General features: G+C 43.3%; 10 protein-coding genes and 2 long non-coding RNA genes across 65 annotated transcripts in view; 6 read left to right on the forward strand and 6 right to left on the reverse strand.

Moving 5' to 3' along the window:
- Positions 1–4,073: 4,073 nt before the first annotated feature.
- CAMK2G (calcium/calmodulin dependent protein kinase II gamma) lies at positions 4,074–127,695 on the forward strand. 15 transcript variants are annotated; one of them, XR_015706588.1, is made up of 23 exons: positions 4,074–4,394; positions 6,217–6,311; positions 57,494–57,553; positions 73,216–73,270; positions 73,896–73,961; positions 76,799–76,871; positions 79,955–80,057; positions 80,937–81,020; positions 81,894–81,988; positions 84,596–84,718; positions 87,016–87,099; positions 87,761–87,803; positions 97,187–97,227; positions 106,005–106,037; positions 111,296–111,364; positions 112,988–113,032; positions 113,692–113,740; positions 115,801–115,914; positions 117,586–117,711; positions 120,356–120,431; positions 120,931–121,025; positions 121,859–122,055; positions 122,145–122,282. XR_015706588.1 is itself a non-coding variant. In XM_087766481.1 (23 exons), exons 1-22 carry the CDS (start codon positions 4,330–4,332, stop codon positions 122,375–122,377), a joined length of 1,827 nt encoding a protein of 608 aa, XP_087622607.1. In that variant the 5' UTR covers positions 4,078–4,329; the 3' UTR covers positions 122,378–122,390; positions 124,962–127,695. The 15 variants fall into 15 exon arrangements, 14 of the variants coding, with proteins under 14 accessions (XP_087622619.1, XP_087622607.1, XP_087622609.1 ...); XM_087766481.1 differs by lacking the exon at positions 121,859–122,055 and adding an exon at positions 124,962–127,695 and having other exon boundaries at positions 4,078–4,394; positions 122,145–122,390; XM_087766483.1 differs by lacking the exons at positions 111,296–111,364; positions 121,859–122,055 and adding an exon at positions 124,962–127,695 and having other exon boundaries at positions 4,078–4,394; positions 122,145–122,390.
- Positions 127,696–128,916: 1,221 nt separating this feature from the next.
- NDST2 (N-deacetylase and N-sulfotransferase 2) lies at positions 128,917–278,008 on the forward strand. Of its 9 annotated transcripts, XM_087767187.1 has the most exons (18): positions 128,970–129,040; positions 137,456–137,532; positions 145,842–146,019; positions 189,162–189,235; positions 223,587–223,647; positions 250,843–252,242; positions 259,695–259,782; positions 259,980–260,134; positions 261,638–261,823; positions 262,228–262,356; positions 267,557–267,739; positions 268,546–268,642; positions 269,988–270,111; positions 271,639–271,813; positions 272,073–272,243; positions 273,624–273,733; positions 275,242–275,344; positions 275,510–278,008. In XM_087767187.1, exons 6-18 carry the CDS (start codon positions 251,250–251,252, stop codon positions 275,633–275,635), a joined length of 2,640 nt encoding a protein of 879 aa, XP_087623313.1. In that variant the 5' UTR covers positions 128,970–129,040; positions 137,456–137,532; positions 145,842–146,019; positions 189,162–189,235; positions 223,587–223,647; positions 250,843–251,249; the 3' UTR covers positions 275,636–278,008. The 9 variants fall into 9 exon arrangements, with proteins under 9 accessions (XP_087623312.1, XP_087623318.1, XP_087623316.1 ...); XM_087767186.1 differs by lacking the exon at positions 137,456–137,532 and having other exon boundaries at positions 128,917–129,040; XM_087767192.1 differs by lacking the exons at positions 137,456–137,532; positions 189,162–189,235 and having other exon boundaries at positions 128,917–129,040.
- Positions 278,009–284,816: 6,808 nt separating this feature from the next.
- ZSWIM8 (zinc finger SWIM-type containing 8) lies at positions 284,817–347,157 on the reverse strand. Of its 3 annotated transcripts, XM_087767183.1 has the most exons (26): positions 346,165–347,156; positions 323,079–323,232; positions 321,333–321,427; positions 315,326–315,498; positions 313,471–313,578; positions 310,473–310,554; positions 309,076–309,196; positions 308,513–308,714; positions 307,455–307,630; positions 304,024–305,032; positions 303,203–303,334; positions 302,074–302,253; positions 300,585–300,768; positions 299,916–300,014; positions 298,874–298,998; positions 297,356–297,587; positions 296,420–296,572; positions 295,431–295,653; positions 294,942–295,231; positions 293,947–294,170; positions 293,158–293,640; positions 292,375–292,543; positions 289,861–290,034; positions 288,316–288,435; positions 287,151–287,329; positions 284,817–285,849 (listed from the first exon to the last, which is right to left on the reverse strand). In XM_087767183.1, the coding sequence occupies exons 1-26, from the start codon at positions 346,340–346,342 to the stop codon at positions 285,646–285,648; spliced, it is 5,469 nt and encodes a 1,822-aa protein (XP_087623309.1). In that variant the 5' UTR covers positions 346,343–347,156; the 3' UTR covers positions 284,817–285,645. The 3 variants fall into 3 exon arrangements, with proteins under 3 accessions (XP_087623309.1, XP_087623311.1, XP_087623310.1); XM_087767185.1 differs by lacking the exons at positions 323,079–323,232; positions 346,165–347,156 and adding an exon at positions 316,280–316,414 and having other exon boundaries at positions 321,333–321,398; XM_087767184.1 differs by lacking the exons at positions 288,316–288,435; positions 289,861–290,034 and having other exon boundaries at positions 346,165–347,157.
- A 10,925-nt stretch (positions 347,158–358,082) lies between these two features.
- On the reverse strand, positions 358,083–381,834 carry LOC104017301 (neurotrypsin-like). 6 transcript variants are annotated; one of them, XM_087767195.1, is made up of 18 exons: positions 381,354–381,834; positions 378,815–379,144; positions 376,656–376,701; positions 375,051–375,287; positions 373,600–373,723; positions 372,708–372,883; positions 372,046–372,193; positions 371,045–371,223; positions 370,487–370,628; positions 369,187–369,389; positions 367,696–367,837; positions 367,208–367,413; positions 366,573–366,651; positions 366,202–366,324; positions 365,389–365,669; positions 363,399–363,661; positions 362,280–362,335; positions 358,083–361,392 (listed from the first exon to the last, which is right to left on the reverse strand). In XM_087767195.1, exons 2-18 carry the CDS (start codon positions 378,884–378,886, stop codon positions 361,332–361,334), a joined length of 2,538 nt encoding a protein of 845 aa, XP_087623321.1. In that variant the 5' UTR covers positions 378,887–379,144; positions 381,354–381,834; the 3' UTR covers positions 358,083–361,331. The 6 variants fall into 6 exon arrangements, 3 of the variants coding, with proteins under 3 accessions (XP_087623321.1, XP_087623322.1, XP_009468632.1); XR_015706787.1 differs by lacking the exon at positions 381,354–381,834 and having other exon boundaries at positions 363,208–363,661; positions 378,815–379,253; XR_015706785.1 differs by lacking the exon at positions 381,354–381,834 and having other exon boundaries at positions 362,280–363,661; positions 378,815–379,253.
- Positions 381,835–383,188: 1,354 nt separating this feature from the next.
- Positions 383,189–386,444, reverse strand: CHCHD1 (coiled-coil-helix-coiled-coil-helix domain containing 1). Its single transcript, XM_087768302.1, has 3 exons — positions 386,150–386,444; positions 385,431–385,549; positions 383,189–383,994 (listed from the first exon to the last, which is right to left on the reverse strand). The coding sequence occupies exons 1-3, from the start codon at positions 386,442–386,444 to the stop codon at positions 383,881–383,883; spliced, it is 528 nt and encodes a 175-aa protein (XP_087624428.1). The 3' UTR covers positions 383,189–383,880.
- A 350-nt stretch (positions 386,445–386,794) lies between these two features.
- Positions 386,795–403,073, reverse strand: POFUT4 (protein O-fucosyltransferase 4). 15 transcript variants are annotated; one of them, XR_015707113.1, is made up of 5 exons: positions 402,198–403,073; positions 400,281–400,906; positions 394,778–395,055; positions 390,346–390,384; positions 389,515–389,631 (listed from the first exon to the last, which is right to left on the reverse strand). XR_015707113.1 is itself a non-coding variant. In XM_087768298.1 (4 exons), the coding sequence occupies exons 1-3, from the start codon at positions 402,942–402,944 to the stop codon at positions 389,535–389,537; spliced, it is 1,470 nt and encodes a 489-aa protein (XP_087624424.1). In that variant the 5' UTR covers positions 402,945–403,073; the 3' UTR covers positions 386,795–386,932; positions 389,516–389,534. The 15 variants fall into 15 exon arrangements, 4 of the variants coding, with proteins under 4 accessions (XP_087624424.1, XP_087624425.1, XP_087624426.1 ...); XR_015707116.1 differs by lacking the exons at positions 389,515–389,631; positions 390,346–390,384 and adding an exon at positions 386,795–386,932; XM_087768298.1 differs by lacking the exons at positions 390,346–390,384; positions 394,778–395,055 and adding an exon at positions 386,795–386,932 and having other exon boundaries at positions 389,516–389,631.
- A 25-nt stretch (positions 403,074–403,098) lies between these two features.
- On the forward strand, positions 403,099–405,484 carry LOC148054810 (uncharacterized). The gene is made up of 3 exons (XR_015707125.1): positions 403,099–403,204; positions 403,469–403,593; positions 405,414–405,484. It is a non-coding gene; the product is annotated as an uncharacterized LOC148054810 (long non-coding RNA).
- SEC24C (SEC24 homolog C, COPII component) lies at positions 404,711–446,937 on the reverse strand. 3 transcript variants are annotated; one of them, XM_087768294.1, is made up of 25 exons: positions 446,784–446,937; positions 438,834–439,036; positions 435,741–435,827; positions 433,220–433,361; positions 432,046–432,224; positions 430,366–430,815; positions 428,950–429,080; positions 427,609–427,677; positions 425,723–425,834; positions 424,731–424,858; positions 421,929–422,067; positions 419,862–419,977; positions 415,180–415,304; positions 414,720–414,911; positions 413,628–413,721; positions 412,401–412,517; positions 411,749–411,919; positions 411,254–411,350; positions 410,820–410,965; positions 410,199–410,337; positions 409,268–409,386; positions 408,706–408,885; positions 407,802–407,993; positions 407,283–407,372; positions 404,711–406,841 (listed from the first exon to the last, which is right to left on the reverse strand). In XM_087768294.1, the coding sequence occupies exons 2-25, from the start codon at positions 439,006–439,008 to the stop codon at positions 406,701–406,703; spliced, it is 3,531 nt and encodes a 1,176-aa protein (XP_087624420.1). In that variant the 5' UTR covers positions 439,009–439,036; positions 446,784–446,937; the 3' UTR covers positions 404,711–406,700. The 3 variants fall into 3 exon arrangements, with proteins under 3 accessions (XP_087624420.1, XP_087624423.1, XP_087624421.1); XM_087768297.1 differs by lacking the exon at positions 435,741–435,827; XM_087768295.1 differs by lacking the exon at positions 427,609–427,677.
- A 413-nt stretch (positions 446,938–447,350) lies between these two features.
- Positions 447,351–488,948, forward strand: SYNPO2L (synaptopodin 2 like). Of its 2 annotated transcripts, XM_087763862.1 has the most exons (5): positions 447,351–447,712; positions 448,556–448,888; positions 463,407–463,558; positions 466,371–467,032; positions 482,297–488,948. In XM_087763862.1, the coding sequence occupies exons 2-5, from the start codon at positions 448,784–448,786 to the stop codon at positions 484,633–484,635; spliced, it is 3,258 nt and encodes a 1,085-aa protein (XP_087619988.1). In that variant the 5' UTR covers positions 447,351–447,712; positions 448,556–448,783; the 3' UTR covers positions 484,636–488,948. The 2 variants fall into 2 exon arrangements, with proteins under 2 accessions (XP_087619988.1, XP_087619989.1); XM_087763863.1 differs by lacking the exons at positions 447,351–447,712; positions 448,556–448,888 and adding an exon at positions 451,031–451,050.
- Positions 454,151–520,441, reverse strand: LOC148054811 (uncharacterized). Of its 2 annotated transcripts, none has more exons than XR_015706186.1 (3): positions 520,206–520,441; positions 519,427–519,488; positions 454,151–454,268 (listed from the first exon to the last, which is right to left on the reverse strand). It is a non-coding gene; the product is annotated as an uncharacterized LOC148054811 (long non-coding RNA). The 2 variants fall into 2 exon arrangements; XR_015706187.1 differs by lacking the exon at positions 454,151–454,268 and adding an exon at positions 505,745–505,862.
- On the forward strand, positions 495,429–512,286 carry MYOZ1 (myozenin 1). The gene is made up of 6 exons (XM_009470874.2): positions 495,429–495,599; positions 497,752–497,853; positions 499,497–499,678; positions 508,248–508,482; positions 510,862–511,021; positions 511,865–512,286. The coding sequence occupies exons 2-6, from the start codon at positions 497,778–497,780 to the stop codon at positions 512,094–512,096; spliced, it is 885 nt and encodes a 294-aa protein (XP_009469149.1). The 5' UTR covers positions 495,429–495,599; positions 497,752–497,777; the 3' UTR covers positions 512,097–512,286.
- An 80-nt stretch (positions 520,442–520,521) lies between the features above and the next one.
- Positions 520,522–574,340, forward strand: part of USP54 (ubiquitin specific peptidase 54) — a 105,521-nt gene continuing 51,702 nt past the window's right edge. For 2 of the 7 annotated variants that reach the window (XM_087763854.1, XM_087763860.1), the window contains exons 1-2: positions 545,933–546,038; positions 571,788–572,648. In XM_087763854.1, the coding sequence (XP_087619980.1) occupies positions 572,502–572,648 (147 nt within the window). In that variant the 5' untranslated portion in view covers positions 545,933–546,038; positions 571,788–572,501. Of the gene's footprint in view, positions 520,654–545,932; positions 546,039–555,491; positions 555,604–570,711; positions 570,779–571,787; positions 572,649–574,340 lie in introns of those variants that run through there. The other 5 variants (XM_087763855.1, XM_087763856.1, XM_087763857.1 and 2 more) reach the window with 5 other exon arrangements.

Raw genomic sequence — 574,340 nt, forward strand, 5'->3', positions numbered from 1 at the left:
AGGTACTCAACAGTTGCTTAAGACAAAAATATTTTGAGAGATCTTGTATTGTATAGCCAACATGAATAATCACTTATGAAAATAAGGGGTTTTTTTCTGTGTACATGACAGTGAGTCTGTGGACAGTCATGATAAAATGATGCTCGATTGAGGTAACTTCTTGCATTTTTCTTTGTAGAATCTGTAGCAAAATAATTGTTAAGAATTTGAACACTTTCCTCACTTTCACCTGCCAAAAAATTCCTCATTTTAAAATGATGCGATATTTCACACAATTCTAGGGGTTTGGGTGTTTTGTTTTGTACTTTCATTTGTTATTGTACTTAAGTAGTGCCAGGAAGCCCCACATAAGAGCAGGGCAGGTTGAATTTTATGTCCCGTAAATGCCTTGTGAGGCATAGGAGTAACTGCCTGGAGTTACTCACTCTAAATAGACAGACTGGACAGCAGAGGCATAGAGAAGAAAAATTACTTGATTCTTTGTGGGACCCCAAGTTAATGGCAGAAAACCAGAGAATGTCTATTTAAAAAATATGCCTACTCATCGCATTCATTGCTTATTTCTTTTTTGCTTCTTGCCTTCGCCCTTCCAGACTGATTTCTAACTCCCCCCATTCTTACCCTTCCCAGGTCCTTTATTTTTGCCAACGCCCTCTCTTCATATCTGGCACTAGGCAGCGCTGCTCTGCTCAGCACACTGATACATGCTGCCCTTTGGCTTATTCAGCCTTGCTGGAAAGATGCTACCGTGCAGCTCCTCCAGCATCCTTCCCATTTTCCACAGTGGGTTGAATTCCAATTAGTTTCTGTGAACTCATTTCGTAGTCCTTCACCCTGCTTCCCTAAAGACCAATGCTTTTCTGTTGTTGCCTTCCCACAGACATTCTTCAACATACCAAAGCTGACCTTAGGCTCCATGGACAGATGGGGCCTGATCCAAAGTCCATTAACATCAGAGGAAATGTCCATTTACGCCCATGGGCTTTGCATTAAATCCTTTGCATTTCACTTGCTTTCTTTAGTGACTCTTACTCAGCTCCAGTTATTAAAATCAGATTAATCCCTGACGGATCCCTGACAGTTCAGTGTACCGTATAAGCCAAACCTGTGCTACTTCAAAAGATAGAGACCAAAACTGCTACTCTGCTAACGTGAAATCTGCAGCTGGCTAATACTAAAAACAAGGCATTACTTGCAGACTTCATTCCTGCATAACTGAGGTCAGAATCTCACTTACTGTTCATTAGCGGAATGTCCCATTACTAGCGCACAGTCTCTCCCAAAACCATTTCTTACTGTTCAGATATGTTCTGGTCCCTTTCTGCCCAGGCACTGTTCAAGATTCACCTCTGTTTGCCATTTTACTCTCCGTTATAAGCAGACTGCTATGTCAGCCAGAACATCAATATTTCTTTCTGTTGACACAATACTCTCTTATCCATATTGCCACCCCTCCTCCTGCTTCATTTTGTCTACGTTCCTTTTGAAAACTCTACTCCCATAATTTAGTCTCCCACTCAGTACTTGGTTTAATCAAGTCTGTCACTCAATTTATATCCCACTTCTTGGTTAACACAAGTTTCTCGGTTAGCAATCTGTTTCTGTAGCACTTGCTATGCATAACACATGGTTAGCTTTGCTTTCCACACTTGCTTTTCTGTTCTCTTTCTGATTTCCAGACCTCACTTTTCCTTGTAACACTTGAAGATGAGAAACTTCCTCTTCTGTCTCCCTCTTTTCATGTTCCTCATGTATTTTTACAAGACCACTGCAATGAGGGCTTCTTAAACATCATGGGGTGCTTTGTATAGGACACAGAACAGTCCTCAAGTCCAGTTAAAACAGTTTTCAACTGCAGAATTTCATTCAGTTTAATACATAGCTTTAGGTAAACCTCTCCTGTTGCTGTACTTCTTTGCTGTGGCTTGTACCCCTTTCCATCTTCATCATCTTTCCTTGGTTTGTAGAAACACAGGACAAATGCACAAAAGTTCAGATTCTCTCCCTCCGGCTGCTCATTCAGCACAGTGTGCTAAAACCTGGTCTTAAACATCCACCCTCAGTTTTTGTGTTGAGGAACAAAGAGCAGAATAGGGTCCTGTTCCCGTTGCTCCGTACATTTTAACACAGGGGACTGGGTTGCGTATACCTTGACTACATGGCCTAGTGCAACCACAGCACAAACTGAACAGCTCACCTTTCCTCCACAAAGAACATGTAATTTCATTTTGGATGGTGGAAGCGCACCGCAGGTTGTATGTCAGCAACATCGCCCACCACCACATCTAAAATCTCCCAGCTGAGTTTCGTGTTATCAGCCAATTTCCCCGGTAAGGACCGTGGGTTGTCAGACTGCTTTCCTCCTCATCTGCAGCTCTTGTAGCTGTTAGAGAAACTGGTGGACCACTGAATGAGGCTGTTGGGGCAGTTTTAGCTTGGCAGGAGGCAGATTTACTGATTGGCACCTGTTGGACAGATCATTTGTTGGTTCTCTGAATTATTCTGCTGAGTCAGCAGGTTTCCAGGTTTAAATGCTGGCATGGTGTAAGACGCAGAATGCTGTTGTTTCATAATCACCTTCTAGAAGTACTGCTTTGTTGTAATGCTACTGTTACATTGTCCTACTTTTGCTATGTACTTTCTGCATAGGCTGGGTGAATTTTGCCCGCTGCATTACTTTAGGTGTAGACTTTGCAGCACTGGGCTGGCTGCATTTAACTCGGAGAGGGGGAGTGGGGGGGATACTGCTGTCCCTGCTTTTCATGTGATTGAATAACATGACGATTTCCTAGTCCAGTCACAGAGCGGTAATGCAGGGTACTTATACAGTACTTTTCATTTTCAGGTCAGTTTAATACTGCTCCTGGCTTATGGTACACTCATCTGTCTCTCTGCATGTTCTTAACAGTCGTGCAGGAGAGGCCAGAGCAGTCCTTCCCTCTCTGTCTGGATCAGTGACTGCCCTATATAAATCTGCATATTAAGCAGATTTGGCAATTGTTCAGAGACAGACTCACTTAAGCAAGAGGTGAAAATAAACTTGCTTATAAAGGCACTGCAGACAGCACTCTCGGATGGTATGCCATTAGAGACAGAACAGAGGCTGGTTTGTTTTCTTTTGCAGTTGGAGACCGATGATTTCTGTTTGTCTTCTGAGTCCAAGTCCCATCACCATAAACCACGCGTGTGTGCGAATGCCGGGGCTCGTTCTTTAGCAGCTTCAAGGCATTTCGCGTGTTACCACTCCGCCCTTGCAGCAGACGGTTCATTTCCTCGGGGACGCCCCACGCACCCCCCAAGGTGGGGCACCGCCTGGCAGCGCTGCCCGCCCGGGAGCGCGCCGGGCCCAACTTCGAGGTGGATCCGGAGGACTTGGGGCTCCGCTGCCCCCTCTCGCGGGGGGCAACGCAGCTCCCCGGCGCTGGGCGCTGGCCTCAGGCTGCGGCCAGGGCGGGCGGCAGCGGCCGGGAGCTGCCCCTTCCTCCCCGCGCCTCCTCCTCCTCCTCCTCCTCCTCCTCCTCCGCCGGCCGGAGCACGCACGGAGCGGCATGGAGAGAGTCAGGGGGGCCGCCCGCGGGGTGGCCGCTGCCCGCGGGTGGCAGCTCCTGGGCCGGGGCAGGCAGGGGCCGGGCCGCCCGGCACTAGCCCCGCTGACGTGCGCCCGGGGCAGGGCGGCGGCCTCCCCTCCCCGGCCGCTGCACGCAGGAAGTTTATCCGGCGGCGGCTCTCCCCGCCCCGGGCGCTGCGGCCCCGGGCCGGCGCCCCCGCGGGGGGAAGTGGGAGAAGGAGCGGCGGTGCGCCTGGCCGGGGGTCTCCTCCCGGCCCTGCAGCCTCCCGGCCGCTGCCGGAGAGGAGCGGAGCGGAGCGAGCCCGCCGCAGTCTGCCCGCCCTCCGTGCGCGGGGGCGGGGGCGCTGACTGCAGTGCCCGCTCCGGCGGCCGCGGGCGGGGGGAGGCGGCCGCGCCCCGGCTGCAGCCCCCTGGGCGGGCGGCGGCGGCGGCGGCGCTGCCGCTGCGGGCGCCCCGGGAGCGCCCCCGGCGGCCACACCCCGCGGCGGGCCGGGGCCGGCGGAGGGGCGGAGGGAGGGGGCCGGCGCGGGGTGTCTCCGAGCCAGTTCTCGCGGTGCTGGCCAGGCTCAGCCTCCTTCCCCTCCCCGGCGAGCGGTGACTGTGCACGGCGGAGCGGGGAGCGCCGAGCCGGGCGCGGGGGGAGCCCGCGCCGCCCCGCCGAGCCAGGAGGGAGGCCGCCGAGCAGCGCGCCCGCCCGTCCCGGCCCGTCCCGGCCGCCCTGCCCCATGCCCCAGCGGCTCTGAGCCTCCCGCAGCCCGAACATGGCCACCACGGCAACGTGCACCCGCTTCACCGACGAGTACCAGCTCTACGAGGAGCTCGGCAAGTACGGAGCCCGCTGCGCGCCCCGCGCCGCGCCCCGCCGCCCGCCCCGGCCCCGGGACCCGCCGGCGCTGCCGGGAGCCCTGTGCCGGCGCCCCGGCTCTCCCGGGAGCCGGAGGAGGATTAGCTGCCGCGCTGTAATCCCGCTCTCCAAACCCCCGTCCGCCCCAGCGGCACCGCCGCTGGAGGGAAAGGTGTTTCTGCGCTCCTGGGTCGTCCCCGCCGCTGGATGGGGTGTCCGGGCAGCCCGCCTCGGGCTGCGCGCTCCTGTTGCACCCCGGGACTTCCTCTCTTCCCCCCTTGCCCTCCTCAGGACCAGGCTGCCGCGTTCTCCTCCCCGCACCGTCTCCCTGCTACGCCTTGCCGTTCCCTTCAACAGTTCCTGCGCTGGGACACGGCGCTGTTACTGCCGCTCCGCGATGCTTCGGTCCCCACTTCCTTGTCCCTGTGAAAGGACCAGGTGCTGCTGCACCGCGCGTCTGCCTTCCTCCCTCTCGCCTTCCCTCCCTCTCTCCGCACTTGTCTCTGCATTGGCAGAGCTGCCGCTGCACCCTAGGACAGGGCTTTGCAGGGGGACCCTGTGGGACAGGAAAGAAGCGTAGCCACGGCCAGGGTAGGGTTATGGGGACAGTGCTTTCCTGGGTGCTGCTGCTCTCCTCCTCCCTCTCTTCCTGCACCAACTGCTGGGCTCTGCTGCATCTCTTCTCTCCAGCCCACTGTCCCCGTCCCTCCCCACACTGCTGCAGCTGTGTGTCACCAAGCCCGGGCCCCAGTGCTGGTGCTCACCTTGCTGCTTATTGGTTTGTATGTAGAGGTTGAGGAAGGGGAGAAAGAGGCAGGACTCTGCAGTATTGGGAGGATTGAAGCTATTTTGTAGGGCTAACTGTCTTGTGGGGCCCTTGTGCAGCTTCTTCAAATACGTACGTTTGTCCATAGATGTGGGTTTGTGTTCCTAGTCTGAAGGACTTGGAATTTTCTGCCGGTTTTCTCTTATTTGTCCTTTTCCCCTTTTCAGATCTTTCCTGTAAAGCTAGTTGTTATTCTTTTCCCACCCTGTTTTGTTGTATTGTTGTTTTTTTAAAAAAAAGAAGGGACTGCTTTCAAGCACTCATCTGTGTAGTCCTGTAGATTTTGAGTCCCTATCTTTTTGCCTTGGTCTCTGTTGTATTATCTCTTTTTTCCTCACAGAAATCCTTCTTCCCCCTCTCTCAGACCTCTTCTCCAAGTGGCTTTTTGGAATAGTTGTAATAATATCAATAGTTCCAGCTTGAGAAAAGGTACAAAGCCTCATAGCTTCCTACTTACTTCATTAATAGGTACATGCTTATCCCCATTTTGCAGGTGGGTAGAGAGATGTAAGAGGACTAGTAACTTCTGCAAAGTGTTGCAGCGATTTCATGACCAAGCTGGCACTTGAATGTGGGAGAAATGAGTCCTGGGTGTCTGATGTAACTGCTGGGGATACTGTCTTCGGGAGGTGGACTTATGGGCTAGTGTTTGCAGCGTCGATCTGGGCTGCTTGTCTCCCGTTCATCAATCCCTTCATGTCCTGTTTCTGTGCCCGCATGGTCTCTCTCTCCCTGCACAGTGTGCTGTTCTTACTGTGCTGTCTGTGAGGGGGCTTGAGGGGTCTTCAGGAGGCTTGAGTACCATATAGACTAGGTTTTATTTGGTGATCAGACAGCATGCACTGTTCATGTGTTGTTCCCCTCCTCTGTACGTGTTCTGCCCTGTCCTTAATCTGGTCCACTCTGGGGATAGAAATTGCTGCTATTGTGTTCTCATTTTCAGTTTCATAGCTCCTATCCTCCTTATTTTTCTTCTAGGGGAGCCTTCTCTGTGGTCCGCAGATGTGTAAAGAAAAGCTCATCACAGGAATATGCTGCAAAAATCATCAACACCAAAAAACTGTCAGCCAGAGGTTAGTGTCTTGATCTACCCTTCTTCCTTTTATTAATAGAAAATACTTCACTGGAGTTAAAGCTGTAATAAGTTGAAGGGATCTGAAGTTGCTTGTCTCAGTCATTATTTGAGTGTTACAAAATAATCAAGTTGCGTGGCAACTTGAAAGGAGGTAGCATAGGATGATAGAAAAATTCCTGTATCGGGAAATGGATACTCTATGAAGTGATGTTCTCTTTTTTCTTTTTGAGATCTTTCTTCTGCAAGCTGAGCTAGAGGTATGTTTATAGAAGATTTATCTACGTGTGTGTGTACTGATCACTCATAATAAAGAGAAGTGTTGCAGACTGATTTTGCTGAATGTCTTTTCTACCTAGGAGATCTGTCTTACCAGAACAGATGTGATTATTTTTTGGAAGGATAGATGCTATATGCCTTGCTCCTTTCGTGCTGTAGTTAAACATGGTGTGTTTGGAAACTAAAAAGTTTGCCTTCAAAGGCAGAAGTAGGTTGGATGGAGAAATCTTGTGAATTTGATTTCTCAACAAATTAGAACAAGTACTTTTTGCTTTCGTTAGTCCTGGAGACTTCCAAAACGTGAAACCAGACTGTGGTCTTATGAAAAGAGAAAAAATCTTAACTCTTCCCCCAAGCTGTTGGTCTTCTGTTCTCCAGGGACGTACGTATGCACAAAGGGTAGCATACCTTGTAGTGTGCAGGGAATGTGTATCTTCTAGTGTGTAGGGAATCCCTTATGGGGGTTGAAGTTGCTTCACAGATGGGGTGGATGAGGGGGGGAATGAGAGAAACTGAACTGCAGTAAAAGATGCTGAAAGTAGAGAGTGCAACAAGTTGAGATGCGAGAGGCGACTGTTTCTAGAAGAGGTGAACAAGACAAGATCTAAGTCCTTAGAGACCTTTCAGATTAGACAAAATTAATGTATTAGGCCCTTGACTGTCTTGCTAGTTGAATAGATGGCTTAGTAGGGGGATTGACTGAAAAATGAAAAAAAAGCAGGAGGAGGAGGCAAATGATCTTGATAAATGATTTAGAAGTGAAGAATATTTTGCCTGATCCCTATAAAAGAGAAAAATAGAATATGTATTCTCCTTTTTGCTGGAACACGAAATGTGATGATAAGAGCAGAAGACAGCTTGAAGAATGGTGAAAAATTTCCATTTACTGTAGTTTGCATGGAGAAGTAGTGTCAGAAGCAGAGTGTGCCGTGCAGGTTGATTTTTTTTTTTTTTTTTTAACTTGTGGAAGTAAGCATATATGCATGATAACGTGTTGTTTTGGTGTCTAGCCCGAGTGAGGTTGTGTTGGGGCCCAACCAGCGGAGCCCTAGATTGTTTAGGAGGTGGCTGCAGATCTTGTGAGAATTGGTGTCCCCTCCATGGTCAGGTGACAGTGCCCCCTGATGTAGGTGGGATATCCAATCTCTTGAGTTCAAAATTAGTTCAACTTAATATGGGAGGGGTTTGAAGGGTGGCTTTGCTTTGCTGACAGCCATTAATGCCGTGTACACTCTGCAGAGTTCCCCATCCATCCTGTAGCAAGGGCTGAAGCTCCGGAGAGCCATCTTTTCAGATGCTAGTGGACACAAGCCTGCTTAGAGAAGGGAAAGGGTAGCTTGATAAACTGATTGCAATTGAGAAACCATTTTCTTACAAAGGAGGTGGTATTGAAGTTAACTCTGGAGATAAGAAAAATGGGGAAAACTGCAGGATGAATAGAGTTGAAACAAAATTCAGAAACATCTTAGCAGAAATCCAAAAGTAGCAGAACTGATTGAGTCAGTTTTTAAGTGTTTGGGCACCTAATGAGTTACAGAGGGAGCAATATATAGATTCTAATTGTTTTTCGTGTTAACGTGATGACAGTTTTATGACCCAGCAAGTAGGAAAAGTAAGTATGGGTGAATACAGGCCATGTTTTGAGCTACCATTTACTTTCTAGATTTCATACCTTCCTATAAATCAAATACATTGAGGATACTAGCCTGGTCCTCAGCTACATAACTTGAGGCAGCTGGCAATGATTTACTTACAAAGGTATGGGTTAGGTAGAGGGCAAGTGTGGGGAGAGCCAAGAAAGGCAATGGATTTTTCTGCTAGTACAGAAGAATATCAGAAACAAGGGACTGATCAGGTTTCGTTGAAGTCTTATCTGAGGACTAAAGAATCTGCATTTACAGTGAAAAGTGGATGGTGACTTCAGCTGAATATATACATTCCTCAGTTATTCCAGCTGTGTTTGCTGATAGCTCAAGTGGTTAGTACAAAAAGGGACCGAATGTTTTGATAGGAACTTAGTGAATTCACCTTGGAATAGGTCTTTAAAGCACTGAAGGAAAAATGCATGCTATTTAGACATTGCAGCTGTAAATCAGCGATTAGGGAGATTCGATTCAGCAACCTGAAAATGAAAGTCTCAGGGAAAGGCATTTTAGAAAGCTGTCTCCCACAGGAGGAGAATTACAGCGTTAATTCTGCAGTATCCTGGATATATGTTGCCTGATGCTTCCTTTCCCTGAGCTGGCACTTCTCCCTGGGGAGGCTGTATCTCTGCCTGGCAATACATACGCACGGGGCTTTCCTGCGCACCCAACTGCATGCCTGTCTGTTGCACAGGTTAACCCACCCTCCTGACCTGCCTCCCGTGTTCTTGGTTTTCTTCTAGGCTTGGGTCACAGCACTAGAATATTCTCTCATGTGGGGACACCCTGCCCCTCTTCAACTTAAGCACAGCTACGTTAAACATTTTGTACCTTCTCTAGCAGAATTTGAACCTGTACAGATACCTGATGTAGTCTGTATAGATACCTGATGTAGTAACTGCTACTTCAAGAACCAGCGTCTTGCTGCTGCTGAGGAGTATGTCTAGCCCATTGCTGCTTCACAGAAGTTTTGCCTGCTGTAGTGCTTCCCTTGATTGGGTCCAGGGAAATGGTAACAAAGCCTTGCTCTCCTTCTGCAGTACTTCTTGTTACCTTTATTTTTCAAGACTCTTGATGAAGAAATACTAGATAGCTGACTGGGAAGTGCTGAATAGCTTGTACGTAGCTGAAAAGGAGGAAGAGGAACGCTTCAGGGTGAATTGTATGTGTTTAAAGGGTTCTGTATTACTTGACATGTTTATCAAACTGTTTTCTTAAAGCAGTAAAGAGTTGAAGAGGCATGGTGCTGCTACAGGGCTTCTTCGTGAAAGCAAGGAGGATGAATGTGGTGCTGGTCTTTGTGAAGGGTGCTCCTAACAACTTCAGTCTAGTAAGCTTCACCCTTTGTAAAATATGAAGTCAGATGTTGAGAGGAGAGTCTGTTTCTCTATTGTCTATGATTTTTGGATGCCTGTTCTCTGTCTTTTTAAATAAATCATGTCACTAAGAGCTGGTATAGATTAAAATTCACATTTCAGCGTTAATGAAGTATTTGCTATTATTCATATTGTGTTGATGCTTAAGACTGCCCAGTGAAGACTATGCCAAGAACTTTAATGTTAAATAGGGGCCAAATGCTTGTGGAAAGGGAGGGGAAACAGACTTCACCTTAGTCAGCGTTCAGCTGACATATAAGAGCAGTGGTTATTACATATGGGGGAAACACAATGCTTCAGTCATCTGAAATTCCTATGGGATTGAATGCACAGGCTTTTACCACAGCTACAGGCAGAGGGAAGTAATAACTGTAATTTTTTGGAAGCTGTCTTGTGGGTGTCACCGGAATACTTTTTGAACATGAAAATTCATAGCAAGTAGTGCTTCAGTTCCTGGGCAGCAGTGAAGTTCAAATAAAGTAAAATTTCTTGCAGTGATCAAAAGGATCAAGAGAGAAGCAGTAGCTTTAGTAGCAGTAGGGAAATATCCAGGATTTGACTTTCCAGTGTATACTTAAAGAGAGGGTCCTGCGTTGGAAAGAGGTAGGCAGAGCTCTATCCTGGGATAATTTTTAGGATGTTGTTTATACCAAATAGTATATAGTGATCCTACCACTGTGAGTAGGATTTTTGGCCCTTACTTTTTAGGTGGGGGGAAGAAATCTCTGTGCATTAAATCTATTGTTAAATTTTGTTTGCTGCTGAAAATCTGTATCTTTCAACTCTTGCAAGTGACATCTCTTGATGAAAAAATGAAAAGCAGTTGTCTTGGAAGTTAGACCACTTCACTGCTTTCTCCTTACTGTGGCTTTGCTCTTCCCTGTGGAATAAAGAGGTAGATACTCTCCCTGCTTTCCATCTTCCCAAATTTGTAAACCAGATCAAAATTTGCAGTCTACCCAGTTATTTTGTTGTTGTTCCTGTAGGAGATTATGTGGATTGTGGGAGGAGCAGGGAATTATTTCTGTGTTTGAAACCCTGTCAGGAAAAAAGCACTCTCTTTACACTTCCAACTCAGCTTTTTTTCTTTTTTTTTTTTTCATACACCTCTCTTGCCCTGGCTTTCAGTTCTGTAGTGGTTGCTGATTTGGGCTTTACAGTATGTTTTGTTGGAAGTGTCAACAGTAGTTTCCCTGGACACTGAAACATTGAGCTTGAACGCTGCAGAGGAAGTTTAGCAGCATCAGTCCCTAACCTCTGTCTTGACCTGTTCTTAGCCAGTGTTTGAGTTAGGACTCTCTTGGACTGCTCTCGTGGCTGCCAGGTTTAAAGTCGCCTGTGGGCTACAGCACACCAGCTTGAATTAGATGCACGCAGCGGTGGTGCACTGCAGCCTGGCAAATCGGCTCTGTGTGAAAGCAAGGAAAGCCCAGCACACCCGTCACAGATGGCTGAAGCACAAATCCGACCTTGTGTAGAAATGTCCTGTAATAGGTGTCCTCTGAGTGTGCCTGTGTTTGTAGGTTGGGGACAAATGTCCTTTCTTGCAGAGGACGGCAAATCAAATCGTGTCTGCTCAGCTGTACTGGCTGAGCAGCCAAATCAGGTCCGGTTATTTGGTGTGGGAGAGGAGCTGCCCTTCCTGCAGGATGGGCCTTCGGCTGAGTGTGAAGTGCTTCGCTGCGCCCCAGCTCCTCCTCCTCCCCTCTGCCGCCTGCGAGGAGTCTAAGAGATGCTGTGATTAGCGGTTGGATTCGATGATCTTAAAGGTCTTTTCCAAGCTAAACGATTCTATGATCAGCTGCAGTGATGGCTGGGGATTTTTTTGGAGGTCCTTGCGCACGTGGAGGGATGCAGGGAGCAGAGCAGAGAGCGCTGCACCCCCCCGAGCGGTGTGTGCGGCTGGGGGCTGCCTGGGGGGCGACCGCAAGGGGCTGGGGGCTACGGGAAGGGGGCTGCAGGGGAGGAATCGGTCAGTGGGGTGGGTGCATGGCTAGCCAGTGGCTGAACTCTCCGCTTTGCACCGCAGCACACATGCGTGTGGCGGGGGGTGGCGGGGGGGCTGCTCTGCTGATGTCAGAAACTGCAGCCCTCTACCTCCGCCAGCAGCCTGCCTCCCCCTCCTCCTCCTCCCCGCCTCCTCCTGCAGGCCCGCTTAGGGGAAGAAGGGTTCAAGCAGTATATGTCACTAGGGGAAATTTCACTGGAAGAGGTGTTTGGAGAAGAGGAGGAGTGTGTGTAAAAGGAGAGACCCTGACCTTGGAGGAGAGGCTGGGAGCTTGGCGGTGGGGGGGCCACCGGGTGTCAGCTGGCTTTTTGCTTGCCCCTACACATGGATGCGAGCAGGAGAGCGTCCTGGCGTGAGAGCTGGCAGAGATTGGCAGGGTGGTGAGCGGTGGAAGCCTTGCTTTTGCTGTGGCTCGCTATGGCCAGAAGCTGGCTTCCTCCCACTGTAGATGTCAGTGATGGTTGGGGTTACCCCAGGTTGCCTCTCAGTTTACGCTGTATATTTTATAAAGGAGCTGGAACAGAGCAGACAGGATTTCAGCTTGTGTCTGTCTTCTCAGTGGTCACGTTGAGTATTAAATTTCCAGCATTAACAATGGGGGGGGGGGGCAGTGGGCACACAGATTGGGCAGGAGTTCCTACAGCCTCCGCGTGAGGCTGGAGAAAGGGGCTTGGCGAGAGAGTTGGGTTTCTTGTTTTCCCAATATAAACTGGATTTGTGTACGGCAGAGATGTGATTAGACTAACTCCCACACGTGTCCCGAAGCCCTTAACTGTAGAGCATTTACCCTGATCAGCAAGCCACGATTGAAATATTTCCAGGTGTCCCTCCAATGAAGAGTGGGATGTTGAGCACACTGTAAATATTTGGGGTAGGGAGAGCTACTTGAATTTCTTGTAAGAAGGGTCCAGTGCAAAAGCTGTGGGGTTTATTTGTTGGCTTTGGGGTGTAGCGTGGAAATTTCACTGCCTCCAAATTTAATCCTTGTCTGGATTAAACAAACAGTGCCAAAACCATAACTGCCGGAGAGGACTCATCTGTGGATCATAAAGAAATTTCTGAAGAGTGCCCCCACTCCTCCCCAAAAGGTGGGTTAACACCACTGTTTTAAGAGAGGCCTATGACAATCTTTTTGTTCCCTTCCACGCCCTGGAAGTATTTTAGGTTTTCTGGCCCTGCAAATTGTGTGAAGACAATTTTTAAAGGTGAAGCACACTAATATAAAAATATCTCTCTACTGTGCCATGCTATGAACACCATCTATCTGCTTCACAACCCTGACAACCAGGGCATCACCCCCTTTTTCATTAATTCTGGCCTGTCACCTGTTTTGATGTTTCAGGTGGGTTGTTTTTTTCTTTTCTGTGTTCTTGAAACCTCCTGATTTTCACCAAGATAATAGACTTTACAAAAAAAAAAAGTTAATTTGCCAGTGTTTGACTATAGAGTGAGCTATTGCGGTTGGCTTGGCTGGGGGGAGAGGGCAATATCAACTGGCACCAGGATCACCAGCACAGGAAAGAAGCCTTGAATGTTGCAAAAAGAAATGTGGAGTATCTCACCTCGTTGTGTGTTTGCCTGCAACAGAAGTGATGTCAGTGCTCAGAGAAGTCATCTTGGGGGAAGCAGAGGTGCATTGGTTTCTGATGGGCAAATATGTACATAAAATTTTGAGATGCTCACTGGATTTTTTTTTCTTTTTTTTTTTTGGCGGGGGGGGTTTAGTGTATAGAGGAAATGTCAAGCTGTACCTTAAACAGCTGTACTTCCTGCTGGCCCTTATGACAATAAGCTTAATGCTTCAAAATATGGGGTCCTGTGAGTTAGGCTGGCCTCAGGTTCCTTTTTGTACCTTCTTAAATTTACTGTCTATTTAAATATCACTGTATACTTCTGTTATGGCTCCCCAAACATTTTGGTATTGCTGCCTGCATGACTTCTGGAGAACAGTAGCAGAATACTTCTGAAGAAATGGGTCGGCAGTATCTTAGAAATCAGCTTTTTGAACAATGAGGGTAGCCAAAGATCAGTGGGGCATGGATTTAGCTTCCCGGAGAAACTGAGTCTATAGTTGTAAGATTTTGATTCCTCATAGCTTTTTCTACCTGTAACTCTCCATCTCTCTTTCTTTCTGTTTTAATTTTGAATTTGTTTTGAATGTTCAATTGTCTCTCATGGATCAGTTACTTTAACCAGTAATTGTATTAATCTATAATGCTTTGATTGAAAATATCCCTTTAGTAATGCTGCTGTAGCCTCCTCCTTTCCTCCCAGAGAATATTGCAGAATTCCTGTTGCTCCCACCTATTAGATAAGCAGACTGGGGAAGATGGTGGTTGGTGCAAGCAGCTAATTCCTGACAACTCTGAGAATAATTTAGGGATGTAAGGAGAGCTGGTTAATGTTGTATCTTGCCTTTTTATGACGGGGTCAGGAAAGGAGGAGATAACTGTGGCTTTACTCCTGCTGTCAGGATCTGTCTTACTCTGCTCCTGGCATAAGCAGAAGGAGAATTCCCCGTCTCTGAGATGTGAGTTGAGTAAATGTGATGACCTTTCAGAGAACGTGTGTGTGTGCGTGTGCGTATAGATGTGATACTGTGCTCTCAGCACTTTCGCATGATGTTCCTGAGAGTATGCGTTACATATCTCTCTGAAGCAGTGACCGGCTGTGCTGCTGCTTCAATCCAAAGTTCCCATCTTAAGTTAGCCATCATCCAAGCACCCGCAGCTCTGGGCTGTCTTGTCTTTCCCGTGGCTGGAGTCTGCTTAGCAGTGGCACTGGGACAAGTCCAGGTTAGTGTCCTGCTTCTGAGAAGAGTGCTAGCTAATCTCTTCCCTTTGCTGGAAGCCACAGGTGATTCGGCTGTTAAACGCAATACCCTTTTTCTCCGGGGCAGCAAAGGTAGCATCTCTCTGCAGTGCTATTATTAGCATGATTCTCTCAGAGTCCCAAAAATTGAGCTGAGAGCTGTCTCAGAGAAAAGAGTAGGCATTGTGGGAATGAGGACATAGTTAATTTAAAAGAAAAACAAAACCCATGCAAACACATCTCTGGGGAAGGAAGGTGCCAGTGAAGATGAGCCTGGTAGTGGGCGTAGGTCTTTGTAGGCCTACTGAGCCAAACACTAAATGGCAGAGAAGGCAGGGAGCGGCAGCCTGCCTGCTGTGGCAGAGCTGCTGGGTTATCTCTGGGGGCTGTTGCCATGATGACAGTGGCAAACAGGGACTGAAAAATTTACCAGATGTGTGTGAGCCAAAGGATTAAACTTTCTCATAGGAGGGCAGGGAGGGGAGGAGGAGGAGGGCGGGTGGTGATGTATTAACGAAGGACAGCATCCTAGTGAGAAATACCAGGCTTGCTCTCTTATAGCCACTGGGATGGCAGGGGGGAATGTGGACTGGCATTCCTTCTCCAGTCTAAACACGGGGCAACATTACTCTGACAGGTTCCCTCTTTGAAGAGGGGGTGAATGCACCCTGCTTTCACTGGGTAAATCAGCAGGTTTTGCATTGTTTTGGCAGGTGAAATGTAAGAAGCGGGAAAAGATGGCGTCTCTTTCTTTTTTCGGCCTTGTTTTCTATTCCTTATACCCACAAATAACTCTAGTTGTCTACCTCATGCTTAGAGCTTTTCCACATCAGAGTTGGTGCAAATAATAAAGTTTCAGTGTTGCCTGCAGGTTTCAGGCTATCGAACATGAAGCTAACCAGCCTGCACTAGTGTTATCGATAACGCAAGGCTGTTATCATTGAAAATGTCTGATGCAAATCCATGTCAGCACTATTAGGGCTAGTATAGGTCTGGACCCTGCATACTGCTTTTGTCCTTGCTGGTTTCCCTTCCCAAAGCTGGAGTTGTGTCCCTGCATATCAGAGCTGATAGCATGGTGGGGAAGGCCCAGGTGCGTGTCCCAGGTGGGGCAGGTAGTGTGTGAAAGAGGCTAGGCTTGGGCAGTTTTCCCTCAACTGGAGCCTGAGGGAAGTCCTATTGCTACCCAGTGCTACAGCCTCCTTTGTGGAGGTTGAGCATTACGAGGACTGGTCCTAGAAGAATTAGTGGTTTGCAGTTGTCTGAGGAGCTAGTGAGGGGGCCTCTGCCCTCAGTGCCCAAACTCTCTGCGCCCCATAGCTCAAAAGGTGGTACCATTTAGTTGTTTGCAGTACTACAAGTTATGGTATCTTTTTGCAGGCTGCTTCAGGAAAGACTTAGCTGATCGTGCCCGGCAAACCTCTGAGCAGCAATACACATACTAGCATAAAATGTTTGTCTGCAGACTTAGTAAGATAGTGTTATGGTAATTAAAACTAGTTTTTTGTCTAGAAGGGCTTCTTCAACTTAAAACATTTAATAAATAAATGAGACATTAATATCTATGGAAATCAATGGTATAGGTCTTTCCCATTAGCCCAAATCCCAGTGGGCTTCTTAAGCTCCTGTGAATACAGGCCTTGAGTGAGAACAACGATGTTAAGGCTCCAAAGCCAGTTCCTAAAAGCTTGTGGAAAGGATTCTTTCCCTTCCCTTGCTTCCACTCCTCTTCTAGGCACCTGAGTTAGCTGGTGTAGGCTGCAGCTTGTCTAGTGGAGTAACTCAGTATTTGGATGAGCTTTATCTTCTGCTGTTACTATGTAATCTCTAGGAAGTCAGTTGGTGTAGACTGTGGTAAGTGATAGCCATGGAGAGAGAGATGTCGTTTCTTGATGTTGAAGACAACTCTCCTTTGAAGGAGGAGGGTTTTTTTAAATCCTGGGGGAACAGTGAGAAAAGGAGAAGTGGTCTGACAGCCTGAACTCTGAGGTGAAAAAAGGAGGGAGAAGAGCTAGAAATTGTTAAACTTCAGTGCACTGGTTTTTTCCTTCCTCTGAGCCTTCTTCTTTTACAGGTGGGACTGAGCATAAGGTAGCTCAAGAAGGTGAGTTTTACTCTGACTTCTCTCTTGAAGGATATTATTTCCTGAGCCTGTTGCTTTGTTCCAAATCTGCCATATATTCCAGAGGGGTCTGCAGTTGGTGGTCTTGCTTCTGGGCGAGGGGTCTCCTTGTCTGTGCAGCAGAATATAGTCAGTGTGTGAAGTTCTCTGCAGCTCTGGAGATGTGCGAGGTGTGTGTGTGTGTTGATCCTGCTGCTGTGCTTGCTGCTGGAGACCTGATGTCATACACCTAACTTGAAATGTGACTTCAGAGGGGATAGTCCAGTGCTTTCTCTGGGGCGCACTTACTGGATGCACATTTCAAATAGCATGGGTGCCCTGGAAGCTTTTGCAGGGAAAACAGCTTGTTAAACCTCTTCTTGTATTGGTTTCCAGTGCCTGCAAAATATACTTAGCATTTCTGCTGTAGTGGAGCAGCTGCCATTCTGAAAATGTCCACGTGTATGTTCTTTTTTTTTTTTTTTTTTTTCTCTTTTTCTCCCTCCCTCCTACCCCCTTGTGTCAAAGCATATAACATTTCATGGGTGATGGGCCAAGAAATCACCCAGGGTGGCTGGAGGAAAAAATAGATGTGGAAGAAGGAAGTTGTCTTTAGTGCCCGCTGTAACCCACGGGGACTTGCTGGAAGGTTGTTCTTGGAGGCTAATGAAGAGTATAGCCTGGTGATGCCAAGCAGGAGTTCTTTCTGTTGTTTGCCCAAAGAGTTGGTATGCTGTTAAGTTTAATTTTGCCTGCCTCGGGGCCTCTCCATGTAAGCTTTGGGTATCAAATATCCTCTGTTGAGATTGTGTCGGAGAGATTAGAAGAGTTGAAGTTGCGCGGCTTTATTTTATAACTGGTGCCAGTGCAGAGACAAAGCTCGATCATGATGGATGTGCTTCTTCAGTGCAAGTTAAAGTAGTGATTCATAGCTCTTGTGTTACTTTAAATATTCCTGATTTTTGGACTGCAGGATTGAAAAGTGACTTCCAGCTCTGCCCATTTTTGTTTTGACTTGTATGTCATCTGGCCTAGAATCTGCCAGCTCTGCAGATTAGGATATTGTGTTCCGTCTACTGCTTGTTATGAAGTTGCCCGAATTGAAATTTTCAGTGTTGCCTGATCAGTGCAGAGCAATGATCCACAGCCTTCTCTGAATTGCTCTCACACTTAGTAAGGATGATGTAGAGGAGTGAAGTGTTGGTCAGCTTGTCCTTTGCGTGGAAGCACTTCTACAGCAGCAGACCGGGAGTCGAACTCTTGTAACACACTTGTTTGTCTTCTTCAGACAGCCAAGTTCAGCATCAGAGATGTGAAAAAAGAGGAACAAGGTAGTTTGCTTTTTTGATAGCCATTATCAAATATTGCTGACAAGTCCAGGTGACTCTGGCTGCTGCTGGCAGTTTATGTTGCTGCAGAGCTGGTTACCCAGCTTTAAGGAAGCGCATTGTGCCTCGTTAACTCTTTGTGGCTGTGTACACTTAGTTTCTTCAGTAGTCCCAAAGCTGAGCTTTAAAAGCTTTCCCTCCCACCACTTCACGAATGGTCAAGAAGTTTCTTGGCTTTCCTGGGCTCTTCAGCCTGCTCATTTCCCTGATGAAATATGAAATGTTAACTGCAGATTTTTTTTCTCATTTGAAAAGCACAGCTAAAATTCCTTCCCCATCTTGGAAACAAAACTCAGGTCTCGCTGATGCAGTTAGCTTATCTGGGGTGGGGGGGGGGGGGCAGCTTGGGAACAAGGAAACATGCAGCTCAACTGAGCCAGAGGAATTTATGTTCTTCCTTCTGCATCTCTGAATTCCTGGATCCTGCATTGCAGTGACTTGGCACTGCTGAGACCTGCCTCCCTGCCACACTGTTACCTTGTCTGCTAACCAGCTGTAGTCTGATATTTATTTTGCTGGTTCATCCAAACCCACTGGCACCTGATGTGATCAGCTGATGGGGAGAAGAAAGGAGGTCGTGTCCAGAAATGAGCTCGCATGGTGGGACTTCTCTTTGTTAAGCTGTGCATTTCAGGACCCTCTGTGCGTAGTGGGATTGAGACAGAGTTGCTGGAGTTCTTGCACAGGTCGCAGTCACTGTGTGCGCGGCGGAGAGGTTGCCGGTATGGCTGCGTCGCCTTCGGAGCAGCTCCGTGCCCTACTGTCTCGCTTACGGCATGTCCACTTTAAGAGGGTTCATCTGCAATGCAGCTGTTAGCGGGGAAGTTCTGTAAATCAAGAGGGAACAAGCGCAAGCGAGCCCGCTGGGTCTTCCCCACAGCACAGGGAAACTTGTTCAGAAAGACTTTTTGCAGGAGGAGGAGAAAGGGATGGCAGCACAGTGCTGATGCTAGGAGCCCCTCCTTTCTGTGCTTGTGTGTGCACCAGCTGCTCAGGAGCTGGAAAACGTGTGGAAAAGCATAATGGGCAGCAGCCCTGGAACTGGAAAATCCTGTCATGCTTTTTCCCTCCTCACTCTGCCACAGAGTCTAACCAGGTGTTTGCTTAGGGCCGATCCTGTCAGGATGTCTTTATTGCACCCTCCCTTCTCACACAGGATGTCCTGTTGCAATTCGGAGCCTGTGAGCTTCTGCACGCAGAGGCCTCGTGAGTTGCAAGTTTATTACTGTGCCTTCCTCCGTCGCATGCACTGTCAGAGCAACCACTTGCTGGTGCAAGAGGATGATGCTGGTGACCTGTGGGGATGCTGTGACGGCAGGGAGGAAGCCCACAGGTGGAGTCAGCTGGAGTGCCACGGCTGTGCAGGGGTTATACCTGGCAGGCTGGGTACTGCTGCTGAGTGGCTTGGTATGAGGAGGAGGAGAGGGGCTGTGTGCTGCAGTAGTCCTGCTGCAAGTGGGGCAGATGTGCTGTCTGAGGGAAGATGTGCAAGGGTTGCAGCCCCTCAAGCACATGTCAGGGAGGCTGGCTGTGGAGCGTGTGGCTTTGAGCACGTGGTCGAGGAGTGGATGGCTTGCTATTCGGCTCTTCCCCTGCCCCTCTACTCCTCCAGTGTGCAGAAGCCCTTTGAAAGACTGTCTGGGTATCAGCCATGCTTGGGAGCACTTGTAGGATTGCTTCCTAGTTCCCCAACCCCAACTTTCTGAGGGTATTGTGGTGAAGAAAGTCCTCTGTAGTTTCTACAGTTAAGCATCTGGGAAGTGTGATGCCTTCCCAGAGGGATCCTCAAGGATACCTGGAGCTCCATGGGCCAGAGCTGGAGAGGACCCCATAGGACCTTCCTTAAAGGTGGCTGCAGCTAGGGAGAGTGCACGCTCCTTTTCACTCTGGTTCTTAGCAGGCAAGGCTCCCTCCTTCACTGCATTTAAAAGTATTCTGGGCAGACTTGGTTCTGGATTTCTACTTCAGTTTCTTTATTTCCATTTGGGAAAGCATCCCCTATTGACAGTCATTGGTGATGCAGGAGAAATTGCTGTGTGATTCACCACCTGCTTTTCCTCCTCTGTTTTCTCTCTGCCTCTCCGGTTTGCCTGGGCATTCGTTGTCCCTCTCGTAATAACCGAATTGTGCTAACTGTGTATGAGCAATGTTCCCTCCCCTTTTGCTGGGGGACTGGCTGACTTGTTGTAAGAAGTTATTTTTAGGGTTTGCTTCCTGGGATATTCTACCCGTGGCCAGTTATGGTGATGAAAATGTCACTGAGATGCAGAAAGGACTCCCAACTCATTGCCAGCATGCCTGATCTTTCTGTTGTAAGGGTATTCACGGGGGACACGAGTCCCTTACCACTACATCACCTGTGATTAGGGAGACAGCCACAATGACTGTGCAGCATGACTCCCTGTGGAAAGCACCCTGAGCTTCCAGGGTGATAGATTATTGCAACTGAATATTATTATTGCAACTGAATTGGCCCAGGGGGAAAAAAAATTAAAAAAGCAAAATGAAAGGAAAAAAAAGCGCCTTTCTTTGGGTGCATCAGAGTTTGTTTCTGCCCTTTTTCTTTTTTGTATGCAGGGATGTCAGTGCTGCAGAGCTGTGTGTGTCGGTGTACAGGGCTGTCCCTAACAGGCAATTTGCTCCTTGTACTGGATGTATTAGGTTGCACTGGGTTGCTGCCAAATGCCTAGTCTAGACTAGAGAAGAAGGTGTGTGCTTATTCTTTTTAAACACCTCTCTGACCCCAGATCTGCAGCTTGCAGCACCTGAAAAAGGTGATCTTTATGGCAGCTATAGCTAGCAAAGCATGAATGTAATACAGACAAATTACAGAGCCCAGCTGGACGAGGCCGTGGGTTGACAATATGCAGTCTCTGGTGCCAGTGTTGGCTTAAGGAGCACCTGCCTCTTTCTCTGGAGATGTGTGTTCCCTTCTGTGTATCGCAGCAGGTCTCTTTCCTTTTCTGTCTCATCCCTTGGATCAGGAAACCAAGCTCAGAAGAACCCTTCAGTAAGGAATTATTGAAGTGATGGGGATGGGAAGGCATGTGGTTTCCAGATAGGTTTCTCGGAGCAGCCATGGAAGTGGTTGCTTGGGTGTAGCTCCAGGAACCAGGATCTCCTGCAGCTGGGATTCAGAAAAGTGCATGTGGAGTGGTGTGTTAGTGCACCAGACTGGTGGTGTGGAGGTCACTCTTGCGTGCCTGTATTGTATTCCTGGAAGAGGGTATGGGGAGCAAAGATGCCTGAGTGGCTTTGGACCGAGGTAGTGGGGAATATTAACTTGGTTTTCAGGCCTGATGCTGTTGGGACCTGGAAGCCGGGTGGCTGCGGTGCAGGCATGGTGGCAGCAGTCTCGAGGGGATGGGCACTGTGTCCGCGCAATGCGGAGCCTTGCCAGCTGCCCGAAGGGGAGCCTGGTTACAGAAAGACTGGGAGACACTCCTCCCTGACTAGACAGCGTCTTCAAAGTTCTCGGTGCTTAGAAACAGTTTATGTATGTTTTTAAGTAATCCTTACATTTAAACTTGTTTTAGTGAGTGATAACTTTTCCTCTTAAAATGTCTTCTCACTGTCTCACTTCCATACAATACCTAGAAGTACCTGAGCACTTTGCATACACAGGATCAAGTTTTTGGACTCTTCAGGAGCTGGAGGCAGCCACGCTATCTCTTCCCCCAACCGCCTCGTGTTCCTAACTGCTGTGTGGACTTGCTGATACATGGTGCTTTTTGCCCTTTTGGTGGCTCTGCTATAGGTGATAGCTGGTGTGGCGCATATGCGCACTTTAAGTCTTCTCTCACTGAAATTTCTTGGTAGCCTGCTCTGTATTTACAGCTTGCTCTGCTTAATTTAAAGTTATCCTAGTATCGCTAGGGAAACTTAGTCTTAAAATAGATGGCTTGGCCTTTTTTTTTTTTCTTCTTAATTATTCTAATCCTCTGAGACTTGGTGTTTCTTCTTGTCAGAAAAGTTCATTTCGACAGAGGTATTGTCTCTTTGGGAGAGGAGTCATTCAGCACTTGGGTGCAGAACCATTCATCTGTGCCATCAAGAAGATTTTCCATTTAGTTTACTCCTCTCGTTCACGTCCCTCAAATACCAAATCAAGGCAGCATTTCCAGCATCCTTCCCTCTCTCAACTGGTTGGAAGAGCTATAAAATAAGCGATGAATATAGGCTTGCTGTTGTGTGGACACAGGCCCCCCCAATGTGTCTTGTGCGGTGAAGAATGGCATTCTGCTGAACACCAGTATTAGGAGCATGCAGAAATTCTGTTTCCCTCCTGAGCTTCCATCATTTGGGTTCAAACATAGATTTCCTTGGTTCATTCAAAAGAAATCCAACTGCTTGATGACCAGTGGCTGCATTATTGTATAGCATTTTATTCAAGGGCCACGTTGTACAGATGTGTTGTTGGAAAACTGGGGGCTGGATGCAGTAGCTCTGCAGGCTTGGACAGCCCTGACGGTGATGGCTGAATTGAAGTGTGTCAGAGTTGTATGAGAAGGACCCTGCGTAGCCCCTCCTGCACAGGACAGCCTTATGGTCTCTGTTCATGTATTGGTAAAGGTGGAGTCAATGCCAGGAATTTCCTCTTCCAAGTAGGGTTTTTCCCAAGGTTTTGTTAGGGATTTGCTCTCTCCTATGGAAAGGGATGGGTGTTTAGTCTTGTTCTCCAGGAGTTTGATTCCCCCCACCCCACGTCCTCCCAAAATCTGTTTTCCCCTACCTGAAGGAAGGTCCTTCCACTGCACTGCGCTCCTCTGCGCCACCAGGGAAGTGTTCCTGCAGCTTTTTTTTTTTAATCATGTGCCCTCGGTCTTGCTTTGTTGTTCCCCCATCAACTACGTAATGCATCAATAGCTTTCATTAAGCATCCTTCATCCTCCCAGTACCACTACTGGGCAGGGAAGTATTAGCCCTGTTTTACGTTTGGAAATACTGAGAGAGATGCAAATCTGAAAGTGCTTTCCAGAACACTTGGCAATAAGCCATGACGAGTTAGGAAAAGAGTCCAAGTCATATTCTTTGCTAAACAGTGATAAGAAGAGTGTAGGTAGAAAAAAGACTGCGGGCATTTGGCAGGAAAATAACGTGGGCTAAAGCATGTAGTATTAAGAGGAGTCGTAGTCTAATTTGCTGGTTATAAGAATAAGATTTTGGTGTGTTCCTTGTACTACTTTTCCCTCTGATTTGCTTGTTGTTTATGGAATACAGCTCTGAAATACATTATGCCCAGCATGCCTTTGGACTCTCTGCCTTTCTGTTATTTTTGCAGGTGTTAAGAGATGGTTTGAAAACTAGAGGTAATTGCTGTTGATACGGAAGGCTCTTATACAGATGACAATAAATAGCACGTGATTTTTTTTTTTTTTTTTGGTGTGTGTTTGTGAAGACTAATCAGAAAAAGTAAAGGAGACCACTTAGGTATAAAATTGTTTCCTTCTGTCAGTCATAACTACAGGAATGGGGACAGTAACATCTGCAGTGGGTTGCTTTCTGAAGTGGGTAAAAGTAAGGCAGCAAAAATGAAAACTTAGGTCTCTAGGATCAGCAACTGTACCTAAGAGTGAAAATAAGAGCAATCTTGTGACAAGAATTTAGGTAAATTCTAAAACTGGCTGCATTTCAGGATCTGAATAAGTAATTGAGTCAGTTGTGAAAATTTAGATTAAGGGATGCTGTCAGGAAACTGTTCCTGGTCCCTACTCGCTGTGTCTCTGGCTAACTAATCAGTCTGTTTGTGCAAAGGTTTCCTACCTCCTGGAGAATTTGTAAACATTCACATTAATGTATGGTTAAGGCATTTGAAGTCTTTCCAAAGGAAACAGCTGTAGATGCACAAGGTATACTGCTGCAAGCCCTCTTGATCATACAATAATGTCAAACTAATATGAAGTCTTCAAGAGTAGAACATCCTTCGCCACCCAGGGAGGAATAAAATCATGGATGCGTTTAAGAAGATTACCGTTAGCTCGTCAGAAGGAATAATGAGAAGTTATGGGACAGAGCTGAAGGACCTGTCATTAACTGAAAGCTGGTTCAGGGGAGGAAATAAAAAATGGGAGGGAATGACCAGAAAGCTCTTCTACACTTAAGCTCTTCTACTCCCCAGCATGTATGCTGGGGATACTGCTCTCATTTCAAATAGTGTGATTCAGGTTTTGTTTAGAAAGTAGTCAGAAACCATGCTGCGGAGGTGTTGGAAGGAGTATCCATATGAGGTGGGGAGCGGAGGGAAAAGGAAAATACTAGGGAGAGGTGGAATGTGATTAAGGTTAATTAAAGTGTGCTGTGAAAACTAGTTAGATGTTCTTGTGTGCCCTTTCTGTAATGAGAGACAAATGTGGTTATGCAACGAATTGAAAATTTATCTTTTCAATAATTCATTTCAAACTTGCTGCCTTGAGACAAATATCATAGATTGGAAAAAAGGATGAGAAACTTGTGTGTAATTAAAGTCGGCATATTTGGAGAAGAATTCTTTTTAAAAAGTAAAGGGCTTACAGCCTTATTTCTTCAGGTTATTTGTGTTTGGCACTGGGAGATTAATCCCTTCTCTCGTTTGTACAGGATGACTGGAACAGTCCTGAAACATAGATCTGTGTGGTTTGTTTTGTTTGGTTTTTTTTTGGTTTTTTTTTAATTGACAGTTGTTTTCTCCATAACTTAGAGAAGAATACAAGCTTCCCTTTGGAGATACACCCTTTCCTAGCACTACAGCAGGAGAGTGGAAGATGGGGGAAGGCGTGGAGGTTTGACTCCAGCATTGGGAGTGATCCATCCTATAGCTTGATTTAAAAAAACAAACAAACAAACCAAACAAACAAAAAACCAACAACAAAAAACCCCACAACAAAGGACATCCAGCCACTATCCTTTTTCAGTCTGTCTTTTCTGCCATCTGGCTGTCCTAATGTTCCAGCATGTTGTAAGTTGAATTGTTGCTATTCTACCTAAATTAGCAGGTTTCAGCCACCATTGGTTACAGAATGCAAGACAAAATGAATTAGTGGTCTGGCAATGAGTGTATATTAAATTTAGGAGCTGACAGTACTGCCCATCGTGGCTTGACTTTCTCTGCTTTTCGTAAATGCATTTGTCTTTGTTTGCACTTGAGCTTTGTTTTCTTAATCTTTCGCATGTTAGAATAACGTGTAATGCTGCTGAGGACTACTGCTGGTGCATGGGCTCACACTATTGCACATAACTTTTTGGCTTCCAGGTTGCAAAGAATTATTCTGCTAGTTTGTTGTTTTGGGTTTTTTTTGGTTTTTTTTTGGTGGAGGGCAGGGGAGAAGATAGCAAAGGGAAAGCCTCAAGAACCCATAATGCAGCATCCCGTGATGCTGTTTTTGGAAGTTCTGTGTGATGCAGGTCTAGATAAGACACTTAGGAATCATTTCCCCCCCCCCCCAGTTTTTTACCTCCTATGAAAAGGTATGTTAATACTGTGAAGGAGGATGTGAAGCACAGTCCTCCCAGGCTCAGTCCTGTGAACTGCCTGGATGTGGTATGTGGTTGGAAATAACTTTTTTCACTGGAGCTATAAACATTGTTCTGCTTCTCTCCGTGGATGATATGCTGGTCGCCTCCAAACAAACAGGGTGTCTCTTCATGACTAGAAATTCAGGCTGATTTAAGCAATATTTGAATCGAAAGCATGAGGAGTATGATGTGAAGCCTTCTCCATGGAAAATATTATAAATTATTAGACAATTCAATACACAAGTTGTAAGGATATCAACTGTATTACTAACTGAAAGCCCTGGTGATTCTGCAGGTTTTGTGGAGCCCTGAAACACTGCAACAAATTGGGTAGGTACTTCTCCGACTCTTGAGAGTGTGTTTTAACTATTGCCTGGGCTGATTCTTCTAGCAAGAAGCATGCCAGCTTCCCCCGTGCTCAGCGGCTCTGTGGCTTCATAAAAGTGAAATTCTTGTACAGCCTTCTCTTTTAGGCTTCCAAGAACACACATCGTTTCAGACTTTCAGCCGAAGTGAGAGTTCACTATCCAGAGTCTGGCTGTTTGAGGGGTGAAAAAAAAATTTGTTCCTTCAAGTTGCTTATATGTCTGAAATTTAAGGATGTGGGCGTGCATCTTTATAAATCCATGATGTGATCACTAACCTCAAAAAGCTCTGGAAGTTTTTCTTAAGTAAAAAAGAAGAGGTGGTTTGTTTTTTTTCAATTGCTGTGTTTTAAAATGAAGTGTTGTTCATTTTTAAGTCATGAGGTGTGTACCTTAATTGCAAACTAGAGATCTTTAAAGCCATCCTTCTCTTAACTGTCAATTCATTTGGAATAACTGTGAACCCAAATGAAGGGCAAATAGTACTTGGTTTTGAATTATCGGTGTTTATGGAAAGGCAAACTGTTTCCTTCCCTCCTGCCCTTGCCACAATAAGGACATTGCTTTTGTGCAATGTAAACTGCATTTAGTAATGGTCTTGTGCTTAAGAGCTTCTAGTTAATGAGACCTATTAACAATAATGAAAAATGGCATCCTTGAAGTGCAGACCTAGTCAGAAAAATGATTCTCCAAGAATGACTGGATTGCTGCGTACTCTTTCTTGGCTTATTTAATTTAGGGGGTGAGGGAGGAGCACAGTCTTGGCTCTGAAACTAATTATTCTCCTACAAATGTGCCCATGATCTGCAGTTCCCGCTGGGGATTTGCAGGGCTGGGACTTCTAGTCCTAAAGAGCTTCCCAGACTGAGCCTAGCTGAGACTGGCATAGGCTTGACTTTGCTTTCCCAAGCCTCAGCGGGAGTAGCAGTAGTAAAACCCAGCTTTTCGTCTGCTGGAATGAACACATCTGAGTCAGCAACACAGAGCAGTTGCATGGAGTAGAAAAGTGATGTTTTTACATAATTATTCATCTGGCTATGTTTGTGTTTTAGTGTGTTGCCACCTCCACATCATGTGCTGTTTTAGTTGGGAAGGATATGCATTGCTTTTCAATATGTGAATAATTCTGCTTAAGGAAAGGGGAGGGTTGGCAAGGACTATATTGGATTTGAAATACAAAAAAAACCCCACATTCCTGCTTAGGAGCTGACACGAAAAGACTGCATGGATGGTGTCTGTTCATAGGAATAAATAGTAAGGCATTACAGGGAAAGTCTAGAGAAGTGGAAGCTCCCTTTGTCTCTGCCTTAGTGTCCTCCCACTTGGTACTGTACCCACACATCCATTCTTATAATTTCCTTTTGAGATAGGACAGCCTGTCATGCCACTCTGCAGGCTTGGAATAGCTTCTCCTAATATGGGACCAGCTTGTCCATCCTCATTGGAAAGGATTTCTCTGGTTGTTCTTTTACTCCTCTGTTTGTGCTAAGTTCTTCTTAAGAATTATGACTTTCTGTGGTTATAGGTGTTCTGTATATTGGGAGAACTTCCATGCTGTGGGGACAAAGTGGGCAAGTTTTAGGACAAAGTAGAGATTTTCACATAAAGGGGATGTTTCTTCTCCCATTTTGGGGGCAGCATTGATTGCTGAACACAGCAAGACTTGATTTCTTGGTTCTGTACCCTGGCTGCCCACTCGAGCTTATGGTACCAGACCCTTTAGGGTTTTAATGGGACTTTATCTTCTAATAAGGCACCCTCCTATTAACTGCCATCTGTGGCAGGATCATGTGCTTGAAGATTAGTGGTCCTAGATGGACAGCTAGTGTCTAGCTCAGTGGCGATTCCTGTCTCTTCTTCTTCTGGTGCTAAGCAGAAGGGTGTCAGTGTCCGCTCTCAAAGGAGCCATTTCTGTGCTACAATGAAAGCATTTCAAACCACCTTTCCCTTGTGTCTAGCAGTTACATCTTCCATGTGGAGGCAGAGGGGCTTTGGGGGGTTCATGTAATTTTTCAGGATATGTTACGTACTCGCACATCTGCCCTTTGCAGAAGAGGGGGTTTGGAGTGTTTGCCACTGAGCTCTCGAACTGGACCGTAGGGACTGTTGAGCCATCTGGGGGAGAGAGACGCTCAACTGCTTGAAAAGAAAACAGACTTCTGAAGCTGTTTACTTATGGAAATTGGAAACTAGTGGATGCCTAGGGCGTGCAGGAGCATTGGCGAGCAGCTTCAGCTAAAATGGAGCCAAGAAAGATGCTGCGTGGCGAGCTGCTGCATCCCCGGTGGAGCCGCGAGCTTGTTGAACAGGAAGCGGGTCAGCGCGTGGAGCAGGAAGTGGCTGGCGGCGCGGCGGAGAGCAGACCACTAATGGGGCTGTCCGGAGCGCTGCTGTGTAGGTGAGGGGAGAAATTAGCTCTTGGTGCAAAACGTTTTGTGGCCCGACAGCCAAAAACACTCAACAGTGCCAGGTTTGTGTGCATGCGGTTTGGCCAGATTTTCTTTTCCAGGTCTTGCTCTCTACTGTACGTTGCCACAAGGCCAAGATTTGTGAGTTCGACCCAGAATTGCAAGGATATGCCTGTGCTCTGTTTTCTTAGACTGTTGTGTTTGAAAAGATTGGGATTTCTTTACTGAAAAATCAAAACTGAGAATATTCCCCTAGGCTTTAATATGTTCTAATATGGCGTTAACAAAGGGAAGGGAAAAAGCAATTGCAAAGCTGAGCACCATGATGTGAGCTTGTGCTAAAACTTGGACCTTGTAATTGCCACTTCCTCTCCTTAGCTTGCCTGTTTTAGCGATGAAGGCACTGAGCACCCATGCTTCTGCTGAGCATAATTTATCTTGGCATACCCAGTATTGCTGAAAATCAAATTTTTGGGTATTCCTTGGAATCAGACATTTAATCGTGTTGTGTAATCACATCTATGACATGGTGTCACTACCAATTTGCATAGACAATATTAATTCTGCTATTTTTTAAACTTCCAGGTATTTTGTAAAACGATTTTTTTTTAATAGAATTTAAGTATTGTCTTTTTTTTTTTTTAATGTGTATGCCTACTAGGTCTAGATAAGTATTTTTCCTCTATCTCTTCATTGGCTTGGTCATTCAGTGTTGCAGCCCAGAGTTTTATTATGCACGCTGCTGGGTTAACTGTTGGCTGGTAGAGAAGGAAAGCTTTTACATCTATGAATCCTTCACTAAGAGATAATGTCTTTTGCAGTAACTGCCACTTCATCTCCTTCTCCTCTCTTCCTGTGGCCTTTGAAAAGTGTACAGAAGAGCATGGGGAAGACAAGACACAGTTTGTCATAACCTGCCATCTCTTTCAAGATGTCTAGAACATCTTTTGACTAGAGTGGGTCGGTATAAATGGCTGGGTGCCACTTCAACATGCATTTCACGTTTGGGTATCAGAGCTTAGTTTGTAAGTAGCTGGTGTTGAAGAGGAGGTGCCATTTATAGGGCAAAGAAGTGCCCTTTATTAGGAGTGCCTATAGCAAATGGGTATTTCTGAGGCAATATTGCCCTTTTCCTTAAAAAGAGGGTAAAAGATGGCGAGCTATCTGTTGTCTGATCTTGCCTTACTCATAGCTTGTGTGATGATAAGCAAGTCACTGCATTCAGGTGTGTGTTCAGTTTCGGTATTAAATTCAGACAGAAAACCCAGTAACCCCTTTTTCTTTTTCTTCTTTTTTTCCCCTTTTGTCTGTCTCCATTCTTTCAGGAGTAGCTGAAGTCTAATCAAAGCAAATCCGATTGTTGGGCAGGCTGCATCTATGGAAAACCAGAGAGTCATATTGGGCCTTTTAAAAAATGCAGACTATTTTGAGTCTCAGATTGTTTCTGCAGAATGGTATATTCTCCTTTTATTGCTGGTGCTATTAGGCTAAAGTAATTGCTGTTTAAGGTGCCTGAAAATCCAGTGCTCTAAGGTGTCGTAGGAAATGCTGGGTCTTCTTTTTGCAGCCAGTACGAACAATCTGGATCTGTATTTTATTTGAAGGGCATTTCAAGTTGTTCATCTTGATGCTTAGTCATGACCTGTCTATATGTTAACGTGTATTTTCTACGTGATAAATGGAGACTTTAACAATTTATGTGCTGAGCGGAAGGATCTTTCCTATGGCATACATGTGAAATATTTGCTAATAAGCTGTCATGTTTTGGGTCACTCCAGTCTCTACTGAGGTAGGTGATTAGAGATGGTCTAATGATGCCCTCAGAGCTCTACTAATCAGACTCTTACGGACTAAACCAGGAGCAAATATTTTATCTTTGTAATAAGATTTCATATGCTGAAGGATCTCAAAGTACGTCCCAAGCTGGCTGTGCTGACAGGACCACTGAATTGCAGTCATGGGCTGGGGAATTACAGAACAAGGCTGTATCTCAAATTGGAGCTGAAACCAAATGATCCTATTGAGTAACTCGGACATGATGAAGACAGTTAACATGTTGGGAATATGATGCTTCAGCATAAAATCAGAAGAAATAATAAAGCTGTCTTTTGGGAGTGGTGGTGGTTATTGCTCTTTTAAAAGTGTGAGGACAAGGGGAAGCAGCCAGGTTTAACTTGTACTGATGAACACAGGAAGATGCCGAATAATTATCTGTGGTCTATACTGTATTTCTGCCCAAATATGACTCATTGTTTCTTTTGTCTGAATTATATTCCTGGGAGCTACAAACTGATTTTGCCCAGTGGTTAAGACTCAAGGATGCATCTTGGTATCATGAAGGCAACCAGAATCCCTAAGGACAGCCTCTTCTCAGAATAGCTGCCTTGGACAGGGCAAAATATGTTTAAACTTGGCAGAAGGCAGAGAGGACTGGAAAAGCACCTTAGAGCTGCAGACATTTGGTTTTCTGAGATACGCTGCCCTCTTTCTCCTCTGACTTTTCAGAATGAGCTGTCCCAGATCCTCCTACACGGGGAACCTGCTTGTTTGAAAAATGAAACAAACTCCTCAAAATCCCCTATTTTCCTGGTAATCTGGGTGTTTTCCTCTCTGGACTGAATGCTTATCTTGCCTTCCCTGCGCTGCTGCTGAGAGAGGCCAAGCCCACGGTAGTGCAGGCTGCCGTCAGCGTGAGTCTGGCACGGCGCTTCCTGCCGGCCCCCGCTCTTGGTGGTGTCGCCTGGCGCTTCCTTCTGAAACTCCTTCCTCCCATGCCTGCCATGGCAATTTGATAACTGCTTTCCCCATTCCCGTCTTCACTTTCTTTGTTCCTCTGGTGCCATCTTTGCGATTTTTCTCTTAGAGTGCAGAGTTATGTATAGGCTGTAATAAATAAGTTTCTCCCGTAAGCAATCAGTGATGTGCTTTTCTAGATATGTTGCTCTCTAAGTGATTTTCCCCTTAAAGCTTCCATTTCTTTTAGTCACCAAGTCAAGTGTCCTATCATTCTAATACTTGAATAATTCTTGATGTGTGGTCTCCATTCTGTCCTTGTAGGGCAAACTGGGAGCTTTAACAGTCTCCAGTTTTAACTTCAGATCATGTAAATTCTTCAGTGCTCTGACCTGCTGGTTTCCTGACCAGCTAGAGCTAGAGAGAGAATTGCTCTGTATGCTCGTAGGCACAGGAGGAGATGCTGCTTATTGCAAGTTCTCCAGTATATTGAATGGATGGGAGCTACCTGTAGATTTGGGAGTCAGTACACTCTGGTTTTGACTGTCCCTGTTAAAGATCAGTAGACAACCTGATGGATATCAGGCACTGTCTGTTGTTTTCATTGGCGTGGTCCTTGGTTCTGACTGTAAGCAGCCAACTGTATAATTGCTTCTTGGGAAATCAGTGTGTTTCGCTAGCTGCTGAACAGCCCGTCTCTAAAGCAGTGTTGTCTCAATAGCCATGTCATATTTGCCTTGCTATAATCCAGATACCATGCGATATCCTGGTATTACATGACTGGGGCTTTTCTTCTTTCTTTTAGGCACAGGATCTAGGGCTCCGCAAGTCCTGGCTGTACTGCTGACTCCTTGTAATTTTCAAATAAATTGCTGTATTCTCACTCTACTTTTTTTAATCTGTGAAACTGGATATATTTCTTCAATATGTGATGAGGGGATGGTAAAGATTGATCTGCATTCTGTACTTATAAAAATTACAACCTCTTGCGTGAGTGTCAGGAGTTACAAAGGGAGAATGTTGGTGGAGCTCTGAACAGTTGTCTCTCATGATGGATTGGAAATTAGGGGTAGACTAATTCAGTCAGAAGACTAGAACATCATACAGTCTGACATAAACCATTTGTGGGCACTAATTCTTGGAGTATCATAGCAAAGGATAGTGGAATTGTACCTCGTAGTTTCACGAGCAGTCGCAGCCAGTGTGAGCTGTGTGCTGCTGCTGCTGAAAGAGGCAGCCTTTTGTTCTCTCCTTGCACCAGCACAAATTCTTTATATAGTTACATGGTGAACCAGGTTAATGATGGATCAGTTCAGCTATCCAGTTCAGTGCACTGCTGCACAAATGCTTGCACGAGCATCAGAAGCAAAGAGGATGCAGGGCCATTAGGAAACAGACAGGGGAAGGATGGGGCTGCAGTGACTGCCAGCGTTACAACAAAGGGACCTCCTGTACCTGCTGCTGGACAAATCTGCACCGCAGAAGAGCGATCTCTTTCTTCCTAGAGATACTCCAAAAAATCTGGCGTTATCTTACCTGTGGCTTTTCAGGGAAGAAGATTGGGGAATCACTGCTATGGTGGTGGGACCTTTAGCTTATACAGCTGTACTACTGGAATCCTCGATTCCAGTAGCTTAGCTAAGGAATCAGAGATGCCACTGCACCTCTATACAGCTGAATTACTAAAATACCATCTGAAGGATAGACAGGCTTTTTGGAGGGAGTAGGAGGTTCTTCAGTCTAAATGGAGTCTTGCTGTGGTGCTAGCTTTGCTGGTGTGTGCTTGTCCTTGCTGTAGGAACTCTTCTAATACATCATGCAGGAATTGCTGTGCCTGTGAAATGTGTTTCCTGGTAGACATGATCCAGACAGAAATGAAGCCCAGCACTGATGGTGTTGTTTGGCCCCTCTCATACCAGCCTCAATTTCACTCTCTGAGGCGCAGGTACTGAACCCAGAACTTGGGTCTGAGACTGCTCTGATTATCTATTTAAAGCCACTGCCTGGTTGAAGAGAATGTCACGCAGTCTTAAGATTGCTCGAATGAAGAGATCTCTACGTTGTGCCTCCCTCATCTCTTTGGGAAATTATTTCCTACAATTCGAAAGCCAGGCTCCAGGATTGGGAGCAGGTTTCTCTGTGATCCCTCACAGTGTCATTGCCCACACAGTGAGTCACTGGTAATGCCTGAGTTCTTATTTTTAGTCCTGTTGCTGCCATCGGGCTGAAACCATTGGCCGATAAGAGATTTAAGCGAGGAGATAAACATGTTAATCTCCCTAGGCCTTCCCTCTCAGCTGCTGCCTCTGTGCCATTGTGCATCTGAAGATGTAGCTTTTCCTGGACCATCAGGCAGAACGATGTCCCCTCCGTACCCTGGTGGCATGTCATTCAAACCTTTTTACTATTAAGTGCTGGAGCTGGGAGGAATGCTGTCCGTACACATGGGGTGACATGCTTTGTCTGCAATGAAGGCAAGCTGGGCAGGCTGTTACTTTCCACCCCGGCACCTTCGCCATCAGGGCTTTTCAGGGAACATCCATTCTTTTCTCAAGTCCTTTACACAGGAGTCTTCACTTCCGTTGCCTCAGGAAGAGTCCTGAAACAAACTAACAGGATTATTTTGTATAAGCTTTCTGTAGCAATTGAGAAAATCTGTGCCCTTTGGTGAGCTTTTAAAGTATCCTGTTGAATTCTTGGGCGAGGTCACTGGTCTCTCTCTTTTATATTGTAGGACTCTAATAACAGTTTGTACATTCATTCTTGGGCTTCCTTTTTTACTTGCTTTCCTACCATGGCAAGGTAGTGGATGTGGGAGTGCTGGTGAGTGGTTCTTTGCCTAGTAGTGGGCTGGTGGTGGTGCAGACTGAATAGGGTGTTTTCTTCTACCCCTTCCTTCTCATGCCCTCTTTCCCATCTGCCTCTGATCCTGTAAAATGAACTAGTTTGCACATTCCAGGGTTCCAGCTCTTTGTTTTTCTATGCTTTTTCTGTGAGCATGTGCATCTCCAACTTCAGGGAGTCTTCTGCACAGATTTACTCCATGTGATTTTTAAGGGAAGAAAGGAGTGTGTTCAGCTGTTCTTTACTTTTGTTACCAGGGTAGATTATTTTTTAAATTATGTATTTTGAGGGTTTTGCGTGTGGAAGAGAAATGAAGGAAAGACAATCAACTGGTGGGGACTTGCTCTTCTTCCAGCAACAGTACACCTGAGCCCTCGTCAACCTTGTTGTTCCAGAAGTCCCAAAACACATGTCCAAAGCTGGTAGCACTGTGTGATTATGGCTGACCTGTTTCTCAGTTTCCTTGGCTCAGTGGCCTCAGGTAGCCAGCCGTAGCTCGTAATTTGAGTAAGGCTCAGACTCCTTAGCCCCTGGCAGTGTGCTGGTGATACAACAAACACATGCTTAACTCAGATGGAGTTCAGTCCTGTTGATTATGGCTCAGTTAGTGTCATTCTTTTGACCTTCCTGATCCAAAGCCTTTTTCAGTTCTGTGCCCTCATTTTTGTTCCCACATGTGTCTTTGAGGGTGGGCCAATCTTTACAAAATTCAGAAACGCATTTTTGAAAACCTCTTTTCTTTCTGATACCTGCCATTCGGAGGGGAAAGGATGAAGCCCTGGGTGTTTGAGGTCTCCTGTTTTTCTTAGCCCTCTCTTCTCTGGTACAATTTGAAAGCACTTATGACTGCCGGATCTGGGAGAACATTAACTCAACTTAGGACAGCATGCTCAAGTGGAGAGTTGAGGCATAAGTTGAACAAAATAACTACCAGTATTGTCCCATCTGCTGGGTGATGTGATGTAAAAAGGCAGCTGAAGGGGGTGACCATAGTTTTGAATGTGGAGGTAGTGCTGCCAGCATGTTGAGGTGGGGGACCAGCCCTGTGGGAACAAGTTAGTCCTGTGTGTGACGGAACTTACCTGGATCTTCTCTGGAGGCTCTAAAACTTACGCAAAGTCGGCTCCTGTTTGTTTCCTCCCTTGTAGTGCTAGTTTTGAAATGCAGAGCTAGTGTGGCAGAGCAGGGCAGCTGTGGATGCTGCTAGCTTGTGCTCAGAGACCACCGTAATGGGAACTACTGTGTGCGTATTTGTAAATCTCTGCACCCATTGAACTGGAGATTGGTACTTGATGCTGCTTGCTCATTACACTGAAAATGGAATTGGCTGTGGGCAGTGGAGTTGAGATATGAAGTGTAATCACTTCACCCACATGTGCTGTGAGTTCCCGGAGCTGCTCTTTGTGTCTCTCCCTTTTGATATGTCTTTCTGTTATTTATTATTATTATTATTGTTATTGTTATTATTACTGTAGAACTTGTCTCTGGATGTGTTCAGTGTTCAAGTGGGAAAATGTGCAGGACTGGACAAACAAAGAGTAATTAGAAATCTCTCACCGTGTGTCTGTGTTTTCTCTCTCTTTCTCTCCATTTCTCTTATCCCACTTCTCCTAGTCTATATACAAGTACTGAGTATCTGAAACTGATGAAGAGAGAGCTTGGTCTCTCTGCTGGCAGTGTAGGAAAAGGTGTGATTGCAGCACGAAGGACGTACTTCACTAACTTTATTCTCAGTAGTGTAGAGATAACAGCATTGAAGTCACAGTGATGTGGATTTCAATGTGGCTAGCAACTTAGGCACATATGTAGGTCCCCAGCAGGCCTGTACAATTTGCGTTAAAGTCCATGAATCCCGCTATTACTACGCCTGCTATTGAGTATAGTGCTAACGTGGATATGTCTATTCATGCTGCGATTAAACCTTTGATTGCAGAGTAGACATCTCCATAAAGCTCTGAGGCTCTTTTGCAAGGACAGAAGGTGCCTAGCAGGAACAATATCAGAAGCTGGGTGTCTGTCTCCTGCTTGTGAGTGCCAGCTCCAGAGGAAATTGCAATGCCGTTTGCTTATCACTTCAGTTTTACTCCAGCTCTCACTTTGCTGCTGCACTTCTAAAGTGAAGGTCTTGGCTTCCCAGAGAACAGCTGCTTATGGTATCCCCTTGCACAGGGTCTTGTTCAGTAAAGCCCAGCTTCCTGGAACTTTTCCAACCCCTAACCCTATGGAGAAAAACCTGTGTGACCACTTGAGTCCTTATAGGCAACAGCTTGTCTACAGTGCTGGATGCATCATCATCAGATCCTCAGGAAGGGTGATTTCTGTCCCCTCTCTTAGTCGAAGTGAAGAGGCAGGTGGATGGAAGATACTGGTGAGGGCCACCCATCTGTCCATTCAGGGCAGAGCAGCAAAGAGAGGGCAGTGGTTTTGATGGCCTACATCTGTGCTAACTATGGTGTGTTAGGGATGATGGGGTTTTTAATGCCCCAGAGGTCAAGAAAGTTAGTACCGTGGCTGTGGTGTGCATGGGGAATTACCGTGACTTTCATGGCTTCTGAGGTGTGAAAAAGGGATCTAAAACTAGGAAAGTGACCAAAAAGCATGTGTGCTGCAGCATGCTTTGCTTTGTTCCTCCACACACCTTTCCTGCCAAAGGAACGGAAATGCAGCTGTGGCAGATGTATTCCTAACCACAGTTATGCACCCTGGAAAACTCTGGGAGCTGTTAGCTATGTTGGTTTGTAAGTCCCAGCAGCTGAGTTGTGGTTTGCCTGGGGGATTTTGGTTTGAAAAGGCCTTGATTTCCCCACCCCAAAGCTCCAGAGAAAATTGTTCTTGGGAAGGTGACTCTGCTCTGCCCTGTGGATGTGTCAGCCCTGCAGATGCCTGGAGTGCTGCAGGAGATAGCAGAGAACTGTGGGGACAGCAGGGCTGAGCCCAAGACCACCTTTGGTCTGATTCTTGGAATCAAAATAACAGATACCTGCTGCTTCCCTGTGTGTTTTGGGTGATAGTGGACAGGTGTTGACACCTGCATTTTGCTGGTGCTTGGGTCTTGACACAAGGCTCACCAATGATGCTGGCTGTGGTCATTGCAGTGATGGCCATGCAGAAGTTATCCTCTCGTCCCTGCCAGAGACCTTCTCTTGCCACCTGATCCTGTGTCTGCTGTATGCTTCCTCCAGTTTGCTGAGCAAGTTTGAGTCTTTCACCCTGTTCACCTGGAACCTCCCCAGCTGTATATCTATCAAGCTGTTGTTCTGAATCATAAGGGTGTTTGTTCCCCTGCTCTGGACATCACCATGGATTTATTCTGCACTGCCCTTAGCATCTCTTCTCAGGCTCTCTGAAGCTGGGTGTTGGACAGTGAAGGTAGTTTATCCTTGCTGAATGGGATGCAACTTTCCTGTGTCCATAGTGTGGTCAAGTGCTGACTGTGAAAATCCTTGCTGACCTGTTCTGCAGGACTTGTGCAGCCTCTCTTTCTGGATTAGACAGACTTTTACCTAGGAGTAGAAAACACCTTGTATGCAAACTGATGGCCCAGCCACCTTCTGTGGTTCCTTTGCAGTAGCCTCAGCTCCATTTGAGCTGCTGCTTCTGCTGGGTGCTAGAGTGAAATCCTGTCCCTCAAGGTGCAGTTCCCTCTCCCCCTTACTCTTCCCCAAGCAGACATCCACAGATGCTCTAGACTGTCCCTGCTGTGGACCTCCTCTCTGAGCATTCAGTTTTCCAGTGTTCTGCTGCCCCTCAGTCGGATACAACTCTGGGTATGCTGCCTGTGTTCTCCTCCTCCTTTTCAGTTGTGGTTTACAACTAGCGTGTTGTGCTCTGGATCTTGCTTCCCACTCGTGTGGGGAGGGTGGTAGTTTCTGTGAAGCTGTGTAGCAGGAGATGGGAATTACCACCCAGCTTCTGAATGAGGCTGCGGCCAGAAGGGAGTTAGCCTCTGACGTATGGAGGATGGGACAGTGAACACACAACATCACTGGTGGCACGTGGGCATAGGTTAAGAAGGTCAGGATAGCAAAGCAACATCTGCGTAATCCCTTTGCTATTTTTTGTGAAGATGAATGAGTGGCTGGGTAGGGGGAGGAGGCAGTAAAATCACTGTTAGCAAGGCAGACATGAGTGTGGTTACAGGTTTGATTTTGTTTTATTTTTTTAACAGGAATTAATAGATTTGTAGGCCAGTCACAGTAAAACACGCACTAAGCTGGCAGCCCTCTTCTCAGGGGTTCGAGAACTTCCCAGAATTTCTCAGAAGAACTGGAGGCAGCTTCCCTGCAGTTCAGAAACTCTTGAAGAGTTGATAACAGCTCAGCATTTGAAGGGACAGCATATTTATTCTGTGACAAGTGTTGCATTCCCCAGCCTGGCAGACCCTCCACCTCCCTAGCCTGTGAACCTCTCTGCAGCACCTGAGTTTCCTCGATGCTCCCTCCATACCGAGGGGCAGGTCCTGCTTGCCGCAGCGTTTCCCGATGGCCATAGCCAGCCCATGGGGAGGAGGCGTGCGGGAAGAGACAATTTGTGTCTGACTGCTGGGGATGAGGTGTGCTCAGAGAGCTGGGGCACGCACAGAAGCTGTGCAGAAGTACATTGTAGTCCAGACACTTCAAACTGCACTGACTAGGGTCGAGTCTCTCTGTATTTTAGACTTCTGGCAGCATGCTGCGACTTTAGGGAGGAAAAGAGGAGCGGTTGTCCTTGCAATACCTCTGAATTGCTTGTCTTGCACTCTTATCTTCTTTTGTGGATGAGCTTTCGTGTGAGCAGTGACAGCTACTAGAGAAGCTGCAGCCTCAGTATTTTCCTGCGTCTTCCTCCCACCAGAGCTGGCAGTGCTGTTTTGATGTGTGTTTAATAGATGAAGCCCTGAGAAGCAGTGTAGGCCAATACTAATCAGAAGGATCTGTTTTCCACCTGTGTCTTCCTAGTCGGTGTCTGTCAGAGAGCAGAAGGCAGTGCCTGGGTGGAGGGATGGAGGGACCTCGTGCCGTCATGAGCGCTTTTTGGAATGAAGTGTGCAGCGGCTGCGCTTTTGGGCACAGAGGCCTTGTCTCCCCGTGGAAGCCGGAAAGACAGAGCCCTCCTCTGCTCCCGCTGGAGCAAAACCAGTGGATGACTAATGCACTCTTTGTAAATACAACTTATCCTATCAGTGACTAATGAAGGTGTTTTTTTTTTTCCCCCCCTTCCCCTCCTGGCTCGCTAAAATAAAAGCGGTTGCTCAGAGCAAGGCTGCTGATGGGATCTTTTTCCTCTTGTTTTATTTCACTGTTATCTGTGGTGTAGCAGGGGGTGGAGAGCTTTTACAAAAGGCAGCTTATTGCCCCTTTTCCGTATGTGAAACTTAATTCAAGATGGTAATTTCTGTATTCATTTTTGTTAGGGTCATGGCACAGTCCTAAAGCGATCTCCTGTTCCATACGCTGATCTTTGCTTCTCATACTGGAACCTCTGTCACATTTACAATGCAGGAGAATCAAGCCTTGCTTTAACTTTTTTGATAAAACCTTTGACAGTGTGCCATTAGTTGTGTACGTTTGGGCCGTGCTCAGATGCTTGCTTCTGATTGTGCATCTGGCCCCTGGGAAGGGGCATCCCATTTTCCTCTTGGCACCTTACCAACACACAGCTTCCAGCCTGCAGGTTAGGAAGCTTGTGGGCTTGCTAAAAGCTCTTGGAGAAAGCTTATTGTTCTAGTGCCATGCTGTCTAGCTCTTGCAGATACACACAGTATGCTAACAAGCTACCCAAAAGAACCAGAAACAGTATTTGCCAAGATGTGTACGGAGATACTACTCACATGTTTGGCAAGTGCATTATTAAAAAGCAGGACTTGTAATTCAATAGAAAGCTTAGTTTTATATGGAAATGGTATATCAAATAGAAAAATTCTAACAGAAGTTTGCTGAATCCTGCTCTGTGAATTGCTTCCATGGTCCCAAAGGTTATTCATCATCAGAGACAGATCCGTAAGGGACTTGAACAAGAATGCTCAAGTGCTGTCTTGGATTTGGCAAGCAGATTCCATAAAGGCCTGTCTGAGCTTGTCACATTGACCTTTTCTAAAAAGAAATCTAGAAAACGGCTTGTAAGTTTGGTCAGTTTGTTTTGCACCTCAAATATATTGCTATTTTCAGGGCAGCAAGGACAGGCAAGAGTGTCTTACTGCCATCAAATATTGTCCTTCCAGCTCTGCCTTGTGAACCTCCTGGAGGGAGCAAAGGAGAGCAGTACTGGGTGAGACCACATGTCCTCTTTGGAGGATGCCATCAAGTGCATCTTCCTCCTTCCCTCTCTATGCAAACCAGCCTCTGTCACATTCATCTGGCATTTCTGTGGCTGCTAGAGCAGTAGTTTACATGTCACTGCAATGTTACAAAAGACAATTTTCAAGAAATTGTCTTTTTTACTTCTTCAATTTATATTTTTTTTTTTTAGTCCTTTGTCTGGCAGGAGGGTGCCTCATTTTCTCTCTCGCTCTACAGCTCCCATCCTGCCCTTCCCCCCAGCCAGATCATGACCTGTTCTCTTCAGTCGCTCTCCCTGCCTGTCCTGGTGTGACACCAGGTCTTCACTGCAGCCTTTCCCCACCCCCTCTTTATATCCAGCTTATAGCTGCCCTTAGTTGCTACTCCTGTGGCAGGGCGGCTGCTTGCTTTTGCCTACACTTGCACTCACAGGTCTCCTGGGTGCTTGCAGAAGTGGAGATAGCCAAGTGCCATGTGTCTGCCTGACTTCCACAGGTCATCAGCAGTGACCCTCAGCTGTCTTTCGGGTACCCTCTGAATTAAGATTTATATGAAGTTACTTGCTGACTTTACTATAAAGAGCCAAAGTATGCGTTTTCTTCTATAGGCCTTTTCAGTTTATGTTTCAAAATGAAAAATTGTTTTATTTAAAAGCAGAAATCTATTAGCTAAAATGTGAAGTAGGGAGGAAGTCTACAAGTGTGATGAGATGGGAGGCGTGTAGGAGGGAAACTTGGACTTCAAAAGCGATAAATCTGTGTTGGAATCGGACATTAAATCAAACTCTGGTCACTAAAAGGAAACATATTTGCTGTTTAAAACCTAGCATAATTGCTAGTAGCAGAACAGCATCAAGCTGTTCCTCCTAAAAATGTTTCTTTCTCCAGAGAACATAGACCCCTGCTCTGTTCTGCAGAGGCTCAACAATTCCAGTGACTTCTTCCTCCCAGAGGCCTTTTACCTCTGGGTTCTTGGGCTCCCTGACAGCTCGGTGAGGAATCTCTTGCCCCAGGTCCCAGAGTTTGGCTAAAGAAATGCCACTTTCAAATACGACAAAGGGTGATCGATTGCACAAGCAGGACCTGAGCCAGTTGATATAAATCTGCCTCTAGCACACATGTATAAACACTGGGGCATATGACGTATATTCTGTGCTCAGGAGCCAGATGCTCAGGGAAGTTAAGCAGAGATTACACTAGAGTGTTATTGGATGGACCAAGTCCATAGAAGCAAATAAAGAATTCTTCCCAGGTCTCCAAGTCCAGTGGTTTGATTTGTCCATTGCTGTGTTTCTATGTGATATTTTGGAGTGCAGTAGAATGGGAAGCTGCTTTCCTCTGGCTCTCCATATTTTGTTTAGCCCCTGAACCACTTTCTTTTACAGCGGGGATTTGCTGTGTTTTAGGATACCTTTGCCCGAGCTGAGTGGGAGACAGGACTTTTTAAGGCGGGACATCTTCACATTTTCAGGAGACTTTAGAGGCCACATGAATACATCATGTCTTGGGCTGGCCTGGCTTTTGGCACGTGGGCATTGCTAGCCAGACAGTCGCTTGGAAGGGGTAGCAGCATCGGGTGCTTCAGGAGAATCAGTGGGCTGGAGTACCCAGCTGGAGACTGCACAGTGACTGCACAAGTTACTCTTGTGACTAGCGTAGTCAATTCGCTTTGCCTTTCTTAGGGTAGGGTAAGCAGCATTTCATGTCTCGACCACTCTGTTTCATTCATTCTCTTGCTTTCGTTCTCAGTGTGAGCTGTGCTGGTCTGAAGGCTGCAGAAATTATAATCTCTTTCCTCTTCGCTTGTTAGTATTGCAGTAAATGAGTTCAGATAATGCTTGTTTTGGCTGCAGTTTCCTTAGGGAAACTTGGCATCAAAGCATTCAAGCAATCTTGCCTGTCTAGGGGGGTATAGAAAGACTGCAGAAGTAGTTTAAACTGTTGACCTTTCCTTGATATTTAGTTATACCAGTGACCCTTTATGAAGCTATTGCATGTATGTATACCTGGTAGGATTTGCTGTTACCATACTCTTGGTTGAGACAGGTGCCCTAGGCAGCATCTTACTTTCTGCCTTGTGCTGCTCTCTCTTCTGTGCATATTCCTTGCTTTTAACCATGTGTGACAACACTGTAATCCTTCTATCTCATGTCTTAAAAGTTATAGACAAGGAAGCTTTGCAGGTGCATCTTAAATGATGGGGTTTTTTTGTGGTAGGGAATGGGGAAAACCACTGTAAGATACGTCTTCAGTCCAGAGGAATAGATGGATTAGGCAAAGGAGAAGCTGTTCTTTTATTTCTTTGCATTCACTGAACTACTTACGATAACGGTTTGGAGGAGAAGCCAGTGCTTGAGAACAGACATGTTTTACCCAGGGTCCTGTGTGTTTTGTCATTTTACAACTAAGAGTCGTGGGGGAAGTTTTCAGAGCTGTGTGACATAGAAGGCGGAATTTACAAATTGCAAAATTTAACATGATTAGCCTGAAACTTAGAGTTTGCAGCCTTTCTTCTTGGTGTGAATATCAGCTAGCCAGCTTCTGTTGCTGAAATCCTCAGCATCCAGCATGTACACCAGCATTGCAGATGCAGAAAATGGAGACTCTCTCTGTTCCTTCAAGGTTCTTTTCCTTTTCTCTCCTTGTTCCTTCTGGTGTGTTTGTACACTTATGAAACTGGGGGAAAGAAATCTGTCACATACTCGATGGGTGAAGATAGTTAAAACTTTAATATCTCTCCCATAGGGATTGCATTAGGCACTACAGGACTTACTTAAAAGCCTCCATTCTTAAAACACTGAGTGACTTTACTGCAGGATTTGCAGCTGTGGTGCCTCAGTATTACAGCACTTGAGGCTTTATTTTGTGTTGTAGACATCTAACTAGCTGGAGTGTCTATTTTAAACCAGTTCCCTGTCCATGGTGCATTTGTAGGGGAGATGTTACACATGTGATTTAGACTTAATATGATTTTCTCTAAATTCCAATGCATTTTGTGGTTTGGGTAGTTAGCAGGCTTACTGCTGCCTTTTTCCTGAACTTCAGCATTGAGGTAGGGCAGTCCTGATGCGATCCATCAGAACTCATTGCTCAGATGGTACAAGTGAGCAGCCAGCACTGTAAACAAACTAATGCCAGTACAGGGATGAGGAGCAACTTCCTACACAGTGTCTTCATCACTATTTTTATTTTATTATCTACCTGCTTTCACATTTTTTTCCATCTTTCCTTCATCTAAAAGGAGGAGCTTTATATTGCATCCTCACCTGCCTGAGATCCCAGCCCTTGAGGGGGGACTTTAGAAAGCAGGAGCAAGGACAAGAAGATACACAAGTCTATTGGAGCCGTACAGGAACCTCAGAGACCTAATGGCTGTTTGTGACTACCTCTTCTGCTTGCGCATTTGCACAGAGATTGCATTGTTCAGTGTGAGCTCTGTGCCTGCCAGGAGATGAGCAACAGGGATGCTGTGGGCTTAAGAGCTGGTTTGCGGCACCCATCATTGACTGGCAGCAGCATTTATCTAGGCCAGCAGGGATGCAGGGAGCGAGTGACTCACTCAAGGATTCATGCACGCTCTCCCCCTCTCCTCCTCCCGTCGCAGCTGTGGCTTGGTCATCAGCCATTTGGGAACTAGCAGCTTTATTTGGTTGCTGTTTGCAGTGGGCAGTTTCTGTTAAGGTTGTTAATTTTATCAACTGCTTTGGAAGCTCAGCTGACTTCAGAGAAGACTTAAAATTGCCTTTTCTGCCTCTGTTCTCCTTCCCTGCTCATAGGGCTGCCACCCAAACAGCTGATCTGGCACTGGACTGGGTTGAGGAGGTGAGAACAAGCAGATGGGCTGGAGGCAGAAACTTCCTAAGCTCATCAGACAACAGCATTGTCACCGTTTTGGATGGTGGCTGATGTTGTTAGGCTGAATGCCCTCTCTGGGTGCCACCTTGGCTGTGGTGACTGGAGGGTCTGGTGGCTTTGCTCCAGCTGAACACGTTTCATGGCATGGTGGAAGAATGAATGTGGGGACACTGTGAAGTACAGGAAATTCTTTAAATAATTGTAAAACAGAAAACTGATTACTTTGTGATCACAACAGTTGGTAAACTTGTCAGAGGTTACCAGGCTTACTTTCTGTTGAACTGTGGGTGACATGGTCAGTAATGCTCCAGGCTGCTGCTGAGGGCTATGGCCCATGAAGGAGAAAGGCCTGCCCTGGGCAGCCACCATGCTGTCCTTTGCTCCCTTTCACCAAGGCCAATGAGTCTCGTCTCTGAGCTGGGCTTTCTCTTCTCAAGTTATCCCATTTTCCTTGCACTGCTCTTTTTGGTGGGTGCTTTGTCCTTCCCATGCTTCATACTTTTTCTTGTGGCTTTGGCTTCCCTCTGGACACTTCTTTAGTCATCTTTGTCTCCTGTCTGTGTTCTGGCTACGAGTGCTGTTACTGTTTTTCTTTTAGAAGCACATTTTATGCTTGCATTTACTAGGGCCTGGAGGACATGCTTTCTAGGCCTTCCTGCCCGCTGGCTGCTGTCGCTTCAGATCCTGGCTGTGTTGGATATAAGCAGCTTGGGAGACTCGCTGTCCCTAAGCCCTGAACAGTGCTGCCTGCCCTGCTGGGTCATGGGACCTGGGAACTTCTTTTTGCTGCAGAGACCAGTCCTACAGTGCAGATGAATATTTTTTGGGGGGGTGGGGGGGGTGAAGGACTGTACTTCTGGTTTCTCATGTTCCTCAGCTTTCCAGTGAGCTGTGTGAGCTATGTATTTCTACGCTGGGGCTGCAGCAATATCTTCACAATATACTGTATTCAGATGTCTGTAGTTGTCCTCTGCCTGCCGTGCTGAAGGACTGCGGTATTTGGATACACTGCTTTACAGAAGAACTGAAGAAGAGGAGGGAGGCTGAGGAAGGAGCAGGGATCACTTTTGCTAGCATTCACCTTGAAATGGACATAGCAGTTTTGGTGACAGGATGAGCAGGGTCCCAAGTCTCATCTGGCTGGACCAGTTGTCCAGGTAGAAATGCCAAAAAAGGAAGCATAAGGAGACTTTTAGACTTTTTTTTTTTAGCATGCTGTCTGCTGGGAATGGTGGCTGTTGGGGAGCCTCTTTTAACAGGGGGTGCTGCAGTCTGGATCCTGCCTTTGTGCTCCACAGAGCTCGTCTGGGACTGCAGAGGCTTCTCAGGCGCTGGCCATAGGAGACCATGCTCTGCTGTCTTTTTCTTGGTTTGAAAGTCAACTTCCGTGCGTCGAAGTAACGTTTGTAGGGTGGAAGTGCTCCTTTTAGGTCAGAGCTGAGGCTATCTGGTGGGTAGCATGGGAGAAGCTTTCTCTGCCGCTATTCCTCATTTGTGTGTTCTGTATAAAAAGGAGGGTTTAGTCTTAAGACATGTTGGCTCTACTTCTTAACCGCCACCCCATTAAAACCCAATCTCAAGAGAGAAAGTTGCATTGTAGATATCAGTGTTAGTGCTTTAATAACTGTTTCACTGCGTTTTCTTTCTCCTTCTGACATACCTCCCTTTCGTCTCTCATTTTTTGCTTGGGATAGGCAGCAATTTGCAGATCTGTAGGCTTTGAGATAACATGAGAGCTACAGTTTCAACCCCTTGTCCTCAGTCTTTGTTTGTTGATCAATGTATGGGGTGGACTTAATCAGTGAGGATTGCTGTTCTGGGTATGTTGTCTGTTAATCAGCGAATGGCTATCTCTTGAGATTCGGTAAGTGTCTGTCATCTTGATACGGTGCTGTAGAATTCAATGCCAAAATGCACCACATAATTTAGATCCCAACAATAGCAAAAGCCTTGGGGGGGGGGGGGAAGCTGTAGATGGCATTAAAATTAGTATTACAGTAATGTAGCAACATTAAATGCCCCCAGGCAAACAAGATCTAAACTGATCTAGCCAGGAGCATTAAACATTCATCAAAACAAGAAATAAATTTAGCCAGAGAATAAATCAAAACTGTAGCATAACAGCTGCTTTTTTGGAAAAGATGCAAGTCAAGTGCCTTTTTCCTTGGAAATCTGAAAGCAGGCCTGGTGATGGGGCAGGGCAACTACTTTCAAGCTGCTGTGCTCACCAGACAGGCCAGGTCTGGAGCTTCCATATAAAGGAAGCTGTTTTCAGGCTGTGCTTTTGTCAAGTGTGACACAGGCTTTGTCAGGTGGCAGTTCCACCCAAACAGGCTAAACGTTGTTTTTAAAATTTTTTTTAATTTTTTGTTTTCAGTTTTGAACACTGGACCTTATAGTAAAAATCCATTAGGTCCTAGTGTTGCATTGAGGTAGGATTTCTTGCTTCCCAGAGTGAGATATGATGAGGTATCACAGCAGTGCTAATGCTGCCCTTATCAGTTTTTGCTTTGAGAGACTACTCAAAATCCATTAGATTTGAACTGCATTGTTTCTATCTTCATTTCTCTTTCTTCAGAAGGATGAAAAACGTGATAGTGAGAGGCTCAAATTCCAAAGATCTGAGTTTGAGAGATATGTCCCTGGCGTGGTCTCTGGTTTCAGTACCTCTGCTTTTCTCCTCCATCTCTTTAAAGACAGGGAAAAACCCCTTGGGGGGGGGGGGGGGGTTCAGGCTGCATAGTAAATGTTTGTTACACACCTAGAGATTCTCTGACAAAAGATGCTATGGAAGTAGTTGTTCTTCTATGAGGACTTTGTGTTTGTTTTCCAACGTCATTTTTTTCCTGCCATTTAAGTATCTATCTAGAAATTTGCCAGAATTTCCATTTCCCAAAAATCTCTGCTTGTGGTCTGCAGCTCTAAGGACAATTAAAGAGAGCTAAGTGCAGGGCACCTAAGAAAAACATCGTTGCACAGCTCTGTGTGAGCTAAGAGACACTGCTGTGCATATTGTCCTGCCCATCTCATTGCAGAAACTATGTGGAACCCCTCTAAAATTTAGACTGTACGTTTATTTCAAAAATCACTTGTCCCTTAATCTCTGCGAAAGCATGTTGGGATGCTGTTTATTTAAACACACATTCTACAGCCAGCCTCTTAGATCTGAAACACTCCCCTCCCCCCAACTTTCTAACCAAAAAAATGTAGTTACGTGTGTGTGTCTCTAAGTTAGTATTGTAACTGCAACCTCCTGCCTCTTAATCCCCTAACCCACAATTTCTGCCTTTCTGTTCGTGGGAGACCACAGCATGCTGTCTCTAACACCACCCCCAACTTCGTGCTCAGAGATGCAGATGGGCTCTTGAGTTGCCGTGTCAGGACATCAGATGTTTGTGCTGCAGCATTTCTTGGGGCTCTCATGCTTCCAGCGGGGTAGGAGGAATCACCCCAACACCTGAGCAGCAGAGCATGCTCCTCCCCTCTGCCCTACCTTTAATACTGTAATTTTTAATTTTTCCTGCCACCAGTTTTCCACGACCCATCGCTGTTTTATAGGAAAGATCAGGTCCTTGCACGTAAGCCTTCTGACGATCAGCTGAGGTGGAAGGCTGGTGTCTCATCTCTTCTCTGACTTCAAGGTTGGCTGTAGTCACATGAGATTGTAGTCACATGAGATGCCGGACTCTCCGGTTGTGCATTTGCTTCATGTCTCTGCTGTGAGAGTGTCTGGGGGAAGGGGTTGGTGGTGAAGGAGGGATGCGGGGCAGATTCTGCTCTTGGTCTCAGTGAAGTTGCTGGTAAGCTGGTCACATGAAACAAAAAAATACATCAGCTCCCCTCCCCCATGCACTGGCGTGTTTCTTGGCTCTGCACCCAAACTAGCAGCTGAGCACGTGATTTACTTGTAAAATGCAGTTTAAAAAAAAATGGTGCCATTGCAGATGGGAAACCAGGGATGGGAAGGCTGGACTGGGGCTGCCCTGTGTGCAGCTGGGGGCTGCCAGGGAAGGGAAGGGGTATGTCTCCCTGCTGAGTTGCCCAAAGCTGGGGGGACAGGGTGCTGCAGGACATGGGCTTGGGGGAATGTGTGCTGCAGGATGTGGGGCCGCAGAGAAAAATGTGAGCTGCAGGAGGCAAAATGGAGGGAAACGTACTGAACCGCAGCTCTGCTGGGGGAAGGAGGTGGGGGGTGCTGCATGTGGGGCAGGGGGAAGGAAAGGGAGGGCTCTGATGGAGGGGTGGGGTGCAGGTGGTCTGGGGGGCTATATTTTGAGAGTTAGGCTAAACAAGTGCTCTGAACTGAAGGTGATCTTACAGGGTATGAGGTCTGAAGTGACTGCAACAGAGAGTTGTACTCATTTTTGCTGTTTTGGTGCAAGAAAGGGGAAGTTGTTTGACCATTCAAAGCTGTGGAGCTCAGCATCTACTGGTTTGAAAACTTCATTCTTTTTGCTAGTTGTGTTTGTATTCCACAGTTCTTCCTTTCTCTGGGATGTAGGCTCTCTTAAGCTTTTGAAATTACACTAACCCGATGTGCCCAAGGAGAGCTAAAATACGCCGTTGTGCTCATCACAAACCTGTTGGGGACCTTCGAGTAAATACACCGCCAGGCTGGACAGCACGGCAGTTGCACCATTCTTAGGGGGAGTACAATTACACCACATTTCTTCCTGTGTCAGGACTGTGGCCGGTGCAGTTAACGCCTCCTGGCCACAGCAGATAAAATGAGGTAAAAGAATTCCTGCTCTTTGCTGTGCTTACATCTGCCCGTCAGTGTTTGTGGTTGGTGATCTCCATTGCTTCAGGTCAGGAGGAAGGTGGCTGTGTTTTTGTTGTTGTCCGCTGGAGGATGTATTGCTTCAGAGGGGAGCTACAATGCGCTGCTGCAGGAATGGTTCCCAGTACCTCCCACTGCAGCGCCGGCTTTCCTTGTGTTTCTGCATGTCATGGCAGAGCTTATTGAAGACTTTGACTGGGGCCTGAATGGTGCTTTGGCCTATGTTAGTTGTTCTGTAGGCAGATATCCTCCACCCTCCTAATGCAGTCATGGTGCTGGCTCATTTTTCAGTGGCTGCACTGACACCGAGGCTTCAGGCTGAATCCACTGGGCTCTACTTGGCCCATTGCTTTTGGCTGAATAAGACTGGGAACAGCTTTTGAAACAGGCTGAAGAGCAGGGGCTCTGGGGGCCTGTGGCTTGTAGGGAAGGATGGGTTAGGTGGGGAGGGGGCAGTGGATGCTGTGGAGGGATGTCTCGTCAAGGCGTTTACAAAATCCTGCTCTGAGTGCTGTAGCAAACTCAGAAGGAGGTCCCTTGCCCAGATTCTGAGTTGATCTCAAATGGGAAGCCAAGCACTATGCCTACAGTGGATGGCTGGGCTGCTTGCTCCTTCCCTTTCTATATACTGGTGCATGCACATGCATTCAGATTTCATGTTGCTTTGCAGTGCTGGCTTTGGTCAAACCATGGGATCTGCTGTAGGCAAGAACCTAAGCTGAATAGTGGCTTATTGGTGCCTTTGTAGGCAAGGAATGGCATGTCAGGCTGGAGCACGCTTAACGGCTGTGTGTTCACATCGTTAGTCGTGACTGAGATGATTCTCACCTATAGCTGTGAGCCTGCACTGATACAGTAATTTGACCTCCTTGGACTCTTGAAGTTCTGGAAAGTTGCTGGTGTCTGTGAGAGCCCAAGCTCCCCGCTTCCTCTTAATGTGTGCACATCAGGTTGCTTTTCTTTTGCTTTATAGTGTCTGCAATAGGTAATACTCAGGGTATGCATTCCCGCTGAAAGCAAGAGGACAGGAATTCTCCTTCCCTTACCAAGTCCACCTGCTGGATAACACGACGAAAAATATTGGACAAGTTGTTTGCTGATAAACTGAAAAATATGCATGTGAAAAGAAAAGGCAGCTTTGAATGACACCAAGCGTAGAAACTGCAATGGCAAAGGTGCACACTATGACTTTTTTAAAAGATCCATCTCTTTTAGGTATTTTTAGTACCTTCTTTTCTTTTGCCACTGCTGTACACATGTTCATATCTGCCTTCAATTAGATTATCTTTGCGAAGTAAGTACAAGGTAATGAAATACTGAAAAAGAGAATAAATTTCCTTGGCCCACTCTTCAGGGTCCTCATCAGAGATACAAATATAATTACTTAAACCATTGTGACTTCTGCTCTGTGATGTTAATAGTCTAATTTCTGCATTACTTGAACAAAAAAGTGGAAACTCTGTTCTAAGTTCATGCAGTTAGTTCCTTTTGTTTTGGTTTTCCAGTTCAGTGTTACCAAGGGGTTCACAGATACTAGTGTGTGGAAACACAGCTTGTTACCAACTGCATGAGCTTTCTGGCTGTCTTGAAGATGTATATGTACTTTAGGTGTAGTATTACACTTTTACGCGTGGAGTTGTTTGTTTCTGGGAGGTTGGGAGAGCGTGGGAAAAGGCTGTTACAAGGTAATAATAGTTACAAGGTAATAATATTAGTGATTTTGCTAGAGGAAAGGCTTTGTCAGAAAGTACGTCTGTCGGTATTTCTTGAAAGAAGTCTTGTATTTGATTCCTGTGTTCTGTTGGCACTTCAATCCTCCTTTGTCAGTAGCTGAACGCAAGTTATGAGGATTCCACTACTGTCTAATTTCTCTAGCTTTTACCAGGTGAGAAAAGTGGAACTTTGCTGTTTCATCTTCACTTTCTTGCTCCAGCCGTGTCTTCCCCTTGGTGACTTTACGACTCTTGTGCAGTTTCCGCAGCAGAGATGCGGGTGGTGGCGGTAGGGCATGGGTGCCCCTCTGCCCTCGCACTTGGGATGTCGTGCCACTGGGGTCGTTCTGTGCCGGGGGGGGCTGGAAAACAGACTTTGGCTTTCAGAAATGTTGCCTGCAGTGGGGGTAGTACGCTGTTACAGATTTATTAATTTTGGCTGGTCTTTGAAATGGCAATGTGGAAACACTGAAACGGAAACGTCAAAGTCCTGAGCTGCAAATAGCTGGAGGGAGGGAGGGAGAGGGTTTGGGAAGTGTCGTTATACGCTTATTTTCTTCATATATTTCTTTAGGCATCTGCTGTTAGCTTTTGTCAGAAAGGATACGCTGAATCTATGAGGGCCTCTGGTCATTCATAAGGCCTAGGGTGATTTTTTTGTTTGTTTCTACTAACTTCTGCAGAAGGGGAAATGGTGGTGACCTGAGACTTGCTGGTATTCATGTGTAAAGTGGTGGTGTGGTGTGGCGTACTGTCCTGTGCCACCCTGCTGCAAATGCTGAGAGATCTGGGCTGTTCTGTAGCACAGTCTTGTTGGAAAAATAAGAGAATATGGGGGAAAGTCTGTGGTTTGAAGTGCTGCATGAGGGAGCTAGCTATCTTTTGCTGTGAATGTCTCGGAGAGGAAGTTTTAATTTAAACAAGCAAAGAAAAGCATGAAGGAACCTGAAGGCTCAGACTAGTCTCACGCTACAAAATGTGTTTGATGCAAATTCGATTTCTGTCTTGAAGCAACTCAAATGATATCTCAGCAGCTGGCACCAATTGACTATCTCCCGGAATTGGCATGATGACAGCAATCAAACTGAATTTATTGCATTGGGTTTGATTCCTCTTCCGGACTCTTCCCATTCTCAGAAATGTAATCTAGAATGTGTTCCCACAGGAATGATAGCTTCAAGCCTCCTTTAACAGCAACAATAGAGCATGGTCCTAATACAGGAGGAAGACAGGTGGACTGTAGTACTGAGCAGCCGGATTGTATGTTCCAGTATGCTCCAGCAGGAAGATTATGTATTGGTAAAGGGAGGAGCAAGGCTTTTTTTTCTTCGTGACACAGTTTCTCATCAAACAGAGATGATTCACAACTAAGTGTTAGTTTTGTTGCTGCTTCTTTTTACTGCATTTAGGAAAGAATCTGCCTTCCCATTGGGGTGGCTAAACTTCCACACTGCTAAAAGTTGCACGCCCCCCCCTCCCCCCTTTTTTTTTCTTAAGGCATGTGTACTAAGTAAAGAGCGAGCTTTAGCCACAGGACCTCAGTATAGCTGCAATTTGGTAAAGTAAGCCAGTAAATGCTGCAGTGGGTGTTCTCCTTTGCATGTGGAACCGTTTTGAAGAAGTGCTGTGTTTCTAATGCTTGTTGAAGAAAGTATGGTAGAATTAACTTTTTCCACCTCATTTTCTGGTGGGTGTGAAATGAACCACTTGCACTGATAAATCTTGGTTTGGTTTATTTCAATAACTGTTTTGTCCACTCTTTCAATTAGTTTTTAATGCTGTCTTCTGCTTGCCAGGAGAAGGAACTACCTGAAATAGGTGAGGTTTTGCTGACGTTTGTTCCTAGAGCAATAAGTGTCAGTGTTCCCTGGGCAGGTGGAGGGGATGGGGCGCAAAGGGCAGTCTCTTTCAGCCTCCCCGGTCGCTGGTCCTTTGAGGAGCTTGGGGCAAGACTCGGGCTGGAAAGCGCGTTTGCATGGCAGCTGCCTGCAGCTGAAACAAAACCCCTCTCCGCATCTCTTGGGAGTGGGAGTCAGTCAGGGCATTGTAGCTATGTCCGAAGCCAGGAGGGTTTCGTGCTGTGCTGCCTGTGCAGGGTGGCAGTGTCGGCACCTGACACCTAACCATCTTCTCCTGCTCCCCGGCTCAAGTTCGGCCCTCACCCTGCTTCCTTGGGACTGATCTCCTTTTCGGATTTGTTGCAGGTGTCTTTCTCCAGATTCTGCCTTTTGCAGGTGTACCTCAGCTCCTGCAGACAGGTCTCCCTGTGCTTCCCTGGCAGCTCCTTCTCCTCAGCACAGCTTCCTAACAGGCTGATTAGGCACAGTGACTGCTTAATCTTTTTTTGTTGTTGTTGTTATGTAAATGTTCTCACTTGACAGCTCTAGACTGCTGGGATTTGTAGATGTCCTGTGCCCTGTCTGTGTGTCTGAAAATGTTCTCCTCCGGGCCTCGGGTACCCTTGGAGGAGAAAGACCTGGTGAGGGAAAACCTCCTGTGAAGCAGCCGTGCGTGTAGTGGCTAGAGTAGACAACTGGGAAGTGATTCCCTGGAGAAGAACGGAGCCCAGAAGTTGGGTCTTAGGTTGTTCATCCATCTCTGCCACTGCATCTTTGGGGTAACAGACTGAAGTGGTCAGACGATGAAAGGATTTTCTTACAAAAGAGTAAGAAATGCGCATCAATGTAAAACTGGTCACTCCCCACCCTGCTGGAGATTGCCAGGTTGTCATGAAGTAAAGCTGTCTGCATTTTGTTTTTTATTTCTGTTGGGTACACCTTTCTTTTATGTCACATTGTCCTGTGATAACAGGCCAAACTGTCATCATTTTCGTCTGTTATCCTCTGTACTCAGGCAGGGTTGTTTTTTGTTTTAACCTGCTCAGTTAGAGGTTCTTACAGCTGTGATAGTATTAATTGTGCATGGTCACTTCTGTCCATCCATTGTGCACGAGCAGTCCTGTCCCGGTGAATGGACTGCATGTTTGTATAAAATGAAGCAGTTTCATTTTTGCAGGTCCTTAACTCTCACAAATGATGCTAACACAATCATTCTTGTTTTCTATTAAAGTAAATCCCTAGACAAATCAAAACCTACCCAAAGAAATCCCAGTTCTCTCAACAGGCAGTTTCTTATCAGGCATATTCTGAAAAAAACTGGTATTAATGTTACTAGAATGACACTTAGCGCAGTATTTGCGGGGCAATAATGTTAAAGGTACTTGGGTTAAATGTAGTCTCACATGCTGAACCGAGATGCAGAAATCGTATCATATAAAGGACTAATAAAGAGAAATAGATATTCACACCTTAGTTTGTGTATCAAACATGAGAAAGTTTTCTCCTGCTGCTTTTAAGCACTATCTCCTTAAGCATTTGCATTTTAAATTTTGCTGGAAAAGAGCTACATAGACTGCACTTTTCTGTCTGTGTAGATACTCATTGCTTCAGACTGCAGATAGAAGAATTGTTCAAATAGCAAGATTCTCTTTTTTTTGGCTGGAAAACAGTAAATGAATATTAGATGAGTGTTTGTAATATCCTGTACTTAAGTTTTAAGCATCAGCTATTGTTCAGGGCTAGACAGCTCTGTAACATAGCAGGAAAAGAGCTTAATGAAACCCAATATTTGGAAGCAGGAGGTAGATGAATTCAGACTTGGAACAGCAGTGCTAAATTTTAACAGGAAGGATAACTAACATTTGGAGTAATTTCTGTGGGTGTATGGCTTTATCACTTGAAGTCTTGAATGTGAACCCTTATGTTTTCTAAAGGATATACTGGTTTAGGCAAGTTACGGAAATTGCTCGTTGAATTTCATAGTTCATGAAAGGTGGGAAATAAGCCTAATGTCCCAGGCCTGGGATCCTGTGAGGTAGGTCAGATGTATTGCTGTGTTTCTGTTAGCTGCGAGGTGTACTTCCACTGTGCATTAAGAATAAACACCTTGACTCCACAGAGGGCTTGCAGAAATAATTTGGTTCTTTTGTGCAGAGGGAGGAGAAAGAATTTGCTTTGCAAGCTCTTGGTAAGGCAGGGATCTGAACCCATGTCATCTTTTCATCATTATTCTAATACAGTTAAGAATACTTTGCATTTTTAAGGTTCGGTGAGACTCCATGTAGGAGATGTGTTAAATTCCAGCCTTTGGCTGCTCTGCTGGACTCAAGAGAATTTTGTTTTTTCTGTCTCCTACCAGGAATAACTGTTGTTAGACCAGAGAAAGGTAGAAAAATTGCAGCTTCGTGGTCATTCCTTATGCATTTAGGTACTGGGTTGTTCCCTGCAAGTACCAAATCAACTCTGCCACTGATCTCTGGAATGAGAGTCAAATGCCTACGCTGTGCCAAAGGCCACCAGGCAATCAAGAAAGATTTAAAAAGGGGCTCTCTTGGGGGATGGGGTGGGGGGGCTTTTTCAAGTCACAGGTTGGGCTGTGTTCTGGTGCCGCCTGCAATGGGATGGGTGATCCTGCCGGAATGTGATCCATGATCCTCCAGGACCTGCAGCAGGAAACCCACCCAGCCTGACCTTTCCCTGCTCTCAGTTGTGGCGGCTGGCTGCTGCGGGCTGGTGCTCCCGGGGCTGGAGTGTGCTTTCTCTCTGTGAGTTGTGCTTGAGTTTGCCTGTTTTGTTGCCCTGGAGACAGAAGAGTGTGGTATGCTTTCCCCCTGACCAGAAATAGTTTCCTGTACCTTGTGACCAGAGCACTGTACTCCTCCTCTGGTCTCTGGCCAGGCTGTGTGGTGCTGGAGGGATGGGGTGTGGGGTGATGACCTCTTGTCACAAGTTCTGGTGTGGCTGCTGCCCATGATCACTAGCCGCCCTGCCCGTTCCCCTCCCTCGGCACGATGGTGTAGGATTTCAGGGGAGCAATTGCTCTTGATTTACATCTCCCATGGCATTTTGATGGTTATGTCATTTTGTTTGAGCCTTGCTCCTGTCAGCTGTCTGTCCTGGCTGTCGGGACTCGGTGGCTGAGTAGCACGTGGTAAGCTCTTACCTCTTCTTCCCCCTTTGCTCAGCTGTTTTTGCTGTCTGCTTCCCTGTGTCCTTGTACTTGAGAACAGATTCTCAGCAAGTGTAACTGCACACGAGGGCAATGTGATCCGGGTGGATGAAGGATCCCCTTCTGTAGGAGTTCCAAGTAGAGCTGGGAGGGTAAGTAGGGAATTTGCAAGACCCAGGCGTGCAAGCAGGCTATGGATATTTTATCTTAAACTGTTGTCCTGCTGTGAGAATCTGGCCGGAGTGCAGAGTATGCAGCACAGTCTATTACGTTGCAACTGTGTTTTGCAAAACTTAATTTGTGAGAGATGCTGCTAAAAGGGAAGCCAAGGCACCCTCACCCCTCCCCAGCAATGCAGGTGAGAAAGTGCTTGCACTGCACGAAGGCCTCAGGAGCGTGGAAGCTCTCCAGGCTTTCTTGCTGCCTGCTACTTTATTGGAGAGTGGTTCTGGCATAGAACCGTACAATATATGCAACAGCAACAAGAATTTCCAGGATTGAGAAGGAAGGAGAGATGAAAGGAGTAATTTACCTTCCCCCATCCCTGAACAGTAGCAGATGAGGATGTAAGCACATCTCGGCCCTATAAAATATTAATTGGGACATTTTCTACAGTTCAGCAGTGGGAAAGACAACAGAAATCCTGCAGTGCACTGAGCTGCTGTTCCCAGCCTGGGAGAGAAAAGTGTTCTGAGCTGAGCTCGGTCTCCGTCTTTTGCTCATGGGGAAGAGAACAGTTGCCCAAAGCCTTCCATTACAAAGGGAAGGGAAGAGCATGCAGAGACCATGGAGCTGCACAGGCTGTTCTCAGGCAGAACAGTGCAGTGTGGCTTTGTTGAAGTGGGTCTCCAGTGGGTTTCCTATAAATCGGAGGATGTTGCATTCCTACCAGTGATCTACTGAGTAGCCCAGCCAGCCAAGGGTCCTGCTTACTCCTGTGGAGAAGACTTGTGTGTCACAGGGGATGCAGAGAAGGTGTGTTTTCAAGCCTGTGTGCTGAAGATCTGCTACAGAAGGAATGTCAAGAGCAGGCAGGGACTGCTGCTTCCCCTTGCTATGTTCTTTAGATGGCTGGACTGGGGAGGAAGGGCAATCCTTGCTTTTTGCCTCTTTCTAGGCATCTGCATCCCCAAAAGTCTAGAGTTTAGCAGCTGCCAGGACTGCCTAAAAGATTTGCCTCCCTCAGATCCTTTCAGTAAAATCTGTGCTTGTCCAGTGTGAGCATTTCACTTGAGAGGATGGGGGCTTTGTAGTGCAAGTTCAGGACTTAGTCATTGCTGTAGTGAAAAATCTCCTGTCTGAGCCTCAGTGGCTAAGAGGCCCCCTGCTTCTTGGCTGAGACGGGCAGAGTTGCCCTAGTGCCCTCTCCTTTCCTTGCGCTCACGCATGTTGCATTTCTAGAGAGGACAAACCATTTTTTACTCTTTGATATTTTTTCTTTAATCCAGATGACAGTCATATTCAAACTGATGTTGCCTTTGGGCTGAAATAAGCATACTTAGCATTTGGGCAGAACTTCTCGCCTGGAGATCTCAAAGTGCTTGATCAGCATTTCACCAGCGAGTCCATCCCTGGGTACTGAAGTATGGTTACTTTTACGGTTCACTGGAGCTGGCAGAGTTCCCTGCTTCATGTGATGGCTGTGCACTAGCAGGAACTCTGTATTTCTCCCTCCTACTCTGCCCTTCTTCCCCGGTGTTCCTCTGGAGTGTAAGCAGGTCCTTTTCCCATTTCATGTGGGCTGTTTCTTCAGAGACATTTCCTCCTCCTCTCCAGCCTTGGAGAAGGGGGTAAGTCTCAGAAGGGATGTCACTGCAAGTGGCTTTGCGTGTTTGTGAGGCTGACAGACGAGTGGTGTCTTTGACTCTGCTGCTACTCACTTTGAATCCAAGGAGAGAATATCAGTTTAGTGCTAGCTCTGTAGAGGAAGCGGAGACCCTCCTGCAGCCTCAGCTGCATAGCCCTCACCTGAAACGGCTGTGAGGTTTTGGGAGACAGTTGTGTTCCAGCAATTCCCAGCCCTCTGGATGTTTGCTGGGTCACTGTGTTCCTTTCTCGGTTGAATATGAACAAGAGCTTAGTTCAGAGTTGTGGTGCTTAATGCCTTGTTTTTTATTCTCTTTCAGATCACCAGAAACTGGAACGTGAAGCTCGAATCTGCCGACTTCTAAAGCATCCAAATATTGGTAAACCTCCTTGGGCTCAGAGGGATGGGGGTGAGAGAGGAGTGATGTGTCTCATCTAGCGCGCTGTAAGAGAGCAGATGTATTCTGAATGTTCACGACAACTTGTCAAACTTGCCTGTTGAAATCACCCCAGTTTCTCTCTTTGACAAATTCTGCATATGACCCTGTCCCGTTCCTTAGCATCCTGGCCCAGGTGTTCACCAAAGTGTGCTGTGTTCCCATCTGCTTGCCTATGTAGAGCTGTCCCTGCTCCTTGGATGATGCACGACTCTTGTCTGCTCATCTGACATTCTGCAATGGGAGTGAGCTGTTGTGTTGTTTTCCCCACACCTGTCTTCTGTTTCCTCTTCTTGGCACTTTTTGACATATCTGTTTAAATGCTGTATTCAGTGACATGCCCAAAGGTAAAGGAGGGTGGGCTAATATGTCAGCTGCTCTTATTACAGTGGCCACTTAATCTAAAAACAGGAGACCAAAACCAAATTGCCCATTTTGGCAGTGGTCAAAAAAAAAAAAAAAAAAAAAAAGTAATGGAGTAAAGGGAATAGTTTTGTCTGGAAATACAGGAAGAGGCAAAATAAGGCACAACTTCAAACCGAAACTACGTTATTTACTGAACTATAGAGAGAGGGCTTGGATTTTTATCTAGTTCTAAAGCACCATGGAAGTTTATCCTAAGTTTTCTTTTAGAGAAATTTCACATTGCTGGAAGTTGCTTTGAGCAAAAGATTTGGACCATTAATAATCCCCTTTTTAGGATCTTTAACTAAACAAAGCCCCTAGGATTCTAGCTAAGATCTAATTTGAGTTAATTTATTTAAGAAAACATTAAGAAATACCAAAGTGCCACCTTCAAACAGTGCCACTGTTACATATCCGTGTCTGGGAAACCTGTGATGCATTACATTTATCTTTCTTTTGCATAACCGTATCTGTCAGTGTAGATAACGTTTTAAGGGCATCTGTCTGCTCTCCTGACTTTCAGCTTCGTAATCACTTGCTCCTCCCCTCTGAAGACCTGGGACAGGAAAGGTGTCTTACAGCATACCCTGTGGACTAGCATCTGTAGCCTATTCCATATGTGATAAAGAAGCAATTTCCACAAGCTTGGGACCTCACAAAATGCAAAGCACCTTAGTAGCAGCTTTTCAGCAGAAGGAGCTTTGTTGCATCTGAGTGTAGTTGTGGAGGGAGCTATGGCACGAGGAGAGGAGCAGCGGCCACCTTCTACAGTAATTTGCACTGATGAATATATTGGCCGGTAAATTTATTGCTTGGCAATATTCAGAATGACTAAAACTCATTAGCTAGTGAGCAAGCTTCATTTGCCCCATAAGACTTGTTGCACTTAGTTTAGTAGGTGATGTAACTTTTTATTTTGGCCTTAACTTCAATTTCATCATCTCTCCTTTTTATCATTACTTACATCTTTTCTTGCCAGGCCTCTCACAGAGTAAATCTTTTATACACAAGAGGAAAACTACTTTTATAAGTAAACCGCACCGAAAACAGAAACATGTGACATTGCTGGTTCAATTCTACAGCTTCTATACTCATCTGTAATGAGTGGCAATGCTTGTCTCCTGTTGTATTGTGGTTTGGAAAAGACAGTTTGGGGGAATGTCAGTGGTTCTTGCATTTTTTACAGAGCATTTCTTGTCTTCCTAGAGAAAACAGTGTTTCTTTTAAGATAAAGAGACTAGGCATTCTAAACTCAACAGGTGGTCACAAATAGCAATAAAGGAATTAGGTTTTATGCCTACAACACAGAATCAAAGTGTGTTGAATAAGACCTCAGGAAGTCATATGGTCCATTCAGCAGTCCTGTGACAACCTTTTATACCTGGCTGGTTCCAGGCATGTTTGTTCTTACAAACCTTTAATGCTTCCACAGCCCCTAGTGGCAATCTTTCAAATGTTTAATTTTTCTGTCAGTTAGACATTAGAAAAAACATACTGTGCTGCTATCTTAGCTTGTTGTTTCTAGTTCTATCGGGAGTATATGTGGAAAGTAGTTTTTCTTTCTTGTAACAATCTTTTACATATTTGAAGACTGTTATCATGTCTCTTTTTAGTCTTCTTTTTCTTCAGACTAAACAAAACAAACCCAGTTCTTTCAATCTTTTCTCATATGTCATGTTTTCTAGACCTCCAGTTTTTTTGTTTTTTTTTTTCCCCTCTCTTCTTTCCCTTCCCTGGACTCTCTCCAGTTGCTTCATATCTTTCTAGAAATGTGATGACCAAAACAGGACATGAAATTGTAACTTGGGCCATGTCAGTGCTGACTAGTGGGGGAAGACTTGCTTCACCTGTCCTACCAAAGATACTCGTTTTGTACATCAGCCTGGGAAACTTGCCATTTAAACATCATTGATGCACATTTGTTTTCTGACGCATTATTGCTCCAGACTATTTTCTGCAGAACTTCTGGCAAGCAAATAATTTTTCCATCTTGTATGGATGAGGATTCCTATCGAAGTGTATATTCCATTTGTCTTTATTACAGCAAATAGAAAGAAATCCACTCTGTAGGTTCCCCCCAAAATTTGTCAAGACCATTTTGATTTATCTTCTGATAGTATAACAGGGTTGCAACTCCCCCCCCCCCAGTAACATGATCTTTAATAAAAATGCCATATATTGCATCAAGTAGATAATTAATAACACTATTGAATACCATTGGACTCTGGACAAACTCTTGAAGATATCACTTGATACACTGTTTCTGTTTGACAGTGATCAATTTTGAGTATGTTTTTTCAATGAGTTGTATACACCATTGTAAGCTAGTTCTGAACACACATTTTTTCTAAATTGCTTATGGAAATGGCATGTAAGATGCTGTCAGAAACCTTGCTGAAGTCCAGATGCTGCATGCATTGCTGCTTCCATATTCCTTGGACTTGTTATGTTGTCATAGCAGGGAAACATGTTGTTCTGACATAGCGGTAGGTTTTTTTTCCTTGAAACGTGTATTAACAGTTAGTAATCACCTAGTTACTGCCATTCTATGTTGTAAACTCTTCTGGATGAATACTTGGTTTGTTGCCTCAGTGTGAGCTATGCTAGTAACACTGCACCAATCCTGAAGAATTCTGCTTGCTTTAATTTCCCTATTAAGTTGTGTTGTTACTGTTTTTATTGCGAACTGCGTTGCAGCATGTCCTGCTCTTCTACAGTGACCTGAGCCTCGAGTGAGTCCGGGACAGAGGATTGAAAGTTAGGACTCTGCGAGGTGGGCTGCTTTTCTTTCCTGCCTGTACACAGGATATAAAGCAAACTTGTTGAATTTGTGGTTCTTATCCATTTGCTGCAAAACAGTTGATTCTGCTGTGGAGATTCTGGACTGCAACACACTGACCATAACGCTGCTACTATGATAAAATAAAGGTTACTCTAGGTACAAAATAATGGTGATATTTCCATTTGCTGTTGCTTTTTGTGAAATGACCACTTTCTGAGTTACCCTAACATTCCTTCATCAAATCGCAGCCCTAATTATAGGCTATTGCTCTGTAATTGGGTGTTTTGCTTGTTTTGAGATGCACATTATGGCCAAGGTAATCACAGTGGAGTAATCCTTCTAGGAGTTTAGTGTTGCAGTAACATTTTTTGTCTGGACAGAAGAAAGTTGACTTGAGGCAATTTTCTGACTTCCTACTCATGGTATGTACCATGTTCTCATTGCGAACCATCCATTTGAATGTGACGTTATAGCTGGTCACGTCAGACTTCAGTTCAGTAGAGGAAGGACTTCTTCCCGTAACTTTCAACTTGTTTTTTTTCTCCTGACAACTTTCTAGAGTATTTTGCATTCTGGTCCAGAGAAACCATTTGCCAGCCATGCTCACCAAATACAGCAGAATTGGACAGAGATCAATCAGTGATCTGTTGACTCCATCCTGCTTTAAAGGCAAAAAAGTTGTACCCATTACTGAGGATATGGGAGTGTTAAAGAGAGGCAGAAGGCAACATCATTAAAACCCCATTGTCTGTAAGCAGATAAAATGCCTGTGGAAGTTGGCAGGAGTCATGGCTCTATGGGGAATTCCACTTCTTGAACAACTTACTGTTCCAGCGATTCACTTATCTATAAATCTTGTGGGCATTTGACATGGATGTATTTGGGAGCACGTAGAAGAGAATGATACGGCTCTCTTCTCCCTTCCTCCCTGCTTTGCAAGAAAGAAGCAAGTTTCTATAAGTACACTCATAGCCCTGACTCTTCATTTGCAGACACTTTCCTGATAGTGCCACTGAAGCTTCTGCAATGGCTAAGATAAAATAAACATCACCATTGCCTTCTGTTTGTTATAGAGCTAAACTTGCAATGTGTTGCATATTGACTCTTGCTTACTGGACAACTCTTTTGGTCTTCTGCGTAGTTGTAAACTTAATTTCAGTCAGTGATATTTAAGTCCTGTAATTAATTCACTACATAGGGATTCTCTTGTGGAGAGTTCAGTTTTTTCCCATGCTTCCTGCTACCCATCAAATATTAGAGCAGTGACAGAGCTGGGAACCCTGGTGTCTTCCTGCAGGCTTGTTCAGTGTGGATGTGAAGTTGAGCACAGTGCTGGACGTGACCTTTCCTGTCCTAAGACTCCCAAAGCAATAATGATGCAAAAATTGATAAAAATCCTCTTTCATAGTTTTGAAAACTCTTCTCTAGCGTTCCTGTGTTGTCCTACAAGAGTAGGATTGTGGCTTGTTCAGTGCACCATGAAGTCTGCTCTGTGCGTGGATTTTGTCCACTGTGTTGTTAGGTGTTGCCCTTCTCCTTCTAAATTTTCTTTGTTACGCCAGTCTAAATATGTGCCTCCTCTTTGAATCTGTCACCAGATGATCTGTACTCTTTCTTAGATATTTTTAACCCAACTGTACAAAAGTAGTTCTTGAATATCTTTTGTTCATAGTTCAAACTGAGCACTTCTGGTCAGTTATTGTGTCCCAGCTCATGGCAGCCTTTGCTGTGAAGAACTGCGTGCACTTAGGTCTAGAATAATAAAAATACTTATTTTAAGAGAGGCTGGTAGTAGCCCAAGAGCCAGAGCCAAATTATGTTTCTGATTTCTGCCTTCATATCCTTTGCTGAACTGCTTCAGAGTTAATTTCTTTGAGGGAATTTATAGCAGTAGTGAAATGCTGTCCTCAGCATCTATCAGAATTATTGCTTTTTCAGGTTTTTCCTACTCCTGACTTTTTCTCCAAAATATACTTGCACTTGAATTCTTTTTATTTTAACTTCTATCTGTTGGCTTCTCTCAGCATAAACCACAATTTTGGATGTGTCCTTATTTAAAATTGAGAGAAAATGGTATAGAAATCTCCTGTGAATTAGAAGAATTTCTTTTGACCCAGTTCCGTTTTATTTCCTTTGACAAGTGATCTGTCCTCCTCCTACCTCTGTCTCGTGGGAGTGATTTTGATGGATGTGTACAGAAAAAGGTCTCTGGTTTGTGTGCCCTTAAATGATGTTTGTGATCAAGGTGCGAATTGCTGTAAGGACCAAGAAGGACGCTGTACTTCGGTGTGAAGCTCAGCTGGAGAATCCCACAACTCTCATAACTAACCTGGGTGGGAAACGGGGTGCATTGATCGTGTCTGCAGACCTAATACTGGATTTCTTGTCTTAGTGGTATCAGCCACAACTTAAGGTTCACTCATTCCTCATTTTGAGATACTACTCTTAATAAGCAGGCCCTTGCTTTTTCCTGACTGCTGCCACTTGGAATGTTTTCCTATCACCTCTTCCTTAACAAGAGATTTGAATTGCTTCCTTAGTGAACAAGAAAAAAACGTAGGCTGTGTTTTGCTGTAAACAGCAGATTTCCTTGTTTTCATTTGGCTGCAGACATCCAGACTGCCTTTGCAATTGGGACAGAAAGGATGTTATGTGCAAAGAATAGTTAAAATGCTGGGGATTCTCCAGTGGTTTGGCCACGCTTGCTGCCCTATGGAAATGCAGTGATTTCCAAGTGAGATGCTCCCGCGCCTGGCCTGCTGTATAAAGCTGCTGCCCTGCAATTTCTGTTGCTGGGGGACTGCTCCTTTTCTCGGGTGAAACTGGTGCAGAGAGGGGACAGTGTGGGGAAGACGGGGATGGGGGGAGAAGAGACCTTGTAGCAAGAGTTATGCTTTACGGCCTTCTCAGTTACTAAGCAGCTTTTCCTTGGAAGTGTCATGGGGCTGTCTGAGAGGACAGCAAGTTGCTGTGCTTCCTAAGAGGTCAAACAATGATGTTCTTGGCCTAATGCCTTTACCCTGCTTTCCTCTTCCTCCCCCACCCCACCAAAAAAACCAAAAACCCCAGAAACCCACCACCACCACCAAACACTCAAAAAAAAACCCCAAACAGAATATCAGCTAGAATGCATTCCTGCTGGAAAGTTTGAGCCTTTGAGCTGCAAGTTACCATTTATTATTTCCAGTCCCTGCACTGTTAGGGATTTAGGTGAGTGCCCATGCATGTCTGGCTGAGAGGAGGCTCCCCAAAACCCCAGGCAGTCCAGCTTTATTTCTCATTCTGATTCTCCCCATTACTTCTTTCGCTAACTATTGTTTATTTACCTCTTCTTTTTTTCTCCTTTTTCTGCCCTCTCTTCCCGTAGCTTTTCCTGTAGTTTTAAGAAAAAAGTTTCTCCGTAATCCCCCATAATTTGGGAATGGAGTAACAATTGCATTTTCTTCCTTGCCAGGGGATATGTTTATTCTGTATGTCTTTGTGGTCTGTACTAGAGAAGTATTCAGATTCCATTATTCATCTATTTAGCTGTGAGATTCATCCGTATGCAAGCAATCCCTTAAAAAAAAAAATAGTGGGATGGTAGCCAGACTCAGTGCACGCAATCTCAAAGGTACTGCAAAAGTCAGAGGATTCCCCTACTCCCCCCCCCCCCCCCCCCCCCGGTTAGAATAGCAGTAAGGAAATGGAAGGAGCCTCCTTTGGGGTTCCCCCTGCCTGAGGGATGGCTGCACACTGATGAAATTGTGCAGGCCACAACCTGCCTTTTGAGCAAAGTTTGCCTCTGTAGCAAAGTTTCATGACTGTCCTGGGCAGTGCAAGAAAGGAGTTGTGAAAATCAGGTTAATACAGCAAGGTTGGGGGATGTCAGGCAGAACACCTGCCTGCATAGGCAGGAGCGCTGCTTTGCAGCACCGAAGGCTGATTCGTCCCTGATGGCAGAAATGTGTGTAGCAAATTTGCAGAGCCTGTATGAGAGACCTAAAATTTGTCACAGCCTGTATCTTTATTAATTCTAATAAAGTGGGTGTTCTCTGCGTATTTTCTTTGAGATACCAATAAAGTCGGCTTGTTATTATTTTGAGGGTTTTTAGAAAAAGCGCTTGTGTAATATTAGTGGTTAACAAAAGTACTTTGCTTATCTGGTACATGGATAATCGGAAATTATTAATAACAATTCTGGATGGTCGTGATTGCACTGTTATCAGGAGAGTAGGAAATATTCCTGCTAATGCACTCTTTTGGCTCATGTAATGTTTAAGTAGGGCATACTAAATATAATGTATCATGTGCTGAACTTCAGCCTTTCAATACAGACATTGCAAAATAAAGGAAAAATAACATTTAGCTGGCACTGAAATGTTTGTTTTTTTTTTTTTTAAAATACTTTGTGTTTTCTTTTTTTGCTTTTGCTTTTTACCTCTGCAGAAGGACCAGTTTCTTAACAGGAAAGATACTATTCTCCCTACAACTTTCTAGGCTGTGAATTTCTGTGCATAAGGGAATTTCCCCTGACTTGGCACCATGTATGGCAGAAAGGGCACTGCTTTAACCTCATTTTTTAGGGCCAGAGTGTTAAAAAGGTTACAGTGAGAACAATGGTGAGGGGAAAAAAAAAACCACCTCTGTCTGCATGTGTGCCTTTTCATACTCCCTTAGGACTGGTCCTTGTCTGTCTTTGCCGAGCCTGCAGGAGCTTGGTTCTGCCTGAACGGGAGCAGTGTTAACAAGCCCTTCTTCTCTTCCATTTTCCAAAGCTTTAAAACTGCAATTGGTGTGAAATGCTGTGGGCTTGGGGAGTTTACAGCAAGCTGGTGTATATCCAGCACACTGTAACCTCTCTGTGTCAGATGTGGAGGGAGGAGGAGGGAAAGAGTCCACGTTCCTAAGGGACTGGTTAACAGCGGCATGCTTTGTCCTGTTAGCTAACTGTCCCGCTGCTGTTAGTTACTGCTCTAACAAAGCTGGTCATTAGCTGCTGGAACAGATGATTTCTAGAGGATTATTTGCATTACACAATTTAATGCTTTTTAATAGCAAATTTTTAATTAAAAGGAGAGTCCTTTTGGAAGCAGCCTGAGCAGCTGCAGCTGAATTCTGTGTTTAATGTAATTAGAGAAACAGCTGGGGTGGGAGCTGAGCACCCAGCTCACAGGCAGTCACAGGTTGGTGGTGGCTCCTCGCGGGACAGGCATCTCGAGCAATGCGAACCGCGCGGGAAGTGTCCTGGCGCACAGCCAGGCTCGGAGGTGGTGGGACAATTCCCATCTTGGCTGCCCAGGCTGGTGAGCAGCTGGGGAAGCGGAGAGTGGGTGGTAGCCATCTGTGTCAGTTCGCTTGTCACTTGTACTGCCACGGACGATAGTGCTCAGTTTGCAGTCTGTCGGGCCATGTGTATTTGTATCTATAGTTTCAGCATCTCCTGGCACGTTGGAGAATATCTTTGGAAGAGGACATCAGACAGGTTTTAGCCTCCAATTTTATTCTGCTTCTTCTGGCATGCACTGTCTCTTGAAATATGCCCCTTGTGGTATCTCCTACATCCTCCCTTTCTCCATGATACAGGCAAATGTCTGATGTCTGGTTGGAAACTGCTGAGAAGTGAAGCTGTGGCTGTTTCTAACGAGTGGCTGACCTTTAAATAGCATTGTTCAGTCCAGAAGATCCCAGAGCACTTTTGAGTTTGCACTACCAGGGCTGTGTGAAAGAGTTACTGCGTTGCAATTACCATGACCCAGGAGACAACCAGAAATCTCTGTTGCCTTGTATTGGCTCTGCTGCAGGTACTGCAACGCAGGCAACTTAATCTGAGAGCCCCAAATATTATATAATCACAGCACGCAATGTGTGTTGGTGCAGAGGTAGTTGGCTAATAGTGTCCTTTACGTTCCCATAATATCCAAGTGCTTTACACTTAGTGAACCTAGATTTAGTAGACAAGGTTACCCTACTCCGTAGCTTGAGCACTGTCCCTAAGGACAGGCAAAGACCATTGGTATGTAGGACTAAGCATGCTCTTTCAGCCCATGTTACCTTTTCCTAAGCAGAGATGCGTAATTGCAAAGTGAAGGTACTGGGAATTGTCCTGTGAAATTCTTCTTCTGCTTGTGTACTTGAGTTTTGCTGTGACTTCGGTAACTGCTTTGCTTGCAGAGATTTACTTGCAGCAAGTTGCCAGAAACCACCCTGTGTTATAAGAGCCTGCCTGCCCCAGCCGTGGGCTGAGCTCCCGGGCAGCCCTGCTCCACTGTTTGTTGTGGACGTGGGATACAGGGGAATGTTCGTCCTGGGTCTTATGTGGCAGGCATAAATGTTCCTGGCCTGTTATGCTTGACATAAGAGTAAAAAGATAATAATATTCAGCGCACTGGGCAGAGTGAAGGGAAGATGTGGGTCAGGTCTAGGCTAGGCATAATCTGTGTTTGTGACCCCAATATCAATTGGCCTTTTACATGCGACCCTTTAAAAATGAGATACCCGTTGCTTTTCAATATCTTTGTATGTTCCTGTAGTTCAGGTGGACTTTTCTAAAAATTGAAAGCTCTTTTCCGATTTCTTTGTGATTCACTTCAACTTTTACATTCGCAGAGTCTTGCTTTGCGTGACTCGGCAGCAATTTGCTTTGGTTGTTAGGCTGGTACAGTTTGTTATGAGGGACATTTTCCTCTTATGCTCAGTTGCTTCGTATCACACTCAGGCATCAGAGAGCTGCCGCTGCCTGTACAGGGTCACTTTATTCAGGCAAGGAATGCAAACCACGTGGCATAACTGTTACTGTATTGCTGTTTCTCACTAAAGCGTTTAATTTTCTGTAGTTAATATCATAGCTTATTAATATTATTTCTTCCTAAAATAAAAACTGTATATGCATGAGGTTTTTGAAACACTTTGAAGTATCAGCTTGAAGGTTTGTTCTTGAGGCAAGATTTCCAGTGAGACTCTGAAGACAGCAGGCAGAGAAAAGTAATATTCACAGCAGATGTTCTTAGAAACTGCTTGAACTCCTGGTACCCAGCTTCTGTTAGGTTCAGTGACCGCAGCACATCCCCTTGAGCCACTCACTGTGGCGTCAGGCTCTGCAAACACTCTGGATTGCGTTAGGGCCTCGGACCTGAAACACACACCCGCGCAAGACAGAAAATAATTTGTGTAACTTGCATCAGGCAGTATTGAAGATTTGAGTTTTTGGGAAAAGGGAGTGGTTTGGTCTCACTGTTTTTCTGTTAGTTATTTTTCCAAAAGCCCAGCTTTGTGGGAGATGCTTCCTGTACAGGTAAGACCAATTTACGTAGGATGAGACTGGAGAGGAGACTGAGGGAAGAAAAGGATGTTTAAACTAGTTAGCTAGGTTGTGCCTTGCGTGTAGTGATGCATCACAGCTCTTGAACTGTGCAGAGTTACAGGTGTGCATTTAAAATGGGAGGGACAGTTTTAGGTAGCAGTCTCTCATTACCCTCGGTAGAGTACCACTACAGTACTAGATTCAGGACTGTATATGAAGAAAGTCAGGCTTTTTTTTTTGTGTCCTGCTGAAAACATTGTTTCATCAGGATGCTGTACTGAAACAACTGCTTATCTCTCCCAGAATCTATGTGCTTCTTGGAGATATCATCCAAGTGGTGATGCACACTTTCTGCTGAGCGACCAGCTGGTATTGTTGCAGAAGATGTTTCTACATAACAGTCTGTGACTGATTCTGCTCCTTTGGATAGCATTTGTTCTGGCATTGCTTACTAGTGCTGTGGTTTTTTATTTATTATTTCTGAAGTTATCTGTAAGACTTGACAGTCTTACAAAATTAAATGTGCTTGTGAACTCTACGAGGCCTCTGTTCTTTGTGTGGATGGGACTTTTTTCTGTGCTCTGCCTAAAACCTTGGGTAAAGTCTTTCGCCATATCCTGTAACTGATTTAGTGCCTCGTTGTCTGACTTGCTTCTGTTTTCTTTCTTACTCCCCTCTCCTCGCCTGTTCTTGCTAACCGCTGTAGTAAGTGCTCTTGCATCCATCAGAGACCTTTTGACATGGGAGCAGTCATCAGGTGACCCTGGCTGTGCGTGGTGTTGGCAGGGACTGATTTCCTACATCTGTAAGAATCCTTGTGTTAGGAGTGTTTGGCTAGGAAGGAAACACAGTTTGAATCGCTGCTTCTGGGTGACAGAATCAGTTAATAGAGATAATCTACTTCATCTTCTGGTGAATAGAGTGAGATCAGGTTCCTTGGCAAGTACTGGACTCTTTTGTAGTTTGGTCATCTTTTGGAAGACCCTGTGTTGCTGTTGTGCAACTTCCCTGTTGCTGCGACTTGAGACTCGTTTTGTGATGTGTGCGTTTGTCTAGCCTGCTGCACTAGACATACATGTCACTGCTCCCCTGACGAGAGGGAAAAAAAAAGTGTTCTCTAATATTTTTGAAGGAAAGGTTAACTGGATGAATACTTTTATTTTTAATTCTTCATTTTTCTTATCATGGATAGTCAGTTTTTGGGAATCCTTTACCTTCCAGCATCTACATATTTTATATTTTTCACCCTCTGGTGTCAACAGGTTAAACAGGTGTGAGCAGCCGGTGTGGGCCCTGCTCAACTGCTTGGTTGAAGCTGGACTTGGGTAGTAATAGAGATGTTAGATGGTGCGTCAGGATCAGCAGCCTGTGGAACAAATGGGATCTCCTTTTCTTGGGAAAATGTCTGAAACAGAGGACAGCCCAGTACTCGGGTTCCTGTTACCCACTCTTGGAATGGGCCATTCCGGAACCTGTGTCCTGCCCTCAGATGGAGGGCACTCACATAGGACATCTTTAAAGCAAAGGGGGCTAGAGCCCCCCTGCTGTCTGGAAGGTGGAGGTATCAGATGGTATCTGATGTTTGTGTATCTTTATGATGAATATTAGCACAATGTGGATCATATTTATGAACCAAAGTGGAGAGGGGACCAAGAAACTTTTAAAATGCTTTTATCCTTGACATGAGCTAAAGGTGGTAGAGTTACTTCTGAATATATGCCATTTCATGGGCTGGCTGAATGGCTTTGGAAAAGGCAGATCATGTTTTTAAGCTGGCAGTCCCTGGTAGTTAGCACTGTATTAGAAAGCAGAGTATTTTAACTTGTGTGTCAGCAGGGTGAACCATGGCATCAGAGCTGCTGATTGCAGTATCCTTGCCGATCAGGAAGGCTCTTACGGCTCTGCAGGAGGGTAGGTAAGCAAAACGTTAGGGTGAAAGGGCATTGGGTGTTCTTGCTGTTCTGCTACTGCGTATGGCTTTTGTTTCTTCCCATCAGCATTGGTATGAAGTAGGTGTGGGCTGGAATTGAAAGGCACAAGAGTTTTGGTATATTCAGACTTTCCTTAATCCTTTTTGACTCCCCTCATTGCTGCCCCCCTCCACACTTTAAGCCTAATGTTTTGAGCTGTTGCTAATTATTCCTATGCAGGGTGGTGGGGCCCACTGTCATCTTTTCTATAGCTTTTCTGGGTTTTGCTGCTCTACCATTACTCCTTGAGCTTTGTTACCTCAGCAGATCAAATCCCGGGCAGATTTTGTTCCAGCATCGCTCTGAGCCATCATGAGGAAGCAGCTCCCTTGTTAAGTTAATGACCTGCGTCCTGCCTCCGAGGCCTTCTTTTGCTGTGCAGCCCCAGGGTGATGTACAGCATCACTATTTATGAACTGTCTCTGTCCTCCTGTCATGGTTCCTCACCTAAGGACGCAAATAGTGTTTTACTGTCCTTGAAGGCTCTTTCTGCTGCCTCTGCCAGTCTCTGCCAGCTGAATTGCTGCTTCCTTCCCCTTTCATAATGTATCTGACAAAATTCCTTTCCTCAGGACAAAGAAATAGCACCAATCAGCTCATTTATGTTTTATTTTCTGATGTAATTTGCTGCCCGCATCTTTGCATCAAAGTTTATCGTTCACTATTTCTCACTTCTACCTGCAGATGTGTTTGCTGTTCCCTTTTCATAGCCACTGCTCTCAGCCTGCTGGTGGCTGTGCTCCTCCTCTGTCAGGATATAATTCGTGCCACTCTCCTCTCTGCTTGGTGTTTCTTGCAGTGCTTCGATGACCTTTCAGGTGCCAGAGGAAGGAGAATGCTTTTTTTGTGCACACCGAGCGTCACTAGACATGACCTTATTAGCACATTCAGCTTTCCTTGAAGTTTCTCCATCTGTTCCCTCTTCGTAAGGTCCCTTCACAGACTTTTGCCCGTGTCCTGGGCCTCAGCTCTTGTTCATGTGTCTGTCCCCTGCATTCACCTCAAACAGTCTTGTGCAGTGGAGGGAAAACTGCCTTGCACTGGGAATCCAAGTGTCTGTTTAAGCCGCTTCCTGTCTTGTTTCCAGTCTTGAATGGAAATCTTTTCGCCTAGGAAATACCCTTCTTCTTGCTTGTGTTTTTGTAATGCCTCCTCTGCTGGTTTCTGCCAAGTGCTCAGGAGGCAAGTTTTCTTGTAAACACAAAGTTGTATTGCGTTGAAGTTATTACAAAGCCAACTAAAACTGCTTACTTGGAAGAAAACTTTTTTTGCAGCGAATGGTTTGAGGAACGTAGTTCTTAAAGGTGATGTGTCTCTGTTTTCACGTTGTAGGAACAGCATGTTGTGCCTGAAACACCTGCCGTACTGGTACTCTAACTGTACTTGCTTGTTTGCAGCATTATGCTGTGTGGAGTGCTCCTCCCAAACCCCTGCAGTTAGATGCAGTAGAAATGCTAAGGAAAGGAAACTGGTCAAGGGACCAGCCCAGAGAGCTTGTAAATAAAGGCAGGAAAAATGTAGGAAAGTACAGGCAGAAAGAATAAGGGAAGAATTAAATCCTTTTAGGAAAGGTACTGGCAGTGGTCTCTGCACATCTGTGCTACTCTCAATTTTGAGTTTGTGTGTGTTTGCGTGCATGTGGAAGGGTGCCTTAGCAAAGGAGAGTTGCAAGGAGGATTAGAGGAGAGCATTGAGAACATTTGCAAAAGCTGTTCCATATGAGGCAGGAGCATGTGCCAAGTGCTAGTTTGAAACATTCCCAAGACTGTGATGGTAAATGACGTCATGCGCCAATAAGAGGTGCAAACTGACCTCTTGATACTGGCAGAGAGAAAAATCATGATGTTGGGAAAAGTCAAGACAGGTCACCTGTGTTTTATGTGGAAGAGAATGGAAGACGAGGAAGGGAGGCAAAGGTACAGTTAAAGTGACAGAGCAGGATAACGAGCTTTTTCTTGCAGGGATGAGAACAGTGATGTTACTTCGGTCAATACTCGATTACAAGGTGTTGCGGTGACTGAGACCCAGTCTAGTCTCAGCTAGTTGCTTTAGTTGGGTGAATCAATAGGGAAGGACTGTAGATGGTCATGTGAAGAAGACAACTCATCCTAGTCAGGGTGTGGAGGTTTAGGAATTGAGTCAAATAGGATTGCCAGCTTGTGACTCTGATTGGCAGGGAAAATAGTGAAGTTTTCCAGCAGGGGAGAAAAGCAAAAAGTAAGGGGTAGGTAGCAATATGAAATCAGGGGCTTAGTTTCCCCTCTGGGGTTAGAATTAGTGCCTAGGTATCCAGGAAACATCGAAGAAATTGAGATTTTTATTCAGACGGGAGGAAATGGCACTGTGCTGGCTGCATGGATACAATAGCTATTGCTCACATGTAACATGGGGAAAGGAGGACAGAGCCCCAGAGACTCCAGAATACCAGGGGATACTGGCCCGTCATGGGGGCAGCCCCAGTCCTGCAGGTTAAAGGGGGCAAGGAAAGGAAAAAAGATGACAGTTAGTTTACGCAATAGGAGCAGAACTAGTGGGGATAGGTAAGAAAGCTGAAGGAGAATGAAATTTTGAGAAGGGGAATGTGATCAGATATGTCAGTGGTAACAAACATATCAGCAAAAATGAGACAAGAAACTGGCTCTGAATTTTGTGTAAGGATTTGGGTTGTAAGAATGAAGTGAGGAAAAGGAAATAAAGGGAGGGAACTTCATTGAGCTTTATAGATGAAAGGCAGAAGGGAGAGCAATGGCACTGACATGCAGGTGGGCTCAGAAGGCAATTTTTGGATTGGGAGAGTCTGAAAAGGGTTTGTTTTGGGAAATAAGAATGGGTGGGGAGAAGATCGCAAAACGTGGAGGAAAGAGTAGGCAGATGTGAAAGGAGGGTACTGAAGCGTTAGAGAAGAAGAACGAACAGGAGGTCAAAGATATTTAGAGTTTGTTTTGACGCTGGGGAGGGGTGGGTGTATGTGAAGGACACCCATCTGTTCCTTTGAGATAACGGAAGGAAATAGGTCACTAAGTGAGCACACAAAGTGAAGGGCATGGGGAATTAATAGACTTATTGGGTTGAGGGAGAACTTGGCTGTGTGCATGCGTTTGATTTGTGAAGTGTCATATTTGCTACATGCTCTGTAAATCTCCATTTCTTGATTATGTTTTTGCAGTGCGACTCCATGACAGTATTTCAGAAGAAGGTTTCCATTACCTCGTCTTTGATCTGTAAGTGTCTGTCTTTGGCTTTGATGCTTCACCAGTGATACAGGCATGTGGTAGGCTGACTAAAAGTGGAATAAAAAGCACCTGCATTAATATAATTCTCCCTTTCTCTTTTGAGACCTGTAGATACCTCTGGCCTATTTGACAAAAATCCATTGACTGTGTGATAGGGGATGGACCAGGAAGGCTCCTGGCAGCAGGTGTAAGCGTGGGATGGCAAAGGACAGCTATCCTGTATAGGGAGGCTGTTTGACTTTTGTCTCTGAGGCAGATTGGCGGGGGTCAGAGAAGGGACGTTCTGCCCAAGCTTAGCGTCTACTAAGCTCTGTAGAGCACCGTGGGCAATTTGTGCCCAGTGTGTCAACAGTGTCCTGTACGCTGCTGGTGCAATGACAGTCCAAGGGGTCAGTCACATGGATGTACCAGTGCTGGAGCCGTGGTGGTGGAGCTCTGCCCTGGCACCTCTGTGCCGCAGGTCAGTGGTGGAGCTCTACCCTAGGTCCCCTGTGCTGCAGGTCCCCACACAGGCTGCGGTAAAGGGCCCGGATGGGCAGCCATGTACGTCCCATGCAGCCTTGAGCTAGACGTGCACGGACTCTGTGACCTCCCTTGTTCTTTTGCACTCCAGGGTTACTGGTGGGGAGCTCTTTGAGGATATTGTTGCCAGAGAATACTACAGTGAAGCAGATGCCAGGTAAGACTCTTTCCAGACCCTTCTGTGTATGTGTCACGTGTGTTGGCAAGTGGAACGAGTTTCCTGACTGCTGCTCTGTGCATGGCTTTGTTCTGACACTCTTACTCCCCGTCTAGAAAAGAAAAAACTCCTCTTTCTGCTATTAGCATAAACTATTGTCACTGGTCAGCCTGACTCACCGCAGCCCTGGCCGTTGCTGCTTGCAGACACTGCTGTCTTTGCCACTTGCAGATGCTGTGCTCTTTGCTGGAAGACCCGTTGCTAGCGGCTTTGTCTGCCTGACCTTTCTGGTGGGTTGTGACAGGGTGTCCTTACTAAGCAAATGCAGGGGAGACCTGTCGTGTGGCTGTAAGAGCACTGCCTGCTTGGCCTCTGCCTTCTCCTAGTAGGGGTTCCAGTGATGTGCCATTGCTGTTGGGCAGATCCATTCAATTTGCCTGTGTCTAGGTAATGGTTTACAGAGCAGGGGGGAGAGCGGGCTTTGAAGGCTGTGTTTCTGTGGAAGCTTTCTCTGACTGGGAGCTGGTTGGCACAGTGAGAAAAGGCACAACATGTGAGAGCAACCTTTATATTTTAATATTAAAAAGATTTAGAGTTATGCCCTTCTTTTTCTGAGTGTGTCCCCTCTTTCCTATGTGTGACCTTCCTGAAATGGCTTGTGCTTCTCCCTTTTGTAGTTTATGCAGGGTGGGTGTTTTGTGCAGCAGTAGCTGAGAGTGTTCTCTGACCTGTCTGTCTGCTGGACGTGCAGCATTTGGAATCAAAGCTGGGATTAGGCAACTCCTGTTCTGCTTTAGCAGGGCCTGGGAGTGGCCTGATGGTGACATTTCACCCCTGCTTATTCTGCACGCATGTTCTTATCCCTTATCCTAACCCTTGCTGCAGCAGGAATTAGGGGAGCCGTGAGAGGAGAGGGGTAAGACGAGAGTAGTGGGTGCTGCTGCAGGGTGAGCTCGGTAGGCAGTACTGTGAGAAAGATCATACTGACTGCAAGGAAGGGAAGAGTATGACCTGGTGGGTTAGTGTAGGTACCGTTGTGGGCACTTATTTGCTTTCCCTGTGGTATGCTTACAGCCTCTGTCTTCTGGGCATTGCACGGTGCTTTCAAATGAGGCATTGTACCGCATGCTCTGCCGTGAGCCATCTGCTGATGGGGAAGGCCAGTGAGATCGTCATCTCTGATGGAGCTCCTGGCAGAGAGGTCTGAGAGCCGTATAGATGTTTTCAGTGGGGTGTACAGATGTTGTAGGCACAGCATCTCGGACAGATACACAGTCACACAAGCCGTTCTGCCTTGAAGTTGGGAAGTTTTGAGGTTATCAATCATCGTCCTTCCCCCTGTCCCTCTTGCCAGTGCCTGTTCCCTGAAATGGTCAAGAGCTGGCAGTGACTGACACTGCTCAGGAAAATTATGGCAGGGTTAGAGGAAAAGGAGAACTGTCTTTTGCTCTGTGAGCCTTCCTCAGGGTGCTCAGCCCTCTGACTGTCAGCGGGCCAGGTCTCACAGTGCCCACAAGATGACAGAGTGAAACTCCTCCCTTTCTCTCCTCATGCCGAGCTGAATTCCAGAGCAGGCTGGGAGAGCGAGGGAGCGAGGTCCGTGCCAATTCGCCGCGCTTGGCTCGCCTGGGACACCTCACACTTTTGCCATTTTTGGCCAGAAAATCTCTCTCGCTCAGACTCGGCTCTGTTCTAATTATACATTTTTGTTTTGGGAGCGGGGAGATATTCATGGACTCCGACCCTGAGGATTGTACTGCCAGCTCTGGAGGGGTGGGGGTAACAAATACACAGTGCTTCACCTCCTCTCCTCTTCCTCCCCTCACTCTCTTCGCATCTTTTCCAGTAGCCAATTTCCCTTCCCTCAGATATTTCACTCATTTCAAATTTGTTCCCCTGAGATTTGTAGAATTCGGTGAGGGGACTGACTGATCCTGCAGTGAGGACCCAGACCCATCTGAGTTGCCCACATCTGGGTGCTTACTGCCCAGCCATAGTTGTCAAAATCCCTACCCTATTCCACATTCACCCTCGGGAGCTGAGCCAATGTTTCAACCAGAAATCTCACCCATGGGTGTGTTGCGCTGTCCTTTTGTGACAGGTGTAAATAACATCTTGCTTTTGCCCCTGTGGTTACAGCAGTGAGAGTGGCAGAGGCGCTGTTTTCGGTGAGCTGGGGGAGTGCAGCACACTGCACTTAACAGGGAATGAGTCTGCTTTTCAGATCACTAACCGCTTAAGTGGGATCTGTACTTAAAAGGCACCCAGCAAGCGGGTGTGTGTGCACACTGTGTATGTAAAGTGCTTGAGATGCTGCTCTGAAAGCTTTGCAAACTGGCAGGCGCCCAGGAGTCGTCATCCTGAATTTGCTGAGGGAGGCTGCTGCTCTCTGAAAGTTTATGCTTTGCTCAGGAGTAGCCCAGCTGAATGTTTCCTGGAGCGATTAGGTCTTACTTGCCCAGTCTTGGCTGCTGTTTCGAGATACTCAGGTGCCTTGGTTCTCCTGTGTGGAGTGGGCACTGTTGGCTGAAGGAACAAGTGAGATGCTTAGTGTGATGGGGAGGAAAGGTAGGAGGTGACGTGAGGTAGGAGAGAGGCTTTCTGGTCCTGCTATAGATAGGATGTTTAGCATCCTGTTGCTGAGGGGACTGGGAGTGTCCAGCTGTGACAGTACTGAGCTGTGGCATCCAGTGGGCATGATGAAGGGATTCAGCCTGGGGGCTTGAACTCTCCCTGGTGTAAATATAAAATTAGGGAAATGGTCCTGGGATGAGATGAGATGCCAAGTGTATGTGTGTGTGTGCATAACTTTGTGTGTCTCTCCCTTTATCTTGCAGCCACTGTATTCATCAGATACTGGAGAGTGTGAATCACATTCACCAGCATGATATCGTGCACAGGGACTTGAAGGTAATATTTCCTCCGTGCCACAGAGGCTGAGGAGAGCAGCCAGGGGATCATTGGAAGAGGCCAGACAGGAATACTGTGTTGCCAGCTGGCAGGGTTTTTTTAACTTGAACTGGGCTCAGGGGTTCCTGAAACACAAATTTGCTCCTTCAGGGTTTTCTAGAGGGTGTGCTGAATTCCCGAGGAAGTTTTCAGTCTTCATGAACCTTGCCAGCTCTCAGCCTCTCTGAGGCAGCTCCAGGATGGAGTAGTTGTGAACCTTGGAGTGCAGTATGCTTTCAGAGAAGCTTGGGTAGGATTCATTATAATGAAGGACACTTTCTAGTCTGCCATTGAAGAGATCTCTAGAGACCTGGGGCAATCTCTGTTCAATCTGCCAGGATGTGTTTGTCTGCACAGAGCATGTATATTTTTATTCTGCACTGTTGCCAAACACATGCCATTGGGCTAGGGCAGAGATGCACAACAAGAATTTTTCATGTCATTTCTTTCTTCTCTCATCAGTAGAAGCGCTTTTAATCTAAAACCAAAACTTCTGGCCAGTTAAACACTGGGTGAATCAAGCATTTGCCACATTATAACACATTTATAGACCCAGAGCCCCTGCAGTGTAGTTACTTAAACTCCCTTCCCACGCAGTGCCAGCTGTATTGGGAGCTGGGCAGGCTCCAGAATGAAGAGGTTTGTGCAGGAAGATCTCCCTGCCCTGCAGCCCTCTCTGTCTAAAGTGCGAATGGTGATGGCCACCAGTGGTCCAGTTAAATTAATGCAGAATGACACCTGCTACTAGTGTTGGATTTGGTTTGTTATACAGTGCATAAGGGGAAAAGTATAAAAACATTCTTCAGAGAGCAAGGTAAAAGCATGTTGCAAGCTTGGTGGCAGTGTTCCCTGGTGTTTTGATCTAGTGGACAGCTGTTAACCCTTAGTGTTCCTGGCAAACTCCCATGCAACATTTTTGGCCTTCTGATTCAGAGCACTGTGAAAAGATGCAAGTGATCTACTGTGGAATGGCTGCTCTGGATTAGAGCTGACACCTGCTCTTGAGAAAGCAGCTTCCAACAGGCACTACTGCCCAAAATTAGGGCTTCTGTGAAAATCAGTCGTGTTTTCCAGTACAGGATGGTTTAAGTTTTCTTTTGCATCCTGTGTTCAGATATAATCTGTTTTGCTTCCCAGGTTTTGTTTGTGTGAAAGTTGTGAACTTGTTTAGAACTTATCAGCTGCTAGACACTCCCTACTGTAGTTAACGTGTTTCTTCTGTGGCTTGCTCTGAGTCACTGAAACTATCCAGCTATTCCTTTTAGCAATAAAAGATCCCGTGCTCTTTATTTAATATTTAGCTCCTTGCCAAAAGCTTGGCCTTCAGGATCAGTGTGTAATAACTGCAGAGCTTGCTTCAAGTGAAGTTTTGTCTTTTGCACCTCCCTCTCATAAGCCTGTCTTTTGGCTGACATGCTCTGAAAGAACTTCAAATGTTGAGCTCCCCACAGGGAGTGTAAGAAATTAGGGAATGCATTCACATCCTTACCAAAAAGTATGTGAAACCTGAGACAACCCATATGTTGGCAAACATGCACATGGATAAGCACCATTAGCCTTAAGGTGTTTGTAGCTGTTTTTTAAAAGCAAATAGTGCTTAACTAGCACAGCCCTGGCCTGAATTTCACTGTTTCTTAGTCAAGCCAAGCCCAGGTGTGAGCTGAAGTTGGGAGGGATTTTCAGAAGACTTCACTGGTCTTCTGCTTTAGGGACTTGTTTACACTGGTGAATTTTCATCAGTGTAGCTTGATGAACAGTCTTTTCCAGTTCCCATATAGTGAACAGCCAGCGGCATCCAAATGTATTGAGACCCCGTTCCCCTTCCTTCCATGCTGCTTATGGCAAGGACTATGATGGGCAAGGCTGTTCTCCCTTTGTTCAAAGCAGAAGCAAGGCACGTGCCCAGTACTTTAAGGCAGATGAATGAGCAAAGCATCTTGTTCCTGTCAGGCAGAACAAGGATTAGAGGGTTTCCATGGGATGAAACTGGCGAGCAGGCTGCAGAAAAGACCTTCATCAGATTTGTGAAACTGAGACAAGCTCCTGTTTCTGGATTTCCAGGCTTCCATCTTGCTCGGTTAAAAACTCAAGTTGATATGAATTGCACAAACGATCAGGAGGGGTCTACAAGTTGGGTTTCCTGCAGAGCTGTAATAGCCACCACCTTAAAGGCTTTGAGGTTTCAAAGGGTCCCACATAACTAGCTGCTCTGATGCTTCAGAGGAAGCTGCTGACTCTCTGTACAAATTTTGGAGTTGTGTTAAGCCTTCTGCTGAAGTCCTCTGCTGGAACACAACAGAATTATGAATTGAGTGGGATTCGTGTGAGGCGGAAATGTGAGGGGCAAAAGTCTGTCTCCCTTTCCTGGCACATGGGGGAAGTGACATGGCTGCTTGTCATATAGGTGACAGTGGTAGTAGCAAAACAGCATATTTTACGCTGATGTAAATATGTAGCATGAAAAAGCAGCTTACAAGAATACTCACTGCTGTGCTGCTTATGCCAATTTGAGGCTGAGGCTTTTTCTGTAAGGGATGAAAGCTACTGCCTATCCAGATGATGCCTTCCCACATTATGGTGCTGTATTTGGCAGCCCTTATTAGCATCATATTTACTTTTCCAGTGCCTTGGGGACCGTGTAATGTTCATGGGGAGAATCATCACTGCAGATCTTATCTACTGCATCTTCCCCCCACTTCTCTTCCCCCCCAATTACTCTCTGCAGGGATGACAGAAACAAATTTTGGGTTCTGTGCTGCAGGAACTGTACTGCCAGTGCCCTCTGGTGTCGGCATGTAACGTATGGGCTGGGTTGGGAGAGGCTCTGGCTCCCACAGAGGATTTGTGTTAGACTTGAGGATTTTCTGCTGCTCTAGGTCAAGGCCATTTGTTGCTGTTGCTCTGCCTTCACCTGAACAGCTTCAGTACATGCCTGCTAAATTCAGTCAGCAGATTCAATTTAATGACGTGAATACTGAGGTAGGAGGCTTTAACGAGGATGTCGGTCTTTCATTCTTACCCCCTTTTTTCTTTCTTCTCCCCAGCCTGAGAATTTACTACTGGCAAGTAAATGTAAGGGTGCTGCTGTCAAACTGGCTGACTTCGGACTGGCTATAGAAGTCCAGGGAGAGCAGCAGGCCTGGTTTGGTAAGAGTGTTTGAGCTTTCCCACTTTTGGTCCCCCCTTTCCTGGTGGTTGGTTGAGTTGCACCCTCCCTGAGTACTTTCTCTCGACTCTTCCAGCACGCCAGTGTGTATTTGGCGTTGCTGCTTCCTTTCCAAGCATCACAGCCTCTGTGTCCTTGGGCACAACCCTACTGCAATAGAGGAAAGAATATGATAAACAAAGACAGAAAAAATGGCTATGTACTTCTCTATTTTTCTTCTCGGTTTACAGAAGATGCTAGTGTCAGAGGTGAACGCAGCTGCTAAGTTTAGACCCTGATCTGAACTTTCCTACTGCTCAGAAGTGTAGACATCTGGAATTTTGTTTGGTCATTTTACAGAAATGCATTTGACCTGGCCTTCCTCGGGCACATTTAGATTTGGCCTTATCTTTGTTTAGCTAAAACATAATTAGAAATGAGACCTTCTCAGGCTAAACATCAGCTCTGAGACTCTGCAGTGCTGCAGAGGTTCTGGAGAGATGGCTGCTTCTCCTGGTCTGCCCACACCATTTGGCAATCGTGTGTGTCCCATCTGTGTTTTGTGTTTTCAAACTCCAAGCCATTATATGCAACAATGATACAAGGCCTGGTATACGAGTTTGTGCCCAGCTGGTTGACACGGTCCCCCTTTTTTTTCCGATTTTCCTGCAATACATAGACACTCAATCCCATCTGATTTTCTTCATTTTTTTTTTTTTCTCTTTCTGTTGGTTTACCAAGAGGTAGCTCTAGCAGATATGAGATGAAGGGTGGGAAACGGGTTTTGGAATTTGATGGTTACCACTAGTGGATTTTGTGATATGGCAAGATCTCTTCTGCTTGGGTACTGTAAGTACTTCATGTCATCCGTTTCCTGGCAGGGTTTGCTGGCACTCCAGGCTACCTCTCCCCCGAAGTCTTAAGAAAAGATCCTTATGGAAAACCAGTGGATATATGGGCATGTGGTAAGATTCTGTCAAAACGTTTTACACTTAAAACACCACCGTTGCATGTAGAAGAACAATTCCTTATAAGCTATTGCTGGGAGGGTGCGCAGTGCTCCTTCTTATTGGGTGGAGAGATGAAGGCACACTTGAGGATAAGCACCTTGTGTAGATAGAGTTAATATTGGAGCCTGAACTCATTTGATTCTGGCCTAATCCTTTCCTCAGGCCATCTATCAGATGTTTGAGACTCAAGAGATAGGACCTGTCTATGCTTCGCAGAGTCAGTTGCTTAGATAACTGTAGCAATTTCCTGTTAACTAACTACGTAGAAGATGAAATGCTGAAGACACCTGATTTTTTTAAAAGGAAAAAATGAAGTGTAAATGTATCTGGGACCATTAAGTTTAAAGATATGTGATATCAGTGTTGCCTGTCATGGACTAAATAGTTCTCTGCAGGCCAGGAGTGTTAGCTTTGTCAGTGGCATTTTTGTCCCAAGACCATGCACAGTAAGCATCTAAAAGCCTAGTCCTTCCTAAAAAGTCCCTTGCTGCCCAGCAGCCCCAGGGAATGTGGCTTCATTTTATTCTGAGAGCAGCTGGGAGTTGTGGCTCACCAGCCATGATAGCCAGAGGAGGGTAGAAGGACATCATGTACCTTGTTCTAGCTCCTGGCCACTGGTGTTAAGAGCTGAACATGAAGTGCCAGGGTGAGGTTCAGCAGAGGAGATGTTTGTACTGTCTTTTTCTACCTTGGAAGGCTAAATATGGTGGCAAATGAAGATATAGAGCAATCATTGCCTTGGGGACTGTCAAGAGGGAAGGAAGAGGGGCTGAAGGAATAATTGGCGTATTAGCCTAACCATAGTGTATCTGTGTCTCTCCCTCCCAGGAGTGATTCTGTACATATTACTAGTGGGGTACCCTCCCTTTTGGGATGAAGATCAGCACAAACTCTATCAGCAGATCAAAGCCGGAGCCTATGACGTAAGGGCACTTTCTTGCTGAGTACCTGCATGGGTGTAGAAGCCATCCAAAACATGGCACTATCTTACTTTGTGTCCAGCAGCAGGCCCCAAGCTACTGTGCAAAGTGATGTTTGGCGTGTTCATACACCTCCTTGTCTTCACTGCCTGGGATACAGTCCTGTTTGGGGTTACCGAAAGGATATGGGGAAAGCATCACAGTGGGCACCAAGACATTGCTGGTCACTAGGGAAATGCAGAGCTGGAAACGCAGATGGTGCAAAATGGTGTCTTCTAGTGCATTTACCATAAAGTGCTGCAGACGTAGCCAATGCTTTTCAAGGGAGCAGAGGGAAGGTAGAATGAAGAAGCCTATCTTTATCAAGGCCTAATTAAAAGTATGGGGAAGTATTCCATACAATAATAGCTTAAATTATGGCCTCTGGTCTCCTCAGTGCTATAGTGGAATTTCTTCCAGCCGTGGAAAGCATGGAGCCCAGTGAGAAGACTGAATGGCAGGGGCCTTTGGAGGGATGGCTTTGTGGTGCGGATCAGCGTGGTGGGTTGGAGGCTCTGGTAAAAAGTCAAGCAGTTCATGAAACTGTTCTCAGAGCACAGCAAAACTGAGGTGTAAAAAGGTACCTGAAGGAGAGGAATAGCAAGGAGGTTAGAACTGGGGAGCCGAGGTGGTGTAAAATGTGGTTTGAGTATCACAGCTTGAATGTTTGACATAACTTCTTCCATGTAAGGAGACGCTGAGGAGGGAAGAAGGAACTCCTGGAAATCCTAGCTCAAAGCCTGTGGGCATGAATATCAAGAGGAAGTTGGAGAGTTCATTTTGTAGGCTGTCTTGTGGTATCTATTAAGGGGAAAAAAAAAAGAAAAAAAAGCGAGGGTTCTGCTGGACCCCAGTACCTCCCAGCTTCTGTGCCTGAGACCATGAGAGCAGCTATACTGGTGTGAACAAAGGTCTGCCTAACCCCATGTCCTGGCTCAGTGGCTTCCTGAGTGAAAGGAAAGTGATGTCTTTGTACTTGATAGCCTTAAATGGACCTGTGTTCTTCTCTTGCCTTCCTGCCCCTGTTGTTTCTGTGTTGCTTGTTCTCATTTGAAGTGGTTTTGCACTAATTATATCAATGGGGATTTTCAAAGCACTTCAGGGGTTAAATGTGTAACTCTTTCTGTAAGTCATGAGGAGTGAAGTGCCTGACGCCTCCTATCTACCTGCTGTTTTTGAATTCTTACCTATAATGAACAAGTTCCAGTAGATTCTCCCCTGTTTTGCCTGGTAGAAAACAGCTCAAGTTTTACTGGCGTACCTGCCCCTGGTGTCATTACCCCGGCACTGAGTATGCACTGGACTGGTCTGTTGTTATCTCTTGACCATAGAGGAAGTGGCAGCTGTGGATTGGACTTCGTGCTGTTGGGTTTGCAAGGCATTCTCATGAATACTTCAGAGTTTGGGTGGGGGGAAGGTGACCTGGCTGAAAGCTCAGTATCGTAATTTTTGAGTAGTCTCTTGCAGTGTTTGCAGAACAGATTGTATAATGCCTTGCTGATGCCTGAGAATGCAGAAATAAGATTATATGCAAATCAAATATGGTGCGTGTATTTTTATGATCCAACTGAGCAAAGCACAAAATGCAGGAGAAAAGAGATGGGATAAACTTTTTCTAAATGTTGTAGTGCTGTAAGGAAATCAGAGTAAATCAGTCTTCCCCCCCGCTTAAAGACAGGGGGCTTTTATCCCACCAGCACATTTATCTTCGTGTTCTCAAGTGCACCTGTATTTGTACAGTAGATTCGTAGGAGTGAGATGTACTGCATTTAATCTCAGCATGCTGTCATCTATACTACATGCAGGCATCTGGAGAATGGCATAAATATCTCATCTTCATCATTACTGGAGTTATAGGAGAGAGCAGTTACCCCTCATGGATGATCAGCAACTGAAATACTTGGGATTCTTTTCTTTGTTTCCATGCCTTTGTATTCCCGTCCACTATTACATCTTTCTTGCTCCCCAAGTAATGGTTTCTGGTATGGTAGATGCTTGCTAACAACTTGCTGGTGGGTTGCTGTACCTAAGTGACTGGTATTGTTCCAGGACATTGTGCTTTATGTTGGGGAAAGTATACCTGATGGGATGTTCTCAGTGGTTTTCGCTTTCGTGAGGTTTTGCTGTAGTTAAGTGTTTGTGATTTCGCATATGCTGTTACAGCTTTTTAGCATGCTGGAGAAAGAGCAAGGTGGGGTAAAAAAGATAGTGCTTGTGTTTTTCATGTCAGAACTCGGTTAAAAAGATCCGCGAGTTTACTTTTTTGACTGCTGAGTGTGAAAGAAATTCAAAGGTCTGAGTGATTCCTAAAAGGCTTTTAAGCTGTTAATCTTCCTGCTTGTGTCTGGTGAATGGTACAGGTGTGTCCTGCTGTCTGGTACCATTCATTTGCTGGAAACTGTACGATTTTCGGTCAGCATGGATTTTCACAAAAATTGATGTTTTTTGCAAGTATGTTAGCCCTGGTATCAAAAAAGGCAAGAGCTGGAATTCAGCTGTGTAGGAGGGAGAATCTCTTCTGCTAGTAGAAGATATTTTCAGTTCATCATCTGTTCCTTTTTCCTGTTTCAGTTCCCATCACCTGAGTGGGACACTGTGACTCCCGAAGCAAAGAATTTGATCAACCAGATGCTGACAATAAACCCAGCAAAGCGCATCACAGCTGACCAGGCTCTCAAACATCCATGGGTCTGCGTAAGTGTTTTCCTCTATTATGGATTGATTTGTGGTTTACCCTGAACTGACATGTCAAGAAGACTTAGCTGCAGAGGAGCCCAGAATATTTTAAATATTTCAAAAAGTAATTTTTTTGGAGGCTGACCTTCAGCAAGCCAACTTTGTCATGCTGTGGTGCTTTTATTGTCACTGTAGGAAACAAAAAAATCCCTTATTCTTTTAGAAGTTTTGTGAATGTCTATAGTTTCTGGTTTTCCCCACATCTCCTATTGCAATCTGTATTGTCCTAAAATGCCAGATGGAGTTTGGCATCAGACAAAATATTTTAGGATTATTTTGTTCTTCATCTCTACTTTAGTTTATTGCATGGCATCTTTGCAATGTTGGAACATTTCTGCTCTGCTGCAGCTTAACTGGCTGTAAACCTGAAATCAGCGAAAAATCTTTTGCTGTTCTGTGTATGTAGTTTCTGCCTTGCCAGACCCCACAGATGAGTATTTTTCATCTTTTGCAAAGTTGGCAAGGAAATCCCAGAATGCAGCTGGGAGTGATCATAGGGGAGGGCAGCAATGGTGCACTTTTATCTCTGCAGGATGAAATAGTTCCACCTAAGTCTAACCAGATGCTCTTGTAATACCATAGTATACTTCTGCTTTCTAGGATGTGTCTAGTGTGTTCCTTCGCTCATTTTTTCTTAAGAAACTGTGGTGGTGTTTTCCTTCTGCCACAAAACAACAAATTAGCAATTTAAACTTACTTGTGTGAACATCTGTGGAACAGGAGTGTAGTGTGTTAAGTGATTAAAGTTTCTTCGAAGTCGGAACTTCACACTAGCTGAGATTTGCATCTCTGTTGTTTTTCTTTCTCTTTGCATGCTTGTAATCAATAGCAGTTCTTGTATAGTTAACTTTTGTCCCAATGCCTGTAACCAAAGCTGCATGTATTGCAATAGCTCGCTCCCTGTGACAACAGAATATAGAATGGTTCAAGGGGGCCTTTCCTTCTCTGAGTTACAGGGAGTTTGATTTCACTTCACAGCCATTTCAGCCTCTCGCCCAAACTGCCTCCTGTTGAGTCTGTTGTTTCCATTTGCTCTGCAGTCTCTGTGTGTGCAACATACGTTTTCTTTCTGGAGATGGATTGCTCCTCTGAAGTAAATGTGGTAGGAAATCTTAACAGTTTATCTGAGACTGAGTTTCTTAGCATCGCTGAACTTCTGAAGTACGTCCTGACTCTTTTAAGCCCATGCTGAACAACTGGACATCACTGTCACTCCTAAGGAGGCTGAATGAACAGTGACCATCAAAGTTGTTAAAGAGGACAGTTTAGCTGCATTCTCCCTCCACGCTGCTGTGTGTGCTGCAGCAGGTGACTAGCTTTGCTGGCAGGATCAAGCAGAAACTTCCCATGAAACTAGCTGAATATGAGCATGGTTTACACTTCTTTTGGGTATTGCAGAATTTTTTCCAAGCAGGAGAAAGGTAATGGAGGGTTTGTACACACTGATCTGCTAAGTTAGTCACTCACCCACTGTCCTTGTCAAGGGAATTCAGGCTTGTGGCTCTGTGCAAGAGCAACGGCTACTTTGGCATTAGTCTCTGGTTTCCTCATGTGCTCTAAATGCCTGGCAGCATCAGTCTCTGGTTTCCTCATGTGCTCTCAATGACTGGCAACACTTCGGGGAAGATCTCTTTTTGCATCTGATGGGATCCCAGTCTACTGTGGGTGACATGTGTGCATCACTGGCTAGAGGTTATGCTCAGGTTTTTGATCGGTACAATAGAGATATATGATCTTTCCTCTTACACACTGAAAATCTATTTCTGCAAAACTAATGCAAAGGTGCCCAGGCCTCTGCTAGTCTAGTACTTACAGTCAGGGAGTTGCCACGTCCAGGAAGGCTACCGCTCACTAGTATTCACTTACTGCTTGGAATTTTCCCTTAGAGCTGTAACTAATGCAACCCAGATATTTTCTGTAGTGCCTCTAACTCAGGCCCCCATGGGTTCATTTGACTTTGTCTCCTTACTGTCTTGATCTGTGTGCCTGAGAGACAGGGAGCATTGATTCTCACCTGTACCTCAGTCATAGAGTTTCTTGGGCACAGTCCTGTAATAGCCAACCTTGGCTTAACATGTCTTGCTGTATAGGGAAGTTCTTAAGTTATGAACTGGTTGCAGTGTTTTGCAGCCATGCAGTGGTGAGAGGCTTGGCGATGTCAGCTTGCATGTCATGGTTGTGTGCAGGTGGAGAGAATGCCTCTGCCTGATTTGGTTAGGGTATGTTCTTGATCTTTTTCTGTTTCTGTTTTTCAGCAACGATCCACTGTCGCTTCGATGATGCACAGGCAGGAGACTGTGGAATGCCTGAGAAAGTTCAATGCTAGAAGGAAGCTAAAGGTAAGTATATGCTAGTTTGCCTTAAGTTTGTTTTTAATCCTCTGAATTTGAGGTTAATGCCTTCCCAGCAACAATATTTTTTCATGATTAGCTCACTAATGTCACCTTACGTGGTCCTCCAGTGCAGGGTACTAAAGAAGTGCATTGAGGAGCTGGGTAGTTTCTTTCTCTGAAGCTGTAAGTTTCCCATGCCTCTTCTGCTACATAATCACCCCTTCTACTTCCTGCAAGAGAGTTGAAATACCTCAACTAGTTCTTAAATTCTGGGGTTTTTAGTTCTGATCGCTCTCTGCCTCCCAGTAACAGTGTATCAGTTGCCTGTAGCTCAGGCAAAGCCTCTGGCCTGTGCATGGAGCAGCTATCAGCTATTTGAAAGTTAGGAAGCAACTATGTGTCTAGACATAACTCTTAGTGCCATTGTAGATTTCCTAGGCTATCCTGCCTGGCCTCTAGCTGCCGCTCTAGAAAGGCAGGACTTCGAGCAGTCCCATGTCAGGTCCAGCAGCCACGTGTGGGAATCCTGGGTACACTAGGACTTTCCAGGGTAGCACTGGGATACCTTTGCTTTGGCATCTGACTCACCGTGTTCTCCACGGGTCAGCCCAGACCCTTTCTGAAGTGGGTGACGCTGTTTGTTATCCCTGCTTTCTCTTCCCCACAGGGTGCAATCCTCACAACGATGCTTGTGTCTCGGAATTTTTCAGGTAAGTTCTCACTGATCCCATCCCTTCCTTGGTTTTGTTTTGTGTAAGTGAGTCAGGATATTTTAACCATTTTGGGGTTGAGTAGGAGGGAAGGAAACAGGCTCACAGTTCATCGTGGTGTAATGGTGGTCGCTTTGACTTGGCTGGTGACCAGTGTGAAATAGGAAGCGATTTGTTTGGGGAGGAGCACATGGTGCTGTAGTCTGGTGCAAAACAGAAATAAAGTCAGCTGCCACAATCCTCTCATGATATTTTTGTTATCAGATTATTTTGGGGAAATTCTAGCTGGCATTTGTTAGCTTTCCTGTCTGAAACCAGGAGTCAGGAACTCTTACTAGGTAGCAGTGATTCCTTTTAGACCTGAGGCAGGGACACAGAGCAAGTAATAATATTGGTGACAATAGGGACAGGAGCTATTTGGGTATCGTATTACTTTGACTCATCAAAAATGGGTCTGAAGCATGTGGCTATTAGAGTTTTCCTTCTTGGAGTCTCAGAAGTGGTTTTCATCCTTTTAAGCTTAATAACTGGTAGTCTGGCTCCCACCCAACTGCATTACGTAGTGCACTTACTGAAAATGCAAATCTCAACATGCAAATCAGTGCTTTTTGGAATATGATTGTCTTGGCTCAGCACATCTAGGTGATGCAGTCTTATCTATGTTCATTTCCATTTAGGTGGAAAACCTCTACTTGCAAGTGCTTTTGGTTTATGGGATTGCTTGCTTTCTTTGCCCTCCTTGCCATTTTTTTTTCTCTTTTAAAAAAGGCAATCATTGAATGCATGAGTCAGATTTTTATTGCACCTGACTACAGTTACTTTCAAGTGAAAGTCTGCTGTATGGATTGTAAGTGATGATGAATGAAATGGAAGTGTATTAATCTAATCTGGCCATTTACTAATGGTGGATACCAATGCTTGTATTCTGGGTGATGTTACAATAAACTTCTGATCGGAATGAAAACCTCTGTGAAATGATCACCGCAGCATTCAAAGTACACATTCATGCATACATTCTTTTGTGAAATCAAGGCAGCATTTTTAACCTCCTGTATGGTGATTTAAAAAAAAATAAAATTAAAGGATGTGAAATCAAGCTACAATTAAGGGACAGCCCTCGGCAACTTCAGAATGGTTTTTCCTTGGTTCTTGCTTTCAAGTGAACCTGTGCCAATATGTCAGGACTGCTTGTGGCTACAGCAGATTCTCTTTACTGCATTTCTGATAGTTTGGCCTTAAAGGGACAGAATAATTTTCTCTATTCACCTGTCCCAGGATTGGGCTATTGCAGGACTTAAAAATTATACGTTGTTTTCTGAGAATGATTCTGAAATAACTGTTTGAGGAGCTGTGGCACAGTGACAGTGCTCCCGCAGGACTGTACAATACATCGTTTTCTTGGGCTTTCTGCTGATGTGACTGGTTTTTGATCTATTCACACAACTAGTTTTTATTTCACCTAATTGATGACTCTGAAATAGTCAGGGTTTTTATTTTTTTAACAGCAGTTTTAGATTCATTTTTAGTCTGCAAATGTTGTCACTTCTAATGAAGCTGCAGAAGTGCTTGGGTAAGAAAATCTCCTGTGGCCCAGACTTTGAGTACATGAAATGCCTGAGAGAAGGGTTCTCCTTAATGGTGTGTGACCTATACATCCACTTATTCCCTGAGCTAGTATCGAGGACGAAAAGGCTTGCTCTGCTCATTCTCCTCTGTCCCAAGGGCTGAAGCTGCTGGATCCGCTTCAGTTAACAGCTGAAGAAAAGGAAATCCTAGGTGGCCCATAGTGAGTGCAGGGTTCTCAGTATCACTGAGTTCTGCTTTGAATATAAGCTGTGATCCCAGGTAATGAGATGCTCTGAAAAACTGTTCAGAAGGAAATGTGAATTTAGATGCAAAGCATTTGCAGCCTCTGTGGATAGCAGCTATTCCTAATATTTTGATGTGTTTCGTAAGTGGGAAGGTCAGCTTTTTGTTTGCAGGACTGTGTGTAATATGAGCTTGACTTTTTTTAATGATTATTATTTTTCCATTTACTTAGGTTTTTTAATTGATGCAGTTGAAATACATAAGTCTGCTGGAATTGAAGAATAAGTGCATGCAAACTGAAAGTAAAAAGTTAAAAGTCCATGTGGGAACTTTGGGTAGAGCTCAGACTTTTTCTATCATGACAGGTCATCTACCTGCGCTTGAAAAGTTCTGAAATAGTACTTGTTTCTTTCCCTAAAGACCTTAAGGGGGTTTTATTTTCTCTAATTGGGTGACACTGTTTTGTGGGCCTCTAAAAGCCCCATTCCCTGCAGACAGGGAACTAGATCTATGAAGAGAGAAGCTTCTTCCTGTTTGGGGATGAGATCTTCTAAAAGCTTCTTCACAGATGTTTTGAACCAAGAGGAAAATGAAGGCTCATGTGACCCTGGTATCAATTAATTAGGTGCAGGAAATTATCTGCAGGAAATATGAGAAGACTTCTTTAATCCTGTTGTCATTACTATCTCCTCTGTCACACGTTTTGTAATGTGGAGTTCCTTCATTTGACAGTGTGATTTTACCTTGTGACGAATTGTATGCTTAAAGAGTCTGTAGCAGTACTCTTTCTCTTTTTTTCCCCATCAAAAAAAATCTTACTTTTTACAAAGGAAAAAAAAAGTTTCTGTTCTTTTGTGAGTAATCTGTTGCTTGCTAGGTGCCTTTTGCCCCAGGTCAGTTCCTAAAGATAAAGCAATGTGTTCTGACTCCTCTCCCCAGTTATGGTATATTCAACGATTTAATATTGGCTGTTTGTGGTTCTTTTTAAAAGATTGTATCTCAGGTCAGTTGTAGGCTATTTGTTAAAAGTAGATACAGTTGCACTCCTTTCAGTATAAGTCAGGAAACTGGGACCCGGTTATAGTAAGGGGTTTGTAGCTTCTGTCCACACCCTGGTACCTATTCACTCAGCTGCAAGAGAGAACGTTGCAATCTAAACTGTGGGATCTGTAGAGTCACACCAGGGTATATACAGGATGATTTGAGTGCTCGCTTGTGGCTTTTGATGTTCAGATGATCCAAGCAAACACTGATCTGATCTGCATTCATTTACAGAATACAGAAGTACTGTCAGGTACTGTAGATTGATTAGATCATATGCAAGAAACTCCTAAATCACCTTCTGAGAACTAAATTTAAATTTATTACTAGGAGAAAGTTGGCAAGGTTTTCAGAGATTCCTAATAGCTGTGGTATTTAAGGTTGCCTGGACTCATTTATGTAGATAAAACTCTGTAAGTAAGCTTGCTATAAACTGAGTGAAAGGATGGACAAAATTGGTTTTCATCTTAGAAACAGCCATCTTCACAAAGTGCTGAGAAGTGGCTTTTCTCTGTAAGTTAATTTTTATGCAAGACTTACTACTGGACTACATTAAATTCTTAGCATTGTTTTCCTAACTGGATAGCAACTGTTAATTTGGGGAGTTGTCATTCAACAAGCTTTCACACTATGAAATTCAGTTCTCTCAAGTGGTTCAGCACAAGTCCTGTGTGCTACCCTGTGTTCAAAATAGATCCTAAGGCAGACATTGCAGGTAATTAAGCCTTATGCCTGAAAACTTTATCTTTAACTGATGCTGAGCTTTTTTCTTGCGGATTGTCACTGCTTGCTCAAGTCAGTTTTGTGAGGGAGCTACTATGGCAGCTTGTGACAATAGCTGGAATTCGTTACATGTCTCTACAGATCCTTATTAACACTCCGATGTGAAGTTTGGAGTTTAACTAGATAGGTGAGGTTGAGAGAGGCTGGAGGCAGATCCAGGGAGCAGAGTGCTTTCTAAGTAAGTAAAGAAGGGCTGAATACACCTGTGCATGTTTGGTGTAACCTGTACAGAGACTTTTTTGAGCTGACTAAAGAGCAAGGAGGAAATAATACAAATACTGAAGTGGTACTGAAATATTTCACTGGACTCTTATACCTGCCTTCCAGAAGTACTTGTGAAACTGAATTGTTGCTATTTTGTGTGTGTATACATATATATATATATATTTATACTCTGAGTGGAATTTGGTTTTTTTCCTTTAACTGAAGTAAAGTTAAAATTGTGCAACCAACATATTTGAAGTTTCTACTGTGTTGTGTTAGTTATGTAGATATCCATTCAGGACAAGAAATTTGTATAACCTGACTTATGTGAACACTAACCTCCTGGTGTGAATTCAAAGGGTGAAAATATGGAGGGAAAAATTTATCAAGATGTTTCCAGGGAGCTTTGAATAAATGAGTATGAGATCACTGGGAACCCCATTTCCCAAGCAGAAGATGATGTCACATTTAATGAAAGATTACGTTGTTTTTAAGAGATTTCTCTGTATCTACTAAGTTGCTTAAGAAACAGTCAGGGGTTTCAGAGAATGGTGCTCAACTACTGCAGTGTGGGCCTGTGAAGTTGTGTACTTCAGTAAGTAAACTTCCATTTTGCAGCTTCCCAGAATCACATGGGTTTCATTTGCTGCATTTAAATGTTAATCACTCTGGCCTGAGTGTCTAATTTATCATTAAAAGTGGATTTAAATTATTATAATAATTCCTTTTACTGTTATCTTCCTCTCTCTAAAGTTGAGGAAAACTCTGTGAATGCCTTTTCTTGTGGTGTTTGCCCTTCACCTCTTCATTTCTTGGTTTGTCAGGAAATGGAGTTTTTGTAATACTGCAAGAGAGGTGCTTTCATATTTTTATCAACTCTTGAATTTGGGACAGACCGGGGCATTCAGGCTCGAAAGTCTAGGGTGGGTGTTCAGACTGTTTTGACCCTTCAAGGTTCTGCTCCTGTTTGTGTGTGTATGTATGCATTCCTGCAAAGAGAGTGTCTTTCAGGATGTGAAATTTCTGTGTTGGCAGGAAGGTGTTTAAAAACATTAATTGAAATGTCACAAACTATCAGGGTGGCTCCTGCTTTTTGGCTTTTTGTACATAGTCTTGCTGGAGAATGTTTTGGTTTTCGGAGGCTGGCAGAGGTGAAAAAAGCAGAAGGAAATCACCTGGCTCCCACACAATTTCTCCATTATTCACTAGTGGGAGAACTGGGAGCTCTGTGGCTCATGCCAAAAGGACACCACTGGGTTGTGTATTTCAGGCTTTAGTTTTAATGAACGCTCCCTCTTCTAATCTTTCTCTGAAAACCATGGGGGCATGTCTGGGAGATGGATGTGCATCTTCAAACACTATCTACCTTTGAGATTTTCCCAAAGCATTGGAAGTATGTGCACAGTGCATACATGCACACAGCATTGGCTGTGCCTGATGAGATGAATTGGATAGGTGTCTGCTATGTTTAGAGATCTTATGGGTCCAGATCACCTAAAGGCTCACATTGCCTAATGGTTTGGGATTTTACCTGCCTTTCCACCTGGTTCTACCCTTCTCTCTCTGCTTGTTTTAAAAAGAGTGTTTTGAAGTGTCTGACTGCTTTTCATGACCCTTCGTTTATCCTGTTAGCAGTTCTTTGAACAGGATCACTCTAGTCTTGTTGAGGAATAGAAGCCCTCATAGAAAGCTTTTCATTAAGGGGGGAAATGTTAAATATTGCTGCTTGTCTATTGCTCAGGTACATTTCTGGAACAGTGATGTTGTTTAGGGAGCAGAGGGAGTTAATAGCAAAGCAGGATTAAAAACAAAAATCAACTTTTCAGTAAGAGAAAGAGGCCACATTGTAAATTGTGCCAGGCAGTTATCCCATGCACGTAGGTTGTCTTTGTATTGGTCTTTCACTTAGTGGACAGAGTTCCTGTGCAATTGCTATTGCAACAAGTTCCAATAGCAAGTCACTGGAGAACCTAAGAGAAAGGGGACTGCTGAGACAGAAACCAAAGTGAGGGTAGAGAATACAAGACAACTCCACTCTCTTCTGTGAAATCATTCTGCTGTGTTTAAATGGCCACTGCTAGAGTGACTTGTGCCTAAATAGCCATCGTGGCAGAGAGTTAAGCATCAGTCGTTGCTCTGTCTTGTCCTTAATAAATAGATGCTCTTGAGTTACACTGCATTCGTGGGCATTGCTTGTAATGATAGCCAGAGGTGCCGCTTCATGGCTATATGCTGACTCTCGGTTGGTTTGTGGTGAGCCCCAGAAGTGACATCAAGTTGAGAACTAGTTAATCTGACTTCCTTTGAATTGAGAATATGAGGATGACAAGCCGCAGCTCCACGTCATTGGGAATTCTATGTTGGTTTAATATGATTTTTATTTTAATAATCAAGTCTCGGCAAAGTCCAAAATTCTTTGTGGTGTTAAGTGCTTGTATTGAGAAGCTGGGTTGTCTATTAGACTAGCATCATGAGTTAGTCAGGCTTAACAAAAGCAACCTCAGTGTTATCCCTGCATCCCAAAAAATACTCTCTGGAAGCTTAACTAAGATGAGAAATGTAACTGAGATTTGACAGCTGGGGACAGGGCAAACTCAGGGCAGGCTGGGCAAAGGGCTACTCTCTGGAAGAGGAGTGAGGCTGGCGGGAGGGGGGGAGGCACTACCCATGGCTGTGTTTGGAGTGGGTATTTCAGTCCCTCTTGGAAAGTTCCTCCTCCACTGCCCCCCTTGGCTCTGGTACATCCAGAGTGTCTAGTGTTTATTGCTGATGAGTTCAACATTAGGCATTTGTGTTTCTGCCAGGAGCGTGGTCCAGAGCCCAGGCTGTTTCCTATGGAGGCCAAAACTGAGAAATGTGGGAAGAGGGAGGGGTATACGGGGTGTGTGCAGGGGAGGCCTTTTGTGTTTCTCTTCAGAGATTAACTGGAGGGTGTCCTGTTAAACCAGGAACAGAATTGTGCTTTTAAGCTACCAGGTTAGCAGTGTGTGCCTTTGTATTGCTTCATTATAGAGGAACTATTAATTCCACTGAGAAGAGGGAAATTAATCCCTCTAACGTTTAGAGGAAGTGGGAAGGATGGTGAAAATAAATATTAATATCTGATGCCTGGAAAGCTGCAGAGCATGGGTACAAGACCATTTCCTCAACAGTAAAGAATCTACCTTCATGTGTCCTTGGATTTTCCCCCTGCTGTTGTCTCTTTGCTAAGATGCGTGTTGGGTGGTGCTGCCTGTATTATAAAATCATTCTTGTTACGGGAAGTCTTGTCTGTTGCTTGCTGCAGAAATTCCACTTGCATCCCCTTTAATTTCTGTCTCATAACATGTACAGGTTGACCTGTGGGTAAATCTGTACGCCTCCCTTTTGTTTGAGGCGTCTGCAGTCATCTTTGCCTGTGAATGCATTTCATGGGCTCTCCGGCTGTCCTTACAAACCCCAGTCTGATGCATGAACTAAATGCACCACAGACCGAGTTTCCTTCTGCAGTGCTGGGATGCTGACAGGCCTGTGGGAGAACAGTGTGTGCTGTGCGGAGGTGCAAGCAGGGGAGGGGGCTAGGTGGGCAGGCTGCGCTGGGCAGCACTGGATCAGCATTACATGGCGCTGGGCCACACGGCGTGCTCTCAGCTTAATTTGCTTTAATGCTGTAGAACGTGATTTTAGCTGTGTTTTGTCCACAAAGACAAATGTGAGCTTCTGGGGATATTGCAGAAAGCGTGAAAAATGTTGTTTCCCAGTTTGTGTCTGGGTCATTCCCAGGACATATGGTGGTGCTCTTTCCCTTCTCTGATGTTTTTTTTTCACTTCAGGGGTGTCCCGTTTTTGGTATTTGTTAAGTTGCAGAATCCTTTACTCCTTCTGAAGTGTTGTAAGGCCATAACAGTTTCTTGTTTTCAACAGTTGTTGTGAGATGCCTTGATGTACATGTGGTATAAATGCTGGAACCCTTTTGACCCCAAGGTCACTTGTGTTCTCATTTGCTTGTGGAATCAAGCTGGTGTCCTTCATCATGCCTTGAAGGCGTTAAGAACTTAACTGTTAGGTTCAGTCTTAAAATGCTTTAGTGTGTGTACACTCAGCAAAGAAACTGTTGCAGGGCGGATGAGTTGCTTGGGACAATTTGTCTGCCCGCCTCTATGTGTGCACATTGGAGTGTTGTGTTTTGACACATCACATTCAGAAAACCTCTGCATGAGGTTCTTCCAGTGTTCTTGGATGGTTTCTGACAGCGCGAATGAAGACAAATTCCTGATCTAGCTTTATATTTGCATTAGGGAGTAGAATTAGGAAGACCAATTCAGAAATTGTAATAAACTTATATAGGGGGCAACCTCTTTACTGTGAGGAGACACTGTAGTCATTTGCACCAGCTTAGCTGATACTGTCTAGTTAATCTATATCTGTAGGATCATGTGGTAGGAAAAGCAGGGTGGAAAATGCTTTTGACATAAAACTTGGAACAGTTGCTTGGATATTGCAAAAACATTTTTGCCTAATATTGCTGCTTCTAGAGGGAGACTGAGCACTCGTGCACAAGTTGGTTGGTGTGTCTTTGAGAGTCAAGTATTTCAGCAGTCATGTGAGTGTTGTCTTAGGACTTGCCTTTTCTCTAGGCCTCATCTTTGCTGGAGCTAAAATCCAGGTCCAGAACCCAGACCCGTATGCTTCCCAGCAGCTGCTTAGGAGAGGCGTATCAGTGTTGGTCCAGTAGGTCTCTAGCGTGCTGTTTACAGAAGTTGAAACAACTGAATACATTCTTCATGAGTAGGCAAGCTATGTTTTTTATCTGTTGAGGTTGTAGATGGGGTCTTACTGTTGACAGTCATTGTCAAGATACCACTTTCCTGTAATAGATGGAGCAGCTCCTTCGTCAGTCCCAAGTGTGCCTTCTGCCAGGCATTTGTTGAGGGCTCTCTGTCTGCTTATCATGCTCTCGCTTTCACTGCTAGTGCCAGTTGTTCAAGTTGAGCACAGAAGAGCATCTTTACCATTCAGTGAAGAAATTCAGCCTAGTTCCCGTCTCTTTTCTCATTCTCTTTTTTTTTTTTTTTTTTAAACAGTTATCAGATGCTGCCTTTTGCACTTCTCCAGTCTCTTCCTTTCAGCTATCCAGATGTTTCCCCAGAGTAACTGTGAATAGCAGTAATTAGGAGATCTGGCAAAGATATGGCAGATTTCTTTAGCTTTTCCCCCTGTAACTGCTGGCACTTCTGGATGGGGTCACTGTGTGAGTGTAGGATTGAAAGAGAGGAGCTCTAAAGTCTCATTTCAGACTTGGTCTTCCTGTGATGGTGAAAGCGGGAGCTTTTTTGCCTAATTAGGTGAACGATAGATAGGATGGGTGACCCTCTGCTATCAGGATGGATTTGATGAGTGACTTGTCCTTGTTTTCCAGGTCTCTTGCTGTTAGAGAGGAATTAGCAGGATGGTTGTCCTGAAGTCTCTTGCAGTTGGGGGGGGGGGGGGGGGGGGCGGGAAGAGAGAGGGAGAGAGAATAGTCCTGAAACCAAAATCTGACCTACTTCTCATGCTTCACTCCACAGCTGCCAAAAGCCTGCTGAACAAGAAGTCAGATGGAGTGAAGGTAAGTTCTTGCTTTCCCATTTCACTGTCTCTCCCACCACCTGAACAGAAGGCAGCTGCTTTCTCTGGTGCCCGTCCCCTTCCAGGGTAAAACCACAGCCCTGTCTTGTAGCTGGGATTGTTACATTCAGTGTATCTTTATGATGCCCCTGGTGGGATCTTAATGTTCCTTACATGCACCTTATACATCACATGCACATACTAAGTGCACTATTGTACCAGCAAGATTTCTTTTTCCCCTTTCTCTGAAGTATGGAGAACTGGTGAATGCTGTGGGTTAGAGAAACCAAGGACTTGCTCAAGTGTGACACATGCCTCTGACTAGTCTGTTCTGTTCAGTGCAGAATGCTTCTGGGTATGAAAATTGCACAGAGCAATTGTCAGTGACTGATGATACCCAGCAGACCCCATGGAAATCTCTTTGTCTCCCCCCTTGGACAGATGCTGAAGGTTGAGCTGGGAAGAGGGGTCGGGAAGGAGGAGCCTCCAGATGTTCATGTTTGGATAGAATGGAAACCGAGTCTTGTGTTAGAGTTCGGTCCATGTCCCTGAGGGCCAGGCACTCTCCTGTTGCCTTCTGAGGGGAATTATTTTTCCCCATTTCAATTTCACTCTTTGTGTGCATGGTCATCCTTTAGTTCTGGATGTCCAATAGGCCATTCCCAAGGCTGTATGTTGTTGCAGGCAGTAGCCTTTTACCATCTGGTACGGGAGTAGAGACAGTTATGGGCTAGAGCAGTGTCTTCCCTTAACTGTTCCAAAGGATAACTGTCCTCCACGTGGGAAAGTAGGGTTTGGTTTATTTGCTTGCATTTCCATTTGAAGTCCAAACCTTTCTCCACAGCTGTTAGGTGGAATAGTTCATCTCCTGGTTTTGCACTGTGGACAGTCTTCATTCTCCCCATGCTGGGGGGCTGACAGGCACGCTGCAGGACCAGCACGCTTGTTCTCTCCTGCTCTTTTAGCCCCTTTCCGTTTTAATGAGGCTTTGTTTCCAGAGGGCTCACAGTACAAGCAGGCTGCTGGGGAAAGAGGTGTTTTCAGAGGAGTTGTGTTTATTTTGGGGACTGCTCTAGTAAAACCTCAATTTTTGCAGTTCTGCTGTGTTCTGCCCTAATGACACCCAAGTCTTTGGGGTTTTTTGACCAAAATGCTACGTGGAACTGCTGTTCTTGCCCTAAGATACTTATCTTTGAAACGTGCCTGCAAGAGTGAGCTTTTGTGCCTTTGCACATGCCTGCCTCTTGTACAGACATGCATTGAACACATGCACACTAATACAGCGTGTGTTTGAGTTGTCGCATCAATTGATATGGAAAACATTACAGTGAAATCCCAGTGGAATAAGAATGGATGATCCCAAATGTTGTGAACTGAGAACCAGCAGATACATACTGCAAAATCCCAACATGGCAGGGGAGAAGCAACTGGAAAAGCAGCAGATAACAATATGTCTACATAGTTTTTGTCACCTACCTAGAAAAAAATGGCTTTCTTCTCAGGATTCTTGATATCCAACAGGCTCTCAGGGAGTGCTACTTGGGTCAAAATCTTCCAGAAATGGACAGATGATGTGCACACCAGGTTTTGAGGGACAGCTTCCTGGTCATGTAGTTACAAGTAGACCTGTATGCTAGAGACTTCCAGCTCCTGGGAAAGCTTGTGTTCTTCCTCTGTGAAAAGAGTAAAGCTGGATTTGCTTTTCTAGCTGATTTGAAGTATTCTTCAACTCTTCATGGTATATGTTGTTCCTGATATATATAATTGAATACTTGTGATAAAGCGGAAGGTAGATTAGAGAGCATTGCATTCTCTGGACATGGTGAATGGTGTTGCCCTCTGGGAATCTCTTCTCTACTTCTTGCATGACACTGGAGACCTGCAGTCAAGAGTCTGCTTGCAACTTCCCTGCTCCTAAGTGTTAGAGCAGCCTTGGTCTGCAGTATGAACCTGAGCGGTGTCCACGAGGGGCATCGCATGCTTCCAACCTGGGCTGAGGGCCCTCAGAAGAGTTGTTTAAGCTTCCCATTTTCCCCAAACAGCATCTATCTTCACGTGTAGCTTTTCAGTCCTCATTTCTATAAGCTTTAAAACTCAGAAATAAATTATATATTTCTTCTTAAAGCTTGTGTTTTGAGTAACCCTTTTGCTCAATAATGCCGACCTTTAAAAGTACAGGTCTCTTCCCCTCAGTGCTAAGTTTGGACAAGACAGAGAGCAGGTAGTGGTCTGTGTGTGTTTGTAGTACATCCTTAACACTTCAGTTGTAGAGTTTCTGTGGCTACACGCTTATCTCCTTCCTTTCCCCTACTGTCTACACATATGGTGCTGCTTCCCTTTAGTCATCCCACGGAAGTGTAACCTTTTACCGCTTCCATTTGCTTATTGGAGCAGTACTGGCACACTTGGCTGCTGTGCAGCAGTCTCTGTGCTGTTCACTGTCTCATTGGTGGCCTCACCATTGTGACCAGCCTGCTTTTCATGCATTGCTCCTTATGCAGGAAACTTGTAATTTTAGCCCCACTGATTCTGTCGTCCTAGATAGTCCTGACAAACAACTTGTGCCAGTGACTGGTTGACTTAAGAGCATCTGATCTTGCACTGCTTGTAGCCAACTATGATTTTCTGCCCATTGCAGTAGTGCAGAGCACAGATACCATGACTCGAACACCAAACATTTTCAGCTTTGTGGTATCCTTTTCACTCCCACTTCCTATATAAATAATTTTACATCAGATGTAGGTTTAGAACAAGCATTGCATGCTGTATTTTAACTGTAGTCTGCTGCTGACCACATGCCATGTGGTTAGACTGTTTCTCATGTTCCCTCCAGATATGGAGACTCCTGGTTTGTTGGGTTGGGTTTTTTGTTTGTGTGTTTGTTTTCTAAAACCTTGGAAATTAATTCCTTATGGAGATTTGAGAGAAAATACATTGCAGTTTTTTCACTGGCTTTATCTGGTCCAGGTTGACTGTGCTCCATGAGAGTGTTGCCACAGATATCCACATAGTAGGCGAGAATGGAAAGAGTATTTCTCCCACAAACTGATGATTACACTAGTGTAAAAATTAATGGCTTTAAGCTCATTGAGAAAAAAACATCACCAGTTTGTCTTAATTTACTTTCTGTTCGAGGTAACTTTCCCATCCTTTTTGCTGGTATTCGGAGATATTTATGCTAGAATCCTGCATTATTTGACAAATACAGTAGGAATTTCTATTACATAATATTAGGCCAGTTTGAGTGAGGCCTATACATCTCTCTCGTGCTTTGTTCCGAAGAGCACCATGAAAATGTGTGGTGGTGAATATCTGATGCAAGGTGCAGCATGTTGTTGCTGATTTAGCATAAACGAGAGAGGAATGATATATTAGTCATATATGGTGATATGAGCATCTAGTGTGAGTCATGCTGAGCTAATACGTAAGAAAAAAACCCACAATTTTTGTTTCTGTTGGAATTGGCTTTAATGCTTTGCTGAAGTAAGCCTAACACACTAAAGCAATGGGGATGCATGCATTTTGCTTGCATCAGACCATTTCGGACAGGGAGGAGGGAGAGGAGCTTAAATCAGGAGGGGAGGACTGGAAGGAAACATTTTTTATTCCAATATAGATGTGTCCAAACTGGGGTTATTTTGATAAATTTCCATGTGTATGACCCTCTCTTCTAGCAAATTCCTTTCCAAAATCTATTTGAAGCATTTCTGGTTTTCATTTTGCACTGCTGCTTCTATTTCAAGTACTAATTCTGCTAATTGGTAGATATTTCATCAGCTTGGCACTTGAGAACTTTTCCATTATCTTAAATAATGAATGATTTAAACTGCCTTGAATCTTAAATTGTCCCTGCTCACCAAACCTTTGGTAGTGCTGCACTCACTTTCTTCAGGCAGAATTGGATCCAAGCTGATGGAGTAGCAACAAGGAAGGCCCGGGTTTTATTCCCAAGGAACATGCATTTCTACTTTCAAATCCAGAAAGTGAGGCTAGAAGATACTGGGTGATGAATTGCAGAGCCATGTAACATACCACGTATCTTGTGGCCACCACTGTAGGTCCCAGGTATTTTTTCTAAGATTCTAAATTTATGAGCTACATTGTGCAGCTGCCATTTTAAAATTTACTTTAGGTAGTTTTATGTCAAATCTACTTGCTCTCTTGTTCCCCTTTCTGCCTGTAATCTGGACTTGTCATCCACTGCAACGTGAGGGAGGGGTTAAGGAATGGGCTGGGGCAGACACCTGGGTGAAGATTAAGGAGGCTTTATGCTGAATGTCCTTTCTCTGACCTTGTCAGGGTCTGGGCTCCCTGTAGTTAGTGTTACAGTCCTACTGTTGATTTTTTTTTTTTTTTTTTTTTTTTGTCTGTGGGCAGCACTTCAAACAATTGTGCTCCCTTTTTTCCCAAAGGGGAATTTCCCTTCCTACTCGTGTGAGAGAATGTATGTGTTTCCAGTTCTAGCAGGGCCTGTCAGATCCATCTTCATAATCAGAATTTGTTAATGCACAAAATGCTATTTTTAGTTAAGTATGTAATTGTAAGTATTTTAAAATTAGTTCTTCACTAAGCTCTTTGTCAGTTTCTTCTTCTTTTCTTTCTTTTTTTTTTTTTCTGAGCACTTTGGTTTGTGATTAGGGGATACAAAATGATAATGTTTTTCAGGCCCAGTGTAACATTCTGTGTAAATAGTAACTTGTGGAGAATGCTATGGGATGCAGGAGATTTAACAGCATTCACTTGCCATGCTCTGCAAAATTTGTTAATTTTCTACCTTGTCTCTCTGCTGCATGCACACTGTTTTCTTTCCCAGTACAAGCTGAATAGCATAGCTGAAAGGAGAACTCAGCTGAAAAAGATCCAGGTTTTTGGTGTGACAAGGTTAATGTTGTAAAACCTGCCCTTCATCTTTCATAACTGCAAAAAGGCACCAAATACCATTTGTTCTGCTGTTTGTAAGGAATATATTGTGGTAAGTGTACATTTTATGCCTGGCAGGTACCAGCTTTCCCTACCCTCTGCCCAGTAAAGAGTATGTGGGGAAGGCAGGATGCTCTGTAAGCTGGCGTGGCTGCTGAGAAAGCAGTTAGTGAAAGTGTGCCTTAGACAGAGAAGGCACAGTAGCAAGGTGAACCAACAGGGAATCCTTAGAAAATCTGCAAGGGTCAAGTAACATCCATGCAGTGACCAACAGGAGTTAATGCTCCTATTTCTGTATCTGGACTATTTATGATCTTAAAGCCATACTGTTTACAGATTGTTATGGTTAAGCTAAATGAGGAGAACCCAAGTTCACCTGAACAGCACAGTTTTATGGTGAACTGTTTTATGCTGAACTGTTTTATGCAAGGTGCTTGGGGAGCGCTTCAGATGTGTTCAAGTGCTGACATCCAGTAACACATCCTACCCACCTTTGATGCATTCACTTTTTTCTCTGCATTGTTGTAATGCCTAGAAACACCAACTGAGATCAAGGGTCCAGTGTGCTTAAGTGCTGTAGCGATGCCTAAGCAGAAAATCCCTGCCTCTTAGCTTACAATTTAAATAGACAAGCTGACAAAGGAGGGGCAAGAGAGAAGATGGATTGACAAAGATGAAATGATTTGCTCAGCATCACACAAAAGGACTAAAGCAGAAGTAGAAATAGCACCTCAAATCTGCTAGTTCAGGCTATCTCTCACTGATCTGCTTCAAGTTCAACATTTTTTTTTTTCCTACCTTAAGTCCTGAAATGACTATACTCTCTATGGGAATATGAGTTGCAGCAAGCATGATATTTTAGCATACTGATACTGCCAGTATCAAACTGGGAGAACTGCATGTAGAAGACAGAAATGCAAAAAGCTGTTGTGAAAAATAGCCATGTTAAGTGCCCAGAACTGTGAGTGGGGCCTTGCCTGGAATCGCTCTACTCCCTATAGCATCTTCTTGTTTGTGTTGTGTTTTCTGTAGGTGATTGGAATGATTTACACGTGCCATTTCTAGTATTGCTGCTATGCTGAAGGGACGGTGATTCTTCAGGTTGTCTTCCCTCACCTGCTGACCTCTGTTTATTGTTACCTAAAGCAAGAGTCTTCCTTAAGTTTTGTTGTAGGGAATCTGCTCCTCTTTTGAGATGAACACCTGAATTTCACACAAATACAGAAATAGAACTTTAACAAACGTTCATCCCTGGGTTTGAGAGGAGAATGTTGTCTGTACTGCTTTGAGAGAATTTTTGTTGCTCAGATGTAGAGAAATCCTTAAAGTGATCAGTGAGGTACTTTACCATAGGCTATCTCTCTGTCTTTAACCATTTTTTGCATTCCCTGGGACATCTCTGCACTGCCTGGAAATACTTAGAGATGTAGCTGTGTTATGGAAGGGAAAGAGAACTCTGTCTGTAACTAAACTTCTGTTCTCTTATTTACTTTGCTAAGTTGCAGTCACATTACAAGAAGAACAGGAAGTTTTTTGCTCACTCACCTTGGGAAGGTGATATAGATGGCTCTGATGCAGCTGTTACAGAGGGGATTGGGAGACTGATCTGGTTTTAGTAATTTCCTTGTGTATGTTTTGACTTAAGAAGTTTCGACGCTTTAGCACTTACTGCCGGTGCTTCATGTTGGCATTATCCAACCTGTCTTGAGTTGTAATATTACTTTCATGCTCTGGTCTTAACACAGACCTCACTCCCCACCCTTTCCATACTGCCTAGTGAGCTTTTCTCCCCCCTGTTATTATAGTAGCCAGTAGTAATATGCTTTCTGGGATTTCTACAATACATCATGCCATGTTAATAGACCAACACTGTTTTAAATGTAGATTGTACTCTAATTAAATTCTGATCTGCAGAGGGTTCTGTTTCTTCCTGTGTCAGTGTTACTTGTGCCTCTAATATAAGAGAGTGATTGTTTCCTGTATGGCTCGGTTGACTCTCCTTTTCATATTGAACCTTTTGCTTATTTCTTAACATTTTGTGCCCCTTTTCTTGTTTCTGTAACTCATTGGGAATCTATATGAACTTCAAATGAGACTGTCTTCCATAGAGAGAAGTTTCCCTGCTGTATCCATATAGCCTCTGTTTGTCTGCTGCAACTTATAGGATACAGTGAAAATAAAAACTGAGGTTTTGGAGCAGTTTCTGAGCTGGTGTGAATTTCCACTTTTCCTAGTTAAAAATTCCCTGTTGTGACTGGGTATAAGGATTCCTCTGGGTTGTTGGTCGTCTGAGCATTGTATTCATGCACTGGTAGTACATCCTATTTTAGCTCTAGCTTGAGGAGAAGCCTGTGGAGCAGCTAAATTGTACTAAAAGAAGATGAGAGGAATCACAAGTTTGTAAACCAGGTAATGGCAAGCCCTGTGTTGTGCCTCCATGAAGTGGAAGATTGGTGAGCCAAATGCTGAACAGATCAGTGTTCGAGCCTGTCCGTACTGGAATTAAAGATCAGATGAGGCAGAAGCTTTGCTAGTTTGAGTCTGTTTGTGCAGTGGCTGCGTGATTCTGAGCTGTATGGTGTGATTAGGAATGTGGCTGTGGGTATGAGATGAACATGGGCACTTCTGCTCTCAAAGACATGCCAGTCTGTATGTGTGCTTGAGCTCTGATGTGAGGCTAGCAGGGACAAAGGCAATATTCAAGGTGAAAGCTGTGAAGGCTCAATAAGTGTATGAAATGGGGAGGGACAACTCCATGGCCTGTACTGAGTTGAAGGGCTGCTCCAGAGGTGGGCTGTGGTAGTGTGCAGGAGTCCAGAGCTAGGTAGCTGAGCCCATGCCATTGTGTTTTTTGGCTGGGACATGCTGTCCTACAGTACTCTGTGAGCTAGACTCTGTAGTACCTCCCCAGGAGTAGTAAGCAGCAGAGAAATACCCTAGGTAGTACCAAAGGAGAAGGGTAGATAAAAATTACATGTGGAGATACCAGGGGAAAGGGGTAGGATTGTAAGGCTGAAAGACCTGCCAGGCTCAGCTTGGACACGGTGACATTAAGAGTGTAGTGAAAGAGCAGAGAAATGCATGCTGAGCCTAGTTTACTGGAGAGTGCAGTTTGGTGTGAAAGTGTCTCTGAAGATGACTGAAGGTGCCTTTGAACAAGAGTAGCGTCCAAGAAGGTTGGGTAGTGTTTGAGCATTGCTCCCTGTTTGTTCTTCTCCCAGTATCTGAGAGTGCAAGGTGTTCTGGCTGTTGAGTGCCTCTTTGCCTTCCTTGCCTTTCCTCTATGTCTGAGCATGGGTGCATCTTGCCTCTTGAATCAGCCCCAATTTCTGTGAGGGAGCCTTTCTCCTCCCCATGCTATGCACAGAAGTTCCCTCTTCTTCCTTTAGCCCTCGGGAATGCCTCTCCTGTTGCAACCTCCACCCTACCCTCTGATTCTAGTTGCAAACACACCTCTGCTTCCTCCATGTGAACACATGGGGGTTTTCTGCCTACCTCTTCAGCGTGGCCAGGGAAGCAAGGCACCCCCTTGCATCCCACATCTTGTGCATATATATTCCTTCCTCTTCTCTCCTTATAGCAATGTGTGGGGCACCTATGTTCTGACCTCGATGTTTGAGTGGATGGGGGTCTTCAACCTTGCCGTTTCCCCTGGTGTGTAGTCGTGGTGTTTAATGGTGACTTCTCTCTGAGCCTTCTCGCGTGTCTGTGCATTTCCGCTGCTGCTTATACCTGCCCCTAGGGGAGCATTATTGGCAGGGGGGCCCTTGCTGGCACACTAATGTGTGAATAGTTTCTGTGCTTTTCTTCTCATCTCCTCTCTTCCCTTCTCTTTCCCTCTCTCAATGGTGTGTCCAGAAAAGGAAGTCGAGCTCCAGTGTGCATTTGATGGTGAGCACCTCCCGTAAGCTGCCTGCGATTCGTGCGTCCGCCATTCTCATGCCATGCACGCTCGGCTTGTGCTCATCACCCTACATAGCATGTCTGTGCAGGGGGGCGGTGGCGGGGGGGGATCATTGTGCACTGAAAGGTCCATGTCCTCACTAAAAGGGTCCTGTGACTGTCTGGCCCCCGGCCAGTCGTACACTTCCCATTTTGTGCAGAAAATCAACTGCTGGCAATGCAGTTTGACCTTGCCTGCTCTGAGTGTGGAACGCAAAAAGGCAGTGGTTTTCCTGGGCTCAGCAGAGCAGGTGCGTGCCTTGCCTGGACATGGGGCTTTGTCGTTCTGTTGCAGAGGTGCCAAAAAGAGGAGCAGGTGCTTTGCCTGGTGTTGGTGCCGTCATCCTTGGTGGGAGCCCTGCAGTGTAGAACAAACTGGGAGTCGCTCCAAATGTGGCAGAGGCTGATGGGGCTCCACTGTTCAGATGAAATGTGTGGGCACAGCACTGCCGGGCAGCTCAGAGCTGCTGGTCACTTCTTTTTTTAGCATACTTACTGAAAAGGTTTGTCAGAGCCTTTATAATCCAAAACTTCCTTTTGTCCTGATCTCGTTTATGTGTCCCAGCATGACCAAACACCCAGTAACTGCCTCCCCTGTCCTGTTCATTTCCTTTTTTTCATCCATCCAGATGTTTGACGTCCATAGAATTTGACAGAAAAGTAGTCAAATCCACTCTCAAGGGAGCAAAGAGAAAATTGGCCAGTGCCATATTGTAAGGAGTCACACACAGACCGTTAGATGATGCCTTTGTCTCTGACACTGAGATATGAACAGTAACTAAAGTACAAAAATTAGTTATTGCATTATCTCCTGTACATAGAAAAAGAACAGAAAATATTTCTCCCCTATTGCAGGTAGGAACAGGAATGTTATAGTACTGAGAAAGCAGAATAATTTGTTTCTACATTACTGTCTGGAAGATATTTCTCCTCTTCCTCTTTCAATGACAGCTTAAAACTATGTAAATGCAAAAAAGTAATCCCAAAGTACTGCTTGGAAAATCTGATATGAGAGACTGACTTTTCACCTGCCTTTATGAAACTCCAGGGCAGGAGTTTGTTGTGCCTTTCTTGCCCTTTTCTGTCCATTGCCAGCAATACTTAAATTCCTTCTGCATGTTTTTTTAAAGCAGCTGGGTTATGTAAACCATGTAAGTGTCAGCCTCAGAAAACATGGAAGCAGTGAAGGTGGCTAAATAACCAGAGATGGCCCATGTGTTGGTACCTATTTTCTTTTAGTTGGCTAGAAATGTGTGTCCCTAGCGATATGATCACTGGTCTGTTTTCTTTCTCTTTCACCCTCTGTGTTGTTTGTGCCTGTCTGTCTGTCTCTTGTCTAGCTCAGGAAGCACTGCCAACTGCTGTGCCAAAACTAATCGTGTTACATAGGGCCTGGCACCTTTTTAGGTGAATTGGCCTCTTTTAACTTGATCTGTACCGCTGTGAATTACCAAGGATTGTAGCCTGCCCAGTGACCGTGATGTTGGCTGGCAGTAGGAGGGGAAGGAGGGATAAGAGTTGGCTGTGGTACCTGGGGCTCTGGAAGGGCAGGCTTTCTTTTCCAGGGAAGGGCAGTTGGTTAGGTGGCCACAAGACACCAGTGTGTGAGGGAAGCTCAGTACGTCAGATGGTTCCATCTGAGAAAGAGCTGTGAAAACTGCTTAGGCTAAGTCTTCTGCCTCTTACTTCCTTGGGACTCTGTCCTGGAGTAAAATGCTATGTGATTCTGGACTAGCAAACATGATACTTGGTCTTCTTCAGCCCACTGGATGGGGAAGAGTATGATGGATGAACTGGGTGTTCAGTGCAGCCTGGAGGGTAGACTGTGTGCTTTGGGTGTGCGTGGGTTTGCACTTTGCAAGGTGATGTCCCAAACCTACCAAGCTGCTGTCAACTTTTTTTTCAGAACAGTGGCTTCCTGGATGGCTTCCCCCCCCCCCCCCCCCCCCCTTGGCCTCAGTTATAAAGCCTTCCAAAAAATTGGAAGTATTTTTGTATAGCTTCTTTCATGCTAACTTTATCTTCTTATCCCAGTGGACTAAGAAAAATAGGCTGTGCTCTTCTCACTGGAGGAGGTTTGGAAGATAGATCTCTGCATTAGGATCACTGTTTCTGAAGAAGTACGGGAACCTCAGTGCTCTGTGGAGGGGTGGACCCAGGCCTTGCCAGAAGTTTGGTTGTGTTTATGCCACAAAATAGTTTGGGATTCATTTTTTCAGGTTGATCTGCTCCTGTCTTACATCCACAGCAGCCTGTCATCTCTTCTGCTCTCTGGCTGGGAATACATGCAGGAAGCAAAGCTCTTGGAAAGCCAAAGTCTTAGGACAATGTGGAGATGTATAGGAAGAGGCAGTAAAGAGTAATTTGTGAAGTGTTTCTCCTTTCTTAGCTTTGGGCATGAGTGCGTCATATGCTTTTTTTTTTCCCATGGACTTTTAAAGAATTCATTCCTGCCTCTCTCTTCTACTTCTCCCCCTCTCCACCTGCCCCATGTTCCTCTTCTGTTTCTACTCTCTCCCTCTCCAAAAAGGATAACTAAGCCAAGGCATGCTGCTTGTGAAGAAAAAATGAAGTATTAGTAGGTGTGTGTGAAGTCTCAACCTCATAGGATCTGTCTGGTTGACATAATTAAACCTTTGGCAGATGTTTTCCAGCTCAGCATTTGACTTCTGTATTCTTTGTGGTGGTTACTGCGTGATGAGGGCCTGATGTTTTGCAGTATGAGTTTGTACTCCCCAAGAACAGTGGGATGGAGAGCCTCTGCAATGAGGTCACACTGTCAGTCTCACGTCTGTGCCTGGCAAAATTATGGAGATTATTCTGGGAGTTACTGAAAAACACCTGAAAGACAATGCAGTCATTGGTCCCAGCCAGCACGGGTTCACGAGGGGATAGTCCTGCTTAACAAACTTAATTTCTTTTTATGACAAGGTTACCCACGTTGTTGACCAAGGGAAGCCAGTTGATGTAATCTTTTTGGATTTCAGTAAAGCTTTCGATACTGTCTCTCACAGTATCCTCCTGGACAAAATGTCCAGCATACAGCTAGGTAAACACATAATGCAATGGGTGAGCAATTGGCTGACAGGTCAGGCTCAAAGGGTTCTAGTAAATGGGGTTACGTCGGGCTGGTGACCAGTCACTAGCGGGATTCCGCAAGGATCCATCTTAGGGCCAGTGTTCTTTAATGTCTTCATAAATGACTTGGACGCAGGACTTGGAGGACTACTATCTAAGTTTGCTGATGACACAAAACTGGGAGGAGCTATTGACACTCTCAAGGGGAGAGATGCTCTGCAGAGAGATCTACACAAATTAGAGAGCTGGGCAATCACCAACCATATGAAGTTTCACAAGGGCAAGTGCCGGATTTTGCACCTGGGACATGGCAACCCTGGATGTACATACAGACTGGGGAATGAGAGGCTAGAGAGCAGCCCTGGGGAGAAGGATCTGGGGGTTCTGGTCGACAGCAAGTTGAACATGAGCCAACAGTGTGCTCTGGCAGCCAAGAGGGCCAGCCATGTCCTGGGGTGCATCAAGCACTGTATTGCTAGCCGGTCGAAGGAGGTGATTGTCCCGCTCTACTCTGCACTGGTGCGGCCTCACCTTGAGTGCTGTGTGCAGTTTTGGGCGCCACAGTATAAAAAGGATGTGAAGCTACTGGAGTGTCCAGAGGAGAGCCACAAAGATGGTGAAGGGTTTAGAGGGGAAGCTGTACAAGGAGCAACTGAAGTCACTTGGTCTGTTCAGCCTGGAGAAGAGGAGACTGAGGGGAGACCTCATTGCAGTCTACAGCTTCCTCACAAGGGGAAGAGGAGGGGCAGGCGCTGATCTCTTCTCCCTGGCGACCAATGGTAGAACCTGAGGGAATGGCAGGAAGATATGCCAGGGGAGGTTTAGGTTGGACATTAGGTAAAGGCTCTTCACCCAGAGGGTGGTGGAGCACTGGAACAGGCTCCCCCAGAGGTAGTCATGGCACCAAGCCTGACAATGTTCAAGAAGCATTTGGACAACGCCCTCAGATATATGGTGTGATTTCTGGGGTTGTCCTATGCAGGGACAGGAGTTGGACTCGATGACTCTTGTGGGTCCCTTCCAACTCGGGACATTCTATGATTCCATACTGTGAGCTCCCATCTGGTACCCCTGATCTGTAAACAAAAGAGTTTGAGTGAGCCTCCTGCAGTGCTGATTTTGACATTGTTGCTGGTGTCTGGCAGAGAGCGAGCTATATATCTGGTGTGAGGGTTACACAGCAGTGTAGCTGTGGGCCTAATTCTCCAACAACTGACTAGATTTGTGGGCTAGGGACTATATACTAGTGGACACAGGTTTGTCTTCCTACAAACATAGACTTTGCTCATTCCTGACATAACTGACATACATGACTCAATAGGACGTTTCTTTGCAGCAAGCTGGTGACTGCCTCACTGTTGTGCTATGTGAATGCAGGAAATGGAGATTTTATTCTTCTACCACAGCTACAAGAGAGACTGAAGAGGGGAAAGATGAAAAACTACTGGGCACCATCCAGAGGACTTGCTACTTGGGGAACTACGTGGCCTTTTCCTTGCGTCCTACCCCCATCCCTTTCCGTATTTTGGTCCTGAAGTCTCTTTGTTCAGGTCACAGTGGGGACACAACACACCATACCTCACCTTTTCTCTACTTTTTCTAGGGCTGACCACACTTTTTCTTGCATCAGTAGATTCCCTGGGACCCTCTGCATCATCACATATCTAAGACTGTTCCTGCACACTTTGGGACTCCTCAGACACGACTCCCACTTGTCCCCTGTTTGAGACTGCACCGTGACTATTGTGTGTGTCTCACTTCTGTAGTCTCTTTCTCTCGGGACTGCTGTCATCTCTCATTCTTCTTCACCAAATACTTTTGTTGGTGCTCATTGCAGGATTCTCCCCATCCCTTTGGGCTGCTGCCTTTTTCCCTTCTGTTTTCCTTCCTTATGGCTCTAGCAGTCCATGCACGTTTGGGTTTTGATACATCCCTTACAACATCTGTTGCTTCTGAGGGAAGGATGATGTCCAGCGATCCGGGCAGCACTCCTTCCTCCCTCTTCCTGGTGATCAAGCCTGTGGGGAGGGGAGGGCCTGAAGAGATGGTTGGGATTGAAGCAATACTGTCATTTTCTTGCTGCCTCTGCTGCCCAGCAGGGGAACTAAAACCATGTTTTTCTGTCTCAGCCACAGAGCAACAACAAAACCAGTATAGTAAGCACTGCAAAAGAAACACCCCCAGTGCAGACGTCCATGGTATCTTCCCCAACCGCTATTTTTTTTTTTCTTGTTTGGTTTAATTTCGATTCTGTCCTCTCCCCTTCTCTCCTTCCCCCCCATCCTGAGTGCTGCTTGTGCTGCTGTTTCAGCTTGTGTTTTGGCTTTGTTCTGTCTGTGTCCCTGTGCTGCTGTGGGGCCTGATCACAGCCTCACAGGCTTTGGGGTGGGGGTGCTGAGCAGAGCTGTGGTTGGATGTGGGGATCGCAGCTTGCCTGGACTTCCCCTTGTGCCATCCCTTTATAGTTCTGTGTGTCCCGTTCAACTGTTCCTGCTGGCTTTGGGGAGGCTGGTTTGGAAGAAGAGAGTGGCAAGCTCCATCCACTCTCCAACACCCAGGAAATGGAGGATGGACTTCAGGACACCACAGAAGAAAGGGCAGGCAAAGGGTTTTTAGAGGAATCCTTTGATGGCCTATTTGGCCTGCTCAGTTGTGTGGTTGAGCATCTGCAGCTCACTGACTTGCTGGGCTAGCACTTTCTGTTTGGGCTGTGTGCGGCAGGCTTCACAGGGTGCCCTGTGCCTAGTACGTATAACGGCACAGCTCGGTGTGGTCTGCCTCAGTATGCTTGGAAGATCAGGCAGCAGTGCAATGGGTGACAGAGGCAGATGGGTGAGTGTATATCACTGCACCGTCACAGTCCCTGCTGCCCTCGCTGAGCCACCCTGCAAGAGTGACAGCAGTGGGAGGAGATGGTGCAGGATCCTGAAGTCTTGTCCCGGTAATGAAGGGATGAGTGCAGGAGCTAGTTAGCACCCGTAGGCCTGGTAGCTGCTCTTTGTTGTGTGTCTCTGGAGAGCTGGATTTGGCATTTTTTGCGGAGTGGGAGAGTGGGATTTGATGTTTTTTGTTGTTTGTTGTAGGGCAAAGGGTTCTTGGGACACTTCATAATTTTCTGCTTTCCCTTCACTGGCTTTGTTCATTATGGTTTTGATACTGAAGGAGCCTTTCTAAATTATTAAATATTGTTGTTATTATTGAAATTGGATCTCATTTTAGAGACTTTTAGAAGAATGTGCCTTTTTTCACAGCCCAGTTCCCTTAGCAGCTCCTCTCTGAGAGGCATTGAGGTGGTCTGGCTTATCCCCTTTTTATTATGGAAATTATGAATGTCCCTTTTTCAGGGTAAAATGCCCAGCAAACTTTCCAAAAAACTGGGAGACAAAGGCCCCAGCCCAGTATTATCCTTTCCTCCCGCTCTCCCTCTTCTGAAGCATTTTCCAGTGAGGACGCTGCTGAGGGGTCATTACTTCGTGAATGGCTGCAGAGGGTGCAGCCTGGCTGCTCAGTTGCCATCTGGCATTTGTGCCAGCCTGGTTCACTGGAGGCAAATTGGGAATTAGGGGCAATTGCAGGGAAGCTGGGGGCTTTGTCTCCTTGTGACTGTAGCTTTTAGTGCAGCCTCTCTCTTCAGGAAACCTTCTGTGCAGGAAGTGTGTGCGCACGCACGCAAGCACACGTGTGCTGTTTGGAGTTTGTGGTTTGATTTTTTTTTTTTTTTTTTTTAATGTCGTTCACCTTTTTTCCACTGGCTGGGGAGTGAAAAGAAATGAGAGAATGCTTTAGAACTGGAGTTTAATGATTCTTCCATCCTTTCCTAGGAGCCTCAAACAACTGTTGTCCATAATGCTACAGATGGCATAAAGGTAAGGGATTGGGAGTGTTGCCAGAGAAACCTCTGCTTCTCTCTTGCCGTTCTTGTCTTCATGTGTCTTACTTCGGTTTCTACCTTTCCGATGTCTGGTTTGTAGCATGCTCCTGAATACTGCTGGCAGTAGACGGGGAGGGTTGTGTTGTATGGCTGTGGATCTCGGGAAGAGGCTGAGCAGGGACAACTGTTCAATTATTATCATCTCTTTCTACTGCGGTGTGTAATCACCACTCTCTTTTGTATGTGGGGTGGAAGAGAAGATACAGGCACTTATGCACTTTTTCTTCTGGAAATGGAGACCTGTTCCTCTGAGAAAGCCTAGGAGCCCTTCTTTAGCTTCTTGTGACTATTCTTCTTCCAAACAGAAGCAACTCCCATTTGATCTCATTTGACAGAGTTTGGTAACTTCTGTCCTTGTAAAAGTTCTGGATGGATGGCTTGAATGGCTTAAACGTGCAGAAGCTGAGCAGCGATGCTGATAAGTTTTGCTTAATATTTGGCCTGCTTCCATCCAAATCTTCCTCGTATCATCCTCTCCCTGCCATCCCTGCCAATGTTTTCGCGCTTTTCCCCATCTTCCTTCACAACCAAATCAAACTATTCACTCATGCTCCCAACTGCTGATGCCTGGTAATGCTCTGTTCTGCCGTGCAGGGTTCCACAGAGAGCTGTAACACCACAACCGAAGATGAGGATCTGAAAGGTAGGTGTTTTGCCTGTAATTTCTAATACAGTTAAGTGCAGGCAGGGGATCCTGGAGATTCGATCACTGCCTTGAACTAGCTTCCCAGATTTCTGTGTCTGACTCAGTTCATAAATTCACCACGACGCTGTCATTCCTGTCACAGTGGGACCATGCATTGGGAAACCAGCTGACTTGGCCTCTGTGATATATAAACACCTTTTGCCCTGAGCTAATTTGGTTTTGTCTCAGAGTTGGAATTCTTTTCTTGCAAATATCATAATCTGTTCATCTCTAGTCCATTTCTAGGCTTGGAAAATCCCTACCAGTCCCATGAGGTTTGGAGTCTGGTTGCGTTTTTGTGCTTCCCTGTAGGTTACAGAGAGTTGAAACCTGTTACTGCTCAGTCTCCCTTCTCACCCCTTCCTGGGAATCTCTTTAGTGATGTACACACACTTCCCTCTTTATTTTTTTTTCTCTTTGGTCTATTTTTGTTTCTAAGATGAAGATCATTCTCAGCCTGTCATCTCTGAATGGAAATGATTTTTCACGTCCTTGACTGAGATACCAGTAGAGGGAGAGGCTGAAGAGAGATTTCACACTTTCAGTGACCATATCATAAATATTCTGTGCTTGTAAAACTCTTTAGATGAAGGAGCTCCAAGTCCCATATCTGCTCATGTTGTTTGAGCAGCTGTCCTTTTCCTGACCTCCCTAAAGAAGGACAAGCAGACATTTTCCTGAACGAACAGGTTCGGGATGGGTGAACGCAGTTTGCATTCTGAGGCAAATGTGTTAATAGTTTGCATTTTGAGGCAGAGGTGTTCTCATTCTCCCTGTAGTCAGAGTTACATATCCAGGCAAAAATCAATGCTGACTCTGTGGTGTAGCAGCAATGTCACCTCTGTCAGCTGGGCTAGGTCCTGATGCTTTTCCTGTGGCTTATCACAAGCTCCTGGCTCCTCTTCTGAGGAGTCACAGGGAGCAGAAACACATGCCAGTGAGTGAATGAGCTCTGGAATACAGATTGTTTCAGATAAGACCTGACCTCATTACAGGACAGTATTCTAGCTCCCACCTTTTTGCCAAAGAGTAATCCGTGGTTTAAGAGCCTAGCTTTGAGGGAAGGGAACTGGATGGTTTTGGTAGTGTGGTAATGAAATTGATTTATCTAATCTCCACTGGATATCCGTCCAGAACAGATACTTGTCCAGAACCTTGTCTCCTTTGGCAGCTTTTGTTCAGGAGAGGTCCTAGACTTGAGCCAGTTGAGCCAACAGGTCCAGTAAGTCAGGAATACGAATGCTGTGAGGAGAGGAAGGCTAGGACTGGAACAGAAAGTGGGGGGGAAGGAGAGCACCTGGCCAGGGCTAAATATATGAAGAATCGTATAGGGCTACATTGCTGCAGATCAAAACTGAAGGGATTTTTTTTTGGCAGAGGTTAGAAAATTTTGTTATGATTTTAATAGAAAGAGAGCATTTGAATGGTGGTTGGGAGGGAAGGAGCTTGCACAGTAATGGTTTGTGCTCTGTCCAGCTCTGGTAATTTTAGTGCTTCAGTTTTAAGTGTAGCAGTGTTCGTTTTCAGCTCCTGCTCCTCCATGTTTTAAGCTAAGCAGGCACTCAAGCAAAACTAAATAGACCAAAAGGTTTGGGGGTGTTGGAGTTCTTGGCATTCCACATAGCCATGACTCTGGGAAAAGGGAAGTGCTTGTGCAGTTCCTCTGCCAACTTCTTATTTTCAATAGACAACAGGTTACACAAATCTGTTCTGCTGTGGTGTAGGAGACATCGTCTTGATCCATCAGTGACAGTTGCCTCAGGGATATGTTGTTTCCACTGTGGTGGGGCTAAAGGCAGCACCCCCCACCCCCCACCCCCGCCCGTGTGCCATTTTAAATTGCACAGCAGGTCCGTGTTGTAGAGCTGTCTACTTGGCTTTGCCCTGGAGGATACTCCTGCATGTTTTGTGCCCAGCATTGTGGTTTCTTTAATGTTCTCCTATTTCCTTTCTCTTTTTTTATTTACTGAACTTGCGTGTTTTGTTTGTGTTTGTGTTTTAATTCCCTGCCATGCTAGCTCCCCCTCTCTCCACCGGGGACGGCAGCTCAGTGCTTGAAGGACGGAGGCACAGTGAGAGCAAAACACAGACTGAGTCCATGCAGTCCCAGCTTTCTCTCTGTTTCTCAGCCAGTAAGTCCAGGGGTGCAGTGCTTCACGGCATCTTTTTCCCACCCCTCCCTCCACCTTTCCCATTTCTCCTTCCCCAAGATTTTTCCTTTCCTCAACTTCCTTCCAGAACGTTGATTTTTTTCATTTCCAGTACTCCAGAATAAAAAGAAATCATCTCCCTTCCTGCAAAATACCCTCCTTTGCACACTGAAAATTTCCAAACCTTTCCTTCCCTTTTTGGAAAAAAAAAAAAAACAAACCAAAAAAAACCCAGAACCTCATCCTAGCTAATTTCATTCCCTTTCATCTGGGCAAGACGTGGAGTTCTCTGCAGAGACAATGCCTTTCGGGGTTTCCTCAGGCAAGTCACTGCATCTCTTAGTTGTCCTTATGGTAAATGGGGTCAGTGGTGCAGGTCTGCTTATGGAGGGGATGTTTGAGGCTAAATTCACTCTCGCTTGTCAAGAACTTCTGAGCACCCCAGACATGGATGGTGCTCGGGAAGTACAAAAGGAATGAAAAACAGTTTTTATAAACTGCTTCAAGGATGCTTTGGAAAGGAGGCTGTGGCTGCTGGAAGACCCCTCAGCATTTCTGAATCCATTGTGAGGTGCTCTCAGTGAAAATCCTTGGATAACGTTTGCTCTGAAGGGCTTTACCTTGCGTGTCTGTCTTGCTAGCTCAGTTAGCTGGTACCATGGTTAGTCTGCCAGTTATGGTACCATCTGCCTGATCTCTCCTGAATTGGCTGCCTCCATAGAGGAGCCTGTGGCTGAAAAACTCTGAAAATGGATATGAAAAAAGCTAGTAGGTTAGAGAATGTCTAGGTGGGATTCCGAGCCTTTCCCCTACACAGACGTACTGTACTAGCTGCCTGACTATTTAAAGCTATAATGGAAGGATCCTTAATGTGAGTTGGGAACGTCTGAAATACTTGATTCTGTTCAGGTCAGTCTGGGAAGGAAGGAACAGGCATGCCCTCTTCTGTCTCCTGTTTTCCTTCCCTGGTTTCCTGCACACAGCACCAGTATCTCGTACGATGCAGCAGTCAGAGACTCTCTGCTACTTTTTTTTGAAGTGGCTCTAATTATGTCTAACTGCTGGTTTGTGAGGTGCAGTGGGAAAGGTGTTTTGCCTAGCCAGAACGGAAGGGAAATGATCTCTTCTGAAGTCCTTTTTGCTGTGAACTGTCCATCACTGCTTTCTTATTAACTCCTTCCTCTTGCTCATAGCAAGGCCCTGCTTGGTACGCTGAGGAGTGCCAAATCACTTCTCTGCCAAGTGGGGCAGCATTCTCCCACCCCGCTCCCCTCCGAGTTGAGATTTGCAGTGATTTGATGCCCTACTTTCCTTCCCGTTCACTCACATCTCGTACTTGCCCTCGTGCTGCTCTGTCACTACTCCGACCAGTGTTTTAGGTCACCCTCAAACTACCTCCAGCAGCATTAGTGCGGTTCCTACTGTGCTCTGAGGGGTCTTCTGCACCAGTGCCAGGGTGGTCCCCTCTGAGCAGCGTCCAGCCCAGCTGATGTGTGACAGAGGCAGGAGAGCGGGTAGAGGTTGCTGGGATGTGGATGTCTCTGTGTGCCCGCCGGGGTTGGGGCTGTGTGTGTTTGTACTTCTTTGTTGGTTTTTATTTTGCTTTCTGGTTTTTGTTTGTTTATTATGTTAATGCTTACATTTGTTTTGCAGCTACACAGTCTTGTGAAGAGAAGCTTCTTGCCTGGGACAGCCCAGGGCAGACATTGGAGTTAGAGCGTGCTCGGTCGGAGCCTTTGCTAACTCCAGTAGTTCCCTTTGTACTTAACCGTGCACCGTGTAAGTTAGCAGCTGGGTAGCAGTAGTGGAGTAGTGCAACTAATACTAGTTACCGTAGACGTAAAGCTTCCCCCCTTCTTCTCTCCACCTCTGTGCCCCTCGCCCTGCGTCCGTCCGAGAAGGGACGGAGCGCCCCTCCGAGCTAACGGCTGCCGCGGGGTGGTGCGGCGGGGGGCACGGCCGCCGGCAGCCAGGCGCAGGCACGGCGGGGCCGGCGGCTCCCGGCGCCGCTCCCGCCCGCCGCGCCCGGGGAGGCTCCCGCCGCGGGCGGCGCTGGCTGCAGGGAGCGGCGGCGGCCGCCAGGGGGCGCCGCGGTGCCGCCGCCCGGGGAGGCGGGGGCGCCCCAGACCCGGCCCGCCGGCCCCGCGCCGCCGCCGGGGAGAGCCCGCCGGTAAACTGCGCTCCGCTCCTCCGGTGGGCTCCGCCAAAAGTGCTGCCGTGGCCCCTGCCACGCCCGCGGTGCGCCCATCCGCGGTCTCCTGTTGGCGGTACTGCTGCAGCAGTGCTGGCAGGCTGCTGGAGCGGGCTGCCTCTTAGGCTACTCACAAAAGACAGTAGACTAGCCGTGAGTCGCACTTTTATGTCTGTGCTGGTGCATGCTTGCCTCCCTTTTGTGCCCCTCTGCAGTGTAAGTTAGGAGGCCCCGTGGATTCATCAGGAGTGGCAGGCGCCTTCCCTGTGACATCCCGAGGCTCTCTGTCCTTCGGAAAAAATGGATCACCTCCTGTGTGCTGGCTGTAGCTCGGGACATGTAATAAAAGCAAGAAGATGAGCGCAGTCTGATGGAATGGACTGGTGTTGAAGGACAGGGTCGATGCTGCTGCATAGTGACACTTGGGAAGGGGGTGCAAATCTCCTTGGGATGAGTCAGCACATGGTAGCTGTGGTCTGCAGATTTCCTCGCTCATCCCAAGTAGAGCCTTTCCCATGGACTTCATCTTCCGGGCATTGCACACAGTTGTGTGTGCTCTGTGTGGGAGGGAGGTCCAACAAGTAGCCCTGCTTCATGTGGAAGCAATTCCAGATGACTTGCTTGTAAAGATATTTTTCACAATAGACATAGCCATTCCCTGTATACATCTTTCGACGTGTAGAAATGTATACAGCCTGAGTGGCAAAAGCAGCTCCCTTACTATTATGAGGCAGTTGTCCCCTAGCTGAGATGTTTCTGTGGCTGGCTGGGTAGTAGAATTCTCTTAATTGATTTCCAGAGCAGGTGCAGACATCTTTCATAGCCAGTGAGATTATCATCTTGTTGCTCTTCAGCTGCACTTACCAATAGTGGGATGAGATGGACGTGTGGATGAAAGTTTACAGGGGAGGGCAGTTCAGACTAGCATCTTCTGGCATTTAGAGTGGAATTCAGCTTCTCTGACTTGGACATCTAAAAATGGTAGGTTGGATTTAAATACCATCCCCCTAATGACAGGCATCTGAGATGCCTCAGGTGAGACTTCCAGCAGTGCCTACTTCCATCAGGGCCTAAAGGAGGAACAGTCAGGTGACTGGTTCCATTTCAGACACCTGCATTTTAGATGCCTAAGGGCAGATAAATTCTACTTCTGATGGCAGGAATTGTAAATTATTTGCTGATATTGAAGGTAATGCTAGAGCACCTCCTAAATGCTTGTATAATGTGCAGGACTATAAATTATAAAGTGTGGGGAAGGCTCAAGAGATGTGAGGGTGTGCACACAGGCTCAGGCATATATATGGTGCACATATAGTCATAGAACTAGAATTGTGCTACTTAACAGAGCCGACCCAAACTCTGCAAGTGTTAAGGACTCTTGAGATCAGCATGGGTGATGGAACACCTCAGAGGGGATGGGGTCTGGGCAATCGGCCGTGGGAAGCCAAGAGAAGTGTGCAGAGGTGCTGGCCAGAGAGGGGGCAAATAACAGTAGACAGCTGGCCCCCGCCTTCATTCGTCTTGGAGTCCAGTGTGATGGGTTGGGTTAATGGCAATGCTGTCAGAGTGCTGAAAACAATTGTGCCGTAGGGATTGGTAGCAGCTAACTGCCTAAGGAACGGAGTGCGCACTAGTATATAGCTAGGACCTGTGCATCCAACCCATCCATCCTGCTGCGGTTGTCTTTCTAGCTTGCGGAAGTCATCCCTGCATGTCCCAGTCGCTTGTTTGCAGCATTCATAATAGCTGAGGTATTGCTGATGGTGATAGGCAAGTTGCTGGGAGACGTTTTCCAATTGGCTTGATCTGTGTGGTGGCCATTTGTATATGACTACTGTGGTGAAGGGTTTCCACATCTTCAGCTGCCAGACAAGTGGTTCACATTGGCAGGTTCACTGACGTTCATTGGTCAGACTCCCCAGAAGCACCTCAGGCTGTCATTCAGGAGACACCTCTGGTGCTTTAGGCCTTACTAGAAGAAAAAAATGGAATATGACATCTTTATTTCCTTTCTCCCTGCATTATGGGATCACCATTCCCCTTTCATACCACTGCCCCCTACTCTCATGTGGATGGCTGTCATTACTGCATATCTCCAGAATGCAGGGAGCAGCATCCTATGAGATCTAGACTAATGGTGCTCCACAAATTGCCTGTAGGACGCACCTACTAGCCCCGTATTCCCATTGAAGTCTTATGCACAGTTAAATTGCTCTTTCTTCTTGTTCGCAGTGCGTAAGCAAGAAATCATTAAGATAACAGAGCAGCTGATAGAAGCCATCAACAATGGAGACTTTGAGGCATATACGTAAGTACAGATAGCTTCTGACAGGTTCTTTATCAGTTTGTGTGCAAGCAGTGTTCTGGCTCCTGGGTATGAGGAGTTGTCATGCAGTCAGAGATGGTAAAAAGTTTTATGCTTTTTAGCCTCCATCAATTAGGGGTAGGGCTATGGTAGAGCTGTCTAAATGAACATCAAGTAAAAGTCAGATCTCAGACAGCAACAGGAGCAACAAAAGGAAAATGTCCTGGCTTTGTAAGAAAAGCAGCGGGGAGGGCAGTGTGATGGGCAGAAAGAGAATAAAAGAAAAGCCAGAAACCTACAGGCTTGTTTTATGTGAAATGCCAACTAGCGCCAACTCCATGCTGTTGCAGTAGGACTGAGTCCTCCAGGAACTTAGTCCTTGGAGTAGGGAAATAGTTAGGTGGACACAGGGTGTGAGTCAAATGCTGTACCAGCGCTTCATTGTGTAAATAGCCCTTGGGCTCAAATGCAGATTGTAAGCCTGTGGTGCCTTTCTTTGCAGAAAAATCTGTGATCCTGGCTTGACCTCATTTGAACCTGAAGCACTGGGGAACTTGGTTGAAGGAATGGATTTCCATAAGTTTTACTTTGAGAACTGTGAGTGGGTAGATCTGGTAACACCAACAGCTTTCTCTCTAATCTTCCTTTATGCCACATTTTGGGGGGAGAATTGCCCTTGTTTTGACTGGCTGTCAGAACCAGCAAGAACTTGATTGTGCATGGGTTATGACGCATTCATAAGAGCCAGCATGCTTTCTCTCAAAAGCCTTTCTCAGCAACAATTTCAATTCTAACCCCCAGATCCCTTCACTGTAGGCATACAGTTTGCCTGGTGCAAATATTTTGTAAGCATGGACTGCAGGAGCTTTAAAAGTTTGAGGCACCGGATTTCCTACTGATATGGAAATGGAAAAAATGAGCATATTTTGATGGAAACAACATGTATGTTTGGGGTAGACATACTGAATGGTCAGACATAAAGATAGTCATGGACAAATCAGTCATGCCTTCACTTTGAGTTTTCCCTGGACGGTTTCAGATCTCTAACACCAATGAACCCATTACGTGGATACAAAGGTCACCTTGTCAGCCTGGGGCAGGAAAAAGAGTTGGGAGAAATGCTATCATTTATACTAGTGGATTTGCCTCCCTTCCTGGATGTCTCCACAGGATGAGATAGTTGAAATTTAAATCCTGAGCTGTTAAATTTGTTTTATTTTGGGGGTTAGGTCAAGGTCCTTAGTATAGGCAATTCCTAGTGCTCTAAGTATGCAGAGACTTTGTCTCTCTCAAAAGCCTGTTTTGGAGTGATTTTTACACTTCTCTGAGGCTTGTTCATATTTAATGCAGACCTAGCTTAAAGGTCTCCTGATTATCCACTGCTTTGCAACAATATTCTGTAATTAAAACATCTTTTCCTATAACTGAAGAAACAGCAGCACTGATGTTGAAAAAGTGGCGAGTATGCTTTGCAGAAGAAGTGGGAGCAAAAGGGCCAGGGGATTCTAGGCAATAATAAGTGCGCAGTTCCTAAGGAGAAGAACAGGTGATAGGGGAAGGAATTGCTTGGACTTTGCCTGGAAAATTGCAGGAGCAATTTTTATTGTATCCCAGAATCCAGTGGAAGGTGAGTAGAATACAAAAGAGGTTGGAGGATGCGGGAGCTGTTCGTTCTTAGTAGTAACATGAAGCTGATGGTTTTGCATGTTCTGCCAGTACTGTCGAAGAACAGCAAGCCAATACACACCACCATCCTGAACCCCCATGTCCATGTCATTGGTGAAGATGCTGCCTGCATCGCGTACATCCGTCTGACACAGTACATCGATGGCCAAGGCCGGCCCCGCACCACGCAGTCTGAAGAGACCCGTGTCTGGCACCGCCGAGATGGCAAGTGGCTGAATGTCCACTACCACTGCTCTGGAGCTCCTGCTGCACCTCTCCAGTGAAGATCAAATACGGGTATGGACTATCAGGGAAGGAGTATATCATACACAGCTAAGGCTGCTCTATGTAGGAATTCAGTATTCAAGGCTGTGTAGCTGGCTGGGAGAGAACCATTTTTAGTTGTCTGTAGGCTAAAAACTTCTGCTGGTCAGTTGGTGTTCCTTTCTCTAAGCCCTGTCTTCTGGACTCAGCAGGATTATCTGCCATTCCTGGCAAGCTGGAGTCATGTGCCAGACGGTTGTTCCTGAGCATAGCTACCCTTGTAGCAGCAGTGCTTCCTCCCAGGTACTCGGCTCTCTGTGCTCGGACAGAGTGCTAATCCAGAGCAGAGAGGAAAAGTATCTCATGCTGTGCACAGGTTTGCTGTTTCCCTGCTGTCAGGGATCTCCCTTTACATGCTGGTGATTTCAGAGAAGTTTTTTGATGAGAATGTCATATTCTAGAGAGGATATTGTAAAATCTATGCAGAACAAATTCTTGCCCTTTAGGGTAAAGATTTATTCATACAAATTTTACTGCCAATTTTCTGATTAGCAGAAGCTATTTAGTGTACAATGTTGAGAAAACTCAGAGGAAAAAAAATTTAAACAAATAATAATATCAGAGGATTTAAAATATCTCCCAATGAGCTTGCCACAATTCAGCAGTGGAGGAAACTTTGGTTATAAAATTTGACATGAAGAAACGATTGTTGCTTGCTCCTGAAGGACGGCAGATCCATTTACTTCTGCAGCGTTAAAGCATTCTTGTTTATTGCCTTACTGGTTTCTTTTAGTCAGAAGTACAAAGTCTGTCTGCCTCCTTTTCGTTTTATGCTGAAGTATATGTCACATTCATTTTAAAGATCTAAGGTTCCTAATCTTAGGACCTTTTTACTAAAGATTTTCTCTTTAAGAGCAAACACAAAAAACATCTGCACCTGGGAGACAAGCTTTTTTTAATGTGGTCATCTGAGGATGAACCACTCAAGTATAGTTACTACTTGAGTATTGTGTGCTACTTGGGACTAAGCCAAGAGTGGTTTTTATTCCTAGGTGTTGTGAGGGATTCAACCCTACTGAAGGCAATGGAAAGGAATGTGAACTATCACAAGCAAACTGCAGAGGTCACAGATGGAATTTGAAAAGCAAAAGCCAGTTCGGGGCACCAGAAGCAGGGAAGCTTTCAAGAGAGCTGGACAATCAGATGAATTTCCAGGGAGTAAGGCAGTGAGAAGGACAAAGCCTTTGCAGGGAAACAAAAAATAACTTAATTGCATCAGTTTTAATCACAGCGATGTTGAGGGAGATTTCTGTCCTGGATTTAGTCCAAAAAAGATGCAGAAGAAATTATTAAATTAAAGATTGGTATAGCTCAGAGGCTATGCCTAGGAGTTCTGAGGAAGCTTAGGAACGGAGAGTCTTAGCTGCTACAGAAGAGGTATGTTTCCTTGACTTGGCTGCTGAAATGTTGCACCTCCTCCAAAAGTATGTGCTGGAGGGTTTCTGAAAACTGCAGAGCAGAAGCCATTTCCAAACCACAAAATGTTGGTTAAAACAATATTTTAAAAAAAACCTATAAACTAAATTGAAGTTGAAATATTTGCATGCATTTCTGGGTTCTGAAGGAGGTGTAATCATGTGCAATTATGAGTGGGGTCAGTGTGACCAGCCCCCATCTGAACACACTGAATCATTTTGGAGCAGCATTGGCCCATGTGCAGTGAAAAGTAAGGATGAAGAAGGAATGAGGTGAATAAGAATGCTTAAATAGAAATCAGTGGTTTGTTCTCACCTGGAAGGCAGAGTTCAGTTTTGAGTAAGTCATCTTAAAAGGAAACTGCAACCCTAAAAGAAGTTTGAGGTTAATCACAGGATTTCCGTGTGAGGAGAGAGTAGGAACCAAGAAGGAGGAAAACCAATAAGAGAGTTTGCGACAAGATTTGCAAACTAAGAAATAGTAGAAAGAAGATTTGGGCTACATTTTCATGCTAAACAAACATGAAAAAAAAACAAACTTAAAACTGATCCAAACAAATTCAGTAATTTCACACAAGGAGATTAGCCAGGAAGAGCCTTTGCTAAAAGCAGTCACTAGGGCTACAACTTTGCAAAACTGCAGAAAAGCTCATACAGTTGTTTAAATATTAAGAACATTCAGAGACAAAATTACTGAAGACTTTAAAAAAAAAAAAACAAACTTCAGTTCAAGGCAAAAGCTAATGGCAAGTGAGGCAGAAACTGTTCCTTAGGACCAGAGCCTTTGATTGCCCCTGGGGAAACTTCTTCAACTTCTGGGACATGTCACTCTTAGTGGGCCCAGGTCTGCTCCAATCAAGCAAGCAATTCATTTTAGTAAGTCGTTCGTTTTCATTGGCACACTCAGCCACCTGGAAGGGAAAGTGTGTGCCTCTTGTCTTCGGGGCTCTCCTCATGAGCCCCAGCCTGTGTTGCATTAGGAAGGGTTTCTGCCTGCACCAAATAATTAGCCTGTAGAAAATGTGTTTTATTAAATATGTACAGCTAATGTTTGGCTTTATTTCCTTCCATCTTCCATCCTGTTCTCTCCTCTCCTTTGTGGGTGGACACTACCTCTTCCTGACTGCAGCAACTTGTGGAGATACTCAGCTGGAGGGCAATATCTTCTTAGCAAGCAGCTCTGGAGTGCCTGAGTGACAGCAACGGTCATGTCTGTTTTGACGTTAAAAAAAAAAATACAAATTACAAACAGGCAGCAGCCAAATGCACGAAACCCTGCATGCATCTGATGCTCCGGGCGCTGCCTTTCTGTTGTTTTCCATGGATCCATCGTGTCTGTTTCTGCTGTACGAAGGTGTTTTTAAATCTAAAAAAAAAAAAAAGACATGTTGTTTGTATAAAATAATAAAAAACAGGAGTAATGCTAAATAAATGACAGATTATCCAACATGCCCCCTCCCCCAGGGCTAAGAAAATGGCAGCAGCTGGAACATCTTTCAGAAATGAAGTGAGGGGGAAAGCAAAAGTGAAGGAGAGAGAAAGAGAGAGGGAGAGCAAAAAAGGAGGCGGCTTGAGCAGCGGATAGCTGAACTGTGCTCCGCAAAGCCAAGGTGGAAGCTAACATCACACTCAGGCTGTGCTGCGACTTCAATCAGTGAGAGGTGGCGAGGAGACCCCAGAGGAGCCAGTGTGAAGACTGGGGTCCAAGAGAGAGGAGGCGCTTCTCTTCCTGTTGCCTGGCAGACTGACTTCAGCCTGAGTTTCTTCTTTGATTTCTGCACAGCAAGAACGCTATGGAAAGCTGGTTGCTTGGCTGCTGGATCCCAAAACAGACTTTTTTTTTTTTTTAAAGAAAAAAAAAAACCAAAATGGGATGTTGATTTAAAACTAAAGGTGGAAGTAGGGATTAAAAAAAATGGGTTTAAGTGAATATAACTTAAATAGAAGCTTGCTCTTCAGAGATACTGGTTTTAGAAACAGCCACTACCTGGCCAAACATGGAGGTTTGAAGCCAGATTATTTAATTTAACAAAACAAAACAAGCATTGCATTAAGAGCAGAGATTTTTAGAGGAAGAGGGTACATGTATGGGATTTTCTTTTTTTTTTTTTTTTTTTTTTTTTTTTTTTCCTTTCTAGTAGCATAGCTGGGATCCACAGTGCTGCAGAACACATGCTCCTTAGGAAGCAGACAAAAAATGTAGTGTTATGTTCTTCATGAAGACTTGCACATACACTCCTATATGAGGCATAAATAGCGTGTGTTTTTTATACTGAAATATAGGCACCCATAGAATTAAAGGGGTTACCTGGCCTCCTGTTTGATTTGTTTGGTCTCCAAGTAAAATAGCAGTGGGAGCCAGCAGCCCCAGCCAGGTGCTTCTCCCCACCACTAACCCATCTGATGTTTGTAAGTGTCATGTTTCCTAGTGTTTATTTGGGTAATTTTTCTATTTTTTACAGTGATGTTGTAACACAGAAAACCATCAGATCAGAACCTCAAAAACCGTAGCTGAAGGACTCCAGGCCACCTCCCTGTGTTGCCTCTGGGTGTTAGAGGATACCTCATGAAGGAGAGGGGAAAAGGAATTGGCACACGTGATCTGATGTTTGTCCTTTGGGCCAATTCATCTTCCTTTCTTTTCTTTGCCGCAAAAGGGAGTCCATGTCCTTTATTCATTGGGTGGGGAACGTGGAAGTGTTTTGTTGACCTTACCAAGGAGGGAGCCTAGCCCCAAGAAAATGGCCTTTCTGGCAGACCCGATAGGATTTGTCTTGACCAAGGCATCACTTGCAGAAATTAGGATGGGCTTTTATCTGAATTTCCGTCTACCCCTAATCATTTTTCGGATCTTTCGAGGGAGTTAAAGTGACTGCATTGACAGCATACTAAGTGTGAGGCAACCTTTTTACAGACCATGGAAGAGAAGAAAGCCAATTTGGAATTTTAATCCTTATTTAACAGAATGCAGAAAATAAAAGCTGTTGCGCAAAGTGGAGCTGTCGCTTCGCAACAGATAGCTCTCTGCTCCCTCTGTTAGAGAGGTGCTATCCCACACTAGGATTAGATCAGCTAACCCCTGAGGAAGGAAAAGACCATCCACACTTCCTAGGTTTGTCTGAGCAAATACCCTTTTCTTCCTCCGTCCACCACCCCAGGGAGGAGAGTGGGGATTGAACCCACAGGGGGGCAAACACTAGATTTTATTATTTTGAAACATTTTTAAGACAGCACTAAGCCAGTGAGTGAAGTGGAAAAGTGAAAAGACTTGGTATTTTATTCAGATTTTTTTTTTAAAGCCACAAAGAGAGAGCAAACAGGAGATTACAATTATGCCATTTCAAAAAGATAAATACAAAACATTATGCATGCCTTCTTTAGGTCTGATCTTCCTTGTCTCTTTACCTGATGATTATTAATAATTAAAAAGAAAACCCTCTGTATTAAGTATCTGCATCTTTCAGAGAAAACTTTTAAAAGAACAGAACTATTGGGTTTTTTTGGTTTTGCACAGTCTTGGAGACAAACTCTTTTTTGGTTTTTTTTGTTTGTTTTGTTTCCTTTTAAGTTAATGAGAACCTTAGCTTGGTATGGCCATTATCAAACACAGCTGTACACCTTTAGCATTCTTAATGTTCTCTTATGGGGCTAATATAAGCATCTATATAATATATATTATAAATATCACATTTTAAACAGGAAATGGAAGGCATTTGATGCAGAATTTTTGCATGATATAGAAATAATTAAAGTTAGCTAGTGTTTGTTTGTTTGGTCTGAATGTTGGTAGAACCTTCATAGCTTTGTTACAATGAAACCTTGAACTGAAGATATTTAATAAAATAACATTTAAACAGTGCAAAGTTTTGAGTGTCATGTTTTTCTCTTAAACGAATGTGGGACAATGTGGAGTTGGCACTTCTGGGATAAGAATCAATCTGCAAAGCTTGATTGTGTCAGTAAATCATGTGATTTAAAAATACCATGTTTAAAAAGGGAAAAGGTAAGTGGTACCATACCTGAACTGAAAAAATATTAGCATTAATAAAAACAAAGGGACAACAGAACCTGTTAAAATGAACTTTATGGCATTTCCCTGTCAGACTATGGGATAATAGGGAAATGTTGCTTCTGTGCCCGATAGCCTAACCCTTGGTGAGCCTAGGCTGTTACTTCCTTTCTCGGGCTTTGTTGTCCTCACCAGTCCTTCAGACTCTGTGAGAGAAGCTGTCTGGCCGTCAGGTTTGCCTGATGTAAACGTGCTGAACTCAAGTTGGGTGGCAGCTGTGTGAGCTATGGTATTTTGTGTCCTAAATGGGATGCTCCTGCAGAGGCACAGAGCAACCACTCACCTGTACAAATTTGCCTCGTCTAGCGGCATAAGCATGATTTCCTAACAGAAGTCAGAAGTTAGTTGGATTTAGCCTGTTTCGTTTCTATACTGTCTCTTGTTATTAGCATTTCATTTATGCTCCCTTGGGTAGGCTTTGTTCCACTCAGGCCTTCGCTGCTTTGGCATGTTTCTTGTATTTCCCACCTTGTACTGTTCACGCTGCTCTCTTAAGGGCAGGCGCCCAGCGGTGAGCCTGCGGTGTGCTGCTCTTGCCTTCTGCCGAGACCCCTTCCCAGCCGGGCCGGGGAGCCCAGCTGTCGGGGAGACAGGGATGCTTGTGTGCTTTTCTGCATCTCCTGCGGCCGGTGGCCCTGTGGCAGCTGAGCGTGTGTCAGGTCTGGCACAGTTACTGCTGTGATTGCACGGGGGATGCACATCTTGTTTGGGTAGTGGCTGCAGCTAGGCCTGAGGGGCTGGCTAGTGTTTGTGCCCCCAGGCTGGCAGGCTTGGCTGGCCCGCTCCTCCCCTCAGCTCTTCTCAGGTGCATCTGGGAAGCACTGCAGATGGGAGGGGGTGGCTTTGCCTTATCACCGAGAGAGAGTTCAGCGTGCTTAATCCCCTTTAACTGCAGCAATTACCTAGTAAATAGGTGTCAGTTGCTGCTGCTTAAAGAGATGATTGCTTTTGCTGCCTGATGAAACAGGAGGAAAATTGTCCTTAGTGTTTAAAGGGAGAAGGTAAGAGTTTTACAGCCCACTTCACTGGGACTGCAGACAATCTGTTCGTAGCCAGGAGAGAGAGTTCCTGCTATTACAGTAGCCAAGAGAGGTTCTGCTATCATTTCTGACATCCAAGACAGCATTATACCTCACCAGGTAAGGTCTCTCTTGAAGCAGTTAATCAGATCTTAATATCTTTGAAGAAATGTTGCAGCATGATCCAATATGCACTAGGAAGACACTCATAAAGTTAGCGATGATTTCCCCTGTTCTAAGTAGCTCGTTTAACCAGGACAAGAGTCATTTAAATGCTTACTGAAAGCACAATAGTCAGACTAATGCTTGTGTCAAGAATATTTATGTAGTGTATATATGGGGCTTTTCAGAGGGTTCCTGTGTATGTGTGTGATTTAAGTACATTTGAAAAAGGTGATGGCGTTCCATTTAAGCCATATTGTATGTGTTTTTACCACTTGCAAGTGCTCTATTAGTCAGTCTTTGGCAGGGGCACTGAAAAAATGTACCAATGGGATAGAATCTGCTCCGGAAAGGGTTCCCGTCTTAGGTTTTCTTTTGTTTTAGCTGACAGCAGGGATTGGGAATGGTACTTATCTGCAATGTGATAGCTCCAGTATTGAGCTATCAAGCAGAGATATTTTCAGAAACCTACTTTCTAGCACGCCATGTCTGGTTAAAATCTGCTCATTGTATTGGATGGTGTTTTGCCATATTCCTACCTAAGAGAAGTGTCTGAGCATCATTTTCTGTGTTCTCTCCCAATATATGCACATGTATGGTTGTACACGTAGGTTGATTACTTTGTGGGCCACCTATGATGGATGGTAGCTTTTATTTGTGCCCATCGGATTTCCCTTTAAGCTAGGATTGGTCTGCTCTCACTTGCTGGGCTAGCAGCACAAAGTCTGGTAGGATGCTTTTATGCCGTAGTATGTATGAGAGGTGGGGAGAAGCATGAGCAGAATTAGGCCTCAAGTGTCGATATCCTTTCCGTTTTATTACAAAAACTGTTACCTTTTATTTACGTGTAACTGATAACGTAGACAAATGGACAGAGCGTTTGACTAGCAATCAGGAGATTTGCGATCTGTTTCTGGTTTTGCTATGGCTCTGTGGGGTGACTGCAGACAAGCCGCTCGTGCTCTGTGCTTCAGCTTTCCGTTTGTCCATGCAGATAATGAGACTGACCTCTCTAGAAGCTGCTGGAAAAGACTGATGAACAGTGAGGCAGAGCAGCTGGGTGGTATTGCTGCTACCCACCACAGATGGCTTTTTTTTTTTTCCCTGAGAATTTGAAAGGTTTGGGACTGCAGACTAATGTACCTGGAATGCTTGTTTATTTGCGTTTGGTATAAATCTATTTTAGAGTTGGGAAAGGTGGTCCTTGGGGGCACTTAAACTGGCTTGAGTGCAGGGTTATGAATTTTTCCCTTGAGATCCTCAGTGCCTGAGAACTCCTCACCTGCAGGAATGCCCTGCCTGCCAGTAAGGAATAGGAATTTACTGATCAGTGTGTAGTATTATGAAGAATTTTAAGCAAGCAACTTCTTCTATACTTAACAGGTATTAGAAAACAAAAATGCATATGCTTGTGGTTTTTAAGACAACCTGGCCACAGTGAAAGGATGCAAATAATTAAGTCGGTAAAATCTCAGTCTGAAAGTTCCTTATGCAGCAGTGGGGCCCTCTAAAGCACCAGTGGATGGGGGGAAAGGTTGTTGTCCCTAATCTGTGACAATTTACATAATTTTACTGTAATTATCCATGAATGGATGGGCAGGATGACATTTATTCACAGAAAAACTTTTTGTTAATGCATCCTATGACTGCATATTGGCAGAGTTGGGATTTGGCCCGTTCTTGTTGGGATGAAAGACTGTTTCGTCATGATTTATTTCTCCTTTACGTTTCTGTGGAAGAGTGTAGTGTTCGTACCAACAGAGGACAGCCTGCAAAAATGGCATCAGGGCTGTGCTTCAGAGGCCGTGTTTACATTGGAACATGCTATAGGCTATATCAGTAGGTATAGCAGTGCTACTGCTGCATGGTTGTTCCTGTTGCAGAAAGCAATTATTTATTTGTTTGTTACTATATGTTTAGAAGTTCAAAATAAACTGAAAAAAGTACTTATACAAGAAGGACATGTTCTACTCATGTGTCATTTGAAATTCATTGCTTTGGATTTATCGTATTTTTCTTGTATAAAAAAGGCCCAAACTTTGAGATGGGTTGTCTTAATTATTTTTAAGAATTGTACACAGATTTCAGCCTTGCTCATTCCAAAATAGTATTAATGCTGAAATTATTTTAAGTATCATAAGTCAGCAAGTTTCAACACCTTCTAATCTGTTACAATATCAGTAAAAATCTTCCATATCTATTGGAAATACTTCATTGAGCTTCCACATAAACAGTAAAACATTTAATCTTTTATGCAGCGTTATACTTTGACCTTCCCTTTTGAAAGAAACAGGCTTCCTGACCCATTAAAACTTCAATAGAAGTGGCCAAAAGAAATATTCATTATAACTCATTTTTTACTGAATATCCAGGGAAGGAGTGTGTGTGTGTGTGTGTTTGTATAACCTTAAGAAGGAGAAGTTGCTTCAGAGAAATGCAGTGTTAGCAGGGATGGCATGTGCTAAGTCAGGTAGGCACTGAGCAATATGATAGCCTGGAAGATGGAAAGGGAGTAATAAAGCCAAGCACTTGGTGGTTTGGAGTGTGGGGAAGAGAGGGGAGATGCAAGATGGATTTAAAGGTGTCTTGCAAGTGAGTAGAGGAGGCTGCATACGAGGTAGCTCGAAAGCCAAAGATGACAGAGCAATTGAGAGTTGTGATGTGGTGAAATGAGAAGGCAGGCAGGTGAATTCAGCTCTGGGGGTTTGCTGGAGGGAGGAGGACTTTAGAGAGATGGGGCATGTTTTGGGGTGGTTTCTTCCACTGCAGACTGAAATGGAATTTTAAGCCAATATTGTTGCACCTGTATAGTGTACTGTAGTGTACAGCGTACGCTCCTGGCAATGATTCCCCTCCCTCAGTCCAACTGAGATTGGTTGGACTGGGGGAGAGAGGGGAACTACCAAAAAGCTATTTTTATACCAGAATATCAAACGGCGGTTTGAAACAGTAAATCCAGTTTCACAGGATGTAGTACTGGATCATAAAAGCTATGAGCACATGACACAGCGTGCTGAACTGCTGCGGATTCCCTCTGTTGGCTCAGATTTGCTCAGCTGTTTTGGAAAGTGCGAGGTCTGTGGTAGATGGGGTATCACCTGCTGCTGCCACGCTAGCTTCGGGATGGCCGCAGGCAGCGGGACGGGATTTAATCTGAGGTAAGCACTGTGGTACGTGTTTGGGTTAATTCAACAGAAATGCAGTCGTGTTCAAATATGTGCTGCTGGGTATTTTGGCAGTGCGCAGTCCCGGTGCAGGTGGGACACATGCCCATAAGGCACAACTGTAGACCCTGCTGTCACAGGCAAGTTCGCTTTCGTTGTCATCAGACCTCCTTCAATCTTTACTTCAGTAGCAGTAAGGCCCTGCCCAGAAGAGGCTGAGCTCCGTCCCAGCGCAGGTGGTGGGAGCAGCTGCCTCAGCCTCTGCTGAGGTGGGGGTGCTGCTGGCCAGAAGCAGAACAGGCTTTTTGAAGCTCACTAAGATATGATTGATCACAGGTTTGTCTGCTCTGCTTTGGTTATTTGATTCACCTGCTAACTCAGGCTTAACAGGCTTGCAGAAGCATGGTCAGTGCTTCAGGTACAAATTGATTAGCTGAAGATGAAAAGCACTGTATAAATGTGTCCGAAAGCAGTGACTTTAAAGCTCTTTCAACTCTTCAATAGAGGAACAGGTCCCTGTACAGCAAATTTACATCTTGCATTGCTTTTTTGAGGGTTTCCTGGGGGTGATCCACAGGGCCCTGGCAATTCTCAGACTGAGGGATGGGAAGCAGTGCTTTGCCAGGATCAGGCCTCATTCCTGAGCACCTTTCCCTTTGCTTGCTCCCCTTCTGCCACCAGCCAGTTCTGCCGCGTTTGACTGCTCCAGGTCCTACTCGCGCTAACTCAATTTTCGCTCCTCCACAGCATGGTGGGTGCTTTTTGCAAGCAAATTCAGGAGCAGGACCGCGGTAACAGCACTCCCAAACTGCTCTCCTCTTCTCCATCCTCTCCTGGGAACAAATGTTCCCGTGATGTGGCCCCGCGTCCCATTCTGGCTTCTACTACTATTTTCTCTGTCTTCCTAAGTAGGACGTTGCACGGTGTGCGTGCGTTTCCCGGGAGGCTGCTGCCGCAGGGCCCCTTCCAGCCGTGCCAATCCCTCCCTATGGCGATGCTGCCCGTCCCGCGCCGGCTGCCCCCCCGCCCCGCCCCGCCCCCTGCCCCGCTCCGCCAGCCCCGGGGCTGCGGCGCTGCCGCCGTCCCCCCGCGCCGCGCGCGCCGTGCCTCCCTGCTGCAAAACCGCAGCGAGCGGCCGCGCTTGCAGGGGGGCGGGGGGGGCGGGGGGGTAAGCCCACCGCAACGCGTTTCGGTAACGGCGCGCAGCGGCGCGGCTCCTCCTGGACAGGCGCAGCCCGGCCCTAAGCCGACCCCTCCCGGCTGCTTCTCCACAACCGCCGTCTCCCGGCGCCGCTCCCCCCCCGCGGGGTCCCGCTCCCGGCGCAGCGGGGGGGCCCGGCCTGGCGGCGGCCCCCGGCGCGAGGCGGCCGGAGGGCGGGGCCTCCCGCCCCTCCCCCGCGCGGAAGATGGCGGCCGGGCGGCGCGGTGGCGGCGGCAGCGGCTCCCCCAGCGGCCGGAGGGACGCCCAGCGGCCGGGAGCCGGCGGGCCGTGGCCGGCCTGAGAGCTCCCCGCGGCGCCGGGGGACTCCCGCCCGCCCGCCCTCCGGGGGCCGTGCCCTGCCCGCGCCAGCCCGCCCGGCGGGGCCTCCCTGCGGCAGGTGAGGTGGAGGCGGGGGGCAGCGGGGTGGCGGCGGCCCGGCCCGGCCCGGCCCGGGGGGCGGCGGGGGAGGGCGAGCGGCGCTGGCGGCGCCGGGGGAAGTTGTGTGGCGGCCGGGGGACGGCGGCTCCGGGCGCGGGGGGCGGGTGCGGGTGCGACGGGCGGCCCCGCGGGAGGAGAGCGGCTGCGGCCGCCGCCGGGGGGCCGAGCTGGGGCAGGCGGTGGGGAGGGCGCTGCCTCCCGCCCCTGAGGCGCAGCGCCGCCCGCCCGCCCGCCCTGCAGCCACCTGTGCGGCCGGGGCGCGCCGGCCGGGCCGCCAGCCGACCCCGGGGGGCACCCGGGCCCCGCCACGGCGGCCCCGTCTCCCGGCGGCGCCCAGGGCCGGAGGTTTCGCAGCCCTGCTCGGCTGCTTTTCGCGGGCGCCGAGCCGCCGACACGCGGTCCGGAGCAGCAGCTCCTTCCCCGCCGCCGCTGCCGTGGCTCCCGCCGCTCGGAGCCCCCGTTTCCCTGGCCGCCGCCTGGGTGCAGGGTCCTGCGCTGGAGCTGCGCTCCCGGCCTCGCTCCGGCTTTGTTTACTGCCCGGCGTTGTGTTGCGAACGGCTGGGCTGCTTGGTGCGGCGTCGGCCGCCGCCGCTGAGCGAGCCTGCCCGCACCGGAGCAGAGGATGCTCCTGCCCCGTCGCACGGCCGCAGCGTGTGCTGCGCACGCTGCTCTTCGGGGGCTGTGTTCGGTGGCGGCCAGCAGCGGGTACGGTGGTGGTCGCGTGAAGACACCACGAAAATGGTGCTGCGCAGGAAAAGCTGATGGAACGTGAGGAATCGTTCCCGTAGTATCTCCTATCCTTTAGCCCTTAAAACGTATTTGCAGTGGTAAAGTGATAAATAAAGCGCGAGACACCCCTGTTTGCTTATGCTAGAGTGAATAAACTCTGTGTTGCCCAAATTAGAAGCGGGCAAATGTCATATATCTGAATTTAACCACAAGTTACACTACTCCACACTAGGATTCTTTGTGACCAATCTTGCCAAAGAAGTATTCAGAGTTGTTAATCGTAGGTGCGCGTCTCGTTAGGAAATGTAGCGTTGCCCTTTGTGGCAAAGAGGTAGACTAGAAACTTCTGATGAATTTTTCAGGTTATGTGCAGTCAACTCAATTATCTATGATAATTGGGCTGGGAAATTTTGGATGATGGAAGAATCTAGGTGGCACTGGTACAGTACAACACCTTGCGTACAAAAACACCCTGAGAGCCAGAAATAATTACAAGCTCAGCATCAGCCTCAAGAGTTTATCGTGCTGGGTGCTCACAGGTGCTCACGTTGCCCGTGTGAGCTGGCTCCGCATCCGCACCAGTGAGCGGTCCCTGAGCTGAGCCCTGTAGGACTGCTGTGCAGAGACACCTGAGGCACTCCATCTGCGGTGGGTTTGGGTGGTGGTTCTGCACTGGGCTTCTCAGCGCAGCTGTTTGCATGGCACTGAGATTACTGATCCAACTCCTGGCAGACTGGACCTAGAAAGGCTTTTTAGCTTGTACTTCATGCTGCACAAAAGTGATTGCGCTAAGAGCTAGGCTGGTTCCAAAAGCAGCCTGACTCCGCTAGACCAGATCTGAGCCAGTGGAAAAACTCTGCGCTCAAATCTGGCAATCAGTGTAAAATGTTCTAAAACTTTCCCACTGTCAGCAACTGTGAACAAGTACATATCTCTTAGGGTTATTATCTTGTATGCTTGCTGCTTTCTTTTTAAAATTTTCTTCCTCACCCCAAATTCCTCTTTTTGTTTGTTCTTCATTTTAAGTTTTTGCTCTTCTCTAAGTCTATGATACTATTTTCCTTGCTGCTGCTTCTTGAACATGATTTCTTAATGTGTCTTTTCTTCCTCTGTTTCAATGTTTTTTCAGCCCTTGTAAAACTGCTTTTTTATGTGTGTGTATATATATATAGGATTTTGAACTAGGAAGTACTGGAAATGTCAAAAAGCAGTGAAAACGAGCTGCAGAGCAAGGACACAGAGCGGAAGTAGTGGTACATCTGTCCACGTCAAACTTTTTTCTTCAAGTCACAGAAATGACTTTTGCTCTTGGGTACGGGTTCTCAAACCTGGTGTCAGAGTGGAGAGCGGGGGCCAATCCTGCCCTCCAGTATTGCTGACCGTGAGGAGAGAGTTGTTCTGGGGCATCTGCCAGCAAAATGGGATTGTGATACAGAAAAACAGAGAATCACTGTGTTAAGGTATGGAATAATACCTGTGGGTGTTGATCAGGACATGAGTGTGTGCACTGGCGAGCTGCGTGTTTTCCAGCAGTATCTGGCAGTGCAGCGATGGTGCTCTCTGCTGCGTGGTTTTCCTGTAAGGCATGTTTTACTGTTGTGATAACTAACCTTCAGTCTGATCTGAATTCATCAGAATTCACGGAGGTGATGTGGTAGAAGAGCCAGAGACTAGTTTTATATTAGCATTTATAATTCCATGATTTCATAAAAAAAAAAAGGGGGGGGGGAGATACCCAAATACAGATGAGGTCTTGATGTGTCCTGAACCACAGCGTTATCTCCTCCTCACTGAGCCTTGTTTCAGAGGTTTAAATGCCTATCTCGGATCTCTCTGTGGTATATCTGGAATATGCGGTGATTCTCTGAGCAGAGCTGCATAGATAAGATAATCCCTTTCATTTTAATTGGCAGAGTTGTTTACACATGATCTCTCGCTCATTTTCCTCTTTTAAAGGAATGGGTATCCATCCCTGATTACAGCTCAGGTCAAAATCCCTCAGCACTTGTAGCAAATCTCTTCTAATTGGTCTCATTTAGCTCTCATAAGGTTGTGTTTTAATTCTCTCTCTTCCAAATCCTTTTCCCTAGTCTGTAATGTAATTTATTACACGATATTTTATAGACAAGGGAACAGCCTCTGGCTGTCAGCAACCTTTGCAGTGTATCAGATTTCCAGCTCAACAGGCAGCTGCAGCGGAGTTTGTGGGTGTAAGGCAGCAGTGCTGCAGCAGCAGCACACGAGCAGTCTGCCATGGCCGTGCCGGACACCAGTGCCAGGTCTGTCCCAGATTCTGGAAGTAGTTGGGGTGAATGCTACCGTTTGCTGTCTCTGCTTCTCTGGCCTTTCTGTAGCTGTTGCTGATGCAAGGGTCTTTGAGTTCAATTTCTCCCTTTCTAGCTGTCTTTCCAGTCTTTGCGATTGAATGCAAATACATCTAAGTTGCTGCTGTTGTCTGATGACAGGCTTTGAGTAGTACAGAATTGGTAGAAGGCTAATGCTAGGAGTATATTTTTAGAAGGCCCAGAGCAACATTAGCTGTCTTTGTAAAATTCACTGTGACTTTCCTGAACGCAGTTGTTTTGGTTAATTGAACTTAATGCAAAGAGGTGAAGCTCTGCGTTTCATTATGCCTGCACCGAGGCACTTCACCTCTGGCCTGTAGCAGCACAGTCTGCTGGCATGGCGTGCTGGTGCGGCTTACGCCTGATCTCTGGGTGCTCTGACATCAGCTCTGGAAGTCTCAAAGGTTGGGGTTTTGGTTTTTTGGGTGTTGTTTTTTTGTTTTTGTTTTTTTAATCTGTGCCCCCTGCCCTTACACTGTTGGTTTTCCCACTATAGCAAAATCCGAAGGGAATACATGCCTCTGCTTCGGCCGCTGGAGTTGAGATCCCGAGCTGTGTGGTGCAGCAGCGAAGGTACCGGCAGACTTTCTGCTTTGCTGATCCTGCTCCGGAGGCAGGAATCTCCAGCAGGGCTGTGGAGCACAGTTTTGTCTTAAATTGCCACTGGAAGATTTACTGGAGTACATACATCAGAGCCCTAACTGTTCTTTCTGCATAGCGATGTTTGAAGGTCTCAGGCCTCTGGTAATTGCTGTTTGGGGACTGTTTTTCAATATAGACCCATATCCAGAAAGGAAATTATGTAGATCACTAGACTCAATCCATATGTGCCCTATTAAAAATGCAGTAGAAGTCTCTAGATGCGAATGATGAATTAATCTTCTGCACAGGAAGAGATCCTCCATCACGTTCTTGCCTGCTCTAATATTTTTAGTAAGCTAACTGATCTAGCAGTGAGTGTGAGGAGGATGATAAGATTGTAAAATGCAGTTTGGACCTTCTCAAAATATCTGTGGTTTATGCTGGGCAATGTCACAAGATCTGTTTTCAGAGAAATGGGAATTGATGTTTGCTTGTTTTTTAAAGCTGCCCAAACTCTCTAAACAAGGGGAGGGATGGTCTGTACGTAGACTCAGCGTGCTTTTGAATTTGTTGAGTAAAATGAATAATGCAAAATAAGTAAGGACAGCATCACGCAGCACTTGCTTATGTACTAACAACACCAAGAAGATGTTCAGAAATACCTGTCTCTTCCAAGTGTGTTTGTAGCTGTATGTAACTGAAGCTGTTTTTCCTGCTGGAGTTGCAGACATTGAACATCAACAGTGTTTGCAGCTGCTCTCAGGTTGAAATGTTAACACCTTACCTTAGCCTAAAATATTGCATGTTTTCTTTCCATGAAGTGAATTTAATATTTGTCATTAAATACAAACTATGAAGTTAAGCATTAAAACTAACAGCGATTAGATGCCAACATTTTTTTTTTTTTCCTTGGGATCAAAGGGGGGTGAAAAGGAGAGACGTGTTTTGTCCTCTGCTCGGTGCACGGGGCTTGCCCAGGTCCTAACACTGGTCTCCATGCTCTGTGTGTATCACACTGCAGTTACCATCTTCAGTGCTTTGGCGCATGTTTTGAGCGTGGGATGGGAACGAGGGAGTGTGACCTAGGGTTTTGGTGGGATCCGAATACAGCTGTGCTGCGCTGGTCTGTTCTGTTTTCTCCCCGCGCTGCAGTGCATTATTCGGAATTCTTTTTTTTTTTCTTTTTTTTTTTTTTTCCCCTTTGGAAGTGTTTTCATTAGTGGAAAAGATTGTCTTGGGCATTCCCTGTAAAGCAAGAGACAGCAGAGTCTGTCCCCTCCTCTCCTGCCTTCCTGTCCCAGTACTGTAGCTTGCACGAGTAAGGCAAGGGCTCGCAGGTACCTCCTCAGGGGGGAAGGGTTTCCACAACGGTGGAGAGAGTAGGACATGAAACTGCACGTGTTAAATGACATGCCAACAAGTCGTAGCCCTCTCCAAGGCTATGGATCACTGTTGCTTTTATGTATTGATGTATGTTTTTCCTCTGTATTCAGCAGTTCCCTTGGGAGCTGGGTTGGCATAGCTGATGCAACCAAGGAAGGAGGAAAGACGGACAGCAAAATGACAATTTTATCCCTTCTTAATCTCTTTTTGCAGTTCTGGTCAGTCTCTTTGAAAGTGTACAACCCTAGCACCCTGCCCTTTCTCCTCTGTTTGTTTCTCCAGTCTTCTACATCCTTCACTTCTGCAAGAATATGGTGTTCCTCTGAGTGGTTCGTGTTAGGAAGCTCCCGTGTCAGGACCATTAGATTATGTGACGGAGCAACTTGTTTTTCTTTGATCATGTTTAGTCTTACAGTTCCAGATGATTCCATTAGCCTAATATTTAATTGGTCTTTCAGCTTGTCTCTAATTAATGCTAATTTGCTTGGCAGTACTTCTGAAGTAAAATCAGAGCTTGCATGGGGATTTTTAGAGCTCTCCAACAGATCTTAACTCTTAAATTTTCAATCACTTTGGTATACGTTCCTCAAAGGAAATGGTGGGATGACAGGCCTTAGCTGTGATAGACTCCCAGTAGTAGAGATCAATTTAGAAAAGAAGGGAGACTTGAGATTTACTTCAGAAAGGTTAGAAGAACCCCAGAACGTTTTATAAATGTCTGTTTTTTTTCTTAAGAGCCTCCTACTGAACGGCTTTGTGTTAGCTTTCTAGCACTGCCTGGTGCTTTACAGTGCATAGGAAATTTCATGTCAGAAAGGGCTTTTAAAACAGTCAGTTCTGCCATCTCTTGGATGATGAGAGTTGGACTTATCTGACTATGCATGAAGATCTACAACTAAAGTGTCCGCATCTGAGCTGGGCACTATAAGTTCCCTCTATATTAAGGGTATGTTAGGGCACAATTCATTTCACCCTAAAGCAGATGTCCACATTTGGTGAGGTGAATCATATTCTGGAAGTTCTTTTTTGTTTTTCCACTGAATATAATGAAAACTGAGGAGGTTAGTCCAGATGTAGAAGATGTCAGCAGGACAGATTTCTGAGCAGAAGGTAAGTTGAACACCTCCCAGAGTGACACTAGCTTGCTCCTAATCCTGGGCTGCTTTCAGTGTAGCATTTTTAATACCGTGACTGATAATTGATTGACATAAATATGTCTTTTCTGATCTTAACTACCTTTCCCATCTTTAGAGCACTTTTTCTCTAGGCAGATTCATTTCAGCATTGAAGCCTGGCATAAATTGTTAGTCTCCATGTCTGATCTATTGTCCAGAACACCTCTGAAACATCAAGCTTCCCCCCGCCCCCCCATTTCAGTTACAAATAATGTATTTTAATTTGTTTCTTGTAATTTCGTGGGTTTTATTAATTTCTAATTAAATGTTCTGGATTCAGTCAGCGATACTTCAGCTCAAACTGCGTGTGCTTTACTTGTGGCTGAGTCATAATAATCTTCCTCATAAGCAGAGATCTGTCACTGTCTCCTGGTTTAGTTTTGTCTGCAGCCTTTCATCCATATCCTTCCTTGATGTTCCTGTTTCAGATCTGGCCACTTGTATCAAAGCATGATGTGAATAAGCCTGCTTCTCTGAGTCAAGGCTACCATGAAAACGTGCTGTTATCCTGTGTTAGCATCTATAGTTTAGTATCATGTAACTGCGCATGGAACAGGGTATGTTTCCATGGCCCAAGTCCACGTAAACATATAAACACAGAGCTTTCTGCAGGAAAACTTGCTTTGCCTCAAACGAAATATTGATGTTTGTCTTTCCCAGCATTACTTTTAAATACAAATTCCTCACTGACCACATGTGATGGTACAGTGCCTGTGGTAACAGGCAGAGCTCGGAAGTCCCTTTTGGTCTTGCGTTGCCTGTGTGGGCAGGTTAAGAACAAGCTAGTGTTCAGGGATTGTCGTAATTGCAGTTGGTGTTGAGTTTAATGTTTCTCTGAGGTTGTTATAGTTAATTCTTTTGCATGTTGTAGAGCTATTTTGTAATTATCTTATTTATGTGTCAGTCCTAGCATTTTCCCATTGGTAAATGAAAACAGGGTGAAGATGCCCTTTGAACTCCTCTTGGTTTGCATTTAAGCTGATACTACCACTGAGGAAAGCGATCCAGTCCTACACTGACCCTTCTCAGTATTGTTACAACCACTGCGCAAGCAGGATCAGGAGACTGATGCAGAAATTAAAAGAAACAGAACAAAACAAACCTCCTTTTTTGCTATGTTACCATTCTCCAGGAGAGAAAAAGTTACTTTTCAATTGATCAGTAAAAAAACCAATCAGGCTCAAATGCTTTTGTATTGGCACACCACAGAGTGCCTTGGGGATAGGATGAGTTGATGAGGTGCCTGGACTGCTCTCTTTGGAGGAGAGGTGTGACCATCTAAACACATGCCAGACGATCACCTTGAAAGTACGATTTCACATGCTGTAAGCTGAAGAGGAGCTGCTTCTCTTTGCATCAGTCCTGCAAATTTTTTAAATGTCAAATTTATCTAGGTTAGGCTTAACTAACAGTGGCCATGACAAATTCCAAAAGGATGTCTGAAACAGGCAGCATGATAACAGCTGAGCTGCGTGCCCAGCAGATTGCGAGCCAGTAACTGCAGCCCTTCATTGCTGCCTGTTCTTTCCACTTCTAATTGGGCACTGGATTAATTTTTATATTGGTGACTTCCTCCAAGGGGAAAGATTGAAGAAATCATAGCAATAGTCGTTTCTAAAAGAGATGCATCCAGGGGAAGAGGAAAGCAGTTGCTTTGATCAAGGTGCGGACCAAACCTGGCATCACAGGTTCTGCACTGTGGTTTTTTTGTGTCCTACTCCAGGACCTGCCAGCTTCTCTGATGAGCAGTGCTGCATTATCTTTATCTTCCTGTGCAGTTTACCAGAAAGACATGACACGTTATGCCAGAAAACTAGTTATGTTTCTGTACAATGGTTCTTGGTTTGGGTTTTTTCCATACCTTGTTTTAAAAAAAAAAAAAAAAAAAAAAGAGAGAGAGAGATGTTTCTGTGTTTTCTTCAACATCTTTTCCTAGCACCCTGCTGCTGACAGTCTGACCCATGATACTATTCTGGACAGATCTTGGGGGACTGAAATTGTTGTGAGTGCTTAGGCCCTTTCCCCTTCCTGCAATTATATCTTCCTGAAATGCATCCTGTGCAAGGGTGAAGATCGGCGAGAGGCAATGCTGAAAGACAAAGCAGTGGAAATTGATACAGTGTCTGCACTGGAAGCAAGGCCGTTGTTGAAGGATATGTCTGTAAGCTGTTTGGTCTTAAAGTCTATATTGAATAGTTTTAAAAATGAGCAAACTTCTATAAATGAATAAATAGAAACACCTCTTCGTACAGATCTAGGGTGTAACCCACAAATGCAAGATTCTGGTTTTCCCCCCCTGTCATTAGGCTTCACCTGGAGAAAGCATTAGGTAGGGATGCAGAGGTTGTTTGGTCTTCATGGGCTAGTGATTTAGAAACCTCATGCTTGCTCCACCAGGATGGGACTGGTGGCACCAAGCTTGAAAACGAGTGTTGAGAGCTCTACAGGTTTTGTCCTGTCTTCGGAATCCTTTGGCTCTGGTGTTATACAGCCTCTGCTACCAGCTCTCTGTTGGGATCTCTGTCGCTTTTCCTGGGGCTGTATGGAGTTCCATCTTCCTTTGCAATGATGACCTTTCACAGCAGCTGTCTTCCAGTACAGCTATGAAACTGCTGACAAAGCTGGGGAAGTGGTTGGAAGGCTTGTGAGCACACATGCCAGGACTTCCCTGATGGCCAGAATAAGATGAGGGAACTCTCAGCCAAATGAAATGGGAATGACCTTGTATGCACAGACATTAGGATATAATCTTACACTCAAATCTTAAACTTAGATTTCCTACAATGAATTAGTCTTAGGTAATGTTTTTTAGGAAAATCTTGCCATCTAGCTTGATTCTACCTGTCTTGAAGGAAAAGGAAGGAGAAGCAGAAAGAAATGTTTTGTTTCACGTAAAGTTACGGGAACAGACTGGCTGCTGCAGTGAAATCCATCCTGTGAATGTGAGGCGACTTCTCATCCCTTTCTTCTGCCTGTAAGGCTGGCCTCGCTGAGGCTGCAGAAGTAGAGATCAGTGGGGAATACGAGAGAAGAGTAGAAAGGACTTTTGACTAGTACTCATCTGAATCTAGCTTTGAGTTGCTCATACCGGTGTGAAAGACTCTTTGTGCTATCACTATCACCCAAGAGTGTCTTAAACAGGGATGAGGAAATGTCACATCAAAAATTCATAGAAATGTTTGTTAATTGTTATTGGTTTTGGAAATGGCAAATTCTAGGAAGCAGTACGCGAGAGCAGCGAGTGGAGTAGTTCTTCCCCTGTTGTGGTTGCTCGGATATGGTCTCTCTCTCCTGGGGAGCAAGTCAGACAGTGTGTTTTTTTGGCTTGGCAAACTTCCTGCGCAAGGTCAGCATTGCCATTACACTGGTAGCACAGCATCGTCATGCTTTAAATGTACTAGCTGCAGAGGTTATAAATGACTACTGATTTTTTTGAATGCTGCAATATTTAAGTATTCAGCTTGAGGCATTTTATTAAAGGGGCCTAATTGCAAGAGCAAGTGCCAAGTGCTTTAAAAATTCTGTGCCTATTTAATGTAGCTCATATTGGGCATAACTAATCACTGCTAAGGCTTAAAACCTTTGGTGTATAGCGCATCTGGGAGCAGGTAGCTATGAGACTGGGCAGAGGAATCCCCTTTCTCTTCCCTCTTCAGTAAAAGCTCTTTCTCGACACAAAGGTCCAATTGCTGCCATTTCTTGTATAGTGTGCAGAGCATAGCAATGTGTGGGCAGCAAACTAATGCAAAGTGCTCTCCTGTCTAGTGTTTCATTGTTCTTTCTGCCTGAGGCTTTGCAACCTTGGTCTTTTTTAGTTAAAATCTTTAAACAATGGATTATCTGTTTTCACAAGCTTTAGAGGATTTGAAATAGCAGTCACCCTTAGGCATTTGGCTCAAGATTACAGCAATAAATACATTCATCAGAGCCCCCTGGCCCTTCCAAGAGCCAGGCAGTAGTCGTAAGATTACCTCTGCCATATTCTTCTGCTTCTAACTCCAGTGAAGTGCGTCAGCCTCTTAACAATTTGAGGTATGCCCTGTTCCTTCTGACCATTTGCACACAGATGGTTTGTGAGAAAGGGAGGGATGCGTGTGATGAGGTTGAGAGCACCTACAACAGGGGACTTTCATTCTTGCTGGGATGTTGGCTTTTACTACATTACCAATCTGGATTTTCCAGGAGATCAGAAACCTGTTTTGAAAGCCAGCATTGGGTTTTTTTCCCCCAAAGCCTAGCAGTCTGAACATTTCGTATGACTTTAAAATTTTCAAATTGGAATGTAACTTTAATCAATATTGGCGTTTCTGATCTTTGTGTGCCAGCTGCTATTTTACTGAAAGATGGTGCTGGGACTGGAAGGCCCCACACCAGAGATTACAAACCAGTTGCCACCCGGTTGTGATATCTGACATGGCAATTTCTGTATGAGTGCTTCCTGATTGCGCTGTTTAAACAGTAAACGTAATGTTTTTCTTCTGTTACTATGAGATCCAAAGTAGTTTACAGATATCAGACATTCTGCTGTGTTGCTTTGGAGAAAGATGTCAGCTGTCAGAAGGAGACCCAAAAGTCAGTTCCAATAAAAAGCTACATTTTCTAAAGCAGTTTATTTCTGGTTAGAAGAGCTGTTCATTGTATGACTTTGCACAGGCTGTGCTTTGCACAATGGGACTTGCTTTCTTCTAAAGAGCAGCTTTATCTCAGGAAAGTTCATTGCATAGAGAGATCTGTGATGTCCATACATCTGAGGTCCTGTGAAGATTTCCACCCCTAACAGATTCTATTGATTTTCAGCAAGTGCTATTTCCCAGCCTTCTGAGCTGTTCTTATCGCACCACATCATGCTGCTCATCACAATTAAATAGCATGTGCTACCTGGCCACTGGCTTTATCAAAAGACCCTCCCGGCCAAGGTACGCAAATTGGAAAAGGAGAAAATTCAGTTCTCCTTGGAAGTTTTTTGTACTTTGCTTCATTTTTTTTTCTTCCTTCCAGTGAGTAAGTAATGATAAATATTCACTAAACCACACTGTATGTTTTCAAAGTTTATAATACACCTTACCTTTGCCTTGGAAAACTTTGATCTTACTTGTATCTTTTGCTGAAAAGTATTTAAAGCATTTGCAAATAGAGCTGAGTCAACTTCAGCACTTTGCCACATAAATTTTCATCAGAAGATGGTGGAAGCATGGAGTCTTTTTTTGGGCTAGTATTTAGAATGATTGCAGCCTTTTCTACTGTAGTTTTAGTCTCTACCGCCACACCACAATTCCCCTGCCCGGGGAAAAGTGTTCTCACTTTTTTTTTTTTTTTTTTTTTTTTGTAGGTGGATAAGAATTACGAGAATTGGTAACTTAACTAAGCAACATAGTGGGTTTGTGTCTGCACTCTTGAGGATCTGTATATTGAGGCTGGTGTCTTTTTCACTAATGTGGATAGGTGCGATAGGGAAATGAATGTTAACTGTCATGAACATGAATATCTGTTACTGTGTTTTTGACTATCAAAAAGAAGTGTATATACAGGATATATATAATACGTGGTTATTGATATTGCATTATAGCTAGAATACTCTTTTTTATTCCCATGAGAATTAGCTGAGAGATAAAATGTCAAGGGACTAAACGTAGCTTAAGCATGCTTAAGACTTTGTAGAGCTAGTTAGAAACTCTGAAGATGCCACCCCGACTGAGCATGCGTGAGCCGGGGGCTGAGCCTGGTTTCTCCCCTGAATTGCAGGTCCCTGCCTGTCAGCACTGGAGTGGCACCAGAACTAAGAACCTGTCCTGCAGTCTGGACTCTGCAGCCTCTGTATAGAGGGGTTAGGAGGGAGTTCCTGTACTGGGGCATCCAGGGATTGTGAGCTGGAGCAGCCCAGCGTACAGACTGATCCTTAAAGGAGACGGAAGCTGAAGCTGTAAGTAGTGGGAAATGAAGACTGTGGCTATTAAAAAAAAAGATGTCTGATTCTAGGAAATGAACGGGGTTCATAGAAATGGTGGACGTACTGAGCTGCTAGTAGGCTTTTGGGTGCTAATGAAATGGAAAATATTGTACCAGGAGGGTACTGCATCTATCAGCTTGTGTTGCCAAAGGGGAAACGTTAGACAGGGAACTGACAGATGACCAGCAAGGACGGGCAAGTATGGCACGAGGAACATGAGAAGGTTAGATTATAACAGGTTAGGTGGGAGAGACAGGCTTTGGAGGAGAAAAGAAGATGAAATAGCTAAGATACAGATAGCAAGAAGTAAATACAAAGGGTGTGTAGCACCTTCTTGTGCCTTGGATGGAATCCAGGTCTCTGAATCTGAAGACCTGTTTGTCAGAGAATACCTAAAACCTTCTGGCAATGCTGTTTCCATTTTATCGTTCTTCCACACTGGCAACAACTACCTATAGTTGCTATAACTTAGGGTTAGCTCAAGATGCCCCTGTGGCGGATGAGGTGATAGCTCTGCCCATGTGACATCAGTGGGATGACTGTATAGTGGAATTCGTCATTTAGGATTTTGTTTTAACATGGAAATTGGAGACAGGAGGAGAGACACACATGGAGGCATGTGTATGGATGTACACTACCACATTCAGATATTCTGAAGGTTGTGAGGACAAACACTCATAAGGTAGAACATATCAAAATTAATTTTTTTAACTCATCATCATTTATAGCCCTTAAATAAAACAGTTTCTGACTTACATGGATCATGAAAATACAAGGGAAAAATGTAATTTTCTCAAACTTGTTCTTTTAATTCTACCATCTATACATGTTTTCTTGTAACTACTATAAGGAAGAAAGCATGCTACAGATTGAAGGGTTTTTTGTATCTACTGGTATTAGTTGAACTTCTGGAACCCAACAGTGTGAGTTAAGTAAGCATCGTTTATGTATTAATTCTTCTCACTGGTGTTATAGAGTGGTATGTGCAATTTGCAGCCTTGAAATACTAGATCTTGAGAGCTGAACTTGCTGTGTTCACTAGGACTTCTTTTCCCTGTCTTTGGGGAATAATGAGTTGCAAAAGAAGTCATACCTTGAATTACTTCCTGTATTTTGTCCTTTGGTCTTCTCTTCTGTGACAATAGCATTAGTGTTTTGTCCTAAACGATAGTGAAGCTTTGCTAGCATACAGGGAGAAAAACCCATACATCTAAGTGCTTTTAGGAAAAAAGGAAGTGGAGAGGTTGAGGGTGGGAGGTCCTGTGAAACAGCTAAATATACAGCTTATGAGTCAGTAGTTTCCTTTCCTTTTGCAGTCATCTTGTCCAGATGGGGTATTTTTTTTCCTTATCAAGCCAGGCTCTTTTTCTACCCTGTTTTGTTAGGGGAAAAAACTGCAAGAATAACATGCAGTGGCACAGGTGTTTTTCAGGCCATGAAACTTAGAGCAAGGAAAGAGGCAGGAATCCAATGCTGGAGCAGCAGATCCCACAGATAGCAGGATAAATGATGACCAGATCCCTTTCCTAATCCACCTACTGCATGTCCTAACAACCCAGATCACTGACCACCTTGAGTTTGTTTTGCCTGCGAAGAAGTGTGCAGCTTCAGAATATATTCTAACATAATAGCTAACATGCAGAGTCTTTAGACTAAACAAGTTCTTGTCAATGATTGTGAGGAAATCCTTTTAGACTCAAGACTGAAGCAATAGTTCAGAGAGGTATGTCTCCCTTTTCATCTCAGTGGCATATTACCACAGAGTCGTTTCAGTAGTTACACTTTTTCAAGTTTCCTTTGCGGGGGGGGGGAACCCCCCTTTTTATTATTGTTTTCTACATCAAGAATTCCATGTTATTTTTCCAAGAGGATTGCCCCTTTTGTAATTTTTATCTGTAGGGATTTAAATCTGAGGGCTCTTGGTGGAGTTGCTGTGTTTTCTGTAGGCTTGAGTACCTTTTGTTACATTAGTCCTGTTTGTGTTGCACTTGGTGATGTAGTGAGCAGTCCTGTGATCTGGTACTTCATTCTTAAGCAGTCCTGAACAAAAATCTCTGTATGATCAGTGGTTCATTAGGCACTATAATTAAAGCAGACCCATTTTTCGATATTACCCGGTTCAAATCCGTGTCTTCACATTGAAGTGACCAAAGGGGTTCACAATCAGTTGATCAGTGTGTTAAAACAAAGAAATGCTTCACCTCTGCTTTCTTACAAGGACACCTTATTGTAAGACTGCTGCTGGCAACCTGCATGCAAGTTTTGAGGCGTCTGCCTCTTTTTTGATTTTGTGGAAATTTGTTAGTTCTCAGAGCTGTGATGGGTATTTAAATGATATTTTCATTTATTTAGCCCTAGGAAATTTCCACTACAGAAGGGAAGAGGCAGTCCTTGCATTTGGACACTTACTACTTGGAATAGTCAGCATCCAGATTTAACGAGAAGTACGGGACGCAGCAAACACCGGTGTTACTGCCTGCTGACCCATGGCTTGCAGGGGCTTTTCATTTCTGAGGGCTGCACAGGGCTGGTTGTGAGCCACCTGCCCTTTACCGGGGGAAGGAGGGCTGGTGGTAGGAGCAGGCATCAGATCTTCTGGAGCAGAAAGTTGGGGTAGGAGATAGCCACGGCTTTTGCTGATGGATTTAAAAAAAAACAAACAGGAAGTGAGTCACGTTCCTCTACCTCTGTCAGCAACACCCACAGGAAAAAGTTGCTGGATACATGTTTTCCATATTAAAGAACAATCTTATTGTGCAAGGTGTTGAGGCTTGGAAGGGAAACTTACGCAAAAGAGGGAAAATCAATGTGGGGAAGTCCTTTTTAAAAGGAGTTAAAGGAGATGTTGATTTGTAATCAACCTTTTCATTTTGCGCCCAATGTTGAATTCGGCTGTTTTGAAGCTCTAGGTAGTTTGTGCTAGAAGGTATCTTTTTGGGATCAATTGGAAAATGGCATTTGCTTGAGGCCTTTTTGTAAAATGCTTTTGCCTTTTATCTCATCTGCATAACATGCATCGATGGAAGGTGCCTGCTGTGTCTACTATTCCCCCCGCCCCCGACTCCTTAATTAGCAAGTAAGTATTTTTAGTTATTTGTCAGTACTATTTCAGGGAAAGGTAAAAACAAGTGAATTGAGTAGAACACAGAGTACTCTTTGGAGGTAGTTAAATTGAATTCTCAGTGATGAAAAGGAGAGAAACAGGACAACAGTAGCTTATATGCAGGGCAGGTCTTTGTCTGGTCTTAGTGTTTGTGGGTACTATTGTTCATGTACTATTGTTTTTTCACAGGACCTGCTAAAATGGTGGTTTTCCACATAGGTGTCACTGGATTGTGTTGCAGATTCACTGGAAGTGTGCGTGCAGTGGAAGGGGTGGCAGTAGCTTCAGTGTTTGTATGTCTGCTGCTTCAGAGAGGGAATAGAGTCAGGCAAGTGGGACCATCTTCACTTACAGCCTGTGTTGACAAGGAGGAACTCAGCAAATATCAATCGTATTTAACTTCTTAGCATTAGATAAACATGACAGAACTCATGAAAAATGCTGTTTCACTGCTGTTTTGGTGTATGACCAGTTTGAATGTCTCTGGCTCATCCAGATTGAGCACTCCTTGTCATAACCCCTCTGTAAAGTGCCAAAAGACCGTTTTTCATATGTCCTGAAAACACAATGTCATTGATACTTGGTCATTGCCAGCATCAAATGACTCAAAACCATTGCATAAATTTCTGCCATTTCAGAATTAGTGGTAATCTCATCATTAGGCCTATCAGAGACATCCTTTAATTTAATGTTTTAAAAACCATTGAATCATCTGGAATTATTCTTCTAATAAATGGAGAGATTATTTGACCCAAGTGAAGCCCTGATGGTAACATCAGGGAGATAATACCAGATCTCTTTAGCAGTATTTAGGTATCTGTCCATGTTTTCTAGTTGTCTGTACAAGAAAAACTGAAATCAAATAAGAGTACCTCCGAAGATGGATAGCAAGATATTTAATCTATTTCAGGGCCACCTGTAATCGCAAGAGATAAGAAGCCTCACATAGCCAGTAGTTTAACTGGGGAGAGGGTCACATAGCTTCCCCTCCATCATCTCAAAACCTCGGTAGGAAGTATCCAGCATGCTGACAGGGGTTTGGCTCCAGCTTCTGTCAGTAGTTCTGGCCAGATCAGGACAGAAGATCCACTTCGTGGCAGTAAAAAGTATAAGAAAATGCCTTAGCCCGCTCTAACAATTTGGGGTGGATAAAGAGGACAAATTACTGTATCAGAATCTCGGAGTGGGTTGTTCAGTGTATTTCTTCCTTTCTGTCAGTTAGCCAAGTAACCTCTTTCAGTAATTTTTAGGTATTGTTTGGCTGGTTTTTGTATATGCCACTTTCTTAATTCTATAGAACAGCATCATGAAGGCACTGACTGCTGCAAACTTCATATCCTGCAGGTAGGAATGATGTCTGATGGCAAGTTCAGAAGAACTGTATTCCAGTGAATAGCTGATTCATACAGCTGTTAGCTTGTTCTCACCATGAAGGGAGGAGTGTCTCTTTCGAGTATACTGCAGTAGTGCTGATGTGCTCAGAAAACCCGGCAGCCCTTTAAAAACTCTACTTACCATTGTTCTTCACAGTGATGGTATTGCTAGTAATTTCACGATGGGACTTTAGTCCTGTTGTTCCTAGGCCTGGGTGTTGAGCTGTGAGGGAGGTGCTCTGAGCTCTGCTCTTTAATCCCTAGTGCAGGGGCATAGAAGGGGTAATACTGCTGGTAAGAAACATCATCTCAGATGCAAAAGATGCAGTGTATGCGTTGTCGGTAGCTTTCATACAGATTACAGCATCTCTACGAATTATGGTCTTTGCAGAGTACTTTCTGTTCATGAAATAGTTTCCCTGTAAAAGAGGTCTTGACGATTTCTTGTTTTGAGTAGTAGTCTAGGAATAGATAGCTTGCCGTCGTCAGAAAGGGAGACTGTCAATGATATTGGAAAGTACCAAATTCAGTTCTGGCCAAAGGAAAAATATTTAATTCAGTGCACAAATTAGTCTGTGGAACTCATTGCTGCAGTACATCATTGAGGCTAAAACTTTGTGGGTCAAAACTAATATGGTATTTCTGTGTTCAGAGAGTAGTAATTGTTATATAGACAAATCCTGCAAATGAAAACAAACTTTTACATCCCTTTTGGAAGGGACAGATGGCTTCCTTGAGCTTAAGGTATCTCTAAGTGTAAAGCATAATAAGAAGGACTACTTTTGCTGATGACTATTTTGCAAAGTTGTTTTCAAGGCTTTCTTCTGCTAGTCTTTGAAATACCTGGAACTGGACAGTACAGATGGTAGGATACTGATGCAAATGAGTTTTAGGCCAAGTTCAGGATGATGTTTTTATGTCCTGTATAATTTTGAAGTATTTTAAATAACTATGATTCTTACCAGACCACAAAGCAATTATGACTGTCCCACTAAAAACAAGGTGTTATATTCAGATTATTCCACTCGTCATAAAATATTAGGTAGAAACGTGTTCTGCAATGCAGGCAGGCCACTTAAAATAAATGCAGGCTTTTCACAGGATTGAGGAATAATGTAGAATTATTTTTTTTGAGGTATCTTCAAGAACTGTAACAGAGAGTAGACCTAGTTGTTATTTGAATGGATCAGGCAGACAGTGGCACATCTTTAACCTGTTCTCAAATCATGTTTGATTTAAACAGAAGTCCAGCGTTATCTCACTTTGGACTGAAGTCTATCTGCTGTTGTGTTTGTCTAAACCTTTGTCCTTGTTGAGAAACGGAAGAGAGGTTAGAGGCCTCTGCCAGTGCCAGTGCTCAACCCTTGCTCCACAGGAGCTTAACTTGTAAGTGAGCAACTGTTTCTGTGCTGCTGCTGAGGGTCAGATGCGAGTGGATTGAGAGGTGCTCTGCCAGCCTGTTGATGTTGCTTTGTTGTTTACATGTAAAAAGGCCATGTGTTATCCAGTCCTATTCTGCCACACCTGAAGTGCTGGGCCATGCTGGTACAGAGCAGCCCTGATACGGTTTGTTGTTTGTAGTGTTGATGCTCCCTTGAGGCATCAGGGCACAGCCGGGCCTCGGTGGGCTACCCGCACCTTTTCTGGTCAGATTGCTTCTGAATAAGCATGCAATGCCACAAGCTAGAGTGAGAGAAATTGAGTTGGTGGCTTATGGTCACAGGCACAGAAGTATTTTCAAAGCAGTCGTTACCTCTCCTAAATGATCATGTTTCTGTTTTGATTTTTTTGTGCAAAAGGTAATATTTAGATCCTTATTGGTTCTGTTAGTCCCAGTTTTTTAAAAATTCATTTGCTTCATGTATTTGGAATCTATAGTTCATGAGCAGAAAGACACATCAACAAACGTGTGTAGTTGGTGGACGAAATACTGACACTATATTAGGGAGTTATTGTTTGCTATCCATTCAACCATCAAATGCCAATAAATTAATTAATGATGTCAGTGTATCACTATGATAATATTATCTTTTGATGGTGTGAAAACAGAGGAAGACATGTCAGCAATAGAAGATCTGAAAATAAACTGTTTAAAACAATCTAAGCGTCATAACTTTGGGCAAAAGCCTCAGAGAGAGGCATGGCTGACCTGATGTGGTATCACAGTTTATAAATAGCTCTAGAAAATTAGGGTATGCTCCCAGTTAGGGCTGAGCTCTGTATGTTAGAATAGCGTTGGTGGACCAGGACTGGCATGGTAAGGGATGCTGCTGCCAGAAGCAGAGGTGTGTTGGGAGCGGTTCATGGTCTCGGGATTAGAATAGTAGAGGAGGGAATAGGGAAGAAAAAACCGAGAGGAGTGCATTTTAGCCAGTGCCTTCTGTTTGTTTTGTTTTCCTCATTAGCAAATTCACTTAGTGCGTGTTAATTAGTTTAGATTTTTTGCTACCTCCTTGACTTGCGTTATCTCAAAGTCCCAGTGGTATGACGTGAGACACATTAGATAAAGATTTTTGCATACAGGCTGATGGAAGAATACAGTGCGAATGGAGAGAAGCCTTTTCATACAAGTGTCCGAATAGAATACATTTAGATGCCAAAGGCACCTTTGTGTAACGGCTGTTACTTAAGAATGATGGTTTGTTTTATAACGTACTGGGGAGAAATGAATGGTACTGAAAAGTTACTTTTTCTGTATAGATCTGTAATATTCTTGTATCTGTCCTCCTTTAGCATATGGTCGTTGCGCACAGTGCTTTATTGCCATTTATCTCCTTGTTCCACCATTTTCCTTCATATCCTGTCCTTTGTCCTCAATGCTGAAATTAAAATTTATTTAATACTGCTATAACCAGGGGTTTTGGTATATTGAAGAATAAATTTGTGGTTGGAATGGTTTTCATCCAAGCTGAAATTTTATCTGCTTTCCTGCAATTTCTTGTGTGCTACAGTTGAAAGGATATTGGCCATGTATTAGTGCATATGTGGCTGGGAAGGATATGTGGAAGTGAGAGGCAGAAGCTGGTATTTTCTTTCCCTGTGTTTTTTAAGACAGAAACTAAATATAGTGAGTGTTAAACAGATGGCTATGTTGTCGCATAATAAATATTTGAAGAAAATTAAATTATATTCTGCCTGTTTGCTGATGACAGTTCCAGCCCCCATAGTAACAGCAGTAATAATAATAGGAGGATTTACAGTGTATTTATTTTTTAATTCTCAAAGTGAGGTACCTAGGAAGGTCGTGTAAGGAGGTGGTTTTTTTTTTTTTAATGTGGGAAAGATCAAGTGATGTGCTTGAGGTCATCCAGCATGTCAGCGAGTCTCTTGAAAGAGCATGCTGGTCCCCTTGACTTCCAGACAATATGTTTCCATCTTAAACCATGCTGACTTGCAAATACTTACTTAAGCATTTCCTTCAGAACTTCATTGTTTGATTTTTTTTTTTTCCTTAGTTCCAACCTAATTGTTCGTAAATGTTAACTTGCCAAGAGGAGATAATAAATCCAGACTTGCATTCCAGTCCAGTGTACTTGAGCAACAGGCTTGCTATGAAAAACCTACACTGAAGGCCCTCCTGGGAGTTTTGTTGTGAAGAGGAGAAGGTGGTGGATGCCAGAGAGATGATGAAGACTTAGCTGAAATGAGCGGTTTTTATTTATACAGCTGAGCTTCATCTTGTGATATTAATAGCATACAGGCATTTCTTTTGGATAGAGGGGATGGATTCTGTATTTAGCTGAGGTCAGTGTACTATTCTTCCTGGCATGAGCCAGAAAATCCCATTGCCATTTAGCTATTTGCAGACATTACCTTATCTTTACTAGGAAGACTCTCTTATTTTCTTCCATAAATCATTCTGATGTTGCTAGATTGAAAGCTGCGTGTGAGAGATACAGGATGAGATCAAGAACTGTCATATCTCACTCAAAAGTGAGAAGGTTGGACAGCAGATCGGATCCACGGCAGCAGCAAAGTTATTCTGGCCCATGGTCCACCCCCTTTTCTCAGGACTCCGCAAATATGCTAGAAAGCAAGTTGAGGAGTTTATGAATTGTCCCAGTTACCTATTTTCTGCCAACTTTTACTGATATTTTTCTGTCCTCTGACTGGAAGCAATTGTATCACGTGATAGAAGTGGAATTGCCACTTATCACATGATAAAACTGGTGTGATGGGAGTAGTTTGCTGCTGTATTGCAGCAGAGCATATAATCTGGAATGAGTGGGATGGTTTGGTTGGTGGCTTGTGTGTTTGATGGTTTGTGTTTTGTTTTTTTTTTTTTTTTTTCTTCCTGTTGGTGGCAGAGAACAAGGCCTGGGATTCTTCACTGCCTCTGTAAAAAATTGTCATCTGCCCCAGCTTAAAGATTTATTAATAGCATCCTGATCTCTTACATGCACGGTTGGTCCTGTTGCCTGGATACAAACATAAAGTGATTAGAAAGCTATCATTAATATAAAATGAACAAAGTAGGTCATAAAAGTACCTAGTTAGATGTTTTTCCTGTGTGCCCACCGCGCACATTGCTACTTGGCTCTTTTGCTTGCTTGTTGCAGGTTGTGCTTTGCTGTAATGCTGGCTTTTAGGCTTTTCACTGAACTGCAAGTATAACCTCTGTGATATTTGCTGCCAGCGCGCTCTCTGTGGTTTCTTCCCCGTTCTTTGAAATAAACCCATATCGGTTTTTCTCACATCATTTGTACCCTTTGGTAATCTGTTACCTTTTGTGTCTCTGATCAAATGCTGTCTTGTCTTCTTAACTTCTTTCAGTACGCGATTGTATTTTTAGTTTCAGCGCGCTGCATTACTCTTCTTGGTAAATATATGCATTGTGTCACATAAAGGAGTGTTAAACATGGCTACAAAAGCCCCTTGTTTTTTAACATCTCCCTAGGGTCTTGTAATGGATTTGTTAGGGCTCTGGGGAGATGTCCCTCTCTAACCTAGTTTCTGGTTCAGCTGTTCTCTTTTCCATCGTTAACTGCAGCGTTTCTGATTTTCTTGGTGAAAATATATGCTCGCTTCTGATGCCACTCCTACCTCTTTTTGCATGCTTTTTTCAAGTGTAGATGAAAATGTCTGTGACAGATTTGGTAATGTTTCTTCAGATAATCCTCTGTTTCTTAAAGTCTGTTCGCATATAGAAGCGTTGTACTTTAACTTAAGGTGTGATTTTTCTCTTTCCAGCTGTTCTAGTAGCACTTCGTGGTACTTTTGTTTTAAGGGTGAACTAAAGCAATTTTTTAATTCTCACGACAACTACCAGCTGCTAGAGTTGGACTGCAGTGCCCGAGTTCTTAGTTTGCTTCAGTTGTGAAATAATTGTTCACTTAAACCCTGCCTGTGTAGGCCTTTGGTATGAACTGGCAGAGAAGGAGGAGGAATCAAAACAGTGATACTGGCTTCCTAAATTCAGGATGGTAAAGAATAAAACTATTCCTTGCTTGCTCTTGGAGAACTGTTACATGTTGTTTAGCCACCAGCATTACTGTGAATGAGTGCTGGGTGCAGGCGTCTTACATCTGTGTTATTTGGTGATTAGGGAAAGGAATGCAGGAGGATTGTTTTGTGGTTAATATGCTGTAACTGGGATTAGAAAATTTGGCCTAGGTCCCTTGCTCTGCTTTTCATGTGAACTTTGGTAGTTTACTTCATTGCTGCCTCAGTTCTGTTTTTGTCAAATTAGGATAATAGTTCTGTTTGAATACTTGTGTGCTATCTCTGTTTCTTTTGAAAAGTATGTGGGACAGGGATTGTCTTTTGTTAGCCGTACAGAAATCTGATACAGATACAGTTGTGTGATTGTGTATGTGTTTGGATAGGTACATAATATATAGCAATCCTAACCTTGGCTGAAGCCTTTTGGTGTGTGCTGTAATGTACATAGCAATGAGAATATAGTTGAAACAAATGATACGATGCTTTCTCAACAATTTGGTCACAAAATACAGCTCCCTGTTTTTAACTGTAGGTGACATTTTTAGGTCTTGCCATAAATGCTGTATGAGAGCTTTCAGAACTCATATGTCCTTGCACAAATACATAAGAGAAAAATTTCTATCCATCTTTCCATGACTTTATTTCTTTGATATCATGATTAATTTTATTATAAAACCTAGTCTCTGTTTTGGCTTACTTTGCATCATAAAATGCACTTATGAGAAATAAAAAAAGGAGAAGATGAGAATGCCGTATCCAGTTAGAGAAATTAGACGTGTAATACCGTGTTCTGTTTCCAGAAGTGCCTGATGATCAGTTGTTTTGGAGGAAGTGGTTAAAATCTCCATAATGGACAATTATGTAATTATGAGCGAGAGTTTCAGAAACACTTAATTAAGAGATTTAGGCACAAACATCTCAGTGAAAGGCAAGAAGGTTAAAAAAACCCCAAACCATATAAATGCCTATCTCCTTTGTGTTCGTAGAAACTAAAGTTGTTTCTATTTTCATATTTATTGCTAGCTTTTACTAAAATACTGGTCTGATAATGGATTACATGGGTATGCACAGCTGCTTCTCCCTTAATTCCTCCCTTCCACTTCAAATAACTTGACTTTTAATTTTACTGTGTGTTTTGTTGTTGCTTAAGGTAAACATCTTATTTAGGCAACGTATATCAGCTGCACAAATATTGAACAGCGTAGGCTAGCTAAGTAGTAGGCTTGTGGAAAAGAAGCAGGTGTTGTAGTGGATCATATCTTGAACATGAGTCAACAATGCAAATAACGTATACGAAGGAGCCCACCATCTGAGACACGTGGACTTTCTCTCTACTGTGTACTGGAACGATGGACTGCTGCAGCTGTTTTTGCACACCATACTTGAGGAGAGATGACGACCAACTGGAAGTAGCTCAGGAGAAAGCAACAGCAATAAAAACGTGACCTACAAGGAAAGAATGAAACAATCAGGATTGTTCAGGCTGGAGAAGTGAAAATAATTTAAAAATTTTGAAGTGTGCTGCGAAGAGAAAAAGAACAATTTCTCCTTCGCGTTCACACAGGGTAAGACCAGAAGTAAAGGGCTTAAATTGCAGAATTAGAGTAGACTTCAGGAAAAACTTCCCAACAAGCAGTTAAGAGTAGACTGGGTTGCCTAGGGACCTTCTGGACGCTTTGTCCTGGAAGATGTTAGCAGAGATAACAGGCAAATGTGTTGGGAATGCTTTAGATTATCACTGATCCCACCTGAAAGAATTTCTTTCCGAAGCCTGTTGTCTGTGATTTCAAGGGTACTGAAATTGTTGCTGTATAGTTTCTCTTCAGTTTCAAGCATATTCTTTGCCCTGATAATTTTCATGGTGTTTTCTTGAGGATTTTTCTGTCTGTTAAATACAGTTTCAGTCAAGATGGACTGAAACACATTAAAGGTGAAGATATGTGTTAAGAAAGTGTGTGTTAAAGAATGTTAATATATATAACATCAGTATTACTTTTTCTAAATGTCTTGTTTAGTTTTTTTACCATGCTGATCAAATGACTGTTTTCACTGACAGGCAACATAAATTCTTACAAAGTAACTACAGGTAATTTATGGCTCATCATTGAAGACGTCCCTCTTTCTTTCTGTTGTTCGGGTTTTTTTCTTTTTTTTTCTTTCTTATTTTCTTTGTTGCTGTGGCCCCAAACTGCCCAACAGCTCGCTCTCTCAGAATTTCCTGAACTAATCCACATTATTCTGTGTATTCAACCAACCTCACTGAAAGTTGTGTTCAGCTGAAATTTTATTTCAGTTTTTGCTTTCTTTTGGAACTATTTTATAACAATCTGAAAGAAAATAGATGCTATTCTTTGAGAGCTCCACAAATACCCTTCTTCCACGCTCAAAACTGATCAGAGATTCTTGTTTTGTTTCGTTTTGCCTGTTTCCCGCTTGTGGCAGTACTTTGTTCTTCTTGCCTGCACAGTGACTTGAGTAGCCCTTTGTGAAGGACTTGACCAAATCTTTTGAGAAAGTGCCAATAAACAATGTGTTCTTGTATTCCTTTACTCCACCAGTTTTTTTTTTTCTAATCCTTGAAAGAATTCAGCTCCTTAACAGATCTACCTTGTGTTCAATTCATCTTGTCCCCTCAACTATGCAGAAATCTTCAGCGTTCACATGCTCAGAAGCATTCTCCTTCCCTCTGTTCTTGAGAAGTCTTCGGGTTTTTGCAGGCTTCCCAGTTTACAGGATTTCAGATTTGCTTCCCTGTGCTGAGGTGGTGCTTACAAATGGGGAATACAGGGCTAGTATCCTGTGGATGTTTTTCAGTGGCGTAAGTTCTCACACAGTCCCACTCTTCCCCTGTCCCTGCGTGATTTGGTGCATAGTGCCATTACAAGTATTTGTGCAGATGCACAATGCGCTAAATCCGAAATTGAAAAATGCCTGTCTCGCCATGGCGTATGCTGGCGCAGGGCAGCAGCAGCACAATAAAGGCAATGTGTGGCTGGTTAATGTGTGGGAAAGGGAGGGGAAGGGAGGGAGATACCTGCCTTCTTCTGACAGTGCTGTTGGCTTACCTGTATATCATACCTGGCTTAAGATATGTCGGATTGTCTGTTTTGGTCTTTTCCTTTTGCATTAGGTAATTTAGGTTGAGCATAGGAAATTCTCAACAGAAAGTCACAGAAATGTAAACACAGTAGTGCTGAACAACATCATGCTTAGCCATGTGGAGATGTTGTCTCATTGTATCTTACTGAGAAATGTATGTTTTTAACACCTTTATTACGGGCTGTTTTTTTAACCTTCTAAAGATGCTGAATGTTGGAGGTGAATCAGATGTACATGAAGATACTAACAGAGAAGAACTAGAGATACTAGAAATAATGAGAGAGTATCAAAATTAAGTGTTTCCCATTTGTGGGGAGGCACTGGAGAGAACGCAGTTAAAAAAAGTTTAACCTGAAATGTGTTTGTGTGTGCACCAGGGGACGAGTGAAACTGGAAAAGCACTGGTGTTTTTCCAAGCACTAGAAGCCTTTGGGATGAGTAGCTGCGCAGCAGATAAATCAGTTTGCAGATGCGTCATGGTAGCAAAAACCAAATTAATATGGGTTCGGGTTATACAAATTAAAGAGAAGTTCCTTCTTGAACAACTGTGAGAGTTAACTTGCCGAGTGTGCAGGCCCAAACATCTTGTTTCTAGACAGATGTAAACCAACTGAAGAGAGTTGAGGGACGAATGACAAATGAGTACAAACCAAGGGACCAATGGGCAAACGTGTCTGCCTTGGCTATGTGATAACTAAGTGTAGCTGAGAGACGTGATAGGCGTCTACAAATATTTGAGAGGGCCATACTTGAAAGATAGAAACTAATTAATTGAGTAAGGTGGGAAGGGGCATAACTAGAAACAAGGGAATGAGATTATCAAATATATTAAAGTATGGAATGCTCTGCCCAAAGGAAAGGTTGGAAGAACAAATGTGTAAGAAAAAATATATAATAGGTAAGACTGGTAGAAAGATTCAGGAAATAATCTAACATCAAAGAGTCAGCTTTCTGATGAAAACAGATTGAATAATTTAGTAAGTCTCTTTTACCCATTTAATTTATGTTTGCTTTTGAGGTATTAAGGCAAGTTGGCAGCCTCTCTTAACTCTTTAATTTTGCCTCCCTCATGCTTCCTGCGGATTCAAATCTACATTACTGCATACCAATCTTAGGTGCTGCCTTTCTTTAGAAAAATGTTTAAAAAAGGAACAGTTGGGCAAACAATGTAAAAAGATACAAGGAGAGAAGAAAGGTGAATAAGCTTTGGGAATGACTTTCAAGAACGTTGTCTTGCTCCATTCTGCCTAAAAGCTGTAGCTGCAAATAAATGGAAGCAAACTAATAGCAGATATAGAGGTCTAGTTGCACTGTGTTGTTCCTGTTTGCATCTGGGTGAATGATGGTGAGGGAGCTCCCAGACTGTGAGTTACTGTTTGTGTTACATGCAGCCAACCTGCAATTGATGGGATGGTAAGAACAGGAGCAAAATCTTTTTAGCGTAGAGGAAGGCAGCAGATAATTTTTCCTTAATGAAACAAAAAGCATCTTAAACTGCAGCCAGAAAGTCAGTTTGAGTGCATCTGAGAGGATGGAGAGCAGCCCTAAGCTGCTCCGTTTGGCTTGTGTGACAGGGTAAACAGTAAAAGGTGTTCAGGTTCACCGCTACTCTTGGTGGCTTCTTGTCTGGTTAGATGTCAGGTGCCTGGTGTGGCGAAGGAAGACAACGAGGAGGAGTCGCATGGAGCCGCTGCCCGAATTGCTGGCTTGTGAGAGGAACGACGTGGCTATGCTTGGCATTTGCTGGCTGATTCCTGTTGGCTGGAAGGCAGCCCCGGGATTCATTTGAGGAGATTACTTAAGAATTTGGAAAGTGTGCCAGTTTTGTGGTTTTCCTTTGTAAAGCAAAAAATCCTAAACCTTAGTTTTCAAACAGCACTAAGAGAAAGTGAATTTATGATGCCCCATTGTATTTCTGTACACGGTCTCTACATGCAACCTCTACAAGGATTTAAGCTGCCAGTATCAAGGACAGTATCAAGTATCTGAGGGTCTGGTTTAACTTTTTCATTGTGAAGAAAGGTCTTCATGTGAAAAGCCAAGTTGTCGGTGCTGTAATGCTTAGGGTCATGGAAGTTGCAACCCTCTGACTGGTGGGCTGTCAGCTCTTAAAAGAAGCCAGGAGATTCTTAGCATACTCTTCCCCTTCCTGTTTTTCCTTTTGTGTAACTGGGAGTCAGTTTCAGTGATTAAGAAATATTGTTTTCACTTTCAGTTGCCCTGTTTTTAAGGAGGCACAACAGTGTGTGCACTGTCTTGTTGAATAATTCGTCATTAGAACAAAGTGGTTGTTTGCTCAGCCCATGTGCAGTGATCTCCATACGTGTATAAAATAAAGTACTCTTTGATCTTTCTTTCCTGTGTATCTCGAATCTAGACGCGTTTTAGTCCCCCTCCCTCCCCAGCTGGAGGGTGTGCTTGTGAGCCAGGCCTTGTTGGCTTTTGCTGTGTGCTGGCTTCTGAACAAAGGTGCCGCTGAAAAGGTGAGTACTTACCTTCCGTCCTCTTTGATGCAGAGTTACATTGAGAGGAACTGATAAATTTAGACTCACCAAGCCTGTCACATTAAACTATATCTAGGTTTGCAATGGAGAAAATCTACCAGCTCATAAAGTCGTGAGCGTCAGCTGTCAAAGCACTGTTAAACTCTGGTTTAGTATAAATTGTGTGGCATTCTGCAGCACTGCAGACCAGAGAAGCTGAAAGGTAGGCATGCTTCATCTCTTGAACAGATCTGAATTTAGAGCTAGAGAAATCTCTGAGACCCTGAAAATAAACAGTAATAAAAATATGATTCCTACCCTATGACCAGCATGGGAAGGGATGGCTGAGAGGAGTGCTTGACTACCTGTTTCCTATGTAGTTATGTGAATTCTTCATCAAATCCAATGTCTGTCACATCAGCTGTCTTCTGAAAGTAGCTGAGGTACCTGAGCATTCACTGAAAGAAAAAGAAAACAGGCTTTTATCAAATCGAGAAGGCTACGTATGAGATGGGGGATAAGTTTAATGGTATTGCTCTGCTGTGAGTACTTGGCAGGAATTTCTCAAAACCTTTCCCTTCAGTCAGTAAAATGCTGAGGTGCCAGGCATGCAAAGGTGCAGTGTGGGGGCGAGGGTGGCGTCTTACAAGTGTTTCCAATTGGCAGTGAATAGAGTGAAACAACAGAGGATTAGCACAGAAGGGAACTCTTCAAAACATCTAGAGTGCTTTATGGTGGAGAAATAATGTTTGTTGTTTATCTGCATGCAAACAAAACTTTGTTTATAGGAGAGTATTAGTACTTTAAGGAAGGGTAGATGAAAGTAAATACGTGATGCTGTAAAGTCTATATTAATCTGTTTTCCATGAGACCCCATTAACCATCAGAAATGGGGATGTCGTACATAAGATTTGAAGATTGTTCTTCAGGAGCATCTGTAAAACTTTATGCTGTCAGATGTTATGTGCGTATTGGTCTTCTGCAGACAATTTTCTTATATACATGTTCTGTATTTAAAATGCTGGCATTATCTACCTCTACCTGTAAAACCACTCTGCATTAGAATCATTAGCTTAATATTTTAGGAACCAAAGAGAGTCATAGGTAAAACATTCTAGAAACTTCCAGCTAGTAGCCTGAAAAGGCTTTTTATATACAAGAATGTATGTAAAGTAAATATCTTGACTTTATGAAGAAAAATATCTTGGAATGTTCAAAACTAAAAGCTGAACTTTTATACTTGATAAAACTTGAACATACTGAAATACATATATTTAAGTTTTGTCAGTTACTGTTATTGTTTGCTTAATTTTTCCTGTAGTAAAATTTTTAATAGAGATATCACTGTATCATATTAAGAGAAATGTGATTATTATATATATTTAATAAAATATTCATTAGTAGCCTAAAAATAATTATTTAAGTATTGCCTTGTCTTGGAAGAAGCTGTTAAACACTACTTAGGAGAGATATGGGTATTCATTAAAAGGAAAGAGGTTGGTGCTTTCATGATACACTTTGCTATTGGTCTGATCTGGAGCCTCTTCATCTTGTCTCAGAAGATTTTGTCTGTTGGTGTCAGAAGTCCATATTAATGAGCCACTATTGTATCACAATCATGTTTCTGACCTTATAGGAATATTTCATGGAGTTTAGGGTCCAAAAGGTGTTACATTTTTTTTTATTTCCTTTTTAAATTTGTTTTGGTTTTTGTTTGTTTGGGGTTTGGGTTATTTTTGGACTTTGGTCATTTCAAAATGTCTACTAAATTTCAGGGTATAACTTTGAAATAATGAAAGGCAAAGCAAGATTATTTTCCTGTTTTGTGTATAGATAAATATGCCTGGTAGAGCAAGATCTTGTTCTGTGATTCTCTTGCTTTATGACTTCTATGAGAAAAACCTTTCTGACTAAGGACACTTATAATCTCTTAACAGAAGGACACTAAATCAGTAGTCTACTGCATACAGCTCAAGAACTAGTTCTGTGTGTTACAAGTGTGTCCCTGCCTGACATTGCACACAACAGTATGAATTGAATTAGAGTTTCCAGTTGTGTTTGGCATGTTTCTTCTGTTAAGAAGTGGTGAGGAGCAATCATGAGGAATACAATATGCAGAAGGATTTGCAAGCAAGCAAGGAGCAAGCTTAATAGCAAGAGGTGGCAGGTAGATGTAAGGATCTGGCCTAGAAGAAGTTACAGTTATGAGGTTGTAATTTTATTAAATAATCATAAAGAATAATTCTCTGTACCTGGGGGGTTGTAGAGAATAATCATTTCCAATAAGGTTTAGTTCAGCAATTACCATGGTACTCTTGAGGCTAAGCATCTTTGGTCTTTTTACGATTAGCAGTTAAATCATGTGAGACTCAGTGGTACAACTGAGTTGGAAACAGCATTTTGGTTTTTTTTCTCTAAAACTTGCTGTTGTAGACAAGGCCCTAAAAGCAAGCAAAGCTATATGTTGAAAAGTGTTAGGGCAGTTATTGAGGATACTTGCGTTCTTGTGGTTGTCCTCTAGAAGGCATGGATTCCTTAAAAAGAAACAAAGAAAGGACTCGAACAAATCCCTCAAACTAACTCCCTTAACTTTATTTCCAAATGTGATACTTCTATAAAAGATGGAGTTTTAGGGACCTGAATCAAGTTGCTTCTTTCGTCTTGTCATTTCTGTCACCCTTTTAAATGAGTTACTGTATGCCTTCTGTCATATCCATGTAATTGGCTGAGCTGTAGACATACAGGAACTTCATGTAGCTAACAAAAGCAGAATATAATGCACAAGTCAGATTTGTTAATCAAACAGCACGATGAGACCAGAGATATAAAATATTTCTTCATTTGGAATACTGTTAGATTTAGGAATGTAATTTTAGGCATCGAAAGAAGCTGATTGCTCATCCCTGATACTCTGTGGTATCCGTTTCTTTGTGCTCTGATTTGTGATGGAGGAAGGCTTGAACACCTTCTTTGAACGCATGTGGAATCTGTAGAGGGATCTTTGGGGTCCTTACGTTAATGTACTGCATGCTACTCTTCATTTTCCATACCCAGAGAACTGATGGTTTGGAAGTGATTGCAAGTACATAAGTTTACTGCAGGAAAACCTTCTAAGCCCCCTTTTCAGATCCTCACTCAAACCAGAAATCTGGGTGCAGGGCAAAGTTTCGGACCTCTGTGCTAGAAACACCAGATTTGAACATGAAGTGCTCTTCTGCTGAGGAGCTCTGGGCACGTGGGGCTGTATTATCAGCAACTGCCTGAAGCAGGCCCTTCCTGCTGAGGGATTTTTTCCAAGCAGACCGACATCTCCTCCTCCAGTAAGCAGTCGCATCCTTGTGATTCCTTTCAGATGCGCTGGCTTTCGTGGACTAGAGTATACGGGGGTGGATATTGCATTGAATTTGATGTCTCTCCCAGGCTGGCAGGATTATTCCCAGCTGTCAGTGACTCACAGTAGCCGAGTTGCTGTCTCAGAGTTCAAGTTAATGGAATTTGCAGTTCAGTTTTCCTTGTATTGCCTGGCAGAGATGAAATTTCCCGTGAACTAGGAAGAGCAGGAGAGATTCCACAAAGCAGAAGCTTTGAATGTGCGTTGGGTCTGAAAAATTGTTGAGAAGTGCTGTCCTTCTGCAGTCCTTCCTGGGGAGAGCTCCTTGCCAACAGTCATGCTTTCAGGTTTTTCATTTTGTTCTGTCTGACTTCTTACTCTGTGCTTATTGCCGAACATCTCCAGTTTCCAGAACTGCATGAAAAAGGTGATAAATGTATGTCACATGACTGTCATCTTATTCTTTCTCTACATGGATGGCAAACTTCATTTGGATTTAGAAGTTTGTTCTCTCAGCAGGGTAACTACTTTGTTTATGCCAAAGAAAAGGGGCACAAATGTCATCGATGCAATTAATTCATAGAATTAATGTATTTACTAAGCAATAAGTTACATTTTATTCTGTCTTTTTTGCTACTTGTTCATTTTACCAAACAGGTTGTCTTTGCCCTTTATGTTAATATGAAGGGATATTTGAAATAGATGGGGTATACCATGTAGGATGGGGACTTGAGTTTATATGTTGATTTTGACTGTTGTTCTGGTAGTGTGTGATTCCTCTAGAGAGCCCGCTGGGCTCCCGTAGAGCTGCATTTGGATGTAGGCAGTGTGAAGTGCTGGCTCCTGAACAGCGCAGAATCAGTAGGATGCTTTGGATTTTGTTTGTTTTCTTTGAAGATGACTGTTATGTGACTGAGAATCACTGTCATTTTCCAAAATAAATATTCTGAAGCTTATTTGCCTTGATGGTGCTCTGTTTTAGAGTATCAGAATATCTGGAGCAAGTTCAGTCTGCTGCAGGTATAGTCGGTACTGACTAGCCCACATTTGTGGCTTGATTATACTGCATGCAGTGCCTTGTTCCTTCCTTTCTGTCTGTGGCTTGTACCTTTTGTGAACCTACCCAAGGTTCACAGGTATCTTCTAGTTCAGAGTGCTGTTTGAAAATATATGAAAGGCAAAGAAAATAGCAAGTGTTTGCTACTCAATGTTGCAGCTTTTCCATTGTCATTAATCTACTAAAACAAAACTCCAAGAACCCCGAGTAAGACGATGATACTTAGTTCACTAATCAGATAAGCAAGGAGGGAAGAGGTAATGAACAGAATTTTAAATATATATATACATACATATATACACACACACACATATATCTACACACACTGGATGTACTAAGCAAGAACAGCCTGAGAATATTAAGTATGTGTGTGTTTCAGACTCCAGGTACATTTTTCCGTTAAACAGGATTACCACCTTCTCTTCAGTTCTATATTTGCTTCCTTTGCATGCCCTTCTATAAGCAAGACCCATAAAAATTTTCTGTCTTCCTCAATGGAATCACAGATAATGAAACTCCTCTTTTTCTGCACTAGTACTGGTTTGCCACGCTGATAACTGCTCATGAAGCTTCTCGGTTCTCTGATATCAATCTCTTCTCTTATAAAGATCCAGATATGCTTGATTTCTTCAGCCTTTAATGCCTGTTGGCCAACTTGAGGGATTTCAAGTATGTTTGGTTAAATGTGCAAATATCGTGTTAGATGATTAACTGTGGCTATACTTTTAGTCACTGTAAGAAAACAATATTTCTGTACATGATGCATCAGGCTTCAGGGACTTCTTCTTTCCTGCACTGAGTGTTTCTGCTGAGATAGCTGATAAAATTAACCTTGTCCTCAGTTGCCCAGGTCTTCCTTCCATAAATTGGAGAAGTTTAGTATTCCATTTTTTCTAAGATCCTTCCTGCTAAGACAATCATTGGAAGTTATATCCAAGTAACGGGGTTGAAAGTAATCCATCTCGGTGCTATAGCAGATGATATTTATAGTGACATAATGACTCTTTCGGGGTCCTTTTCTCCATTGGTACAAAGTACTCATTTCAGTGTCTGGTAAAGTCAGTTTTCGTTTTTGATACACCCACCATCACAAGAAAATGTTTTCACTTGAAACAGTTCTATCTTGCACTTTGTTTTCTGAAGGTGCATGGAGGGTTGGGAGAGTTTCACCGTGTTGACTGCTGAAGACTCATTTGCATGAATGCATTGAGAAAAGGTGAAATTAACATTTTAAAGATAGGAAGTCAGTATGTAGTAAACTCAAGTACCTTAAATCATGCTGTGGACTTCTTATTCAGAAGTAAGTTAACCTGAGTTTGCTGTTCCTTTAGCTTCCTTTCCACATACCCAAAGAATAAAAGCTCCCTCCGTATATGTCAAGGAGTTTTGCTAATGATCTCCTCTATTGATCTCAGTGGCATAATTGATCCGGCAGAAGTCATACAGTAAATGCAACAGTTTGTAATGTTTATCACTTAGATTTTCTCAGCTCGGTGCTGTGGCACCGACTTTGGTGGTTGTTCAGAGTCCTAAGAGCAGTCTTTACTAGAGGTCACATTGTAATTAGCATCAACCTGATTAGAGTAGCCTAATTATGGTCTCAGAATTGTACTATAGTCTCTCAACATGCACGATAGATGATAATACTGAAAATACTGTGTAGATACCATATTGTTACTGGGACTTCAAAGTGCAGTGTTTCATAGTCCCTTTAAAGGGCAGGAAAGGATACAAGAGAAAGAGAGGGGTACAGAGGTATATATACAAATGAGAAGTAGCACACTACTATATAAATATGTTTCTGAGTTTAAAAATTTGGAAGTTTATTTTAAAGACATGGTAAATCCATAGTAGTATATTTTGGAAGTAGTGAATCCTTTAGCACAGGTCACTTGAAACCTCCTTTTTAACATTTCTTTATCTATGCAAGAACAAAGAGTTATTCAGAAGAGCTGAGCAGAAGCAAACCTGAACTGCTAACAGGACGTACTTTTTATTATGCCCAAATCTGTCCATGGAACTTACAGCCACACTTCTTATTAATTCTGAGGTGTAAATAGGAATCAGTGGGACTGGGCATGCATGACTGATGGAAAAGAGGAAAAAAAGAGCCAGATAGAAGAGGACATAAACTCACATGATACAATGGCGTGAGTCAATTTCTAAAGACTGATTATTTCCATAAATATTTTAATTTAGGATTTCTTGAAACTTTTCAAAAGGGGTAGAATGGCTTATTTCAAATCGTCCAATATTTGAGCAAGATAATCTCCAAGTCTGAATTGTCTTCTGTACTATCATGCAGTTTCCTGATACTGTGAACTAGTGTCATCATTAACTACCAGGGAAATAGTGCATCAAAATTCACTATTTCTGGAAGATGCTTTTTGTGGAAGGGGAGTTCCCACAGAAGACTTATTAATTCAGCTGACCTTGTCGTCTGTTATACCTTTCCCCTTGGTTCTGTAATTTATAACTTCTTTTGTTCTTCCTTACCCTGTTGATGGTGCAGGATTCCAAATCCTTCAGTCGTTCTCTCCTTGCAGCTTCTGTCTGGATTCATCTGAGCTGACTCCTGCAGTCTAATAGAGGGAATCTCAGACAAAGCATGTAATCTCATATTTTGGAAATCAGGAATCAAAAGCATATGTTTCAAGTGAGGAAGAGAGTATCTCCATCTTAGAGTACCTGACCTGCTGCCGAAGTGGCCGGTCCTGTGGCAAAAAGTGAATAATCTGATAAATTTTCAAGTGTCATTAAGATAGCTAGTCAAAAAAATAGTTTTTAATTCAAGAATACTGTAGACTATTTCTTTTACTGAGCCACTTGGGAGAATCTGAATGTAAGGGAATTTGCTCTATGTGCACGTAGCATTGAAGGCAGTGGATGTGCAGAAGTAATTCAGCCAAGTCCTAAAGGCAGCAAGCAGTCTTCAGGCTCACCTGTCCAACACTGACTAGTTGGCAAACTATCTCCCCTACCTGAAATGGCACCTGGAGCTTACCATTTGCCATGTAATTATTAAGAAAAGTGTACATTTATTCTTTTGGCTCCACAAAGCTTTAAAAGTGCTTCACAGCTGCGTGTCTGTTCCTCTCTTCTCCTAGTGCTCTGTGGCTCTAATTTGTGCTTGAGCTGTTTTCTTGCTCTCTTTTCTTAAGCTGAAATGTTCTATCTTGGCATAAGAAGAGGTCCCTCTTGCTTTTGCTGTCTGTATTGTAACTTTAGTAGCTGAATTTGAGGTAGAATAGTGGCTTACTTTCTAAGCCAGTACAGGTGAGGAAAAGGAGCAACATGAAGCAGGTAGGTACATCACAGTAATATAATGAGAGGAGAGAGAGAGAGAATAACGGGATGATGCAAGGCAAAACATTCCCAGAAATGAGCTTCTAAAAAGGCATGGAGAGAATGTGTGTGTGGTGGAGAGGGAGTTGTCTCAAAAAGCTGTGTTTGTTCCCTGGAGGCTCCCGTGTGCTATAATTGAGTCAACATGTCAAAGTGAAGTATGTGGCGAGCTTTGGGAGCAGGGGAAAACTGCTTCTTCTGCACATACAGGGCTTGGATGAACCCCCTCTTACAGCGATAATAAGCACTCTGCTTCTGCATTGCTGAAGCCACAGCACAACAGAATAGCTGTCCAACCAAGCTCTGTAGCTGATGTTTCTCTAAGAATTGCTTTAAATCTTCGTTTGGTTGGGAAGCTAAGAATAATTGGCTTTGACTTTGTTTCTGATGCAGATGTGAATGAAGATGATGAGCAGAGGGGAAGATGACTGAATGCGCTATTGAGATACAGGCAATGCAAGCTGCAAGGGCCTTCCTGAATTTATTTCTAAATCTCAAAGAAACAAACGTCTGTATGTCTTACAGTATTTCTTACGTTGCTGTAATGTTTTGGGGATATACCGACTTTTCTTTATTGTCTGATTTTTGTGTTTTAAATGGATGGAAAAGGGATGATTACAACACTTTGTCCTGGCGGATAGTTGCAGCCTTTGGCTGTGTGACTTCATGCATGATGCTGTGCTGGCAGCTCTCTCCTTGGCCATAGCTCACTGCAGCATTGCCCTAGGAATTCATATGAACTTGAAAATCCTTTAAAGCCAATGTTTCCATGCTAACAAGCTAATTTTGTCTTGATTGTTTTTTATGTAGAGTCTTTACCTTTGGTGCTTTTGTATTTTATAAATCATGCTTACTGACATATATTTGATGTTCTGATTGTTTCCATAGTGACAGCAATGGCAGAAACCTGCAAAAGGAAGGTGACAGCATTGTATTTTCAAGATTAACTGTTTTACAGAGGAGTGGTTTGAGGGGGTGGGAATACAGCAGATTTTTTCCAAGCAGTCACAGAATATTTAGGAGTACTTACTTGGAGGCCAGAGAGAAAAGGCAGCAGGACAGAAGGATTGGTTTGGTATTTTGGCATTCATTTGTGTGGGGAAGCAGTGAACACAAGGTCAGCCTAGAAAATATGAGATGTTTTCAGCAACTTCTCCTTTCTTGCTGCTCCAAAAGATGATGAAATTTCAAAATGCAGAAAACTGCAATGTACAGTTTATCTTCGCGGAAGAGGTAGAAGCTAACATGCCTGTGAGACCATGTGTAACATGCTTTTCTTTCATAATTTCTCCTTTCCAAATTCATAACCTAAGTGCAGGAAGCTTTTAGCATTCGAAATCAGACACTTACAAAGCCATTAGTGAGAGCTTCAACCTCCTTTTTTTCCTCTGGTAAAATCAGCTGTCTGATTTTATTTTCTGGGAAGCAAGGCTTTATCCCCTTTCATTACACATCATGTTACTCATGTTTGTCAGTTAAGATACCTTGAGAGAATGCAGGTGTTTGATTAGAGTCCACGCTGCAGCAGAGAGGGTTGTTTTAGAGCATTTTGGAGGAGAAACAAGCATCCCTAATGCGTCCTTTTATAGTAGATGTTGACGCTTCTGTCTGTGGTGTGGTCACTTGAAGCAGTTGCCTGAATTATAATGTATGCCCACCTTTCTTATATCAGCACAGACAAGTGGGAGGAGGTAATGTGAGAGATGCTTGTAAATAATGTTATATATTTTCTTTCCGAGACTAACCCTTTTCTCTGAAGCATTTGATAGCATTCAAAGTGTGCTTTCCCTCCCCGCTGCTATCACAGTGCCTAGGATCTGCAGTCAGGTTTGGGACCTTGCGCCCAGGCAGTTCTGCCTAGGAAGAGTAAGTCAGCCTGCGCTGCCCATCTCCAGGTGGCAGGCACATCTCTGGCCCTGGGGAAATCAAGCAGGCTGGTAGTAAGACACAGGTGCTACGCTCCAATTTAACACGTTGTTAAATTCAGATCTCTTATGCCTTCCAGCCAAAATATGGCATCATACTGTAAACTGAATTCGTGTTACATCTTATTACACTGGGGAAGAGAAGCCGGCAGCTGGGAACTTGTGTTGCCTTGAAAGTTGCAGAAGTTACTTATTTGTCTGTGTCTGAGGCCTCTTAGGTCACATCTGCATTGATACCTCGGCTGGTTCTTCCATTATTTTGGTATCTTGGGAGTGGGGGTGCATAAAAATATGTAATTTATGGTTCTTCTTTATATTTTTCTGCAAAGTTTTGGTCAGCTGGCGTGTTGAAAAGTGTTTTGATTCTGGTTTTCCCTTCACCCCACTGAAGGGGAAGTTTCTCTGTTTTGTACCAGCTGGAATAATTGTGTGTAAAACTGGAAAGTGGTTTAGAAATCGTGGGAACAGTTAGTTGTAGCAGAAAGGCTGAAGTAAATTGTGCCATGTGTTCTAAATACTGTCCTCTTATTTGCAGAATGATACAAAATTAAATGAAATCAGTTTCTTCCTAAGAAGTTCATTTATAGCTAGTTAAGCTGTTGAGATGCTGACTTAGTGGGAAAATAAGAAGATTGGTTAGGATGCGTTCTCTCCACTCCCCTCCACCCCCCCCAAAAAAATCCTCAAACCCATTGTGTTTGCATTACTTACACTGATGGATCTTTAAGGCATAGCTTAGTGCTGTGCCTTAAGTAGTGTCCTGTGTCCCAAGCATATGTTGGACATCACTTGTATTTCAGTAGCATTGTGAAATGTAGACAGAAATAGACATTTAGACGTGCCTCTGTCACATGAAACTTGTATCTCATTTCTTCATCTGTAAAATCCACTTCTTACAATTTGCAGTCTTTTCTGATCCCCCTTGGAATGAAGGGGTATTGTTTTTCTTTCTTGCACTGTTAATGATAGCAGTTAGTGCTGATTCATTTGCATTGACCCCCCTGCTGCTTGTTAAAAGATAGCTTTATTTGCAGAGGTGTACTTAATTTAGTTTGCAGAATCTTTGTAGCTGTTTCAATCTTACATGACATAGGTAAAATCCAAGAGGAAATTGGGAACGAAAAAAACTCTAACTATTCACATGTAAATTTACCCATTAAAGCCATAGACCATGTAGATTTGGATAGCGTTATATTCATTTCTTGAAGTAGAACTTCCCCTTAAATCTCAGAAAAACATCTGCAAAGAAGAAAGCATTTCTTATACGTCTTTTGCTCCTGGTTCCAATTACAGGCAGCTGTCTGATTTATACTCTGTGAAAACAGCTAATTGTGCCCTTGTAAACTTTCTCAGTTTAGAGGAACATGTATTTATTTGCATGAAAATGTTTGCGTGTGAAATACTGAAAACCTTTACTGCAGATACAACATTTCAGAGTTCAAAGCATGTACGCCTCTAATGCTCTTCTAAAAGCTCTTCCTTCGCTGTTTGATAGCTTTCACCTCTCCATGTGTCATTAATGTTTAGTGCTGTTGCAAGTTCTTGGATAACAGATTGAGGTGACTTTGTGTGTGTTGTTTTAGATGGCATTAGCCAAACAAATTGCTAGGACTCTTGCAGCCATTTGCTCTCTGTCTCTTATGAAACTCTTACGATGCAAAGGATTTTTTGCATTTATTCTTTTTGTTTCTAAAGTAGTGGAAAGATTGTTTAATGGATGATGTTGAATACGAGTTCCTATTTTATGAATAGTTTTTAAAACACTCTGACTAATTAAAAAAAGAAAAAAAAAGGGATTTCACGTAAAGTATGTTAAAACTTCAATCCCATGGGATTCAGAAGATCTTTACCCTTATGGGGATGGTCTGATTAAATAATGCTGATTCTTTTGAAGATGTTTTTATTAAACTCTCTGATTAATTTTGTGGCACACGAAGTTAGGAAGCTATGGAGTTAGTATCATTTTGCTTGTTACAGAAATATGTTCTGATAAAATTGTATGCATGAAGTCCATCCCTCCCCTTTTGGCGTGGTGTGTCTGCAGTGGGAAATGACTGGTAGTTCAGTGGCATGGTGTGTTCTTTTGCTGATGACACACATGTGTTATCAGGTCAACTCAGTCTGTGTACTCTCTGTCCATAGTCATTCCTACCTTGAAATGACTTGTACTGAGAATAGCTCAGAGAGATTTCAGCCATGGTTGTCAATGTAAATCAAGATGTTTTGGCTTTCTAGAATGCTGTCCTCGGAGTTTTTTGAGGTCTGGACTTCTTGGAAGATTTTTGTGTGCTTGTCCAATCATGTTTTTTAGCCTTTTTTATTCCCAGAAACCATTTTAATGTATGCCTTGAAAGTTTCATAGAATCATTTAGGTTGGAAAAGATTCATGTGTAGCATTTTTGCTGTTTTGTCCTGTGAATCTTTATCACTGAGTATTTTTCTTGCTTGTTCTTTCTCACTTCTGCAGTTCAGCGAGGTAAAATATGAGTTTTATTCGATGATGCTCATAAGTGTAAATCTGTAGTTCTTTTGCCACGTTTATTAGAAATTGTCTTTTGTTTAGCTGGGATGAAATTGGGAATGTCAAACCAAAAAATAAATGTTCCTTTCCCACAGCAGATGAACTTTTGACATTGACAGAATCTGCAAAGCTGTTAACCTAACAACTGCATAAACTATTTCTGTGACGGTGAATGATTTCTGACCTGAAATCAAAATGGACGTTTATTCCTCAGATGGTGATGATAAGTTAATGTGTTGTTTAATCCCAGAAGTAAAAATTTCCTTAAAAAAAAATAAATCTGAATTGTAGCTTCAGAGGTGTAGAAGCCTGAGACGTTGCCTTTTTTTGCCCATGGTATTCAGTGGGGTAGCTGTTGGCCTGGGTGAAGATTGCTGGACTTGAGTCTTTTGCCCTGTCAACTTGATAAATGTCCTCTTTCCTTCTCTGGTGTCATTATTCTGGGGCTGAAGGAATAAGAGGGCATTAAGGACCAGAAAAGCATCTTGGTGAACAGTGAGTCGTGGCTGCCCTGCCAGTCGCTCCACTGTTCTGGCTTTTAGCTATGGGTTTTTGCTGTTGTGTTAATTTATGGCATAGTATCAGTCCCTGTGAGTACCTGTGGATATGGAGTATCTGATTGACTGAGCTTCCCTCAAGGTTGTGTACAGGAACAGGAGAGTATTTGGTCTCCACTGTTTCCACGTGTCAGCAAGTCATTTTGGGCCTGGGGTATCTCTGTTGTATTAAAACACCTTTCAAGACATCTCTTCTTGGACACTAAATTCTGGCTCAGTCTTGGCTGTGTTGGTGAGTGAATGGAAACTTAACTCAGAACTTGGCATATTTGCTAAGTTTTAATGTATTTATTTTCTTTTTTAATGTAGAACAGGATTGCTCATTTCACTATTTTAATGTGGTACTTCAGGGAGTAGCTGTAGTAAAGCGTTCTACTGGTAAACCATAGCACTGTTATAGCGTAATCACTTCACGTGTTAATTTTCTTGGTAGGCACGACAAGGTTTTAAGAGCAGGCATCTACTGGAAAAAAGTTAATTTAGTTCTGGGTTCACAGCTGTGGAAGCAAAAGATCTGTTTGTTGCCCGAGCAGGTGCAATACAGGATGCTATGACACGCTATTGCAAATGCCATCCCACTAGTGAGATTCACCACTGGTTCAGGTTCACCACTGGTTCACTTCTCTGTAAAATTGCTGCCAGTTGAGATGATAGCTTTTGTAATGCGAGAACTGTGCAGAAACCACCAAGTCAATCAGAACCAAAGTCAGCTTCATTCTCAGCCAGCCTGAAGCTATTGGTGTATTCCAGCTTTTATTATTGCACGACAGGCACATGTGGTGGCCAGTCCTTTGAACGTTAGGTGTGCTATACTGTTTATTCTTCTGTTTTGGGAAGCGGGATAAGACCTTGACTCTGTGTAGGTATGCTTCTCTCCTCACTTCAGCACCTCTCGGTAGAGTGCCTTTGAGATGCTAGCTTTAGCCAATTCATAGTTGATTCGTTTACAAAATGTGTATCTCGTTGGTGAGACACATCCACGTTCCCCTTCTGGTGGCTGTAGGAAAACGCACAATAGGACAGTACGGTTGGTACAACTCTCTGCTCTTAGAATGCTTTTTGGCACATTTCTGAATATTGGTAACATTGTCATTATTTTACCTGTCCCTAAAGCATGCTGCTAGAATGGATTTGGGAAAGCGCTCCATTTCTAAGGGTATAGAATCACAGAATGGTTTGGGTTGGAAGGGACCTTAAAGGTCATCTAGTTCCAACCCCCCTGCCATGGTCAAGGGCCTCCTTTCCCTAGGCCAGGTTGCTCAAAGCCCCATCCAACCTGGCCGTGAACACTTCCAGGGATGGGGCATCCACAGCTTCTCTGGGCAACCTGTTCAGTGCCTCACCACTCTCATAGTGAAGCATTTCTTCCTTATAGCTAATCTAAATCTACCCTCTTTCAGTTTATAGCCTTTACTCCTTGTCCTGTCCGCACCACACAGCGTGGTGTCGTCATCAGACTTGCTGAGGGTGCAGTCAATCCCACTGTCCGTGTCACCCAACAAAGATGATAAACAGCGCCGGTCCCAGTACTGACCCCTGCGGATCACCACTCATCACTGATCTCCACTTGGACATCAAGCCATTGCCCACAACTCTTTGAGTGCAACTATCCAGCCAATTCCTTATCCACGGAGTGGTCCATCTGTCAAATCCACATCTCTCCAATTTAGAGATAAGGATGTTGTGTGGGACAGCGTCAAATGCTTTGCATGAGTCTGGGTAGATGGCATCAGTTGCTCTTCCCTTATCCACCAATGGTGTAACCCCGTTGTAGAAGGCCACCAGATTTGTCAGGCGCAATTTGCCGTTAGTGAAGCCGTGTTGCCTGTCACCAGTCTCCTCCTTATTTTCCATGTGCCTTTAGCAGGAGGATCTGCTCCATGATGTTGCTGGGCACAGAGGTGAGGCTGACTGGCCTGTAGTTCCCTGGGTCTTCCTTTTGTCCCTTTGTAAGAATGGGGGTTATGTTTCCCCTTTTCCAGTCAGTGGGAACTTCACCGGACTGCCACGATTTCTCAAACATGTCGGATAGTGGCTTAGCAACTTCATGCGCCAGTTCCCTCAGGACCTGTGGATGCATTTCATCGGGTCCCATGGACTTGTGCACCTTCAGGTTCCTTAGATGGTCTCGAACCTGATCTTCTCCTACAGTGGGCGGTTCTTTGTTCTCCCAGTCCCTGCCTTTGCCTTCTGCAGCTTGGGCGGTGTGGCTAGAGCACAAGCCAGTGAAGACTGAGGCAAGAAAGTCATTGAGTACCTCAGCCTTCTCCATATCCCAGGTAACCAGGTCTTGCGTTTGCTTCCGTAGAGGGCCCATGTTTTCCCTAGCGTTCCTTTTATCATCGAGGTAGCTATAGAAGCTTTTCTTGTTGCCCTTGATGTCCCTGGCCAGGTTTATCGGGGCTTTAGCTTTCCTAACCTGATCCCTGGCTGCTCAGACTGTTTCTCTGTATTCCTCCCAGGCTACCTGTCCTTGCTTCCACCCTCTGTAGGCTTCCTTTTTGAGTTTGAGTTTGTCCAGGAGCTCCTTGTTCATCCACGCAGGCCTCCTGGCGTTTTTACCTGATTTCCTCTTTGTTGGGATGCATCGCTCCTGAGCTTGGAGGAGGTGATCCTTGAGTATCAACCAGCTTTCTTGGGCCCCTCTTCCCTCCAGGGCTTTATCCCGTGGTACTCTTCCAAGCAGATCCCTGAAGAGGCCAAAGCCTGCTCTCCTGAAGTCCAGGGTAGTGAGCTTGCTGTGCACCCTCCTTGGTGCCCTAAGGATCTTGAACCCCACCGTTTCATGGTCACTGCAGGTGAGGCTGCCCTTGAGCTTTGCGTTCCGCACCAGCCCCTCCTTGTTGGTGAGAACAAGGTCCAGCGTAGTACCTCTCCTCGTTGGCTTGTCTGTCACTTGGAGAAGGAACCTGTCTGTCAGTTCCAGGAACCTCCTGGCTTGCTTATGCCCTGCTGTGTTGTCCCTGCAAGAGATATTGGGGTGGTTGAATTCCGCCATGAGGAGCAGGGCTTGTGAACGTGAGGCTGCTCCTGTCTGTCTATAGAGGGCCTCATCTGCATGGTCTTCCTGGTCAGGTGGCCTGTAGCAGACCCCCACTGTAATGTCACCTGTGCCTGCCCTCCCTTTAATTGTGACCCATAAGCTGTGGTTTGGCTCCTGATCCATCCCCAGGCGGAGCTCCATGCACCCCAGCTGGTCATTGACATAGAGGGCAATGCCTCCTCCTTGTCTCCCCTGCCTGTCCTTCCTGGAGAGCCTGTACCTTCCATTCCAGCACTCCGGTCACAGGAGGCATCCCACCACATCTCCGTGATGCCAGTAGGATCATAGCCCTGCAGGCGTGTGCACATCTCTAACACCTCTTGTTTATTCCCCATGCTGTGTGTGTTTGCATAGAGGCATTTATAGAGGTGTAGTTTTTGGATCACAGGAAGACAAGTGGATGATGTTAGTATATGGCAGCTCTTTGAAGTACGTTAGAATCAACTTCAGAGAGAAAGAAAATCCCTTCCCTGAGCTACAGATAAACAACAATGCTTTCAAACCTTCAAGAGGATCAAGGTGAAACTCAGTGAACAGCAAGCGCAGAGAAGATGATCCTTCTTTGTGACAAGTGGCAAAAATACCTTCTTTCCTTTTTGTGCACCTGTAACAAAGCAATATAACAAAGTACTCTGAGATTGTTCTATGAAAGTAACTTAAAAAGCTTTTTATGTTAAATATCTTCATCTTAATAGATGTGGGTAGAATATATTTTAAAAGGGATGGAAATATCTCCGTGGAATTCTGAAATATCTTCAAAAGTAAGTGAAAAGAACTGAATTAATCTGATTGTGTGGATGCGTTTAACAGCCTTTATTTACTTATTTAGACTTCTAGGAGGCCAACATCTTCCAACTGATGTGTGTCACTCCCGGTTTAGTTGGCTTTGGCTGGGAGAGAGAGAATGGAACAGTTTCATTTCTCTTTTTCTTGTTAAATTATTCAGGAAAGAAGGAAAGTACTTCTAAACCATGCACCTGAAGTACCCTGCAAAAGGTAAACGTGCCCTCCTTTATGTAAGGAAAAGGCTGATTCAGGAAGATGCATTGGAGAGCAATAGAAAGTGAGCGCAGAAGTGAAGGGAATGTAGGGTTGTTCCCTTTTGGTTTTTCCAAGATGCAGTGTCTTGGAAGACAAGGGAGAAAATAGTACACATTTTTTCAGAGGAGGAAAGTATTTTTCAAAAGCAAGAATGTATTCACACAGCTTTGAAAAGGTTGTTGGTGGATAAAGGCTGAAGTTCAGTGGACAGGGTGTGTATTAACATGCCTTATGGGTTGCAATGTCATGAATGCTAAATAAAGACTTGCGTAAGAAACTGAAAGCGGAATGTCCAAAATTCAAATGGGAACAATGAAGAAAAATTGACAGTTTTAAAAAAAACTATGATTTTTCAACATATTTGCTGATAACGTGAGGACTACTGGGAAAACTCAAAACAATTCTGCAGGTCACCTTTAACAAAAAGTTCACTGTATAGATAAGGGTATAAAAAAAGTACCACACAACAGCATGTCCCATATGCAATACAAAAGTGAGAACAAACTTTGAATTGAGAGGTAGTGGGTTTGGGTGGGGGAGGGAGATTTAAATGTGTCCTTCAGGAAAGAATCTGTGTAAAGAATTGAGAAAGAAATAAGATGGCAGCAGCAGCAGCCAGGACTTGCAGAGCTTTTCAGTCCTTTGTTTGGTTATCTTGCATAAGTGCTTTAGCTAGAGACGCTTTCAGTAGCTGCATGGGGCCAGCTTGGAACACAAACGTGCATGAATCCAAATGTAATTTCCCTGTTGTGCACATTCTGGCTGTGACAGCTCAAGTTATGAATGTAAAATAGCAGGAAAAAAAGTTCAGAAGATGGCCAGGCCTGAAATGTTAATAAGAACTGACTTACCCAGAGCTCTCGTGAGCTTGGCAAAGGTGCTGCCCGAATTTTAAGTCTAGCTGCTTCCACGCTTCATTTTGGTGTGCCTTGGAAAAGAAGAAATACGCTATTTCTCTGTGCATCTAAGCGATTCAGAGTAATAGAAATAACAAACATTTATATCCACATGAGATGCAAAGCAGGCAAAGGGGGTGATACTAATTCTCTGCTCCAGTTTGTATTCAGTGCTGGCACACAGACTGAGTCGGCATCAGTGGCTTCTGTCTGTAGATATGAAGTACTGCACAGGGAACGACGGTATCTTTTCCCTTTCAGGCAGTTTGTTTTCTGTGGGGCACTAATCTGCAGCTTTGCTTAATTCCTAGTGTTCAAGAGGCATTTGTCTTTGCTCTGGGGAGGACTGGTGCAGAATAAGGGATTTCCTCCCCCCACGTCAGTACACTGCTCACAGAAAGGGCACCTCATTGTGGCTGTGGGACAGCTTGTCTCGGGGATTGTGCAGGCAAGGAAAGGGCTTTTCCCTCTTCTGCATGCAACTTGCACAGCAAAGAGAAGTTGCAAAGTTTACAACTTTCCCTGCTTCTTCAACATCAGATTTTCCCGGGTCTGTCCTCTCTCTGTCTTTTTCCAACCTCCTTCCATCTCTTGTTACCATGGAGAATGAAATGCCAGTTCCATTCAAGCTGTCGGCTGAATAGGTTTTGAGGTTGATGGATGGTGAGAATCTCTTATCCCTCCTTCTCCAAACACCGCCCCTGCCTGGTTCTTGACATTTCACTTGCCAGAGACTGGCAGTCAGAAGAGGGAGCTGAAAAGGAGGCTGGCAGTGTCCTGCAGAGATGCTCTTTCAGTTCCGTGGATGAAATCAGCAGCCGTGAGAAGGTCTTAAGGACTTCAGGGCAGAGCCTTGTCCTCAAGCTGGCTGAGGCATGAATGGTCACTTGAGTGCAGGCTCCTGCTTCCCCAAAGCACCCAGGGAAAGAAAGATTCATGTACGAGACTTGTTCCTGCTTATGACTTTTTTCAAGGGGTGATGTAACCTCTGCAATGTAAAGGGAAAGGTAAGGAATCAATGAATACAATGCATGCTCTGGCATAACCTGTTCTTCTCGTCTATACTTTTAGCCTTCATCTTAGCGCCGCATCGCACGAGAAGCGGAATTTCTTTGCTGCATTCTGACTTGCCTGGTTTCCTGGCTGTGATGCTGAAGTTAGCAGGAGAGTCTGTGTTTAGTGGGATTCTAAGAGTCCCCGTATGTACTGGTTGCCTACACACAGTATTACTAGCGCAGTGTCAAAACAGCCTTCTGAATAAGGTACCTTTTAATAACAAATACGTGGAATTGAGGAACTTGACAGGCCTAGGGTTGAAATGTGATGTTGGGGATACTGCTGAAGTGCGTGAAATGGAGCTACAAAGCAGAAAAATCAAAGTGATAGCACTGTAAAATCACACAGAAAATATTTCTTTGTTGTGATTTATTACTTTTCATGCAAGATAACTATGGTTTTAGAGGGGATCAGGAGAATTTTCAACTTATGCTGAAAGGCTTAAGCTTGTCCTTTTTACTGGAGGAGTTGTTTTGACTGATGACCACTTAATAGAGTTTGGGAGAAGTGAGTATCTGGCATTGTTTGATAGGTGTGTGGATTTCGCTTCTGGAAGTAATGGTTAGTAAATGTTATGACTTTAGAATTTAAATTCAAACATTTTTTCCAACCAGAAGCATTCTATGAACATATACTTGTTGGGAGAGGGAAAGTATTTTTGTGAGCTTTCTGCTAAAACCCTGTGCCAGGACCATACCAGCGTAGGAATCAATATTGGTGGTATACTTTAGTGGGTGGCATTTCAATTTGTTTAAGGTGTTATGTGGAAATTTTGTTCTGGGTGCTTTTGAAAAGCTGTGTTTGGTAAGTGATGGTGAACTCTTTCTTTCAGTACATCTTTTCAGAGCATTGCACTGATATGTTCCTAAACTTGCTGAGTAAATACATGTTTCCACACTACCACCAGCAGCTTTTGCATCTGTCTTACCTCCTCAAGAGTTCACTTTCCATTTGATGCTTTATGTCCTGTTTGTTGTTGGATTGTTGTTTCCCTGCTGGAGTCTTCCTGCTGTGCGGGAGCTTTTCCTGTTGTGCAAGCCGCTTCCAAAATGCTAATATGTTAGCTGTTTGGCCACTGGTGTGTTAGAAGGCAATTATTTAATTTCTGCATCAGAAAGGCATGTGCGTATGTCAATACGTACAAAATAAAAATAGATGCATGTATGTGAAATATGTATGAATATACCACGCCGTTCTTTAATTAGTTTATTGTAAAGATTGTAGTAGTATTTTTGTCCCCAAAGCTAGGGATTCCCTAGAGGGATGCACGCATAGCGGACCTGATTACCTGTGACTTTTAGTCACATGAGATAACATGCAGGACTTTGAGTTCCTGGTTTGAACCTGATTGGCTGGGGTACTGCAAAAACCATAGATTTTTCGAAAGTGCACCGCTGAAGCAGCGTCTTTTTACCATAAGTACATCACCCATGTCAGATGGAGTTGAGAGAAAGTGAGACAGGGAGGAAAAAAAAAAGGCAGGGAAGTCCATTGGGACACAGAATGATACTGTAATTTGGCATTAGCTTCCTCATAGGCCTCAGCTTCATGTTACCATTTGTTAAGGGACAGGGGAAAGGGTGACCATCTGTTTTAACATGGTGATTTTGAGGGAGCTGAAACAGTATCAGCATCAAGGCTTGCATGTCTGTTTCCATTTATTCTGTTAGCCTGCTGTTTTGTTTTTTGGTTTTTTTTTTTATTTAGATACTACCTTTTCTATGAAAAAAATATACTCCTACCTCCTTATGAGTTTGCATGAGATGAAATCCCTGATCTTTCTCTCCCACTCTGTTTGTGAGGATTGTTATGCTAATAATTTTAGATGTTGTCAAAAGTTTTTCTGGGTATTTCTGACAGGTTTCAACTTCTGAAAAAAGATCTTCCAGTTCTCGACATGGACATATTTAGATTCACTTTGCCCTCTGAAATGCCTCTATCTCTTCCCCCCACCAAGATCGACCTTTACTTAATTGTTTTTTATTTCTATTTTTATGTTTTCCCTGATGAGAATTGGCCTGACTTAATAACAACTACAACAATAAATTTTATTATTAGGACACATCTAGTAGCTTCTCTGCTTCATTCCATCTGGTCTTTGGTTAAATTATTCTTGGGAAATTTTTTATTGTCCCACTCGTTTTAGATTCAGAGTTGCAAAATACTGGTTTTGTAGCTGCTCGTCTGTAAACTGCCACTCACACATTTTACGGGTTCCAAGATTTTCATGAATATACTGTGGTCAATACTATTAACCACCAAAGGTGACCTTTTTTCTTTATTATACCTAGAAATACCTCCTGGCTTCAGAAATTGGTGCTTAGGTGGTGGATACTATAGTCCAGTGATCCTTCCTGGTATATACTGTTCTCTTACAGTGTTTTTTTCTGTTATTCTGGAGGTTGACTGCTGCTGACATGGTTTATTAGTATACTACTGTCTAGATTTTTCTAGAGAGGCAAAATGCCACGAATTCCCCAGCTATGGAAATCCTCAAGATTTTACCCTTTGCCTTAGGTTTTGATTATAGACTTGAGTTCTCACATTCATTCTTTTTCTTGAATTCACCCTTTCTGAATTCTGCAATAGCTCGGCACACCTGAGACCTATCCTTTATATTGTACAAAATATAAACACTGAAAGCAAAATGCAAACACTCAAATGTTATGTGATTTAATGTCAACTTCAACTATTTATTCAAACCCAAGCTTTCTGAATCTGTGGTCTTTCTGAAATATCTTCCCTAAGCCTCAAAAATAAGTTGGATTTGGAAACGCAGCAAAATGAAGGAATTCCAGAGTGGCAGTGTTGTCCTCTGCCATTGGACTCGGTGATTTCCCATCAGGGAATTTATTCAGTCTTCCACAGCCTCTGTTGCAATAAAGCATCACGGATCCCGAGGCGTGTGTCACATAACACAGGAGACCGTGGGTGCAGGCAGACCGTTCGTGCCCATGTGCCTGGAATCTTTGAGCCTAGGAATTAATGTTATGCATAAACAGTAGTTTTGGACAAAAAAATGGCAGCATGAGGAACATCAGCAGATAGTGATACTGTATCCAGCAACTCGGGGCTGAAGAACACCTTACTGACGTGCCTGCTGTGGTGTACAGGAATGGAATAGTTCTATATTGCTAATTAAAGCCCATGCAACACATTGCTAGCTAACTTGTTTAATATGTTTAAATGACATCTCCGTTAATGCTACAGCTAGTTTGAAGAGAAGTAAAATAAATTTGTCAAATGTGTTATTCTGACTTTCTTGTTATCTGTCATTAAATCATCTTTGACAGAGAGTGCTCGATCATGTAGGGAAGTTACTAATTCTGCATTAAAATATTGATCTAATGAATTGTTGCTCTAAGACTAGGAAAATTTGCTGATAATTTGACTGTTCTTTTGGTTATTATCTGTAATCCCTATTTTTTGTCTTTTATTCCTGTTTCACTCAAGTTGTCCCTTGGTGGAAATTAGGGTATCTGAAGTATTTTCCCAGCATTATCTGGGTCTTGTGTCTGTCTGCCCCTTTCCTTCTACTGCTTACCTCTTCTATAAATGTGTTGGTTCCTCCCTGCAGTTTTCCCTCCTGTACTTTTTTTCTGCTGCCATAATTTTTCCCTCCTCCTTTCTCATCTGAACAGTAGCCAGAGCTTGTCATTTTCTTATCTCGCCCAAAAGCCTCCTGGCTGTTACTTACGTGCAGGCAGCTGGAGGAAGATCCAGCTCTAAACCTCCTTCTGTTTGCTAGATGTTTTACTTCACCTTTTCCTCAATGATCAGCGCCTGGGTTTCCATTCAGAGCTTTCCCAGGCAGTGCAGCATGGAGCTGACCTCGTTTGCTTCAGCTCGGCTCCTGTCCCTGCTGCCTGATGCCCCAGTCAGTGAAAATGGGCAAAGCTTTGTTCACTGCAGCTGGGGAAAAAGCCCTGAGAAGAGCAGCAAGCTGAAGCTGTCTGTCCGTGCATTTATGAAGACAGCTCTCCACTGATTCATACTTTGCAAGTTACCTTTATAAGCTTAAAGTCTGGAATATTAATTTTAGTTTAGCTTTTTCCAAGGCTTCCTGCCAGCTCTGGTCAAGTGAATTTTTAAGTCCTTTTATTATAGGCTGGTCTATAAGCAAAGAATGAGCATCATGCTCTCCAGTTGCTCATTCTCTTATCTCAAGTGTCATTTACTGGAATCTCTCTACCTTTTGCCTCCTGTAAAATGTAAACTGAATTACAGGCATATAATTAAATCAACATATTAAGTGTGTGAGGAATGAGAGGCACTGGGGATTTTGATGGCCATATCCACAGTCAGAATATTAAAATCTATTATACCAGGTATCTAAGCTATTTTCTAGTGTATTGAGAGCGCTGGTTGTATAAAAACAATTTCCAGCTGAGACAAAATGTGCTTCTGTGCTAGGTCAGCACAACAGGCGATCATTTCCCCTCACCTGGCAGAGCTGCTGCTCCATAAACCGTGTGGCTGCTAGTTAAAAGACTCGGATGTGCAGTATTACTGCTCATTGGGGATGGGGAGATTTGAATAATTGCTAAATACTTGTGAAGGTTTGACCGGAAAAAATGTGACAATTCCAGGTACTCTATATTTGCTTTTCAGTGTAATCCCTGTCTAAGTTACTCTGTGGCATCTGGCATACTTTATATTTAAAATTACCATGGTCAGTGTCCGAGACTGGTTTTCTGCCTGATTTTTTTGTGCCTAAAACATCGTGCACATAGTATTGGTGCTTGCGTTATCTATAGATGTAGAGCATTGAATTCTCATAGCTGAGACTATTTATTTTATTTTACATTATGCATAGCAACTGAAGTTCCTGTTGTCTCGCCATAACCCAAATTTGGAATGCAAAGTCAAAATGAAAAACTGTAAAACAAAATATAGCACAGGAGGCATGACAAGAAGTAGGATTATTCTCTTTAATTTAAATACTATTCCCTCTAACCTCGGATTTCTGAATAGTTGTTTGATGTCAGTTTACCATAAAGACTGGGAATAGCAGACTACTGTGAGATGGAGTCAACTTTGGGTGCAACATGAGGGATGCCCCTTATAATTGGATGGATTTGTGTATTGTATACTTCAAGGCCAGCTGCTGGCTATTTCAGGTTTGTCCCTGTGAGATCCTCTCCTCCAGTCTTGTTCCACAGCTGTAGCACTTGATACCAATACCCCCCTCCCCACCCAGTCTGGTTATCTTTTGTTGGCTCTGTGTTGCTCTTCCCCAGCTGTGATATTGGATTTTTATTCTATCAGTAGAGCAAAAAGATAGGAGAGAAGCAGGGGAAGGGATATCTGAAAGTGGTATTTGCTTCTGCTTTAAATAAAAGTTACCTTTTTTTTTTCAGCAGAGAGACACTGTAGAAGAGGCAGGAGGGCACACTAGGGAGACCTTGAAAATGCTGCTTGTATTTCACTCTTGTTCAGAGTTTTGACTCCTAGAACATATTCAAAGTTTGTTACCATTTTACAGTTTAAAAGTCTAGGTGGAAATAACCAGTATCTCAATTGCATAGTGATTCTTGAGATTTAGCACCACACACACACACACACACAAAATACAGCCTAATGGACTAGGACATTCTCTAGCCATCCTCTATATCCCCTGCATTCCCCTCTAGTCTGTATAATAGAGATACTGTTTGTGAAAGGTGATCTCAGACTATGCTTCTCCTGGAAAGGTCAGTGTTGCTCTCATTTGCCACGGTTGTAGCATTTCTGTCTTGCTTCAGTGCCTGCAATCAGGCAGCTGTAGGGTCCATTCAATCAACTCATAAATCTGACCAACTGATAATAATTTTTTGGTGGATTAGTTATTTGGATCAGTGTGCTATGATTAGCCAGGGATGTGGGTCCACCTTTTTTGCTGGTAGCACACACTTCTGTTCTATCCTCCTCTGTCTTCTTCTCTCATATTTGCTCTCTGTTGGGCCTAACCGTATAGGACCAATTATCTCTTCCTTATTTCCTGGGACCTTAAACTTGTGTTTCCATCTGTGCTTTGCAACCCCATAAACCAGACATTGCATGAGGTTAATCACAAACACTAAACCCGTGCTCCCATACATCATCCTGCGGTGCCTCTGCTCCTGAGCAACACGGAGCAGCAGCAGCTGCCTGTACACAAAACAGCGTGTTAGAGACCTCAGTCAAAAGGCTTTAACTGGCTTGGCAGAGGAACTGGCCCCACCATTCAGATGAGAACCAACAAGATGCTGTCAGGAGTTGCCATCGTGTACTAATTTGGAAATTGTTTTTGAGATTCTCTGCTTTGGCAGTTGATCTTCAGAGACAGTATGGATCTTTTAATACCTTCATCCAAATGTGCTTTTTCTTGATTTATGGGGAAGGAATTTATATAGTAAAGGAGCTGGCTTCTAGTCCCATCTTGCTATTTCCATATTTTATCTAACAGTTGCTTCAGTTTTTTAAAGTACATGGGTTTGTTACTCTGGATTGCTGATATAAATAGATGCCGGTAGCATGAGGCCTTATCAGCTGTGAGCAGCTGTACTTGCCTTTTCATTTTAAATCTAGGCACCTAAAGTGCAGATTAACAGCAAAACTTGGTTTTCTGGAAGGTAAAACTTTTCAATTCTTTGGAATTTGTTGAAAGCTGTTGCCTCTGTGCTTAAAGTAAACTAGCATTAGCCTTTTGGGGGAAGGCTGTGACTTAATTTGTTGGAGCTCAGAGTTAAGGTTCAGGGTGGTGAGTATTAAGGTCTGTAATCGTTTGGTTTTGCAATGCTGTGTAGGTATGGACAGTCATGCTTAACTAAGTATAATGCTTGCATATATCGGACAGCCTAGAGAGTCTAGTCTGATTTCCTTGAAAGTATCATCTGTATACTCTCTGCAGAAGGGGCTGTTGGGGAATGCCTGAGGATGCTGGGGAGTGAAGAGGAATACACAGGGGCAAATCTTCAAAGGACAGGATTTCAAACACTGTATGTTGCAAATAGCCTTTGTAAGCATGACAGGTTAATTTTTGACCTCTGAATTACTGTGTAGGCACTGAAATTGGCCTTTTTTCTACTTAATTTTTACAGCTAATGTTTATTTTCTGTGGGTGTATTATTCAGGTAACAAGTTATTCATACAGAAATCCTAGGCTCAGACCTGGAAGCAGTACACAGGTGTTTGTGTGGCTCAGACCCTGAGTTAATTCACTTGCTGAGCCTTCGCTAGCTTTGTTGAGGGCCACTGCTGGTGTCTCTGCTTCGTACTCCCGGAACACGGGACGCTGGGAAGGCGGCTTTGGAGGAGCTGGAGGAGCATTCAGGAGCCAGCTGGGGTCCTCAACTTGCAGATTTGGGCTGAAGCTCTGGCTCTGCAAGACGTAGAGCCACGGAGCTGATGACAGCAGCAGTTCCAGGAGGGATAACTGGTGAAAGAGTAGCATATTATATGTACTGTGATCCCTTCTGCTTTGAGAGATTTGTCAGATGGTGTTTCTTACGGGGCTGCCTCTGTACCCCAGCTGAGAGTCTTCCCAGAACCTGGAGCGCTGCAGAGCACGGTGCAAAGACCACTGGGCTTTTGCCTCTGTGCAGCAGGGTTTGTGTGCTTGGGCTTTTCTTGTTATCTGGCTATTCCCATCCCCCACTGTCCTGGACAATGGAAAACTGACTTAGTTTGTTAATGCTTGGTTGAAGGCAAGTGGTGTCTGACCAAGCTAAGAATAAAGTGTTTAGTTCAGATGTTTTCTTTTGGGATGCTCAATGTTCAGAACATTTATGGAAAAGATGGAGAGGGCAGATCATCCTGCACCTGACTCTGCTGCTAAATCCATCTGCCCTTGAATAATGGCTTTCTTCCTAAAAGAAACGTACTCAGTTTGAGGTATCTTTTATCTCTCTAGTATGAACAGCAAAGGTGCTTTTTTTATTCTCCGGTTCCAGGAAAGCCTGTAGGCCTATGTGGTTTGCATGCACTAAGAAGTTGCATAGCAGAGGTATTTTATGAAAAAAAGAAGCAAATTTTCTTGCAGTAGAAAGTGTCAGGTTTTTCCCCCTTACGTATTATGCTGTCAAATTGTGAAAAGCTGTCTGAAAGGAGGTGTGCGTGAATACACTACTTACCATAATGTAACCTCCCACAGGAAGCAATGCTAATATTTATTTGCATTTGCCCCTAAGGGGTAGAAAAGTATTGTTCTGTCCTTGGGCTGTGGTAGTTTCAGAGAAGAAATTAACCCAGTTTGATAGTTGTAAAATCTGTTGCCATCTTACATTGAAGTTTTCGTTTCCTGCACCTGGTTTTGCAACATTTTGTTATGCTGCGTCTTCAGTAGTGTTGTGTTGTGTTGTGCAAGACATCTTTGCTCACCTAGGAGAGCACCATGCTGTGAACTGGTTTTCTCCTTTCAGCTGGAATCCCGTGGTCCTAGTGGTCTAGTCCTTGGTTTAGCCTTTCTGCTTAACAGGTACAATAATGTGTGACAGACTGAGCAACAGCACATGGCTGAGCCTCCTCTTTCCTTCAGGAGCTGGTGACCAGAGGCTAGTCAAAGTAACACTTGATAATTCTTATTAACCCAGGAAGAAGGAGGAAAACAAAAAAATCTGGCTGAAAAATGTAAGACCAATATGCCTAACTTACAGTTCTTCTTTAATCTTCTTATTTTATTTGTAACTTTGGGTAATTTCTAGTCAGTTCAGTTATTCCTGTTCCTGGCTGAGGGAATCACTAAAATCAGCACCACTTTACTATAGTTTCCTGAGCTGAAAACTGCAGTAGTTCAGGTACCGAAGTGAATCGGACAGCCTGGCTGGAGAATGTTTGCAGTTGGGAAAACGCATATTTATACAAAACTTCTTCTCTCTCCCCAGGTTCATGGTGTTTTCACTCAGTCTGCATCTGGTACAACACAGCTCTTTCTCAGGCTGCACATACACTTCTTGAGGTAAGGAAGAATTGATATAAAGGAAAATTTTGGGCAGGGTAGCATGGTAGACAGAGACACAGGGAGAGAATTTGTATTTTGTGGGTCTTTGGTTCAGTATGTTGATGAAACTCATAAGAAATCTTTTGTGACTTGGGACATTAATCTATAATTTAATACTTTACGCTTTCTTGATTGTGTTACTTAGGAAATGCCATAAAGTACAAGTAATCAACTGAAGCTGAGTAGTGACTCTTCAGGTTTTCAGTCCTGTATATTCCTTGAGGTGATTTTTTTTTTTTTTTTTTGGTATTGGCACTGAGTTATAAAAGCGTTAGAATCTGTGCTGGGTATCTAGTCTGTAGTACTGTATAATAGTACTATAGTGAAGTGCATCAACATTTATGTATATTTACAGATGGAAAGACTGAGATACAGAATGAAAATTAAGAGTTGACTTGTCTGGCTCTTGGACAAAATCTCCTGGGTAGGGAAGGATGTAATGTCCTCATGTATGGTGTAGCTATTAGTATATTAGGTCTGAGGTTAGTCTCGGTTATTCTTTTTAGCTTTTCTGTTTTGTCCAATATGCTCTTCAAAGATCAGCTTTTTGTACTACAATTATTCAAGGAGTGGGGATACGAAGATGAAGCAGTAACCTTCTCCAGAGTGCACCAGTAGCTATTTTTGGCACTAGCTTGCTGTACTTTCAAAAGCAGAAATGTTCATTTTGCTTTAAGTGACTTTATCCTCCAGAGCTTGATGGGATGATTGTGCACAAGATAGAGAGCTGTCACAAGTTCCGTCCTATGGGTTGCTTTGATGTTAGGAGCTGGAGCCAACTCTAGAGTGTCAGAACAATAGATTTAATTTCTCATCATCATCTTCTGGGAACAGTGGTAGTAAGAGATTATGACTTGTTGTCTCCCAAGTATTCCCTCAAACATGCATCCTTGCTAGCTCCTTATCAACTGCTGTGCTGGGTTCTCTCTGGCACCAGGAAGCATGCATCTTCCAGCCCTTTGGGAAATGCCCATTTCATGTTTCTGTGTGCCTCTCCAGTTAATAAAGTTGTTTTGAAAGGCGGGGTTTAGAAAGCAAGAGTAGTCACGCTTCTGGGTTTGGTTTATGTGCAGTTCTTTGTGTTTAACATGTCTACCTGTTTCTGAGCTGGGGCTAGTCACTGAAATGTGGTCCTTGTAACATAGGAGCGTTGCATCACCTGGGAGAGGTATTGCAGAGCTCACTGTGATTGAGCTGATACAGTTTTAAGCAGGACAGGAGTACCTATGTTAAATTTCAAAGTTTTATGTTAAACCTGATGTCACTTTTCAGCAGGGATAGCCTCTTTAATCTTCTTGTTATCATGCTCTAGGGGAGTTACAGGGACAGCAACATCTGCTTGCTGTATAAGGCTGGCTGCTGTTTCAGGAGCCTGTTTGTGCTTTTATCCAGCGTCTCTTAATAGCACAGAGAGTGCAGGCCCTGCACCTTCCTGCAGGAGACTTTACAGGATGGCACTAACTACTGGCATTGCAACGTGTGGGCCTTGGGGCTCCATCACTTCTCATTGACTTGCGAGTACTTCTGAGATCCAGAGCACTCCAGAAAAGTTAGAAGGCATGGTGGTTGCAAGTGAGGGAAAGTCAGTAGTCAGGCAAACCCTAAGCTTGGTAGGTGGACATAGATGACTGAAGAGGTTGAATCATGGCTTTAATGAATGGATATGGAATGGGTATTCTGCTTCTGAGAGTATCTTGGAGATCCTCCAGCCTCAACCTTCTCACAGAATTGCCATGTTGAGAGGAAGGGGGTATGATTTCCCTTTACTATCTCCCCCTTTGTTTCTGTACTCCTTCCTTTCCTTTTGTTTATAGTTGTTCTTTAAAGAAATAACATAAAACCCCCTTACAGATTTTCATAATTTTAACAAAACAAAAGGGAGGTGCATAGGAGCCTCATTCATCACCTTTTGTCACCAGACTTGATTTGACATCTGAGACTACAGAGAAACTTTGGCAAGTGCAATGATTTCCCGTGTGGGGGTAATAAGAGAGAAAAAAGCTGTCAGCTGAAAACAGCAGGAGCTGCATTAGCAAATATAAATTAAACAGATGGCTAAGATACTGCAGCTGTCGCATAGAAGCTACAGGAAGATCTTTAGCTTAGAGCTGCAGGAGGCTATTTTAAAAGGAAAGATGAAAACAACAACAAAGCAAACTTTAGCATGACGGAAGAGACAATAGAGCCATTCAGATGATTGTATGAAACTTACCCAGCACTGATTTTTTTTTTTCTTCACCTTTTCAAATCTTAGGACTCTAAAATTAATTTAGGATCCGGTATTATAAGATCACATTACAGATTTTTATATTGTGGGTTTGTCTGCTGGTTTAGAGGTGCTCTTCTGTACTTCTGTGCGAGACACTGGCTCTGACGCATGCTCTGGAAAGTGGGGAGAAGTGTGACGCACATCATACAATTTTGATCTTCAACTGCTTGTTTTACAGCTGTTTCAAGAAAAACTTCTTATGCAAGAATTGTTTATAAATAAAATGTTTGTGGAAAAGCAGTGTTAAAAGAGCATTTTGGTGGAGGAAGCACCTGCATTTCGTGTCTTGCATGTTCAGTCTTAAGGTAACATTTTTCAGACTCGTGTTCAGCTGAAAAGTGACTGCTCTTTTCCCTTGTGAAAGAAGTGATGAAACTGCATCCAAGTATGTTCTTTATGTTAAAATATGGATATATGTTAAAATGAGGACAAATTGGAATTTCAGTGCTGTTTTTCAGAGGCCAAAAGGCAATTAATTTTCTAAACATTGTGTCCATAACCTTTTTTCGTCAATTAGGACTGATTGTTTGTCATAGATACCTTGTGCGTAAGCAGAGGCGGTTATGCTGCCTTTATAGTTAGGTGAAGATGTGAACTATGAAATAGGTGCAGCTGCATTTGAAGCCTGTGTTTTACATTCAAAGAAATAGTGTGCATAAATGGATTCGTAGACAGGCTGATTGATTTCCCAGGGTTCTGCTTTGTCTCTTTGCTTTTTTTACTGCAAAATTTTTCATGTATTTATGGTTGACTTTTTAAATGGTACTTCATATGCAGGAAATTCTGGATTTTGATTGTACTACAGCCCTTTGTGCAAAATTAGTATATCTTCAATTCTGCATGTTTTTTCCAAATTGTGTTGTTCCTTTGCAATAAATATCTTTAGGTGCAGCTAGATCTAATTCTAAACTTCATTGATAGAGATTATTTGAGAACTACAAAACCTACATATAAAAAATTTAAATATTTTGTTCCTCTGTATTTATCCTTCTTTCTATCATCCCCATAAAGTTTGAGTATATAAGCCCTAGCATGCTCTGGAAGTCGGTAAACCTCCATTCTTATAGAACTACAAGTTCATCGTTGAGATGTAAATGCTCTTTACTGACTAAATCTTTAACCTGTCTTAGACTTTTTCCTGATCTTAGTGGTTCAGGACATAAATCATAAGGGCATCAAAGGTCAAAAGCAACAGCTTGAGCTTATTTGTGTGAGCTTGCTGAGAACATGTAGCCTTAGTCTTCCCATACTATTCGGGGTGCTTCAGCTGTCTCTGCGTAGAAGTGAGCTCCTCATCGTTTAACTGTGCATTTCTTTTGTGGTTGCAGCTTTGTGCTTCAGTGTAGAACAGAACAGCTGATCATGCCAAGTAACTGTTGTTTGCACCCTTTAAATTTCATTTCTACCCCTGCAGAAACTTTGGAGCAGTTACAAATTCCAGAGAACTAAGAGGAAAAAAGCCTCAGCTGGAGTGTATGCCTTCCACTTTTGCTTAAGAGCAGAAAAGTTGGCCTTGAAGTGTACTTGCACTTGAGAATGATAAATGTGGGATATCTTTGTCAGTGGTGGAGGGATGCTTCAGAGTAGGTGACCTTCCACTGGGAAGCCTGGCCTCAGCCTCCACATATTTTCTCTTAGACTTTTGCTCCAAATTCTTTAGCTAAACTTCACTGCCATGATGTGCTCAGCAAGGGAGCGCTTTTGCGTAGGCAGGACCCAGGGCATGCAGAAAGATTATGCACTGAACCCTGCAAATTCTGTGAGCTCTCTTCCTGGGAAGAAACCAAGGGATCAGTCAGAGTCATCAGAGGCTAAAGAGAGATGACAGTTAAGAAGAGATGGGAAGGAGCTAAAATAGAGGGGTGGAATGGGAAGAAACAGAGAGGCAAGGTAGCCTTGGCTTTAAAGGTGGCTAACCTTAAATTTTCCCGCTGAGTATCCCAAAGGCAAGAATGAACTTTTCCAGCTAGAAATGTAGTTACTGTCTAATGGCCATATTCTGTTCTTGATCTTCATGCAAACCTTCTGTTGATACCAATGGAGGATGCTATGGAGGATGGAGGGGTTACATGGTTGCTACGCTGTAGGTACAGCAAATTGAGTGCTCTCTGGCCTAAGGCACAGAGCTAGTGGGGAAAATGTCTTTATAGTTTTTGAAAGAAGGCTGTGACATAAATTTTCATGTCATATGAAATGTTAATATTTAACTTTTATTGATTAGGAACAGCTGCTTACATGCAAAATGTATGCTAGTGGAAAAAGGAAACATAATCCCGCTTCTAATGCTCTCATGACAAGTAAGTGCTTCTTAACTAGAAGCAAGAAAGCCCAGCCTTTTGGTACTACAGCTTTGGTCCATAGCTTAGTCAATCTGCAAAAAAGATTTCATGTATTTTGGCTCTCATTTGAACCTTGTTCTTCTTAAGCCTAGTCCAGAACTGTCAAGTCTGTTTTTTAGGTCAGTGCTGTTCTTCATGCTATATAGACAGGTACATCAGTGACTGAGAGAACATGTAGCAATTGTAAATTACTGCTTATTATTATGCTTGTCATTTCAGAGGTCACATAACTAATTCTTAGGTGTAACAAAACAGCGCATCAGGTAGTCCTGGTATGTGGGTGGTGTATTCTACAGTGCTGTGTTGGTAAATAATAGGTTACTGATTAATTTACGGTAGCCAGTTTTTTTCTCATTTGTCTCAATAGCAGAGAAGATTGAGTTTCATATTTAGTTTTGCTTTAAAGTAGATTTGGCTTTACTTTTCAGTGGAAAGCAAGTGAATACACCTGCTTAAATTTTGGTAATGAAACCATCTTTCATATGGAAAACAAATTTTCCGTATTGTTAAGTAGCATTCTTGTCTTTGGATTTTGAGCTCCATTCCAGATTCAAGCATGTCAGATCTGAATCAATTTGTGGAAAAATGTTTAGCCAATTTGTATTCAAATCACCACAGATTTGAAACATGGTTCTGCCAAAGTGTTACGCTGTGGTGCATATCTTTGATGCTGTTGGTGTTAGAAAATTGTGTGCTACTGCAGATGTGCATGGAGAGACACCCTTCTAAAATAAATACAGGTATCTATTGGAGAAAAGCCTTCCCGAGGTGTGAGACAGATGAGTTCCTTTCCCTGTGTAAGCAAGCCCTTAGATGACAGGATTTGCTACAGACTTCCAGCAAGATGTGGAAACGTCAAAAGGCAAAATGCAGTACTGCTGGTAGCTGCAGGCTACCACCCTAAGCAGCTCAGAATAAGGCTAAACATGACTAGGAAAAAAATCACAAGTAGGCGCCTCTCCACCTTTGTTAGGAGACAAATAACAATTGAGTATTTGATGTTGTTTTAAACTTGAGTGAGAAAACTGGGGTCTTGACTAGAAAATAATAACAACAGCACAATTAAAAATGACTGTCACATGAACTAGTTTCTTGTATCCCAGTCTGTGTTCTTTGGAGTTGTATAAGTAGTTTCTAGGCATTCATTCTAGTGCTGTTAATATTCTATTCTTTTCTATTTGGCAGAATATATCTGACCAAGGCTTTATATTAATTCTTTTTATTCCTTTAGCTTCTTGCTTCTTAAAGGAAAAAAATAACCCAACAATTATTTTGTATAAAATAGTTAAAGTCAAGTGCATTTGCTGCTAAAGGGATCTCTTTACAGAGTGCTCTGTTGCTTCTAGCTCATTCACGTGAATAAATGAATGCAGAGGCTTGGTATTGTGAAAGTAGTAAATACACATCCTTCATTTGCAGCCTCCAAAATATGTTGGTCAGAGCTACCCTTCAGGGTTTTGCCAGCATAACTGTGTTTTGTTAACATTCTGCAGAAATCACCCTTAGTTGACATACAATATTCTTTGCTAGATTCAGTTAGGTACCACCAAAAATATGCTTCTGCCAGTATAGCTTGTTTTTTCAGGGAACTGGTATTAGCTGTTCTGGCAAAATAACTTTTTTGCCTGTGTAAACCACATCTCGACTAGGCAGATTTGCTAGTATAGCTATTTTAGCAAAGCCTTTCTACTGTAGAAAAGACCTTCTTGATAATACTGTGAGGTTCCCACAGTAGATGAAAGGCACAATACAAAGGGCTTTACAAACATGAATTAAGCTTCACAACACCCCTGTAAAATAAATCATTCTGCTGGCTTGCCAGTGTCTAGTTTCTTTTAATATGAGATGTTTTGTGGGGATGAGAAGGAAGGGTTAGAAGATGCAGAACTGAGGGAATCGATGTGTGTTAGTGTTGTACCATTGATAAACAAATTTCTAACCTGTTGGAATACCCTGCCATCTCTATCTGATGTTTAAAATGTCCTAGCAAAATCAGTGGTTTAGAGTATCAAATAGCTACTGGTTGCTGATTTCGCCTGACCTTTGATAGTATAAGGAGTTCTAATGTTGACACTTGGCAGTTCCTTTCTTCCTGAAAACCTGGAGCTGGCTTTTGTGTATGTGGTGTTCTCATTAATGCTGTTTTTAACTACAGTGTTCTCTCTGACTGATTTGTGTTAGTTAGACTCTTGCAGTCTCATACAGTTTGTGTAGTTCAGGGTATGAACAACTTGCACAGTTAAGGGATCTCAAAGGGAATGGAGAGAGGAACAAAACTATAGATTTATGCACAAGAATGATTTTTAAAGTCAAGTCATTGGAAAGTTAGAGTAGTCTGATACTGAGTTTGCCCATGTGGTCTTAATTAAGACATTTTTGTGTGTTAATTACCATGTAGTCTTTAATCACATTATCACATTCTATTTATTCTTTTTCATCTCTTGGGGAATAAGGAACAGAAGAACTCTACTAGGGTGTAGGTTAAATTTCTTCTTTACCATTCACCCGCATTGCTTTTGAATTCAGCCTGTAGACTTCTGGGGCAGGCCCAGGCATTTCCACAGTCCCTGTTAAACACCATGTCCTGGATTCTGTATTAATACATCTATCAAGAATTTAAGCAAGCTGTGCAATTTATCCTCTTCCCAGTTCAAGGCTTTCACGTGATGGTAATTGTTTTCACAAATGATACCTTTCCTCACCAAGTGTAGTGAGGGACTCACTTTTGAAAAGCTGTCCTGGATCCCCTGAAATCTGTGAGATGGTGAAGACATCTGGGCTGACTGTGTTCCCTGTCCTAACCCTTACTGTGTGCTAGGGGAAGTTCCAGTAACTGTTGGGTGGTGTGCTTGATCCTCCCAAGAGCTACTTTTGATCTGATAGGAGTATTTTTGTGCTCTTGTTTCCACACCAACAGCATACTTTCTTCCCCCGCCCCCCCCCCCCCCCCCCCCGGGGGGCTGTTGCTTTGAGAATTAGACCTGTGGAAAACCTTGGCCTTCTTGTCCCCTACTGAGATTTCAGCTTGCACAGGTCAAGAGTGGAAGGAGTAGAATGGGGAGAGCGTGACTCTCGGCAGAGCTGGTGTGATTATGAAGTGACAGTGGAAGGAACGAGTCCTACTTCATTGTGGGTTTTAGTGTTAAATGATTGTGTTGAACGTCATGGCTCTTTCTAAGCTCTGCAGATGAAAGGCCTGGGACTGGGACATTGGCAACAACCATTTTAGCCCTTTGTATGTGCTCTTGTAATCATGTAGGACCCATGTCCACTTCATGCATGTGTTCATGCACAGTATGAAATGGGGTGTACATTCTTCTGTCCACCTGCTCATAGAGACTTCTTGTGTGCATGTCACATTAAGAAACCTATTCTTCTGTCACAACATTCATCCTAGCATTGTGGGGAAAGGAAGTGTTTTATGTTTAGTCGTTCCACTGAAATAGGAAGTAAATGTTAAGCCACCTCTCGGGCATGGTAGACAGCAAGACACTTCCCTTCAAACTGAAGTGCACGTGCCAGTCTCAACATATGCTGCCTGAAGGACTAAGAAGCTTTCACTTTTTTGAAATATTTCTGTAGATCAGTCCTTTCTTGTTATCATTTAAAGGTGGGTGAGAACAGAAGCATATGGTTTGATACTGATATCTTACTGGGGTTGGCTTTTTTCATCTGTAGTCAAGAAAGCAGTCTCTTCTTTTGTGGATGCCTGATGCAAACCTAAATACAATTGTTTTATTTTTTTCAACTGTTTTATCGTGCCTCTTCCACAGGATCCTGGTCCTAAGAAGTAAGCTGTCATCTTTTCCTGCAGCGCATATAATTAGTGGTACTGAGTTGTTCCCTGTGATTTTTTTTTTTCTTTTTTTTTTTTTCTCCTTTACTCCTCTTCCTTTTCTTAGGAATTGCATGTTCCAGGGAACATTGTAATAAGTGCTGTTCTGCTCTTAACACACTCACTGAGTATGTCTTGGAATAATTTAAAATTCCATTTAATTTAAAATTCAGACAAGTCAATTATATTATGAATATTGGATTTGGCAATCTCGCTTCCTTTAAGAGTGAATATCTAAAGCGATATCTGTCACTATGTTATGGTTTTGCAGCAGAAGCTTCTACTTGATGTCAGAGTGTGGTGGCTCTTCACCATCAGTATTTTAGTTCCCAGTAGTATTGAGTCAGGATGCAAGAAGTTTTATATTTCTCTCTGACAAATAGTAAATGGATGTGTTGACTGGCAATATCGGTGGCTAATGGATGAAACCACATAATCTGGGGTTGTCATGGAGAGGCACATAGTTTATAGCCATCTTTACAGTGCTAAGGCCAGAAATTCACTGATGCTTATCCATATAAAATGTAAAAAGCTGTTCAGGATTAAGCATCCAAGTCAGAAATGTCATGTGTGTACAAAAGCTAGAAATTAGTTAAAATACCTTTTTTACTTTCTAATTATAAGCACATCTGGATGTACTCTTCTTGTTAAAGATCTTCTATTTAGTTCAAAGATGAAGAGCATTCCAATACTGAACCTTTTCAAAACTGAAAATGAAGTTTATGATTTCAAGTCTTGCATTGCTTGACTTCAGCTCTTTCTGGTTATATCTAGCTCTTTTTGACTGCACGTTGAAGAAACTGTATGTTTTAGTTTACTCAAGAACTTGTTTATTGGAAGATCAGAGTGTAAAATTCCATTTCTGTTCAACATTCAGTAATTTACCATTAAGCTACTTGATACAAGTTAAAATCTATGTTAATACTGTCTTGATTAAACAGCAAATATTATCACTCACTGTGATTTGGCCAAATCGGTTTGCTAGCAGATGTCTCAATAAAGGAGCCATCCTACTATAGCATGTCCAAATTAAGTTGAGTGTATTGCAGTAATGTTTTGCACTTACATGGCATCTTTCGTTTCAAAGCACTTCACACAATCATATATGATATTGGGAAAACATACTAGGTAATATAATAACCAAAGCAAATTTATGCATTTTAAAGAGCTACAGGACATTTTATAACTTCAACAGATGTCTTGTATTACAATTCTTAGTGTTTAGTACAAAATAGTTGTCCAGTGGTTTCTAACATAGAACTCAGTTTATATGGCTTGCAGAAGAAGGTTTGAGTTAACCCTCTGAAGGTTGGAACAGATGCCTCTATAGATATTAAATATTTCAAGCCACAGCTTCACACTACTTTTAAGTAATCCTTTCCAGCCAGTCTTAGAATCTTTAGTGCTCTTCAAGCCTCTCCTATTTCATTTTCTTTTAATATTGTTTTATCACCACAGAAAATACTTGTGATTTCCCATCTTTCCCTTCAATTATTCTTTGGTGCCTACTTGCAGCATCACTTAAAACTCCTGCTGCGTGGGCTTTGCCAAACTAACTGAAAACTGAAGTGCAGAGGATGTTTTTTTCCGTATGCGATGTTAGGTTCATAGCTATGTGTTAAGATGTTCCTCCTTAAGTCCTCACAATTTGTTGTTACGTATTTTGTTACTTCAGTTTATGTATGCAGGGAAAGCTGATACAAATCATAATTGTGTGTATGCGAATCCAGGGATTTTCTATGTTCAAATTGTTTGCCTGTAATGTGCTTTTCCAGTTCCCATTTTCCAACCTCTCCAGCATTCCGAAATTGTATTATAGTTGCAATGTAGTGCAAAGCAGATATCTGACACGTGACACCAAACAAGTCCCTGCCTAAATTTTTTCTGTTTAAGAATTGGACTAATCATGTTCTGCATTGACTTAATGGTTACATTTATTGATTGTGTTTTACAGATAGCATAACTGAGAGCAGACACTGAAGGCAATTTGCCCAAGATCCCAGTATTTCCTGTAATTCTGGTTGTGTTTTCCTGATTTGATTTGGAATCATTCAATTAAGAACTATATGTAATTTCATAGATGTGTGATGTATCAAGTTTGTGGCTCATCAGATAACATTCAGGCTCACCATTTCCCTCTGTGTGTGCACCTGGCTGGGTTTTCTTGCAACCACAACTCATGTTATTGCCAGATTTTCCCAAGCTTAATATGTCATGGGCCATCTAGTAAGGTTGATGTCCGTGTTATGTTACAAGGTGAATAGTTCAATTGGATTTCAGCCATCCTTGAAAGCAAAAAGTACTTTTTCAAAATATTAAAACTATTTCTTGCATTTGTTAGGTCTTCATATAAATCAAAGGCAGGTGAAGCAATTTTACTTGAACCAAGGATGTAATATATCACTGCTGAAGGCAAAAGTTAAAGAAGCTGAGGAGCAATTGACAACAGGCTGAGAACGTGGAGGAGCTAGTTGGCATAGCCAGGAGGCTGCGGGGGCGACTCCCCTCCAGGCCCCCCTTTGACTCCTAAGTCCCCATAGTCTGTTAGCTGCATTGCTGGTGAGGAGGTGCTAGATCTGAGAGCTTTGAGTTTGATTTAGCACTGGTACTGTAACATTTAAAGGAAATGAAAGATACTGCAAGTGAGAACTGGTGAGAGATGCAGTGAAGGCTTTCTGAGGCATTAATGGTCCTCAAAGTGGAGTCCTTTTACATTATTCATGCCCGTTGAGCTTTTAGCCAAGTTGAGCACTCTGCACTCAAGTGTGATAGTAGAAGGTAAAAGGAAATTAACCCTGTAGTGATAAATTGAAAGTTTCTTGCCAAAGTAATAACTTTGACAGTATGATGAGGAGGTAGAAGCATGTCTGAGAGAGGGGAAAACAGATTTCAACTCTGAAGTGATCTAAGACGGTGCTCAAGAGTACTCTGCAGTGAAGCGATAGAAAGACCGATTGAATCTATATGCAAGTCCTGGGGTCCCTTCCTGCGATTGAATCATAGCATCACAGAATGGTTTGGGTTGGAAGGGACCTTAAAGGTCATCTAGTTCCGCCCCCCCTGCCATGGTCAAGGGCCTCCTTTCCCTAGGCCAGGTTGCTCAAAGCCCCATCCAACCTGGCCGTGAACACTTCCAGGGATGGGGCATCCACAGCTTCTCTGGGCAACCTGTTCCAGTGCCTCACCACTCTCATAGTGAAGCATTTCTTCCTTATAGCTAATCTAAATCTACCCTCTTTCAGTTTATAGCCTTTACTCCTTGTCCTGTCACTGTGTGCCCTTGCAAAAGGTCCCTGTCCAGCTTTCCTGTAGGCCCCGTTCAGGTCCTGGAAGGCTGCTATAAGGTCTCCCCAGAGCCTTCTCTTGTCCACGCTGAACAACCCCAGCTCTCTCAGCCTGTCTTCATAGGAGAGGTTCCCCAGCCCTCTGATCATCTTTGTGGCCGTCCTCTGGACTCACTCCAACAGGTCCATGTCCTTCCCATGTTGGGGGCCTCAGAGCTGAACGCAGAACTCCGGGGGGGGGTCTCCCGAGAGCAGAGTAGAGGGGGAGGATCACCTCCCTCAACCTGCTGGTCACGCTTCTTTTGATGCAGCCCAGGATAGGGTTGGCTTCCTGGACTGCAAATGCACATTGCTGGGTCATGTTGAGCTTCTCATCAGCCAACACCCCCAAGTCCTTCTCCTCAGAGCTGCTCTCAGGCCATTCTCTGCCCAGGCTGTATTTGTGCTTGGGATTGCTGTGACCTATGTGCAGGACCTTGCACTTGGCCTTGTTGAACTTCATGAGGTTCGCACGGGCCCACCTCTCCAGCCTGTCAAGGTCCCTCTGGATGACATCCCTTCCCTCCAGCGTGTCAGCCGCACCACACAGCGTGATGTCGTCATCAGACTTGCTGAGGGTGCAGTCAATCCCACTGTCCGTGTCACCCAACAAAGATGATAAACAGCGCCGGTCCCAATACTGACCCCTGCGGATCACCACTCATCACTGATCTCCACTTGGACATCAAGCCATTGCCCACAACTCTTTGAGTGCAACTATCCAGCCAATTCCTTATCCACGGAGTGGTCCATCTGTTAAATCCACATCTCTCCAATTTAGAGATAAGGATGTTGTGTGGGACAGCGTCAAATGCTTTGCATGAGTCTGGGTAGATGGCATCAGTTGCTCTTCCCTTATCCACCAATGGTGTAACCCCGTTGTAGAAGGCCACCAGATTTGTCAGGCGCAATTTGCCGTTAGTGAAGCCGTGTTGCCTGTCACCAGTCTCCTCCTTATTTTCCATGTGCCTTTAGCAGGAGGATCTGCTCCATGATGTTGCTGGGCACAGAGGTGAGGCTGACTGGCCTGTAGTTCCCTGGGTCTTCCTTTTGTCCCTTTGTAAGAATGGGGGTTATGTTTCCCCTTTTCCAGTCAGTGGGAACTTCACCGGACTGCCACGATTTCTCAAACATGTCGGATAGTGGCTTAGCAACTTCATGCGCCAGTTCCCTCAGGACCTGTGGATGCATCTCATCGGGTCCCATGGACTTGTGCACCTTCAGGTTCCTTAGATGGTCTCGAACCTGATCTTCTCCTACAGTGGGCGGTTCTTTATTCTCCCAGTCCCTGCCTTTGCCTTCTGCAGCTTTGGCGGTGTGGCTAGAGCACAAGCCAGTGAAGACTGAGGCAAGAAAGTCATTGAGTACCTCAGCCTTCTCCATATCCCAGGTAACCAGGTCTTGCGTTTGCTTCCGTAGAGGGCCCATGTTTTCCCTAGCGTTCCTTTTATCATCGAGGTAGCTATAGAAGCTTTTCTTGTTGCCCTTGATGTCCCTGGCCAGGTTTAATTTTATCGGGGCTTTAGCTTTCCTAACCTGATCCCTGGCTGCTCAGACTGTTTCTCTGTATTCCTCCCAGGCTACCTGTCCTTGCTTCCACCCTCTGTAGGCTTCCTTTTTGAGTTTGAGTTTGTCCAGGAGCTCCTTGTTCATCCACGCAGGCCTCCTGGCGTTTTTACCTGATTTCCTCTTTGTTGGGATGCATCGCTCCTGAGCTTGGAGGAGGTGATCCTTGAGTATCAACCAGCTTTCTTGGGCCCCTCTTCCCTCCAGGGCTTTATCCCGTGGTACTCTTCCAAGCAGATCCCTGAAGAGGCCAAAGCCTGCTCTCCTGAAGTCCAGGGTAGTGAGCTTGCTGTGCACCCTCCTTGGTGCCCTAAGGATCTTGAACCCCACCGTTTCATGGTCACTGCAGGTGAGGCTGCCCTTGAGCTTTGCGTTCCACACCAGCCCCTCCTTGTTGGTGAGAACAAGGTCCAGCGTAGTACCTCTCCTCGTTGGCTTGTCTGTCACTTGGAGAAGGAACCTGTCTGTCAGTTCCAGGAACCTCCTGGCTTGCTTATGCCCTGCTGTGTTGTCCCTGCAAGAGATATTGGGGTGGTTGAATTCCGCCATGAGGAGCAGGGCTTGTGAACGTGAGGCTGCTCCTGTCTGTCTATAGAGGGCCTCATCTGCATGGTCTTCCTGGTCAGGTGGCCTGTAGCAGACCCCCACTGTAATGTCACCTGTGCCTGCCCTCCCTTTAATTGTGACCCATAAGCTGTGGTTTGGCTCCTGATCCATCCCCAGGCGGAGCTCCATGCACCCCAGCTGGTCATTGACATAGAGGGCAATGCCTCCTCCTTGTCTCCCCTGCCTGTCCTTCCTGGAGAGCCTGTACCTTCCATTCCAGCACTCCGGTCACAGGAGGCATCCCACCACATCTCCGTGATGCCAGTAGGATCATAGCCCTGCAGGCGTGTGCACATCTCTAACACCTCTTGTTTATTCCCCATGCTGTGTGTGTTTGCATAGAGGCATTTAAGTTGGACCCCTGATGAAGCCAACTTACTGGCTGGAATTCCTTTGTGCTGCTCTTCAGGTGCACACCTGCTGACCTGTGATCCTTCTCCAGGCTCTGGGCATCTATTCCTGACACTGGCATCCAGCTGGCAGGAGTGGTATGGACAGAGGTTCCTTTCACCCGGGAACTTGAGTTTAAAGACCTTTTCACCAGCTTGGCAAGCCTATGACAGAAAATGCTCTTCCCCTTCTCTGACAGATGGACCCCATCAGCCTCCAGTAGACCAGGTTTCTCAAAGCCAGTCCCATGTCTAAGTAGCCAAACCCCTGGCTGTGGTACCAGTCCTGTAACCACTTGTTGATTTGCCGGATTTGACTGGCCCTTTCAAACCCCTTCTCTTTGACCAGGAGGACTGATGAAAAAACTATCTGTGCTCCAGAATCCCTTACCACTTCTCCTAGGGCTCTGTAATCCTTCTTGATACTCCTCAGACTGCTCCTGGCTGTATCATTGGTGCCCACGTGAAGCAGCAGCAGTGGATAATAGGCAGTGGACTGTACCAGGCTTGGTGGTGTCTCGGTGATGTTCCTGATAAGAGCCCCCAGTAAGCAGCACACCTCTCTAGAGGCCTTATTTTTCCTCATCAAAGTATGTCTTCCAAGTTTCAAAAGACAGTATGTCTTACAGCTCCAAGATGTGCTAGTACTCAAAGTTTTCCAATGATGCTATGGAAAGCTTTGTTGTAGAAGGCTTTGACATGTTAAGAGTGACTGTAGTAGCCAAGACTTCTCAATGATTTGTAGATCAGGTACCAGCAATCTGTACCTCAATTCCAGCTTGAGTCTGTAGATGTTACTGTGTTTGTGATTGTTTCTTTGAAGATGTTTACCTTTCCTTAGGTTAACTCCTTGTGTTTAGGATTCTTCTTTTCTTCCTCTCCCTCCTACCATTTTTAATTTATCCCATTGTTATGTACAGTAGGACTGTGTGCTCACAGGAGCTTTTAGGCAGGGTTCAGAAACAGGAGGCTTTTAATGCAATGGATCTGTATTGGTAATTGATCTGGGATATTTGTGCTGGAGTGGTCTGTTACATCCAGCTTTTATTCCCTGTCTACCCCCTAGCTTCTCTGAGGTTTCACAGCAAGTATCCAGAATGTAAACCAGATCATTGCAAACTAGTTGAGAATGACCTCACTCAGAGGCTAAGAGTTACTTTGGAAAGGGAGTGGAGAAAGTGACTGTAAACGGAAGTCCTTTGCTGGTGCATAAGCTTGAGGATGTCTAAACTTCAATTTACCATTTGTCCCTTTTGTAAACAGGACTAAAATATATTACTTATGGAGGTAGGGAATATAACTTGTGGTGGAAAAATGCAGTACCTGTGCTGAGTACTGGTTAACTTGTGAGCACAGAACACAGATTTTCCCATGTGCTCACAGACTCTTTATATCCATATTCCTCCTTTTTCTTTCCCACTTACAGAAAATCAAGTTCAAGGGTAATATTTTTAAAAGCAAATTATTACTTAGAAGCACAAAGTCTATGGCTTTTAGGTAGAAGACAATTCTGAAAGTTTTACCCTGGAAAGTATGTGTCTTCTAGGTTGGAGGGAGTTGTTTTGGTTTTGTTGGAGCCAAGAATTCGATGCATTTGCCACTTGATGTAAGCCTTAAGAATAATTTGATTAAAAGACTGTGTCTTGGAGTCCAGCAGTCTGGAATAAAGGGTCTCAGTGAACGGTGTATCTGTCCATGCTCTGGTGTTCAGGAGAGACTAGAAGTGTTTGGGCCACAGCAATAAGGATCAGGAGGAAAATGATACATAAAACACAGCGGTTAGTACTAGTCTGCTGCACACAGGACCCTTAAGAGACAGAAAGGAGAAGAGGTTAAAAAAAAAAAAAAAAAAAATCATTCCTGTGAAGACTTGTGAAGATTGTTCCTCTGGGTTTGCGCTTTTGATTGTGCAGCCTCCTTAAATGAGCTGTTGCAATTTTATCCCTTGGACATTTTTTAGGTTAGTAAACATTTCTTTTGCAGGCAGATATCAGCAATACATACTACTGAATGCTTTTGAGACCCAAATGTTACTAATGGCAGCCTTTGAGTGATGATTGAGAAACTGTGTTGAAAATTTTGCCTTACTTTTCAAGTATGCTAAGCATTTGATAGTTAAGCACTTAAACTTTTTGACATTGGTTCAGCTACAGCATTTCTTGATAACCATTGCTGATGGCAGATAATTTTCTTGATGTGGTGTTTTTGCTTCAGTGTCAATCAAGATGTATGATCAGTAACAAATTGCAATGAAAAAGATGCTGGAAATTCCAGAAAGTCTCTGTTGAAGGGCTTTAGCAGTCCAGGCTTTTCCACCACTTGCCTATCACCTTATGAGACTGAGCCTTTTACAATAGCTCTGTTCTTGGTTAATTTCGTGAACGACTGCAAGAATTTCTGTATTGGTTTGTCCTTCTGTAGGTAATGCTTGCAGATTCCTTATATGCTGCTTTTTTAAAGACATCTCTGTAGTGTTACAGCCTCTAAAACAGCATGAGCAGGTGCAGTCAGGCATGAACCCCCCTGATCCCCCCCAGCTCAGTCAGTGGTAGGGGGTTTCTCCGTCCACCTCCGCCGGGTGTACAGCAGGAGAGCCATGCTTGGATTTCAGTCCAGCCTTCAGTTCCCCCACTCAGCAATCACAAAGGTGCCTGCAGAGCCACTGGGGTAAGGGTGCAAGCCTGGGACTTGAAACAAGGAAGCTATGTGCTTAGCCTCCATTGCAGTTAGTAAAAAGGGGAAGAGATCGGGAAATAAATGCATTAGTCCAAGGATGAGACAGCAGGGAATCACCACCCCTCTCTGTCAGAAGTGTGACAGGAAAGTCCTGCTCTGGAGGACAGGTAAGCTTAGCCTGGGAAATAAGGGGGAGGAAATGCAGAGACTGGGTTTCACATAAAGCATGCTGGCTCCATTTGAGTATTTGGCATGCCTGCTATGCTTAATAATGTTGGTATTTAAATAGTTTTAAGCAGGCTTTGAAGTTAGAGCCATGTTTGAGTTAAGGTAGAGGTCAGTGTGTTGCAACTGTTGGCTGAACATTGATAACAACTTTGTGTACTTTTACATTTTTAAGCTGTTTGACAAAACAAGAAAATTTAGGAGTATGATTTTTAATCGAAAATTTAATAATTATGGCAGTTTTATGTGGCAAAACCCAACAAATCACAGAAGGCTGTTATTTTTCTGCATCCATGGTACTTTTCTTCATGGCCTAATTGAACACGTGAAATGAAACTCTTGGGCCTGGATTTTTCCTCCAACATGCAGAGAAGTGTGTATTTATGGTTTTAAAGTTTGAACCATGCTTGTCAAGTGTTTTAAAGCATGGGAATCCTAGGCAAGAGGGAAATGGGTATCTCCCATTGAAATCAGCGTACAGCCATAACGGCTGTGCCTGGGAAACTGGTACAGAGCAGCACTTCACGCTGTAACCCCTGCAGGCACTGGCAGCAGTGAAACAGAGGAAATTTTAAAAAAGAGTATCAGTGTAGACAAGCCCAGCCAGCGCTGCTTATGTGGAAGGAATTGGTCCAGAAGATTTTATCTTCTGTTTAGGTTTGCTGTTCCCTGCTCATGTCACATCTCCTTACTATTCTCCTTCCTTCTCACTTCCAGGACTGCCCTCTCTTGCAGGTGAGGCTCCCCTTCCCTGATCTTTGTTTGAAGAGGATGTGAGAGACAATAGCAGAGCGTTGAAGAAGGGCATGCTGTTGTATTGCCTGTATTGTCAAGAGCGTTTTAGAACTGGAGGCACAATGCTGCTTCAGACCTTTTAAGATATAGTTGAGTGGAGATTGCACTGGTATAAAGAGGCCAGTATGGGCTGAAAGGGCAATTACGGGAGAGCGCTCCAGTGCAGCTGAAGTGGGGAAAAAAGTAATTTTCCCCCCCACTGTTTGACAGGAATATGCTTACAAAATTAGTAGGAAAACTGCTCTCAAATATCTGTAATTTTGTGTATACTCCCATGGGGAAAAACACTTTCAGAGATTTGTAATTTTGTGTATGTTCCTGTGAGGACAGTAGAATGTGTGAATATAAACCACTCTTGATACCACATCTTTGGCATGTCATCTGCCTGTTCTTCAGATGTGCACAGCCCTTCCTTGTACTCAGAGGTTGCAGAAACCAGCTAAGCATCAGTCTTGAGGGCCCCAGTGCCCTGAGAAGCTTCATCTGGGACCTCCACCAGTGCACTGTTTCCCCAGGTGTCCAGGGACTGCCCTCAAGCTCAGGCCTGCACCTTCAGTCCTGAGCTGAGTGGTGTGGTAGGTGTGCTTGTCTCCTCTTCTGTCTCCACCTTGTTTCCTGGATGGACCATGAACCTATGTTGTAGGTAATGTGTCTTCTGTCTTGTCCTGTCCCTGGCTCCATCTCCTGCTCCTAACTGGACCCCCAGGTGGCCCTTGGACCCATTTCATCACTCACGTTGCTTGGGACTGTCGACGGACCTTGTCACCAGCACACAGCTCTGCCTGCCATGTTCAGATATGGTGGGACCGCACCCCATAAGTGCCATGGGGTTTCCTGCTCTTCCTCTCTTGGAGCAGCCAGCCCTTGATGCACCCTGAGACCAGAAGACACTGTACCAACTGAGTCATTTCTGGTGAGAAAGTAGCCAGATGAGGTGGAACAAACTACCTGCATGATTACTGTCTCCTTTTGAAGGTGAAACAGTTGTAAAGGTGAAGACATAAGAGCACAGGGTTAGAGTGTTTCTTTTCTTGCTGGTGGTATTTTAGTTTTTTTGTTGTTTTCTAAAGCTGTTACTGCCTGACACCAGCCACCCACAGTACTGGTAAACAACACATGGCACATAGCAAAAATTCTCCGTCTCCCCATACTTTGCCACAGAACAACAATGGGAGGTGGTGGTGACACAGTTGGTGGCGGTCACCATCTCCGTCGCTGATACGGGTTCTTGGAATGAAAGGGATCCTAAAGTGAAGGGATCTGCTTATATAGCAGCAAGCAGAAGATCTTGTCCAAAAAAAAAAAAAAAAAGTAATAGGTCTTCCTTTTTGTGGCAGTATATAGCTTCTTTTATCTCAAGTCAATGATAACAGTTTCCGTCTTGTACTTCACAAATTGTCGAAGCATCATCCTCCCATTCTGCCCCTCGTATTTAGGAACATCACTAGAAATGTTCAAAATACCTACAAAACCCCCTTGATTTTAAAAAAGTTAGACCAGTGTTGTTGATTACTGTTGTCTTACCTTCTGTTGCAGCTTTGCCTATACATCTTTCTGTTGTCTCTTTTCTCAAGTTTAAACAATAAGCTTCTCTCTTTTGTGTTTGTGTGGCACGCTTCATAAGACTTCTTATCACTGTAGCTACAGTGATGTAATTTACAGCGTGTTTTTCCTGCAGAAGAAACTGCTACTGGTATGTCTTCTCTATTGCCCATAGTGGATCAGAGCATCTGTCCATCAAGATGCAAAGTCATTCCCTTATCAACAGTAGCTCTCATTGTTTCAGAAAAAAATGCAGAAGAAGATTGTTATATTACACTCTTCCTAGATGTTTATTATGTTGTGCCTTGAAACAGGAGTGTTTCTGTGCTTTGTGATTGATGTTTATTGTTGTTAATTCAAATATGCTTATTATAAATATTAATGTTTCATAATTTTCTTACCGTCAGTGTTTATGGCATAGTAAGCACTACTGGATAATTGTGTATGATGTGAAACTATATAATCTCAAATTACACGAATTTTTACCCCTGAGTTTCACTGTGTATTCCCTTGTTCTTTTATTAGGAAACCAAATTAATAGTTCTTAATCTGTCCAGTCTCTCCTCTTGACTGTTTTGGATTTTTTCATGTACCTCTTAAACCTCCTGTTGGATTGAAAAAGAAAAAGAAGAGAAAACTGACAGACTTCAGATGTTTTTCTTTATGTTATCTTTTTCAATTAACAATTTCAATCCAGTACATCAATGTTTTTCTGTTATTTTAGGATAAAGCGGTGAGAACTGAACAGTGTTTCACAGTGGAAAGCACATGTTAGTTCTTGTACTACTCAACTTTTAATTCCTTATACATCTTAATATAACTTAATTTGCATTTTTACTGCATTTTTTTACTGTCACTATGTATTGAGCACACAGTGTGCCTTCCTGAAAGTGTCTAGTTTTTCCCCTTTGAGTTACTAATTTATTTATGACCCTGTTTAAAAAAAAAAAAGTATGAGTGATTATAATTTTCGCTGTTTAGTACTTTGCATTTATTAACCTTAAATATAATGTATCATCGTGTTTCTTCTTCTTAATTCGATTCTTCTGAGGGGAATACATATGTATGAAATTATTGTTTGGATTACAATTTGTTCGTATTGCCAAAGTGCCTAGACTCCTCATCACAGATCAGGTGCCAGCTGTTTTGGATGCTCTGTGAATGCAGCACAAAAACCAAATCCTTCATTTCAACTCATTTGCAAGCTACAGAAGCCAGGTTTATTAATCAAAAACTCACTGCGCCACTGTTTCTGCTTCTTTAGAGTACAGCATTTGCTACTTCAGATCTTTAAAATCTTTTCCTACTGTTAGATTTGATTAGTTCAAATAGATGTATTTGCTGTTTGCCAGTGTTATGATTTTATCAGATTTTATTGACAGCTTGCTTTACATCAGTGTTATGTGCCATTTTTCCTGAATTTGTGTTCTGCATTTTGTACCATAATTTGTATAATGTGAAAATTGTTTCCATACGAATTGGATTTTGTGTTTTTCTCTTAATAGAGGGTGGGTTTTTTATTAGACTCTATGTAATCCCCTGCATATGACCAAATCTTTTCCTACCTCATTAATGTGCTGTACTCTGGTTTACAGCCCACTGTGATCACAGCCTAGTGACTTCTGTCATTCTACTGCATTTCAGTTTTGCTTGTTGTGTTGTTCTCTTCTTACATGGCAGAGTAATTTTCTCTCTCTTTTATACCATTCTTCATCCTACATCAGTCTCTGGAGCCCCAGATGTTACTGGTCTAAAAATGGGACAGAAATTAACCCTGAACTCAGAAGACCCCAAACACTCTTTTACTGCTTTTACAGGCTACTGTGTTTGAATGCATTTTGATGCTTCTCACAGGGAGAAGATCTTGAAAGGGGCTAGGGCTATATCACAGCACTGTCATTTCCACATCCGTCTGCTGTGAGGGATACCTGGAGTAACGATGGGCTGCGCAGATAAACCAGTTATCAAGATTCTCCATCTGTGTTTCCCCACCACCACCCTTTTCCTTTACCCCCTACCTTGTGGGCACTATTCAGTGCTGTTCTGTAGCCAGCCTACACCGGTTATGTACTCGGGGCTTATCATCCACTTGTCAGCAATTGCACATTATTTCCATACCACAGCTTCAAAATCTATCCCTGTCTTCAGAGCTCCAGACAGGCCTTGCTTCCTCACGTTGCCTTGGTTATAGAGCTGCCCTATGTTTTAAAGGATACTGGTGAATGGGGGAAAGGAGGATCTGCTGGCAGAGGATAGTTTACAGAAAAATCCTGGGCAGAGTCCTTTCCTAGTAAACTGCATTTCCACTTCTACCGGTGTCTTCAGTTGTCAAAAATAACGTGCTGCGTGATGGGGAATTTTCGTAGCGAGGAGGTGTAGGATCATTCCTGTGTTTACAGCAGCTAGGTGTGTGTGTGATGCAATACGGGGAGACTTTATTTTGCCAGCACTGGGTGCCCCTAGGCCTTGTTAAATGTCAGCGTTGCTGTGAGCATGAGTTCTCTGCTGTCCTCTTCAGTTCATCTGTCTCAGGGTTGCCTGCATCTCTGAACTTCAGTGGAGTCAGGGAAAGTCTAGGCAATCAAGACGATGTAACTTGTACTTTTATTTATGCGGGGGCTGGGGAAAGGACTGCCTGGTTTGTAAGAACTTCATTGTGATGGATTAACTTTCCTCCTGAATGATTGCGTATGGTACATCCAAATGAGAGCTTGCGAAGTGGGCCGGCAGCCTGAGCAGAGCAATTAAAAGGCCCTGTGTGGGCAGGGAGTTGGCGAGAGGGCCGTGCTCCCTTGGCACGGCCTCCTCCAGTGCGCTGGGTGTCGGAGGCTTCTTGTGCCTGCGTTTCCTGCCGGAGCGAGTCCTCCCTTCTCCCGAGTGCTCCAGTAGGTCGCTAATGAACCTCAGCGGGAAAAGACAAAATGCAGTTCATGAATAGCTTTACAGTCCTCCTTCTCCCGCCCACCCTGCTCACTGTCCTGGGAATGTGCTGCCCACACAGTGACCAGAGAAGAATCTGGAGGCATTTGCAAGATAATGCCATATCAAATGTTCCATTCTCACACTCTTCTTCTTGTATTTTCAAAACTGTTTACATATTTCCTTTCAGTTTGCATGAATAAGCACATCACTCAGAGACTAAAAAGGGGGAAATGAATTTGCAAATGTGCAAAGCCACATAACTGTAATAAATTGCTTTAATTACGTATGGTGTGTTTAGTTTCTGGAAGCCTGTTGTGCATTGCGCGCTCTAACAAGTAGCCTTTCCTGTTGGCCTGCTGCTGTTTACCGGGCTGGCCATCCTCCCAAAGTAATACTCATCCAAATTCCCCACTTGACAGACGCTCACCAGGAGCCTTTTTGATCCTCAGATGCTCAGTATCATCTTGGATGTTGCTCTGGCAGACAGCAAAAGGTAGAGACTAGCTTTTCTCCCTAGGAGTTTGGTGTCTTTCGTATTTTTAAGTAATGTTTTTCAGCTGGTTTATGATGTTTTCAGAAAGATACAAAGTTACAGCTCAAGACAGAGTTGTCTCACTTGTGAATAGGCTTTTAGCCAACTAGTAAGTGCAAGTGGAGGTCATTTGTATCGTCCTCCTCAGGCCCTCCGGACTCCAGGGTACTTGAGCAGTGCTGTTTGCATGCTTTTCTGTAGTTACTGTTTTTCCTGGTAAGTTCCTTCTATTTTCCTTTCCTTTACCGTTTGGGAGGATTGGGAAGGTGTGCTATCAAAGTGCTTTGGCTTTACTTTCGGATGACAAAAGCTACAGAATCGTAATTATGTTATTTTTACTGCTGGCTAAATAATATTTCTCACTCTCTTTTCTTGTCCACTATTGCCTGTATTTGACCTATTGGTTTTTGTTTCAGTCTAGAAATGAACATGCTTTTTAACTCTTTCACCTTTTGTAAGGTAGATAGTTTTGGAGTTGCTAAGCTTAAGTTATTCCCTACGACAATCAAGAGTGATTTAAGGTGTTACGCAGTATAAGAAAAGGTCTTACTTTGAAGACTTTCAACTTGAAGTTGAAAAGGAGGCGGCAAAGATTAAAGGGAAGCTTTTCTGCTTTCTGTTGGTGTTTTCCTTTATCTGCAGTGGGGAAAAGCTGTTCGGTACTGTTGGGATTAAATGTAGAGAAGAACTGACAATAAATTTTTCTCTTCCTCTGGAAAGAAATGATTTTTCAGAAGGTTCAGAGTCAATTTGAAGAGCTAAAACAACCCTTCACATTATGGTGTCCTGTCTGTGCCCATCATACCCCTAGCCTTTTCTGAGGAGCTGCAGCAAAGTCAGCTAAAGTGATCCTAAGTGTCTGGAAATAACCTTTGTGCAGCCCTTCCCACAGTTGGGAAACTGGTAGTGTTCATTTATTCCTCTGCTCATAACTATCTGTGTGCAAAAGGGAGATACTTGCTCTTCCTTCCTGAAACTGTCTCTCTAGAAGTTGCTATGCTCTAAGGAAACGATGACCATATTAATGAATTCATCAATCACAATAATCTGATTAAATCGATGGGGGAGAGGGAGCCAGCAGATGAAACAAACAGATTATTTTAAGATATACGAGATACTCAATTAGTGACTGATTCACTCAACATTTAAATGGAAGTGTTGCACAAGAGATTTACTGGTAACCAATGTAATAAATTATGCTATGTGGCTTTTCATCTAAGAGAAAGGCTCATGTACTGTTACAGGGACCTGTAAATAAAACAGTGGCAAAGTATTACATGTAAGAAATATGAGGTATATATATTACTTTATTTTTTTTTAATATGCATATATTTGTGTATGTGCATTTTGCTTAGTAATGGACTAGGATATGGACAGTACTATGGAGAGATTAGCATGGATTTTAAGCCTTGTACAGGCACTTTGCCCAGGACCTGCTGAATGTGTTTTCAGGCATATAGGAAACTGAGACTTGAGTAAGAAGGGAGTTGCTTCATGTCACTGAGGTTTCAGGGGCAATCCCCTAGAGTACAGAGATAATGGAAGGGAAGCTTTCTGTCAGGGAGCATATGTTTTTGTGACGATTACACTGTGTATAGATTAGGACTTCTGGGAGGGAGGGAATAGGAAGATGTGTTTGGAACACAGGACCATCTGCCAGTACCTTGGCATAGTCATTTCATTAATGAGAAGCTTATTAGCTTGAGTCCAGCTGAGATAGACAAGAAGGGCAGCAAAAGGGACAGAAAACTATCATCCAGCCACCATTGAAACAGGGAAGAGATGGCTCTGATAACCTGTAAAATCTGATTTTGTTAAAAGAACTATTCTTGGTAAGAACTATTCTGCTTGGTAAGAAGGTATAAGCCTTCTTCTTGCTGAAAAAATGTTTCCTTAATCTTGTGATGCAGTGTGGGACATCCTTCGGTAGGGAAAATATATAACTGAGGGTGAGCTGGAATCGACAAGAAGGTGCTAGGAAAAGAGGAAAGAACAGTGATTTTTAGTGGGAAATTGGTTTTGCATCAAATTACTTCCTTTTCCCTTTGGTAAACGCTTGAAGGTGCCCTGTATTGAATGTTGGATATTTAATATTTGCGGTGACAAAGGATGATACCTGTAAGATACAACTTTGAGAGCACCACAGGCCCGGCCCTGGCTATGCCAGCAACCTCAGAGAGCTCACAGTCTGGCGTGTGCTCCATGTGAGAGGAAAAAATCAGGGGGGTGCTTTGGGCAGGCAGAAAATAGTGCTCCAGAAGCAAAAAGGCAGTGGTTAGGAGCCTGTGATCTCTGGTCCTGTGACCTCCCACTCCTATTTCTGCTGCTGACATGGTAAGTGTCCACACTTGTGCTCTGTTCCTCAGTTTTGCTGTCCTGTAAATCAGAAAAATTATACTTAGCCTGTTTTTTGGGAGACCTTTGCTATTATTCTGTTGGCACGATGCTATTGTATTTAAACAGCTCTGTTTTTCTTTTGACAGTTGAGTCAGACTTGAGTCTGGGTGAGGGTGAGGTGGCAGAGCCTTTGCCTGGAGATAAATGGTGGCTAGAAGTACAAAGTGGTATGAGTGTTGGTATTTGGGAAATTATTTCCCTTTTGTCTGGTTTTATACTGTTCAGGTTGGACTGGTAGTTAAGCTGAAGGGAAGGAATAAGAAAAAAGTGTTTCCCATGAAAAGCCCTATAATCTGTAACTGCCTAGGTCCACAGGAGCGTGGATGTGTTCAGGACACAGTGCGAGGGTTATGCAGTTCACCAGCAAGATGGTCTGGTAAATAAGGCTGGACAAGGGCAATTTCTGTTTGCACTGTTAGGATAAAAAAGGCTGTTTCCCCTGACGTTTTTGCTGATTTATGAGGTAACTCAGATGGGGCATTGTCTCTGACTTTGTCTATTGTAAATCTGTTGAAACAAAAGGAACGTGCATTTTCAAAAAATGAGTAGAAAAATATAGCTTAGGAGTGTCAAAACACCTAAGCAGAGTGAGCCTTAACTGAACGGGGTTTGGTTAGTCATCCACTTTGCAAATTCTCTTTTTGTATTGAGGAGGAGAGAAGATTAGTGAGATGAAAATCTGTGTTATTACAGAGATAAGAATTGGTTATGGTTGGGTCCCAAAGGGGAAAGAAGTTTTTTAATTTTATTAAAAAAACCCAACCCTTTGCTGTGATTCATGTGTAGTGCTTAGACAGCTCCATGCCAAAAAAATAATTATAATACTGTATAGCATGGTGTTTATATACATAAATGTATGAACAAATACTGGCACAACATAAATACAAATCCTGACCCTGTGCTTGTTGAATTCAGTGGAAATACTTCTGATGGTTGTGACAAACATTAGATCAGAGTCTCACGCTGACATGTAAATGTGGTCTAAAAACTCAAACTGAAGATTCTACTCCTGGATAATTTTTTACTACTTGCCTTAAAATGGAGCAGAGTTGATTGAGAGTCTTAAAAAAACCTTGTCCTGCACACCAGACCCTGCTGTGTTTCATCTACTGAAACACTGTTTGATAGTATCCTACAGTGATAATATTCAATTGCCATGTTGCACGCTTTTTAAACAGACAGTTCATGTATTTTCTCTCTCAAGTGGTGGAAGAATATTGTTGGTCCCACAAGGGCATGGTAGGTCAGGATTTTGGCTCAGTGTACAAGTCTAAAAGGCTTTGCACTTAGTGAAGCTATAAAGAAACCTCCAGCTGGCTGAACGCCTCTCTTAAAAACACAAGCGTGGCCTTATTCCGAAATGATGCTCAGGCAAAGTTGTGTATGCTTCAGTCTCTTGGGATGAGAGAGGAGTGGGAGGGAGGCCTTCACTGATGTTCCAGTGAAGCCAGGAAAGTCAGATGTTTGCATGTAAACACTGGGAATTTAATCACTGATTGACTCAGAATCACTGTGAAAAGGTAGGATAAGACTAAGACGGGGGAAGAGAAAGAAGGAAGACAGCAGAGAGCTTTTAACTTGAGGTATGAAAAGAAATTAAGAGGGGAAGTAGAAATTTTCATTTCATTGTAAGCATAAAAGCTCCCTTAGCTGTTTATGTGAACTATGAAATTGTGGAGCTCCATGCAGCATCATTCCAGCAGCAGAGCCCAGAGCTGAGCGCCTGCATTGGGAGTGTTATGTACAGCTTTGCTTTAGTGTCTTTCTGGGTCAATGACTTTCAAACAATGCTGCACAGAGCTACTTTAGTCGCGCTTCCATGAGTCAATCTGTAAGTACTGACACTTCTCCCTGATCGTAACCCAGTGTCCTGGAGAATCTGCAGGCTTTTTTGACTACTAATCTCAAAGCATTTATGGTGTTGCTTGAACTCAGGTTGGTTGATCATGTGTACCTTTTTTCAGATGCCATTCTTCCTGACAATTCAACCACAGTCAGATTGTTGACTTCAAAAGGGAAAGGATGTGGCCAAGTCCTTGCACCTGTAGCACTGAAAGAATTGATACTCCTCACATTGTTCTGGCACTACTCTCTCAGTAGCCACAATCTGTAGCGTTGTCTCATGGAGAATAAGGAGAAAGAGAATTATTGGTTCATGCAAAGATTTTTTTCCAAGCATAATGAGCAATAGGATCAAGCAGCAGCAGCATTTATATTATCTTAAAACGGATTTGTGTACCAGGTTGTTTTACCTCTGCATCCCAGAAAAGATAAAGGAAGAGGGATGGTAGGCAGAGCTAAAATAATGTATTTAAACATTCTTCCAAACAAGCTCATGTGGTAGTGGAGGCTTCTGTGGATGGATCAGGTTTCTATTTCCATTTCTGGGAAGGTTTGGTGATGACTGGAGCTTTTATATAGCCAACCTCAGTGGCAATTGGGAGCCCCCAGGGAGGAGGGAACAGTCTGTTCAGCATTTGTGTGTTCCTCACCAGCTGACTGCACCTGCAGCCTTTGCCATCAGCGGCCGGGTATACAGGCATTTTGGAAAGCAGCAGCCGCACTGAGGAGCAGAGTTTGAAAAAACTGTGTGGAAAGAGAAAGCAAGCTATCATACCTCAAAGTGTGGGAAAGATCCTGAAGATACATGTTTGTTTGTGAGCGTTGGCTAAGCTGAGTTTGGGGCTGAACATTGACTAAGCATGTAAAAGGTAATTGAGTAAGAAGTTTTGATTTCTTCTTTCCCCTCATCCCCCTGAAAGCATGAATTATTTTTACCCGTTTTCTCCGTTTCCATGTACCCAAATTTCCTTCCTCTTGCCTACTGAAAAAGGCAAAAGGCACCTAGTTGAAAAGGTGTGGATACAGCCAATCTGCTAACAAGTCCTATCCTTTCACAGTTTGGTTTCAAGATATCATATTTATTCTTCCGGATTTGAATTTAATTCAGCTTTGTTCATTTGCATCCAGGAAGTAGCCCTATATCTGTAATTTTTATTTGTTTTATTGGATCGAGTATCTCTTCTTATTATGTATCTTTTCTGTACAGCCAGCTGTGCTATGGCCACTTACTGGGCATCTTGGAAGTTATTACTATGAACGTCAAAGTGCATACAAGGAAAGCTGTTTAAGCAGCACATTAGAACTGAATTATGGGCAAAACTCCATTTTCTTTCTTGCGGCGTGTCTTTATGGTTATATCAAACATGTAGATTATTGTCTTTATTGGTTTTTCACTTTATAAAAAATGAACAGTGTTAATTTTAGTTTTAATTAGTTCCTTGGTGGGGAACTAATTCATAACCTAGAATTGCCAATTCATAACATTGTACACACATTTGTGAGGTTAAACGAGGAGCTGTTTATACTTTGTTTTTTTCCCCCTCATCATCTTAGATATTGGAGGAATCTCCCCTGCAATGTAGAGTGCACTTCACTTTATGATAAAAGACACAGATAAAAGTAGTCGTAAGGAGCCTGAAGAGGCAACACTGTCCAGATCAAATATTGACAATGATAAATGAAAAACATACAGAAGGAATTTTATGGACATAAAGTCAGTATGCTTCTGACTTAATTTGCTTTATTTAATGGAGAAATAAATGACCCTCTTCCTCTTGAAATGCTCCGTGGTAGCTGTCAACTTCATTGTAAATTGGGGGTCACCATTTAGGCACAAAGCCTTTACATAGGTTTCTGTTGACATTAAGTTTATTCCTGTGGGATTTGGGCTCCTAGGTGTTTTCAGGCTGTCTGTCTGGAAACCTAACACATCATTGCCTTTCATTAATCTGGTTGTTTGCTGGTTTTTCTTTTTAAATGCTATTTTTCTTTAAATGCTATTTTTCTTAAGATAACGATGGCTTTATGACTGGTATAGGGGAGATAAGGCATTGCTTTGTCTGCATGAGCCATGGTTGTTAGCGCCAGGAAAAGACTAGTACCAAACTAGGTGTCTTTAGTTCTTTTGGGTGCTCTTAATTTTGAATACTTTGAGGAGGAGTAGCCTAAACAAGCCATGAGCAGAATTGTTTACATGATCTGAGTGGGGTGAAAGGTTTAAATACAGTGCTCTGCTACTTTAACCCAGTGGTTCGGAGAGTGCGCAAAGCTATCAACTTAATTACAGCATTGCTGTACAGCAGTGGCTCTGTGGCAGGATGGAAACTGACAGTCTTTTAAGATATATCTGTCTAATACATAAATCATAATTTTTCCTTATTCAAGACCATTCTTTGCTCATTGAGGAACAGTCAGAAACAAAGGGCGGGGGGGGAGAGAGAATTATAGCAATGGAAGTTTATCAGCTGAGAAAGCTATTTCCTTCCTACCTGCATGATGAGAGCAGAAAGCAAAAGAGAACAAGGAGAGATCTTTTCCTAATATTTTAGTTGTAGTCATTATTCCTTTTTTTTTTTTTTTTTTTTTTTTTTTTTTTTTTTTTTACAAATTTCTTCTCTTCTCACAAAGATGGCATGATTTTAGCTGGTAGACTGCAGCATTGGGCAGAAGGTTGTTACGGTATCTTTTTCCCCATTGGCCTTGATTGCAGTTGGTTTGGTTTTTTTGTTTGTTGGGAGACATACAACTAGCTGATAGCAGGAGAGAAAAGGACAGAGGCTAAGACAGCGTTATGGTTTTAACACTTCACTGCTTGCATTGGCCTTTCTGAAAATTGGACTGCTGGAGCAATCAGGGTCATGGGGATTTCGGAGCAGTACGGTTGCAAGCAAGCACAGTCATGCTGATGGCAGACGGGGGTCTGGGCCACATGCCCTCCATGCCATGAATAGGCTTATAGGGAGGAATCCTTTCCTCTGTTGTGTGCAGACAAGGTGATGCCACACAAAGACATGCAAGATCTGAAGTAGGGCATTGGCTGAATAATGAACCATGTTAAGCCATTTGCTTTACATTATTGAACTGATGCTTCTCCTTCCTCAGATGGCTCTGCCTTTTTCTTCTGTTGTGAAAGCTTCTCTGGTGAATTATGTTGAAGGCAACCTGTCATACAAGAGGGAGGGGAGGAATTTAAGAGATCAATTCTAGAACTTTGAAAATGAGACTGCTTTCTCTTATCAGAAATATGAATTCACTTAAGAGCTTCACTGGGTCTCAGAAACCATTTCCCTTCTCAAACCAGTTCTGCTGGATGCACATGAATGAGCCATAAAGGAGCTATACGTGTTAAGGTAATCTGTTTTGATGGCAAATGTCCTTGATTAACTATTTCAAGTATATCCTTGCTGCCTAGTTTCAATTTTCTTTCACTTTGTTGGAGATCCTGAAAGGGAATGGTGTTTTCTCCATGGTGCTTCTTTCTTGAGCATTTGCAGTTTCTGACAGTGACTTTTTCTGATAGTTGTTCCTTGGTTTCACTCTTTCCCACATAGCTTTACACCTTTTCCTTCCCCCTTCTCTATGTACATTTTCCCCTTTTTTCCAGTTCGATTGCTGCAGTCCATCCATCTTTCCTCCCTGTAGCCACTAAAAGTCACCCCTGTCTTTGCTCTGTGTTGTGATTGTGCAGCTTTGAACTGTAAAGCTACGCAACTCTTTCAGTGATGTTGTAAAGTATTTGTTCTCCAGGAAGAAATGCCAGCCTCGGGTGCCTGTGGTTTTAATTCTCTATTTCATTCTTTTACAGAAATTAACTAAAAATTGCCACCATTTTACTAAGCAGGGCTTTCTATTCGCTGTTCATGCACCTGCAAATCTTTTCATATTTTGATCATATCAAGCTACTTTCTATGTTTTCCCAGTGTATGCTTTATCATTATTTATTTTCACTGTGCTTCCGATTTGGGCTTTTAAAATTATTATTATTTTTAAACTAAAGACTGCCATAGTTCTTTGGTGTAATTACTACAGAGACATACAAAGTAGAACTGTTGTCCATTTAGTGTGACTTGGATTGTTTGCCCAGACTGAGGATAAGATCTTCATGGGAAAATAGTTCCACTTGGTTGGTTGGGCTCCCATGTGAATACTGTTCTTCTGACTAAGTGGACATCATTGTATTTGATTAGTGTAAATATTAAGGTTTTTATGCTTAGAAAAACTAAGCACCCGTCTCATTTTCCTGAAAGCTGTTTTATCTCGTAATGGTGAAGGGGACCACACACATGCTCTCACACGTGTCCTGGGCGTTCCAGACAGCATCTGTTACGCTCAGGTTTGGCTTTTTTTTCCGGAGTAAAAAGTAAAGCGAAACTTCTAGTGTGGCTGGTATTTAAAGAAATAAAACTGTCAGGAATGCAAATGTCATTGCTTATTGAGTCTCCATACGGCACACACCCTGACTAACGGGAGCGCCTGCATGGCCAGAGCACAAGCTCCTGAGCTGTCCCACTCTGCTGTTATGGCTGGTAAATTTGAAACTAAATACAAACACGGGAAAAGATATGATACTCCTAGAGTTAATGATATCTTTCCAAAATCGCTTAATCGTGTGCTAGGCAGAGGTTCATTAACATTAGTAAATGCTTTGATGCCTAGAGATGAAATGTGGTGTTGCCTTCTCTGTTAAGCATTTGGGAGGTGGTGTTTAGCAGCTGTTGATAATGGTGGTAGCGTGTGCTTTGTGCTGAGAGCTTTGCAAACATACAAATCCGTTTGCTTCTCACGGACAACATAGGCAGATGAGTATGTATGGAGTAAGGGAAATGGGAAATCGTTAGGCAAGGTTTTTGCCACCTCACAGGTCTTCCTGTGGAAATGACAGCAGTGTTTACTGTTGCTTTAAACCACTCCTTTAGTTTAAGGTTCTTTAAAAAAAAAATCTTGCCGTGAAATCAGATTTGGCCGATTCAAGTCATATTCTACCAATGGAAAAATCTATCTGCTTGATAATATCACTCTGTTCTTTGTGTTTCATCACTGGCTACTTATCAATTATTGTGTTCAGTTTAAATTCCTTGTTACCCCGTTCAACTGGTGTTAAATTCTGCCTCCCCTCTTACCCTGCTCTGTTGTGTTTCTACTTCTATCGGTTGTGACATGCCTTAGTGGAAAACTGGGACTGCAGAGAGCAGGACTCTCTTTACCTCATTGATACAACGGTATCTGAGCTTCTGTAAGTGTGAACAAGGTGCCTTTTTAAAAGCTGAAGAGAAAATTATTTGTAACTCATGTTCCTTTTTGAGTGTCTCCCCTGCATTTGTGACCTGTTGATCCTTCTGGTTTTTTTCAAGTCTGCTGTATTCTGGAAAGTAAAACCAACTAGACCAGAGTGATACTCCGTCTCGGTCCAAGTTGCCACTTTGGTAATAGCTTGCATCAGAAAGTGCAAGATATTTTTGCAGTGAAACATCAGGGACAGCCAGCCCCTATGGGAAACATTAAATGGCATTAGCTGGGTGTTGGTGTATCTGCTTATGTGGGTCTTAACAACTACCGTGGGGGTAGTGGATATGTGAGAGTCTTATCCACTGCCATTGTATAAATTCTAATAATTAACCTCCTAATTTGATTGTTTTTCTCAGTGAGTTTCACTGGATTGTCGCAGTTCTGTTAAAAACGTTTCTTTAGTTGTCTGTTCCTTTTACAGTGACATCAAACATTCACCCCTTTTGTAGTTTAGTTGTTTTGCTGTTGCATCTGGCTGTTTTGATGTTTACCCTGGTGTGCTGGGATCTGTGGAGGCCAGGCGTGCAGGGCTTCTCATTCTGCCTTCTCAAAACTGTTTAGTGAAAAAACATAAGAATTATGGATCAAAATAAAAGAGCAAAGTTGTGTACTGAGGAAGGGTAGGTGCTTTTTTCCTAAACTAATCTTTATCTAACGAGGAAAAGGGAAAAGAGAAAATTTTGCTCTTGTAAATTCGCGAGGAAGGCAGGGAGCTGGGTGCACTTGGTTATATTTACATGCAGTGCAAATGTGGTTCTTGTTTACTAATTGGCTGTAGAGGTATAAAAGATTATTGGAAACTCAAAGGTCAGAGTTTTTGCTGAATCAAGGTCTGTGTGAGCCGGGAAGCTACAGGAGAGTACGTGTGTATCTGAGACACAGCTGATGTGGAAGAGCAGCCTTTAGAGGCTGTCTGACAGGTATAGTAAAATTAGCCTTTTAGCCCCAACCCTGTTCTAATCTGTGCCCTCCCTCGGGATTTCGGTGACTCAACCGAGACACTCTCACTGGCAGGCTGCTCTCTATGTGTGTGTACACACACACACACGTTTCCTCAGCCTCAGTTAGCTTCACAAAGTACTTTCATCTGTGTGATCACTAGCCAGGTAGAGGGGTGGAGGAAGGGTGTAACTCCGTCCTTCGGTGGTTTGGTTTTTGTTTCGGAGTATACCTAATGGTCCTGACTCTTTTAAAGCCTTTGGCAATAGACTACACAGACTTTGTCACACCACTGAAGTTTTACTAACTGATTTAGCTGTGGCCAAGACTAAAGAAGGTAGCGTCTTACAGTTTGCTTTGTTGGCTGTTTCAAAGGCAACAATATTAATGAACAGATGTGAGAAATCCCATTAGGACTATGCTGGCGTGTCCAGTTCTCTCAGCTCATACCACATTTGCTTGTTCTGTGAACTTTCTTTTTTCTTTGTGGTTTACCTCTAAATCCAGGTTCCTGGTTTGTTGGTTGTTTTTTTTCCCCTGCACTAGTCATTTCTCATCTTGCCCCGCTCTTTCTCACTCTTGCACGATTGAGCCTGCTGCAGCGCAACCCTACGTCATCGTCTAGTCAGTGCCAACAAGGCTGTTGTCATGGCCTCGTTCTGTCCTCATGCCATGGCTAGTGTAATGTAATCATTACCTTGGTTCTGGAGAGCGAAGGTGCTCCTGCTAAGTAAATATTTACGAACACTGATGGAGGCTAACATTAGGGAAGAGAGAGAGAAGCACTGTTTGAAGTCTTGTTTCTTTTTTATTTATTTTAAAACAGAACGTTGTTCCTGAGAGAAGCAGCTGATGACTATTTTTCCTTCACCAGACTGTCATCAGAGGTAAGTGCAGAATCTTTTGAGTTTTTATGGGCTGACATCTTCAGATTTGGTAAGGGGAAGAGCTTACTTAAGTCATTTTCAGTGGTCTCATGTCAAAATAAGAGGCAAGGAATCAGGTAGGAGGAGGAGCCTAGACTTTTATGCTGCAGTGTGAAGTTGCACTCCTCCTTCCCCCCCTTAGAATGGTTTGCAGAGGAAACAATGCCATGTGTCTTGTCTCCAGTTGCCCAGTTGTCAGCGTGAAGTGGCAGATGAGTTCATTTGGATCAGAAATGAATTTCTGATGCAGTTCCTGAGAACAGGACCAGGTGGTTGCTTATTGCTAAATGTTACTTTATTTAAATGGAGTTACTACTTTCATACCTTGTGGGCAAAATTTGGGGCAATGTTGTTCAGTATCCATTAACTCTGCCTTTGAAAAGGAATGGGAAGGATGTGGGCTAAAAAGCTTTTAAAGTTTCAGATTTTGCATTTCACAGAATCTCTGACCCATGCATAACAGCTGTAAGACCCCTTTGGGAATGACTATATTTACATTGCTCCCGGCATACTGGAACTGCATTCATGACTTAGATCCACAGGAAATATGATAAATGTAACTAAAAATAGAAATATTGGGTTGGTTTAAATTCTGTGCTGAAGGAATGGAGTCCTACTTTTTTCCTCCTTAGTTCTGCCTGGATGAATAGTGAGGGAAGGTAATTCTTGTGGAGTTTATTTAGGACATATGTTTGAATACCGCACTCTAATTTAGCAAAAAAGCACCAGTCCTGTCAAGGTGCCTGATGCAAAAGTTGCAGAGATTCAGGCTCCTGTGACATTTATGGATTTCAGGTGCTGCAATACTTGAAAAAAGGCCAATCCCGTCTTAAGAGTGGAAGTTCCTATAGTCAGTGCAGTAGAAGAGGGATGATGTGGTCAAGTCTTGCCTCCATTAGGTTCCTAGGTTCTTTGCTTGGAAAGAACAGAGATAGTTTGGTTTTGTGTGTGTGCTGGACAAGTCTGGTTGGAGTACTTTTTCATGCCTGAAGAGTGTTCTCAGTTATATGGGTATCTCAGATTGCTTTATATGAGCAGATCGTTATGGCTTCAGCTGTGCAGAAAATCAGAGGGCAAAAAAAGGAGGATGGAACGGTGCATTCCTCATGCAAGTAGACTGGGTTTATAAAAAGGAAATCGTGGGAGCTAGTACTTAATGCTGAGTTCCAGTGTACAGGAACTCGGGTGGCGAGGAAAGGTGGACATGCTAAAACAAGTACTTCGGACTCTTTGAGCCCTACACGTGCTACATTTCTAAAACTGCCTCTGTCTGCCAACCGGAAGCTGAACTTTAACCCTGCTTTTCCTGGGAAGCCATAGCCAAGTTTGCCCAAGTGAAAGACTTCTTCCAGGGCCAGTCTCCATGCAGCTCCCACTTTATTTTGGCAGCCCCCTCCCAGCCCCACTCACAGTGCAGCTCTATGCTTTCTCTTTCTCTCAACCCTAACCCTGAGTTTTCTGGAGACACATAGACAAGGGTCCTCAGGCATTGGTTGGATAAAAGGATTTTGGAGAGTTGGAAAAGAGATAGGACCTATGTAGTTGGTGTGTGCCTGTTTTCATAGCTCATTCTTCCAGTGTGATTCAAATAGTAAATCTTGTCTCCTGTAAACTTTTTGTTGTCAATTTTGCAGATGCAATTTGCAGAGACTAGTAAAGGAGCAAAAATGACTTGAAACACGTGGTAAAGGTTTTTGTACTTGCAGTACATTGTTGTGAGGAGTAGAGTGGTCATAGAAGCCAGGGCTACTTTTGCAAACTCAAGAGTAGAAACAGAATAAATTAAACAAAAATTTGTGATGGAGTAGAATGAGTGTAATGACCACATTAGCATTCTGTCCAGCTTGAATACTTGTGTAATTCCAGAGGCAGTTGGTGTAATATTCACATGAGAAATTGATGAATATTTATAACAGGTGAGAGAGTGAAAATATTAATGGAATGCATCAGATATTCTACTAATGTCAAGATATATGTGACATCATGACTAGAACAGCAAAGGGAGAAGAATGTTTTGTTTCAGGTACAGCTGCCACAAATTGCCACTGCACCTTTGATTTCATTGACACAAAGGCTAGGAAATGGGGAAAGACAGCAAAAATGCAGAAATGATAGCAGGTGGAGAGGGGACCATGCAGTAGAATATATAGCCAGGTAGGCCATGCAGAACCCATTTCACTGTACGTGAAAGTAGAATTATTGGAAACTGTAAGTTATTGTTACTAATGTAAAAGTGGACTTTGGGCTTTTCTTGTGCTAACCCATGATTAATTCATCCTTAGCAATACTCACTTACTGGTTAATAATGTTCTAATGTTTCCTGCAATGAGATGCTTGTGCGAATAATACCCCACAGTTAAATTACAGAAAAAGTAAGAGAGCGAGCCACAAAATGCCTGCAGCTTACTTTTCCTAAAAGCTTTTATTTTCTTGTGAGGTATCTCAACTCTATTCAGTTGTAGCAGAAGAAGAGGGAGAAATAACTCCTTTTCTCTTCCATTGTATTTTATCTTTTTCTGGTTCCTAACTGTCTGTTTTGTTCTGTCAGTTGGTTCTAATAAGGACTTGTCTACCAGGTATTTCTTTGCAGTCACCAGTTCTTCATCTCCCTGTCTGGGGCAGGTTATAGGAACCGGTTCCTCTGAAACTTGTGGAACGGATCTAATCATATCAGTGAGGTCCTGTCATTGAAACATCTCCAGAAGTACACTGATTTACTTAGATGGTATGTCTTCATGACATCATGCCACATTTATGCAACAGAGATGAATTCTGGTCTTAAACATTTTAATTAGTTTATTGGACTGAAGTTTAAGAGAACTGGCAAGTTAGTGGTGGATTTTTGCCAGTGACTATTTACATCATTTTTAAGATTTGGCCGTTGCTGAAGATGAGCCTGTTGAGTATTAAAGATGAATACAAAAATGAAATAACTGTCTCAAATTGTAGGCACTACTAAGTGTAAAGACTATGTAAGGCTAGGAACCTGCATAGCAACACCTACTAACCTCATTATCCTTTCTTCCATATAAGCTTACTTTATCCCCAAGTGGGCTTTGAAGATCTTCTGTGAGATAAGAAATGTGAGCACAGCTGAATAGAGACAAAAAAATTAATTACAAAGCAGAAGGGCAGGACTTAGGGTGCTCTGGCAGGGGCATGTTCCTCTCTTCTGAATGTATCATCTATTTGTCAATTGAATGGCTTAACTTTGGCCCTTTTCACCCTTCTCGCCATGCATTTTAAATGAATATAACCTTATGGTTGGGGAATGCTGTGGTCAATATATCAAGAGCTTTTTTTTCTATTTTAACATGGAAGAAGAAAAGGAACACATTACCATTAAGTTTTCTCCGATAAATGCAAACACATGTTCTTCCTTTCTTTAACCTTCTTCCACAAAATGATTCATGTGCTTATATATTACAAAACTCTATTAGTCTCTCAGATTATATTTTCTGTATCTGGCATTAAAGCTGTTAATCTGTTACTGGGCTAAGGCCCTCACCAAACTGCCAAGATCTGTCCTAAGGCCATGCTTAAAGGCTTGGAAATCAACTTAGGTTGTGATTATGGACAACTTGGAGGGCTTCCCAGAAAGGACCTGTCCAGTCACAAGAGGTGAATATTGTTTCCATTGATTTTTAAATCTTTTTCTGCAACTACTATGCACCAGCCTCTTGTCAGGGCACAGGAGCTGAGGCAAGCCAGGAGGCAAGGGTGACTCCAGTGCAGGCAGTGCCCTCACCAGTGCGGTGCAGTCCCACAGGGGCTGAGCATGGCAGGCAGAGCTGGGTGCTGGTAACAGGGTCTGTTGACAGTCCCAGGCAAGATGGAGCAATGAGGCTCCATCCAGGAGTTTAAAAGACAGGGCTGGAAGCAAAGCTACAGTATGGCTCCAAATTCCACTCAGGAGACAGGGCCAAAGACAGGACTGAGTACAAGCTACAGCATGTATACGAGTGGACTTCCCAGGAGACAAGCTACCTACAGCCTAAGTCAATCCAGGAGACAGGGCCAGAGGCAGGGCTGCAGACAGGCACACCTACAGCAAAGTTCAGGCAAAGAGCAAAGGCCCAGGCCTGAGCTTAAATGGGGATGCTGGGCCATTGGCGGGGGGGTGCGTGAGACTGGTCTGTGCCCTTAAGGGCTGATGGTGCCCTCAGGGTCCTGACACCTCCAGATCCTTAGTGGGACAGATGAAAGGTTGCTTGCTCTGTATTCTGTCATCTCTCACAAGTTTTAATGATATAACTGGTACCTATAACAGATCCCCTTTGTTTTACTGAAGAGAAAGAAAAGGGTTTTCCCCTCACATGCTTATTCTGGCCCCAGAAGTTCTTGTCATCCCTCAGATAAGTGCTTCATTCCAAACGGGGTGGATGATGGCTCGCTTGTCTCCTGATGTTAGAGACAGGTATGTTTTTAGGAATACAATCCTTTCACTGTTTTTTGTTTGGGTTTTTTTTCCCCTTCATCCCAAAGTCAACTACGTCTAGACCTTCTCAAGAACCACTCTTGTTTTCTCTTTCAGTGGCAGGCCAAAAAAAAGATAACATGACATAGCTGTCTTCGATTGAATTTCAGGTAGGGTAGATGTCACCAGTGACAACATAAATCTTCAAGCCAGCTAGAAATTTACCAAAATCTGTGCAAATAAAATGAACTTACCAGAGTTGAGCAGATTGTACCTACACAAGTCTGCAGAGTCAGTCTCCTTTCTCAAGCCCCATCCCTGCCTCAATTCTGGCAATGTTAACATGGCTTGTTATGCCAATAAGCTATTGTTGGGTTTAATTGTAGTCTTCCTTGTGCTATGGAGTGGATCTCTGTTAACCTCAGTTAAAGGGGAAATTCAGGACAGGAAGCTGTTCCTCTGTTAACAGATGCTGGCTGGGTTAAATGCATCCTTAAATCCTCTCCTGTCACTTCTGTGGCTGCTAAAGAGAATGAGAAGTTTTCCCTCCTCCCTCGGTGATCCCCAGAAAACCTGCTTTGTGTCCAAGTGTCTTTTTGAGAAGAGCTAAGGTAATCTCGGTTCTTTCTCGATATTTGGGTGAGGAAGGATGGAGGAACTCAGAAGAAATCTAATTTTTTGGGGGTACTTAGTGCAGTGTTAAAGTACCTCAATAGTGATTTATCTTTGCTGGTATTTTTCCAGTAATATTGACACACAAACATGTTTGGTCTTCACTGGCTCCAGGAAGAGTTTCAAGATTTATGGGACTGGCTACTGCATATCCTATGTGTTGTCTCTACCTGTAAAATGTGGTAAAGCAAAGTGAAGCAGTGAAACGGTGGGCAGAGCCCTGGGGGACAGGATCTGTGTGCACAGAGGAGACTGGTGGGTGTGTGTGAGACTGAAGCACTGCGTAAGAAGTTCTTGTTTGGCACATTACCGTAAACCGCGCTAGCTTTGTTACATATTTCTGTCTGGAGGTTAAGAATTGTTCAGGGATAGTGCTATCAATGCTATCGTGCCGTGGTAGCTTACAAATAAGGCTTGAGCAAGGAAATTTTTCAAAGAATGTAAACTAAACAGATACCTTGCTATGTCTTGGTAGTTCCAGAACCATTTAGGCCCCATCCATTTCTCAAGTGCAATCAGTAAATAGCATCCTAAACCTGAGGTATTTTGAAAAACGTGTAACAGAAAAGCGTATGTCCTTCTGATATGGTAGGGCATGAAAAATGTGTTTTGCCTCGTCGTTTAAAGTCATCATAAAGGTCCAAGTAAACACCTTGTAGTATAGCCCAATAAATGAGAGACATCAGAGAGGATTATTGAGTGAAGCCAGGATTTCAATATAGGTCTGTTAGCGTAATTGCTTGGACAGTGGGATTTTGCTCCTTTTTTATTTAACTTTTCAAGATTGGGTTATTTACAAACTAAGGCTACTTATTTCAAATGTATTTACCTTGATACCGTGTACCCTTTTAAGCTACTGATATAAAGCACAGCAAGAGGTTTGGGTCTAGCCAGCATCCTGGAAATTATGCCATTACACAGTATGACCCTGATAAGGAAGAAATACTGCAAATACTGTTAATATTTTTGTAACAACTACCATTCTTACTTTAGGTGTAGAGACTCTGAAAGGCTCCTCTCTTTCTCCGAATAGTTGGTTCTGGTTTTCAGATGGGTCTTCCAGATTATGAATATTAGAAATAGAGGAAAGATACAGGCTGGTCCAGAAATGCTGCAGCAGGCACGTGACTTCAGCCAGTGACAGAAGAGAGACTTTTATCTGAATCATGACTAGACATTTTGAGTTTGCTTTCATTTTCCTGGGTACTACGTGAACAAAAGTTACTTTTTAAATCCGTTTTAATTCACAGATCTACAAAAATTGTCTAATAAAGATGTTGACACCCCTACAGTGAATTGAAGCTACTGATGATTGGCTTGATTTTCTTGGTAAGCTTTCCTTGGACCCCTCAGAAATAGTCTGCTGATCCTGGTGGAAAACCTCTGCTCTGGCGTTGTATAATTCTGCAGCTGTGCCTCTGCTCTCACTAAAATGATTAAAATACATCAAGTAGTGAATACAAAGATCACGTAATGGTGGCAGAAAGGCCTTGCTGTATATCATAGCCAGCACAGGGAATGTTATAGAGACCTACATGATTATCCCAGTCTTCATGACAGGGGAAGCTGTCTGGGAAGGGAAGGCTGTACTTAGAATGTGCAGCAGTTAGAGGCTGTCTCTTAACTGGTAGCAACACCCAGCATTTCCCCCTTTATTTCCAGGGCTCTTTGGAGACAGTCACCATGAAGTGATCTTGAGCAGAACTGCAGCTTGCGTCATGCCAGGATAGTTAGGTCTGGCTGTTTAGGAAAATATCACTGAAATCTCACTATAACTACCTGCTAGCATGAGGACATAGGTGATGTACTTGCCTCTAAGTGATGCTTGACAGCAATTGAGCTAATTTTTTCTCTGCTTGCCTTTGATCTGGGGGACAGCGTGGAATAGTTCTGGGAGTTGGAGGGGGAGGGGGAAAGTGCAGGAGGTTTGGGTAGGGAGGATGGAGGAGAGGAGATCTAGCCTTTGAGAGAGATACTGAAGTTTTGACTTTAGGCAGTGAGCAAAAGTTAATTGTTTTCATATACATGGAGCAGCAGTAATTCTTCTCTCTAACATTTTCTGAGTGAATAAATTCAAAAAGACTACAGCAAGTGTCCAATAAACCTGAATCTTTATAAAACACTGGAGACTGGAGAAAAATGTATTAAATGTATGGTGAAAACTCATCATGAAAATCTTGGTTATTCTAAAAATCAGTCCTTCATTGTGTGGAGTCAGGATTTTATCATCTTTGTGATTAGTGGAGTATCGAGAGATTTTCAACATCTGCTTTTTGCGTACTGCAGCTTGAATGGAAAGGATGTGTTTACTGGCATAGATGCGAGCTGGAAGCTAAAAATTTTAATGGTTTTAGGTTATGTGTAAATTAAAATTTTTGTCAGCATCATCCGTCTGCAGCTCACAGAAAGGCTTGCAAACTTGCAGTGCTGCATTGTAGCATGACATGTATGTGAGAAGATTTTTTTTTTTTTTTTAAACAAGAGGCAGAACAGAGAGTAGTCTCCTCTGTTAGATGTGGAAAGCACATTTTTCAAAGATACTCAACATCCATTTAACTTTTGTTGATTGATTAGGACAGCAGCACTAGTTCCATGTGTGTAATCCTTATCCCTCAGCACCTCATCTTTTATTCACCACTTACCAATAAATATCTTAATGTCTGTGGGCTTTTCTTTCTGAAATACTTCAGTGCTTTCTTCAGTTTTCATATTAAATAAATGAATAAATAATTTGCTGTGTTTTTGTAATGTATTTTCTAGGATTAAACAACACCGAGCAAATCATTGTGCCATTATAGGACAGAAAGAATACGTAATAGTGTGCTCATTCTGATTTAGTTTTATTGTTCATTCAAAAGGAAACTCATCTACTCATAATAAACAGTTTAAAACGTTTTCTACTTTAGCTTCCGGGGCTTGTTCCTGTCCTGTCGGAGTAATGAGTCAGTAAAAAATATCTGAGAGACAGACCTTACTGCAGCTACCTGGTCAGTTTAACTGAGAAGCTACACATTCTGCAAAAGCGGGTTAAGTTGTAGCAGATAACCCCAAGAGCCTGATAATTGACCCTTGTTTCTGATTTTAGTTTTCAGCTTGTTATTGTTGGGCTAAAATTTTAAAGAGGTGCTTTGTTCGCTTTATAACAGAGAGAACACCTGAATCGCCGAGATTCAGGCCTCTTTCAGAGCGCTCTCCAATACCCTGTAACGTTCCATCGCATTAAGTTTTCACTATCTTATTACAGAAGTGTTTGCTGTGCGCTGTCAGCTCCTGTTAAAATAACTCCTCTAGAGATGTGTGCTAGTGTGTCATCCTGTCTGAAAATGCTCTTCTCCCAAACCCTGACTGGGAAAGGATACAGCTTTGAGCATACTTAGGGCTTTGCACCTTCAAAGAGGAGCAGAGTACGCTGCTGTGGTCAGAAGTGCCTCCTTTCCCGCCTGCCTCTCCACCCCTCTAGGACACCGTTTCCTATTACATTTTAAAGTAGAGAACCCCTCTTGCACCAGTCTCCTAGGGGTATAAAGAGTTTAGCTCCCCACCACCACCACTGCGACCAAACATGCTTAGACAGGGACAGAACATAATCTCAGATTTACATATTTGTTCTTTTAACATGTGAATTTTTTATTTGGGGTGCAGAAGGTGTTTTTTCTGTGTCCCTCTGCAGATCTATTCCAGTCTCCAGATTCCAATAATAGTGTCTGAGTATACTTAGCTGGTGTGCTGTTGGGTTGCTTTTCTCTTTTTCCCCTCCCCGCCTGCTCCCCCCCTCCCCCCAATAATGAGATCAGTTCACTGAGTGAAACTGCGAGCCACATTAGGGTAAGAGAAGCAATTTACTGCTGCTGAATACATTTGCTGAGTGTAGTTCCCCTCATCTTGTCAGCTTGTCAGTCTGGAGGCATCCATAAACCTGTGACAGCTTCAGAAGATGAACTCTGGCAGCAAGCTGTCAGGGTGCCAGGCACTGCTGTCTGTGGGCTCCCTTCCTCCCCTCTCCCCCCTTGCCCGCCCGCCCGCTTGCCCTCCCTCTGCCTGCCTGCTTCTGTCTTCTCTGTCTCTCCCTCCTCTTCCCCCCTCCCCAGCTCCCTGCCTCCCTCTACCTTATTGATGTGGGTTTAGGTGCTGCTGTTCTCCGTGGCGGTACCTTTTTGGTTTCTTCCTTGATCCTCTTGCCACTGGAACAAAAGGAGAACTGGCTGCCTGTGGTGCAGCACCTGCCCCTGCAGCCTGGGGAGCGAAGGGGAGGAAAGCGGGGTGCTCTGCATCCCAGTCTGCCTGCGCCGGCAGTGAGCTTGTTCAGTCACTTCGCTAGAAATGCCTTTGAACTGCTGCCAGATCCCATTGTCTGCCGTCCAAATGGAGTTCAACGCCCTGCCGTGATTAGATGCACAGTGTGTAAGAGGAGGAAGGAATGGAGCTGTATTCCCACCCTGAAGGAGCATCTCAAATCTGCCGTGTGCCATGATAATCTGAGTACTGGACTATGCTTCTCTGCCTTCCTCTGCACACCGTCTTCCTTACTTTCCTCTCATTGTTCCTGGGATTTCAGGGAGTGACATGGAAGCTTTTCAGAGAGGAGCTGTAAGGGCAAGATAGTTTCGGGGGAGAAATGGGCTGTGCTTTTGGACTGTTTATGTGGGACTGTGCTTTGCCCACCCCCTACCTGTAGCTGCAGTATGATATACCAGCTAGTGGTTAATGGTGCTTATGCTCAGCAGTGATGTGCTCTTTTTTAGCATGAATTTATTTACATTTTTCCATTTGTCTGCACTTAAAATTCCAGCATCCTTAGGTTCACAAAATGATCTGAGAGATTTTGGCAACACTGAGTGAAGGGAAGGCAGCCACTGCTACTAATAATGGTTCAGCCATCTACCAACTGTGCAGCCCAGCTGCCCTTCTCCAGAAGGCCAGCTCACTTTATATATATAGATTTTTGTGAAAAGCAGCTCTCAGGCTTTTTTGCTTTCCCTTTGGCTCAATGTCTTTCCTTGGGTTGTTGACTGTCACACCCCTTTTGAGAGAGTAACTTCACTTGAGGATTTCACTTCTAAAGGTAGGAATTTGAATCTTTGTGCTTATCTTTGCTATTCCTTATCTAATTGTTACCGAGTTTGTTACAAGAAAACATTGTTTTCTTTCATGTCTTGTTATTTGACTGCTTGTTAACCAGTCATCATCTGCAAGGACAATGCTTTGAGAGGAGGATGGAGGAGCTGCTCTTCAGTGACTGTATTAGGCAGTGCACTAAGTGGAGTTGGCAGGGCTTGTATCTTGCACTGATGTGCCTGCTAGTTGCTTTCTCATTAAGCTCTTTGTTAGTTCCTTCTCCTCATCCTCCCTCTGCTCTCCCTTTCCCTCACTGATAGGATGTCTCTGCATCTAACCTTGCTGCTTGGTTAAATCCAGGTTCTGAAATGTGCTGGAGGAGGATGAAATCTGCCCTGTGAGGAGCTGGTGGCTCACGAATGCACTTGAATAGTACAAGGAAGCTAGTTATAGCTGCATGCCTTTGCCTAGGCTACTGCTCACACTGTGCTAAAAATGGATACTCCCTTGACCCTTTGTAGTCACTTTATGTCTTGGGTACCTGACTGGAAGATGAACAGATATCAGCAATATTGGTGACTGATGAAATCATTGTAAAGATTGGAGCCATTACAGACAGAACATCTTAAAAATCAGATGATGTCTTGTATGTTCAATGAGGATTAATGCAACCACATTTTCTAGTGGTTTGTCACACAGCAATCTAAATTCTCATTTGCACCTCAAGAGCAAAGCTAGTTGTGCTAAGTTAATATTTAGCAACTTGAAAGCTTAGAAATGGAAATTTTTATAGATATTCTTTTTCCTTTCACCACAAACTAGTAAAAGAAGACCCTTTGGTTAACAATGTGTTTGATTTCCATTTTTTAGATTCTTGGGAAATAAGGTTCACTTGGAACACTGAGGATTTTCTGGTCATTAAGAAATTTCTTGATCCTTGATCTTGATGTAGCTGCCATTCTCTTGGTCAAGACACATTAAACAGAATTTGAGCCTTTAAAAATGTTCTTTAATAAACCAGTCAAGTTCATGCTGATAGGATGCTTCTGCAATGTGTCCAAATACTGCAGATGTAGGAAGCAAGAGCTTGGCCTGGAGCACAGACCAGAAACTAATCGCAGGGCCTCTTCTCTTAAGGGTCTTTGTTTTTTTCTCTTACAGTAACGAATGTAGTCAGATGGTTAGGCTGCTTTGTAAGTAACTGTGGATGTAGCTCCCACTGTCTAAAACCTTCCCTCTACAAAGTGGCTATATGGAAGAGGAGACAAAATTTTCAATTCCCTTCTCTGCCCTCCCTCTTCACTCCCCAGCTTCAGCTTAAAAAGAATGAGGAAGGGTGCTGGTCTCTGCTTAAGTGATGTCATATGTTTCAGGTTAGCTAAAATTGCAGTGAAATTTTTTCCATATTGTATTAGGATCTGGCCTTTCTATAGGCCATTCAATTCAAGAATCCCAAAGAGATAATGAAAAAGTCTATGTTGATAGGAGTGTTTAACCAACACAGAGCTGAAGTAACCTGTCGAAGGTTGACCTGCTGCTAGTTCCAGGAATCTTGGGTCTTACCTCACTGCTGGAATTGTCAGACAACCTCCGATGTGGCTTTTCTGCTTCGATGATTTGAAAGAAACTGCTAAAAAAATACAAATGATCTTTCAGTAAAAATATTCTCCATTGTTTTAAACGATCCAGAAATGATGTATCAAGTCTGTTCACCTTAGATGAAATATAATGAAAAGTTGTTAACCCCACTGCTGTCCTTCATCGTGAAACAACCATTTTATGTGCTCAGTAAAACGTTATGTCAGAGGCTTTTTGTGAGTGGATGCAGCCATTTGCCTGAAACCACAATTAAGGTCTAGTTGCATGAGCTCCCATTCAGCCTGGTGTTACCGCTTCAGTGTATATAGATGTGTCTCTGTTGTCGTACCTCATTCCACACACCTGGACCCTGCTGAAGTTTTCTTCTAGCAGGATGAAGTGCCACCTGTAGCGCAGAGCTGGACTGGAGCAGGTACTTGAGTAGTTAGCATCTGTGGGGTGCCTGTTTTCTGATGCTTCATGACGGAGTCACATAGTGCAGTAAAAGCACTCAGGTTTGTTTGAAATCTGGGAACCTCATTTTAGTCTCTGAAACACTCTAAAGAAGGTGATGGATTCAATAAGCTTGTTTCGAGAGGCAATTGGTAGTGCTCATTTATAAAAAATGTTGCTGGGTTGCTGGAAAATAGGAGGGGGAAGAGGTTGCAAACTAAGCCTGCTTACACACATTAGGATGAGCCCAGGCATGAAGTGAAAGGAAAACTCAGAGCTCTTCATTATCCAATATTCCCTTAGGGCAATAACAAACTCACTATAGAGCCAGCAAGCCAGGCACGGGGGCTGGCGGAGAGAGAGCACACATTGTTCTCAGAATATGGCTGGTGCTGGAATCTTTCACTGCAAATTTGAAGCCATCCTTAATGCAAAATATTCCTCAAAGGGATTTGTTTTTGTTGCCTACCATTTCAAAAGCTGCTTCCAATCCAGTGTGATGCCTTCTTCCGAACAAAAGGTTGTAAAGTTAGGTACAAAAAAGGAAGCATAATCTTGCTTTTTCATACCCCCATATATGAGCTGAGGTTATGCAGAGACCCTCCTTTTTGGAACTGCAAAAGACCAAATGGAGAACTTCACCTCTCTCTGCTTTAGCGTGTTGTAGCTTTTCAGCCTTTTTGTGGTGCTCAGTGGCCACTTCATATTATGTGCTTCATTTCAGAGTAAGTAATCATTTTTATACTGAAAATTCAAGTGCAGAATATATTTGTGTAAAGGCCAAATGTTTTTCCTGGGGTGGGGAACATGGGAGAGTGCATAACACAGACCCTCCAGTGTCTCCCAGTGATACATGTACAGTTGTTCTGGTTTGAATGTCTATAAGGAGTGGGAGATAGAAGTTAAGGTGTCTCTTCTGAGGTGGTAGGGTAATTAGGGGTAGGATTCATGGCGTTAGTTCAGCCTGCGTACATTAAATTGGTTGATTGACATTAGTCTGTTTAGGATCGTGAAGGAAAGTGGACCTCTCTGAAAAAGCAGACAACTCAAATATCTCCTCTTATTTGTATTCCTAGCATTTGCAGAGTCCAAGGTGATTGTTCATATAAGCAATTTGACCTAAAATAAATTCACTCTCTTCCCCCTTCCCAATAAATTAAATGCCATTGCCAGTAGTTTAACCTCTGAGGTGGCCCTTGCTGAATGAGCATGGTTCCCCTCTTTGATGCAAATAGCAGCAGTGAAGAAAAAGAAACATATGAGAGCCTGGCAAATGCAGTGGAAGGGAAGAGAATTTTCACCCCTTCCGTGGAGCAACCTCTGTGCTGTCAGCAAACCAAGCCAAGTTACGATCCTTCTGCTAATCGAGAACTGCTAGAGGATTTTTCACCTTCTGGCTGTCTCAAATCTCGTTCTCTGGAGTGTTTGCAGTAGAACAGTGAGCGGTGGCAATCCCACTCATATTGCTGTTTCGAAGTTTGTGTTTTACCCAGGTAATGTCAGGATACGTTCACAAAGTGCTGTTGAGGCATCGGTGCTCAGCATCTTTGTGTAACGTGATTCTTATTTCACAGGTGGGGTTCGGGAAATGTGTAACCACATCAAGTTAAAAGTGGAATAAAGGACTCCACTTGGTCTTACTCTCAAATTCCCTAGCTTTTAGGATGATGTCTAGCTCCCTCCCAGAGGGTACATGAAGGGCTCTCGCTGTCTCAAAGATGGTCTTTGAACCTATTTCTGATGCTTGTGGACCAGTGCACAAAGGGGAAGTTGAAGATTCTAATATTCCACCCTGTCTCATCTCCCATGATAATGCTGCTCTTCCTTCTGCCCCTTCTGTAACTATGCAAGGAAAGAAGGAAGCCAAAAAGGGCACTGAAATTTCCCTGGCAGTTCCCAGTGTTGGTCTTCTGAACATTGAGCTTGTGGCTCAGCTGTGGAGTCTCTCTCTCTGAACGCTCTGGAAAATCAGTGTCTGGATGAGAGTACAAAACCGGGTCTTCAGTTTACATGCGCAGGAATGAGTTAGAAAACAGTCACCTTGTCTTAACTCCGGAGGAGCTGAATTAGGGTAGCATATAGCTTGATTACCCCTACACATGTCCCTTGGCACTGCTTGAGTAGAGTTATCTGTTGGCACTGCTGCCAAGGGACTGCCCCACTGAGCAGGGACACCAGCGGTTGAAACCGAGAGCCGCGTCAGTGGGTTTCCTGGAGATGCAATGACCAATGCGTTTGTCAAACTGGCAGCCCTGTGTGGCAGAGGAGGAGAAGGATGCTCTCTGCTCTCCTGGCCGGGGTGGGGGGATACTGGTGAATTTGCACATTTTCCCGTGCCTCCCTCAGCTGAGAAGGGGAGTCAGGCAGCGAAGCTAGCGCCTGGCGAGCGCAGAGGAGGCTGGGTTGCATCCAGCAGCAGGCAGCTGCCTCGTGACGCTGCCTGGTTGTGGCAGATAAATTGGTTGGGAAAATGCAGGCAGGCAAAGGGGAATATGGGCAAAAATAAGCATAAAAGCACTGGGGCGCGATTCTTGCTGCAGGTACCAAGATGTCAGCAGGTCCTTTGAATGTGCTTTCCGTTAACACTTGCAATCACAGATGTTCTGCAAGCCACTTAGCGCTTCACGGGAGAGTGAGGATGAAGTCAAAGCGTTTCAAATTATTGCAGAAACACTAACCCAGATTCATAATGAAGACTGAATTTTACAATTCAAGTAGAGGCTTCGTTTCTTTGTCGTGTAAGAAAACAGAGCATGTCTTCCAAAAAGCTGTAGTCTTTATATTCCAGCTACCAAATTAATTATGTGAAAGTTAAGCAGACCAAATAATTAGAGTTAAAATCAATTTGTGTATTTAACTTTAATGTCTAAAATTTTAAAAGATGTTTATCACAGTGCATTTTTAGTAACATAACTATAGCACTTCAAAGTTGCTGTCTAGCTAGAAATTATTTCATTTTTGTGTTTCGGCTACAATGAAGAAGATAAGAAAATTCAGAGTTTGGATATCTAGACTGCCTTTGCTGTCCCCTTTGCAGCAACGTTGAGTAGAAAAAGAAGAAAAAATCTTGTCTAAAAGTATAGTGTTAATCTAATCTCGGGCTACGAAAAAGCATTAATTATTTAGTTATAGTGTTGCTGCAAAGTCGAGTTTGAATTACTTGAATGCTCTAAATGCCGTTGTTTCTCTCCCATCACATCTGTGCACAAGATTTTAGCGTTAAGTGCTCTGAAAACTAGAAAGTATCTGTTACCTCACTGAGATAAATTATCACATTTGTACTTGAGATTTCAGCATTAATGATGACATTTCAGCATTTATAGTGTTTTATTGTGGGTATTCTTTAATGTAGGTAACCCACGCTGTCAGCTAATACCGCTTTTGTCTCTGTATGGGAAACGGTTTACAATTGAAAGGGCAGAAAGCACTGTAAGAAGGTAGTTGAAGCAACTTTCCTGCCTAATGCAGTCCTTGCCTTCTTTTGCTCCGAAATGCTTCTCTCTGGACAAAGGGAAGGGATGAATGCAGTTAGTACTGCAAGCGTATTGTGTTTTCACAACCAAACCAGCAGTGGCTTTAGTCAGGATATGGATGAAATTATGCTGTGGTGTGTCCAGAATATTGCAAGACATGGTGAATTTTAGACTTGCAGACTGTGTGAGCCCTCCTCCATCAGCATTAAATACATAAGCTGTAAGCATGCTGGTGTATTTCTGCTGGAACTCGTCTTTGAAGATGAGCTGTTAAGCCTTTTAGACCCTGCTTCTTTTGATTGTTAAAGAACCTATGTTTTTTAAAAGTAGGAAAGCTAGACCTAATGTCTCAGGCAAATTCTGTCTTTAGGCGCTATGTTTCTGCCTCCTTAAGCAATGCGAGCTGTCATTTTCTCCTACTCCCTTGACTCCCTGTGTACTCCTCCCTTTATCTCTTCCTCCTACTCTCAGCTTTGCATTTTGTTTCATGCTGCCTCCTATTCCTGGAACAGTCTCCCAGTCTCTGCTGCCAAATCCTCCCTCCCTCTCTTTGCTCTTGCGAACGTGTTTCTTCCAGCAATCATTCCCAAGTTGTTTACTTGACTAATTGTCTCTCTCGGTATGCTTTCTTTCCTATATCTCTTGTTCTGGATCCTGTTTCTTAATGTGAGATAGTACATATGGCAGGATAAAGGAGTGTATTTGCCACTATTTTGCTGAGCATTGTTTGCATTAGCTCTTTATACAATGATTAGTAATAAATTCCCTTTTCTATTTTGAGTGCAGAATTTTTCACTTAGTTCATTATTTTCTGTATGCTATTAAAGAGCAGCCATGTTTTAAGGTAATTGCTAGGCTGTGGAAAATTAGTGTCTGTATTACAGCAAGTGCCATCAGCTAGCCTGGCTGTATAGGCAAAGTTCAACTGTGTTTATCAACTTGCATGAAATGGTGGTAGAAAACACAGGGCTCTGGGCAAATCTGGTGGTGCTCAATAATATTACTGTCATTGCACAGCTTCACTACAGTGGTAATTGTGGTGCCGTGGCTGTTATTTTCCTAGCATGGACAAGCTTACAGAGGCATGCATGGAGATGTATCTGCCTACTGTTTATAAAGCATTTGTGTCGCTTGTTTGTGGAACAAGTCTTACCACAAAAACATTGCAGAAAAGCAGAAGACCCACCATGTTAGTAAAACTGTGTGTTGGTAAGTGGCTATGTTGTTGTATGCAAGCGGGTGGATCAAGTCATTGGGTTTTTTGTAGTGCATTGTATAGGCTGAATACCTTCTAGCAGGCTAGACCAAGAGAAGTGGGTTCTCTTTCCTACTGAACACCTCGCCATGCTGGCTGACGCACATTTCCACCTGGAGAGAATTTCACTTTTCTGTCAATTCTGTTCTTTCCATTCCAACTGACACAAGGCAATCTGATCATTGATTTAAAAAAAAAAAAATAATGACTGGGATTTTTGGAAACCCTGAAAACATAAATTTTGCTTTAGAATAAGTTTCATAATAAACGGTGTTCTGAATACTTCTATTTTCATAAGTCTCACTTCTGATAATAGCTGACCTAATCTTACTGCTACGTGTGAAACAGAAATAGTTTCATAATTGTTTAATCCTATAGATACTTATACAAGCTTGCAAAATGACACACACAAGACTAACCCCATTAATTTTTATGTAAAGGTTAGGCATACGTTTTTCCATTATCAGAAACTAAAAGTGGACTTCAGAACTAAATTTCTTCATGGAAAAAACAAATTTCTTACTTCAAAACATAAATAGTTTCCATGTTAATAATGACAAATGAATCAAATTTTCAGTACCTGAATGCATTTTGTTGGGAATCCTATTACCTGTATATTTTGGAAAACAGTCTCCAAGATAGCAGATTTAGTCTCCCAGACCCATAATTGGGCACCTTGCAGTTTTCAGTATCCAGATCCTTTTGTCTTCAGCTGCAGTCCCTAATGGAGATGTACATTTTGCTCAAAATTCTTGAGTTTCCTGACAAAACTTCAGTTCTATCAGAGGGTAGATTTGATTGCAAATACAGCAGCTTTTGTTCCTGAGTTCGTCTATACTGTTAATTAGGCTGTTAATGAGGTCCTGGACTTATTCTGCATGAAGGAGTATTTTAAAGATGCAGCTTCATAGTAGAAAAAAATTCTACTTGTAATCGGTTGACTAATTAAAAATGTAGGAATGCAGCACCCACTTTAACAATTAAGTCTATAAAACAGGAGGAGTGTGAAGAACTAGTGATGTGTAATTACAATACAGTTTAAAATGAATTAATATATTTGAGACTTCTATCTTTGAAATAAGTTTTATTTCTCTGTGTTGATTTTCTAAAAACAAAGTTCCTACAAAGAGGAACAGAAGGTGCAGCATTGAAGTTCTTGTTTAAAAATGCAGTGAACATGGCATAGTGTAAACTGTGGCGTGGAAATAAGTGTGCATTGCCTGTGTTGCTCTGATTTTGTAACAATTACAAACACAGATGGTTTGAGAGAAAATTAAATAATTCCACCCACAGTAAGACAGGGAAGTCTAACAATAGCCACAACTCTTTATCACCCTGTTTCCCTAGCAGACTCCCTCCTGCTGTCTCTTACACATCCTTCATGCATCGAAAACTAATGTGTGTGTGAAGCTGCTTCAGAGTCTGTCCAGGCCATAAGGACCCCAGCAGGCTGGCGTGGCCCTGACCTACCATGCATGGGGTCTCCATCCACCATCCTCCTCCTCCTCTGACACAGGCAGGATCCTCGGCAGTAGTACCCAAACGAGACAAATAGAGGCAGTGACAGCCGCCAGGTTCAAACAGATGGGTGCATAGTCATCAGGCAGGCCCAAGGTCAGGTCAGCAAGGCAGAGCATACCTGTAATGTAGTTCAGGTCATGGCCTGAGCTCAGGTACAGCTCGTAGGTCAGGAGATGGAGGCTGGGCAGGGCATTCAGAGGCTGTTGGTGTATGCAGGGCCCTGACAGTCTTCCTTACAGAGCCGCCCCCCTCCCCCCCCCCCCCAATCTATTTCTGCCATAACCCTTGTGAAAAAACAGATGATGATTTTCATTGCACAGGTGGCCATGAAGGCTCAGCGAGCGCAGTAGAGCACTTTGCGTTTCTTTCTGTCTTGCAAAACCCAGGCCTCCAAACCACTGTCTCGGCCAACCTGAGACCTCAGCTCCATAGACCTCAAGTCATCCCTTTTCCACTCATTCCACTATTCTTCCCTTTGCTTGTTTTTACTCATTTTGCCTTTTTCTAGGCCAGATTTATAGCTTGTTTATATCATTTTCCCCTCCTTTTTCTGAAGTGAGTTTGCACTGTGTTAAAAGCTCTCTTGCAACAGCCAAGCCAGCAAAAATGTGAATATTTTGTGTTCTGAGTCCAGGAGACTTATTTACTTCAAGTGCACCAAGGTAATACAGAACTGAGTATTAGAAACTACAAAGACTGGGAGATAGGCCATTAGCTTTACACTGGATGGAGATCTTTTGAATAGATGACCTCAGCTGAAGGCAGGCAGGAGGGATGCTGTACACAGCCAGGGAACACGTTCTTTTACAAGCTCCTCAAATTCTGACCGTGTGAATATTGCTGTAAATACACAAGAACGGGTAAGCACAAGAGCCTTTCCTGAGGTTTTATGCTTTGGCAGAGCATACTTACAGCTTTCTTCTGATGTCAGTTTGGACGAACTTTCAGTGTAACAGTATTAACCTGTTCCCTACTGTCTCATGTTCCTAGATAAAATAGATTGGAAAAGAAGATTAGCCCCTATATGTTACTTGTCAGGAGGAAGCAATTGAATATAGAAGATCAGCCTCTTGCTAATTGAGGTGGAATTTTTAAAGTGTAGCTCAAAGAAAGAATGGTTAGGCTGTTTTCATAGCGATTGCAGGTAAACTCTCATAATCTGCATTTCTATATTAAGACACTTCAACTGACTGACACTGAGTTATCTTGGTTTGGCCACAGTTTGACTGTATTTCCCCACTTGATTAAGTTACTTAAGAGAAGACAGCAGAGAAGACGTTTTGCTTTCTGCAACAGGATCATTTAGCTGAATTGTGATAAAGCAGGGTGTGTGAGGGAATGGAAATTAGATCCTTGTCCATATCTAATGTGGAAGGAACTGCATTTATTTCCTGTTCTCCCAGCTGAGTTGAAGATGTTCTGCCATGATAAGAGTATACTTGTTGATTACCAATGTAAGGAGTAAGCTGAAGATGGTGTGTTCCCACCATTTGGGGTGACTGAGGTAATCACTTCCCACCTGGGTGGGATTGGAGAGCAGCTAGGAGTGCCCTTGTGTGGCAGGCTCTGACCTGCGCTAACTCTAGTTCTCTGTCGCACAGCTCCACGTGGCTGGCTGTAGAAAGGAGCTGGTGTCTCACATTATCACCTGGTTTGGGAAAGGGGTTAGGGTCAGAGCGTGCATAGACCTAGGTGTCAGGAAAGGCACAAAACAGAAGGAAGGGTAAGTCCAGAATGAAACTGTGCAGTTCTTGTGGTGGCCTGGTACCTGGGTGTTAGAGCTTCAGTAGCACATGAAATAAAGAAGTGGGGGTGCCCCTTTGGTTATCTCTGAGGAAAGTGCCTCCTTTCTCCTGTATGAGCAGTTCCTTTCTAGAGACCTGTGCAGCCCCAGAGCAGTTACATCCCCTCAGCTGATGGAAAGCTCTGACTTCTGTGAGCACTTCCACTGGCACGATACTTGTAGTCTTTCCTTTTTATTCCAGCAAAGGTGTGCAGCTGCCAAGCTACATATTATTTTTATTAAGTAGGTAGCATCAGCAACTGTGGAAGGCTGAAATTTTGTTTGATTGTTTGTTTTTTAAACAATTCTTCAGGTTCCTGATTTGCACATCTGATCTTTATGCAGGCTGATAAACAAGACAACAACTGTTTTCCCCTCTGTCGTGGTATAGCTCGAGTCGGCAACTAAGCACCACACAGCCGCTTGCTCATTCCCCCCCAGTGGGATGGGGGAGAGAATCAGAAGAGTAAAAGTGAGAAAACTCGTGGGTTGAGATAAAGGCAGTTTAATAAGTAAAGCAAAAGCCGCACATGCAAGCAAAGCAAAACAAGGAATTCATTCACTACTTCCCATCGGCAGGCAGGTGTTCAGCCATCTCCAGGAAAGCAGGGCTCCATCATGTATAATGGTTACTTGGGAAGACAAATGCCATCACTCCAAACGTCCCCCCCCTTCTTCCTTCTTCCCCCAGCTTTATGTGCTGAGCATGATGTCACACAGTATGGGATATCCCTTTGGTCAGTTGGGGTCAGCTGTCCCAGCGTGCCCCCTCCCAGCTTCTTGTGCACCCCCAGCCTGCTCGCTGGTGGGGTGGGGTGGGGTGAGAAGCAGAAAAGGCCTTGACTCTGTGTAAGCACTGCTCAGCAATAACGAAAACACCCCCGTGTTATCAACACTGTTTTCAGCACAGATCCAAAACATAGCCCCCTACTAGCTACTATGAAGAAAATTAACTCTATCCCAGCCAAAACCAGCACACCTTCCCAAATTTGTCCTGTGCTGAGACAGTGAAACATGTAGGGGCTTGTGGTGCTGACATTCAACTTAAAGGAATACCTCAGTGTAAAAGTTTGAAATTCCCTTCCTTTTGAAGATTAGTCAGGTCAGTTGTAATGACCCCAAGCAGTGTAGTATAATGGGGAGGAGACAGGGAGCTGAAAAACAGATTCCCGGAAGCTCTTATAAGGAGGACCTTTTTGTTTTCAGAGGAAAGGATTGGTTTGCATTGCTAGCAGGTAGTGCTGGGCTGTGCCTCTGTCATTGGTGTGGGAAGGGCTAAACCTTTTCTTTCTTTTTTTGTACTGTAAAGGAGTAAGAGAACAAAGATCTGTTGCAAACTAGGTTGTCAGTGGAAGAGATGTATCACATATCCCAAAAGCAAGAACCTTGTAGGAATCATGGGATCCCTGTGCAGCCCCCCGTGGAGCTGGCCTGGCAGCATGAGCTGGCCTTTCCAAGATTTGTGCCTTCACCGTGCCTTCAAACCTCATTGCACTGGCACAAGGGTAAATTCAAGTCTGCGGTTGGGTTTCCACCAGGCCGAGCTGAGAGGAGTTCATGCAGATCTGTTTACCATGGACTGCAGTTTGTTGCTCTTGCAGAAGGTGTCAAGTTACGTACCTGTCTGGCGATGATAATAAAAAAATTAAAATAATTATTACTTCATCGCACAGATCTTCTCCTTTTACATCAAGACTGACACGTTTCAAGCCTTCTGGCCAGCTGGCAGCTTTCTGGCTTACCACAGGCCTGTACCAAAAGAGGCCTATCCCGGCGCAGGGAGGTGCCGAAGCAGAGCACAGCACTGGCGGGAGGCTGCAAGCCTGTCTGACGGAGCAGCATGGGCACCATTAGTGTTTCTTGCCTTTTTGATCTGAGTTTTGTGTTCCTTGGGCAGTCTCTCACCACAGGATTTGACTGGCAGTGGGTGCTAGCTGTAACACATGTCCAGACCCCCAAAATGAGGTTGGTTGGCAATTCCGTTACAATGTGGGTGTAATTTCCACAGTATTTTTTTTAACCAATGTGTGGAATACAACCAGCATTCATTCTCCTGAGGGTCTGCTAATTCTTTTGCCATGTGGCTCCCTGTGCTTTGCTGAGGTTACTTGCCAGGTTCCCCATCTTTAAGATAGAGGGATGCTGTACCTGGAGGCCTGGCATACAGACATCACCACAGACAAGGGAGGGGCTTCGGTGTCTCACAATCAAGCAGGCAAAAGAAGAATTTTGTGTCATGATGACACCATTAAAGTGGAATGGGTTGGAAAATCAATCAGATTCCTTCTCTGATTACTGTGTAACTCAATTACTGCAGTCCCTCTGGGGCCCAAGACAACAACCGACTCGCAGGAAGTGCCAAAGATCTCTGAATCAGAGCTGCTGTGGACAAAGGCAAGATCCTGCTGCTGTGCATTCCAGAAAGCAGGGTTATATTATGAATAATAAAAAGGGCTGGGGAAATGTACTCGTGACACTGGTTTTAGGGTGGTAAGACCTTCTGTGGCTCAGCTAGGAGGGAGCTTCTATGACAGAAGTTCTTGATAAAGGTGTCAGATGACACCCGTTATCTTCCACGTGCCTTGGCATGAACGTACCAGCCGCCCCAAATACATATATTCTGGTCACTGGTTTTGGACAAGTGCCGGTCTTGAGCATTTATACTGATCCCCCACAATAATTTCCAAGCATTGGAAATATCTGGAGATCAGACATTAAAACCACACAATTCTGATTGCTATCGTGCTCTCATATCACATCAGTTGCCATGTGGCTTAGCAGCTGATAATTCACAAAACTGTTTATGTTCCCCATTAATGCTGTATATCACTAGGAAACAGAACATCTAAATTTTATAAAGCGTTTGTCTTAATGCTAGTGATTTGTGAGATAGTTGACCTTACAGCTGATGTTCTCTGATCTAGTGATGCTTTTCTGACAGGCCAGGAGCCTGCTAAGCCTGCATCCTTGCACCAGTGAAACATTTCACCCTTGCTGTGTGTTCTGACTGCCGCCTCCTGCAGTTGACGCTCAGGCAGTCCTTGGCAGGAGTTCGGAATGGACCTTAATTTATCTATGAACTTGTTTTTTTTGTGGTGTTAGATTCCAAGGAGTTTGATCTCTAAAGGACACAGGTATTTTCTTTTCCTTTAAGAGGGAGCAATTTTCAGTGTGATTTTTTGTTTGTTTGTTTGTTTCTTTTCTTTCTCCAGCATAGATCCTTCTGGGCTTTGTGTTTTGGATATGGGTGGTTTCTGACAGCTCTCTCACCTTTTAATATAAATTTTGGTTGGTATATTTGTTTTGTTGCCTTTTTTTCTTTTCATTTGAACCTAAACCAGCTGATGTGGTCCCCAAAGAGCTAAATGCATACCGTGCCAGCTGGCATGCCCTCTGGCTGCGAAGCCTTGTTAAAGAGATCGGAGCTGACAGATTCTTGAGCAGCAATGTGATACAGGCCTTTTTTTTTTTAATTCGTTTTTTTGAGCTCACCCGTGTAACAAATGGGGGCTTGTTTGGGAGCTTCGCTGGAGGCTTGAATGGAGTCATTGTTATCAAAACACTGCTGTGATTCAGAAGCGCCCAGCAAAGGGGGTTCCTCTCCCTCTTGCCCCTCAGCTGGGCGCTGCAGGTGTGGCAGCCTAGCTTAAACTCTGGTTTCATCCTTATTCTACAGAATAATCCAGTTGTCTTGGTGATTTTCATCTTTAAACTGATAACTAGGAAACTGAAGCTACAGCTCTTTGCAAAATAGAGACCGAGTTCAACACTAAAAATGAAGTTGGAAAGGTGAGTGAGTGTAACCAGGGAAGTGTTTTCCAGGTTGATGTTTTGGGGGTAAAGAGTTGTAAAAGTAGTACAGTACTTTGCCAGGCTTTTGCATAGATCAGCATACTGTTGGTTTTCTTACTGTTACCGTGGTGTTTAGATTACAAATTCTACCCCAGAAACACTTGCTTGGAAATTTCTGCAGGCAACTCATGGGCTCCTGAGCTTATAAGTCCCTCTTTACATTATTTTCTCCTGCAAAAACAACTTCTCGTCTAATACATGTTAAGATAGTCAATCTTTGAATCCAAAACAGTCTAATTATTCTATTTCATCCAATGGGGTTAAAAAGCAAAAGGATGTGAGCTGTTTGGGAAGACGCTGACTTGCAATTCTCAGTCTTCTCAGTCAAAATCTAGTATGTAGGAATCTGAGTGTTTTGTATGAATTTGTTGCACAGGAATAGAATGAAGACTGCTTCTCATAGCAGCTAGTATGCGTGGAGCTGTGTATATGTTGTGTCTTATAGGGAATTCACCTCATAAAAAAGATACAGCATTTATTATATGTTTCTATCTAACCTCTCTCTGCCCTGCTGAATTCTGCCTCTTGCTGGCTGCTGCCTCTCTGCAGTTCAATGCGACTTTGGAGCTCTAACGCCAAGTACACGGGTGGTAACACCAGGGCCTTCCTTGCAGAGACAGTGGGATGGGAAAGTCTCATCGTGGAGGTGGAAAGGTTATCTTCCTGCTTGCTTTTGAAAGGTGGCATGTGTTTTTGGGTACTATGCTGATACACTGGCAGTCCCAGTGTATCGCTGCGACTGAACTTGATTTGAACTGGAATTACAATTTATATCCTGCACTCAGTCCAGAGAGTCATGCATTCAAAATCAGTTGTCATTTCAGTAACAAAAAAGGAAAAAACTATCTGAATTCTGCTTTTTACATCTTCCTATAGTAATTTCTCCCCTTTTCTCCCTTGTCCTTTTTCCAATAAAAAATTAACAGTGTGTAGAGATAAAACTGAAAGATGATCTGTTATTGTCGCTGGCTGAGCTGGATTTCCAAAGCCAGTTCTGTCATTACAGAGGGCCATTTAAGAATGGAGACTCAATCCATTTGGAGTCTGGGGAACAGAGATTTTTTTTTTTTAATCTTGATTCATCTGCTGCCTTGCAGTGTGACCTTCAATAATATTTGCTGTGTCTCAGTTTCTCCAGTGGAAAATTATTTCTATAACATACTTTACGTTGACAGTCTACAGCTATTCTGAAGACCTTACTGGGGCTAAGGTTTCATTGTGCGCTACACAAGCCAGTCTCTGCACTGCTGAGCTTATAGCATGGAAGTTATTTGAGCTAATACTTAATGATCATTAAAAGGCTTGTGTAAAGAGCACTTTGACTCTTTTCCATCCTCTGTCACAAAGTTAGCAATATTACATCTCTTCATATAAAATTTGCTTGGGTTTTTTTGTCTCTGCTTCAAGCTGCACCAGCAGTTTGGAAAACAGCCTGGTGGGAGTCTTTAGAGTGGGACTTCTGGCTTCATCTGTGAACTGGTATTTTCCCTGACTCAGAAGGATTTTTTTCTGTTTAGTAATACACATTACAAAATAAGCATCTGTCTTGCAAGTAGTTTATTTTCTGGTGGAGCTAGTTGTTAAAACCCTGACTTTACTATATAAAAACCTTATGTCTGTCTTAAACTCGTGGACAAACTAGTCTTCTAATAGTCTTTGTTTTATCAGACTGAGAGTAACAAAAAGGCTTAAAAATGGGAGGAATGGAGAAAGGACGAAGAACTGTTTTGGTAGTACTTTTTGTTATTGTCGCTCTCGTGCCTCCTGGTGTTGTAAGCGGTGCCAGTTGAGCAGGTGGTTAGATGGATTGTGTGTGGTGGAGCACATGTCTGCAGGAGCGTGGGGGTGTGAGGAAGAAAGGCTTGGAGAGAAAAAAGTTTTTTTAACTTTTACAGACAGCTCATTTTGGGCATGGCTGACTTGGTGAGCAATATCCAGCATTCAGGGTGTCCTTGCGCTGTGCTGGGAGTGGCAGCAGGTGCTCCCCAAAAACGTGCCTGTATCCCAAGTAATGCCCACCTGGGTGGTGTTGCCATAGGGAAGTCACACTTCTGGTAAGGGAGAGAAAGCTACACAGTGGTTTTTATTTTATTTTTAAACTAAGGAGCAATTTAGTTACTTTCCCTGATGTTTATGTTTTAGATGGCTCGGTGTTTGTTGGCTTTGTTGAGCATTTTATCCTGGAAAAATATCAACATATGGTGAAATAGTCTGCTGTCATAAACACAAAGCAGGAGGTGAGAGAGCTTTGTAACAAGAAGCTTTCACGTATTTGAGACCAACCCGAATTTACGTCGTGCTGTTGGTGATTTAAAACTGGCTTCATGCGCTTCAGTGGCATATGAGGGAAGGTGAGGAAGGTTTCAGGAGATGTTTCTGTCTCCAACTGCCACTGAATCAGTTGGCAGCAATTAGGTGTGCAGTGTGTGGGCAGCCTGTGCATCCCCCTCCCCGGCTCCGTGATGCCTGAGGGACGATGCCTCCCCAGAGCCAAGTTTTGAGAGCCCTGGAAGAACATGAGCTCCCAGGACAGGTGGAGTGGCTTCCTAGAGACGGGTGGGAACGATGGAAATCGGGAGCTGGTTGGCAAGAGAGCTGGCAGGAATTTGAGGCATCTTGCTGGGTTTGAGACAGCAGTATCCAGAGGGCCTAGGAAGTCACTGGTAAGGACTTGGACACATCATCATTAATACAAGAACAGGATGACAGAGAATGTGAGGGCTCTCTCCTCCCTCCTCTTCTTACTTTTGAAATATAGACTAGAATAAAAGGGGTTCAGATTTTCTGTTCAGTGGCATGACGAAGAGTGGGGGAAGGCCAGGTACACTGGCTCTGTTTGCTGTAGTGTGTGAGAATCTCACCCAGGGCCAATGCTGAGTTTCCATGCATAGCCAGGACCTTTCTTCCAAAGGCCATTGCGGTTGTTCTGCCAAGCTCCTGTACAAATGGTGTGCGTCACTTCCCAGGGAACAGGTCTGCCTGCTGACAGGCCAGCGATGCTGCCCACCTAGCACCTGCCGATCCTGCCATTTCATTTCAAACCTGTTAAATACCATGAATCCATACTGAGAATTGACTTTTTCTTTTTAAATTGCAGGATGCGAAGGGAAGGTGCCATCATGTGAATGCAAAACAACTAAATGAGAAAGAGGACACCTGGGAAGGCTGAGCTGAAACCACTTGTGCACAGGATGACAGACTGATTTGCTGTTGGAGAAGAGATTCAGGAAACCCCCCCTCCTCCAAAAGACTTTCCTGAGTGAGAGAAGAGGAACAGGAGGAAGCACGCAAAAGAGCGATGGGAATTGAGGGCCATGGTTACTTGAGATAAATGGAAGATCCCTGGGAGTCTAGCCTTGTAGCTGTTCGCTTTAGCTTTGTCTCTCTCTGCAGCTGCTGTTTCTTTTTTGCGAGCTGCTGCTGGGTACTGCCACGGCGGCACTGGAGATTTCAAGAGCCACGTGGGTGCAGAGTGTGAGGAGGGGGTGGGCAGCCCGCCTCACCATGATTCAGTTGTGGAAAGTAGTGCGGCACGTGCGACAGCTGGAGCTCCACAGATTGATCCTGGTGCTCATTGCCTTCAGCCTGATCTCCATGTGCATCCTGGCTTACTACGTCACTAACAGTCCTAAGATCAAGGAACCACCACCCCTGCCCTTCAGTGACTGCAGCAACCAGCACCGCATCTTCATCCCGCCCCAAGCCAGCTGGAGGCTCACAAAATCTGTGGACACCTCACGCACAGATCCTGTGGTGCTAGTCTTTGTGGAAAGCATTTACTCCCAGCTGGGGCAGGAAATAGTGGCTATCCTGGAATCTAGCCGGTTTAAATACAGGACAGAGATCGCCCCGGGCAAGGGGGATATGCCCACCCTGACAGACAAAGATAGGGGACGCTATGCTCTTATTATCTATGAGAACATCCTTAAATATGTGAACCTAGATGCTTGGAACCGAGAGCTGCTGGACAAATACTGTGTAGAGTATGGAGTGGGGATTATAGGCTTTTTCAAAGCCAATGAGAACAGCCTACTCAGTGCACAGCTCAAGGGTTTCCCCCTTTTCCTACATTCCAACTTGGGGCTCCGGGACTATCACATCAACCCTAGTGCTCCCCTGCTCTACGTCACCCGGGCTAATGAGGTGGAGCAGGGTCCCCTGCCTGGTGATGACTGGACTGTGTTCCAGTCGAACCACAGCACCTATGAGCCAGTGCTGTTGGCCAGCACGAAGTCCTCAGAGTCCATTCCTCACCTCGCCACCCACAAAGCGTTGCATGCCACAGTGGTGCAGGACCTGGGTCTGCATGATGGGATCCAGCGGGTTCTCTTTGGCAATAACCTCAATTTTTGGCTGCACAAACTCATTTTCGTGGATGCCATTGCCTACTTGACTGGCAAGCGCCTCTGTCTCACACTTGATCGCTATATCCTCGTCGACATTGATGATATATTTGTGGGAAAAGAGGGCACTCGCATGAAAGTGTCTGATGTAGAGGTAAAATCCCCAGAACAACTACAGGCCCCAGACAAATTTCTAGTGTGTGTGTGGTATGCCAGGAAAGTCAAAGTTGCATTTAATTTGAGTGAAAGAGTTGATTGCTGCAATTGTTCTCATCTTAAACAGAGAAGTAGTCTGCAAAGGTGCTGAGGCAACATACGTGATGCTCTCAACAGTTTTTCCAGGTTTAAATGGAGCGTTTTTCATTCTGGGACCTGTAGCTGGCATCTCTGAATTTAAGAGGAGGATGCCTGTGGTGGTCTATGCTGTCTTCTCTTTCTACAGAGGGAACAAGTATATGCAGATTTCCTCTGTTGGTCTATTTGTAGCTGTAAAGTCTATCTTTTAAAAGGAAATGGCAAGTTGTGTTAGAATAGAAGAGAAAAACTGTGTTTATTATATTATTTATTATTATATAGATAAACTGTATATGTTATATTGCAAAACTGTAGGCCAATCCATGGGGTGTAAACTGCTATCGTCTATGTATTAGCCATCTAGCTTTTCAGGACATAACCAAATTGGGAAAAGGAAGGTTTTCTCTCACCCTTTGTCACACCCCCCCTCATATCCTCCACCAGCACCCCCCATCCCTGGGCAGGGAATATGCAAAAATTCACCAGGGAAACATGCTCAGACCAAGCCTTCATGAGAACTGTCTCTGTGGTCTCACGATTGGGAAAGAGAGATGCCATTTTTGTGGTTTGCTTTCCTTGGCAGTTCCTTGAGTAACACAGTGACCTGTTAGGAAAGGATATGGGAAAGGCACAGAGAGAGATTTTGTGGAGGAGAGGGAAGCGAGACAGGCAAAGGAGGAAACAAGTAGGAAGAAGGTAAGAAACTAAGAGCCCCTTCTAACTCTCTGTGTCCTTGAAAGTATGTGATAAAGTGTTCTCCTAAATCTGTGATATGTGTACATATGCCACCCCCCGTAGCCAGGGACTTGCCTTTATATCTTCCCCATCATTTCTGGTTTATAGCCATTGAGGCAGGCGCATTGCCTGTTTCTCTGGGTATGCTGAGGTTGCTCCCAGAGGTATAAGGCCCCAGGCCTTTCACTCTGGATTCCCATTTAGCACTTGCCCTTAGATAGGTCCTGCATGGAGTTCCCTGGGTACCAGCCATGATGAGGATAAGCCTGTGACAGCAGCTGCTTTAGCATATTTCCAAAATAACTTCAAAGTGAAGCACCTTTTGTCCTTTCATCCAAGGGCAGACTATTTGAGGCAAAGGTTTAAAACAAAATACTGTTGTATGTGCGTGGCTCCTTACCTGAACTGAACCTCATCCATTACATGTTCCCAAGAGCACTCTTCCAGCTCACTAGGAGTCTTACCACCTTTTCTACATGTTTTATGCATCCGTGCAAGACACATCTCAGTTCATCGCCATTTTTTCAGGTCTTTGAGATTTTAAGTTCTGCTTCTGATCCCAAGTTTAGCTTGGGGAAAAGGAAACTCTTTAGCTTTATCTTTTCCGTTTATTTGAAGCTGCATGCCTGAAGCAGCTCTAATTGCGTGCCATTATTTATTTTACTTGCTACATCCTTTAATAATTCTTTAAAGCCACCTTTGACCATAACTCTCCAAGCAAACAGGTATAGAAAAAGTGTTTCCAAGCAGACAGGTCTAGAAGAATGGAAGAGTTGTACATAATACTTATTTAAGGAAAATGCTAAAATTTTCTTCATTTCACTTCAGTGTCCCTGTGTTTTGAGGTGCTGAAATGCTCTGAAAGCTTTTTTTTTTTTTTTTTTGAAGGATCCCGATCTTATCTTGGTCCTAAGCAGGCCCTGCACCCTCTAGTTCAAACCGGCAGAGATTCTCACCTCTGTAGCGTTTGTGCAGGTTACAGACCCATGTGAGAAAACAGGAGATAGGTGGCCATAGCTCTTGGAAACAAAGGCTGCTCTAGTGATGTTAAATACAAACCCAGACAAGATAATTCCAAAAGATGCTTTGTTTGGGTTTTAGCAGGGTGAAATGGAGGAATAATCTGTGATCAGTAAGCAGAGAATCTCAGGCAAAGCAGATAAAACCCAGATTTATCCATTTAAAAGAAGCTCTCTGATTGCAGAGCCACGAGAGGTTAATGAATTTTTATTTTTTAAAAGCGAGAAATAACTACATGGATTTGTTGATAGCCTCTCACTGTGGGGAGAGAAGGGGATATAATAGTGACAGAACAGCTGGCATTTTCTTTGGCCTTTTATATGAAAGCTCTGTTTCAGGGCCGTTATCTCAGCACACAGCTCCTTATCTTAAAGCTTAGATTACAGTGGTCAAGGTAGTGGTTTGAAGATTGGATGTTGTGTGAAGGTATAAAATTGACTTTGCTGTCCCAGTGAGCCTGTTTGCCATATGCGGGTCCATGTTCAGAGAGCTTCCCAGACAAAGTGACCATTAAAAGAAAGCGCTGAATATAATTTGATCAAATGCATGCTCATGGTAGATGTCCTGTGTGAGAGGAGAAATGTTTTTATTTGTGATGCTTAAAGAATAGCTTTCTTCTGTAAAAGGAAAAAAGGAATCATGCTTGCTTTTACTTTAAAGATAACTCTTGAGTTCCTGTTTCTGCTGAATGGCTGCAGCAGAGCTTGCAGTCCTCACTTGAAATGAAACAGTTGGAACTTGCACAAGGAAAATGTTTTTTCCCTTTTGAAGTTTACCAGAGATTTGAGCAGCACATAATTAACAAAACAAAATCTCGGAGAATCCCTTCTCTTCTCAATTACTCCACATTCAGTCTCTTCTAAAATCATAATCCTCAGAATTTACCAAACCTCCATGGAACTAGCCAACAAAGACAAGCCATTTCTACTGCAAAAGGACCTGGCTTTTATGATCCTTCCTAGTCGTCTTTAGGTATGAGGAAAGAAGATTAAGTAGATGAGGTTTTGCCTCTTTTGCTGGTAATCTCTACGAGGGCATAGTGAGCAGTCATTGCTAGCAAGTCTGAGAGCAAGCTAAGTGAAAATCAAGGACAGTCATTTCATTTTGGGTTATGAATGGTGAGGGTGGAAGAGAGAGAATCTAGTGAGGGTGGCTGTCAGCCAGCTCTTGCCTTTCTAAATTGTAGAGGAGGATCTTATCTGAAATGAAAATATTCAGCAGTTTCTAACTCCCTGATTCTAACATTGTAGGGGAGGTAGAAATACCGATGCCATGGATGCTTTCTTATTTGACAGGACTGTTTTGAGCTATGCCAGTGCTACTGCTGGACAGTGAGAGAACTGCAGAAAATCCTCTTGAGAATGTGCTGCCCAATGTCCACAGGGGCAGTTCCTATGAAGAAGGTGTTTCTGCAAGACATTCCTAGTATGCTTTGCATGAGCATTTGAGAAGAGGCTGTCAAAGTACTCTGCTTTTGTTCTCCATTTCTTATCATCTGTTTCTCTTTATTGGTCCATGTACTGTTTTCCTAGGCTCATGGTATCCTCTCTTCCCAGCATCTGACTCTCAGTCTTATTTCCCCTTTTTCTTTTGCCTCTTTTTAGAGGGACCTGAGATAGGGGAGGTAAGATTTAGGGTATGCATGCAACAGCTAAAATCTCTGCAAACACTTCTGGGAGTTAAAAAATTCATAGCTACAAAAGCAGAGTTGCATGAAGGTTGAGCCCTGTATTATTGCAATGCCAAGGACACCGTGCCATCTTAGAAGAGGATTAGGTCCTAAAGAGGGTACAGTCAGGGTGCTGTGGTTTCCCCTGATGTCTTCCTCACTTCTAGAATTTTAACCCCATGGAGAGAGTTTTTGTCTTTCACTGGATGGCATCAAGAGCTTGTAGTGGCTGTTGAGTGAATCTTTGCAGATCCATCAGTGAGATTGTATAGGGTTGTTTTTTTTTTAATATGTTGCAACAAAGGCACAATTTTTAACTTTTCCCTAACATTTGCTTAGAAGTAAATATTTATGATCATTTGAGATTATTAAAAAGCCGTTTTTTAAAGTGATGGGTATCAAACATCAGACTAAAGTTTAGACCTTTTTTGCATTGTGTCCAGAAACGTGCATTGGAGTGTAGATGTCTGTCACTTGGGCCTGCAGTGTGGCTGCTGCAGTTAAGTACTAAAGGCCTCCAAAAATTCACGGTGTGGGTTGCAGAGGATGTTCTCTGATAGACTGTGACAAGCGTGAAGCTGGTCTGGCCCTGATGTGGCTTATGAGTTCTGGTGGCCAGTGCTGGGAATCTCTTGGAGACCCCATCTGTTCCTTCCTGGGGTGAGCCTTGCTGAGCTTCTAGCAGGGAGCTTAGTTGGGAAAGGGGCCTTTCTGGCGTAGCTAGGGGGTTTGGCTGCGTCTTGGAAGGATTTTTGGAATGGAAGATAGTTAGAAAATATAAAACAGAAACACTTGGAGGGATTGGAGGGGCAGTTTTCTAGGGGAAGAAACTTTTGCTTTTTAGAGATGGGGCATAGCTAAAATGCTAGCCTTCTGTCCCATACCATGTGAGCAAGTAAATTTGTTAAATATGGGCATGAAGATCTGTTTGCATCTGGCTAGCTATTTTATATCTTAATGGATAGCCTACTCCACATTTCTTGATTGCCTTTCGTTTTAGAATCTCAGAGCACATTATAGATATGAATGAAATGCCACTTGAGTCACCTGTAAGGTATTATCAGTACTATCATATTCATCCTACTTTATAAAAGAGAAACAGAGTGCAGAGGTGTCAGAACAGAGAGAAGTGCTATCTTCCTGGCCCGTTCCCGCATCTGTATTGTGTCACCTTACTACAGCTCACAGACCTCTTTGAACCAGTGTGCTAGGGAACACTGAATGCATAATTTGCTGAAACAAATTTCCAAATATTTTATTTGGCACCTTAGTCTCTTGTATCCTGTGCAGGGGAAAGACATTCCTTCAAACCCTGCTGTGCCACCTTATGGATGTGGCTGTGAAAAGGACCAGGCATCAGCAGAGGGATGGCACACAATTAGCAATAAACCCGCCAGGAAAGCAGGACTCAGTAAGGTTCCATAGTCTCAGAATTTCTGGGGCCCCTACGGTTCCTCCCTGGTCCCTCCCCGGACACAAAGGATTGCTGCCTGCTGGAGTAGGGCTTTTTGGGATTTATCATCAGACAGATGTGTCGTCATGGTAACCCCGGCCAGGCTTTAAATCTCTCTTGGTGCACAGCAATGCTAAGCCTCTTAGCCGCTGTCTTTCTTCCCTCCACCTTCCTACTGGAGCAGGAGGAACTGAATGTGCCTTTCAGGGCAGCAGAGAGAAGTGGTGAGGCTTGGGACAGCTCTGGAGACAGGAAAAGAAAGTGGCACTCTCCTGTCTGAGATACCGGGCGATGTGTTCAAGGTGCTGGTCCCAAATTTGACACAGTATTGTCATCCAGCTGGACAGACAGGTGCTTCTCTGTAGAGAGGTGCACAGCTCTTAGTCTGTGCTCCCTGGCGTGTGGGATGAGTCCCTGTGTTTTACAGGGTTACGTGAGGGGAACTTGACCTCCCATTGCCTATTCTGGATCTTGTGCAGCAAAGGAGGCTTCAGCCATCAGTGCTGCTGGCATGTTACCTTTTAAAAGCACTGCCTATGTTTGTGATAGGTTCTGGAGATGTGATGTGCCACACATTTCTGAAAATATTACTCTTGGGAGGGGACTGGGATAAGGATGTGTTAGGCATGTGGCCATGGAGGAGCTGGGATCTTTGAAATTTGTCCCAGGCTGAATTGGATGTCACTGTTGTGTGGATGTGGGGAGAGGGAACAGGCAATTAAGTGCATCTCTAGGGAAAAGTCTGAAAGCTTGGTTCCTTTAGGGAGAACATTGAGAGTATCTGCAGCACTGCAGAAATAATCTGTCTGGTCTTTCCACCTTGCTGTGTGTGAGAGTTCATGGGCTGCCTGCCTCGGGAATAAAACCACTCAACTTCTTTGCTCCAAGATACATTTGCAGTGGATGGGTGATTGAAGTATGTTACAGAAGTCATAATTTTTAAATTAATGTAATGATCAGTGTTTGGTCAACACTGTTTTGAAATATTAGTCACAGCAGTGATTCGTCAGGATATCCTTAAGTGGTAGGTGTCAAGGCTGGTCCCTCCACTGAATGAGAGTCTGCGTTTGTGAATGCGCTTTCACCGTCTAGGGAGCAGTGTGCCTAAACAATGCCTACAGAGTGCGAGCCATGTGAAGGCAGCTGTGTAGTGCTCTTGTGTGCTTCTTGAGGCTGGGGAAGGGCAGCTGATACAGAGATCTGCCCATCCCCCCTGCACAGTTTGAAAAGTCTCTATGCTTTCCCCAGTACTGTGTGCCAGGTTGCTTGTGTATTTGTGTCTAGCCCAAGTCTGCTGTTGAGAGGTCATCACCTTCACCTTGGTGCAGCCACTGATCCATTGCTTTCTTAGAAAAGCTATTAAAATCTAAATAAGTTCTTGGGCAAGGACCATCTCTGTCACCTGCCAACAGCCATCCTGCCAGGTCACTATTTGATTGAGAACTGCTCCCACAGGGAGCTGCACCAGTGACACTTTCCCCGAAGCACACAGGTAGCAGCAGAGCGTGCATCTCAGGGCTTCTCTCTTTTTATTGTTTTTCAGCAGAAGAAATTTGACTCGAATTAGTTTATGTCTTACTTGTCTGTGACATACTGAGCCTCTGGTTTTTTTTTTTTTTTCTGTCAAGGCTGTCTGCTGTCTTACTCTGTATGCTGCTGGACCTTGGAGTTTGTGGCACAAGGCTCCTTCCCTTTGGCTATAGCAATTACTTTGGATATTTAAAGCAGACACAAGTGAGCAAAAGAGAACCTGTAGGACATGTCATGACTGTGAATGTCAGCTACCCCAAGTTTTCTTTCCAGAATCCAGGAAACTTCCCTACTACAAAAAGATTTTGGCACTTTCAAGGGACACAAAGTGAGGGATACCTCCCTGCTGTGGCAGGACTCCTTGCATGGAGTTCTGCAAATCCACCTTTCCTCTCTAAATAAAAGCCTCCTCCCTTTGGATCACTTAGTTACTGTTCATTATATTATTGACTTCTCTTCCTTCGACCGTGCACCGTGTGCTCCCCCATCCTCCTTTTCATTAACTTGTAGGCTCAGAGAAAGAGCAGAAGTTCAATAGCAAAGTCCCAGTCAACGTGGGAAAGGAAGGGAGCGTTGAGGTTGAACCTGGAAAGAGTAAGGGATCTGTTGCTTGAAAGTGAGATTTATTGTCCCTTTGCCTTAGCACAGACACTCCGGGTCCTTCACAATGAAGTGGAGAGCATCATCTGACTGTGGTTTTAAAGTGGCATTACTTAGTACAGCAGGACTACTTCTAGTAAAGACTGTGTGGAGCACTTGGCTACTCTGCTTCACTCCACAGGCAACAATGCCTTAGCCCCATGCCCTGTGATACCTCTTCAGACTGAACTGGACACCAGTAGAGCACAAAGAAACATTACAGAGCAACTGAATATGGACATTTCTTTTTCCTTTCATTCAAACAGGCTTTACTGAGTACCCAGAATAAGCTGAGAACTTTAGTCCCAAATTTCACCTTCAACCTGGGCTTCTCAGGGAAATTCTACCACACAGGTAAGCCCCTGGCACCCCTTCGTCCCAGCGCCTGCATACAGCCACCATGTTCGTGTGTGTGCATGTGTGTAACACATTAGAGAGAGCGTGATTCTCTGTTGGAACGACTCAGCATTGCAGGGGATTAGCCACTGCTTTGAAACATTGAGCCCCTCTTCTGCCTTTTGTTTTTGCACTTCCTTTTCTGCTCTCTGTAGGTACAGATGAAGAAGATGAAGGGGATGACATGCTGCTCAAACACAGGAAGGAGTTCTGGTGGTTCCCTCACATGTGGAGTCACATGCAGCCTCATCTTTTCCACAATGTCACTGTGCTGGCTGAGCAGATGAAGCTCAACAAACAGTTTGCTGTGGTAAGGGGCATCACAGTTTATTTACAGTACTAGTCCTTAAACATTCTTCTGGAATAGCTGTTCAGACCCTGCTGAACCCAAATACTATTCTAGTACCTCAGCTGCATTTAAGAAAGGCAGTTCTGAAAGTTTAAATTGGTGTGTGGCTCCTGCTGTATTCAGGCAAGAAACACCATTTGCGTGCCTGCCTGTGCAATGCGAAGTGCTTTCTGGCACCTGCATGGCCCCAGGCAGCTCCGCTACATTCCAGGGTGCAAATCCCAAGGCTCTTGTTTGCTGAGGTGTGAACTTGTAGCGTTACCATCCAAAGCCAATTAACTTACAAACTCTGGCAGTGAGAAAGCATTTCCTTTTCCATCCTCATTCAGTGTGGGTTTGTAAGGAAGCCACCTGGTCGGTAGTATAAAATGCTCTGTGTGCTAACAGCCCTACTTCTGGCCTCCCCAGGCAATGCTGCGGGAAGTTACTTATCTAGGAAGTCCAGGGGAAATTCCCTGGGTTTTGGCAGAGGAGGGGGAAGTCTTGAACATCCTGCATTGCTGGGCAATGTCTGTTTGATGCTTACAGACTAGAATTGAATATACTGTACATGTTTCTCTGAAAAGAAATGTCCTCTTCACCTCTAGTTTGGTTCTTTTGATGGTAATCCCCTTGGGAATAGCAGGCTGCTGTCTTGTGTTCCCATGACACGCACAGATTAGGGATGATCTTGAATTCAGAGCACAGTTGCAGCATTAGAGAAACAATTTAGGCTCCTTCTTTTCCTGGTTAAATAACAGTGCAGTCTTTTGCAAAGGGAGACAAAGCACAGAACACAATTACACATATTTAACGTAAAACAGGCTAGCAGTGGGAAGGACAAGGTTGTTGCTTCATTTAGGGGCTCTGGTTTTATTGTGCACCATCAGGGTAGAGCTGTCATCATTCATATTGTTACCAGGACCACATAGTGGAATTAAAAACTATGAAATTCAGATATTTCCTGTCATTCTAGTATAGCTCCAGGCCCCATATCTTCACCCTCAACAGTCTCTTGCTTCATGTCTGCTTTTCTTTGAATTGCTAGAGACAAGACAGGTCCCAGTCGTCATCTTCCTTTCCTTCTATATCAGTTAAGGAAATTTTGTTTTCCTCCTCTAGTGACTCAGATGTAGGCGTTGTGGGAGTGAGATATGTCACTTAACAGCATTGATTAGTTTGTAGTAACCAAGGAGCCTGACCTGAGGCTTCTGAATTAATCTGATTTGTCACACCTGCAAGCTACAAGACCATTCTTACAGCAGCTGTTACCAATGTTGAACATCCTTGTTGATGTAGAATCACCTTTATATTTCTATAGATGCATAAAACAAGAAGTACAAGCAGTATTTCAGGTTTCCCAATCCAGAGAGTTTTCATGTTACTCTGTCACCTTGGTCCAACTTGGAGTCTATTGCTAAATATGATCCTTCTTAAGGATATTAGTTAAATATTGAATGATCAAGCTGCATATTCTGCTTCCAGGAGCATGGGATTCCCACAGACTTGGGCTATGCCGTAGCCCCCCATCATTCTGGGGTTTATCCTGTCCACACACAACTCTATGAGGCATGGAAATCCGTTTGGAGTATCCAAGTAACGAGCACAGAGGAATACCCTCACCTACGGCCTGCCCGGTACCGGCGTGGATTCATCCATAGTGGAATCATGGTGAGCACAGCTGGGCGAGTAGAGCCCACTTTCCTGCCCAAGGGACAGTCTCCTAGTGACCTGCATTAGAGACATAATATCACCAGTGTTTCCAAAATCACTAAGTCAAGCAAAGAGAAGAAGCTTGGCTAAAGCCAGTTTCTGTGTTTTTCAGTAGAATTCAGAGGTCAGTACTGAACGGAGAGCAAAACCAAGCACAAGAAGACTGAATTGAGATCCCACTGACTTGTTCGCACTGTGATGAGAAAATGGTTGGGAGGAATGTCAAGAGAGTCCTCTGAACCTATGTTGCTTATGTTCCTTACTCTTTATATTGATCCATGGAGCGCTGCTTTGATACGTTCACGTGTAGATTCTGCTGCATCTGCCTCTTATCTAACTTTGCTTTTCTCTGATATTGCTAGGTTCTGCCTCGACAGACCTGTGGTCTTTTTACTCACACTATCTTCTATAATGAATATCCTGGTGGCTCAAAGGAGTTGGACAAGAGCATTCGTGGTGGTGAACTCTTCCTGACGGTGCTCCTGAACCCAGTAAGCTCATCTGAAAGGGGAATCGGTGCACAGGTGTCTCAGATCATGTGCCTGATGTGGGAGAGGACTAGATCCTATGGGAGATGGAGTATAATCACCCATCACGGTGTAGGTATCTCCAGTGTGATGCTAAGGAGATGTGAAAAAGAGGGCCAAGGAAGTACTTGCTAGTTAATGCTGCTTTGCTTTACACACTGCCAAGGCAACATCAGTATTGAGTGTTGACAAGTGCAGCATTCTGCAGATAGAAACTAGCCAGGGAGCATGGCCCAAGGTAGAGTGAGTGTTACCTAGGCTGCTGCATCTTCGTGAATCAGAAGTGAGATGTGCCTTGGCTCCTTCTGTTCAACACACATCTGCCGCCTGTTGGCTTCTCCCCTGGCTCACTACTGAGTTTTGTTCAGAATAATTGCTTTCTCTGGGCTTTCGTTATGGAGTGTTCTTCCCTTTCTTTCAATATGTATACACTTGAAACAATTTCTGCATGCTTTTTTTGTGACGTAGCTGTCACCCTAAGGCATTTTTGTGTGATCTGGGCCTAACACAGGTGTTTCTTTTTCCCTTTCAATACTTGATGGTTCTGTCAAGCCGCCAAGCTGATGTAGTACTTTCAATACTCTGTAGTCCCTTCCCAGTTCTTAGCCATGGATGGCAAATCACATGAGTTTCTCACTTCCCATTGAAGCTGAGAAGATGTACTAGCTAGCAACAGACACAAAAAAAAGCAGTCATTTTTAGAAAATCCTGAATGGATAGAATTAGAAGATGAACATTTGTAGCCCTCTCCAATGACACATCACACTCCCTCACATTCCTGCTTGTTGGCTGCAGCGGGAAGATATGCTTTTGACTATGCAGTAACTTTCTCAATTCCCCACCTGAATTTATTTCTTACTAAAGCTGATTTGGCACCTGTTGTCATCCCTTTCTCTGAATGGACATTGCCCTGCCAGGTTGAGATAGTGATTTTAGAATGTCTACCTCTATAGCCACTCCTAAATATAATGATGTTTGATCTCTTCTTTTCTCATGACTTCAAAATTTCTACCTTCTTTCTTCTCCTTTATACGTCTTTCTACCAGTGCCTGAGTATGGGCAAGAAGCCATGCAAGCAGATCTGAAAGTAGGTTGTTTCTGACTAGCTTCCTAGGTGGGAACCCTAGAGTACTGGTCCCAGTCATTAGGTACTTGTTTGTTGGATTTGTCACGTAACATCAGTGGCTCTGCTCACCAGGATGTTTTCTTTCATTCCCTTCTTCTTTTGCATCTTGATTGCAAGGTTGAATACGCAGCTTTAGCCACTTTTGGTTGGTGCTGTAGAGGCTCAGTGAATCAGAAAATCAAGCTTTTAACCCTCAGTGAGCTTAATTTTTTCTTGTCTCTTGCTTTTCCTGGTGTTTAGTGCCTCTCTACTCCTAGAAGTAGAACTGCGATAGTGAAAAGACCCTCGCAGTGTGCTCTGGGTACATCACACAAACAGGCTGAAGTTTACAAACAGGCCCTGTGTTTCTGAAGGTTAGCCTCTGACCAGTTCTGGCTTGGTCTATGATCTGTGGAAGGTACGGGTCTCTAATGGCCCTAGCTAAAAAGCTATAGAGGTTCATACTTCCAGGTCTGGAAGCCAACCTTCCGTCCCCGATGTCTGGAGCCAGCCTTCTGTTCTTATCGCCTGAGACAGAATTGTTATCTTTACACACAACAACCAAATCTACCTGCTTAATAAAAGTCTGTAGTAAGGAGAAGGCATTACGTATGGAGTGATCGGTAAGATGGAAAGAAACTGCTTTCTTCTTGGTGACTGTTGCTTTTCTGGGCTTCTCTTCCCACACGTTGGGTTAACTCCACCTTGTCCCACATCATAATTGTCAGATCTTAAAGAATGCCTGCAGAAATAGCCACTGTGACACTTAAGAGCTCTAGGTTTCTCTTGGAAAACCAGTTGCCAGACTGTAATCCAGAGATCATTGCTGGTCTAGGAGGCTATGCCAAGGAATTTATAGAAACATGGCTTCTAGAGCTACCCAGTAAAATTTGCTGATAAGCATGTGACAGTTGAACAGCTGGCCGTGATCTGTGATCCAAAAAGTTTGGGAGGATTGTGCTTTGGTACAAGATGAGCTTATTTGCCAGATTTACTGTTGGCTCTTCGTGGTGACTTTTAAAACTCTTTCAGGCGCCTTCAGATGCTTCCGTGTTTACACTTTTGCTTCCTTTTGGCAGCGGAGCATTTCTCTGTCAGCAGTGGAGTACTGTGCTCTAAGCTCCTCTTCATTGCTCATGTTTGCACAGTGACTCAGACCCTTGCATTCCTCCCCTCGCTGATAGAGCCATCTCATGGACCTGATAGAAAGCTGGCCAGCCCCGCAGCCCCAGCAATGATCTGGAACAGACTTGGACCAGGCTCTTTCAGTCCTTTTTGGTGCTTCCAGCTCCCTTTGAGTGGATATATGCATGCAGGAGTCTCCAAGCCTGTATGCGTGTGATTAACTCCACAGTGCAAACAGATGTTTGATCTGACTAGTGAACAAGGTCTGATGTCAGGAAGGAGAATAGCTGTTGATGTTCAGCGGACAGGCTGCCATGTGCCCAGTCACTATCTCCCAGAAGCAAAGGGCATCTTTATGATCACTTCTCACAAACGCTTTTGCTCACACTACGCAGGCAGGTTACTGCTGTGCCCACAGTTGCTTGTTACGTATTGCAAGGATGGTCATACCCTCCTGTTTTCTGTATTCTAGGCTCTCTGTGACCTTTCCTCTCATCTTTCCTCAGTGTGAAGGAAGGAAAACCATGTCATGCTGACAGTGGAAGGGAGGGGGAGAGGAGGGAGATTTTATTACCAGGCCAGTCCCCCGGGGTCACTGGGTGTGGATGGGAGGGAAGGAGAGATGGGACTTGAGCGTAGCTTATGTCAGAAGTAGTGCTCAGAGCTGTTTTGGCAGCAGGAGCTGTGACGAGGCAGAGCAAGCTGCCAGGCCTTGTTAAATAGTGCCTGTGCGTTACAGGCCATGACTGCATGCTCAGAAGCACAGGGAAATGGCTCTTCAGTTGGGCTTGGCGTGTCTTCTTCTAAATCCAGTTGCTTGGGACTGTTTGCAGGTGACAGCATTACCTGTGTGAGCCATTTACCGAAAGTAGTCCGTCTTGAAGACACAGTTGCTAACCTGGATCGCATGCAGGCTTTTTTTATTCCATAAATCTTGAAGGGGCCCCAGGTGGTGACCTGCATCCTCCCTGCTGCAGTACTTGGTTTATGCCAGTGAGCCAGACGCTTCATGCAGCAAATTTTCCTCTAAATGTTTCACTAGCCAGTCAAAGGGATGAGCCACCCTTTGCTGTCACACCACCTTCCTGGCGTCGCCCAGAAATGGGCAAAATACAACATGAGATGCATCCTTTTGCCACCTTATGTGCTCCGTGGCACGGCCCTACAGTTACACAGAAGATCTTCCTGTCCTTTGCTCTGTGTTGTATTTAGCACATCCTTTTTACACAACAGCACCAAGCACAGACTGCTCTTTGAAGTGTAGGTGCCGGAGCCTGTCTGGCAGGGCCTCTCTGTCAGCTCAGTAGGACACCAGAAGTGAAAAACTCACAGGCAGACAAATGTGATAAATCTTTAACTCCGCTTACTTTCCATGTGTCCGAGAGTCCTACCACTGTTTTCTGTTGCCTACCCCAAGAGCTTGGGGTGTGAGCACCTTATGGACAGGATTAAATTCATTTCACAGTGTCTTGGGGACGGCTCAGACACAAAGAGCTACTCTCTATCAGTACCTCTCGTTGCACTGACACCAGTCCATGGTGACACTGGGCAGAAAACTGAATTCAGACCTCCTGAGTGCCAGCAAATGTCTTCATCCCAAGACCATCTGTCTCCTGCTTCCCCCTTTTGCTCTTCCCCTGCTGTGTGTGGGAAAGCCATTCCTGCCCCCTGCCAGGGAAGCCTGTTGTTGCCTATTGACCTTACCTGCCATCATCAGGATTCAGCCCTGAACTGGGCAGCAATGGGTACCCCTACTGTGACTGAGGTCTCTTCCCCTCCCTGCACTAGCAGACACTGGGCAGGGAGTGCGAAGTCACCCACATAGTCGTTCTTCCACTCGCCTTAGTGTTCTGCTTATGTTTTGCTAACTTCTAGCTGTGGTGTGGTTTGTGTCTGGCAAAGTGCCCTTATGTTACAGGCACTGGGATGCCCAATTCCATGGGACCTGTGAAAGCCACACACCAGAGTCAAGCTTGACAGCAGGCTTTTGCACTCTTTTTCAAAAGTTAAAATACTTAACAGGACAGGAGGGAAACGTATCTGCTTGAGAGAAGAGACGGTTTGGCAAGGCAGAGGTAGCACACCAGCTCCTGAGTACTGCAGTGCTGGAGGGGCTCCCATGGGTGCTCAGGGCCACTTTGCTCAAGGGTTTACATCCTCGGGCTTGGCAGGACATTTTTCAGGGGCTGCCTATGCTGAAGGCTCTTGGAAGCTAAAACCTTATCAGTTGGTGTCTGTTCCTAGGATAGTGTCCTAGTACAATGCCTCTGCAGTCCATGTTCAGATCCCCAGGTACGCTTGTTTGTATTTTAAAGCGTGAATTGCCAGTTGTTCCTTTACACTTGAGATGTCAGCTCCAAAGTGAACGAAAGCTTGACAGGCTGTGGGCCTAGAAATAAATCCTGTGAAAACTGTCCCTTGTGCCGCTGTGCCTTGGCCTGCAGCATGCTGCCCCTCTCCCTGGCCTGCTCCCCTGCTGTAGCAGGCACTGCAGCTAGAGAGGCCACCCTGGTTGTGCCCCGGGGAGAGGATGGGAAGCTCCTGTTCTTCCATGAAAGAAGTTTTGTAAGGTTTTGACTAGGAGGGAGTCACTGACTAACCCTTGTTCCCCATTCAAGTGGCTCTGGGACATTTAGGGATTTTGAAACTGTTCTGGACTCACAGCCAGGCCTCAGTTATCACTCCTTCACACCATTCCCAGGGGTTACTGAGGTCTGTGTCCCTCCTCTCCTGAGTTCCTCCTGTCTTGCAAGCGCTACGTTTCTTTCATTTTTCATCAAGGCAGTTCCGTATCCTGGCAGATGGACATTTGTCAACCCAGGCAGCAAGGGCAGTCCGAGATGTGAACAGCCTCTTGCTGACAGTGGAATCAAGCTAGGAGGAAACAGTACTGTTACCTGATTTACCAGTATCCTGTGTCTTTCCTATTTTCAGATCAGCATCTTCATGACCCACCTGTCCAACTATGGGAATGACCGTCTGGGACTGTACACTTTTGAGAGCCTGGTCAAGTTTGTGCAGTGCTGGACCAACCTTCGCCTGCAAACACTGCCCCCTGTCCAGCTTGCAAAAAAGTACTTTGAAATTTTTCCCCAGGAGAAGAATCCCTTGTGGCAGGTGAGAAGGCAGCTTTAACCGCTCCTAGTGGTTTTCCAAGAGGTATGTCCCACATTTAAAGTGTGGCAAGACTGCTGATCCAGAGCACAGAGGGGTAATGCATAAAGCTTTTAGGTTTAACCTTTGTGGCTTGAGGCTGCAAGTGGCAAATTGCAAGGCGGAAGGGATGGGGAGTAGGAGCAGTAGGACACAGTCACGGTGTGAGCTTAGGGACAGGGATGGCTGTCATAAGTGACTGGAGGGCAGGCTTGCAGGCATTTGGGTCGTTAAAGGGTTTATATTAGAGTAAGCTGGTGTGAAATGTTAAGTGTGCAAGGAGAACCCTGTTTGGTGCTGGAGGAGCTTGCAGGCATGTTAATGTGATTAATCTTAAAGTAATTTCACACTGCAGAATTCATGTTCATTAAATAAAAACATGCTTATTCCATTTTATCCCAGTGCAGCAGCTCTCTGCATGGTTATGAGCAGATGAAATTAACTGAAGGTGATAGAATTGTCTGTCTGCCAGAAGTTCACAGATGCTGAGCTGTACTATTGTGGTGGCCCAGCCCAGCGTGGCTACGTAGGGCAAGGCCTGTGGTTAATACTCTCAGAGGGACTTTGGCTCCCGTGTCACTTTGGAGCTTTTGAAAACGTTCCCCGGTGTTTTTACTTAACTCTTCTTGATGCCTGGCAGAGCAGCAGTGTGGCTGTGAAGTGTTCTTCATATGCTAATAGCATTTTCCCGAGAGGACTGGCCTTCCAGCTTTTCCTCCCCTCTCCATTAGCTCCTGTGGTAATGCTTAATCCCATCACTTGTGCTGCAGAATCCCTGTGATGATAAGAGGCACAAGGATATCTGGTCCAAAGAGAAAACATGTGATCGACTCCCCAAGTTCCTCATCGTGGGACCTCAGAAAACTGGTAATGTGAATACTTTATTTAAAGATAGATTGCAGTTTCCATCTCATTCCTCCAGAGAGGGGAGTTGGAAAGGTCTGTGTTGTAGGTCTGTGTGGCTGCCCTTTGTGCAAGCTGCCAAATGGCTGCAGAGGACATTTCAGAGAATCTCAGATTTGTTCTAACCTAAATCTGGCAAGTCCATCAGTACTTTGCGCCCTGGCACTTTGCTTGGCTCAGTCCTAATTTGCAGGGAAAAGCCCTACCTGCAGAGTTGTGTTTTGGCTTTTCCACATAAGCTCAGAGAAACTGTGACCTTTCTTAGTGTGTCACAAACATAAGCTGTCAGCAGGACTAAACGCACACGCTTAGCAAAGGTTACGATGAATGCCCCCTGGTGCTTTTATTGCGACAGATCTGTGTACCCACTGCGTGCTCCATGTCACTGTCAGTGGGAGGCAGAGATCCTCTTTTGTCTGACCTCTGTCACCACCTCTTAACTGCTGTGGCATTGTGGTTGGCAGTGGCATGGCTGTATGTACTGTCCTGAGGAGTCCTTTCTAGGCTGAAGAGAGCAAAATCTCTTCAGCCAAAGCCAGGTTGTCAAACCTTGGCTTTCTCTGTAGCGCAGCGAAACAGCAACTGCCAACCATGCAGAGCAAACAGTGATTCTGGCCTTGGGAGGAAGCTTTTCGCAGCCAAGCTGCTGTCTCCTGCCTGTGTCACTGTGAAGCTCTGTTGGTGTGTGTGCAGCATGGGCCCTCCTGTATCACGGCCCAAGCTGCTTGCAATGGCACAGTAAGAAAACCCTTCTCTCGGCTGATGTATTGGCCTGCTGGAGGCCTGCAGCTGTGTGCTGAGCAGGATTATCAGGTTTGGCTGGGTAAAGGGAACCATCTACAGCAGAGGCAGGCCAAGGCATCGCTAGCTGAATGCTTACCCGAGGACACTGATGTTGTCCCTAGCACGTCTCCTTCCCAAACATGTGATACTGTCCTGCGGTGCCCAGGCCTCCTCCTGTTTGGCAGGTATGGGTTCTGCCACATGCCGGTGTGCCTGTGCCACCAGGGAAAAAAGGCGTGGGGGTGGCCCAGCCACATTAAGAACACAAGATAGCCGACATGGGTGACAGCTGCCATGCTAAGGAGGTGACTTAAATCAGCTGCATGAGCTGAAACATGGGATTGAACTGCTGAGTCAAGTTGAATCCCAAAGCGCTTGGTGTCGCTGCTCTTGTAACCTGCATGAGTTAAGGGGTGGGTTAGCCAGGCGTGGCAGGAGTGTGCCCCACTTGGGGACTGGTTTTTGCAGTTTCATTCAGCCAAGCATTATGTGTGACCCAGGTCCCGTTAACTGGTTCCTGTTGCAGGCACAACAGCTGTGCACTTCTTCTTGACCATGCATCCAGCTGTCACCAGTAACTTCCCAAGTCCATCCACCTTCGAGGAGATCCAGTTTTTTAATGGACCCAACTATCATAAAGGAATCGATTGGTAAGAATCCTGACTCCTGTTCTTTTGTGATAAGGTGCACCTGTGTTGTCTTCTCCCGAGTCTCTCTGTATGTCCACTGCAGCCACCTTAGTAGCTTCTCTATTCCTGAACAGCTGTTTTCATTGCTACTGCTCAGCGCATGTTCTCTGTTTTCCTGCTAACCCAACTGCTTAGTCCCAGGAGCAGGACAGGTAGATTCTGATATTAGTGACTCCTTTGCCAGATTTCTGGGCATGATTTAGCTTTAAAAATACAGTCTTTGTTGAATGCACTGCTGTCATGAAGTTTCTTCTCCTTTGACATGCAAAACAGACAACAGTGTGCTCATTGAAAAGTTCTCTGTGGTTTCTGAGTTAAGACACGTAGGACAGAGGGGACAACCTCCGTACTGTTGTTCCGGGCCCTTTAGACATAACAGAGGTGACACTGCAGTCCTTGCGCTGGCTCCAGTGTCTCTTTAGCCACATCCGTACCCTGTTCTTTACCTGTACAAGTATGCAACTTCGATAAAGCGTTTCTACCTGGCAGGGAAATACTGGTGTCACTGTGGCACTATTATGCCACTGTGTTTCCAGGCAGAGAAATTTTAAAGTTGTTTCTTGCTCGAAGCATACACTTTGGGTCCACCGCGGCACTGCAGTCCCTCATGTGTGGCTCCGAGGGACGGCTGTGTGGCAGTAGGGCATTCTGCCATGGGATTTCTTTGCCTGTGAGCTGTGGGAGATTTTGTCTGACTTCTCTAGTCATTTAGAGGACTGTTGAAAAGATGTTGGAAGGCGGTTGGTACTTGAGTGAAGCTTATGTGAATCAAGCACTACAGAGCAGTTGTACTAGCTGATAGATAGGCTTACAAAGCGTAGGCTTTTATGTGCATCCCCTGGAAAAGTCATCCAACTTGAGCTGAGTGTAGCATCGCATGCAATCTTCATGTTTAGGATGGAATTTGCATTCATTATACAGCTTGAATTTCAGCAGAGACCAGTCTTCCAGTGCTTTACAGTGTCCTGGTCCCCCATCACCCTCTACCCTACCATTATTCAAATGTCTTGCAGTTTCTGCGTTACTAATTTTACAAGCTCCTGTGAGGCAGAGCAGAGCTCTTGACCCTGTGTCTCAACTATGAACTGAGGTATAATGGGAGAAATGATTCAGACGGGTCTAAACCAAGCAGTCAGTGGCAGGGCAGGCAGCTGATTCTGGCCTTATTCTCGGGACAAAACCTCTTTTCTCCTAGAGCTTGCAGCTAGTACCCTACCCTCAGCCTTTTCCTTCCACTGTCTGAGGACTTGGGGAACACAGTCTCAGCAAAATAATTTCTTACCCATTTATTATCTCCAACTTTCTATGTTGTGCTCCACCACCCTTTTCGAAGCCATGCCTCTGCCAGCTCCGCACCCGTTTGCCCATTCATCGCATTACTGGGGAGTTCTGTGAACTGCCTGTTGCAGAGGAGCAAGGGCATCGTTTTGTCATGTGCCATTTCTTTGTTGGGCCATGCTGCTCACCAGCGTGCTGTCTGTTTGGCAGGTACATGGAATTCTTTCCCATCCCCTCCAATGCCAGCACAGACTTCATGTTTGAGAAGAGTGCCAATTACTTTGACACAGAGGTGGTACCAAAACGTGGTGCAGCCCTGCTGCCTCGAGCCAAAATCATTACTGTTCTGATCAACCCTGCTGACCGAGCCTATTCGTGGTACCAGGTAACTTCCCTGCACTGCTCTGCGGGTGAGGGCCAGAGAGAGATTCCAGTGGGGTGAGGCGGAAAGGCTGGGACAAAAAGCCCATGGATCCATTTCCACAGAGGGGCCAGGGGAGATGACGCAGGCTGCCTGCAGAGTGTGGACGGAGTTACGTACAAAGGCATTGGTGGGTGGTTGTGCCGAGTCAGTGGGGTTTGCACGGAGATGTGCAAGGTGGAATTTTGTGTTCCTGCTCCTAAATTCAGCTTATGTTTTTCAGCACCAGCGTGCTCACAATGACCCTGTGGCGCTCAATTACACTTTCTACCAAGTGATCTCTGCAAAATCCCAGGCTCCTCAGGAACTGCGCAACCTGCAAAGCCGATGCCTGCTCCCTGGCTGGTATTCAACTCACCTGGAGCGCTGGCTAACATACTACCCCTCTGGGCAGGTAGGAGGTTTGGCAGTACAGGCTCTCTTGGAGGCCCTTGTAGGTTTAGTGGAAAGGAGAGGAGAACAAACTGTAACGTGTGTACGTGTTCTCAGCCTCCCCCCCACCCCCCGTTGTTTTCATTTCACCTTCTGTCTTGTCTTTTGGAAGAAGACCCAGCACTTGCTTCCTCCTGTTACGAGCTGATAAGAAATCAGGCTTGAATACTCCAATTTTGCACTTTATTGTCTTTGTAAAAGTAAATGAGTGCAAGAGGATACTGTGATCTCCCAGAGAGCTCCACAATATTGGGAAGTTCAGCAAGAACATCAGTGTTAGCACTCCCTTCCTTTCATCTTGGTAGCCTGCAGCCCAGGGACCCTCTTCAGGCCCAGTAGGTGTTCAGCTACTTGCTGTGGTTTCATTCATTGCTTTAAAGAGAGGCTCTTGGACTCTGCCATTTGTTAGTTCCCATGTTGTGAAGCCTTTAGCTATCTGCTGAAGGGAAATTTCACTGCAGAGATGTCAGGATTCTGTGTTTTGTGTATAAATTTGGAAAAAGTCAATTAATAGACAAGATAGACCATTCCTGTGTCTAAATTTCCAAGAAATTTATAAACTGCCTAATACATTGTGCGTCTGGATGTGTTTTTTCAAGTTCCTTTCTGCTGCTGGGGTTGTCCTCAGACAGTCTATGATCCAGCAGTCTTACAATGTCCATTTAGTCTCTTACTCTCTGCCAAAGCAGCAGCCTAAACTGTACATGATAGATCTGCCAAGACTAAAAGAGACATGGGAAAACATTCTTGGGTTCATGTCTCATTGCCTTACTATTCCTGGAGGTTATGGCTGTGAGGAATGACAGAGCCAGACACACCATCCTTGTACTTACTGTGGGTCAGGGCTGCCTGCCTTCCCCAAACTTCAGTTCATGTGACTGTTTTTCTGTTGTGTTCTTTGGAATAGGTAATTTATTAGCACAAATGTTGTTCATTATTGTCTATCATACACATAACAGGAGAATAATCATAGGTTACAGAAGAATACTTAGCACAGTGGCTGCTGACATCTAAAAAGAACACATGAGGTTTCCAGAGACACTCTGTAAATCATGCTACTGCTGGGCCTTAATGCTCAGGTACATGGGGTGTGGCCGAAGGCAAATTTATTAAGCGAAGCCTGTCATCATCTACTGTCTCATAGTATTTGCAGCCCGTATCATAACTTCTGTCTGTGGTGACAAATGGGCCACACCCCCCCACTGCGCTGCTCTAGAATAAACAGGCCTTGGCAGCCTTCACTCACACGCACAAAGGCCAGGGGTGGTTTTGAGAGCCAGGAAGCTCACGGGTGTCATTCGGCACGAGCTGTCAGAGGCTAAGGTGGCTGCTGTCTTTTCAGCTTCTCATTGTGGATGGTCAGGAGCTGAGACACAACCCTGCCTCTGTAATGGACAACATCCAGAAGTTCTTGGGAGTGACGCCGCTCTTCAACTACACCCAGGCCCTCAGGTAGGGAAATGCTTTTTGCTTTCTTAGCCAAGTGTTGATAGTAATAAACACTTGATTAGAAGAGTACTTATCTCTGACTACAAGACCTGCCAAGGTTTCAGAGGTATGCCTAACCCTAAAATTAGGTTCAGATAGCACGAGGTGCTACGCTAAGACTGGAATCATAACTTCGTCTTTCCAGAAATGATAGGGGAAGGGGTGTTTTTGGCACTGTCATGGAGAAGCATGAAGTTGCTCGCAGCAGTAACGACGATGTCTTCCATTGGTCTTCGTGGTTTCAGAAAAGGTGCTGGAATTATTAGCGCTCCTTATGCTCTGTGTTATACCTACATCTGACAGAAAGTAGAGGAAGTACGATAAAAAATGTGGGACAGGCTGCTCGTATCTTCAACTAGATGGAGATTAGGGACACATGGCACAGTTTTGAGGTAAAGAGCCTATTATTACAGGAAACATGGACTTGGCAGGTGCTGGGAGCTATGTTAGGAAGTGTTAGCAGAGGCACTACTTCACTGGTACTAAGTTGAAGGACGTTACTCAGCCATTACTGTGACCTTGCCCACAGTGCAAGTGCAATTAATCTGAATAGATTAAGTGCTAGCTGAAGGTGAACTGTGGCCACATCAGCCTTCGGTGGAAACTCTGCAAGCCCACTGGAGATCCTGAATATTGCTCTCTGCAGCTGAAACCGGTCTTTTCACATCTTCTCTGCTGTGACAGCCTATGCTAGCTGAGGGTAGTGGGTGGTGTGCGTGCGTGTAGGCTTATGGCAATTGCCCTTTCCTTTAACAGTAAAGAGAGGAGAACCATTTCCGTTCTCTTCCTACAGTTGTTTTCCAAGGGGGTGACACATGGCTCCCCAGGGGAGGGCAGATTTAGAGAAACGTCAGGTTACTTGAAAGCCTGACTTGCTGAAGCACACGTTGTGATGGTAAATGGACTATTTACAGTAGTGGTATTGGCTGGTACCCTTCAGCCAGGGTCCAAAAAGAAATGGTACTGGTCAGGTTGCCTCAGAGTCTGGTAGAGGTACTTGCTTGAACCTCAGGCTCACCTTTGGCCAATTGAGAGGACAGGACAGACAACACCAGATATGGTTCCCAGCATTGCCTTATACCTATGGTTTAGCACGAGAAGAAACACCAATACTTTAAACAATCGGGATTCTCTAACACTTTTCAACTATAAAGAGGAGATACAAAAGAACTTACATACACTAAAACATTGATTATCGTTCCCCCTCCAAAAGCTTAAAAGACAAATAGTGTAACACCGTATTACCTCTGAAAATCGCATAAAGCTGAAAGAGTCGGGGTTGTAATGGATTTCTTGTCAAAGTAGTCAAGTGCTAAAAAAAAAAATACTGAACCAATATCATAAATAAATAAATAAAACCTAAACCAAATTTTTAAAGCATTGAAATGGGAAATACCTATGGGGCTACTTAATTTCTGCTGCTGCTAATTGGGCATGTGGCCATGTCTTTTAAAAACAAGTGTCCTTTTCAGATTTGATGAAGCAAAAGGATTTTGGTGCCAGCTGCTAGATGGAGGAAAGACTAAATGCCTAGGAAAGAGTAAAGGAAGAAAATACCGTGATATGGATTCCTCGGTGAGTAACTAACTGTCTCAAATCTGTGGGCAGCAAGAGATTGTAGAAACATCCCAGCAAGCCAACCTGGATTTTCCTACCACCTCTGTCCCTAGATGGCCTACGGAACACGTGTTGAGGGTAACATTTTCTTTCACGCTAACATGGTCTGTATTTTCCACACAGTCACGGCTGTTCCTAAGAGATTTCTACCGGGAGCACAACATTGAATTATCCAAGCTGATGAACAGACTTGGACAGCCTCTTCCAACCTGGCTCCGAGAAGAACTGCAGAACTCCGGCTGGAGCTGAGAGGGACTCCCTTGCCCCCAGTGCCATTGGGATGCGCGGCGCTCCAACACGTGCTATGATGCCATCCCTTGTCAAGCCAAAACAAGCGGACAAATGAGCAGGAGCAGAGAATGTGCATGTGGAGCCTTTCCCCACCATTGGGAAGGGCTGCTGCCTCTGACGCTGCCCTGGGGCATGGAGTGCAAATCACATTCTGGAGTATTACTGGTGTGTTACACTTTGACTTTTACTTACAGGAACGATTTGGAATGCCTGCCGTACTTTGAGCAGGGGAGAGAGCACGGTTAACACTTTATGTTTAAATTACTCTTCTCAGTGTATGAAACAGGCACTAGCTGGAGGGTTAATGTGTTACTTCTCTGAGTCCAGAAGTAAAGACTTAAGCTACTGAGCCCATTGCTGAGAAGAGCAGCAAGCAGCAGCTTAATAAAAGGGGAATCTAGTCCAGTGAACCACACCTTTTATCCAGTAGTCTATTCGGCAGCAGCAAGGTACAAGAACACCTTGTTCCTCCCCATGCAGAGTACAGTGGCCATGATCGTTACCTACAGTGCCACTGTGTGTGGCTACTGGGGACTGCACCTTCTTGGAGCCAGGTGTAACAGACTTAAGATTGCCTCTCCTTATCTGCAGCATTGGCGGTGTGATATGGTGTCCAGTGACTGGTCAATGGGCAGTGGGAGATAAGGCAAAGCTGAACTGATGTGTTATCTTGGGGAAAAGGTTGCCATATGTGGCAACGTGGCAAGTATTTCTCTGCAGGGACTTTAGACATTTCAAAAGATAACCAAGGAATAGTATGTCCCCTTAGAGCACTTTGGAGGCATGTGTTAGTGCAGCACAGCAGCTGGGGGAGGCAAAGCTCAGGTACTGTAATACAAGGCTGATGCAGCTGAAAGCAGACAATTCAGTTCCCCATGTGTGATCAGCTTAAAAAAAAAAAAAAAAAAAGCAACATTTTTCTCTCTCCAACAGCTCCAGGGCCCCTACCGCATATGCTGATAGCTAGCACCTGTTTTAATCCCCGTGCAGTCCAACAATCCAAGGAGAAAAGTGAAAAAAACAGTTAAAAGTAAGTATCATTCAGATAAAAAGGGAAGGCTTAGAGTTAGAAGTGGTTTCCTGTACCCAAAAGGGGCTGTTTAGTTTACTACTTCTGCACATAGTCAAGTGAGTACACTAAGGTGCTTTGCCTCCTCCTGCACCTGCTGGATTCTCAGAGGAAATCCTCCATCGTGGTTGTACATGTTTTCTGCTGCTGAGCCACGGGCTTCTGGAGTTGTGTGGGCCATCGTCCCTCGCTCCTGGGCACAGATGGTCCTTGGATTGCTGCAGTTCCAGAGAACAGAGGGGCAGGATCCATATGAACCCAGATTATGGAAACTTCCACAGCTGTCATGAGCTCCTTTTCTCCTATCCAGAGAGAGGTTGCTTCAACCAAGCTTTTCCATTGAGCCTTAGGTATTGTGTATTTCTGAATGAATGGTGCATTTACCGTTGTATGTAAATGTATATAGTATGCAATATAGTATTTTATTTCATGTGCCCTTGGAAAGGGTTTTTTTGTGCAGCCAAAAAAAGGACAGAAAGACTAGAAAACCCCTCTCTCACTCCTGTTAGAGAGAAGAGCCCGGCCTCCTGCACTGGATTCATGTATAGCGTCATTCACATTGAATGATAATGAAGAAATTCTTGGCTCTTGAAGCTGAGTACAAGTGTCTGAATAAAGGCTAGAAGTAGTAGTAAGTGGAGATTCAATAAATGTACTACTTATTTTTCTTCTTTGTGATGATTTGGAGTGATGTCCTGGACCCTAAGCTGGTAGGAGGGTAAGAAAAACTGAAAAACCTACTCCAGGCCTTACAGCTGGCATTTGGGAGGCCAACAAAGGTGTTTGTTACATCTGTAACAGCATCCTAAGGCTTCTTTCTCTGCAAGTGCACCAGTGCAGCTGTAGGCTTGCAGAAGCTGGCACAGCACACAACCTGTAGTTGGAGACTCGTTCTCACTGGTTTGCACTAGCGATGACTTCTGGGCCATTCCTGGCTACAGCAGGAGTTTCCAGCTGCTACGCTGCAGCAGCAGAGCTTTGCTGTGCACCGCCTGCCCAGGTGTGCTCCATCGCCTGGCTTGGCCAGCAGCCCCTGAGCAGGCCTACAGTCACAAGCAACATTACATTCAACCAGAAGCAATACATTGTTTAAATAGTCATGGTTGTGACAACATCATACAACAGCCTTACAGCTCTCGCTTCGCCAAGCACTTCAGAAATAAACACAGCAGCAGCAGAGCAGCTATTTTTACATGCTGCTGGAGGAGGATCCCAGGACCAGTGCTACTGATGCTCCATTAAACACAGTTTTCTGCTCTTGATCCATTACAGGTTGTCAGTTACTTACACAACTACTTCATGCTTTACCTCGGACTACAGTACATCTTTGAGGAGATGGATTCAAACGTTAAAAAAAACAATAAGGTACCAGAAATAGGAGGGGCTCACTAAATGTCAGGGTTATTTTACTGGCCATAGTCCTTCAATCAAGGCAGCAAAGGGCAGCTGTGTAGTCTCTGTATTCTTTCCTTTATTTCTATGCTATGCTAGATCTTACTGCTGATGCTAATGGCGAACAAATCATGTAGGATGTCCTCATTTGATTTAGCTGATGAAGAGTCATTTTCAAATCTGGTAGCTCCCTCTAAGAGCACATTGCTGCAAAAGGTACCCTCTTGCCAGGCATCCCTTCAAAAGCTGTGGAAACAAACAGCCCCTCCTAAGAGAAGTTCTTAAAATCAGAAGCTCTGTGGTATCTAAAAGCCGACAAAAACATCTCTTCCAGTGAGATACACTGGTTACTAGATACTGACAGACTGACACACATTACAGACCCTCACACTTCATTTTGATAGTGGAAAGAAACCTCATCCTCTTACCTCACTGTTTGTTTAGTAACAGAACTTCATGGTATGCAGCAGTTCACTTCTAAGACAAGAAAACGGTAAGCACAAAACATGACCTGAGAATTTGAAAAGGAGTAATTTCACCCAGGTATCAGAAAGGCACGTGATTGTAATAGAACCAGTAGCCAGGTCATGTCACTCTTCAGAAGTGGAAGGGTGCATGAAAGGTGAGAATTGGTAAAACAAACAATAGGGAACAACTTTTTTTTTTTTTTTTGAAGAAAGCCATCAGAGTGTGTGTGTGTGTATATACCAGCCTAGGAAAAGAAAGCTCAGCATATGAAGCTGGAACACAACAACTTACACACAACCTCTGGAATTCAAGCAGGAAGATACTTAGAAGTAGGCCGCTACCTCTTTCTACCAGGTCCAGCAAATACTGGTGTGAGTCTCAGCTATAGGGTAAAGCCCTTTTAAGGGAGCTGGGAGAATTTCTCTGTAGGTGGCAGCATGTATCAATCCTACATAAAAATCTCATCGCTGAAAACTGCAGTTTTCAATTGATGATGGCACTGCAAAGCCACATGTTCCCGGCAGAAGCCTGCAGCTCCTGGAAGTCAGAATGACACCCAAGAGCCTAGCTATACGAAGCTAACGAGCAACTTTTTCAAACTCATCCTGTTGTTTTTCAGCCCTCACACTCAGTTGGTAAGAGAATCCTTTGATTCCTTGCTAGTCATTACAGTTTGTTTCTTTGCCCTTTTTCTTAAAGGCTTGGTGGGGCAGTGGGGGGAGAGTAAACACTGAGCATTGTTGAGATTATGAACTAACGCTCACCTCTGAGAAACACTTTGCAAGCTTTGTTTTTTGCTACAAAAAAAAAAAAATATTCCCAGCACACTCATCACCACAGCTTTTGAGAACTATGTAGAAATAATTTATTAATCAATTTTTGGCTTTAAAAGAGTGGTTTTTCTTCCAAGACTTGATTTATTCCCCATTCTCATCTCCACAGTCTTACCGACTTCGCCAGTCTCTCCAAAATGCTTGCAAACAAGCATGTACATAGCAGTGACACTGCCCCAGCAGTCTGAAACCCAGCTCACATTTACTTCACTTAGGGTAACAGAGGATCATAAATCAGGCTGGTCTCAGAATCCTGTCAAGTCATTGGAAAAGATGCATTTCAGGACTTACGACACCAACGAGTTGACACAAAAGCCCTGCACAATGGCTTCCCTTTAAGCCCCAAACTTCTGACAGCGATGCTCTCCTGGCTGACTTGAATGAGGCAAAGCAAAGCGTGACATAGTAGGGACCCAGTCCCCGTCCATAGCGCACGCTATCTATGTACATACACTATATACAATAGACTTTTAATGCATTTCCAGCATTTTCCCCTTCCTATAAGAAGGGCTACATCCCCTCCTGGCAATAAGTAATTGTGCAGTGCAGCCTGTGCAGTATTACGTAGTTATGAATGCTATTAACTGTAAGCAGGCAACACGAAAAAGAAAAAAGTCACTTGCTTACAGAGGACAGACACTGTCTTTATACCAACAAGACACACCATAGAGCAGTGACGTTACCTTCTGGCAGCACACAAAGCTTGCATTTGGACGTTACCACTGAGAGAAAGCATTAAGTACGCACAGGCTCCAAGGGAAACCCTAGCACAGAACAGCCCCAAGCTGCACTGCCATGAAGGCCGCTCTCGGCCAGGCGTCTCCACCACCCTGCCCAAGTGCAAGTACCCTTAAAATGGAAACAGGCAGCAGAAAGAAGTGCAAAAGCCACATTTGAATTACGCTGCGGGCTGGGGGTTAGTGAGAGGGGAAGTAGGTTGTTTTTTTTGTTTTTTTTTTTTTTAAAAACAAAAAAGTTATACTATTTAAGAAAGCCCTTCTTTACCATAATCATGTCATGTGGCACTTAAATTCAGGCCCAGAAAGAGAAAAACAAAATATTTAAATAAACTGTAGCTGAGAGCTGTTCACTCTATCAGTAGGGCTTAAAAGCAAAGTCATACAACAGTCACGGTCATCAACAAATGCTGAGAAGTCCTCAGGGCCCAACCTGCCCTTTTACTTTTTTTAGCTCAGTTTAAAAAAAAAAAAAAAGGCCGACTGTGAGCAGACTTCACGCTCTCTACCCAGACGCATCCTAGAAAATTCATTTTCATATCCTGCCCTTCTCTTAATGGCTAGGTAAGAAAAATACAACTGTCCCAACTCTTACAGAAAACAATTCCAAATGTATGTCATGTTACAGCTGACTGACTTATACCAGGAGGTGGTGATAAATTTCATGGATACTCCACTGCTGCCTCCATTTCCACTGACGCTGGGTTCTGCAAGGCTGTTCAGTGCCCTCTTGCACTGTGTAGCAATAGCCAAGCTAGCACTAAATAAGCTGGGAAAGTAAAGGCTTGTATTCTGCTCCAAAATACAATAGTGCTCGGCTTGATAAAAAACAAACCCACGCAAAGAATTAAAAAACAGTTTAGGTTCAACAACTCCCCAGGCGGCCATTTCTGAATGGGTTCTCAGAGAAGGAAAATACAGAGCCCAAATAAATATTAATGACAGTAAACAAAACCAGACAGAAACACACTTTTCAGCTAACTCCCGCCATACCTGTTGCTAGACACGTTGCTTCATCGGATGACAGCTCCAAGTCAGCTTGTTCATGGGCTGTAAAGACACCGAAGACCAAAGGCAAATACTGTTCTGCTAACTCATATCCCTGGAAAGCGCTTCCAAAGGAGCACTTTCACAGGCAAGAAAGATGGTTGTAGGTGAACATGTCCAGAGAGGGAGGAAGGGAGCCGGCCCTCCCAGAGGCTGGCATACCTGATCCACACAGAAAAAGCATACCTGAAGCATGAGATGTGTTCCAAGGGATGAGGCTTGCAATTACTAAAGCCTTTATTTTATCCATTCCCTAAGAGCAAAAATCCCACTATTGCTTCTGACAAGCCAAATATCCAAGAGTCCAGATGCAATCTTGGCATGTTTTCTACCAACGACACTAACACCAAGATTTTACCCCAAAGACTCAGAAACTATGCAGGGATCAACAGTTTAAGCTCTAGAAACGCTGGTGTCCCATATACAGGATAAGAGTACCTACAGACAAGGGGTAAAGACAATACATGGCCACCCACTAACGTCCTCAGGGAAGGGGAGGAGGAAAAAAGGTCCTTTCACTTACAGTGCCTCACCTTTATCTTCTCACACCCTGCCCCTTACATTTTTTGATGGATGGCCCCCACTGTATATATATAAAATGACACACAGAGGGCATCTCCATCTTTAAGGAGTTGCTTCTAAGTATCCTCAGTCTTCACCAGCAAGTGCTCAAGTCACAGAATGTAAAGGCAAGAACTGGGAGAATGAAGAACCTGCCACTGTAGGAGAAGATCAGGTTCGAGACCATCTAAGGAACCTGAAGGTGCACAAGCAGGACAGTGAAAATCGGCCTACAGGTATCTTGCAGTAAAGACATCAGCCACTTCTCAGTTGGTTTCATTTGCACCTGTACAAATTTGACTTCTCCAGCTCCCCACTGAAGTGAGCTGTTATTTCCAGAGACACTAACAGCTAAAAGGGAAAGTATATTTCCTGTGGTCACATAAGGAAACAAATCTGGCAAATGAAAGCAAGTCATTGTGAACAGAAGACACGGGAAGAAGTATAAAGACCTCATTCATCTTACCTTCAAGGAATGGACAGTGAATTAGACTTCACCAAATGTGACAATAACAAGGTCTCCCATCACAGAATATCATCTGTCTTCATGCAAGTGACCAATACCTGTAGCTATTAGTACTGACTGAAGTCAGCATTTGCTGCCCAGCCTGGGAAGAGGTGGTAGCCAACACAGAAAACAGCTTCTCAGCTATGTAAAACCATTTCTACGCTGGAAGAGTTCTAAAGCATCCAGCTGCTGTGGCAGCTGGCCTTCACTGCAGCCACTTCATGTGTTGCTGGTAAGGGCGAGGACCTAGAGAACATTTACTCTAAGTGAAAAAACACATGGGTCAACTGAAAGTCCAAGGAAATTTGAGCTGGCTGCGACCTCTGCTTTTACAGGTCTTCTGCTGAAATGTCTTTTCAGAATTTCTGAGCCTAAGTATTTTCCCCACTCCTGGAATAGCGACCAAACTGACAAGACTGCACCAGGTAATAATTTTTCTGCTTTAATAGCAGATTAATGCTTCTGGGGCCACCAGGGCTCATCGCATCTCCTATAAAGGAAAAATACCTCAAGAACCTCCCAGCCACATGGCAAGAAAAAACATCATCTCCTTTGTCACCTTCTCCTGTCCTTGCTCAGATATATTTCCATGGGATACGGCTCAGGAACAACAACAGATTGACAGATGCAGAGATCCAGGACTGCAAGTGTGTTCCAGAAGACCTGAATAAATGAGTGTGCAGCACCTCCACACAGCTCCCATCTCTATCTGCTCACTCTGAGGATTTTTTTCAGAGAAAAGACTGGAACCTTCTGAAACTACGGACCTGTGCCTCATACCACTGAGCTGCTTGTTCAGTCAATGTCAGCCTGAGGTGAGATTCCCTGGCTCTTCCTCTGTTTGGGCTCTGCAGCTGCTGGAAGACAACTCTGACAGGGTCTGTCGTGTGGAAGCAGTGCAATCCGTGTGAGGACTAGAATGGGTAAAATAACTGAAGACAAAGTTTTGAGCACAGTGGAAGATAATGAGCATTGTGATTTCTTTTCTCTTCCAGTCTTTATGGGGACTACACAGAATGAAGGCAAGTATACCTCCAGATAAAGTCCATTCTAACCTCACAGTAAGAGGCTCTACTGTATTTTCCCAAAACAAAGATACTGGTGACAGTGCTCTCATGCTCCTGGTGTTTTTTAATTACAGTAGTCTGAAAACTTGCCTGCTCAGGGTTTAAGTGTAGCCTTCAAATAGATATCACAGATAAGGCTTTGCCATTTCATTTCCCTATTCAGTCCAAATCCTCAATGCAGTAACAGTCCATTCAGCTCTTTTGCCCATTTCCCTTCTGCTTCTTCCCTTCTAGAAGATGCTCCCTTCTCTTCCCCTAATTTTTTCCTATAAGCAGTAGAAAGGAAAAGATTAGACTTTATTAGAAAACTAATTTTTCTCCAAACTCCTTTCCCAGTTCTGAACATGCAAGAACCAGAGAGCACAGAAAGTGCTCCAGGGACCCAAACCTTCCAGACATCAGGCTGTGCTCTCCAGTCCAATCCAGGAGTTCTGCCCAATAACAGGCAGCTCATAATCAACATGGGAGTTTAATTTAAAAACCACAAAACTTAACACATTCTTACTAACATCAGCATTTATAATTAGCATGTAACTAGACACCTTATGGAGGAATACAAGGGGCTGTAAGGACATCTTTAAATAGTTACTGTTGCACAATCAGAAGTAGAGGAACCTCAGTCACACTCTCTGGCCTGTGCAGTACACAAAGTCAAACCAAGGGAGCCTGTTCATCTGCTTTGCCTTATGCCTATGAGTTACTTTGTTTATTTTTTAAGAGTATCATTGAAAATATCAAATACAAACAGGCACGTATTTCTAGCTTGCAGAAATTAAAATCTCCCCATGGTCATTGGCTAAACCCAAGTAAGAAGCGCAATACATTACTACTGAGAAACTGGATTCTTAACATCCATCAATCATCTGACTTCCAGTTTTAAAAGCCCTGAAATTTATGTGCTTGTATGCTTACAAATGGCAGCAGCCTTTTAAATTTGCTTGGCATAAAAATAATAACTTTCTAAAATTGATTTTCTGCAATGCCGTCCCTGTTAGATATCTTGCATAGTCCACCAAACATCTCTCTGAACGCGTGGGAGCAGACCGTTCTTCTTTAGCAATTACATCAAAGGTGAGCAGCTACTGTTTTGCATGATACTTTGGAAATACAAAGCTCTGCATTACCACACGGTATCACGGGTGTCAAGACCAGAAAAGGAACCTGGTGGCTGGCAGAAGTGTAGGCAGAACATCCCAGGCTTACCACCAACTCCCTTGACCCATCAACAACCCAGTCCGCACGTACCTCAGCCTCTGCAGAGGCATGTCATTCTCAGAGCAGCACCAAGCAACTTCTGGCTCACAGCTTGTGTAAAAGCTCTGCCCGCCTGCCTTGTGCTGGACTGCTGTTCCCCACGGCAGGACAGCTATCCGCCAGGGCTCACAGGAGCTCCCACTGACACACAGCCGGCCAGCTCCATCAGACTGTCAACATCATAGCAGAGAGAAGAGAGTCGGTCTAAGAAAACAAGTGTTTAATCAGGAAACGAGAAGAGACAAGGGATAAGAAACTGATTACAGGAGAGTAATATCCCAGCCAAAAGAAACACGATTGTACAACTCGGAACGACCAGGATCAAAACATCCTATGAGCCAGCACTGCCCAGTGAGGGACACTCCTGAGAAAGAGCCCAAGCACTTCTGGCGGTCTCCAGGCAGCTCAGCGCAGTCACAGACTCTGACTGCCCAAGCTCCAGCCTCTGCCCTCAGCAGCAGCTGCAGAAAGCCGCAGAAGTGGCCCTGGCCCTGCTACTCCAGTCTCAGCTTCTCTCAGCAGGAGGTGCTGAAATAAATGGAGGGAGCACTGGCTGTGCACAGTAGTCCCAGCCTCTCCCGACAGGAGATGGTGTGTGGACTAAGAGAAGCCCATACAAAAAGAAAAAAAAAAAGTTTACATATTTATAAATGCCAAAATAAATATTTAAGACAGAATCCCCCACCCCTCTAACACGTGCGTAATCACACTGCAAACTGCTCGCAGGACAGCCTCCAGGGGCTCAGGGAAAAAAGCGGTGACTACACCACAGGGCAGCCAGCTCAACTTCCTTCTCGTTTCCTGATGCTTCTGAAGCCTGCAGCCCACTGGGAAGGAGGAGGAAGAGCGAGCAAAGCAGAGCGCCAACACGCAACAGTGCTGGAGAGGAATGTCATGGTATAAATACATCAAATCAGTGGTTTCCAACGAGTTAAAACTAAAATAAAAAAGACACCAGAAGGAAGGATGGTGTAAATGGAACTACAACTATGCAGGGCAAAGGGTTGTGTGTCCGTGGAGCTCTGCCTGCTGTCACGGCGAGAAGGTGGTCATTTCCAGAGAGACCCTTTGCCACAGCTCCTTTGTCTGCTTGCTGCGCTTTAGGTTCTGGAGAATATCATTAAACTGCATCATGCCCATGGGAGTCAGGCAGAAGGCGCTTCTGGCGCTGCGGATGGCATTCACAAAGTCATCGTAGTCAGCTGAAGTGAGATGGATCAGCCGATGATGGATGTACTGGATGGGAACAGGGAAAGAGCCTTAAGGTATTTGCTCACCACCCTCATGCTGGTGACACTCAGAGGAGGACTCGAGCTCCCAGGGCAATACATCACATGATCCTGTTACCCCACGAGAGGTCCCGAGACTCAGAGGCTCTGACAGAGGAGAGCTAGCTCAAAAGACAGCAGTGCTATATCTTATATCCTAACACGGCCAAGGCGAGTGTCCCCTCAGAGCACCAAAATGCACCACACAGCATCAGCAGGTGTTCTCTCCTTCATGAACACCAAATTGTGCCATAGTACAGCGCAAAAGGGCCAGCTAACACTCTACCCCACCATCCACCAGCATCCAACACTTGTACCATTCATTCTGCGGTTTATACAGGGGGACCCAGTGCATTCACTGGACATCTCCTTTGCTAACCGGTATGGAAGGAGTGAGACTTAACACTAAGTTGCTACAAAATATCTCTAGGCTTAGCACTGTCACTTCCATCAGCTTCTCAACTAAGGCCCCAAAGCTGCAGGTCCAGCTTTTGAGAAATTTATTTCCCTAATGTAGTTCAGAAAAAGAGCTCAAGTGAAGAAGCCGTAATTTCTCAAAAATATCACCTAGGTGATAGGACAGCTAATGCAACCTGGACAGTATGTCTACAGAATCACCCTTCTGGTCATTTATTCAAGAGAAGTAGGTACATGTTGGGTATCCTGTTTACACTGTTTTAAGGAACAGGCAGCTCTGGTATTCCAGCTGGCTCACTGAAACACACTTGTCCTGGTTTCAACAAATCCTGAGATATCTCATCCATACTGGTAGCTGACCAAGCCACTTCCACTATTAGTGCCAGCACTGGCACACCAGACAGCCGTGCCAGGGCTTCATGACGAGGGGAAGACAGGCTACAAACAAGGAAAGAAAAGAAAGATAGGCTAGGAAGGGAGGTCGACAGGTGACCTGAAAACATAGCAAAGAAAAAGTACAGAAGTTAAAAGGTACGGGTAGCATTTGGAGAGAGGAAGAAAGTGGACGGGGAACACAGAACCACCCCATCTTTCCTGGTGAGCACAGGAGGCGAGAAGCCTTGGAAGAAGCAGTATAATGGATGCAGCCTCCACAGAGGCAACCAGTGCCTATTCTAGTCCCTACGGAGGGAGAGGGATGCATCAGGCAATGGACCAGTTCAGCTACCAGTACCCAAGGTCCCTTCCCCTCTGTACACACACACACACACACACACACACACACACACACCACCTCCAAGGCAGGCAATGGCCTGGCAGCTTTGACAGGCAGGAAGACAGGCTACACGTTACCTGCAGGTAGGCCTGCTGGCACCTCTGCACCAGCTGGTGGAAGGCTGGGGTACGCAGGTGGTTGTGCACATGAGCAGGGTTGAGCCTCTGTAGAGCTTCCATTATGATCTCCTGGAGCACAAAAGGGCTCAGCACCCCCTTGGCTGCACCAACACAAAACTGATGCACGTAGTTTACACCTGCACAGGAAGGAGAAGTCAGAACAGCAGTGTTAAAGTAAGAGAAACACAAGAAATCAGGTACTTCCCAGCAAGAACCTGGATTTGGAGCACCTTCTTCTCAGTGTAATGTATCCTCCAGCAAGCTTGGGGGAGACACTCTAGCAAACTCATGGGGACAAGAGATTATTCTGATATATCCATCAGGTCTGAGTAGAGACCAGGTACCACCTCAGTCACTGATATTCCCAGTTCACCTGTCTTTAAAGGGGATATGAAAGAAAACTGATGTGCAAGGTAACTACAGAAGCAAGGATACACTGCACATCCTCGCATTGCTTCTTGCCTCCCCATCCAGGAAGCACCTAGATGCTCCAGCACTCAGGCCTTAGGAAGCCTGGAAAGAGAGTCAAGCTTCCCCACTGCTGCCTACAGTAGAGCTTCCCCAGCAGCAGCAGGAGAAACCATGCCACTAGACAGGCTGTTTGTAGAGGAGGTTTTGGTTTTATTTTTTTGTTTGTTTGTTTAAGTTCTTACTGCTGATGAAAGAATTAAAAAAATGAACTGACAAAAAAGATCCAAGAGCAAAGTGGAAGTAAAAACCAAAACAAAAAAACCCAAACAATTGGTGGTTTGAGCACCTATCGCTATAAAAGGTCTTCACAGAAGGTGTAAATATACATAAGAAAGAAGAATACCTACAAGATAGTGGAAAGGGAAAAGAAAAAGTTGTTGTTATAGAATGGAAGAGATACAAGTTCTGAGCCCTGTCCAACCCCATGTACTTCATCCAGTGCCTCAAAATTCAACAGCATGCCTACAGAACCCAGAAATGGGACAACTGCCTGGATGAAAGAGCAGCAGAGATCTTCTGAAACATTCTCAGAAATGGGATCAGGTATCGGGCTCACCCAATCTTTGAAGTTTTACTCTTTGGAGAGCTTTTTCCCACCATGGTCCAAATCCCAGCAAATGGATTTCTGCTGAAGTACTGCTCTGAGCCTTACCTAACTTTGCAGCTAACCCAAGGAGCCATTTTACATCCTCCGTGTAGGGTGGGCTGCGGGAGAAGTTGTTGGGATGGTCGTTGTGAGCTCTTCGGCCAAGCATCTCCAGAGCCAGCATCCCTGTGAGAAAGGGGCAGCCAGAGTCAAGCAGCACTTCTGCCCAGTAAGACTTAGTCTAGCACTTCACTCACTGCAACACAACCTGATTGGCCTGCCCTTCATCAGCGGAAAATTCCCTAGCTGCAAAGCATCCAGAGAGAAACAAAAGGCCCGTCTTGGAGCCTGTCACCACAGGAAGTATCTGCAAGAACATCTGGATCTGCTGCTCCAGGCTGGGAAATCTGCACAGCCATCACACCTCACTAGAGCTGCAAAGAGACACTCTACTAGCACCGACAACAGGGTCAAGCAGACAGCCCCAAAGGCTGCACTACAAGAGATGTCCTGAAAGCAATGCATTTGCTCCAAATTTTGCAGCAGAGAAGCTACCCACATCAACCTACTCAGCTGCAAGACAACAGGCCAACACTGAGCTGCAGTATTGCCAATCTGCAAGAATTTCACTTCTTCCACTACAGTTCTTCACGTAAATCCTCCCATTTAAAAAGTTCTAAAATACCAACAGGCACTATGTCTTGATCTTCCAGACCCTCTTCTCCCACCCCCTTCTCCGGTATTCAGGCTATTAAATGCCTTTCATGGCTTACCACTTACCACAGTGATGTTTCCAATGACATCTGCACCCCTTTCTGGTTAACAAGTACCTTCTTCTCTAGCTTTCAACAAAAAATACCCTCAAGCAACCTCCAGATACCCTTCCTTCTATTTGCTTGCTCTTTCTCTTTGCCCTGGGTTGGCTTTGCTTATCTTAGAGGCTCCCTTCTCCCTCCCCAGGTATCCACTGGGTCGGACCATGACTATGTACAAGTAGCTTACTGCAATCTAAGCTCAATCACAAACCCCAAGACTGATAACCTTGTACCAATGGCAGTTCAGGCAGAGACTCTGCCTCCTCATAACCAGTGTGACTGGGAAAAGAATGCTAATTACATACCTACTCCCCACAAAATATAAGTTCCCTCCATGTCAGCCTTCAACAACCTAGCTGGAGAGGCACAGGGCACATCCCTCTGTGCCTCTGAAGACTCAGCTGGTATTATTAAACTAGAGGTGTGCCTGCACCATCCATGAGCAGCAGGAGCTGAACTCCATTTTCTCACAGTCACAACTTACACAGCCACATCCTCAGAGCCCTATCCAGACTTCTTTGCATGCACCTGCTGAAAGGCAAGACTCTTCCCAGCTCTAACCCGCTCAGCCTTCTCTTCTACTCTGATAGGTCTCAACAGCAACTGTTCAATCTTCTATTGCTTTGTCTCCATTTTTAGCCTCCACATATGATCATGAACTGCCTTTCCCCATGTAAGTAAGATGCCATCACCCCCAACAGGTGCAGTAGCATATTGCCAAATGACAGTGAAAACCTGCAGCCCTGCCCTGAATCCCTTTTGAGGGGGCTGTAGAAACCCACTTGGCCGTCCTTACCAACTCGGTATGCGGAGTGGAGGTAGTGCAGACCCTGGGGGCTCACAGGCTGACTGTGCTGCTCATCCTCGGCAGGAAAACCCCCTGTAACAAGGGAGTTGGGCTGTGAGGACAGAGTTGTCAAGGAAGCCCCCTGAATCGCTGGGAACGTTGATCCTGCATGGACACTTCCTACTGAAGAGAGCAAAACAGCAGCATTAGGACCCACCACCAGCCTAAAAGAAGGTTTACTTGGGCCATCATCTCCCTCACCTGACCGCCCCCTGCCAATGTAGTGTTCTGTTCCCCTAAACAGAACAATACAGCAACCAAAAACCACAGACTTATAACTGAAATACAGTGGGCTAGGAATATCTCTATTTTGTTTGCAAGCAGGGCCTGAAGGGGGTCAGTTACATGGTTGTCCATCTCTTTTGCAGTATACCACAAACATGCACATTATCCATGTTTTACACGTAAATACATGTGTTGACTCAAAGGTCTTTGCTATTATTAAATGACATGCCTGGTTCTGATTTCTTGTTCAAGAAAACAAGCATGTGCATGTCTACACCTGCTGAGAAACTGCTGAGGAAAGTCATTGAGCAGGAACAGTATTACGTCACTCAAAGATCAAGTCTAACATTGTGAGGTTTCTCCACTTCTGCTGTAAGACAGCTATGACTCCCATCCAGCTACCATACAGGAAGAGTGTTACTGGAGGCTAGCCTCCAATCCACCCTCAGAAAGAACAGCCATTGGATATACTGGCAGCACGTACCAACAGTAAAAACAGCAAGGAAACTTGAGAAGCTCTATCACCTTCAGACGCTTAACTAGTATGGGCAAAATCAACAGAAATCACAGGAAAACCCATTACATTGTACCACCTAAACTTGTACAGGCAGCAGTTAACACCGAGTCAGTAAGCTGTACTCTGACGAGGGACTCAAGCTTATCCAACTTCCCTCTCAAGAAAGGTACGGAGAGGAAAAAGCAAGGTTTGCCTGAGAATTCCAGAGCAGAGATGCCATTAGGTGTGTGCACCTTCTTACCCTTATTTCACAGCTGCTCTGTGGTGCTACTACAGCAGCTTGGGCAATGCTCCAAGTTCCGATTTCTCCTCTTCCCCTGCCACCTCCAGCATTTTGTTTTAAATGTTTACTAGTGAATAGTTGAATACCTGAGAACAACGTGCCTCCCAGGAAAGATCTGCCTGACCTCCTCAACCAAGCAGACACACAGTGCCAAACAACCCACAAAATGGGGCAAAATCCATGCTGCATTTGAAGTCTGGCCAAGGAGAATAACCCATAAGAATGAGCTGAACTGTTGCCAGAGCTAAAGCATCATCATGTGACTATGTACTCCAGGAACAGTGTTTTAAGAACTGAAAACAGAAGTTTATGCAAGCTATAAACAATGGCAAGTGGAAAAGGTGGAGTTGTTTTTTCCTTTCATTATTTTAAGTGCTCTAGGATGAGCTAGCAGTTCTGGAAGATTCATAACTCTTTGGAGGAGTACAGAAATGGTTTCTCTCAATTAAGAGTCACAGCATCAGCCCAGGACTAAGGCTGTCAGCAAAGGATGCTCTTCAGATCCTGAGGCCTCCAGGACTATTCTAATTGCTTTTGTGGTGGCTTTTTGGCATCAAAATGCAAGATAAAAATAACTGAAAAGATTGTCCTGATAATCTGGATATGAAGGAGGCCAACCCAGCCCTTAAGTGTTTTCCCATGCACCAGTCTTCCAGCACCTGGTGAGTTGCGAAGCACTGACAAGCAAATGTACAAATAGGCAAACATTACAGCCTCTCCGGTGAGGGGATAACAGAGCCTGGGTCAACCATGACCCACTGGTGCAAAAACCCATGGCAATGAGAGCACATCCACAATTCAGTCAACATCTGCTGTTCCAGTGCTGTACACTACTTGATGGGTCTTCACCACCACTCTAGCCCCAACACAACATGTGAGCAATTGTTCAGATTGCCACTGACACGATCCTGCCAAAACATTTGTCCTCTCTACAGAAGTTCCACATTTTGGGTACTGGCTGCCTCCAATCCCTTCGTGTAGGAAAGACACCTACTAGTGCTACTGTAGCAGAAGTCTGCCTGCTGCCCACTTCCTGCACTCTCTATTCATCTGACCCAAAGGAACCACAAGAGCCTGCTCAAGATCATCTATGCTCACCTTGCCCTAAGAAGATGGGGAATAAAGCTCTCATAAATTAGAAGTCAGAAAGGCCAGGAGGGCTCCAAACACACTTCAGTCTGAGAGGCCAAAATAATCTCATACTGGAAATTTAGCTAAACAGAAATTAAAGCTCCACTAGCTGAATCAGACCCCATTATGAATCCCAGTACCCCCGAGCATGTGCATCTTTAGGCTGGGGTAGATTTTGTCAGATCTTTTCAGTGCAAGAACCCTGGTTCCACCTGTGGTCAATGAGGGGCAGGACTTGACTGGGGTACAGCTAGGAGGCACAGTAAATAAACCTATACTATGCACAGCCCAGGGCTGTAACACTTACTCGCTACATTGGAAGACAGTGACAGCCCTGTCTCACTGTGATAGGGATGCACCGCAATCTGCGTCATGGATGGGACCGGCACACCAGGGAATGACACTGCTGTAGCTGCCAATGACGGTGTTGTTACCGAATAAGGGTACTGTGCTCCAATGAATGCTGGATGGACACCCTAAAATAGAAAATAAGTAACAGTTATGTCTACTTCTTCTGGCCATTTAGAAGTAGTCCAAAACATGATGTCCCCACACAAACCCCAAAGCATTCAAAGTCCAATCTGGCAGGGAGGAGGAAGCATAGGAAGAATCAGCACAGAAACTATGTTGCACCACATGACCATTACATCTTCTTGCTCCTCCTCCTTTTAAATCTAATCAGTTTGCAGAAAACCACTCCAAAAAACTTTCAAAAATATACGGAGGTTAAAATAACCTTTGTTTGGTTTTCCCTCTGTAGTCTCTATTTAGCCTGCAAGCTCTCAAGAAGACAAGCTTTCTGTCCAGTGCCTTCTGAGAAACTATAGAGCAATAAAAATTAAGAACTACTCATGTATTATATTTTACATTCTCTTGAGACTTTACACGCATCCACAGAAGGCTCCTTACAATCCAAAAGCTGAGCTGGGGAGCCAAAGTAAGTATCACAAATCGACAAGTAAGTGAGAGCAGAAGCTTGTTCTCAAGCCATGGCAAGTCTGAGCCCCATGCTCTCCCCAGTCAGACATACTCCCTCTGGAAGTAGTCACACTAAGTCACCGTAAATGAACAAGGCAGAGGCAAAACTCACCTGTGGGTACGCTGAGCCAGGCACCGGGAAGACAGCTGGGCGCGGCATGTGCTGGATAGTGTGTCCAATATACTGGGGATTACAGGGGATGTGAGTCTGAAGGGTGGTGTAAGGGTGGAGGCCCTGCGTGTGTGTATGTGCCATTGCCGGCCCTGCCATTGTATGCTGCTGGTACATGGTTGACCCCACAGAGATCACCGGCATGACCGTTGCTGCCGCGGTTACCGCAGCTGCCACTGTTACAGTGGTCGGCTCAGAGGTCACCCGGTTGTCTGTCAGCCCACGTGCTGCTTCAGAGGCAGCCCGTGCACCACTGGCACTGCAGCCAGTGGCACCTTCTCGCTGGGCTGGGGTCCCACCAACAGTCTGTTCATAAAGCCAGTACCACTGGTGAGCTACTTCAAAGAGGACTTCTGGGTACACACCACCTCCTTTGGCTGCCTCTTCTACTGCCATACAGGCCTTTTCCAGCATCAGACTGTCCTGGGGGCAGTGAAAGAAAAGCAGAAGTGAATGCAAAACCAGAAGCACAAGAAGGCAAAACTACAACAGGAGAAAAGTATAAGGCCCTCTAAAATGACTGACGCTATGGGGAGCAGACAGACCACAACGGGGAGCAGACAGACCACAACTATGCAGCAGAAAAAACAGACTTATTCATGAAACATAAGAAATCCACAGAACTGAGATTAAGGCTGTCAAGTGGCAGAGGAGCCAATCCCACAAGTAACAGCACATCCTTGATGCTGGAAACCAGCTTGCGCTAGCTAGCCCCCATGGGATGCTCACCTGTTCCTTACACTGCACCAGAGCCCTCTGGATCTCATTTGGGTTCAGGGCATGAGCGTGGGGCAGGCAGCTGAGTGCCAGTTCAGCAGCTGCCCGCACCATGTTGGAGTCTCTGGCCCGTGAAGCTCTGTCTGCCAATGATGCCACCTCTGGCGGAGTCAGATGTCCGTCCCAACACTCCACCAAGATGTTCAAGGCTGCACTACCAATCTCCATGGCCTGCCCTAAGAGTAAAAGAGAAGACTCTCACACCACTGTATGCCCAGCACAGTTCCAGTCAGCTTTCCCTCAACAGGAGGTACACTCCTCACTTCTTTCAGGAACAGCAACAGAGCCCAGTTGCTCCTCTTAGGCTCTAAGTCAAATTTAGGCTCTTCCTCCCAAAACAGAGGACAGGCAAGAGCCCTCAATAAGCAAGCAGTGAGTGAGGGTACCAATATCAAAGTTAAGCTAAAGATGCATTTGAGGCAGTGAGAGGAACTTGCTAAGCTGATTTTAGTACCCACAAACCACAGCCTGGACTGTCACTCTATTTCCATCGTGTCAGGAAAACATGACTTTTCAAGAGTGTGTTTTTTCAGGCTCTAGAAGGCATGTGGATAGAGAGCAGGTAGTAGGTCTGGGTGCAAACAGAAGAAGGAAGAAAGTGAAATCCTGAACACAGCCAAAGAGCATGTTCAAACTTGACAAACGTCTGTCTCTTCAGGAGACCCCTGAAGGAGAAGTTAAGACCAGTCGCTGTGTCACAAGTGGTCTATGGCTCTGAGGACTGAAGGATGTTGCAGTATAAACAAGAAGAAACAAGTCACAAGAACTTTCCAGGCCAAAACAAGCACCACCATGTAAATCACTGGTGCTTGGCTTGTACTGCCAGCTGTGCCAGCCGCCTTACATGGATACCACAGCACATTGGCATCACCATCTTTGGCATAAGCTCGCCTCCCTCCCTTCCTTCCTGACCAAAAACAAGCTTCCCAATAAAGTTTTGCTGTAACCTGTGATCCAAGAGACATGGGAGGAGTAAGTTCGAGAGAGCCAGTTGGGAGACACAAAGTTGTGCAGCCCTAGTGCATACAGCCCAATCTCGAAGGCGCAGAGGTGAAGGTTGCGGTGTGGTCCCTGGTGCCCACCACTGGAAGAAGGGTGGGTGAAGATGGAGGTACTGCTGTTTCCACCTGCTTTGATAAGGACTGTCTTGGCCAATTCAAAGTAGAAGTGAGCAGCTGCTTCTGAAGGCTGGTTTGGGACATGAGGAGCATGACTCTCCAGCCGCCTGCCTTTATACCTAGAGGAAAAAGATAGAGGAACCTTTCAGACAGCAACAAGTACCCCAAGTTCACTAGCTGGGGTGCAGAGTTCCTGTCTTTAGGGTCCAGAGGAAACAAAGCAAACACTCCCAAGGAAGTACTTCCTGATGCACACTTGCTAGTTCCCTGACATCAGGCCTAGAGAGGTTGCCTCAGTGCACTGGTATTATTCATTACCTGCCAACTTCCACAGTCTTTGCACGGGCTCCCCCACTGGCTCTCCTACTGCCACTGGAAGAGGAAGATCCCAGCGAATCACTTGAAGAACTGCTGATGCTGTCACTGTCTTGTCCTCTGCCCCAGGATGTTGTTGCCCATCCCCCACGTAGAGGACGCCGACTGAGCGTTGGAGAACTATCAGAGGTGGTTTCAGGAGCACTGCTGTCAATACTAGCCATGCCTACAACACCAGAACCAACACAGTAATGTCACCAGGGCTGGCAAATGTAATGTGGGTAGGTAAACTCCTACCCACATCACCTACAGTCCCAACTACGATCAGTTATGTCAGTGACAGTCAGCCTTACAGTTGCCAGGCATTCAACTTTGCAAATCAAGAGCAATTAAATTAGTCAGTTGGGCCACAGATATCAGTGTCATTTTGGACTTCTTGGATTAAAAAGCAGAAGAGTCCAAGAACAATGTAACTTTATTTCCCCCTTCACACCATCCCAGCCCCTCACTCCATCTGCCAAGCTTTGTGGCAAAATATAACAAGAAGCATCAAATACACACACAAAGTCAAGTTCCACAGATTGTGTGAGTATGAAGAAAACCTTTCTGGTATGTGCCGCACAATTTACACAAAGGTTCTTCACATCCTCAGCCTCTAAATTATACCCTTCCCAAGAGAAATGTAGAGAGGCAGCAGCTCCTCTGAATTTGTTTCTGGACCTAGGAGCACAGTGCTCTGCTCCCAGAGTCCAGCAATTGTTCAGCTCCAGATATCTAATCCATCACTCAGAACATATCGGGTGTGAAAAAGGTATGGTAACCTGCAGGGGGCAGGAAATCTGTGGAGCAAAACCTACCTCTCCATGCCAAACACCTCAGAGACAATCAACAGGAAAGGCTGACAAGTGGAATGAAAGGGCAAGGGAATTGCCAAAACCCCAGCAGGCTGCCTAGCACAGCACTAGATGCTGTATGAACTCGTCAGTTCCTACCTGTGTGTTTCTTCTTTTGCCTGACAGGTGAACCCCAGCATCTCCCATTGTATCCACCTCGGTTTCCAAGGGCCAGACGACTGGGGACCTTTCCCTCTTGTTTCAAGACAGTGGACTCCACAGTTGGCTCACAGGGGGACCTCTGAGAGTTCTCTACATAAACAGGACAGGGACACGGTAAACATTATGATTTGTTTCTATATCTCTAAAACCAGATGTGGCCATTTAAGAGACACAAAGATCAAAAGATGCAGGACTTTTATAGAATGAGTGGTATTTATGAGCAGGATTATCTCAATTTTCTTTCAGTATTAAGCATATCATCCAATACCAGGCAAAAAACATTTAATCGTAACTCAAGATCTCGAAAATTTTCTGCAACTACAGAAAAATTTTAGAATAAAAATTCTCCAGCAACCCCAACCTTATTGCAGTCATCCTCAGCTAGTACTGATCTCTTTGGGAAGTGTTAAGAGAGCATCTGCTTTCCACCAAATGCTGCTGTATGTGATGTTTGCCACCAAAGTGGAGGCATAGCTTGAAGAAAACCACATTTATCTCCAATGCCCTTCCACAATCTTAGTTATTTATTCTGCATGAAGGTACCTGATTCAGTGTGTAACTTTTTGAAATACTGCACCTCTGTGATACAAATCTAAAAGATGAAGTCACAGTAGTTTTATGTTAACTGGTCATACAACTGGCTCAAGATAGGAAAACCTGAAAATTAGCTTGAATTCCTATGCAACAACAATGTGTACCAAAATGGACCCAGCCAAACACATAACAGGGGAATGACATTCTAGTAACCACCAAGCAGCCAGATGGTAATATAAATCACGCTGACTACTTCCCAAAACAGACAAAAATGTACAGTGACAGTTTTGCACTGATAACAGAAGGGTTTCAGCACAGCCCTTACACAGCACCTCTTACCCTGTGCGCTCTTCTCCACGAAGTTCTCAGGACTGCTCTGGACTGCAGTGCTTACAGCAGCTTGCTGAGTGACAGAAGTCCCTGGCAGCTGCTGGATCGCTGCAGTGGACTGGGCAGCGTGTTTGGAAGGAGATTTTTGATTTGCTACTGTAGGCTTGCTGGATGAGTAGAAGGAACTCAGAGTCTGTGGTTTGTGAGTTTGACTCTCTCTGTCTAGAAGTTTGTCTAAAATCTTTAACAGCAAGGAGGGGAAAAAAAAAAAAAAAAAAGAAGAAGAGGCATTACAGTAAGACATAGAGGGAAAGTAACAAACCAGCTTCCTGAAGGGCAATAAATTCCATTTGGTTGGAAAAAAAGAAAAAGTTCATTCTCTAGAAAGTAGACACGTCTTCCTGCACTGAAGATCAGCGATGCACAGTTGAGAGCCATGTGGCCTGCATTACTGAAGAAGCAAAGATTCATTTGTACTCAGTAATATCCCCATTTTCACTTGCTTTACTTGGAAAGCACCCAAAACTCACAATACAGGAGTAATTCTGGTACATCAAGGACAGAATGGAGGACTCTATATTTAGTTCTGCCAGTCCTTAGATGTTCTTGTTCAAGTCACCAAAATTCTTTGCTCACCATCCAAAAAATCCTGTCATACCATTACTGAGAAACTGGTAAAGCCTTTTCAGACTTTCAGACACTAGAGAAATTGCCTTCTACCAGCCTACAACAACACTTTCTTATCCTCACTTATTACGTAATTGGGGAACAATGCATGACCACATTTTATGGGTTTGTCCATTTCTGCTGTTTATTTTCCACACGAAATGAACACCACGAGTGTGACAGAGCATTTATTTGCATATGACTGATATCACAGTGTCCCTGTTATTCCCTGTAGAAGAGTATACCAAAAGTGCTTCTCCTTTAGGAGACAGAAAGACACTAATAATATTCTTGCTGGGTGGGAGTGTTTCTGAATATAAAAGATTAATAAAACCCTTCGTAAAGCTTCAGCAGTTTTTTATACTTATTCCTTCCTTTGGGGTGGAGGGGGCAGAGTTTTACTGTCTCTCTTGCATGGGAAATTAAGGTACAGGTGGACTAAACTAGTATATCAAAGAGGTGAGAGATGAAGAAACAAAGGCTTTGCTAGATATACTGTCCTGCAAGCCAACATCCCTGCAGCAAAACAGAATCAATCCCTAGACAATACACATGGTACACACTGAAAACCCCTGGGACAAAGGACTTGTTTTACCAGGTAAGCAAAAGCATTAAAAGCAGTGAGAACGCATCTCCCGACTGGACCTTAAGAAACTCATGGAAAGAGTGCCTCTTCCAGGGCAATGCACACTGTGCAATCAGATTTTGCATCAGTGGAAGAATATAAACACTATGACATAGCTTGTAAATCATCAGTACATGACAAAGCAACTTATGCTCACTGGCAAAACTATCAAATCCATCAACACCCAAACATGGTTTGCTCTGCATCTGCCTTTCCCCTTTCAAAGGGAAACTCACCTTCTTCAGCTTAGACTGATCATCCTTGTAAGTAATCATCAGGGCTAGTGCCAGATCCCCTTTCTCCCTTCGGGTGCCTTCACACAACAGAGGATGTTCTGCTTCACTGACAGTTGTTTTCATGCCTGCAGGCCAGAAAAGAGGGAATGAAGAGACAAGTGAGCCCATGGGACTACACCACATCCTGAGCACTATCTATACCTCAGACTATTTTATTCAACTCCCTGTCACAGGCAAAAGAAGATTTTCCCCCCCCCGATCTTTCTGTTAACTTCAGAAATAAGTCATGAATAAACAGGAGTGGCTGCCTGTCCCCAGAATATTAAGCTTGCACAACTGTCAGAAGAACCAGATCCTAATATGCCAAGGGAAAAACGGTCCAGGCAAGCCCACAACTCCATCTTGAAACAAACTTTTCCAGTTTCTGCATATGCTACAAGTCAGCATTCCCACACCATAAAGAACTCATCTTCCTCCTTTCAGAGATGAGGCAAGAGAGGACAGGCCTTGTTTAATCAATTCTATTCCTTTTTGCATGCTGCTTTAAAACAGGCATACAGCATTGTCTACGTAATATATATAATCACTGCTTTGTTGCTGAAGCTGATAAATGATGCAAGAATCCAGTATTATGCTAAGATCCTGAATTATATAATAATGCTTGAGAGCACTTCTGCTAGTCTTTTGCTATCATTGTCTAACCTCTTCTGAAATTATTGCCTTTTGTTCTCTGAAACTGTCCATCTCCATTAAAGCCCAGGCAATACATCTTCTGCGACAAAAGAGCAAGAAGAAAGCTAAAATTCATGTTACTACTTTAACATTCAGTTCCTGTCCCATATCCCCCCTTCCATTTTTCACAGCTTTGCAAAGGCACCTCAACCCTGGCATGCAGAATCCTTCTGCATCTGGTTCTCATAAAGCACGCAAACACTTTTGTTTCTGCACCAAACTGGAATGAACTACTAACTCTCACCATCCCCAACGAGGCAGGATGCAGAACACGGACAAAGACAGACTTTTCTTTTACGAAGATTCTTACCAAGAGCAGCAACAGCTGCCTCAAAACCAAGCTCTTCATCTCCAGGCATTTCATTATTCCAATTACGGCTTGGTGGTCTAGAGCCTGTAGGAGAAACCACTGAAAGAAGACAAGAGAATTAGTGCTCACTTTTCAAAACTAGGACCTCAAGGCAAAAGCCGTTTCTGAGAGCTTTCTGAATTTGCAGAGCTTCCTGCGGTCCCATTCCTAGCCTTGTACCAGTTTCAAGACCACAGCACTATCTTGTTTTTTTTTTCCCTTTCTCTCTCTAAAATCAGAAGGCTCCAAAACCAGGCAGGTATATTGCCAAATCAGTCTTCTAATACCTGGTTGTTGTGTTCATTTTTAAATACTAGATATATATTAGCTTCCTCTGAATATAACCAGCGTAAGATTAGAAAAGTCAGTCATTTATAACTATTTTACAAACACACATGGAGTGCTGAAATGTGGCAAGTTTCCAGTTGGTTTCAAATGTAAGCAGAAGGAGAGGTAATTCCATTGGGGCACAACGGCTCTACAGCAACATGGAGGTGAAAAGAAGCAAGACTGTGTGAAGAATCAAGATTAGGTTGTTCTCATACTGAAGGCAGTTTCTCTTTGAAAACCCCTCAAGACCTGGCATCTCAAAACACGACCTTCACACACTCAAGCCAATGCAGACAGTACCTGGAGTGCACAGAACATCAAATATAAAGCTAGCCAGCATCAGAGGCAGGACAGGACGATAATCACATAACGTTCCTTCTCGCAGTTCTTCAGCTCTTCCTCGAATAGTGTTCATCTCATTAGTGCCCAAGGGAATCTTCTTCAAGAGGGCTGCAATCTCAGACTCCTGATATGCCAGCTTCACCTGGTAGTACCCACAAGGAAACAGAAGAAGCTGTCATCAGCACAGGCCCTGTGGGCAGGGGACCATTTTCCCCTATACATATGTTAAGGTACAGCAATAGTTTTTATTGGATCATTGAATTATACCAACTCTTAGCATCCTATGCACCTTTACCATTCTCTCCACACTGAACAAATCTAACACAAGTCTAGCCTCATATTTATACACAATTTTTTTTACTCAAATTATCACTCTGGAGCTGCACACAGAAAAAAACCACATCAGCTTTCATAAGAACATCAGGAGAAGCATTGCACTGGGCAAGTCAGTGGAAAGGTGATTACTCTTAATTGTAGGAAAAAAGGATGCTGTGTTAAGTAACATACCCATTCGAGACAACCTGGACTGACTAGCAGAAGAATGGGCACGGGGTGGCAGCACGCATGCCACCAGGATGAAGACCGTTACATTTCACTACTCTGTGGCGTTCCTGCACCCTCTCCATTCTTAACATGTGAAAGTGATTGTTTTCTTTTAGGTAGCAAGTGACTGCCAATCTCACAATCTTCTAATCAGACCGTAAGAAGTACAGATAATCAGTGTAACAAGCGTAGTTGGTGGATACCTAGCAACAATACACACCTCCAGGGACTGCACACCCTGCACTGAAAAGCAAGGCAGCTGCAAATCAGACAGGCAAGGTCTTAATCGGACACTTGGTTTTTCTAAACAGGAAGCCTAATAGTAATCAAGCAGTGTCCAAAATAATATGCCTGCACAGTGCACATGTTCACTTGCCAACAAATGAGATATCAGCAAGAGCAACAATTTTCAAACATGTAACAATTGCACCCATTCACCCTAAGGAATACGTTTCAAACCATTTCACCAATGCGAATATGGACAATTCCACTTACAAAGGGCTTTATTTTCCCCAGATTAGCCAAGCAAACTGGAAACATGTTTAAGATAATTAGTAAGCTGTTCTAATCAAAATAATATATTCATAAGAGACTTTGTACTCATTTAAGTATTTTCAAGCCTGTAGTTTCATGTGAAATCAAAGGCCTGTTGGCACACGAGGTCTGAGCTTCCTATCAATGAAGGTAACGCCAGATGAAGCGATACTTCTAATCATTTTTCTAGCAGCTCAACACGTCCTAATGGGATGTGCACACAATCCATTTAGTCCCACTGCAATCAATTTTAAGGAAACATATAAAAGCATAACCAAACTTCAGGAGTTGAAATGGGAACCACATCAGCAAAAGCATTCAAGCAGCACAATGTTGTTTATGGCTACTGCCTTTTTGAGATGTTTCATACCTCCAGAGCCTTTGTAGAGGCAGGTGGTCTCTGCAGCTCCAGAGCAAACATTCCTATTCGGAAGGCCAGGTTGTGGTACTCCAGCCGCTCACTCAACACAGTCAGCAGGAAAGCAGCTTTAGACAAGGTGTTGGTTGCCATCCAAGTCTGCTTGGTGGTTGATACCTTGTTCTTTTTACCCTGTTTGAGGAGGAATTTGTCACAGGACACTTTCCTAAACATCCTAAATGATTCTATGCTTGTCCTCCTACCCTTTGCAATCATCAGTAGAGAGGAGAAAGAATGAAACACGTTTAAATTGTATTCCCTTTGCTGAGGAATCACAAATCCCAGTGGTTACTGACAAACATCATTCCTTCCCCTATCTCACCCCAGCACAACACAGTGGAAGAGCTGGCCTGCTGATATGACATATGTCCACTATTGGACTGATGCTGTGCAGGCAGATGTTGCATGCCTGTCCCTTCCAAGGGAACCCGTCCCTACAGCAAACACTGTTCAGTGCCACTACAAGTGATTTTCCGGAGGTTTATGCTTATTTCTTTCCTCTCCAACCCTCTCTATCCTGAACCAGCAAAACTTCTAACATTTCCAGTGGTGCACATGAAGAAATAGGAAACTAAGAGTTTGGAGAGAACCACAAGAAACAGGCAGGTCACCTGCACAGAGCTGCGCAAAGATCAAGACTTCTTATGGCTGCTGTATAATCTCATAGCACACAATAGCAGATATCTCTTAAACAAAACATCCTTTGAAGCTGATGTTAAATAGGATGTTTTGTTCAATGACATTTGAAGTAGATTCCTAAAGGAGCTGCAGCTTTTAACAGACAAACCAAGCTTCTCTCTGAAGCATAAGGAAAAGTGAAGAAGGTTTTAACTTGAGTTTCTGAAGACTCCAAGTCCTGCTGAATGGCCTCTTATTTTCTTTCTCCCTTTTATTCACCCCCCCACACACACAGTGATCAGGCACATTAATGACATCCAGAGAAGTTCAACCCAGAGGAAGCATCAGTGAAGGGCCCTGAATCACAGCAAATGAGAAATGCCTGCAAATGCTGTTGTATCCATCCCACATATTCTTTTTAACTTACCCTCTACTCCCAAAACTAGACAAGCTCTCTCTCTACCTTAGTTGGTGGCTGCTCCACTTTGAGATCTGGAGGGTTGGCCAGTAGGTCCCTGGCGAGCTCTACAGTTAAGCGGCATGCTTCATTACTGTATCCATGTGCATATAGGGCCTCTGCACAGGCAAACAGGATCTGCAAGAAAAAACAGATGGTCATATTCAAACCACACTCCCCCAGGCTGGAGCTAGCCTGCTCAAACCACTTGTCTCAAAGACTCTGCAAACGCAATTCACAATTAACTTCTGCAGCAGGTGTTCTCAGAGTCCTCCTTGCCTGGACCTTCACCACCATCCCTTTAAGCACTCCGCTAAAAAGCCTTTTCTTCCACGATTAAGTCCCATCCTCTCTCCAAGTGCTATAACAGACAAATGTGACACAGTCTATTTAGATTGCCTCTGGCCTTCCAGAGAATTTCTGCTTACGTGGTTGGATTTAAATTTTTCCTGCTGGGCATGTCTCCGTCTTATTTATTTTTAATCTCAGCTCAATTTTGCCATTTCCAAGAGTGAGACTAGGAAAAAAGCACACAGTTTTGCCTACATTTGTAAATCCTGGAGTGTGAGATGGGACCAGCTAAAACTGGGACACACTTGAAGTTAGCACAGAAATAGAGAGTCAAGTTTGTGGGAAAGAGACATGTGTGATACCACTGCATTAAGACTGCAGATACCTTACGATACAATGGGTTATGATGACATTGCAGTTAAGCACTTGATTTAACAACATACTAGGTTAAGTATGACAGCTAGGAGGGTTGCGAGACCGTGATGTATACACTACATGAAACTGCAAAACAGTGTTTTGACCTAGATTCAGCTCACCTCCATCCGGTTCTCCTGCTCCAGAGGCTTTATACCAGCAAATATATCCTGCTCCTCTTCATTTCCCCCTTCAGCTTTGTCATCATCTTCCTTGGCTACCTCTTGTGGGTTCAGATAGTATACCTGGTAATCATCTTCCTCTTCTCCATCATCCCCTCCTCCTGCTGCACCATTCTCTCCCACTTCTTCTGGCTTCAGGCTCACACCACCACTGTTCTCATCTGCAGAAGGCAGGTCATCATCACCACTACCCATTTCCCCCACAGGATCCTTGGGCGATTTCTTGGCCATGGAACTGCTCCTGACACTGGGCTCAGGTCCCTCAGAGAAGTACACCCCACCATCCTCCTCAAATGTGTCCCTGTAGCTCCTGCTCAGTGGGCTTTCAGTAAAACTAAATGTGTTGCTGGCTTCTGCCCCCAGAGCCAAGCTGCTGTCATCCAGGCTCATCTCTGCCAAGTCCGGCTCCAGAGAGCTGTCTTCACTGCTCATGCGGCGTTTCCCACTATGTTTACTGGTCAAGCCTTTGCTCACTGGCAACTTTGCTTTGCCCACTGCAGTCTTATACACAGCTTTATCACCTTCTGCTGAAAGTCGTCTCAGAACCCTCTGTGGCGTTTCAGAGACAACTTTCCGCTTTCCAGTGAGTTCCTTCGGACGAACTGCTGGCTCCTGGGGCGAGGGACGCAGCCTGTCCCCAGGCTGCAGACATGGTCCTCCAGGGTCCTGTCCATGGGTTCTACCACCCTCACAGGCAGTTTCTGCACACTGCAACCGGCAGCTCCTCTGCTGAATGGCCTTTACCCAACAGAATGAGTTCTTCTTGTCACTGCTGCTATATGTGATCCCAGGAATGGGATAAGCTTCCTCCCAGTTAAAGTAACAGGCTTCCACAGCTGGCTTGAAACCCTGGAAGAGCTTCTCCAGTGATTTCTTGTGCTGACCCCTCTTAACATTATCTATGACTTTCAGCTGCCACTGTCTGAGCTGTGAGCAAAGGTCCCTGCGCCTAAAAGAAGTAAGAGAACAGGTTAGAAAGCAGACACAAAACACACCTGTGACAAACTACCTCTTAACCCACAGAACACCTCCTCCTTTGGGTCAGAAAAATCTTCTGCTGAATTAAGTACACACAGCATTAGTAAGAAGACAGGCTGAAAAAAGGAAACAGGTATATTAACAACCAAGTCCTAGACAGGCCCATGATATAGAAACAAAACGTGATCAGTATCAACATGAAAGCATGATACCAATGGGGAGGTTTAAAATTAAATACTGACTGCCCTGTTTGCTTATCTGCCCCAGATAAGGTATTAGCAATGTGAGCCTCAGCAGTCTGAGACCAGAGAGTGCCATGGGGAACTGCTCTTGGAATTATTCATAAAACAGTTTGCAGCAGCTGTGAAACAGCCCCGTGAACAACTCCAGTCAAGACATTCACAAGTACAATCTAAACAGCCTACCCAGGGAAGCACAATGCCAGACAGGGCCACCTAATCTACCTCCCAGGCACTTACCTCTTTACCCTGATATGCTTATCTAGAGCCCAACAATTTCATTTAGGATTTAGCAGGCTGTCCTCAGGAGAATGAACTGTTGCAAGCCATAAGCACAGAACAAGCAAGACAAAAATAACTGATGTCCAAATAACTCTGAGGAAGAAGCAAGCTGGTAGGGTTATATAGACTTAAATTACACAGCAGTTAGTCCCATGGCCCATATTACCATGGGAAGAACAAAGTATTTCTGCATTTCCCAGCTCTAAGTCTCACACAGGGCCTAAGCATATGAACAAGATAGTCTAACTGGATTACACATTTGGGTGATCTAGCTCAAGAAGAGGAAAAGACATTTCTAGAAATTGCATCAAGTGTCTCAATCAACTGCCATCTTGTTTCTGCCACAGATTTCAGAGATCTGAGGTACAAGCCCAACACTTCAATCCTCTCAATTTCCTAACAAAAGCAAAAGAACAAAAAATCAAATCAAAACAGGGTGACCCAATTTAGGTGCAAAGGGTATTAGGACAAAAGGGTCTAAACAAAATGGACTGCTTCTATGTGTCCATTAAAGAAATTAATTAACAAGGGAGCAGACTGGTAGAGCTTAATCAAGGAGAGGATTTTCAGAAGGAAAAAGAAGGGGGAACTACTCGGGAAAGGTAACATAAGGATGAAAGCCTGCAACGAATTAGGAATGAGGTAGCAAGTCTCCTTCTGATTCACTGGAAAGAATAGCAAGGATGGGTAGAAGTGGGTTCTTCTTGGTGACTATTCAGATGCCAAGAGAATAGGTAATCAAGTAGGAGCATTTCAATTATGCATGAGCCCAAGTAGATCTGAGCAAATTTGAACCTGGCCAAATAACTCAAATGTGAATACACATAGCACAACTTCATACTTTATTAAAGACCAAAACCTTTTGTTTTTTCTATGTGATCTGATTCATGTTTGTGTTTATTTTAAGCCTCATTCCCAGTTTCCTATGGTTTGTGATTTGTCTTCATCTCCTATATTTAGCTACTTCATATTGTAAACTGTACAAGACAGAAACTGCATCCATTTTAGTGTCCCTGATGTACCTTACATAGATAGGGCATTTTATTAACGTTGCACAACAATTCACAGAAAGCAAACCCTGTTAATGCGTAACTGTATTGAAAATACCATCCTGTTTTTACTTGTTCTGAAAAACTTCTTCTGAGCACTTACAGCAGATTAAACTAATTCAGTACATTTTACACAACACACATTGTAGACTAGGTGCACAAAACAAATTATTACAATGTCAACCAGAGTATCTCAACACAAGCCCTCAGTACCTCCAAGGCTATTCAACTAGTGCTAAAAAAAGATGGCAGTGATTTACCAAGGCACAATATGGTTTAGAAACCCACAGAAGCCTCACAATTTTTCCTCAGACAATTGAAAACACTAACTGAGAATCATACACCAGTGACACTGTTTACCAACACACTGCAGAGAATAAACTCCCTAAGAGCACAGAAAACAAGAAATGGCTCATCTTGATATAGACAACAGTGAATGACTGGGCTAAACAGAAATCCATTAAACTGCTGAATAGTTAAATTTAGAAAGCATTAAAATTTATTGGTAGCCGGTGTTATCATTCAATGAAATGTTCTCCACTGGGACACTGAAATGCAGAATTACACTCATGTAAAAGAGAACTCTCAGAAAACAAATCATTCACACTACATGATGTTGCTAAAAGTGAGCAGCAATAGCAGTTAAAGTTTAAAGTAATTATAGCGCTCTTGAACCTTACATAACACATAGTCCAGAAGGACTAATGGTTGAACAGGTAATGAGGTAATGATACAAACACAAGACATCTACAGGAAGAAACTCTTGACTGTGCTTGAATATCACAGAAGTAAATGAGAGACTGGATCTGATTCTGGTGCTCACCTCTGTGGACTAATAGTTGGGTCAAGGACAGCCAGCCTCCAAAGAACCACCATCTCATCGCACATACTTGCACAGGCATGAGCAGCTACTTCCGACTGGCCATTGCTGCGTCCTGTGTGCCCGCTAGCACTGCTGTGTGATGCAGATGTTCGCACACTGTACCACCACCCAGTTATCTGCAGAAGAAAATGTTCAGTGGAGCTGTGTTGTGGCCAACATCTCATCCCCTGCCCTCACTTAACCTCACAACCACAAGCAAACGGAATCTCTAGCTAGTACCATGTTTTCTTTTGACTCCAAAATAACTACAAGCATTAAAGCAGTATTGGTTTGTGAGAACTAAGGGCCTCACATAATTTCTCTGTTTAGAAGGCACACGCCCACAGAAAAAAACACTCAGAGGAGGTTCTCTTACTAGAGGCCTTCACACTTAGAGGGAAAAAGTGAACAAACGTGATAACTGAAGCATTTCCTTTCCCCTGCTCAAAGCTGAGGTATGAGATAGAGCAATAAGGAGACTTACACCACAATTTATATTACAGAGTGAGATCAGTGTCCTGAACTATCAAAGGAAACATTTTTCCTAATATTATTTTTAAAAATAAAAAAAAAAAAATTACTTAAACCCATCAAAAGATACCTTCTACAAAAATAACAAAAGAATCTGAGATTCTACTACCCAACATACATCTTCAGTTTTTATCAAAATGACAGCTCATATCTGATATGCTTTGTTTAGGAAAAAAAAACCACTAAAATAAATCACCCTAACTAGGCAGAAATCGAATCAAATGTGCTGAACAAGATTTCAGACTCCATATATTCATATTAAAAGGACTGAGATATTTTTGGGATATAGGGTTACCTGGACATCACTAAATCAGCACAAGAGCAAACTGTAACATCATTTTAGCGTGGAGAAACACATGCCCATAGTGCACACAGACTGTTAAAAAAAAAATTATTCAGCCATGGATTGTACAGGCACATGGCACCAGTCACTGGCTCAGCCTGGTTCTCCAGAATTTCCTCCCCCCCCAGCAAAGAGATTTGAATACCTGCTCATAGTTGAGACACTGGTCAGTCAGAATCTCCAGCAAAGGAGCTGCATTGCTGTCCCGTCTCTTAAACATCTCCCGCACAATGGAAAGCAGGTTCCAGATTCCTTCAGGCTCTCTTCCTCGCAAGGGACGCAGGAGACAGGCCCACTCAGCAGCAGCTGGTGGCTCCGTGGAAGAGAGATACATTGAATTCACATCACTGTAGATAAAACAGAAGAGCAGGGATGAGAAAAAATTAAATCAAGCACAGCCATACAAAATCCTGAGTATATTCTATATCCAGAAGTATATTTACACCTTAAATGAGACAGACATAAATAACCTAAAAGACAGGACACATAATGAGACTGAGAACACCACACAAGCAAGATATTGTGCAAATACAGTGGGCTTTACTGAAATAACATGGGACAAGCTATGCAAAAATGCAGCCCAGAAGAGTGACCACAAAACTAAGCATCCTTCAGTCCACGGCATCACATAAGGGTACAGGCTATACAGTGAATGAGCTCACAGATGACATAAATACCACATTTTCCCTTCAACGGGAAACAGTTTACCTGAAAACAACAGGAGAGGGTCCACAGAATTTATGAAGGGTTTTCTTTATGTTGTCACTCAGAGTAGATTCATCTAAGTACCAGGTGCTTTGATCTGATGCAGAGGGTCCAGCAGTGGGATCTTGACAAAAGAAAGAATAACACATATACAGTCCGCAGGCTTTGAAGATATTTTCCTCTGGGTGCCCAACCAGAGAGATTATAGGGAGCACACAGGCAGTGTTACTCAGTTTATTTAACCTGTTGCAGAACTCACTATTCAGAGCTACCTCAAAATGTTATCATAATGTTATCTTAACCACTGACAACACTAAATTGGGAGACATGACTAGCATGCTGAACGGTAGCACTACAACCAGTGGGACCAGGAGAAATTCAAGGACTGTGCCAACAGAAACCTCATGAAGTTCAGTGAGGAAAAATGTAAACATCTGTACCGAGGACAGAAAACCCCATGCATCAGTACAGATTGAAAACCAAATGGCTGAGTAGCTCATAAGGTTTGGTGATTATGGTGGATGCCAAGCTGAACACAAACCAAGGGCAAACTTTCACTGAAAACACAAAACAAAAAAAACAAACTGCAAACTGGGCTATATTAAGAAAAGCACAGCTAGCAGATTTAAGGAACCTATTTTCTGCCCCTCTACCTGGCACTGGTAAAGTTGCACCTGGAATTGTATCCAGTTTTGGGTCCCCCAGACCAGGAATGATACTGAGAAACCAGAGAGGACACAGTGGAGGGGTATCAAGATAGCTGGGGGCACAGAGCACATGACCTATGAGGTGAGATTGAGGAAGATGGGCTAATTTCATCTAAAAAGGAGAGGGTGAGGGGTGATCATTAACAGCCTACAACTACTTGGAGTCACAAACACAATGCAGACAAACTCTTCTTGGCAGTAGAAGATGATAAAAAAGGATATTTATATTGTACATTAGGAAAAAGTTGTTGACCAAAAGGGTCAATGCAGCACTAAAACAGGAATACCCTATAACGTCTCTGGTAACCAAGACTTGGCTAAGCTAGCCCAAGCCACAGCTAACCCAATCTAGTGTTGCAAACAGTCCTGTTTCAAGTAGGAGGTTGGAGAGGTACCCTCCAATCAACACTTCCAGGAATTAATACTGACTTAAAAAGAAAAATCTTTTGTTAGAAAGGTGCACTGCCTGATGCTTCTTTCCTCTGCATACACTCTGAGGCGTCCATTACACCAGCAAGTGCCTGTTGCTGTGCCATATATACACCCAAGTGCCTGTATTTATCCCTTTTCCTTGACCTCCACCTACAATCCCAGCTACATGGTAACAGACCAGTTCAGAAACTCAACGCCATGGAAATATATCCACTTCCTATCTGTGACACAGATTACTGAAATAAGATACATCAAGGTTACCTGGGGCTCCACACACTGTGTTGATGGCAGTAGATTGAGAAGATAACAGCTCATCCAGCAAGCGCTGAGCAGTTGGAAGAATCTGAAAACATGAAGCAAACTTTCAATACACACAGCATTTCTTACCCTGATATATCCAGCCAAAGATCTGCCTGGATTTTCATGACTGAAGAACACTCATAATTTCAAAAGTATTAAATACACACAGTCATATTTTCAGAAAGGACTATAGAGGGTGCTAAAGATTATACAACAGCAAACCAGCTGTTACACTTTTACCTCTCCTTTCTCACAGCAAACTTATAACCAAGGCTTTCTTCCTATATTCACACCCAAAGAAGTAAACAAAAGCATCACAGGTTATTAGTTCCCTTCTCGTTTCTTGAGGAGTAGGAGCCCACAGAGAGTGATACTGCAGCTGATTTTGAGAGAGATGGAAGTGACTGCAGTCAAGGTCACCATTTTCCTGCACTTTGAATGTTCTTTATTTCTTTTTTCTAAATCGTTTCTCTAAAACCCAAGCTAATGGGAACAGTTAAGCAAACTATAAATTACATCTATATGTAACTTCTCGGGCAGACATTAGCTTATTTACCATCCTGTTAGCAAAGAGACTATATATATAGAGAGAGAGAGAGTGTATATATATATATATATATAAGATAATATATATATATTAACTCAGACTCAATAGTAAACTAATGCAATTTCATCACTAAGCTAATGCAATCATAGCTTCTGGACAGTTCAGAGCATAAGCAGAGAAGGCTCACACCTGACTGCAAAATCCTAACGTGCTCTTTTTGAAAGAAAAACGCACAATAGTTCAGGAAAAAAACACTTTCTAAGTCTGGGCTGAAACTGTAGATCCATTTAGCCTTTAGCATGCGTGCTTACAACAGGTTAGGCATATAGTTAGGATTTAAATGACTTGCAACAGAACATCTGATATCCCCCCCCACCTCTCTCTGCACAACAGCTGAGGTTAAAGATCACACTTACTGTAAAGCAAGGCACATTCAGTACACCTGTATTTGCAAATAAAATGGACCCATCTCAAACAGATGGAAAAAAAACAATGCTTCAGAAGGATACTTTGCGTTTGAGCCACCTAAAGAAACAAACTCAGCATGAAGCTATTCTTGTACCTTTTTCCATTCCTACATATTTTAAGTCACCATGAAGCAGAGAAGTCACAGGTCTAGGCAATGTCACACCTTAAGGCTGAAGTATGAGGGACCTGCAGTGACTCTTCCTTCGTGCATTTTTGCCAAGATATTCGAATTTAATTGGAATAGAAGTACTGGCTTCATGAAGGGAAATAGCTTTTGGGAGAAGAACTGGGTAATAAAATTCAGCTGCTCAGAATCACTGATGTTTTCATAGATACAGAAAACACTTTCTACATAGTTTTTGAAAAACATCTCCTTATCTAGCTGCATTCCTACAGACCACCTTCCCTTTACACTTGAAAGTAATTCAGCATTATATTACTGTACTATAATGTAATTCACAAGCTGGAAATAAGGATAAAATAGAATCATGTGCACAGCCTACTCTAATTCTACATCATGCAGTCAAAAAATGGGGTCCCAAGGTATCAGAGTATCTATCTCCACTCAGAAATCTTGAGGACCCGGAATGAGACTGTTGGAAGAGTCTGGGGTGTGCCTTGCCTTTTTCAAGGGAATTACACAACACAGGTTAAGGTGCATCTGCCAATAAAACCCAAACTTTTCTGTTGAGCAGCATGCATCAGATTATCGGGCAAGATAGTAAGAATTAAATTAAATAATCCAGATGTTCCTGGGTGCACAGCTGGTACACATGACCAAAGGAGAAATAAACCCTGCAAAAAGGAGCAGACGCAGAATATTTGAACGCAAACAACTCACATGCCATTCAGGAAACAACTACCACCACTGCTAGCCTTTCAAAACCCTCTTTTATTCAGCACCAGACTATGTGACATAAAGCTCCGAGTCCTCATGGAGAGAAGAAACGCTTTGTCTGTTACATAATGCAGCAAGAAGCACACGCTATTGGTGCTGAACTCTCAGCAACAAATAAGCAGTATTTTCATACCACTTTCATATTCTATGATTCTTTTATTTCCTCTCATAAGAAGGTTAGTATTTCTGTAGGAAATTTAGAGGATGTTTTAGCAACAGAATATCTTACTGTCCCAAGCGCAGCACCATAATATGAATTTTAGGTACATGCTGACAGTAATCTAACTGCCACTCAAGACATTATGCACACACTACTGAAATGGGACAGATACCCATGAGGTCAGTTTTTCTCAACCTCCTTTGGTAGAACCAGCATAAAAAAGTTGCCAAGCCCTTATATTTTTAAAACAAACATTTCACAATCACTTAGGTATTCTTGTGTATTTTGTGCAAGCATTTTAGGCAGATGATACAAATGACCTGACCTTGAACAACATAGATATTTAAGGAATAAGAGAGCAGATTTTGCCTTTGACTAACAAAATTTCATGTCTATTACTTTCCATAACCCAATGATTCTTACGGATCACCAAGAAGAGACACTGGGGGAAGTCAAAAGGTCACCAATTGGGTGCATTAGAAAGTGCCCACCTAAGGCATATACAACACATCCCCTGGGTAGTCTTCTCCACTTACACATAAAAAAGAAGCAACCTGATTTGTTCTGACCTAAGTTTTTCATCACCATGCATTTATTTTATTGTGTTTGATCTGCCACAAGCTAAGCGCATATTCATGCTAGTATGAATAGCCACCACTCTTCGTTCTCCTTTTAAGACACTTCTAATCTTTTACTTGGCAATAGATAATTGTCAAATAATAGAATGGCAAACCTGAAAAGGGCAAGAACTGAAAAGCCTTCCCAGCAACTCACAATCGAATAGCATAATTGGTTATCTTGCAACAAAAGACATCATATAAATTGACCCAGAATAAAGATAACTGAATTTAACAAAAAGTCAGTCCTATCGATTGTCCCCATTTACCTGTTGTGGAAGTTCACTGATTAGGTACTGAGCAAATTTTTGTAATTGGTCTCTTTGTAGCCGAGACAAGGACTCAGAAACAGGTGCTCGTAAGCATACCGCAGATGCCTGAAGAAAGAAAAGGAAATATAAACTGCCATTGACAGGTCAGACTTAATGAAGTTGTGTCCATTGAATGGATGAAGTGTCATGAACAGTAGCTATGCTGATGCATATCATGCTTGGTCTTGATGGACAACTTTTTTTCTGTAATTATGTGGTGTGTTGCAGATAAGATGCAAATAAGCTGTCTAGGCTTTATAAAAACTGTTTTTAGGAGTTTCTTTTCAAGGAAACTGCTTTAACAGCTGTGCTTAAGATCTGTTGTTGCTAGCAATTGCACAAATACTGGCAGGGATTTCACAAACAAACCTCTAAAATAGGACATTATTCTTTAAGCTTCTGGCAAACCAACCCAGCTCTGTGGGGGGCTGTTTCACAGAAGCACAACCACCTCATTTATCTCATTAGAGGTTTTTTCTTCAATCTTAAAATTAGTCTCTTACCATATCTTAGAACAACTTAGATGATAAAAAAACCCCACCACTAGTTTCTTAACCTTTTTCACTCTACAGAATAAAAAATGTCCAACGGCATCTACCTAAAACTTAACCTGGAAACAGGCAAGAGCAGCTTGATAATAAAGATGCTTCTGATATTGATTTGTCTACATAGAGCAATATACCTTGGCTTCTAACTTGCTAGAGTCAGCAGTCAGTATATACAAGCATGAAAATCCTTTATCATTTTTCAGGTAGAAGAAAGGATTGGATCTTACACAGGGTCCAGACTTTCTGAGTGTAAATAGAAATGAAAATTTGTTTCCTATCCTCACTCTCCATACCCACCTTTTAAAACTGGAACTAATAATTCAAAGCAGAACCCATTTTTTTGCCAACTCTCCGGTCCTAACTACAGAAAGTATACCAATATTCCAATGATTTCACAAGGGTATCAATTTAAGCCTATTACAATTGTCCATTGTGAAATATTAACAAGCTTCAGCAGGTTATTAGCACTTATTTAAGAATCTGGAGTTGATCATAAGCACATTAGCTATAAAATGTTCTGTGACAGCAGAAAATCTTCTGTTCCTTTCAATCATCTAAGCGTAATCCTTCCTTAAGATGTATCTCTCAGCTTGCCAAAGACTGAGGAAATTAATCTGTATGCAAGCCTGAACCGTCAGCTTGTGTATTCCATGTTGATTCTACACATTTTCACCTGGAGTTTGTTGGGATAAGAAATAGCTACTTTTCACTCTATACAAGGCCACACCAATACAAGCAGTCAAATAAAAACATAAACTTAACTGACTGTTTGAAATTTACAAGTCAAAATGACATTTGTCTGCCTCAGTATGTGTTAAAATGAACTGGTGAACATAAAGGCCAACAGTGATCAAAATTACTTTCCTTCTGTACTCTGAATGATCAAACAACCAAAAGAGCGAGCTTTCAAATCCCATATTTACAAAGACTTAATAAAAGACTAACTATTGGTGACCTTTCACTCCTTGCAGAACTGAAGAAAGAATGAGTAATTCTAGCATTTAAATGAGAAACAGGAAGGGGCCAAAAAGGACTCTGTATCTACCCTTAGCAATTTGCACATTATCAAAGGACATTCTGCAGTTTAGAGCCTCAGACAATTCACTCTGCAGACTGCAACTGTGAGCGCACATTTGCGCAATCTGTAACCAAAAGGAGTGCCAAGAACAATTTCCCTAAAGAGAGTGCGTGTTGCATAAAACTGTAATGAGGAGAGACTCAGAGAAGATGCCTAGGGGAGCGCAGAACTGTATTTAAAGGCCTACATTGTGTATCCGGAAGAGGCAGAGCGCCACGACGTGAGCACACCACTTGGCCCCAGCTCCGCAGGTACAGCTGCATGACGTGATCCTGCATCGATCAAACATCACCGCCACGTTGTACGCACCTTTGGGTGGCACCATCTGTGGGGGTACCACAGTGGCACTGAGATGGAAACCTGTTAAAATTCAAAAGTCCAAAGTTACTCTTCTGGTGCTTGGGAGACAGATTCCACTAGCATGGAAATTTAGGTATGTGCCATTTAAAGAGCGAAACAACATGTCTAGCAACAACATCCATACAGGGATGGAATGGATCTAGAGTCTCCAGCACTTGTTTCTTCCTAATCAGCTACGGCAGAATATTAGCAGAGGGGCATAACATGTTATAAGGGGTTAAAAAAAGCCAGCTTTTAATACACTACTTTATTTATATATTTATTTTTATTAATATTTAACAAAGAAAAGCAGAACTGGATGAAGCCATCACTGAAAAGTGTGGGGTTTTGATCACAGGGTCAAAGCTAGACTATACATACTTTAGGCTTGATTTCTATGTTAATTAACTCTGGCAGCAGTGCAGAACAGGCTTGGTGACTTCATCAGAATTGTTTCCAAGTCAGTCAACTTTCACAATTTTACAGTGAACTAAAGAAGGCAGCACTTACACCTGAACGCTTACTTTCACTTTGTGACTTCAGAAGCTACCCGTTTTTCATAAATTATGTACTTCCTTGCAATTTTGCGAATATCCCATTTTTATAAACCATGTACTCAGAAAACAAAAAACCCCTCTTGCTTAGACTAAAATCAATGGAAAAGGAACATTTCAGCAATAACACTTGAATGAATCCAGCCCCATTAATGTGCGATCAAATAAATTATGAATCTCATCTCAGGCAGGATGACAAAGAACTTTAATGAGGCTTAGCTTCGTGTAAACTCATGTACAATGCATACCAGTTGTAGTCGTAATGCAGCCTCCTCTACAGATAATGGTTATCCTGAGGCACATGTATTACGAGCAGGAAAAGGCCATCAGGAGCATGAATCTTCTACTTGTCTTGAAGGTCTCTATCACCAGTTAATCATCCTCTGCAGCAATGAATATCAGACTCAGAGCCTTTTTGCTAGTCTCAAATTCGGTTTTAATGAAGCATAGAAAGCACCAAGGGTATCAAAGCCATAACCAAAATTCAGTCCAACAATCTACCTTAAGTGAAAAAATACGGCTTGGGACAGATGATTGAAATAGTTTCTCCATCATCAGCACAGGGAAGTACATTATAAATCCACACTACTAAGTTTTTATTATGATATTGTGAGATTATAATAATAATGGTGTTCAGGAGTGCACATGATCTACTAAATCCCATTTAAAACAATGTGCGCTATTTCTTCCTCAAAATATAATCCCCGTGCCAATACAAACTTGTTCTTACCTTGCTTAACCTTTCTATTTCTCCTGTTCACCAGAATTCAAATCCTCTTCCTGATGTGGGTGATTATTTTGATTAGTACACATAATGCCACCCAAATTCTTCAGCCATTTTAGCAATTGGAACAGAATCAAAACAAAAGAAGGCATTCACCACAAAATTACTGCACTGCTTATTACTAGCTACAGTTCTAATTTATGTTCCACACTTGGATAATACAACCCAAACAGTTCAGCTAGTCCTTCTGTTATACTAGAAGCATCTCAGACTAATGCCAAAATGCCCTAATTTTCACAAAAGTAAATTATGCATTTCACAAATTGGAATTGCAGCAATTCTGCTTCACTGAGACAAAGAAGTATTCGAAAGGTGTTAGAGAAGAATGGGTCACAGCTATAGTCTTATCAAGCTCCTACCATGAAATTTTTATTTGTATATGAAGCCAGCTAACTGATTAAATGCAAAGAGGGAAGAACAGTTATAAAAAGAGACAAAGAAAATTTAAGGGCTTCAGCATGACATATCACAAGCTTCAACTCAAACTGTAGCTTGATGAACACATCTGCCGCCGACACTGCTAATTCAAGCAGCTCTGCCCAATTCTTTTGCACCACCAGTCTTGCTGTACTGAACAACTGTTTGTGGGATGGCACAGGAAACCATACCGGAAAAAAATTCTGGATTAAACTAATGGTTACTTTTACCAAGAAAAAATACCACAATTCAGTTCACTGCTCAGCTTACAAAAGTCTGAGCCTGCAGGGACTGAAAAGGTGACTATGAGGGGGACCATTCTGGAGTGTTTAGCCCAACACTACCGTTTAAAGAAATGGTCATCAAATTGTACTTGTTTACAGTGAAAGTGCTACTGTTGTCTTCTCCTGCAGACCACAGCTTTTACCCTCCTGCTTAAATGTGAAGACAAGAATCACATCTACCGCACACCTGAGTGACCTGGCCACCTCATGGAGACTGCAAGAATGTTCTTCCCTCCCACTCACCCCCTGCTCCCACTACCTGGTAACGGCTTATTTACTCCATGCATAACAATACATTACAGAAACATGTCTGCATGTACCAGCAGCATTCATTCTGCGACTGCATGTAGCCCACCAGAAAAAAAATAAGATCTATACCCTATTCTTGGCAAGCTCCACTCCCAGGAGACCTCAAGAATGAGCTGCGGGCCAGAATTGCTCTGCCAGGAGTCTCACCCCCCGGCTACCATTTTTCCTAAATGCACTGTGGGAGCAGAGCAAGCTTAGCGCTTCTGTGAAAGCACACTTTGGCTTTCTACAGAGAAAGTGCATCTTACACTTCTTATGAGCACCAGATTTGCTACTCATGCACAAATACGTCAAGTAGCCAGCACCAATGCTTCAGAGGATGTGTCAGGTATAGGGACTGTACACCATATCGCTATGCACAGAGAGGGCCAGGAGTGATCTACTGCACCCATGAAGCAGATTTTATCATGTAGTGAAGAAGGGGTAGCAGCGCACTGTCTGATAATTAAGACACATGGTTTGATCAAATGTAAAAGCTGGAAATAATCAACTGCTGCCTAGACTAGGTCCTACAAAATAGAGATGGCTTCTTTTTCAGTCCATAACCTATCCTTCTCACTGCTCTACCCCTGAAACGTAATCTTTCAAGAAAAGTATCCAAAAGACATGTATGCTTCCCGCTGGTTAAAATCCAGTTTTCAGAATTTTAGGATAGCTACATCAATGCCTTTTGCATTTAATATATATTTTATCATAAAACTCATCTATTGCGAAATTTCAGGTCTGTTTATTCATTTTTCTGAGGTCTTATTAGTCCTAGTGATTTCAGGTGGAAATGCACAAATTGGAAATACTCCAAGCTACTCAGTAAGCAACTGGAATGAGAAGATTTAAGTGACCTACGAGTTAACAACACCCTGATAAGAATAATTCTTGCAATACAGCTTCCAAGCTTTCTTAACTGATATTTGCTAGTTCTGATGCCCCTATAACAATGACAGCAAACACACCTCTGCATAGAATTTAAGAACTTTTTGTCTGGCCTTCCCAGGACTAACAGAAACGGGAAAACGAGACCTGAACAAAAGCTTTTAGATGAAGGAAGTAAAGCAAGGTAATTTGGGACGTTTGTTTGTTTTAAATCAAGACAGGAGAATCTCTAAAAAGTGGAGACTTGGAGACACTATTCAAGGAGATGCAAAGTTAGAATACAGACTGAGCCTGCTGCTGCCTTCCTCATTTGTTAAAAAGAAATTAAGACTATGATGGAAAGAAGTCTCTGAAATCAGCAACTACAACACACCTATTTGAGAACAGCAATAATGTCTTCTGTGCAAGGAGGCGGGTACATGACTGCTACAAAGGGAATGTGCAGGAGAAGGTTTATAAAAGCCAATTCTTTGTGTATATACAGTAGAACACTGTAAAAAAGTGGGGGTTTGGAACATGGTGACAAGGTGCTATTGTTCAGAAATTACGGATATGGATTTGCATGTGGACAAGATGACTAAGATTACTCATTTAGGTTTAAAAAAAAGTAATAATCTTATACTGCAAAGAGAAATGGGACAAAAAGAGCACAAAGCACATTTCAAGCTTTGTCCTATTGATCACAATATCACAATGCACTGCTCAATCCCCTTCCAAATCAAATCCCCTCTCAAGGGCTGCTTCATTTCCTGCGTTTCTTTTCCCATTTGTCAGTACATGAAACTCAAAACTGCAACCACACATCTTAAAATCATTTGGAGTAGACAACTGAAATTATGTCCATGCCACCTGTACTGCCCAGCTTCTGGGCTGCTACTCATGGGAATAAAAAAAAAAAAAACAAAACACAAACCAACATCCCTCCATTAGATAAAGTTCCTCTACTAAGGAGGAAACAACATTACTGTTTAAACAAAGTTACTTCCTTCCTTTCCACACACATAATCCTATGTCAAGAAGCCCAGTTGCTGTATGTGTACTCAAGAAGTTCCTTCCCTGTATCATTCACCACCTCCTCTTTTTCCCTACTCCTCTCCTCCTCCCCAAGCACAGGTTTTGCACTAATATTCCTAGCCTTTGTTCATTTACATTGCTTTACAACTCCTTGCCTTTTTAATTTATTACTGAAACAAGTTTTGACCACAGTCTTCGCACTGTATAGTAAATATTCTGCTCTTTTCCTTTGTGAAAGTCCCAGGAATTACTGAATTTCAGCCAGCTGCATTTTAACTCATTTTGTCTCTCTCAAACATTTGCCTTCCTGAAGTTCAGCAGATGCCTTAGAGGCCTCTCTCAGCATTTCAGTCCTGACATCAGGAGCTTATGAATGCACTCAAAAGTCAGTTTAATCCTATTTAGCTCAATTTCATTGATGTTCCAAAATTACTATCTGGTCTCACTGACAACTCAATATACCTTATGTATGAAGAAGTACTTCACTTCCAATCCCAAGAATTCCTGCTACTGTTATTACAGCAGACAACGGACTAGGTAAAATCCTTTCAGATGCTTTACCCTATATTCAGATAACAGTTCATCAGTCTCTTGCAATTTGCGTATCTCAATGACTATGTCCTCTTTTCGTTCTCCCCAAACTTTTACAATGTAAGTCCCCTTTATTCCCTTTTTGAGGGTCCTTTACCTAAATTTATTCATTCCACTGATCACTGAGAGTTAAGTATTACTGGTACTAGTAACTAAACAGGCCCATAGAAGTCTCTATCCCTCATTATAAGAAAAAATACAGGAACTTTCCTCCTTAACTTTATACAGCTTTTTATATTATCATTTTTCTTATTACAACCAGGCTCAGTTCCCACATGCCAGTTAATATCCTAATTCCGAAGCTTACACTTGCAGAAAAAACAACACATCTGCATTGGATTGACATGGCCCACCTTGACACACTAGTGTCTTTATTTCACATAATGCCTTCCTGTCTAACAGCTGTCCCTGGAAAAGCCAGCTCAGTATTCTTCTTTACTTCAAAGGATTTAATGAAAAAAAACAGAGTCCAATTCTTTGTTTAAGATAAGATTAGTTTCTATAACCATAAAACATAAAAAGAACAAGATAAGTGAGGAGAAGTGATAAAACCAACTGTGCAGCAACAGGGATTTCCTTCTGCCAAAATATTACATGAGTAACTGTGTTATTAACACAACTCTTTTGCTACAAGAATAATTAAACCTTGCAAACTTCCTCTCTACCATACATGCAACTTTAGGCAAGGCATTCATTTGATCAGGCCACTAGAAAACCAAATTCTCTTTATCAATGAGGAATTTAAGCATTATGGAGACAAAGGCATTCTACACAGTTTTTTCCAAAACACTGAGGCAGATTAAGGATCTAATTTTCAGAACATTTCTGGCTTTTCACTCATTTTCACAGCTGAGCTGATTGAGGCTGAAATAAACACAGTATTTAGCTCAAGACATAACAAAGAATGCATGTAGCAGGGAGTTTAGTCTAGGATGCCAGAAAAGCTCGTTTTGAGAGACAGTCATATCACTGCTGTCCCATTGCAGATATGGTTTTGGGAATCTGAAATTCGTGGAGCTGCAATGTTCTTACCTATCTGGAGAGGGTCTTTGACAGCCCTCACTCGGAACAGCTGCTCCCCTCGCTGGAACTCATCGGCACTGCCATTTGCCAAACACGAGTACAATCTGCAAGAGATACGCATAACATGTCAAGATCAGTCTGATTTTGAGAAACTTCACATTATTATCCTCTTGCATTCTTTGTTGACATGGCTTTTGAAAAATCCTTACTATCTTCATCTTTAAGATGAAGTTCAGCTCTTTTCTGCCATTTCTCCATTACAATTCAACCATAAAAATTGTGAGACACTGGCATTTCCAGGAATTTCAACCTAAGGCTTTGAAATACAAATTCATTCATAACCTAAAATTCAGCTTTTATATACAGTATAATATCAATTCAAGGTCCAATGTTAGCATGCCACAGTAAAACCTCCTTGTACTTCTAGATGAGTTACCTGCATGCTCACATGGGGTTTTCTTACATCTGTGCTCATCAGAATAATGAACACGTATCACCAGCTGGCTTGCTCTATTCCCCCACAGGTGATCTTACTAATTACATCAGCACTTCTGACATTACCTCCCCCATCTGATACCAGAATGTTATATGAATGCATCTAAGAACTTTCAGGATGATTCTTTCTGAAAGAGCGTAATATCACTACTTTGCAACAAAATTCTGAATACACAGTTACATGGGTAGGTCTCCTATAGTATAAAAGCTTCAGCAAAAATATTTTGGCAAAAGATCTAAAAGCACAGAGTTTTTGACTACGTACTCACACAATTTATGTGGAAACATAAGAAAGTCATCTCTCTGACTGTATCCACTCTGACCACTGATGTACTCAGCAAATTCTGATTCTCCTACTTACACCAACAAAAGGCTTGCCCAGCATACTGAGCTAGCCCTCCCTGGTAATTTCTGAGCCCAGTTAAAGCTCTGACTCAAGCAACAGATTCAAACTGGAAAGAACACTGCACAAGACTAACGTAAGAAAGACACTGAGGCACTGGAGCACGTCCAAAGAAGAGCAATGAAGCTGGTGAAGGGTCTAGAGCACAAGTCTTATGAGGAGCAGCTGAGGAAACTGGGGTTGTTTACCTGGAGAAAAGGAGGCTCAGGAGAGCCTTATCGCTCTCTACAGCTACCTGAAAGGAGGTTGTAGTGAGGTGGGGGTTGGTCTCTTCTCTCAGGTAACAAGCGATAGGACAAGAGGAAATGGCCTCAAGCTGCGCCAGGGGAAGTTTAGATTGGATATTAGGAAAAATTTCTTCACTGAAAGGGTTATCAACCATTGGAACAGGCTGCCCAGGGAAGTGGTAGAGTCACCATCCCCAAAGGTATTCAAAAGACGTGTAGACATGGCGCTTAGGGGCATGGTTTAGTGGTGGACTTGGCAGTGTTAGGTTTACGGTTGGACTCGATGATCTTAAGGATCTTTTCCAACCTAAATGATTCTACGATTCTATAAGGACAAAACTCTACAGACAAGTTACTGTCAGGCAAATTAAAGGATGCGTTTATTCTGCTGTCCTTTACACACAGAACCTGCATGTGCACATGCTCTTCCTGGGACATGTGCAGGGCAGCTCACCCCAAAATAAAACCCCGTATCATAGCATATCCCACAGTAACCCATCCACGTATTACAAAAGGTACATAAGAACAGCAGAAGCAGCAAATATATGGGACATCAAATGGACAATGGTTCTCCTCTAGTGAACACAACTTTTCCTTAAGTGTCAGTGAAACAGAAATAGTATTCATTACCTGATATCTTCCTCATTTTCTGGGAAACTCCAGAAGGCGATCCGAAGCTGCAGTTGCTCAGGCACTGGAGGATAAACTTTCTCCACCACCTCGAATGGAATGTGAAATGCAACCTGTTTTGCAGACAGTTCCACCAATGGGATCACCAGCCCATCTAGCAAGACAAGAAACAAAATGCAATTAGCCACTCAGAGAACAAAACTCATGAGAGGCTAAAGATATCAGAGCAGGGAGCTCTTCCACTTCCTCTCATATCTCACCAAGTTCAAGGACCAATTTTGATACACAGTAGAAGGCAGCACAGAAATTTTCTGAAGAATTGCCTGCCAACTTTATGTCTATTTTCAGCCCCCTAGGGCATGGGTACACATTCCTAAAAAAACAGTCCTTCGTCAGGGGAGCTATATCAGCTCAGCAGACATCAGTGCCTTGAACTTTGTCTCCTGACAAAACTGAAACCATTTAGCAAAACTTAAGGTAACCAAATATTTCTATTAGAATATGGCAGCAACATCCTGTGAATGCCAGGTGATTACACAGAGAACTATTACAGTGTATATGGACAAGACAGCAATGGAAAGGTTATCCAGGAACCTTAGTACTGACTTTTTTGGTAACATTCAGTAATTTACAAGATTTTAATTTCAGTTAGTATTTGTTGTTTTATTCCCCTCACCACCACCTTTTGTATGATATCTGTCTTTATATTTCAAGTTCTTTACAGAAGCAGCTGGGAATTCACATGTTCATATAGTGCTCACTACACTGAGCCCATGAGGATCTCAACTGAAGGTACCAAGAGCTTTATACAAATACATTTAACCACCACCTTTCTACCAAACTAACTCCATTTTTTATGTTTTTAAGTGCAGATGAAGATTTCTTATTATCAGGCTATGGGAGCCTTACGTTTCTGCTTCACTCTGAGCTAGATTACACTCTGTACAAAATGCCAGACTTGTCTTATCTGCAAGCACCTCACTGCTTTACTGAGCTTGCTTCCCGATCCATCACTACAGCAGCCTCGGTTCCCCCGTCTTCCAAACCCTGTTGCCAAGAGCCTAATTAATTCAGTTCCAGATATTCAATGTTACGACTCTTCACCTCCCTAACCAGCTTCTAAAACACCACTAGAAGCCAGAATGTAAACCAATCTGGCCCTCAGCTTTCCCTCCCCACAGGCCTCCAGGCAACATATCAAAGGAAAACTTAAGCCCTGATGTCAGTAAGCACTTTCTCACCCTCTGCCTAGAGACACCCTCCAGTCCCAACAGCTGGGATCCAGATAGGAAGGGAGAGGGCTTTGAAAGTGCATGCACACAGCAAAGCAGCCATCATCTCCCCCAGTACTGAGCAGACCCATCAAATGGAAGGATTGCATAAATATGGAAAGAAAATACAGTTTTCAAACATCCACATTTATGATTTTTTTTATTTCAGTGAAATTAGGTTCATTAGGCAGCATTCACTTCTCCCAGATAGAGCCAGTCTTTTATTGTCAGAACTATTTCTCCATCACTAGTGACTTTTACTCTGTGTTATAGACGGAGCCTCTGTTTTACAGTGTTATAATGCCATCCACAAACGTGAGAGCTGCCGATTGTAAAATGAACAATGATGGAAAAGTGGAGTGTCTCTTTCTCTACAGCTAGCAGATAAACAAGATTTTGGCAGAAAAGTCATCTCATTTCCACTTTTGACAACCACAGCAGGTATAAAGCTTTCATCAAGTCATTAAAAAAAAATTACTATTTTTAATTAGTCACTAAAAAAAATTACTGTTTGTAATTAGTGCAACACAGTCAACTTAAATATCATTGTTGCTGCTACAGTAGTAGTAGATACCACAGAAGGTCCAAATTGAGGAACTTAAATACTTGAAATTACTCTGAGCAATGAAAGGAGAAATATTTCTTATGGTTTTAACTGCACTTTTTGTACAGAGGCATTTTATCCAAGTCTTTCATTACACAATACTAGAAAAAAGATAACACCTAAACAACCTCTACAAGGTACAAGACTTGAAAAAGTCTTCAGTACTGGGTGAAACACCTGCACATTCTTTCAAGAGCTACAAGCCTGCAGCCTGGATGGTATTCCTTTTTACAAGGATTTGGTGCTGGTTATGAAAGTTAGATTAGAAATGCTAAAGACTGAGTTGATAAAAAAGCAGCAGAGGCAAATGCATTCTGCTTATTATTCTATCAGTACACCTTACTCTTAAAAATATTTTACTTTACTGTTGCAATGGACTAGGACACACATACAATCAGTTACTAGGTCTCAATGGTACCAGTAGAGTAGTACTGGTACTAGGAGCAGTAGTACGATCATTGCAATTTCCCTCCAATCTCTCCATTACATAGTATGGCTGTTCTCTTTCAAGCTAAACTAAACTAGCTCAAGAAAAAATCTTTGGCAAGCATTACTGAAATACCTCTCCTGAGAAAATATTTCTTTCAAGTGGGAAGACAGCGTGAGCCCTCCTCATCTGCTCCAGCGCAAGTCAGCCAGCTTGATTTTAACAGTTTTACACAGTGAACTAAGGCAACAGGCTGACTTTGCATTGAACTCATTAACTGATTCACCAGCTGTACTGTGTTAGTAGTAATCAGCAGAAGACAGGTGGCCAATTATCTGGCATACCTATCATAACCCACAGTCAGACATTCACAGCACATAGCGTAGACATTTTCAGAATAAGGTGAAAGCGGTAAAACCTGGTGGGGAAAAAATAATCTAAAAAAGCAATAACATCATATATAAGACCATGCATCTCTCTAAAATGGTGAATTTTCTGTAAGGAAAAAGAGTCATGGAAAAGAAATGGTAGAAGATAACAGAAAAGTAGAAAATAACTTTTCAATGATACTTTAAGGGCAGGTGAATTCACAGTAGCTAACTTGGCACACAGTGTAAATACTAAAGTTAAGAAGTTAAAATTCCTTAAGTTTCAAGGGGGTAGTGCCCTATGTAGCCAAGGTGAGAGGGACATTTATCGAGGATGTGACTCATAGCATCAGAGGTTTTTTTCCCATTAGGCCTCCTGTAAAGTCAGCTGGACACTGAGTTAGGTGCTTAAATTAGACTCTGAATACTCTTCTTTGAGTCCCAAACAAAGAGAGATCCATTCAAAAAGTTTACCTCTAGATACACAAATCCAGAGTTGGTGGATTCATACCTACTTGTATCAAAAGGTATTATCAATAAAACAGACAAAAAGTACTCTCAGGTGCTATAATAAATATATTTTGAGCAAGGAAAAAAAGGAAGTCTGCTAACAAAGAAAAGGAGAAAGTATCACAGCTTCTGCTCAGAAAGCAAAGATATGGTCAGCAAGGATGACTGCAAATCTAATATAAAATTGGTACAGTAGTGAAATCAAAGATGTAATACAAAATGACAAATCTGCAAGATAAATCTATCCAAGGGAGAAGGTAATTTTAAATTGTGGAGCAAAACTAACAAGAATCACTGCTTCCTCTTGGGAAGCAGACACGATAACCCAAGCAGAACAAAGGAACCATTTCAAGTCTTGGAAGAATAAAGTCACAGGCAAAGCATAAGCAACCTCAAACAATTCTCACTTACAGGTTAAATGACTAGCAAAACCCAGGTCAGGAAGGGATTTTAAGAGGCTGTCTAATCTATACCACCTACCTAAGAGGTAGGATCAAGCATATCTAAACCATTCTGAATAAATCACGTCTCATAAAAACTGCCACATGGAACATGCAGCTTTGATGAGGACTATCCTACCCTTTTTGCTACTGTATTATGTGAATTACAGGTTTCATTTTTATAGCCATTTTATAACAGCTAAAACTTTAGCATAGACACAGTTATTCCTGTTGGAACAACAACAACAAAAAAAACTCCAACCCCAAAACCGCCAACACAAGCTATGCACACAAACATGCATTTTCACCAGTGGAAACAACTTCTGTGCCAGCAAGGCTTACTGTCACAGGAATGCTTGTGTAGCTACATTGCTTAAACTTTCCTAGTATCGGATAGGCTGTAACAAGTTGCAGCCAACAATTATTCATAAAAACAGATCATGTTCAAACTGAGCTATTATTCCTTCAGTACAATAATTGAGTTTCCATGATAGACAAATAGAGAAGAAACTGCTTGAATAATCAGCAAAACAGAGGCCATAAGAATACCAAAGAGTTATTAAATGGAACTGAAAGAAAAACCAACTGGGCCAAGCAGTGAATGTATTTGTTACCTAATTACATTATTTTCATTGAGTTACTTTCATTTGACACACATCTCTAAAAATTAACTATACATACAAGTGACTACATACAAATGCAAGCGAACAAATCTCACAGCAAGAGGTAAGACTGCAAAGACAGGACGCATTGCTTTTGCTATATATATCTTAAGAAAAATGGCATGTTAGACTGCATTATCTTTTTAGCGATGAGTCTGTAACTTTGATTTTATGGCTATCCCTGGTCCCCACCTCACATTTCCCCTCACCTTTCCCACTGGCTTCAGTCCAAAAATGTAACAGCACAGAACAAAGTAATATAACTATACACAGAAGAAGATGAAGAAAATTAAGTAAAGCACTTCTGATATCAAAAGCTAAAGTGAGAAGAGCAGTAAAACTAACGGGAAATAAGTACAGTGCAATCTTGACCAGCAAAGGAGGTGTGGGGGGTTTATAAAACCTGTTTTACAAACCTAATTTAAAAAATGGTAAATATCACATTGCTTTTTACAGGATTTGCCATGTAGAAAGATAAATCTGTTACTGTAGAATGCACTTGAAGCATTTCTGCTTGTTTTATTTAAGTGCCTATCAGTAAAATGCCCCTTGACTTAAATCAGCGATATATTTATTCTCTCTCTGATACCCCTTAAAACCAAAAAGTGCTGAGAACTCTCAAATATGGGCAAGCAGAACAAGCATCACATTTAACCATAACATACCTAAATCAAAACTCTTCAAAAATGTTTGGTTTCTTACTGTTTTCTATTTTTTGTACATTTCCTTCTAGAATTCTGCTGTTGGTTTTACTTTATTCTCTTGTTATTTTTTCTAGAAATTTATTCTCACAGTTGATGTCTTTAAGAAGTACGTGCCAGAGCAATATATTCCTTCAGGTCTCAAACTTGGCAACAAACATCAGAAAACTTCACCTTTGCCTTGAACTCTGTAATACTCGAAGATGAATGCCATAAATGTACTTAAAAAAAAAGTTTCCCAAGGTGAACATTGCAAAAAGAAACATAAGCTTTTTAATTAAAAATTTACTCGTCATTTCAAATAAATTAGATCCAAAGTATTTAGGCCATTACTTATACTTCTTTACTTGTTCCTCTTCCGTTTTACCACATAATCAACATCCTATAAAAAGCAACATATGTGTTTTTAAAAATAAACAAAATTCACCTCTAAACTGAGGATAAGACACACAGTATGTAACAGAAGCGTGTTGCAAAAGTGTGAAAATAAGATATTTTCCCTTGTTTCAAAAGCATTTCACATCCAAAGCTCCATCCACAAGGCTCAGTAACTTTAGTTCTCTTCAAAGAGGCATTCAATTAAGAGCAGAACTGATTCAATGGGTCACAGACACACCACCACCAGTCAGTTTTCTGTCACATTAACATTTTGCCCAGGTAGGTCCCAGCCCTACAAAGTCATCAGAAAGGGAATATCTTCAGAAATGTTGAACTAATATACTTGCAGCCTATGTAAGCAGTAAGGGTGCATTTCTGTCCGCTTGCTGGTCTGTGCCTTTCAAGCACAGACTTGTGAGATGGGTAGCTAATACCTGTCCCACACAATTTCCCAAACTTCCGGCAACGTTATTAAAAAAATACAGCACGTCTATAATGCACTAGTACAGAACCCATAGAAATGGTGCAATATTAGGAGCATCCTTGAATAGTCTTGGCATTACAATCTTGGGAGTAAATCAGACTAAGTACAATTAAATGTAAGCTTCACGATGCAGTCACAAACAGGATAGCTATGTTTTCAAAGAGGTAAAGGAAAAGTTCTCCATCTGAGTAGAAGAGATATTGCAGTCACTCTAGTCTGTGCCTGTAAGACTCGGAACATAAGTAGTACTGAACCACAACCACCAAGCTCCAGAAGGAAACTAAATACTTAACATAAAAAAACCAACTGAAACAGCTAACATAATTTTAAACAGAGAGAGAGAGATTACATACAAGCACACTTAAAACAATCGGAGAAGTATTCATCTTTAAACACCCACACCAAAATGGCTGTACTCTGGGTTATAAATGATGTTTTCAAATCACGCAGCTGGTCTCAGTGGTGTTCATAGTGGACACATACATACACACACACACACATCACAGATTGCTCCAGCAAAATTGGAGCTAATGGGTGCTCTTATGGCAGCCCAGCAGACATGCCAAGGACTGAACAGGCACCAAGAATGAACTTTCTTGCCCCAAATACAATACAAGAAACCAAACTGGCAGGCTGAGGAATGAGGACCCCAAGATTGAACCGAGACCCTGCAATGTCAGACCCTGACAGTTGAACGGACACAAGGAGCTGCCTCCCGCACCCAGTCCTGGTCTAGCTTGACTACGTGCAGAATGAAGCATCCGAAAAGCTAAAGACACAGTCTAATATTCAAATACTGACTCCCAGTTGTCTTCAATTAGCATTCCTCTGTTTCAGATTAATAATTCCATGCCATTTTACACCGAGGCAAAAAAAAACCAAACCCACAACGTTACTTGTAAAAAAACAAGCAAACCACAGTATTGCCAAAAAGTAGGAGTTTATTTTCCTTTAACAGATTAAGGAAACTGATGCAAAGATACATGTTCCTGGTTTCTCAACTATTCAAGCAATGTCAATCTTAAGAAAATAAGCAACTCCTTTACGCTGGAACACCTGCTGTACCAAGTCAGAATAAAGTTTCAGCTCTTTGTTTCTCGGATACTACCCACTCCAAAGCAAGTCCCTGCAAAACACCTCAGCATTCACAAAGCCAGCTGCAGCAACAAATGGAGAACCACAGACTCCAGAAAAAAAGGCTTTGGTGGAATTCACCTGGGTGAGTTTTTCACATGCTGTGACAGATCAAAAAGGTTAGACAAGACAAGAACAGGGATCAAGTGATGGAGAAAGGATGCTACAAACGCTGCTGCTGATGGATTGTTAATCAAGCTTGCTCAGAAAAGATGGCTGGAGGGAGCATTCTGACTTGAGGGCTCCTTTGGTTTCGTTTTCTCTCAATGTTTTTGTATTTTTAAAACATCCACATACTCATAACAGGCTAGCAAGTGCAGCTAAACTGATTTAGAAAAACAGCAAGGGCAGGATACTGTAATGCAATCATCAGGTATTTCAGGCAAAGTTAGCCACAGGAAAATCTCTACAAATATGGGTTTCTCCACTAGGGTTGTACAGCAGGATGATATTCTCACTACACAAGAATGAAAAAAAAAATACATATACACACACATACATATATACACTTTTATTTTTTATAACCGAAAACATAGCCCTAGAGAGAACTAAGTGACCATCAAACGAGCAAAATGCTCCAGAGGACAAATCAAGATTCAGTTTGAATCACTAGTACATTGATTTGCCCACAGGATAAAGCAAACAAAAAAGAACTACCAGGGTTACTTGGTTATATTTTTCTGTCCATGTAATTCACCTGTTAAATTTGTACATTACCGTTCTTGCTGCCTGTAAATAGTGCAGAACTCTCAGGAAGGAAAGTTATCAACTAAATATGTTTTTTTTTAATTTCGGAGCAGGTCTGCTTCTCTTGTTTGCTGTTTTCTTCCTCTTCCTCCTCCACTAATACCCCTGCAAGGTTACTAGCGTATTAAAACCCTAATGGGATCTGTGTTTACAAGACTCTCTTATACCTCTTATTTCCCCACCTAGACTTTTGCAGCAGTGAAATTACACTGAGAATAATGTCACAGGGTAGCAAATGCAGAGATATTAATACCAGATTGAAAGCGAAAAGAAGAACTGGGGGGAGGCCTACATCAGCCCTAAGCCACAAAATGACATTTTTATGTACGAAACAGTTGAGAAGACGAATAAGCAACAGAACTTTTTCATTAGCGTTTACTGGATAAGACTGATGAGATTCATAGCCAAAAACCATTAAAAATACAAATCCCAGATGGGCAGATTACGGTCCAGAATTGGAAACCTCATGCTTAACTGACAAACTGCAGCAACTATTACTACACAAATTCCGTTACAACCATCACAATAACATTTTAAGAATGGCTTTTTTTTTTTATTTTTAATCCCATGCAAAAAGGTTTGTTTTATCACAGGAGGGTGTCCAATTCACCCCCAAAGTCTCCACCGTCTACAGCAAAAGCCATAGGAGACAGTCAAATTTCAGCTCAATTTGATTTCTGAAAATTGCTTAACAATACATCACAAATAGCTCATACATGTAAGTCAAAATATTTAATGGCTCAAACTATCTTTTTGTTGCCGTATTTACATTTCCCTTCAAAACCAGAAAAGTATGTTATTTGGCTGACTGCATAAACATATCCTGACACCATGACTTCTGTCTCCAAGATTAGGACATTTTAGGAAGCAAGAATTAGTTTATTTTATAAGGCAGACCTTAAAATACATCAAAATATATATAAAAAAAATAATTTTTAAAAATTATTTTGCACACGAGCCCTATAGATTATGACTAAATCATATTGTGGATTTGGAGTGGATGAGTGGGTTTTTTTTTCTTAAGTGTCAGTAATTTTAAACCTGTTAAGGCTTGCAGTTCCCCTTCTGGTCATCTGAATTATTAAAAAAACACTTCTGACAAACCCATTTCACAATGGTTTTCTACGCTCACTCTCCACATGCATACAGAGCTAAAAAAAAAAACCACAACCAAAAAATAGCTGACTTAACTTTGCTCACCTGTGGAGAAGTGGCATCATCATCGTGCTAACATGAAGCATAGAGACTGCATCACAAAACAATTTTTGTTAAAGAATCTGAGCACCGAACAGAGGAGGGATCCCACTTACTCAGCTCAACTCCTGCTGTTTCAGTATTAGACTGAGTTAAGAAGTATTTTATCTTTATGTTGTTATTTTTAAAGTTACATCTTTTAACTCATAAAGTGTTTGAGTATTATGCCAACTCCTGGTGATGCTTCCACAAGATTTCGTGAGGCATAAAAAAGACCTACAAAAATAAAGCTGGTGAGGCTTTATAATGCTAAGCAATAACTGATAAAAGAACTAAAACTTCGAAGATACATGATGTGTGTGTAAGGTCCAAGAGTCCTAACCCACTAAGAGTTTAAATCAGTAAGAGCATGCCAAAAATCCTACATCCATGTCCCAACTTTCCCTTTCATCATTTCTTCCTATTAGCAAAAACCTTCTCCCAGTAGCAAAAGCTTCTACTGCTGTATAGAGGTCATGATCTAACTTCAGAAAGGTTTTCTTTGAGATGCTCTAGTTCCCAATGCCCCTCCTTTTAAAGCTAAGACAATGTTGAAACAAGCAAGCAGACACAGATGAATAGTACAGGTTCTCACGTCAGCCTGCAAAGTGCACACTAATATATGCAGCATTTACTTTCCCTGAATTTCTAGAGATTTGTGGGAAAATAATTCCTTTTTCCTCCTGCACTCTCTCCAAATGAGACTTCTCCCCTGAGAATCAGACCTCTCAGCCCTGTGCCACACCAGATGTGATCCGAGACAAACGGGGAGCAAGTTTAATGTCCCCTGACTGCCAGACCAGCTACTCGGATCACCTTGTCAGACAATCCAAATACAGCTTTGTTTGGAAACTTCCACAAAATGATTCAGAAACATTCTTTCGTCCCACAAAATATCAGTGTCTGCCATAATCCTACTGCAACAACAGCCAGCAGAGCTACTATTACTCTTGCCACAACTTAATCCCTAGGGAGGAATTACAGTTTAACCAAGTAATGTAGTACTGGCATTACCAGGGGAAATCTGGGGTGCTTAGTACTGCTGAGCAGACCTATGCCAGAAGAAAAAGGCCAATGCTTTCTGCTACAGGGCTTTTTAGAAAATGACACAAGAAAAAGCTCCTCACAGCAAGAGGCTACCATATATGTGGACATGGAAGTAAACTTCTCAATACACCTTCTGGGAGCAGTTGCTTGCTTCTACCTCTCCCAACTTCATCTGCAGTTTCCTGTGTTAGCAAGAATACTTTCAGAGGCAAAATATCTGAAGGAATCCTCTCTTCAGAGCAGCATGAGATGTTAATAAGAAAAATACACCCCCCATCATGTTATTCCTCCTTTCACCACTGGTAAACATGACTAAAGAGTTTCAAGATGCCCAAGTAAATTTTAATTGCCAAGCAGATAACCCACTGTGTAATCATCCCTCAAAGGTCCTCTTACAATTAGTAGGCAGAAGAAGAGCTGCACACCTGAAAACTACTTCTGCACTCCAAAGGTCAGCTGCCTGAAGAACTGATTTCCCTTCTTTCCTTACAAACTTGTCCTCCTACTATCCTTAAAGCATCATAGCTACAACACTCTTACTATATTAGAAACCAGATCTCTAGAAAAAAGAAACAAAACACTTGAATCAAGTCTTCAGAACTTCAGGACAAGGCAAAGGTGGAAAGCTACAAGTTATATTTGGTAACCAAGATGATGTTTGATGGGGGAGGGAAATAAAGGTGAAACCAAAATCCATTATTTGGTTTCATGACTCCAGGACAGAAACACCAGCACATTCCTCCATTACTAAACTCAAATTCCTGAGATGCTAGTCACCTAAGTTCTGCCTCACGGTTCACATAAGATTTTGTTGCAAACATGTACAATGTACTTACAGAAAACATCTGCTCTGAGCAAATGTCAGAACCTCTCCAAACACAGGTCAAATCCAGATCAGAAAGGAAAGGTGTATTTTCCATTTAACTCCATTGCTTCTCCTATGCAATAACTGTTAAAATCTTCTGCACAGGGCTGTGCTGATGAAACTGGAATATTCAATGTTATGTTGATGCCTTATGCCAGATGAGATCTATTTGTCTCTTCATAAGCTCTGAATCTCAAGAGCAAAATGTCGGTAAGCTCTTTTCTCAACTCTCACCCACTCTAACATGACTGAGATCACAAAACTGTAATACCAGCATTAGGCAGCCAATGCAGCATTCACAACTTGACAACCTCCTCTGGAAATTCAGACAAGAAAATTCTTAATCCAAACACCCTTCCATTTCTTTCTCTAAAAAAAGAATTCATTTCAAAAAAAGAGCAGCCTGGGCAAGCAACCGACAGCTGTTAGAAATCCTAAAATGAACAGCAGATTTTTGTAAAGCAAGACAGACAGTGCTACAAAACACTGTATTCATGCCAGTGCTGGCCAAGGTTTCATGACAAATTGGGCAGCTTGCATTCAGAATAACTCTACAGCTGATGAAGCAGATCAGCTTCAGGCAAGTCATTTTCCCTGCACTGTTACTCCTCTCTCCCTCACCCCATACAGAAAGCATACTGCATAACCAGGATTGTGCATTCAGAGCACAGACATCAAACAGCTCCTGTTTCCTGAAAGCAAGGCTCAGTGCTACCAGTTATTCCCACTTCTGCCCCATGCAAGGTATTTTAAAAGCTCAGAATTCAAAATTTTCTCCAATGTGGCCTATGACAAAAAAACAAGCTACAAAGACCAACAGGGACCGGATATTTTTCTGAATGTAGACAATGGAACATAAACACAAATCAAAAAGTCAGACTGCATCACAGCTGAACATCAATCCCTATCAAGAAGTATTGATATGTTTTCAGACATTGAAAGGAAGTCATACAAAACACCATGCAACCTGTACTATTTAATGTGCTGCTCTCCACCATTAGTATCCATCCTTAAGTATTACCTGCGAAATTAATCTCTAACCAGCTTTTTTCCTGTACCTAAATCCCAGAGCAGTATCACTTGGCCTCCAAACAAATGCATTGGCAAATACTGAAGAGCTGCATTACTGAACATATCAGAATGAGATCAGGCCAATTTTGTTGGGGCTGATGGGAAAGTTATTGTCTGAAAAGAATAGATCAAGGATGAGGCATTCTCACCTCTAGGCTAAAAAAAAAAATATTAATTAAACATCTGTCAGGAACTAACAGAAGATACCGCCTCTTAATATTACCAACAGGAAACCATTAGAGATTTAAAAATCTGTTTCATAGGCAGGAGTCAAAAGAAGTTAGATACTGAAATGCTTTTGAAAAAAAACTTACCTGACTCCTATTTTTATTTCCTTTGGTTTTGTACCCCCCCCCCCCCCCCCCAAAATCTAATCCCAGGTCTGTGGCTTTATGGGAGGTTACAGAGCTCACTCAGCGATGTCCCTCAATTCTAGCTTCCCCCACCGCAGTTCAAAGGTGCAGCATGGCAGCCCCCGAACCAGTCTGAATCACCGCTGCAGGACACAAGCTTCCAAAGCTGGCAGTCCCCAGCCTTCCTGAAGCTCTCCACCCTGCAGCAAATACATTTCCTCTCGCTCAAAGTAAGGCATCTGTCTGATCATTTCTTAGCATCCTATGGCTGGAGGAAGTTCCTCCTTAACAAGAATAAATTCTCTTCCATTTCCCCCTCGTCACCTATAGCGATAACAAAAGGGGGGAAACAAAACTGGGTACCAAGGAATATACGAAACAAGCAGGTAGCTACAGAACATTTACAGAGGTAGAACAAGCACATCTATCATTTTCAGTGCACAAAAATAACAACAAAAGCAGCACTGGAAAACTGTGAGGCACTGATTAACTACAGTCCATGGCATGAATTTGTTTAGGCAAATGCATAATATCTCCCAAGATCTCTCCAACATCACAAGACCGAAGCAAAGTCAACCATCTTCTGAAAATGTCTGCAGAAGTCTTGAAACACTTGCTGCTCCTAACTAGCCAGGGAAAACTAACTCCCTGTCCTTCAGAAGGATAAGCAGCTTAACTGATCCCATGCACTACTGCTTTAAATGCAATCAATTAGTCAATGAAAACTTCCAAAGGCATTCCGGGTCAAATATAACTAACTTGTCTGTCAGATCATCTCTTCAAGCCATGCGTGAAAGTTACATGCAGGTGTAAGTTACAAATATTTTCACCTGGCCCATTTAGTGGTAAACAAATTCACAGCTCCATTTCCCTTTTTCTCCCATCTCAGCATTTACTGACCTAAATATGAGGCAGCAAATGGAATTACATGCAATATGCAGCAGGAACTGTAAACAGCTCAAAAGAGTTACTAAATGATGCCCTATAGACTTCACAAAAGTATTAGATTCTCAGAAAAAGCTGTCATTTCATTTGTACACCTATTAATTACATACTAACCCACCAGCAGGATGACCATGAAGCTTAAATGTCAAATACTCACGAATAATTTTTACATCAGCAATCAGTGTTTCCTAAAAGCATGGAACTTGGGCATTCAAGCCATCATCAAGCTATTCAATTAGCCTCTAACACGCATTAACAAGGAATCATGTTGGTATATTCTCCACAGGATGAGACAGATGCAAATTTACCAGGTAAGAACTCCAGTACAGGGATATTAAAAAGAAAAGAAAAAGAATAAAGCGTAAATCTTGAGAATGACAATTTGTGATAAAGGAACTCAGGCAAATGTGAGCATATAGAGAGAACAGTAAACCTGAAGTCCTACAAAGACCAGAAACAAGGCATGGACAGATTCCGTGAGGTCATACAATACTCAATATTCACAGGTTCAGTAAACTTTTCTGTACTTCAAGGAAGAATCTTGTTCTGTCACATACATTGACAAGACGCCAGTAAGAATGGCTTGGCTGCACGTAGGCATTGTTTTAATGGATATACCTAAAAAAGCATCCAGATGGTAATCTGACTACACTTGCTTTAAGGCTGCCTCACTTTTTCCATTCTTTAATTCTGGCTGGGGAGACATGCTCAAAGCAGCATCTTTAGAGACCTCAAGCCTAATGAACAGAAAAGCTGCAATTAACTTTTTCCACTAGTTTATCTAGAAAGAAAGAAAACAAAGAACCATACTAATTAGATTTTAAAACATTGGTGTTTTCATTTTCAGATCTCCACCAATAAATTACTCATGTTTTCCAGTATTTCTGGATGCCAAAGAGTGATCATCATCTGCTTAAATCTTTCACCTCTCTGAACAGAAGAGGAAGCCAGAATTGATGGCCCAGGTGTTCACATGCCCACTGTTTCAACGAGTCACCTCAAAAGTGTCTTAACTTGGGAGGAAAAAGGACAGCTAGATGCCTTCCTGTAAAGGCTCTCACTGCTTGCAGACAAATTCCGCATAACATTTCTTCTAATATCCTACCTATTTCTATTTTTGTAAAAAAACGTGGACTTGTTTTTGGTCTCTGACCTCCCTCTTTTTCATTTTCTCTCAAGTCTATTCCCCTCTCTCCTGCATTGCAGCATCCAGCTTTTCTTCCACAAAGGGACAGGATTTCTTCTGAGGACAGATTTTTTTTTTCTTCCTCCCTCCATCTTATCCATTTATCCTTTCCCTTTCCTGTATATGCCAATCCTTATCCCATATGAAAAAGAAGCTTGAAAGCTCTACTGTAAGTCTCACAGCCACAAACTAAACCTAGCAGATGAAAGAAAGGCATAAAAGTCACTGAGACATCAAGAAATAACATTCAGGTCCCCCTACTTGCAGCAGCCAAATGAGGATGTTCAGAATTTGTTTAAAGACACTACCCCTGCAATCTTTTCAGGTTTCCCTCTTCTATGGAAACAGAATGTCTTAACTTCCAAATTTTTTCAGTGCTAACCACACACCAATAGAGATTTAGGTAAATACAGAAAAATGAGCTCATAGATTTTCCCAGTTTTATACATCTTAAACATGTTCAACCTTCTCCTAATTAATACAGTTAAATACTGACATTTTCTCCTTTCTTAGGTTTTTTGTTGCAGCGATTGAGAAACACTAATAATGATTCACAATAGCAAAAATATTTTATTAAAACCAGACACTTTTCACAGCATCACTTTTCTCAAAATATGCAATTCCAGCAGATTTTAAGTAATAGGTATATCACAGCCTGACAGAGTTCCTTTGTTTCATTCTTTTCAAAGGTAGTACATTTCCAGCTATATGGAAGCAAATATAGATGAATTAAGCATAACCAAAACAGCGTTTTTCACAAGCCTTTCCCATAACATTTAAAGCACCATCAGGAAGCATGCTCAAAAACATCACTTTCAGTATCTTCTGTTAAATATGCAACACAACTAGTAAGCGACACAATATCCACAGCCTTGCCACAACGTTACTGCCATTCCACAGGCGAAGAAACAAAGAAGAAAGGATGCATCATAACCCACACAAATTATGATTATCTTCTAGTTGGTAACCCTATACTTATTGCTCGAGACTACACTGCTTCAGAGGAGGTAACTTAGAAATGTGTGATATGGTATTTTGAAATTAGAACCAGCATTTTAAATATTTTGTATATCATGCATCACTGCTTTTTAATCTTTTAAAAATGTCTAGGCCTGATATTTTAGCTAGTTGATACATATGTGCTTTGAATTTTACTTTTGGAGGGTTTGGAAGGGTGTTACAAAACAGGAGGAGGGAGGAAAGAGATTAATACATATGAAGTGCATTAAAATAAAGTTGAAAAATTAACTTCTAGCCACGACACTGTTGTAAATGACTCTTATAACTGCTTTACAGTCTTACAATTAGATAGGTGACAGAAAAGAGTTGTCAGTCTGAAAAAAGCAATGAAATCTTAAAAGACATTCTTGCACTTTAAGAACTAAAGAATAAATTGGTTTTGACTCTTTGGAAATGTTACTCAAAGATATAAAAACAAAACAAAACAATTACAGATATTCTAAATAGCCAAGTATTTACTCCAAAAGTTCATTAAAGTATGTAAAACATCTTTTGAAGTTGTACATTCCTTTCTTCCTCTGGAACAAAGTACTGTATAATAACTAGGACACTGGACAATTAAGAGGAGATGGTCTCTGCTCCCAGCTTTGTAACTGGCATAAGAGATGTTGTGCAAATCACTGATGCCCATTTCTGTTCCCTCAAAGGTATACTGAGGGAGGAAGAGGGGTTTTTTGCTTGTTTGTTTAAAAGACTACTCTATGATCCTTGCCGTTCACTTTTTTTTTTTAATTCCTTATTTCTGGTTTCATATTCTTTATTCTTAACATTTAACTCACTGTGTTATCCTTTCCTCAGCATACTAGTAAAAATTATATTACTCAGCAACCATGAACTATCAAGAACTTGATATGGACAAGAAAGCTCTCTTAATCATAGGCTAACTTCAATATGTACACATTTCCCTTCAATTGTGAGTTTAAAAACATGTAAGGTCACCTTTGTTATACCCAGTAGCTAGTCATTTGCTAGTAGTTTATTGTATTGTTTATAGATAGTAGTTTATTGTGTTTTAAAATACTTAAGCATTTTAAAAACCTAGGCATCATGACCAAGCAAAGGTTCATAAACTAGACTACATAAAAAGCAACTTTCTTAGTTACCCTAGAAAAAATATCCATTTGAGTACTTAAGCCATCTCTAACTAATCCTCTACCAACTTCTCATAGTAACTGAAATCACTGAATTTACATTTGCTTAAAAATGAACTTCATCATAGTTACTACACAAACTCTGCAAAACAGACATTGATTCGAGCATGTACTACTTCAGAGAGAGAAAAACAGGCATGGCCACAAGTCAACATGTGAGTTTTACTTCCACAACTCATATACAGAATCATTTTTACTTTGGGTGTATTATATTTGAAAACAGCCATTCCTAGGTCTGACCAGTTCACTTTGTTTCTCACTACTTCTTTTCTCACTAAAGCCACAAGAAATATAGACATAGAAGGTGCTATTTTTCTGTATACAGGTTATGCTATAAATAAAATCCACTTTTTAGCCATGAAGAACAGGTCAAAGACAAAAAAAAAAAAAGAAGGAGATAAAGAAAGGGATAGGAAACAAAGCGAGAGAACAATCCGGAGTCTAGGATCAAACCTGAATCCTTATCCTTGCTTCCCCAGAGGTAAACATGCCACAGAGAAGAATAACCCCTGCAGCTTCAGTCAGCCTGAAATGCAAATAGAGCATCTGTGATCTCTGGTCATTCAGCAACACAGGGATCTCCTCAAGGTGAAAGGAAGGAGAAAACAAACACAAAAAGAAAAATCCATGGAAGCCAGGAAGAAAGATGAATAGAAAAACGAGACAGGAGAAAATGAGACATTTCCCAGCAGACAAGACATTTCCCAGTAGAAAGAGGAGACATTAAAATAGGGAAAGAACGTGCAAGACTTCTTGTGAGGGGAAGAGAAGTTTATCTAAAGGAAGAGGCCAAAAGACCACAATAGAGTTAAAACTGGACTGGTCATTTAAAATCTCAGTAGTAAAATAGCATCTTTTCCTGATACCTTCTTTATGTCATTTCTCCAGCACCCATTTCTGAAGAGAGGGGTACACACATTCAATTATCTCAGAAAGGCAGAGGAAAATGCAAATGAAGAGACAGAGTCATCCAAATTGTCATCCTTCCAAAAGACAGAGGTATCACTGCACTGTGAAACCACCTTTTTGTTTAGTAGAAACTTCTAGACAGCTTCTTAAATCCACATCCCAGCTCTGAAGCAGTGCATTTAATTATGCCAATCAGTCTTGATAAATGACTGTCTCTAGAGCTTCTCTGTGGTGTCTTCAGCTCTAATGAATGCATGTCCCCTTTGCGCCTTGTATTATAGCCCAGTAAGTCCCTTCCTTAACTTGAACTTTTGCTTCTGCTATATAGCAAATCAACACCATCTCCCACTACAGAACAGAGTACAAAAGTAGGTGAAATTCATTTACTAGGGTGAGAAAATATAGAGAAACCTACTTTCTACTAGCAGCTAAGCCTTCACTTTCACGTTACCTTTACTTTTTGGACAGCTGATCTCTGCTTATTTCATAAGCATTTATGACATCTTCTCACCAACATTTATATTTTTAAAATTCTGTTGCTTCTATAAAGAAACTCATTAGGGAGCTACACAATACTTTTGCTCAACAGTTACTGGTTTGGGTTTTTAATGTTATTAGCGAACGTGGATATATTCTAACAGATATATTTTGGCTAAAACAGATTCTTCATGCGTTGTACTAAATTTAAAAAAACGCAACAAACAAGATGTATTATATCTGTACCTCCCAGAAGTGTGAGTTGATTACATGATCTCCCTCTTAATACCAGAGGCACAAATAAAGTAGTAGAAAAAAAAAAAAAAATCAATTGTAACTTTATAATACACAGTAATAGTCAGTAACACAACAGCAGCAAAGCACAGAGTCTTCATTTCCAGCTTCACCAGGCTCAAGGAGTGGACACACTTGGGATGAAATGAACGTTCTTCTCCAAAAAGAACAACAGTCTGAAGAGCACAGTATGAATTTGAGACTATGTGTTTCTCCTGCTGTTTTCTGCAATTACTGCTTGAGCAAGGGTTAACTCTTATTTATTAAATAGTTACTGGCAATCCTGAGGAAGAAGTGTTGCTCTCTAAGCCATTTATTCTTTGCCCATATAAATTAATGAAAATCAGTCACTGTCATTTTACCAGTGTAGACACTGCTCAGACTTTGATCGGGCTGTCTCTCTAAACTGATCATATCCTCACCTCAGGCTCTGTCTATTCTCTGCCAATGATTGCCTCTCTGTGGCTTATATTTTTGAGGCACTGTGCCCAGAACTTAACATTGTGGGCACTCCTGACAGTCTGGAAGAACATAAGCTGTCTGGGGCTGGATAATGAGAACGTTTTCTAGGAGATCGCTGCCTGTGTCAATTCTTAGTTAAGTCTGATGGGGTTTTGCAATACAGTATGCAATAGTTCAAGCTTACAGTAAAGGAAAGGAAAAAAAAAAATCAAGCTTTCTCACTAGCTGCCTATTGAAAATAGTTTCAACACAGCTCATCAGCACGCTTCCAGCAGAAGCCGGTGTGAATGAATAAATACAAACTGAGTAAAAATATTGTGAACACACTATTTAGCAATCCTACAGTATTTATGGCAACTTCTTAAGTGTTTGGTAAACATTTATGCTTCAGAAACTGTGAAACAGAAAGGACTAAGGGTGGGGAAGAGCTTAGAAGCTTTCAAGAAGAAACAAAGCCACAGTGGGTTTGGAGAGATAATGAGTGTACTTGAACATTTACTCTTAAGACCTCTGTCACAAAAATCCTTATGTGAAGATAATTGATAACAAAACATTTGCAGAAACACTAGACTTATTTCAATCACCAATGAAAAACATAACTGTTTTAAAAAGTGGGAAGGGAAATGAGAGGGTCGTAATGGCTCTCATAACAGTTTCTGGGAAAGAAAAAACTGTCCAGAAAAGTGGAGAAAAGGCAAATGGGTGCATTTGTTGGTAGAAAGGTAACAAATAGGTGGAATGTAATTTCATATGGAAGAAAGTGAGTTGGAGCCACAAACCATCTCGGGGAACCAGATGGTTCTGAATACACCACAAGGACATTGTTCTTCAAAACATCCATTCACCTTAACTTCAGAGCTGAATTTCCCGTCTGCCCAGTACAGCTGAAAGCTTCTAATCAATGATGTATACAGGCAATGGCCAAATATCAGTTACAAGCATTACCTCATTCAAAATGAAAAAAACGAGGGGTAAAAAGAAGCAGTCAAGGCAGTCTAACATGAGAACAAGTCACTTCTGAAATAAACGTTCGAAATTATGAAAGGACTCTTGGTATTCCCAAAATTGACATGCTTTGCCGAAGTTTCCTCTGGAATTTCAGTACAGGTGAATCAGTGGAGATTGAGAGCAGTTTCAAAATCTAAGGGCATCCATAAAGTGGACACAATGCATTCCTCCTTCACATTAGCAATTGTACATTTAAAGAGAAAATTCCTTTCTAGAAAGCAATATAAGAGGACTATAAGAGGACTTTACCACAGTGAAAATTAAATGAGGGAAAACCAACCATTTACAGTCCTATTTTTCTGATGTAACTACTCAAGGTACCTGATTTTATAAAGAATTCCGTTCCAAGGATCATGTTAGAGAAACTCAGATATTTTTCTCCACCTTTCATCGTCTTTCTAGCAAGCTGATGGGGTGACTGACAAACAAGTGAGTAACTCAACTTTTTGGTGACCCTCTGCAGTGAGTACTGTGTATATTTGCAACAAGCTACCCCCAGCCTTGCTGTTAAATTTGCAGTAAGCATAATCATAATATTAAAAAGACCCACGAACAAAATAAAAATTTGCAGAAAGTAAGAAAGCCACAACTGGGGGGTGCGCGGGTACTTTCTTTGTTTAAGAGAACTCCCCAGCCAACTGCACTTCCATCAGTCTCAGGGGGATTCTCTTTGAACTAATTAACGAAGAATTCGATGCTCACAAGGACAAGCTCAAAACAATTGAAAAAGCTAGAAATCCTTTCTATTACATAACTTGTCTGGCCGATTCCAAATAAAAACACAGGATGAGATCCAAACTGGAGGAAAAAGCTCACAGAATATTGCTCCTCTTGTTTTCCCTTAGCATTTAACACCGAAGAACTCGGTGTCCAACCTCATTTTTTGTTTGCGTAGGCAACTACATCACAGGCCACTGCAAAATGGTAAACTGTGGGAAAAAAAACACACAGCTCAATTCAGAATGAGCATATTTGAGAAGACTCACTACAACTCACAACCTCAGGATCCAATAAGTTCTCAATACAAACTGTTTTTTCTGACTACAAAAACACTTGTCAAAAAGAGATGTTAAAAATAACTAAATTGGTACAGCAGTTCTGAAATCCAAGGAGATCCCAGATGATGACAGATCCCTCATCAGACCAGACTTGCTGGCAACACACTACATACAGTAAAGTACCTGCAAGTGTTCCATGTTGGTAATATCATACGTGACTTCACAGAGGGGATAAATAATTATTTAGGCAGCAAATCCACGTTCACATACTTCTCGAAATAACTCTGACCAGAGACTGGGAATTGCCAGCAAATGCCTTTAAAGCAGGCAACAGTAGCCTTTCAGAACGTCTCTTGTACTTTTGTACAAAGGAATTAAGTCTCTCTACAGATAAAACCTAAAAAATATGAAGCAAGCAATATGAACCCTTGCCAATGCAGGTCTGCAGAACCTGGAACAGCAACATCTCAATATGGTGTAAATAATTACAATTATCACAACAATAATGTTAGCTATTGTATTTCTCATGTCAGGAAAGAGACTCAGGATTACAAATATACACAATCTACTGAAGTGATCTTTCATTTTAATGCAACAAGTGGATGACAGTAGAGAGCGTGATTACTGCTTGCTTTGAATTCGGTCAAGAGAGCTAAAGGAACTAGGCCAAGACCCAGAAAAACACACCATCATACACTGAACCAATGGAGAACAGGCAGCTAAATGCATGTCAAAGTTGAACAGAAACGATCACCTTTTCAAACATCAGTCTGACCTGTAGAGCTGTACAAACCAGTTTCATACACCTCTGCCCAACTAGAGATGTCTTACTTCCCACAGCAGTATGTTTTCAAAACTTCAGCTCCTTTCCAGCAAGTTAACATATGCAACAAGACTTAAAGCAAAACATGAAGTTTATACGCTTTGCCCTGTGCCCAACGCTTATTTCTACACCTCAGGATTCACAGCTTTAAAAAACACAAGGCCAATACTGTTCCCCTTCTTTACACCAGCAGAAGGTTCCATACTAAAACCAACGTGTACCAGCTGCAGGATCCAAGAGAGCTATCCAACCTGGATATCTATTCAGCATTTCTCTCTCTCTTGTTTTGGGCTGTTTTGTTTTTTTTTTTAAAAAGTTTCCATCCTACCCTCAGCTCTAGTCCTGACTATTCAAGAGACACAGGCATATCTGGGACTAGAGACAGTTCTCAAAATTATTAAAAATTTAAAACTTAAGCTGCTCTGGAAAGCCTATGGTTAATGCAAAGTGTACTTTCTGGTCCTAATCCAGTGACAACTGAGCATTTGTCCATAGCATAAGACAGCCAGATTTCAGCACAGTTCAATACAAATTGCATTCTCTGTTCATGTAAGGCCAACATTCAGAAGAGAAGTTTTGCAGTTCCAGATAGGGAGATATTAATGAGGCAGCTGATGGTCATGAAGGTCAGCAATGACAGGAAAAGTACTGACACTGGATTGAAAAAGAAGAAAGGAGATAAAAAGAAGAGCAGAAAGGGCTTGTGTAATTTCTGTTAACTGTATGTCTGGCTCTGCTTGGTGTAAACACCACCTGAATTCTAGGGTCAAAATGCATCAGGATAAAAGAGAAATTATGTTTCACTGTAAAAAAAAAAATCAAGCAAAGAGTTAGTAGCTAAATGATAATTTTAAATCATTTTTAATTGCTAATGTTATCTATTTTCCAGTGTGCTATTAAAAAGAAATTACTATCAAAAGAAAGGAAATATAACAACTCTTGAAGCAGACACACTGTAGCTTGCTGACTTCTTTGTGACAGTCTCAAGGCCCTCTTGCTCTACTACTGCAAAAGAAAGTTTGCTAATTTACTAGAAAAAAGAGAAATGTAAAGAAACAGACAAGGAAAACAGACTGCTCTATACAATGATGGCTTACATGCCTCGCCATGAGTAGTTTTATAGCAGTTACAAAAACTTCTATGAAACCTCAGTGTATTTCAATTAATGCAATTGGGAACCTATGTATAGTTATTCCCAGCCAAGTCTGTCGTTTGTTTATAGAAAACTATTTTCAGATTTCCAAGAGCAAGCCCGCAAAACCTACTCAGAAAAACAACACTGCAATACTACAGAGCGCATGCAGGTGAAAACTCACCCAAAGGACAGCTTTGTCTTAAGATGCCCAGTAAATTTTAACTTTCAATCTTTGGTCAAAAATTATCCTGACAATGATCCTGCATCTGACTTCTCTTTGCACCTTTGATACTCCTTCTGCAGATCTCCTCGCCCACCAACCCCCCTTGCCCCACAACTTCCAGGAGTCCAAAAAGCATCCCAGTGAAAGCGGGTGACCTCACCTTTCATTTTGACAGTGGGAGAATTGGGTCCAGCCGATTGCTTCCTCCATCCTCTCCAGTTCTGGCAAAGGCTCTCTGCCTCAGAGATGAAGGAACAAAGAGAGTCTTCTTCAAAGCGATCGGAGTCTTCAAATGAAAACCTCTCCCCGTCCTCCCACTCCGCAAACATGAGTTCCATCACATCTGACAGGCGACGCGGGGGGAAAAGAAGAAAGACAGAAACAGCAGGGCTCACTTTTAACAGGTGGATGGACTTGAGGACTCCTGCAATACTTAAAATCTCAATTCTGATTCGATCCCCATACTACTACCAGAAAAACCAGAGCCAGCGCTGAGGTGGGAGAAGCAGGAAATCAACTAAGGTGAAGCTCGTAAAAATCCCAGGAGAAAAAAAAAAAAAAAAAAACAAGTTCTTTAAAAAGTTAAAAAATGCTTATGTCCACAAAATGTACTTGAGGCGGCGGGGGTTTGGTTAGTCTACGAGAGCTGCCTGCGGGCGGGACGGGTGCCTGCCGGCCACACGGAGGGTCTGAAGGCTTCCGACGCCCACGGCCCGGCGCTGCACGACGAGGGAAGGGGCCGGTTTCCTCCTCCGGGGCTCCCGCTGGGGGAGAGCAGGTATCTGGGCGCAGGGCCAGGTCTCCCTGAGGTTGTGCTTTTCTCACTCTCGGTGCAGGAACCGAAGGGCGAGGGCGGGAAGGGGCAGCCGAGGGGGAGGCGGCGGGGGACAACTTCCCTCCCGCTCGCAGAGGCTTAAGAACGGCCCGGCGGGGCCGGGGCGCCCGCGGCGGGGGCGGCGCGACCTCCCGGCGGCTCGTCACCGTCACCGGCGCCAGCGGGCGGCGGGCAGCGGCTCCGGCCTCATGGGGGCGCGGGCGGCGGCGGCAGGCGGGGAGAGCCCGGCTCTGGTCGCCGGCGGGTGGGGGGGGGGGGGAGGGGGGGACAGCCGGTCGCCGCCGCCGCTCCCGTGGCGGCTGGACCCCGCGGCTCTAGGTGCCCATGGCCGGCGGGGCCCCGCGCGCGGACGCCCCCCCGTGCCCGGCCCGGTGGCGGTTCGCTGTCCTGGCGCGACGGCGGCGGCGGCGGCAGCGGCGGCGGGTCCCTGCCCGGCGCGGGCACCAAGATGGCTCCGCGCTTCCCAGCTTCACCTGCGACACCCCCCCCCCGCCAGCTGAGCCCTACTTCCGCCGGGACGCTTCCGGCTTCCGCCGCCGGGCTTCGGTAAGCGCGCAGGGCATGCCGGGACAACGGAGCGCAGCGGGGCCCGGCGCTGCGAGGGGCCTGGGGCCTGGCGTGAGGGCCCGGACAGGGCCGCCCCTCCCGGAAGGGTCGAGCCGAGCCCCAGCCCGGCCCTTCCGGCTCAGCGAGGAAGGGCCGTGGTGCTCGGCTGGGGCCTGGCTGCCGCTTCTTAACAGGCGGGTGCACCCGGGGACAGGCCGGAGCAGCGGTTCTGCTTTGAAGGGGCTGTAATAAAACAAAAGCTTGCCTGTTGTTGTCTGCACGACCGCCAAAGGCAACGGGAGAGCACGAGTCATGCTAAACTGCGGGTGACCGGCATGCCGGTTTTGTAAAGGTTTTCCCAACCTATGTTTGAGCTTTTTCTGTAATTCTGTTTTGCTTTGGAGATCTACTGCATTGCGTCACGGTGAGAGTAGACTGGTAAAATAACCAATAATAAGTTTTCTCTGTCGGTTGAGTAAGCGTCAGCTAAACTGCTGTGGGCTGGACGTGGAGTTCCCTTCTCATGTTTGTACAGAGGAAAAAAAGCAACTGACAAAAAAAAAAAAGCTAGGGGAAAAAAGAATGACATACTAAGAAATGGTAATCCTAGAGCTGAGAGAAACTCAACTGTGTCTGGGAACACTCACCGTCTCCTTCATCTTAATTCACTATAGTCCTTGATGCAAAAAAATCGCATTAATTGATGGGTCCTCAAAGGAGATCTTAAGAGATGCCCCTTGGACCTCAAGGGAAACTTCCTATGTGGCTTGTTCTTACATATGCAATGCTTACCAGTTGAAAATCTCGAACACAAATATGCGTTAATAAAATGCCGATCAGCTCTAAGAGATATGTTTACTTGTGTAAATGTCAGATCCTTCAGTGCCTCCTTGTGTAAAGTAACTTCTGGGAAGGGCCAGAACTCCGAGCAAAGGCAGGAGTGGCTTTCCTACCAGTGAAGGAAAAGGGAGGGTCTGCAGCCTCCCAGTCCTCAAATGTTTCTCCCAGACTTCATCTAACAATGTGTTAGATTGTCCAAAGCTACTGTTCTAAAAATACTTGGACAATTCCTTTCAGTGATCTTCCTGAGGAGATATCTGAGGTAATAGATACACGAGGAAAGTATTCACTTCATGTCTTCTTACATAAATAAATCATTTTTAGCTGAATAAACTCTCAGAACATTAATAGGCTTGCTGTGCTTTTTTCTCAGAAATGTTTGCCATCAGGCTATCTGTATACATCTTCATTTCATACGAAGAGCTCATTATATTATTGTACACATCCATATGGCAAGGCTTGACATCTGACGAGTGATAGTATCCTTAAAAGTCTGCTACACAAGAATATATGTATTAAAGCCTATTAAATCAATTCAGGATTTCTGAAATTCAGAGACTCTTCCTTGGTGAAAAGAATTGCCTAGAACCTGTTTTTCAGCTAGCGTGAAATACTATTAATTAACAAGAGTAGTTGTAATTACCGTGTGAGCTAATGACACACAGTCGGGCAATTAGGTAATTACTGTGCTCAGTCCCTTTCTACAGTGTGCAGGGGCAGACAGAGTGATACTTAGCAGAGCCTGGGGATTTTGAGCATCAAGTAGAGTAAACTGCTTTGCCCTTAGTTCCACAAAGCCAAAATGTTTAGGCCTTGGTTCCACAAAGGTAACAGTGGTAGGATACTGGTTATCCTCAAAGCCACTGCAGCAGAATGTCAATGCTGAGCTGGTGCCAAGTGACCCTGCTGATACAAAGGTCTCCACAGGTGTCTGAAGGAGGATCTTCACCAGTGTAACTCTAGCTGGTGCCACACCATTCTCCACACTTGGTACTTTACTGTCTAGCCCATGGGTTCTTCTTTTCCCTTTTTCCACTGTCAGTGATCTGAGGTTTGGGAACCTGAATATCATTTCTGTCTTTTTTTAAGGTAGATTCAGTCCTGGTACCCTTTCACTTAGGAATTTACCAGGCTTGGGGTTTTGTTAACCTTCTACCAAATGGCTTGAATTAAGACTCTCTCAAAATTCAGTATAACACTTAACCATTACAAACAACAATTCTGACCTCCTGATCAACCTGAGTCTTGCCCAAAGTCATAGCCAAGGTCGAAACAACAGTCAGTCACAGTGCAGCATGCAAGCTTGATGATTGTCTTCATCCTTCTCATGAAGAATAGTTTTCCTCAAACATAGCCCACCACAGTCTTACCAGGCAGAGGTACAGGAGCTGTTTGGTTTCAGGAGGACAAAATTTCCATGCATAAGCCAATATGAGAATTTGGGGAATGATGCAGTTTACTACAAAATCTCCGCTCAGCTGCTCACGTGGACACCTCAGTGACCTGAGCCAATGCAGAGTACAGGTTCTGGCCTGGGCTCACAAGACAACTCTCAGCAATGAATGCTTCTTGTCAGCAGAGCTTCTGTTCCATGGTATGAGATGCAGAAATCATTCCCAAATTCAGTAAGGATCCTCCAGGGCAGCGTTTGGGACTCCTCAAGTTCAAGAACAACTTGCATCCTCCAGGGAAAGAAAGAAGACAAGAACAAGAACACTATGAGAGAAGAGAAGAAAATATGGGGGAGCAGGATGATGCTCCCAATGTCAAGCATCTGCATCAAATGCTCCAAGAAGATGCCCAGTCTCTAGAAGCTGGGGGGGGGGGGGGGGGTGACTACTCCTTTCATTTATTTGGGATGGTTCTGTTTTGTCTTGTTTCTGGGTGCTCTGGCAAGTGCCAGGCTCTTTGCCAAGAAGCAGCTCTCAGGCTCTCTGCTCCCACCATTTCTGTCTGAGTGCGTACTTCTGCTGCATGCCACGCTCCTGGGCTGGTATCACAGCCCCAGCTCCCAGCCTGTCCATCTCGGCAGGGTATGCCCACCACGCTGTCTCCTCAGCCTTAGTCTGGGGAGGCGCAACACTACTCCACTCCAGGTATTTTGTCCCTTCCTACACCTTCTCCTGAACTTCCTGTGTCTGATGCAGCTGGCAACAACTTTGAAGCAAATGAACAGACACATGCATAGAAAAGACAACAAAGATAAATTTCTACAGTGTGCACAAAATTGCATATAACAAAGTGAGGCCCGTTTGCCATGGGCTTGCTGCCTGTTCCTCAGAGCTGAATACTGAAAGAAAACAAAGAGGTGAAAATGGCTTTTATGTTTTTCACTATGTTAATGGTTGGTTAATGCCAGGCTGCAAATGACATTCTGACACTGGCTTGGTGCTTCTCCCAAGACCTTTTCCCAGGTGGTGGCTAAGGTTGGTAACTGGTTGTTCTTCCAAGCAGTCTACCACACCCATCCCCACAACGCACCAAGGTCAACATCCATAGGTGCACTAGGCAGGCGAGCGGAGGCAGGACACCGCACAAGCCAGGTGTGAGGCAATAGGCTGTAGCACATCGTGGCAAGTTCTGTCTCGTGTTCTGGCTAATCCGACAGAAGAGTTGTCCTGCGTTGATACCTGACTGGATCAAATTTGTATTGCCAAGTGACTTGTTAGTGCACAGCATCAGCAGTAATTCAAGAGAGGGACACACCTGCCCGATAATGGGAATGCTAGCAGGTTACATCAATAGCAGTCTGAGTCAAGGGCTTTAATACATTGCAGAGAATCTCTGCCACATGAGAAAGCAGAGATACATGAAGGTATCACAATACTTTATGGACTGTTTCACGAAAGAAGGGTTTCACCTATGGGAAAAGTGTTTCCCTGGTGAGGAAAAAATATTTAGACGATTGTGGGAGTCTAAAATAATAAAAAAATACAGCTGAAATTTTAATGGGGGAAAAAGAGATGAAAGAAGAGCAAAATAAGGAACTAAACACATTCTGTCCAAGGAATGAAGAGGCAACTAATGGTGAGATTCAGCACCCTGACCTAGATGTTGTGGTGCTTGAAATGGCATAAATGGGCAGGGAGATATGGTGGTGGCATAAGCCTGGTGCTTCTCACTGATATCTTTTGCCAACATTATATACAACACAACACTGCTAGCTTTTACCAGAACCCAGTAGAGAATACATATTACCTCAAGAAAAGGCAGAGGAGAGGAGGAATGGTAGAGATTTACTAATGTGACATGCTTCAAATTATAAGGGGGCTTCAGCATTTCCAGCTTTGGGATACCACAAGTTGCAGAAATTTCCAAAGAAATCTTGCTTTCACTTTGTCAAGCACCACAGGCTGAAAGCATGGAAGAGGTGATGAAGCTAACGAGGCAAAAAAAGCAGGGTGAACATTTGCACTTCTATCTTAAAATGCATTTCAGGAGACTGAAAAAATGTTTCTTTTGGCTGGTGCAGACCAGACTTGCGTGTGTTGTTCCCCTGGCCAACATGAGGGAGTGCAGGTGTGATTACTCGCTTCTCCTTGTCCTCAGGGCTATGGCTTGGAAAGGCACTGGAGCTCATAAACACTCATCCATTTTTTTTTCCAGCCAACTTATTGCATGAGACAGGCATGTATTTTCCCTTGTGGATCTCCCAACAGACAAAAGCTGTAGTCGCTGCTGAGGAGACCATGAAAAATAGTACCTGACAATTTCAGCAGTCCTCTGCTAGGAAGGAAGAAATTCAATAAGAAACCCTGCAGAGATGACAAGGTTGCCACTAAGATGGTTTCTCCCTTACAGGGATGTACCTTTTTTTTTTCCCTTTCTCTTTTATTTCAGAGGAAGGAAATTGCTATTCAAAATTCCTCTGCCTCCGTTATACACAATTTTCAGAATGCAGCATTTCATATGAGAGAGACGAGCACTCACACATACCCTGAAGCAGAATTGCAACATTTACATTTGTTTCCTGTCTTAAGCTCTCACTGGGGAATGAAAATCAAAGAGAGTCTGTGTTGCACCCCAGAAGTGTCTGCTTTTCACGGGTGAGTCATATGGTACTCTACAAGTCATATCCAGCATGGTTTTATTTCTGATCGCATGGAAAGTAAAATGCGTCCTTGCTATGGCTTGAATCTAACACAGACTCAGTAACAAAATAAAGCACTCTAGAGATTTTTATCACTGCTGATGCAGTGGGACCCAGCTGTTCAGCTACATTCTGACTCGGCGAAGGTTTCATTGTCTTTTCACATGCAATAATGCACTTGGAAATGACAAGCAAAGGCAAATTTTTACAGCACACATATGGCTTTGTGTCTAACTAATACACATTGGATGTGCAGAAGAGTGGTTTCTTGTGCTCTGGCTCTATGACACTATGGCAAACTGCAAATAATTTTTGTATCTTAAGTTCCTGTTCCTCCTAGAAGATCACTGTTTAACGATATACTGATCACTGTTTATAATTAATAATAATTAATAGTAATTAATATTATACACCTCCAAAGAAATCACAACCAACAATCATTGTTACTTATTTCAAAACACTGGGCCTGTAGAACAGATGGAGCAAATACTGCTTTAGCACAAAAGAAGGGACAGCACACAGCTCATTTCTCCTTGCTCTGCTTCTAACTAGGCACGCGGCTGTGCAAGATGGACAGAGCTTTCCCAGACACTGAATGCTGGGAAGCTGAAAGCAAAGCTGCCCTGAGGAATCACAAGCTCTGGAAAACAAGTTTCCTCCATTTGGATTGAGCAGTTTCCAATCTTTGGCTAATCCTTTCCACAGGAGACTTTGAACTGATAGCATCTGAGGTTCTCTCTTTGGAATCTTATAGAATATGAACATATGCCTGATATTAAAGCCTTATTCAAAAGTGAATTCACTGTTTGTGAGATGAGTTACTGGTACATATATACATACATGCAAAATGGAGTCAGTAGGGGAACACTTTGTAACAGCTGTTAAAATCATTGTTATAAAGCAGGAGACAACAATTATGGCTGAGACCTCATGTATGAACATAACTACTACTCTTCAGAAAGCATAAGATGCCATTTATAGATAATAATGCCTGCATTACTGAGCATTATTTTGTCTGGATTACTGAGCGCATTTTGTCTGGCCTCTTGTATTTCACAGGTTACAAGTGTATTTTCCTCTTCCTTTCACAGTAACCTGCAGGAGCATTTGTTTTCTTTTTATACTTTGTTCTTTCTTCTGCCATTACCAAAGCTGACAGTCTGACAGGCTCTAATATGCACTATAAGTTCACAGATAAATTAAAGGAGTAGCATCAAGCTAAAAGGAACTGAAAAGAGATGTTCTCCATTTCTTAGAGGGGAAAGAAATCAACTGTTACACTGCAAGTCCTCTTTTTTCCAGTTGATGTCACATTTGAACATTTCCTCAGCTAAGGTGAAAAGATTGTGAAAGCACTAATCTCTCTCTCCTTTGTGTAGAGAGCAGGTGAGTAATTCTTTTGATACCACATTTACAGAAACTCAGCAATTGATAACTCAGTTCGTCTAGAGAGCGTATTAAGCTAAGCAGCAATGCCATATACTTGAAAGCTTCCTAAATACTCTGAAAAGCCTCTTTTGATGCAGACATTAAACAAAACATGGTTCCCTGGCTTATATTACTTTCAATCTGCCAAGAAATAATCAAGCAAAGTCTCTAAATGTGACATTCCTTCTCTATCAATCCACAGTTTTAGAGATCAGAAATGGTAATCAAAGAAAAAAAGGTGCAAGCACTGCAGTAGCTGACTCTCAGCATGCCTTTGCTGTAGAAGTCAGATTTCTGTATTCGCTGTTGAGGGTACGGTCAGTTAGTAAGTAAAGGGTCACTGTTAGGGAGACATAGGAAGTCCATTCATTCACGTCAAGACCAACATACGCTATTCTGCAATATACGTAAGCAGATTTTGGCTAACTGAAATAATCCAGCAAGCTCAGAGGTAACTTGCTCAGCTGTATTTACAAGCTTCTCACATCTTCAGGAGAGGAAGCTTTCTACATGCTATGAAACCTGTTCCTTCAGATGAAACTGGCCGTAGCAAAATTTGCACTATAGCTGCCTCTCAGGACTTTAGTCTTTCAAAAGATGAAGATTAGGCACCTTAGCACTTAAATATAGGAATAACAGATAGCTAAGGAAATATGATTCTGAAGTGCAAGAACAACATTGTACAATGTTATATGGGCAGTAAAATAGTCTATGTATTCTGCACAACCTTTCGTCAGAAAAATAATCTAACCTCAGAGCGAGGGATGTGAGTTTTTTTATTTTAAAATGTTAATTAATGCTATCTCCCGTCAGAATTCAGTGGGAGGTTCAATTGTCAATTTAGCATAGGGTTTTCTCTTACAAAAAGCGTGGTCACTACAACAACACACAAGTGCTCCATTTAAGAAAACGTACCTTGACAAGTTTTGTGCTCCTGAGCATGGGTAAGAGTCAGCGCTTTCCCAGTTATACGATGTTTAACTGGCCTCTTTCGTGTAAGCAAAGAGGAGACACTAACAAGAATATTATGCAAGTCACAATGACTGAAAATTACCTGAGTTGCTAGATACAGAGATAACATCTCCCAGTCACTTTCCTGTTTCTGTAAGAAGCAAGGGAGAAAAGATTCTCTCTTTTTTTTTTTTTTCTCTAGACCTACTTATTCGAGCAAGTAGGACCTACTGCAGGGTACTCTGTAAAAGAAATCAGTCGGATCCTTAAAATTATCTGGATGCTTATAGGTAAAGAGTGTGCCTCATTCTGTTTTACCTGCAGAGCTCATGGCCCTGATGCATTCAGGAAGGAAGCTCTTTGAACAGGATCCTCCTCCTTTAGGAGACTCAGAGATCCCAGATTAAATCAGCTGATTCTATTTTCAGCTCTCTTCTCCAGGTAGGTGAGCAGCCCTTAGCAGGTACTGACAGCTGTTTGTTTTGTGAGCTGACTCAGAGGCTACTAGCTTTTTTAGGCAGATCTTCATTTTCAGCCATGTGCCAGCAAAATGCTGTGACAAATTCCTGTAAAATTTACTATCCAAAACTTTAATGCATTTCCCAAGGTAATTTCCCATGTCTTCTTGAGGGAAGAAAAGTAGATTTGTGTAATTCTATCATCACATTTGGTGCTGAATTTATCAACCTATATTTATTCAGGATGGTTAAATGTAATAGTAGTAGGAATTTAGTGAGTAGTGGCACGCACTTTGCATATTTCTTCAGGCATCTCGTGCGTGGACACTCCTGCCTCAGCTGAACAGAGGCATCTGATTCAAACAGTGCATCACCCCCAAGTGTCAACAACAAAGTTGCATCAGTTTAAGCAAATTGTTAAACCCGTGTAACTGCGAAGACAAACCTTGTAGGACAATAAAGATTTCTCAAGTCTTAATCAACCTAGCTGTGGTTTAAATATTTGAGGAGTTAAAAGGGTTTCTGTTGAGACCTCAGTGTAGTTGTGCTGAATCACAGAATCTCCTTCTTAGTCTTGCTAGAGAGAACTAAATGGTAAACTTGAAGCAAAGGAGCTTTCCTCCAGTGTGTTTGGTTACTGGTTCTAAAAAAAAACACAGAGTGTTCTGTAGGCTGAATAGTATGCTTGCCCCCTCTTAAACAGGTCTCCATCCCACAATCGGAGGTTGTAATCTTACTTTATCTCCAGCAAGCCTCTACAAGCAAGCGAGGGGGGGGGAAATAGGGAGGAAGGAACTAACCTTTAGAAGCACATTTTTTTCTTTGCATACAGCTCAGTTTTAAGCAGAGCAGATTAGTTAAACTACAAAGAAGAGGGGTTTGTTGTTGTTTTGTTCTGCTTTTGAGAAGAAAGTAACAGAGAAGTATAAACTTTTAAAGTGGTTTCCGCTGAGTTGCCCTGTTACATTGCCACAGTAAATCTCTCCCACACTCCCTGTCTTCACAGTGAGGAGGGCCCACTGTCCAGGCTAGCACGTCAGGCAAACATGACAGCAAGTTGCTGCATGACCTCTTCTCATGGAAACCTTTGACAGGTACCTGCTGCTGGCTCCCGAGCCCCAGGGCTGGCATGGGGCTGGGAATCTCAACACGCTCAGCAAACACTTCCCAGCAGGATCAATTTGCTGCGATTTTAATTCATGCCCATGTGTTTCTTCTGTTGGGCAGCAACTGAACACGAGCCCAGCATTGAGTTACACCTATTTCCAGCTCAGCCCTTTGAGCCACAGCTGCTCTGATGTCTGTACAAAGGCTAGCGCAGATATAAACATAGGAGAAACAAGGCCTTTTGCTTGGCTAACATCAGAGCAGCACAGCTTCACAGCTTCTTTTTGGTAAAGCTGATCCAAAGCAGTTGTTTCTTCCTTTCAAGGCTAGTTTTGAAAATCTGTGAAGAGAAAGGTGCCTTTTATTTTTGGCAGAATGTGTGGGATCTGAAAAGCAGGGAGGGGAAGATCAAGTAGTGCACTGGGGTTTCACCAGTTTGTTTGAATTTGTCTGTCCTATTCCTGTCCTCCATCAGCACCTCTTAAATCCAAGGGTTTTTCTAAACATAAATGACTCTAACTGGATCATCCACGTACTTAAACATCCATTTTGCTGGCTCTACTTCCTCTTTTCACTTTTGCACATAAACACAATCCCATAGCAAGCTCCTACCAATGCTGAGTACCCCCTCTAGACATGCCAGTTGAAGAGTGGCACAGCACCCAGCCCAGCAACCCAAGGCTGTCTGAGCAGTATACTGTCTTCCTCCATTAGAAAGAGGAAATTGTGCCCAAGTAAGAATTTTTTTAATGTCAGTGGTGATACCTGAATGCCCACCTTCCTCTCGCCTAATGAATATGGTAGCTATCCTAGTTAGAAGACTGCATGAAGTAAAGCCCACTTTCCTCCCAATTCATATTTCAGTTTCAAAATCCAAAGCCAGCTATCCTACAGCTGGCAATCCAAAACAAGTAAGCTCATACCATACACTCTCCCCAAGCTTTTTCACCACAGAAAGGCAGCAGTCAAGTGCTTTAATACAAAACATGAGACTTGACAGACTTGTAACCTTAACCACAGTTTCGACTTTGTTTCTTTCCCAGGAAGTGACTACAGAAAAGCATTACAGAACTGTCTGGGTGAAACACTGCCCGCTGACACACGGAAGGCCATCTAAAATGCCTGCACTCTGCTTCCCCCCCATTGATACACATGCCATCCATTCTCACAAAAACCTCAGCCATGAGCTCTCAGTTTTGCACAAGCAAGAGAGGAAACGTAGGTAGGTGTAGAAAACCCCAAAGGCAGATACGAAGCGAGGGAGGTGTTAACCACAAGTAGCTCTTTCTTCAGTGAGTGCATGTCAGTTCCCAACAGCAGGCTGGAGTCAGTAAGCACAAAAACTTATATGCTATAATACTTGGAGTCTGCAGGCATCAGCTACACCAAACCCCAGGCTAACCCTAATGACTTGGGAAAGTCAGCACAGTAACAGTGACCTTGCAAGGAGCCGAACTATTTTTCAAAACAGACTTTTTATACAGCAACGCAGATTTCAGCACTGGAGGGGAAGAGAACAGTGTTCTTGCATCCGTCACACATTCAAACTGCATTTCCCTCCTCCCGCTTCCACTTTTCCAGAGGTTGGCTTTGGTTCTTAGAGTGGTGACACATGAATCCTAGGCTGAAAGGAGACTAAATCATGCTGAACAAGTTTGTTCAAAGGTATAGAAGGATCAACTATAACAACGAATTATGAAGCTGATATATCAACTCCTTTCAAGTTTTAAGTGCAATGAGTTGATCTGCAGATAACCCTCACCTGTTTCAAACGGACACAAAATGTGGGATTTGAAGAACTGTTGCATTTCATAGTAATGATAGCAAACGCGATGCTGACTTTGTAACATGCTTTAGCATGTTATAGCTGCTCTAAAAATAACATTAATACAAAAATTTAATTAGCTTAATTCACGGCTGGAAAAAAATCCTAAAACCTGCCCTTGGAACAGGTTCTGTTATTAAAAACAAGACAGAGCCCCACAGAGTCACAGTATAATCCATTTATTAGCATACCTTGTGAGCCATTGGTGTTGATCCAGGGGACATGAGAGTTTTGGCACTTGACTGATTTCAGAGGTACTCAGCCCCTGGTTAGTAGAAAGGGATTTTAATGGGACTGAGTGGGCTACTACACAAGCATTTCTCCTTGATGTGGGAAATTAAATATTTTTCTGAACAAGTAAAAATACAGCCCAAGAGATGTACATTTGTCCGGGTCACAGTGCCTTGTTCCACAAGAAGCAGTCCCCAGTCGCTTACCACCAGAGGCCATTCTGTTCCCTCTAGCTGCAAGGAACTCCCAGCGAGTCTATCAAGATGGTGTTAAGTACCACAGTGCAGTTCATCTCTCAAAAGCTTTCATCTGGTCGCTGAATATACACATAAAAATCTGTCTTCAAGCAGTTGATGGATCACCGCAGCTTTTTTTGGATGAAGAGACTTCAGAATGCTGGTTTCAGAGAGGAAGGAAGACAGACAAAAGGCAGGCCCACCTCTCTTACCCCTGAGACAGCAAATATCCACGTTCCTGGTTCCTCACCAATGCCTCCATTAATACCTTTGAGGAACTGATCTGTTATTCTCTGCTACAAGGGTACAAGGATTACAAGGGTAATCGACATTCTGACCAGGTTAATAAACAGATGCCTGATTAATCACAGCACAGAACATAATTCATAAAAATCATCAGAACAGTGTTCAGCTATGTGAAAGGGATAAATCTTTAATCCATCTTCAGGTGGCCAAAGCCTGAACTGGTGTCAAGATAGAGCTGATAGGGGTACCAGTGCAGGCACTGCAGGTCAGGAAGACACCAGCACTGGATCAGCCTTTGTAGAGCACTGGGGTATTCCCTCAAAGAGGGATACCTGGAGCACTAGTAGCTGCTCCCTTGCCATAGCCATGTGTCTACTCTTGCCAATGCTCCCACCCAGTCATAGTGAAATTCCCTTTCTCACATAACCAGCGTGTGCCACACTGCTATGGGAACTTGTCTCACAGCATCCACGGGGCACAGTGCAGCCACCAGCAGCAGTGACTGAGCTCTCAGCTCCTGGAAATAATGTATGATGTGCATTAGCCTTATCCAACAGACTAATGCTGTGAAGGACTGTATCAGCCTTACAGGTATGTCAGCCAAGGCAAAGCTCTACAGGTGCTCCCTGCCCAGAGCGGTGTTACGCTCCCCAGACGTACCTACAGCAATCGCTCTGAGCTCAGAGGGGCTGCTGCGCCTGCCTGAGACAAGGGAGGAATTAACCTTCATGGGTTTTCTTCCCATTGTAGCTAGGCTGCCACCAAAACCACAGTAGCAAGTTTAAAGCTAGCTCCAGCATACATACACAATACACATACAGTGCTGAAATCACTTATAGCATTGCCTACTATAGAAAATAATACTGAAAATAATCAGCAGATGGCACAGCCTCCCCTGGCAAACTGCATTCAGTTCTGGTTACCAAAGCTTAAAGATTCAGCAGAAAGAGAGGACTTGGAGAGACAGTCACCATGTTATCAGATACCTAGACAGTTTGGGTTGAAGAGAGACAGGGAAGCCAAGGTTTTAGAAAAGGGCCTATCTAGAGTAATGGACAACAGAGAATATGAAGCCAGGCCCCTTATATTTCCTCTCATAGCTCAGAACACAAGCACAGATGGGATTCAACAAAAACAAAAGGCAATTAATTCAGGAACCATAAAAAGAAATTATGTGCTATGGAGAATAAAATTATATTGGTTCTCATTGTCAGAAAATATTGAGGCTGAGAGCTCAGCTGGATTAAATAAGGGATTAAACATTTATATGGAAGATGAAGGCTGGTTACATTAAGTAGGTTTTAAAAAGTTAGGGGTATAAACTCTCACACTTTAGAAAAAGAAGAATCGCAAAAGGATAGTGCAGAGTGTTTGTACAACACCTAGAGGACTGAGTACTTGTACTTCTGCTTTTAATAATAATGGTAGCAATGCAAGTAATTAATTTAAATGGGCCAAGAACAAAACTCCTCAAAAGGAAAGGCTGTTAAAACTTGTTCAGTAAAAACTCACATGTACTATCCTTTGAAACGTCTGCTGCTGGCCAACATTAGGTACAAAATAGAGTCCTAGGGCAGCTGGGTGCCGCTCATCCAACCAGGTAGTTCCAGTAAGCCTTGGTGGCAAAGCATGTGAGTTTGGTTTGGGCCACAGTCCCAGTTTAAACATTAAAGAGCAATGCTGGTGCTCCGAAACAGGTTAGGACAATTGAGGAGAGCATTGGCAGGCTTGCCTACAGTGCCAGTAAGGTGTAAAATTAGGTGAAGGAGATCAGATACTTCTTTCCCTCCTCCTGGCTCATGAAGGACTTACGGGATGTTGCTTACAAGGATTCTCACAGTTTTCATGGTGACAAGATCTAGGAGAAAGAAATATTTTGACCTAGAACGTGGGAATTTCAGAAGACAATGCCAGGCCTGCGTCTCACTCATGTTACATGGTAATTTATTCTAACTCCTGAATGGCAATCAGTTAAGTAGGCTTAGGGAAATAACCTCATAGTTTCAATCCTTTGGGTGTTTCTATGCCTGTTGGGGTTATGGGTATAAGCTGAAAGATCAAACCAGGTTAAACTAGAGATGTAACAGCACCCAAGGCACAGAAACTCCATTTGAGCTGCTGTAGCATGCTGGCTTGGGGGAGGCTGAAGGTAAAAGCCATATCCCTCCACGTTTCCCCGACAGGTACTGTCGCTACCAGTGTGGAACTTGGCATTTAATCCCCTGCAAGACCAGAGGTCTGTAACATAATTGCCCTCGGTCCTCCTGTCATTTTAATTCCTGGGAGATAAGGAGCAGTCTGCAGCTTGCGTCAGGGACTCTCTGCCAGCAGCTGTAGGACAACACAGCCAGTGTGGAGCCACGCACAGCGCTACCCAAGGATCAAGCCTGGCACTTCAAACCAGGTTATCAGCACAAGCTGCACTGCAGACTTTCAGCCCCTCGAGAAGAGGCATGAACACTTCAGATCTGTCTTGAAGGCCAGTTTGCAGGGGTTCTGACAGTGCATGTTTTCAGGATTCCTACAATTCTTTTTTAAAATAAAATTTCCATTGCAGTCCATTGCAGCATTGGTAACCCAGCTGTCCTGTAATCCCTGGAGAGAGCAAATAGAACTGTTTATTTTAGCATTCACACACAAAAATCAGCCACCTAGCCAGGTCAGCACCTTTACATTAAACTGTTTTATAGAAGACAAATTAAACCTTTAGGCAAGCACTACTTATTGAATCCAAGGCAATTTCTAGGACTCTGTCACCACATGCCCTGTAATATGACATTGCTAATCCACAGGCTGTGCTCTGTCTTCTGTTCTTGCCTTGGTAATACCGAGGTACTCAACACCTCAGTGCCTTGAGCGCAGACCTTCCAGACAGCAGGCCAGTGCCTGACCCAGTCATTGCCTACCCTACAGTGCATGAGTGAACCCAAACCATGCACATGTGGCACAAGTTCCATGTGTCCCATTCTGTATTACTACTCCACGTTCGGGTCCTTGGTTATACATCAAAACTTACTGCCCCTGCTCCTGAGCAGACCTGCCTTCTCTCTGGCTCGTCTGCACACAGCAAGAACACACTGTGTGCGGCACAACTGTTAAATGCTCTTAGCCCTTCTGTCTATTTTTATATTTTTCTACCTACTCGAGAATAATAAATTAACTTACAAAAGTGATTAAGGCCTAAGAGGAAACTCTATTAATTTGTTTCGATGAGAGGGTAGGAAGAAATTGAAGTATTCACCAACCCCTGCTTTCTCTCAGCATTATTTCTGTTCAGGCTGAGAACTAGTTTGATGGCACTGCTTGCATAGCCTCGAGTTGAGCCAGTTTACTCCCACTGAAAGGAATGAAAAGAGAAATAGTGCAAAGAAGAGAAGAGAGGAAGCATAGCCCAGAGGCTGCAAGAATAGGACACACTTCAGGAAAAGGGGAAGCTGCTTTGCAGCACGCTTACTGTTGTACACCTCAAGCAAGTTACTCACTCTGTGTGTTTGTTCTGTATTATACCCCAGGAGTATTTCCATGTTTCATGGGAGAACTGTGAACACAAAAATATTAGAGACTCACATCACAAATAAAGGGCAGCCAATAACTATGGTGAATAAGGTACCAAGAGAAAGTCCCCGTAGTGCTGTTAAATCGTGACTCAACACCTGAATGTTTGAGATTAACATTACATTTGGATTTAAAGAAAAATAACATGTCTATTCAGCCTTCTGAGGTCACATTTTTAAGTTCTTCGTAGTAACCATGAAGGCAAGAAAGCTGTTGTCTCTTAAAAATTAAGATTTACTCTCACACCAACTGATTCTAGGAGGTGCTGCTTTAAGGAAGAAAAAAAACCAAACACAAAAGAACCACTATATAGAGAAAGTAGCAACAAACCCATAGCATCTGGCAGCTGGAAATGTGTGATACAGGATTACAGAAGGAGGGACAAGCATCTCTTAGCAGGGACACACTTTAAAGGGATCATATGGGAGCAGACCTACTATTCAGAAAGGAAAAGGTTCCCCCTAGAGACATAACAGGGAAGGAAAAAAACCCCAACTGTTGGCCTGTTCCTCAGCCCAGGTCAAATCTTCTGATTCCTGGAATTGAAGAGAGCTGTTATGAAAAAATATCTGAAGATTTCCACTATGCCAGAGCCTGGCACCGTCTTCCAAGCATCGCACCTCTCCTTGCAGCATTTTTCAAGTATGCAAACATACAAAAATGGGAATAGATTTACAGAGGCAGGTCTCTCCACTTCTACCATTTCTGTGTGCCAGGGCAAAGGAACAAGTGTGATTGCTTTACAGGACTCAGACAGTCAGAACAACATAGACTTATCACTCTATGCACCTGCTTTCTCTGCTCAGAGATTACGGACTAAAGTGAAACCAAAGACTTTAAAGAATCAGCCATAACCTTTTCCTCTCAGTTCCATGTTAAAGTCTTTTCCCAGTGTCCAACAACAAAATAAATCTCCATCAGTCACAGGCCAGAAGCCACAGCCTTCTGCTGCTGCAGGGCAAAAGGACCACGTTCAAGTTCCTAGAGCTCAGACATTTTCATTTTATCTTGGTCATTTTCTTGATCCAGGGTACATATTTGCTGACCTTTGTGTACACACCGGGGGAATCCTTCCGACCACAGCCATAACCCCAGGAAGTGATCCCCAAAATGATCCAGCGTCCATTTGACCTCTGACACATGAGTGGCCCTCCACTGTCACCTTGGCAGCTGTCCACCCGTTTATCTTCAGAGAGGTTCCCAGCACAAATCATGCGGTTAGTGAACTTCTGCCCGTAACGGACCTCACAGTCTTCCCGTGGGAGAAGAGGCACGACCCCCTGCAGCAGGGTTCTCGAATAGGACTTCCCTGGAACAGAACAGAACAGACCAGCCAGACCAATTCACATACAGACAACAGCAGCGACCTGGAGCAACGGTGCTCCACACAAAAACAGATGTTTGTACATTTAACGTCAAGACTGCCACACAGAAATAGGCTGAGCTCAGCATCTCTGAACCACCAGAACTTCAGAAAACAATACTGCCAAGCCAGACCACAAAAAAGAGCTGTAAGATCAAAGAGATGGGGAAGAGGTTGGAAAAAGAGGTTAGATCAAAGGATGAGTCTTACTCCTGGTTCTGCCAACAAGTAACTAGAACCTTGTTCAATTTATTTCACCTCTCTGAGCCTCCATTTCCTCCTCTGTAAAACAAGGACAGTGTTTTCTCAAGAGAATAAATGCAGTAATATTTGTGAAGTGCTCAGTCCTCAGAGAAGTTTTGAAAGATGTTTCAGAGGCATCCAAATATTATTCAAAGGAAGCTCACTTCATCTTTGGCCAGATTTGTCTCTATTTGCTCAAATCTCTTTATTACCCCAGACTTGCTCAGAACATAAGGTTCCTGTGCCATATTAGAGCATGACCTTTCTGTGCCCAAGGTTTGCAGTAAGTTCACAAGGTAGTAGATAACTGCACCTCTCATTGGGAAAGCCGGGTTTGGTGCGTGGGAGGGATTCTAGCCATTAAGTCCCAGTACAGCTTAAGGGAGTTACACAGCCAAGTTGCTCCTTGATCCTTCCCAGACACCCCGAAGTGACACGTGCACCTGGCACAACTCACTCCAAAGACAAATGTATATTTGCACTTAAACACTTGGGGTAACAGCTGGGAAGGATGGGTAAGTCCAAAATCAACAGACAAGCTCCTGCGTCTCTTTGCCTTCTGGCAGCAAGTCTTTCTGAACATATGGCTTTGCTTCAGTCACAGCAGCCCCAGAAAGGCCTCCTTGCCCCAAGCCCTGCATTGCATCTCTGAGCCCCAAATGGGGGAGGACTGGACAGGCGGTTATAAAGCTTTGTTTAGAGTTCAAAGCTGTCTCCAGCCCTTGCTAATGCATGCATGTCAGGACTCCACCAAGCCCAGCATTTTAAAACATCGCCTTGAGAGTGTGAAGTATTTAATAATTAATACTTTCTAGAATATTGCCCGCTCCCTTTTGCCTAGGAAGCTCCATAGCAATGTGCTGCAAGAGGACAGGTACAGGCCGTCTCGAACCTAGTGCAGAAACCAGCCTCAGAGCCCAACTGTCCCTGCAGCAATATCCAGGGAGATCGAGCAAGGTAGTCTGAGAGAGATTCCTTCCACCTCTAAGCCCCCACTTCACTACTACAGTGTCATGAAGAAGGCAGGAGGTCATGGAAACATGGAGGCCTCCCATAGGCTTTGTACACCAGCCCTGCACAGGCTGCTGCTGCCTAAGGGGTCTGCGGTGGGCAAACGTGCATGTAGAAGGGGTAAGAGAGAGAGGACTGTGGCCAGGTGGCAGCATTGCTCTCTCCCACAGCTTCAGAAAGATTCTACGGCAACCAAAACTTCCACCATGGGCAGGCCCCAAGAAGCCTCAAAATCAGAAGAAAACACAATGGCACAAAAATCACCTCACCTCTCTGCTCCTTGACACCATGTGCTGGCACAGACAATAGGAGCAGTACAAACACGGCCTTGAGTTGTGCAGACAGAACTTAATGGCCCATGTAGGCTCCTAGACCCAGACTCCCCTACCTTTCTTGCTCCTCAGAGCCCCATCACTCACCTGTGTCTCCCCAGCCGGAGATGATGCAAGCTTGCCTGTTGATGTCAGACTTCTCTTTCCTGTCAGGCAGGCAGACAGGCAGAACATGGTGATTGAAGGAGAGACAGTGCCCCTCTCTGCCCCGCATCCGGACCAGGGCAATGTCGTTATCGTTGCTGCCGGCCCAGTAGTTCCTGTGGAGGATGATCCGCTCCACGGGCAGCTCCCTCTCAAACTCATCCTTCACACCTGTGTGGTAATCGCCCACCCGCAGCAGGTAACGCCGCACATCAACACCAAACCTGGAGAAAAAGACACTCAAGGTCTTGATACTCCTACTAAGACAGAAGCAGGCTCACACAAGTGTCAGTTGGTATGAGACTGAACCACCTCCTCACAAATGGATAAAACAGTGCCAGCTACAGGACTGTGGGACCTCTTTAGCAGATGTGATAATGCCAGCTGTTGGGGTCAATGGGTGTCCCATGCACAAGACTTTTTTTTTTTTTCTCCCTATAAAAAAGGGCTACAACAGTTGCAAGGTATGTGACCTTGTGTTCACAGTTCTTTAAAGCACCAAAAAATGGCAAAATGCTGGTTCCTTTTAAGTTGTAAAGCCTCAAAGTTAAGACAGCAGGTGCAAGCAGTGAAGGATAAATCAAGCCTATATTGAGTCATGCCCATAAGTGCTCCAAGATCATACACATCATAACCTGAAGCTCTTGTTTTAGAAACTTTGCTCATATGGTTCCACTGGTCTGGGAGGATATTCTTGTATGAGGTTATCTTGTTCATCTTTGAGTATCCTTTAGGGCTCCCCACTCACAAACGCACCTTTTGAAGCAGTGGGCTGCAGTCACTACCCAACAGCTGCTGATCAGCGTTGCTCCGCACAGCAGACGAGTATCTCGATGAAAACCCTTCAACCGTAGCGAGGCCTGCCATGGCCAGCCGCCTCTGAAGAAGAAACAGAGGAATAATAGGCATCACACACAGAGGAGCTGTTTTGCTCTTTTCCCATTCACTCTGCCCCATCTGGGCTCAGCTGACGCGCATTCTCCCAGAGATGGGCCCCCTGCTTCAAATCAAGTTCAAAAATCACCAGTGAAAATGTGTGAATGTATTCAGCATTTGCCAGGCTATTTCCAGAGCCTGTAGGAAAGCTGGAAGCAGTTCTGGCTTTCCCGGCAATTACAGGGTAGTACCTGAGAGACTTGTTTCCACCTATGATCCTTTTCTTGCGACGGTGAAGCAGGCGCATCCCACACACACCAGATTCTGGACCTGCACAGCAAAGTTAGAGCAGTTGGGTAGATACCTTCAGCTTAAGTATCAAGAATTGCTGTCACAGAGCCAAATACCATTCGCCTTCCCTGAGGGCATTAATCCTCATGGTAGTTGACTGCATTGTGTTATGCATGTGGAATTCCTAGAAGATTTGATCCCGTAGGTTTCCTCAGTTTTGGTGGAGGTGCTTACTTCCAGTGTCTGTAGTCTTATGCCAGAATGGGACCTCTACAGCTATTGCCTCAGTGCTCTAAACCCCAAAGTTTGCTCATGGTTACGGCTCTAATGAAGGGTATAGTGACTTGGCTGTGGGGAAGTTCTGTAGGCTCAAAGGCCTGACATGGGTGGAGTTCCTCATTCTGGAGCACCCTGTGCTCCTAAGAAGAGACAATGAAAACAAGGAAAAAGTAGGAGGTGTAGGACAGGACATGCTTATTTTGTAGGTGAAGTTTCAGCCAAGGAACAGAAGAACTGCAGGTGAAAAGCATAAAAGCATGCAGAGATACTACAACTGGAGCCCCAGATTTCTGCATAGAAGAAATGGGCACATCACCTGTTCTTCTGATGTCTTGGACCTTCTCTTCCACATAGTCACAGATCACACCAGCATCCTCACTGTGCCAGCAGCTGTGAATCCCGGTGTCAGGCCTGACACACTGCCCCAGGGTGTGCTCCGTGCCACTGCATTCTACGTTGTCCAGATGGACGGGCCCGTGGCCTTCACCAAAATAAGCCATTGCCCTGGCTTTTGCTGTACCACTGCAATTACAGAGAGGGTGGCTAATCTGCAATAAGCAGGAGGCAGGTGAACCTGATGCACCAGCACATTTTAAGAGAAATAATATTTATGTGTCACTCTGCACACAGACAGTAATACAGTACTTGCTGAAGGCACTGTGAGAATAGGACCTTACTCCCTCAAGCATATGCAGGTATGCCAAAACTAAGAAATTAAGCCCCCAGAAACAGGTCCAGAAAGAAGCGATCCCCCTGAGAGCTGTTTCTATGAGAAAGATAAGATGCATGTACCAGAGCTCTTACCTGAATCCCAGTTGCCTGCAAACTACTGCAGCATCTCTGTCTGTCCAGCCATCATCACAGACGCTGCCCCACTGCCCATTCAGGAATACCTCAACCCGTCCCTCCTTGGTGCTTTCTCCATCCACCAGGCGCACAGGAGGCCCTGCAGCAGAAAACACATGGTTTGCTGCAAGCAAAAATACCAGAGAGTGTGAGGTGCCTGGAACTTGGGTTCTATAGGAAAAGATGAACCCCAGACATCAGTAAGCTTAAAAAAAAAAAGAAAAAAGGAAAAAAAGAGAAAAGAAAAAAAAAGAGAAAAGAAAAAAAGAGAAAAGAGAAAAGAGAAAAGAGAAAAGAGAAAAGAGAAAAGAGAAAAGAGAAAAGAGAAAAGAGAAAAAAAAGAGAAAAAAGGAAAAAAGAAAAAGGGAAAAAAGAAAAAGGGAAAAAAGAAAAAGGGAAAAAAGAAAAAGAAAAAAGAAAAAGAAAAAAGAAAAAGAAAAAGAAAAAGGGAAAAAGAAAAAAGAAAAAGAAAAAAGAAAAAGGGAAAAAAGAAAAAGAAAAAAGAAAAAGAAAAAAGAAAAAGAAAAAAAAAAGAAAAAAGAAAAAAGAAAAAAAAAAGAAAAAAAGAGTGTTTCTATATGAAGACTATGTCCCTCATTTCACCTCTGTGCTGAATCAGAAGGCTACATACATATTAATTTATTTAATACATACTGGAAATCATTAGTGGATCATATTCTGAAAGCTGAGTAAAGAGGAGAACAAGAACAGAAGGAAAGTTATTAACTCCTGAGCCAAGTGTGGACAAGCTTAAACATGCCTTGGAAAGAAATCCATTAAATTATAAAACTATTATATTATTCTAGGCAAGAGAAGAGTTCTACATCCAGGAAAAACAAAAAAGTTGGATGCTGTCTATTTCAATAAAAAGTGTCTGACAAATTGGAAAGTCTCCTGTAGTAGGGAAAGGGGAGAGTATATCAGGCCTCATATGAATAAGGAAATTATGTTAACTTGAAATACATTCACAATGTTAATTAAAGTGTGCCATCCACGCAAGAGGGTACCAGTGTCCACACAACAGCCCCTCACATCTGAAGTCCTCTTGTCTTGGCAAGGTGTGACACTAATGTGGAAACACCAGTTTCCTAAAGGGTCTAGTTAAAGGGGTCCTCTGTTCCCACAGGAGGCTGAGGTGTCTCATCAGTGAGCAATGGCACACTAAGGCAGCCACCGTTCCTCAGCCCCTCGGGTTTGTTTTAGAGACTGCCAATACAGTTCTCTCCAGTTTTAGTTTCTCTGCAGGTCTGGCCATAGGTCTGGTGGAGCCACAGCTCTGTGGCTGTGCCCCAAGACAGCCAAGGGCTCGTTCCTAGCAATCCTCCTCAAAAAGCAGCCCCCTCACTGAGGCAGCACAGGGAAAACTCCCACATCTGCCAGAGCTTCCAAAGGAACAGACCAGCAGGTGACACTTCCCCACCGTCCAGGGCAAGAGGCAAGGCAAGTTACCCAGGCTGCCATCCATGACTGTGTTGCTCTCGGGGGAACAGCGGACTCCCACATCCTCAGCATGTGAGCAGTCATGCTGCCCCCAGTTGCTGTGGGGACAGTCCAGGAGGGACAGCTCTGTCCCCAGACAAGCCACATCATCCAGTAAGATAAAGCCTTGGCCAGCAGCATAGTCCCCTTCAGAGCCCAGGGTAGCAGGACCACTAGAGGAAGGAAATGGAACATAACATCAGATTCATTCAAACTCATTAATCCCACAGAGGGACACCAGCTCAGAACCAAAGGGAAACTCCCCTGAAGAGCTCAGCTGCGATATTGGTGGCCCCCTGGCCTAAACCACTCAGTGACACACAGGATGGCAGCCAAGCAGCTTGCACATCTCACCAGCTTCAGTTTTCAGGGAGGCCTGCTCAGACCAGTCCATTTTCTAGTGTCTGGTCAAAGGCACAGTCATAGCAGCACAGAGGGACAGCTGTACCACAGAGGCTGCTTTGCAGACATGACACCAGATACATCAATTTGGGAGGGGCTAGCAGAGGAGGCATCAAAAATATCAACATTTAAGTAATTCTACATCTTTTTATAGGAAGTAGCTACCTGGAATTGAAATGCAGAAAGCTGCAAGCGTTTAGGCACTACAAGAAATGACAAACACAGTATGCAGCTGAACTCAAAGGGAAGAATTTAGTTTAGTCTTTTTTTCAGTCTATAAAGCTGAAATTTTACAGGGATACCCTAATCATATTTAAAAATCCACAAAAAAACCCCTGTTTACTGGCTCCAAGACTACGGTATCCTTATTTTAAATCTTCCCCAGACTCATACCTGGAGGGACAACAGTTCAGCAATGGGCTGAAAGAAAAGCATTACAAAAAATCCCTAATGCTACTCTTCTTTTGCCCTGATGGTCTTCGTTCAACTACTGAAGCAGGTGATATGTTTAGCTGACAAAGCAGATGGGTGATATCATTTAGCTGACAGAGCAGAGAGGGTGGCAGTGCTGAGCTGATACACCTGGAAATTTAAGGTGTATTGAGAGAACTTTCTGACTTTGGTGAGGGGTTCATAAAGACAGTGTCAAGCCTGTTATCTGCTTTCAAAACAGGTCGAGGCAAGAGATAATATTTTTTTTCCCTGGGAAAGGGTGTGGATACCTATTAATTTTCCCTGAATAAAATTGTATAATGGTAATAACCCTTCTAACAAAGACAGCATTGAAGAAAGTAAGGTCCAGCCTATCCCAATGAAGGGGGATGGAATCTAATCCCTGAAATTAGGAAGCACAGACACTCAGTCCTACCTGAAGCCCAGCTGCCTGCAGACCACCTGGGCACTGAGGTCTGTCCAGCCATCATCGCATACTGTGCCCCAGTCTCCGTTGTAATAAACTTCTACCCTGCCTTCGCTGGGGCTGCGGCCACCAGCCAGCCTGACAGTGCCCTCTGCAAGGGGTGGGAGAAGGGAAGATCAGCACTTAGCAAGGATGAAAAGAAACAGCCTGTGCCCCACTGCCAAAATCTCTGTGCAGCCCATGAGTGAAAGAAACCAAAGACACAGATATCCATGGGTACTCAAAAAACAAACACTCATTGCTCCCAAACATGCCCATCTGTCAGGGGAGGATTCACTTCAACCTTTCCATGCCACCTGTGGAAAGCAATGAGAACACCACCAAGCCTGGCTCTGATCCATTCCCACCTGCTGCTTGCTCTCTGTCTCCACATCTGGCAGCCCTTGTGGCCGCCATAGGTAGGAGCCCTGCAGGATCCTGGAGCAGAGGAGCTATCTGCTGAGCAAGGTGTGTAATGTGGGAGTAAGACAGACCACATCTGACTGGCGTAGAGCTGTAGATCTGTACCTGTGAAAGGGTCACAGGAGACCCCAGCATCTTCAATGTGGTCACAGTTCTGCTGTCCCCAGTCACTCTTCTTGCACTGGTCAAGTGAGAGTTCATTGCCTGAGCACTCCACTTCATCCAGTAGGATTGGGCCAGATCCCTGCCCATAGTGAGCCCATGACAAGGCTTTTGGATTCCCACTGCAAACGGTACAGACACATATGCTCACAGTAGGGAAGGTCACAGTCTTGTGCCCTCAGAGTCTGCCTTGCACAGGGACTCTCCTACGCTAGGCCAGTGTCCTCCCATAGATAATCTGTATTTCTGACACAGTGGTGTTGCCAACTGTTCACCAAAATACTTTATTGGAAAGTTTTGTAACAAGACCTTCCAGCACATAACAAAAACGTGCCTGCAACATGAACAGTTCAGACACCTAGGGAGTTCTGAGGACAACGATGTTTCAATCTCAGCGACAGGCAAAACTCCCGAAGTCTGAGGGATCTCAAAATGGAATCGTCTATTTTAAACAATTCTGTACTGAAGTGATTTTCAAGAATGCTTGCTATACAACAGCTCCCATGTTAAGTGCTGAACGGCATAGAAGAGAACAAGGTGCTCCCTCTGGCTTTCCCGTCTGAAGAGGATAAGGGCAGACAGTGAAACTGGATGTGTTTAAACTTAACCAAGTAAACAACTGCAGTTCACATATGGAAATCACCATGACAAGTTATCATTGAGGCCAAGAAGATTTGCATTAAGACATATGTGCAAAAATAATGAACAAAAAACACAAACAGACCTTGGATAGGGATGCATGAACTTTTTTTTTTTTTTTCCCCAGCATAAACCCATAAAACTGACAGGAATTAAGTACAAAATCCCTTTACAGGATGATCTTTCCCAAGGTTTCTGTACACTTCCCATAGAAAGGGCTGGTACTACAGTGAAAGGACATGCTCTCATGTTCTTCATTCTGCCTACCTCTGTTACCACTCCATGACATACAGCAGGGAAGTTACCTGAGTCCCAGCTGCCTACAAACTACTTCAGCATCCCGGTTGTCCCACTGGTCATCACAGATGGTACCCCACTTGCCATCATGGTAGACCTCCACTCGCCCTTCAAAGCTCTCCTTTCCTCCAACTAAACGCAGCGGGGCACCTACACCTGTGCTTTAAGAAAGGGAAAGAGAGCACAACAGAGCAAGACAGAGACAAAGCACATCCAGCAGTTCAGGGTGTAGAACCTTCACCAACCAGAGGAGGTCTTGGGATGCTCTTGTCCCACCATACCACATCCTCCCCTCTAAACTGCCCCCAGAAGCGTCCGTGATTGCAGCCCACAGTACGAGTGCCGCTGGTCCAGGGCTGGCTCTTTAACTGGCTGCTACAATGACTAGGACTTGGCTGCCTGCAGACAAAAACCTGGTTTGTTAAAAAGGGGATGTGGTCATAAGCAACAGCCATCTTTCAGTGATTGTAGTAGTATTCCCACTGTGAGTATTTGGGATTGGGAAAGGATGGATCATTTTACACTTCAAGGAAGATAACCACCTGTGTAGCAGGTGAAAGAAGAACATGCTCCAATGATTTGCTTTCCACAGCTTCACAACCTTAGATTTTACATCTTGTCAGTAACACTGACGCAAGAAACAGAGAGCTAACTTCCCCTGGATATTTACCTTCTGGAGGGACACATGTTACCATGGCACTCCCCTGGTTACAAGCTCCTGACACAGCTTCCCGATAGCCACACTGCAGCAGGGCTTTCTCATCTCCCTGGCAGTTTGCTGACTGCAGGTGCAGGGGAACAGGCCACAGTCCGGGATGGCTCTTCTTCCCAGCTGTGCCGATCTCACTGGTACAGAGAAAGCAACAGAGCAATGAAATGCCTTAACGCTGCTTGATTCACACTTGTTTTCCCTCAGTTCTTGTGACTCTCCACCCCAGTTATGGCATTTCACATCCCAGTGAGCCCAGTTGATTGGAAGTGCATAACGGGGTGGCCATGTACAGTCTAACGGGAAAGTACAACCAAGCACAAAGCACTTCCCACCATCTAACCCATTTTGTCTTCCTACTTACTGCAGAGGAGCTGGTCTGGTCAGAAATGGCACCCTCGTTTGAGAGTGATAAACGAACCCATCAACGGATTCGAACATCCAAATATCTGAATCACCTTCTTCCTTCTCTGTGGACCTTATCTCCTTGCTATTTGGAAGTTTGAAGGTCCAAATCCCAGATTCCCAAAGAGGGTTCACACCCTCAAAATTTCTAATAATAGATCACTACACAAACTCCAGCTGGTAATACTAAAAAGGGGATACGATCTCACAGCTCGTTCATCTCAGCCTGGAGCACCAAGCAGAAACTACTGCTTTAAAAAGTTCTTGCAAGTGTTGGTTGGGGTTTGATATAGTCATGGAAAGAAAACAGTAGGAAGTGGGAAACAAGCCACAAAACAAGCTCCTTCCCCCAGCCAACACATTATGCCAGAGGGACTGTAACCAGAGAGGCTGTTCTTTCCAAGGCCACATGAGCATGTAACTCTTGGAACCAGACTGAGGTTCCCACCTGAGACCTAGTTGCCTGCAGACAACACTGGCATCCCAGTCAGTCCAGTGGTCAGCACAGATGGTGCCCCAGAGTCCTCTGAAGTACAGCTCCACACTGCTATCTTCAGCCAACCGCACAGCACCTTCCAAAAAAGGGAAAAAAAAAAAAAAAAGCTGCTGTCTTCTGATGGAGGTTTCAGATCGGCAAGTCTTGGACTTGAACTGCACCTGGCTTTTCTCATCCCTGTTTTGCTGGTGCTGTCACTGAAGTGAATTGTATGAAGGAGTGTGGGACGTGGCACCTTCCCAGTTCCAGCAATGGCTGCTCAGGAGGATGGCTGGTGCCACATCCATTTCAAAGCCACGGTAATACTGGCAGTAAACTTGGGTTCTGCCACAACTCCAGGATCTTCCTTGTGTGAAACAGGGGTGATTTTATGTGCCAACTTGAAAAGGTGTCTGGAAATGGCAGGCTCTCTAATTCCTATGACACTCCACTGATTTATTTTCCGTCAATCACCTCACCTATGAAAGTCACTGTTGCTACAGCTAAATGTTCAGTAACAGCAGATGAATCCTCTTTAATTTCTCTAAGAAAAGGAAGTGCCAGTGTAAATGCCCTTTCAATTCCCACTGCACTAGAAATACCTACCACTGTTTAGAAAGCACATCTCCTCACTCAGTTATCTACTGGGAGAAGGGAACACCTTGTCTGTAGCACCTCAATGCAGGCACACACCACAACTACACTTGTTGTATCCTTTCCTTTAATGAAGCTGTCTTTGAAAGCACTTCCACTGACAAGGGAAAAGACTTTGTAATTTCATGTATTAAACTAGTGCTTTACCTGCTTTGCAAAATGCAGGAAAAGGGAGGAAAGTCAGAAAACAGGAGGACGAACAGAACATTTCCAAGAGTGCTGCACTGGAGTCAGGGTACTGAAAGAGCTCAGCTCCCTTGCATGCCTCAAAATAAGCAGCAGTCCTTGTGCACTGCAAGGAATTTTAAAGTAAGCCTATGACCTACCTTGCTACAGAAGATTTACAAACCTAGCCACAGAAGATTTTTCCTTGTTATATTTGAACTGCTATAATTACATGAGGAGAGCTCTGATATAGACACTTAAGGAGCAGGAGTGCATTGTTTTCCACATAACTTAAACTGTTTTCAAAGTAGCATGAGTTAACAGTAAAAAAAAGAAGTCTCCTTGTATGAGAATACAAACATCTATACAAGGCATTATGGCTACAGCAGCTTAAATCCACCCCCTACTATATACAGACGTTCTTCTCCCACACAGGCTAGCCTCTAGTCCTAAGTATTTCGACAATTTGGGGCAGTTATTGTACTGTGCTTCTTTCACAGGGTGTCCCACCTGCTGCCTGCAAGTCTGCGCAGCACACATTTCTGGCCTGAGCCCCCCAAGACAGTGCAGCCCGGGTGCTGGCAGAGACACGCAGCAGCCCTTACCTTGGTTACAGTCGCAGTTAGCCCAGCCGATGGCCCCCGACGCAAGCCGGTAGAAGCACCAGGGTGTAGTTCCCCCGTCCGGGTTCCTGCAGTGGTTGTGGTCCCCCAAGCCACGGTCTGGGTACTGCTGAACATAATCGGGGAACTCTGCCCAGTTCAGGCACTCTGCCCCGGCCTCAGTGACCGCCAGCGAGCCATTGTAATACCCAAGAGGTCCGACACCACACACGCTGGACGCTGGGCATAGGAAGGGAGCTGTTAGCATCACTTAAGGCATCACACACTGAGGCTGCATGTGGGAGATACCAGCTGATCTCCTGAAACACCTCCCGTATCTGCAGTCTTGATCACTACTTGCTTGATTTCAATTCTATCACTCTTCAAAGCAGCTGCTCAAAGATGTTTCTAATATGCACTATCTAAAAAACAAACTGATCTGAAAGTTATGAACTGCCCAGATAGACTTTTGAAATGTGTTAACTCTGGGCCCAAACATGGATAATTGGAACCTGTTCCCATTACCATTTATTTCAATAGATGTTCAAGCAGCACTTGAGCCTTGCAGACACTCCTCCACTTCCTTCCCCACCTGCTTTGGCATCTGAATAAGGTACTCTTAAATTTGATCCTAGGCTCTTTAGAAGATTAGTTGCCTGTTTAAATTGATTGAAACTGAGAAGAGTTTAAAATTAGCTATAATTTCATTCTATAAAGCAGGAAGGTGGGAAATGACATTGTATTTCATTGTATATATGTTCCTTTTACACATTAGCATATCACCTGGCTTATCTGAACTTGGCCAATGTATAGGAAGGGAACAGGAACCTATTTTGGGGGGAAGTGCAGGTGCCAATGTTCCAGGCCAGTGCCCATGTGAAATATCTCATGCAAAGAAACCCCAGCAATTAATATAATATGGTCTTCATTCATGGCCCTGAAAAAAGAAAGAGGGAAGCCAGAACCAGATTCTGTGTGAGGGTGGGCTTTTTAGAGTGCATAACATGGGAAGAGCAGACTCAGAAAGGGATAACAGTTATAGCTTTATTCACTGAGTAAACAAAAAGAAGCCAACACTTTCAGAAAACCCGTCTGCCATAAAGACGTGCAGGGCAAACAGCAAAGGTACAAAAAAACTTTGCTTCATGCCCTTTGCCTTCTAGCCCCTGCCAAGCTCAGAGGGGTAAGTGACAGCTGAAGGTTAACTGCAAGGTACAAAAATGAGAAGCAGTTACAGGTAGGTGTCTGGAAAACACACTGTGCGTTTTGCATCAACTGGGACCCTCGGACGGGGGTGTGTGAGAATTCAGTAGTTATTAGAGCAGAGGAAAGGTGAGTGTGCAAAAAAGACCGAGGCAGAGAAAGAGATGAAAGGAAAAGAGCATGTGGGAGGAGTAGAGAGCTGCAAGAGTATTAGACATAAAGAAAGTGGTCTGGCCATTTTGGGGAAGGAGATAAACAGACATTGAGGCAGGAGAAAAGACTGAAGAAGTAATGGAAAGAAAGGAAGAATGCCAGGTAGCAGTGGTTCATCATACCTATGGTCTCAGATCACCACTGCAGGAAAGAATCTGCCCGATGACTGAATTAATAACTTCTTGTTCTTACCTGCACTCTGCAAATGGTTTTGGTTGGGCTGGGATCCCAGGAAAGCCTGGGAAAAGAAACAGAGCAAAAGCAGAGAGATGATTATCCGATTAAATAAACGTGGGCATGTATGTCCTAAAAGCAGCTTGGCCTTTTGGTGCTTTAGGCAAACACACCCCAGTAACCAGCCTCTTCCCTGCTCTCCCAATTGCTCCTCTTCAAATCCAATCACAGCTCTGCCCACTAACAACAAAATGAATAATTACTGGCCTGCAGAGATTTACCCTTGATCTAAGCACTACGTTACAGGGCTCTGCTTGTTCTTTTCCAGTAGAATTGGAAGCCTGAGTGAGGGGGGGAAAAAAAAATGGAAAGAAAAGCTAGAAGAAAATCATTGTTACCAGTAAGAAAGATAATGAATAACCACTCATTTTCTCTCTGTTTATAGGGCAAGCCATCTATGGCTACAGCAGCAAAGATATAGCTACGTGATGGGATGATGCCGTCAGGGATCCCTGTTAAAACAGTAATAAACATCCGTGTACAAAGTGGGAAACACCTAAAAAAGAAAATCCAACAAGGCTTTTTGAGGATTTTGTTTTTAATACAGAAGAACATGATGTGGCCTATGGTATTATTATCCAAATGGGGTTAAATAGCTAAGAACAAAAAATCTGAAACAAAGCCCTCAGAATTCCAGCATCCTGTCCACCCCAAAACTGCATTTCCTCTTATAGGCAGTGTTTTTGGTGGTTATAACTTGACTGCTGGCTGAGAGATAGGGATCTCCACTCAACACCATTACATGGTGTGCAGGCAGGTGCAAAATCTTCACAGACCCAGAGTGAAAAGAAGAAACTGTACATGCTTCTGCTAGCTCCTTGTAGTTTAATTCATTTCTAAATATTTCTTAATGAACATTTCTAATACTTTTATATGAACAAGGAGTTGTAATTCACAGAGGAGAGGTGAGCATATAAAGAATACTAGCTATTGGAAATGGTCCTGGTTTTCTTCAAAATGAGTAATTTTGCTTCTCTCGGCTTCACCTCTCCCTGGAAAAAGGGAAGAGTAAAATTTGGAATTAAACCAAATCCACCTCTGGAATAAGCAGAGATAGTTCCCATAGATACCCGACACCTACTCATGGCAGATGCCATTTTCAAATCAAGCTTATGAATATGGTCCAGCAGGTGTTGACAACCATAGCCAAGTTCCAGCATCACCCTCCAGAAGTCAGAACGTGACACTGCATATTGAAGATGAATTCCTGACACGGTTCAGAAACAGCAGATCAGATCTCAGGTGTGTACGTACAAGGGGATGCACAAATAACACAGCATTTAACTGAAAAACCCTTTTTAGCCCAAAATCCATCTATCTGCATGTATCAGGCTGTTGCAAGCCCACATAATGGTCTGTGAACCAACAATGCTGAAGGACTTATCTGAGGATCTCAAAGCTCTTTGCAAAGCGAGGAAAGTGAGCTAAGCTACGCCTTTGTGACTGCACCAAACGTGACTGAGCCACAGTCCAGGTCCCCCAACTCCTAGCTTTTAGTGTGCACCTGCACATAAGCCTTCAGGCGACAGAGGGATGGGTTGGACTAATAACAGGCTATATATGAAAGTCTGAAGCTGCTCTTCTTGGAGATGGACCATAAATGAAAGAACTGCAGTCCAAGTAATATGCTTCCCTTCTAATGAAAGATTAGTTGCTTCCAGTTCCCATAGCAGCTTCCAAAATCCCTTAATGCTGACCATCACCACCACCACCAAATTTTAGTGCAAACAGCCTGTGCTGCAGTCACTGCCCCAGGTCCGTGTGGCTATAAATCACCTGTCCACAACAGCAAGAGGGATAATCAGTCAATCAGCAAAGAACAGAAACAAAGGATCTCTCCTACCAGGGTCACTGCGGTGCTTGAGAAACATAGGAAACCTGAGCCAAAGCATCTGCAAACCCTTATGCATCCTGCTTTCCTGCTTTGTTTCCTTTTCTGAATTTCATATGCACAATGAAATAAATCCCTCCCCAAGCCCCCAGCCCTTCCCAGAGACCACAGCTGCCTAGGCGCTTTGGAAAACATATTCAAGTAATAAAAAGATCCACTTACAGTGAGGATATTAAAAGAGCCATGTGACTTCCTACAAGCAGATAGAAGAATAACCATTTCTTACCTCCACGCATCTGAGACAGGATAACAGACTCGAGAGCTCTACCAGGAGCCCGAGTACTTTGGGGACCTCCATCCTTCCTGGACAAAGTGGGCAGAAGCTTCTTCAAGCGTCACATTCTGTTCAGCCGCCCGGCTCAGCGGCTGCCTCCTGCCCGGGCTCTGCAGCGGGGCTTCCCCGGGAGCCGGGCGCTAGCCGCTCCGCAGCGGAGGGAGCGGGATGCCTCTGCCATGTCTGTGTCGGGAAAGGGATGCGAGATAAGGGATCGCGGTTCCCAGCAGCATCTTAGAATTTCACTTTCTCCTTCCTCTCCTCATCTCTTCTTGATTCTTCCTTTCGGAAAGGGGAAAAGAGAGGAGAGAAATAAGGGAGGAGAGCATGCCCCAGAATTTCTCTAGCACCCTTAAAACCAGGAGGAGGGCGGGTGGGGCGCAGCCCGCACCCCCGCCGTCCCCTCCCTCCCTCCCTCCCTCCGCGCCCCAGGTACGCGCCTCTCCCAGCGCCAGCGCCAGCGCCAGCCCCCGCCGCTCCGCCCGCCCCGGGGCCGGCCGCTCTCGCCTCTCCGCCGCTGCCTCCTTCCCCCGCCGCCTCTGCCTTCTCCCCCGAGGCGCTGAGGCTCCCGCCGGGCGGGGACCGGGGCTGCACCCTACTGCAAAACCTCCAGCAACAAAACTGGAAAAGGAAACGGCTCCTGCGCGCACCCTGGCCAGAGATTAGGCTTGTTGGAAGGAATCTGGACTTTATCCCCCCACCGCTGCCTCCTCGATTAGCTGCTTGCAGCTTTCCTGAGGTCAAACTCTCCTCAGATTGGAGCCCAGGTAAATGGGACCCAGAAAACTTTACGTTAAGCAGCTTCCAGATGTCCCCGTGGAAAACGCACAGGTGGCACAGCCCTCCCCAGGGCGCATTCCCGATTTTCAGCCCTGCATCTTGCCGACACGGGTATTGCCTCCAGAGATCTCGCCCACTGAGCGTCTTCTTGACCTTGGGCCATAGAGTTACTTTACTCAATTGGCTAGGATGCTTTCCAGGGGGTTGATCGTTATTGTATTGCTATGAACAATCCCATGGGGTTTTTTAGTGTTTTCAGCTTACTGCTCCTTCAGATGAATTAGGGTTAAAGGCTACAAAAAGTTTTAAACATTATTAAATCTAAGAAGGGAACTGGTCAATTTGAAGCTGTTCAATCTCGAATTTTTTTTCACACGTTCCCTGTGTTGCTCCTCAGCTCAGTCTAATGGACATTTCCTATATTTATATTCTGATTTTGGAGGGATTAACTCCTGGCGTTCTGCAGCATGGAACATGAAGGTCACCTTAAGAAATGAGCTCACTTCTGGCCAAGTCTGCTGAGCAGCATTTCCAAAGACACCTTCAGCATAAAAACAAGGAAGAGGCTGACAAAAATCCATTGGCTTAACAAAAAGTGTCTTTTTTTCTTCCCTCGCTTATTGCCCATTACTCACTTCACATGACAGTTTTGTGTTGCCTCATCCTCAGTCACTCATCAAATGCAAGGAAATTCCACTATGCGCTCGATCTTTTACAGGAGTTGCTGAGTGGTAGGAGGGAGCCCTTTCTGGAGTGGATTTGTACCACAGTGCATTCTGGACACAGTGGATTTGGCCAAGAATTACACTCAGTTAATAAGTTAATCTCCTATATCCTCGTAGCGAGGGAGGCAGATGATCTGGACAACAGAAGATGGAAATAGCTTAGGTGCTACAGCACGCTGTAACTCTCAGGCAGCACTGGCAAAAAGGAGCAAAACAAAATGAAAAATGGGAACGTGTTGGAATTTTAAACCACTTATTCCAGTGAAAACATGAAGAAAGGATATACCAGAGGCAGGAACAGAAAATCTACTAGCATTCGGAGAAATCTGCTCCTTAGTCAGGAGCAGAGAGGTTGTTGATGCCCCTTCAGAACTCCCATAAGATGCTCACCTATTCAGCCCTTTAGACCTGGAAACAAACAGCTGCATTCAGCCTCTGAAACATACTGATAGGGTTTAAAACCTCTAGCAAAAGCCTGCACTGCATTTCTCTCACAGTAGCTTGTTAGTTACTTCCCTCTCAAAGCAAGGCTCTCCTAGATAAAGTGGTTTCCTATACAAAATGATTTTAAAGGACACACAGACCAGTGCCCCCAAAGCAACAGAAGTCCAAGTTTGGTATTCAGTTTCTGGAGGAATGACAAACCCTGTAAAGATATAGTGGGGTTTGCATTTGTCTCCTCTGTGGCAGGTACTCTTTTGGAACTAATTCCTTCTTGCCAAGACTCCACCTGGTTTTCTGGCACGTGCAATGACATTTTCTTGAGAGAGGTGGATCTGATTCTCAAAAGCTTCTCATGGCTATATGGCCCTCTCCAAGGTGGAGAGGAAGACCAAGAAGGAAATTATACCAATATAATTATGGCAGTTTAGATAGGTAACATATCTAAAGATAAGGTAAAACATATCTTGAACTTTCTTGTGTGGGCAAGTTTGAAGTAGTTGTAAATACCTAAGTCCACTATTTAACACAAATCACATTCTCACCTGATAAAAGCACAGTTCTATAATAATAAGTCCATGATTCCCTACAGAGCCTTTCTGTCTTGATTTTTCCAGATTATTTGGTATTGACCCTTCTGAACAAAGTAGTACCATCTTCTAAAAGGCTCTCGGATCTCTGGAATTCAACCTATTTCTCCTGAACTGGCAGGACTACTGCTCATCAAAACCAGCTGAAATATCCATGCTTCCTCCATAAAAGATCTTCAGTGAAAGCCTAAAAAGAGAGTTAGTTAATAGCAATCATTCCCAGAGCTGGTATAATATTCAAGCTGTAAGGAACAGGAGTAAGATCAAGGAATTCCAGCAGATTTGCTTAAATCCTGTAAATCCGACTTAGGAGGGTAGAACAGCTAGTCAGCTTTTGCTTAATTCTTTCCCCACCACGCAATCATATAGAGGTCTCTGCAGCGATGTTCTTAACCAGTGGGCTCAGCACCAGAACCCAGTTTTCTTTCATTCCCCAGCAACAGCATCATGGGGTGGTACAAGCCCTGAACTCAGAGAGGACATTGACATTCATTGCAGCTACGCACATCAACTATTAATGGAGTAACCCCCAATATGAGCATGTCACAGAACACATTTAAACACCCAATATAAGCTTAAATAGTGAGATATGGGGAAATGGCAGCAGCTCAAATTGCCAAGGACAATCAGTAACTGGAGGTTTTTTGGTTACAGCATGGGATCCTAAGCCAAAAGAACTGCTAGAGTACTGTTAAAAGCAGCACTGTAAAACTTGAGTGCATCTGAAAAGCATTCTCTTTCCTTCCTTCTTCCTCCAAATAAATGCATTCCTTTAAGGACTAGAGAACCTTAGCATAGTAATTTTAAGCTTACAGTAGACATGTAAAAGGTGAGAAAAAATCCCAAACAACTGAACTTGTGAAACTCTCTGTGAAGCAGTAAAACCCAAAAACTGTCCAGATTAGTGGGAGCTGTGCAAAATTTCAAAAGTAAAAATAGGACAAAAAAGTGTTAGTTTCTCCATTACAGCCTCTTATATAATGAGATAGTTCTTCACAGACACTAGAATTTGGTACATTTAGCATAGCTGCTAGCTTAAGAGGTGCAAAACTATACTTGTAAGTTTTAATACAAAGAAAGAAAAACCACCAACAGAAGTGAATTTAGAATTCATCAGTTCCTCACTCCCAGCTTAGCTTGTCTCCTTCAGAAACAAAGAATTAGCAAGTAGCTCTCCTTCCCAGAGAGCGTCTTTTGGACTGAAAATGCAAAACGTCATAGAAGCAACGTGTTTTCCCAAACTTAGATGTGGACATCATGTTCTTACTGACCCCAAGTCCTCTGGAAGACCCACTTATGCTGTAACAGCAACAACAGAACAAGCTACCCCGTGGGATAACCCACTAACGAGCCAAGTAACAGTAAATGAAAACTGTAAGTAACAGTTAAATGAAAATTGCTTCAGTAACTTGAAAGCATACACTTGACCAGTCAGTTCCAGCTCCATGCAAACTCTACAGTCACATGTGGGTAATCGCACAGTCTGTATGTGCCTGATATTCCTCTTACTCTGCTTTTTCTTTACGCCCTAAAGAATTAGTGATATAAATGGTTATATCATTAGTTCTCTGAGGCATGGCATTTTTCTTACCAATCAGGTACTGGTCCTAAAACAACAGGGACCTGCCTGCAGTTTTGTGGTACTCTAGTGAAAAAAAAACAAATCAAAACTAATAATTAATTACATGATTTCAGTATCAGTCCACGCTTGAACTTTCTTTCCCCCTTCTAGTTTTTTTACCAAAACAATGGAACATTTTGTTGTAACTTATGAGTCGCCCAAGCCAAACAACAGTCTTGCATTACTTTATTGTAGTACAGACAACATAATTGATCTGACATGGCACCATACCTGTCCCACCCACAAATCAGAGGGCCTAAATCACAAACTTCTACGTTAAAATTATATTTGATCCTTACCAATGTATTGTGTTTTAACATGGTATTTTGCTGGAGATTTCTTCCTCATTCTACAGCCTTCTTGTACAGCAACAGGAATTAAAAACATTTCAAGAGGAACCAAATTGTGTATACATACATGTAGGAGTACGAGTCATGAGATTATTATCAATTTGAAGTTGGCTCAATGTCTAGACCTGAGCACTTTTTGATAGCAGCCCAGAAGTTAGGCAGGAAGCTTATACATGAGCAAAAGTCACCCCCTAACTGTTAGAAAATGCATTTACATGCATTCCTAGAAGATTTTATTTCACAGTGAGGACCTGACTCCACACTGTGGCTAGCTGAAGAAAACACACTGCAGACATCCTAGGACCACAAGACCCAAGAACCTCATGAACAAAGTCAGCTGATGGTCAAGACGGGTGTTTTTCACTCTGGAAACAAAGGTGCAGTCAAGATCCATGGCAGCAGTGCTGACAGATACCGTGTGACATCAAACGCTCACTCAAGCCTACTTTTCACTTTCTTGCCAAAGACTCCAACTTTAATTGCTTGTCCGCAGTCCCTTTAGTAAAGTACATTATACATAACGTGTGCTCTGAGGAAACCTCCTCAGGAGCTTGTTCACTTTGCTTGAAGTTAAGTTTCCCCTGGGTGACAGGGCGTCGTTCTCATTTTGATGCTTGCGCTCCTTCTGGAACAGAAAAAGAAACCTCAAAATATTACCTCTGTTTATTTGCTGAGTTGACTCTCACCCCCAAAGACTGCTACTAATTGTACTTGGATGTTTCTTTGAGAAGAATGCTATTTCTTTAAGGAACACTTATAATAGCACTTGGCTCAATAATCACAAGGCTTTCAAAAGCTGATGATCTTTAAATGCTGGAATTCATGAATGACTGACAACTTGCGAAGATGATATTCTTCCATATTCTTAGTTAACAATATTATAAACTTATAGTAACAGCACAGAAGATTTTTTCTTTTTACTTTCTGTTATTCATTTGTTTCCTTTCTAATCTACCAAATAAATTGTGGACAATTTTTCATTTATGCTGTCAAACAGCAACAGTAAGTAACTATTTAGTAAATGATGGTACTATTACTGAAAAAAAATGGAGACCTGAAATCAGTTTAAGGACATGCTTAGTACATGTACTTACCTTTAGTCTGCTTTTGAAACTGATTTGATTTAAAATTTATCATATAGCTGGAAACCTTTAATTTCCAAACAACATGAAATTTATTTTTCAAGAAGAAGTCTAGCCTTCAGAGTCAGAAACAGCCACAAACAAGAACTTCTAATTTTCAGAGAATCTGCAATAGCTGTAAGTCCCTCATGTATCCTGAAAATTCTGTTTGTTGTGAGGATTACTGAAACAACTGGTTATTTCTCTACCACCTTGTCTCCACCCTCACCCCTGCAAGCACAGAACTATTTACAGATTCATGACAGAGTGGAATTTGGGAATTCTAATTCCCCCCACTCTCCCCCACTGTCTAACGCAGGTATTGGATTGGTACCCAACTCACCTATTTCTTAATTTTATGAATCAGAGCAGTTACTGAAACTTACCTACACTGTACATCTCCTCAATTACAATATAATCCAGATCTCGCACCATACAAATCACTGCTCTACTTAACAGCTCCAAATCATACTCTCCCTCATTCAGAACTGTCATGTAAAATGGAGAAGAGCAGTGACTGTTATTGCTTCATTAGTGCCGAAACTTTAGAGATTAAAAATTGGAAGAAATCAAAACAAATGGCCTAGGCTAGAGTCAACTGACAGCAGCTGAGCTCTACTTCAAGAATTTGACAACACAAAAAGGACTGGATGCCACTATTGTTCCACCCTTAGTTATACCACACCAAACATCCAGTCCCTTCCTATACTCCTTTATTTTAATTCTAATTTAATTTAATTTTAATTTGACTTCTGCATTCAAAAAGGAAGAACTGCATGTTTGGTCTACATCGTTTTGCATGTCTCCTACAGCTCAAATGAGTTACAACAGAAATCAAATTGTTCAGAGAACATCATTATTGTTGGCACACAAAAAATGGTTGGGGGCTTTCTCCTTCCCTACTACTAGCCTTAAAGAACACAAAAGAGGCCTTAATTACTTCTGCCTTTGCCACGCAGTCATAGAACATCCGGATCTCCTCGGCACAAGCTGTATCGTTGAAGTCGTTCTGTTTCCAGCAGGCCATCATTACTGACATCTCCGTAATGCATGTCGCCTCTAGGAGGGAAAGACACGACCAGAAATCTCAGGTGTTTGGCATTTCATGCTAACAGCCTCCACAGTGCATAAATCTCCAGAGAGAAGTTTACGATGGGGTAGAGGCAGGTGACAAAAAACAACACTAAAGTAAAGATCTCATCATTGCTTTGTGTAGAGAAGACATTGCTAGCACAAAGATTAGCACCGTTGCAGCCATCTAACCTCTGGCTGAATTCTTAAGGTAAGTGCTATATGAGACGTAACAAAGCATTTTACATGCACGATTTGCATACGGAACAGCACAGGACGCAAATTTAGGGTTGTTGTACGAGAAAGTAATCTTTCCAAGAACCCGTACGCTAATTCTGTGGCACAAACCAGACCCCCGTCCCCTCTGCTGCCCCGCAGGGCACCAGGCGCTTCCCAGCGTGACCCCAGCCCAGCCCGGACACCAGCACGACCCCTCCCAGGGCAAAGCCGCAGCGGGGCGGCGGGGCAGCTGCCGGGGACAGCGCCGGAGGGCCCACCGGCGGCGGGTCCGCCCCACAGGGGCCGGGGGCCCCCCATCCCCGGCCGTTTCTCCCCGGGGAGAGGGGGTTTAACGGCCTAGCAACTCACCTCCCGCCTGCTCCCTGCGGTTCGCTACCTTGTTGGCCAGCACCAGCGGCCGGGTCGGGCGGATAACCGGGGGCCGCTTCTTCTGCCGCCACTGCCCGGAGACCCAGCGGGTCACCCAGGCCGGGTAGACGGGCGCCGCCATGTTCCTTGCGACAGGCCGTACGGCGAGCCGGCCCGGGCCCCGCCCTCCCGGCGGGCGCCTGCGCGCTGCCCGCCCCGGGGGCCCGTGCTGGGGCGGGGTGGTGCTGCGCGCGCCCTGCGGGCTATGACGTTTAGCGGTCGGCAGCATCGTCATCCCGTTAAGCAGGACGTCAGTCCGTTTGTGGTGGAACCTCGGTTTTCCTCCCTCAGCCTGTTCTCCAGGCAAAGGCCGTGAAAACTGAACAGCTTCTCGCCGTTTCCGAGCGGTAGGGACCCAGCCAGTAACAACTCCAGCGACTTGCACCCCAGACCCTTCTCGAGCGAACCTGGCCGAGGAAAGAGCACACACACCAGAGCAGAAGAAACCATGGTTGTTTCAAATAATTCACGTGGAACTTACGGAATGCTTTTGCAACCATACGGAAACCTTTCCTGGTGCTTGAAACTCGGCACCGCTTCACTCTCAGCCCCTCACCTCTCCCCGTTACTTACCAACGGTTGGATCTCTGCTGCCTTGTTTGCCCACGTTCCTACCCTATCTTCCAAGAAGAAACGGCAACTGCCTCTTCTGAAACGGCACTGGTGTTCTCACAGCCTCATACTCAGCAGTGGAGAATCCCGTTGTTCCCAGAGGTTTCCTTCCTAGTGTAGGATTTAAATCCCTGTAAGTCCTCAACTCATCTGGCTGATTCTGGAGCCCTTATACCCCCCAGCGGAAAATGACAGGTCATACAGAAGGCACAGTAACGTTTCAAGGGCTGGGGCACAAACAGACCTCTGCACAGCATGAGGGACAAGCTAAACGTAGAGAACTGATGGATTAGACATTGGACTGGGGACCTAAAATACTCATATGCTTGTCATATAGTGGTCACTGAGTATGTCAACTTATCACCGTACCAGGGCTCCTTCAGGCACCACCAATTTCCCTTGTGCACTGGAGGACATAGGAAGAATCATTTCTTTCCATAGCACATTGGTTTGGATGAAAAGAATATATCCAACCTCCTAGCTATGGACATAAAAAAAAGAAAAAAAAAAAAAAAAAAAGCACTCCACTTGCCTCTGCCCAGTCAAGGACATTGACAAGACATTGGAAATTATGTTACCTTGATTTAAACATCACCAGACCTATACAAGAATACTCTCAGTATCATTACCAGAATTTACTGCATCAGTATCAATATTAGAATTTACTGCATCTGCAGATTTAATATATATTCTGGTATGTCTGATTCTATAATTATTTCTGTGTTATTGATAAAATAGTATTTTCTTAGAGTCCAATTTAAAGAATATGAGAAGACATTTTCAAGTAAACAAAAGATTTCTTTTATTCCTCTTTTGAAGCAAATTTCCATCTCTTTAGGTCCAAATTCAAACAGTCTGTCTGAAGTTGTGAAACGTTTTGGTAAGAGGGATGTTTCTCTACTTCCATTTTTCCTGATGGGACAGGAAAGGAGCTATTGTTCTAGCTTGGCCACCAGTGGAGGAGAAGAAAAACAAGCTGACACCTTCAAATTAGGCTAGAGGGCTTGCACCCTGCAACTCTAAACATTAGAAATCTTGCACATTCAAGACAGGAAGATGAAGTACGTTTCAGTATTCCAGTTCACGTGAGGTTCAGCTACTCTTGGTTTTGCCTCTTCAAGTTACCCCTCCTGATACTGACTTTTCTCTGCTGCATTTGCCTGCTGCAATTACTAACTAGACTTGCACAAGAACATTAAAAAGGAAAGACGCAAATACTAGGACGTAACAGAAGCTGAACTGCGCTCCCTGTAAATCAACCTCCCTTTTTCGTAATTTCATTAGCTAATGGTGGCAGCACCTTCAGGTACATTCACCTTCAAAAGCTGCTCTCTCTTTTAAGTAATTCCAAGAAAAATGGGGAGAAGGCTGAGAAAGAGAAAGGCAAGCTACACAAGGAGAATTGTAATAGCTTCCTGTCAGTTACCGCTGTCTGCATTAGAATCTTTTTTTTTTTTTTTGGCATTCAGCCTGGGATTGGAGCATCAGGCTAAGAAATTCCCGAGCAGACAGAATAATACGTGATGGTGTCTGCATTCACCATGCAGAGATGTCTGAAGCAAGACACAAACATTTGTTTTAAGGGAGAATGTGGAACTACAGAAGAGGTGCGTTACTCAATAGCCACGTCTCTCTATAGCCTGTATTTTGTATAGCTGATAGCAGAGACACTAATGGATGGGACAGAAGTTCCAACTTTATAGGGACAGTCAGGAGCCCAATTTCCTCAACACACTGATGAGTGAACCCCACAGATGTTTCACTGTGAATCCTCAAGGTAAAACTACAACGAACACGTAAAATTCTAACTGCGTTTACAGCTACTTTACTTGGATCAACACAGTTAAAGCTGAATCCTAGCCTGCATTTCAGCTAGTCAAAATCAAAGTGAACCACAGAGATTAAACTAGTAGTATTAGATTTGAAAAGACTCTGTATCACAACTGGAATAAGGGCCAGTTATGATGCTACAGTAAATGCTATACCACAATTAAATACAATGCTAACAATGCTGTAATAAAATACACCCTTAAAATGAGGGTGTATCGTCTTAAATACCTCTTTAAGAGGTGAGAAATTATGTAAAACCTCCAGACACTGCCTAAAAAACAATTAGGGGATGAGGCTAAGAAATCAGGTGTATTTGGGAGAAATGAATAGAGTTGATATCCATGTCTTTCTGAACCGCTTGGATCCAGCTTTCAGGTAAATTTCAGTATATTTACCCAAGTTTATCCCGAATGCCCCAGTTCTTCTACAACTTCGTAATACCCTCATGTACCATGATTTATTCTCAGCTGTCTCATCCTGACCTCCTTAACCTCCAATTTAATTGGAGATGCCTTAAAAGCTATGGCACCCCCTCTTTAACTTTAGTAGTGAAACTAACCAGTTTGCTAAGATTCCGGTCAGTTCAGACTTACTCCTGTCTGCTGAGCTTTTGTGTTTGGACAGTATTAGTGCTTAATGCACTTACTAGCACAAATGCATTCATTAGCACAATGACAGATGCAATTTCTTTTCTGACGTGTCACCCCCCGCCCCAACTCCAATGCTAGCCTACCTTATCCTGAGCTATCTCAATCACATCAGCTGCCCTGCATCGTTCTGTCCACCTGACTAGTTCTGAGCTGCCATCCCTAATCCCTAACTCCCAGATCTACTCAAATCCAGCCCACTTCCACTGCAAATTACCTGATGCCTCCTTATTTGCTCAGAGATGCCACAAAGTATCATCATCTGCTCTGATCCATTCCAAGATCCCCAGAACCATCTCTAGCTGGGACACCTGAGCATTAGACGGGTCTTTTCTGCAGGAAAGAATGTATATAACAGCATACAAATTAAGATGCCAGTCGTGTCAGAGCTCTGGAACAAATCCTGCAGTTCCATTCTTCTCCACCCTTCCTAATTCCTCTGCAGGGCCATGCATCTCTCACTGCCAGCTCTGAGACACTGAATCATAAGAGAAATGCAGTTTGTTAAAGCCTGACACAGGCTTTGGCTCAGCCGGTCATATCATTAAAAGGATTTTGTCTCTGATTAATTTCAACCTGTCAGTAGAGGTCTCTGGGAAGAATGAAGGAACCTGCCACCCTGTGTTTCCGATTAATGCAACTTCTCAGAAGGTGCCTGGCGATCCATCAACAATCTTAATTAAATCCAACCAAATGGATGACAGCTAATCATTAAGGGACTGGCTCTCTCGGGACAATGGCTGAAGAGTGGGTATGCAAGGATCGTAAGGGAGGCAGATGGCTGCTTGTCTAACATAGCAAAGCCTGTTTAAACAGTCATGTCCCTGATGGCTGTGTTTCAATTCAACTTATCCTGTTCCCAGTCCTTTAGAAGTTATTTGTTCTTCCATGCCAGTTAAAACTACCCTCTGCCAAGGTGCAAGAGGGGCATTTCTGCTGTGATTCTCCAGCTGCTGCACTTTGCAGACCATTTCCAGGGAAAGAATCTCATTCTCGTTTTCCTCCAAACATACACATCCACTGTTGCTTGGCTCTCATTCTACTTACCATCACAGAAGACCCAGAGATCCTTCAGTTTGAAAATTACTACAGTGACAGAAATAAGAAAAGGCAATTCTTTTTCAGTTCTAGAAATTATCAATGTTAGGTATCAAATCAATATTCTTCAGTGAGGTTATTTGCTTCCTAGAAATTGCAATCCCTGCTAAAGGACAGAAAACAGACTATTAGTTCAGTATATAAAATACCCAGCTTCTTAATGAAAAAATAGGCAGCACCTGGTATCACAGTTTTGGCAGGAGAATGAGAACTTTAGCTTGTCCAATGCAATGAACTGGATTGCTAGATTTTTAACCTTCTATCAGACATTTATTTCTCCTCTCTCACCTCTCAGAGGGCATAAACTTATCCTAGCTTGTCAAGGCAATTCTGAGACACAATAGCTAACCTGTCAAGTCAATTCTGAGCGTCAATAGAATCTACTAGTGTTTCATATGAGCAGTAATGAGGAGATATCTATTTTTAGAACATTAATGCCAGTGAATAAAGCTATCCTGACAGCTTTGAAATCCTCCATCTAGTCACACAGTAAACAGGCAAAATGCATGACAAGCAGTGAAGTGACTCACTCTAGTTAGCAGAAGCCTACCAAAGGGTTTAGAGAAGTAATCTCTTTATCATCCTCAATATTTGATATCTTTGCTAAAATTCCCGATTAGTCTCAGTTGTGTGTTTTTATTAGTATGGGCACCTGCACTGTAGGAACTTGATTAAGAAAGATGTTGTAGACACTGTTCAGTCTGAGTATCATATAAGCTTTCCAGTAGTCACAACACGAGTGATGACATTCAGCCACCATCTAGCTGGTTCGGATTTAAAGCACTGAAGTGAGAAATCCAGTTAGCAGTCAAGAACAGATATCAGAAACCTTTTTCCAAAATAGTAATAGTTGCTGCAGTGACCTTCCTCCTTGTCTGCATTCACATACTTGCATTAGTAGAAAGACAACTAGGATTGTACATGGAATTCACTTTGGCTAAGAATGGCAGTAGTCTTTGGACATTATATAGCAATCCTTTCAAATTCATTATTACATAAATTAATCTCAAACTCTTCAAGGGTAGGAGACCCAGCTTTTCCTCCTGCCTCTTCCAAATAACAGGAGAGATATGGAAGCAAAGCCCTGGTGGTAGAACCACCTTTATTCAACATTTTGCAGTCCTTGCTGTGCAGAGAAGTGGATGTTGTAAAGGTCGGTCAGCAGCCTGGAACACAACTGCAACCACACCTCTTCAGCCAGCTAGGGAGGATTCACGCCTCTCCTGCCCCTGAGGAGTTTGCCTGTCAGCTATGCAAGTTATTCATACTACGCACTGAAAGAAATATTCCAACCTTAATTCTCGTGCACCATGTACAATAAGTGAAACACATTTAGTATATTAATATAGGCAACAGACACACTGTTTATAAATCACGGAAACATTATGACATACAGAAGATGATAAAGGTATATAATCTATTCCTACAGAAAAAAAACCTGCAGATACAAGAGAAACACAAGGCTTGGGTAGCGTCACAGCTGTGAAGAGTGGTAGCTGATACTCATTATCTTTTGAGAAGTTCACCACCTGTAAGACTGTAAAAAAATAGTTAAGCCTAGGAAGACACTAAGAACTCAGAAAAGAAAGCTATTGAAACTAGCTTGTAACTCTTAACTACAAACTAAAAGTTGTACTTCGAAAAACGCAGACAAAATCCACAGAATATCTGTGATAAAGTTACTTTCCTATCTGTGCTACTTTCCTACCCCTTTTAAGAAGGGATATGGCAATCAGAAATACTCATGCTTGGCAAGTCATGAAGCTCAAAGCAACAGCCTTCTGTAGTACATACATACAGCAAAAAAAACCAAACCCACACCTCAAAACAAAAAAACCCCTGTAGGACTAACAAAAAACCATGTTGACTGGTGACTAATATACTGAGTACAAATAATAAATAGTGGTGAAAGAATACGTGGCTGTGAACTAGCAAATTAGTGAATCAGTGTCCCAAAGAATAAGTTTTTATCTGGTTTGCTAGCTACTCTGAAGTTTGTACCACCGTATCTTCAATTCTATTGTTAGTTGACAAACATGCTCATTTTGCTGAGCGGGAAAGCAAAGTGAGGCTTTAGGACATCCCTAATCAAGAACTAAGCAGGTGCTATGATACACATGATTATACTGGTGCTTCCTCCTGTTATTCCTGCAAGGACAATACATTAAACATAGCATGTCTAATTTTGGCAACAGCAGATAACAGGATAAAATAGCAAAAGCATAATGTGCTAGTACCTGGTTCTTATTTTTTATGTTTAGTACAAAAAGCAAGATCAGGATTTCTCTTCCTGACTATCACCAAACACTTGAATAAGAAAGGGTTTTGAGATATAGCTAATTCAGAGAACCATGCAGTCAAAGAAGACTGACTGATTTTCTATACAGAAACATGAAATGAAGAGAATCCGAAGTAACCAAAGGCATTAATTCAAACAATTTATTTAAATATCATTAAACTGTTCAGTAGAAGTTGATATTCAGAACTACAGCAGCCTTAATTTGTTCTATCTTAATTTACTTCTCAAGCACATTGTGGCCACTTCAATCCTGAATACACATATCTGTAATCTTAATCTGATTTGAGTAATCCACTTTAACAATTAATTCAGATATATTCACTTAGGTATTCATGTCTCCTGAGTAACTGAAAAAAAGGAATGTAAATTGATGAATGCATTTTAGCTGAAGAACCATTTGTTACTATTATTACAGAAGAGAGAAAAAAACAGTTTTCTCCTTAAAAAAAAATCAGGTGAGATCAGCATATATTTTATGTATTTTCCACATTTCTAAGAATCCAGTGATAGTTATGGGTCTGAAGTCTTGTCTGTCAAGGTGCCCAGATTTTAACACTACAATATTGTTGTATCACCTGAGAGGCAAACATGGAGATGCATATCATTACTTATACTAATATTATACCTATAATATCATACCTATAACATTATGAATGGGAATTTGAGGAAAAAAACCGAGATTAAGCGATCCATTCACAGCTAAGCAGTAGATAGTGACTTAATTAGGGACAGAATGTAGATTCACTCCTGTTCCTAACTTTCACTAACAGGCTTCAGATTTCCCACAGCAATGCATGAACTGCCTTACAAAATGAAATTACCCCACAGACTCTAGTCTTTCATTACCAACATTCTGTCCTAGGCATGGATAAACTCTGGCTATTTAGTCAGTAGTTACTTCTGAAGAGGGAGGAGAAACGGATAAATAAAATACCATTATACCATTAGAGACATCACTGCAGCATGGCCATATTTACCTGTGCATTTAAACCTGTGACACTAAGTGAATTAAGTCTCCCTCCAATGCAAAATCAATAATTTCAGAAAGGTACCCAATGTGGCAGGGAGCAGCGGACTGTATTTATATCTGTAACAGGTGCATGCTACGCAGCAAGGAAAATCTGTCCGCATCATCACTTTTAGCAACTCCAGTCACAGACCAGGATCATACTCTATTAAGATTTGGTAGAGATACAAAACCATCTCAGTGCACCTGATTCTGATCATCCACTTCAGCATAGAAAGACTACAAGGTTTGTATCCAAACTGCAGAGATCACTGGAAAGGCACCATCGTTAAAATGTATTCATCTTTGCATAAAGCTGCAGAGACTCAAAAAGAACACATCTAAGGCCTCTGAATTGCTGGTATTAAGGAGATAAGAAGAAGTCAAGATTATAGCTGGGATTTCAGCTTTGATGGAAACTTAAAAGAACCAAAGCATCCTAATTTTACTCTAGTTCTGCACCATACCAGGTAATACACTTTCTAGTGTGAAATACTTTGTTGAAAGTTGTGAATTAAATAATTTAGTCTCACCTGTATATTATAATTAATACTAAATTACTAAATAATTTAGTATCACCTGGAAAGTTAGCAAAAGACGAAAATTAGGCAGAGAGTAAATGACCTGCCCATAGCTATTCAGTTACCCTGAAAAGCAGGAGTATTTGAGGCATGCTTACTTGGGGAGAAGAGACTTTATTGCTGCAATTTCATAAGGCACAATTGCTCTCCACAGACATTTGTCTTTTGTAGTTCCTTCACTGGAAAAGCTATTTGTTAATAGCAGCTAAAAGTACACCTTAATGAGGAGAATAAGTGACTGATAAAATACTTATAAAAACGATTAATATTTTGGAGATGAAACAAATCCCTGAAATAACTTAGGGCATTTGATCAAGAGTCTGAAGAGGTGTTCCTCTGAAGTCATGTAAGCCACAAGGAAACTATACCAAATGCAAAAGGAGAGTAAATTCCTCTTTTGTCCCACATGTTGACACCTGCAAGTCAGGAGTGGCTTCACACCACAGAGCTAAGATCTCCATTGCTGAAATCCAATCATAGCAGAAACTTACTCACTTCATGCACCAGAAAAAATAGTCTCTGTGAGAGTTTTTCTTCTATTTCAAGGCAAACTTTTGGAGCGAGATAAGAATTCACAGTCTCAACTTTCAATGCAATTTTCAAATCAAGCTCTCACAAAGATGGGTCAGTGTTGCCTCGTCCTCTTGAGAAAAATCTCATGCATATAGTCCCAAAATCTTCCCTGATGCGACTCATTGCGGTGAATCATAGCAGTGAGGGCCTCACCCTGATCAAGGCTTTGCCAGTAATCCTGCAGCCACATCTCTTTCCAACTGAAACAAAAAAAGAGACACCACTATAAACCATTAAAAAAAACCCAATGAGTCTGCAGCTGTAATAGCACTGAAACCATTTTTTTTTTTCTTTCACCTAAGAGGAAAACAGGCCCAGAGATGGTCATGACAAAGTATGTTGTTACCATGCTACTGTGCTCCAAGTCATTTAAAGAAACTTGCTATGAAAATTCTCTACAGGAAATGTAAGTTCACTATTAGCTTTACAACATTCTAGAAGTACCAGCATGTGATTGTAGTGCTAACCAAAGAGACTAAATTATTAATTGTAGTTTTATATAAAAACTTCTATTAAAATAAAATCTAGCATGAGTCCTTACATGATTTTGAGAGTAGCCTTCCACGGCCAGTATGCGTACAACAGTTAGCCTAAGAATCAATTTTTTTTTTCAGGTAAATCATTTAACAATTAGAGAATGACAGCTACTCATTACAAACTCGGGTTATACATGGCTGAGACAAAAAAATCATTATATTCCTCAACCCTGACTCTATTCTTTATCTCCGGATTACATGGTCGAGTATAAACTTCCTCTTTTTAATGCATACATTCTCGAACTTTTCATAGCACAGACCACATCACTGCAACTTTCAGCAATTCCCTTCCCATTCATGATCATGTGCACTACTTCCCTCATTTGTGTTATATCAATGTACGGCCATCATTTATTTATCTCGTCTCCATTATATCTGCTGCCCAGCCACATAAGCCCATCACAAATCTTGGAAAGAAGGACCAAACGTGATGTTCTTTTTAATCTGTCCATATGAGTTACCCAATACTTGTTAACTTATATACACAGAGCTTTTTGCTTCTTCTCCCTCCCAATCACAGAAGTAAGTACAGTGCCTTCTGTGTTCATGCTATACACCATATATTAAAGCAAGCATGGCTGCACTGCCCAGAAGCAGATCTCACCCACTACTCCAGGAAGACCAGAAGAAATGCACAACATGTCATAGTTGCTTTCTTTGTGGAGCGGCATACAACTTGTATGCCATAGGAATTAGTTTCCTGTGGTCAATAGCATCATCTATGGTGGGACATTTCTGCAGCGTACACCAACAGAGACCTCAAAATAAACCTTTTAACATGAACTGGAGGAAACACAAGGAAAAAATTTTTCACGACGAGGGTGGTGAAACACTGGAACGGGTTGCCCAGAGAGGTGGTAGATGCCCCATCCTTGGAAACATTCAAGGTCAGGCTGGATGGGGCTCTGAGCAACCTGATCTAGTTGAAGATGCCCCTGTCCATTGCAGGGGGGTTGGACTAGATGACCTTTAAAGGTCCCTTCCAACCCAAAGCATTCAATGATTCTATGAACATAGATTGCAATGTGAAGGACCATAGATAGAGGCTTACTGCTGCATTAAAAAAAAAAAGTCTGCCAAAAGGTTCCTTTGTAAAATGCAGCACTTGGACGTAGTGTGAGATCACTTTGCTTACCAGCTAAATTCATTAACCTTTGTTCAACGACTGCCAACATGAGTTACTTGTTTTTTACAGCACTGAATAAGGGCACAGTTAGGAAAATGAGTGTACTTGCACTATATACTAGATGCAAGACTAAGTGGCAGTAGGTAACAGAAAAAAGAAAATGTTTTCCAGCTGAACTCTACGGAAACAACACTGAAAGGAATTCTGGTATCCAAGTGAAGACTTTCATCAGAAACATGAAAAAAGAACAATTTGGTATTTTTCTTTTTACATTGCTGTTATTGGTTTTTAAGAAAATAATTTAATGCTGATTCTGTAACTTGGAAAAAATTGGTACCCCAGGATGAACAGAACTGTACAAATACCCTGAAACTACAAACTACATACACCTGAAACGTTATTACCATGAGATACAGATCCATCTTTAATCCTGGCTGATTATTGGATTCTCTTGCAAGAAAGACCTTACAGTGTACACGTGGCAAATGTGATACACTTTTAAGCTGGTTTTCCTCTTGTCATAAATAAACTGTGGCATTGATATAAAATGGAACTAGCAAAACCATAATGGTTTCAAAATATTCCTTTATCAAAGGCACACTGGCTTCTCTTTTCTCATGCTAGCACAGATGAAAACTGTTTAGGTAACTGGAAAGGTATTGTCACTTAGTCTTCTTACAGTTACCCTCTCAAATGTCCCACTTTTGGAAAATGAATTCTTATCAATGAAACAAACCAAACATTTCCCTTCACAAAGGTGAGAGTCCAAGAATAATTGGAGATTCCGGTTCCTACTAAGCAGATATTCTACTCATCACTAGCACTGTAACTCACTATTTTCTGTACAAAGCAGCCAAGAATTCAAGAGATTATAGTGACTGACCCATAACCTAACACATACAAGTGGCTGTTCTGCAGCCTTTCTTCTGAAGGTTACTTGGGTGTGAAGCCCAGAAGTCCAAACACAAGTGAGGCTGCAAGCATAAAGATTTAGGAACCACATCTCCACACTTAGAGCTAAAGGACAGCAAGGTGAAGATATAATAACGTGCTCCAGCTACATATACCTACACAGAGATTCTGATGCAACAGTTCTGTCAATTCAGCACATTCGTCAACCCTAAAAACAAATTACATCGGGGAATAAGGGTTACAGAGCATGCAGATGCACAGGGTAACCATACTGTAATTGGGTACCTGCTCTAAAATTATATAAACTCTAATTGCCTTTGTTGTTCTCTGAGTTCCAGAAGCCTCCAGAAGCCAAAATCACAGTGTATGTTTACAGTCAGACCTTGTATGTTGCATATATTCTACCACTTGTAACCCCACTGGCCTGCATAATTTTTCCACAATGTTTTCTAAAGTAACAAAATACACAACTGACTGGCTTAGTAGACAGTCATCCAAATTGATCATATTGTTGCCATAATATTACTGTCAAACTCTGACAAAATATGAGCACGTTTAGATAATGTTTTGGTGGCAATTTTATGCTACTGTCACACCATTTACAATTCTAAGTAATCATGTTCCATTTTAGAGATAAAACCGGTGAAAGCTCAGATGCTTATGGAATAGAAACCACTGTATCTCACTGGAGATCCCCTTGATCATGCCTCAGAAGGTACAGATGCATATATTTCTAAAGTAGATAGCAGAAAATGTAAAAGCTCTCCTGGTACAATTTTTTCAGACACATCTCATGTCTATACACATGGGGAGAATAACACACTATGGTTCAATGAGACATGGAAACTTCCGTGGGATGCAACTGTAGCTTGGATTATGGACCAACTGTTCAAAACTCCTTGCTGATGACCACTGCACAGAATGATGGAGTACCTGACTTGCAAGTAAGTGGCACAGGCACCCATGCTGTGCCTTCAAAGGTGTTTCTCTACTGCCATCTGCTGCTCAAGCAAGAGAAAACCTGTGAGAAAGTAGAGAAGACTCTCATAGAGTAGGCTGCTGCATAGCATGCCACAAGTGAAAAGCACATTTTGCTACCGAGACTAAGAAAAGGTATTACTATAAAAAAGCTTCAATAAATCAATCAACCAACAGAAAACAAAGGATTAGGGACCCCTTTTACTTACAAGCACAACTTTTCAATTAGTTAATGTGAGAATTAATTGTACTGTGAAAAATGCTTGTTAATGACAAACATCACAAATTTTGTGAAATGTGCTTTTCCTAAACAACCTGACTGACTTCAGGCTTATTTTCCTTTTTTAATTTCAGTTGGCCATTTTTGAAAGCATCCAAATATAGGATGAAGTAGTTCCCCACACTTACAAAATTCTTCATACTTTTTTGTGGATGATTAACGTAATAGAAGCTTTTTGAGAGCTTCATATCCACATAGAACTTAGTTCTGGGATAGCGTACTTGAAATGATGGATTCTGTATTTTCAACACACTGTGTCTTCCAACATTTTAACACTCCTAAGCATTCAATTCCTTAGTCTAGGAAATTATTAACAAAGCTGTAAACTGATATAAACTGGGATAGAGTATATCGACAACTTCCTTCTGGACAGTGCATGAGATCTTCCCAATATTTTCAAAAAGTCATTAATTTAATACTACAGCGGGACTGACATCAGAACACTGAAATCCTTGGTGACAGATAGCTATGAACATAAGCAAGATCTGCCATGGCTGAGGATTCATCTTTACGATGGCTGTCTGATGGCTTATATAAAGTGAGTTGCATGCACTTGAGTAATTGCCTAAAAAGACAGAAATTATTGCAGGTAATGCAAAGAAAAATGACAAACCTGGGGGATCTGAACATGTTATGCTAGTAATACACACTACAAAAAGGGCACACATGGTTTATGAACTGCAAGAACCCCTCCTTCTAGCAACTGCAACTTCAAACACTATCAATTGAAAAACTCAGGGTTTGGGAACCCAAGCACTGACTTGTTTTGTACCAACGCATGTATAAATACTAAGTAGACCACGCAAACAAAACCCTATTCTGCCTACCAAAAGTGGTTGCCTCGGGGTCGATGTGGTTCGTTCCCTGCTAACAGACTTCAGGGCAGCTCGCGCTAGAGATGGCTAACACTGGGCTATAGGTCTGGGAGATTCCAGCAACACCAGCAATCCCTGTGCACAAAGGGGACAAGAAACTACTCAACCTATTCTCTGTCCTGCATGGTCCCTCTCCTAAATAAATGGGATGGTGTCCTTCAACACAAGCCAGAATTCTGTCACACAAAACAACAAAAAGTCTTGTGAAGTATTCTGGGTGAGCCTAACTTCTGCTCTGAAGTCAACAGGAGTTAACCAGGCCTGCACTGAACAGTGGCAACCCCGTTCTTAACGCAGTACTTTGTAAGGAGGTACAGAGGTATAGCCCTTCTTTCACCCAAAGGCTACCGAGTGCTTTACCATCACTGTACTGAAAAACATCCATCCTCCAAACAAACAAACAAAAAAACAACAAAAAAAGAGGCTAAGACAGACAAAGGATAACCATATTGCCCAAGGTCACAGAGCATTTTAACAGAATATTACGGGTGTTTCACGCTCCTCATTCAACCACTAACCAATACCACTGTCCAAGCCTCTTTTCCAGCCTCAGTGTTACACAGTATTAGCAAATCCACCATACCGCCCACAAGACATAATATAAAGCATAGCTGGAGATGTATTAAGAGATCCTTTAAGTACAAAGCATTATTAGAAGTTACAGCTACTATTCTTGGAAGCTTTTTTTCCTTCAAAAAGCATAGTATTGGTACATTACCTGTCTCCTCCAGAGAGGTCTTCAACACTTCCAAACCCAGGGGTTGGCATAGGACATCCCATGTGCTTGAACTGAGCTATGCGAGGTCTGGGAGCTGGAATTGTCCCATGAGACTTTTTATATTCCTGCTCCTCTTTGACCCGGGTGTTCTCCCTGTCACAGATGAAACACTCAAAGCCATTCAGGTAATTGGGCAGAGTCATGTCATTCACACCCCACTCCCGCCTCTCCAAGCTCTCTAGCAAGAACTGGTTTTTGATTCCACCAGCGTTTTTGTACTCTAGATACTTCATGTATTCTTCTCCATTCTTGTCCAGGAAATCAAGATACTTTGCCAGCTCTTGGGGGCTGTCAAAGTCATCTATTAGAATGATGGAAAGGTTGTTTGGCATCCAGTCCCGCACAGCTGGGGAGCCTCGGTACACTGGGACAGCACCCAAGTGCATTGGACGCCACAGCTTCTCCGTCATGTAGTCGTCACATATGGCATTCTCCAAGGCCAGATGAAACTTGTACCTGGCGGTAAAAGTCATAAATTCAGAATCTTCTGTAGTGGCTGTAGAAGTGTCTCTCAGTCGCTCACTGGGAAGCTCACGGTTATGTAGGCATTTCCCATAGGAGTCAACCTAAAATAACAACCGGCATCTTTACAAAGTGATTTGTTTGCCTGGGAGCTTGTTTTCACAGCTTGTAGTTCTCGAAAAATTCCTAACTTTGATCAGTTCCTAGCTACCTTAGTTTAGCTTCACTTCCACTCCACGTTTTTTCCCTTGTGAGTATTCCTACAGTCCCAGCTTTAGAGGAAATCGAGTGCTTAGTTTCAAAAGCAGCATAAACTGCGCTACAGATTGGGGGGGAGGGCGCAGAAAGGAAGGCATCACCCAAAAATGTATTTATTACTGGACAAATCAGAAACTGAGAGGTAAGGAAGGGCATTCAACTCTCTCTATGTTAATTTAAAAGTCATCTTTCTACTTAACAGAGACACGGTACTTTTCCAAACAGTTATTACACAGTTCCTGCCAGTCTCAGCAGACTGGAAAAAATTTTCCATTCGTTAGACTGACAAAAATGGATGTAGGGAGCTAAAAGAATACTGTCTAAAAATGAAAGACATACACCTGATCTGGAATCTGCTTCATACTTTGACAATACACAGTCATATTTTAAAAATTATTTTGTCTTTGCTTCATTACTGAGCATGTGATGAACTTGCACAATAAATTAATCACTACCAGTAGAAACAGTGGAAATTACTAGGAAAAAGATATTTCAGGTAAAGACTATAAACAGATGCTTTTTTTTTTTTTCTAATCTGCTATCCTTCAGAACTTTTAAGAAAAAAAAACACTGAACTTCTTTTCTGCTTGAAAGAAATGACGTTATTTCAGCTTATAAAGCGACTCTCCATCAGCTGTGCCACAGCAGTACAAACCACCACAGAAATAACACGGTCCTACGACAACGCTGACAAGGAGCAGATTCTCAAAACGCAGCAACCTGTCTTTTTATTGCATGCATATACTTTCAAATGAGAGCAAGGCTTGTAAATGGGCAGCCTTCCTGTACACTACCTTAAAGGCCCAGAGATTTCAGCAACTTCTAGCTCTTGGTCCACAAGACCAAGCCAATTCGGGCTTGGCCCAGCTTGCGACTGACCCCGAGTCTGGCTAACTCCACAACTAACAGCTACCATCAGGCCTACCTACTGGCACGCGGTGTAGTCTAGACCACGCTTTGGGAAGGAATACAACTAGTTTTTCTGTCCAGCTTGTAGTCGGCATGCATCCCGTTACGATTCGTGTCTTGGCTAAAAACAAGGACAAACAAACCCCATTAAAAAGAGAGGAGGTGGAGGGGGGCAGCCAGGCGGGCCCGGCTCCGACAGCCACACCGTCCCACGGCCTCCCCGCCTACCTGGATGTACTTCATGAGCTCCCGCACGTAGCGGTCGCGGTCCGAGGGGACATCGCAGTGGGACTGCATGTACAGCACCGGGGCATAGCCCTTCCGCCGCCAGGCGTCCTTCTCGGCCAGGGGCACCGCCGGGCCCCGCAGGTAGCCCACGCCGGGCAGCCACTGCAGCGTGAGGGGGTAGTCGGACTCCCGGCGGAAGGTGGCCGTGTAGTTGAAGAGCTGGATGCCGGGCGGGTGGGAGAGGAGGTAGTTGTTCATGGGGGACTCCTCGTGGAAGAGCGCCCAGGTCTGGTGGGCCAGGCGGGGCAGCGGCGCCTCGTAGGCCCTGAAGTCGGTGCCGTAGAAGATGAGGGCCTTGGTGCGGCGGTGCCGGGCCACCCGCCGGCTGCGGGTGACGAGGCAGGAGCCGCGGGGGCAGTCGATCCGCTCCGTGTCGCCGGGGAAGTGGGGGAAGAGACTCCCGCTCCACCACAGCAGGATGGGCAGCGCCTTGTTGCTCCGCGTGTCGTTGTTGCCGGGGCCGCGGTACGACGCGGCGGCGACGAAGGCCGCGCCCGGCGGGACGGCATCCTGCGCCCACCCCTCCGCCCCGCACGGCTCCTCGGCGCCCGCCGGCCCGGCCTCCCCCTCCGCCGCCCCCGGCCCCTCGGCGGCCAGCGCGGCCCCCGCGCCCCAGGCCAGCGCCAGCGTCACCCAGAGGCGAGCGGGCCCCCACGGCCCTACGCGGCCCGGCCTGCCGCCGCCCATGCCCGCCGCGCTGGGCCAGCCCCGCCGGCCCGGCCCAGGAAGCGGCCCCAGCGCCCCGCCCCTCGGCTGGGCGCGAGGGGCGGAGCGCGGCGCGGCCCGGGCAGGGCCGAGGTGGGGCCCGCGGGGCCGCCTGCCTCCCCCGCCCGTCACTTCGCACGCTCACGGCAAGCTGCAAGCGGCCGGAGGGGCAGCGACACGTCAGGCAGACCTGTGACGACAACGGCAGCACCGCACTACTCGTGCACTTACTTCAAGCTGAGGTAAACCCTCTGCCTCTGAGGCACCTGCATCCGGCTCTGGAGACAGCTGCAGGAGCTGACAGGGGCAAGCCCGAGCCGTTTCGCTGAGGCACAGCGCGCTGAAAGCAAGTGCACCTGCAGCGAGGCGGCTCCTGTACCAAGCAGGCCTTCAGGTGGTGCAAGGCAGTACCGCGAGATTAGCTCCTGCTCAAGACCATAAAGGGAGGGAACAGAAAACATCTGTTACTAACAGAACTTTTGGGTTTTTTTAATATCTACATGGAGATAGTTCCCTTGAAGCTGCTCTTCTGTACCAACCTGGAGTAATTCATTGGGTGTTAAAATACTCTGTGAATGGGAAAATGGTATCTGCAAAGCTAAGTTCCGGCCACACAATAAGAATAAAAAAGGTATGCTAGAATTACCACTTGGTTATGGAATTGCTAAAAGCTTCAAATTCATTCCTTAAGAGATAACTTAATCCCAATCACAATACTTAAAACTGGTAGTTCTTAATACAGGACATTAGTCAGTATGGACATGAGCAAGTAAGTATTCTCCATCTGTATAAGGAACAGGTTAAAACATGGGCATCTTTTTGCTTTCCTTTGAAAAGTTAGGTCTTGACACTGCTCGGGCACGATCCAGAAGCACACCACAGTCAGTACAGAAAGACCACCCCCCCCCACGCCATCCCCACCAGCTCCCTCCCCCACTTGTATCCTGACAGGGTGCTAACAGACAGGGGCTCTGCAAGACAACTTCCATGCGCATCGGAAGGCATGCTGCCACGAAAATGCCTGCAAGCACAATTTACTCCACACAATTAATGTACAAGATGCACAAGGGCCATCATTATCCCAATATATCAGTTCAGTAGCAGATTCGGGACATAATGCACATTCTATAGGAGTGTAATCCCAAAAATATTCTACAGCAAGCTAAGTATTGTTGGATATTCAGCAATGATTGTCTTGTGCTTTCATACAGATTGTTTTTATCAGCACATTGTACAATATCAATGTTCCAGGCTACTGTCAAGTTACACTGCCAGTTCACTCAACTTCATTTTTGCAATTAGAACTCCCCCACCCACCCCCGAACAAGAAACCCCACCCAGCTTCCCTGCTATCTTAACTCTGAAATAGGAGCTCTGTTTCTCTGAAAAATTAAGACTGCAGAAGTCCTTAAGTTAACATTGTCACAAGGTAAGGATAATACTTTCCAAGGCAGACCAAAAAAAAACCCCCATCAATCTGACCCAAGCTGCTAGAGAAAATGGAAATTTCCTTGCAAAATTAAAGTTCAGAAGGGGCAGAAAGTTAAAAAACCTTTGTCTAAGCAAAGTTACATTGACTTTAAACAGCACCTTTTGTCTGTTGACTCTTGTTGAATTTCTTGTCACTTTCACTGTGAATCAGAAAAAAAAGAAAAGACTGAACTTGGTCAGCAGAAGACTGGATTGTAAAGGATCAATCCGCTAGACTTCAGCCCTTCCCATTTCCTCCCTCCCGCAAAATACAGGGTTTGGAAAAATAAGCAGTGTTTATTTACTAACAATGACATAAAATACATCTTAATATATTTTTATTTCTTTACAAATTAAAAGATGCATTGGAAAAAACAAGTGAAGAAAATGAAAGGTTCATTTATGATTTAATTTCCACCCCCCACCCCCCCAATATTAATACTAGAAATCAGTATTTGTGGAAGTCTCTGGTTGCTGTGCCTTATATTCCTGGGAAGTTGTTTTTCCCCCCTGGTTAAAAATCCTCTAGATTTTTTGGTTGGAGGCAGTACGTGGAGTAAAAAGTCAGCCACATTCATACAAAAACGCTGAAGGTTCTGTCAACTACATCTTGAAAGAGTTTCTCCATTACAATTTTCATATTCCCCTTTCTGTGTAGTGATGGGAGGGAAGACAAACTAGCAGCATTAGAAGAAAAATGGATTTATATACATGCTACAGGATACGGAACTAAAACCACAGCCAGATATTTTTCTGATCTTAACAAGGACTTTCCTCTGAAATATCAAGCCCAGATAATATGTTCTCTAATCCACCCACATTCTTCCTTCCACTTTTAATGCTATTGGTAGCTTAAACTCCTGGGTATTGTAAGAACACTTGTTAAGCGTTCAAGCTAAAATATACAAGCCCCCTTTCAAAAGTGAATAAACAAAGCCCTTAGAATTCTGAATTTGATTTACACTCGCTCTCTCTTCACAGGAGTCTTCTCATCCACCCTTGCAGAATGGAGCAGCAGAGTGGCCGAAGTGGATGGATTAATCTGTCTGAGGTATTTTAGTTTAACAAACAGGCTTATAAAAAGGTTTTGTGCAAGCTGATCAGTAGGTAGAATGGGGGAGGGTATAAACATCCAGTAATGAAACTTCACTATGGCCCAGATGCTTTCAGTAACCGAAATCAGGTACTTGCAATACCTACTACAGTACAGTCTAAATCTTAGTTTTTGTATCCCTTTCTTTGTATTCCAGGGTACAAAGCAGTCTCAAATTTGCATCAAATTCCTGCTTGCTTGCTGCAATTCACAATAATATGTTTGAAAATGGCCACTTCCTTATCATCCAGTTCCTACACAGCCCCACATCACCTTGTTAGAAGTATTTTCTGCTTAAGGTTAAGAGGCTTTTGTTCCCACCACCATCTGGATAGACAGGTAAGCTCTGCAGGAGAGGCCATGGAACATGGATTGAGTAGACCATTGCAGAGCCATGCAATGAGGAGGAGTCACCACACACGCAACAGGAAGCACCGTCTCCACCTCTATGCTGTTCAGAAGCCGTTGATTGTTGCTCACTGAACTATTACTTACTCCATTGCAGATCTGCACAGCAACATATAGTACAGGGAAGATTGTGGAAAGAAATTTGCTCTGCTGCCTCCTGGCTTACCACTCATTTCCTTTTTCATGGATTTCTGGTTCAGACAGCCACATGATACATCTGTGCTCTGCAATGTCATGTTTCCCTCTTCAGAGAAGGAGACACAAAACGTTTGGCTGCTCCAGCTCCCATCACCTGACCTGCCTCTTGTTCTTCCAACCTGCGCATCCTCTTCACACTTGGAGCATGCACACGCGCCCATACAAACACACAGCAACTACCAGAAGTTTTGAAGAGTTATCGCTTTTTCACCCAATGTTGAATCATGTACAGTGAACTGAAAAAAACTACATTCATTACGACAGGATTAGCGAGCATGGGGGGGGTGAACTCCTGCCAAGCACAGGAAACAATTTAGATACAAGTAAAAGACCTGGTATCAAAGGCCTTTTTTTTTTTTTTTTTTTTTTTTAGCCCTCACCAGGAAAATTTTTCATCTCTCATACGGGACTGGGAGAGGTTGAAAGGATTTCTGCTTATGCAATGTGTATTAAAAATTATGGAATTGTACAGATTTCTACGTTGTCCTTTTTGAGGGCGCTGGGCCTTCTGATCAGGTCATTAGTGGAGACTGAAATGTCACTGCTGAGTTCCAGCACCACTCCCTCCTCTAGCTCAGTAGCTGCCGAATCTCCTTGTGCATGTGACACAGGAAGTCCACATATGAAGCCCCCCCACTCAGGCTCTTGTCCTCCACTAGGAAGTGTTTGAACAGCATTTCCAGCTTATCTTCTTGCTTCACAATTATTAACTATAAAAAAGAAGAACAAAACCAACAGTGAGTAATTAGTAGACCTAATGTTCTTGGAAAAAAGAGCAAAAAGCTAAATAGCTCGAAAATCCAAAAACAGATAACCAGAATCACAGCATGTATCACTTATGTGCTTTGAATTCTGTAACTAAGCTGGGTTAAGTCTCAATCCTTTCTAAATCGAAGGAAAATACCGTGTACATGGTTTGTGCAGTAGTATATTATTATAGGTCTGAAAGAAATTAGTTTTAGAACTATGGTAAGCAAAGCACTCCAAAAGTAGTAGCAAATTTTTTTTTTCAGATCCTTGAAAACTTATTATTTGAATCACATTTATGAGATCAGGAAGGGTAAGTTCAGCATTGCAGCATTGTCAGGCATCACCTGCTCTGCTAAAAGGGAAGGGAATTTAAAGCTACAAATGGGGGACAACATTTTTACCTTCATGTAGCGGGATCTCTGCACTTGAAGCATGTCAACAACAGACCGTACTTTCTTTGAAAAGGGGTTTTCCAAGACAGGCAGGGTACTCTGGAATGAAAGATATCCAATCCCCATTAGTCACGCCAAGTAGAGCAACATTAAACAAAACTCAGCAGTTTTGTCATATGACATAAGGGTAGAGATATGTCTACCCCCACTAACACACAATCTCTTTGACCTCAACTAGTTAAAAGAGAATATAACATGATATCAGAATTAAAGGCCAATTATTTGTTCCATTTACATATCGACTGTTCTCCTCACCATCAGTGGAGATGTGGCTTGTCAAATAAAGCTAGGCAAAAGCATGCCCGGCATGCCCAGACTAGGGACATTTCCACTATAATTTCACATACCTGTGCTGCTCTTGTTCCTAATATGAAAAATTTAACACTGTTTTCTCAACTTGCTTTCTCATTGTTTTAAGTTTTGGGCAACTGTCACAGACACTAGCTCCCGCTCTGCTATCCAGCTCACCAAGGTGTTGCTAATCTGACTGAAGGATGACACTCCGAAGAGGTTCTGGATCAGGCCTTGCTGCACGTTGACTCCCACCCACACAAAGATGTTCAGCCCATTCTCCAGCAGGTATATGTCACCCTTGGAGAGACGTTCCTCTGAGTTCCGGATTGCTGCTGGCAAGGCGTCACTGTCAACATCTGCTTTGGTCTAGTTTAGAGTGAAATAAAAAAAAAAATAAAAAAAAAAATCAAGGTTATAAAACAAGAACATCTTATGAAGTCCTGAAAATTTCTGCCAAAGACCCCAATGGTTTTCTCATTTCTAGGACTCATAAGACTGCAATAGCCGTGACTGAAGCATCATCTTCCTTAGCTTAGTTTTCTTACTGAACGTGACACAGAAGCAGATCAGAGACTCTTGGTCAGCAAAAGAGAACATAAGGCTGCTGTGAAATTACTCTGTAGTTCCAATATTGCCTCCTGGAGGAGGAATGTAATCAGTTGTTAGTGCTATTCCAGCAACTATGGTACTGAAAAGTCAGAATAGTATATGGAATTGCCCTGTACTATATTACTATATAATATAATATAATATATAACTATATATATATAAAAAACTATATAATATACTATATTACTATATAAAGTTACAAGAAGCTTTAGGACTTTTAAAAGACTATGAAAGGGTCAAAAATGTCATCTTTACCACTAGTCACATGCTCACAGCTCAGGAAAAAAATCCTCCAGCAAATTCATCTAACACATCTATCACTGAGTGGAATGAAGTGAAGTATCCCAACAGACATCAGATCCCAAATCCTTCTCAAATTGCTTTCCCTTCCTAAAATATAAATGCCAGTCCTTACGACTAGTCAAGACAACACAAGTCTCAAGTGGTAAGACTATCCTGAATTACTCACCAGGGGCAAAAGCCTGGGATAAAAGAAAACGTTTGTTTCTGCCACATCCATGGATGTGACTAACTGACGAATGTAGGCACGGTCATCCGTTGTGACCTCCGGACCAGGCTGAAGGACGTCACTCTTCAACACACAATTCAAGTACACAGGAAGCAGCTTCATGCATTCAGGGAGGATCAGCTACAAGCCACAAGCAGACAGAAGTTGGTCAGCTGTCTTGCTGAATAAGCTTATGTTTGACAAAACAAGGCTTGCATGAACCAACGAAGCGTGGTACAGCTGTGAGGAGTGAAAGCTGACAGTCTAATTATATCATGGACTGGCAAAAGTAACATAAAACTTTTTCCTGGAGCAGGCTGTGCTTCCTGGGCTCCAGACAGATGTCCAAGAAGCCATTCTCAACTATAGTTTTACTTGCAGTCTCTCTACTTCTCTGGGTCTTCTCTTTGCAAATTTCTGCTCAGCAAAGCAATTGACTTTTTTGAGTAGGTTAAGTAGGAAGAAGCTCTCATCACCTTTTAATACCCAAACTTGTGATTCAAGTGAAAGCATCGGAGTTTACCTGGCCAGCAGAAGAAGGACTAGCACAGTTCTTTCGATAGCAAGCTAGGATCTGGGCACACTGGTTGATCAGTGCATCTCGTACAGTCTTTACTGGACTACCCAGAACTCCACGATATGCTGCACAGAAAGAGGAAAGAAATGGATGGCTATCGAGTGATTGCTCATGAACAGTAAAAAAAACAAAAACAATGCTACTTCCACAAAGTAAATCTAAACAACTATTGCTTATGAAAGTCTTTTTTTCCCCTCCCCTTCAAATTTGTGGGAAAGAGATGATACATTCCTATTGAAGATCTGAAGAAGCTCATTTACTCCATTCTATTACATATTCTTCAACTCTCTATCTCCCATGTACTTTAAAATACACTTACTCATACTTGAAATCATGGGGTACTATAGAAACTCCTTTTATAGCCCGGCCATCTTTCTTTAATGGACTGTTTCTTACATTTTAATGGCAATAAACATACACAACTCTCAATCTCTGCTGGATTTGTAGGCTTTTACCGCAAACTAGAAAGGGTAAATAGGGTACAGTGCATAAAAGTATGATAATTAACACTGATCTATGAGCAAAGGCCACCATTTCCTATTCCCAGAACAAAATTCTGGAACAGTTAAAAGAATGAACTAAACCAGTCCAAAAATAAATACAAGGATAAATTCAGACAGCTGTCAATACAAATCTCTATTAAAAAAATTTAGACAAGAATTTGTACGAAGGATAAGCCTACACCCTCTATCTGTACCTCTCGTCCTAAGCAACAATAGTATCATCACAGCTTTACGCTCTTTCCCATAAATGACTGAAGTATCAGCATTGTCATATGACATTTGATGCAAAGAGAATAAACAGGTGTCATTGGATGACAACAGGCATTTTAACTGCAGTTAAAGGTTGCAGTTCTTGTTACCATATTTACCCTTACCATATTTAGCCAAGTAATTGATGAGCGTGTCTGTCTCACAGTTTCGATAGAGGTCAGCAAGCTGCGTACAACAGTTTAAGGAGAGGTTGTGAATGCGGAGTCGTCGCTGTCCTGCGCAACTTGTATATAACAGAGCACACTGTAGGAGACAAAAATGCCAGGATATAGAAAAATGAGGTCCTGCTACAATAAGAAAGGCAGGGTTTGAATATACTTCATTAAAAACTAGGACTCAGATGGCTAAACAACTAAGACAATTATGTACAAGACTTGCACAATAAGCTAAAAGCATATGCTAAGAGTCAGGGTCAATGAAAGATAACAAGCAGCAATGTTAGTTTGTATTACAGGAACTGGTGTGGTACTACAAAATAGATTGTAATTTGGAGCAGTCTAGGTCACCCTGAGAACAAGTATGCTGGAAGGTTAAGGGTATAGTAAGGGGCAGAAAGAAAGAGCATTTCCTTGAAGGAGTGTCTAATAATTCAGTTCAGAGTGACCTCATCCTCTTCGGCAACTGGCACTCTCCCCATTTGAGATCTGGTTCCCCCTTGACACAGTTTTGCTGACAATTCTAAATTGTCAACTCACTACTTTCTCCTAGAAGGCCTACCCCCTCACCTGAAGGAGTGCACCACTGTCTTCACTCAGTTTGTCATCGTGCTTGAATTCCACTGTGATTGTTTTATCACAGTCCAAACCTGCCATCTCTACATCAGTTGTGTTGCTCATATAGAAAGCGCCAAAAAAGTCAGTTGCTCGAATACCTAAAAAAGAAGAAAACCCAACATGAACCACAATTTTCAAAAGAATAACAAGACAGACAGCCTTTGGAGCCCTGAAAATCCTGTCATCAGTGACACTAAGTTATCTTGACAGGTTTCAGCAGGGATCTTTGCTTGGTCTTGACAAAAGTCTTAGAATTTCAAAGCTTTAGCAGAGCTTTTTGCATTGCCTAGTCTCAAGATGTTTTAAACTAGGGAAATATCTGTTACTTCCCATATGACATGCTTGAAGTGGTCAATTTATTAAGACTCATTTATGCTAGCACCCACCTGTGCTTGTGCGCACTCTCATTACAGCATCAAATCCCACTTCTTTCTGGACATCTCTTCTCAAGTCATTCAGGAACCTATCCTGGTCCGTCTCCAGCTAGAACACAAGCCATAATCGAAGTTTCATACTCCCATAAATCAGAGCTGCTCCATAAACCGTAAAGTAATTTAAAACCAGATACTATCTCCTGTAGTCTTACTCTAAAAATCAGCCATCATACATGACTCAGTGCCCTGCTACTAAAATATTGTGCTAAAAGGTAACAGCATAGCTGTTGTTCTTGGGGGTTTTTTTGTTGTTGTTATTAATAGAGATATTTTGTGTAAAGACATAAAGCTCACAAAATCATTCTGGTGAAAATCTTGAAATTTAAGTAGCAATTTACTTCCAAAGAAGTACCTGTTCACTATGATACACAGTATGAAAAATAACTCTTAACTAAACAATAATTCTTATTTAGATCAAATACCAGCCTGAGCCAATGTCACTCTTACCTGGAAATATGCATACTTATAAATGGAGCCTCCTGTCTGGTAAGTTACTACACCCAGTGTTGCCACATCCAAATACTGGTTTGGAAATAGGAACAGATCCACACAGCAGCCCTGGGCCACACAGTCCTTGGCCAAGTTGTTATAAAAGCTTGTCTGTGGCTGAAACAAAGTCTAAGAAAGGAAGTCAGAGATGAGATCAGAAGTTTGTGGTAACAAAAGGAAGGTGAGATCCAGTTTATAACCCCAGTCAATACACTTTTATACTTTAAGTGTTTCTTCAGGGAAATCACGATTGTGTAAATTCTTCCTGACCCTGCCTTTGAAGAACTGTTGAATATTACGAAAATCACTACACATCTCGCTTTAATTGTAAGTTCAGCACATTTACTTTAACACAGCTATGGTATTTTATCCTGTATAAGCATCTAGATCTCTCTTCTTGTTCTCATATCAGAGCTGTCCTTGTGATGTCAAGTCTACACAGCTCTGCTCGAGAACAGAAGATAAAAGTGCAATGTTAAAAGATATTAGCTGGGATAGTTACATTACGTGCTACCCTTGTAATTTTTTAAAATGTTGCTTCAGAGTTATTTTAGCTCATAAAGAGTATAATATAGGCCTGTAATGTAAGCATCATGCAAGTCATTATTACCTTCTCCTTATCTGTGTTGATCAGTTTCTTATCATCCCTGTTCTTTAACTTCCCTGGGGCCTCTGCGATGGGCAGAGAGGTGTGGAAAATGAAGAGCTTGCCAGCACACTCAGCTGCCTGCGGGAAAGCGAGTGCAAAAGCTCAGGTTAGAAACATCTATAAAAATTGTAAGGGAAACTGTGATTCCAGAACAAGCATTCAAGCATCCTCATTACTTCACTTCTTTATGTCAGGAAAGCACTCTATCAGACACACAGGCTCAGTGATCACTTTGTTACTTCAGTGGTATCCAACACAGGGAGCACAGCTTACTGGTCAGTTACAGAAAAGCAACTTTCAGTTTTACTGGACCTGTGCTAGTTCCATGGCAGGGAGAAGAGGACTGACTCCAAGGAGAGACAGAGCAGTAAGCAGGACTCAGCTACAAAAGGTTTTGTGCAAATGTGTTAGATTGCTTTCTTCTCTGATTTGCAGCTACTGAGTTTGTGGAAAAGAAAGAGTTACAGAAATGGCAAAGGATTTTGTAACCTAAGCTTCAACAGATCATTAATTTTAAATCAGAAACCTATGTCAACACTAGCCAATGTTTAGTAGGTTATTTTCTCCGACACATGCAGTATGTAAACAATCAATTAGTAATTCATATTATTTCTTGATTGAACAGTTGTCATTAAAACTGAGTTTAAGAGAGACTTCTAAGGACTTGCATGACAGACAAATAGAGCTATATGAACAGTTTTGGATGGAATCATACAGGCAATCAATTTGATCAGTATACACAAGTCAGCATTAGGTTGTGCATGTAATTATCTGGATGAAGTATTGGAATGGAAGAACTTTAGGAAAGGTTACAGAACTCAATGAGACATGGCAGACTTCAGCACTTGATTTTAATGTTGGAGGGTCTTTTTTTTTTTTTTTTTTTTTTTTTTTTTTTAGTTTTATAAACTGCTCAAAGCAAAACCCAGCCAGGTAACTGAGATTAAGCCACGTCTCGTACTTTGCATAAAAATTATTGAAAAAAGTTGGTTAGAGAACAGATAGATAGCTACATAGAACCGGAAGTACATGCACTTTAAGAATCAGCCAAGTATGCCCTACATGTAGCACATCTACCACAATGAGACTTACAAAAGCTTTAGAATTGTCGTCTTAGTGTGTTAGCAAAATATGAACTTCAGAGTACTCAGACCAAAAACAATTTGCCATGACACTGCATTTACTAACCTTCAGCGCCTCCAGCCCTGCTTGAATCACAGGTGCAAAAACAGTTTCTGTTTCTCTTGTGTCTGCAAACATTTCTGGAATCTGATCCAGCAAACTAGCAAAAAACAAGAAAAAGGAGGAATTCAAGATTCCATTTAATTGGAAAAGCCACACAGTTGCAGTTGATGACCTATAAGACTGAGGTGGTTTAAACAGAAGTCCCTAATGTGTCTGTAAATTTGCATAGTTTTTACAATATTTGGCATCTCATCATTTATCTGTGGAAAAAAATGATGCTTTGTCATTCTTCATTGGCTTTTCTCATCCATATCCTCAGTGCTTGCTGTATAACCTCAACTGCTGCCTACTCCAATAGCCCTTTTGTATTCCTGCTCTTTTAATATATTCCAATATATATTGGTAAGTAAACTCGTAGGAAAGACTAGTGACTCTTGGCCTCTGTTTGCCAAGCATCCTGTGTACTATTCAAAGACTAATAGGTTTAATCCACAGTTTTGTATTTATGCTTGTTAATGCACTACAAAACAGGCTGGAAATTTTCTTTAAAAACATGCAGTGCCAGGTCTAGTTCCCAAAATGTAGTTAGCTACACACCATAGTTTAATTACAGTTCAAGTATCGTGTTAAATAGTTTGGCAAAACTTTGCTAATTTATCTTTCTTTCCTTCTAAATTGTATCTTCTGTATCCCACTCATTCAGTTTTCTCCACAGAACCAAAATTAGACAGCACTGTTGTCTTAGTTTACAGTTTTTTAGGCAGTTGCATTAAAGACACTGATTCAGTATTCTTACAACTCTCACTCTGCATTATTCTAGTTGTGGGTTGTCGTCCGTCCCCCCCGCCCCCCCCCCCGAAATGGCCTTCTGCGCTAAATCCCCCTCTGCCAAGCTGGACTACGAGCCAAATACACCCTTACCCCATGCTTTTTCCCATCCTACTTCGCCAGCTTAATCTCAAAGAGTATAGGAAGTTTAGGAAGTTAAAATACATGGAGTGACTTCTAGGTGAATAACATGACATATAAGCATGCAACACTTGAATCTACCAAACAAGAAGTTTATTACACACATTGTAAATCAATTTCTGTTACCTGGCAATAACTGTCCTGGATTCATTCACATTTACCAGAAAACCATCAAGGAGCGGCACAAACATATCTGCCACATCTGAGACAACCATCATTTGTGGCTGTGCCAGTGAGCTCTTCACGTTATAGAAGTGTAACACTTTGTTGTAGGTGACAAAGCCTACTCGAATGGCTGATTCTTCCATGTTGCCTTCCCTGTAAGAGACATACTTGCCTTCACATCTAAGTAGATAGTGAAATCATTACACAGAACACAACACAATAAGGGATAAGGGAAAAATGAAAGGAAGGAAAATTTATTTTCACCTAGAAAGGTACCCAGAAAGATGTTCTGCTTGGCCTTTTTCTGAAGAAAAGCTTGATAGGATTACCAAATAATGTTTTAATTTCTAGCTTTTTTTTGAAGGGGAAAAAGTGACATTTTCCCCCGTTTTGACTGGCTACAGTAGTACACTATACCTACCTGGGCAGGTAATCTAGGAGTGACTTTAATTCTTCACATATTAGCCTCACTAAGCCACTCTTCACAGCATTATAAGACACGTCAATCATGAAAATGAAAGCAGGTGGACTGGGAAACTTGTTATTCTGTGGAAGAGAGGGAAGAAGTCACATTATGGCCATGCAATGCAGCCCACATAACAGCTCTGCAACACAGACAAATGAATGCTGGTCAAAACTCTAATAGCTTTCATGTACTTTTCTACTCATGAGCAGTAATGGTTTCTTCAGATCATTCTCCCATCCCTGCCCAACTAGCACACAACATAAGCACACTGTGCTTGAAACAGACTGGTATTACATGCCCTAGACTGATTTTGCCATTGCTCAACGAAGAACAGGCTAGTCAGAACTAAATCACCCATTTACATGACTAGGACAGATAGGGAAAGTAGACAGGTAAGTTTCCTGCCAGTTCTTAAGACTTTAGAATCTGACCAGACTTGTTATAGGTGATTTCATCAATATAAAGCAAAAGATTTTCCTCTCTGAGAACTGCAACCTTTCCCTTCTACTTAAATATCAGGTTTGCTTTGGGAAAGAAAAACTTGTTTCAGTCAACAGTTTTCTGAAATCTTTAGGTCATACTGGAAGGAACACACAGAACAAAAGCAAAAACAGAAGAACTTTCAAGAAACCTGGGAAGATCACATCTCATTTGATTTAAAAATGCTTCATACGCTGTTAGAAGCAAGATGATTGTTTTTTTCCCTTAACTCGAAGTAAAGCTGAGGCATCAGAAGGTAACCAGCATAAAGTTGTAATATTTAGGCATTTATTTTCCCAGCATTTATTTCAGCAGAGATACAAGTTGCTTTAATAAACACCTTGCACATATTTTTCCTATTCCTTAGAAATTATTATTTAAATCATAGAATGGTTTGGGTTGAAAGGGACCTTAAAGATCATCTAGTTCCAACCTCCCTGCCATGGGCAGGGCCACCTTCCCCTAGACCAGGTTGCTCAAAGCCCCATCCAACCTGGCCGTGAACACTTCCAGGGATGGGGCATCCACAGTATCCCTGGGCAACCTGTTCCAGTGCCTCACCACCCTCATAGTGAAGCATTTCTTCCTTATAGCTAATCTAAATCTACCCTCTTTCAGTTTATAGCCTTTACCCCTTGTCCTATCACTATGTGCCCTTGTAAAAAGTCTCTCTCCAGCTTTCTTGTATGCCCCCTTCAGGTCCTGGAAGGCTGCTATAAGGTCTCCCCAGAGCCTTCTCTTGTCCAGGCTGAACAACCACAACTCTCTCAGCCTGTCTTCATAGGAGAGGTTCCCCAGCCCTCTGATCATCTTTGTGGTCCTCCTCTGGACTCACTCCAACAGGTCCATGTCCTTCCCATGTTGGGGGCCTCAGAGCTGAACGCAGGACTCCAGGGGGGGGTCTCCCGAGAGCAGAGTAGAGGGGGAGGATCACCTCCCTCAACCTGCTGGTCACTCTTATTTTGATGCAGCCCAGGGTACGGCTGGCTTTCCGGACTGCAAGTGCACATTGCTGGGTCATGTTGAGGTTCTCATCAACTAACACCCCCAAGTCCTTCTCCTCAGAGCTGCTCTCAGTCCATTCTCTGTACAGCCTGTATTTGTGCTTGGGATTGCCCCAACCTGTGTGCAGGACCTTGCACTTGGCCTTGTTGAACTTCATGAGGTTCGCATGGGCCCACCTCTCCAGCCTGTCAAGGTCCCTCTGGATGGCATCCCTTCCCTCTAGCATGTCAACTGCACCACACAGCTTGCTGTCATTGGCAAACTTCCCGAGAGTGCTCTCAATCCCACTGTCCCTGTCACCAACACAGATGTTAAAGAGTGCCGGTCCCAATACCGACCCCTGAGGAACGCCACTTGTCACTGATCTCCACTTGGACATCAAGCCATTGCCCACAACTCTTTGAGTGCAACTATTCAGCCAATTCCTTATCTACTAAGTGGTCCATCTGTCAAATCCACATCTCTCCAATTTAGAGATAAGGATGTTGTGTGGGACAGTGACTCATGCTTTGTACAAGTCCAGGTAGATGACATCTGTTGCTCTTCCCTTGTCCACCAATGCTGTAACCCTGTCGTAGAAGGCCACCAAATTTGTCAGGCGCAATTTGCCCTTAGTGAAGTCACATTGGCTGTCGCCAATCACCTCCTTATTTTCCACATGCCTAAGCATAGTTTCCAGGAGGATCTGCTCCATGATCTTGCTGGGCACAGAGGTGAGGCTGACTGGCCTGTAGTTCCCTGGGTCTTCCTTTTGTCCCTTTGTAGCAATGGGGGTTATGTTTCCCCTTTTCCAGTCAGTGGGAACTTCACCGGACTGCCACGATTTCTCAAACATGTCGGATAGTGGCTTAGCAACTTCATGCGCCAGTTCCCTCAGGACCTGCGGATGCATCTCATCGGGTCCCATGGACTTGTGCACCTTCAGGTTCCTTAGATGGTCTCGAACCTGATCTTCTCCTACAGTGGGCGGTTCTTTATTCTCCCAGTCCCTGCCTTTGCCTTCTGCAGCTTGGGCGGTGTGGCTAGAGCACAAGCCAGTGAAGACTGAGGCAAGAAAGTCATTGAGTACCTCAGCCTTCTTCATATCCCAGGTAACCAGGTCTTGCGTTTGCTTCCGTAGAGGGCCCATGTTTTCCCTAGCGTTCCTTTTATCATCGAGGTAGCTATAGAAGCTTTTCTTGTTGCCCTTGATGTCCCTGGCCAGCTTTAATTTTATCGGGGCTTTAGCTTTCCTAACCTGATCCCTGGCTGCTCAGACTATTTGTCTGTATTCCTCCCAGGCTACCTGTCCTTGCTTCCACCCTCTGTAGGCTTCCTTTTTGAGTTTGAGTTTGTCCAGGAGCTCCTTGTTCATCCACGCAGGCCTCCTGGCGTTTTTACCTGATTTCCTCTTTGTTGGGATGCATCGCTCCTGAGCTTGGAGGAGGTGATCCTTGAGTATCAACCAGCTTTCCTGGGCCCCTCTTCCCTCCAGGGCTTTATCCCGTGGTACTCTTCCAAGCAGATCCCTGAAGAGGCCAAAGCCTGCTCTCCTGAAGTCCAGGGTAGTGAGCTTGCTGTGCACCCTCCTTGGTGCCCTAAGGATCTTGAACCCCACCGTTTCATGGTCACTGCAGGTGAGGCTGCCCTTGAGCTTTGCGTTCCCCACCAGCCCCTCCTTGTTGGTGAGAACAAGGTCCAGCATAGCACCTCTCCTCGTTGGCTTGTCTGTCACTTGGAGAAGGAAGTTATCATCAACGCATTCCAGGAACCTCCTGGCTTGCTTATGCCCTGCTGTGTTGTCCCTCCAACAGATATCAGGGTGGTTGAAGTCCCCCATGAGGAGCAGGACTTGTGAACATGAGGCTGCTCCTGTCTGTCTATAGAGGGCCTCATCTGCATGGTCTTCCTGGTCAGGTGGCCTGTAGCAGACCCCCACTGTAATGACACCTGTGCCTGCCCTCCCTTTAATTGTGACCCATAAGCTCTGGGTTGGCTCCTGATCCATCCCCAGGCGGAGCTCCATGCACTCCAGCTGGTCATTGACATAGACGGCAACACCTCTTCCTTGTCTCCCCTGCCTGTCCTTCCTAAAGAGCCTGTACTTTCCATTCCAACACTACAGTCACAGGAGCCATCCCACCACATCTCCGCGATGCAAGTAGAATCATAGCCCTGCAGGCGTGCACATGGCTCTAAGTCCTCTTGTTTATTCCCCATGCTGTGTGTGTTTGCATAGAGGCATTTAAGTTGGACCCCCGATGAAGCCAACTTACTGGCTGGAATTCCTTTGTGCTGCTCTTCAGGTGCACACCTGCTGACCTGTGATCCTTCTCCAGGCTCTGGGCATCTATTCCTGGCACTGGCATCCAGCTGGTAGGAGCAGGATGGACTGAGGTTCCCCTACCCTGGCAACTTGCGTTTAAAGCCCTCTTCACCAGCTTGGCAAGCCTATGACAGAAAATGCTCTTCCCCTTCTCTGACAGATGGACCCCATCAGCCCCCAATAGGACCCCAACTGGTTTCTCAAAGCCAGTCCCGTGGTCTAAGTAGCTGAACACCTGGCTGTGGTACCAGTCCTGTAACCACTTGTTGATTTGCCAGATTCGACTGACCCTTTCAAACCCCTTCTCTTTGACCAGGAGGACTGATGAAAAAGCTACCTGATTAAATCTTTAATTTAAAAGTGAATCAGCTCTGACAATATATATTTCCACACTATTCTTGTGTTTTTAACCACTACGTGAAATTTAAGTTCAATAGGTAAAGTCTGTCTTAGGCAACAGGTGGCACATTGCATAGTTACCACTGTACTTTTCTTTAATCTCTCCTACATTCTCCGTCTGCCCCAAGGACTACTGCAAAAGAGTCTCTCCTGCAGAACTGCTAAGGTAACAGCAGCTATAGCTGCTTATGTAGCACCAGAAGAGAATGACAGAGGCAGCTATAACAAAATTATATTATGTCATGTGTGATCAAGACTTCGTCTACTTTGGGAAATAAGCAGACAAGCACATTATCTTACACAATGAAGTGGGTTGGATTAATGCTGTTTATTATCTCTGCCAGCTGGAAAGCAGCCCCAGACAATTCATGTCACTATTACTTTTAAGAAAACAGACTTTTTATTTAAAAGCAAAACAAAACACAGTAATAAACACATTCTACTGTACCTTGCAATAGTCAACTGTTGCTAGAAACTCGTAAGACCCCAGTGATAACTCAGGTCGGTCATAGAAGTCTACTCGCTTTCCAGTATGATCCAAATGCTGGAAGTAGTGAGGTGGCACTGGGGATGGAAAAAACATTAAGTTCAGTGATACGTCCATGACAAACACTGTGACTAGAGAGCTAACACGACAACACCTGTTTCAAATAAAACTCCAGGAAAGCTAGCTAGCACTCTGTACTAGCATGCAAGTATTACTAAAAATATTAATGCAATTTAAGAGCATCATTAAAGCCAAGAAATACAGACAAACTGCTTCCAGTTTGTCTTATGCACCAGGTGGCACACTGTATAGTCACTAGTACTTTTCCTGAATCTCCTTTACATTCTCATTTTACATCTCATATCAGAAACGTCACTACAACATGCTCTTTGTATTCTTCTGAAGGATTTAGTCCAAGGGAAAAATATAGCAATCTTGTATAATTAGTAACAAATGACTTTAGAGTTTGAGGCAAACTACAGGCTACAACATTACTGACTCAATTCAGGCTTACCAAAAGATCGAGCTCCTTGTTTTGCTATATGAGTTAGCTTTTTCCTTCCCTTCCCACGTTGCACAAGTGTAAACCTTTCTAGGCACTCTCGGGTGCCAAGATTGCCATAATCCGTTTGCCAGAATAGACAGGGTACTTCTTACAGTGGATTGTAAAGCATTAAGGAACCAAGGGTGTAACCACATGCCCAGTGCCCAGTACTTTTGTGTTGGTACCAGGCATCAGAAGGTAAAATAGGAGTCAAGCTAAGTTTTTGCCTACAGAAGTCAGCTGCAGAAACAAAGAAAGCATTTCCCTTGTGCCCCAAGAACTACCATGACAGAGAGTCCCTCCTGCAGAATTGCTAGGGTGACAAAACATATTCCAGCTATAGCTGCTTATATAGCTCCAGGGGAGAATAAAATGAGATTATCTGTAATGATAGTATTCACCACCTTTAAATTATGCTAAACATTCAAAGTTTCAACAGTTCAAAAGAAAACAAAGTGACATCATTAAGACTATACATGTAAGCACCTATCACACTTCTCTCCAAGTACACATCCAGTACAAGCTAACTACCAGATTGTTTTTGCAGAGAAAACAGAAATTATTCTTAAGTATTAGGTACAACTACATTGTATTTTTACAGCACTGCTTTCATCAGCAGTCTCTGGGCTCCCCTCCCTTTTCTGCCCCTGCTCAGTTGTTACAGGTACGGCCATTGATACAGCTGCTGAGTAAGCAGGGACAGGGAATGCATGCAGGCTGAAAATCACTAGACAAAAAAGTTATTCAAAGTTGGCCATTTCTAACCCCCATCAGCTTTCCATTTTGGTTTGTACAAACAGTTGTACAGCATAACTGAGGTGATAAGAACAAACAGTCCATTAAAAGCCATCAATACTACCAAACGAAACACTCAAAACATCACCATAAGGTTTGTTATACCTTACATTCCACTGTGCCTTCAAAACAAATCTACGCATGTCACACTATGAGCTGCACATAGTGACTTCTGCTTAAAAGGAAGCATGTTTCATATTAATTTAGAAGAGCAATTAAGATTAACTGGCATATATTGAACACTCCTATTCAGCTGTAGCAGATTTACCTGCAATCTCATTTCTAAGCAGTGCTTAAGCAGGCTTTGTGAGCAAAAAAAAAAAAAATCCTAACTCATGCTACTGACTAGATGTACATCTCAGTCTGTCATAGAAAAACGCAAGTTTGAAATACCCTAAGAAAATAGCATAAGTAATTTTTCAAACCACCATACATTATGCTACAAGTACCTCATGTTAAAAGTTTGGTACAATAATACTGCAATGCATAAGCACCTACTTAATTTGAACATAATTTCAGAACTGAGCACTGAACATGTTTTATAATGATTTTTTTTACAAGACTAAACACATGTTAAAGCACAGTATACATTATAAATGATCATAACATGACAAAGATTTATTTGCTTGCATCTTGTTCAAAGATCACTCCAATAGAGCCTAGAGACCGATTCCCAGAAGAAACCTTACCCTCAGTGACACAGCTGCAGAAACAACACTGGAACCTCCTTCCACCCTCAATGAATTGCATAAAAGGGCACATGTAAGCCTTGCACCTATTACATCTGACAGGACCGGATTCACCATGGTCTACCAAGTAAGGAAGGGTCTGTGGAAGCAGGGGGGAAAAAAGAAAAGAAAGGTCACATGATGATGAGAAAGAAGCGATGACACATATTGTAGATCTTAAAACTATCTCCCTGTACATTGCATAGGATTTAACATTTTGGCAGCTGTGGGAGAGAGCGCAGGGGGTGGGGGAAGCCTGAACAAGTATTTTGTAAATGCTTTTCAACTTAAGCTGTACCACAGCAGCTCTTTGTGGGCTGCAGTCATTAATGGGCTATCCCACTTAGACACAAAGAAGTACTTCTGCGCCGGTGCTGCACTACCTTATATAGTAGCGTGCTTGAGGAGCATGAGCTCTAGCAGGAGTACCACACTGCACAGCACAGATGTATCCCAAGTGAACACAAAAGACTGAAGCCATGCAAAAAATGGCTGTGATAACCTCATGGGAGCGAGCATACAATTTACATTTCACCACAGGTTGGGTGTTTTAAAAGCAACTCTTCACCTCTTATATTTTTCACTTCTAAAAAGCAAGCTTTTTGACAAAACAGAAGCCAGTCATTGCATTCCATATATTCAAGAACATAGAGCATCCAGACAATCTTCAAAAATTCCAGCTGATAAGACTTATTTTTGAAGTTCACCATGAAATACAGTATATCCGTAAGTTCTGCTTGTCTTGACCCTATTGTATAGCAAGTCCTTAAAACTGTTATGTAGTGATATAATTTTTGAACTATTACTGATAATATATTATTTTTGCAGCCAAACCAGAATAAGATGCTTGGCAACTTCTGCAGCTTCTCAGCCTCAGAACAAGCAGGAAGCATTTTAAAATGATTAAGACAGAACTTGTGCAAGCTACAAGCTGCATTCATAGATCAAAGTACCTTTCATAACTAAGAATCTAGCTCAAAAGAAAGTCTTAATTACTTCTACATTTTCTGACACTAAAGGTGTCCAGTCTTAATTCTCTCGGTCACCCTAAACCTCTGATCATGTTTAAGAGACAACATTCATTGAGTAGGAGTTGAGCAAATGCTCCAGTCACTTTCTTTCTCTTCATGCCACATATGTGTCACAGCTCTCATTCAACCCCACTAATCATTTATTGACAATACAATGGTTTTGCAGCCAGAGTTTCTCAGCTCCTATCACCCAGGCTGACCTCCTCAGAGGAAACAAAATTTCAAGTTTTCTGACTGCCAGGCAACATTGGTATTATACTTCCACACAATAAGCTTTTTTCCTCAGCCTCTCCCCCAATAACATGCATGCAAACAAACTACAAGGGTGCTGTAAACATGCAGTGATATGCATAACTTGCCACTAATCACTTACTCCCAGAAGGCACAGAGATACTTCCTTCTGAAGCCTTAAGCTTTGCTTTTTGAACTGTGCATTAACATAGGGCAAAGGTCCTGTATCTGGCAACCAGGTGCTGGACTTTTATATATTCTAGATTTATCTGAATACTGTATTTTCATGAGACACTTATCCTTGCATTACTGATAGGTTAAGTTTTAGCTCTATTTACAGTCTTACTGCTCTGAACAGCTGAGCCTTCATCTGTTGGAAGGGCCCCTTCACAGGGAGTTTGCCCTTGCCATAAAGAACTTTCCAGTGGTAGAAGCTGACCAGTCTCCAGGGCAATTTTCCGATCCTAGCCATGTTTTCTCTGGCTATCACAAGTGTTTGTTCAAAGCAGAAACACACCAGGAGACCTAACAACTAGTTGTTTGTAAAGCTTCTTTAAAAATGTGCAGCTCCACAAGCCTCCAGATTTCTAAAATAAGACCACATTCTCCTGTTGTGCTCCTTTTAAACTCCAGCCACAAACCAATTTTCAAAATCCAAACCATAGTTTAGGAACGTTAATGAAATGCAACAGGAAAAAAAAACACCCTTAAAAATCCAGAGGATTTTCCTTTTCTCAGCAGATGCTAAGGTTAAGTTTAACAGGACACAGAATACTGCAAACATATGTATTAAAATTTAACAAGCATATTTGTCTTTATGTCACTGCTCCAAGCAGGCTAACACTACACAGTAGCCAGAGTATTTAGAATATTTTACAAAATTTCTAGCTCTATATGATTCTCAAAGCTTTCATGTTCTCAGCAACCAGACAGTGGGTAAAGGCTAGCTAGCCACACATTACACCTAGAAGAAAATAAGTGCTGCACAGAGCAAGGGCAGAAATACAAGTGCAGCTCAGCAGTGCCCCATACTCAGTCTTGTGCTGTCACCTCACACAGCGCTATGCATGTACGTGCACATTAGACAGCTTAACCAGTGCTGCTTGATATGTTCCTATCCAGTTCCACAACTTGACATCCTAGAAAAGACTTAACATCAGTGATCAGTAACCACTTAAATACTTTAGGCTAAGAAAGAAACTGAGATCAACTGGAAGTGTATGCATTTGTGATCATCCTAGTATTTTGGTCATAGTGCTTGACAGTTAACGCAAAAAAGCTGAAATTATCATGGAGATCAAAATATTACATGTTTTGAACACAGCATTCTTCTGCCTTACAGATTTCTACCACACACTTGTGGGAGAATCAGTGTTTACCTAGTCTTCATTACCTAAACATTCCTTCTCAGCCTATCTGTTAAATGTTGACATCTAATAGCATTTCCCTGACAAGTTCAGAGTGCATACAGTGCATATGTAACTCTGCATATGGTTCTCACCTCCTCTGGGGGTAGAGTAGCCAGCGGTTTTATGACAGCAGCTAGGGGAACTTGGGACTGTTTGGCCATATCTGAGGTGCAGGGAATATTGTAAGATGTGCATCTTATGTAGCGGGGGCTTGCGTTACCTGGGGAACAAAGAAAAAATCCCGACAAATTTCAGTACAAGTTTATATGCAAGAACATAAATAAAGATTCCTTCAGTTGTGTTATTAAGCTACAGAGACTAAGAGCTTATCTAAACAATCATTAATTTCAATATATGCAAAACTTGAATTCTAAACAAAATGCCTCTTTATGATTAACTACGTATAATAAAAACCCTTACCTCAAAACAAATGAACTTGACTCCACGTCAACTTAAACCTCTAAAAAGGCATTCCTGTTTCACTCTTTTTGCAGACTAAAATGTACTATAGGCAGAAAACTTGACTCAAACATTTCTACTGTTTGATTTTGTAATTTTGGCTGAAGAGTAAATCACTTTATGGTAGAATAGGATTCTGAAGTTTTAAGGGAGCTTAAAATCTCCAAAAAAGCATGGGAAATTAAAAGATTAAATATCTGTTCTCTATGAAGGCCATGGACCAATTGACATCCCACTCATGATTTAAAAAAAAAAAATACAGTTCCCAGTCCAATTCAAATTATATTGCTAGTAAATTTCAGTTCTTAACTGTCATTGATATAGCTGTACAGAAGAGGCTTCATTTGTTGCTTTCTGATATTGCTGCTAATGCTGGTCCCAGCTACCCAGCTTGGAAAACATTTTTTACTTGTGCATTGGTTACTAGCTATCAAACAATCAGGACAATCTAAATTGAGATCAAATCAACACAGGACTTGAAATGAAGCTTCTGTTGGTAAAACACACATCCCCAGCCACTGAAACCATTCCTCAAACTTTTCCTTTAAAGACACAGACAGTTCTGTCACTGACTCTTTGGGGTTTGTGTTTTGTTTGTTTGCTTAGGTAAAGAAAAATATTTTACCTTGATCCTTGACCAAGAAATTCGTAGTAACAAGAGGTGGGACCTGCCCTCTCACTCCAGTGACAAATGGTTCTGACCCACGGTTACTTCTGTCATCTTCAATCACTTGAATCTATGATGGAAAAGACCACATTAATATTTGGAGGCTTGGTTTCAAAGTACTGTAAAATACAAAATTTATATCTGTAAGGCAGTGAAAAAGGGACCTGAGGCAAACATTACTATCTCTAAAAATAAGAAGTCTAAAGCAAATAAGTTTTGGCAAGCAGTCACCTCTCAGTTTGATTTTGAATAGTACTTAATGACTAAAAATAAATTACAAGTTGTAAATAGTGTTTTTCCCCAAGTATTTTGAGTAGTAGCGTATTTTGTGTTTTAAGGCCTGATCCGAACTCATAAAAGCCAAACACAAATCAAGAAAGGAATTTTTGGTAGCATTCCCCTGTATACTGGTCCTAGCCAAATTAAAATGAGAAGCTTCTGTGAGCCTCAGGGTGAAGTTCTATAGATAACCTGGCTTTTCCTTTCTGTTACGTTCCCACTGTTTTCATACTATGCGTTTATTTCTAACCACTGTAACTCTGACCTAAAGACAAATGCTTGCAAGCTCAGGTGGAAGCCTTCATTACTCCGTGGTGCTCAAGAGTTTATGATTTGAATTCTGGGGATGTGGAAAGTGAAGTTTCAGTAGACTTGTCAATGAATCAAGCTTAAACTTCACAAAGCCAGTAAAAAAAATCTTAAATTTCTTAGTATTCCAAATTCTTCATTAATGCAAATATGCTTAAGATAATGGAAATGCATTAAACAGTTTTACTTGACAAAAATATCCACTGACCTTTGCATAAGAACAGAAAATTGTAGTTATACACAGTTTTAACTACATTTCCATATGGGTGCCTGAATGAAAGCATTAAAGCCAGCAACCATTCTTCTGATCTTATTTTGCCACAAAACATACATGCCTTTGCTTAGAGTAAATTGTGAAATACAGAAGTTTGCATGGCAGAACTTCTACCCTCTCACTATGGACTCCAAGCTGCCAGCAGAAAGCCTCCTATAGCACCAGACAGCAACTACTCTAGCATAAATCTAGTCCCATTTCAAGAGTCTACAGACTGACTCACACTGGTGATCTTACTGCTGGTACCTGTTATATGACCAGCTATGGCTAAATGAGGAAGAAATGATACGAGGGTAACAAAGTCAAATGTGTTTTTTTTCTTCCAATCCAAAAGGTAGCTGCTTTTTTCTTTCTTTAGGTAAGATTCTCTACACATAAACATTAAATTTTAAAATTCAAAATTTAATGGTTATGTATAAGCACAGATAATGAGAGAATGTTTATAGCTCCCCATGCCTCATATTAATCTACTAGAAGATTTATATCAGGAATTAACATCAAAACAAGACATTTTACCTGCAATTTTAGAACTTCAAAGCATTAGCCCAGTACTGGTATATCAACAAGAACAGTAATCAAATTCTGCTCAAAACTGGTAGAAAACATGGCTACAAAGGCTCATGCTGTGTGTACGTTAACAGGAGACACACATTGTACAGACAATGATACTGATGGCTTACACTGAAAATGCCAGTTGGAATCCGATGAAGGAGATATTCTAAAGACCAGACAAAGTGAAGGGGAGACATTCTTCATGATCTGTTTCTGAAACAGTCTGCTTTCTATTGCCTCACCATTCATCACAGAAGATTTAACAACCTCTTGTGGTGTAATGTTACTCATTTTGATAAGGCAAACAGAAGACAGCAAGAAAAGGGTAAAGGATTAATGATGGAGGGTTAGTGAGGTGAAGTTCAGGTTTCAGGCATGCACAGATGGTCACCAACACACAGACTACAATTGACATATATACAGCACTTACTGGACTAGGAATTGCATCTGGGTCTATTCTGTGCCTGGGTTTCTGCTGGGGTGGCAGCTCATTAAGTTGCTTTTTTTAAAAAAATAAAAAGTAAGAGTGCCACAGAAAAAAAAGAAGACAAGAAAAGAGAATAATAAAACAAAAAGCAAGTGTTACTTCTCTCTACCCAAACCTGCAGCACTGGAATTAGATACATTTGGACATTGGTTCATGCAACAGGAAACATCAGCTTCCACAGCATACACCGATCCTAAAACCAGTCTTGCCAGGATATTGGGCTTGGGCTCTGAACACATCGCTAACAGAGGTGTGGCTCATGTGCTCATTTTGGTTAGAAACTGGGGATTTATGCTTTAAGAACATGCTAAAATGAAGGCAACTGACACAAGCCATTTGAGATCTCATTTAGTGGAAGAGAAGAGAAGCAGACAAGCAATTAAAGACTTCCTATATTCTACAAGAAAATATGGTCATAAACTTTACATAAACGTGGAGTCTAAACAGATCATCTTTTTTGAATAGTGATAGCTTCTGAACAGCACCAGTCCAGATCTAAGATGTAACTCAAGACTAAATTATTTTTATGGTTTTGAAGTAAACTGATTGTAAGCGCTGCTCTGGAAAGGTTTCCTGTTATCAAATGACTGTGGTCTTCTGAGACAATAACAGAACAGCATCAGCAGCAGTGGAAGGAACAGCACGGTAGACCAGTGGCAATAACACTGCCAGGCTTAATATTACTCATCGTTGCTAACCATTACACATCACTGCTCATCCTTTCTCAGAACCTCCATTCTGAAAGATAATCCCAATTTGAGAAGTTGTCCATACTTGACTGAAGTAGTGTCGTGACTTAATGACCCAAAAAAAGGCTAACCAGCTTTTTGACAGATTATAGGAAAAGGGAAAGGAAAAGCACTACAATCATCTCCTATTAACCATACTTTAAACTTGGATCATACAGTTTGCAGATTGTCACCTCAAAACCTGAAATTAGTTCACCTTGGAAAGTCATTAAGCAAGAATCCAGAAATGGAGAAACAAGCTTAATCAAAGCCCTCAAGGATTCTCAAAATGTAACGTAGTACAGAAAAAGACCTGAGGAATCAGAGCATTGATTTGCATATGCAGCGCCCTTCTTTAGTCACCAAGAAAAACACTGCTTCTGGGCTTATTCATAACAAAAGACTGAAGCTGGATATACGAGAGAAAAGTAAGCAGGAAAACAGACTGATGTTCTTTGGAATGAGAAACCTGTTTTCAGCTTTGGTCTTTGTCAGTTCTGTTTTATGTAAAGACACTATGGAAGAGTTCACACTGGTAAGAACAAAGTAAGCTTACAGGACTAGGAATGGAATCTGGATCCAAACGTTTTGGTGGAGGTGGTGGTCCGGGTTGACTTCCATAATTTGGTGTTCCTGGATAGGCTCCTCCATAGTTTGGTTGGGGACCCCTCACCTGCCCAAAGGAACCTTACAAGAAAGGGACAGCAAAAATTAAACAATGGCTAATACTAGGTGTTTCCTCATTAGGCACTTCCCATTTTTCCTGTCATCGTCAAAAAAACAAGAAAAAGAAAGTCACATGCTTTTCAGTTAATTAGAATTATTTATCACTGTTTCAGCTTAGACCTGTACATCTCTATCAATGATACAATAAACTGATTGATACAGTCCTCCTTAAAACCAGACTTAAGGAAACACAGGTTTTTAGACTAACATAATTATTTTTAGAATAATATGATTAAAATATGCATTAAGATCATGCACTATGAACATTTAAGTTAAACTGCAGAACTGCCTAACAGAAAGTGCACACAGAACAGCCAAATAAGCTAATGGACGACCCATAATTCCTCAAACTAAAGGTATGCAAGGATTTCGCTCAGGCAGTTTTGGCTTGTCTGAAATTACAGTAATAGGTTAATGTGTGATTATTTCTTTTGTTTTGTAACTACCTGAAGTTATTTCATATTACTTTAGACAATTTCAGTCAGTTATAGAATAACAGCATGATTTACCCCATTACTCTTTTTACAGTTCATAGCAATTTGGACAGCTATTTTTAAGTAATTTACCTGGCCAGTTGTACAAAGCTGCATGGGGGATAGGATTCTCAATCCTGACACTTGCACATGATTACTTTATCCTAGCTATGTGTAAATATTCTTGATTAAAAATCAGCCAAAACTGTTTATAATTCAGAAAGCTTAATTGATATTATTTCTAAGCACACACAAAACGTGAAAGGTTCTACAAGGAGAAAAATACACAGTTTTGTGAATTAAAGAAGAAAAAGTAGAACTCCTTCTCAACATTTAACAACTCCTCTCATACACATTGTATACACACACTGGCCACAAGTTTAAAAAAAACCAGATAGTAAGGCTTTTCAGGATTTCAAATCTCTACTTTTGAACAGATGAGGTTGCAGATATCAAATTAAAGTTCCTAACAAAATTTTGATCACAAATTCTTTTAGTATTATGGCGCTAATTATTAGACAATTTTTTGGCCAAGTAAGCTAGGATTCCTTTAGTTACATTAATCTGATTAAAACCTGTATGACAAAGATCTTAGAATGACACACCCTATTGTTTATCTTGGATTTGTTCTTCAGACATGAGCACAGGGAAACAAGAGGGAAGCTTTGAAGCGCAGCCAGGAGCCCGCAAGTAACGAACCTGAAACCCAGTTCTCAGTTTGCAGCACACAGAGAACACACGTAACTTACAATTCCTATACTAGGAATACTCACCGTTCTGCTGCATTTGGTATCCTGGCTGAGGAGGATGAGTGGGAGGAGGTGGTCCATGGAGGCCACTCATGGGAGGCCCAGGGTGCGGCCCTGCCATAGTTGATGGAGGTGGTGGTGAGGATACGTGATTAGGCTGGGACGTTGGTGGTCCAGCAACTGCCTGCCCAGGCAGTGGTGGGCCTGGCATGGTAGGTGGCCTTGGGGCACCTGTGGTAGGAGGGTAAGAGGAAGGTCCAATCCCTGTAGAAGAGGGAGGTGGGGCAAAACCAGGGACTTGAGTAGGTAGGCGCTGAGTTGATATTGGTTGACCAGGAAACGGAGGCTGTGCCAAAGGAAGACCCTGAGACATACTGGTAGGAGGGGGTCCTTGGCTCGCAGTGTAAGGTGTGTAGAGACCAGATCCTGTTGCACTAAAGCTTCCTGAGACTGGGGGAACCGATGTTGGGGGACCTGATAAGAAGAAGAGATATAACATCATTTTCTTCTATCCTCAAGACAATTAAGATGCAAGCAAAACCCATTTGCTCTAGATCATCTAAACAGGTCTACCACCTTCTCATCTTCAGATGGACTTGCCAGTACTAATAGACACAAACCTTAAGTGAACACTCTCCTAAATTGATCAGAGAGCTGAAACTCCTCCAAGGGATCTAAAACTTGATAGTTCCTTCACTGTCCTCTGTCTCAAAGTCTAAGCTTCTTATTTTACGTAATCAGAATACATTTCAGGATTCAGGACCAGAAAAAAGGGGCAAAGCCAGGAGTACACAAAACAAGTACCACCACAAGTCTGTCTACCAATTTCTTGAACTGAAATAACTTTGTGTCTTAAACTCCACACTAAGTTGGAGCCTGTAGTTCAAATTTTGAGCTTCATGGTTTTAATAGTATGGAACTAGCATGTTCTGTATTTACCACTGTACTATTTCTGAAGATAATTTTAGACAAACACATTGCCAAAAGGCTGGAGAAATCTGCATCCCCTACTCCTAATTTTCCTATAAAGTCTGTGTTAAGAGTATGAGAGATAATTGTCAAAAAGTACTTTACCAAAACAATAAAAAAAAGTAAAATCAAAGTGTAGTGAGACAAGCTTACACATACATTAGACAAATCTCTAGTCTTCAATTAAAAAAAAAGAAAAAAAAAAAAGTCCTGTAATCTACAGCAGTGGGACTATAGATCTAATGCAATAGAACAAAATATCTAAATTGAGGTTATACTGTTTAAGTAAGTTTCTTCTCACTTCCAGCAAAACCCTTCACAGAATCATTCAGAGTAATTTCAGCCCTTTGTGATTTACTGAGCCCTTTTTCCTTCTTTTTTTTTCTTTTGAGTGGGCTGCTGCACAACAGTGGCAAGGCATGTAGACTCTCCAACAGCTTACTTAGGGATAGACTGTTTTTGTTTTTCACACCAAGATTCACCTAGTTGAGGAGAAATATTGTTATTCATGTCCTGCAGTACTTCCTGCACTGCCCCCTACAATAGTCTCAGTTCTGTTTTCCCCAATTATGACCTTATTAGTTAAGGAAACTACCATTTACTATGGCAGATGTCAACACCCAGAGAATTCCCATCACCATATGGTAATGAATCATTGACAAGAGCAAATCGTTTATGGAATTGCTAGCATAAATAAAAAGCAATAGCATTATTTCTGTAGCCAGGAAACCTCACCATAGCCCAGTCCAGCTGGGGGAGGACCAGAGGCTGTAGTACTGCCAATTGTCATCCCTGTCATGTGATTGCTGAGCTGCTGTACACTGGCTGGGGGGGGACCATATTGCTGGAACGTAGATGTCTGGCTGACAGGCGTGAGTGCTGAGCCTGGCAGAAACGGCTGAGAAGCAGGTGGCCTGAGAAGGAAGACAAGAAACTTCACTGGATTCCCCATTATACAAGAAATCACAATTCTCTGTGCCTTTTAAAAGTGTTCTGCCACATAAACACTAGCTGGGTCTCAATTATTTACATGAAGCACTGTAGCTCAGTTTGAGAAAAATAATTACATATCCTGCATGGATCTGAATCCCTTTCATCAAAAAAATCTATTAGTTCTTAAAATACAAATTCTACATTTACAGCATTTTTTTTCGTTAATTCCATTTTAGTTATCACAACAAATCAGAAATACTGCAACAGAGTCTACAGGGTGAGCAACAGTAAAGCCTGCACAGCTATGTGAGAATGCTCTGTTCCTCGAAGGATTTGGACTCTCTAGCTGACAGTGCTGAGCTTAACCAGAAGGAAACAAAAACCAACCACCTTCCCCCATAACCAGTAATCAGCATGAAGCAGTGAGGACTTCTGCCACTTTCACCACAGAGGTAATGGCAATATCTTTCTGGAGAAGATGTCCAAGAGCTTTAGATGAAGATAACTCAGGGATCCATAATGGACAGAAAAGGACTCAGAACCAATATTAAGGAATTACTCAGTAATGACAAACAGCAACATGCTTCAGACAGAGATCAATTCACACTGCCAAGGAATCAAATACTACGGCTATGTGGATGCAACGGTTTTCAAACAAGACAGATTATGGGAATCAAAACTCCTTATGGGAAAATGACTACCACAAAGAAAGTCTTTAGAGGAGAAGTGGTTTTGATCAGTCACTGACATCTGCTCACTTCCTTCCAGAAGTTTTTCATCTCCAGAGATTCTTATTGTCTAACAAATACCCCTATGGCAAAATGTTGTTCCAAAACAATAAGGAAGCAATAAAGAAAGTCAATGTCCATCACAGGAAAAACAAAGTATTTAGTTTGTTTTAGATCCTGAAAGGTCTAGACCTAACACAGGTCTACCAAGGCAGGCCTTCGTTATGATTTGCTCTTCTTGTATGTACCTCTGCATCGGGGCTGCTGAAGCTGGAATCCCATTCTGCACATCTCCATGTCCAAACTGACTGTATGCCACGTGGCCAGAAGGAAGAGATGCTCCAGAGGCTGGAGGGGGAGCTCCAGGTGTTGGAGGGGCTCTTAACGAACCTACAGACATAAGAGAAAAAAACCTACAGATTACTCACAGAAACAAGGGCTTGAACCAACTACCATGAAAAATCCAGGAAATAAAAAAAAGTGCAGAAACAGTTTAGCGGTGGCCAAATTGATGTATCAATACTCCATGAGCAACAAATAATTTATACAACTATATTAGAAGTAGCAAAACTGAAAGCACAAATACTTTTACCCAGTGCCACTAGTCACCATCTCCACACATACCAAGTAGAAAATATGTACTGTGGAGGGTCTTCAAAAGATAATTTCATCTTTTGATGAAGAAAAAAATGTTTTCTTGTCAGTAAGGTATCAAATTCTTCCCCCTCCAAGTCCAATTATTTTTATCCCGACCAAAGAGAGTATTCACAAGGAACCTAATGTTCACTACAGGTCAGTTTTCCCTACTTGAAAGGTAAGCAAGTTATGTGAGTAGATTCAGCTTTCAAAAATTACATCTGACTGTTTTTACATATAACATAATGGGGGCCACCACAGATTGTTCTTCCCAACCTCTCAAGGTTGGAGGCTAACACAAATACTTTCTTATCTTTCAGATTGAGCTGGTTCAGTCACAGCCCAAACACATTTGCCTCAGAAACAAGTATTCACACTTTCCACAGACCGCACAATGCTGGATACAATACTAGCAGACCAACTGTCGTGTCTACTTCCAAAAAAGAGAATATAAATGCCTATTTTAATAATATTATGTTAAAAATGCTGATTATTAGAACAACCATATGACCATGCCTGCTAACCACAAGGGAACGCATTTCAATGTATGGCGTATCATTAAATCCAGATGACGAAATAGAGTAAACTGCCCCATGAGTCTAGGGCAGCACATACACACTGTTGTGTCTCTCTGACAATGACTGGCATGACAAGTTTAAAAGGGACTCTGAAACCTTCCTGTGAGGAACTGTTATGAAATCGGAAACAAGAGAACCCATTTCTCAATTCTACAGTATAATTTATACACCAAAGCATGAGGTTTCAACTCATATTCTTATCTTATTCTTAGTAAGATTGTGGATGTAAGTTCAAGGAAGAAATTAACTAGACCTTGTATGAATAATCAGTAATTTCTTGGGGCTTTTTTTTTTTATTACTCCCGATCTCTAATAATTTGTATGTTGTGTGGTATTTCTATTTCTGAATATCATTTGTGATACCTTTTCAGTTAATTTGATATACTTTCATCTATTTTGGAATCTCTTTCATTTGATAGTACATGTAAACTGTTTGGCATTGTTACCTTTTGTCTTTAACAGTATATTTAATCCAGTTCCTGGAGGGATCCTACACTTTTTTTTTACATTAACTTTTTTCCCCCTCAACTTTAACAGGCATACAATTTGACGAATACATGCTTACTTCAGAAAAAGCTTCTGAAGTCTTCTTTTTCTAGCTCTTGTCAGAAATATACCTCCGTAACCATTACCACAGGCTGCTCAAATAGTCACTGAAAAAAATTCACTTGAACAGGCATGAATATCTAGTGGTTTATTATTTTAAGATTCATTACTCTTGAGGAATCCTGAAGTTCCCCTTCAACACCTTTGAGATATTGTTCTTACTCATCACAGACCTCAAATCGGAGGTAGATTACAGCAAAATGGGAAATGCCTGTGATTTTACTCAAAGCCCTGAGACTATACAGTCTTGGCCCAGTTCTAACTCCCTACTCTTCTAAACAAATTGGCACCACTGGAAATAGCTCTTCCAAAATACCACTAGCGGGAAAGAAGGAAAAATACAGTATGATTTCTTGCAATGTTTCTAATTCTTACATCTTGATTGCTAGCTTTGCAAAAGTATTTCCTTCTTCAAGCCACAGCTTTTGGAATCATAATTATTCCTAACATATATTTGGTTTCTATGTTATAGCCAAGGAAGCTAAAAACTTCTTTTTTCCCCTTAAACAAAAGCACAAGTTACAAATATCTCAAGACTTCCAATAACAATCTCCTGGTGCTTGGGGAGATTTTTCATTTCTTCATGGCAATGCTATCATTTCAAACCTCACGTTTTAGTTCTCTCTCAACTGGGAGACTGCATTCTTTCAAACTAAGGATTCTCCCTGACAGAACCTGAATGGGCCAATTCAGGTTTTGAAATCAGTCTTCAGAAAACATTAGTCATAAGTCAGGTTTTATCTATGAATCTGCAGGCATAAGGAATTTCTGCTAGGATTATTTCTTCATGTCCTATTTATGTTTCTGGAGTGTTGCCTACAAATAGATTGGGAAGTGTCCCACCCACCTCTGCCTGAATAATCAGGTACCCACACCTTTGAGATAAATATCCATATTAAATGGGAACTCGGCACAGCACAAACACTCCCACAGAAAGGACACCATTTACCTATGAAATTAGGTGCAAGAGAAGAAGTGTCAGAGTTGAGAGATACAGGAGAGCCCTTCGAAGGGAACCCCAAGGAAGGAAAATAACCTGGAAAGACAGAATACACCAGCAAATCAAGCCTGAGAGAAAGCACCAAAAGACAGTGTTTCCAATGCTGAGGACAGCCTGCAGTGCAGAAAATATCATATATATAAAAATCCATGTCACATTTGCCACATTATTCCTTAAGCTATACACCCTCTCACTGTTCTACCATGCACAACATATACTACCAACATAGTTCGTACATTAATGTCAATACAAGTGCTAATAGTATCATAAACTGAGTCTATGTAAAATAATCCAGCAGCAGGTTAATTGCTACTGGTATTCAGATAATTGTGTCTGCACTTCAAACTGCATGATCTCAATCAGAAGGGAACCAATAGACTGACTGAAAAATCAGTGCAAAATTGTTCTGGTTCTTTCAACATTCTCATAGCAAGAAGCAGCTATTTTCAGCTAGCAGCACAGTACTCCACTTCTGGTCCCAAGCAAGACTAGCATCACTGGCACAGCATTCCCATGTTTCCATTTGTTAGAGCTAGGCTTTGTCATGTAAATCAGATGCGAAAGACTCCCTGACTGAGGATGGCATCTACTCCCAACACTTCTCCACTCAGTCCTCCAAGCAATTTTATTGTTATTTTTAAAATAAATCCCTAAGACAACTACTTTGAGATCACAGAATAACATTGGCAGTTTTCCTTTTACTCCTCAGCGTTCACTAAATTCCTGCCACTCCAGTGCCTCTGAAATTAATTCTCTCTCCTCTATGTTATGCAGCTACAAGAGGTCTTGCTACAAAGACCTGCAATAAACATAATGTGTTGGAGATAGGGGTAAACAGGATAACTGCGACTATCTTCACTATCACCTGTCTACTCTCTTTGAGAATGCGTTGTTTGTTTGCCACTCTTTTCCACCTGGATGTCATATTCAGCAGCTACTAACAGGTCAGCTTCTGGCTGTTGTGCTAGTGCTCTGAATTTTACATTCCTGCCTTCTAAAGATAGGAATCCTGGATTTATAGTAACAGGTCCAAAATGCACAACTTGACAACTGAGATTTCCTTAATACAGTCTGCTAAGTCTAGGAAGGATGGTCTCAGAAGAAAAGATGGAAGAGAAATCTCCACAAACCATGGGTGGCCTTTGCCTGATATATCAATAAAGTACATGAGATACTGCTTAGGAGTAGTGCAATACACTTTTGTTGTCCAAATGAGACCACCTTGTTGCCCTCAGTGTCACACTACCTTTCAATCATTACTGGCACAAACAAAATCTGCATTTTTAATCTACACAAGTTCATGTTATCAAGCTTTCTAGGTTATGTCCTTACTGAGCTGTCATGAACCACACTTCTGTTGTTCTGAAATTAAAAAAGGCAAACCAGAAATAATTCAGAAGGAAAAACATTAATTCCCTTAAAAAGAAATGCTTTTCAGACCTGTAAATAATTCTTGAAGTATCTGATGGAAGATGCTTATCAATTTCTCTTCACAAACATCCTAAACATTCTTCACACTGCTAACAGCCAAAACCTGTTTTCTATAAATAGCTGCACTGATGAAACTTCTCCAACAAATCTGTAATAATCTTTGTCCTTCTTGAAACTCCTTCTCTCCTTCACTGAAGGAAGTCCAATTTTTCCCCATTCCTTCCATGGGCCAGGAAACACGAGGTCGTCAATGGCTACACTGAGCAGCCAAACAGAGTGCTCAATGGCTGAGCTCTGTCTTCCCAGGACACAGGATTTCTTTCCTCTGCCCAGTGCTGATTTTCATTACTTTTACAGGAATTTAAACCCTCTGTGAAATTAGTTCAAAACTCACAGATTAAAAGTGCTGTTGGAAGAGATTTATTGAGACGAGGGGAGGAAGAGGATTAAGGAAAGAAAAGGAAGATGAAGCAACTGAATAACCCATTCTTTAGCACACCACACTAACTCTTCTTCTACTCCACTACCCTGCTAACTCCAGACAAAAAACCCAACAGGGTAATCATTCAGCTCCCAGATTTCAGTCTCCCACTTCTGTTAGTTTCAAGACAACTATAGGCACTTTGATTGTTCTATCCTTCTCGTTGAGGTTGATTTAAAATTCAAGAAGTTGCAAAAAATTCAAGATTTGTTTGGAGGGGAGAATAATACAGAGACCATTAGCATGATCAGCATATTCCTCATTTCCTTAGAATACCTATCTGAAATCTAAACAAATATTTCAGAGTGAAAGTTTGTGTTGTGCTTATCTCAGCAGAACTGAATTCATCCACATGATTTTAAAGGCAGAAATACTTCTGCTCAATGCTATTTTCTCCTCTACATCTCAGATGTTAAAGTCACTATTAATCTCCTAAAGCAATTCAGGCACTCAAAAACAAAGACTCCTGAAGTTCTTTAATAATTTTAAGTTAGCCTTTCTTTTGAAAACAGGAAAAAAAAAAAAGTTGAACTACCTTTTTGTTATTTTTTAGACAAACAAAACCAACAAGTGATACGATCCTGCAGAACCAGGGAAATTCTGGAACACATCAGCTTGCCCACATCATGTCCACAAACTTTCTACTGATTTTAAAAGCATTAGAGAAAATAGCTCCAAATAGGCTTTCTGCCTAGAGTTGTATGTCTTAATCTTTCAGGAAGGAGTGCAGAACTTTCTAAATAATAATGTAAGGTAGTCTCAGTGATAAATCTGTTACAGTCCCTAACTGCTGCCCCTCAACATAACCTCATCAGGAAGACTGTTCTAGTCAGGTGCTTCAGTACCATGGGGGCAGGGACATAGAGGAAAAAAAAGCAGGCTGTGCTTCTCAACATGTTAATTTTATGAGCTATTAAAAGAAGAGTAAGCCCTACTGAAATGGACAAGTGACAGAATAATAACCTCAATGTACAGGAAGAACATGATTTTTAACATCATGTAAGCTACATACAGAAGAAAAGATAATTGCTACCACAAAAAGAAGACTAACAATAGGAAGTATACAGAAAAAATTCCATGTACACAACAATTCACAGGTTATCAGTCATTAAGTTTTGACTGAGAAGTACCTTGTGGAGGGGCTGGCTGTTGATATCCTGGCATCGGACCATTATAAGCTCCATATTGCGACTGAGGAACCCCTGGCAATGGCTGTCCTCCGTAGGCAGGCTGCTGGTATCCCGGATATCCAGGCTGAGGTTGTCCATAAGGAGGCCCTGTGTGAGCTTGCTGGTTTACACTCATTGTATTCACATCCCCAAACTAATCTCACCTGCAAAAAGGAGGGGAAAAATGGCTTTTAGCAGACATAAAACCAAACTGGCCAACTTCTCTACTGTTTTCACAGAAACAAGGGCTCCTGAGATACTAGGGAAAGTAAAACATTAATGGTTATTTACTCTTGCACAGCATTTTTTCAAGTAAGATAAATGCTTTACAAAAGCTAGTTTGAAAACAATATTTTCATAAACGATGTTTTCTAATCAACTTATTCACTGTTTCATCCTGGTTAGACTTGTAATCATCATCTTAGAAAAAAAATACCATAATTTGCCATTCCATAACAGATGATTATCAAGCTTCCTGAGACACCTTACAAACTACTTCCCACCTCACAGAACATCAGACCAACAGAAAACAGGTTTCATGACATATATGAGAGATTCCTTAACACTTCAATAACGCTGAGCAAGTTCACCTTTCATATCTATGTCAGTCTACTTGATCATGCTTCCTTGCTACAAGCAACACACACTTCACCATCCACAAAGGCTGCTTTCTGAAGTGTTTGATAGAATCCAGAACAGGACCAATATAGGGTTGTAAGAAATCTTGCTTAACATACAGATTCCCAGTTCCTCTAACTTACCGTATAAAGAGGTTGACTAACTTTATAAAGAGAAAAACAGAAACAGCATTTGGAGACCCCAAACAAAGCAGGCAATTCTTACAATACCATGCCACCAAGCAGGCAGATAAGCCACAGAGCCGTTGAGTTGTGGAGAGCTAAGGAGATGACTTCAAGGGTAGGAGATTCTCTCACGGTCTATTTCTCAAGGATATTTTGCATCCCTGTACTCCTTTGGACACTCCATATATCACTGTTACCCTCTTCAGCTGAGACAATCTACACTAACACTGTAAAGAAATGTGTTTAGAGCAATTTTATTTTTTATTATAAGACTGCTTTTTATAAAAAAAAGCAAAAAGTTAAGGTGAAGCAAATAACTAATTTTGCCCTCATATTTTGCTCCAAACCCGACGATGAACTTGTGCATTAAAGATACATAGTAAATCTTAACACAGAGGAGACATACAGCTGCAACAGTCATCATGCAGTTGAGGCAAGTCCCAACAAGGAATCTACAGCTTAACTCAAGCGGATAACAAACACCTGAGCTGTTTTGCCTATACGTTGATTAGAGTACACCAACCAATGCTAAGGTTGGTTCTTCACAATACCAAAAATACGATGTCAAAGAATTATTTCAACAACGGACACAACAGCTGTACAGCAAGGGTACTAAAATAACTACAGCCCTGTAAGAACCATCTGAAATTCTTTCAGATCCATATATATATAATAAAGGGAGAATACATATATCATAACAGAGCAATCTAATTATTTAAAGAAAGCTAGCATAATACATACAGACTACATTTAACCTCCTATAGGTAGCAAACATGACAAAAGTCAATACTAAGAATGCTGATACTTACTGTGAAATTAGATATTAAACTTTATATGAAAGGAAATAAATGAAGTTTTATATTTTTAGTCTTTAAGTTGTACAAACGCAATGATAGGGCTTTTGTTTAGAAAAAGAACTTATCTTAAAATATTTAAAGTTAATTTGCTCTTGAAAGTAACATATAATGCCATTTGCAACAGCTTACAACAGTGTGACAATTTTTGATCAGCCTGCAGTATTTTTAAACATGATTACACACTACCAACATGACAGCAAGAATCATTGCTAAAGATTCTGGTTTCTCACACCACCTTCGACTTAGTTCTGCAGAACAGTCTAACCTGAGCAGCCATGGGGCCAAGAAATCTGGACTTTGGGACCTGCTCCCTTCCCAAGTTCCCCTGAAGGTTAACCTCTTCCTCCCCAGGTAGGCAACCAGTGTCACCACATTGCAATCACAGACCTACCCCCAACCACCTCCTGTTCAGTGCAAACAGTAATGCAGGAGAGTTCCTCCTACAAAGGTGGGGGGGGTAAAGGGAAGGGAGAACACAGCAAGAAGACTGCTCTATCCGCACATCTTGGAACATCTGGGCAGGGCTTCTACCAAGGAAAGCGGTCTGCTCTCTCTTTTTCCCGCCCCTGACTGTTGCTTATTGGATTGTGCACGAGGAACTTGGCTTCTAGTCACTGCTCCTACAAGCAGGTCCTTCCTCCAGGAACAGCTGCAGGCAAAGTAGCAGCATCCTGCAGGATACCTCCTGAGCTATAATCATTAAGACATTCTTCACAAGTTACACCTACAGAAATCCTCGAACAGATCTTTGAACAAGGAATTACTACAGGGCAGGAGAAGATGGATCTTTCATGGTTTTTTCTTTTTTAAAGCATGATGGGGCAAGAATTCAAGCATGTCCCTTGCAAACCACTTCTGACTTACTGTTGTGAGTGTGTACTCAGTAAGTGACCTTACCTGATGATCCTTTACTATCCTCTTTTCAGCCTTCCCTCCCCTCCCTCATGTGAATATCTATTTCCTGCTCGAGCAGGTAACATCTGTTGGCTTGTTGCTCTCTCCGCAATAACACTGAAACCAAGAGGTAAGCTCATTTAATGCAAGTCTTACAGAGGAAAAGAGCTTTGAGACAGTTTCCTACACTTTCTATGGCAAAAGTAGCTACACAAAGGAGATGGTTCTAACTCAGTGTCCCAACTGACAGAAAGGTAGGTAGACCTCAGACCTTTAGCTAGCCCACGTGGCAGCCAGCACTGGCTAATCTGCACCATAGCACAAGCTGATGCTTGCTCGATACTGGCAGACGGTCAAGGAGGGAGCTGGAAAGGAGGAAGACTTAAGAACAAGCTCGGTGTTGAAGCTGGGGACAAGGCTGCTTCATTATTTCGGTTGCTTGACTTGCTTTAAACGTAAGGCTAGTGGCATGCTTGCTCATCACTGATGTGGAATACCATAAAGGGCAGGGCCAAGAGTATCTGCCTCTGAGAAGGTAGAAGACAGTTGTCACTGAATGAGTCCATTTTCCTTCTCCCCTGGTACAAGTCATTTGTATCAAACAGCATTCATTTTGTCTCCACTCAAAAAATATATACGTAAATTAGAACGTAGTCACTTGAAGAGATATGGGGAAAGGGAGAATTTTATGCTGTCTTATGACATGAAGAAAAAAAAAAATCACAGAAAGAATGAAATGCATACACCTGATCAGGAGAAATTGAGAAAATAGTATTTTTATCAAGTGAAACAGCCTGAGATATTCCTTTGCATGTAGCAACACATTACCAAAACTAAGCCAAACATAATATTAAAACATGCCATTGAACATCGTATTACTACTCAGCAGTTACAATACACAAAGCTCAAATAAGCAGGACTCATGCTATTGGGAAAATACTATGACAACAAGCGGTCATTATTATAAACAACAAACAATTTTCTTGCAAAGCACAAAGCAGCCACTCTATGCTGTTTTCTATTCCTCTGTATAAAGGCAGTTGACCGTGGAAGTTTTGGTCAAAATAGTTACACAGCTAAAATTCATACTGGAACACTGTCACACAAGACACAACCAATGCTGATCAGCAATGAACTGATGGGAGAAAAATACACAGTAATACAGAGAGGGGGGGAATCTTTTAACTTTCACAACAGTTTCCAGATTCCTTAGTGTCCAAACAAAGCAGACTACAGTTCAGTTTTTATGGACTGTTTAAAAAAAAAAAAAAACCAAAAAACCAACAACCAGTGATTCATATGAGCTTGTTTCAATCAGCAAATCTCCCAAATCACTGAAAACTGCATATTCATCGTTTTTTATGGTCTGCATTCACTGTTAATTCCCTTTTGAAACCAAAAAGCTTGATCTCATCAGTTCTTGATCGCTTTCTAAAGGAAACACATACAGCAAAATTAGTTTCCTTCAGAAAGATGCTAGTGCCTTTTATACTAGTCCCAGAGAAATAAAAGGCTTGTTTGTTTCAACCTCTGGGGAGACTGATTCTTTAAAAAAAAAAAAAAAAAAAAAAAGGAAAAAAGACAACAGCATGGCCTCCTATATTATGCTGAAACTGGAGGAAATATGTCTGCTTAATTTCTGAACACAGAAATCAACCATTTCCAAAAGATGGGACAGAAGGCGACAATCACAATCCTGAGAGATCAATTCAGAATATTACCTACAGTGCTTTTAATGCTTCTGTTCTGCAACTTTCTGGAGAAGTAGTAAAGTTAGGCATTTTTATAAAGACCTAGACTCGAGAGCTAAGAACACTCTTCTGAAAGGCAGATGTCCTTGCTTTTGTTCCACCAACAGCTTGACTAGGTCCTCTATAAGCAATCATGGAACATTTACTTCTCTTCAGATACAAAAAACTCTTGCTTTGTTTTTCTACAGAAAATTCTGAAAGAGAAGCTCATACCCTGGAAGTCAGAGACTGCCAACTGATCTGGAAGCACTCAGGCCATTATAACAGGACACCTCCCATACATTTGTCCAAATCAATCCAAATGGCTCTACTGGAATTGACCCTCCAATTCAGTTGTATTTTTGTGGTGCTCTGTCTTTCCAGCTGGGCAGATTCTCAACTTGTCACATTACACATAATATTTTCTTCATCTATGCAGTTTGCGTCACTGCCAGAAAGATCTCTTTTAACAGTTCATGAGATGTATAAGACACTCAACTGTAAAGTTTCATTTTGAAAACTGTGTATCAGTGACAGTCCAGAAGCCACAATATTTTCACTGAAGACACTTTCAAAAGAAGAAAGGATACATTAGCTGCTAGAACTTCTTGACACGACAGGTACTGGAGCAGATTTTTGAAGCCCAGTCTTTCCTGGGCTGTTTTGAAGAGGTCTTTCAGGCTTCAGGACATAAAAATCATGGTTCACATCTAAAGTACGATCACTTCTATGTTCTAAAGAAGGGCCATATTAAACCCTGTTTTGTTAGGCCGATTCATCACCTTGCGCAAGGTCCAATACAACATACAATTTACAAAAGAGTGAAAGCGGTTAAAAACTGAATACAAAAAAAGCTTAGTCTAACCTAACCTTAAACCTACCACTATTTCCAACCTCTGCCACCACCACCACACTTTTACTTAAGTGAACAAAAACGTGATTGAAGTCCCTGGTGGGATTGATTTACATCTCTACCTCTGTAATAAAGCTCTAAGAAAAGATTTCAAAAATGCTCAGTTATGGGCATTGCTTCTGGACAGCAACCCTGTGGAGGCAAAAGTCATTGAAAATACAACCTCAACAAAATGACAGCGAAAGATTTTTCTCTTCCTTAGCTACCTCCACATGCATGTTATAATGTGTGAAGTCATCTGATATTTCTGTGAACTTTGCACAAGTATAATTGATTAGGAAAAGTTACAAGAGTAGTTCAAAGTTTAGAGAAGAGGCCAAAAGGAAAAATGTTTGAAGAGGAACATATAGAATAAGACTAATGTTACAATGCTAAACAAGTTTTCTCCACATACATTGTAACACTGACCATCTTTCATCCAAAATTTCTGTACTCTGACTTCCTCTACACAAACACGCATTACGCAATTCCTATCACTCGCAAGAAACAGAAAAGCTCAGAATTAGCTTTTCCTAAGACATACTGCCTAGTTTATACTGTCTTTTAGTGCTTTCTATGTTAATGATGAATCTTGCTGAACATATAAGAACAAGCTCTATCCTCACAATTCATCGCTAATAAAGCTTTTCAAACCTAAACAAGAAACATCCACCTTCCCTCTTCTGTGGGGACTTTGTTGTTGATCACTTTTAGTCACTCTTTGTACCTTGCCCTTCCTTAGCCAACCATCAATTCTTTCTTGGATTTTCGACCCTCCTTCTGATAATAAGTGTTACAGGAAGAAAGTATAGTCCCTACAGTAGCAGGAGAAAACATTCAAAGAAGCACAAGCATCAAACAACTCATTAAAGAAATAACCCTTTAGACATTTGTTCACTGCTATAACTCAGCTTTCACCCATGAAATTAGAACCTGGAGTGAATGTCCCAGCATATTAAGAAGAAATATTCCTTATATTGATGTCCCCTTCACAGTCTGTCTATAGCAATAAAGAATCCTGAGGGGTACAGCTTCAAGCAGAAAACGGTAGTTCCAGAAGCAAGAAACTTTTCCACACAAAACCGGATAGAAATGCCTATGCTTCCACAGGCAGTGTATATACATGACTGAAGGCAAGTCTCCTCTAAAGAGAGAGGCTCTGGAGTTTTAGGCCACGTATATTTCTATCTACCCCATAACCAGAACACCTACTCTATGAGAACGGGGTGGGGGGTGGAGGGAAGGTTAAAGCCAAAGTTCCCTAAACCTACTCAGGACAACTTCATATTAATAAACAGTAAAGACTTTAGGACAAAATCATCAGCGAGCCACCTCACATTCTAGTGGTGTGATTTTACACTGCTTGTAAACAACAACAAAAACAAGACATTGTATGTTATGTGTCAGATGGCGATTTCTCTCCCTCTAACATCCCCCCAACATTTGGCAAAGTTGACTAAGGAACCCAGTTACAGAAAAGGATCTAGAAATATTTTTATGGAATTATCACATTAATGGCTAAAAATCAACACTGAGTACCAAACTGAAAAATCTGTATTTTAACTGACTGTACAAGCGTTAACTCTGGTGGATAACTTCTGATGTGGGTGTAAGCAATTCACCTGTTTCAGCAACCACTTCCATCAGCCAGGAAGTTTAAACAGAACTTCAACTACAGTGTGACAGTTACCAAGAAGGCCCAGTTTGGATAGTTTTGCAAAGTGTCTCTGATAAAGATTTCAGAGCTAAGAGACCACACACACATACTGAAAAAAACTCATGTACATCCCAAGAATAAAAAGACATGAAACTAACCTTCATTCTACTCTAAAGAGCATTGCTCAGAAAGAGTGAAAGTGAACTCCAACGATACAAAGCAAACATGTTTAAAGCACCACCTACAAGGAAAGCAAGAGGCCATCTCGCATACCCGCTTTTTCAAGACTACACTTGTATTTCGGTCATGCCATCTCCGTTCCTCTCCTCCTTCCTTTTTCAAAGGCACAGGCAGACAATCGCCAAGTTTTACTACCAAACCCAGTCACCGGGTCTCCCCACGGGACGACCGTCCTTTACAAGCCTTGAATGAATGGAAGCTTGAGCAGCACAACACAACGCTGGGGGAAGGATCCGCGGATTACAAGAGATTAGAGACGCTGCAGAGGGGGTATCCGCCTCACAGCGCACCCGGGCCGAAAAAACCGCTCGGCTTTCCGGGAGGGAGCGACGGCCCGACTCGTAGCCCCCGGGACGCGCCTCACCACACCGGGACGCCGACGGCTCCCCTCGGGGCAGCCCGTGCCCTGGTGGAGACGGCCCCGCCGACAGCCGGCCCCGGCCCCGCAGGCCGGCACCCACCGGGCCGGGCCGGGCCGGGCCGGGCCAGGCCGAGCCGCCGGCGGCGCGGGGCGCTCCCGCCCGGACACGTTACCGGGGAAGACCCGGGCCCCTGCAGAGGCCGGGCGTGGCGCGCAGGCACAGCGGGCCCGACGTGCCACCCGGCTGGGCGCCGCCAGGCCTCAACTCCTTGGCGGGGAAGGAAGCGGCGGCGGCGCCTCGGGCTCGGGCTCGGGCCCGGGCCCGGGCCCGGGCCCGGGCGGGCCGCCGGGCGCGGTGCCAGCCGCCCGCCCGCCCGCCCCGGGCACCTGTGCGGCCGCGGCGGCCGCCGCCGCCGCCGCCGCCGCCGCCGGCGGGCCCGGCGTCCCCCCCCCGAGCCGCTCCGCGGCCTCACTCACCGCCGCCTCTCGCCGCTCCCGGCGCTGCTGCCGGGCCCGCTTCCGGTTCCCGGACCCGCCGCTCCCCGGAAGCGCCGCTCCCCCGCCCGCTGCCTGCCACGTCCGCACTCCCCGCCAACCCCCGGCCGCCGCCGCGCCCCACCCGGCGGGGCCCGGATGCGGCGCAGGCGCCGTCAGGCGGGGAGCGTGCGCACTGCCTCCGCCCGCGGGCGCTGACGTCAGTGCAGGGGCGCAGGTCGGCCGCGGCGGTCCGCGGCCGCGCGGGCTTGTGACGGGAGCCCTCGCGCAGCGTGGCGTCGCCGGGCGGATGTCCGGAAGCGCCGGGCCGCGGCGACGGGGGCGGCCCGCGGCGCTGGGGGGCCCAGCCCCAGCCCCAGGCCGGCCGGGAACCAGCCGCCGCTCCGGCAGCGGCCGTCGCCGGGGCGCCCAGGCCGGAGCCGCGCGTTGCCGGCGGGCGCCGTGCGCTTCCCTTGGGCCCAGGCGAGCCCCGGGTAGGGCGGGAGCGCTCCTGGGGGCCGCCGTGCCGGGGGGGGGGGGGGGGGGGGGCAGAGGCGCGGGGGCCGTTTTCTCAGGTTGCTTGCACAGTCCGAGAACCAGCGTTTCACCGCAAGAGCGGCAGAGTCGTGGACACAGACGCTGCCGAGCCTCAGCCCGTGCCGATCGCGGTGCCTTGGCCGTGTGTCCCGCCAGCGACATGTGAAAGACCAGGACACGGGAGCACCTGGGGCCAGTTTTGCACCAAAATGCAATGGCGGTGCAAGTTGTTCACGACCTAGTAACGTTTTGTGGGTGTGCGCCCGCCGGCCCCATGCCATGGCACTGGGGGAATGGTGCTATAATACTGGCAATGGAGTAGTCAGCTGGGCAATGGTGTCACAGCAAAACTGCGTCCTTTGAATGTCACGGTAACAAGGGTGTCGCAGAGATTGGTAAGATACTTGTTAGTCACCAAGAACTAAGCACATGCAGAATAAGGAAGAGAGAAGTTTGTCCTCAGGATCTTAACAGAAAATTATGTTTTAAGCCCCGTAGCAAAAGGGGGAACACAGATTTTATTACTCCTATAACTCCAAGGGATCAAGGTGGCTTGGAATAGCCAGGAGGTCTTGTCTGCTATGGTCCTGAAGAGAAGACAGTGAAGGACACGGGTGCAAAGCCATTCTCTTGGCCATTGGGGAGTCTCTGTGTGCGGTGCCCCACAGAGAACTGTTTGTATCCCATCTGTGTCCCTAATCCTGGCTATTCTGGTCCCAGTGTCTAATATTAGGAGTGGCTGTAGGGGATGTCAGGGAGCAGCAAGCTGCAGAGGGAGCACATTACATCTGTAGTCTGCCTGTGGTTTTCAGGGCAGACAGATAGTGCTACTGTAGTAACACTAGCTGCACAGAGAAAACACAGGTGGAGAGCACACCACTTGCAAGCTGGTTTTGTTCAATTTCTCAGGGTCAGGTGCTATCACCTGATCTTCTACAAGTTTGTGCCTGTGTCATGTCCTTGCCTGAAACTCATACTAATGAATCCTGAGTGCTGGGTGACTCTAGGATTTGCATTTGGAATGGGAAGTGGAAATAAAATTTTACTTTAATTACTGAAATGCTTCCAGCTTTAAAGAGTGTCAGACAAAGCTTTCGAGAGACAGGAGGTGTGCTATTTTCAGCCATGCTCCGGTGAGAGATCCATGGTGGGGGGGCACAGAGGGTGAGATTGACATGACACGTGTGTAGGACAACTCTGGCCCCTTACCAAGAGCAGAATCAAATGTCTAATCATAGGCAGAGCAGCAGCTGAGAGTCCAGAAGAGCAGGGAAGGCTGGGCTTGACAGTCTCAACTCTCTTCTTGCGTGTGTGTGTGAACTTGAAGAAGAAAGTGAGCAGAGGGCCTTTGGGGGGACTGGAGAATCGTTGTGTGAATTGTGAAGATGGGAGTAGAAGATACTCCCTGTTAAGAACTGGAGTCTGTTTTGAAGTTGGGAAAGCAAAACATCCGAAGCGCAGAGATCATGGGAGCTGAAGAAGAAATGCTCATCACGCTGTCTGGAGGTGCCCCCTGGGGCTTCCGGCTGCAAGGGGGTTCAGAGCAGAAAAGACCTCTTCAGGTGTCAAAGGTAGGACCTCGAGATGTGAACTGTGAGGGCAAAGCTGAACTCGGATATCTCTACTGAGTTGAGCATCTTTCACTACCATTAAGGAATGCAGGAACTCCTTACTGTGGCAGCAGATCTTAAAAGGAAAACTTGGGTGGAATGGTCAAGCAGGGTGTGGGGTGGGATGCAAGTCCTGAAATAGATGCTGTTGAGGTAGAGACAAGTGTCAGGTGAAGACCTGCTTCAGTGCAGGTCTGTACAGCTCAGACACTATAATCTGTACAACTCTTCCGCAGTCGTCAGCAGATATATAACCATAGTGACAGTGCAGGAAAAAGGGGTCAAATGTGGAAGCTTCAGTACTTGTGTAAGACATCCAACTAAAGAAAAAATAATTTAAATCAAAGCAACAAACGCCATATTTGTAATTCAATTCAACTGTCCCTAACACTTCATTACTATATTCCAGCTTTCAAAATAGATGCGCATTTCTTAGGGTCTCTTCTTTTGGTGAAACTTTCTCAATACTATCTGAAGTTAATATTTTTGATGCTCTAAGCAGCAAATATTGGTTCCATTTCAAGAATTAAAAACAAGCAGTTGCTTGGATGGGAGATGAAATAATAAAAAAGGAATAAACATGAACCTTGAGTTGCACTACTTTTGATAAACAGCTGTTACTGTTCTCTTTTCATAAGACTACTGAGTAGCTTAAAATTAGGAAAAAAGGTCCTCTGTTTATTAAGCTCATAACAGGTGCATTAGCCTTGACACAATGATATCTTGGGATGTCTGACTGGAAGGCACCCAGCAGCAGGAATGAAAAAATGCTATGCCCAGCTCCTTCTGTTTCCGTAAGTAGAGTGTGCCTCTGACAGAGAATTTTAAAAAGAAATATTCTATGTCATTTGGCTCACCCCAGGTCAAGGAGTGTTTGTCTGTAACTTCTGCCAAACGGTTTGGAATCCCATAGCTTGGCCCTGAAGTGGATGTTTCTTATATGGAGAAAGACAATTTTTCTCCAGGAAAAAAACTTCTGCACATACTCATAGAGCTTAAGGTGCTGAAGAGAAAGAATCAATATCCTTGAAACGGGTATCTGGCATCAGTGGTTGTTAGGAAAATGGGAATTTCAGTGGCCACATAAACTCTGTAGGGTCTAGGATTACTTTGACTCTTGTTTTTCCCCAAATATACAAGAAACTGGGACTGAAGAGGGAGGAGATACTGAGTGTCTATTATAAAGATTACTCAGGATTGAACAGCGGCAAGAGCTAGCTGTTACCCAGGCTAAGTTGCACCCTAAGGTGAATGGAATATTGCTCAAGGATTAGTAGCCCTTCCAGAAAGGTATTAACTAGAAGTAGCTCTCACCCAGAACTGGGTGTCATACCTTAAGTCTAGCAATACAAATATATATATATATATATATATTTTACAATACTTGGATATTGCATTAAAAAATATGGAAAATATAACTGATGCAAATCTTTTTGAGGATCAAAGTATACATCATTCTTCAAGCAGGACTTTGATTTTGTAATTATCATTTTGAGCTATTATTGCCCAGAATTCAATGGTATCCAGGTGACCACACATACTCACTGTCTTAAAGGCAACACTGTTTAAACAGTCTCCAAAGAAAGGATTTACGGATCCTTACTGGGAGCCCCATAAGATCATATCTGAATGTAAACTGCTTAGAAGAGAATAAACCTCCAGGAGTCATGGAGTAACTTAATTGTCCTCCTCTTACCGTGCAGAGAGTAGAAGCTTGAATCTCAGTTTTCAGCTCTTTGTGTTGAAAGATCAGCTCTTCATTCTTCTGCAGTTAGAATTCTGCTATTGACACCAGCAGGATGAAGTCTGGGCCAAAATGCTGCCTGCAAAGCATCTTCCAAAACTCTAACATCATCAGCACTGTCTGTTTGGATATTTTAGGAGCCAAAGATGGGAATGGTCCCATCGCTAAAGAAGCCTGACCAGGGATTTTGGCCATATGATATAGCATTGAGAAACAGGGCAGTATTGTGTGTTTCTCTGTTGGTTCGTTAAGAGCTGGGACTCATGTGGATGAGCAATTCGCTCTGTTCAGCCTCCATCCAGGAGATCAGTGCCACTGGGCAGCACTGGGAAGTGTGGTCAGAGGGAGGTGTCACTGAGATTGAACCTGCTTAGTAGAGGTAAGCTCAAATAACAACACGATGTTCATTAGTATGGTGAAGAATGTGTTGTGCGTGTATGGATTAGATACAGATTAGATAAATGAGAGGGTCTATTAGTAAGCTGATTGCTGTCCAAGAAAGGACTCTTGGGAAGAAAGAGAAGTCGTCATATGAGACCAGGAAAACTTTGGCTTAGCAGAACAGAAATATTAGTGCTTTGGTTCTTACAGCAAAACCTATTTGGGCAGAACAGGAACATGGATGAATCTGGAGAAAATGTGATAGGAGATAAAAGCATGAATATCCAATAAGTGCTAGGAGATAGTTGAGTGGGTACAGTTGGTGTCTCAGGGGATTCCAGTGCTGTCATTTTAGGCAATTTCAACTTCTAGACTAGAAAAGTTGTAACACTAAGGAAAGATGCTTACCCTTGGATGCCGAATCAAATTGTTTCTGTATACCCTTCTGGATGAAAAAGAGCAATAAAAAGCTAATTTGGGCCCAGGAAGTGGAAAGGAATCAACAAATATATATAAATGATATATACTGTAGTTATGTAGAGATGCTGGAATTGCTGGACCAGACTAGGTTAATGGTCACTCCATCTCCTGCTTCTTGTTTCCTTTGTGTTTCCTGCAAGTGTTTCAGAGGAAGCTGTAAACTTCACCAATGTATCTAATTTTCTAGTAATGCAACAGGGGGGGGAAATTCTTTCATCCCAGTTGATTATTAGCATGCCCTATGAAATACATAAGAATTGACAGTCCCGGTGTTTTACCCTACACATAAACAGATAATTATTTGTGAACAGCTAGTGCTTTACTTGTCTGACTAAATCTTATATGGTTTCCGAATGAAGATTTGATAACATCAAGCAGCCAGGCATTCCAAAGACGAAATGTTGTACAAAGTAGGATTTTTTGTTTGAGTTGTTCTTGTTGTATTACAAAGCCCTGCATAATTCGTCATCTTACATGATCCGTTTACAGAGTCACAGGTATTCTTGCCTTTCTTTCTAAAGTTTACATCATCATCTTTTTATTGTTTCTCTACATGGAGATTATGATAAAATCAATCATTAATTGCTGTTCTTCGAATCTTTTTTTTTTCCCCTGAAAATTCTTTGGGTCTGCTGTATATGTTCTTTTTTCTCTTTTTTTCTTCTTTTTTTTTGAGACAAGATGGTATTTAATGACATTAGAATGTGTTCAGCATTATTCTCTGTCCTCTTCAAATACATTGGTGGGCCTCTACTTGATTGTTCTGTCATAAGCTGTTCACAACAGTGGCTTAAATTATTGGCTTGTTTCAAGTTGCAGCTAACTCAGAATGTACAGTGAGCATATGCATTTTCAACCGTCCTTTCTAGTGCAAAGTATTCAACTGGCTGCAACTAAATAAAGTAAATGAACATGTTGGAAGTGGGGTGTGAACCCATTTTTCTACAGACTGAAAGGATGCATAGCTGTAGTTTAAACCATTTGACCAAGCAAGGGATCAATTCTAAACCTCAGTCCAGCCAACACAAAGGGACAGAAAAGCAGCTGGATCTTTACATGCTGGATCCAGCTGCCACAGAGCTTCTGTGCCATCTGACTCCCTGTGGGTTATGGGTTCAGGGACATGCCTAGAGCAAGATGCTGGAAATATATACCTTGTGCACAGTCTCTTGGGTCTTACCTAACTAGCCTCGTGTCCAAGTAACCTTGTGGAGCCAAACCAGCTCTGCCTACCTCAGGATCAGGGAAACACACATTGCTTCTTGCAGCAATGCCCAGTGGAAATTGAGGAAGAAGCTCATATTTAAATAACGTAAGCAAGACTGAAATGCTAGTATTAACGCCAACTGACTATATGGTTCCAGGTCTGTAACTGCAAATGTCTATTCCTGTCATCTTAAACTTGCCTAAAAGAGCACATACTGACTATTTTGTTCCACCCAAACAATCATTTGCAGTGTCTGGGTGCTAAAAATGTCATTTGTATATGAAGGATACCATACTGATGAGTATATGAAAGGGGTACCATAACAATTCAGTCTCATAAAAACAGATACTGTAAGAGTGGAGGGTGAGACAAAAGAAGAAGCAAAAGAAAATTTATTAGTGTCTGGGGAGCCCTCAGTGAGAAAGAATAGATGATTTTTAAATTAGAGTTGTTTTAAAATATCAACTCAGTAATGAGTAAGCTGAAAGAACAGCAGCATTGATATGCTCAGCGGGCAGATACACAGCAGGATCAAACATCAACAGAGGACATGAATAATTCTGGAGAAATTAGGAAGGATTGGAATATGGAGAACTAGAGAAACAAACAAAGGGGAAAATAAAGAGTAAAGAACCTAAAAAGGAAAGGAAAATCTTCATTTTGTTCTTAGTTACAGCAATGTCCTTTTAAGTGAAATCAGTCAAACTACTGTGCATTCATATTTGGCTTATTGTGATTCCTTATGAATCTTTTAACTCTTACCCAGTGAAGCAGATAAAGTATAGTGGGATTTTACACTACCCCTTACCAAAATAAAGCTGATTTGGTATAGCTCAGTAGCTGTGGTGCACATGGCACCACAACACAATAAATCTTTGGCCAGAAACAGTCATCAGGAAAGAAAGAAAACAAGCATAAAAGCAAGAAACAAAAAGGATCCATAGATGTCAAGATTTTTATTTTAGAAAGGCTGAGGGAAAAGTACATGGTCTGACATGTACAGCATTCCTTGCAAGGAGAAGCTATAAATGATGAGAAGGTTCACCCATTCTAGACAGAGAGTAAGGGAGAACAATACCATCCGGTTCCTGGAGAATTTCTTTGCAATAAGGGTATGTGCATCAAATGCACTTGAACCTAAACAAAATATAAAATAGGTAGTCTGAGAAAAGTCGTAAGATAGGACATAAGCATTAAGCACATAATCAAACAAAGTAGAAACATAACATGGAACTATATTAGGGAAATAATTTTTACAAAGATGAACAGGGCAGCTTTAAGATGGTGCGAGTGCATGCAAAGCTGCCTTTAGGGATCCTGCTACAAAACAAGATTTATTCCATGAGAGGGAAACCCAGTTACTCACTATACAAAGCCAGGAAGGCACTTGTACTTCCAGCATTATCTGGTGCAGGAGTAATACTGAAGAAGTAAGTTGAAACTGGAGGCTTTCCAGCTGGTACTGATAGAAAGACCTGGGTGTATTAGTGCATCACAAGAGGATAATGAGCCAGCAAAATGATGCATCTCTGAAAAAAAAGGCAAACATAAACAAATGAGCCTTGGGTAGCCATATCTAACTGAGATAGGAAGGCATTGATGTTACTGTCTAATGCATAAGTGGGAATTCACTGGAAATACCATCACACCTATGGAGCCAGCCACTTTCAAGAAAAATTAATTCAAAGTAGAGCAGCTATAGAAAAGGAGAGGAGGAGAGAAGGCTTCTTTCACCTAGCAAAAGGCTGAAAGATATGATTGCTGTCTACAAATACATGTTGGGCAAATACCAGCAGCACTGTTCAAATATAGGACAGCATGTCACTGATCAAATGTGTAGAAAACGACTAACCAGGGAGGTTCAGCAACAACTTTCCAATCTAGAAAAAGAACTGAAAACCTTTTGCAATCAGCTTATGAACTGGAGTAAACAATATGGCATCTGAAACAACAGGGGATTGGCCCTGATAACTCAAGGGGCTCCTTTCAGTTCCCTGTTCTGTACAAATACTCTGCAGCAATGCAGTGAATTGTTTGGGGAAGCAGTGACACAGGATTGTATAGCTTCTAAAACCACGAATTGTTTTGTTGTTTAAGAGCAGTTCATCACAACCTCCTTTTTAACTCTTTCTCACATATCCCCACTTTCTCCTGTACGTTTCTCTGCTGACAATTCACTGTTTCTGCTCTCTCCTCTGCCAGAAATCGTTGCTGCCTGTGTGCCATGCCGCTGGTCCCTGTGACCCACAGCCTGGCTGCTCTATCCTGTTCACCTTTGCTCATGTGACGTTATTCCTGCTGGAGGTGCCAGCTCTGACCCAAATGGGTCTGATGGCTTCCAGATTTGCAAGCACCTTCTCTTCCTCTCCCCCTTTCAGTGGGCAGGCTGTTCTTTGTCTGTTTTCACAAATGTTTACTGTCACACCTAAAAAAGCGCTCCTGGCAGCTTAGTCTATAGCAGTTGCTAATGCTGGTTTTGGAGGGCCGAATATGTCTGCCAGTGCTGTGGAAGGAGTGCCTCAAGCAGCTTTGGGAGTGCTCCTGGACATGTTTTATGGCCTGTCGGCACTTAGGCAGGTGCCACCCTTGGCAGCCAGCGAGGGAGCGCAGACTGCGGCACCGGTGGAACTTGCCAAGGAGCAGCTGGGCCCAGCAGTCACTGCATGCCGGGAGAATGTGGGGGTCTCCAGGGCTGCTGTCCGGCTGAGAAGCTGCAAGCTCTGCACAGCACTGGGACAGCAGTGAGCAAAGTGCAGAGCTTGGAAGGGTAGCTCTGCCCTTCCTTCCCAGCAGAGATGGGCGATAGGACCTCTAGGACAATGATAAGAAGGTGGCCTAAACAGAAAACCATATTATCATGGTTGCAAATCACCATTGCTGATTGTATCAGCTAATGATCTGGTTCACAATTCCTTGTGTGCCACTGGGGCTTGGAGCTACCTGCAAGGGAAGCAGCCTTATACAGGAACTCCCTCCCAAAACAAGTACAGAGAGCAGACTGTGTGGATGGACTGGATCGGTGGTTATGCCATTCCCTCTAACTATTAGAATCTTGATTTATACTCTACGTTTACTCTCAGATAATCTTTAACATTTGTTAAACTATTCCTTTCTCACTGCCCAAGCCAACATGAGGCAAGCATGCCTATGACAAAGTGTGATGTTGGCTCCTGGTCTTTCACACATTACTGTCCTGAATGGTTTCTCCTCTGCTGCGTGACCATAGCTGTGCTGCCCCATGCTTTTTGCGTCCACAAGTTGTCTAAGACTTCCTTTTGAAGGACACTGCTAGAAAAGCTTTCCTTCTCCTCCTTGCAGAGGTGAAGAATCTGGGCAGTTTTGTCTTTGCATCCTATTTGCCCGTTAGCAGGCAGGCATCCTGGAAGAACCTCTTGATAGATGACTATCAGCAGTTGTGGTGAAACCACACAAGCTACATCTATACCTGGTGCATTAATGTACCTGGGACCATTCTCTGGCACAGTGGAACGAAGTCCAGAAATTAACCTTTTCTATTCTCCCAAACAAGATGGCTGCATGCAAGCTGCCCACAGGCAGTGGCTCTGAGAATGGCCTGTTCTGGCTCCCAAACTGTGCCTGGGAATTGTTCGGGAGAGCACTAGCTGGGCTGAGCCAAAGATGTGCCAAGGATCATTTCATCAGTTTAATGCTAGAGACTATTGTGGTCTAGAGCCCAGGTTCATTCGCTGGCATTACTCAACCTGCTACTTGCTACCTGCTAGAACTACTGAATACATCTGTGAAGGCTGAACCTGTTTGTTCCTGTACGTTCATACCTACAGGATGCTTACAAAGATGCTGCAAGGCACAGGAAGGTCTCTGTACCAAAGTTCCCTGGAACCCTTCAGGTGAACAGGGTACTTGGCTAATCTGTACCTGTGGCTGATCCTGTCCTTGCTGCTGCAGAACAATGGCGCTTATCCTCCTCAGACCATTGCTGAGAGGCTCTCTTAGGGTTAATGAGTGCTGCGTTTTGGTACAGAACCCACACTTGCGAATATGATGAATGCTGTGTACAATAACTTTTTGCAAACATAAGTATTTTTTTGTCTTGGATCATATCCTCATTCTATCAAAATAATAGTAGGTATATCTTCTTCTAGTTTGCCTTCTCTCAGCATAAATACTGGGGAGGCATATTATACTTAAGACTGCTGCTGTTCAACAGTTGGTAGCAGCTGAAAAGAGTCCTCTGTTCTGAGTAAGGGTTTTGTTCAGAGCTTGCATATCCTCACTGCCCTTTAGAGCACAGTACCAGCACATAGAGCTAAGGTTGAGAACACCTTGTTGTGGAGGACTGAAGCCTTGTCTCTGGATGACTCTGCCCTGTGTTCAAGGCTCTGTCACTCCTTCTGTCCCAGTTCAGTGCCTGTCCCTGTAAAGAGACATTTTGGTGGCTGGATTTGCTTAGGAGCTCTAATTCCCTTAGATTTTGATGCTAAAATCTTTTGTGTCAAAAGCAACAAGGCTGAGCCTCTAGATAAGGACCTACATGGGACATGTATAAGCATGTTTCTTCCAAACACTCAATTCCTTTTGTCCCAGCAGCTAGATGTGGGCACTGGGACTCTTGCTTTTTGACAAACATATCTGTTCCTTCTGAATCCTTGCTTCATATAAAAAACCCTTTATATCCTGCTGTTTACTGTGTTGAGAGTAAAATGCTTATCAAGTACTTTTAGTATCTATTCTAGTACATGTGGCATTATTCCTTGTCATTGGTATTACACTTCATTTGCTTTTCACCTAATCTCCCTTCAAGTAACAAAAGGCCATGGAGATAAAGCCTCTTTTTATCTACCTGCAGCCAACTCTGGCTAGATACTTGTTCCCAGCAACGATTCCTGTGCTAAACTTTTTGCTTAGGCAAAGAAGGTGGATTGTTTGGGGTTGTTTTTCTCTTCCCCCCCTTGTATTAACATGACAAAATGCTCTTTTTAAGGCACTTGCTTTCAACAGAGAGAGAAAACTAACAACCCCTGATTGTTTGCATTGGTTTTTTATCAGCTTGTGCCCCCTGGTACAAATCAGAATTGTCTAGTGCACCAAAGAAGTTGTTCTCTCTTTCCCACACTGGGACAGCAATATCCCCCTCACCAGTACACTCCAGGCAGTAACATATTACAGTAGTCTTGTATGCACTTAATCGATTGGCCAGCACCAGCATCCTCTGCCACTACCAAGTTTCATCTCTAAACCCCTTGCCCAGAAGCCACCCAAGTCTGTCCTGCTACCCAAGACGCCTTCTTTCACCACCCTCCCTTGCTGTGTTCATCCCAGAAAGTGTGTGTTCTCTCCTTTCTTTTGCTATATAAAGACTCCCTAATAAAGCTTCACTGTGGATGACCTGTGAAGTAGGTCTGCAGAGATACTGGACCTACTTTACCAAGAGGCACCAGTGTCACCTCTTAAACAGGAATAGTGTTTGGTGAGGAAGTTATTGTAACTAAATAGAGAAGTGTAGTTGTAATGGTTAGTGTAATTATAATAGATTAGAGTAAATATTCTCCTGTAAAATAGCTTCCAATAAAACTACGGCATTGCCATGAAGATATGATATTATTCACATACTTAATAGATGAGGCATAGAAAAAGTATCTTACTGGATATCTGTGTTCAGGTGGGCAGATGAGACAAAGAAAATCTAAAAGCCAGAGCAAAAGACTGTTGAAAAACTTCCTGATTTTCAGGCTCCTGTCACTTATGGCTTACAGTACGAGTGTCTTCTCCAAGGTCACACAAAAAATCATCCAGGTCTCCTGAATCCTACTCTAGTGCTTTAGCCACAGGGGTATCCTTCCTTGCACAAGTAAAGATTAGGCCCTGGCCTTGGAGGAAAACCAAACTGTTCCAGTAACCAAAATGATGTCAACACAGATGTTCAGAAAGAAGAAGAGATGGAGGGTGTTTGTTTCTGCTCTTGCATCTAGCAGCTACTGCTGATTGGGTCCTGCCTGATTCATTCTCTTTTGGTAATGCTTTATACTGCTTTATACTACAACAAGGCAGTTCTTACCTCTCCATGGGAACCCTGTTACAGGACTACATTTCACAAAAGGCTGGGAATGAAATTTCAACACTGCTAGGTTGCCATGGGGTATTGGACTCCATGGCATTGTAGCTGCTGAGGGAAGGGGGGCAGCTGTGTGATGAGAGCTGCAATCAGAGAGTGGAAGGGGCGTTGGATGGGAAGATGAATTGTATTCAATATACAACTCTGACTTGGCCTGAGTTTGCTAGGTTGCTGCTGGAAAGATTTTAGGAGATTAGGGGAAGACTGGTAATGTAATTTGTTTTCCTACCTTATAGATTGAGCTCTACCGATGAGAGGATGTGGGAGGTGCCTTGGGGAGGCAAGGGGGAAGATGGCATGAACCTATTACAGCTTATTCCTGAAAGGCACTGCAAACCACAGCATATTTCCTTAAGAAGAAGCAGTGCTGACCAGCATGGAGAGTGGTTGCAATGTTTCAAGACAGGTTCCCTGGGCTGTACTCAGGCAAGATGTGAAGCCACTGAGTTACTATCAGGATTACTCTATTCTTAGCATCCCAGCGAGTGTTCACCCCCAACATACCACTATCTAAATATAGTCCCTACTGAAGGACAGATGCTGCCAAGTTGCATCTGACCCTCTCCTCTCTTGCATTCTGTTCCCGAAAGCTAGGCCGAATTCCCCTGAGACACGTCCAATAATCAGCATGTCCTTTTGTCTCCCCAGGGCTGTAGAAGGAAACTTGTGTTAAAGCCTGATCCTAACCCTGGCTTTCCTGGCCTCTCCTAGCACTGGCTCTCCCTTCAACACCTTTTCTTCTACCTTTCCTGCTCATTTATTGCCTTCACCCTTTTCCTTTTTTCCCCTCAGCTGCTTCTGTCCTTTCCCTCCTGTCCGATTCAATATGATCAATGAGAGGAAGAGGGCAAAGCAATGAAAGAAAACACGCACACGTATGCGCATGTATCTAGGTGCTGCAGACACCCAAACCCTTCTGACAAGAGCTCTTTTGTCACAACAGAAGTCTTGCTGAGAGGGCAGTGAGATGGACAAGTTCGGGTTTTCCCCACTGGTTTGTATTTCCAGTGGCATAAATCAGTAAGGCCCTGAAACTGGGATTCCATAAACCCGGCTGAAACCTAAGAGGGCATTCCTCCCATGTGAGCCAAGGTGTGCCATGGGCGAGCATGTCCAGTGAGGCACAGAGTGGTAAGTGTAACAGGCAGTTAGCTACAAGAGGCTCAGAGAATTTGTAGGGTTCCCCCCCAAAAAGGAGAGGTCAGTCCTCGCACTATGTGCTAGGAGGTCAGACAGTGCAGACAGGGCCAGGTCTGGGGCTACCCCTGACCACTTGTCAGAGTCCCTCAGTGCTGCCTCTCACTCGCACAAGAAAGCTCTCCAGGATCTGCTACAGGAAGCAGAGAAGATATCTCTTTGAAATGCTGCTTTTCCCATCCTTTCCCATCTGTTCAGAACAGCTGCTGGGTGACACCTTCCAACCTGTCTGCAGCCTAAGCAGAAGCTCCCTGTTAGTGACGCTTCATGTGGCTCGCTGGGTGCCCAGGAGAGGGCATCTTTTGGACATGGGGAGGAAGTGGCTGAGCCTGAGGGCAGCCTGACCTTCAGAGTGGGCAGCGAGCCTGGCCTCTGGACTGGGCAGCCGCCCTGGCCTGGGGCCTCAAAGGCTCAGTGCTGCCCTCCCTGTGAGTGAGACGTGCAGGCTATGGGTTGTCATTAAAGGTCTGCACAGCACCGTGCTGGCAGTCATATAAAAACTGGCAGGCTTGTGCTGGTCTCTGTCCAGAGGCTCTCCAGCCTCGGGCACACTGCACCCTGCTGACATGGTTGTGGATCAAGTCCTGTCCTTTCTGTATGACATGCTTTCTTCCTTCCCCCCCTGCACAATCCTTTTCTGCCTTTAACCCCTTTGCTTTCCGCCTTGGCAAATGCAGTGGGGTAGGGGTTTGTCATTAAAATGAAGCTGTGAATAGTTTGTTTCCCTCTGCCCCTGGGAAGCAGATTCATAAACTTCCAGGGAGGATTTATAAACCTGTGGGAGACTGACAGCCAGGAACATTTATGTGCTATTTTCAGACTCTGTAGGTCTCTTTCTGGTCCTGTTTTCCCAAGGAGGAATGGAGACCGGAAGAAGTCCCCTCCTGGACTGCAGAGCTAGTTTGCAGGCTCCTGCAAAAGCCCTGAAGTAACTACAGTTGCTTTAGTGTGTGGGCCTTCTGCCACCCTGGTAAAATCTGAGCACACACCAAGCCAGAGCCAGCATCTTTACTGACCACAAAAGAAAGGCATTGCCTGCTCACATTGCTCAGCCTGCATGGGGCAGCTTGCATCCCACTAGCCTACTCTGATCTAAAGGTGCCTGAAGCAGCAGCAGGCAGCGTTGTGAGTGCAGCCTGACCCTCCCTGCCTGGGAATCCCAAACACTTGCCTGCAAAGTCCCGCAGTACTGTGGGACCAGAGGATTTCAGGAAGCGTACTGGCTCTGCTCTGGGTGGTCACCAGCCCACATCCAGTTGGTTTCAGTCAGCATGGAGGAGTACGATGGGATGCAAAGAATGCTCTGAGCACCTGCTGACAGCCTTTAACCCCAAGTCCCCTCGCTCCATAGTTGGGAGAGATACTCAGCAAGTGTGTTGCCATGCAGTGCTGAGCACCAAGCACTTGGCTGTGGAGCAGCAGTTGGCCTTCTGGGGAATACGAGGAGACGACCCTCCTTCTAACCTCTCTTCAACTTCCTAACTCTCTGCATTAGCTGCTGTGTCGGTAGGCATCACGGGAAAATGTATCTATCTGCTATCTCTTCTCAGTTAACAGCTGCACCTTGAGGGAGTATCAAGAAGCAGCATTTATACTGTAACAGCAGAGAAGTGGTTCTTGAGCAGTAGTTCATTACGGACCCACATGTTCTCATTTTGGGCTTTTATTAACAAGGAGGGAGATAAAGGACTAAGATGACAGAGGCTGATGGATGTGGCAGCTGGGATGAGCCAGTCCCTATTTTAAGCATGCAGGCAAAACTTGGGGTCAAGCTGGAGAGGCTACAGAGTGATAAAGTGCCAGTGAACACACAAACAACTCGGAGCATAGCCCTCCTCTTTCCATCTTCTTCCCCAACACCTCTCAGTCCTGCTGACAGGCTGACCTGGGAGGAGTGTTGCTCTTGCCTGCTCAACACAAGCCATCAGGGCTGAGCCCTCGGCTTGTACACACCCCATGGGTGCAGAAGGCCTGGGCCCTGAGACCAGCCAGCCGTACCACTGGACCTCCTCAGGGCTCCAGCTCTCTCCTTCCCTGCTCCCCTCCTGCCCCTGCAAGGACAATGACAGGGCAGCAGCCCTCTCACATCCATTTCTCTTTCCCGGGGCCGCCATGGGAGTGTGAGCAAAGTAGCTTGTGCGATTTTATAGCTGAGTCTGGTTGCTCGAGCAGCAAGGCTATAAGATGCGGGAGAAGTTGCCCTGCTGTGTATTAGCTCTCTGCAGGGATCTGCCACAGTTCATTCACTGCACCCTCTGTTAAACAGCTTTGCACTGATTTGTCTCTCACCTAACTGCAAGATCTGAAGAAATATTCTAGAAGCATCTACAAATCCAGCGTATTACTACCTTGGGCCCGATTTGCCCTGACCCAGTGTTTTTGCCTGGCTATTATGTGCAAAATGAGTGCATTATGGGTGCCAAGCTGTCCTACAAGACTATCCCATTGCTTGCCTATATGGGAGAGGTCTGTGGTTTTGGGCTGAGTGGGCATTTGGTTTGCTTGCTTGCCCTAACAGAAAGGCTAGGCTGAGTTGGGGGTTTCAGTAAGAGGTTTAACTGATGGATGATGGAACAAAAGGGAGAAGAAGAACTTGGTGTAAGATGACCATGAGAGACCAGATCTAGGAACTAGCCTGGAACTAGAGACCCAGACTCCATTCTCAGATACAGCAGTGCATATGCTGCACAGCTCCTGTTAAGGCTAAAGATTTACTCGAAGTTTACACTGGTGTAACAGGACACCATATGGCCTGATGCAGATGTCCAGAAATATATTGGCCAAAGCCAATAGAGCAGGAATGCTTGACAGCAGGAAGTGCCTCGCAGCCACCATCTCTTCCCAATGTCAGCTTGCCCAAGGACGGTACCTGCAGGGGCTCAGTGTGAGTGTAAGGGATCAAGGGATCATAGCAAGGAAGCACAGCATGGGTGTACAGAAGGGTACACAGCCATGTACAGGGATAGTCTGGAAGGATATACAGCCATGTACAGGGATAGTCTGGAAAGAGTTCCTGTTCCCTCTCTGAAACACAGACTCCCTCAGCAGCTTTAGGAGATAGGGAACGAGAGGACAAGAGCATGTAGGTGCTCTTGAGTCTTTCATCTGCACTGAAGGACTTGAATGGGGTTGGTCATCAGGTCAGGCCTATGCTCAGCAGAGTGGCTCTTGGAATTAACAGGAATACAGAGACTGAAAGACACAGCCAGGGCTCACCCAAGAGGACTGGTCCTCCCCCCTGGCAGCACAGTAGTCTTAGGCCTTATTTTATTCTGTCAGGGACGGAGCAATAGAAGGGCTAGCAGGAGACAAGCAACTGAACTAAATAGCTGCCGTTCTTCCCTTCATCCCTGTCCTCTCTCTTCTGCTTTTCCAGATCCGAAAGAGAAGCAAAGCATGCCGCGGAGGCCTATGGGAAAATGATGTGCTAGTATCTATCAACGGGAAGTCATGTGCTGGCCTCTCCCATGCTACTGCCATGCAGATCATCGACTCCTCCAATGGCATGCTCAACATCCGTGTGAAAAGGTAACCTGCTCCCAAGTGCCGGGGCTGTGACAGTGCAGGCAGCAGGGCAGCTTCATCCAGCACAGCAGCTATCCACAACTAGCAGAAAGAAGGCAGGCAGGAAGCCTTTGGTTTCTCCATACTGCAAGGTGTACTAGGAGGACTTCTCCATGGCTAACGTGTGGCTATCCGAAAGTTTTGCACTGTCTCTCTGCCACTCTCCAGAGTGCCTGGCCCTGGGGCTGAACTGACCCCAGACCTCCCTGCCTCTGCCCCTCAGGCTGGAGGGAAATGTTTGCAGTGTGAGGGCTATGAGAATGAGCAATTTAGGCTCCAAGCAAGCAGATGCCGTAGGGCAGTTAATCTCAGCAATTAACAGAGACTCCAGTTCATTCTGGGTAAATAACTGTTCTGTAGAAATGGATTTGACTACACATTGGATAATTGAGCCAAGACAAGATTACCCAAGTATTTACTACAGCAGGCCATTGCAGTCCGATAGGGTGTGAACTGACTTCCACAGAGGTGTGTAGCTGAGTCTCTTTTTGCAGGGAAAAATATCTCTGGCAAAGTCTCTAGTCCAGCAGAATACTGGAGACCAGGCTCAAATTTAAGCACAAAAATGGTCCCAGTAACGTTTCTGGTTCTACGTGTGCTAAAGCTAAGCCAGTGCCTCAGTGCATGCTGGATGAGGCCCACGCTGTAAATGAATCATATCAAGACGAAGGCAGCAAAGCTGTGTGAGGTCCCAGCTAGTCCACAGTACTTCCAAAACAGAAGTCACCCTCAGGAAACAAGGCCCTGGTGAAGGGGGCTGGGAGATGTAATTTTTACAGCCCTGAAAAGACAGAGCACTGTGAGCAGTGGGGAGGGAGAGCCATGCTGGTTGCTGGCATCTGTAAAGTGGGGGGAGAGGTGGGCAGTGCTCTGAGAAGGAAAGCCTGAGCATGTAGGACCTTCCCCTTGGCTTCAGTGAAAGTGCCGGTGCCTTCTGATGTGCTCACCCCATACCCTAGCTGTGATTAAGTGGGATGAGTGAGCCCTCCACAAGGTGTCCAGAATAGCTCCTGGTCCCTTGCCAAGGCCTTATCTCACCCCATCGGAGCCTATCTGCAGCCAACAGGTGCCTGGGCAAATTCCAATGGGCCAAAATCAGCACACTTTGAATTAGCAAAGTGACAAAAGCAGGCTTCTCACAGCCCTCTGGGAGCCAACATCGGCTGGTTTGGAAATAACGTAACCAGTTGGCTTCATCTTGGGGTAGCGGAGAACTCATCAAATATTGCTTTCTGATCACGTCTCTATTCCCACTTCATATTTATGTTCCCAGAGAGAACACCAATCAGTCCCGTTCAGAAAGGAGAGGTAGCTGGATGACTCTGGAGTATGCAAGGTCGTATGTGCATGTCTGTCAGTGTGGGATGTGTGTGAAGAGAGAGAGAGAAGGAGGGAGGGAGAGAGAGAGAGAGATTGTGACCTGACAGTGCAGAACAAGAGAAACTGGCTTACAAGCAGTAATGCTTTTTAGTTATCTGGTTGAGTATTTAAAGAAGAGGAAGGACTGTTCTGTTTTGCTTGGGGAGCTTTGAGTTTGCTCCCCAGTGAGAGTTCATTATAGCAAATATTATTAAAAAATAAACTGTCAGAGAAATTGCCCCACCCTTACCTTCCACAAAGGTTTGCATTTTACATGAGTATAAATTTTTCACAGTTCAGAACTGGGATCCAACTCATGAATTCCACAGCTTTACAAGGGGCAATGCTCTCTGCCTGGCTTCCTGGTATGCATGCTCAGAAGGCAAATACTTAGGGCTCCTTTTTAACTCTAACAAGACCTGGTGACTCTGGCAAGGGAAGGAAGAAGTTCTCAACCCCATTCTGTGTGGTCTGGAGTCAAACTGCTGTTGAAATCCAGACTCACTCTTGAGGAGAGGGAGGGCAGAGCTGGCTCTTTTCCGATCAGCATAGCCAGTTCTCCCTCCCTCGGGCAGTCAGCAATCGGGCTCACTGCCCCAGTCTGCCCTGCCCCTACTCTACACATCCTTCCAGCTGACTTACAGGCCAGAAGTTGCTATGTCTAAGCCAAAGGCAAATGCCACCATGGATTGGGCTGCTGGCATGACTGCAGTATGGTCGTCAAAACCCAGGCACTGGTAGCTAGCTCGCGAAGCAGTCCCACAGCCAGCAGACCACACACATCAGCGTGGACTCCTACCACAGGATAGCAGAGTCCTACCCCCAAAACCCACTTGGGCCTTTTTCTCCTAAGTATTTGCTATTTACTCCCTAGTAGAGGTCGGGGCAAACAAACAGCACCGACTTTGTTTGGAGCCCTCTCTGAACTAAAGCAGTTTGGGGGATGCCGGGATCTGCACAGCTGACACAGCTCCATGGTGCGGTCCCAGCTGCAGGAGCAGCTGGAGTGCAGTGTGGCGGCTGAGGCACCACCCGGCCTCCCCTCGCAAGCGGCAGGCTGTAGGGGTATGTCCCACTGTCCTGGGGAATGTTTGCTATGCAGGAATTCACCTCCCCAGGAGAAATGCCTGGGGAGCTGATTAAGCTGTCTCCGTGGATTATGTTCTCAGGGCATTCTGATTTTCAAGTGTTTAAAACCTGGTTTTCAAAGAGTCATGAAGCAGAAAATCAGGATGAGTGCATGTAGCTGATGTCAGAGATGAGCCTGCCCTTGGTGTCTGCACTTCAGGTGTCTGTACCACCTGAAAGACATCTGAAACACCAGCTCTATCCTTACTCCTCTCTCACATGTGGGAGTTTCCTTCCAGCTCAGCACCATCAGCCAGACCTCGCTCACCGCTTTGCCTTCTCCCCACAGGATAGTTGGGGGGGACCAGACTGGCCCACGGCTCCAGCGCTCCCCTTCTCCAGGGCAGCGAGTGCTCTCCCCGCCATCCCCGCTCGGCCCCCCGGCACAGCCACTCAGCCCTGAACCGGCAGGAGCCCCGGCCACTGCACAGCCCTCGCAGCCACGGAGGTCACAGAGGCACCTGGAGAGCCTCACCTCCCCGCCGGACAGTGAGGCCTACTATGGCGAGACGGACAGTGATGCTGACAATGTGGCCCAGGAGAAGCACCGCCGGGCTCGCAAGAAAAGCCCACGGTCCCCTCCCGACAGCACCAACAGCAAGGCAGACGCGCCTCAGGATGAAGTGTCCCTGTCCGAACAGAGCGGCTACGAGAGCATGCCGGAGGCTGCTGCGCAGGGGACACCCGAGGTGGCCAGCTCCGTTGGGGTGGCCAAGAGGGAGATTGCCTGCCTGCCTGGCAGCCGCACAGACACTCCATTCTCGGAGAGCGAGGGACAGTTGCGGCCACCATCAACAGAGGGACGGGAGCCTTCTCCAGAGGCGATGCTCCTGCCCCATGCCACCAAGACTATCCGAGCAGAACGCCATCTCATCCCCATGGTGGGGCCAGTGGAGCACCCAGTTGATGAAGACCTAACCACCACGTATGCGGAGAAAGCCAAGCAGGCCAGTAAGTCCTCTGCACCCTGCCACTCACCCATGCCCTATTCCTATGCTGGATCTCCTTCCAAAAGCCTCATTCCTGCAAATGTCAAGTGGGTTAGCTCCTCTAGCTTGGGAAGAAGCAAAGTCAAGTCAGACCTGCAGGGACTGGGGCTTCCTATTGCAGCTTTGGCACTGGGGTCTACTTCGCCCAAGATGTCCCAAGGAACAGATGAGAGGAAGGGTCTGGGATCTGGGACTCACTCGTAGAAGCTGCAGCCACACAACCAGCTGTGCTCTAGCACATATATGTGCTGGAAACAGGGTGGAGGTCATTGGTTTCTTCAACACTTTGGGCTGAAGAAGACTCAGGGGAAATGATGGCGTGAGGAAAGAAGCTGGGGGTTAAATTTCCCAAGCCTTGCCTTTCAGAGATCTCACAGCAGCTCAGTTTGCTCCTTAGCTATCTGTGTGTCCAAGCACAGGGCGCTCGTTCCGAGGGGCTTCCAATGAGCCCCCTGTTCAGCTCAGCTCTCCAAGGGAACAGGGGCGTATAGTATTACACATGGTTAAGGACTGCGTACAGATAATTTTCAGTCAGCATAGCCCTAAAAGAGTGTTGTCAGTAGCTCATTTATTTCTCTCAACCTGTCGAGCTCAGGGAGGGGCTTGTCTACATCGACTTTTGGTGGATGTTTTCTCTGCAGGCACTTCCTGCAGCAAGGGTGTCCATGTCTGGCAGCAGCTGGTGAGCTCTGGTAGAATTTATCACTTCTTAGGTATTGGCAGTGGAGGACTGCCAGCAAGGACAGGCAGGAGCTGGTAAACCAGCTGTTGGAACAGTTCCTTGTAGTGGGACCCCTACTAGTCAAGACCTCTCCAGGTGGAATAAAGTACTGAAAAATGTAGTGTAGTACATGGGTGATGGACCTGAAGTGACCTTAATTGTACACATGGAGTATTTCAAACCCAAACACGAAGGCAGAATAGGATGTTACCTGACTTCACAGTTGTGATCTATCCAATAATATTAAAAACAAGGTAATCAAAAACTTGTTTTCATACGAGTACCTCAGTGTGCAGTATGATTGACTAATTTACACTTCTCTGAGCCTAGAAATAAAGCAGGTTTTAAAAAAGTGACTTAGCTGGGGCACAGAATGGGAAACTGAGACACAGGAAAGTTACTAGACTGAATGAGAAATAAAGCACACAGATTCTAACTTCTGATTCTCTGCTCCAAATGCTAGACATTTTTCCCCAGACCAGATAATATTGCAAGGCAATTGTTAAGCCTCTCTTTTCTCTTTTCCTTGGGCTAAACATTCCTTTATCTATTCTGCCTAAGGGATCCTGTAGAGGTAACTTTCAAATCTAGGCTGCATCCATCAGGCAGGGCACTGTCTTACTGCTCTGCCCTGTGGTGGGAGGACAGACTCGGTTGGGTCCCTTCTGTCAGGCCCTGCTAGGCAATACAACTGACCTGGTGCCTTGTACTATTTCTTCCTAATCTTTAGAATTCACTTTCCTTAGGACAGCAAAGAAACTAGCAATTTCAGCCTCCCTGAGGATGAAGCTATTTTTTCCCCTTTGAATAACGTACAAGCATGGGGTGAATGTTGAGAAAGGCATGTTCAGCTGCTCCCTGCCACCTGATAGTCCTAGCAGTGGATGAGCAATTGCTTTACATCAAGACTTATTTCTATGGACAGTGTCAGTACAGAAGGCTCCCAGGAAAGCCATGTATTTAATGCACAGCATTTCTGATGGCAAAGTAATATCCCATGGCAGAAGATGATGCAACTCTATTGCCAGCTAGAGGTAGGGTTCCCAGAAGCACTGCAGACTGAGATAATATTTTATTCTCCTGTTCCCCCTCCACTGCTCACCCCCCTTCTGGATTATGTTTGGCCATGGGTGTCCTTATGTAAGAGTTACTCTGCCATGGATGGCAACTCACATGGCCAGCTTGGCCTTTTATTGGGTTAGGAATCTTGGCAGTAAATGTGAAGGCAAAACTCTATGTCCTGATCGTGCTGGAGCACAGCAGCTATTAAAACAAAAGTTATGATCAGCAGCCAGTAACTCTGTGAAGGAAGGAAGCAAGGAAGGAAGAGGGATGGAAGGTGTTCATTATGTGGTGAACAGAGCTAAGGAGCACCTATACCTGGAATACACAGGAGGATGTGGGACTGCTGAGCTGCACTGGCTCCGTGGGGAGGCTGCCTGCAGAGAAGCTATCGGCATGGGAGGCACATGGTACAGCATCTCTTGCCAGAAAGATGTAGCCTTGGCAAGGACGTTTGGGCATGCATTGGTTCAGCTCCTACAGCTGCTCCAGGCTCCCACAAAGCCAGCAGAGTTTAAAGGTCTGTTTCTCTGCCTTTCCTTATCAATACCCACAGCACAGTAGCCTGCTCTGGGACATGGAGACTCCTGGGTTTTGCTAAACAGGAACACAAAATCAAGCTCATGGTTTAGAAGCTAGGCAGGTTTTTAAAATCTGAGTTAACTACAGTAGGTGACTAGGATGACCAGTCACGGGAGCCTGAGGCTCGATATACAGACAGTAGACATTTAAGGACCTTTCTGACTACCTAATCAGATGTCTGCCTTTTGGAGCACTATCTATCTAAATATATTCCCAGTGCACCTGCTCAGCACACCCTCCTTGCCTTGCCATGGCCTTCTCCATTATAGCTCCCACCACTGCACCATAAGAATGTGGAAAACTCCTTTTTTGTTTGTTGGGACTGTTACCCAGATGGTTCCTCACCTTTTCTTTCTAGAACGTAGTCCTTTCTCATACCTGCTCGGATGTTTTCTCCAGTTTTGGGGGTATTTCTCCTGTTCTTTGTATTCATTCTTTCTAACTTTTCACTGTCATTTTTAAGCTACAGAGACTTTCTCCCTTTCCCACCTGTCCCTGCACCTAAAGCAAACAGAATTGCACGTGTAGTATTTCTAGATGAGTATCTAGAAACATCAGATTTCTAGATGAATAATTGAAATCTCTGTACAAGAACAGAGATATATAATAATTCTTTTGCACACTGCTGAGAGTAGCAGCTGATATTCTTCACAGCTCTTTTGCCCTGCGAGGATCTCAGTAAGACTGCTGTCACCTGTCAGCTCTTGGGTTTTCTCAAAGTTAAGATCTGTAGCTCTGCTCTGTATTTCCTGTCTCTTAGACCTTTTGTAGACCTTTGTCCTCACTGCATGCTTTCCAGAGCTCTGAGCTTTCCAGATCACAGCCAAGTTGATTCAGCCCCCCTACCTCCTCTTTTCTGTATGATTTTCCTTCGTTTCTGATGTATTAGCAAAACTGATCTGGGCTGACTGTACACTGTTCTCAAGATTCTCAATGAAACTAGGGAATGCTTCCCATATTTTCCCACCATCTTTCCTAGTTTCACCATGATGGGTGATCAGTCTTTATGTTCTGATTGTTACTGATTCATTTTATCTTAATTTTTATCTGATTGACATTTTTCCAGTACACATATTCTTTTGCATCAATTCCACCAACTCCTGACAACTACAGCTGCTTTTCCTGCCTTTGATAAGAGGATACAAATCACGTGGCAATCGCCAGAGGTGACACTGCTGTAACACCTGCTTTGCACTGCGGTAACACAGGAGCAAATGGAGCTCACTTATTTACACTAGGCAAGGATTTGACTCCAGGAGCAGAGCACAATGTGGTGGCAAGTACCAACAGCCCGAGACGAGGATTTGGCAGTGGGTGGGGTGAAGCAAAATACGCACAGGGAAGAGGGGGCAGCAGCTGATGGTGCTACCTGACGATGCCGTGCATGTCGTCAGCTGCTGAGCTGTGCCTCTCCTTCCCCAGCAAAGACACAAAGCCCTAGAGCTCCTTAGAGAGGCAACAGCCCTTGCAGTGAGGTTTGGGTCTGTCTCCTTCCAAAGTTCCTGCCCTATCACAATTTGCCCATTGGTATTGGCTCATTTTTTCCAACCTGTGGGATGAGTACGTACATCATCCCAGCCCTCCACATGACACATGACTTGGACATGCCTGCTCAAAAACCACTCAGAGCATTGCTGATGCAGACTAGTGGGGCAGAGTGGGGAGCCACACGCCATCCAAATGTGCGGAACTTGCCCTACAAGTAATAGGACTTCAGTCTTCATTGCTACCCAGTGGCTACTATGCACCCTGGTGTTTTGCTCTGTGGGCAAGAGAACAGCCAGCAAACAGGGACTCTCTGCTGTACTTTAAATGAACTACAGGAGAGCGTTCATACTTGTGAAAAGCCAGTATTTTCCCTAATCTGAAGAAACAAAATTACAAATTTGTTTCCTTCCCACTGAAACAGTAACTTGCTCTCTTTAAAGAGATGGTTAATCCCTGGGAGAACTAGGGATCTTTAGAGCCGTGGTTCGTCATCACTGTAAAGGCCCAAGCCACGTCCCTCCCTGAGGTGATTTCTGTGCTGCTTGGACAGTGCAGAAGGAAAGGAAGAGAGAACAAGACAGAAAATACAAATAAAAAAATCTGAATGAGTTTCAGGAGGTTAGTGGAAAGCAGGAGCTTGTGGCAGGGTGAATCAGACTATAGTTGTCACAAATAATTGCTAGTGAGGTTCTTTGGTTCCCCATAGCTCCTGCAGTGTCCTCCTCTGCTCACCCCACCCTCGGAGGCTTGGATCCATCTGTGGCCACAGCTGCTTCTTAGCCACCTGTGCTTTCTAAGGTGCACTGTATTTTCACCCCCATCCTAAATCGTCTCCCAGGGACAATGGGCTCAGACTTTCTCACAAGTGGAAATCCCAATTGCTAGCAGAAGAAAGACCTACCAGGACAGCTGTCTAGTCCTAACTTTCTATCACACTGTAGGAATTTGTTTCAGTGCAAGAAGTGCTTCAAAATATCTCAATTTAAACTTATCCACTGGACTATTTTTAGTTCCTAGGACTCAAGAGCCTCTCCATGTACGGTAGGGGAAGGGAGGGAAAAATGGGTGGGGAAATTTCCTCCTCTGCTTTATATGGCCCTGGCTGCCTGTGAAGAGTCATCAAAGTTACTACATTCCATATCAGAAAAGGAAATCCTTCTTGTTTGAAGCGGATGTACAGCAGCATCACTTGACGAGATAGGATGCTTATAAATAAGTGGCCTATTCATTGGAGGGTCATACAGATTACCTCTTCTAAGAGTGACTGCAGTCACATTTTCTTTGCAGAGAGGGTGAGTGCAGCAAGCCATCTATCAGCCTGTTACAACTGATATAGGCCACAGGAGCTGCAAACAAGATAAAGTACCTGAATGGCAGTTTGAACTTACTGCACCACATTTTCTACTTGGCTTTCAGCTTTGACAGCTGTGACTCCAATGATCACAGTTACGTGGTTGTTAGGCTAGTTTACTGGTTTTGCCATTCACTGCAGTCTAGAAGACCAAAAGGTTTAGGATAGTAGTCAACTGTTCCCATCCTACCTGCTTTAAAAGTAGAATAGAAAAGCATTCTGCTCAGACCAGGAGATTAAAACTAATTGCCTGAACTATTGATCTTTCAGGAAGTCTGTTTCTAGCAGTATGAAGCAATGCTGAATAACCTTGGCCCTCACTACTCAGTGAGCAGCCAACCACTAGGAAAACAAGGACAACAGCCTCCATGGTTGAATCACAGATGGAGATCTCGCTTCAGCACACATTAAACTGGAAATTGCCTCCACTTGGGAAATCAATTTACATACACTGGTGTATGCAGTCTAGTTGTATGCCTTTGCTTAAGAATATCGCACTTAATAACTAACATTCAGTTGTGAATTCTCTGCAGCTTGGAAAGCATTTATTAAAGAAGACAACAGTAAGATAAACACTGTGCATCTGGAGACCTCTTCTTCCAGTTTTAGGCTTGAATATGGCATTTGAGCTTATGCCTTCGGTTTATAGTCTTCTATCAAAAGCACAGAGGTGACATTTTCAGGATGATGTTATTAACTGTTTGGGCAGAAGACAGAGATTATAAGCTAGTGTTGTCTGTCTTGGCTAGTATGGATGAATTTTTCCTTTTTTCTTGAGCCATCTCAGAAATTGCCACAAGTAATTGGCCATCTTCCTCCGGTATTCTTACTCAAGCCTTCCAGCATCGTTCCCTCAGGCATCGCTCTTGTCCGGCATTTCAGTGCAGATGCTGTGGGTTGCAGCACTGGAAGTAAGGCTGATAGAGCTGTGCTCTGCTTCACCTTTGTACCTCACTGCTATCCTGCTGCCCCGGAGCCTGACAGAGACATGGATTTAGCTGAACATGTGTTAGCTCAAGATAAATCTAGCTGCACATAATATTCTCTGGGAGGGAAAAGATCTTTAGCATTTGAAGACGTTTGGAGGAAGGCCGTATGTGATCCCTGAAATGAAAAGGTATATACTCTCTTTTGTCCTAGTATTTCCTATATGAGATACCATTTTGAGCATCTTTTTTAAATTATCAGTTACTCAGACATTACTTCTCTATGTTATTATTGTCAGCGCAGGGACTCTGACTCTTGGGCACAGTTCCTCAGACATGGTCAGAGGTCATTCATCATCCTGCCGCTGGTGAAACAGTGTCAGCAGTTCTCTTCCAAGCTCACACTTCCATGGTCCTTGTGAAGCCCCAGCTAGTGATTTTTCAGAATATGCTGCCACGCACGTTAAGTTAACATAGCCTGTCCTTGCACATGCACTTCTGGAGTGACTTTGGATGTGTAAGGCTGATGAGGAACAATAGGATTAAGCCAAAATTTTGCCAGTAATTCAGATTTCAAGGTGATTAGAGCAATAATCACACTGAAACAACTATATATAGAATCATAGAACCATAGAATTGTTTAGGTTGGAAAAGACCTTTAAGATCATCACGTCCAACCATTAACCTAGCACTGCCAAGTCCACCACTTAACAATGTCCCTAAGCATATATAACCCCATAGGCTGTCTTAACCAAGCTGATAGTTTCTACGTTCCAGGATTTTGAGAGCCGAGTTGAGAGAAATTGTAATGCAAACATGCAATGGGAATCCCTCTCCCTGTCCAGTGTTGTTTCCATCGGTTCTGGAAGCGATGGGACTTCCTGACAAGATTGGGACAAGTTCACTCAGAGACAACACTGAAATGAGACAAAGTGATAGTGATGGGGGAGGCAAAGGCATAAAAGGGTGAGGCATAAAAGGACTTTGAGAAGGGGTAATTAAACAACAGAGTCATTGCTCAACAAAAGTGAGAGAAAATTGTAGCTAGGAAGGAGAAAACTGTCAACCTGACAAATAATCGTTCTTCAGTTTCACTTAAATCCATCGTAGGAAGGGAGATCAGTTTGTTGTGAAATCTGTAAAGCTTCACTGTCATCAGTGCATCTACTGCTGATGTTAACCAAGAATCTAGCCCTTTGTATAAAAAAAACAGGAGCAGGAATGGAGGCGAGTAGATTCAGCATATCCTGATACGCTGACTATACTGAAAGGCCAAGGCTGAATCATATTCTCTGTAGAGGTGAAATGTAAGGAATTAGTGAAAATGTATCAGAATGGCCCTCAGTCCTCGATAAATACCCTGGAATAATGGGAAGGGTCTCAGGGAAAGAGACCAGGAATAGCACCCTTCTTATAGACACAGGCTCTGGGCATAAGAAAAAAAAATGTTTAGCTTCAGTTAGGTGAATAAAGCAGTTCTCTTGAGCACTTTGTGGAAAACAAAATGATCAGTAAAAACAACATGGACTAATAAAAATGAGAAAAAGAGGTAGTCTTTGACATGTTCAGTAAGATAAGACTTTGTGGCTAAAGAAATAAGGTGGACACAGTATATGTTGACTTCTGTAAGATATCTGATATGGTTCCACATGACTTTTCCAACGAGAGAAATATGGATGAGATAGGACTACTGTAAGGTGACTGCACAATTGGCTAAGAATAGAACAGAAAACATAACTATTAATGGCTCATGATGTCAGATTAGCTAACTAACTAAGTTGGTAGTAGTGTTTCACTGGGCTTCTGAATCTAACAGGACTACCTCTATATTTTCACCCACGGAACTTTAGACACTAACATATGTCAATCAAATGTCCTCTCCACCTCAATGTTATATGACTGGCAAGGAGACAGATGATTAAAAATCCCAACCCTCTTCTCTTCTGTCAGTGGATCTTGTCCTCTGGCTGCATCTAGACAGAACAGGCAGTATGTGCTGTGGGGCACCCCACAGCCCCGAAACTGCTGCTGTTCAGAACTGGGACCTGGCTGAGACACCTTGCAGCTTTTCTCTGGTCTTTATTCCCAAAGAAACCCAGGTGCGTGGGGGACATGGGGGAGGGAGGTGGGTTACCTGGATTGAGGAGGTACGTCAGTATTGTCTTCCTATCTGCTTTTTCAACTGCAAACTCCTGCTAGTGAAGCTTTTAAAATGTTTTTTGTTTCTCTTGAATGTGTTGTACCTAGCAAGCAGTAACAGGAAATAGCAATAATACCATTTTTAATGGACGGCCTGAGGATTCAGCGGAGATTGCTGTGTATTAATCAGCAGATGACATAGGGCATGGAAGGTATACAGTTGTATTGTGAAAGGCTGGATTTTAAAATGTAGTAGGAGCTTGACTGGTTGCAGAAAAGGACTAAAATCGATTGGATAACAAGAATATATGGCAAGTGCTACAGGATTAATCAAGTCCACAGACCCAGATGGTGAGCATATGCTTGTCTGTATTACTAGAGAGTGGATGCTGGAAACACTGAAGGACAAAGAGAAGATGAATCAGTGGTATCCTGCTGTCAGACATCAAGCAATTTTGTGAGCAGCAGAATTAACAGTTCCTGGTGTCCTTTTAATTTATGTCTTGTATTTGATATCTCATTCTCTCATGTCTAGTAAAATGCAAATCTGTCTGATGTCTCTCACATTCGAAATGAGAACTCAATCTCTCTGTTGTGTGTGTTCTTCAGTTTTTGGTGCCTAATTAAGACTGTACTCAGGATTCCTGGTTCCTATGGTGGGGTCTATCTCCTCTGCCCAGCCACCTATTTTCATGTAAACTTGTAGGAGCGTTGTATCTTTGTGACTTCAGACTCTTAAAATTAGGAAATAGGCTCACAAGCTATTAGAATGAAACAGATAAGATCAAAAGACATGCAGCATGGCTGCTTAAACCCTTCTTAGGAAATCGGGCTAAAACTGCAAAAGACAGATTCACTGGTGCATTCAACAGGTGCTGTCCTGGCAAAAGAAAGCTCTCCTTTGGCAGCCTAGTCGCAAAAGACTACGTAGGGAATAGCCAGGGCCCAAGCGTGAGCTGTCAGCACAGGAAAGCTGACCATGTGTGCTGCTTTTTGCACTGAGGACATGTTTCCATCCAGCTCAGAAAGAAAGGCAAACTCCCTCAACTGAGGGAGATTTTTTTGAGTGAACAAGCTATTCAAGTCTCCAGCAGGATACCATGAGACTAATACATTGCAGCCACGCACAGCAATGTTTCCATACGCTCTCTGCCTAGCAGAGCTCTTCAATAGCAGTGTGGGAATCGCAGAATGGCTAAGAATGGTCAAAAATCTACAGAATGACTGGGCATGTTTTTCCCCATGGCCTGTTGATTCACCTGCAGAGAAGCTTGATTTCTGTTTTTCTAAAACCAGGAGAGTGCAGTGGGGCAGTGTCTCACTGGGAGCTCTTAAAATCACTAGCCATTTAAGAAGAAATATTGGTTGACAAGTACTTAACTGTATATTTAACTTCAGATACATACTTAAGTGTTGCAGAGTTGAGTAGGACTGAAGCATTTGCCTGTAGCATCCTACACTGGAGCTGAAGCCAAATCTATGTTTTATATTATGCACAGATTATGTGAAGGAAGTATGCAAATATCCAAAAATGAGAAACAAGTTTTCTGTCTCAAGAGTTTTACCACTTCTTTTAAGTAAAAGAGTATATACTTCTGCTTTACTGTTTGCAATTCAAACATTGGTCGAAGCTTGAAAGGTTGAAGCTTTCAACAGGGAAATATTTAGAAGGCCAATATAACCTATCCAGATCTTATTTTGAAAGGACTCCAGGTATGAAAAGCATGAGATGTCTATAGCCTCTAATGACTTACTTACTGAGATATTTGCAACGTTAGCCATGGAAAAATGACCTTGTCTAACATAAATAGCTGGAAGAACAAAATTCTAGTTGATCCCATGTGAAAAAATAGTAGACAAGTAGTATTTCATCACAGATGAACAGGCTCTCTATTTCTGAAATTAGCAGTGTGCTTATTTTCTATGGTAATGGCTTTTCTAGAATTTGGTCTTCGGTAATAAAATTTACCGTTATTTGTTTCCTAGTGAACATGAACAGTATCTGACATCATGTAAGCCTTCTTGTTCAGTAGTTTTCCTGAGCATACATTAAAATGCTTTTTTTTTAATAGGGTCTGATCTTGAAAAGATTTGTCCTTTTTACACTTCTCTTTACTGTAATTAGTAATGTAATTCATTTCACTTCAATGAAATTTAGTTAAGTTAATGGAAAAATCCTTGTAGTCTTTGCTTAATAGAATTTTTTTCCTTTTTGTGGATTATTCCAACAGAATTTAGTGCTTTAAAAGTTAAGAAAAAGTTTTCCATAGAAATTATCCACCATACCAGCATTTAGGAGAGTTTTATAACCGTTCCATTTACTCTTTTATCTATTCCATTTGAGTGTTCTTAATAATAGAGAATTTTTTCTGTACTGCAGAGCTGTATTTTCATTTCCAATTGCATATGGTATGTATCAGATTCTATAAGGTTTTCCCAAAGAGACTGTATCCCTAGATATGTAAATATTCATCAGAGAAGAAGAGACGGAACCACTTACATTGCTTTTGCTGCAAGAGCCTCTGTATGAGGCATGACAGGTCTCTCTTATAGCAACATTGCCTGTGGAAGTTGTCTTCCGTGGCATGCAGCGATGGCTAGTGGATTTCAGGAGGCATGGTCAGACCTTCACTTTTCTAGACTCATGAACACTGGAGATGATGGTCTGCTCCAGTCCTGGGCTACAGAGTTGCTAAGGCTGGGACTGCTGGGAGGAAGAATCACAGGGCAGTGTCCCTTGGCCACAGCTCTGGGATTCTCTCACAGGACTTATTGCTCATGTACAGAAAAAGGCAGTAAGACCAGACCTAGCCAAAGTGTGAGGAGATGCTGAGCAGACCACAACTGCAGAGATCTGCAGACTCCCAGCACCCTCTGTTCCCTTCCTCCCTGTCCACCCCAGTCCTCACTATCAGCATCTCATCTTTGAACACCTCTCAGTCTCCAGTGCTGGAGCTCTGAATGGTGCTGCCAAAACACCACTCCTTGGCCTGAAAATGTTCCATCACCCTCCCTGGGCACAGCCACACTCTTCAGTGGTGTACATAGCAGCCTCTGCCATTTTAATTCAGCTAAACCACTTCACTACAGGCACCCAGGATCCTAATGCTCCTCTGTTAAATGTCCCTCAGTCCTGGTACACAACAAGAATCTGTACCATGGACTGGTTGTCCTCAGACATGGAAGGAAATTGATATACACAGGAAAAGAAAGCCTCTCCTCTCTTTCCTTCCTTATATTTACCTGGAACTGGGTGCTCTCTGAGGATTTCACACAAGGAAAGTTGCTTTCCTCCTGGTTGGGTTTCTCTGCCTGTCCATGTTGGACATGAGCACTGTGTTAGTCTCATCTCTTTGAAAGGCTCTTTAGCAAAGAAATGCTGGACATTGAGGCATTGGAAGCACTAAGCTGAAGCTTGCACCTTTCTAACCTGAAGCTTGCACCACAGAAGCAGTGAGAGTATAGAGTCTATTTTCTTATTTTAAAATAAAAAAGAGGAGTTTCTCCTCACAGGGAGTAGAGAGTGGGGGAAAGAAGGAGGGTATTTAAGTGCCAGGTGACAATGTCCATCACACTGCTCAGTGATGAAGCTAAGAAGACAAAAATAGACAAAGTGACCTCATGGCTTTCGGCAGCAATGCCTACGAGACAAAAGAGAGGCTTTAAAAGGCTTGTGGAGCTGATAGCAAAGGGCTTGGACACCTCAGAGTTTTGGTTCTGCTCCAGCAGAGAACTGCTTTGCTTCTCTCTCATTGCCTCTCTCTGTTTATGGGGAGTTGTGAATTAAACGGGCTTTGTGACATGCCCAGCTCTCCAGGTCTGGACTCTGCCTTCTCAAGCTTGGATCAGCCTTATGCAGGTACAGATGTCTCCTCGTTTCTATTTTTTCTTTTCCCTTTTCCTTTCTTTCTTTTTTTTTTTCTTTTTTTCCTCTTTTCTCTTTTATGTTTTTTCTCTTTTCTCCTTTTCTCTTTTCTTTTCTTTTCTTTTCTTTTCTTTTCTTTTCTTTTCTTTTCTTTTCTTTTCTTTTCTTTTCTTTTCTTTTCTTTTCTTTTCTTTTCTTTTCTTTTCTTTTCTTTTCTTTTCTTTTCTTTTCTTTTCTTTTCTTTTCTTTTCTTTTCTTTTCTTTTCTTTTCTTTTCTTTTCTTTTCTTTTCTTTTCTTTTCTTTCTTTTCTTTTCTCTTTTCTTTTCTTATTTTTCTTTTTTTTTCTTTTTTCTTTTTTCTTTTTCTCTCCTCTTCTCTTCTCTTCTCTTCTCTTCTCTTCTCTTCTCTTCTCTTCTCTTCTCTTTTCTCCTTTCTTCCCCCTTTCCTCTCCTCTCATTTTTTTTCTCCTCTCCTTCCCCTATTCTTTTGCCTATTCTGATTCAGTCTTGCTCTTTACCTTCAGCAAGTAATCTCTGCAAGATTTCTCTTTCCCTTTTTTCTTAAACTGTTGTGGGAGAACGTAGCTTGAATACCATGATCATTTTTCTGTTGGGATGTTCAGTATAATTGTTTATGTGCTTTAGCTTTTGATGAGAAGGGAAGTAGGAAGAAGAGAAGATAGGGGCGAGTAGCAGGTCCCAGAGGGCCTTACTCGCCAGCTGCTTCAGAGCACAGGGCAGTTCAGAGTGACTTCCTAGGGAAGTTGTGCGTGGATGCTAATGCTGAGCCAGGACTGAGAGTTGGTGGAGGCATAGCCAAGACTGTCAACTGTTATATTTTCTCTGATAGTATTTGCTAGCCCAGAGCTGAGCACTTTCATGGTACTCTGCTGCCAGAAGGGGCTGCACAGACACTCACTTTGGATGGTGTAGCTCCCTAGCTGTTAGCTCCTGATGCCAGAAATCCTCCTGTGAGTCACTCAGGGCCCAGAGTTTACATATTCTGGACTTAGCAGTGCTGCTTCTCCTCCTTGTAGATTTAGAAGCAAAATACAAGCCAGGTGAGGTGGAGTAGCTTGTAGCAAGGATGCTTGTAGCAAGAAAGAAATCTCCCTTATTTCCTCCCTTGTGAACAACCTCCAGAGACACATGCGTGCAGATTTCTAAGTGGAGTGGACAGACAGACCTTCAGGGACTGTAGCTCATTTCCATCATGGACGGCAGGTCTTTGAGGGCAAGTCTACGACTGCCCTGAAGAGCAGTAAGTCTCCACAAAAACCTGGAACCTACTTCAGTCTTGGTTCAGCAAGGTGGGGTCATTCTGTAAGGAAAGTTTTTCAGAGAGCCTTCCCTTTGCAAGTGCGAGTACAAATAGTGAGCCATTTTTTCAGCATTGATTTTGCTGTTTTCTGGATGCAAAGGGGAGTAATGGACTCTGCACCCACGTGAGGTGATCTCAGATCGCCAAAGTCTCTTTGTTGAAATCCCAAAGCAGCATGTGCTATGGAATGGCTGCAAACCTTGAGAAGAGTCTTTCCTTGTATTTATGTTAAGCTTCCTGGAAGGATGACTGCTCTGCAAATCAACACCTTGTTTTCAGCATGGGGTGAGAGGGAAGCTCTTTCTGCTGTGGTTACACTGGTGCAGTATGGAATGACGACACCTGCCACAACTGTGCAGCCTAACCAGGTTCTGGGGGGCATCTGCAGACCTCAAGAGAACTAGTATCATTCCTAGCTAAGCTCCTTGTCCCCCACTGCAGGTAACTTTGCCACATTAGCTGAACCCCATTGAATGAATGCTCTGTGATAAAATGGTCTGCCTGTAGCTGTCCTCTCGTCTCCGCTCCTCTCCCTTCAGCAGTGCACAATTTTGTACCTCTTTCTGGGGAACGTCAGGGCTCGACACAGTGCTACACAGTTTTTTGACAAATTATTAAATGCAGGCAGTGAATAGATGTTTCATCTGTACTATCATGCTGGGAAAAAGACAATGGGAGTAAGGAAAAGGATGAAATGAAAGAAATCAGAAATTAGTCTATGGTTTAGGTATGTTCTCTCAAGGTTAGCGCTGATTTCTGTCACTTGAACACTGGTTCAAGGCATGTCCATACCTTGCTTAGGGCAGCTGAGTTTGATTTTACTGTTGAATCTTGTTCACCCCCTGCTTTCCCTGCACACAGGGAACACAACGTTCCTCCCTGGGGCTTTACTGACTGCTGGGCTGGCAGGGCAGGTGGAAAATGATTATCCCACACTTTCATGCCAGCGTCCCAACAGGTGTTGGCTTTTCCAAGCAAGCCTGTCTGAGTGGATTCCTTCTGGCCTGGCTGATCAGTTGTGGAGGTCTCGGATTCTTGCTCAGGAGCAAATGCTCTTCTTCCTTGCTGGGCATGGGGCACAGGCAAGGGACTGCAGCAAGGCCCTGGCTGTTGCAGGGCCACTGCAGAGAGCAGCGAACAGCCCTGCACACAGTGCTGCTGCAAGACACTCCGATTCTGTAGCTGGCACTGCAAGGCCCAGAGCAGGAGTAGCCTGGCTGTGCCTGCAGAGCACCTCTCCCATTGCACACACTCATGGGTGCTAACAGTAATAGCAGCTGCTTCCCAAACTCTCAGGGCCAGAGGGATTGCTTGCTCCTGGGAATTCTCCATACGGTAGGAGGAAGGTCTACAAAAAGCAGGGCTCCACCTTCAGGGTGATAAGTAAATGATAAAAAATCCCAGGAGCAAGGGCATGCACTATAAAAATGCTGTGAGATACAGCCTGGGACTCTTGGCTACATGCTGCAGAAATAGGAAATCCCAGGTCTGACCAGGAAACACAGACCGTTTGTCAGAGTGGGGAAGAGTTCCCTCCCCACACCTGCATGGACTTCTATTGTGTTTGCAGGGAAAGAGAAAAGTGCACCCAGGTTTCTATCAGCAGTTCCTAAAGACACTATCAGCAAAGGCAGGAAAGAAAAAGAAGGGCAGGGGGTGACAGTGTGTTTCCTCGTATGGGCATGAGAATACCTATAGCCATATCACTGTCCATCTTTGCCCACCCAGCCTCTTGCTGAGCTCTGAGCTTGCCTCTTTTTGTCTCTTGCAGAGCTCCATCGCCACGAGAGCATCCAAGAGAAGAACGTGAAAGAAGCCAAAACCAAGTGCAAAACCATTGCATCCCTGCTGACAGATGCACCCAATCCCCACTCCAAGGGAGTGCTGATGTTCAAGAAGCGCAGGCAGAGGGCTAAGAAGTATACATTGGTAAGCTTTGGGAGTGTTGATGAAGACCGCTCCTACGAGGAGGAAGACGGAGTTTTTCCAACTAGTGAGTCTGAATTTGATGAGGAAGGTTTCTCTGATGCCCGAAGCCTAACTAATCACTCAGACTGGGACAACGCTTACCTGGACATTGAAAAGGCCAAGTCTGACTCTGAAAAGAAGGAAGAGAAGCAAAAAGGTTTGACTGAGGCTTCAGGTAAAGGAGCACGATTATTTGAGCAGCAGAGGGAACGGGCTGGGAAGTACACAGTCGAGAAAGTTTCGGCGCAGAAGAGCCCCCAGCTTGCCCCAGCCGCCCAGCCACAGCAGGGCACAGTGAACGGAGATATGCCTGTGCCACAGAAGGTAGACAGCGTGCCCCTCAGCATCCACCTGGAAGGTGTGCAAGTGCCCAGCAAGCAGCCAGCCACCCTCCCTGCTCAGCTCTTGGCTCCCCCTAGCCCCACTTTCTTCCCACCTCCCCCAAGCACCCCTGACCCCTTCTCTGCAAGCACAACAAGCATGTTCAACAGGTCTGCACGGCCCTTTACTCCTGGCTTTTCTAGCCAACGCCCAGCAACATCCTCTGTCATCTTCAGGCCATCTGCACCCAAAAAACCTAGTGAAAGTCTGGCTGGGCAAAGCACGGTGGTTCCCCCTTTCTCACCTCTGGCTCCAGGAACACCTGCCAATGCACCGGTGCCAACACACCGCAGTCCTGTCAGCTCCTCCACATCTCTGTATATTCCTGCACCAGGAAGGCCAACACCACCTCTGGAGTCACAGCCAAGAGGGGGAGGAAGTGCTCCAGAGACTAAGCCTTCTGCCAACACTGCCCGGACATCCACCACCTCTATCTTTCTGTCAGCTCCTTCAAAGCCAGGAGGGGAGGTGGCCTCTGCAGCATCCCAGCCACGAGTCCCTGGAACAGCCTCTTCTTCTTTGTATATTAGTCCAGCACCATCACAGCACACAATAAGCAGTTCTCCCGTGCCAAAGCAGCCTTCTCCTGCCGTCTCACCAGCAATGCCACGACCTCCTTCTGAGCCCTTAACCTCCAGGGAGCAGAGGATTGCTGTGCCGGCTCCCCGCACAGGCATCCTGCAGGAGGCTCGCCGGCGGGGCAACAAGAAACCCATGTTCAGTAAGATTGAGGAGAAGAAGAAGAATTCACCCAACCCTGAGCTCCTGTCTCTGGTGCAGAACCTGGATGAGAAGCCGAAAGGTGACCACCATGGGGCAGGCTTTGAGTCTGGGCCTGAGGAGGACTTCCTCAGCCTGGGTGCTGAGGCCTGCAACTTCATGCAGTCCTCTGGCCGCAAGTTCAAGACCCCACCTCCAGTGGCTCCTAAGCCTCAGCAGCAAGATGCTGGACTGGTAAATGGGGCCCAGGACATGCCTCAGCTTAAAGGCAAGGGGGCAGAGCTCTTTGCCAAACGCCAGAGCCGCATGGACAAATTTGTGGTGGAGACAACACCGAAGCCAGAGTCCAAGCCCAGGACCCCCTCTCCTTCCCCTTCTCTACCCTCATCCTGGAAATATTCACCCAACATCCGGGCTCCCCCTCCAATAGCTTACAACCCAATGCATTCCCCTTTCTATCCCCTGGCAGCCAGCAAATCTCAGGCTAGCAAAGCAGAGAGCAAAGTGAAAAAGGCACCTGGCCAGAAATCAGGGATCAAGGTCATTGATTTAATGCGCCACCAGCCCTATCAATTAAAGTCAGCCATGTTCTGTTTTGGGGATCCCCCAAGCCCCAGCATTCAGGAGTCTCCTGGTCAGCCAGCCCTGCAGGCTAGCTCGTCCTTCACGGCAGCCAAACAGGTCCCCGTGAAAACAGCCAAGACCCAGGAGATTCGTCGCTTCTCCACTCCGGCTCCCATGCCAGCCTCAAGCAGCCTGGCACCCACCGTGCTTGTGCCCCGCTCGGCCACCACGTTGGATGAGCCAGTGTGGAGAACAGAAATGGCCTCTTCTGCCCCCACTACACTGGCGCCCTTCCATGTGGAGCTCAGCCAGTCCCCTAAGCCATACCAGAGCTCCCCAGAGCCCAGTCAGGTGGGCCAGGGGCCCTCCCCAAACCCAGCCTCGGCCTCTCGGTTTCAGGTGGCCAGGCCCAAATTCTCAGCAGCAAGAACAGGGATGCAGGCCAATGTGTGGAGGCCGAGCTTTGGCCACCACTGAGGCAGGCACCCCTCCCATCCCGTCCGTGGCCCCGCAGAGGTAGTGCTCGTTTTGTCTTTCTTGTCAGCTCAGTACATTGGGGTGAGTGACACAAAATGAAGAAAAGAGAAAAAAAAAATTATGCCCCTTCTGCACCACCCTCTCCCCAACCTCCCCTTGGTCTCAGATGGGCAACTTCATGGCAAAGCTTACTGGCTGTGGCTACAGCAGGAGGAAGAATGTGGAGAGAGGGCACGTGTGTGGTACACAGAGACTGGGAACTTGCATGCAGCAGCAAAGCCCACCTCTGGAGGGAGTGAATGGCAGGGGCTGTCTTACATGAGGACATGTAGACGGTAGTGGTTTTCCTTTTCCAAGGGCTTTGGAGTCACCTCTGAAAGGAGGGAGATTGGGGGCAAGAGCTTTCCAGGAAGAAAGGATCAGAGGTGGGATTACAGTACAGAAGCCCTAGCTTCCCCATTAGGCTGCTTCTCTCTGAGCCTGTCAGTCTGTACACATGCACCTGTGTGTACACACACACATGCACACACATGCACACAGCAGCACTCAGCAGGGAGTGAAAGTAGAAGTGGGGCTTCACCTTGGGCACTTCTCCCAGACTCCCCTCCGGAGGGTTATGGGAAAGGAGGCAAGAGAGCAGAGGGCGTTTGCACATGCACGCGTGGGCAGTGTGCCCTCCACAGGAGGGTGGCCGTGTTTGCCCGTTCTTCCAGTCACCAGGGCTGGGGGTAAAAGGGAGAGTCATCCTAGCTGGTGCTAAACATGGCCATCAGGTCTGGGAGCAGTTTGCCAGAGGGGCATTGAATGGACTTGATGGGACTATCAAGCTGGAGGAACCGCAGAAGGAAGTATCAGTTTTTGAGGATACACAAAGTCAAAGCCAAGCTCCAGCAGTGGCTGGTTGGCGCAAGGAAAGTCCTGCAGCATTAGTCCCACTGGAACAGGATACAGATGCTGTAAGTACAAAGGAGGATTGTGTGGGAGAAGGTACAGTTGGCTTTAAAAGGAGACAGGACTGAATATGCATTTGCACATCATCTTTTTGTTTAGTTTAGGACAGAAGTGTGGCTAGATTGGCAATGGCTCATAACATAAAACTTGTTGAAAACTCTGTGATGACCTGGAAAATAGAGCTCTTTTACAGATGCTCTCAGTATGGAAGTGGAGGACAGGGAAACAGAAAGTCACAAGTAGAATTTCATAGGAAATTATTTAAGTATCCTTGGGGTCTATTTGGTAAGAACCGAAGTGCTCTGAGAGTCCCAGAGGATCTGCACTCTCGCACACATTCAGAGCTCAATTTGCTGGTGATGCTGGGGAAACAGGACTGGTTATTCCTTGAATGTCCCAGGCTAGCCTCACACTTAATCCCTACACTAAAGGCATACAGAATAAAGCATTCCCTTTCCCAAGGAAGAATTCAGGATATTAGTAAAGGCTGTACATGTGTGTGTGCATGTCATTTGTGCTCTGGTTTACACACATCCCTGCCATTTGCTTTCTGCCTGTGCTCCTGCTTTTGCAGCAGTTGCTTTTACAGTGTGATCCCACAAGGACACCAAGAAAGCATTGCTCCTGAAGCACTGGCTCCCAAACGCAGCAGATGCCCCACCTGCAGGGAAGCGGCTTGCCACCTCTTCCTGGGCAGGGGTTGCCCAACATTTTGCCGGACCTTCAGGAATGAGTACTGGAGGCAGGATGAGGTCTCATAGCCCTGCTTTAGACATGTCTCCATCTCATTAGACTTGCTTCTCTCCTTCAAGCAGAAGCTGTTCTCTGACTGGACTGAGCACAAACTTTGGATGTACAAAACTGTAGGTTCTGGGGAGAAAAAAAGGAGGGCAAATGGGGCTGATGCCAAGTCTGTAAGCAGTGCAGCCAGCGTAGTTTCACATTAAGTCCAAGCCAACCTTCCTCCGCACAGCTGGAGCTTACGATGTGTAGCTCTTTTCACAAAAGGTGGGGGCTCTACTTTTTCTTGAAGGCTCTAAAATGCTTCTCTGTGAGCACCTGGAGATTTTGCATGTGTGCTCTTTCACAAAGAAAAAGAGGGCTGGAGAACCTAGCTAGCAGTTCTAGTCCCAGACAAGCTTGTGAGGGAGAGAATGAGAGAAAAGGAAAAGTAATACACAATCCTGTCTTTGAATCCTTCGCACTCTGGCTGGGCTTGTTCTGCAGGCCTGTGTTTGCAATGCACATTCCTGGGGGCCCTGAAATGTAGGATGAACATGCTGGGGAGGGAGGAGGACAGCACTTACACCTCACTTGGCAGACTATCAGCCATGGGAGAGGATGGAGAAAAAACCTTTGGGAATGCCTTGAGCAAATGAGCAAAGGGGTGGATGAGTCAGAAGAGGTGCTGCACCTCTGTTGTATGACACAGGAGCAGCCGACCTGAACTGATGAGGCAATTGTATATGTTCCTGGAAAGCCCCAGAGGGGAGGTCTTAGCACAAGTCATCACCACAGAGTTAATTCAGATCACCAGAATCCACTTAGCTCTGGTGAAGGGGAGCAGCCATACTACAAAACCTAACTTGGACAATTGGTTTCTCATTCATCCTGTGCTGCATTGCATTGCCAGCATTTCTGGAAAAAAAATCCTGTGTGCTGTAGCAAGCTGAATCTCTGTGATTCTTCCCAAACATGGAAGGAGGAGTCTTCTGTTTTTCTATGAAAGCTGTGGGAAGGAACTCAAGGACTAGCAGTGCTCCAAAAGCTTCATCTCTAGTCTCCTTGTGGAGTGCTGTCTGTCACTGGCTAGTGGTTTTAGCCACTAGCCTTAGACAGACAAGCACGCTGAGACTGAAAGCATTACTGAACTCAGGTGTAGGGAGAGGTTGTGTGGACCAGAGAAAGGATGCTCAGGATAATTCTGCAGTGAAGAAGTAACCTCAGAAAGTCTGAATCTTACTCCAGTGTCCCTTTCCCTCGGGCCCCTAAAGGTAAGTGCTCTCAGGGCCCGAGTGTCTCAGGAAATTCATTTTGCCCCTGGAAAAGAAGAGAGGTCTGGTCTTAGCATGTAAGGGAGATAGCATGTGGTGAGTATTTCAGTGGTCCCACTCCAGATTTCTGGGAGACACTGATGCAAGCCAAGGAGTGATGGCCAAACACTGTTGAATGTTAGATGTCAGGACCCAAGTGAGTCAAATAACTGCATTTGGCCCATCATTTCTGACAATGTGATGGGCAGGAGATGAAAAAAGGGTAGGTCCGACTGGAGAACGAATATTAAACATCAGAGCAAGGAAAAGAACCAGGAGGTTGGGGATCCTGCATTTCACTTTCAACATCCTCACTTCAAAGCTATGTTTAGAAGCAAAGCCAAAGTAGTTTGATGGATCTCAGCCCCTCCCCATCTTTTCTGGATCCTATGCTGACACAGGACTTGATCTGCAGAAGCAGAGGGTGCTGCAGATGAGGCCTACAGAGCTTGTGGTGTATCCCAAATAAGGCCTGTGGCTGGAAGAAGCATGAGATGAGAAATAACACTGAGATGCATCTGCTAAGCTATAAGGAAGAAACCTGCACTACTGCTGGCTTCAAGAAGCTCTGCTAGTGTCTGCTCATGAAAATATTGTGGCTGGCCTGTTAGAAAGGTCACAGGTGAGGTTACAAAGAATACTTTTGAACCATATAAGCTTGTCTTGAGCCTCTCCAAATTTCTAATTCCTCAGCTGTTGAACAAGCACAGACATAAAGAGTTGTTTGGTAAGTTTTAGCTCCCACCTGCTAAGTTATAAGCTGCAGTGGTAGGCCAAACCCCAGTGTTCCCTTATTAAGCATTTGAAGATGTCTGCATGGGCTCTGATTTAAAACTGCCTATCACCCCTCCTCTCTAGCATGCTGCAGGTTACACGTTGCAGCTATGGCAATTCTGGGGGTTTATCTTGCTTCAGAAGTATCAGTCCTTTCCCTCTGAATATATGGAAACACTTGCCAGAGATAACCTCAAGATCCTGCAGCAGCTGAGAGGAAGAATCTCAGAAGAGGCTGGTGTGATCAGGAGTCACTGATCGCCAGATATGAGCACAGCACAAGCCAAGATTGTCCCTCAGAAAGAATACGCTCCCTTTCTGCTATAATATCCAGCATCCCCTACCCTCTTCTTAGAAGAGACTCGTCAGTGCTCTGAAAATGGGAGCCCAGCAGCAGTGCTCTGTCTGGTGGAAGATGTGACCCCAGAAGAACAGAGTTGGCATCTTTGTTTATGGAAATACTTTTTTTTCCTTTTCTGTTTTGTCTTTTTTTTTCAATTTACAGTCACTTTCTATTTGTTTGTGCAGAAGAATAAACTTGTGATATGCACTTTACATGTGACATTTTGTCACCTTCTTTGCTTGGCACCCAGGAGGAACCACTATGTGTACAGCACATGCAGTTAGCATTACCAACAAACTACTAAGGCCAAGAGAATATAAGGAGTCCAAAAAAGGATGGGGTGTCTCAGCAATAAAAACACCTAAGTTGGACTTAAAACCCGTATACATTAAAAAAGCCACATGCAAGTAAAAACTTAAGTGAGATCCAAAACTATGGTACTACAGGCTATAAAACATTCACTTACTGACAGGGTGAAGAAATTTATGGGCCAGCCCCAGCTGCCCTGCCCCAGCCCTGCCCCTCAGCCTTCTCTAACCTAAACCCTACCCTCTGCTTGTAAATCTTGTATCAGTGGAAGTTTGTCAGCTTTGGTAAATCCAAATATAAACTCACATTGAACAATTCAACTTTTTCTTTAATATTAACCAAGAGATGAGAAAACCAAATCAGTCAGAAAGTCATATGTATCCCATTGTATCCTCAGGCTCCAAGCCTAATCCTAACTCTAACCCTAACCCAATTCATGTTAAAGTCTACTCAATTTCTGGGTCCTGAGGGGTTCACTGTGCTCAGTTTAGGACAAGCCTTGGCAGGTCACCTTTCCCAGACTCATGTCACTCACAGACAACAATTCCTGAGCACTGCAGGAATCTCTGGGGTCAGCTGTAGGATTAGACTGCAGACTCTGGACACTTGGCCAGGTATCATTTTGTGGGTGTTTTTCAGATTAATTACAAGGAGGGCTCCCTTATGCAGTGGTCTGGAGGTGGGTCTTGGGACTATCCAGCATATTTCTGATTGATTTGTGGACAGGGAATGCACAAAGGGGCAGCGATGTTTGCTGATGCCAAACCTAGGCTTCTGTCCAACCAGAAGCACCGCTCCCAAAGAAATAAGTCTACAGATGCACGGGCTGCAGATTAGGACTGCATCTTGTTTGGCTTAATAAAGCTGACACAGTAGGATTATGAGCTACTCCAGATGGTTTGACACATTGCAGGACAGTTGCTGTGTCCAGGGCTCTGATTAAATTCCCTGTTAACCTCTACAACCTTCTCAAGTGAGAGTCATTTCTTCTCACAGCAGATCATGTCAGAAGGAGCCAGACAAACAGACTTTCAAAGGTAGAACAGGAGCCAGCCCTGCAGTTACAGACCCAAAACAAAGCCGAAGGATTACTGAACAGCTATGCTGCAGGCTAGGGATGAACTTGGACTTAAGGGCACTACTCAGAGAGTAGTTTAAAACCAGAAAATAGTAAGGTGCCTAGTGGGGATACCTACCCCCAAACAATCATACCCAATGGAAGGAGAAGTGTCCAGCAAAGAGCACAGCAGGGCAAGTATGTGGCATGTAGGAAGAATAAGGGTACTCCCAGGCGGAACAGACCTATCGCTTCAATGGCCACTAGATGTTGCCACTGTTCTTCTCTGAGTTACCTGGGGTTTTGGCATTCGCCTGATGTGGTGTTAAGTCTGAAGGGTTCAAAATCTTAGGAAATCCTTTCTTCCTAATCTACCCTCTTTTGGCGTTCACGTATGGTATTGCTCAGTCCCACATACCAGAGGAGAAGGCCAGCCTCATACCAGGGAGTTTTGGCAGCAAGAGGCTTGCTGCAGCTTGGAGGGGATTCCTGGATGGTAGCATGTGGGGCACGCAGGCGAACGGGCTGCCCAGCAAGTAACACAGCAGGGGAACGCCAGCTATTTCAACACATGATCCAGGTCTGTGATCAAATCCTACACAGTTCTGTCCCAGTCCTACATCTCATCATGCATTAAGCCCACTTAGTGGCAGGAGGGAGCCTGCCATTAAGTGTGTGGTGCTACAAACTACTGACAAGTCTTCCTGATGTCTGTGTAAAAGTGGAAGAGATTAAACATATATGAAATATTTTAAAATAACAAATATTATATATAATGTATTTACAAATAAAAATCCACCAGAAAAAAAAGCCAAATCAAGAGTTTTGCAATCCTTTTTCCAGAACAGATTGAATCACGTTGAAATCCGCTGCTTATGAATACTTTCAGCACAGATCAGTCCTGGGCTCCAGGGAAAAAGGGGAGCAGGGTCAAGGTTTAATTCTCTGTCTTTGGAAAATTAGAATGGTGAAGGTCATTTGCCAGACTGATGCTGTTTGCCAGACTTCCACATGATCAAAATGTGCTCAGGAGACAGCTCTGCTGGCGATGCCTGTCTTAGCTACTGCTTATGTCCATCTAGCACTGTGTAACGAGGCAGATGTCATCTGCTGCTCTTGAAATGATTTTGCAGACATCAACAATTTGAAGTTAGACCATTTGAAATTAGGTGCATAAGAATGCAGTGCAAAAATAAATTAATTTTGAGGATACAAGTCAGAGAAAGCAAAGCTTTGTGCAGGCTCCTCGTAAGGGCACTTAAGCAAAGGGTATATTTGGAAAGAGGGAGGTCGTCACAGTGTGATGCAGACAGTTCCTTGTGTGATTAAAAACTCCTCCCTGAAGTGCTGAAATGTCCTACAGGCAGCACACATACCCCCGCTGACCTAAGTGGAAACTCTTGTACTCAACCAAAGACTGAATTTAGCTGCCAAACCTCACCACGCTGCAGGTAAATCCCGCCCCCCCGCGCCCCCCCGCCCCAAACCAAAACTAAAACAGCTCATCAAGCACGGTTTGCAATGATTTAAAACCTTGAACATTGAGTAGCATGAGTGGGTAAGACAACAGTAAGAGCCCTACATAACTTCTTATCTATGCTGAGTTCATCATATTACTTACGGCAGAGATATCAGATTGGTACAATATTCCCAGTGGAAAAAGCCACTGGGCTGCTGAACCTGGCATCGTGGCAGGGCACGTGAAGTCTCTGCTAGACCCACCATTGACACTTCTAGACTAGTGAACTAGACATTTCTGTCTCTCAGGAGAAACTGTGCATAGAGAGAAGAAAGGAGCAGGATTTAGTTCTCAGCCTGGTAACTGAAAATTGAGATGTATAATTTTATTTGAAGGTAGAGTAGGAGGTGAGAATCTCAGTTAAAGATGTGCCTTGGTGCATAAGTGTCAGACACAAGACTGCTTTATCCAAATCACCCTATAAATCCTGGTGCCCTACTAATAGGATAAACTCTCTCTTACATTCCTTCTGGGTTCAAGGCTCAGGCTCTGTGCAGTACACTCCAGCTGCACTCTTAGGTGCTGTGTCTCACCCGGTGTGTGTATATATGCACATGCAGATGAAAATAACCTCTGGACAATCAGGGGTGCAAGGACAGAACGGGACTTCACATAGCACTGAATGAGGGCTATGGATCATCTTTCAAAGTTGAGGCGGCCAAGGTCTCTTCAGAATTTGAGCCTGATGACAGCCACAGACACAACAGCACAGAAAAACCTGGACAAGAGGCTGGTCTAAACATGGGATTTTGCTACTGGAGTTTCTGAGGAGTCCAATGATTGGTCTAGGAACCTAAATACTACCCACCAGCATCTAGGGAATAAAGGAATCTCCCCATTTGATCATTTCAGCTTCCAGATACTATTTCTGAGCCCTGGATAAAGATCCTGCTCAGTACTCTCTGCTCCTAGCTTACTTTCCTTTATATGCCTGTTCAACCTATCTTGTTTCCAATTCCTCACCACCCTGCCTACTTCTCACACGAGACCTTGACTTGGCATGCAAATGCTTTATTCCCATCCAGACCACGGTTCCCATCAGTCCTTGAAGCTGGCCTTCAAGGCCCTTGGCCTTGCCCCTAATCCTGCTTGCCTCTTGCCCTTTGGGCTGGGGATCCACAGAGGAGTCTTGTCTCCTGGAGCTGGCTCACCCTGAACTGCTGTCAGTGCCTTGTTCCTGGTCCTAATTGCTAGCCACACCTGCTCATGTCCTGATTGAGATCCTCACACACCACGCTAGACATGCCTTCTCTTCATCTCCTTGCTATTGCTTTTCCCTAATCTCTCTTGAGTTTTATAAGAGGGCTCACATCTGTTTCCTGCTCACCTCCAACTACCAGCTAGCCATGAGGCACTCTCCTCCCTTCCAGCCTGCTCAGCTCCTCTCTCCCTGCAGCTGCCTGATGGAGCAGCTGTGAACCCCTGGGGTTGGAGGAAGCAGAAGAGCAAGTCATGCTCATGGCAGGGAAGAGCAACCCCATACTGCCCTGCTGCTTCATCTTTTGGAGCTACACCATGCCTCAAAATCCTGCAGGTTTCCACATGATATCCATCTGGCACAAACTGTTCCCCTAAGGTGTAATTTGTGCTCAAGAAGGCACAGGAGATGACTGGAGAAATAATACAGCAGCTATAAATTGGTCTGAAACAGCTGCTGGAAGCCAGTAGAGAGGAGGCAGAGTTTAGCATCACTCTAGTGACTGCAAGAAGGTGTCATATAGTGGTAGCTGCAGTTCTCAGCTTCTCATCCCATAATATACACCACATTTTTTTCTTAGATGATTATCAAAATGGAGCTAGAAACTTCTTAAAATTAAGAGGTAACTGTACCTGATGCCTTCGGGAAAGGAGAGGCAAAGGTTGCCGATTTTAAGCAATATAGCAGCACATTGTGTCTGTTCTCACTCTGCCCCCCTGACATGCCATCACCTTGTGACAGGCAATAGCTCCCTTGATTAATAGGGTTTAGAATGCAGGGAACTTGAATAGGACAGCAGCATCTCAAAGAGCACAACTGGACTTCACAGCAGGCACTGGGCACTCTGGGCAAATGCCCAGCATAGTGCTAAACCAACCCAAGAGAAAAAAATGTGGTGAAAAAATACTCCTATTTGTACAGCCTCCAGTGAGCAGGGCTTGGCCAACACCAAGAGTCGTGCTCCTCTGTGGCCACCTGCACTTGTGCAGAGTGTGTGTGAACTGTGGACAGAAGTCAGTTGTGATAGTAGTATTTGACGTCCTCCAGCTTTGTGCAGATGTAAATGCCTTCACCAGATGTGAAGCCCTGTTATGGTGCCCAGAGCAAGCAGTGGGTGCTTACAGTTCAATTGTGCTGTCCCCTACACCTAGTTTACACTGGCACGGCTCCAAGGAGCTACTCCCAGATCACCAGCATGGAGAGTGGGGGCAGGATTTGGGCCATCCGGTCCCCACAGATCATTCTGGTGTATCTGTTGGGCACAGTGAAGGACACAGCACTCTTTTGCATAGTGGAAAGCTTACAGCACTGTGTTACAGTAGATACTAATGAGGGAGAGCAAGAGCTGTGCTATAGGCACAATGTGAGGTATACATAGTGGTTATATGCATGCAAGAGAGAGGAAAACGGGAAACTAGGCCAGGAGATTGCCACACATGCCCTGACTCCAAACAGGGTATATATATATGCCCGTAGGTATGTTAGAGCACTCTCACACAGGATCTTCCAAACAGTACTGGGGGTTAACGCTTTGTGCTTTCAACCACTTACCACACTGGGAAGTTTTATACACATTTGGTGCAAGCAAAAACAACCCTGCAAAATCTAGGAAAAAGGGAAAGTGACTGTCTCCTGATTTTCTTTATACCAACTTTGCCTGCAAGTCTCTGTGCAGATGATTTTCTACTACAACCACTGTGTTTTGGGTTTTTTTTCCCCCCATGAGACTCTTGGTTTATTCAGTGGACAACTTGATTTTGATCCAATGTGAAATAGGAAGACGATGTTTTCTGTAGGATTTCTGCTTTACATAGAAGCTGAAAGGTATGTGCATCTTTGAGTAATCCAGTAAAATGAGATATGTTCCCTTCATCCTAGAACCAGAACCCAACTGGGTATGGGGGGAAAAAACAGGGAGAGTTGCCTAATAATGAACAGGAGCTAAAGAAAGGGAGTCACTTGCATGCACAAAGCTGCACCAAATGCAGGCAATCAACCCTATTTCTGACATGAATCAGGAAATTAGTTTCCTTGCTATTTGATTCTGCTGGGTTTCCCACACACATTACACAGCTACTTCCTAGAACTCCGTAAATAGCTTTCTAGACTTTGTGTTTTTCCTACTACTTCTTGCTTCATGCATACAATTATTTTTCTTCTGTGCTCTCTGATGCATTCTTTGAATGCCTGGCATTTTAGGAATTTTGTATGAGAACCTAGAGGACACTGGCTTGAATGATGGAGTGAGGAGGGGGCAGAAGGAGGGTGTAAAACAGAGTAAGGCTCAAGAGAGCTTTTGAGGCATTACTGACAAACAAGCTATTGAGGAGGTTTTATGAATTTCATTAAAATGCAATAGGAGGAGGAAGGGGAACAGCATATTGATTTGAACAGAGAGGAGGAAGAAGTGAGGCACCTATGGAGTGCCTGGTCTTCCTGGGACCTGAGGCAGGGACTGCAGGAGGCCTGAGGAGCAACCTTTTCCTCTCCCCTCTCCTCAGGGCTGGTGGTGGTGCTATCTGAGACTCTGCCCTCTGGGCTGTTGGCTATTAATAACCGCAGGATGCCTGTGCGAGCAGCCTTCAGGAGTCAAATTCACAGCACTTCGCATCAGCACTTTGTGCTGGGCAGAGCTTCCTGCGCCCAGGCACCCAGGGTGAGCGGGGCTGCTGGACAAGCCTCCCCAGCAGCACCCAGAGACGGGCTGGGAGGAAGCAGCCCACTGCCGAGCTCTGGGGCAGGCGCGTGAGCTGGTCTGAGCCTGGCACTGCAAGCCTGAGGTGAGTTGACTGGGCAGCAAAATAGTTTAGAGCAGGTGCAGGACAGGGTAAAGACTGGTTTCATTTGCAGCAAAAGCAAGGAAATGACTGCGACAAAGACCGATGCAGAAAAAGACAGAGGAATTGAACCAAGGAATAGTGCTCAGGGAAGAAAAGGATAATTGTGGCCCTGGCTTTATGTATGGGATAGTGGGGAGGATGGGGACTGAGGCTCCAGCAGCCTCCCCTCGGTGGGGTGGCTGAAAGAGCGGTAGTCCCAGTGTTGCTCTGGACCCTCTCCATAGTGAAAGACTGATGCCCCTTTCCTTATGCTAGACCAATTGCATGCAGCAGGTTTTCCACTCCCCAATCCTGCTGGATTAATAAAGGCAGACAGCAGAATGGGATGGACTTGCCCTCGCTACTCCTTGGGAATGGGTGTGTTAGAGGAGCACCGTTCCCCACCAGGGCCAGCCCTTTCTGCCTTACCCCAGGGAGTCCACGTTTGGGGCATACAGATGATTTCCCTCTGTTTTGCCAGTCTTATGACCCATCAGATGGGCCATAACCTCCCACCCCCCTGCCTCCTGGCAGCATTGCCCCTTTCCTGTCAAGCAGGGCCTGCTTCTTTTATATAGCCAAGCAGATGTCTGTCTGCTCGAGGAGAATGTGCAGCGCGTGCTTTATGGCTGCACCTGCTCACGCTTGCTTTGGGAATACACCAGGATGGGCTCTTTTATGATGTGAACTACATAGGCAGCATCTCAGTAAAAAGAAAAGCTTGGAAATCTGAAAGAAAAACTAATCCAAGAGACTATCTGCCAATGTGATTGGAGCTGGTTTGCTGTGGCTGGGCTTCTTTTAGCAGTTATCATCACCTCATCACATGAAAATCATGTTGCAAAAGGAGCAATGGTGGAATGAAACTGCAAAATAAATAGGAGATAAAAATGTCTTGATCACAACAAGGGCAGTGTACAAACTCCTAGAGCCAGCTCTTTGCTTGCTAGTTTTAAAATACAGCTAGTTTTAACTCATAGTTCAATGTCTTCGGTTCTGAAATCTTAAGCAACTGAAGTGCAAAGAAGCACAAGGACAGACATGGGTAATTGTTGTCTGCTATTGCTGAAGCCAACAGGTCTTTGCTCATTTTTCTTTGTATTATATTGTATTAGGTGAGGATCTGTCCGCCTATATGCTGTTGTTTGGGCATGGACAGTGCTGAAAAGAAGGCAAGACATTTGCCCTACTTACATTATGCATGGTAACCCCCAAGAAGGACTCTGAGAAGCTCCCCGAAGTGGAATTGCTGAGATTTCTCCCAATTTTGCAGTACAGACCTCTCATCCTATCTGGGGGCAGAGATGGGGAACACTACCAGAAGAAATCTCCCTCTTCCCCTCCTGCCCCCTCCAAAATGAAATGCAATGAGATCAATACATAAGATACAGGTGCAAGTGACTTCAAACAACTTGGGCGAACAACTTTTCCTTTAAGAAGTTTGCCTGTGCCTTCTTCCTCCAGCCCTTCTGTAACAAAACCGCAGCAGTCATAAAACACAGAATTACTTAGGGTTTTGATTTGTTTTTTTTTTCAGAACTTGTAGTTTAGTGGTTTTCTGAATACCTATTCGAATTCTGATAGGACTATCTAAATAGCCAAACCAAACTTGCACATTATTCAAAACTCTCCCAAATAACTCATGGACAGACACAAAATCTTTATACAAAAATATATATTACTATCTAATGATAACTGCATGTTATTATAATATGGTATGATAGAGCAAATTTTCAAACTGATGTTCTGTTACTGCAGCACAAGATGGTAACAGAGCACCACTGTGGCACTCATGGGTGCTGGGAGACTGCCACATTGCAATTAAAATGACTATTTTGGATGACAATGCTATATGGCACCTTGGCAATGCTTCTGCTGTGATCTGCGGCCATATTTTGTGTCATAATGCTAAGTCTCCAGAGAACACCACAATGGCCTGATGATGATATTCTCTATGGGATGACACCATTTAATAGCTCCTTCATGTGGAAGGGGTGGAAAGGAACCTGTGTGTGAAATGAAGGCTATGTATCTCTTAACTGTAGATGGCAACTAAAAGAGAGGCAAGAAATACCTTTCCAGTGTTTCATTCTCCATTTCCTTGTGTGTTTAGAGCAAAGCAGAGAACCCTTTGTGGGAATGCCCCTTGCAGGGACTCCTGCTCCTGTTAAAAGGAAAAAGTCCACTAAACTCATTGGGAAGCTGACACACGAAGGTAAGATATGCAAAACCGCATACGTGAGAATTGTTTGGATTTCAACGGGAATTTCAGCCTTTAAAATTTCACACCCTCTCTGACTGAACTCCCAGAGCAAGACATGCAGTGAACATACCAAGAGGCAGAGCCACAAATATTACTAAAGCTCATCCTTCAACCACATCACATTTTCTAACTTACTGTTCAAAAGCATTGCACACACACTCAGGTCAAATGTTGACCTAGATTACACTTTGTAAACCCATATCTCCTGCAGCATTAATTTGGATGCACACCAGTGTGAATGGAAAGAGAACATGATCTTTTACGGGTATGAATATTGCAGTGCTTAGTTATATTCGATGTTGTTCTCTCTCTTATAACCTTTGTCTCTAATTTGTTTTTCTTCTATATAAGATAATTCCTTTGATTCCAGCACTCATTAGTTGAAAAAGTCAAAGTCTCTTAAAGGGGGTAATACAGCGGGAAGAATATAACTTGGGACACTTTTCTTTTTACAGAATACCTGTGTATTGGCTAGGGTGACTTTTAATTAACTGTGATATCTTTATGTTCTCTTTACTTTTGACAGCATGGGGAAGATTTTTAGAGGTTTTGAAAAGTAATAATTCAGTGCTGCCCCTTTCTTCAGCCCCCAAAAAGGGCTGTAGAAACTTCTTTGCTAGGGTACAGTTACATATTTTTCTGTTTGTCCCTAATGCTTTATTCAAGTAAACAAGCAACTAAAAATCTAATTTTCAGTTAAAGGGCATTTCCTCCTGTGCTATGAAATAGTGCTATATAAAATTGGCTTGCTAAAAAAATTAATAATTTCTTCAGGGAATGTCTAATAAAATGAATGGGCTTACACCAATTTTATACCAGTTTAAGGATGGAGATTCATTCTCTGTTGTAAATGAGATGTAAAGGTGGATAAGTGGTCTTAACCTTGCTTAATACAGAGAAAAGAAAGCCTAGGAAGAATTGCTTGTTTCTGAATGAAAAGCTTTAACTGCATTTCTGCAAGATTTTTACACTGAAAATGTTTGAATCCATTGCTTTCATGAAGAATTGGTGGTACCAAATTAAATGGAAAAGACTTATTGAGTAACCAGCGTATTAAGACTTGAAGAGAACTTCAGCTACTTTTCCCTTTAAAAATTCTCCTTAAGGCAAACAAACAAAAAGATACAGTCTTGCCAGGGTTTCAGGATAATGTTTGAACTAAAGCACACCAGAGTTGTCTTTATTTATTAGATGTCAGCCCAATCCAAAGAGCTGACTGCCACTCATCTAATTCCAGAGGAGGGGAGGCAAGTGTAGGGCAGTAACCAGACAAGGCAGTGGTGCATTTTGAGACAGTACTAAGGAATCCTGCTGCTCTGATTGACGTGCTTCAAGTGTGGGACACATGCATCTAGCTCCACCCTTATGCAACTCTTCTCTGTGCAGATTTGCCTTGAAGGCAATCCAGAGTAAATTCCACCCATCTATATCCAAAGTGTCATCAACGTAAAAATTTGGTGCATAGGTTATTTCCTAAAACCTTAATTTAGAAGAGAATTTGGCTGCTTTGAAGTCACTACTGATGCTGGGAAGCAATGGCCAAGAGACTTGGACCAGAGCACTTCCTAAAGTGTCCCATTTCATATGTTTTGTAGTCATGCCACAAGAGGTGTCCAAGCTGAACTTGGGGAAGAAGATCAGCATCCCCAGAGATGTGATGCTAGAAGAGCTTTCTCTCCTCACTAACAAAGGATCCAAGATGTTCAAATTACGTCAGCTGAGGGTGGAGAAGTTCATTTATGAGAACAACCCTGATGCCTTCACCGACAATTCTGTGGTAGGTCGGAGAATAAAACTAAAAAGCTGCTTCATACACCCAGGGGAAACAGGAATGGAGTGTGCCCAAGCTCTCCTCTGTCTGTATGTGCATGGGCCGGGGGCGGGAATCTACTAGCAAAGAAGTGCAGGAAAAAGCCAAAATTATTTAAACACGCAAGTTTTATTTCCTTTCGGCAGCAGCATTAGTTTCCTTTGGCAAATACTTGGTATCACACATGCAGAAGCATGAGAAAATTCAGTACTGAGTGATGAGGGAAGACTGCACGTTTGGCAGGTGTTCAGAGCTGCGCAGGGCAGGACTAATTGTTTTTGTACCCATTCCGTTTCTTCTTTGCAAGATGGAAACGATCTATCCAGGTCTGATTTCTGCTCCAGTAGGTGTGGTTCTATTTTTAGCCTTGGATACACTTTTATGCTTCCTGCTGGGCAGAGTCCTCTGCTCATTTCTGCAAGAAGTTCCCTAAATGAAAATTCAGACAGAAACCTCTAACCTGACACTGCAATATCTTCAGTTTATTTGCTAGAAGCTACGTTTGTTTTCTTCTAAAGCATTTTCCTATCAGATATGGTGTATAAATTCAGACATTCTTTTTTTTTTTTCTTTTTCCATGAGTTAGTACTGTTATTTAATCTTTGAACTTTTCTCTACAGTTAGTTGCCTGGTGTAAACTCTTCTGAAGATACTTAAACTTTTACAAATGAAACTCTCCTTTCACATGATTGTCAGCAGTTCAGTAAAACAAATAGAAAATGTTTCAGGTTCATATGCATTTTGATGTAGCATCTCCTCTTCTGAAGTTCTTTAAAATTTATTTGGTGTCATTTTATCCCTTTATGGCATCTATTTTCCAGGCCCAAGGAAATGCAAGCAAAATAATAAAAGTCAAGCTGGAGAAAGTGTTCTGTGAAACAAAAACATGCTTTTTTTTAGCCCTCTGATGTTTTCAAAAGCAGCAATAAGTAAATCTTTGTAGTTCACTTCTGAAAATGACAATTTGGGAAGCAGGATGTGGAAAGATGCCTGATAAAAAAAATGTCATTAAAATTACAACAGTAGGTCAGATTACAGATCAGGGATGACAGACCAGAGATATAGCAAGCATATCTGGTGTTGTTAGACTTCAGGCAGTTTCTTCATCTCTTTGTGCTTTAGGTAGTTCATCTCTTCAGTGAGCTATCTCCTAGAAAGGATGTGAGAATGAATGGTGTGTTGAACTTTGGACTCTTCAGATGAAAATCCTAGAGAAATGCAAGCTGCTTTTATAAATACACAGCAATCTCAGAGCTCCTAAAACATGAGGACCAAGTTCATATGTCAGATGCTGCAGGGAGGAGGAGTGAGAAAATAATAAGGTGAGGGAATAAAAGGGCCGAAGTTTCAAAAATTTGAGGGTGTCACTTAAGGGTGTCCAGTCAGAGAAATACAAAGCAAATGAGTTGTGACAAACTGACTCAAAACTGGACACGCACAAAGTCCCTCCAAGACTGACACTACAAAGGCTGAAGATAATATCTTCTTTTTTGTTAGCTGTTTTTCCTACTTTGTTTATTCATCCGCGCCTGACATTCACTCCATACCCTTTCTGTAGTGAATTTCTCCTTCTATTCTGTAAGAACACCCCTGCTCCCAAGTTCTTTGAGCAAGACTGTAAGATACTGTGCTGTGGAGAAATGTATTTGGGGGTTAGCCAAGACCCTAACAAGCCTAGGATTTTCTTCATGGCTTTGCTGTATGAGAACAATGGCATGGTCTCCAAACAGCAGCTGGTACTCTGCTTTAAAATCCTCCATGATTCACTTTCAGGGCTATCTTTTCTCCACATTCATGGTACAGATAACAGATCTCCATTGGTCAGTGCAGGAAGACTTCAGTCTGCCCTACAGCCCTTGCTCGGGACCAGCTTAGCAGGATCACAAATATAATTGTTACCATTTGCTGGCTGCGCTGGGCGCTCTGTGCAAGGACTCTGCCAGGCTGCATCCACTGCCTCCGTGGATAACTATTCTCATCACCACAGCCAGCACGAGTTAGCACCTTTGCTGGCAGTCAGAGCAGTGAGAAGAAAAGCTGAGCGATTGCAGCAACTGAGCCATCCTCTCGGAGAGCTGGTTGCTCTTGGGCAGGTAAAGGCAACAGCTCTGTGGCCTCACTGTTATCTTCCAAACCATCAGGACAATGCCTAACCTCAGCACCAAATAGCTGATGCAGAAAAGAAGGCTTAAACAAAAGGGAACTGTGGGAGGAAGATAATGGCAGAGTAAAGAATTCCTACTGCTACTTCCAGTTACCTCCCCCTCACAGTTAATTTTCATGTCCTTTGCTCCCTATCCCAAAGAAGTCCTTGTGCCTTTAAGGCTGTGGGACAGTGAAGGGATTTAAAGCTGATGGTGTGTTTTCTGCTTTCATAGCATGGATTTCCTAACTGTCTTAGAATATTCTCAGGACACGCTTAGCAATGCATGGCAAAAAAGGTCTGGGATGGAGTACAGATTGTTTCTTTCCCCCAGAAAAAGTGTAACAGCAAGGTAATGTAATATAAAAACACACAAAGAGAAAGGTTATTAAAAATAAATCCAAACCATATAAGGAGTCCCAGAATAGCCTGTGCTGTAGCCATAAACCTTCCACACAAGGGAGAAGATCTGAGCAGTCACGTGTCATCGATCCACCCTTCTGCTTCTCTCCTCCTCCTTCTCCTCCAGCCAAACAACCACACTGGACAATCAGATCACTCTCCTTACTTTTAGCAGAGAAAACATACATATTGTGTGCATGTGAACGTCAGACAGCTCCATGCAGAGGTGAGAACCTGCCACTCTATCACTGCTGCGGCTCCACCCATCCAGTGAAAGGCAAACAGTAGCTAAACCCACAGTCAAATGGACTGACCATTCCCAACATGAGCAAAATGAAATGCACTACCTACTGTACAGCTGTTTTCAATACTATGACTCTCTTCTCTTGCAAATATACAGTACAAGGGGATGTTTTTAGGGAGGGCTGAGTTTGACACTTTTAGCATGCTGATATCCTGCCAAACAGGGAGAGTTCATGTGACATCCTCCTTGTTTGGTGCTGTGCTGGAGAAGCTGTGGTCTGCTGAGCCCTGTCTAGTAAATCAGAAGAAGGATTTCTTCTCCTCACCCCAGGCTGTGCCACCCTGTCGCAGGAACTGTGGTTCTCTCCATGTCTCAGAGGAGCTGCAAGATGCAATTTACTAGTGACTAAAGACCACGATGAAATCCTATCTTGCTATGTGCTCTACTCCTGTAGCATCTGACCAGCTACAGCATGAAGAAACTGACTACATTTATTTTTTAACAGTGAAACTGAACTACAGGGTAGATCAACAAATCACCCAGAATCACAGACAAGGTCTCAGTCTTATCTCTGGGTCTCCTAAATCCCACTTGACTGTTCAGCAATTAATAGATCCGCAGTTCATAGACCTTTTCTCCACTTCATAATGCTAAATTAGTTTGGCTTCAAACACATCAAGATCATGTGAAACTATGTTTCTTAGCCTTACAGTCCCACTCATTATCGCCCTAACTCCTCTCAAGGTCCCCTCTGCTTTGGGAACCTCTGTGTAAGACCTTCCTGCTATGATCAAGTGGAAACTGAAAACAAAACCATAGTTATGCTTTTTGGGTGTTGCTGTTATGCTGTTTTTCTTCCAGTGACGATCCTTAAAAATAGTCTTTCTGCTAGTCAAAACCTATGGCCTGATTTGGGTTACATGCAGGAGACTGTTTATAGAAAGACTTGATTTGGCTTCCCCCCCTGCTTCTGCTTTACCTACCAGATCTTAAATTGAAACCATTAAGAAGGTGGAATAACCAATATCTGAGTAGACAATTATCAGCAGTAGTACATGAAAAAAACCCAGACCCACAAACAAAAAAACCCACCTTGATACTTTCTCAGACATGCCCACAAGTTAAAATAAAAGCAGTTTCCACATCTTGGCAATGCTTGTATGAAAACATGTGTTAGCAAGTAATTTCTGCTGGACTTCAGATCAAGAGGTCTCTTCAGATAAGCTAAGACACCAACTGTGAAACAAAATGTAAGAAGTGAAAAAGGGTTAAAGAATTGGATTACTGTTCTTCTGGATAATGACAGGAGGTACCCTGTATTCCTTTTGCTGCTGAACAAGAACTCAGATGAGTAAGCAGAGGTGGCAGGAAGAGAATGGAAGTGGTTATGTTACAACGCCAAAAGTGGTGCCTCACAGCAGACACAAGTACACAAAGAATCTGCCTCAGAGATCTTACATGTTAAATAGCCAGACATGATAGTGTGTGAAGGAAAGCATAAGGACAAGGAACAGAGATGTTATCATGCAGCTACTTGGTTTAATGCACAAGCGTGCACTGATGGCCCTGTTTGCCCCTTTGTGTACTTAGAAGAACACCAATCAAGATCACTGGAGGTAGGGTTAAAGGGAAAAAGTTAGGAAAAGCATTCTTTCTAGGAAGTCTGTTCTGTAGGGAATATTAAACCTCTTGAACAAATGTTACAGGATAACCACAAGCTGAGATATGAGAGAGTGTCAGGTTATGACCTAAGTGGAGCAAGCCAGCTGAGATGTACCTTTTCTAACAAAATGAGCCTTGCTGTGATAGAGTTGGATTGGTGCAGAAGACCGGGAGGTCCCAACTATACCCAAAGCTGTATAAGAGTGAACATGAAGTCTGATGCCTTCTTACTCAAGAAGTGACTGGTATGGGAACAGCAGAATGACAGAGACGAAGAGCATTTCTTTTCCACAGCAGTTTGTTGGAGCACTGTGAGAAAATTTTGGACTGAAATTCTGAAACTCAATTTCTTTCCTCCACAAAGAAAATGCAGCAAGGATGATGTAAAAATATACAAATAAGACACAAATAATTTTGGATAGTATTACATAAAAATTCCCATTATTTAGATGGGTAAATTCAGGCATAGTGGCAAAAAATAATTTGTCTAAGATTAAACAGCAAGTCAGAAGTAGACCTGGAAATAGAAAGCAGGACCTCAACCCACTGAACCGTGCCTCTTGGGAGAGCATCTTTAAAAAAAAAATTAGCTTAAGATACTTTAACAGCTGAAGTTACTTTTTATTTTCCTCCTTTTTTTTAAAGTGAATCACAGGTTTAAGGCTGTGCAAGTCCAAATTAAAGACTGAGGCACACACTTCGATAAAAACAGCAGGCAGTCTATGAAACTCTCCAAGTGTCTGAATTTTACATCTCCCATCGCACCATTAAGGAGCATTTGAGTGGCTGCCACCGAGAGGACGCAGTCACAGTAATTTCAGAAGTGTTAGTAACCACGTAGGCATCAAACTTTTGGGAAGCTCTTTTATCAGTGAGGTGGAAATAGAAACACATTTGGTGGTCTCAATCATTCTCTTTAGGGCACAGCAAGGAGCTGACGGGGAGCACACAGTGTCTCCTCCTGGGGACTGCCTGCAGTGACGTCAGGGCCTTGAGATACTTAGAGATCTCAGCTTGATTAGTTGGATCATCTTTCATTATCTATTTTTCATGAGACACATGCCGTAGCTCTAGAGAACTCAGAATTCATCCATCTAGGCACTCAGCCTGCAGGATCAGGCTCTTGCTAGCACTAAGGACTTCAAAGACATGAGCCCAATTTGTTTAGCCAACCCAGGGGACTACGCATCACATGAATGTGCCACAATTGTTCTCTTGTTAGAGTGGATTTAGGGACGCCCAGGGACTGATAACAGCCACTACCTCCAGCAACGCACAGACAGGGCAAACCCTACCACGGAGGGACTGTGTGATCTGCTCCCAGAACCAACAGGAGAAGGTTATCAGCCTTCTCAACTGGCACTCCTGGTCTCCTCTCCTGTGATTTCCACCAACAGGGTCAATCAACCCTAACCGAGAGGTCAGTTTTGTGATGTGAATAAGCATATACATAAAAGCTCTACATCCTGTTAGCAATGGCCCAAGACACGCATTCCCCTCAAGTGTAAGATGTATTTCACTCCAAACACGCTGACCAGAGGCATGCTGTAAGTACCGGAGACAAAACTCCACCTACCCAGCTTTGACTACGTCGAGACTCCTGCTTGAGGCTGCTGTTCCTGAGCTCCACTCTTTTAGAATGAGCTCATTTGAATCCACCGAGGTTCAAGATTTCAAAAAGATGAATTTGCCTTTGCCTTCTGTTATAGAAAAAGAAGATTCTCCTATTAATTTGAGCTAAGACAATCTATTGTGGTGGGCAAAACTAAAGAGAACTGTATTTTTATTCTAGTAGGTGAGTAGACTGGGGTATTGCATGGAAAATGGGTCTTTCCTATCTGAATGGAGATATCTGCTGAACATAGGATGTTTTCCCAGTGGGTCCATGAAGAATCAGGAACTAGCCTGAGACCAATCAAATTAATTCCATTTGCAGCTAAGTAAGATTTAGGTGTGACTGTCCTGAGGCAGACCTTGTGTTTCAGAGAAACTTCACTCCTGCTTAGTGATAATACTGCAATTTAAAATAACTCCAGATGACAATGATGCCCCTTTCTGGTCATGTCAAATACTGCTATGCACAAAATCAAACCAGCCATTTTTACTGTAGCTCATGTTATGCTGATGTTTTGTGACCTTTTTTTTTTTTTTTTTTTTTGCAGGAGAGTGCATGTAAGTAATCAGAGGAAAAGAGAAATAAGCATTTAATTCTCAGGAAGGGCACACAGCATGGGTGAAACTTAAAGGAAAACAGATGCAAATCCTGTTTTGAAATTACTGAGCAAATCAGTAGAAGCATTAACCTTGCATATATATTAATGTTTTGAGAATAACCTCATTCTGACCCCTAGCCCTCAAAACCACTCTTTTTCTGTTTGCCTTTTTACAGCTACATGGCTCCCACACATAACTGAACAGATTGCCCTGCTAGCTCCTGTGTACAGCTTAATGCTCGCAATCCTCTCCCTTCTCAGTGCTTCCTGACATTCAGGGGAACATTATCTCCTCTGTTCCTAAAAAGGGAATTCCCTACAGCTAGGAGAAGGACAGACAGTCCCTAAAGGCCCTGGGGGCACCAGCTCTGCCACTTCAGCCTGCAGCTGGCTGCCTGCCTGGGTTGCAGCCTGGTGACCTGCTGTGAAACCCTGGACACTGTTGCTGGAGACGCAGGGAGCGGAGGGTTAGATAATTCTGCCTTGAGCCTTGTGGGGTTTTCATTTCTCATCTATTTTTAGCTGACCGAACAGCTGGCCTTGGAAGCCTGTTTACAGCCTGGAAAGCTTCTTTTTGCTAAACTGTACTAGGTGTAAGAGCCCTGAGAAAGCGTTAACCCATTGAGAGCCAGCCCTGAGGTTGGCACTCTTGTCTTCCATTGACTGCCTGAGATGAATTCATACAAGCAGAACTGCAGCATGAGGCACCACAGATTCAATCAGTTCCAGCTGTATTTGTTACATCTTTGTGCATCTGTAGCCAGTCCAACAGTCCCCTAGTCCAACAGGAAAGACCATGTGTGATCTACAACCCAGGTTACTTGTACTATAGAGCTGTGTGGGCTGTAATACACAAGAGATACTTCTTTATATCTGATAGGAGTCAAGCTTTAATCTCACTTATGACCAATACATAAAACATTTTCCCAAACACATTATATCAGTTTCTGTTCCACACAAGTATTTATTAACATTGTTGTGTGCAAAGACAGGACCTTGTGCTGGCATCACAGGGTCTATAAATACTGCACAAATTGTTTGCTCTTTCACTATGTAGTGCAGGGATTGTGCCTTCTAGCCTGGACTGGAGAGAGTGGATGGCCTGGACGATAAGACCAACTTGATTTTATTGATGGATACAGCTTGCTTTCTTGCCTTGTTGCTGGTTAGATTTGGTTGTTAATGCACATACTGCTACAAACAAAACTCTTCCTTTTTGTAATTTTCCTCTGTGGTCTCCAGGAAGTCTTTCATGTTTTTCCAGGCTGCTATTTCTTCAGTCTTTCTCAATGTGTAAATGCCCCTCCCCATGCAGACCTTCATATATATGGAAAACAGACATATGAGCTTTTATGTTGTCACAGGTACCCTGTTGTTCTGCTGCCCTGTAACACTGTGGTGCTCCCACACTGTAATCGAGCTGGCTTTGCTGGGATATCTTACCCTTGACATGAAAACACTTCCTATTTCTTGTCCAGCTTGCTTTCCCACAGGTTAGCCAATGTATCTCTGTTTGGACCTTTACCTGCTCTGGCACAAGCTGTATTTCCTTTCCCTTCCTCCTGTATTTCATCGTGATCACTGTTGGGGATAATACACAGATCCCTCTCTTCTCACCCTGATCATAAAAAATGACGATGAGGTGTCCATTAAAAGGTGTGCTTCCATTGCCCTTGCTGCTGTTCTACAACTGCTTCTATACTGAATATAGAGAATAACTCACACAAAGTTCTGTCACTGGTTTTGTAACTGAGACACAAAACTGGTCAGACCACGAGGACTTGGGAGTTCACGTTCTGGGACCCAACCCTGCAAATGTGAATGGACCATGTCCTGTAACAGGAATTCCTACTCTCTTTTCTCCTGCCCTAGGATCACTTTCAGAAGTTCATCCCACCAGGAGGGCATTACGGGGAAGATGCTCATGGCTATGCCCATGGGCGGATGGTAGGAGGAGTGACGGCTGGGCAGCATGGCTCCGGTAAGCAGCAGCATCCTGCTGTTCCCCCTAGGCCTGGAAGCAAAGGAGGCCCTGGGGACAGCGAAGGGGAGCGTGCGGGGGAATCGGCTGGAAGTGGTGGAGAAGGAGGCGATGGTACTGAGAAAGGCAAGTATCTCTCTGCAAGAACAAGAAATAGCTAAAGCTATCGGAGCTCGTGCCAACCTCACTCTTAGGGAGAAGTAAATTAATTTGACTAAAACCTGAATTCTTCCAAACTAAGTTCCACTGCAAAGTCTAGAAAAGTTGAACTGCCTTTAGCTTGATAGTTTTGTTTTGTTTGCATGCTTCTATGTTGCTCAGTCACAGGCAAGAAGCAGAAATATCTACCTTGGCTGGACCAAAGAAGCAATGGGAAACTTAACTACTGAGCTCCTAAGGCTGATACACCAGTGTGCCAGTATGGCATAGCCTTTCCTTTCAAGGGTTTCACACTGACCGCTACTGGAGAGAGTAGTATTAGCTCTTTAGCTCAGCAGTCTGACCTGACACATCAGTCTCGAGTATATCAGCCCTGATTTCAAATCAAAGTTTTCACCTAAACAAACAGCACTTTTTGGATAATCTTCAGAAAGGAACAGCAATATTTCAAAAAGTTATCTGGTAATCAATACTGGTCTACTGAAGCAATATCTTTACGAGTAAAAGTATTTTTCATTGAATTTAGTCTTTGCTTAATTTTGTCCTCTGTTTGGTTTGGCCAGAAACCTCTAGAGCCAAATCCCTTGTATGAAAATCAGCAAGTGAAATCGTTATTTTAACAGTCCCTATGGGATTTTACCACAAAGAGCAAATTTGCTTGGGAACCAGGAACCGCTGTCATAACTGACCAAATGAGTGACTTGTAAAATCCAAAGTTATTCATTTACATTCTGGAAGAATGTGCACTTTATATCAAAATCACCTTTTACATTTCTGGGTATCCCTGTGAAAAAGAAATCTGTGTAGACTCTCTGTCTTCTTACAGGAGATTTTTCTCCATTGTTATCCTATCTCTGTGTGCAGGGAGAAGGAGGATTAACATCATCCCATAGCTTTTACTGCAGAGATGGATCCCAACTGCTTTTATTTTTCAACCCTAGCAATCAATTTACTTCTAAACTACCTATTTTAAGTCCTTCACACAGAAAGAGGGGGGTAGTTGTTTTTATTTTTTTAATGAAAGCGAGATTCTTGTACATGTCTGCAATTCTCTGAAACCAGGAAAGCCCAGGATTTGGCAAGGTTTGAAGAAAATAAACAAGAGAAAGAAAGAAGGTGTGATAAAGAAGAAAGTTTCAGATAAGAGTAATAGTGTTCATTCTTTGCCACTTACTTCATGAAGATTTATGTCTTCTACACAAACTATAGCACCATGAAAGCACCAGAATGTCTAACTCCATCAACCTATTATTCCCATCTGCCCTAATCAAGCTAAGCAGAAGTCATTGCTCAGGAGTTTCAAGGTTTCTGAAGGATGAGAATTTTAAGTATGCTACATATCAATACACAACCAATGCTCTTATTAGCAAGGTGGTATTACACACAACTGGAAGGGGGGGGGGGGAAGGCACACAAAATGAAAACCCTTGTCTAAGCTCATTTGCTTAATGGAGTGACCAGAAGCTAACCTAAAATTTCTGGCAATCAAGTATCTGACTTAACAGCGAAGTGCAGCTCTGTCATTGACAGGATTTTAACTTCCATAGAGATACCCCATCATATTTTCAAGCTGCTTTTAGCCACCCTGAGGTGTTTGAGCCAGGCTTGTCTCTAACATCCTGGCTCAGGAGGGGGCAAATATGAATGTCTGTTCATGTCATCACAAAGAAAATGCCAACTTATAGAAATACTGAGACAAGGCAGATGGTAATTTTAGAACATTCAGGAATAAACTACTGAGGAGGATGTTAGTAAAGATGGTTGTGGGTTGCCAAGATCCTCAAATACGATGGTTAAAGGTTTTTGGTCAGTTAGAGCCCACTTCAAAGTTTGAGCCTAGTTTTGGAGTTTACAGTCAGGGCTTTTTTTGTTGCATCTGATGAGGACGAGGAGGAGGCTTATGTAGAGGGATTATGTCTGCTATGATCAGACAGGGAAGAGAGAAGTAAATAATGAAATTAGATAGCATTTTGCCTTGTATAAAGCTTCCTCTGAGGTAGTGAAAGAGATTATGGGGTAAGGACATTGGTTCTTGGGATAACAGGTTTCTATTTGAGCAACCAGAGAGAACAATGAAAAATTAGCTTTCAAATATATGTTCTAATGCAAATTCCTGGATGAATTGTTCTTAGACTGTGGTACACCTGCTTTTGTGGATAAGGACAGAAGTGGCGTATGACAGTCTTTTTTAGGAGGAATCTAACCATAAAATCTTGGACTTGATCTAGGAGTTACAGAATCTAGAAACAAAGCTGGTGTCTCAACTTCAATAACAGAATACAGAAGGGCAATGTATTTAGAGTAAGTGTAATCTAACTAGACTGTTTTACCTTCCTCTGTTTACAGATGGAAAGTCAGGAGGCAAAAAAATCACCGTATTTAAAACTTACATCTCGCCCTGGGAACGAGCAATGGGTATCAGCCCTGAGGACAAAAGTCAGTTCACCATTGACTTACTGTCATACAGTCCCAAAGCTGATTTCCCCCATTACAAGTCTTTTAATCGGTAAGTCTTCTTGGATATTCAATTCAGTTTATTTAGCATGAGAAAACACAATAAACTGCCCATAGCCCTCCTGTCTTGTGCAATGTAAATAAGTTTTAAGTCGTATGTCATGTTGCTTAGCACAGTCTCCTGTGGATGAAACATTTGGAGGCCTACAAAGAGAAGATACATTAAGAGCTAGAGATTTTAATTCAGCTTATGGACAGAAAACCTACGCAGCAGGATAAGAGGATTTTAATCCTATTTCCCTTTCTTTCTTGCCCCATTTGCCCAGGGAGATTTAGCTTGCCACTGTTATTACTGCAGCCATTCAAAGTCCAAGAGTTTAGGAAAAATACTTACAATCAGAAGCTGTATACTTCACAGTACTTCAGAAAAGAATCAAGATCTTCCTCCTGCTTCTGATAAGAACTGAAAGTTTTACAAATATTTCTAGGGCAGCAACAATTTTCTGTTAACTTCTCTATATAATTTTGTCACCCACTTCCATAGCCTCAGGACATCAGTACCCAGGAAAAACCCAAATCCCACTCATTTCTGCAATAACACAGCCTCTGCCTCCTATATGTACAGGGTACCAACAGGTGTGAAAGGTGTATGGTTTGACAGAGATTGATGCAACAGGGGTGAAGGAAGTGCACAGGAGCAGAGAGGGTTTTTTGTTCTTAAATCTTTTTTAGTACGTAGGCAATGGATACATATATGTTGTTGGGAAGGATTTGTTGGCCAGTCAACTGCAACAGTGGTAAAATTTACAATCTCGGTAACTTTGATTATTTATTTTCTGAAGCTCATTGTTTACCTATGCTCCATTTGCTAACTCCATGTATTCCCCTATGCCAGGACTGCCATGCCTTACGGGGGTTATGAGAAAGCAGCCAAACGGATGACCTTCAAAGTGCCTCAGTTTGATATTTGCCCTTTGCTTCCAGAATCTCTCATGATATATAATCAAAATTTCAGCAACAGACCCTCCTTCAACAGAACCCCAATACCTTGGATGCCTTCAGGAGACTCCTCCGAGTACCATACTGAGGTCAATGTGCCAAGGAGTGGTGAAACAGAAGAGTTGTAAATCCCCACCACCAAGGCCGTTCTTTTTTCTCAACCCTTTCTATTTCCAAATTGCTAGTAAGGAGCTGAAAAGTGCAACTCTAGTTCTGTCAGCCCTTCCTTTCTTTTGCCATTAGCCCAGACAAGTTCCTAGCAGGTTCTAAACTTATCGTCGCTGTGGTGTTAATCCATATCAGAAACAGTTTGAGGGAAAGGAGCTTTTTATTCACCAGGGCATAAAAGGGCAAAAGTAGGAAGTGTTTTTCTGTTTAGCAATGCTAAATGCTGCCTGTGTGCTGCATAATAAATCTGTTTCGTCATATATTAACAAGTAATAAAACACCAAGAGGAAAAAAAAGCCTTTGTGTTTTCTCTTTAAAAAATGCTGCTGAACCAATTTGGTGATTAGCAATAACAAAAGTTTGAATCTCACAACTAGACTTGGAAGAAAGACTGGGGACTGATGGGGATGATCACAAGATAGGTATACATCAAGGTGGCTTGGATAAATACTGCAAAACTGATGGTGAAGAATGATAACACTGAGAGGAAATGATACAGGTAATCATAACAGCATCAGAGATAAAATAGCAAGTCAGCCTGTCAGTGTAGCAGACAGATTAAAGTATCTCACTGTTACTGATCCTGCAGCTCTCCAGAGTATAAAATAGGTGATAGCTTAAGCAGGTTTTTTTTTCACACAGAGAGACCAAGAGGCAATAGGTCGGAAAGGAACAGAGGCACACCCAAGTGAGATGACTTGCCCATACTTACAGAGCAAGAAAGCAAAAGCTTTAATTACAACAGAAGTAATTTGACACCTGCCACAATGCATTACTTATTCAAATACACAGCATCAAAGTCTATTCCATTTCTTGTAACAGTTTTATCAATGCCACACATACAGGAAGAAAGGCAGGCACTGTGGAAAACCAATAAAGAACTTCATTTTTCTACACACAATACTTCTATTTCATGAACATTTGCACTCTGACACATAACATACAAGACTGCCATTTCACTACCACACCCTAGCTCAGCCTGCATGGAGACTGGTTTGGAATGCTCTGTCCTGGTGCCTTCTTTAGATCAACATTTCCTCTTATAAACAGGGCTAAACAGCTTATTTACAGGGACAGCTTCCATTGAAGTACTTTTAATTTAGGAGTTTTCCTCCTTCTTTAGAAATCCCTGCAAAGATATATTTGATTGTTGTTCTGTTTGGATAGTTATGAGGTTGGTTTTATTAGACTCCTTTAAAAGGCTACTACCAGGGCTACCCTGAGATCTCTTAAAAATTGTGCTAATAATAACAATCTGCAGAAGTAATGAATGAGTAGTTTCCTAACCTTTCTGCTGAAATGGCTAAAGAGCATGTATTACATGTCCTATTAAATGATTAAGAAGTATCCCATAACTCAGTTCTGTGACTAAACTTAAAAACATTAAGGTGGTACTTTGAACTGAAGAACATTTCAACAAAAATGAAACAGGCTGTCTTTTTTGACATGTTCCTGCAAAATATTTGAAGTTTGAGTTGAAAACAAATCCTCAGAAAAACTTGTTTTCTTTCTTTGGATAAAATGGATCCAGGAATTAGTTGAAAAGACATTTCCCACATTGATTTCCTTTTTTAATGCCTACATAAACACATGCAAATTTCACTGGTGAAAGACATTTAAATGGGAAATTCTCACATTCTACTAAACTGTTAGTTTATTCTGTATTTGATATCTGTCTGGAGATAAGGTTGCTGTGGGATTTCCAACATTTTTAATCAATCTAGCTTTTTCAATTGCATTGTAATTAAGGGGGAGGGATTTCTTTTCCAGTTTGAAAAGTATTCTACCCATATTACAAGAATCCAGGCTACAAAGAGAACACCAGGAGTTCAGAAAGACACATGAAATTTCAGAGAAAACTAGGTGACCCTAAGCAAAATATTCTTCCACCAAATATGCCATTTATTGCCTTCCCTTTTCTGACAAGGATTTTAGACTCTTGCAATACAGAATTACACGATTTTTTAAAGTTAAATACATGATGCTTTCATGGTAAATATGTCAGGAGCAGCAGAAATAAGGCAGTTTGGTACCTGGATGTCAGTCTATTTTCAGTAGCAGGTATTCCAGATCATGGGCCAGTTAGACATGGCAAGGTGCAGAGAAGGCTGGCTGCTCCAAGGAGGGGTGAGCCCCAGGCAAGCCCAGCACAGGCAGTGCCCTCACCAACCAGCACACAAGCCCACCACATCTGAGCATGGCAGGCAGAGCTGAGTGCTGGCGACAGGGTCCATCAATCATCTCAGACATGGTGAGGGGATGAATTAGGCACAGGGGCCATCCAGGGAGTCCGGTCAGGAGCAAAAGGAGACAGGGCTGGACACAAGCTACACTGTGGGTCCAAAGTCCATCTAGGAGACAGGATAGCTCCAGCACATGTCTCAGGTCCACCCAGAAGACAAGAGTGCAGATGAGCACCCCTACAACATAACTCAGACAAGGACCTCAGGCCCAGGACTGAGCTTAAAGGGGGTTTCTGGGCCATAAGTGGGATGAAGGTCCCAGGTGAGGCTGGTCAGGGCAGCTAAGAGCTGCTGATGCACACAGGGCAATGATACCAAAATGTTTGGGAATTCCAATAGAATCACAACAATCATTTGAGTTCTACTGGAGCATAGAAAAAAAAGACTAAATAAAATAGGTCCTTAAACATGCAGGGAAAGGTAAGAAATACCGTGCAGAAATAGCACAGTGCTCTCTGGTGGTGTAGTTTCAAAGTTCCCGCGTACAAGGAAGGCGGCAGCATCCAGCACGTACGTCAAAGGACTGGGTATATACCCAAAGCTGTCTCTAGTTCATAATGCATTGTTGGACAAGAGTTTTTTTCTGTACACTCCATTATCCCAAACCCTAAATGGGGATAAAAAGTTGCAATGTGCTTGAAATTACTATTGTATCACTGCATATTATTAATAATATTGCTATAATTCATACTTGTAAGCTAAGAGGATCCTTCAGTTTTTGTAAATTTGCTTAATGAGTGCCCTGGTTTCAGCTGGGATAGAGTTAATTTTCTTCCTAGTAGCTGGTATAGTGCTGTGTTTTGGATTTAGTATGAGAATAATGTTGATAACACACTGATGTTTTAGTTGTTGCTAAGCAGTGCTTACACTGAGTCAAGGACTTTTCAGCTTCCCATGCTCTGCCAGGTGCACAAGAAGCCGGGAGGGAGCACAGCCAAGACAGCTGACCCAGACTGGCCAAGGGGCTATTCCATACCATATGACATCATGCTCAGTATATAAACTGGGGGGCGCTGGCCGGGGGGCAGTGACCGCTGCTCGGGGACTGGCTGGGCATCGGTCAGCAGGTGGTGAGCAATTGCATCGTGCATCACTTGCTTTGTATATTATTATTATTATTATTGTTATTATTATTACTACTACTACTACTATTATTTACTTTATTTTATTTCAATTATGAAACTGTTCTTATCTCAACCCGTGAGTTTCCGCACTTTTCCGATTCGCTCCCCCATCCCACTGCGGGGGAAGTGAGTGAGCGGCTGCGTGATGCTTGGTTGCTGGCTACGGTTAAACCATGACAATGAGGCATATAGCTCTTCTTTTACCAGTACACTTTCAGTCTCAAATCCTGTCAAGCAGGATTTATGTGCTTTTGTTTCTAGTACACAAAGAGAAATACAACACTACATGTTGTAGAACAATTCAGACAACTACTGTCTTTCTGTTGACATAGCTTAAGATACATGCTAGTTTAGTCATTATTCAAAGTAATGTTAAAAATGAGAAAAATCAGTAATCTAAATTATGTCTCAAAAATAATTAATTTCAGTGAGGCTTGCAGCTACTGTAATCAGGGCAGAAGTTTGTCCAAAATGATCAAATATTTAAGAGGAAGTAAGTAACTGCTCCTGCTCTTTGTTTTCCTTGGGCTATGATGTAGACTCAGGGGAACTGCCTATGTCAGAGAATTATTTACATTGGAAATAAGAGGATTTTATAAGATTTAATTACAGTGGATTTCCCCCACATACTGGGAGCTACAGAATGGAAACTCAGTCATCTGCTTTTAAGCAGGATCATCGTAGTTAGAGATAAAAAAGAACTAACAAATTATTGAGCCCATCCTCTTGTAAAGGCAGGCTGCAGTTCCCTCATAGAGGATGTACTGGATAGTAAGCTTATACTCCATGGAACAGCAGCCAAAAATCCATTTAATAGAGAGGAGCTGGCCCATGAAAAACAGATTGGATGGATAGAATTTTATGACATTCAGGTCTTTCATTCAGAACAAAAAGTTCTTATATTTTTAGTTATTTAGAGTGTTCAATTTTTAGGAATGTTATTTTACAGTTTCCAAGCTTTGAAATGTTTCTCTCATGTAAGGCAACTGGTATGATAAAGAATCCAAGCCATACTGAAAATGCATAAAAATAATGCCCATGTTTTAATGTAAAAGAAAGGTGTTTAATAAAATCTCAGCAATACTATCCATAAATATGGACTCATGTATTTTAAAATCTTGCCTGAGGTTATAGCTGATGGCATAAATATTTGGCAGGTAGTAGCAAAGCTGGTATGCTTCTCTGTGTTGTGCAGAAAATCTTCCATTTGACTGCAATGTATTCCCTAATCAAAGGGTTTGCATCTCATAATTGTCTCTCTCATGTGAGCAGCTTGCCATTAGTGATGATGATGATATAATTCATACAACTAACATCTGGGAATTACATTTGATGTTGTTATTGACAGAGCATTTAGAAGAGATGGCTTTGTCATTAGGCTTAGTGACTCTCTGAAATAAAATCTGGAACACTTTCAGGCTGTTAGGAGAATATGGGCTTTGTCTTGTTTGACTTTTTTTTTTAAATCATATTGTGAATACATAAAATGTATTCACTTCTCTTATACAAGATGGCAGGCACCAGACAGCCAAGAGCCTGAACACGACTGTTCTGTTACAGAGCAAAGAGGTCTGCATGTGGCCATCCCTCCATGGGAAGCGCTGACTTGTGGCGCAAGGGTTCAACATTCACTGCACTAAGGTTTTTTCCTGCCTAGCTTGTCTGCAAGTATACGTTCTCTTCCACAGAAGACTGCCACAGGTGCGACTGTCCGGCAAACGCCCCACTTCCAAAGGACTGCCCGGTGGCACAACAAGCTGCTGTTAGCACTTCTCTGTCAACTTATGGGGTCCACCGCTGCCCATCAGCAGCATGTATGCTAATTTCTCTTGAATGAGTATTAGAAAAGTTTGCAAGCCAGCCTGCTGGCTCACAGCACATTAATACATTTATATTCAATCTCACCTATGCCCAAATCCTCAAATTGCAGGTTACAAACCGGTTTAGACAAGTTGCCTATTCTGTCTTGGAGATGTGCCTGACCAGGACCACAGATAATCAAGCAGAATTTGCAGACACATGCAGAAGCAAGATTGCACACATTTTGTGGAGCGCTACAACTTATGTGAACTGCTGAGTATGTGGGATTTGAGACACTATTAATTATATTCATGTACTAGTAAAAGTCTCTTCAGCTAATGTTAATAATTAGCAGTGCCTTTATGCTGTACGTCTTGCTCGCTATGTATTTAACACATAGTAAGTGTCATCTTCTCTCTGATGATCATGTTCTGCTTGCAGTACAGATTACATGATGCTTTAATGAGTGCAGGTACTTGCTCAGATATATATTGTGCTAATTAACACATGCAGTAAAGGGAAGAGAGCTACATAAACCACTCTGAAGCAATGCTCTTAAACACAACCTAAACTCCAGTCAGCTTAATAAACAAATTCTCAAATATAAACTCTTCCTTTAATTTTCAATTATATTTTTAGAAACATTATTTCTATCAAAAATGTTAATGCACACTTTCCAACTGTTTTGAAGAAAATCTGCAGGCTCTTTTTTATTTTTTTTACCTTTTGATTAACAATAAAAAAACACAAAATGTTTTGTGCAAAGTGTTTTAATTTTAAAAGTCCATTTTTCATTTAAAGAAAATTCCATCTCAGGTACGTTCAGGGAGAACTGACACAAATGAATTTGCAGACAGGGACCACTACACTTTAAAACCCCGGAAGAAGTTATAGGTATAGCTCTAGACAGAGTTATAATGAACATTTGCCTTTCAAAAATCCACAGTGAACAAATAAATGCATAAATAAGGCAAGATTAATTTATTGTTATAACTTCTTTTTCTAGTGCCAAACCAAAATAGTTACTCTTCTTTGTTCTTCTAACAAGGCTTACTGGCAACACTTATTTTGGGGAAATTTGGACAGGGAAGGCACAACCATACTATGAAAGGCTGACAAAGGTTTCAACTCTTCCCGGGCTCAGACATGAGCCAAGGGCAGCACCACTGTTTTACTCCAGGTCCCTGCATTTGTACCTGGGGATAAAAAAACATACAAGGAGGGCACTAACAGCAGTGAAAAAGGCTACCCACTAAGCAATGCTTTTACTTGTGCTCCCAAACATCTCTCTATACAAAAGGGTAAATAAGGACTCTGCAGACTTCCCCTTCTTACTGGGGGAAGTTCTTGCCTTAAGCAACAATCTCATTATACACCGTTCACTGCAGGGAAAACAAAATGGCCCCTGGAAGTAGGAACAAACAAATGAGAAACTTTCTGCTGGCCAGCCTAAGGACAACCTATGGGCCTTATTGCACAGGACCTCCCCCGCTCACAAATTCAATGACAGTGCAGAGCGCTTTAGTCAAACTCCACAGCGCCTGGCTCAGATGAGTAATTACTTCCATATTCTATTATAAAAACAGCCATACTTTAATGGGCCCGAAGCTAGCATGGATTCAGGGCTTCATTATATCTACTATCTCTAAATGTTTCTCTTAATTATCTTTGGTCCCTAAGAGAGGCTTGAGGCCTTCCTCATTTGCTCTCTCTCCCAATATGATTGGCTTGATTCCCAAAGCAAAAGACTGAAATGGGATGGGAAGTCACAACAAGTAAACAAGCATTCTTCCAAATGCACAAACTTTTTTGTGTTATTTTAGCGGTGTTAGAAATGCCATATTAACAGCAGCAGCACAAACAGTATTGTAGACACCCATACATACAAACAGCATGCTTTAAGTGTTTGCTCTGGGCAGAACAAAACATAGTGCCAGTCCTCCAGGCATATTCTATGCATCTGGTATACCACTGACGGTATACCTGAATTATCAGAAGCTGGTAATTCTGCCATACAGGAATACGTCTTTTAGACACAGAACATTATGCATCAACTCACTCACTTCTTATAAGTAAACATGGGGCTCAACAACTGGATAAAAAGAACATCCTCCACAACTTACAGAGCTGGCGGCACTCCTCTAAGGACTGTTACAAAAGACATATCTCTCAGATGTCAGGAACACTGAAATACAAGGGCAGAAAAGAAAGTGTATTAGCCCTCATGTCTTCATGTTTCAGTCTGACTAATTAATTACATTGTTTGTCCAGGGTGCTAGCACTGAGATACCAACTGCTCATGGAAATGGCAGTCCCCTCAGTCATCTTCAGACTTTCTCTACATGCATGATCCTAAATTCATAGGAAAGGACCCATTTATTTCAGTGGGCTTGAAATGTGTTTCTTGGGTATCACCAAAAATACTACTATGCCAGAGTTAATATTATAACCAGCACTTTCTACTGGTGACAGGAAAATCATATACTGCAATGTGCAGTTGATGCAGTTCAGGGAATGTGAGCTTAATATTAATTTTACACATTGTCTAGTATTCAGAAAATCAAAACACAAATTTGTAAGAGATCTTATTCAAATTTTCCCAGCTCCTGAGATGGTTGAATTGGCACCTGAAGTACTTGGACAGATGATGTTGAACATAAGATGTTATGGCTCTAACCTGTGAGGAAACCCAGTTCTCCCATGAACTACAAGTAAACTTCTGCTAGACACGAACGTGTTGGACTGTTACCTTTGGCTCCAGCCATATCCCACACCCATCCCAGCCCATACTTTGCAATTGCTGGATTATACACACTCTGCAAGCAGCGGGACCACTGACCCCTGAGCGCCGCCACCTCCGCAGAGCAAGGGGGTTTACCGGGACGCAGTCAGCTCCACACACCTGAAATTCTTCCTAGCTACGCCCTGGCTTCGGGCCGGGTCCGGCGAGAGCTCTACGGGCTGCTGCCTCTCAACGAGGGGGTTAAACGCACCAGAGACCTCTCGCCCCTTCTGGGACGGGACACCGGGTTATGCCGCCTGCCCTCTGAAGCGCCCCGACCCGGGGAAGGGCTGCCCTGGCCTAAGGGAATGAGAAATGGCGGTGGCGAAACCGGACCAGACCAAACTTGACTGGGCGGCACCGGACGGGACCGGACGGGACTGGACCCCCTCAGCCCTCTCGCGAGAGGAGGCGCCCCTCGCCGCCGGCGCGGCCCGCGGCTCTCGCGGGAAGATGGCGCCTCTCGCGAGAGGCGCTTGCCGCGGCTCCCCGTAGCTATAGCAGCGGGGGATGAGGGCGGCCGAGGGGAGGGGATGCTGCGTGCCGCGGCGGGACTCGACGCCGGCAGGTAGGGACTCACCGCACCGCCGCCCCCCCCCCCCCAGCGGGGTCCTGCTGTGACTGTCCGGAGCCCTCCTGACCCTCGCGGCAGCGGGGCCGTGGCTCCGGCGGCGGGACGGGAGGCGCCGCTCCCCTCAGCGGCAGGGGCGGGCTGGGCGAGGGGCCGGGGCGGTTTGTACCGCCGTGCCGGCGGCGGCCGGGTTCCTGCGGGGCGCGGCGCAATCCGCCGCTCTCGGCAGTACTTGGGGTTTCTTCCCTGTCCCGTCCCCTCAGGAAAAAATCCCCAAACCAGCCCTTAGCTGCTTGCTTGCTCCATGTGCCTGGAGACCCCGCGGTGACCCTCCCAGCTCTGTAAAACAGCGCAGCCCCGTCTGCCCGCCGGGCCGGGCTCCCGCTGGTGGCTGCGGCCAGCCCACGCGTGGGTGGGCTGCGGTCAGCAGGGTTTCTGTGCTGCGGCTCGGCCGTGGCTCCGCGGCCTGACCTCCGGCACCGCTGGAAGCGAGGGGTCCCCTCTGCACGCCTGCCGCCCGCCAGCCTTAGGAGAGGTAGCAGGTACGAGAAAAAGAGGATACTGGAGGCTAAAAAGGCCTTTTATCAGCAGGGAACTTTGAAATTAATATCACTGACGTTGTATTGTGTTGGTTAATAACTCAGATGTGATCAACTGCCATTAAAAGTTAAACTTGAGCAGAAGCTGTTGGTTAGAAGAAGCTGCTCAGTTACAGTAGTCTGTTTACTATGTTGGTCCAAGGTAGGCAAAAGCATGTACTTTTTTTTTTCTTTTTAAAAAAAAAAGCAGAAGCTGTTTGCTTTTCCAAGATCTGATTTCGCTTGAAACCCTTCGTTCAGTAGGAGGATTATGAGTGAGGATTCGTGAGGATTATAGCCCTAAATAGAAATCATAACAATATACACCTTCTGCTTTCAAAAAGTTGCAGACACAATGGCTTTCTGGTCTTTCAGCGGAGTGAAGTTGTTGTGAGTATTGTAGTGGCTGATCGCGTGTGCGAAAAGAATTTGGAGAGCTTTTCAGATTTCAGAACAAATTCCAAGTGTTATAATCATGGAAAAAATATGCATGTGAAATGGGAGGAAAAATAGTTGTGTAATTTCTTGTGCAGTTTGAAAGAAAGAGGTATGTACTGAAAACAAAACTCTCTAAGCTTGTGCTACTCTTCAGACTTGAAAAAGAAAATCTATGACTGAAAGGTTTTGTGCTGCAATATACTTGACATTGAATAGCAGTTTCGGAAAACAATAGCAACAATAGCAATATAGATAGTCTTGTGTTTGCTTCCAGAGGGAAAGAAAGTACTGCTGTGCTGAGAACTAAACTGGTGAGGTTATACATAACTTGAACATGACAGCTTTTAAAAATAATTACCAAAAATGTATTATGGGGTAAAAAAATTTGAATGAGTGTGTTGAAATCTGTTCTCATTTAGGAAGTGATGGAAATAATGGTAATTTCATGAGACAGGATACTCTTTAAATTCTATTCCAGCACCTAATCAAGAGTATATCTAATCAAGCATGCTGCATATCATTCAGACTGAATTAAACAGGAGTCTTGTTTTTTTTTTTTTTTTTCCTCTCTCCTCCCCCCCCCCCCGCCCCCGGGTGATGCCTGCCAGGAAGCCTTTTGCCCCACAGTGTCCTTGGGGGGGGGTGTGGGGTGTGTGTGTGATGTGAGGGGGAAGGGTGTGCTTGATTTGTCCCGTACAGACAAACTTACTTACAGTTATCCCACATAATTTAGAAATTTTGCTTTCTTTATGCTAGCGACAGCTGTAATAGCATTTCAGTTCATTTCTTTCAGTCATTGCAGGTAAAAATTATGTCAGTTGTTCTCTCTGTTCTGGGTTAACAGTCTATTTTGAGACTGTACTCACGAGTTCATTAAAAAGGATAATGGGAATTTAAATCCTTCTTTATCCAGTCCTGGTGATGTTATTAGGCATTAAGCCTTCTTATGCGAATTTTCATGGAGAGTACATAGAAGAGAAAGTGTGTTTATTTCCCAGGCTGTGGAGCTTCAAAAACCTTGTTACCTAGAGGTGAAAGAATAGTGGCAGAGCTCTTAGGTATCGCATTATTGTAGTTATAGTAGGTTCTATCCACACTAATCAGAATTTAGCTTCCATTGTGTTTGAGTACTCTATAAACCTATCTATATAAAGAACGGTTGCGGCTGTCCCAAATAACTTTTGGTGCAACTATGCAAAATGCAGCAGGTGATACAAAAAGGAAACTGAGGTAGGAGGATGAAAGAATAATAAAACGTCACAGCTGTTCTTTTTTGAAATCTGCTTACCTTACTGCTCAGAACCAATAAAAGTGTAAGTCATAATAAACATGCCTGTTGGCACCTGTAGAACTTACTAGTCTTTTAATTTTTCTCATGCAGCCTTCTGAAATTTAAATCCCTTACACATCCTTCAGTTTCCTAACATATGTTCCACCCACATTTATTGAAACATTTTAATTTGTTCTCTGAAATATTCCACTTCTTGCCTTTGTCTAAACTTTGCCTTTTAATTTCTTTCTTTCCTATCAATAGTGGCTGCAGTCACCATTCCAAAGTTATTGTGTATTTCTGTCACTGAAGGTCATTCCCTAGCACAGATACACAGTGTTTGATGGCAGAGAGGAGCAGCAAGAAATCTTGTTACTGACTTTCAAGGAATTTTGATCATCTTGCACGGATCTCTCTATTGTTCCTGTTAACTGCAAGTTAAGTAATAGGCAGTCTTTAGTCTTTAAGATTTTGCATTCATCTGTAGGCAGCCCCCTTTCCTGGGCTTGCACTCTGTGTGAGACTGCTAGGAGGAACCATCTCCTAGCTGCAGCCTGGACAATTTCTAAGGCAAGTGACACAATTTATAGGTCTCTTATCATGTCTCTTGACACACCAGTTTAGCATGCAGTTTATTCCTTCTTTTCTCTCTGTTATGTCACTTGATACATGTGGTTTCCTTTTCTGTGACCTGAGAAAGTTAAAAGGTTTGGGTGGATCTCACCAACCATTGTCTGTGGGGCACAGGACTAGTGTTTGGCCAAACTAGGGTATCACTTGGCTATGCTACTCTGATTTTATAGCTCAATCATTCAGCTTGCTGAACTTATGTGCAGTCATTCAGTTGGGAAGTTAACCTGTCATGGCTTTCCTAAAGTTACAGTAAGCGTTCTGTTTCTGGAGTTGTTGGAAAAGGAAGGAAAAACTTCAGTATTTTATCAATGCTTTAGTGAAAACCAAGGAACCGGCAAGGAAGGCAGGAGGCTCTTACTTAAGTTATTTTTTCCACACTTTCCAAGATTTGTGAGCTGTATGCATTCTGTTATAGTCTTAAATGTTAGAAGTAACATTTTGTGTTCGTAGAGTATAAAACTTCCAGTAGATTTTGTTGTCTAGTGCCCTAAATATGTGAAGTAAAGGTGATCTTAAAGGTGCTATATTAAAACTTGGTGTCTCTATTCACTTCTGTAGCAGTTATCACTTGGTAAAATGGAGAACTGTGGTACCTTCAGAGATCTTGCTGTGATTATTGCCAAACTATTAAGAGGCAAAGGAAGAGGCTAGACTTACGGTTTTGAGGCTTAAAATAACTTTCCGCATGCTTTCATAATTTGAACAAAAATTATGTGCTGTTATGGACTAATCTGTACATTTTCTGTCTAACATAGCTGTGAAGAAATACTGTAAAAACATGACTTCTCTAGTATCATTCATAGTAACTTGTAAATAAATCCTTTTCTGAATTAAACCCATCTGCAGGAAATGCAATTCTTACGTGTTGCTGCTACAAGTGTTGTTTAAACATTTTGGCTACAAATACATCATAACAAAATGGATATTATATCTGATATTACTTTTATAGAACACTGTGACCATTTTATTCAAAACCTTCAGCCTTATGAAATGTGTCTTTGAACAAGATATCCAAAGAAGTCTTTAAGCAGCACTGTGAAATTTCAATTTTTAAACCTGCATATTGGTGTGTCTTCTTTCTTTAGTAATAAAAAACCTGAAAGCTTTGTACTGGTACAGAGGTAATTATAATTGGGTATCTGAGAGGCAAAACTAATCTTTATCCACAGAGTTATGTGCTGTGTTACTGGTGGTGTAATTTTCAGTGTTCCTCTGGCACTCTCCCTAGGTTCTGGTCTGGAGGAGGTGCGCGAGGAGGAAGAGATTACTTCTGTCTCTGTTCAATTTTTTGTTTCTTTGCTGGGGTGAAGTTGTTTTCAGGAATGCAAACCGTAATGGTGAATTTTGAGTTTTATGGGAACTGAACTGAGCCTGACAAATCAATTTGCAAAGGCCAGAGCTGTCAGATGATAATAGCTTGCCTTCATTACTGACCAGTTTAGATTTGAACCAATGACCTAGAGGTGAAAAGCTCAGTATTGCATTACCAATCCTCTGATTTATCCATATGTTCTCTTGTTTAAAGTCCCTGTAGTCCTCTTAGACAGAACATGCAGTAAACATTGAGCATCGTTTGCACTTGTAAATACTAGAACAGTGTCCATTCCAATTGTCTGTTGTGCGTGTGAGGACACTGAAGTTAAATATAGAAACAATTTCTTACACTCTCTGGCTTTTCATGAGAAACCCTCATACAAATACAACCATATGGCAAAACCCAGCATTATCTTAAAACCATTAATGAAGAACCTATTGCTACCACTAACAAGAAAATGAAGCCACAGCTCTAAGTAGCGTACTGGGAGTTATTAATAACCTCAGGCTGCTGCTAAGAAAATGAACTTAAATGAAATATCATTAGGAGCTGAGTCATCCCACCAACACTTCCACATGTTGTATCCAGGTTTGTATTTATCTATGGAAGCCCTTTCAGAGTATATTATCGCTATTACGTGTCTACTTCCTTTGTTCTTCATTGAGTATCTTCATTGTGCTCAATGCTGTAAAAAGCATAATGGAAAATTATTTCCATGGGTTTCATAAAGTAGATTCAACAAAATATTTGAAATACGCAGATAGAGGCGCATAATCCATTTTCCCATTCATTCTGAGGTAAGATGTTTCGAGCCAACCTCCTTAACAGGAGGAGGTCAAGAAATTTAAATACTTGTCCAAGTTATTCTCAGTTTGTAAGGCTATTAAAACAAGTTACTGTCTGCAGGTCATGGTTTCTGTGAGCTGCAGAAATAATAAAATTTACATTTGTATGTATTTGGGTTGTCTTTTTATCTCCTTTTACCTTCTCCTCCAATCCTTAATCCCATTGTCCTCAATAACAAGAGGGAAGTGCTGTGGATAGTCTGTACTGATTGTCCGGCTGCCACATCAAATATATAAGAGGTGAATTTTCCTACTTTCCCCTCATTAAAAGTGCAAATTGGGTCTTTTTCCTCTACCTGACCATCAATTTTCATGTAGTCTGTAGGAACATAATTATTTCTGAGATCCCTACTTTTTTTATTTCAAAATGTGGGAAATTGGCTAACTGATTCAAAAGGTGTTGGAAGAAAGCTGTTTTTGTTCAGATGCTTCTGCAGGAAATAAAAATAATGCTGTCTCATGTATCCTTGGTCCCATTTGTTTTCTCTCCCTTTTCCAGTTAGAGCATCCCACTTAGAGCAGTATCTTCCTTTTTGCGTAGCATTTCTGGTAGACAGGATGTGATCCGTATCTGTTTTGTCATTTTTTCCCACTCCTTTGATTGCACTGCACTCATTTCCCAGGGGTTCTGTCATTAAAAGCAAAATGACTGAATCCTTGGGGTTTCTTTGAGAATTGGAGAAATCAGGTTTTTAAAACTCATAGATATAAATTGTGAATGTTTCCTTCTTTTGAACATCTCTCCAAGCCTGAAACAATGCCATTTTATGTTGCAGATAAGACTTTACTGAACTGTGGTTGGCTGTAAAAGTGTGACAGGACATGAACCCTGGTGATCTTTTGCTTAATTATTTTGCAGTAGGCGCTGGCTTGTTACATTCTGCCATAATTGATTTGATGCATGGATTTGGTCAAGCTTGCAGTCCTTGAATTTGAAGGCTAGAAGCCTGGCTTTTGGAATTACTTTCCCCTGTCGTCTTTTACGGCTAGGAAAATTCAGACAGTTAAAGCTCAGCTGCTTTCCCATCCTGTTTAAATCGGAACAGTGAATGTGGGTTTATTGTTGACATCTATTTTTAAAATGTAGTCAAGCTTACAAAATGGTATAAACACTTCTTGGCACAAAGGTAGGTTTTTCTAAGTATATGCATTGCAAATAAGCGGAAAGTAATTGCTGGTTCAAAGGTTAGTAATGCTAAAGGCAGAAGGAGGTAGGATGAACTGTAATAAATAATAATCACATGTTAGTGTTTTGTATAGAATTCTTTTTTATGGTACAGTTTGGCTTACCAAAATTTATAGAGAAGCACACACTGTATACTGGGGGGGGGGGGAAACAGTTTGCATATGAGAAGCCTGTAGGGAGTCAAGGGGAAACTACCCCCCCCCCCCCCCCCCCCCCCCCCAGGTCTGCGTGAAACTTGTTTTGGCATTTTACATTCTTGAGTAAGACCAGGTAGCTTGTTCATTTCTAATACTTGGTAAAATGTAAATCAGTATTCATAGTAGATAATGTTTGGTGCATGTAATTCTTATGTTTTTATTTTAAAAAAAAAGGTATGTGATTTATTACATTTTGACTTTTGAAAATAATGAATGGACTAAAAATATGTTAGAGTGATTCAGACGTGGGAGACTGTTTGAAGAGGAGGAATCTTCTGTAAGTATTTCCACAAAATGTTAAAATAAATGTATTCTGGGAAATAGTTAATCAGTAAAGTGTGTCACAAAGCAGAGTATAGCAAAAGACTTTCTGATCCTCCAGCTGGTATTCTCAGTAGAATGAACTTATAAATGGATCAATAAACAACAGCTAATGCATCTCAGCACATCGGTAAGTGAGCTGTACTGTGACATGGAAACAGGTTAATGTCCTCACTAGGTCTGCATGTTATTCAAGAAAATAGGTCATGGTGGGGGAAAGGGAAGGAAAACTTAAAAAAAAAAAAAAAAAAAAAGTGGTGATTTTATACTCTGCCTGTTCCCTAAAACTTTTCCATTACACTGTACCTGAGACATGCTAATGAATAGACAGCAAAACTTCATAAAACCTGTGATTAGTAAGCTGCAGCATTCTGTGATGTCTATTAGGGACGTTGTTATGCACAACAAATCTATGCAGTACTTACATTGTTATAGATGATATCTGGGGAGTTTATGTAAATACTTTTGAAGTATGTTTAAAAAGGCGTTGCCAACAAAAACTTCAGGATCCTTTGATTATGGATGCTTGATAGATTTTAAATATAGATTTATTTATTTTTCTCAAAGAGAACCAGGAAAGAATGCTGCAGTGTGAGCTTGGCAGTGCTGCAGGATGAACAACAGTTTTCATTGAAAGTGCTGTTTTTAAGGTGCTCCTAATCTGTTTAAATTCTTGAAGCTAGACAACTTCCACAAATTTTTTCGGAGAAGCTTTGTAAAACGTTGTTTTAGACGTTTCTCTTAAAATGCATTGTTTTAGGACAGAATGGGCAAGGAGAGAATATAACTTTCCTGTTATAGCAAACAGGTATTTATATTATCTTCTCCCTTTAGATAGCTGGCTTTAAGACTGTAGGTTCGATATGGAAATAGCCATCTTTTGAGAAGAAATACCTTCTGTTGTTCAAATGTATTTTCTTAAAGGCCTCTTCCATTTTGGGAGAGATAGAAAGGTAGTTTAATTAATTTAGTAATGTATTTCTTCAGTCAGTCCATTTACTGTTGTTAATAATTATAGCAGTCATATTCAGCAGTATAATTATCACATAAATTAAGCTATTTACCACTTCTCCATTGTGTTTTTCTCTGTTCAGTTTTTGCTTGTGATGGGTTCTCCTCTGCCTGTTTGTCTGTTATCACAGCTGCAGCCTGGAAGGTACCTGGGCAATTCCACTGTATTCAATTCTTGCTCTGGTGGGAACCAGCAGTGTTCACAGACAGAAAACGGTGGAGTCTTGTCATCTCTACCAGAACAGAAAGCTTCTCAGGATTAAGGACGATTTTCAAGCTGAAGTTGCTTTTTCTGACTGTGTAGCTCTGGGAACGTTTCTCGGCAGAAGCATCAGTACTGGCAAGATCGTATTTTTCAGGTTTATTCTGCAAAGGAATACGTGAGGTTTTGGGAGAGAAAAGGTGGAAAATGCATGACTGTTGCAGTGTCATGCCCAACTGAATTGCTTAATTCTGCTGTGAAAAATATTACTTAAAGTATCGATTACAAAATTATATCACTTTTTTCCTCTGATAAGGAGTGTATATACTATTTGTACAGGAGTTAGGATTGATATGTCATTTATCAATAAATTTTAACCTTTGAGATATTTTGTCTCATGTATGCATAGTAAATAAAAAATATGTAAAATTGAACAGGAATCCAAAGCCTAAAATAAAATTTCTAATTAATCCTAAACTCTTTAAACATCTTTGGATGGTTTTTTTATTTGGATTTTCACAGCAGAAAACATTAAATACTAATTTGTTTTAGTATTGTTTTACTTCAAATTTAGCTGTCTCTGTCAGGTCTGAAAATGGATATGCTAGCTGTAGTGCTTCTTTCCTTATGTCTCTATCCCCCCACTTTATTTTGATGGTATCAATAAAAAAAAGTGCAACAATATTCCAGGTTGTTCATGGGTTTCCCTTCCTCTTCTTAGTCCAGCTTGTCTGGAATTCATTTGAGTAGACATGAATGCTAAATGCCGGGGCCTGTATTGTTATCCAAAGATGTGAATGAATTATGATATTCATCTTGTCTGTAATTGCAAATGGCCTTGAGTATTAACAACACTCAAATTTCGATACTTCAGTAAAACAATGGAAATGCTGCTTTTGGAAATGCTGAACTCTGAGAATTTTCAGTGGCAATTCCTTGTTTTCTGCATACTAAATTTTCACTACTTCTGTGTCATACAAGCCTATTGAGCTGATACGGAGTGCCAATAGGTCTCTGTTTTGTATAGGACATCATAATGTCTTCATTTGTCCAGTCATACTAACGTCCTCATTTCATTTGTGAAAATCACTCATAAATAAGCAGTAGGAACTTTCATCAAGAAGCATGTGAAGTATGTTATGAATTTGTGGACATAAATTAAAACAAGACAGGTTTCAACTGGTGGTAAGGAAGACTTTTTTTTTTTTTTTTCTTCTCCATTAGGACATGCCTTTCTCCAAAGTCATGCATTTGAAAGAGAGGCTATACAGTCTCCCTCCTTAGGGGATTTCAAGACCCAATGGATAAAGCCCTGAGCAACCTCATCTGACCCCTTGGTCATGCTTTCAGCATGAGGTTAGACTAGAGACCTTCTCTGGGGTTCTTTCTAGCCTCAGTTATTCTGTGATTCTGATTTACTTGTTGATCACGCTCCTCCTCTTCAGCATGCTTTGTTCTTAACTACATAAGCTGATCGTTTGGAGTGCTCAGTAAATTCCTTCAGTAAGAATGGTGTCACATGAGACTGAAGAATGAGAGGCACCAGCTCAGGAAGAAAAGGAGTGCAGAGAAATTGCTGTCCAACTGTCCTGAGAAGCGGCTGAGGCCATGGACAGATTAACTCCTGCTTTGAAGAATATTTCTGTGAATATTTAGTGTAGATCAAGCCATTTTCCTAAGAGGACTTTAACAAAATACATAATTCTATGTTTTGAATTTTAATAAATTATGGAGGAACTTGACTAAGTGAACATTAATTTTTGTACAAGAAATAGAGGATTCTGACACATATTACAAAATATTCAGAACAAATTCTAGCTGTTGGTAGGATATAGCGTAACTTAGATATAATGCACACAAGAAGAAATAGAGCAAGGGAGGCAGCATACTCTTTCTCCTCGTAAAACTGAGACAAAGCTTCAGACCTGCCAGATGAGTTTAGCATGGGTTTTAGGCAGGAAGTCACCAAGGCACTGTATAATGTGCCTGTTGCTGAGCTTGTTGCTTCAAATAACTAGGGCTTTTTCCTTGGTTTTTTTTTTGTTTTTTTGTTTTTTTTGTTACTGATACAAACAAAGAAAGAGAGAGGCCAAAAATAAATTTTGTTTTATTGCAATCAGCTGTTAAGCAGACTGAACTGCATAAATGTTTTTAAAAGAATAGCATTGTCAGTTACTTTTCAGTCTTTTAGAAGAAGGAAAAGATCCATTTAGATTAAAAAAAATCTTCAGGAGAATTTTTTTTGAGACTGTATGAGAAAAATCCTTTTGTCTTCAGAGTTATGTCATGAGAAAGGAGAAATTATAGAAACTATCATAATTTATGCCTCTATAGTATAATTAGTATAGTTTTATGAAGAGGTTAATACCTGCTTAAAGTTACAGTGAGGAGGAAGAAATCTTATTTCTCTATCTAGTAGTAATATTTTCTTGATGAAACTGGTCCTAGACTTAACTGAGGTCAGTTTTGTTTTACATACCCATTTTACATCTCAGTGTTATACTTTGGTGTTGGAGGAAGATCAAATAGTTGATTTTCATTTACGTATTTTTAAGGAGAGCTCCAGGTACAGGGCCTGACGGTGCAGTAGAGCCACTGGTGCTGCATAGTGGTATTCTGCATGGCTGCTCTAGTTTGCCAAATTACTTTGATATGAGGTAGGTGCTGGCGATGCTTTCTAGTGTGAATGCCGAAGTGAGATCCAGCTGCTTGTTTTGGACTGCACACAATTGGTAACAACTGAAAAGCAGTTCAGGAAATAGCTTGCCCCTCACTTTCCCCCCACAATGATCTCATATCTGTCCTCCCCCACGATGACTGTAGGCAATAAATAGAATTTTAGCACATAAATTAATGTTTGAATTTTCCTTCCTCTGCCCATTCCATTATTTAGAGGTGTAGTCATGCAGTTTTAATTCTGCCAACATTCTTTGTTCTTAGAAAAAAAAACCAAAAAACCCAACAGCTACTGAATACAGAGGACAGTGATGTCAAATGAAGTGAAGGGTCTTCCATTCCCCCCTTTTTAATGAGTATTAACCTGTTTGGTTAGTGTGGGTTTTAAAATTTGTTTATTTTTTCTTTGTTGGAGTGGGGAAAAGTTGTCGTAGCTGCTTACCGAAGGAATTTCCGTTGACTGATAATATTATCACATTAATGAGAAGCAGTGATGATTTTAAGACTGTGAAGGGGTGGTGAAGGCCAACTCTGGGCTGCTCTAAAGAGGTTGTGGAAAAACTCTTGATCTTTAGGAGGGTGATAAACCCTCAGTCCCTTTTAATGAAAGCCAGGATTTTACCTTATCATCCATAAGTGCCCTAGCTCAGGACAGCATGAAGGCTCTCTGTGACTAGTTCTGTCTTTAATAGTGCTGTCCGTAATCCTTCATCACAAGCAGTTTACCTCCTCAGAAGGAAAAGCAATAGTAGCACAATGTACTCCTTGAACAAAAGGTATGTTTGCAACAGCAGCTGGATATGTAGGACTTCCTATTACTCTACAAAGGATTTATCTTCTGTCCATGCACTTCTGGAAGACCATTCTTTGTGGTTTTCCAGTCAGCTTTCACAGAGGATTTTATTATTGATCTTGTAAAAACATAATAATACTAATGGAGCACTACACATATCAGTCTAGACAAAGCTAATTGCTTGAATTCTGGCTTTTGAAACATGGACACTTGTAACTTTCTGTATTAGTAGGAACTTCCTGGAACAGCTAATGGTCAAACAAGTGTATCTGTCAATTTTTTTTTCCTGTCTGTGTTTTACAAAATAAATGACACACCTGCAAAGTCTAATTACTTAATAGTTCCTTCAAGTGTTCAGCACTATTTGCAGGCTATAATTATCCAAATGACTTGAGAGAGAGAAAATTATATTCTCCTGCCTCAATAGCATTCACTTAAATGTCTTGATTTCTGAATTTGGGGGCAGAGGAGGAAGCATGTGTATGTGCTTGCCTGTCATTCGCATGTTCCTTGGGAAATGCAATGCCAAATCTAGTGCCTTCCTCTAAGCTTACTTGGACTTAATGTCACAACTTGTTTTATCTTCTTGCCCTGTTGGCAGATTGAGATCTTTGAAACCATGGTTTTGAAAACTGGAAGTTGGAATAAGAAAACTGTATCTTTGCCAAAAATCCATTTGACATTTTCATAAAGAAAAGTGTCTTTCTGGAGGAAATACCAGCATCTTTGTTTCAAGGCAAAATTGCTTTGGAGATTCTTTAGTCATTAGGGAATTTTTTCCTCTGTTGCACTAGGATTTTATCAATGTATACTGGTACAGCAGAAATTATTTGGAATTTAGACTACAATAATGTAGAGCAGCATTTATCTTCTTTTTAATGATATCTGTTCTCCTGCTTCCACAACTGGAGTAACCTCTCTCTTGCAGACAGAAGTTTCTCCCAGGAGAGAATTTCTGTGTCTTCGGTGACTGTTGCTGCCTTAGGCAGCAACCCAGGATTGGAAACACAGATGTTTTTACAGCTGGAATCAGTCCTGTTTTCTTATGCTGTTTAAATTTCAGCCTTGTGAATCTTTTATTCTCATTGAATGAAGTAACAGGAAAATAAGTTTACTGGTACCTGCAGATATCTGGATGCAGCCAGGATGCCAGCATTGAAAGCTTAGTGTTATCAATGACATAGGTTTTGTATGTCACTTGGCTGCATATTTAGTTATGTTTTGGTCAGAAATATAACTGCCTAGTAGAAAAGATAATCAGGTAGAATTGCTAAGCAAAGTACTAGCATGCATTTTTGAAATGGTATAAATTTGCAAGATGTACTAATAAAAAGCAACAATATCTATTATGTAAGTAATTGGGAAAGAAATTGATGCACCTTGCATGTTTACGCTTTATGCAAGATCTGCCTCTTTGCTAAAGTACAATGATGTTGCTCGCTTGCTTAGCTCTTTCAGATCCTTTGCAGTAAGGAGAAGAAAAATATGGAGGAAAATATAAAAGAACTTGAGTTTGATGTTTTGGTTTCAAACATTTGTGAGCCTTAGTACTGAGTTGGCTCATCACATTTGGTTTTCCTGCCCTTCTCAGTGAAAAACATGAGAGCTACCATGCCGAGTTAGACCGAGAATCTGCTTAGCCCAGTTTCTTATTCTGTTGGTAATCGGTAAGGAGGTACTGTTTGGCATTCTCCTCCAGCTCACACATTTTACATTTCTGAATCTTTTAACTTTTGCCACCCCATTATTTTCATTGGTTGCTCCCCAGAATCACTTGGTTTTTCAGCTTTATGGGGTTCTCTCCTCCTCCTTGCCCTCAGTTTTATGGCAGGGTTGTAGGTGGTCGCTCTTTTAGTTTAGCCTTATACCTGTTGCTACCAGGGCTCATGTATTTGGACTTAATATCATACCTCCTTTATTGTCTTTCTGTGTTGGTAGACGGGGAGTTGACAACAAGGAGAATGGTTAATAAAGGAAGGAACTTTGCTTGGTGCCCCTCTCTGGTTGCATCATTTAAAATTTGTTCTTCAAGTTGACTTTTTCTTATTCTTTGTCCCCAACAATCAATTGGTAATTAGTTGTCTTTGTTTTTATGGCTTTTTATTTGTTCAGTGGTATTTTTTTGTTATGTGGTCTTTTTGTTTGGTGTGGGATTTTTTGTGGTTTTTTTTTCTTTTTTATTTGTTTTGGCTTTGTTTTTCTAGAAAGGGCTTTTGGCTAGGGTTACATCGTTTCTGTTGGTCAAGCAGTGTCAACTGTGGCCTAAAGAAAATGCATAGAGAAAGATTGTGAAAAAACAAGGTATGTCTAAGATGTGTCTTCCATTGTTTGATTTTTATCTTTCTGACTGTCTGTAGTTTAAGGGTATCCTGAACTGGATCTAGAGTAATCTGTAATTGCCTCTGATCAACCTGTCTTCCATTAATAAGTCTAGTCTTTTTGAACCAAATTGTATTTTGACATAGATGACATTCTGTGGTACAGAATTCCACAATTTATGTGATATAAGTGAATTTGTATCTCTGTATTTGTTTTTAAACCTGTTACCTCATAATTTCTTTGCTTTCCAGATTATAGTATTGTGAAATAATGCATAATCACTTGTGATATAAAGACCTCTATTGCAGTCCCCTTGTTCCCTTCCTAAGTATCTACTCTTCTTGTCTTCTTTTGCTGTATCTTTTGCGGTTCTACCTTAATATTTCAGGGATGTGGTGGCAGGGACTATACATGAGTTAAGCTTTAGAAGCACAATGGATTTATGCATATAATACCTGTTAATTTTATATGCCCCAGGAAGATCTCAGTGAAGTCTGTGTACAGGACCATATGGTTTACAGTCCTTGATACACACAAATTTTTAGCACTTTTATCCAAAGTGTTTGGCTGCAGCTTTGCTCTTTGTGGGAGACGTTAGCCCTTGCTGGGAGTATATTTGTGTTTAATGATCCCATTGTGTTCTATGCAATTGCACAGCTTTCTAGGTTGCTTGTGGAAGCTGTTTTTAGTGAGACAGTATGTTGTCTAACTTCTTCTGTCTTTGCCCTGGCTCTAGATTCATTCTTGCTGTGCCCAATTAAGCAGGGATAACAAACATCTGTGTCTGCAGAAGTAATAAGGTTGGCAAAAGTTGTGTGTACCCAGTAAAATATAAGCACGTTTTTAAACAGAGCTAGGGACATGATCTCATTTTTTTTAATGTAATCAGTTTAAACTTTGCAGTTTCAAAGTAGCAAATTTTTAAGTTGCAAAGCTGTTGACCCACCAGAGGGGAAGTAAACATAAAGGAGAGCAGGCTGGCTGGCTCAGTTTATTGGTAGATACTTAAGAAAGGAATAAGCACAACTTTTTTGCTTCAATAATGTCTTTAGGTTTAGCTTATCCATTCAAATAGTAACTGTTGGTGGGCTGATACTATGGAAAAGATGACAGCACTTAAAATTTTAGAGGAATGCAAACTGGGCCACTACAGCATTAGTTTCCACTGAGTATTTATTACATCAGCCTCTATTCCAGCCTTCCCTGTCAAATTGTATGTAGCTGTTACCCAGGCTTAAATGTGTAGGAATCGGGGTCAGCTGCTCTATATGGCACCACTCCCTTGCTTGTTGTGATGGATGTCCAGAAACAAGGCTTCCTCTGACAAGCAAGGGGCTGAGGATTTATTTCGTGTTTTGGCTATGTAAGCAGGTAGCATTCCTTTTGCTGTTTGAAATTTCAAATTAATCTAGGTAAAATCAGTTCTCTGCGTGTTTTGCACTTTTGTTTTTTTTTACCAGAATTCTGTTTTGAGTCTTTCAGTCCCAAGTTTTCAACAAATCAACTTTGGCATGGTATCATAAGTAGCCAGAATGGATGGGCACAGAGGTTTGGCTTGTCAGAGGATGTTAGTGTAGAACTGGGAACAGAATTTGGGTGTTCAGGCTGTTCCAGCACTGTCACATCCCCAGCTCAGTGAGAAGCGGAACTGGATTTTGTGCTGTCTGTCTTCTTACAGAAACAGTTCTAAAATCTTAACTTCTTCGGGGCAGGGGGGGGGGGGGTGTCTTGGAGGATATGCAAACTAGCATAATGAAACTACATTACAATGAATTCTTACTAGTTCACAGATGATTTTGCTAATGTAACTTGTGTGCATATCTCTACACGAGAGAGAGAAATTAGATTTAATTCAGAAGCTCACCTGCATAATTCAGTCTTTCTCTGGACATACATTAATCAGCAGTAATTATTTCTTGTTATGGGTCTTGACCATATAGACAAGATGCAACTGAGCTTGCAGCTAAAACTAAGCATAAACAAGCATTGTGAATACAGACTGTACTAATTATTCGAGTTCTGTTAGAGAATTGTTAAACTAAATACGTATTTGGATTGAATTCCAGTATGGTTGTGAATAAAGTGTAGAAGCTAATCATGTAGCAGGTAGTGAACTAGATATGAGAGAGCTCTTACTTCTTTCCAAGGTTAAAGGTAATATTAGGAGCCTGCATCAATGTCATTTTTTGTATTGATGGAAATAGCTGTGACATATGAAGCAGCAGTGCAAATCCCATCTGCAAGGTATGCCTCTTACCATGTTAATTTTCCTAAACATATGAAGTTCTTGAGCTTTGAGTTGAAATCATTATGTTATGGGAGCTGTAGTAATTAATCTACTTCATGTAATAGAAAATCAAACACAGTTGTTGTTTAATGTCTCTTTCAAAATATACTGAACGCCAGCCCACTTGGCCTGAAATTTTTAGCATAGTAAAATGCTATCTAATAGTGATTACTATTAGTGTTCAATATTGCTAAGATGATCAGTAAAAAGAACAGTAACATTCGTAACATTCTTACTAGATTCCAAAACATTAATCTTTTTTAAAGTGTGCCTATAGCAAAATGCAACCAACCAACCCCTGAAATCCCACCAGTTGAAGCCTGAATATTTGTCCTTGTAAATTACTTTGCCTCATCAGGAAAAATGTGGTAAGCTGTAAATAAGTGACTGAGCAGCTGCAACATAAATCTTCTTTTGTTAGTATATTGTCTGAGATTTCCCTTGAGTATATATAGTTAATTTGCTAGTGGTTTATACTAACATGTTTTGCTTCTCAGGGTAATTGGACTAAAGTGCATTAGTCAGTTAATGCAGTTCAGCTGATGGTCAGTATCTTGTTAAGTCATGATAAATCAGTGTTTTAGCCTCCTCCTTCTGTGGTGGACAAAGCAGGGTGTGTCTGGAATGGTTTTCTTCAAAAAAACATTAGTATTTGTACTATTAACCAGATAAAGTCAGATACTCCCCAGAAGCTAAGTATTAATTTACCATCTTAACCTACACAAGTAGTATTTTCATTCTTTTTCTTCTAATGTTAAACTTGTTAGATTTTGCTCTGCTATTTATAAAGTATTGCCATAAATGTGTCAGACAAATTTTGGAGGAACTACTTAATTTGAAAGATACTTTTGCATCCTAACTATCCATTTTTATAAATTTACAATTGTATGACAGTATCCTACTTTTGGCCTCTGGTATTTATGGCAAGATAAAATTTTTCAATAAAGGGAAGGGCTAGAAGGCTATGAGTATGCTTAGTGTACGCAGAAGATAATGAACAGGTTTCAGTTTTATGCAATCATTGTATAATTCTTGTGAAAAGGAAATAAACATTTTGGGTGCATGGTGAATACCCTACAATACACTTAAGAAAACTTAGGTGTTATCTGGCAAAAATCAGCAGACCTGCACTACAGCTGCTTTAAACTTTTTTCTTCCTGTTCTTTGTTGCTATTTTAAAATAACGAAATCAAACATTTACATCTTAAACTGCCACATATGCATGTATTATAATAAGAGTCTATTATTATGTAGTTTAATTTTGGGCAATGACAGCAAGTAACTAACATTTCTAAGGGTAATGGTGCAACAACATAGGAATGTACAGAAGGGTCGCTGGTTTTGTGCACTGTGCTATCATAGCAAATACACTGCGAGAGCCAGAGTATCCACAGGATCGTCTATGTCAGGCTTAATCCCCTTTTTTTACCTGCAATCCCTTATTCAGTAGATACGCATGCGTATGTGGACAAAGTACCTGTGCTGCCCTCCCCCCCGCCCCCCCATCCAACCCAGCTCTATCTGCCTAGCTGGGTGTACAGAGACAGACTTCATAACTGACACAGAAGCAACACTAATATACTGCAAACCATCTGCTAATTGGTCTTCCCTAGCTGGTGTGGTTGCAAGCCTGGATCGCAGAGCTCCGGTTCTGTTCCTGTCTTATTGCACATCTCCTCTGCATTGCCTTTGAACTAGAAATGGCCACCCCATTTAGAAGTAGCCCTTCCTTCTCCTGGGGCCTTGTCTTGACCTTTCGGGGAGGGCTGCATGGCCTGCAGGCAGCACTGGAGCACCTCTGCCTGCACTGGAGCACCTCTGCCCGCTGAGCTGCCCTTACCGCAATGTGCTTCTAGCTGCCAGTATATCTGTGACTCTGTCTTCTGGGGTTTTTGATAGGCAGTACAATTTTGTGAGATGTACTTGAAGTAAGTACTATGAAAACATCCTCAAAATATTAGCAGAAGAGGAGTATAAGTGAGCAGCAGTTAGCAGAAGAAGAAAATAAAAAGCACAGATGATGTATAAGATGGATGTCAAACCTGAAGCAAGCCTTTGCATACTTCTTAACACTTGGGTAGGCTATCTATTAGGCTGGATCTGATTAAATTCATCCTTTGACATGTTAAACAGAAAAAAAAATTGACCAAAGCTATCTCAGTACCACTAGCTGGTATTTGAGATGCTGGAATACATGAAAATCAAAAGGAGAGGTGGAGGGAAAGGAGCCAAGAAATTATAGACTATTCCTCTCATCTTCCGCATTTTGAACAAATTCTTGCACAAAGTATAAGCCTCTGGGAGACAACAAGAATATGAGTCACAACCACCATGAATTTAGGAAGAGTAAACAGTTATGCCAGTTTAATTTTCTCCTGTAACATGACAATAAGGCCTGTGAATTGACAAGAAAAGTGTGAATGTTAATATTTTCATGTTAGTGAGTTCTTTGGCAGTGTTTCATGCGATGATCTTGCAAACAAGTGAAGAAACGTGGCCTGAAAGAAACTGTTGTAGAGTAGGAGCAAGACTCGTTGGATGACTGTGCCTAGTGGGTGGTTATTAATGATTGTCTGTCAAAATGAAATGGTTGTATTGAATGTGGATCTGCCACGGTCTGTTGGGTCTGTACTCATTCTGCTCCACTTCAATCTTTTTGTTAATGACCTTGGTGATAGAATAGAGAGTGTGCTTACAAAATTGATTAACTAAAAATGCCCCCAAAACTTGGAGGGAATGTATATACATAAGACACAAGTTTAAGAGTACAAAAGTATTTTGAGAAAATCGGGAAAGCCTTAGGAGATAAATAGGGACAGATTGAAGTTCTATACTTAACAGAAATAATGAAATACACAAATACAGGGTAGGGAACAAGTAATTAGGTGACAATTCTCCAGAATTCTTGACACTGTAAAAGGAGCAAACGTTATATCAGGAGTGATAAAAATATGAGTATAGGCTGTAAAACACACAGAACAATCTTTTTTTTAATTTTTTTTTATTTTTTTTTTTATCTACAGATAAGCCCTCAGTTGAAGTGTTGCAAATGCCCTAAGAAAACACAGCTTAGCTGAACAGAGACTGGGAGAAGAGTAATCAAATAATTTGAGGTCTAGAAAATGGGGCCTAATAGGAAAGACTGAAATAATTTGACTGAGGAGAGGAGGGAGCATGCAAGCCCCCAAAAGAGAACTGGAAGGCATAGTTTTTTGTGCGTATGTAGTAGGCTATTTCAAGAAGGCAGGAAGTTGTCAAGTGTAAGGCCCATCCATGACAGGTAGGGCAAGGCAAGTCATCTTAAAATTGTTCCAAAAAATGCAGATTAGGTCTTGGACCAGGAACAAAGGACCAGTTCCTCAGATAATTGACTGTTGTTTCTCATAAAGCATTTTCTTTATTTAGTTGTATTTGGAATAACAACATTGTTTTAAGACTGATGAACAGTACGTATACACTTTTTGCAACGTTGCTGATTAAAAAATGAACAGTTTGTATATGGAGACAATTTACCCTGAGACAGTATCTACTAGACAAAATGATGATGCAGACGGCCTCCATATTGCCAGTCCTTCCACTTCTAATGTCCTCTAACTCAGTAGCCTTCATCTTGTTTCTGTTGGTACCTCACTACATAAGTACTAGGTATACCATACAAGATTTTCAGCTCGCTTTTCCCACTTTCTGCCCTTGACAGGCCTGTCAGTAGTCAACCTTTATTTCGTTCTCATTTTCTTAATGACTTCAGTCCAGCACTTTGGGGACTCAACATATTATTATCATAAGAAAACAAGGAATGTACTGTAGGTAATTGTTTTGTTTATAAAATCTTTCCCAATTTCCATTGTGTATTTCTCCACTGAGAAGCGAGTGCAGCCTCAGTTACCTGAGGCTGTAACATGTGTTGTTAGCATACTTCGAGTCTCTACTTGCATTGTTATACCCTAGAACACATGTCTTTAATCATCGTAGTTGGAAATTACCTTGCTTAGCAATTTTAGTTTTTATTTTCTCAAAGAGAAATAAGTGATTGCATGAGTCAAAGCCAACAGCCTGTGTACAGTGTAGCCAGCCAAACCTGAATTCTGTGCCTGAGAGTGGAATTTGTCACAGCTTCAAGCACTTCTTAATGGGGCTTTTTGTTTAAGTAAATGTGAAGGAAATTCCATCATTTCAGTATTCCATCTTTCTAATAACTTATTGTGAGCTGCTTCCAATTTACATTTTTGCCTTCTTTTTTTCTTTTCTTTTTTATTTATTTGTTACTTCTTTGCCATTTTGAAATGTTTATGTGAGGGAACCTGTTCTGACAGCTGGACAAGAGGTAGTGAGAAGCCTTTGAATGCAGGGCAGATGTCTGATGTGGAAACTTCAGGGGTCCAACATCCTGCAGGGAAACATTCTGGAGCTTTTAAGGGGTGAAGGTTTTTTGCGTATCGCAGAAAGGATCAGGGTGATTTGAAAGATATGCCTGTTATTGGTTTGGATATGAGGGGATGATTTTGACTCTCTCTTCTGCTGGATGACTGGTTGCTCTTATCCTACTATTTTGTTTCTCGATCCCACAGTGAATTTGGGCTAAATTCTGTAAATTCTAATGTTTTTCCTTCATCACGTACCTTGCTTTCCTAGCTGGATGGTCATGTTCATATCTGCAAGAGAAGTTGTTGCTGACATTCATTATTTAAATATTGATCATTAGCTTCCACATTTCCAGGCAAATATATGTGGGAGAACTCACAGGTTTGTGCTTGTTCAGGCTCTGGTCATATTTAAATGGTATTCTTTTTAACTATCAGAGCCAGAAATTCTTGCTTTTAAATTGAAAATCTATAGCTAGCTGTATGAATCTAGCAGGTGATAGAGATATTTGGAATAAATAGGAGGACCCTTACTGTAATGGAATGCAAAGTAACACAGTTTATTGCTGATGAGTACTCGGTGATAAAATAATCTTTGAAAAGTATGCCAAAAATGCTAAGTCTGAGAGAATGCCAATAAGCATGTGCCACTGGAATTGGAAGGATGAGACTACTATGTAGGAGGAATGTATAAGAAAGACATACCATAGTAGAGAAGTTGCAAGATGTTGCAACCTCATCAACCAGCTCTAAGTGGTATTGATGCTTCTGGGTATACAAGGCAAAAACAGCATTTGGTGCAATTCAGATGATCTAGTTGAGAACGCCTGGGGTTTGGGAGCGCTGCGATGCTGCCGAGCTGAGTGCTGAGCTCATGCCAGCCCTCCGGGGCAGGGTGATAGAGCTATTTTTCACCTGCGTGGCTGGGTAGCAATGAAGTCTACAGCAGCAGAGGGCTGTTGGTCAATGGATAATTTCATGTTGTATCTTACCTATTGTTTTTGAAAGCCGGAAAAAGCCAGATCAGAAAACTCATGGCTTTATTTTTTCTTAAACAGCTGGAATGTGGATGGCTTAAACAATTTAGTTTTTCACAGAACTGGACTTCTTACCTTGCTTAGCTGCACTTGAAAATCTACTGGGGAAGCACAGACACCCTGTCTTATTTTTCATGGTGCATCACGTTGCACTTTCTATGCTTGACTTAATGAAGATAATAATTAACTTCCTCTTGACCAACAAAAGTTACTTTTGCCTTGCTTTATTCGGTAAAGGAAGGATGCCTCTCACCGTGGAATGCTGGATTAGGCTGTTGGAGGTCCTTTGAAGTACCTAGTATTTCTGTGTCTCTTTGTAGAATTACAACATTAGGATACATAACAGAAGCTTTGTTTATAAGAGTAAGTTCAAGTGTGGTGCTGTGAAGACTCTGTTAGCAGAATTACAATCCAAACTTGCAATTTAGTGATGTCTCAAAAGGTCTAAAGTTTGAGTAGTAGGTTTCAGTTCTGAAGGAAGTGGAGGAAGGTCCATTCTTAACACAGCACTGTGTGCTGATGCACTTCCAAATGGGATGTGGCTCATCTTTATTGTAAGATCAGTTGTTTGAAAATATTATAGGTGACTGATGTGAAAAAAGGCGGCTAACAAGTCAGTTAGTCCTGTGTAAAATTTTTAGATACTTCTAATTCTCTAGTCCTTTCTGCTTTCTTGAGCACAGACCACCATGCTAAACTGTACTACTCTGTTACTCTTCAGCAGTATTTCAATGCAAGATTTTTTATGTGCCCAAACATGGACTATGAGACGGATACACCCACTTTCACTGTAAAGTGGAGTTTGAACTGTCTCCTTGCAATAGAAGTAAATGAAGTTTCTCTATGTTAGAAACTTAGTAGCTAAGTGCTCTTAAATGACACCGTATTATTTAGGCTGCTGAGATTTGGAAAAAAATCCAGTGGTCTTTCCATAAAATAAGGTTTAGAAGTGATTTTGTCGTGATTTCACCGTGCAAAACAGAACTGAGCTGTAATTTTGATTATTAAGCCTTGAATATTCAACATTGCCAGTGGATAGCTATGTTAGATAGTAATATGTGTAAATATGTTAGTCTAATTTAGTAGTTGGTTCTAGGGGAAGGCAACAGGAAGGCAACACAATAGTCTGGATAAGCAATAGTGCTGCAAACATGCTACAGACAATAGTTGATCTGTCAGCTGGGAAGAGCAGGCTTCCAGGCTCCAACTGAAGTTGCATAGCCGTCTCTGTAAGGGTGGGAGCTCAGTGATCAAAAGGGCACCAAACAGGATGGATAACAATCAACCGAGGGATTTTTTTTTTTTAATGTGACATTTTAAAATGAATAAAATTATTTTTATTGAGGGGAAAGTATATTTGAGTGTATTTAAATTCCACATTTAATACTATCAATAATTAAGATAATCTGTTCTAAATATACTTCAAAATAAAATCCCACTGCTTGTTTGCCACTAAAATTTTAGCAAATGAGATGCTGACTTGAAACTAGCACTAATGAACTGACAGCCTAGCTTTTGACAATAAATGTTTTTTTTTAATTATAGTGTAGATATAACTGTTTTGATTGTTCCAGTTTCTCAGCTTAGAATGAAAAATGAAAAAACAAGAAACTTATCTTTTAATGTCTGAGTAATAGCCTAGACAGCTGAAAGGATGTGATCCTGTAGTTCTAAAAGTGTTTAGCATTGGTGCTTACCATCAATATCAATTTAATTCAGATTATTCTAAAACCTTTTTTTTAAAGTAGTTAAATAAAATAATGTCACATAACTTCTGTCCATGTGCAGTTTGAGATTAGTATGAATGTGAAATTCTTCTATGTTAGAAAACATGCCATATCGCATTCACCATTTTCTGAAAGATAGTTATGATTATTTAGTATAGTAATCTTGGGTAACTAACCTCAGGAAAACAGAAACACAGATCTTACAAATACTCAGAAAACGATGGGGAAAAAAGGGTCTAAACATGAAGAAAATGGTTTTAGACATATGGATGACTAAAAATGTCAGGAAAAAAAGGAATAATCTCTGTAGGGGAAAATGAGAGTTCAATGTAATTCAGGTGTTTTAATAAATTTATCTTTTACGGTATCTTCCTTATTACCAAGCAAGAAGCAAATTTTGTGTGAGGCTATAATATATTGTGTTAAAGCATAACTCGGGCTGTTCCTATAAGCAAACCAGAATGCTGTCTCTCATCTTCTGCTCTGAATGCTGCACTTCCAAAGGACAACACTGGTTTTGATGGGTGCTAGTATAATTGGTGGTGGAACCCGTGCATAGAAACAAATAAAAAGGGACTTTTGCAGAATCAAATCATTGTTTGGAAATATCTATAGAAGGTTAAGTAAAACCTTTATGATATTAATTGGACAATGGGTGACACTTTCCTCTATTATGATTTAATCTTTGATAGCTAAAAGTAAGAACAATCACTGAAGGCATAGATGAGAATTGGGCAAGTATCATTTGTTGATGTTTTACAGATGAAGAATTGGAGCAGACAGAGATGAACTGATTTGCATGAAGTTGCCCTGAAAGTTGGAGGATGTGGCGATTAATCCTGGTAGTTGGTCTAGACTGGTGGCTTTATGCTAACAGTAGTGAAAGAAATTAAAGTGCCTGCATGGCTGCAGCTTGAGAATTCCCAGGAACCTCCTTGAGGTTTAAGCAGGGCTGGTATGTTTTCATGACTGGGTATATGGCAATACAATGTTTTCTGTAGAGATTCGATATAAATAGGAAGGATGACACAGTATAGGAACTACAGTGTTTCTGTTCAGATTTGCTTCTTGAACAGGAAATTTCAGTGTTCGTAGCTTCCATTTAATTCGTCTGTCTTCCACATTTAATGTTATGTCCCCAGCTGAGTTGAAGTGATGCAGATACTGATTTAAAGGTCTCTTGTCCTCCAGCACATTTCCTTGCTAGAGAGGGTCACTGAGCAGGGTAAGAGGACAATTGATTTTGATTAGGGAAGAGGATAGGGATAATGGTTTGATTCGTCCCAGTTACATTTGAGTGGGTCTCATTTGCCAGGTGTTGATGGTACAAACTAAACAGTTACCAGTTTTGCACGGTGTTGAGTTGGTTGGTTTCTTCTGGCGGAAATACAGTATCTAACATTAAAGTAGTTGTTGTTCCGTATCTGGTTCTTTATGTGCCCCTGTGAACGGGCAAGCCGCCCTTCGCCAATGGGCAAACTGGCACTGCATTTTTGGGGTGAAAGAGGAAAGTTGTGGCCTTCAGGTACTTAAGAACTGCTGCCGTTTGGATTCGCGGATGGCAACTGCGTCGGAGAGGTACGTCCTGTCGTGGCCGTGGGGCGTCTTAAAGAAAAGAGCTGTGAAAAGAAGGGGAAAAGATGTGAAGCATGCTGCTAACATCCACCAGGAGAGCGGTTTGCTTAGCCAGGTTATTCACATGAGCAGCACCCCTGGATAACTCTTTCCGGGGAGGAGGGGAGGAAGGGTCGGGCGGCACTGGAGCGAGAGGCCCGGGCGCGGCTGAAGGGTCTCCTCACCTCTCCAGCAGGTGGAGGAGAGGCGTTGAAAGGCCTCGAGCAGCGCACACGTGGCCCCGTGCTTCCAACCTGCTCCCCTGGGGGAAGCTGACGGGCTCTGGGTGTTACCTGAGCGCGGCTGTATTCGTTACTGCCCGCTGCTGGCTGGCCGCCTTCCCCGTGGCGGCTGCGGAGGCAGCGGCCTTACCGCCCCGGCCCCGCCGCTGCCCCTTTAAGGCCCGACCAGCCCGGGGATCAGGTGCGCGGCCGGAGCGGTGACGTCATGGTGCTGGGGGCGGGGCCCTGGCTCCCGCTCCCGCTCCCGCGCTGCCCGCGCCGCGGGACGGGGCAGCGGCGGCGACGGCGCTGCCGGGGCGGGCCCGGCCGGGGGCAGAGCCCGGCCTGCGGGTGAGTGCGCCGGGGCGCCGCGGGACCGGCCCGGGGAGCGGCGGGTGGGCCGGGCGTGTTAAACGCGGCGGGGTACTGGAGCCGGGGCGGGGAGGCTTCTCAATGCGGGTCCGTTGCAGCAGGTGTCGGTGTATTCTGTGTTGTGCTGGCTGCTGTATAAGCAAAGGAAAGGTTTTCTCCTTCAGCGAGCTACGCTGGAAAAACGTGCTGGGTGCAGGGTGTTTAATTATTTGCAAACATAATTTTTAGCTTTTTTTATATAGGCGTGCATAATGTCACACGCTTCATTTGTATTTACTTTAAACTGTTGCTGAGACAGTAAATGAACACCAGGTACTGTCTTACTTGTTTCTATTTCTCATGGTGACGAATTGCACTGTGTACCTCCTGTCCTTGGTAGAAGGTGCTATGTTAAATTCAATGCATGATACTTGGGTAAATCAAGGCAGTTCAAAACACTGGAGTTTGGAGTACACGAGGGATGTAAGGTGTCTTACAGCTGCTCTTCCTCCCTTGCCAATGGGAAGATTATAGCCCACCTGTATGGAGAAGAGTAATGGCCATGCCCTTTGCCAGTTAGGTGGGAATGTGCAAGCCCGTATGGAATTTATACCACTTAAATCTTCGTATGCACGGGAATTGCATTTGCTAGTTCCGATGAAGAAAGGCAAAGTACTGATAATGGCTTTGGTTGTGAGTTTTGAGGTTTTGTTGTTTTTTGTTTTTTAATAAGGGTAGAGGAGACGTTGAAACCTTCCTTTGAATGTTCATTTAATCTCCATGATAAATAGACTTTTATATTTGCAGTTCTAATTTCTGCCTAATGTGTTCACTTTTCACCAGATAAGTTAAAATGGGCAGAAATAAATAATGGAAAAAATTTCCCTGCTCAAGGGAGTTATCACATGAAGATAAAGTTGGCAGGAGGGCCTCTGTCATTTTCTGGGTAGCAGAAGGATGTGACGAAGTAAAGCAAGGCTTTATCGGGCTTGACTCTTGACTAGAGGAAGGTCTCTCTGGTATTCTTATGCTAAGAATGTAGGCTAAGATTTTCCTTTGAAGTCTTGAATTGGAAAGGCCCATCTCTACCACATCTAATTTCTGCATTAAGACTCCAAAGCAGATTTAGTCTTTAAATCTACAGAGCAGGATTCTGGAGTAACTCCTCATTAAAATAAAGATAAATACTTTTATGTATGGCCATATGTATTTGTTATGATACATGCTATTTTTAGTTTTGAATGCACACCTATGAATCCATCTTATGCAGGTTTCTTTTATCTGTTGCCTTGATAGTGTTTCAATCTAATCAGTATGCAATGGATGATGTTTTTACTCGCTAAATTTAGCTGCTGATGTTCTACGCTACTTGGTATTCTGTATTGCTCTTTGTAGTGGGCATCCTGGATGGATGGATGGATGGGCCGCAACAGCCTTTGTCCTGGAGTATGCGTCGTCCCAGTTGACGTATATTACAGTGGGCTTTTTTAAGGGGTGAAATATGTTAATCTAGCATGGTTTAAGACCAATGGAGTCTTTATATTTAGGTGTATTAATGTGTACTTGTGCTTTGTGTGTGCCTCCCACCCGGGGGAGAGGAACCTCTGAATGAATGTCACGTTGCTATAGTGTTTCATTAGTACTATTTTTTTGCGTACTTATACAGAGAGTACCGATGTTCTGTCAGAAGCAGATTTGTAGCCCAAAGGGGTGATTCGGCTTTAGGATGCCAGGCTAAGGTGAACAAGTAAGTAATCCAGGACATAGTAGGATTAGGTTACAGAGTGAAATCTGGTCAATTACTTTTCTACCTGAAAATCTATTTAACTGCTAAGTATATTTTTTCATTACAGCACCTATTACTGTGATGGATGTGACTTTCCATAGATCTTTGGCGAGTGCCTTATTGCTTCCTCTGGAAGTCATCAAATATTTCTTGCCCTCCTTGTTGGTATTTTAGCATCTTAAGCCAATTTCATTTCACTGGCTGTGAAACAAAGAATAATCCTCATAATGTGTGATTGTCTATACCATTGAAAAAGTCACTGGATTTTAAGCATCTGCAACAGCTTTTGTAGGTGCATGCAGTTTTAAGAAATAGTGGCTGTTCTAATGAAATTATTAGAAAACATTTCAAGGTGGAAAGAAAGAGAACTTAAGAAATGCTGTTACATCCCCTCTTTTCTCTAATGGCAGATTTTCGTAGAAGATTTACTTATTTTAACTTGCAATTCATAATTGTTCTAAAATATCGATTCCTCCCCCACCCCGTGATTAGGGTGATTCCTGGAATCATCTGTGTCACTGACTTTTGTTTTCAGCTCTTCAATATCGTGGATGGATATGGATTTAAATGCTCTTGGGAGTTCTATGCTATACATCCTGACTGCATGTCAGTCTGCCAAGGTTCAGTCATAGGTCAAACACTAAAAATAAGACACAACGGAAAATAATTAGTGCAGGAAATTTAAATGGTGTATGATAAAATTTTATGAGACTTGTTACCTTCTCTGTAACTGTGGCTTTGTGATCTCATTTTTTCTTTGTTAAATTAAGTGATACAAAAGTAAACTAATAAAGCTGAGGAACTAGAATATCAAAGGGGACAAATGAATATAGGCAGGGAGAACTTTTTTGCAAGCTTACTTTGTTTTGGTTTCACATTGATTAAGTTAGTTTCCAAAGTGAATCTTCCACCTCCAACCTGTCATCTCCTTTTTTAATGTCAGATAAGAGCCTGAAAAGCATCAGTTTTATTTGACGCAGGCAGATGAAGCAATCTTGTATAATCTTCTTTCTCAAGACTTTCTTGCAAGCCTTTCATCAAGGACCACAGCATTGCTGAGATCCTGATGTATCAAGGTTTACAGGTTGGGTGCCATAATTTAGGGTCATAAAATTATGTAAGTTCTTGATGACACTGGGAAAAGTGGATATGGATTATGGATTTGTCACTTTGGTTATGCTGGTCCAATGCCATGTGCATGCTTTACATAGGAGAAGTTATTTTCTGGTTCCCAACTTAGTCAAACTGTAAATTAATTCCTGAATGTCTCAGGGTCATATTTAAACTATAGGAAATTCTCTTTCCTACAGGGAAACAAATTTTGTGTCATGCCTTTTAGGGCATAAAACTGTGTGTGCCTGCCCCACCTGCACAGGTGACGGGAGACTTGTCTGTGGCTTTGGACATGGCATGGCATCACACTCATTCAAAGAATGTGCTTGTGCTTTGACCAAGAAATTTAATTTAGTGCTTTGTTTGATTAACAAACATCTATAACCTGCTGTGTTAGGTACAGTCAAGAAGATCTTTTACCATCCCTTTTTGATAGGATATTTATAAAACATTCTTTTGGCTCTGGTCCACGTACTGAGGTGAAAGTCACAGAAAGCAGGGTGGATTAAATGTAGTGCACTGTGTTTTGCAGTCACTGGGAATAAGTATGCAATAGAACTGCTTTTCTTTGTTTTGGTTTGGTTTTAGGAGCGTAATACCAACAAGAAATGCAGGCTTTTGTGGTATTTGTGGGGGTACCTCTTTGGTAAAGAGTGGTATTTTGGTTCCTGCTTGTGTTCGTGTCCTGGTTTCAGCTGGGATAGAATTAATTTCCTTCCTAGTAGCTGGTAAGTAGTAGTAGGTAGTAACCTTTAAACCCTGGCTGTTCTGTAGACTCCCAGACCTCCCAGTGCCACAGGTAAAACTAGTTCAAAGCACCAGGTTAGAGTTCCTAGATGTAAAAAGTCAAACTGCTAGCAGGGTATGTTCATAATGATGTGGTCGGTTTACTAATGCTTTCTTTTTCTCCCAGTATTTCTTTTTTTGTTTTGAGTCATCTCCTAAAAGGAAGACTGGTTTCAGTGACGAGCGCTCTGCCTTGTAGTACATACACATAAGAAAGAAGACAGACAGCTTTTTTTTTTTTAGTTAAGTGGAAAATACTGAGTGTGCATACAAACTGTTTGTATATACAAACTGTTTTTACTCTTGAAGCTGTAAATGGGCCAGATTCATTTGTCAAACCATAAGGTTTGGAAAAGGATTTAGGATGATAGTGCTTTTGATAGCCGAGGACTGGACTTCATATACAAAGGAATCCTTTCCACTTCACTGCTCCTAAGCTTATTTTTAAAGCTAGTTTAGATTCTGGTTTAGGCTGGTTATGAATCTGGTTAGATTCATGGTTTAGAGGCCATGGCTTCTCAAATAATTTAACTGGTACTACCACCCCAAGCCACCCTACACAAAAAATACTTGTGGGGCTATATAGGGAACATGGAGGAACAGATCTGACTTCAGACTACCCTGGCCTGTCTTTCCACCTGGTCGCTGTTTACCCTGACCAGGTTGTCTCTGTCTCTGGCCACGCGAATGCTTGTGTTGCCGGATTGGAAAGGGTTGTGCAAGGATGAGAATGAGCAGTTGGGAGGCTGAAGGAAAGTGGAGGGCGTAAAAACTCTGGCCTCACATTAGCCAGCCTCTAGAATAGTCTTGAAAAGTATTTCTCGTTCTCTGTTGATAACTACCAAAACAACAGTATGTTTGGTAATTCTTTAGAAATATTGAGAAATGGCAAAAAAAGCTTTTTGCTCATCTTGTGATTTACAAGCTACTTGAATAGCTCTAGGTAACCTGATTTCAATAGAAGAATAACTCAGATGGTAAGGGAGAAAGCAGTATTGATTTTTACCAGTTTTCATTATATGAGTCCATTCGGCTTTAAGGCTGTGTCCAGCCTACCAAAGCAAGCTGTGTCGACAAAGTAAAACCAAGATTTTGCTGTGCTTTCCCCCCCTCCTTGACAGTATTTAAACAGTTGTCTTGCCATGTGGAGAAGGTCAGCTGAGTACAGCATATGTGTTTGCCTAATATGTTTGAACACATTGCCCTAAAGTTTGTTAGACTGTTGTTAGATTTTTGTTGGCTTTTTTCCCTCTTCTTGAAAAACGCACTGCTGATGCGGGAACATGAGCTTGTCTTTCTCAACTCACCCTCTCCGCCCTCCCCACCCCCTTAAAAAAAAAAAAAGAAATTGTTGATGGCCACTCCTTTGTATCCACTTCACAGAATTAACTTTTTTGACCTCAAAGGCTTTCAATGAAGGGGGCAAACACCTGTTTTCAGACTTCGTAAAAGTTCGGGGGATGCATACTGCAAAGTAAAAACCATTGTCCTAGAAGAATACACTTACTTAAACCAAAGAGGCTAGTAAAGATTAACCAGGGGTTTTAATTTGCAGCAGTTGTTTTGAACTGATCTTTCCTGGAGTGCAGCGTGATGTTAACCTAACGCAGTTTCATTGTGGCTGCTTCAGGAAAGGGCTGGGCAGGGTGCTGGGTCTCGGCTAGGTGCTCCTGCTCTCTCCTTGCTTGGCCGTGTCTGCACTCGGTTGAAGTGGCTCATGCAACTGGCTCGCAGCTCAATGCAATACTCGGAAGCAGTGGGAGCATAAGGCTAGGGAAAGTAAACACACTGACAAGGTCTGGTGTTTCCCACAGTTAAATGAAACCACACCTTTAGTCCGCGTTGCCGATTGCCACACAGGCATCTGACTGCAGATGGAGGGGCAGCTTTGTTAACTAGGTAAGAGAATCTAACTTCATGCTACTGTCAAGAGGCATTGCTCACCAGGCCTGCTTTTCTGAATCCTGAGTGAGCTAGCTGATGAAAAAAACCTATCATTTTTATTTCCATTGATAGAGTTGTGTTTTGCTGACTTACCTCCCTATACTAGCTTATTTTGCAGACTACCCAGTGTTAGCATAAGGGGCACGTGATGGTGAACAGATCCACCCTGGTAGCAGCTGTCAGGCTGGCATAGCTATATCATAAAACATACTGTAAGTTACCTGTGCAAGGAATTAGTGCATCTACGTGGTATCTTGGCTTTGGTGGTAAAGCTCATAGAAGAAGCTCCTGTACCCCTTGAAGTTTGCTGGTCTGTGTTGTGCCAGTTAAAACTGCTTACTGCAGGCCTGCTCTGTATTCTGAATAACTGAAATTATAAGAATAGCCCCCTTCATACTTTTCTGTTTATTTTTAATCCAGATTGTTTTCATGATGCAATTTGTAATGTGGTCCTCCACAGGCTGCCATCTGCAGAAGAGAGCATCAGATGGGAACAGGAAGGAGTGATCTGTGAAAGGTGGGCAGGAACTTCTGCAGCCAGCTTCTTTGTTGAAGCCAATCAAGAAACTACATCTTCACCATGTAGCACTTACTCCTGACAAAACTACTCCATGTAGATAAACATGGTATTTAAACTATGCTAAATGTTCTGACATTTACAGCTCTATGAGTAGGAGTGCTGTGGTGGAAAATCATTCGAAGGTGAAGGGAAGGGCTAGCATAGCCTTTGCTGGGTAGGAAGCTGCATGATCTGCAACGGCAGAAGGAAGCTGAAGTCATTTGACTCTGCAGATACTGGGAAATGTTCTCAGTTTTGAAGGAATGGTTATTGCAGCTCTCCGTCATCTATACTTTGTTTCTTCAAAATTTTTTGTAACTTACGCTTTTGTCATTTTCTTAGACAATCTCTCTTTATCTTGCCAACCGTGAACGTATGCTGTAGGCATACGTGCTTCTAATAGATAGGGTTGTCTGCAAATACGTTTGCTTCTCAGATTGCTGATCTCTGAACCAAAGCAGAAAAGCAAGGAATGGGGGGAGAGGGAGGGAGAGAGAGAGATTCCAGGCTTGTTTCTGTTGCTTTATCTTGCCTGGTTTTCCTGCCTCATTTCAGTCTGAGGCAGCTATGTGGATGGCTGTATAATTGCTTGCATTGCTATCAGGTCCTACTAGCCCTAGGGGCTGCAGTGCTTGACCAGAGCTGTTTGAGGGTTGCTATGCTGTCCTAATTTAGGTGAAATGTTAGAAGAGTGGAAATGCTCTTTTTTTTTTCCTTCTTCTTCTTTCTTCCCGTTCTGTGCAGAAATGTGGTAATTGCTCTGAATTCTTTCTTAGTTTGGTGGCAGTGAGTCAGATGCGTAGCTGGTGTGTTTGGCAAAGCTCTCTTTTGTAAGCGCAGCAGTGCTGTTGTGCTTCGGCTAGGGACGCGTCCCCTTGCTTCTGTTTGGGGCGTGGAGCCTCGCTTGCTCTCTGAACTGTGTGACTGTTGGCAGCAGGGAGTGAAGACTTATTTTCTGCCCGATGCAGAGGGATTTGTTCTAGTAGTAAAACCCTTACCTGTCCTTTGCTGCTGTTTGATTTTAAAAAGTTTTCATTTTGGGTGTGATGGAAGCAGAACTGATCTTGCTTTAAAAACAGCTTCTAGAAATAATTTTCATGCTTTCTTCATGCACTGAAGTATTGAAGAACTGGATGTTGTTTAGACAGGTAACTTAGTCTCCGCTATCCATGTGCCGAGGGACGGCATAAAATAGTGTCAGAGCAGGTATTTGAAAATGTCTACAATTTGATCTGGACGTCTAGCAGTTACTCAAGTGTGCGTGGTCACCTGAAGTGTTTTAGCAAAAAGCTGAGAAAGAGTTCTGAAATGTTGGAAACTGAGGCTGAAGCAAATAGGAATTTGTACTACAACACCCTTGGTATTACTAATTTAGGTGCTCCTGCCATTTTGTGAGCATTGCCCCACACCACCTCAGCAAGGAAATCGGTGGAGTCACAGGAGCATCTATGTGATCTTTGTGTCCAAGGAGGAAAGGTGAATGCTTTGTCCTTAGGAACAAGGAGGAGGAAGGGAATGTAGCCACTAGTGTTTTCTCTGCAAGGGTGCTTGCCAACCTCAGGTCGTTGAGCCCTGGACATAATGCCACTTGAACAAACGGACTTGCTAACTCTTGGTAAGACTTGTACAGATAATTGAAAGGAAACCTGCAGATCCAAATAATGGTGCGAGACACCTGGAAGACTTGGTCACTCTTTCTGTATGATAAAAATGAGGATTGGCATATTGCTTTTGCCTGGAAAAGGTCTATGTTGGTATTGCAAACTGTGCTTTTAAGTGGTTTGTGTTCCTTGAAACAAGCTGTTTGAGGAAAGAGTCCTGCAAAGTTAACATGCTGTTTTAACCACACACAGCTGTGGAGCAGGTTTGGAGCCCAGCATGGTTACTGAACATTGTATTGTTTTTTGTTCACAATTATGCCACTATTAGTACACTTTAGAAAATTATTTTAGTTGAAATTTGCACGCAGAGACCTAAATCTTTAAAAAAAAAAAAAAAAAAAGTATGTAGAAGCATTGAGGTAAAACACTGCCTAGAGTATTGTGCCTTTGCTGTATTTTTTTCCTTTCTTGTTCTAACTCCTATTTTTGTCTTACCACAACTCTATCATTATGGAAAGACATAGTTAAAACTTGGCTCAGCCCCTTCTATCCTGGATTGTTCTTAAGGCAAACCAATTTAATTGTATTCCAACTGCTTCCTTTTTGCTTTGTTTGTTTCTATTAGGTAAATGGTCCCGGTGGGGATAGTATCTTCAATACCTTGTATGGTCCAAAGCGTTATTATATTTCAGTCTGATTCTGTTTGTTAGCATTATATTGTGCTAGGACAGCAAGACAATGGTGCACATTGTTTTTTGTAACATAACCAAAGTTTTCTTTAAAGTTATTTTGGTCTTGGATATATGGTAACTCTCCCTGTGCTATGAATGTGACCATGTTAGAAGAACAAATTGATGCTGAATGCGGATGGCACCAGTGTCCCGGAGCTGCACTGTAAGAGAGTCTGGGAATAATCAAGTAGTAATGTTGCTTCTGAGCTTAAATAACTGAGCTTATGGGAGGTTTTGGGGGTAGGAAGCTGTTTTTCTGAACAAGCATCTTTTTTCCTTGATCAGTATCACTGGCTTTGAACCACAGGGGATGGTTCCAGGAATTGTCCTGCAATAATTGTTCTTTGAAAAACTGCTTTTAAATTTGCATTGCAACCGCAGGGCTCTAAACCGAGGGATCAAAACTGAAGCCATCTTTTGAGTCCTTTGCATTTTTTGTGTTCAATGGCTACATGTCACTCCTGGTTATCAACCCCTCCTACGAGAAAACATCCTTCATGTTTAACTAAAGCATTTGCAGGAACCTCACCAGTTCACTTGTCGCACTGAGGGGAGCCCTGCCTTCCACAGGCAGGCTGCTGCTGTAAAACGAAGTCGTCCCTTACAGCCCTGTCTCCCCCATCTCTGCCCCCAATCTGGTCCCTTTTATAAAAGGGTTTGGAAAACCTCGCTCTTGCCTGGCCCTGTTTCCAAAGGGAATTGTCGGTAAGCGGGGCCGGGCCTCTGGCCTTATCTCTGTTGTCAGAGCTGCCTGCCTGGTAGGTGGCAGTGGGGGCAACCCTTTTCAAATGAGACTTTCCTGTGCTGAGGGAGGCCCTTGTTTTTTTTTGTTTTAACAGCTTCCTATTGTTTGAAACAGCAGGTTGTCCCCTCCCACACTATTCTAGCTCTTTCCTCCTCCCTTAAATAATTTTTCCATGCAAGTATTACTCAGAGCAGTTACTCTTGTAGTGAGTCCTCTGAGAGTTTTCCCAGCCCGCTCTGATCTCCAGCTTTTGTTGCAATACCAGTGTGGAGTTCACGGAATAGAAAGTGACTTCTGAGGGTAGGTCTTTCTGATTTTTAAATCTGTCGTTTTAACTCAGTGTCACCACTGCTGTGACATGGCTGTTTTTTTTTTTATTGAATCTAAGTTGTCACAGGAATTCTCTCCTATATATGGTACTGAAAGGTAGAAAATATTACTTTCCAATGTGGATTGTCTTTGTTTCTAAGATGCAAAGAAAGAGTATCGCTTCAGTTAGTTTGCTTTTCGATATTTTAGTCCTGCTGTCTAATGCTGTTTTGTATATGCACATTTTATTTATGTTCTGCTACCTGTGTGAAAGGCACTTTCTAAGTCGTAAGTTGCCTCTGGTCCACCATACCGTAGCTTCTTCTGACTAATAGTATCCATGATAAATTTGAAGATGAAACCAGTCAGAATCTCTTCTCACCTTAACGTTGTCAGAGCTGCAAGGGATGTTGGCAGTTCATTTCCCATCCTTGTTACTTTACAGTGTAACTATTGCCTAGTCAAAAGCTCTCAGGACTGCTTTTTTGATAATTTAGATGCAGTTTTGCTTCCCTCTACTTGTTGAATTCTGTGTTAGAAAGTTGATAATGAAATGAGGTATTAAATATATGTAGAGCTTTTTTGTTACTTTAATGCGTTGATTTATGAAAGTCAACTTGCTTTTTGGTTTCCTGATCCCCTGCCTTCTCTAAAGTGTGTTGTTTCCAAAATAAGTAGTAATTATTCTGTGAATTTTGGAAGTCTACCACTAGTATTCCATACTTCTCACTGCTTCAGCTTAGCATGAAGTACATCTTCATTTAAATTTGTAGATTTGAAAAAAACCACAAACTATTTTCATACACTTGGTGATACTACGCAGAGGTTTTAGTTCCACAAAATTATAAATCTGGTTCTAGAGTTTCTCACCAGAGCAGGGGGGGAAATAATCTGTCATTTCCACTGCTCATCATTCAATATAACAAACACATTCTGCCTGTTCAAATGCATTCCTTTTTTTTTTTTTTTTTTTTTTTTAAAGGAATAACTTATTTGTAATCCTGGTGTGTTTTAGGCTGCCTGAGTTATTGATCATAGTCTGCTGAGGCAGGGCTCAGCTGATCCATACCTGGAAGAGAAAGTCCCTGTCTCCTTGCCCTGGCTATAACTTCTTGATGGGTTGATTCAGCTCACTAAACCAATAGGAAATAAAGCAGCCCCTCTCCTCCTCTCTTCCCATCCCCCCTCAAATGCTAATTTGAGCTGAATTTGCTCCTATGAGCCAAAGGGCAGAGGTGTGAACTGCCTGCCCCAGAGCACTGGGGTGGAGAGAGGGGAGAGCCCTCCTCCCTACTTCAGTGGCCGTGAGGTTTTGTGTTCATTTGCCCATATAAAAAGGTCACTCTCAGACGTCCCCTGTCTGAGGTGATGCATCCCTCTTCTAGTATGTTGTACTTGGTTGGAGTTAGAGAAGCCTTTTGGTTGTTTTTGGTTTTGTTTGTTTGTTTTTTAAACTGGCAGTTCAAGAAACCTCTTGCTTTTCTTTGACAAACAGAGAAGCATTGTGGTGGACGTAAAGCGGTTTACATTCATTTATACTGTAGTTACGCCTGTAGGTTACAGTCAGTAATCTCAGAGTTTTACGTGTCTTAAAAACCCAAACAGGCTGATTCTGGGTTACAGCGTTCCCCATCTAAGGCCAAAGAAACATGATAGAGAGCCAGAGGAGCGAAGGAGGCAGACTGTGGTGGCTGTCACGATGAACAATGGGTTTGGCACACCTGCTGCCTTGCCGCTGAGCTTCTCCGTGCTTGGCAGGAAAGGAATGATTTGGAGGGTAACCAGATAGTTTTGTAGATGTTTTTGGTATGTTTCCATCTTCTCTGAGGGAGAGAAAACAGAAGCACTTGCTTTATAGTGTAACAAATGGCTGGTGAAGGCTGGCACCATCAACTTTTGGGACAGGATTTAATAATGCACTTACAAATGGGAAAGTCAATATTATGCTAGACCCGAGGGCCCTTACAAGCGAATGAAGGGAGACGGACATACCACGGGAAGGGGAAATAGTGGGATATAGTCAAAGCAATGTGTTGGAGAAAATTATGCTCATACTACCCTTCTGAATAGATTTAAACATATTTATATACTTTTATTCAAGAAAAAGACTTCTTCTAGTAATCAAGAAGCAAAATAAAGAGAGCTGGAACAAATGCATTTGTAGGAAGGTTTTGCAGTACAACACCGTTTTCGACTCCACCAAGAGCCAAGTGATCTTAATCAGTTGCTGTTTCTCCTGGGAGTTGCCACGGATGTAAGCTGTGAGACAAGATTACTATTCCCAAAGAACAGCATGTCACAGCCATGTCATTTCATCCATTTTCCAGTTGCATCTTTTCAGGTTCTGATGTTTTGGATCATAATAATAATATTTTTAACTGATGTATTAATATGTATGAAATTCCACAAGTTTTCTCTTAAGTTTTTGATGTACTCAATTCCACAAGAGGATGTGTGTTACTATTCCTGCCCTAATTGGTGAGCACCTGGGTCACCACAGTATATTGGAATTGGAGAACTTGGGAGGACTGGGAAAAAGTGAGAATGCTAAAAAAGCACAAAAACTTCCTTCTAGTCTAGCAAAGAAAATGTATCTAACACTGCACATTTTGGCTCAAGCTCAGAGCAGTTTAGCTTCAAATGGAGTGACTTCAGTCCCGATTAACCAGAAATGTAAGATTTTTCCAGGTCAGCCACTTGGCTGCACGTGTGCACACACACACACACGTGTATGATTTATTTTATTTTCTTAATCGCAGAGGAAGGATGCGTGGACTCTTAATCTGGATAGAATATTCTTATTTTTTCCTGTCTCTTTTACAGGCGTACATAAGGAAGTGTTATATGTTGTAATGCTGGTTAAGCAATGGATAATAGTAACAATGCATCTGAATGCTTTCTTCTAGTATTGAAGGAAAATTTTGTAATTGATTTCTCAGCAAAGCATTTAATGTGTTGTAACGAGGTGACTGAAAATACCATCCTGGTGTGGTAACCCTTCTTGATAAGGATAGCTTTTACAGATGTTGCTTTCGCAGGTGTCAGGTGATTGTTCCTTGAAGGCTGGTTATTCTGAGGGAGAGGACTTTTAAACAGGACAATGTTTGGTTTTGTCCTTTTATTGCCTTGCTGGTGTTCTGGATCTGCATCTGTTTCTGTACCAAGCTGCTAATCTTCCTGAGACTCTCTTCTGTCAAACACAAGAGTTATGTCCCTTCAGCAGCTTTTTGTGTTGCCAGTGTATTGTCTAGGGAATTCTGGGGAAAACAAGTTACATTGTACAGCGTTACAATGCTTGGAGGTGTGAGCCTGGAGCAATATCAATAGGTCTTGTCCTAACAGCATTTGGCAAGAGGAGGTGTGGGCAGCGTGTGGCATGTGGCTCCGCTGTGCAACTGGAAGGTGAAGGCTCCGTCCTGTGACCAGCTCCAGGTGGTGCTGGTGTGGGGCCGGCTGTGTGGTCTGGACTGGGGGCTGTAGGAAGAAGCAAGGCTTGAAGACTATCTTGGGCTGCCGTATCAGGATATGGAGTCCTCCATAGGTTTGAGGTGGATGTGTCTAACCCGTCTCCTGTGGTGAGCCCCCAAAAGACTAAAAGGATTTTAACATAAAAAAAGACAAATTTTATTTAAATAAGTACTAGAAATTTTGCTTTTTTAAAAGAGAAAATTCCAAAGAACTAGGGAAAACAAAACGGAAATATGCTTGTGTGCAACTTTCCTGTTGCCCATTATGTCTCTGCTTCCCAGCCTGTCAGTCACTGAGTGGCCCCAAACGTCTATCAGAAATTTTGGGCCATGTCTAAGGCCAGCCATACCCTGCAGTCCCTGGAGCCCTCTCCTTTGAATACCTTTGGTACCTCCCCAAGGGGGACAGGGAAGGATGGGGCTTTACACCTGCCCCCAAGGGTGCTACATAGCACGGCCACACTCTTAAAGGATCACACAGATAATTAGAAGCAAGAAAGCAAACACTTATATAAACGATATCATCCTGAGACCCAGTTACATCCCCATCCCCTGCTGCATGCGATGGAGCGGAAGAGCTCCTAGAGCTCCTGTCGTCTCTTGCCCAAGACCTTTCCCCAAAGCTTCTCTGTGTTCCACCCCCAGGCCTGTTCCCTGGAGGCACTCTGCTTGAAGGGATGAGACACATCAATTTAGGCTGGATACTTCTCTGTACAGAGGGGGGTGCGGGGGGGGATGAACTGAGTACACAGAATATAACATACCAGTTTAGGATGCTGTGCTTTCTAAATGTCATGTGTTCTGGGCTGGACTAAGCCAGAAGCTGTGCGCTCCTTTGTGTTTAACCTTGCAGTACTCCTGGGAGTCGTTGTTAGAAGGGTCTGTGGTTTCTGCCAGATGCACGTTGTCTTTAGTTTCACAAGTGGTTTTGGCCATTGGTGCAGGATCAGATTTGGGAGAGTAACAGCAGCACCTGCTTGCTTTCCAGTAGAGCTCAGACCCACAGCAGCATTGAAACAGTTGAACCACTGCTGAAAGCAATTAAACTAAATCTCTGAAGTAAGCATGCTTTTATTTACAGTTCAGGCTGAAATCCTATTGTCTGAAGTTGAGCAAGGCTGCTATTTTCTCTAGCTACACTTCCAGTGTTGAACTCGATGGCTTTAACATTTGTTGTTGGCTGGGTACTTTGCAGTGCTGTCAGGCCAGGCCTTGGTTTTGTATATGGGGACACGTGTACATACTCTGAAACTTGCTCTTTTTCATTCTGTTTTAAAATAACAACAATAACAAAACGTTTTATAAGGGTGTTTTCCTCTTCGCATGTACAAGTTGGTTAAATGTATTATAACTTCCCTGGGCACCCACAGAATTCTGTTTAATTTCATATTTAACAGGCTTCTTCCAATTGCAAAGAGAGGAACTCTTGTGAACTACCTCTTCATGCTCTTTTTCTGCCAGTGAGCAACCCGCAAATAATGTGGAAAGGCTCCTTTCATGGTATATACCTCCTCTCGAGCACTTTGGTTTTGTTTTTTTTTTTGTAGGGAGCTTCTGGTGCCACTCAGTAGTGTCATTTCATCGCCAGGCAGAGAAAAAATAAATCAAAGCTGTTGACATCATTCTTCTTTTTCTTACCCCAACACCAAACTGGTCTGTTCAGCTTGTATTATACTGCATTTGCACAGCTTCTGCTTCTGTGACCCATTAGGACAGAGCCTACTTGTACTTAACAAGAGTCTCTTTCACGCTTTGTGGATCTCTCCAGGCCACAGCAGGACACAAAATAATCCCTTTTGCATTTGGTAGTTTCACAGTACTTTTCTGGTGAAGATGAAATAACCTTTCTGAATGAAAACAATAACATCTCCATAAGCCTAGTTTTGATACAAGGTAATTGTAGCATTGTTTCTGTGTTTTATAGGATGAACAGCATCTTTTTTTCCAGCAGATCCTGAGCTTTTAAGTTATTAAAATCTGTAAGGAAAGAGTTGTATAAGTTTTTAAAATCAATATGGAAGTAGTTCCTTATGGTAGCATCTGGTAAGACTTACATAAACAGTCTCTTTGATTTCAAATTTCTAAGTTATGATTCAGACTTGGAATTTAAAGAGGCCAGAGCTTTGTGAAAGTTCACATGCAAATCTTATGGCTTCACCTTACTTTTAGTTCTAACAAAATGGAAGATCTGTATTTCAGAAAACTTATTTATAGGATATGGTCTGCTTTGCACACGTGCAACTTCCATCTGTGTATACTGTGTGTATTCTGTAATGTTTTCCTTTCTGAAATGTATTTCTGACAAACAAACTGTATACGAAAAATCAAAGAAAGTACCTTTTGCCTGTTTTAGCCATCTACTCCAAATTTCACACAGTGAACTAGGTTGAACTGGATTTGAAGGCTTTTTTTACAACTGCTTGATAAAAAGATGTCAGGGTTTTTTTTGTTCTCCAAAATATTTATTCTAGTACATCTTTCAGAATGTCTATGCCAGAAGAATTTAAGCAGAATAAATTGTCTATTTGTAAGGGGCTTCTCAATGAAAGTAAAATTTCAGGTAATGGAGGTAGCTGCGTGTCCTGTTATACAAGGGCTCCTTTCCTGTGTTTGCAGGAATCGTTACCTGACCTTGCCTGTAGTTGATGTTTAGCTGTGAGTTCAGGACTGTTGTGCATTCAGTTGTCATTATCCTCTTTAAAACACACAGAGCCCTGCAAAATGGCCACTTTATGAGACTGTAGATGGATTGGGGCTGCAGCTGAGGAGAGGCACAGTATGCCCATGGCCATCAGCTCAGCCATCGATGGCCCAGTCAGCCAGCTCTGGTGTTGGGGTGCAGGAGCCACAGGGAAGCCATGGCAGCATATTGCAGACGCTTTATTTGCTAGTGGGAGGGAGTGCACCATGTGCGAGTTTGGGATGTAAAGTTTTGAGGTTCGGTCATGTCTATTTACTTCCTACTTAAAAAAGGAAAAAAAAAAAAAAGAAAACAAAACAACTCATCAGCTTGCACAGAGAGTCTTTTCCTCTGTTATTTCCCTAAATGCATTGACCAGATGTTTTCTTCTGCTGGTCTCCTAGTTGTATAGAAAACGAGATCAGGCTTTGAGTTCTACTCCCCCTGCTTGTCTGTTCCAGGTTGTTGGTGAGGTGTATGGTATCATGGTATGTTTCCCCCAACCTGTTTGTTTTACTCTTCCCATATGCCATTAGCTGCTGTTGGAGACGGGATGTTTTGACTGAGTAAGATTTTTCTTGTGGTATGTGCAAGTGTTTTTCCTACTCAGGTTCTGAAGTCTTCAGTGGGTTTTGCAAGAAAATGCTTCTGTATACAAAGCCAAGTGAAGCAAAAATGAGTTTCCCTGTTCTTGTTAGTTATGCTTATTCCTCTAAAACTAAATAGTAATGATCTTAAACCCAAGTTGAGATTATTAAGTGCTTATGCATGTGTGTGCACACTCGTGATTCTGCTGAAGTGTTATTTATAGCTATACAGCACAGATGACTGCTTAAAAAAAGAAGAAGAATCAGCATGTTGTGGATGCTGGGTGCATGGTTTTATATTTTTATGTAGAAGTATTAATCTATATAATGTTCTGTGGTGCAGCAGCACTCCTTCTTGTCAGTTTTAGCATAGCAGGAAAAAATGATGTAAGCCTTTAATACTGGGACCCAGCACAGGCACCTTAAACTGCTGCTCGCTCTTTCTTTACTCTTTCTGCCTCTGCTCTGTTTGTGCGAGTTCCTCTACACTGCTTTATTTTTGCACTGTGGTATGTTACTAGTCTGGCAAGAACATGAGTGTTATAAGCCATGTTGCAACATGGTAATGATGGTATAGGTAAAACACAAAATGCCGTGAATTAATAGTTTGAGAATAAGCTATAACTATTATTTTAATACCAAATACTATCCTGAGCTAAGAGAAAAGAGGCAGGGAGTAAATACTTTCATGGTACTATCAAATATGTTGTCTGGTCCTAGCTGTTGATCACGAGGGAGGTGGGAATTATGTCTGCCCACCCTGTGTGGAGGTTTTCACTAGCCAGTGGTATCAAAAAGTCCATTATGTGCCTGTGTTGAGGAAACTGATTTCTGCCCTGGGTATTATCTTTCCTCTTGAGCACTACCTGGAGAGAACAGTGCATTGCAATATTTGACTTTGAGATTCTTAGAACACATCACCAGAAAGACCTATTTTTCCACCCGAAGGCTGTCCATCTGTTTGGTCAAAGTCTGTTGCTACTCTCAATGTGTTGCTGCCTTTGCTTAGCCTGCATCGTCTTTCCTTTGAAATTGAAGTACTAATGGTGTTGGAGTTTTGTTTGCTTGTTTTCCTGCAAAATCTGTTTCTTGCTTACCTATGTTTTTTTCTCTGTGTGGATGTGTGTGTATTAACACATTGAGTTGTTTCAAATGTTACTGAAATCAAGGTATAATGAAATAGTGTTTAATGAAGTAGAGGGATTTGTGGTGCTGTGATGTGAACAGCATATGATTTGGGAGTTGATTGCTGCTGACTTCTGTTTTAAGGAAGGAAAGGGATGTGAAGATTGACAGGAGGACTCATAGTTACAACAAGGTAGGTGTTACAGAAGAGGAAGAATTTTTCTGAAAATTTTTTGATGCTGTTGAGCATTGGAAGTCTGCAACGTCAGGAAAAGAATGGCAGCAGGATTTTAGGATTTTAAAAGTCATCAGTCATTAAGACTTATGTTGCTGAATACTACTGACTACTTCTGAAAGCTTCTAGGAACTCTTCAGTCATTGTTGGGCTGGAATTTGCAAGCCAAAGTAGAAAAATTGTTTTCTTGGGTCAGTGGTATTATTGGAAGAGAGATGAGATTATTTTCTTGTGAATAAGGTACCACAGAAAAAAGGGCCTTGAAATCTTGTTGCAGTAGCTGATGGCTGTATAATACAGAATTTTGCAGTGAAAATGTTTGTTTATATCTGGAGATCAAATAAAATACTGAATTAATCTTGAAGCTCCCCTTTGGAGAGCCAAGGTGAAGATTTGGAAGGGGAATAACTGGCAGCAGGAGGCTGGCTGAGTGTTCACTAGAATCAAACCAGAACCTTCCATTTCACCATATGGTTGACAGCTGCCCTGTTCCTATTTGTCGTGATTTTCTGTGTTACACAGGATTGACTGCTTTTGAGCACTTGCATAACATTTGAAGCTGCCGTGTTTTCCCCGTTTATCCGAAATCCACAAGTTGTATATGGAGTGGGATGAAAAGCTGGTTTCACCCCACCCTTCCTCCTTGTGAAATGTCCAGCACCAAGCCTAGGGGTTGGTAGGGTGTTTTTTAAATACAGGCTTGGGAGAGTAAACTTACATTTCATGTAGAAAGTAATACAAAACTTTAGGATAAGCGCTTTGGAAATGCAGGTGCATGAAGATGCAGGCTTTTATTATCATGGGCAGCAGTCTTACAGAGCTGGGCAACTGGGAAGGGGAGATCTGAAGAGAGTGCAAATTATTTTGAAATGGTTTGAATTTACTTCAGGCTGGGCAGACTTTCTTAATTTTATATATATATTCCTTCCCTCTTCACTGCCAGAGAAAAGTTGTTGAGATAACAGATCCTTTGGGCTATGTAACAGAAAGGGGGGCAGCTGCTTCCGAAGGATTTCAGAAGTAGGACACAAAGCTGTGGGCTCGTCTGCCTCCGTTCCCTGTAACCTCCACAGCAAAAGCATGTGCTGAAAGTACCGTGATGCATGAGATCAGTGGTTATTAATACCGTGTTTTTGATATGAGTAAAGGTTTTATCTGGGGAGTGAAGTGTGTTTTGGCAATAAGCCCACACAAAGTAAATAACGTGGCCTTTGCATCTCTGGTTCTGACCTCATCCCTCTCATTGTTTGTCTTCAAACAGAAGCCCTTTATTATTCAATTATCCCACATTATGCTTTTATAAATTGCAGTCTCTGACAAGAGATGCTTTCTTCCTGAAACTTCTAGATCATCTTGCTGGTTATTTTTGATCAGAAAAGGCTGTAATGCTGGCTTTACATATTTAGAGCTGTATGTTTGTCTTGTTTATTTTTTTTATTTTAAATTGTAATTTGCCTTTGAATGGTTGTCATGTTGTATTAGAGCTCTTTACTGGATGGGTTTTAATAGCTTGTCTGATTATTTGAGAGCCAACTGGATACTTTGGGTCCTTGTAACGGCTTTATGAAAGTCTGGACACAGCTACCCTACTCTTCTCTCTCTTGGTAGCTCTATGGGATAAATGACGTACTTTTTCCACTAATTTGGGCAAGTGTCTATGTGGTCATAGGTTTGCACAGCAGACAGGTGTTAATCAGCTGATGTCCTTCTTTTGGGAAGGGCCACAGAAATGACTGCTAAGACTTTGTAACCCTGGAGAAACACCTGCAGGCAGTTGGGAAGAAGTAGAGAGGTTCCCCTTGAGCTCGAGCAGGTACAAGTTTTGAGCCCTCCACCATCACTGAACCTTCTGCAGTTCAACGCCAATGGCTCTATGCTGCTTTTTTACTGTGAGATATGCTCTTTAAATAGATTTGGCTGACTGTCAGGCTTAAAATCAAATGATTCAGATTAGGTAAGTGTTCGCAAGATTTCATTACACTGTTTTAAGAGACAGTCCACTATAGTTTTATAAAAGTCACAGGCATTTTGGATGAAGAAGTTGGAGAGCTGTTTGCTGTAAAGAATATCTTCATGCAGGATAAAGCTATGCTTGACCCCAGCATCTTGCAGAGTCTCACTTTGGGGTGTTTCTGCAGAACATCGTCTCTCCACACCCCTGCTGGTCTGAGCAGTTAACAGGAGCATAGATAGAGTGGGTTTGTTCTTGTTTTTCATGGGTTATTTGTTGGTTTGAAAAGTTGGTGTAAGAACATATTCTTTCTTCATAAAAAACGTGTTCAGTTTTCTCTCTCCAATCACTGTAGAAGCAGTAAGTTGTCTACTAGTTCAGAAATGCCAGCATTGCCACTTCAGGGAGCTGTGTTCCCAAGAGGCAATTTGTTCCATCAGTATCCTGCCTGCGGTTTTTTCTGGTGGTTGGTAGGCTGTACAAATACAGTGTAGTGACCGAATTGACTGCAGTTTTAGTCAAGGAGGTGTGTTATCCCGGTTTGCTCACTGTTCTGTCTAGTCCCTTCAGTTTTGGTTTCCATTACCTTGGGGTGGTCTTTCAGAGATGGCTTTCATTGTGTCTTCTGGGAAACCTGTAGTGTTTGTCACAGGCTTGCCATACCCTTACTCGCTAAAGTAATACATATGTGGATTTGGGAAAACTTTTGTTTTTAATCTTAACTCCAAGATTATTTTGATGGTCTTCACTAGCAACTTTTAGCCTAACATTTGGATGATTACTTTTGCATCAGATAAGTGGAAACATTTTGCTGGTGTCGGAAAGACCATTTATTATAACCTTACGCAAACTCTGGGTATATTTTCTAACATGGTTCTGGGGAGTTAGCCTAAGGTCTCTGATACTCACAGCTTTGTCATGTCTTTACAACACTTCACAGGCTAGGAATTGTGCAATAGCAGAATGAAAAATAAGGAAGACCAGTATGAGTCTGTCGTGGGCATCAGCGGCGCTGTCGGGTGCTGTCAGTTCCTGGTTCCGCCCGGTAGGCACAAGTGGCACAGAGCTGGGTAATTAAGTTATTCCTTTAAGAGGAAGACAGACAAATGGGTGTAAGCTTGACAGCAAAAGCATCACAGGCTTTTTTTTTTTTTTCCCTTTTTCTCCCAGCATAGCAATTGAGACTGAGAAAATGCGTACATAAAGCAGAAAGTTTTTTTTCTCTATTGTCCCATTTGCACTATCAGAAATTTCTTGGAGGTAGAGATGAATGGAAATAATTGTATCTTTTTGTAGTTACGCTGTGTCATCTAGGTGTGCAAAGAAATCTGTTCAGTATTTCTGGCTAGCTAAGAAGCTCAAAAAGAGGAGACATCCTGAAGAGGAGGAACTTATCCCCCCCTTTGGTTGTGCGGCAGCTGACTTCTGTCAGGGATGTTTACCTTTAAGATCACTGCCCTGTTCACTCTTTTCTTCATCCAGACTCATGGTTATTTGGTAATGGGACCTTTTTCTGTCCCTCTATTTTATTTCATCACCTTCAAGATTGCATTTAGACTGACTTGCAAAGCTGGCTGTCCTTTAGGATGTCTAAACTGTAAATGAAGGTCTTATTTAATTGCAGAGCTATCAATACTATAATTTAATCCATGCAGAAATTAGCAAATACTTTAATCATTTCAGCTACATGGAGAAAGTATGTTCTCAAGCCTCTAGCTGTGAAAATTCTCTCCCTCTAGCTGGAATAGCCATGGGATCAGTCAAGGGGATCATTCTTGTGATTCCTCACTGAAAGAGCGACCCTACTGGAGCCATCTGGGTGAAAATTTTCACCAAAATCCGTTGTCTTGGACCTTTCTTTCTTTCCTTCTTTCTTTTCTTCTTTTTTTTTTTTGTTATGAAAAATATTTAAATAAGGGATTTAAAAGCCATTTCTCATCCGTTTAGGCTTTCAGAGGTGCTGTGGCATGTGAAAGGACAATTTGCCCTCAACACCATTAATCTACTCCCTACCGCAACAAAAGGTGATGGGATCTTGGGGGTGGGACTCTTTTTTCTAAAAACGCACACGTTCACACATTGAATCATTCACTTTGTTCTGTGTTTTGAAAGTTTATTCAGAAATAGAAGTGATGAAAAATAAATTCTGGACCTCTCCTCTTAGATTTAACAGTGTGATAAATACTTAATTGGTGGTTTCAGCCATACCTAGTGCTAAATGGAAGCATCTCCTTTCCTAAATGGGTTATTTTAATTGAGCCATGTGCCTGGAATGGTTCATCAAGCAATAGCCTAAAACATTTGGAGAGACATGAGGCTGCAGTAAGAAAGGAGTGTAACAATGTTTTTTCCCCTTAAAATGAACAGTGATAGTGGGACCTCACCAGAGAACGAAGGATGCAACTTGAGATGTTATGTTTCTGTGTGATTGATTTAGCAAGCGAATATGAGAATGAACAGGGACTTGAACTCTTCTGTGGTACGTGTCCTGTAGAGTGCTGTGCTCTGCTGTCCCAAGCACAGACTCGGGTTCCTTCAGGACAGAAGTACGTGCTGAACCATGGCCAGCTTTGCTCTGGGCTTGCACTGCCGGAGATGCGATGGGAGTGGTGCCCCATGCCCTGCTCTCGTCTGCTGAGCTTGTCTCTTGCGGCTGGGAGCCCTCCCTCCTTCCCAAAGAAAGCTGTTGCCAAACATCATGAACTCAAGGGAAGATCTAGAATGTTAGATTTCCTTTTTTTATTATATAGTCTTTATATATTTCTTTATAGATTATTTACTCTATATTATAACATTTGTATAACATTGTTATAAGGCTGTGCAACTTTTCAGGAATATAGTTAGTTTTTTTAAATCACGCTGGCTAGATTAATTTTGTGCCTTATTCCAGTCAATAGTGTTCTTCATATGATAAACAAAATACAAGTACCTTCAAAGTTTTTAGGCTTTCTGCCTCAGTTCATTGTGTCTCTAAGATAATGTTTTGGGTAATGAACCAAGAGCATCGTTTATGCTTTTGCATCTGGCACTCCTCCTATATTGGTCATATTTCTGTATTAGTAAAATTGCCAGCAATGAGAATCCTGTATCTTTTCTATAAGAACAGTTTTCTCAGGTCTGATAATATCTTTCTCTTTTACTTCAGACTCAGTTTTCTGGAGTCATGACAAGATGCCACTGGGACAAAACAGTAGCTACAGCTTTTGAATCTTATGATCTGGGGGGGGGGGGGGGGTGTGGGGTTTTTTTTTGTGTTTTTTCATTGTTTTTGTTTTGTACGTGTTGGTTTTTTGGTTTTGTTTTTTTTTAACACAAGAGTTTTGTGGGGCTGCAGTTGTTGTCACCTAATATTAAAATGCTACAGAAGGCTGGGAAACCCCGTTGGCAGTTAAATTGTAGGGGTTTTCCTTGTAGTATTAAAAAGCTGTTGGCTTTTATGTGTTCTTAATAGGGGAGCAGTCTTTCTCAAAAGCTTATTTAATCAGAAATGATAGATGAAAATGTTTTCTTCTCACTTAACTATATTCTCTGAAGCTTGTGGCATATATCATCAAAGTGTTATCGTGATTTCATTTCCGAAAGTAAATTTTGTTTTTGTTTAGTTCTGTGGTTGGGACTGCTTACAAGCTAACACAGTATCTGGGAGAAGCAGCATGTTTGGAGAACACCTGCGTCTGCTGACAGGCTTGCACAGCAATAGCCTTCCTCTTCCCTTACAGATCACTGCCGCTTTCTTAGCAATTGTATCTTGGGTGTTTCAAGTATGAGAGGGGTAGCTTTTTTCTACTGATGGTTCACCAGTGGTGGTGGAAACAAAACAGGGTATTTTAATAATGATGGTTGGTTTTTATAAAAATTATTTTTTCCTGCTTGCTTTTTGTTACCCTTTTTATGGTAGAGCAGAAGCAAAGTGGGTTTGTAAATAATCTATATGAATAGTCTTACATATATTTCAGATTAACTAGGATTCCATTTCGTAGCTAGCTATTATATAACTGTGGTAAGTTTTTAGAGGTTGGCAAAGTGTGAAGCTGCCATTTATCTCCAGAGATCTGCTTTTGTTGTAACTGGGTGGTTGCCAGCTTAAGCGTATTCTGCTTGTTCTTAACTCTGCAAAGGCCACATAGCCAATTGAGCAGATTGTGAGCAATCATAGCGAACGTGTGATAAGAAGTCAGTGCTGCTAAGCCTGTGCATATGCAGTGGAGGTAGTAAGCTTGCACGGTTACTGGGAGAGTCCTGGACAGCTTGCAGTAGTCTTGCTGCAATGACAGGCGAACTGCAAAGCCTGTAATTTGGTTCTGGTTCCAAGACAATAAAAATCAATAGAAAAAACTTTGTCATAACTGAGACAGCTAGGCTCAAAAAGTACTTAAAGTTTTATAGCCCATTTTGAGAGCAGAATCTTGTTTTGAACTTGGAAGTCCACCGAACAGGCGCTGCTCACAGCTGTGCATCTTGGGCATGTTTTGGATTGTATTTTCCACCTTCTTGTAGGTGCTGTGGAAAGGAGAAAGACGGCGTGCTTGGCTCAGGGGTTTTTGTGAGTTAGCACAGAGCCTGCTTGCCTCAGCTCATTCCATGCGGCGTTCTGCTCGTCTCTGCGGCACAGGCTTAGCCACTACACCTATTGCAAGTGGTGTTGGTTTACAGAGATCCTTAAATTGCTGCTTGAAACTGAATTACCTCACACAGTATGGTTGGCTCATGGTTCATTAAGGGATTGAGCAAAGGAAGGGGGCTGAGGCTGAAATTGCTTTGAAATGAAGCCTGTATACGTTCAGAGCTCAGGAATGTTGCGTGACGGGCATGGTAATGGTCTGTGTCTGCAGGCTTGCAAGCACGTCTGAAAATTTTGCATGGCACACTGGCAACCAAGAAGAATATTCATCTGTATATAGATATTTGCCTGCCTTACAGCAATGCTGAGACTTCATTAATATTTGTAGAATGAGTTTAATAGAAGTACAAACAAAATGTTACTAGAAGGGAATGGGTTAGGCTGCTGTAACACAGTCGCAGATGCTGAGGAAGTTCCTTCTGTGTTTTGACAGGAGATGAAGAATTCATAATTGTGTGGAAGGTGAAAAACGTGCCTTCACAGATACCCAGGATATCTTTGTAAGGAATTATTCTCTTAATTAATTTTTGCTTATGCACAAACTCTGTGTAGTGACTTCATGCTGCAATTACTACTTCAGAACATGTGGAATAAAGTAATCTCGCTTATACCAGCTGTAATAGGTATATTCAGTTGTTATTATGCATATCAAAAATGGGATAAGCCTAAATGTCATTGGGAATGTCCCTGGAAAATACTGCGCAATTGTCTGTAACGTAAATATAGGTGGGCTACACTTATGACAACTTAAAAAAAAAAAAAAGCTTTGCCATGAACCTTGTAGTTCCTGTTTCTAGGAATTTCTTAGATCAAATTCTTTTTTACATTTCCTGTGAGATGAGGGCAAAAGTGAACTTGTGGTGGGACGAGCAGTTTCTCTTGAATGATTCTTATGGCTTCTTCAGAAGCAACGATGTCTTTTGGAAGACATTGTATATCCCATGTACGTAGATTTAGTAACTTTTTATGGAGATGCACATGGTTTCTGATTAAGAAGATTTGGACGCTGTTTTGTTCTGGAGAGAGCTGTGGGCTGCTGAGTCAGGGGAGAGCCTTGTGCCTTTGTCTTCTCGGCCTTCCAAGTTCAGTGCCAAATCCCAGTTCTAGGGTGGACAAGGTGCTAGCGTGTATTCACAGACTCACAAATCCTCGTACTACTGTTTGAATGACTAAGATATCTTAAAGAAATTAACACTTAAGGATTGTAAAGGATATGTAGGAAAACTGCCATGGAGTTCACATGAATGTTGTGGTTTATTTTTTTAATCTAACTTCCTTCTTAACCCTTCCAACATACTTGAGCCCTCTTGCTCTTACATAGTTTTCTTAGAATTCTCTGTTCTTTTCCATGTTATTTTATTTTTTGGGTGGAGGAAGGTTTGTATTTTTTGCTTTGTCTCAGAAGATTCAGTGTATTGTGGGAGGTGAGGCAACGCTGGTCTTGGCAGAACACCACAAAACCAAGAGTAATTAAATGACGCAAGCCTTTGATTATTTTTCTCTCTCAAGCTTTCTGGCACAGCCGGGCATTCCGATTGCAAAAGGAGGATCTGGAGAAGAAACTTCTAAAGATCACACGCAGAATTAGAAGAACTGTATCAGAGACTGTTTGCTGCTTTAAAGCTCTTCACTGTCAAGTGCTGGAGTTGCTTCTTTTTCCCCTGTGAGGATAATGTCTCTTTCATTACCCAAGACAGACGTAACTGAAAGGGAGCTGCCAAGGTTTTATTTTGGTTTTGGTTTCTCTGCTCCCTTACTAATTGGATTTTTCCCATCTTTTGCAGGAGGATTATAGAAGGATTAGAGAAATTGGGGTTTTTGGGGTGTGGGAGGTAGCTGTTGGTTTTTCTCCTCTCGATTCTGGGACCTCCTTAATTTGCCATTTGTTCCTTGAAGTCACTGCCTGTTTGGAAAAGGGACAAGCAGCATAATAGATGAACTTGCACTACCATGGATTCTTTCCCTTTGCAAACTTTGTATGTGACTGCTTGTAAAAGAAGTTTTTGCATACATAGGCATCAAATGAAGAATAGCATCCCGGGCTGGATTTAAAAGAAGCAAACTGCTTGTGTCCTGATGAAAGGATAAGTTCTGTTTAAACTATAATTTAAAGAAGATTGGATGTTGTTCCAGTTTTGAATTTCAGTGAAAGAAAGGAAGGGTCTGATCAAGTCAAATACTCTGGCAGCCTAAACCTGTGTATTCTACAGCTGAAACTGGAAGATGTCTTGGAAAAGAAATTACTTTTCTGTGGGTCGGGGGAATGTACAGGGCATGTTTACTCCACGAAATACAACCTCAATAGCACCCAGTAAAGGTCTCAGCAATGAACCAGGACAGAACAGTTGCTTCCTGAATAGTGCGCTACAGGTAAGAGCACATAATAAAAAATGTTTCTGTCTTTGTCCTCTGTCTATTGCAGTATTTTCTTAGGCTCGACACTGCAACAAATACAGCCAGGCTTGACTACATAGTTGTTTGTGGGCCTAGATAGAATAAAGCTATGTTTGGAAATGCAGATTAGTTGAGTTATAGAACAGCTTTTTTTAATTTCCAGGTTTTCCTGGTGAAATCAACAGCATTCACATAGTCATCACTTAGGGTATTTGAATCTCTTGTTTGTGTAAACTTGTAATATGTCAACCAAAGATGACAATATATGTAGAAAATTTCTTTTAAAATAATACAATATTGCATAGCTTGCAGTATGTCTACTCCTTAAAAGTAAATTTAACTTTTTTGTTGAACCAGTCAAGGGTTGATAATATCTATACACGATCCTTTTTATGTAGTCCAGTTTTTTTCTAACTGCTGATTTATAGCTTAGTTTAGATGGTTGCGTCTTTACCTTTTCGTTTAGAAGAAAAACTTTTCTCTGTGTCAAAATTTAGTGGAGTGGTATGGCTGCTATAGTGGTATTGTCACCATTTGGATGTTTTGAATGTCTGAGGTTTGAGATTCAGTCCTTCTGGCTGCAGGGTTTAAAACCCTTTCTCCACATCAGTTTCCTTCCCTTCATATGACTTGTCTGTGACACAGACTGTGTCACTGTGGGGTTTTTTTGGCTTTGTTGGTTTTTTTCCATGGGCACAATTAGGTTCTCAACTAACTTCAGGCTTCAAGATACCCCTGTGATATGAGCAATACAAACAGAAACGCCAGTGACCCTCAATAGGCTTAATATGCCATGAAATCCAGGACTAGGTACAAAGGGAACTTAAAATAAGGAAAGTGGGGTTTCCAGTGATGTACTGTTTTAATTGCTTCTGTTTAAATTGTAAGGTGTAATCACTGGCTGCCTCCTAATATTGAGTTACTGAACCTAGGTCAGAACTAGCTGCATGCCATACGTGAAGATGAAAGCCTATGACTCAGCCTTTCGTCTTCTACATAAACCGTTTTCTTCTAAAGCTCAAGAGAGTTAGGATACCAAAAATATTTACAATCAAAGCTAAATTTAAAAAAAAAAAAACAAGATGCTAATAATTTCATAAAATATATACTTCTGGTTTTTTTATCTTAATTTTTTAACATTTAGTGTTAGTCTGAGAGGTTCTTGAATGTTCGTTGCTCCTTATTATTAAGTATTTCTATAAGCATTCAAGATAAACTCCAAAGGCAATTACATCGAAAAATTGGACTCATTCCTAAATGTATTATTTTTTTGTCCTTTTGTGAAGTCTGCAGTAGTTCTTCAGGAATGTTGCGTGCAGTCAGATGGTTCCAAGGCTTATGTTGCCTCCTCGGCCCTTAAGTATAGGGAGAGTTTCAGTATAAACATAGCCATGACAATTCTGAAGTTTTGGGAAACTTTACAGATTAAATATTCAATAAATGTATTTTTAAATATCATTTTAGGTAACATTTGTGTGCTATGATTTCGTTAACAAATTGTTCCAGCTGGAAACATTTCTTGAAACCAACACAACTTTTTTTAGAGTGCTGAATTTTTTTTCTAGCCAGTTGCTCTGGACAGATTAATCAGAAATTAGAAGTTTGGTCCCTCTGTGTAGGCTAACGAAGCATTTAGCCAGTTAGATGCCAGCCTGGACCTTGCTGCTC

The sequence above is a fragment of the Nipponia nippon genome, unplaced genomic scaffold, assembly GCF_047370975.1.
Source record: "Nipponia nippon isolate SJK-2023a ecotype South Korea unplaced genomic scaffold, ASM4737097v1 scaffold_3, whole genome shotgun sequence".
NCBI lineage: Eukaryota > Metazoa > Chordata > Aves > Pelecaniformes > Threskiornithidae > Nipponia > Nipponia nippon.

Excerpts from the sequence above, each read along its gene's own strand:
- CAMK2G (XM_087766481.1), top strand. The coding sequence starts at position 4,330 with ATGGCCACCACGGCAACGTGCACCCGCTTCACCGACGAGTACCAGCTC. Across the intron at positions 4,395-6,216 it reads CTCTACGAGGAGCTCGGCAA|GGGAGCCTTCTCTGTGGTCC; the intron begins GTACGGAGCCCG and ends TTTTTCTTCTAG. Across the intron at positions 73,962-76,798 it reads TACAGTGAAGCAGATGCCAG|CCACTGTATTCATCAGATAC; the intron begins GTAAGACTCTTT and ends TTTATCTTGCAG.
- NDST2 (XM_087767186.1), top strand. The coding sequence starts at position 251,250 with ATGATTCAGTTGTGGAAAGTAGTGCGGCACGTGCGACAGCTGGAGCTC. Across the intron at positions 252,243-259,694 it reads TGAAAGTGTCTGATGTAGAG|GCTTTACTGAGTACCCAGAA; the intron begins GTAAAATCCCCA and ends TCATTCAAACAG. Across the intron at positions 272,244-273,623 it reads CATACTACCCCTCTGGGCAG|CTTCTCATTGTGGATGGTCA; the intron begins GTAGGAGGTTTG and ends CTGTCTTTTCAG.
- ZSWIM8 (XM_087767183.1), bottom strand. The coding sequence starts at position 346,342 with ATGGAACTCATGTTTGCGGAGTGGGAGGACGGGGAGAGGTTTTCATTT. Across the intron at positions 303,335-304,023 it reads AGCAGGAGAACCGGATGGAG|ATCCTGTTTGCCTGTGCAGA; the intron begins GTGAGCTGAATC and ends TTTTTCTTGCAG. Across the intron at positions 295,232-295,430 it reads AAGACTGTGGAAGTTGGCAG|GTATAAAGGCAGGCGGCTGG; the intron begins GTAATGAATAAT and ends TTTTTCCTCTAG.
- LOC104017301 (XM_087767195.1), bottom strand. The coding sequence starts at position 378,886 with ATGGAGGTCCCCAAAGTACTCGGGCTCCTGGTAGAGCTCTCGAGTCTG. Across the intron at positions 366,652-367,207 it reads CCAAGACATCAGAAGAACAG|GTCCAGAATCTGGTGTGTGT; the intron begins GTGATGTGCCCA and ends TTTGCTGTGCAG. Across the intron at positions 362,336-363,398 it reads CCCCCGGTGTGTACACAAAG|TTCTCCCATGAAACATGGAA; the intron begins GTCAGCAAATAT and ends TTGTGTTCACAG.
- CHCHD1 (XM_087768302.1), bottom strand. The coding sequence starts at position 386,444 with ATGACGATGCTGCCGACCGCTAAACGTCATAGCCCGCAGGGCGCGCGC. Across the intron at positions 385,550-386,149 it reads CCGCAGGGAGCAGGCGGGAG|AGGCGACATGCATTACGGAG; the intron begins GTGAGTTGCTAG and ends TTTCCCTCCTAG. Across the intron at positions 383,995-385,430 it reads ACTGCGTGGCAAAGGCAGAA|AAGGAGCGCAAGCATCAAAA; the intron begins GTAATTAAGGCC and ends TTTCTGTTCCAG.
- POFUT4 (XM_009470469.2), bottom strand. The coding sequence starts at position 402,944 with ATGGGCGGCGGCAGGCCGGGCCGCGTAGGGCCGTGGGGGCCCGCTCGC. Across the intron at positions 400,907-402,197 it reads AGCTCATGAAGTACATCCAG|GTTGACTCCTATGGGAAATG; the intron begins GTAGGCGGGGAG and ends TTGTTATTTTAG. Across the intron at positions 395,056-400,280 it reads GACCTCTCTGGAGGAGACAG|TTGGAAAGAGATGTGGCTGC; the intron begins GTAATGTACCAA and ends TTTTTGTTTCAG.
- SEC24C (XM_087768294.1), bottom strand. The coding sequence starts at position 439,008 with ATGAGTGTAAACCAGCAAGCTCACACAGGGCCTCCTTATGGACAACCT. Across the intron at positions 430,816-432,045 it reads CCCAGCTGGACTGGGCTATG|GTCCCCCAACATCGGTTCCC; the intron begins GTGAGGTTTCCT and ends TCTTCTTATCAG. Across the intron at positions 429,081-430,365 it reads ATACCAAATGCAGCAGAACG|GTTCCTTTGGGCAGGTGAGG; the intron begins GTGAGTATTCCT and ends CTTTCTTGTAAG.
- SYNPO2L (XM_087763862.1), top strand. The coding sequence starts at position 448,784 with ATGGGAGCTGAAGAAGAAATGCTCATCACGCTGTCTGGAGGTGCCCCC. Across the intron at positions 448,889-463,406 it reads GACCTCTTCAGGTGTCAAAG|ATCCGAAAGAGAAGCAAAGC; the intron begins GTAGGACCTCGA and ends CTGCTTTTCCAG. Across the intron at positions 463,559-466,370 it reads CTCAACATCCGTGTGAAAAG|GATAGTTGGGGGGGACCAGA; the intron begins GTAACCTGCTCC and ends TTCTCCCCACAG.
- MYOZ1 (XM_009470874.2), top strand. The coding sequence starts at position 497,778 with ATGCCCCTTGCAGGGACTCCTGCTCCTGTTAAAAGGAAAAAGTCCACT. Across the intron at positions 499,679-508,247 it reads CCTTCACCGACAATTCTGTG|GATCACTTTCAGAAGTTCAT; the intron begins GTAGGTCGGAGA and ends CTCCTGCCCTAG. Across the intron at positions 511,022-511,864 it reads CATTACAAGTCTTTTAATCG|GACTGCCATGCCTTACGGGG; the intron begins GTAAGTCTTCTT and ends CCCCTATGCCAG.